Here is a 571461-nt window from a genome sequence, read left to right on the forward strand (position 1 = left end):
GGCTACAAAGAACATTCTGTCCACGTGGTGGTTATCTTTCTCTCAGCATCATTTCCTCTCTGACTGGAGCTAATTATTTACTTTAAAAACACAAAACAAAGTTTTAGGAAGCAGGAAAGATATTATACTCCTTCATCCCTTACCAGGGCAGGCATCTACTTATGGCTGCCCGCCATGTCCACCTCCCCTCAGCCAATCCCATAGAAGCTGGCAACTGTAGAGCCCATTTCTGTTTTCCCTCCAGAGACGCTAGGCTCTCATTTTTCTCATGTACAGTGGCTGCAGCTGCTGTGTTGCCATGCTGTCATCTGGTTGCTATGACTTATGAGGTTGTGGATATGCCAGAACGTGAATCTATTAATTTAACAGGAACTGGGCTCAGCACATATATTCCTTGTTAGGTCATTTGCTTTGCTACCTAAACCACATCCAGTGTGTTCGGCAATGGGAACGTTTCCTAGAGTCTGGCTTTGCAAAAATGCTAAATGCCCTGAATTTTGAGTCTGCACAGTTTTATATTATTAAATTACTATGGGGGACATAAGACATTCTAGCAGGGGTGTGCAAAGAAATTAGCTCAGGGGAAAAAATTAAGGGAAGGGAAATAGTCAAAGTCTCTGGTCTTCATTCTCTACACATTGAGGCCCTTTCTGCAGGAGGTGTCTGTCCTAACTTCTGTAGAAACCCTGTGCTGAGCCCAGGCTGCTCACTGACAAGTCTGAGCTCTGGAACACCAGAACTAGGTGATGTGTGCCACGGTAAGAGAAACCACTGTCCTCTTCTGTGGTGCATGCAAGCAGGCATTTTTCATTCAGCCCTTCAATTAACACTTACTGAATGTCTACTAGTGGGTGTGCTAGGGATGCAAAGATGAAAAGGACAAAGTCTTTCCCTAGTGGAGAGAAAGACACATAAATTACAATGCAACATGAGAAGTATTATAATCGAGTTTTGCCTCAGGCACTATGAGCTTCCAGAGAAGGAAGCAAGTAGGTCTGTCGGGAGAGGGGCGTTATGGGTCACCACCAGTGTTTTTCTTTAAAAAAAAATTAAAAATTATCAGATGCATTGCATTAAGTAATAATAAGTATTGTTTTGTGTAGCTTTTGTTTCAGTTGTGTATAATATATGTGTATATTTGTATGGGGTCATAGTGTAAAACATATTTCCTACATGCAGGCAAAGAAGTGTGAAAGTTCTGGGTTTAGAGAGTAATAACTAACTACCATACACTGACAGCCTAGGATGGGCCAGGCCTCAAGGTGTCCCACTGGAGAGTTGAAGAGACAAGCCATGACTTAAGACAGTTTCCAGATCCTTCTGAATTCTCCTTCTTTAGTAAATCAAGGCCAAGCCTAAAGGACCAGCTCCTTGAATCCTCTCTGAACAGAGCAGAGGCCTTCCACCCAGGCCAGATAGGCCAGCTTTAAGGCAGTGAAAGAGTAGCCACCCCCTTTCTGGCCTGCCGGATGGTGGGAGGGGAAAGAGGAGAGAGAAGAGGGTCAGAAATGCATCATGCTTTTTCCTCCGCTCCAGGTCTCGGATGGAAGCAGGAAAGGCGCATTACCTAATGAGTGCACTGCAAACACGAGGTGGAGGTGCAGTTCTCACCCAGTTCCCCACTGGAATTCTGGGATGAAGCTGCCTCCAAAGTGGTTTTATACCAAAAAGAGGGCAGCTGCGTCAAAGTGAACCTGGTGGTCAAGCTGGGTAGGCAGAGCGAGTCCCTGAGGCTTAGCGCTCCTGAGTCCCCATGGTTTCCACATGGCATGACTATCACATTTAGAGCCAGCAGCCTGCTGTAGCACTGCCCTGGTGGGGCAAGGTGACCCTGCAGCAAGCTCAGGGGAGTCAGGGGTCTGCACTAGTGAGAACACAGGGGGAAATGAGCACCAAGTTGCAAAGGGGAGAAGCCAGTGCTGGGAGGTAGGGGGTGGCTCTGCTGAAGAATCCACAAGTTCATGTGCCATAACTGGTACCAGCAGGGGCCTGCACAGCCAGCAGAAAACGAGAGGATGAGGCAGCTTGGTATGGTGGTTAGGAACAAGGATTCTGGGCTGCCCACACACTGCCTGGCTTCAAGTCCCATCTCTACCACATACTGCCTGTGTGACCTTGGACAAGTTACTTAGCCTTTTTTTCCCCCAGTTTCCTTGTCTGTAAAATGAGGATAATTGTATGTACTTGATAAGGTTGTTATAAGAATTAAACTAGTTTGTAAAGCTCTTATATATGTGTTCCTTAAGTGTCAGTTAAATCAGGAAATCACTCACCAACCAAAAGGATTCTATATGGATATCATACAACTCCAAGACCTCCAAATTGGACTTTTAGTAAAAATCCCCCCAACCATCAGATCATGGGGAAAGTTGGATCAGCTATAGACTGTACATTTAAGATATGGTGTAAGTTAAAATGTTTAGCTCCTCTACACAGTCCGGCTTGGAAGATAGACATTGAGCAGCTCTTTTTTTTTTTTTTTTTAATATTTATTTATTTATTGGCTGCATTAGGTCTTAGTTGCGGCATGCGGGATCTTTTGTTGTGGTGGGCTCTTCGTTGCAGTGCTCCGGCTTCTCTCTAGTTGTGGCACGCGGGCTTAGTTGCCCCCAGGCATGTAAGATCTTAGTTCCCAGACCAGGGATCGAACCAGCGTCCCCTGCATTGGAAGGTGGATTCTTAACCACTGGACCACCAGGGAAGTCCCTGAGCAGTTGGGACTATGGTTGACAGAATAACAGTCCTCCCCAAAATGTCCATGTCCAAATCCCTAGAACCTATGAATATATTAGGTTCATGACAAAGGGGAATTAAGGTTGCTAATTAGCTAATCTTAAAATAAGATTATTCTGGATTGTCAGGGTGGGCCAATGTAATCACAAGGATCCTTAAAAGTAGAAGAGGGAGGTAGAAGAGGAATCAGTCAGAGGGAGATGTGACTACGGAAGAATGATCAGAGAGATACAAGGTTGCTGGCTTTGAAGGCGGAGAAAAGGGGTCATGAGCCAAGAAATGTAGGTGGCTTCTGGAAACTGGAAAAGAGAAGGAAACGGATTCTCTCATAGAGACTCCAGAAAGGAATGCAGCCCTACTAACACCCTGATTTTAGCCCATTAGATAAAAATCTGTGTTGCTTTAAGCTACCAATTTAGTGGTAATGTGTTACAGTAGCCATAGAAAACTCATGCAGGAGCATTTTCTAAATGTAGTATTTTCTGAGAAGTGTTTGCATCATGTATTAGATACATGTGTTACCATGTGTATGAGAAGCCCCGGTTTTCAGATTACAATTTGAGCAGGAAATCTGGCTGGGTGGGCCAGGCACAATCCCAGAATGCCAACACACGGGGAGGTTTCCAGAGTAACAGGCCGCTAGAAACTCTGAGACAGTACTTTGAAAGCACAGTTGTATACAGTCCCCTGGCTTAGGGATGAACTCCAATACGCACACTGTTTCTTGGAGCTTCTTCTCAGACTTGGTAACTGTTGGTGCTAGCAGGCCAAAATGTGGAGGCCAAACGTGGAAATGCTTAACAAAAGTAAACCAGAGTCAGCTGTCAAAAGCTGCTGTGGAAATTCTCTGTGCATTTGATGACCACACTTCCCCAGCACGGTTGTATAACCACCCAGCGTTTGTAAATGAATCTTTTCACAATGAATAGAAAAACACAAACCCAAGAGTCAAGGCAATCTACACAGCATTCATGGGATCTGGGTCAGCCAGCATGCTGAGGTTTAATCACTCTGTGCAGGTTGCTTTTTCCTGTGCATAGCTCAAAGGTTAAGCTTGCTGCACATTGGGAGGAAGTCTTGTCACAATCCTCTGCCAGTAATAAATATTGGTCCTGGGACATCGGTCTTAACATTGACGTGGGAGGTGTCATTTGAGTTCTCAGGCCAAGAAGTCACTAGACATTCATGACCCAATGCAGCCAAAAAAAATAAATTAAATTAAATAAAAGATCTAGATAAAACATGGGTTACATTGTCTCAGGTTTGGGTTTCAGTGAAAACACTTCTTTCTACTAATAAAGTTATTTGCTGTTGAAAATAAGAAAGAAAGAAAGAAAGAAGCCTGAATTCCAGGCCCAGGCTGTAGCTACCCAGCTATATGACATTGGACAAGTCACTTAGCTTAGCTTGAGGAAGCAAGATGATTTTAGGTCAAGGATGTGCATGAAATCACACAGTGAAAAAGTAATTTTCTTTTCAATTCTCTTTTTTTTAATAAATTTATTTATTTATTTTTGGCTACTTTGGTTCTTTGTTGCTGTACCCGGCTTTCTCTAGTTGCGGAGAGCGGGGGCTACTCTTTGTTGCGGTACGTGGGCTTCTCATTGCAGTGGCTTCTCTTGTTGTGGAGCACGGGCTCTAGGCGCGCGGGCTCAGTAGTTGTGGCTCACGGGCTCTAGAGCACAGGCTCAGTAGTTGGGGCGCACAGGCTTAGTTGCCCTGTGGCATGTGGGATCTTCCTGGACCAGGGCTTGAACCCCTGCACTGGCAGGCGGATTCTTAACCATTGCGCCACCAGGGAAGCCCTCAATTCTCTTTTTGTTTTTCTGATTATGCCAAAGAGAGGGTCTCAGTTTACCGCTAGTGTGTCTTTAACAGCTCATTAATATGCGCTAGTCTCCCTTTTTGCAAAGAGAGAGGTCTCAAACTCAGACACTTCACAGACAGCACTTTTCCCTGACCCATGAAGTGGGAAGAGTAATATTTCCTTCGGTTTGTTAAGAAGGGGAAGTAACATAGCACCCGAAACCCTTGGCCCAGGGCCCAGCTGGTAGATGACTTCTGATAAAGGAGAAAGGTTGACAACTTGACTCAGCACCCACCCCGGTGCAGCCCTGGCCATTCACATGTTAACTCCCACATCCTCACAATAACCCTGTGCAGTAGGCGCTGTTATTCCCACTCAGTAACCCCACGATGTAGATATTGTTCTCCTCATGTTACAGATGAGTGAGCTGAGGCTCAGAGAGGTTAAGTAACTTGCCTGGAGTCTTAGAACCAGTGGCTCCAGGTGAGATTCAAACCCCAATCTCTCCGACGTCAAAGCTCTCTTTCCCCTTCACCACATCGCCCCTCCCACCAACTTTGAAGCCAGACCTGATTACATAGGAACCACCTGGCTAGAGGTGGGGAGAGGGGGACACAGAAGGAACCCTGAATCCCTGTCTTGCTGGTGAGCATCCTCGGTCTCACTGCCAGTCTGGGACAGCCTCAGGGACCCTGGTTCCTGGTCCTGTTTTCCCAGTGTCTCCCCTGTCCCCACTTGCCCAGGGGAAAATTCTCTTCTTCATTCAGGGACTGGAGCCCTTTCATTGGCCTCTTATTTCTGTTGCTGGGTCCCCACCACCTTCTGCTGGCTTTTTCTTCTACCACCCTCTTGCCTGTTTAGACTTTGGACAATTGCCTGACATTGGACTAGTGCTGACCCTTGACCCTCTGGGGCTCACCTAGGTGTCTTGGTCTCCACCAGTCTTCTGGCTCGATGGTGACTTCCCTACAACAAAGCAATTTCTCTCACACAGTTTGTCCTCTCAGCGCCTCCACTTCCCTTTGCTCTAGTTTGTCATGAGTAGGTGTGTGGGCAGCACTTAGGCTGCTTCTCTCTCGGGCCGCTGCCAATCCATGCTTCAGGCCACCATCGGCTCTTGACTGAACAACTGGAACACACTCCAGTCTTGCTTGACTCCATTCCTTCTCCAAAGTACAGTTAAAACAGAGCCTTCTGAAGTGCCACCCGATTGTGAAACTCTCCTGCTTATCCTTCGGCATTTCTCCACTGTCCTTTGGATAAAATCTTGACCCCTTAGCCTGGCTTCAAAGACCTTTGTGAACTGGTGCCTACTGAACCCTTCAGCCTATTCTCTCTGCAGTCTTCGCTCCCTATGAGCCAGTCATGTTAACACTAGTTGCAGTCTCTGAATGCTTCTGGATGTCCTTGGCACACAGTCGGTGCACCTTTACGTGTTCCAATAGTATCCTGCATCATCTACTATTGTAATGAGGCAGAACTATTCTAGTGGAGGAGCTAGGAGCATAGGCCTTGGAGTCAAGCTATCTGGATTGAAATGCTAGGTATGCCACTTACCTGAGCTGTGTGACCTTGGGCAAGTCACTCAACCTCTCTGTGTTTCCATTTCCTCATCTGTAAGATGGAGATAGTAATAGTACCTACTAGAAGGGTTCCTGTGAGGATTACATGAAACAAGGCATGGCCAATGGCTTAGTGCAGGGTCCGGCACATAGTGAACATTCAATAAATATTAGTTATTGTTATTTCAGCACACTCCCTAATCTATTGTAAAGACCAGTCCCCTGTTTTGTCTTCCTCACTCTAAGCATCTTGAGGGCAGAGAGTGTGTGAGAGTGTGTCTCATTCACCATTAAATCTTTGGGTGCCCAGCATAGAACCTGACACATATGGTACTCAGTACGTATTTACTGAACAAATGAATGAATGAATGAATGAATGAATGTCTTGCTCCCTGGTTTAGCTAAGTCAACTTTGCCTGAACCTGATGTTCTCTTTGGATTCCCAAGACCAGTTGTCCCTGCTCTGGCCTGGGCAGGCCACAGCCCGAATCTGCCTATGGCAGCTCTAAATAAGTGGTGTCAATCAAGTTAGAAATACCCCCAGGTAGGGTAGAAGGAAACTCTCTCACACTGTTTGTCCTCTCAGCACCTCCACCTCCCTTTGCTCTAGTTTGTCATGATGAGGTGTGGGCAGCACCCAAACAGAGCAGGACATGCCTTCATGCCTTCAATGAGGGTTTGCTGGGCCACGCCCTATTGGGTACTGAGGATACGGGGGGGCAGGGGGGAGGTGGTAGGGTATGAGACCTGCCTTCAGGAGCTTCCTGAGGGGTGGCCGGGTCCAGATCTGGCTGGCCAGACAAGGAGGTGGGCAGTTCTATCGCAGGGTGCACTCAGCAGACGTCAGGATCTAACCTAGCCGCATGACTGGGAGCCAGGGCGTGAATGCAAGACCGGGAAATCTGGTTCCTAGGATTTGGAGCAAGTCAAATTAGGGCAGCAGGTTAGCCACACTGAGAAGAGGCAGAGTTGAGACCAGCAAAGGTCGGAGTCCAGCAGGTGAAGCCTAGCACCAGCATGGAGGCTTTTATCTGCTTGTTCTCTATTGTTTTCTTCTTCTCTCCAGGAAGGAGGCTGAAGACAAAGAGAAAGCCACTCAAGATTTCTCACCCCAAAAGTAAGGGTGAATAAAGGAGCAGCAACAGCCACAGGCCTGTATTCAAAAGCAGCTTTGGGTCTCCTGTCAAGACGTGCCTCAGGAAGGCAGCAGCTGTGGGGTTGGATGGTCCGGCCTGCTTCTGGGCTAGCTGCTGGATGCATGGCAATGTGAGAATACTGAGGACTAGGGCATGAGGCCTGGAGCCTGCTCTAAAGCAGCTGTGTGGCCTTGCATAAGTCACTCTATCTCTTGGGCCTCCATTTCTCCACTTAGAAAAGGAAGGTTGGGACAATGTTAAGGATTTCCAACCATCATATCTAAAGACTTCTTTTTCAAAGCAAAAAATTTCAAAGACTCCACGGGATGGCAGTGATCATTTTGGTATCTGCTGATCAAAAGAAAATGCAAAATAATAAAAACAATCACTTTTATATCTTTTAAAGGAATTTGCATTTTATCAATCACAAGAGCATCTGCTGTCATTTACAAAAATTAGGGGTGCAATATCCTTAAAGGCCCAGAGTCGCATCTTTCATGAAGAGCTTCTACCCAAACCCACCAGCAGAGCTTTCATCTTCCTTAAGACTCGTAGAAGTTAGTCACCTATACCTCTGACTTGAAAAATGTGAGGGACACCACAGCACTGGGCAAGTGTTTTTCAAACTTTTACTTATTATAAAGTCCATCAATGATGCTAACATGGTGGAACAAAAATTGAAAGCAGAGGTGATGGGTGACATTTGTCACTTTTTGGCTGCCCAGCTTCAGAATCCCTCCCCAGGTGTGTAGAAGACTCCATCTTAAGTCCTAGTGGAAGTTAGAACCCACCGCTCACCTCTCACTACAGAGACTGAAAACGCCAGACACTTGCTTCCCAGCCTCTTTTATAGGCAGGACTTAGACATGTGACCTGGACTCAGCCAATCAGGTGCAGTGCCCTGGACTCTGAATAAGAGACCACAGGGCGAGCCCCTCAGATAACCTTGTTGCAGTGGGGTGGCAGCAGCTGTGGCAGCCATGTCCAGATCCCAGGGCATCAGCAGCAGCAGGGTCATCACTCAGGCTCTGACCATGGTCGTGGCACAAGCTTACCAGGGTTCTGAGGCCAGGGCAGGACTCTCTGGATAGCTTCTGTGCCACCATTTTGGCCATGCTCCTGGCTGTTTCCCAGCATCCTTGGTCTCATTCATGCCGTGAGCCTGCCTCTCTCGCCTTCCCAGATTCCGTGGGCTACTCAACATCCTTCCCATGAATTCCTCTTCTGCTTAACTCATCCAGAGTCAGTTCCTGTTGCATTTTAAAGTCACAGCCCTGGCCAATTCACAGTCATATGTCAGTCTAGGCATCCAACTTACTTTTGTATTTTGCTTCGGTCACACAGTTCTGAGAAAATTCTGATCATACAGGTGGATGATGTCTTAGTCCATTCAGGCTGCTATAACAAAATACCATAGACTGGGTGGCTTACAAACAACAGAAATTAATGTCTCTGGAGACTGGAAGTCCAAGATCGGAGTGCCAGCATGGTTGGGTGAGGACCCTCTTCTGAGCTGCAGGCTGGCAGAAGAAGCTAGTGAGATCTGTGGGGCCTCTTTTATAAGGGCACAGATCTCAATCATTAGGGCTTTAGCCTCATGACCTAATCACTCCCAAAGGCCCCATCTCCTAATACCATCACCTTGGGAATTAAGATTTCAACATATGAATTTTGTGGGCAAACAAACATTCAGACCGTAGCAGATGGTTATAAATAATAGCAATAAACACCATTACATAGCACCCACCATATGCCAGGCCCTATTCTAATCATTTTAACATATATTAACTCACTTAACAGACCTTCGAGGTGGGTCTGTTAAAATTAAATTTCCCCTTTTACAGATGAGAAACTGAGGTACCAAGGAGTGGCGTAATTGGCCCAAGGTCAAGGTTTTAAATCAAGGCAGTCCTGCACCAGGGTTTGTGCGCTTAACTCCTGCTAACGGTGTTTTTTCAGTTTGTCTTTTGAGATTAGAAAAGTCTTCAATTAAACCACTTTAGAAGCTAGGAAGAGAAGTGAAAAGTTTTGTTTCAAAGTTGAATGAGTAACTGTCAAAATATCCAACAACTGCTCTTCATCCTCATTGTAAACATAAAAGTCAGGCAATAAACAACTAAAACTTACAGCACGTACTAAACAAACAAGGCAGTTTTATCACTCTGTATTCACTGTTACAAGCCTGGTGGTTTATGGAGCCTCGTGGATCCAGTGCAGGAAGTACTCAGTTCTTCATTGCTCTGACTTTGTAAGCAGACGTGCCCAGGCTGGCGCAAGGCACACCCACTATCAGGGCCGGGCTGTGCTCAGAGACGGCAGGAGGAGCTTGTGCCAAAGTCCACACAAAACTGAGTTTACTAAAAAAATATCACATTGATGGAGGTATGTCACAGGGCACAAGAGTCAAACGAAAGAGCTCCCAATGGCCAAAGCTGGAACAATTTGAGGAACAAAATTAAGTAGCATCAAATTATAATCCAAAATATAAAATAAATATCCATGAGTCCGTATGTACATACAATTTTTTAAAAACAAAACTTTAGGGAGTTCCCTGATGGCCTAGTGGTTAGCATTCTGGGCTTTTATTGCCATGGCCTGGTTCAATCCCTGGTCAGGGAACTGAGATCCTGTAAGCTGCGTGGCACAGCCAAAGAATTAAAAGAAAAAATAAATAAAAAAACTCTACAGTGGGGAAATCTGATAAACACTACTTCAGGCAGGTGATCAAGGTCAACATCACCAGTCATAAATCATGATGATAGCTTGTACCTTTGATACGATATGATGAAAATTGTACTTTACCTCTGTGAGCATCCTCCCCAAAAACCATAACTCATGAGAAAAACATCAGACTAATCCCAATAGAGGGATTGCAAGTAGGATAAAAAACTTAACTAGTATTCACAAGGTCATGAAAAACAAGGAAAGTCTGAGGAACTGTTACAGCCAAGAGGAGCCTAAGCCATGACTCCTTAATGTAATGTGGTTTCCTAGATGGGATCCTGAAACAGAAAATGGCCATTAGGTAAAAACTAAGGAAATCTGAATCAACAATGGACTATACTTAATAACAATGTCTCAATATCAATTCATCAATTGTGACAAATATACCATACCAATGTAAAATGTTATTAACAGGGGAAAGTGAGAGCTGGGGAGGGGGAGGGTAAGATGAGAATTCTGTACTATCTGCTCAATTTCTTCGTAAATCTAAAATTTTTATTTTAAAAGTCTACTGTTTTAAAAGAATCATAAAATTGACTGCCCTCCCCTCAAAAAAGTTAGCTTACCTGATGATGCAGCTTATACAATTGAAGTCTTGGTGTGCCAAAATTGTCTATTTAATGCATTCACGTTATTATAGACTAAACACTTTATAATAGCAGTTTTTGAAATACTTCAATACTTTTAAAATGAAATTCACATCTTCACATTGCATCCCTGAATCTCCTCAGAGTAGCTGCGCACAGTTTGCTCTGAGTGAGGGGAAATCACAAGTAATGTCCTTTGTCCCTGTCTCTAAAACCCTCTGGATCTCTGAGATTGAGGGAAAACTCCATACCTCCAGGCAAAGCATTTCAAAACAACGCAGTAACTTCCCATCCCCCCAGCTCCACCCAAGACACTGTGTGAGCAACTGTTTGAAGCCAAGGCTGCAGTTGTCTTTGTCCTGAATTTGCCTGACAAGCCCAGTGCTTCTCGGCAGCGGGAAGGGCAGAAGGCTGGTATGAAGCGGGGCAACAGATGGCCGGGACATGTCCTCTTGAAGCTCAGCTGCCCTGGCCAGCCTGCCAAGCTGTGTACATTTCAAACGTTTGAGGTTCAACCAAGAGACGAGTAATGATTTTAAATCACTTGTTGAAACACATGGCTAATCCTTGGGTAGCCAGAGAAGAGCACTTTAAAAACTCCCTTAAATCCAGTGGGGGGACAAGGAAACTCTGTGTGCTTTCTTGGCTTTGAACCCAAATCAGGCCATCCTGGGGGCAGTGGGCATTTGTCCAGGATCCCAATATGCACCCTGCTTTCTCTGCTTTTGGAAAGGGTGTGATGTTTCGGTATGTGTGTTTGTTTGGGGTGATGGTGAAGAGGGCAAAGGCTGTTAGCAGGTAGGTTTGGATCCTGAGAAATTATGCACCCTGGCATTTGCCTGTGGTCTGAAATTGGGAGATCTCTAGGTTCACTTGCTTCATAAGTTCAGTCAGCTCTATTTTCCTGTCTGGGTTCAGGTCTGTCTTATTTCTTGACTGGCTTACACGAACAGTCTCCTACAGTTGCTTTGCAGTCCTGTGTCGTTAGAATCTCCTGCTACATGCGTCATCTCCACTATTATATACAGCATCTCCCATCTTGAATATATCTTTCCTTGCCTCCTCATCTCCCTCTAGCTACTGCTCCCATTTCTCCCTTTCACCACAAAGCTTCCTGAACTAGTCATCTGTTCTCCATGGTTCAAGTCTTCACTTCCTGTTCACTCACCCGCTCCTACTCTACTACTGAAACCTCTCTTGTCAAGGTCACCAGCAACTTCTATGTTGTAAAACCCAATGAGTCAAACTCTGTCCTCATCAAACTTGACCCATCAGGAGCATCTGACACAGGTGACCACTTCCTCCTCCTTGAAGCACTCTTCTTTCTTGGTTTTAATGGTGATACTCTCTCCTGGTTTTCCTTCTATTTCTTTAGCCTCCTCTTCTCAGTCTCCTTAGCAGGCTCCTCCTCCTTCTGGTTGCTCCGTGTTGGGGTATCTCAGGGATTGGTCCTAAAACAGCTTCTAGTCTCTTTCTAAAGCTCTCAAGATGATCTCATCAGGTCCCAGAGCTCTAAATACCACCCGAATACTGACGACTCCTGATCTTACACCTCCATCCTTGAGCCCAGACTCAACTGCCTGCTTTACATCTCTACCTGGCTGTCTAATAGACACCTCAAATCATATATTTCCCAGATGGAGCCCTTGATTCTCTTCAGTCTTGAACTCTCCCCCTCATCTCTCCCCTCTCACCTCTTTAGCATCTTTATCCATCCTTTTGCTCAGGCCAAGATTCTAGAAGCCACCTTTCATTCCTCCTTTTCCCTCATCCCCCACATCCAAGCCATCACTGTGTTCAGTCAGTTCTACCTCCAAGACAATATACCTAGTCTCTACTCCCCACTTTTTCTCTCCATCTCCACGGGCACCTTGCTAGTCTAAGCCGCCATCATCAATCACCTGAACAACTGAAATAGGCTCTTGCCTGACCCCTCTGCTTCACAGTGGTACCTCCCAAATTCACTCTCACATTCTCATGTGAGAATTAACATGTAATTCAGTGATATTCAGTCATTCTTTCATTCAAGAAATAGTTATTAAGTGCCTAATATGTACAGGCAGTGAACAAATAGACAAAAGTCTCTGCCCTCAAGGAGTTTACAATCTAGTGGTGAGAGGTGGGCAATAGATATGATAAAGTAAATTATGTGATATGTTAGAAGATTGATAGATGGTATGGAACAAAATAAATCAGAGTAAGGGGATCCCAGGAAGCATATGTTTTTGTTATGGGAAGTTGTTATAATTTTAAATAGGGGAGTCAGAAATATTGGATCTCTAAATATCATTTCCCACTAAAGGCGTTTCTAAGAGAAATGTCTGATTCCAAATCTGGGCTAAAAAATGTGTAAGATGAGTCTTGAACATTTTGTTACATCAGAAAGCGAAGAGGCTAACAAAGACCTCAGGGACGGCATCACAAGGACTCAGAAGTCAAGTTCAGGAGGCTCCCACTGGCCAAAGATGGGACAATTTGAGCGTCTAAAAGAATAGGGCTTCCCTGGTGGCGCAGTGGTTGGGAGTCTGCCTGCCAATGCAGGGGACACGGGTTCGAGCCCTGGTCTGGGAGGATCCCACATGCCGTGGAGCGGCTAGGCCCGTGAGCCACGGTTGCTGAGCCTGCGTGTCTGGAGCCTGTGCTCCGCAACAAGAGAGGCCGCGATAGTGAGAGGCCCGCGCACCGCGATGAAGGGTGGCCCCCGCTTGCCGCAACTGGAGAAAGCCCTCGCACAGAAATGAAGACCCAACACAGCCATAAATAAATAAATAAATAAATAAAAATTTAAAAGAATAATGATAGCAAGGGATCAAGATACATATGCGTCAAAATCTCTGAGTCCATAATGATGCTTTGAAAGGAAAGAGCACAACTCATTGGTTACCTCTGGGGGACGCTAGGGAATCAATTATTCTGAAAACTAGTAAATGAAACTGGTAAATGAAAGAACTGCCTTTCCTATATGAAAGGTAAATGACCAGGTAAATAGTTGGTTTCCTATATGACCAGGTAAATATTTGGTAAGGGAAAGTTTCTCTTTATATACATATTCCATCTAAGAAACAAAGAAAAAAAAATAGGATTAGAACATCACAATTTTACAAGCTCTAGGGAAATAATCAATCTAGGCCATGATCATCAACAGCTGCTAACGTTGCAGATACAGAGCCAGGAAGATATTACATGCCTCCTGTTAGATGGGCACACTGCCTCTTATAAAGTAGTTAGAGATGAACTTCAGATAAATAATAAATAATGTTTAGTATAAATAGGTATCAAATAATCCATGAGATATACTAAAAATTATTCATTATTTATCTGAAATTCAAATTTAACTGGGAATCCTGTATTTTTATTTGCCAAGCCTGGCAACACTAGAAGTAGTCTAGCCAAAAAAGTCTAAATCTGATTAAGTCTCAAAATCTAACTACCAGGAAACATGATGAGACAGTGAAATATGTTAAAGGACACCACCACGGCAGTGTCATCAGCAATATGCAGACTGTGAGGACAGACTGCCCAATTTTTTTCAACAAATAGGTTTTCAACAAATAGGGGAGAATGGGGGAGGAAGGAGGGAGGCAGGAGAGAAGTTTATTGGATTCTGATTCAAAAATCTAGGGTAGGTGCAGCCACTATAAAAATGATCTGGCTTATGAAGTCCACATTACTCTGACTCCCGGCTTGGTCTCTGGTCTCACGTCCCCTGCCTTACACTTTACAGTCCGGCAGCACCAGACACACTGAATCAAGGCAACAGAAGCAATCTTGAGACACTTGAGATCAAGTCTTGTTTTACTAAGCCAGGTTGCAAGAGGAAGGGTCATGTGGGGAGGAGAGAAAAAGCTAAGATCCTGCTTTGGGGGTGAGACGACATGAGAGACGGTTTGGGAAACAAGCAGAGATGCTTTAAAGAGGGGGTGATCAGGAAGTTTTATTGGTGATGAGTGGTGTATGCCCCTCCTTGGCCTGCTTGTAGAAGGCCTTTGGAGCACGGTGATTTGGATGCTGGCCTAGGTCTTCAAGGTATAGCAGGGTGGCTCGAAGTCCTGGTTACATTCAGGCTATATCGCACCAGGTTCTGTTTCTATCTCTTTCCCTACCATGAGCCCCTCAACGGTAGAGACTGTGTTTCCAGCTTTGGTTTTCCCACTGCCTGTCAAAGTGCCTGTCATTTCATACATATCTGGTGAATAAATGATTGAATGAATGATTGAATGAATGAATGAATGAATGAGTGAATCCCCCTTCACCCTTTGCAGAGATGGTTGTCTTCTTCTGATATACCAAAATGTGGTTAATAGATAAATTGCTTCATGAAACACTGAATTTAATATTTGCCATTTCTATACATCATAAAGGAATATTTTATTTTTTATAATAATATTTATTCTTTTTTAAAAATTTATTTATCTTCCTTTTTTTTGGGGGGGGGGGCTGCATCGGGTCTTAGTTGCGGCACATGGGATCTTCATTGAGGCACGCGGGATCTCTTCGTTCCAGCGCTCGGGTTTCTATCTAGTTGAAGTGTGCGGGTTTTCTCTCTCTAGTTGAGGCACGCGGGCTCTAGAGTGTGTGGGCTCTGTAGTTTGCAGCACGTGGGCTCTCTTGTTGAGGCTCACACACTCAATAGTTGTGGCACGCGGGCTTAGTTGCCCCGCGGCATGTGGGATCTTAGTTCCCAGACCAGGGATCAAACCCACGTCCCCTGCATTGGAATGTGGATTCTTTACCACTGGACCACCAGGGAAGTCCCATAAAGGAATATTTTAAACTGAGAGGTAAGGGTCAGCTCACCGAGGCAGAAGCTCAGGACATTCTCCCAGACATATTGAGATATTTTTCTCAGTGATGAAAAGCCCAGCTTGCTTCCTGTTTTCACTTGCATCTTCAACTCTGAGCGTTTGCTGTATATATGTCTTGTGACATGTTATGTCAGCTGTGATGAGGCTCACATCACAAGTAGATGACAACCTTGGAAGAAGATCCCTGGACAAGTTCTCACTCTGGGAAGTACTGGCTGTTTTGAAAGTTCTGAGCCTTGAACTAGTCACCATCTATTTACTCAAGAGTAATATCAAGAGAAAGAAAGAAGAGATAAGGAGAAAGAAGAGAGAGAAGATCCTGCTCCTTCACCTGCCCCTTTATCGAGGGCAAAGGAAAGACAAAGAAAAAAGATGAGGGCAAGGCTATTGAGTGTGGACCTTAAGCTTGAGATAAAAGGGTCTCCTTATTACGACCAGGATGTCATAAGCATTTTTAAAAATATCCAAATAACATTGTTCTTCCACATCATCACCTTCTGAGTTATGAAAATATCCCATTGGTATTGTTAGTAAAAAAATTTTTTTCTGAGGTTTTTAGGGGAAAAATAAAGACCTAGACTTTTTTTTTTTTTTTCAGTTTAATCATACACCTCATTCCCCAGACATGGCTGTGAGGACTCTGGGTTGTCCAAAAACTCATCTCTTCCTTCAAGGATAGAGGTTTGTCACCACTGAGGATATGCTATGAGTTAGGTAGGCGTGACTCAGCGAGGAAGCCTGGAAGGGTCAGCGGCAGTGGAGCCATGTGAGGCTGCCCCTGGACAAGCAAAGTCCTATCTGTCCATCAATGACATGCAGCAGGTATGCAGTAAGGGTATGATGAATGAATGAGTGACTGAGAAAGACTACCAATGCATATGGAAGTGTAAGTTGGGCAACGTGTGTGAAAAACTAGAAAAAAGAAGCCCAATTTTTTCATTCTTTTGGTCTCACGTTGAACCTGAAAATGGCATTTCCAGGTGCATCTCCAGGAAGCCATACCACGGGAGTAAGAGGATTAGAGCCAGCACCTGACTCTATCCGGACACTCCAGCACTTTCAAAAACAGCACCAGAGTCCCAGTGGATTTGAAAAAAAATTTAGGGAAAAAAAATGCCAAAATTCTGCCCTTCAAATAAAGACTACAAACTGTTTTTTGTGCACACTGATAAAACCTCAGCCTTGGGAGGTTGTATTAGTTTCCTAGGGTTGCTGTAACCAAGTACTACAAATTTGATGGCTTAAAACAAGAGAAATTTATTGTCTTACAGTTCCAGAGTCTAGAAGTCCAAAATCAAGGTCTCAGAAGAGCCACAGTCCCTCTGAAACATGCAGGAAAACCCCTCCTTGTTTCTTCCTAGCTTCTCGTGGTTTTCTGGCAATCCCTGGCACTCCTTGGCTTGCTGCTGCATCTCTCCGATCTCTGTCTTCATCTTCACATTGCCTTCTCCCAGTGTGTCTGTCTTCACATGACCATCCTCTTATAAGGACACCAGTCATATTGGATTAGGGGTCCTTCCTACTCAGCTATTACAACTTAACTAATCACATCTGCAATGACCTCTTTCTAAATAAGGTCAGATTCTGAGGTGCTGGAGTTAAGATTTCAACATATGCTTTTGTGGGGAACATAACACAATTCCTAACAGAGGCATTTTTGGAACATGGTACAAGTAAAACAGGATTCAGTGACTCAATTGACCCAGAGAACCAAATTGTTACCTGCTTGGCCACTACCTTCTGAAAGTCAATACAAATCATCAGGCTCCAGTTGATCCAATTTCCCAGTATATTAGCCAAGACTGATTGGCCAAACCTTTCTGTCCTGCTGGTTTTTAGAACTCTAACTCCAGGGTCGTGCTAACTGTGGGTCACTCATTTCCGGGAGACAATATTTCTCTGCCTTTTCTTCCTGAGCAGAAACTCTATGATCAAAGATGCATCACTAGGGCAAAAAAGTCATTTACCTGTCAATTTCTGGCCCTTTGTGGTAAGAAATAGTTTGAGTTCCAGGGTTGGCAATGCCACTGATGCTATATCAATGCTTCCCATTTTTATTTACATCATGACACACAGTAGGGGTTGGGGGGAAAGGTAGGATTTATAAAGCCTGGGGAAAGGGACAGGGCCCCTCTAGCCACCGCAGGCCCTGCCCAGCTTTCTAAAGACTAAGGAGATCACCACCTCAGGCCACCCGGCACCTAGCTACTCATGGACACTGGGAGGGAAGCCTGGGTCTAGACAATTGTACTCAGATGTCACCTTAGAGGCAGGACTCTGACTCCACCACCACCATTCCCCCCTCAGTGGATCTTCATTTGGTGTCTCTAGACTTTTTCCTCATATGCATGAACACCTGACTCAACTGAATAAAAGGAAAGAACTGACCTAAATTATATCACCTCCATGAAGAATGACCACAGTTCTAATTCCTTAGGGGAGGAAATTGTTCACAGGTAGAATAGATCTAAGGTGTCTAAGATGACAAAGCAGCCCAGTGCCTGGTCCAGGATCAGAGCTAGAACCCATGACCACAGTCTTCTTCTCCAGGTTGGAGTCCTTCCTCACAGATGATGGATGTCTCAGCACAGAAGAGATGGCTGGTTTGTGAGCATGGAATGGGCTCTTATGAAGCCTCTATCCTGGATTGTCAGCTTCCCTAGGCTGCAGTTTCCTGAAGTAGCAATATCTCCTGAAAGGCACGGATACCTCTCAAGTGCCTCCTCCCCCAGGCAGCCCTCCTTGACCATCTAGTCTGAATCTGGTGACCCTTCTCTGTACTCTGGAACTCACTTTCACCATGGCACCTATTGTGCTATAGACTGACTGTCTCTCTTCCCAGGCTGCAAGCTCCTGGCTCTTACATTCCTTTTATTGCCTACAATTAGTCCCAGGTAGGCACACAATCTTACTGAATAAAATGAGTGTCACAAATCACTTTGTGGGCAGTGGATGACTACTTCCACAAGCCAGCCTCCTTAAAAACCACACAGTTTCTGCTTGGTGCCCTTAACCTCTCCCTGTCTGCTCACACCTGGTTCCAGGCAGCTATAAAATTGGCTGTGCTCTTAAACTCAGGAAATACCCTGGCTCCTCCTCCTTCCTGCCAAGCCCTCTTGCTCAATTCAGGTTTCCTCAGTTTCCATGGGTCGCCACCTACCAGGATCTTCCCACTGAGAAGTGACTGTCTTGAAAGGCACTGGTGACACCTCTGCCCATGGGTGTCTCCTCCTGCTCGTTCCTCACTCCTCCCTTGCAGCTCGTATGTGGGCCAAGCCTGGCCACCCCACCCAGGTCAGTACCTGGGGCCTCGGGCTCCTGCTTATCAGGGAGAGGGTATCGGGCTGTCAGTGACCTCCATTCACCTATTCATTCATTTATTTATGTCTCTCCTAATTTATTTATGTATTTACTATAACAGCTTTATTGAGATATAATTCACATAACCATAAAATCCACCCCTTTAAAGTGTGCAATTCAGCAGTTTTAATATATTCACAGAATTGTGCAACTATCACCACTACCTAATTCCAGAATATTTTCATCAACCCTGAAAAGAATCCCCAAACCCATCCCCTTCCCATTCCCACCCCCCCAAGGCCTTGGCAACCACTAATCTACTTTCTATCTCTATGGATTTGCCTATTCTAGACTAGCTATGTCATATAAATGGAATCATATAATATGTGGCCTTTTATATCTGGCTTCTCTCACTAAGCATAATGTTTTCAAGGTTCATTTACCGTAATATTTATCAGTAGTTCATTCCTTTTTAGAGATGAATAATATTCCACTGTAGAGGCACAATGCATTTTTATTTATTCATTCATTAGTTGGTGGACATTTGAGTTGTTTCCACTTTTTGGCTATTTGAATAATGCTACTATGAACATTCACGTGCAAGTTTTTATGTAAACATATGTTTTCAATTCTCTTGGGTATATACCTAGGAGTGGAATTGCTGGGTCACAAAGTAACTTTTTGTTCAACTTTTTGAGGAACTGCTAGCCTGTTTTCTAAAGAGGCTGTACCATTTCACAGTCCCACTAACAATATATGAGGGTCCAGTTTCTCCATATCCTTGCCAATACTTGTGATTATCTGTATTATTTTAACCATTCTAGTGGTATGAAGTGGTATCTCATTGTGGTTTTGATTTGCATTTCCCTGATGGCTAATGATGTGGAGTATCTTTCCATGTGCTTATGGATATGTCTATTTAATTCCTTTGCCTACTTTAAAAATTGAGTTATTTGTTTTTCTATTGTTGAATTGTAAGAATTTTTAGGGACTTCCCTGGTGGTCCAGTGGCTAAGACTCCATGCTCCCAATGCAGGGGGCCCGGGTTCGATCCCTGGTCAGGGAACTAGATCCCACATGCCTCAACTAAAGATCGTGCATGCCACAATGAAGATCCCAAGATCCCGTGTGCTGCAACTAAGACCTGGCACAGCCAAATAAATAAATAAGTAAATAAATTTTTTTAAAGAGTTTTTATATATTCTGGCTACAAGTCCCTTATCAGATATATGATTTGCAAATATTTCCTTCCATTCTGTGGCTTGTCTTTTCACTTTTGTGATGTTCTTTGAAGCACAAAAGTTTTTTTGTTTTTTGGTTTTTTTTTCTGAAAACAAGTTTTATTTAAATAAGGGTTTAAATACATTACATAACATTAAAACTGAAGGGGAAAAAACCCCCCAAAAAAACCAAAAACCAGTTTCTTACTTCACATGGCATTGGGCAGCTGTTGCTAGTAAGTTGCGAGCTCTACAGCTACATGACTGATACATCAGTTTGAAATTTGTTCCCTTGTCAAAAGTTTAACTCTGTTAGAAGGTTGGCCTCACATTCTAGTTTGGACATCGATCAGCTAGGATATGTCTGGTCAAAAAGACCTTGGTGGCAAGCCAGATGTCCTCTCACCTCAATAGAATGAAGGTGGCTGCTCTAAGCTCTGCCCACCTGGTCACGTTGGAGATACCAGGGGATCTTTCCCCTGATGATCAAAGACTCCCTCTAGCAGTACAGCTGCCGTAGCTGCCTCACCCCATCCTCCACTCTCAGCTTCACTGAGGGCTGTTCAGGTGGCGACATTCTCTTAGGGCAGGGAACTCTGTAGAGGGATTGCTGAGGAGCTTCGGGCCAGACATAGCCATCTGTGATCTTGGGGCTCTGGACTTGGCTGAAACATCACTGTTATTGCTTTGTTTCAGGCTGGACACTGCCAGGTGCCTACTGCTTGACCTCTGTTTAAATGAGGGACTTCAAGACTAGACAGCATGGCTCTTTTCAGTTTATTGCATGAAGGAGTTTCACTAGTCCAAGTTAAAAGCAGACCTCAAATGGTTACATTACACAGACTGTGAGGTTTTTAAACTTGTGACAAGGGACAGAAGGAAAATTCTACTCATTGCAAGGAAATCCTCACTTAAGCTTCAGTGAGCCAGAAGCACTTAAAACCCATGAACCTTCAGCTGATCGTCTTTAGCCAGTCCAGTCTCTACGAGGAACTGGCATATGTTCTTGCGCTGGTCACCCTGTAGCTGAATTACTTCTCCATATTCTGGATGCTCAATTACAGTACCATTGCTGGCAAATTTCTTCTTAAACGCCTTCACTAGTTTCTTTTTATTGTAATCATCAGCGATCCCTTGGACAGTAGTAAGGGTCTTCCTGCCGTTCCTCTGTTGAATTCTTATATGGATATAATCCTCAGTGCCAGCAGGAAGCAGATCATCACCCTTACTTGCATCAGCAAAGGGGTCGAAAGAGTGGAGGTTCTGGATAGCGGACATACGATACGATTCCTTTTCCTCGGTGGAAACGGCCTGCGGAAGGCGGTGGCTGGAGAAGGCAGGCAGGGGGGACGGAGCGTCGGGAAGCGAGGGGGCTCAAGGGGGAGGCTGCTGAGTCCTGGGCGGCGGCTCAGTGACTGGGACCAGCACAAAAGTTTTAATTTTACTGAAATCCAATTTATTTATTTTTTTCTTTTGTCACTTGTGCTTTTGATGTGATATCTGACAAACTATTGCCTAATCCTCAGTCATGAAGATTTACTTCTGTTTTCTAGTTTTATAGTTTTTAGCTCTAACATTTAGATTCACAATCCCCTCCCTTCATTGGTTTATCATCTCCCAAAGATATGCATTTTACAGCACATTTGTTTGGTGTAATAGTCTCTGCATCATCTGTTGCCTTTATACTGTGATGAGACACTTCCTTAATAAGGTTATTCATATTTAGTTGTTCTGTGAAACTGACATTTACCTTCAACAACCTTTGGCTTCCATTATGTCAAAAACAAACACATATGTAATAAAATATGTTTTCCAGACTCCAATCAGGCTTTGCCCTGCCACAGAACAAGACTGGAGACATCCTAGACATTGAAAACTTTGGAGGTAGTTGGAAGCTTGGTAGGTTAAACCAGAACAGATAATCTCCTGTGACCTCAATCCAGAGGAAGAAGGAATATAAGTGCAGAACTCTTCAGCGGGGGGCTTGATGCTTGGCAAGCTGTTACCTCACCATGAGCCCGACCACCCAGGGCCCTTTCTGCATCTGTGGCTCATTGTTCCAGTGGTTTTGATTATTCAATTCAGCCATTATCTGAGCCATTGTCTGCCAAGATGTTTGGGTTTGGAAATCCCTCATTATGCCTCTGAGCAAATGACAGCACATTTTCTCTCAAATCTTGCATTCGTTGCTCTTTGACAGTTGGTGACAAAATTAGTCTTAGTTTCCTTGGACGTTGGTTTTGTATGGTTGTTGATCTTCTTCAAATGGTATGTTTGTTCCCCTACTTGTCAGCGAATCCTTCAACTTATTATTTATTTGAATCCCTTCTGAAACAAGAAATAAATTCATTAAAAAAAAAAATCAAACTCTACTTTTCATCTGGTTAAATTTCCTGGGATTTAGATTTAGCACAACCGGAAGAATAGTGCCAAAAAGAAAGACAGTTTAAATCCAACGTATCTTTACTTTACCCTTTTTTGAATCAAACCTCCCCCAAATAATGTAATTAGCAAGGGCTACATTTATAAATTTCTACAATGAGATAATTACCTTCCCTAGGGAGAAGCAGCTAAAATCTGGCCATCCAAAGTCTTCACTTTCTAGTAAGCCAGCCCACACAATATGCAGGCAGACAGCTTGGTCATTCTTCCAAGAGAGATTTTGAAGCTGATCTGTGATTATCTTCTGTTATCCAATAAATGGAAATAACATCCATCACCCAGGAAGCCACGTGTGGGGAAACCTACAAAAGACCACAGGACACATAAGCTCTTGGCTGTCAAAACTCCATGCCATTTCGAGGTGTGGATCCAAAGATGGGCTTGGCTTCCTCTGCTGTTGATTTGCTCCTAGAAATGCCAGGCCCTCCTGGTCAGAACAGAACCAGACCCGAATCCCAAACAATAGTATGGAATCTTGTCCCCTCTCACTCGGCATCAGGATGTTCTTTAACAGAAATAACTGGGTTAATAACATGCCTGTAAATATCATTTAATATTGAGCCCTTAAAAGATACCTATGAGATATTATTGATCTAATTAAAAGGAGCAGCTATAAAATGGTATGTATATACGATGGCCCTTTTGGTAAAGTGTTTATATATGTTTTTAAAAGTCTAGAAAAGAGATACATTAAAGTATTTTCTCCAGATAAACTACAAGTTTTCCACTTTATACTTCAAAAAAAATTGTAATGAATACATTTTACTTCCATAATAAAAAAAATAATTGGACTAAATCTATTTTTTTAAAAAAATAGGTCTTACCCTGAACTCAAATGCATGTTCAGAATTTTTGAAACATGTGGCAAAGATTACATATTCGAATCTGCTACTCTGCAGGAAAACTTAAAAATAATCAGCCTTTAATGGTGGAGAACCAAGCCAAATGTCTGCTGCTCAAGCAGGCAGGGCCCAGCCCTAAATTCCAGGTCACAGGGCAGTTTGCCAGGGCAGCTGGCTCATGGTGCTTCTGCCCCCTGCTGGATAACTTAGGAAAGGGCAGTCTCAGGTCTAGGGAGTTTCTCCAGGGCTAAGGCCATGGAGAGATGAATGTTTAAGAGCCCAGTGACACTTGGAAAAACTGGCCTCATTCCTCAAAACTATTCTGGAAGGTCTTGCCACAGGGAAACTAATCATGTAGCAACCCATTCATGCTCCCTCCCTCCTTTTTTAACACATATATTTATTTTTTAAATGTCCCAAACCTCATTCTAAGTATTTACATGTGCATAGAACTTAGATTTGTTTTTGTGCCATGCTCTATTTTATAGTATAAATTGTATTGTATTGTACTTTTATTCTTTGACTTGCTTCTTTCACCTATCAGTATATCCTGGCAGGGTCAGGACTAGGGTGAGGCAAGAGAGACCTGTATGACCCTGATAATGGCTTCCACATTTTGTGCCCTTTGCCAGTACATACAGGCCAGCTTCACTCTTTTTGACCCCTAAACAGTATTCTATGGTATGAATAGGCCATTATTAACCATTTCCCTCTTGATGAACCTTTAGGTCGTTTCCAGTTTTTAGCTATTACTGAAATACTATGTTGAAATCCTTATAGATGCCTCCTTGTGGATATAGTCAAAGTTATAATTTTTTATTTTATGGTTTGTGTATTTTATATCTTGTTTAAGAGGCCTCACCTACTTTATGGTTACATAGTGTCTTCCTATATTCCCTTTTCTTTCTTCTTTTTTTTTTTTTTTTCATTTTGGACCTCAGGTGCAGAGTTGAGTTCATCATATTCCTCACCTCTTCAATTCATACTCCACATAGTTGTCATTAGTCCATATAAGACATTTTTTTAAAATTCCCTTTTATCCCCATTTTCCACTCCCATTCCCCCTGCCCACCCTAGACAATCCTTCTGATGTGTTTAATAGTTATGATAGTGTTTGTATGTTTCCTTCTAAAATATGTAGTATATATATGGAATATTTATATAAATGATATTGTGCCATAGACCTTATTCTATTTCTTACTACTTTCCTTCAACACTGTTTTACAGGCTGTCCACATGGCTGTGGTACATGCAATTTCTTTTTTTTTTTAAATTTTATTTATTTATTTATTTATTTATTTATTTATGGCTGTGTTGGGTCTTCGTTTCTGTGCGAGGGCTTTCTCTAGTTGTGGCAAGCGGGGGCCACTCTTCATCGCGGTGCGTGGGCCTCTCACTGTCGTGGCCTCTCTTGTTGCGGAGCACAGGCTCCAGACGCGCAGGCTCAGCAATTGTGGCTCACGGGCCTAGTTGCTCCGCGGCATGTGGGATCTTCCCAGACCAGGGCTCGAACCCGTGTCCCCTGCATTGGCAGGCAGATTCTCAACCACTGTGCCACCAGGGAAGCCCCCACATGCAATTTCTTGCTCCTAATTGCTCTACTCATCCCTTCCCCCAGTAGTGAGCCCCTGGAGCCTTCAGATCCCATTAGCACAAACAACCCTGCAAGGGACAACCTCATGTATGGTTGGTCCTATGTGAGAAGTTTTCTAGGGTGTATTTCCAGATTGCTTACCTTTTCTTCTAATACGTTTTTATTTATTTTTTTCTTCTATTCACATGTTCATCCACATTTGGTTAGTCTGTCTGAGCACATTTAGCTTTTGCTATGATCTTGACTCGATTCATTCTTGAAATTTTCTTTTAGCAAAAAACATTCCTAATTTCCATTTTGATCATGTTTCTTTGACATTGTTTGAGCTAGGGTTTGGGGTGGGGACGTGTTTGTTTTGTTTGTTTGATTTGTGTTAGATGATAATAATGTGACTTGGTTTGGGTCCCTCCTAAGGCAAAAGTGAAACAAGGACTTTGGTGACAATAGTTTGTTTGGGAGGATATTCCAGGAAGACAATGAGGAAGAGGGGAGAGTGATACAAGGGAGAAGAGAAAGCCAATGAAAGATGCATTACTGAGCTGAGATGCATTCACTGTGGACAATTGGCACAATCTCCCTGGAGACCCTTTGAAGAACCATATAAAAACCACCTAGAATTGTCCCTCTGAAGAATGGGAGGTTGGGACATTTATCCATTAACCTTCATTCTCCACTGGCTGAGAGTTGCCCCTTGGGACAGACAGAGACACACACACACACGCACACACACACACACACACACACACTTTCCTGCTGTGGCCGTGCCTGCGAGTAGACTGAGCAAGCTTCCAAGCTAGGAGCAAAGCTGAGTGACTCGCTGGTGCTTGAGATAGGAGGCCATCAGCATTCACAGGAGCCTTGACTTTCGGCTGCCCTGTGGGTGTGCACGTCTTTGTCTGCCAACTGCTCTCTGACCCACTTCTTTCCCTGAACTTGCTATTCATGTATTGACTACATCTGACCTCTCTGTCCTGACCCAGCAAGACCCCCTCAAACCTCTCCCTGGGCTGGACCTATTACAGCATTCCCCCTGCCTCCCTGGCTTCAGGCCTTCTGCTCACCCCACTGTCTGGCCTTCAGCAGAACCCTCTGAAAAGTTGGCACTTTCCTCCCGCCCAGCAGATGTGCCCTTTTCATTTCTCTCTCTGGCTTCACTTTTACTCTCTTTCCCTCCTCTCTCCGCTTTTACACTGTAAGCCTGCCAGGATCCCCAGTAGCATCAGTGAACCCTACTCAGATCATTTGCTTACCTGCTCTCACAGAAAGTGCCCATGCTCAGCTTCAAATAATAAAAGTAAACAGAACAATATCTAATACTATTTGAGCACTTACTAAGTAGCAAACACTGTGTGAAATGCAATTTAGTCATTTCCTTATTTTATCTTCACAACAACAATCTCATGAAATAAGTACTATCACCATGTTAATTTCACAGACAAGGAAGCTACCTTGGAGGAGACGACTTACCTAGCTGATGGTGATGGTCTTCAAGTGTGGACATCTGGCCTTGAGGATTTCTTTTTGACCACTCCAGTTAGCTCAGCCATTAACTTCCAACTGACCCTGGGAGAAGGGACTTCACTTCCTGTGCCTGGTTTTTGACTTTTCAAATAGAACTGTCTTTATGGTTCCTTTTTTTCCCCTCACAAGATTATTGAAAGTATGAAGTGATATTTTTTTAAGTAATCAATATAACAGCTTGGCTATTTTTTCTTATTTGTTTTGTTTTGATTTTTGTTTGTTTTTTGTTTTCTTGGTTCATGGTGTTACCACTATGTGACACTTTCTTCCCAGGGCCAGCCCTAATGGATTTCTCCCCCAGCCTCCAGATACCTGAAATTCTACAATTAGAAATTTATTCATTTGATGTCAGCACACAGTTCTATGGGAGAGGATAGGGAATAATACTTCTCAGCCATTCCTACCTTAGCATGAGTGAATTTATGACCTTTTCTGAGAGCTAGTTTTGAAAGAGGAGATAGGGAAGAAACATGAATGCACTAAGCCTGGGTTAAAGGGAAGCCACACTAGGTCATCACCCTAGAAAAGCTCTTGCACCTGTGCACCAGGGTTTACATACAAGAATGTTCTTGGCAGCTTTGCTCCTAGTAGTCTCAAATTGGAAACAACCCTATCCATCAAGAATAGAATGGAGAAATGCATTGTAGTGTATTCATACGAGGGAATACAATACAGCAATGAAAATGAGTGACCTACAGCTACAAGGCCAATGACTTGTTTGAATCTCACAGACATAATGTTGAGGGAAAGAATGTTGACCCAGAAGTATGTATTCAGTAGAAATCCATACATGTAAAGCTTAAAGATAGGTGGTAAGATTATAAAGAATAAGAGGGACATTACTATCATTAATGTCAGGATAATAGTAATCAATTCTAATGGGGAGGGAGGGGGTCGTGACTACCACGTGTCAGGGGACACACAGGGGCTTCTTGGATGCTGATAGTTACTATTTCTTGAACTGACTGTTGGTTACGCAGAGAGTTGCTTTACAGTTATAGTCAGCCCTCCAGTGTCCATGGATGTGGAACCACGATCCAGAGAGCTGACTGTACTACACCATTTTATATAAGGGACTTGTGCATCCACAGATTCTGGTATCCGTGGCGAGTCGTGGAACCAATCCCCAGCAGATACCAAGGGACGACTATTAGTAAACTGTTTTATCTCCCTCTTTTGAAAAACAAAAAGAAAGGAAGGAAGGAGGGAAGGGAGGGAGGGAGGGAGGAAGTGCAGGAAAGCCAGCCCCCCAAAGCAGACCTCATTTCTTTGTATAGCTAATCCAGACAGGTTCTAGGAGACCTGGAAAAGAAGTGGTCGGGTTTGGGACAGGTGGCAGAAGGCTCTGTACTTAGCATCTGTGGATATTCAACTGCACTAGATACTGCCAAACAGTTTTCCGAAATGACTTAACCAATTTATTCTCTCACCAGCCAAGAGTTCCCATTGTTTTGCATCTTCACTATCATTTGATATTGTCGATTTTAAAATTTTTGTTTCTTTTGTAAGATGTTTATAGGTATCGCATTATTGTCTGAAGTCGCTTTATTCTAGAAATTAATGTACTTGAGCATCTTTTTGATATATTTTTTTGTCTTTTGTGAAATGCCTATTCAAGTCTTTTGCCCATTTTTTTCTATTGGGTTATTTGTCTTTTTCTTATTGATTGATTGGAATATGTACATTTTAAATATTAGGGCTTTGCTAGTTGAAAATATCTTTTCCCATTCGATGACTTGTTGCCTGTATCTTTCTAGGTGGGAGGGACAGAGGCAGCAAGTGTTTACTGCCTCTGAATTCCTTTGCCTACTGCTTGGGTGCCTCAGGGAGTTTGCTCAGCCTTCATGGGCAGTGGCTGCCATTTCTGATGCAACTTAGAGTTCCTGTTCCCAAAACCAGTGGCTCTGCTGTCCCTTCCAGAGGCAAGCTGCCCAGGAAGCAAGTGACCCCTGTGAGAATAACAATGTGAGCCCTGTTTCATGTTTTCTTTCCTCCTACTCTCTTTCCATTAGCAGAGAAAATGAAGTTTTGGCACTGTCTCCACCGCATAATCCTTTACTTCATACATCAGTGCCAAAGAGAATAAAATAGGAAAGGACTTAGAAGTCGGCCAATTTCTGAAGCCCTTTGTACTGGCCTGGATTTTACTGTCAGGACAATAGGAAATGCTACCTGAGAACAGTGAGCATGGCTGTGCCCGGGCAGATCGAGGCGCTCACACCTTGCCAGGGGGCAATGGGTCACATTACCTGCGTCAGCCTGTGAAGCTGACATAAAGAATGTTTCTAATGGGCTAGGAGGTCATTAGCAACCCTCCCTGCACGATACCTATTTGAACTTGGAACTGGCTTCCAGAGAAGTGAGAGGTACTTGAGTGGTAGATGTACTATTATTCTATGCTAATTCTCCCTGAGAGGAGGCCTGACTTTCTGGTGAGGAGTATGTGGTGGATCCTGAATTTATGGTCAATTTAAATCATTAATTTTCACACGTGACAGGGACAAAAATTTTTGAAGTGTAATTCATCAGCCCCCCACCCCTTAGTCCTCTACAACATTACCCCTTCTCTCACCCCAAACTCTTGAGGACAAGTCTTGGTTTATGTGACCTGGAAATCCAGTGCAAACTGTGGGGTGGGGGAGAGTGGAGAGAGGCCATCACAGGCTGCTGCCCTGGAGATCTACTTCGAGTCTGGAGAACTTGCTGTCTTTCAGGCCATATGGACAATGTTAGTCCTTCCTCAACTGACCTCTCTGAGGAGGTTTAGTAAAGGCTTTGCTGACCTCAGAGATATTTAATAAAGGTTTTGTTGCTTTCAAGGCTGTCGAGAGTCATCTTCTTTTTTTTTTTAAATAAGCTTCTTTTTTTTTTGGCCACACTGCACGCCATGCAGGATCTTAGTTCCCCGACCAGGGATCGAACCCGTGCCCGCTGCAGTGGAAGCACAGAGTCAACCACTGGACCCCATGGGAAGTCCCTTGGGTTTCTTTTGACCAGGATGTGGCGCTAAGGTAGGACTTAAGGAAGGAAACGGAGGCTCAAATGTATCTGGGTCGTACTCAGGTGCCTCCCTTTATCTGCACCAGCAGATCCTCTACACAAACAACATGCATTCTTCTGGTACAGCTGGACAGGATGTAAAATTCTTGGAAACTGGGGCCCATGGGGCCCCCTGGACTTCCCCACAGGCACAGCCAGAAGTCTGCTCCAGCTCTGAAACCTGCAGCTGCCCTGCTGGCACCCATGCTGCAGCAACAATTAGACCTGTGGGTCCCCCATACACATGTGAATTGTTTCTGAAACCTTAGGACAGAACTTTACATTGAGCCTTATCAGATTCAGTCCATCGTTCCATCCAATGAGGTCTGTTTTAGGTTGGTTTTTCTCAGAAGCCACCCCTGAGATGAGAATTTGAGTGCAAGTACTTTATTTAGGAAGCATCCTAGGAAGCACCAGCGGACGCTAGAGGAAGTATGGGCCCAGCTGCTGCCCCTCACCAGTGAGGTGAGCTAAGGAGGTCAGCGATGGCGGGTGTGTGCCCAGCGGCACCCAGAGCCCTAAACCGACCTCCAGAGCATCTTGGCCACTGCTTCTCTTCTGCCTTCCAAATCTCTTGTGATTTTTCTGTCATGGCTAAGCCTAACGTTTACAATACAGGGGAGGGAACTCTGGAAAATGTAGCTCCAGCTGAGCTATGTTGACAGGGTACAAAACCCTCCACAATTCTCCCAGTGACTACAAAGAAGATACGGTTCTGAGTCCACAAAGTCTGACTTGAAGAACAGCATTTTCTTTGTTTTCCATATCAGTTGAGTTTCTGCCTCTGAGCCCCATTCTGATAGACAAGCAAAATACAGTCGTCCCTCGGTATCCTCGGGGGATTGGTTCCAGCACCCCCCGCAGAACCAAAACTCTGTGGATGCTCAAGTCCCTTTTATAAAATGGCTAGTACTGTCAGCCCTCAGCATCCACAGGTTCCACATGAGGTGAAGATTCCATGATCTGTCCCAATTCCAGTCAGTGACAATTGAAGGTTAACACGTAGACAGACATTGTGCCTTTCCCAGGACCCTTCGGATCTGGTGACAGCTTTGTTCCCATGCCCCACTTGGGACATGGGACTTGTTTGCACGGCTAAGGGTCCCAGTGCCTTTCCTCTCCGGGGCTTTGCCACCTCCCTGGGGGCCCTACCAGGAAGCCAGGACTAAAGGGGATCAGTTCCCTTCAACTTTCTTATTAAAGACATTCCACTGTAAAACGAAAGACTCTGCCTTCTGCCCTTTCATACACCTTCTCTGAGGTAATAAAGCATAAAGCTCCCTGCTTGATGGGAAAGAGAATACCCAGGGAGAAAAAATTCATCTTTTAAAATGCTATCCAAGCACCTGGGGCTGCGGTGGCTCTTCTTCTGTGTCTGGACAAGGACACTTAAGTGGTAACAGCAGCTGGAGCTGGAAGCCAGTGTTCCCCTTGGCTGTCACCACCCTCTCTGCCTTGCCCCCAGCTCAGGACTATTCTCCTGGTTGTGCTGAGGCAATGGGCTGGGAAGGGAGTGGCATCAGAGTGAGGCCTGCAGTGGGTAGGCGACTCCTGGACACCCTGACCCTGAGGGACCGAGAGACACATGCTGTTGAGGAAATGATGTGTCTTGCTGCCAGCAACACTGCTCGTGGTTTCTATGGGCCTGGCAAGCCTGCCTGTTCCCGTGACCCCGCCGTGAGAACTGCTGATCACTTTGGTTTATATTCCCCCCAGCAAAGAAAATGCTGCCACTCAGTCAGCCACCATCGCAGGGCTTGAAAGAAGCAAGATCTGCTAAAGGAAACACACTTTCATATGATAACTGACAGAAGCATAGAGATTTTTAAAAATGAATTAAAGGAAAAAGCCCATCTCACTGGATCTCATAAGTGTAGCTACCTGGATGCCTGACCCACACAGGCCAAGCCCTGGGAACCATCAAAGCAACTGGATATAAGGCAGACCTGTGGGTCTCAGTTAAAACTGCAGAATTAAAGTTAGTGCAGGGAGGCCTCCAGGGGAAAAAAGCAGCAAGTTTCAAGCATTCCAATGATGCTGATATGCAGTGAGCTGGGCCTTATGCTGTTCTTTACAGTAAGAAGTGATGCATTGTATGTACATACATACATACGTGGTATATGGAGCCTGTGTGTGCACTGGGGACCTCTGTAGCATTGCATGCACCACAGAGCACAGAGAACAGAGTTGCGTGATTCCATCACCTATTGAAACATCTGTCACTAAAGAGCTACTTAATGAGAGTTTCTTCTGGCTGAGCCTTAAACTATAAAATTCTTGTTTTAATTAATTAATTAATTAATTAATTTGGCTGCACCAGGTCTTAGTTGCAGCACTCGGGATCTTCGTTGCAGCATGTGGGCTCTTAGTCGCGGCATGTGGGGTCTATTCCCTGACCAGGGATCGAACCCGGGCCCCCTGCATTGGGAGCACGGAGTCCCAATCACTGGACCACCAGGGAAGTCCCTAAAATTCTTAATAATTTACTCAGAGCAATATAACTTCCAACACACAAAAATGCTTACATCTTCATTCATATGTTCATCTATCCACTTTGACTACGTAGCTGTCATTTAGCTGTTTCTCGGGGTGACGTTCAGCAGTCTGCTGCTTAGCCATCCTTTTCCAGCTAGCTTCTGAAAATAGTTGCTTAACTGAACGTTCTCTCCGAGAGTAATTTCATACCATTGTCAAGGATTTGGCTGCACACTGTGTTTTAGACTAGTTACACTTGACACCCCTTTCAGCTTAATTCCTGATTTTCTTACACATACCTCTTCCCCCTGCCCTTCCCTAGGTGCATGCTCCACACCCCCCATGCCCCGCACATGTACTCAGTGGCGTTGTGCTGTCAGAAGATACTACTGTAATGTTGGTTTAATGATTTTGTGTTCAGGTTGATGAACTCCACTAAAGGATGTTTGTTTATAACAATGTTTTTATTAGTGATATCAGAAAACAATGGAGAACGGCTGTAGTTGTGAAGGGATAACTGATTAAAAACCTGAGTTTGCTGCTCAGGTGACACGTGTGCTATTCACGTGCACACCAGTGAGCATCTCCTGGTTCCAGTACAGCACCATTTGGAGCATAAAGACACCTAACTGGTACCGTAAATACAGTCTTTAGCTATTTGTATTCCTATATAATCTGTACATCTCTACATCTTTTATGACACTGTCTCTTGCCATGATAAACGCTGAAGCAGCTGTTGATTGCCTCACCATTGAGTCTGGTTCTGATGAGAATACATGCTGAGGTGTGGATTGGCAGCTCTTAATACACCAGCTCTTGCCCACTATTTTCCCAGCTGCAAGGAGGAGTAGCTGGGCAGTCCTCTCCAGAGTATCAGAAGGTCCATGAGAGGAGCCTCACAGGATTGGTGGAGCAGCTGGGGGAGAAACGAGAACTATTTAAAAGAAGTGTTTGACAAATGAACTTATCTATGAAACAGAAACAGATTCACAGACATAGAGAACAGACTTGTGGTTGCCAAGTTGGGGGCGGTGGGGGAGGGATGGAGTGGGAGTTTGCAATTAGCAGGTGCAAACTATTATATAGAGAATGGATTGAAAAACAAGGTCCTACTGTATGGCACAGGGGACTATATTCAATATCCTGTGATAAACTGTAATGGAAAAAAATATGAAGAAGAATGTATATGCATATGTGTGTGTGTGTGTGTGTATAACTGAATCACTTTGCTGTACAGTAGAAATTACCACAACATTGTAAATCAACTATACTTCAATAAAATAAATTAAAATAAAGAAAGAAATGTTTGAGGCTAAATCATGCTGGGCTTCCTCTTCTGGATTCTCGCATATCGAATGTGGAAAAGAAGAGGAAAAAGGAAAAAGCAAAACAACAGCATGTAAAGATGTTCCTGTGGCACATGTTTTTTTCTCTGAAGTTCTCCCCTCTAAGCAATAATTCAGCCAAACTCTTGTTTTAAGATTCTTGTGAAATGACAAGATCACAGTGAGGATGTTATTACTGCAATAATGTATGCTTCATTTTTCCGTTACTGAAGGAGAAAACTCTCTGGGGAGTGAAATTCAACACTTAATTTAACAATAGCATCTCATACTAATTCACATTGAAATGTGAAACCAATCCAGTTAAGAAAACGTACAGATAAAATGAAATGAGCCATGATAATGGTATGGTCTTTCAGTTATGGGTCTCATGTTGTGAGGATTACAAATTCTGTCCTAAATGTTAAGTAAGGTTCTCAGTATCTCTGGTGGTAAATATAAAGGCAGTCACTTCACAGATGAGAAAATTAAGACAAGGATCTCTGTGACTGGTTCAAGATGAATGAGAAGTCGCAGAAAGGATGCAGACACTGAATTCCTGGTTTCACCTCCTAGCCTCAGCTGCTTATCTAATGCTGCAAATTCTGACCACAGAGTTAGGTGATTTGACCGAGACACTGCAGGCAAACTGAATTGGGAAAAGAGCCCCTAGACTTTCTGCTAAATCATAAATATATGTCGCATTCTCACTCTTTACATATGCCAAAGATTGTGCTAGCCACTGGGCTTCTAAAAATGAATAAGATCCAATTCTTAGGTTCAAGAAACTCAAGTCTAGTAGTGGGAGAAACATGCAAATAATCGTTACTACACCCATCTGCTCACCCTACCCCCACTCCTGGCCTAACTTGGCCTAAGGTCTTTCTGATTTCAGTTGAGATAGCCCTTCCTCCAGGAGGTCTTTCTAGATCCATCCCCCCCACCCAAGTCAAGGATAGGTTGTCCTCCTATATACTCCCATAACATCCTGTACTTCCCCTATATATGTAGCCCTGACAACGCAGTACTGTATCTGCCTGATTACTTGTCCTAGTCCCTTCTAGACTAAGTTTGGTAAAGGGAAAATTTGTGCTGGTCTTTTTCACCATGTATACCACAACACCTGCATGTAATGGACAATAAAGAAGTATTTGCTCAATGAATGAATGAATGAATGAAGCATTTATCACCAATCTCACTCCTTTTGATACTTATCACATACTGCATATACTGTTACTTCCCTGTCTTCCAAACTGGATTGTAAACTTCCTGGGTCAGGAACTCTCACTTACATATGATATACCACTGAGCACCTACTCTGGTGTTAAACACACAATAGGCATCCATTCACTCGCTTTTTAATTTGACAAGTGTATATAGTGTGTTTACAATGAGGAAGATCAATGTGGAGTTTGGGAGAAGGGAGGTTGGAGAGGAGGAAGCTGGAAATGAGTCTGATTGAAACCCCCTAACTACTTAAATTTTTTGTATCATACAGTGGGTGTAGACGTGGCCTTAATCACAGAAAAAAAACCTTATATATTACCTGCTTAGTACAAGATGTTTGTTATATTTCCAGTTGCTAAGGGAGCAAAGAATCAACGTTTAAAAATAGATTTTTGAAAAGCGTCTACCATGGAGGAGCAAAAAGAAGAGAGCAGGAGAGAAATAATAGCACCAAATAATTCCAAGGGACCAGCGTCTTAGCAAGGGAGGAGCTGCCTCGTGCATTCTGTAATATGTGTTGTTTGGCAGAGATGAGATGAAAGAGTCCTCTTCCCTCCTGTTAAAGGATAATTATTTTTAAAAAGTAAAATCATGACTCATACAAATGGAAAATTAGTGTGTGTCCAAGATTTATTTAACTCATTAACTAATGAGGGTACCAGTAAGATACTACAGCTGATTCAAAAGATAATCTGGAGAGTAGACACATATATATTTCAGCAACGCTGAAATTAATTTGCTTAATAGACACAGCACTGGTTTCTTAGGTGAGTGGGAGAGAGATCAACTGTACTCCAGGAACAACTTGCATTTATATTTCTATGGACAAGGGTCATTTGCACTGCTATCAGTTTCTTTGCAACACACAGAGCTGTAAATTAGCTCAAAGACAATGAAAGGTGGAGATATTCTGCTAGACTGAGCACCTAGTAATCTTTCCCACCAAGTTCCAAGTCTTTCACAATTTTTCCCGACACTAATAAAGCCTGCAACTTGTCCTCCAACATAAGGCTTCACTGTGTGAAGGCTTAGTGTTCCTCTGAAAAGATTTCAGAAAAATAAAGGGTTTTTAAAGATTAACAATAGGAAGCTAAAATCTCTGGGCTACACGGATAAAACCATTGAGTGGAATAAAAATCTCAGTTCTATATAGATGCTTGTGTGTTCCAAAAGCCGACCTGATCTTTTTTTGGGGGAATGTAACTCTCATGTCCTCCTAAGATAATATATCTGGCATTTAACTTTTTTGTTATCATGAAATATTTTATGAATACAAAAAGTTTATAGGATACTATAAGAAACGTCCAGGGAATTCCCTGGTGGTCCAGTGGTTAAGACTCCGAGCTCTCACTGCTGAGGGCCTGGGTCTGGGAGCTAAGATCTGGCAAGCTGCGAGGGGCAGCCAAAAAGAAAAAAAAAAAAAAAAGAAACATCCAGATACCACTCAGTTTGAGAAATACAGTTGTATTTTCCCACTTCCTGGATCTTATTTCTCTCCCTCCAGAAGTAACCATTCTCAATGTGGATTGGCAGTTTATCATTCCCTTGCATGTTTTTACGCTTTTACAACAGAAGTTGTATCCATAAACAACATACAGTATTGTTTTGCATGTTTTTAAACTTTATATAAATGGAATCATACTGTTGTTTCCTTCTGTAACTTGTTTTTTCTGTTCAACATTATGTTTCTGAGATTTCAGATTTGATATTATTTTTGTTAAAAATGGTGGCTTAGAAACGAGTGCTTGGTTGGGAACAAGAATGGGAACCAGGTATAATTTTGATCCATTATTCATTATTATAAAAGTCCTGGTCATATAGGCATAGAAACAGTACATGGAAAGGACAGAGGTGATCAACTGATGGCAGTATTTTAAAGAATTTCGAAAAAATGTTCTAGGAAAGGTAACTTTATTCACTACTATTTAAACAAATGGTAGCTTAATTTACTACTATTTTAAAAACTAACCAAGTTGTTTGATCTTGGGAAAATCATATAGTTTTTCTTCTTCTGTACAATGAGGGAGCCGAGTTAGATCAGAGTTCCTCAGAAGGTTTTTTTTGGTTTTTTTTTTCCCCATGCCTCTTTTGATGCACACAAAAGTCTCAAGTCCTTCTCTAAAATTATTTGGAACTAAAAAATAAACTAAATAGACTTTCAGTAATGGCCAAGTAAGGAGACTGGCAAATCCACTCCCCCCAAAACCAAACTATAAAGAGGGACAAAATTAACATAAACAACCATTTTACACTCTGGAAATTGACCAAAGGCACATAACAACCTGAGAAGCATTTATGCTTGACATGAACTGCTGAATTTCTGGTAAGAACAAAGGGAATTTGAGATGTTTTGGCCTGGAGCTACTCCTATCCCCACCACCCCCAAGGGAGATGTGTTTTTTTGTGTTTTTTAAAAAAATTTATTTATTTTATTTATTTTTGGCTACGTTGGGTCTTCGTTGCTGTGCTCAGGCTTTCTCTAGTTGCGGCGAGCAGGGGCTACTCTTCATGGTGGTGCGCGGGCTTCTCATTGAGGTGGCTTCTCTTGCTGCGGAGCACGGGCTCTAGGCACGCGGGCTTCAGTAGTTGTGGCATGTGGGCTCAGTAGTTGTGGCTTGCGGGCGCTAGAGTGCAGGCTCAGTAGTTGTGGCACACGGGCTTAGTTGCTCCGTGGTATGTGGGATCTTCCCGAACCAGGGCTCGAACCCTTGTTCCCTACATTGGCAGGTGGATTCTTAACCACTGCGCCACCAGGGAAGCCCAGGGAGACGTTTTATCTGGAGCTTTATCTGGTCCACACTCAGAGGTACTGTCAGTGGAAGCGACATCTCCAGTGCAGGTGAGCAGGAGAAGGTCAACAGCTTGGCCCCACTAGCCTGAGGCTGCAGCTGTGGTTGGAGCAAAGCATAGTCTTAATTGAGGCTGCATACACCCAGAGTGGAGACCAAATTTAGCTCAGGCAGGAAGAAAGCCAGTGAGCAAGAAGGAAGGAAAGGAGGCAGGAAAAAAAGGAAAAACAGGAGAGAAAGAAAGAAGAAAAAGAGAAGGGACGAAACAAAGAAATAAAAACGGCAGAAACAACAGCCCCAGGGTGGAAAATTTCAGAATCCATGTTTGTTACAATATATTCTCTAACATGTCAAATTTTCAACAGAAAATTATGGGATCTGCAAAGAAACAGGAAAGTGTAACCCATACTTAAGGGAAAAAAGCAGTTAATAGAAATGGCCTCTCAGTGTTCCCAGAGGTTGAAGTTAGCAGACAAAGACTTTAAATCAGCTTTTATAAACATGTGCAAAGAACTACAGAAAACTTTATTTAAAGAGCATGACAACAATGCATCAACAAATACAGGTTCTCCAGAAGGTTACAGAAAATTCTAAAAACAGAACCAAATGAGAATTCTGAAACGGAAGAGTACAATAACTGACAAATTCACTAGAGGGGCTCAACAGCAGGTTTGAGGTGGCAGAAATGAACTGGAAGATAGATCAATAGAAATAACTCAATCTGAAAACAGAGAGAAAAAAAGACTGAAGAAAAATGAACAGAACTTCAGAGACCTGTGGGATAACATCAAGATACTAACATACATGTAACGGTGATTCCAGAAGGAGAAGGGAGAGAGAAAGGGGCAGAAAAAATTTTTGAAGAAATAATGGCTGAAAACTTCTTAAATTTGATGAATGACATTAATCCACACATCCACAAAGCTCACTAAGGGAATACTAAGATCTTTCAGATTTTTCTACTGTATAATCACTGAGGCAGGAGATAGGTGGGCCCCAATCTGAACAGCTGGTGTCTCTCCCCTGTGGACAGGTACTCAAAAATAGCAGGAGCTAGAGAGGAGCTGAGCCCGGCCCAGAAAAGAGATAAAAGACCACACATTTCTCATTCTCGGAGTCAAAGAGACCTTCCCGACTACACACACGCAGAAAGGCTCCTACTGAAGGTCAAAAAGGGAGGGGGCGCCACCGCATAGTAGGTGATGTAGAGGCCTACCCATAGGCCTCTTTACTAGAATCCATCTTGGCTAAGAGATGCACACGCACACATGGGAGGACCCTGAGATATACCAAATACGGACTCAGAATAAGATGACTGGCCAAAGGAAACCCAGAAGAAATGCCCCATAATAGTGATTCAAACGACCATGAGGGCATGACTCTCTAAGTCTGCCCATGTGTCTATCCTCACATACCCTTTTTCCTCCTAATAAATATCTTACTTGTTTCATTACTTTCCGTCTCTATGTGTAAATTCACTTCTACACAGCTGATGGGCCGGAGCCTTGTCACTGGCCACTGGTCCCTTGTGGTCTAGTGCCTGGGATTCGGCACTCTCACTGCCACGGCCCGACCTCAGTCTCTGGCTGGGAACCAAAATCCTGCTTCAAGCCACTGCAGGCTGAGGTCACCTGAGATCATTACCACTTTTTTTCCTCACTTGCACTTTATTTCAATGCAAGTATCCTGCTCCTCAACACAATATCCCTGTTATATTGTGATTTATAATAACAAATACCTATTTGGTCTTTACCCATTTCTGGCACTAAGCTCCTAAAACCCTTGGAACTTCAAAAGTGATGAGGGAATCAAGGTATCTTTTGTTATGTTCATGAGGTGACTTTTGGAAAGCTCACTGGTAACCTAAAGATGGGAGCCAGTTGCCAGGGTAATTAACCAAGTGATTAGAGGGTTGGAACTTTCAGTTTTCCTACCCTCCCATCTCCAGAGAGGGGAGAGGGGCTGGAGATTCAGTTCAGTCGCAATAGGCAATGACTCAATTGATCGTGCCTATATAATGAAGCCTCCATAAAAATCCAAAAGGACAGGGTTTGGAGAGCTTCCAGGTTAGTGAACACATGGGGAAGCAGGGAGACTGTCCAGCTTGGAGAGGGCATGGAAGCTCTGCACCCTTTCCCCATACTTGCCGTATGCATCACTCTTATCTGACTGTTCCTGAGTTATAGCCTTTTACAATAACTGGTAATCTATTAAGTAAAATGTTTCTCTGAATTCTGTGAGCTGCTCTATAAAACTGATTGAATCCAAGCAGAGGATCATTGGGACTTCCAATCTATAGCCTGTTTCTCAGAAGCACAGGTGGACTTCGATTGGCATCTGAATGTGTGTGTGTGTGTCGGGGGGGGCAATCTTATAGGACTGACCACGTAACCTGTGGGATCTGATATTATCTCCAGGTAGATAGTATCAGAATTGAGTTGAATTGTAAGTCACCCAAGCTGGTGTCAGAGCATTGCTTGGTGGTGTGTGGGAAACTCCCCTAACTGGAATTGGGTGCAGAATCCAAATTGGGTGCAGAATCTTAGTCCCCCTAGATTTAGCATCCACTGATAATTCTCGTCTGATCCAATCTTTACTATGAAAGCTGTACAATACTCTAATATTTTACATTTAGTATTTATGATACTCTAGTACTTCCTCTACATTTATCAGCTAGCTCTCAGCATCCTACTGTAAGGAAGAACACTCCATTCTCTCTGTTTGCTTATTATTGGTTTAGATTCATAAATTTCTATGCTTATGATGTTTGTAAAGCATTATTGTAATTAATTATTTTGGTGCTCAAGTTGTCCCAGATTTGGCCAACAGGATCCCCTTCAAGCTGGCTTCTGTGTCCCTGTGACATACTTCATCATTTTTGGTGGCAAAAAGATGTTCACTGGACTTCCCTCGCCATTCAGTGGTTAAGACTCTGTGCTTCCACTGCAGGGGGCGTGGGTTTGCTCCCTGGTTGGGGAACTAAGATTCCACATGCCGCGCAGTGCAGTCAAAAAAAAAGATGTTCAGGCTCATCTGGTTTGGGCTTACCCTGACCCAGCCCTGGAGTCTGCCATTTCTCTCCTTTTTTTTTTTTTTTTTTGGCCACACCATGCAGCTTGATCTCAGTTCCCCAACCAGGGATCGAACCCGGGCACAGCAGTAAAAGCCTGGAATCCCAACCAGTAGGCCACCAGGGAGTTCCCTTAGTGGACATATTAGGTTATCTACTGCTGCATAACCAAATACCCCAAAACTTAGCAGCTTAAAACAATGAACAATTATTATCTCACACAGTTTCTGAGGTTTAGGATTTGGGGAGAGGTTTAACTAGGTAGTTCTGGAAAAATTTCTCTCCTCTCATGAGGACACAATTAATACACTCATTTCTTGAATTTTTGGAAATAGGAACTCATTCTGGGGAGAAAAATCACACTTGTTACAAGGAGTTCACAGACCCTCTATCAAGAGAGTCAAAATTAATTTAATATTGCAGGGTTTCTTTTCTACTTTGAGAGAGTCTTTTAAAATCAAGTTCTAGACTATCTTTATTTTATGCTATTATTTTTAGTCTGTTATTTTCGTTTCCATTAGTTGGTTCAATTTATTACAACAAAACGTTATCGAAGGTCTACCTGTACAAGATAGATAAAAGAAGTAAGTTTCTCCTCCTGCATGAAGGAGTTTGCACAATAGTATAATCCTTCTAGTCCTTTCCTGAAGCTTTTCCGAAGAAGTAAAAATTTCAGAGGTGAAGCTACGAGGAACTCCAGGCTGTTAATGATTCTTACCCACTTGCTCACAATCCCAGTCGCCTTTCAGCTACTGAGTGCTATGATTTATGCTGAGCTATTAGCTCTGACATGAATATAATATAAATAGCAATTATTTCACCTGCCTAATTCAGAATGGTCTCCCTTAGGGTTTGAAGTCCCTGGGGAATCCCAGCTATCCTAGGAGTAAGCCTTGCTCAACCTAGTTCAACACAAAAGGAGGCAATTAACAATTAAGAAATTGAGATGCCAGGTCACACTGGGTAATCCATCTTTGAGGAAGTTGGGATTCTTTGCGAAAGAAAAGACAGCCCTGTTGTAAGGGAAGGAGTCCTGGGCCAGCAGTCTGGAGAGACTATGTAACCCCAGCACTTCCCCTAACCAGCTGAAAGGTAGATGGTCCAATCACAGCCGTTCTCCGAACCTCAGTTTCCTCGTCTATAAAACGAAGGGTAGGCTTGTCGGGCCCCTAACTAACTGTAATTTTCCAACCTGAGGCTCAGGGAGAAATCCATAAAACAAAATTCCTTCAAAGTACTGCTAGAAGTGAACTCACTGGTCAAGGTTGAACGATTTGTTCTTTGGGTCCAGGTAGTAGGGGCAGTCATAGGCCACCAATCCCGGTTAACTTATTAATACACTTTGCCCATATATGTGACTAGTCTTTAAATCTCCGCACCTTCCCAACCTTCCACGGAAACGCTGTGACGCAGGCAGGTCTGTAGCCTAAACTTCAAAAGCCCGCCCCTGGGTGGGGCGGGGGTGAGGAAACGAGGTCTAGTCGTGCGCCTGCGTACTGAGGTCGGACGGCAGAGGTCTCGCGGCGACCCCTCGCAAGCTCTGCAAACCGCGCGAGATTTCCTCCCGAGCTCCTCGGTGGTGAGTGAAACGCGGGGCTCCGCCGGCAGGACCTATTAGGGCTGGGGAGCCCGAGGCTGGGTCGGGTCCTTCAGGTGAGGGAGGATCAAGGAACCAGGGTGACCTCCCGGCTTCCTCCTGGAGCTGCTGGCGACGCTAGCATTATTGCCTACGTCACTGGGATAGGGAATGCTCGAGAAGAAGCAGAAGCAGGGCTTTTTTTTTTTTTTTTTTTTTAGAATTGGTGGTAAGCAACCTCAAGTTTGGACATAATTGTGTTTAAGGTGTCCTTGGGATGTTCATTTAACACATATTTAATGGGCACCTACCATGTGCCAGGCATAGGGGGTGAACATAAATCACTGAACTAAACAGGCACGAGTCCCTATCTTGGTGTTTACATTCTGGGAAGTCAGTCTGAAATTCTGGGTTGTAGACGCAGATTTTTAGTAATTTACGTATGAGTGGTTGGTAGTAGGAGCCATAGAAGGTGAAGCCACTGAGAAATGGAAGAGCCATGCAGGAATCCCCACATACTAGGGGAAAGGAAGGAAAAAAACAGAAGTCTCAAAGGAAAGGAGAGCGACCGTCCAGAAAAAGTGGAGGAAATCCCAGAGATTTACACGTTTTGTAATAAGGCCGTGGGCAACAGTCATTTGTGGCAGAATAATTGAGCAAGATCAGGGTAGAGAAGTTTTGTTTTGTTTTTTAAAGATGTTAGGAAGCTCACGTTATGGCAGTGGTGTGTGTTGTGTTTGCCTGTAGGGTTCTAGTGCAGTCATTTCATTACCAGTTGTGCGACCATGGGCAAGTTATTCAACCTCTCTGTGCCTCGTTTTCCTCCTCTATAAAATGGGAACAGTGACAGTACCATCCTCAGAGTGTTGTTGGGTGGAGGGGTTAAAGGAGACAATGGCTATTAAATCTTTAGCCCAGTTCCTGGCACTTAGGAATATTCAGGAAACAGGCTGAGAGAAGGAACTTTCCCAAGATCCCGCGTGATTAGAAGCAGGACATGTACTCTGCTTTTCCTAGTTGGGTGCCCTACCCCTTATATTAAGCTGCAAGGTAGACATTCAGATAACACACTCTTTTTGACTGGCACTAGAATTTTTCAGTTGATCATTGATCTGGTATTATTTTGGAATATTGCTTACCACCAATTTGGAACCTACGGGCAAATATGGTCTGCTTGATGTCAGTCAATAAGGACTCGAGTTTTTTTTTCCCTCCCATTTGGGATGAATAACACCACCACCACCACACCTCCTTTCAGATCTAGAGCTGATGTATCATATTGTATATTTTAATTTTGTGACTAAATTTCTTTATGTTTTAAATGTGTTGTTTGTTGTGCTATGGAGGGATATTGCACGATTATCCTACATTAGTTAATTGTAGTGTTTGATAGTTGAAAACTTTCTAATTTGATACAGAGGGAGAAAACTTTAATAGTGTACTTTTCATGCTGATAAGCAGTATTTGGACAAATCTACAGTGTGCATAATTTCAAGTAATAAAGCATACATTGAAAGTAATTAGGGAAAAGGGTGGCAAATATGAAACTTCATTTGGAAAGACTCCTTTGAAAATTTAGCCATCTTGGTGCTGTTAATCACCACTTAAGGTCAGTTATCTTTGGATCCAGCATCAATTTGGAAAACTTTGCCTATTAACCCTATGTAATTTACACCCATGGTGATTCAATAGGAGATTTTCTTTAAAAAAATACATTTAGCCCTACAAGACATTATGGACTTCTCGCTGTGATGAAATAGGATGCACACAGCACCACCTTTAAAGATTCTTACCTAAAAAGTCTGAACCTGCATCTAATCAAACCTCTAGATCTAACTACCTGTGAAGGATAAGAGGGGAGATAGAAGAATGAAGTAAATGACATTATGAGAAAAAACAAATAAAAATAGGGATTTCCCTGGCGGTCCAGTGGTTAAGACTCCGTGCTTCCACTGCCGGGGACATGGATTCTATCCCTGGTCAGGGAACTAAGATCCTGTATGTTGCTCAGCCAAAAAAAAAAAAAAAAAAAAAAAAAAAAGGACACTATGAGGATGCAGTCAGAGGTCATTCAACAGACAAAGGAATGAAGAAACATGTTTTTTCAACAACCAGTGACATAAAATAAAAAAGGGGAGACTCAAAAATACAGTATATGGACCTTGATTCTAACGAACCAACTGTAAAAAGACGGAATTTGAATGTGCACTAGGTATTAGATAATGTCAAGGAATTACCTGGACTATTAATTCTGTTATGTTAATGGCATAGTGTTTATGTTTAAAACAACCTGTTATTAGAGATGCATAACTGAGGGATTTTTGAATGAAATAGGATGATGTCTGGGATTTTGTTTTAATGGGAAGCTGGGGAACGCAGTCCTTAGCTGGCAACATTGTGTCCGAAAGGACAGAGTGGATATTGGGAGCAACCAGCCATTAAGGTCACAACCAGTGAGATTATAAATATATACATTATAAAAAGTAAGGAAGCAAATAGGATGAATATCCATGTTCTTCATTCTATTTTATGGAATGCCACTAACATCAGACATTTAGTTCTTAATTAGGAGCAGAATTCCTCTCCTCTAGAAAAGGGTACCTACAGAAGAGTTGAACATTATTATGTGGCTATATACGTGCAAACCATGTTTGGAGGTGATTGGGGGGCAATAGTGGAAAGAGTGAGGACAAGTGAGATCTGGGATGAGGAGATTTATGTTTCAGTCCTGACTCCTCTGCTTAACTGCTATGTGATCTTGGGTACAAACTGTACCTCAGTTTCCGTTGTAAAATAAGGATATTACCTATATACTTTGTTTTAAGAAATAAATAAATCTGTGTGAAAGTTCTCCATAAGTTATCTCCATATAAATACTATGTTAAGCAAGATTTGAAAAATACCCCATGATGATTATTTAACATTTTTCTGAGAAGTATACATAAATCTCAGGTCTATATAAGAAACTCAGGTACTATATGGGATATAGAGAAATATGAAGAAATTCAAGAGTCCTGCAAATTTAGAAACTAGATTAGGAGTAGAGTCATGGGTAAATGAAATTACCCAGTGATACAAGGCAAGCATTATTAAATATCAAATGGATCTACAGATGGTTGTCAGATGTGTAAGTGTGCTGCTGTATAAACTTAGAAATGATGCTAAGAGCTAAATATATTGCAACTGTTGATAAGCAACAAGGATATATTGTATAGCATGGGGAATTATAGCCACTATCTTGTAATAACTTTTAGTGGAGTATAAGCTGTAAAAATGTTGAATCACTATGCTCTATACCTGAAACTAATATAATAATGTAAATCAACTATAATTTAATAAAAAATATGTTGCAATTGTAAAAAAATTGTCATTGATATAATTGTTGTTCTTGGGCTTCTCAATGTTATTAGGTACTAAAGAGGATGAAATAAAATATCTAATGAGAGAAGACAACTAGTAAATAATTTTAAAAAGGATAATATTTGCTTAGTAACTTAAAAATCAAACAACTTAGACATATAGGATGGAAATTTTTATGTAGTAGTTAAGTGATTGGAATGTCAGACAGCTTGGGTTTGAATCTCAGCTCCGCCACCTTAGGAAAGTGCTTAAACCCTTTAAGGCACACTTCCTCATCTATAAATTGGGGATAATAATAAAATATTTAATAGGATTGTTAGATTAAATGAAATATATATAAAATATTGTTAAATACTAAATGAATATATATGTGCATATATATATATATGTTTCATAGCACAACAGTCCTTGGTACAGAATAACACTAACGGTCTGTTCTCATTTTTAGTGATGGATAAAGTAAGCATGCCCAAGTCAGATAGTGCTAGCACTGGAACTTCATTTTGCTTCTTTCATTAGCTCAGATTGTAAACCCACAATAAATTGATCCTTTTTTACTCACTTGGCCATTCTATATTACATAATTTCCTAGAAGGTGAGGATTTTGAAATGCTTTTGATGTATTACTTTTATAATCAGCAGAACTATTAAGAAATTTCCATTTTGATAAATAAATAAAAGAACTTTTGAAAATTTGGTTACATCTCAATTAAACGGCTAGTGTTTTATTTGCTACTAGACTAACTGGCTAACTCTGGAGGAATATATCATATTGTTTTCTTTTAATCAAGCTACAGTAGGAGCCTTAACCATGATGGCTTGAAGATGAATGTGCTTGAATTATGAGGCCAAAAACATTTTGTTCCACTCAATCTTCAGTGAATTTGTTCTTATTAGCCAAATATTCTAATTAGATTTAGTCTTTCTTCATATATTTGCTTTAGGAGGCAAACTCTAACAGGAGACTACATCTTTTTTGGATCCTAAATATGATTTTTCCTCTCCTTGTTCAGAAACACAAATGTACTTTCTTTTTTAACTTTTAAATTGTTGAATATTTCATAACTTGTGATTTAAAACTTTTCTGTTTATAGGAGTTATTTTATACAGAAGTCTTGTGAGACCACTGTGCAAACAAGGTGATGATTGTACAAAGAGTGGTATTGAATTCCCGACCTGGTATGTATTTGTCTGTGATGAATGAACAGCTGTGGTCTTTAATAATTATTAATGCAAATGGAGGAACAAAAAGTAATAATATGATGTAAATGTGGTAAATTAGGTAGGAAGATATTAATACTAGTAGAGATATTAGAAGAAACTCTTTAAACAATATAATATTCATTTTAAAATTTTATTTATTTATTCATTCATTCATTCATTCTTGGCTGCGTTGGGTCTTCGTTGCTGTGCGCAGGCTTTCTCTAGTTGAGGTGGCTACTCTTTGTTGCAGTGTGCGGGCTTCTCATTGCTGTGGCTTCTCTTGTTGCGGAGCACAGGCTCTAGGTGTGCGGGCTTCAGTAGTTGTGGTGCATGGGCTTAGTAGCTCCGTGGCATGTGGGATCTTCCCGGACCAGGGCTCTAACCTGTGTTTCCTGCATTGGCAGGCGGACTCTCGACCACTGCACCACCAGGGAAGTCCCAATATTCATTTTTTTAAATGATAACTTATCAAGGCCACTTGTTGAGGAAATAAGGTATTTTAAAATTATTATAATTTTTAGAAGGTTATATTACAAATATATGTGGCTTTTGTTTTTTCTTTATAATGTGTATTGTTGATTCTTAAGATGTGCTTTTCTGTTTTATGTGAAAAGCACTGACCTATGTCATCCTAGGTCATCTAACCTGACATCTACCCTGAATCATAGAAGCGTAGGTATGGAAGTAACCTGAGAGGTTTGGGCCCATGCTGCCTTGGTTTTGGTGCTTACCTAGCATGTGGCCTGGGAAAGACACTTACCTTTTCTCAGTTTTAGTAAAGTGAGCAATTAGATTAAAATGTCTACATTCTGTTTTCACCTTATAAATTTGATGATTCAATGAATATGAAGTTTTAATTATATTCATTTAAGTTTCTCTTTTCATCTTAAAATGAGGAAGGATAGTTTACCTGTTTACTTTGGCTAATGTGGTGTTTCTGCTACTTTGTGAATTTTAATTTTCATAGTTAAAAAAAAAAGCTGGCTGTGCTTTTTCACTTTTTGAAATCCTTCTATAATTTTATAACAGATGAGGTGATTTACCTGTAATCACCTTAAAAAAGAAATTTTTACATTGACAGCAATATGCCAAAGGAAATTCTTGGAAAAACCAAGAGCAAGTGAAACTATTTGAAGAATTTATGCTGAGTTACAGAAAAATTACAAAACAATGTGGATTTATTCATGTGTGTATTCCAGGAGTGCTCTAAATCTTAGAGTGACCTTTTAAAAATAATAAATAATTCTATGGGAAAGTGACTTTTTGATTTTATATTTTTGCCTAATATTCTAGGAAAAAATGGTAATCCAGTGGCGGAAAATTTCCGAGTAGAAGAAGTAAACTTACCAGATAATATCAATGAAGGACAAGTACAAGTCAGAACTCTTTACCTTTCTGTGGATCCTTACATGGTAAGAATCAGGATTTTGTGACTTAGTGAAAATAATTTTATTTTCATATTTTTTCATGTTGCATCTGAATTTCATTGTGCAAGCCTCATGATTAATAAATATTTGAGGGACTTCCCTGGTGGCGCAGTGGTTAAGAATTCGCCTGCCAGTGCAGGGGACATGGGTTTGAGCCCTGGTCCGGGAAGATCCCACATGCTGCGGAGCAACTAAGCCCGTGGACCACAACTACTGAGCCTGCCCTCTAGGGCCCGCGAGCCACAACTACTGAGCCCGCATGCCGCAACTACTGGAGCCTGCGCGCCTAGAGCCCATGCTCCGCAACAAGAGAAGCCACCGCAATGAGAAGCCTGTGCACCGCAACGAAGAGTAGCCCCCGCTCGCCACAACTAGAGAAAGCCCGCGTGCAGCAACGAAGACCCAACGCAGCCAAAAATACATAAATGAATAAATAAATTTATAAAAAAAAAAAACACTCTGAACCCTCAGACTAGTCCTTTCTGTTATATTTTCTCAAAACAGTACCTTGACCTTCAGCCTAAATTAATAATTATTTGTGTTGTTATTAGATATTTATTTTCCCTAATAAAAGCTTACTATGACAAAGATCTTATTTATCACTGTATCTCCAGTGACAAGCGTAAGTGCTTATTAAGTATTAAAGGAAGGAAGGAAGAAAATTACTTTGGTTGCTTTCACTTGACACTGTTCTAAAAAAAAAAAAAGGACATAAGCATCTTTAAAGGGGAAAAATGAAATCTGATGAACATTAAATTATTGAAATTTTATATCATTCCAAATTCACAAGTAATTTTAATCACTATGTATGTACTGTACTTTACATGGTTATATTTAATATGTATATACTATTTTGATTTCATATTTGTGATTTTATATTCATACCTTCATATGAAAAACTAGTCCAGATATTATTATTTTGGTGGTTGTATAACATTTTCTTGTGTTGACATCATTCGCTTACCTATGGGGAATTACTCGTTCCCACTTTTTCTATTAGCCTTAAGAATCAGGTTCTTGGTGTGGCCAGTATCCAGTGGCTGCTGCACTTGCTTTTCAAGAGTATATGGGAGGGGCACACAAGCAGAAGTGTAGTGTACTCCCATAGAAGCTTCTGCCTCAATTCCCTGTGTGGTCTTTTCCCCTGGTGAACTGAACCAGACCATGGGGGGCCCCTTGATCAAGCAGCCTTCCATCTATTCCATCTCCTGGACCACACTGTAGGCTTGTACATCTTGGCCTTCATGAGAGAGGCAAGAGTGAGCCACAGAGAGGAAGAAAGCCTAGATTACTTCCCAGAGAAATCTTTAGCCCTAGTCCTATGGAAAGGTGTGGTGCTATTGTGACATTATGTCTTTGAGGAATAAAGAACATCCAGCTGAGGTTAGGGGGAATGTTGTAGTGCTTGGTCTGAAGTTGTGATGAATAACTGTATAAAAATTGTTTCATTTTTCTTTTGGGTTATTTCCATTGAGGAAGCAGTATTGCTTGGCTGAAGAAATGAGCAGTATTATGGTCTATATGTTACTAGTTTGTTTTCTATAAAAAAATAGACAGTTTTATAATATTATCAGCAACAGTAAGTATACCTAATTTGCTACAATCCATTGAAACCATTGACACAGTATCTTGTATTATTTTTGCTAGCATAATGTATATAATATTACATAAATTTCTTAAGTAATTAAGAATTTTAACAGCTTTATTGAACTATAATCCACATATACAGTTTACACATTTAATGTGTACAATTCAGTGGTTTTTAGTCTATTCACAAAGTTGTGGAACTATCACCACAATCTAATTTTAGAACATACTTAAATTCCTTTTTAATTTCACTTCTTTACTTGTTAGAGAGGTGATACTTTTTTTTCAGGATAAAAAATAACTGAAAGGAAGAGAGAAATTAAGGTAAGTTTTGTTTGGCTAACACTGTACTTAACATTACTTATTACATACTTTCTTTTAGTCACTGGGTAAATTAGTAAACTATTTCAGTATTATCAGAGAGAATTATCCTAATCTATGTTTTCTTTTCTTAGCGTTGTAGAATGAATGAAGACACTGGCAGTGACTATATATCACCTTGGCAGCTGTCTCAGGTGGTTGATGGTGGAGGTATTGGGATTATAGAAGAAAGCAAACACACAAATTTTACTAAAGGCGATTTTGTGACTTCTTTCTATTGGCCCTGGCAAACCAAGGTTATTCTAGATGGAAATATCCTTGAAAAGGTGATGTATAATATAAAGTATCTGATTTTTTTCCCCCCTGTAATTCCTTCTTTATGCATTTGGTGCTCAGTTCTGTTTGTTATCAGGGAAAAAATAAAAGCACATGTTTTCTTTTTAGATAGCTGTCAGAATATGGAAAGCCTTTTATTCCTCTTCCACTGTTGGTTGTAACTAGGTATGACAGTTCTTAGATTGCCAATGAATGATGTTGTTTTCCATATTTAATTTCTCAAATTTTACATAAATGTTTTATACTAAGAACTAGAAGGCCCCTTATAGTTGTATGCTTTAAAGTTTCCTGAGAAATTACCACTTGACTTAAGAAATTCATTTGGTTTGTTTGAAATTCCATCTTGTGTAAGAAATCTTGAGTTCGGTTTCTACTGTTAGGCTGAACCATGTGGAATTACCAATATTTGTCTGTGTTTGTTTTTTTTTTTAAGTATTTGTTTATTTATTTATGGCTGTGTCGGGTCTTCATTTCTGTGCGAGGGCTTTCTCTAGTTGCGGCAAGCGGGGGCCACTCTTCATCGCGGTGCGCGGGCCTCTCACTATCACGGCCTCTCCTGTTGCGGAGCACAGGCTCCAGATGCGCAGGCTCAGTAATTGTGGCTCACGGGCCCAGCTGCTCCGCAGCACGTTGGATCTTCCCAGACCAGGGCTCGAACCCGTGTCCCCTGCGTTGGCAGGCAGATTCTCAACCACTGCGCCACCAGGGAAGCCCTATTTGTCTGTTTTGACCTACAAAAACTGGCAGCCTCATGTAATTCAGCCTAATATTTGTCATCAAGGAAGTTACCTTATATCTCTGAACCTCAGTTTCCTCATGTGCAAAATGAAAACAATAGCTACCTCACAAGTGAATGTGAAAATTAAATTAAATTTAGCTATGATAAATGTGATTAAGGCTTTGTAAAAAGCTTTATAAAATTTTAGTATTTTTTATGATTACAAATTCTTATAATCAGTTAAAGATGGCTGTTAAGATAAAATGAGATGCGGGAGACATTACACAATCATTTGCCAACTTAATGGTACTAGTAAAATATATTTAACTAGAAATTTCATAGCAGGAAGTGAAAGAGAAACATTCAGCACTTTCTAGTTTTCCCTGTCATTGTGCTATAGTGGGAAATTGAGCAACTGGAGAAAGCTTAAAAATGTTTGGGGAGTAGGTATTAGAAATGAGGAAGAGGAATTCAGAAGGGATAGAAAAATGATCTTTGCTAAAAGCAAACTTATCTCACAATGTTTTTATACTGGCTTTACTAATAAATGACTATTAACTATAGGATACATTTCTGTGTAGTGTACGGTAGACCTTTCTGTATATTATAGACTTTAATATCTCCATTACCTTTATTCACACACCAGACTTAACTGATAGCCATTTAAAACTGCTGATTACAAACTGCCATTTTCTTTCTTTGTGGCAGAGCAAGGTGGCGAATCTTGATTACTTTTGGTGGTTTATTGAGTTTTTACCAAAATTATTCAATTCCTTAAAAACGATTATAAAACCTTTATGGTAGGGAGTCTTTCTATATAATTTTTTTTCAATTCTCCCTAATGTTACAGATAAGAAAACAGGCACAGAAAATGTGAGAGAAGTATAATTAACTATTGATTGGGCCTGGTAAACATATAAATGTAAAATGCTAAAAAGCTGACAGAGACCTCATTTAATTCTGTAATTAAGCTAGAAGAAATTGTATCACACCTTCCTTACATTTCCATGGACCATTTTAAGCATCAGTAATGAGAACTGTTAGAGTTTGAGCTCATTTTTATATAGATAAATGTTTACTCTGGAATTGCGCAGAGATTTTTAAACCTTCCAGTTTTGCCTAGTGTTTTCCTGTTAAGTGTTTCCTCTCTTTTGAAATATTTGGGACATTGACAAGAAAGAACGTTTGGTATCTCTTATGTGGCAATTCTTTTTTAAAGGTTTTGTAGGTTTTTTTTACTATAAAGAGAAGTAATATTCTTTTTTTTTTTTACTTTGTACAAGTAAATTATAGAATTTTAACAAGACTGAAGAATGGTTTACTGTTCTTGAAACTATGTTGGGTTGTTTATTAGTCCACTTGAACTGCCATTACAAAATACCATAGACTGAAATTTATTTTCTCACAGTTCTGGAGTCTAGAAGTCTGAGGTCAAGGTGCTGGAACATTTGGTTTCCTGTGAAGCCTCTCTTCCTGGCTTAAAGATGGCTGCCTTCTCACTGTGTCCTCACACAGTATCCAGCCTTTCCTCTGTGCACCTGCATAGAAAGAGATCTCTGGTGCCTCTTCCTCTTTTAAGGACATAAGTCCTATCAGATTAGGGCCCCACCTTTATGACCTCATTTAACCTTATCTCCTTAAAGGCCCTATCTCCAAATATACTCACACTAAGAGTTAGGTCTTCAATATATGAATTTGGGGGGGACACAATACAGTACTTTACAGGTTGTCTCTACCCTGTTGACTTAAAACGGAAATTCCTAGTATTATTTTTAAAAGGTATGTATATGTTTTTTAGGTAGACCCACAGCTTGTGGATGGACACCTTTCATACTTTCTTGGAGCTATAGGGATGCCTGGTTTGACTTCCTTGATTGGGATACAGGAAAATGGTCATATAACTGCTGGATCTAATCAGACAATGGTTGTTAGTGGGGCTGCTGGTGCTTGTGGATCCTTAGCTGGGCAGGTAAACTTTTGGAGAATAATCTGATTTTCTAAAAAACTAGTCATAACAATCTCTGGATATGTGTATATAATTTAAAATATAAAATTGAACAAATTTATAATATGAGTATTTTACACATTTTTGGTAGAAATGATGTTATTGCATGCTTAGACTCTCTTCTTAACAATATGAAAAATGTTATAGATTTTTGTATTTTGTTCTCTTTTAACCAAAAATGGCATGGTAAATGCTAGAGCATTGCTCTAATCAATATGAAAAAGAAAATCACAGAGTACCTGTCTGGAATTACATGAATTAAAAAACAAATTTATATTTAAAAAAAATCATCTTCAAATAAGAAAGCACTTATTGGGTTCTAGAAGTATAGTAAATATTATGATAGAAATTTATAAAGTACATTGTTTTATGAAAGCCTTTATAGTGTGAAACCATTGAAACAAAACATTTTATCTTAATAGTGATTTTAGTTGCTCACAGGCCTGAAAAATATTGAATTGCAAGATAGAGATATTTTGAGTCTGACTATTCCTTTTATGACATCATCTTTAAATTGCGAGATTTTAACATTCAAACTAACTCTAATTTTATTCAATCTTAATTTTTTTTTTTATATATATATTTTTATAAATTTATTTATTTATTTATTTTTGGCTGCATTGGGTCTTCGTTGCTGCGCACAGGCTTTCTCTGGTTGCGGCGAGAGGGGATTACTCTTTGTTGCAGCGCGCGGGCTTCTCATTGCGGTGGCTTCTCTTGTTGCGGAGCACGGGCTCTAGGCACACGGGCTTCAGTAGTTTTGGCTCGTGGGCTCAGTAGTTGCGGCACACGGGCTCTAAAGCACAGGCTCAGTAGTTGTGGCACACGGGCTTAGTTGCTCCGTGGCATGTGGGATCTTCCCAGAGCAGGGGTCGAACCGGAGTGCCCTGCATTGGCAGGCAGATTCTCAACCACTGTGCCACCAGGGAAGCCCCTCAATCTTAATTTTTTAAAGAATGCCATTATATCTGTTCTCAGTTCTTTTGGTTTCAAATTACTTTTAGCTAAAAGCCTTATAATCAATCTAACCTCAGTTGTGATGAACACTTTCATATATGTACTTGTATTAACTTTCATACTTTCACATTCTTACATTTAAATTGTGACAGTAGAAAGTTGTTTAATTTTCAAAAATTTCCCCTCTAGATTGGCCATTTGATGGGCTGTTCCAGAGTTGTGGGAATTTGTGGAACACCTGAGAAGTGCCTCCTTTTGACCTCAGAACTGGGCTTTGATGCTGCAATTAATTATAAAGAGGGGAGTGTGGCAGAACAACTCCGTGAATTATGCCCCTCTGGAGTGGATGTTTACTTTGACAATGTTGGCGGTGACATCAGCGATACAGTGATAAGTCAGGTTGTTTTCTGATTTGTTTGTTATAAATTTGAATACTACAGTTTATTTGATGTGATATCTTTTTACCTGATACTGAGAGAGAAAAAAAAAACTTTATAAAATTGTAGGGTTTATGGTGAAAAACATGATGGTCAGTATTGTAAGTGATACAGAAGAGCTTGCTGAAGCTACTTCCATTTGTTTGTAGATTTGCACTGTGAGCATCAATTTCAGTTCTTTGCTAGCAATGTTATATTTTCACCTGTAATTTATTTTTGTGAAAAAATACTGTTGTATTATTCAAATGAAATTCTGACCTTTAACTCACTTCTAACCATCAACCAACTTACATCAACCAACTTACAGCCATGACTTTGGGTAAGGAAAGGATTTTCACAGATTGCAGGTATTTACATATTTTAATTGACAGTGTTACAATTTATCAACATTAGCTGTTAACACTGCATTGTCCTTTACTATATGTAAAATTGTTTTCAATTGAGGTTAAATTATTTAAATTCTAAGAAATACTTTACCAATAATAACAAAAGTAGCATCAATGATGACAATGAGAACTAATGCAATTCTTTTGCTGATTACCAAACTCTTATTTACCGCTGTGTTCCTTTGGAGTAGACTTATTTTCTAGCTAATTAAAGCTCTCTAATACATATAATGGGTAAGTCTTCAAAACAAAATCAATTAATTGGCATTATAATTATATAATACTAATTATATAATACTGTCATGCCAATTATAATTGGCATTATAGTATTAAATACTATAGGGAATTCCCTGGAGGTGGTCCAGTTGTTAGGACTGCGTGCTTTCACTGCCCAGGGCGCAGGTTCAATCCCTGGTCGGGGAACTAAGATACCACAAACCGAGTGGTGCGGCTATTTGAAAAAAAAAAAAAAAAAGGATTAAATATTACAGTCAAGGAGGCTTTCATTGAGGCAGCCATAAAATTAGTAAACATAGGGAAGGTGTATATCTTAGGTTATAATCATCAATTTTCTCTGAACAGATGAATCAGGACAGCCACATCATCCTATGTGGTCAAATTTCTCAGTACAACAAAGATGTGCCTTATCCTCCTCCACTACCCTCTGCTGTAGAAGCAATCCGGAAAGAAAGAAACATCACAAGGTGTGTTCTATGCTTTCCCCTTATTACCAGATTCAAGGGGTTTAAAGATCATGGATGTATACAAAATACGTTGTTCTTCATATATAATTTTTCTTATTAAATAAAACTTGAAAATGTACATTTTAAGGTGGTCATTTAGGTTTTGGTTAATTAGGTCCCTGGCAGAAAACTTTTTGAAAAATGCATCTGTTCAATCAATCTTTTGCAAATCTTTTTTGTGAGTGTTAGAAATTCAACTCATATTGGCTTAAGTGTGAAGGAAATTTATTGGCTCATGTATCTAAGAAGTTCAACATTAGTACTGGCTTAGATTTGGCTGGATAAAAGGTTTGCATAGTGGTGTCATGACTCAAGTTTTTTTTTTTTTTAATTCTTACTTTTGGCTGTTTTGGATCTTTGTTGCTGCGCGCGGGCTTTCTCTAGTTGAGGCGAGTGGGGGCTACTCTTCGTTGCGGTGCACGGGCCTCTCATTGCGGTGGCTTCTTTTGTTATGGAGCATGGGCTCTAGGCGCACAGGCTTCAGTAGTTGTGGCGCACGGGCTTAGTTGCTCCGCGGCACGTGGGATCCTCCCGGACCAGGGCTCGAACCCGTGTCCCCCGCATTGGCAGGTGGAGTCTTAACCACTGCGCCACCAGGGAGGTCCCATGACTCAGTTTTTCTTCACCCCTGGGCTGTGCTTTCTTCTGGATTGTCTTGGCTTCCTCGCAGGCTCTCCTCTTGCAGCAGCAGGAGGATGACTGTTATCTTTACTCTTACATTTTACCAGATTAGCAATCCAAGCAAAAAAGAGAACAGCTCTCTTCTTGCAGTTTTATTACATCTCCAAGCTGATACTTAATGGCTCAGACTGGCCTGGCTTTCTTTTGTCACATGAGGGTGGGGAAAGGATGTCACCCACAAAGTAAAATCACAGTGTTACTACCAAATGGGATTGTAGATGCTGGGCAGACAATACAATAGAAGTCCATTATACTTAACGCTTGTAACTACACCTAAAGCTATATCTGACCAGACTCTGTGTGATTAAGTCCTAATGTTTGAAAGATTAACAAATTTTAGAGTTCTGGAATGATTTGATTTGGGCTTTCTCACTCCCTCCCTAGTCTCTGATCATTATCCTTTTCTTCCCCACTACAGAGAAAGATTTCTGGTGTTAAATTTTAAGGACAAATTTGAGTCTGGCATTCTCCAGCTGAGTCAGTGGTTTAAAGAAGGAAAGCTAAAGGTAGAACTTGCTTCTGTTCTTTATCAGTATTATTCTTCCTGCTACTTGATATACTTTTGTATTATTTGAATTTAATATTAGTTTCATAATAAATATTTCTACAAAAGAAAAGTATACTGAACATTATAAATAAACTTTACCTCCTGAGTGAGGATAACTCTCCTGATTGAGAAACCCTCTCATTAGTCCCTTTATCTAAAATTTTATTAACGTTTACTTTTCTTAGACTATATTACAAGATCAATAGGTTTTTGTTTTTTTCCAAATTGTAATATTCATTAACAAATATTTATGGAACGCTACTATGTGTTAGAAGCTGTGCTTTCTCGAAAATCTTATAAGCACCTCCTAGTACCTCTCCACCACCATACATGTTTCCTGCCCTCCCTGGACATTCTGATAGATCTCTTGGCTATGGCTGAAAATCAGGAATTATCGATCTGGGGTCCAGAGACCCTGACCTAGGATGTTCTTGAAACGTGAAAATGATAGGCAAAGTTGTATGTGTGTGTGCTTATATACTTTGTTTTTTGAAAAGAAGGTGTATAGCATGTGATATTACAAACTGAAGATTAGACAATGGGAAAATAGGATTGTACTTAAAAAAATGAATTGATAGGAAACTTTTCTGGACTACCTACACAAAAAGAAGAATCTCTCTTTTTAGACAGAAAATGCTAAATAGTATTGCTGCCTTTTGCAAAACTGAAAACTTAAATAGAAACACTGAAGTCTAAAGAATATAAAATATACCTAATTTGATTTACAGATTAAAGAGACTATGATAAATGGATTGGAAAACATGGGAGGTAAGATGAATGTAGATTTTATTATACACATGAGTTCAGCACAAATACTCTCTTTTTTCTTTTAATTCTACTTCTTTGTTGTTTTTTTCTTTTTAAATCATTTCTTTCCTGTAAAGTCTTAATCAAACTTCATGAAGTTCAACTTAGTGGTATTTAAGAGCCATTGTTTTCTCATTTCAAATTGTAAAGTAAGTGTTTCTTTGGTTTTGTAAATAACTTATGAAAAAAAAATGTAAGAATTGTGAAAGTCATTTAGCCTCTAGGTAACTTTTTCAGATTGAATGGTTCTAAGCCATCATAAGATTACATGAAGCAAATTTTCAATATTTGGGGGTTGTTTTTTTTTACATACACAGATTTCCACACTCTCTTTTGTTTCAAATAAAGAGGATTAAACTGATAATTTTTCCTTTTTGAGAAAAAAATTTAATATATTTGGAGATGTATATTTCACTTACTTAGTAAAACTTTGACTAGATTTCTAATATTTTTAAGTTATTTAAAAATTGTTATTGCTGACATTTATCCTCATATTTATTTGCCTCTAGTCTTCAGACTCTGTAACAGTGAACATGGATGTAGACACCAATTAATAATTTCTAGTTTGGGTAAAAACACATTTTTAAGATGTTAATTGGGTTAGTTTGTCCTGTAACTTTGCCAGTGTTTTACTTGAGGTTTCTTTTCATGACAGTTTCCTTCTGTACTTAAAATCATTGAAGAAATTATTCAAATTAATTCTATGTGTCTGACCTACTGATAAACATGTACAATGGTGACATTTATGTTTTCAGATAACCTAGTTTTTTTTTTCTTTCCAGCTGCATTCCAGTCCATGATGACAGGAGGTAACATCGGAAAGCAGATAGTTTGCATTTCAGAAGAAACCTCTTTGTTATCTCTATAAACATCTTCATTATGAAATACATGGATTGCTTTCCGTTTTGCACAAAGATTTCAAGATACATTAAAAAAAACCCTTAAGAGTACAGATAGCTTTTGATTTAAATGTGATCATAGGTGATATTTTCTTAGCTGCATAATTCTTTCCTATATCTTCAATATCGTATATGTATTCTTCATCCAATATGATTATTTACAATAATAGATTGAAGTCAACATGACCTATTTTTCCTTCTTTTGCTAAAACTAATATTACATGAAATTTATATCAGATATTCTGAAACCACTGGAGATTTGATGTAACTGTTTAATCATACAAAATATTTTTTAAATTAATAACTTTTATTAACTTCATAAGTTGTATTTAAAATAGAATACTTGAGAAGGCACTTAGTAAATATTGAACTGGACATGCTTTACGTAATTCTTGAACTGAAGCTTGAAGAATAAATTGGGATGGTCTTTCCATATTATAGATGGAAGAGGGACTTAATTGCAGGGTCTGTGTGTGTGTAGGGGTTTGGGGGAATTCAGAGCTTGTGGAACAGTTTTTGGGGTAGGAGAGCAGAGGCTTTGTGTTGGGAGTAGTATGAGAAGTTAAATAACTGAGGTTGGTTAGGTTGATGGAGGGACTAGATTTACTACAGAAGACATGTGTTTTGCCAAGTAGTTCACAGTATAGCCTAAAAACTCATATATATTGATAAAAGCCTATGTTTATTTTAGGTTAGCAGGCACATACTGTCAAATAGTTACAGAGATTTCGAGGGCAAATAGATATAGACATCAATTCAAGTTTTAAGTGATGAAAAAGATTTAAACAACAAATACAGCTTCAGAAAATGACAGGACTGAGCAAAGTAACAAATGGTCATAAACATGGCTGTTCAAGACCTATTAATGTACCTCTAAATAAGAGCATTTGTTTTATTAATTGTAATCAACCCTTTAATACAGTAAAATTGAGGATATTTTCTGAGTGTTGTGCTGGCTTATGGTCAGCTGTTTACAAATTGCAATATACTTTTGTGTAGATTCGAACTGTGTTAGTAATCAGTCACTCCAGTTGACCTCAGTGGCCTTCGCTTCTTTCTTGTTTTATATACTTTTCCAGAGAGAGCTTCATCTCTTGTCTGTGTGTTGATAACTCCCAAATCTGTATCTTATTTCTGACCTCTTGAGCTAGGTAGGGACCTTTACCTCCAAGTAAATATCCCATAGGCACCTGGAATAGATAAACTTATCTTATCTAAATCCTATCCTATCTTAGCTTATCTAAAGAGGAATTATCTTTCTCTGAAACATGTTGCTTCTTTGTTTTCAAATCACCATCGTTTGTGTACTGAACTACTTCCCTGGTTTCTTCAAACTTGTCTCTGTCCTTGAAAATGCCCTTCTTAGAAAACATCTTTAGGGCTTCCCTGGTGGTGCAGTGGTTAAGGATCCGCCTGCCAATGTTGGGGACACGGGTTCGAGCCCTGGTCCAGGAAGTTCCCACATGCCGCGGAGCAACTAAGCCCGTGCGCCACAACTACTGAGCCTGCACTCTAGAGCCCTCGAGCCACAGCTACTGAGCCCACGTGCCACAACTACTGAAGCCCGCAGGCCTAGAGTCCGTGCTCTGCAACAAGAGAAGCCACCGCAATGAGAAGCCCGCGCACCGCAAGGAAGAGGAGCCCCCGCTTGCCACAACTAGAGAAAGCCCATGTGCAGCAACGAAGACCCAACGCAGCCAAAATAAATAAATAAATAAAATAAATCTATTAAAAAAACGAAACAAAACACCTTTAATTCCCACTGCCACTATCTTAGCTCAGTCCCTCCTTCATCCTTTGGCACACAGCAAGTATTAAAAAATTAGTAATTTCACAAAGTCAGTCAAACACGTAAAGCTCTAACAAGTTGCGGCATCTGGCCTGAAACTCAAGTGTTCTAGCACCGGTGTGGACATCGGAGAGCTCTTCACATTCTACTGTACTGACGGAACCCAGACTCTAGGGACTTCACCTTCCAAAAAAAAGTTCTACACCGGAGTCTCAATTCTTACCCCACCTGGTATGCAATGCAGAACTAGATTCTGCAAGTTCCCTGCTCGGGCAGTGAAGCTTCGAGGTCCTCTTCACTAAGAACTTTGATAAATGTTTAAGTAGTGATCTTTTCTTTCTCTCTTGCCTCCATTGCAACATTTACTGACCTCAGCTGACAGGAGATAACTACCCCATCCACTGCAGCAGGGAAGCAGTGACGTCACGCCTAGAATTGACTGACCCCGTTTTTGGGGCTTCGCAGACCACGGAGCTACAAAGGCCGAGAGGGAATGAGTGGGAGGCAGGAGACCGCAGTGCCTTCCCTCTCCAAGCCAAGCCTGCCTGGCCCGCGCAGGCCAGCGGCCCCCGGGCCGGAACCTCGTGCGGGACTGCAACAGCCCGGCTCGGAGGCGAGCGAGTGGGTGTGTGTGGCGGGGGGGGCGGTCAAACTTCCTGTCCCGCGCTCGAGCTGCTTCCGGCGGGAGCCGGAAGACGCTCTGTGTGGACAGAATTCGGGACCGACTGACGGACGGACGGCTGCCGGGGACGGAAAGGTGAGCTCCGGGGTGGGCCTAACCGACCCGCTCGGCTAAGTGGTCCCCGAGAGGGAGGGAGCCAGTGCTGGCTCCTCGGGGGCTCGGGCCGAGTTTGCCCCCGGAGAGGACAGGGAAACCGCCCCGGGGCACCCCACCCGGATCTGGAGCGGCAGGTCTGAAGCCCTACAGCTTCGGCTCTTCTCCTCGCGGGCTTTTGGGGCAGATGTTTCGGCTCCTTCGCTTGGTTTCGGGGCCGGGGGCATGGGGACAAGACCAACCTGGAGAAAGCTAGAGTCAGCGAGTCCCCGCGGCGGGGGCTCCCAGACTGCACCCTCCGCGAGACCTGCCTGCGGACCTTGGGGCCCTTCACTAGGCTGTTGTAATGGGGGAACGAGGATGCCAAGGCGACTCTGACCTGGACATTTCAGCCCAGATCTACCGTCTTCTTTCATACGTCCACTTACTTTCTCGGTCTAGAAGAAGGAAGGCTGCCGACTCGGAGGGTCTGGGCCACTGGTTTCTCCTTCGCGTGTCATTTCAAGGCGAGGGTGTGGGCTATGAGAGTCTACAGCCTTATGCATTTCGCAGGTTGAAGTTTCTTCAGAGAAAAGAATTCAGTTAGTTTATTAAAGTTTATCTCACTTGCTCATGAGGCTCTGAAATGCATTTAGGAACCATTTGGCAGTTAAATATTATTAACTTGGAACTTAAGAATTTGTATTTCTTCCTCACTTTGGCACAAGGACCAACGCAGCGTATTTGCAAAGAGAATAAAAGAAACATTTAAAAATAAAGCCAGGGGCATTTTGTTATTGTTAGGGAGTGAGAAATTCCACTTTGTGTTATCTTCGTGTGAGACAAGGTCAACTAAACTCGCAGTCAAAAGATTTAGGTTCTAGTTTTTTAAGTTTTACGTCTAAGTAGAGGTCTAATTTTTGGCAAGTTAATCTCTAGCTTTGGACTTTTTTTTCCCTCTGTAAATGAAGGGGGTTACCTATTCATTCAGTAAATATTTCCTGAATGCTTAGTTTGTGCAAAACATCAGTGGAGAAAGGAGAAGGATGAATAAATTCATTGAACCTTAACCAGTGAGAAAAATATGCAGGCAGACAACTAACTCCCAAGGCAAGCTGAAATAATTGCTAAAGAGAGGTTAAACTGTGCTGTGAGAACACCAAGGGAAGGACAGATTTGTTCTGACTGGAGGGAAAGGGGTCTTCATGGAGGATGGCGTATGAGTTGGATTTTAAAGACTGGAAAGGATTTCAGAAGATCACAGCTGGATTGGAGGGTTTTATTACTGGAGGGTCTTATTACTGAAGAACTATCACAAGGGAAAGGGACCTTGAGCACTAAAATAGGTTGGAGTTTTCATTTAGTAGCCAGTCCAGTGTGTACTGGAGAAAAGAGTTCATTGAGGTATATAGTGGATGCTGCAGTTGGAACAGTATTTGAGGACATATTGTTGAATATTTAAAACGCCATACATAGGGATTTGACTGTTAATTCTGAAGCACTGAACTTTGGGTATGGGAAGTGACGTAAGCATTTCTGTGTTTTGGAAAGATAGCTCGAGTGGCTGCATAAAAGATGGAATGGAAAGGGGAATTTTAAGGGCAAGGTGGCCAGTTAGAAGCCTATTTTCATGGTGTAGTTGAAAGATAATGAAAAACCTAAACAGGGCATTATGGTAGGAGTAAGTTTGGAGGAATCAGAACCACTGGGATTATTTAAATATGGAGGATGAGAGAGATTGTTCAAGACCTAGAATTTGTAGCTGAGTGGGAGAACAATTGGGCAATAACTGAAATGGATAATACAGGAAGAAGAACAGGTTTGGTGGGGAAGGTGACAGTCTGGATTTTGGACATTGTTAAAATTGAGGTAGATATCCACATGGGGATACCTAGCAAGCAGTTAGAAATGAAAGTTTGGAGTACAGAGAGAGGTCAGAAATAGAGACAAAAATTTGGGTATCATTCACGGAGTCATTCATTCGTTATACAAATATTTGTTCAGTGCCTACTAGCTGCTTACAGGAAGTTTGTATAAAAGCCCTTTAAACTCATAGTAAAGACAATCTCAGAGCTTCACAGTATCAGAAATGACTCTTGGAGACCTAAATTCCTTATGAATTACCTACAATACTTTGCCAGGCACTAGGTGATGGGTTCTGGGTTCTGGGAGTTATAGTAGTGAACAAGGCAGGCTAGTTCTTGCCCTTGTTTATGGAGCTTACAATTTAGGGGGTAGCCAGACAAAAAGTGAATACTGTATCAAAACAAAAGAATTAGAAATTGTGGTAAGTGCTGTAATGGAGACAGCAGAGATAGAAAATAAAAGTGGGGGTATGAGGAACCTTCTTTGGATAAGGTTATCAGGCAGAGCCTTTTTGCATGAGTTGATAGTTAAATAGAGCCCTGAAGAATGAAAAAGAGCTAACCAATGGAAGAGAAAGCATTCCTAAGTAGGGGAAATGATGTGTGCAAATCCCTAACATAGGAAAGAGCTTAATGTGTTCAAGGAACTAAGGGAAAGTCATCTGGCTGGAGCTTGGTGAGCAAGTAATAGAGCACAACTCTGGAATGTTTTTGGAGAGGAAGGAATGGATCACATAGGTCCTTATAGGCCAGGATAAGGAGTTTGGATTTTTACTAGATGCATTGGGAAGCCATGTGAAAAAAAATGCGAAAATTCACATTTTAAGATGGTATTAAGTGATGTGAAGAGAACAGAATGGAAGGAGGCAAAGTATAGAAGTAGGGAGACCAGTTAGGAGACAGTAACAGTACTTTAAGGCAAGGTTGATGGTGGCCTGGAGTAGAGTAGTGGCAGTAGATATAGAAGTACGTGGATTTGCGATCTCTTTTGGAGATAGAATCAGGTCCAGACTTGCAGCTGGACTGGATACTGGGAACAAAGGAAAGAAAGTAATAAAAGTGACTTCTAAATGGGGTGAATGGTGATCCTCCCTTGAGCGGAGGGTTGTGGTCAGAGGGGCTGGCAGGGGAGGATGGGAAATAGGCTTGGGAGAGAATTCATTTTGAACATGTTAAATTTGAGATATCAAAACATGAGGTAGAGATGTCAAATAAGCAATCCTGTGTACAAGTTTGCAGCTCAGAGGAGATATCTGGGCTATAGATAAAAATTTTGGAGACCGTATCATTTAAAGCCATGAGTTCACACTAGGAAGAGAGTCTAGCAAGAGAAGAGAGCCTGGCCTGCAAACTATCCTGAAGAACATTAACATTTAGAGGATGAGTGGAGGAGGAATATAGGAGTTATCGAAGGAAACTGGAGGAATGACCAATGAGGTAGGATTAAAATAAGGAAGAAGTATCTTAGAAGCAAAAGAGAGTAAGTGAAGTGTTTGAGGAAGGAGGCAGTGCTTCTAAGGGAAAATATCAGTTATGACTCTGGTTGAAAATGACCAATTTACTTGAGGAGAAGAGGAATTTATGACAAGGATGTGGGCAGCTGACAGGATCAAAGGAAATGCTGAAGGCCCTGGCTTTGAAAAGGACAGGAATCTGAGCAGCCCCAGGGGGAGGCTGCTAATTGCAGTACTGGAGTGAATGGGCTCCTATAGCAGTTTTCACCTTAGTTACTTCTTTTAGAATTCACCTTCTGAGGAAAAGTATCTGATTTGTTCATCATGGGTTGCGTGTCCAACAGTTGGTCAGGATAGAAAAGAACACCTTAATCTATAATCGCACTAAGAATATATCCAGTGGGGGAGGGATAGATCCCCAAACAAAACGTGCATCCTGTCACCCAAACGGCGGAATGAACGTGGAACAGTCAAAAATAATAGCTGTCCCTTGCAAAGGTCAAGTAAGATGAGGGCAGCAAAGTATCCATTAAATTTGGCAGCATGAAGATGCCTTAAATTTGTCTCTGAAGGATTGCAGAGAAATGGAGAGGTGACTGGAATAAAAATCAGGGCTGTAGGAATGGAGCACCCCAGAAGATCCTGGGAAGAGAAGAGGGAAGGCCCAGGATGAATGCTACAGTTTCTGAGATTCATTCTGGCTTCACAGTTCTATATTCCAAATGTCTTTTATCAGTACCCGTTACCACTTTATCATTAGAATTTAATTAACTCTCATGCTATATCATATACTAGATATGATATTAAAAAATTACTTGGTTTTTCTATTCCTTTCACTACCATTTTATGCCAGAACTTAAACTGCTCTTTTTTAATTTTAATTTTTGGTCTTTGGAATTCACTAACATTAGTAGAATTTTGTTTTCATTTTTTAAGTATTACTGAGTTTTGTTCCTGTCTGTATCTGTGGTCAGCCACAGGTAGAAGTTGGGGGAGCTGAGAAGCAGATTGGCCCATGGTAAGAGAGACTAGTCCTCTTGGTTGAAATTATGTGCTTTATTTTAACCTTTGTGAATAGTGACCAATTGGGGGAGCACAGTGTTTCTCAGTTTCTTCCCTCTTTTTTCTCAAGCCTCCCTCAGTCTTCCCCTTCTTTCCAAAACCGGGTCAAGGTCAAGGCATTTTCTACCTCCCTCAAGAGGATAAGAGCAATACTGGTATTCTGGGCTTTGTATTCTAGGGTGGAATCACATTGCTTTTTGGAGGTTGACACAATGCTCTTCTGTTTCTTTCATGATGCAGAGTATTAAAAGCCCCTGGTCATCTTTCTGTTTGGAATACACTCCCTTCTGTATGGCAGTCAGGACTAAGGCAAGAGACCTGTATCAGCTCTGTTCTCCTTTTGCTTGCTTAGTTTACTTTGGATTGGTTTTTCCCTCCCGGTATTTCTCCATGTAGCCTGCACTGGTTTTAGGCCATACCTACTCTAGGGAAATGGTGTTACCACTAATTCCTGTCTAGTATATGAGAGTTCTTCATTGGGGTGTGGGACCAAAGACTGGTTAATTAGAAAAACTACTTTGTCTTTCTTTGCCTAGTGTGTAGTATTTTCCTTTGCAGACCACAAGGAGGTTTGAGGTTTAAGTAATCTCAATTTCACCAAGACTTTTATCAATGGTAATTGCTGATTGTTTGTAATATATACTTATAGCAGATTTATATCTATGGCTTTATATATTTTAAGACTGATTCTGTGTTAAACATATGTATTTTAGACACTTGAAAATACTTATAGTGTTTTTCAATCTGTGAGACATAACCTGTTAATAGCTGTGAGAACATTTTCATGGATCTTATCATTTAAAAAAAAATTCAAAGTGCATGAAATTAGTATATGTTAGTATTTTATTGTTTTATGAAAATATGTTATTTGTGTGTATCTCTGTGTGTGTTTCATTCTCTGAGTTATGATGGAAAATGTATCTTACTGTGGGTTGCAGTCAAAAAAGTGTGAAAACCACTGCTCTATAGGAAATTTGGACTCAGTAACAAAAAGCAGATTTCTTAACCTTTTATAGTATACTAAGCGTTTGATAGATTTACTTGTTTCTTAAGCACTTATGCAGAACTTTGTTTATGAAGAATTTTGTAATTATTTCTATTGACTGATATATAAATAATCTTAGGGTAGACCTATTTCATTTCTGTATTTCAGATAAGTTTCCCAGGGCCAAGAAGATGAATAGCTTGCCCAGGTCTCAACCAACGAGTCAGAGGCAGAATTTAGATTCCTGCTTAAGAGACCTTGGTTTGTTGTTTTTTTTTTTTTTAAACATCTCAACTTCTTTATTAAACTTGTTCAGCTCCTTAGTGTTAATGCATAATTTGCTGGATGATGTTGAGTGTACTGTAGAAAAAGAATACAGTTTATCAAACTTCAGTTCCCAGGATTTATTTATGTGGCTAAAAACAGAAAGAGAGTTGTTCTCAGGATGGTCATAGAGATTGCTGTTGTCCTAAATCTACTTTGCTGTTGTTAGGCGTTCTCTCGTTACTTATTCCCAGAACTTTTCAGGGCTTCTTGTGTTCTTTGCTTTGGTTCATTGCAAAGGTTTGTATTGCCTGCATTTTTTTTAACCCTTAGGCTGACTATGAGGTAATATATTCAATAATAGCAGTGGCAGGGTCAGTGGATTTCTAAAAAATATAATATGTGTTAGACCAAGATTGTTCCTTTAAGCAGTCTAATATGCTTTTGTGGCCATAGGGAACCATGCACACAGTAAAATTTAGTTGTTATGAACTCTTCATCCGGAGCCAAGATTCCTTATTTATGATTTGTGGAAAATAGGATTTGATGTGCCTGGCCTTTGTTGCTGATAGTTAAATATCATTATCTCTTTTATTTTTTATGGAGCTAAATTAGTAATTTTTCTATTTAGAAGGAAATAAGAATACAAATTTTGTCTGTCTGGGTAAAGATACAAAATAAAAATGAGCAAATATTACTGTCCACATTAAAGGACTTTGGGTGATGTAGGCGACTGCTTGGTATTGCATCTCTAATCTCTTATCTTAATTAATGTAAGAAAGCCTGGGAAGAAATTTCCTCTGAGACCCATAATTATCTTGAAAATAGCTTCCCTTTGAGTAAAGCAGTGCCTTTCACTCTAGTGTCATGTAAATTGCATTTGAAGGAAAGACATTGCATTGGACACTCCCCCCCACCCCATACTGGTAAATTATTTTTATTATAAATACTTTAAATATACTCAAACGAAAAGCTAGGTAGTCCTTATCCCTCCTGTGTTGAACCCCTATACCTTTTAATCAACTATAAAATCAAAACAAATTTACAAATAATTTAGTACTAGCAATGGTAGGGTCAGTGGAATTTTTAAAAATATATAATATATGCTGAAGCAAGGTTGTTTTCTTAAGCAATCTAATATGTTTTGATGGCCATAGGAACCATGTATATAGTACAATTTAGGTTATCAGTGTTATGTCCGTTGTTACCATGGATTTATATCTTTATGAGTAAGTATATAGATGTAAACCATAGCAAAACCCAAGAAAATTCAAATTAACATTCATATTATGTTGTAGAGATGTCGTTTTACTGAAATGAAATAATGTTGATCTGAATAGTGGAAAGATTTAGTTTGGATTCACTAATATATATAATCCGTTTCTATATTTTAACTTTAGTAATAGCAATGTAGAGAATATCATACAAGGTACTATTTGTGATGTGAAGGCATGGTGAAGCAGTTTACGAGAATCAGATCTCATATTCAACCAAAACTGGCCAGAAGTCCTTGAATGCCAATTTCAGTGATAACTTTGTAGAGTTAGAGTTACCTTATTCAGAAGAAGATAAGATTTGTGTTGCAAATAAAAAGGTAACACAGAAAGGGAGAAAGTTTGGGCAAATCTTATATCTGGTAAGGGACTCGTATCTAGAATATATAAAGAATTCTTACAACTCAATAATAAAAAGACATCTCAATTTAAAAATGGGCCAACGATCTGAATAAGCATTTCTCCAGTAAAGATGTACAAGTGGCATATAAGCACATGAAAAGATGCTCAACATCATTAGCCATCAGGTAATGCAACTCAAAACTACAATGAGTTACCACTTCACACTCAATAGGATGGCTGTAATAAAAAAAGGTGTATTTTAAAAGGAGAGGATAGGGAGAAATTGGATCCCTCATGCACTACTGGTGAGATTGTAAAATGGTGCAGCCACTTTGGAAAATAGCCTGGTAATTCCTCAAGAGGTTAAACACAGTTACTGTATCACCTATCATTTCCACTCCTAGATGTATACCCTAAAGAGTGAAAACATATGTCCACACAAAAATTTGTACATGGGGCTTCCCTGGTGGCACAGTGGTTAAGAATCCGCCTGCCAGTGCAGGGGACATGGGTTCGAGCCCTGGTCCGGGAAGATCCCACATGCTGCGGAGCATCTAAGCCCGTGCGCCACAACTACTGAGCCTACGCTCTAGAGCCCGTGAGCCACAACTACTGAGCCTGCATGCCACAACTACTGAAACCCGCGTGCCTAGAGCCTGTGCTCCACAACAAGAGAAGCCACTGCAATGAGAAGCCTGCGCACCACAACGAAAGAGTAGCCCCCACTCGCCGCAACTAGAGAAAGCCCGCACACAGCAACGAAGACCCTACACAGCCAAAAATAAATTAATTAATTAATTAAAAAAAATTTTTACATGAATGTTATAGCAGCATTATTCATGATAGCCAAATTGTGGAAACAACCCAAATGACCGTCAACTGATAAATGGACAAATAAAATGTATATCCGTGCAATAGAATATTATTTGACAATAAAAAGAAATTAAGTACTGGTACATGCTATAACAAGCATGAACATTGGAAACAGTATGCTACGTGAAAGCAGCCAAGCACAAAAGATTACATATATAATTCCATTTATATGAAATGTCCAGAATAGGGAAATCCATAGAGACAAAAAATAGATTAGTGGTTGCCTAGGCTTGGTCAGGGGAAGGTTTGGGAGGAAATGGGGAGTGATTACTAATAGGTTTCTGTTTTGGGGTGATGAAATTGTTGTAAAATTGATTGTGGTTATGGTCGCATAACTGTGAATATACTAAAAAAATTTAGTTGTACTTTTGAAGTGAGTGAACCGTATGGTGTGTGAATTACGTCTCAGTGAAGCTGTTAATGTAAAAACATATTTGAATTGTAGTTTTTGAAGTTTGTTAAGTGGGTAACTTGAATTGGGAATAGAAATTTTTAATTGCATATTTGCCATCACACTTCCAGCTAATGTACATAGCAAGTTGCTGTGTTAAAGATGAGATCCACCCAATACACTCGATATGGTACCGAGTGCTCCAACACAGATTCTTTTGAGGTCATCCTGCCTATTCTGCTGCATCCTACTCATCTCTCTCTTGTTTATACAGCAAACATACAAACCACAAACTGGGCACCAAAATTGTGTGGTAGAACTCAGTTATAATATGGTTACTGATTTGTTCCAGAAAAATGCATGTGTTAATTTTTAAAAAATTATCATTGAAATGACTAAAATGAAACATCACATATAACCATGAGCCTGAGAAACGGTGATCTAGAGGTATCTATTAAACTGTAAGAGAGGTGGCAGCTCCCTTCTCTAAATTGTTATTACAGATTTGCAAAAATGTCTAAAATATAGTATATCTGATTTTTTCCCTTGTTTGGTACACATGTTCATATACTTAATTTTTAAAAATTTTCATTAGGTAAGGATATCAGAAATGGAGCCAGTGCCATTAGTTTCTAAGAAAACTAACAAATATAAAGGACAGTAAATAGTTGTCTAGTTTCTTAGAGATTTTACAGTCCTGGAATCTTAAAGTTGGAGGAACCCTAAGGTTAACCTAAACAAACATTTGGTAATTTCTTGGCTTCTTGAAATGAGCTGGAATTGGGGAAAAGGAATTCTTAATTCTTGAATCCTGATGATTCAAGATCAGACCTAGAGAGATGTAATTACTATTCATGCCAGCCTGCTCTGTGGGTGGGAATGCTGGCTCTGCAGCTTAATAACTTGAGCAAGTAACTGTACTAAGCCTTGGTTCCTTCCTCTCTGAAAAGAGGGATGGGTAAACTACATTGAGCAGTTATAGTGCTTGAATAAGAAAAACGTATGTGAAAGGAAAAGTCAGGTATTTATGACAGCTTTATGTGGTAAACTTAAAATGAGCCTTTTCATTTACATCTTAATACATTTTTTTTATGATGAAAGTGAGGATTTCTGGAAGCTAGCAGTGGGGAGAGGTTTAACCAACAGGAGAATAAACATTTATTCACGTACTTCTAAATGCCCTTTTTGTAGAGTAAGTCTTTCTTATTCTAACTTTCCACTCTACCTCGGTAAGTATTGAAAACTCCCATCCTGGGTATATTTTACACTGTATGCTTACTTTGTATATAATAGTGCTTCCAATTTAAGCAAAAATTGTGCGAAATAGAGTGGACTCATTTGCCAAAATCCTGAAAGAAAAATTAAACTTTAAGAAATTAAGAATTTAGAGGATGGGAGGACAAGATGGCAGAGTAGAAAGACCTTGAGCTCACCTCCTCTCATGAGCACAGCAAAATCACAGCTAACTGCTGAACAACCATCGATGAAAAAGACTGGAACCTACCAAAAAGATAATCTATATCCAAAGACATAAAGAAGAAACCACAGCGAGACGGTAGGAGGGGCACACTGGTGATATAATCAAATCCCATACTCCCCAGCTGGGTAACCCACAAACTGGAGAATAGTTATATTGCAGAAGTTCTCCCATGGGAGTGAGCGTTCTGAGCCCCATATCGGGCTCCCCAGCCTGGGGTGTCTGACATCTGGAGGAGGAGCCCTCAGAGCATTTGGCTTTGAGGCCCAGTGGGGCTTAATTACAGGAGCTCCACTCTTGGAGGGTGCATACAAGGTCTTGCACGCAATGGGACCCAGGGCAAAAGCAGTGACTTCATAGGAGCCTGGGCCAGACCTACCTGCTGGTCTTGGAGGGTCTCCTGGGGAGGACGGGGGTGGGGGTGGGGACGGCTGTGGCTCCCCTTGAGGACATTGACACTGGTGGCAGAGATATCGGGGAGTATTCATCAGTGTGAACTCTTGCTGGAGGCTGACATCTTGCTTGGGTCATTATCACCAAGACCTGGCCCCACCCAACAGCCTGTAGTGCTGGGATGCCTCAGGCCAAACAGCCAACAGGGCAAGAACACAACCCCACCCATCAGCAGACAGGCTGCCTAAAGACTTCCTGATCCCACAGCCGCCTCTAGACATGCCCCTTGACTCGGCCTTGCCCACCAGAGGGCCAATACCCAGCCTCACCCACCAGGGGGCAGACACAAGAAGCAAGAAAACTACAGTCCTGCAGCCTGTGGAACTGAGTCTGTAAACACAAGTCAGAACCTACCCTGTGACCAGATGGTCCCTGGCTCTTGGGTGATGAGAGGGGAGTATACTGCTGGGACACCTGGACATCCCCTACAGAGGGCCACTTCTCCAAGGTTGAGAAATGTAACTAACCTACCACATACATAAAAATACAAATAGAAATTTAGACAAAATGAGACGGCAGAGAAATATGTTCCAGACAAAGGAACAAGATAAAACCCCCAAACAACAACTAAGTGAAGTGGAGATAGGCAGTCCACCCAAGAAAGAGTTCAGAGTAATCATCATGAAGATGAACCAAGAACTCAGGAAAAGAATGGATGCACAGAGTGAGAAGTTACAAGAAGTTTTTAACAAAGAGTTAGAAAATATAAAGAGCGACCAAACAGAGTTGAAGAATACAATAACTAAAATGAAAAATACACTGGAAGGAATCAGGAGCAGAATAAATGAGGCAGAACAGATTGGTGAGCTGGAAGAAAGAATGGTGGAAAGCACTGCCACGGAACAGAATGAAGAAAAAAGAATGAAAAGAAAGGACAGTTTAAGAGACCTCTGGGACATCAAACACACTAACATTTGCATTATAAGGGTCCCAGAAGGAGAAGAGAGAGAGAAAGGGCCTGAGAAAATATTTGAAGAGATAATAGCTGAAAACTTCCCTAACGGGGGAAAGGAAACAGTTACCCAAGTCCAGGAAGTGCAGAGAGTCCCATACAGGATTAACCCAAGGGAAAATGTGCTGAGACACATAGTAATCAAATTGACAAAGATTAAAGATAAAGAGAAAATACTAAAAGCAACAAGGGCAAAGCAACAAATAACATACAAGGGAACTCCCATAAGGTTATCAGCTGATTTTTCAGCAGAAACTCTGCAGGCCAGAAGAGAGTGCCACAGTACATTTTAAGTGACAAAAGGGAAAAACCTACAACCAAGAATCCTCTACCCCGCAAGGCTCTCATTCAGATTTGATGGAGAAATCAAAACCTTTACAGACAAGCAAAAGCTAAAAGGATTCAGCACCACCAAACCAGCTTTACAACAAATGCTAAAGAAACTTCTCTAGGTGGAAAAGAAAAGGCCACAACTAGAAACAAGAAAATTACAAAATGGGAAAGCTCACTGGTAAAGGCAAACATACAGTCAAGGTAGGAAATCATCCACACACAAACTAGTAGGGAGGTTAAAAGGCAAAAGTTTGGAAAAAAAAAAAAAAAAGGCAAAAGTAATAAAACCATCTCTATCCACAAGAGCAGTTGAGGGATATGCAAAACAATTAGATGTAAAATATATCAAAACCAGTAATCATGAGAGGAGGAGAGTGAAAATGCAGGATATTTAAAATGCATTTGAAATTGAGATCAGCAACTTAAAACAATTGTGTATATATAGACTACTATACCAAAATTTCATGGTAACCGCAAACCAAAAATCTATAATAGATAAATACACACAAAAAAGAAAAAGGAATCCAAACACAACACTAAGGATAGTCATCAAGAAAGTAAGAATTTAAAGTAAGGGGGGGAAACAGCTTCATGAGTGTCCCGAGAATACTACTTTGGGGAAACACTGTTCAAATTTTGACTGTGTAATTACCTTTTATAAAAAATTGGGAAATTAAGAAAAGAAAAACGTCACACCAGCCTACCACCCACCCAGTACAGTGACTATCATGGCTGTGTGAATTTCCTTTTACTTTTTCCTGTGCTTATCTTAACTAGTTTTAATAACAGCAAGTGTATAATTTTGTGTTTTGTTTTTGTAATTTAATGTCATTAGCATTTTTGTTGTTGCATTGTTTTCATAACTGTATTTTTGAGTCATACAATGTCCTACTATAATCAACCATTATCTAATTGAATATATATGTATATTTATATGTTGCTTACAGTTATTTATTATCACAGATGATAAGGTGAAATTCTTTGGGCATATAGCTTTTTCCATACTTAAGACCTTTTCTTATTTTTTATTTTATTTATTTATTTTTAAATTTATTGAAGTATAGTTGATTTACAGTGTTGTGTTTCTGCTGTACAGCAAAATGATTCAGTTATATCATTACATATATATGTATGTGTATACTTTTTCATATTCTTTTCCATTGTACTTTATTACAGGATATTGAATATAGTTCCCTGTGCTATACAGTAGGACCTTGTTTATCCATTCTATATATAATAGTTTGCATCTGCTAATCCCAAACTCCCAATCCATTTCTCCCCCACCCCCTTCCCCCTTGGCAACCACAAGTCTGTTCTCTATGTTCTTAGAATAGATTGTTAGAAATTCTACATTAAAGTACATCTTTTTATGGGTTTTGATATCTGTTGGGCTTGTTCTATTTTAAAACAAGTGTTTTGGGCTGAATTCTTTATTTGCTTGCTTGTTGTGATTTTTGGATATGTAAAGAAGTGGCTTTGTTTTTTTAGCTACATTTTCCTACTGCTCTGAATTCTCTCTCTCTTTCTTTTTTCCTTTTTTAGGCTAAATTAATTACCCACCCAGCACAGCATCTTACAGGAAAAGCATAGCACTTCCTAGAGGAGTATGAGCATAACAGGAAGGTGTCATTGACTCTGAATTAAAATTTTAACCTGTCCCCTGAACAGCTACAGGATTTGGAAGCTGAATCAATGTTATCAGATGAGTTAGAATCCAAACCAGAGGTGAGCCCAGGCAACTGGTTTCCTTTTCTTTTGGTGGGCTGTATTCCAGAGTTTGTTCTTAGTTCAGGAGTCAGCAAACTTTTTCTGTAATAGTGCCAGGTAATAAATATTTTAGGTTTTGTGGGCCATATGGTTTTGGTTGTAACTACTAGTTTATTATTTTTCTGTTACTAAGTACTTTCTCAAAAATTTAAAAATTCAATTCTTACCTTTTATGACTTTTTATACTTGTTATTTAAATAAGTGTAAATTATTATCCATTTACATAATTACATAATGACAAAATTTATGTCTATGACATATATGTAATATTTACTACCACAAACGATTTTTTATTAATTTTGTGTATATCTAAAAGTGTTTTCTTTTTAAATGTGATTAGGGGATTTAAACATTTAAAATTTTTATTCATTTTTCTCATTTTAATTTTAGAACATTTGTGTTGCTTAGTGGAAAGATCACTGAATTTGGAATCATGTTACCTAAGTATGAAGACTGACATTGCTCCTAACTAGTGATGTGACCTTGGACTAGTCATTTAGTGTCTTCAACTTGATTCCTTGTCTTTAAAATACATGTTTAATCTTACTAAGTTACAGTGAGGATTAAAAGAGCCAATACACAGAAGAGTGCTTTATAAAATATAATCAGTACAATGCAGTTGAATTTGTAATAGCCACCATTTAAAAATATAATTATTTTTATCATTTCTCTGTTTTGTGGAAGGTGATAGAAGTTAATTATACGATTCAATTTTTATCTAGAACACTTGATAAAAATAATTTAAAATATTATTTTGTAGTTAATCTAGTTTTTCTATGAATAAGGTTGAGACTAGTGAGCAATCAAGACTTAATTACATCATTGCCTTTTGGTAAATTCAGAGGTTTAGATCCATTCATAATAACCTGTATTATTTGTTGTCTCCACATCCCCCCTTTCCCCTTCAGCTGCTGGTACAGTTTGTTCAGAATACGTCCATCCCACTGGGACAGGGGCTAGTAGAATCAGAAGCTAAAGACATTACTTGCTTGTCCCTCCTTCCAGTGACTGAGGCCTCAGAATGCAGTCGGCTAATGTTACCAGGTAAAAATTAAGATCACCAGAGATAAGATAAACAAGTCTTAAGAGCTTAGCCTTCTCTGTGGTACTGGTGGAATGTGATAACTGACTTTATAACTGACTGGTAGAAACTGTAAAAATTAGGACTGTGGAGAAAAAGCAACCATGGGAGTCATAGGTGCATTGTTAGTTTATTTATTTATTTAAAAAAAATTTTTTTTTGGCCATACCACGTAGTTTGTGGGATCTTACTTCCCCAACCAGGGATTGAACCCGGGCCCTTGGCAGTGAGAGTGTGGAGTCCCAACCACTGGACCGCCAGGGAATTCCCTGCATTGGTAGTTTAAGTCATAGGAATGGATATGAACACCCATAGAGTGAGAATGAGAAGAAAAGGAGGCCAAGGCAGAACTGCATGGAACTCCCTATTCAAGGTATGGGGTGAGGCAGGAGAGCCTGTGAAGGAGGGAAGAAAGAAAGGCTAGAGCAATAGGGGGAATACTGGCATAGAGTGCAGGCATGGAACCCAAGGGAATAGTCAAGTGTGACAAATGCTTCTAAGAGGCCCAGTGAGGCAGGGACTGTCCCAATGAGATAGGGTCAATGAGGTCATTGTTGACCTAGGCAGGACCTGTTCCTTGGAGAGGGAGTGGAAAGCCAGGCTGCAGTGGGTTGAGGTATCAGTGCAAGTTGAGGAAGTAACTATACTTTCTAAAGGCTGTCTTGCTATGGGAAGGAAAAAGAGAAGGACATAAAGTACATTAAAGAGTTCTTTTTTAAGATCTGAAATATTAGAGGGTGGTTTTATACTGAGAGGAAAGAGCCCATTAGAGAAGCTGCAAACACAAAGAGTAGATAATTGGTGAGGAGGCTCCAGGAGAGGTAGAAGGAAGTAGAATGCTGAGCATGGGTAGTGAGATTAGCTTTGGATGAGAAGAAGGAGATCCTATCACTTGACTATTAGGAAGGAAAACATTATTTTTGGATGCAATGGATTCTTTATTTTCTAGAAATTGAAATATTTAAAATTTGGAATATTAATGTTAAATCAGGGGATGGTCACCTGTTGGTGACAACTTATTTGTTATAAAGTCTTCTGGTTACTATCCTCTAGTGGTGTTCTTTTTTGATTTTTGAAGTGACTTAAGGGCAGATATATTCAACCAACCAGTGTTGATTTAAGGTTTCTCTATCTAGCTCCTGTCTTTCCCACATCTTCCATCTCTCAAGTCCCATTTTTCTACTGGTGTATTGGGAGTGTTTCCAAATCCATGGATTTTCAATATGTGAAAATTTCCATGTGTTAATAAAATTTGATCTTCATTAGGCTTTTTTTTCCTGAATTTTCTCCCCCAGTTTTAATTTATTGAATAAATATTTTGACAATAATAAAGGAAATGAAAACAGGAACAAAAGCATCCATCTTCTTTTCTACATTACCTTCTTTTAGTTTTAATTTTGATTTAAAATATTTTAGACAACCGGTTATAGATAATAGTAAATGAAAACCCATGTACTCACTTCCCAGCTCATGAAACGTAGTATTACAAGCACAAATGTATCTGTACATACCTCCCTAACCTCATTCCCCTTCCTCCCAAATATGTGTGAATCATTCCATGCATGACCTACATATTTTCTTTTTAGTTGGGATATGTGATAGACACAGAAAAGCACAAAACTATATGGATATACCTTTTGAAGAATTATTATAAAGGAGATAGCACCACCCAATCAAGAAGTAGAACGTTGCCAGCTTCCAGGCCCTCCATGGGTTCCTCCATGATAAAAGCAACCTCTTTTCTTCCACAGGTCACCACTGCCCTCAATTTTTTGAAAATTCGTTCTTTGTTTTCCAAGTTTAATCACCCAAGTCTAATTTTAGCTGATTTTGGACTTTAAATGAGTGGAATCATATGAGTGTATCTTGTATCTTTTATGTTTGTGAGATTCATCCTTGTGTGTAGCTCTGGTTTGTTTGGTTTCATTGCTGTATAGTATTCTGTTATATGAGTGTACCACAACTTCTTTTTCCATGCCACTGCTGATGAATATGTAGTTATTTTCCAGTGTTGTATTATGACAAACAGTGCTGCTATGAACTTTAAGAACGGTTTTTTTGTGGTAAAGTGTATATAAAATTTACCGTTTTAACCAGTTAAATTTACCATTTAACCAGTTGTGTGGCGTTAAATTCATTCACTTTGTTGTACAACTTCATTAGGCTTTGGAATGGCAGTGCTGTCCCTAGGCTTCCACTTTATAATCTTACCTGTTACCTCCTTGAAAGAAGAAAATAATGTAACCTGCCTTCTATAAAGATGAATGAAACCCCTGAAAACATCAGATGCTTTAGCACTGTAGTGCAATTCTTCATTATATTGCAACTAAAACCTTTGGAAATTCATCCCCTCCCTTAGAATAAAGTTCTAGAAGCAAGTCTTCTGAATTATTTCTTTACATCTGGTGTAAACCCAGAACCATAATGAAACACACTCATGATTCTATACAATTTCAGTTATATCCCAGGCTGTGATTTTTCCCCTAATGACTCACCAGAACTGTCACATACATGTTATAAAAATTAGAGAGAGGTATCTTTTCCCAAGAAAAATAGTTTAAAATTTAGATCCTGTTCTTGAGTTCGTATTCATTGTGTAACTGTATTTTTCAAGGGAAATATACTGATTTGGGGCCTCAAAAGGACAAAGGTCTATAATGTCCAAATGTGGATGGTTCGTTATTAGTTACCACCGACCATCAGAGGAGTCTGCCCCTCACATTTTGGTTGACACCCTTCAGCTGCCTTTCACTCTCTCTTCTTTTCTGAGGCAGATTTAGTATTTATAAAATGAAAATGCTGTCTGCTCCTGTAAGGGTGTTAGATACCACTAAGGGATGTTACAAGGGTGTTAGGTACCATATATCAAAATGGTGAACTCCTTGGTGATAGGTGCTACATAAAGCTGTGGTATTTTCCCTTTACTAGATGATACTCCAAATCATACTAACTCCTCCAAGGAGGTTCCTTCCTCGGCTGTGTTGAGAAGCCTTCAGGTGAATGTGGGTCCAGACGGAGAAGAGACGAGGGCTCAGACTGTACAGAAGTCTCCGGAGTTTTTGTCCACTCCAGAGTCTCCTAGCTTGTTGCAAGATCTACAGCCAAGTGATAGCACTTCTTTTATTCTTCTTAACCTAACAAGAGCAGGTATTCTTTACCCTTTTCTGACTTCTGCTCATGCTTAAGAAAAAAAACTGGGGAGCAGGGAATAGTTAACTTAGTCATACTTAAAGTGGAAAGAAACTATTATTTTATTATTTTGGAGAATTGGTGTCGTTTGGTGATCAATTGGATATGTAGAGGGAGAAGGCAGACTCTAAGATGACTCAAAAATTTTTTGTTTGGGAAATTTAAGTGTTGTCATTCACCAAGATAGTGCACACAGGAAGAACAGGGCTGTGGGAGAATGATTAGTTCCTGTTGATATTGAGATTTCACAGGGACATTTAGGAGGAGGTGTCCTTTAGAGAGTTAGAAACAGGAATCCAGAGTTCTAGAGAGGTCTGGTGTGAAATAAGTAGTTTTAGTGCTTATCAGCATTCAGGAAGTGTATGAAACAATGAGCATGGATTATTTGATTCAGGAGTAGTCTGGAGCATAAAGAGAAAAGAAGGCAAATCTGGGACCCTGAAAAAAAATTTTAAGAGGGTAACAGAAGAATGGGAAGCAGCTTCTAGAAAGAGGGATCTCAAGAAAACAGAATGAGAATGATGTGCGGGGAGCCAAGGAAGGAAACGTTTTAAAGAAGAAAAGGTACAGAATCATGCCAAATACCACATACTGGGCCAGTGAGATGAGGACTGGAAAGTGTATGTCCGGCAAACTTAGCAAGAGCAATTGTTATTGAGGTAGTAGAGGTGGAGCTTAGGGTTAAAGAGATAGGGAATGGACAGCAGGTGAGAAAGTAGATACACAAGTTAGAAGTTAAGAAACTTCAAGAAACATGACTTTGAAGGAACAGGTGAGAAGGTGATATTTAGAGACATACTTGGGATTTTTCTGTTCTTTAAAAAAAAAGATGGGAGAGACTTGAGCTTGGACAGATTGAAAGGCGGAAAGGGAATCTGTAAGGTGGCCACTAAGGAGGAATGGGTTGAAGTTGGGAGAGAGGAGAAAACTAAAAGATAGGATTGGGATCCTAGAGGTGAGGGTTAGCCTGGTTGCTGGGAAAGACCGTTTTGCCTCTGAAACAGGAGTAGGTAAGATAAAGAGCAGCCTGTCAGCTGGGAGTGGAAAGGTGATAACCTAATCTTGTATGAGAACACAAGCTTGAGGGGAGAGGTGAAGGTCTGGAATAGCTGATCAGGACACAGAGTTTCTGAGCCAGGGCCAATCAAAGGGTTACTTGATGGCTAACTTTCATATATCCTCTTGTTTCCTCCAGGTCTGGGCTCTTCAGCTGAACACTTAGTATTTGTACAAGATGAGGCAGAGGATTCAGGGAATGATTTCCTCTCCAGTGAGAGCACAGACAGTAGCATTCCATGGTTCCTCCGGGTTCAGGAGTTGGCCCATGACAGTTTGATTGCTGCTACTCGTGCACAACTGGCAAAGAATGCGAAAACCGGCAGCAATGGTGAGACCCCTGTGGTGTTTTCCTTTCCGGTATTCTGTGCAGAGATTTTGGTAATACAATGGCTATATTTTGAGTTGCATATAATCCAAATTACTTTATTGGTAAGAGCAGAAGGCTAGAAATGTGTAAATTGTTTTTCTTATTTTCTAAAAAATAACTCGGCCATGCCAGATTCATGTGCAGAATCAACTAAACTAGCACTCTCAATTGTCAGCTTTAAATAATACTGAACCCCTTTTAAAGGAAAAAAATTTTTTGCACATCTTGGTGTTATCTTGAATTGTTTTTATTGTGATGGTCCTTATACTTAGAGCTTTTACACCATTATGAAATTAAAACAGTTTTATCAATTAATAGAAATAAAACTACAAAACCAATAAAAATAAAATTAATTTTAAGTCAGTGTGGCAGATGATAATGTTTTGCTGAAACTAAATTGCTGCTCATGGCGATTTAGCAATTAGCAGCTACCATAGTGCTGCTTTTTTGGGGGTTGGGGGTGGGCAGGGCAGGGCAGGGAGGGTGGAACCGATTCACCAGAAGACCTAAATATCCAAATAGGGTATAGTGTGGTTTCTTTTGAGTTCAGCATGCCTGTACTATTTACTCTGTGCCACTTTTTTTCTATCCAGTAATTTTCAAAGTGTGGTCCCTGGATCATCAGCATCACCAGTAATTTAGAAATGCAAATTATCAGGTCTCATCTTACTGAATCAGAAACTTGGAAGTTTTTAGTAAGCCCTCATTGTGGTTATGATGCATGTTAAAGCTTGGGGAACATCGCTCTATTCACACCACTCCTAAACCACTGCAAAACCTTTGCTTGTGTAGCATGCCATAATATTTTTTGTTTTAGGTCTGTCTCTGTATTTTCTCATTAACCTGTGACAATTAAGGTAATACAAAAAAATTATTGAGATAAGGTACATAGTGTCATTACCACAGACATACTATCACTTCCATCTAAGTTGAAATACAGAAATATTTTAATTTTGTGTGTGATGCTGTATATCAGGAGTCAGCAAAGGACCAAATAACCACCTGTTTTGTAAATAAAGTTGTATTGGAACACAGGCATGCCCTTTAATTACTAATTGTCTATGGCTGATCCTGTGGCAAAGTTGAGTAGTTGTGACAGAGACCATATGGCCCTCAAAGCCAAAAATATCTGCTCTTTGCCCCTTTACAGGAAAAGTTTACTGACCTGCTCTATACAGTACTACTTTCACGGGAAATTATATCCCAAATGCAAAGACCTTGCCCACATAACTGTAGGATCTTTAATGTGTTTACAGTGTTATTCAACATGTACCATATAAGGTGTTGAGTTTCTTTGTCTCTCTTGCTCTCTCTTTTCTTGGGGGGTGAGGGAGGGAGAAACCATTTCATCAGATGACCTCTAAATATCCAAAACTATCATTGGCTGAGGTCATTTTAAGCTAATCTGTCTTCTGCAAACAGTGCTTTGTTTTCAAAAACGAAGTAATTTAGGGAGCACTTTGAGAAATTTTATAATGACTCAAAATACGACAGGTCACTCTTTTCTGAAGGATTTTTTCCCCCCCGTTATATGATTATATCAATGTTCTCATTGTATTGATATCTACAAAATTGAATGCATGAAGCCCCAACTGTCATCAGTTTATACTTTTTTTTTTTTTTTTAATTTCATTTATTTTTTGGCTGCATTGGGTCTTGGTTGCTGCGCGCAGGCTTTCTCTAGTTGCAGCGAGCGGGGGCTACTCTTCGTTGCAGTGCGCGGGCTTCTTATTGCGGTGGCTTCTCTTGTTGCATAGCATGGGCTCTAGGCGCACGGGCTTCAGTAGTTGCAGCACGTGGGCTCAGTAGTTGCGGCATGTGGGTCCTAGAGCGCAGGCTCAGTAGTTGTGGCACACGGGCTTAGTTGTTCTGTGGCATGTGGGATCTCCCCAGACCAGGGCTCAAACCCGTGTCCCCCACATTGGCAGGCGTATTCTTAACCACTGCGCCACCAGGGAAGTCCTGTCACTGGTTTAAATCTCTGGATTAGCATGGGTTTCTACAGACCTTTCATTAGAAATTAATTAGCTGGAGCTCTTGAGTTAGTGGGAAATTTTCCTTACAGTATATGCACTTCTGTGCTGTTTAAAATTTACCCATGTTTCAATTAAACAAACAAAAAAACTATGTGGGACAATATTTAAAAAGAACAAGTTAATTAATATTAACTAGCAAAAGGCATCTTAGGTTCCGCTCTGACCTTGGAGCAATTAGTTTTATGATTAGCGTTTGGTGAAGTACAGCAAGGAGAATGTAGGGCAGGAAGAAAGTAAGGTTAATAGATGGGACAGAAACTGCCTTTGACCAACTGTCAGGTTCCCGGGAGTGTGATAGGTATAACATATTATCCTACTCTTGGCTTTTGAGAGGGAAATTTGGAAATATGAATCTTATTCCTAAGGTATATGTAGTGGAAAGATAAACTCCATATGTTTATAACAGAATTAAGTGGTTGTGAATGTTTTTCTCTATTGATGTCCAACTATGAATTGAAGAAAATGAAAGAAAGGGTGCACCACCTGCTAATCCGGAATTTATTTAAAGATTCAGTTAACTGATTTCGTTTAAATTTAAGGAAGTCACTGCACCATATGCTCCTCTCCTCCCCTCCTTTTATTCTATTGAACAAAAAACTTGAGCAGGTATTATCTCTAACTTTTAAAAATGTGGTAAGAAATTTGAAAATGAGCTGAGTTTTTGCATTCTTAGATATTTTGTAACTAAGGAGGGGTGGTACAGGAAATTAGAAGGTGATTCTTATTCTCTAGAACGATAGAAACAGCCAAATTGACTTCAGAAGATAGAAATCTAAGAATGGCCATCTACAAAAGAAATTACTACTGTAAGTTCACAACTAAGCCAGACTGGCTGCTTCTCCTTAAAATACAAGTTTTTATTACCTAGAGCTTTAAGTCATCTTCTATTGGACCCCACTCCTGGTGTTGACATACCTGCTCCCTTACCAATCTGTAATGCAAAATAGGTTGAACTCTGCTTTTTGATATGAAACCATTTTGGATATTTCTTACATTTGCCAAAGAGGCCTAGTCTTGTGGCTTTTTGTAGTTCTGTGGATTAAGTAAGGGGATGGGGATATAGAGCCCTCTCACTTCTGTTAAATGAATGCAAAGAGAGCTGGGGAAGATGAAGATCGATATGTGATTAATGATCACTAGGAGTGGCTTTATTGTTTGAACCAAAGTATCTGAGTGGAATCCTTCCCTAGATTACAAATATGTGACTCTGTTACAGGAGAAAATGTCCACCTTGGTTCTGGTGATGGGCAACCGAAAGATTCTGGGCCCCTTCCTCAAATGGAGAAGAAGCTCAAGTGTACAGTTGAAGGCTGTGACCGGACGTTTGTGTGGCCAGCTCACTTTAAGTACCACCTCAAAACTCATCGGTGAGCAAACCTGAGATTCCATACTTGGAGCTTAAGAAAGTTGATGCTTCTGAAGGAACTTGACAGAAGTCCCCCCACTTGACAGATTAAAGGAAAGCAGGGGCTCCAGCTGACTTGTGGTTAAGATGTCTTTTGTTCTTTAATAGAAACATTTGCATTGTCTCATTTACCTTGTTCTTCACAAATATTTAATAAAACATTTGGCACCTAAATATCTTAGAGCAAGAGTTCTCAAATCTCATCATAAAACATAATGTCTTGGAGAACTCAAAAATTATACATAAGCTTAAGCCCCACTCTAAACCTGTGAAATCAGTATTTCAAGAAGTAGGGCATCTGTAGTTTTAACAAACTTCAGGTGATCCTGATACATCTAGATTTGGGATTTACTGTCTGCCTTGAGAGTCAGTAGGAGCTTTGACTTGTCCTCTCTAGCAAAGAGCATTTTCAGGCATTGTTGCGTATGTGATTTTTTTTTTTTCCCCAGAAACGACCGCTCCTTTATCTGCCCTGCAGCAGGTTGTGGGAAAAGCTTCTATGTACTGCAGAGGCTGAAGGTGCACATGAGGACCCACAATGGGGAGAAGCCCTTCATGTGCCCCGAGTCTAACTGTGGTAAGCAGTTCACTACAGCTGGAAACCTGAAGAACCACCTGCGCATCCACACAGGTGTGTGCCTCCCCAGCATTCCCGCAGGCCGTCTACTGCTTGGCTCGGGGCCTGCTGGCTGTCCTTAGGAGACGAAGGTTGGGGTTGTTGCTAGAACTCTGAGGATGAAATTTCTTTTTTTCAAATGCCTCATGGCACTTTTCAGTTCTTTCAGTAACATTTATTGTCACCTCTGTGTGAGAATGGACAGTTTGATTTCTGTCTCTGGTAGCCTTAAGTAGGAAGGGATATAAGACCATCACTGATAACGATGATATGATCATATATGGACAGAAATGAGCCTTTCCAAATATCTTCGAACTTAACACAGTTGTAGTTTTGGTCATTACCATTTATTGAGTTACACAAACCACACAGATTCTGCTCTAGGCACTAAATGGGGGGTAAGGTGAGGGGAAATACAAAAGCTAAGATTAATCCCCGACTTTGAGTTTACTTTCTTGTTAAGAGCCTCACAACCTGAGAAACAGAATGGAGAAGTGACTTGTCCTGAGTCAAACAGCATGTTAATATCAACGGAGCAAGAGAAAGATATCCTGATTTCTTAATCTAAAAGCTTAAGGGTGACTTTCCAAGCCACTTGGCCCAGCTGTGCTAAGTCTCTTGCCAGAGCTTAATCACTGAACCCAGACTACTACCGTAGGATGTGTAACTATTCTTCCCACTTTCTCTTTCTCTTCCTTGTTTATCCTTGCATTGCTAAAATGACAGCAGGTACAAATAAATGGCATTTAAAAAGTGAAACCCAAGCTGAAGCCACCTTTGTTCTACGCATGTCCCTATGATTCCCTCTAGATTGACATTACCACTGGATATATTTTAGGGCAGAATAGCTCTGTTCTCAGCTCTTTCTTTCTTTCTTTCTATTTATTTATTATTTAATTTTTGGCCGTGTTGGGTCTTTGTTGCTGCACTTGGGCTTTCTTTAGTTGTGGCGTGCGGGGGCTACTCTTAGTTGTGGTGCACGGGCTTCTCATTGCGGTGGCTTCTCTTGTTGCAGAGCATGGGCTCTAGGTGTGTGGGCTTCAGTAGTTGTGGCACGCGGGCTCAGTTGCTCCTCAGCATGTGGGATCTTCCCAGAACAGGGCTCGAACCTGTGTCCCCTGCCTTGGCAGGCGGATTCTCAACCACTGTGCCACCAGGGAAGCCCCTCAGCTCTTTCTTGAAAGAGTATTCTTGCTCCAAGAAAGCAGTTTGAATAAAAGAACAGGAAAAACATCTAGCTGAATAGTTAAGGAAAGTAGTAGAATTCACTGTGCCTTATTAAATTCAGTAACCTCTTCATCCTTGTGCCACTTGTCATCTTTGTAGCATTTGATAAAAGTGAACATATTTTAAAATGCTTTCTTTTATTCAGAGTGTGACCTGATTTTCTCTCTTCATTCTGACTCTTGCTAGCTCTGCCTTGTTAATCTAATTGTTGACCAATTTCAGAATTTTGGGTTTCTCCCATTTTACTCGATGTGCTGTCTCATTGCAGTCTCAGGCTTCAATTTAATCATTTCTTCCTGGATGTCTCACAGATCTGAATCTCAATAATTAATATAATAATAAAAGTTAGGACTTCCCTGGTGGTGCAGTGGTTGAGAATCTACCTGCCAATGTAGGGGACACGGGTTCGAGCCCTGGTCCGGGAGGATCCCACATGCCGCGGAGCAACTAAGCCCGTGCACCGCAACTACTGAGCCTTCGCTCTAGAGCCCGTGAGCCACAACTACTGAAGCCTACACGCCTAGAGCCCGTGCTCCAGAACAAGAGAAGCCACCGCAATGAGAAGCCCGCGCACCACAATGAAGAGTAGCCCCTGCTCACCGCAACTAGAGAAAGCCCACGTGCAGCAATAAAGACCCAACGCAGCCAAAAATAAATAAATTTAAAAAAATAATAATAAAAAGCATTTATTAAGGCAATTTAATATGTACCAAGCACATATACATTATCTCATTTAATCTTCAAGGTACCTTTATGCTTTAGATACTGAGTTTATTGATGGAGAAACAGAAGGTTAGAGGGTTAAGTAACTTGCCCAACATTATGCAGCTAGGAAATGGTAGAACTGGCATTTGAATTCTGATCTGACTCCAGAGCTCTTGCAAGGATTTTATTTTCAAGTGCTGACAACTCATTTTATCTCAAATGTCAAAATTGACCTCAGATCTTTATTAGTAGTAACAGTAGTAATTAAAGCTGCCAATTTTAGTGGCTTACTGTGAGGACTTACTGTGTGCCAGGCACTATGCTTAAATATATTTAACTTGTATCATTTCATCTAATCCTCAAAATAATCTTTTGAGGTTGTATTATGTTAATTTTATAGATTAAAAAACTGATTCTCATAGGTTTTAAATATCTTCCCCATACTGGTAAGTGGTAGTGCCAAGACTTGAACTCAGGGCTAACTGGCTCATGCTCAACCATTATGTAGCATTGCCTCCTGACTCCTCCTCTTCTTTATCGCAGCAAAATCACCATCCTCTCAGTTTCCAAATAGGAAGGCCATCTAACTTAAGGCAGCTTGATGAGATTCCTGCCACTAGATTCTGATGAATCTTTTTTGAAATCTTTTTCTGAGGTTCTTGAGTTCATCTTGTTAAACATTTAACCTTATTTATTAACTGCAATTTTCTGTTTTCCTGATGTTTATTCTATCATATGTATGAATATATTGTTCATTCATTTGGTGACTTTTGGAGTGCCTGGCATTCTGGGGTTAGTGTGAGTATACAGATAACGCTTTCCAAAAAGTTACAGACCACTGGAAAATCACAAACATTGAACTGTGTGGTATAGTCTGAAAGAACAGTATCATCTAGAGCTGTGCTCCTCCCTCCTTCAGGGCCCAGCTCCTGTATTGTCAGCATGCCAGCCTTACTTGCTGAGTTTCTGTTTTTCTCCTTTACTGTCTCACACTGTCACACTCATAACAGTTCTGACACCAAATGTGTTTTCCCACACCAAGCAAGTCTCTGTGACACCAGGTGGGTGTCTATAAGTTAACTGAATTCTGACACTATCTGGAAACAGCGTCAGATCCCACAGGTTAAGGGCTCAGCCCCACAAGACTGCCACCTACTTCAGATGTCTATTGCAAGTAGCAAGTCCCCAGGCTACTCACAACCTCTGACTTGGCTACCAATTGGAGTTCCCATGACCCCGCCCCAGATTCAATTATTTGCTAGAACAGCTCACAGAACTCAGGGAAACATGTTTACCAGTTTATTGTGTAATAAAGGATATGATAAAGGATACGGGTGAGCAGCCAGACACGGAGATACACAGGGCGAGGTCTGGGACGGTCCCAAGCACGGGGGCTTCTGTCCCTGTGGAGTTGGGGTGTGCCACTCTCTTGGCACATAGACATGTTCACCAGCCCAGAGGCTCTCTGAACCCTGTACTTTTGGAATTTTTATGGAGGTTTCATCACGTAGGCATGATTGATGATTAATCCATTTCCAGGCCCTCTCTCCTCTCTGGAAAATGGGGGTAGGGCTGAAAATCTCAAGCTTCTAATCATGGCTTGGTCTTTCTGGTGACTTGCCCCCATCCAGGAGCCCACCAAGAGTCACCTCATTAGAAGAGACACTGCTGTCACCCAGTAAATTCTAAGGGGTTAGGAACTCTGTGTCAGGAATCACTGTCAAAGACCAAATATTAGAACAACAGATTATCCTAGTGCTCATGTCACTTAAAAAATTACAAGGGGTTCAGGAGCTCTGCATCAGGAGCTAGGATCCAAGATTAAATGTTAGAACAAAAAATTCTCCTAGCACCCCTGTGTACAAGGGTTTTGAAGCTGTGTGTCAGGAAACTGGGGCAAAGACCAATATATATACTTATTTCACACTTGTCGTTTTCTGAACTTGCTTTGGGCGCTCTCAGTTTCAAGGCTGTGCTCATACTAGTCCTTATGCCTGAAATTTCCTTTCATCCTTGTCATCTTTAAAGAGCAGCTTAAATTCAGCTTCTTTAAAAAGAGAAGTTACCACAGTAAGAATTCCTCCCCTTTATAATTGCATATAGCACTTTTTTATACCAGAATTAAAGTCATTTATGAATACGTTTATCTCTCACTAGGTTGTGACCCTTGGGAGATATGGACTGCATCTCTGATTTTTTTCACTTTTTATTTTGAAACAATTATAGACTCATGAGAAGTCACAAAGAGTACAAAGAGTTCTGTATGTGCTTCACCCAGCTTCCACTCAGAAGTGACATCTTATGTAGCCATAGTACAATATCAAAACCAGAAAGTCAACAGTACTGTCAGTTAGTCTACAGACCTCATTCAGTTTTCACCATGCATCTTTGATTTTTAAAATAACAAAGTAATACTGTAGAAAATGAAAATTACGGAAAAGCACAAGAAGAAAATAAATCATAATACCACTATCAGGATATAACTACTGTTAACACATTGTGAGATTTTTCTGTGTACCTCTCACTAAACAGCTGTTTGCTTTTTGTTTGCTTTTATAAGATGGGATTATGTAATACCTATTTTATAACCTTTAAAAATCTGTACTCTTAAATGGATCTAGAAACTCAACCTTAAAGAGAATTGATGTAAGGTAAAAATCCTGAGAGCGTATACACTGTTTTCCTGATATCCTCAGAAGGGATGGGATCACCAAAGAAGGTAGCGCAGTGCAGCTGGGGCTCAGCCCGTGAGGAGGGAGAAGGAAGTATTATGCTCAGAGGCAGCTACTCTAAAGTAAAGGGGAGGGCTGTCTGCAGGGCTGTGTACTAGGAGATCACTGAGAGGTGACACCTGCTGGATAGTCCGGTTGAAATTATATAGCATGAATTCAGGAAATCAGAGTAAGTCGTTGGAAACAGGAAAAGATTGATGGGAAAAGAGAATAATAGTTCATCAGAAGACTGAGTCTTTATCTTATTTTCTGTCTCTAGGAGAGAAGCCTTTCCTTTGTGAAGCCCAAGGATGTGGCCGTTCCTTTGCTGAGTATTCTAGTCTTCGAAAACATTTGGTGGTTCACTCAGGTACTAGAACCTGTGCCATTCATAGATTTCAGGGAAGATGGAGAGCCAAAAGGGTAAAAGGTTAGGGTAGTGGTATAAAGAAATCTAAAGAGAAACAAACTGTTCACTGTAAAGTTTCCTCCCTATCCTGACAAAATCAGAAATCGAGGCCCTTGATGCTTGCATTCAAAGGGCCATATAATCAAGGAGAAAGTATCTAATTATTATTATTTTCAGCTGAGCCATTGAACTGCTTTCTAATTGAGACCTTTTTCTGAGGGAATCAACAAATTTATTTGGCACTACACTGGGTACTTTGTAAGTTACGTCAGATATGGTCCATGGAGTTATTCAGAGCAGAGACTTGCCAAGGCAGAAGTGAACTCAAAGTGGAGAGAGATTCTAAAATGGAATCTGGTAATTGTTCAAATGGCTAGCCATGGGAAGCAAAGGGAAGCCAGAATGGGAGGAGTGGGGAGAAGGAACTAGAAGTTATTTATCATGAAGACAGCAAAACAGTTCAGTGGGAGCAGGGGAGTTGGAGAGGTATAATCAGTCAGGGATGTGAATTTCAAAGCTGAGATCCTAGGGGTAGAGCAGTTTTTTAATATGATGACAGATTCTAAGCAGAGATAGCAAACTGATAGCCTGTGGGTTAGATGTGGACTTCCAGATGTGTTTTGCTTGGCTTGTAGAGTGTTTTCATTTTACTGTTCTTTATTTTATTATGTAAAATTTTGTCAAACATACATAAAAGTAGAGAAAAATACTTTTATACATAACAATAATGCTGTTATCATATCTATCAAACAATAACTCCTTGGTTTTATCTGAGATTCACTCCATGTTTAATTTTTTTCCAATTGTCTCAAAAATGTCTTTTAAAGTGGCTTTGTTTAAATCAGGATCCAACAAGGTCCACTCGTTGCACTTGGCTAGTAAGTCTTCTTGAATCTAGATCTATCTGTACTTTTTGTTTTTCATGCTATAGACTTATTGCACAACAGAGTCAGTTGGTCCTGTAGCTCATCCCACGTTCTGGATTTGTTGGTTTGCCTCCTTTTCTGTCATTTAACTTGTTCCCCTGTATTTCCTAAAAGCTTCAAAGGTTCAAAGATTTTGGCAAGGTTTTGTTATAGGTGGTTGTGTTTCATTTTGCATCACATCAAGAGGCATACAGAGCTTAGTTGTCAAAATTGATCAGTTGGTTCAGGTGGTAACACCCTGATCCCCACATTGTAATGTTCCCTAGCAGCCTTATGGTTTCATCTCTGAATAACGCCTGAATTCGTTATTTCAGCAGGGTTGTAAAATGTTATTTTTCTAATTCTATTATTCATTCACATTTGTTAGCCGGAATTCTTCTGTATAATGGGTCTCTATCAACTAGGGCTATTTGGTAATTTGTACACGAAAGGCAGGATAAATGTGTAATTCTTTTAACTGTGAGTTTTCAGAGTAAGAAATTGGTACTCTGGTTACTTCTAGTAGTGTCATTTTCACTGCTTTTTTCTCTCTCTCTCTCATTAGTATTATCTTGAATTCATGTGTTTCTACATATTCACTGTATTTCAATCCATTATAGTTATTTTTTAACAGCTTTTGGACCTATAATGCACATACCTTAAAGTTCACCCATTGTAAGTATACACATCAGTGATTTTTAGAAAATATATAGGATTGTACAATCACCACCACAATCCAGTTTTAGAACACTTGCATCACACCAAAAGTTCCTTTGTGCCCCTTTGCTGTTAGTTCCTGCTCCCACCCCCAGATCCAGGCAGTCAATGACCAGCTTTCTGTCTCTATATATTCTGCCTCTTCTGGAAATTTTCTGGTCATTTCACTTAGTTTTGCTATCTACTAGTCCCCTGTAGGCATAAGGGTTTTTTTTGTTTTTGTTTTTGTTCTTTGGCGTAAGATTTTGACCCCGCTCTAAGTGTGGTTGTCTGGGTAGGTGGGATAGAAGTTGAGGGTTTCAGACTTGAGGACCTAAGGGATAGTTCAGATCATTGTGTAGAAGAACCACCAGTGTGAACGTTGAAGACTGAGAGTTGTGGCAGGAAACGGGATAAAGGTATATTATGAATCCAGGGTTGGAATCCTTGAGGCTAGTGCATGTCCTTGAGGTCCATGGAAGACTGTATCTGAAAAGGGAAGTAAATATTCTGTGTGTCTACCATGATCTTATACCAGAGAAGTTGTTTTGTGGAAGCAGCAGTACAGTGGGTCTAGAGAGTACTGGAGGCTGGGAGCAGTGAGTGTGCTAAGCCCTCCTGGTGTACTTTCCAGCCTTCCCCTGTGTACTGAAGGTTGAGAGGCTGGGGGAAGGTGCGAAATGGGAGAAGGAGTAGCCTCTTTATGTTTAGTTTAACATCCTCTGGGCTTCTCCATCTAGGGCTTGAGTCCATTCTCTTGCTGTCAGAAATGTACCTGTCTTTTTGGCTCCCCTGTCTTAACCTGGTCTGTGTTTCAGGAGAGAAGCCACATCAGTGTCAAGTCTGTGGGAAGACCTTCTCTCAGAGTGGGAGCAGGAATGTGCACATGAGAAAGCATCACTTGCAGATGGGAGCAGCTGGGAGTCAAGAGCAGGAACAAACTGGTAAGGAGAAGAGGGTATAGTGGAGGGCTATATTTTGGGGGTTCCAAAAGCCAAATAACTGGCCTGTCTGATGTGGAAATTTTCTGATTCTATTTTGGGTAGAGAGATTGGTCTCATTTGATGGACTAGTGGTTTCCAAATGTAACTATACAGTAAAATCGTTTGCAAGCTTTTAAAACATATATTGTGTATTGCTTGTCCACCCCTCTCCCCCAGCAAAACAAAACAACCTGATAAATGAGATTACTTGGTAGTAAAATCCCGGAGTCTATAGTTTTGAAAGTTCCTCTAGTGAGTTTGATGGTAACTAGTGCTGATCCATGAACCATCATTTGATTGTCACTGTGATGAAGATTTCTGTATGACAAGAGTTTAAGCATTTTTTACTTATCAGTCATGACCCCCTTTTTACCCTAGCTTAAATTTGATAATACGTTTTTATTATTATTCCTTTCCATGTCTTTCATTAATCAATTATTTTATTCTAAATACTCCTTTCTAAGGATGCACCCATCCCATTTTATATGTTTGTTATCCAGATGCTGATCACAAGCAAGGGTATTTATCCATGAGGCTCAAACTCTTCCCTTCTAGGTTTATTTTTGCTTCCCAAAAGTAAGTGAAATAGAGGAGGTGGCATCCAAGATACAGGTTAACTTTTAGTTCTGAAAAAAAAAGCCAGCTTCTCGTGAAGGAAAATGGGGACCAGGCACAGCCTTGACTGCTGTATGTCTCTCACATCCTATTCTCTGTGCAGCTGAGCCACTAATGGGCAGTAGTTTGCTTGAAGAGGCTTCAGTAACCAGTAAAAACCTGGTGTCTATGAATTCTCAGCCCAGCCTTGGTGGAGAGTCCTTGAACCTACCAAATACCAATTCTATCCTAGGAGTTGATGATGGTAAGACTTTCAACTCTCCTTTATTTGGGGAAAATGGGCTGCAACTAGGGACTAAGGAATGGGGTTGTCTCCAAAATGGAGGTTTTAATTAAGTTCATTTCTTGTGAGTAGAAATGGTATGATTGAGTAGCATTTGTGTTGTCTCTGGAGTAGATAAGTGAATATTTTAAAAAGTTTTTTCATTGAAAAGATAATGTTGCAAAAGAATAAAGAGAAAAAGTTTTAAGAAGAAAATTATCCATAATCCTAGCATCCTAGCCCAACTATTTCTATCTTTCCTATTGCAGTTATGGAAGAACTTAACTTTTAAAATATTTAAACAGAACATAACCAGGTTTTACAGAGGAGAATTAAAGCAATTTCTCCATACCTTCAAAAGCCATATCTTCTGGAGAAAAGAAAGGGCTCTCTAGGAAACAGTTGCTCCTCTCTGGTATAGAAATTTCACCCAAGTTACACAGGCCAGGCCCTCTTCTCTGAAAAACTTAACAGGTGAGGTCAGCATGCATTTATTCAGTGCCTACTGTGTACCTGGCACCATGGGAAAGAAAAGTAGAAGACAGGGACCTTAAAATCTAGTTGAGAAGTCAAAACTTACATATGGGAAACAACATTGAGTGAGAAGAAGATAGTGTATAAGCAAACGTTAAGTTATGTGGTATCCTGGAAGAGCAATATAAGCTAGAAAGCCCCTAGAAGATACTCTTAATTTATTTGAGAGCTAAGTGGTTTATGTGTAAGCAATTTCCAGAAGATCTTCGTGGTGATTCTGCTGATGAACATTTAATAAGTCTGAGATCCTTTGTTTTCGTTACTCATGTGGCAGTCAGTCAGTTTTGGGTATAAAGACCATGTTTGTGTAACTTATATATGGAGCCTACAAGGCCCAGAGTGTGCTTCCACAATAAGCCTCTTCTGTTTCATAAATGATACTAAGGAGAAAAGTCTCAAGGGAGGAAGAGACAGTGAGAAGGAACTTTGGAGCCAGGTTTAAGCTCTTGACTAGCACGTATTGCACTATTTCCATCACTGGTGACTGCTTTAAGGGTTGGCTCTGGTTCCCTGATTCATAAGCAATTTTAATCCAGTTAATAGTGCTAAAGCCATATTACTCTAAATTGGCATACTGAAAAATGGTCAGCTGTTATATCAAGATTTCTTGCCTTTTCTTCCCATCCCCCTTTTGTAATACTTTCCAAATTCACTGATAGTGATTATCAGGCAGGAATTAATTTGGAAGAAACACAGGAATGTGGGATTCAGTTTTTCAGGGAACAGTTTTAAGAGTTCTTAATGAGAGATTTGATAATGAAAGTAGGTAGGTAGATCTGTGGATTCACTTTGCATTGAAACATTTTTCTGCTGTTTCAGAGGTGCTTGCTGAAGGATCCCCACGTCCTCTGTCTTCAGTGCCTGATGTGACGCATCATTTGGTGACCATGCAGTCAGGGAGGCAGTCATATGAGGTGTCTGTCTTAACTGCCGTAAATCCACAGGAGGTAAAACTATCTCTTGCCCTTACTTTGTTTCTGTGGAGATTAATGTGGAGAATGATTGGGAATCTATTTCAGAGGATCTGAAAAAATTCTCCAATTTCCCTTTCCTGGAGACTTTGATTAGAATATCTTACCTTAAGCTAAGCATGAGTCCAGGTTTGAAAGGAACCTGAGTATTAGGGTCTGCTGAATTGGGAGATTGGTCATTCACAGCTGGGACTCTGAGCTCTAGTTTCCTTGATACACATGCCCTAATTAATGAGATCGGCTCCTCCTGTTCTTGCCTCACTTGCGATGAAAATGCTGCTTTTATTTTATAAAGAAAATAACATCCTGGGACAAAGTAGTCCTTGAGCAAAAAAGATAGAGACAAAATCATTAGAAATAATTATCATTCATTTTGCTAGGGCCAGTTGTCTCAGAGATACCAGGCTGAACCAACTGGGCATATGAGAATGTGTCCACTTGCTTGTTGAGTGAGAACCATCATGTAAATCAAAGGGGCTTTTAGATTGATTCTAAGCACCCCTTACTCTGTTTTTTTGGCTCTGACCTGGAAAACAGAATGAAAACCAGTTGGGCTTCTAGAATCTTAGGATATTTTATTGGCCTTGTGTCGTGGAGGTAGATGACTTCCTCATGAGCTCGTTTCATATGCATAAGCTTTTGCCAAAGCCTGTATATTCTGGCTTTGGTGTTATAGTATCTTTCACTTTTCCTTTCATTATAGCCTGTAGACCACAGTCCGCTGTTACAGCATTCAAATGACTCTGCATCCTATATTGAATGGTCTCAACTTTTCTGTAATATTTCTGAGGATATCCAGGATCAGAAGGCTCTGGGCATGCATGTTAATGTTTCTTCCAGGACCTTTCCTTGTATTCATCGTTGCGACCCATTGTCTCAGTCTTGCTTATGTTATATTGAAAGTTTTTGCTATTTGGTATCATTGGTTCTTCCCTAAGTCACCTTCTCCTGGTAACCGCTTTGGAACATGTCTCACCTGTGGAGTCTTCCTTTATTTGTTCCCCTCTTCGTTTATCTATTTAAAATGTTTTATTATGGAAGTTTTCAAAGAGTATAAATACTGAGAACGAGAATAGTATAGTGATCCATGTACTTGTCACCCATCTTCAACAATTAACTGTCTACTGTTCTTATCACTTCCTTCCTACTGTTTGCTGTTGATGTTTTATTTGTAGTGCAGTATTTTAAATCATAGACATTTCATCTGCAAATATTTCTCTAACAGATATTTTTTCATAACTATATCTTTATCATACCCAACAAAATTAACAATAATTTATTGATATTCTCTGATTCTTAGCCTTCTAAATTTTTTCTCAGAAAGAATCTTTTTATGGTTGGTTGGTTTGAATTAGAATTCAAACAAAGCCTATACATTGCATTTGGTTAATAATTCTCTTTATCTCTAATAGTCCTCCCCCTCTTTTTTTCAGTATGGCTATCTATTTAAGGAATTGGGTTGTTTGTCTTATAGCATTTCCCACATTCTGATTTTGGTTGATTGACTCCTTTTGTTGTTTGATTTCTTTCTCTATCCACAGACTTCCTGAAAACTGGTAATTACATTTAGAGGCTTGATTAGATTACTGTTTGTTTTTCCTCTTGGCAAGAATTTTTTTTTTTTTAATATTTCTTTTTTTTTTTTTTTTTTTTAATTTATTTATTTTTGGCTGTGTTGGTTCGTTTCTGTGCGAGGGCCTTCTCCAGTTGTGGCGAGCGGGGGCCACTCTTCATCGCGGTGCGCGGGCCTCTCACTCTCACTGTCGCAGCCTCTCTTTGCGGAGCACGGCTCCGGACGCGCAGGCTCAGTAGTTGTGGCGCACGGGCTTAGTTGCTCCACGGCATGTGGGATCTTCCCGGACCAGGGCTCGAACCCATGTCCCCTGCATCGGCAGGCAGATTCTCAACCACTGCGCCACCAGGGAAGCCCGGCAAGAATATTTTATAGGTGGTACTCTTGCTTCCTACTACATCTCATCAGGAGACACATGATATTTGGTTGTTCTCCTCACTGATCTCAAGATTGACCAGTGGGTTATGTAAAAGTTTTGGCAACCATTACTGATCATGGCCTAGATCTGTTTTTCATTAGGGCTTGCAAAACAGTGATACCTTATTCTCTTTTTCCTTCTGCTTTTATTAACTGTGATTCTTCTATAAAAGAAATACTTTTATTAACTATTGGGTTGCTCTGAAATAGTTCAGGAAAGTCATCCCCTTCTTTTTGTACCTAGTACAAATTATTATCCTGATATACCAATCCACAACACTCAACGTTTTCTTTTTTTTTTTTAATTAATTAATTTATTTATTTATTTTTGGCTGTGTTGGGTCTTCATTTCTGTGCGAGGGCTTTCTCTAGTTGCGGCAAGCGGGGGCCACTCTTCATTGCGGTGCGCGGCCTCTCTTGTTGCGGAGCACGGGCTCCAGACGCACAGGCTCAGTAGTTGTGGCACACGGGCCTAGTTGCTCCGCGGCATGTGGGATCTTCCCAGACCAGGGCTCAAACCCGTGTCCCCTGCATTGGCAGGCAGATTCTCAACCACTGCGCCACCAGGGAAGCCCATTTTCTTTTTTTATATTTGAAACTTTGGAGTTTTTCTCTCCCATACTGCTAAATACCTTTTTTTAATTGAAGCACTCCAGATTACCCCAAATAAATGCCAGATGAATAAAGATAATTCATTCAACAGATATTATGTACCTGATGTGTGCAAGGCACTCTGCTGGGTACTAGTTATACAGTAGTAAACAAAATATAATCTCTGTCTCAAAGAGCTTAGAGTCAGAGTTAGGACCTCTGCCTTTTATAACTCCATAGCTATGTAAATGGTGCCCCTGGAGTTGTGCTGTACAGAGAGTTTAGAATGGGAAGGGCAACAGGTCAATGAACTGGCAATTTTTATACAGGGTAGTAGTGCTAGTCTTGGGGGAAGTCAGGATAAGTTTTAGAGTTTAAGTTGAGACCTGAGGGATGAATAGTAATCATCTTGATGGAGAAGTGGGAGGGATTGGAAGAAGTTTAACAGGCGTAAAGGTAGCAATGTGTACAAAGGAGAAGGGAGCACACCCGACTATGGAACCACAAAGGGTTGAGTGTGATGGACAAGGAATGGAGAGATTGGTGTGGGATGGAAAAATGAGAGCAGGAAAGACAAGCTGGTTCTTCTCTTTAAGGGCCTTATAGGACATGATTTTATCCTGGGGGCACTGGGGAGCCACTGCATGGTTTTAAATGGGGTATGACATGGTCAGATTTGTGTATGCAGAAAGTCCAGTAGTAGCACATTTGTTCTCTTGAACCTGTAGCTGGCTTCCGAGTGTCGTGTCCTTGTCTGGGAGATGCTCACTCACAGCCTCAGGCAGACACAATAACACAGACTACCTAAAAAAAAAAACAAAGGAAAACTTGGCCTTCACTCCAGGAGAACACAAAGGGCCTTTAAGTCCTGTGTACCCAGTTTCAGAATGGAAGCCTCAGACACTTAATAGAAAAATATTAACACCACAAGAGGAAAGTGCTGCCCTTAGATGTAGTTGAAAATCCTTCACTATCACTTTTTCCTCATGGATCCTTATGTATTTACAAATACAACTTCTGTCTGAGCCTCACTTCTTTTGTCTTTCCTTTACTATTACCATTATTACCTTCCTCCCATCAAGGCATTTTCATTGCTCATCCCCTCCTTTTCCTTCTGAAGGTGGGCTTATCACATCCTCCAATACCTTCATTTTTTTTTCAAGCTATAAGCCCCCAAAGGCTCCAGGCTTCATCCTCTTCCTCATCCGGGGTCTAGGTACTAACTGACTGTTCCTCCAGTGAGTGAGGAATATTGACTCCTTAGGGATTATTCTCAGATGCCAGAGAAGGAGAAGGCAATAGCAACCCTTAAAACAACACATGCCCATTCCAAATTGTTTTTTAAAGATCACCATGCATTGTAGATCAGACCTGTAAGAATCTGCTGATGCACTTCTAATTGGACTCCTGTAAGTATGCTCTAAAAATAAAAATAACTTACCAAGAACAAGTGTCAGAAATTATCATGGAAAATGTATGAAAAACTACAAGTTAACTCTCACTCAGATGGTTCAAATTGGACAATTCTGATTTTTCCTCAGTGTGGCCAGGTCTTCTGAGAATCAGACAGAGGACTCATTGTGCAGACCCAGCTGAGACCCCAGGGCTTTTGACCTTCTGTGGACTAAAGGTCATCCCAAATGGGGTTCCATAGCCACACTGACTTCACATTCTTGAATTCAAGAACCAGTATAAGTGATTGCCAGTTAGCTTTGACTATATCTTAGAATATTTCCCAAATAAAACAAGGAGGAAAACAGAAATTACAAATTCTTTAACATTTCTCATAAAGTGCCATTGCTAAGTTTGAGTGTAAACATCTGGATCTTGGTCTAGATTAAAAATATACCATTCCTAATCTCTACCACACAGTATCAACTGAAATCTGTGGTTTCTTTCTCTAAGTTTAAAATTTTTCTTTAAATTTCTTTAAATTCCATACCATTGAATTCTACTATGTAAATTACCTTCATCTAAATTAAGATCACCAAATAAATATATCTCCAGCTCTAGAATTTATCTGATTAGATTTTAACAAACAATGTTTATTCTGTTTTCACTGTATTATTCCCATCTCATTTTCTTTTCATAATAAAATGGAACCCAATTTCATCAATTATTATACAAAAACACCTTTCAACAGGAGCCTTGAATGTAGAGTAGAATGTCCACGGTAGCTGCCACCCTATTGGAGACTCTCAGGCTTGTCTTCCCTCATCACAGGAAAGGTATTTTAAGCCCAGGAAATCCCTGGATTTTTCATGAGTGGGTTGTAGCTCTCACGTAGAACTCCATTCCCTTTACTTCTTCTTGAGCCTTCAGCCTGTACTTCGGCTAACTGACTGATGTAAGATTTTTGGTTCCACCAGTTCTGATTTCCCTGTGGTTATAGATTCCTCCATCACTGACTAGTGAGTATGTGATTACACAAATAATAGTTTGGCTTATAGGATAATTATTATTATCAGGATATTTTACTGCTATAGTAGGAATGCCAGCATCATCAAATGGTCAAAGTGCTGTCCCAAGGCCAGTACATAAATGAGATCTATCAGTCTGTGCATGTCTTCTGATTTGGAACTAGCTGTCCCTGACTCACCCCTGCAATGCGTTCCCCACCCCCAATTGTAAACCTGTCACTTAGTATGAATTATTTTTCCTGTTATTCACTGGTAACTATTCCAGATTTGTTTTTAATCTCTTACAGTTACTAAACCAAGGAGATTTAACTGAAGGACGGACATGAGCATGGGTGCTGACTCCTGGAAGAGCAGCTCTACCTGAACCCAGAGTGCATGCAGTGGGAACAGGATGCTTATGGCTCACAGTTTGCCAGAACCAAAATGAATCTGTGAAGGACAGGACCCCACTTTTGCCTCTGTTCATCTTTCCTGGCCTAGAAGATGACTGTAGGAGAGCTTCTATTCAACTACCATCTGATTCAGACAAGGAAGAAAGCAGTGAATGTGGGCTGGGTAACTGTACCTACCTCTCTTCCCACTGCACAATTTTGGGATAGACTTCTCCCAAAAGTGAATTTGATTATTTGTTGGCTGAAGTTTCTCAGTAAGACTGTTGAGGGGAGGTTTTCCTTTGAAGAGTTTTCATCCCATACCGAGCTGTCTTTTCACATGGAACTAAATCCTGCCACCAACCATAAAACTTCACCAAGAAGTTAAGCTTTCAAGATGCCTTGTTGCTTTTGAGAAGGGAGTGGTGTCAGTTCTGTTGTGACATTCTCCCTTTAGCAACCTGAGTAAGAGACTCTCTGCCACTGGTCTTCAAAAAAATAAATTACTTGAATCCCTGCTTGGCCCAGGCTGAGGTACTATCTTGTCCTATACACCTCTACTTGGCCACTTTGCTTTCTTTGTTTATGGAACATACAGTAGCATGTTAAGAGGTTGTTTGTTTTTTGCTTTTTGTTTTTTGTTTTTTTTTTAAGTTAAAAATCACCTGATTCAGAGCTTCAATTGTTTTTCCTTTAAATAAACAAAACAGCCAGTCAGTTCTTTGGCTCCTTGTTTTAAACAAAATTTGTTTCCTTTTGAGAGGAGATTAAGAAAATAATTCAGTCTTTCCCTTTAAGATGGGGCACTGATTTACCCTCAGGAGTCCATGCAGGTAAAACTGAGCTCAGAAGTCTTGGGGAAGATGACATGAGCATCTTCATCTCCAACTAGCAAACCCACATGGTAGTTATCAGAGTATCATTCTTGTCATCACCAAAAGGACCATGTTTGAGTCTGGAAAAATGGCAATAATAACAGATATTTTTGAATATTTCCAAAAAGATACTTTAAAAAACATGAGAAAGGTTCTTCTGTCAGAGTAGGCACTCTTGCTACCATCATCCTGTCTTTAGTTACTGAGAGAGACTATTTCATTATTATTGGTGAGAAGAAAAGTATCCAGAGATCACCTACTAGAAAATCATGGCTGTCAGAAGTTTCAAATTTATTAAAATGAACCTCATGCTAACATAGTACACACATGCACAGAGTGACACATTCTAAGCAGATAACAGCAAAGAATTAACTGCTGTTTTAAATAAAGTAATTATAGTTCTTAATTTGTTAATGACATGCATAATGATCCTGTGCTAGATAGACTGAGTTCATATCAATTACTTGTATTCTTAAAATGCCAGTTTTGGCTTCCAGTAGCCTTACTTTTTTTTATACTAGAACAGCGGTTTTCAACCAAGGACATTTTGCCACCCAGGGGACTTTTCGTAATGTCTGGAGACGTTTTTGGTTGTCGTAACTGAGGAGAGGGGTACTATTGGTATCTAGTAAATAGAGGCCAGGGGTACTGCTAACCATCCTACAATGTATAGCTCCCTCACCCAACACAGACTCATCTGGCCCAAAATGTCAATAGTGCTGAGGCTGAGAAACCCCGTATTTGGGGTTGCAAACTTGTCATCCCCCATGGGCTAATCTGATATACAAACATGTTTTGTTTTTCCCACATATTATTTCCAAATAAATTTTTTTTTTTTTGGCTGGGCTGCGCAGCTTGTGGGATCTTAGTTCCCCGATCAGGGATTGAACCCCACGCCCTTGGCAGTGAAAGCATGGAGTCCTAACCACTGGACGGCCAGGGAATTTCCAGTAAGTTTTAAATTAGTTGCCGACATGCACATTTCTGGTTTCTGTTGAAAATGTGGTTGATCTGGCAATTCTGGGCCTGTATTCCATCAGGGTTGATATTCTCTAGTCTCTACTATCTCCTGCTAATCTGACAGCCAGCCCATTTGACCCATTTGTTTCCTGACTAGCCTCTGTAGGCATTTGGGCTTATGCCCTTTTTTCTGTACCTGTATGCTTAAGTGTGAGGCACAAAGCAAGAACCCTTAATTAGCTCTGATCCCTCTACCCTGAACTTCTCCACTTTGATTTACTTGGACCATTCTCTGTTATCTACTTTTCTTTCCCCCATTCTCCAAAAGTAACCATGACTCAAAACCCAAGTTTTGCCTGCCTTGACTCAACCCCAAGGTAGCTGCTTGATATTATTCGAAAGCAGTAGTTTTAAGTATACTGATTAACCAAATGATTTGAGATTATCTGGTAATTCATAAGACAGCTCCTCTAGTTCTTTCTTGGGGCTTGTAGGCTGTTCTAGAGATTCTTCTAAATCCTGCCGTGGATTCCTGATGCCGAGTTTACATAGTTTCATGAGTGCTGCAGAATAAATTAAAGAATTATAAAATTTTAAATTTTAAATCAAAGGAAGCATCGTGTAAGGCTTAAGCATGGTTTCAACATTATCATTATTTTGTATGGGGTATAAAGGCAAATTTCTAGGCGGAAAACTGAGATAGGAATTAGGGGAAGGGCTACTAGGACTTAAAACAAAATTGAGAGTAATAGAAATACTGTGCTTTTCTCCCTTTGACTTATATGATATCAATGGAGGAGGTGGTGCTAATGAGTTGCTTTTAAAAAATGCTAGATTTGGAACTTCCCTGGTGGCGCAGTGGTTAAGACTCTGCCTGCCAATGCAGGGGACACAGGTTCGAGCCCTGGTCTGGGAAGATCCCACATGCCACAGAGCAACTAAGCCTGTGCGCCACAACTACTGAGCCTGTGCTCTACAGTCCACGAGCCACAGCTACTAAAGCCCACGTGCCTAGAGCCTGTGCTCCGCAACAAGAGAAGCCACCGCAGTCAGAAGCCTGTGCACAGCAATGAAGAGCAGCCACCGCTCACCACAACTAGAGAAAGCCCGCGCACAGCAACGAAGAAGACCTGACGCGGCCATAAATAAATAAATAAATTTATTTATTTTTTTAAAAAAGCTAGATTTGAACAAGCCATGGTGACCAAGCTGAGGGGAAAAGAAAGGCTTTGATTGTACAGGATATTTACAGCTTTTATTGTGGCCCTGTAACGGTTTTTACTTTCACTTATCCAATAAGTAAGTAAACGAAGAGTGTAGTTTATCATTTTATAGGAAGTAAAAATATACATGATTTTTCTTCAGAATTGAAGTAGAAGTACTTTTGACTGATGGCATTGGACTGGGATTGGAAAAATGATCTGTTTCAAATTGAAGGAATCTAGACCTAATACACAATAGCTATATTTTATTCACAACTGCACTACTCACCAAATTTAAATGTGTTACTTGGAGATCTCTAGATTAGTATTCTATAAATACAGGATTGTGATCTCAAAATATGAGTGACTGTTCTAAAGCTTCCTCCCAGTGGCGTTACTAGGGATGCAACTTGAGAGCTGCAGGATGACAGCAGTATCTCTGATTACCTGGGACAATCACGGACTTCTGATTGCTCCTTCCATTGTAAAGCCCGGTTGCCCTGACCCTTGTTCCTCACAAAGTCTTCATCCAGCCCAGCGTGCCTCAGGGTGTCTCGATACCGTTGTTCTGCTTCCTTCCTGGCAAGGTCCTGTGGAATGGAAATTAATCTGCTGTAGCTGAATTACCAGATAATTCTAAATTGCTTGCTTAATCTGTATGCTTGTAATACTGCTTTTCCACCCCACCACCCCCCTGTAGTGCTGGACACAGATTTGTATGAAAATTACTTAGAGCCTTATTCTCAAGCTTTAAAGTACATAGGAACTACCTGAAGATCGGGTTAAAATGCAGATTCTTATTAGGTAGTTCTCAGATGGGGCCTGCAATTCTGTATTTCTAATACTCTCAGGAGATGGCAACTGTTGTTTTGGGAACCACACCTTTGTGAGGCAAGGATTTAGATTTTTGGAAGACCAAGTGAGACCCAGATGAAAAAGATGGACTAAAAACATTTTTAACATTTAAAAGCAACCAAACCATCATCAAGAATACTGAAATATAACAAATGGAAAATAAGCTGCACTTGTAACATTCTTAACAGGATGGATGGTATGCATGTAGACCAGAAAAAGGTTTTTTGTTTGTTTAAGTGTTCAAGAACAAAGTCATATAGAGTACTTTGTATTTTTCCTAGAGTGGTGAAAGATCTTTTGAGATCTGAGAATGAGCTTGCTAGGAAAAAGCTAACATGAAGAGCAAACGTCATTATGAGAAATTTTTACTTAGCAATGAAAGTTGCTAAGTAAATCCAAGACAGTCCAGTGTGTGTGTAATATGTAGGGGACTGGGGAGGACTGGACCCAGGAAATGCCTAAATAATGCACTGGCTATAAGATAATGCCCAACATTTGGAACCAGGTCACTAGGGAATGCCAACTTTTGTTTGAAACTCTGGAGAGGAGAGAGATCTACAGAGCTTGATGCAGCTCAAAGCTATCTGGGACGGTGGCCTTTCTAAGACTGTTCAAGTAGCCCCAGAGCTTCCTTAGGGAGATCTCAACTGCGTCCAACTTCCCTAGGAATCTAGAGAACATTTTAAAGTGACTCTTCCAGCCAGAAAGCCACTAAATCTGGAAGAGGCCTTGTGGAGTGCTTGTGAGCATCTCAACCTCTGAAGACCTATAAATGTGCCACAGCTGTAGAGGCTGGGGGTGCCCAGGGCACCAGCACTACAGGAGGAGAGATGACATTAGCAAGTTAAAGATACTCCAACACAGCCAAACTGTCAATTGTATGCCTGGGATCTAACCTCTACTCTGATTCAAGCTGAAGGCTAGACTATAGAGAAAACCCCAGGAAGTGAAATATCCCTTTATAGATGCCTTTGGAATCCAGTCTTGGATGAAATCAGTCCAATGTTCACCAGTGCACTACTTACTTTGGGGAAAGATGGTAGTAATAAAATGAGCCAAGCTTAGAATCTTTCTGAGCCTAAAGGAAGTGTTTACTACCCAGATATTAAGCTGTTTCATAATTTCTAAGAGCCCTTTCATCTAAGACAGAAAGAAAGTGAATGACGGTTTAGATTTACCTTGGTAACTTGTTCGAAGAGATAGGGCCTTATTTGTATTCTCTTCTTCATTTCCTCCAATTCTTTCTTATACTCTTTTGCTCTTTTACGGTCATTGTTCCTGGAATTAACAAGATTTTTAGAATGAATTCCAGGTTTTTCCAATCCGGAATACCTTTAATTTCAGTTAAGTGGAATAACTCCCACAGACATTATAAATTCCTAACTGTGCCTGGCAAAATCCTTGATTCTATGGTTATAGGAGCCTACTGTAATAACCCCAATTTGCCATTTTCAAGGCAAATGGCTCCCAAGATAGTTATCCCTTAGACACACGGAGGACACCGACCGATTCTCTTTCAGCTTTGCTTTGAACACCTCCTCCAGGCTTTTATGGGGATCCATGGCTTTCGCACGCAAGGTCACAGATTTAGATATCGCCTGACACTTCTTTTTGTGCATCTCCGACCACTGAGTACTTTGATCTGCTTTGTCCTTTTTCTCAAGTGAACGTCTAAAGGGAAGAGGCAAAAAAAGAATACAAATGACCAACCTGGGTATACTTAAAAGCAATCTTAGTAACCTCTCTGGAAAGTCAGTTGGTTTTTTCTATGAATGGGTGAGTAATTTACTACACTGGCATTTCAGAAAGAAGAAGATTCTGGATTAAATGCACTGGCAGATGAAGCCTTCCCAGCACTATGGACAGTGAGTTTCTACCCCAGGAGAAGTTCATTAATTGAACTGAAAAACATGAGTTAAAATATTCTTACACTCAGGTGTCTTGCCATCTGGAAACAAAATAATACTAATTGCTACCATTTGCTGAGCTACCTACACTGAACCATGTGCAGACAGGCACCAATAAGTGCTTTATAGCCATTAGCTTAAATTCTCATAGCTGCCCTGTGAGGTAAGGACTGTAGGTCTCCCTTTTTATAGGCAACAAGATTGAGCCTCAGGGAGGGTAAACTACTTGCTTGAAGCTACCCAGCATGCCAGTGGAAAAGCCAAGATTAGAACCAGGATGTCTGACTCCCAAGCCTCTGCCCTTGACAACTGTGCTGTAAATGGTGGGCTGGAAGGTGCCTGGGTTCATGGTCCTTTGGGAATACAAACCTGCATTTCCACAGAGAACTGGAAATGGGCCTCCTTCAATGCACAATTTGGGGTCAACCTGCAGCACTTAGTTTGTACAAGTATCATTCTACAAGGTACTATGGAGAGTTCTACCAAAAGAAAAAACAGTCAAGACTCTTGCAGTAGGGTGTTCATATTCAAATGGACTTATTAGGAAGGAGGGTATAACAGTTTAATCTGCTAATATGTCAAACTCGCTATTGCCAGAACACAGATATGGACATTCTCTGCAGGTGGGCCACCATCTGGTTCATGAGACCTATCGTAGTGGGACCTCAGGATTCTGATGCATTTAGCCTTGATTTAGTAACTGACTGTGAAATTTGAGGAAGAAGGGAGTATCCCTTGGATGCTAAATACATTTCTAAAATCCCTGTTGTGGGTCTTAAAGGGCCAAGTAGATTCCATGTACTCCTCTGTGAGCCCCACAGGAAGGCACCGAGATGCCAGTCCTCTCCCAGAGCTAAGCCACCAGTTACAGCATGACCTCTCCTGCTGACTTCAGCTCAGAGGCCTAGCGGAGGAACTCCTGCTGGGGTGCTGTCTGGATGAGACTACCAGGACAGAGGTCAGTTAAAGAGTTAAAAATAAGGAGGCTCCTGCTTCCCAACCGACTTCTAATAGTTCCCCAAGATGAATCTCAGGGAATCTCAAATCTATGCGATGGATGCCTCATCTTCTTTGTGGCAGGCTCACACACACAGGTTCAGGCTTCTCTGAATTCCTGTTCCTAATGCTTCCTTCCTCTTTCACCAGTGGGTCTTGACGCATGTTATTCTGTTTGGAAACTTGTTTCTTTCCAGCCTTTGTCTGGCTGACTTCTCATTCTTCAGGTTTCACCTTAGGCATCTATTACAGAAGACCCAGGCTGCTCAGTGCCCCTCCCACACACAGTCCCCTGCATTTCCCCATCATTGTGCTACTCACAAGATTTGATAGTTGCTTCTTTGCCTTTCTGTATTTCAGACTAGATATTAAACTATAGGTTCTATAAGGTATCTCCAGCCTTAACGCTGTGCCTGGCACAAAGTAAGTCTCCCAAGAATATTGGCTGAGTGATGGTTAAGTGTTCTCCAGCACTAAGTGTGGAGAGTCACATGAATTCCTGTCCTGATCAAGACTCCCCTTCCACCCCTTTCGGTCTCTCTGATAACAGGAGAGAAGGCCCAGCAGCGGAGTGCTTTCCAGCATTGGGGCCAAGATCTGAGCACTGTGGGTCTCATGCAGGCTGACCACTCACCTGACTGCAGATTCCCTCTTCCTGGTGGCGTCTGTGATGTGCACGGGGAGGGTGTTGGCAGAGAGGGAAGCAAGGCCACTCAGAGAACGACTCCTTGGTAGGGGTGTGCCGGGTGGCTGTGGAGATTCCTAGAAGAAATGAAGGCTAATATTGGTAGGACAGCATGTGCAATTAGTTTCTATCTTAACTAGGAATCGATTTCAGTGGAGGACTAGTCAGAATCTTCAGTTCTTTCTTGGGATTAAGGCAAGGGTAATGAGATCTTGAGTTTAGTTAAACAGGGCCAAGACTTGGATATCAATCCCAAAGTTTTTAATTAAATGAGAAGAGTTCTTTGGAATTGGTATTGGGACATGGCAATTGACCCCAACTCCCTGCCTTCCAGACTTGTTTGCACTTATTTCTGCAAAATCCCTCTACAGAGAGGGAAGGAAGGGAAGTATTCTTGTGGTCTTAAATTTTTAGGAACCGTGGATCTGCTTACAGCTGAGCCGGTGTTTTAAAAAAATTAAGATAGAAAAGTTCATGAGAAGTGCCTTCCATTGAGACCTGGCCCCTCCTGTGTTTAGGGCCTCAGCCCTGACCCTCCTGCAGTGGCCTGGGCTCTCACCCTCCTCCCTTCAGAGGCGGCAGCATCACAGGGCCGAGGAGTACGACGCAGACTGGCGGTTCTCAGCAAGAAGGGCTTGTTGCGAGTCACCTCCTGGGTGTCTCTTCTCTTGGCAGCTCTTTTCTGGAAGGCCTTGTAAAGTTCTTCATAGTCAGGGACGGCAGGATTCACCTGAGGCTGGAATCCAAAGTCAGTGTGCAGAAACCCAAGCTTCTCCTCCCGGGTCCGGGTGGCTATTCGAGGCTGTGAGTCAGCCCGGCCACTGGAGGAAGCGATGGGGGAGGAGGCCATCTGGAGCATGTCCAGGGCTCTCATCTGGATGCGAATTTTCCTCAAGAGCTCAGCTTCTGTGGAGAAGAAGTCAGGGGAGCGAGGGGTGAGAAGGGACCAAGCCTCAAACCAAAAGGTGTGGTGAGCTTTCCCTCTTAAACACTCGCAGTTAGTGTGCTGGAACTCAGCATTAACTTTTCAGGAATTTTCCGAGCTAGTTGGCATCGTGTGGAAAGCTTGAAATTGGCCAGGATAGGAGTATTTATACCATGAAAACGGCAAACACTGCAAATCAACTTCTTTTTTTTTTCCTGGAGAGTGCCTTAATGAATGCTGACTAGGACATCACTGCTGTGTGCCAATCAGGCTGCAGAAGCAGCTACCATTTACACTTACTGAGCACTTTCTACAGTTCCTTCTTCAGAGATGGAGCAGGAGGGATGGGCCAGTCACCTGCTCCTCTCCCAGGTCTCCCTTCTCAGGCAGGGGCCCCACCGTCCACCCAACTGCCCAAGCCCACTGCCCACATTGTTCTCACCTCCTCCTCGCTCATCAGTCCTGCCGCCTCCTCCTCTTTAACCTCTCTGGTCCAGCCTCTTTTCATCCTCCCTGCTACTAGTTTCATAATTTCTCAGTTGAATCACTGAAATAGGCTCCTACAGATCAACATCCCTCTGGACTTGCCCGTCCCCCTATAATTATCTCCACAGCAGAGTGAGCTTTCTGAACTTTGTATCTGATCATGAGCCACCCTACTTAAAACCCTTCAGTGGCTCCCCCTGCCCTTGGGATGAAGTCCAAACTCCCTCCCATGGCCTACAAGGCCCCAGGTCTGGCCTGTGCCTGTCTGTCCCGCCCCCCGCTCCTCTTCTGTCTCCCCTCTACCTTTCCATGCCTTGAATGTGCTCAGCTTTCTTACCTCCATGCTATTATCTTTGCCTGGTACACTCTTCTTCCCTCTTCATTGAATTCACCATGGCTCCTCCTTCAGGGTCAGCGTTCACTTTCCCTCGGGACTTTCCCTAACTGTTCCCACCGCTCACCACACTCTAAGTCAGGTCCCTCTGTTATAGGTGACATTGGACCCCTAGGCTTCCCCCTTTAACTCCTGCAAGTGACTTATCACATTTGTAATTAGCTGTCTGTCTCCCTCCCATGTCCGCAAACTCCACATCTATTTATTCACGCCTGGGACGTGGCACATGCTATGGAATGAGCGAATAAAGCCAGAGTCCTTTAACTGAGCTATGCGTCTTGAAATGAGTACCTCACAGGATGTGGGGGGCTTTCCTCGGGGCAGCTGGCTAGTGGTGGTGCTGGCCTAGGCTGGTACTCAGATGTCTCTGAGTGGTTCTCTGCTCTGGCACCCATGCTGCCACAGAGGCCTTCATATGCACTCACTGAGCCAGGTGAGGTCAACAGGATGAACCCGGGGCCTCCTACTCCTCTCCCAACTAGGCGCCCCCATTGTACGGGCAGACCCAACCCTACCCCGTGGCCTGCACTGAGCAAGGCCTCTAGCGGGTCCGCCCGAACAGCCCATCTCTGAGCCAGGGTGACCCCTGAGCCCGACTAAATCCCCACAGCACCGCTTGGTACCCCCAGGCAGGAGGCAGGCCGGAGGCAAGGATGTCTTTACCCTGGAGTTTGTCCCCGAGGGCTGGCTCCAGAATGGACTTGGGGATCCTCCTGGTGGCCTTCTGCTTGGGGACTTTGGCCTTAGCTGTGGCGACCAGGTCCCTCTGTTGAATGGCTTTCTTTCGCTGCTCGTCCTTCCCCAGGAAGCTGAAGGGCTTCAAGGAAGAGAGGAGCAGCTCCTTCCTCTTCTGGATCCCTGCCTGCCTGCGTGCCTCGTTGCGCTCCATGATCTCCTGGTAGAGGGGCAGGTAGACGTGCGCAGGCACAGGCTGTGCCCGGAACTGCCGGTGGCACTCGGCCTCCTCCTGGCCCTGCTTCTGGGCCTGCTGCCTCTCATGCTCAAAGGAGGCAGGCGAAGCCAGCCACTGGGCCTTCTTCCTGGCCTCGCGCAGCGTCATGCGGAACGGCTGAGGGACGGTGATGGATGATGCCCAGGAGCTGATGCTTCTGTGCTGGGAGAGAGGCCTGGAGCTGGAGGGTGGCTGAGGCTGAGCCTTGGGAAGATCGGAGGGCAGGTTGCTCAAGGAGCTGCAGCGCCTCATGGAGCCACACCTGCGGGGAGAGAGCAGCTCTGTGCGTGGAGCACAGGGGGGCCAGGAGGCCTGGCTCCTCCAAGATCCTCCTCCTTCCCCCTCCCTTCCGGCAGGTCACAGTTAGTTTCTCAGCCTCACATCGCAGCCCCACAGGCCTCTAGGCCTGCGCCTTTCTCAACCAGGCTTCTCTCCTTCCCACAGGCCATCCTAGCAGCCCTAGTAGAAAGTCTCTCCTTAGAATGGACCCAAGAATTGCCACTTTGCACTCTTAATATTTTCATTCGGTAGAGAGAAGAGTGCAGTGGTGCACAGGAAGCCTTTAGCGTCAGGCCCAGGTTCCAATCTTGCTTCAAACAATTACCAGCTGTGTGACCTTGAGCAAGGTTCTCTTGGAACCTCAATTTCTTCATCATTGTAGAATGGCAAAAATAGTATCTACTTACAGGGTGATTGGGAGGAGAAAGTAAATATTAAATGAGATAAAGTATATGTGCATATAGCAGGGCTTGGCCAAGGGAAATGAACCTTGTTGCCATTCTCAGGGAGGTAGTATATTTGGGAAAGGCATCTCTTTAATTGATTCCAAACCTTCAGGTGACTCAAGGTTACCCAAAGTGATTCAGGACTGCTGGGTAGGAATCAGAACACGTTTGGCTGATTCTGGGCTGAAGCCTGGGTAGGTGGCACTTACAGGAGTGGTCTTTGTTTTACTGAGGAGGAAGATGAGGCCCAGAGTCATGATGTGACTTGGGCAGAGTTGTGCAGTGAGACAGCTGTTGAACTGCACTGCCTTACCTCGGAGACGGGGGGGACTGAACCTGCAGCTTTCCCCTGCCTTTGTCTTGGAAGAAACTCTCCAGGTCCTCATCATCTTCAGAGAGGCTTTCATCACTGTCTGGGTCAGACAGATAAAGGGATTCCAACAGGCACCACCTGCCTTTCTGCCTTAGTGCCTGCAGGGTCTCGTAAAAACTCGCAGTTGAGTCAGAAGTAGCATCTGTCTCCTCCTCTGGGCTGATGAACTCACTGAGTTTGCCAGCCCTGGGCAAAACCAGCCCATCCCCACACAGCTCCTCTTCTGCCTCTGTGTCTGAGGAGGATTTGGGGGGAAATATCTGAAATGAAATAGACTGTGGGTCAAGCTGTGATTTAAAAACTTAACTACTAATTTCATTTTAAATAAGTATACATTAGGGACTGGGGCGGGGGACAAAGAAAAATGTGTTCCTTGCTTTAAAGAAATTTCACATATTGGTATATGAGGTGTGCTTGGTTGAAGGGCGGGAAAGGGAAACAGAGAGCTGAAGTTGGTTCATGCAGTCCGGTGAGCATTTATGGAGAACCTACCTTCACCATGCACCCCTGCTCTCCAGGAATCCTACCTGTAACTTTGGCCACACTCTGGGACCTGCCCTACTTGGGTTTTACCTACTTGTTGCCAATCTTCCTTTTCCTGCTTCCCTTGTCTATACCTCTGCTTTCCTCATATTCTAGCTAATTCCTACCCTGTTACTAGGAATGAGTAATTAACAGGAGACAGTGTGGTCTAGCTGAAAGAGTCCTAGAAAGTGGGAAATCCAACTGGGCTTAAATACTCCATTCATTCAGAAAACATTTATTGGGTGCCTAATGTGCATTGAGTATTAGGCTGCGAACAAGACAAACAAGGTCCCTACTCTCATGAGGCTTACATCCTAGTGAAGGGAGAAAGATAATGTAAGATGGTAATAAATTCAATAAAAGCCATGAAACTGTGAGATTACAGAGTGATGGAGTGGCTATGGGACGCTTTTCTGTTGATAAAAGCCCATCAGATAAAGACCACTAGGAATGTACCTGTAATCAGAACTAGGTTTATTAATTTGCTACAGCATACCATGGGAAAGTATAGGGAACTTGGCGCGGGGTGGGGGCTTTTTCTAGGGTTGGCTGGTCCTGAATGATTCTGAGGAGGGTTAGGGGAAGCAAGGATGGATGGATGCTGTCATAAAGAGGGCACAGTTTAGTAAGTGGGTGAATGAGCAATTTTTATTCAAAAGGTGACAAGAGCAAAGTAGGGCTGAGTAAGTAATTGATAAGTAAGCATAATCATTTAGAAGTATGGGGTATTAGTCGTTTTGCAGGTACAGTGTGGCCCTGTGAGAAATATTGATTTCTGCTGATCTTGCTGCTGGCCTCATCTGGGTCTATTACAGTCTGAGTTTTACTTTCCCAGTCCTGGATGATTTGTACTTTCTCACTGTGGAGGACTTTTAGACTGACACCTGATTGGTGAGAAAAACTTCAGCCTTGCTAAGATCTGGGGTAAGAGGGTTTGGGGCTCGAAGAAAAGCAAATACAAAGGCCTTGAGGCAGGGACAAAATTTTGGACTTTTGGAGAGGTAGAAAGAGGGCCAGTGTGCTTGGAGGATAGTAGCAAGAGATATCCTGAAAGAAGCAGGCTGGGGCCATGATGGGACCGCACAGGGTGACTGGTTGGTTGCGGCTGGAAACCAGTTGGGACGGGCCGCTGCAGGCCTCCAAGTGACACTTGGTGATGGTTGAACTGGGTCCGGCTCTAACACTGAAAAGAACACTAGATTCTGAGTCAAAGGTATGTATGTGCTCTAGCCCTCGCTCTGCTACTAAACAGCGTGTGATTTTAGGAAAATTCCTTTTTTAAAAAACGACTTTATTGATATAATTCGCACCTACTATACAATTCATACAAGTGTACAATTCATTGGGTTTCAGTATACTCAGAGTTGTGCAACCAGCACCACAATCAATTTTAATAACCCCCCAAAAGACTCCATTCCATTTAGCAGTCACTCCCTATTTTCCCTAACCCTCCTCATTCCCTAACCCCTAAGCGACCGCCAATTTACTTTGTCTCTATGAATTTGGGGGCAAATTTCTTAATCTCTCTGTGCCTCATTTTTCTCTTCTACAAAATGGAGACAACAATCGTGCTATTAGTCCTGGGGCGGTTGAGAGGATAAGCAGAAACTGGGGGCCATTTCTATGGTTCTATGAAGAGCCTGACGTAAGGGCTCAAGGGGTTCAGGTCCCGGAGATAAGAGTCCACCTCCGTAAACACTGCCCATTTTAATCCCACGCCCCTGTGACACGCCCTTGCCGTCTGTCTCCAAGGCAACTTCAAACAGTTTCCTCTCTTCGGGATTTCTTTCCGGGGCGCAGACACGATCACTCCCCTTCTTTTTCCCCGCTCACCTGACGGCTCCACTGAGCGCCGCCGGAGGCTCCTGCAGACCTGCCCACGGTCATCGTCTCAGCGGGGAAGAGGCAGAAGCGGCCGAGACAGCGGGAATGACAGCGGCCGTGGAGGTGCAAGCTAAGCGGGTCAGGTTCCGCCCCTTTCTAGCTTGGGCCTCTGATTGGCTCCCAGGCGGATACACGAACCAGTCCCCTTCCCAGGCAGCCTCTAATCTGTCCCGCCCAAGCAGGCAAAATTCGTTTTCTGATTGGCCTATTCTCTTTGCAGGTTATACTTCCGGTTTTGAGGTGGCGGCTCAAGCGGCCTGTGACTGGAGAGCTCTGCTCCGGAAGTGCTAACCCCAGGCGGGCCCAGCGGGACGCCAATTACGGTGCAGGTCAGGACCATGGCGGCCAGGCTGGCCGGGATCCGGTGGGGGACTTCCCCTGCCGCTGCCCGGAGGGTCCCGCTGGTCTCCTGCCGGAGGTGGGCCGGCGCCTCGTCAGACACCGTGTACGATGTGGTGGTGTCCGGGGGAGGCCTGGTGGGCGCCGCTATGGCTTGTGCCTTGGGTAAGCGCATCTCCAGGCCGATAGCGGCGGGGAGCGGGGCCGTAGAGAAACGATGAGGACCGTGTGAGCCCTGGCACTGTTTGCCCAAGGTCTAAGCGTTGTAGATCTTGTGGTCCATTCCCTGCCCAGAGGAACCCCAGGACCCCGGGGGCAAACGTTTGCTCCTTCAGGATTCCGAAGGGTCAAAAGTGGGAGGGACCTCTTAGGAGTCCTTCCAAAGCGTGGGGAAACAGACCCGCCCAGGGTTATTTAGTTCTGGACACAGTTGGAAGTAATCAGGCATTGCCTATTGGGCTAGGCTAGGCAGTTTTTTGTTGATGTTGTTTTTTAAACAGCTTCATTGAGCTATAATTTGCATACCATAAAGTTTACCCATTTAAAGCATAGAATTTAATGATTTTTAGTATAGTCACAGAGTTGTACAGCCATTGCCACAGTAAATTTTAGAACATTTTTATCACCCCCCAAAAGAAACCCAAACCCATTAGTAATCACTGCCCATGTTCCCCCAATCTCCTCAGCTCCTGGCAACCACTCATGTACTTTCTATCTCTATAGATTGGCTTTTTCTAGACATTTCCATAGACATGGAATCTGCTTAATGTTTTCAAAGTTCATCCAGGTTGTAGCATGTGCCAATAGTTCGTTCCTTTTTATGGCTAAGTAATATTTTGTGTGGATATAGCACATTTTGTTTATTAATTCATCAGATGATGGACATTTGAGTCGTTTTCACTTTGGGGCTATAACAAATAATGCTACTATCATTTTCTGTACAAGCTTTTGTGTAAGCATATATTTTTGGTTATCTTGGATATATTCCTAGGAGTGGACTTGCAGGGTCATACGGTAAACTCTGTGTTTAACATTTTGAAGACCTGCCAGTGTTCCAGAGTGGCTGCACTACTTTACATTCCCACCAGCAATAAATGAGGGGTCTAATTTCTTTCTTTCTTTCTTTCTTTTTTAAATTAATTAATTAATTTATTTATTTTTGGCTGCGTTGGGTCTTCGTTTCTGTGCGAGGCCTTTCTCTAGTTGCGGCGAGCGGGAGCCGTTCTTCATCGCGGCGCGCGGGCCTCTCACTGTCGCGGCCTCTCTTGTTGTGGAGCTCGGGCTCCAGACGCGCAGGCTCAGTAGGTGTGGCTCACGTGCCCAGTTGCTCCGCGGCATGTGGGATCTTCCCGGACCAGAGCTCGAAACCGTGTCCCCTGCATTGGCAGGCGGATTCTTAACCACTGCCCCACCAGGGAAGTCCCGAGGGGTCTAATTTCTCCACGTCCTGGACAGCACTGTTACTGTCTTTTTGTTACTAGTTATACTAGTGAGTGTGAGGTGATATCTCCTGGTTTTGATTTGCATTTTTCTAATGACTAATGATGTTGAATATTCTTTCATATGTTTATTGGTCATTTGTATGTCTTCTTTGGAGAAATGTCTATTCAGAACCTTTGCCCATTTTTAAACTGGGCTATTTGTCTTTATTATTGAGTTGTAAGAGTTTTTTATGTATTCTGGGTACAAGCCCCTTATCAGATAAATGATTTTCAGATATGTTCTCCCATTTTGTGGGTGGTTTTTTCACTTTCTTGATGGTGTCCTTTGAATCACAGAAGTTTTTAATTTTGATGAAGTCCAGCTTATCAATCTCTTACCACTTGTGCTATGGTGTCATATCTAAGAAATCATTATCTAACCCAAAGTCACGAAGTTTCGCTCCTGTGTTTTCTTGTAAGAGTTTTATAGTTTTAGCTCTTACATTTAAGGCTATGATCCACTTTTTTTTTTTTTTTTTTTTTGCAACCCAGTGAGATGAACAAGAATGCAAGAATTACTGCTCTTCTTTTTTTTTTTTAAAGCACTGATTTTATTTTATTTTATTTATTTATTTAAAGTATTTTTTTAAAAATTTATTTATTTATGGCTGTGTTGGGTCTTCGTTTCTGTGCGAGGGCTTTCTCTAGTTGTGGCAAGTGGGGGCCACTCTTCATCGCGGTGCGCGGGCCTGTCACTATCGCGGCCTCTCATGCTGCGGAGCACAGGCTCCAGACGCACAGGCTCAGTAATTGTGGCTCACCGGCCTAGCTGCTCCGCGGCATGTGGGATCTTCCCAGACCAGGGCTCGAACCCGTGTCCCCTACATTGGCAGGCAGATTCTCAACCACTGCGCCACCAGGGAAGCCCTATGATCCACTTTGAGTTAAACTTTGTATGCAAGTTAAGGTAAGGACTTTGCTTTTACATGTGTAGTTTAGGCTGCTCCACTACCTTGTGGGGTAGATATTTTCATCTTTTATATGAAGAAACAAGGTTAAGTAAGGACCAGAGTCTCACACCAGGCAGAGTCAGAATTTGAGCCCAGGCAACCAAATTCTTTTGCTTTTAACAACTGTACGGTGACTTTCAGAAATTGGATTTGAGTTTTCTGGCTTCACAAAGGTCACTAACAGTGAGAAAGTCTTTCCTGATTTCAGTTCTGGGGTGATAGTCACATCTTCCCTAGGAAGTTCCTCTTCTAGGAAACTGGTGGGAAGCAGTGTTTTGTATGAGCTAATGGGCTTGAGTCTCAAAGTAATTTTGTAAAACATAGTTATCAGTTATTGAGCACTTGCTATAGATAGGCATCTTTTAAAGTATTTTGCATATATATATATATACATACATATACGTATGTATATTATATACTTTTTTTTTCTGTGCCAAGTGGCTTGCAGGATCTTAGATCCCAACCAGGGATTGAACCTGGGCCCAGCAGTGAGAGTGCCGGGTCCTAACCATTGGACTGCCAGGGAATTCCCTATATTTTATTTAATTGTCATAATACTCTTGATTGTAGATTGTGCAGATAAGAAAGTTAAAGCTCAGAAAGTTTAAGTAACTTGCTCTCAAAAGTTGGTAATTAGGAAGTACAAATCCTTTTTGAGACTGACAAGACTTTCTGACATATATACCCTTGCTCCCTGACAGCCGTTTTGGTTTTACCTATCGGTAAATGGACTATAATGGTGCTTCTCAAGCTTGAGCGTGTGTAAGAATCATCTGGGTTTTTTGGTTTGGTTTTGGTTTTGGGTTTTGAATAACTAAGACAGGGACATAACACATGAGAATTTTGAAATACAAAAGGGCATAGAATATATAGTATAAAGCATGTATAGTAAGACTTCCATTTCTAATTGTTAGCCATCCAATTCTTCTCAAAGGCAATTGTTGTTACCAGTCTGTGGAGCATATTTTTAAAATGCGGATTCCAGGTTCCACTTCCAGTGACTCTGACTCAGTTTGTCCAGGTGGGGCCCAGGAACCTGTATTTTTAACGAATAATCTCCAGAGATGGATGCAGGAGATCTGAAGACCACACTTTGAGAATGAAAAACACTGGGGAGGCTTAATTGTCTTGTAGTGACTTCACCTCCTAACTTTTTATACAATTTTGTATGATATGTACCTGAAAAATTTTTTAGTTTTACTAAATTTTTGTTAATTTTGTTAAAATTTGGTGTTTTGCTATCTTCTTTCTATAACTTCTTTTCCTTCCTATATTGTTCTTTTTCTCATCCCCATTTACCCACATTTCAAGGAGGGAAAGCAGCAATTCTTTTATAAACTTAGAGAATTCTGTATTGTAATTGTTTATTTTTCTGTCTTTTCCTTAGAAGTATAAATTTTTTTTTAAATTTATTTTTGGCTGCGTTGGGTCTTCGTTGCTGTGCACGGGCTTTCTCTAGTTGTGGTGAGCGGGGGCTACTCTTCATTGTGGTGCGCGGGCTTCTCATTGCGGTGGCTTCTCTGTTGCAGAGTGCGGGCTGTAGGTGCGTGGGCTTCAGTAGTTGCAGCACGTGGGCTCAGTAGTTGTGGCGCATGGGCTTAGTTGCTCCGCAGCATGTGGGATCTTCCCGGACCAGCGATTGAACCCGTGTCCCCTGCATTGGCAGGCAGATTCTTAACCACTGCGCCACCAGGGAAGTCCCAGAAGTATAAATTCTTAAAGTCAGGGCTGACTTTAAACAGATACTGGCGATACAGAATTCTCTGTGTAAGTTTACAAAAGAAAGGTCATGGGCCGAACACACTGGGATGTAAGAATCACTGACTCTAAGTCAGTCAAACCTACCAAGCGTAGGTTTACAAAAGAAACATTCACACACCAGCTAATTTCCTATTTAAAAAGCTCAGAGAAGATACTGAATGTTAAAACATGGAAGTTGAAGCTCTCGGGGGTGGGGGGAGGTTTGGAAATCTTTCATGCAATTTATTCAGTGAGCAAGCCTCTGCTTTTTTCCTATAAAATAGACGGAGCTGAACACTGTGAGGAGACTCTCTCCTTGGGCAGGTGCCTGTGGAGTCAAGTAAACTACCTGCTTGGGATTTTGTGCATGCTACTGTCTCCCCTTGATTATCATGGCATGTATCCCAAAGAATATTCTTTGTGAATAGTTTATATGCTGATCAACCTTTATATTTCAACATCCACTTAATTTTAGACAGCTGCTTTAAAAGTGTAAAATTTCCAGCTGGCTCTTCATATTTCCGTATAGGTCAGTTTTTATGTTTTCCTTGATTCTTTTCTTCTTCAGACTCACATTAGTTCATGTTTTATGCTTGAAATACCTATATTTCCCTCTCACATTGTTATTTGTAAGTGATATTCTTTAATATTTTTTCTCCAAGCTAGTTTCCCAAAATGTTATATTATTTTTTTATAAATTTTAAAATTATTTATTTATTTATTTTTGCCTGTGTTGGGTCTTCATTGCTGTGTGCGGGCTTTCTCTAGTTGCGGCGAGCAGGGGATACTCTTCGTTGCGGTGCGCGGGCTTCTCATTGGGGTGGCTTCTCTTGTTGTGGAGCACAGGCTCTAGGTGCGGGAGCTTCAGTCGTTGTGGCTCACGGGCTCTACAGCGCAGGCTCAGTAGTTGTGGCAAATGGGCTTAGTTGCTCTGTGGCATGTGGGATCTTCCCAGACCAGGGGTTGAACCCGTGTCCCCTGCTTTGGCAGGCGGATTCTTAACCACTGTGCCACCAGGAAACCCCTAAAATATTATATTAAATAACTAAAAAATAAAATATTGAAAAATAAAATAAAATATTGAACCTGGCTATATTTTATGTGCTTGGAAATCTAATTTTTTTAAATTTATTTATTTAATTTATTTATTTTTGGCTGTGTTGGGTCTTTGTTGCTGCACGTGGGCTTTCTGTAGTTGTGGCGAGCGGGGGCTGCTCTTCTTTGAGATGCACGTACTTCTCATTGCAGTGGCTTCTCTTGTTGCGAAGCACAGGCCCTAGAGCACGTGGGCTTCAGTAGTTGTGGCTCTGTGGCATGTGGGATCTTCCTGGACCAGGGCTTGAACCTGTGTCCCCTGCATTGACAGGCGGATTATTAACCACTGCGCCACCAGGGAAGTCCCTAATTTTTTTTGACTAAAGGAAATTTATAAAATATATAATGTTATACATGCATTTGTAGGTGATGAACTGATTGTACTATGTCATAAAGCTAGAAACAGTGAGAGCTGGGATTAAAATCCAGAGTTTCTGATTTTCTTTTTTTGGTTGTGTTTTTAATCATTTTTTTAAAGCTTCGTGTTTTTTTTTTAAATTAATTAATTTATTATTTATGGCTGTGTTGGGTCTTCGTTTCTGAACGAGGGCTTTCTTTAGTTGCGGCAAGTGGGGGCCACTCTTCATCGTGGTGTGCGGGCCTCTCACTATCGCGGCCTCTCTTATTGCGGAGCACAGGCTCCAGACGCGCAGGCTCAGTAGTTGTGGCTCACGGGCCTAGTTGCTCCGCGGCATGTGGGATCCTCCCAGACCAGGGCTCGAACCCATGTCCCCTGCATTTGCAGGCAGATTCCCAACCACTGCGCCACCAGGGAAGCCCCTTCTGTGGTGTTTTGAAATAACAGCCCAGCTGGACTAGAACAGGCAGTGAGCACATCATCTCAATCTACTGAAAACCCTCCAGTGACTCCTACTGTAGTTGGGATATGGTCCAAATTTCCTGCCACTGTCTAGAAGGCACTATTTGATCTGTATATTATCTCTCTCTCCAAATTCACCTTGATCCATTCTCTTCCGTAGGCACCTTCAGAGACAGTGGTCACTCTTCAGTCTCTAGAGCTGCATTGTCCAATATGGTAGCTACCAGTCACACGTGATTACCGATCACTTAAAATATGATACCATATTTACCATATGCTAATCTAAATGCATTTGTTCTGTAAGTGTAAAATACATACCACATTTCAAAGGCAGTATAAAAATTAATGTAAAATATCTCATTAATTTTGTCATTGTTAATATTCATAATGCTATTATTTTGGATATATTAGATAAACTAAAGCAAAATTAACATGTAATTAACCACTTTTTTTACTTTTTAAATGTGGCTTCTAGAATATTTAAAATTATGTGTCACATTATTTTTATTATTTTGCATATTATATTATTTCTAGTGGACAGCATATTTCTAGAACAGACTAAACTTACTTCCATTTCAGAAACTTTTCTTTTTCTTTTTAGTTGTTGTCTCTTCTGAATATTCTCTCACCAGGTTTTCTCCTGATTGTTTTGTTTGTTTGTTTGGTTGGTTTTTTTGAATTTTTGAATTTTATTTTATTTTTTTATACAGCAGGTTCTTATTAGTCATCCATTTTATACACATCAGTGTATACATGTCAATCCCAGCCTCCCAGTTCATCACACCACCACCCCCACCCGCCGCTGCTTTTCCCCCTTGGTGTCCATACGTTTGTTCTCCACATCTATGTCTCAATTTCTGCCCTGCAAACCGGTTCATCTGTACCATTCTTCTAGGTTCCACATATATGCGTTAATATACGATATTTGTTTTTCTCTTTCTGACTTACTTCACTCTGTATGGCAGTCTCTAGATTCATCTACGTCTCTACAAATGACCCAATTTCGTTCCTTTCTATGGCTGAGTAATATTTCATTGTATATATATACCACATCTTCTTTATCCATTCGTCTGTCGATGGGCATTTAGGTTGCTTCCATGACCTGGCTATTGTAAATAGTGCTGCAATGAACATTCGGGTGCATGTGTGTTTTTGAATTATGGTTTTCTCTGGGTATATGCCCAGTAGTGGGATTGCTGGGTCATATGGTAATTCTATTTTTAGTTTTTTAAGGAACCTCCATACTGTTCTCCATAGTGGCTGTATCAATTTACATTCCCACCAACAGTGCGAGAGGGTTCCCTTTTCTCCACACCCTCTCCAGCATTTGTTGTTTGTAGATTTTCTGATGACGCCTATTCTAACTGGTGTGAGGTGATACCTCATTGTAGTTTTGATTTGCATTTCTCTAATAATTAGTGATGTTGAGCAGCTTTTCATGTGCTTCATGGCCATCTGTATGTCCTCTTTGGAGAAATATCTATTTAGGTCTTCTGCCCATTTTTGGATTGGGTTGTTTGTTTTTTTAATATTGAGCTGCATGACCTGTTTATATATTTTGGAGATTAATCCTTTGCCCATTGATTCGTTTGGAAATATTTTCTCCCATTCTGAGGGTTGTCTTTTCGTCTTGTTTGTAGTTTCTTTTGCTTTGCAAAAGCTTTTAAGTTTCATTAGGTCCCATTTGTTTATTTTTGTTTTTATTTCCATTACTCTAGGGGGTGGATCAAAGAAGATCTTGCTGTGATTTATGTCAAAGAGTGTTCTTCCTATGTTTTCCTCTAAGAGTTTTATAGTGTCCAGTCTTACATTTAGGTCTCTAATCCATTTTGAGTTTATTTTTGTGTATGGTGTTAGGGAATGTTCTAATATCATTCTTTTACATGTAGCTGTCCAGTTTTCCTAGCACCGCTTATTGAAGAGACTGTCTTTTCTCCATTGTATATCCTTGCCTCCTTTGTCATAGATTAGTTGACCAAAGGTGCGTGGGTGTATCTCTGGGCTTTCTATCTTGTTCCATTGATCTGTATTTCTGTTTTTGTGCCAGTACCATATTGTCTTGATTACTGTAGCTTTGTAGTATAGTCTGAAGTCAGGGAGTCTGATTCCTCCAGCTCCATTTTTTTCCCTCAAGACTGCTTTGGCTATTTGGGGTCTTTGTGTCGCCATACAAATTTTAAGATTTTTTGTTCTAGTTCTGTAAAAAATGCCATTGAATCTGTAGATTGCTTTGGGTAGTATAGTCATTTTCACAATATTGATTCTTCCAATCCAGGAACATGGTATATCTCTCCATCTGTTGGTATCATCTTTAATTTCTTTCAACAGTGTCTTACAGTTTTCTGCATACAGGTCTTTTGTCTCCCTAGGTAGGTATATTCCTAGGTATTTTATTCTTTTTGTTGCAGTGGTAAATGGGAGTGTTTCCTTAATTTCTCTTTCGGATTTTTCATCATTAGTGTATAGGAATGCAAGAGATTTCTGTGCATTAATTTTGTATCCTGCAACTTTACCAAATTCATTGATTAGCTCTAGTAGTTTTCTGGTGGCATCTTTAGGAGTCTCTGTGTATAGTATCATGTCATCTGCAAACAGTGACAGTTTTACTTCTTCTTTTCCAATTTGTATTCCTTTTATTTCTTTCGCTTCTCTGATTGCCGTGGCTAGGACTTCCGAACCTATGTTGAATAATAGTGGTGAGAGTGGACATCCTTGTCTTGTTCCTGATCTTAGAGGAAATGCTTTCAGTTTTTCACCATTGAGAATGATGTTTGCTGTGGGTTTGTTGTATATGGCCTTTAGTATGTTGAGGTAGGTTCCCTCTGTGCCCACTTTCTGGAGAGTTTTTATCATAAATGGGTGTTGAATTCTGTCGAAAGCTTTTTTTGCATCTATTGAGATGATCATATGGTTTTTATTCTTCAGTTTGTTAATATGGTGTATCACATTGATTGATTTGCGTATATTGAAGAATCCTTGCATCCCTGGGATAAATCCCACTTGATCATGATGTACGATCCTTTTAATGTGTTGTTGGATTCTGTTTGCTAGTATTTTGTTGAGGAGTTTTGCATCTATATTCATGAGTGATATTGGTCTGTAATTTTCTTTTTTTGTAGTATCTTTTTTTTTTTTTTTTTTTAAATAAATCCAGTTCTTTGGTTTTAATTTATTTTTTTATTTATGGCTGTGTTGGGTGGGTCTTCGTTTCTGTGCGAGGGCCCTCTCTAGTTGTGGCAAGCGGGGGCCACTCTTCATCGCGGTGCGCAGGCCTCTCACTATCGCGGCCTCTTGTTGCGGAGCACAGGCTCCAGACGCGCATGCTCAGTAGCTGTGGCTCACGGGCCCAGTTGCTCCGCGGCATGTGGGATCTTCCCAGACCAGGGCTCGAACCCGTGTCCCCTGCATTGGCAGGCAGACTCTCAACCACTGCGCCACCAGGGAAGCCCCTGTAGTATCTTTGTCTGGTTTTGGTATCAGGGTGATGGTGGCCTCATAGAATGAGATTGGGAGTGTTCCTTCCCCTGCAATTTTTTGGAAGAGTTTGAGAAGGATGGGTGTTAGCTCTTCTCTAAATGTTTGATAGAATTCACCTGTGAAACCATCTGGTCCTGGACTTTTGTTTGTTGGAAGATTTTTAATCACAGTTTCAATTTCATTACTTGTGATTGGCCTGTTCATATTTTCGATTTCTTCCTGGTTCAGTCTTGGGAGGTTATACCTTTCTAAGAATTTGTCCATTTCTTCCAGGTTGTCCATTTTATTGGATAGAGTTGTTTGTAGTAGTCTCTTAGGATGCTTTGTATTTCTGCGGTGTCCATTGTAACTTCTCCTTCTTCATTTCTAATTTTATTGATTTGAGTCCTCTCCCTCTTTTTCTTGATGAGTCTGGCTAATGGTTTATCAATTTTGTTTATCTTCTCAAAGAACCAGCTTTTAGTTTTATTGATCTTTGCTATTGTTTTCTTTGTTTCTATTTCATTTATTTCTGCTCTGATCTTTATGATTTCTTTCCTTCTGCTAACTTTGGGTTTTGTTTGTTCTTCTTTCTCTAGTTCCTTTAGGTGTAAGGTTAGATTTTTTATTTGAGATTTTTCTTGTTTCTTGAGGTAGGCCTGTATAGCTATAAACTTTCCTCTTAGAACTGCTTTTGCTGCATCCCATAGATTTTGGATCATCTTGTTTTCATTATCATTGTCTCTGGGTATTTTTTGATTTCCTCTTTGATTTCTTCGGTGGTCTCTTGGTTATTTAGTAACATATTGTTTAGCCTCCATGTGTTTGTGTTTTTTACGTTTTTTTCCCCTGTAATTGATTTCTAATCTCATAGCATTGTGGTCAGAAAAGATGCTTGATATGATTTCAGTTTTCTTAAATTTACTGAGGCTTGATTTGTGACCCAAGATGTGATCTATCCTGGAGAATGTTCCATGCACACTTAAGAAGAAAGTGTAATCTGCTGTTTTTGGATGGAATGTCATACAAATATCAATTAAATCTGTCTGGTCTATTGTGTCATTTAAAGCTTTTGTTTCCTTATTAATTCTCTGTTTGGGTGATCTGTCCATTGGTGTAAGTGAGGTGTTAAAGTCCCTCACTATTATTGTGTTACTTTCGATTTCCTCTTTTATAGCTGTTAGCAGTTGCTTTATGTATTGTGGTGCTCCTATGCTGGGTGCATATATAGTTATAATTGTTATATCTTCTTCTTCGATTGATGCCTTGATGGTTATGTAGTGTCCTTCCTTGTCTCTTGTAACATTCTTTATTTTAAAGTCTATTTTATCTGATATGAATATTGCTACTCCAGCTTTCTTTTGATTTCCATTTGCATGGAATATCTTTCTCCATCCCCTCACTTTCAGTCTGTATGTGTCCCTATGTCTGAAGTGGGTCTCTTGTAGACAGCATATATATGGGTCTTGTTTTTGTATCCATTCAGCAAGCCTGTGTCTTTTGGTTGGAGCATTTAATTCATTCACGTTTAAGGTAATTATCGATGTATAGGTTTCTATTATCATTTTCTTTATTGTTTTGGGTTTGTTTCTGTAGGTCCTTTTCTTCTCTTGTGTTTCCCACTTAGAGAAGTGCCTTTAGCATTTGTTGGTTTGGTGGTGCTGAATTCTCTTAGCTTTTACTTGTCTGTAAAGCTTTTGCTTATCTGTAAAGCTTTAGATTTCTCCATCAAATCTGAATTTGATCCTTGTGGGGTAGAATAATCTTGGTTGTAAGTTCTTCCCTTTCATCACTTTAAGTATATCATGCCACTCCCTTCTGGCTTGTAGAGTTTCTGCTGAGAAATCAGCTGTTAACCTTATGGGAGTTCCCTTGTATGTTATTTGTTGTTTTTCCATTGCTGCTTTCAATAATTTTTCTTTGTCTTTAATTTTTGTCAATTTGATTACTATGTGTCTCAGCATGTTTCTCCTTGGGTTTACCCTGTATGGGACTCCCTGCACTTCCTGGACTTGGGTGGCTATTTCCTTTCACATGTTAGGGAAGTTTTCGACTATAATCTCTTCAAATATTTTCTCAGGTCCTTTCTCTCTCTCTTCTCCTTCTGGGACCCCTATAATGTGAATGTTGCTGCATTTAATGTTGTTCCAGAGGTCTTTTAGGCTGTCTGCATTTCTTTTCATTCTTTTTTATTTATTCTGTTCCACAGCAGTGAATTCCACCATTGTGTCTTCCAGGTCACTTATCCGTTCTTCTGCCTCAGTTATTCTGCTATTGATTCCTTCTAGTGTAGTTTTCATTTCAGTTATTGTGCTGTTCATCTCTGTTTGTTTGTTCTTTGATTCTTCTAGATCTCTGTTAAACATTTCTTGCATCTTTTCGACCTTTGCCTCCATTCTTTTTCCGAGGTCCTGGATCATCTTCACTGTCATTATTCTGAATTCTTTTTCTGGAAGATTGCCTATCTCCACTTCATTTAGTTGTTTTTCTGGGGTTTTATCTTGTTCCTTCATGTGGTACATAGCCCTCTGCCTTTTCATCTTGTCTATCTTTCTGTGAATGTGGTTTTTGTTCCACAGGCTGCAGGATTATAGTTCTTCTTGCTTCTGCTGTCTGCCCTCTGGTGGATGAGGCTATCTAAGAGGCTTGTGCAAGTTTCCTGATGGGAGGGACTGGTGGTGGGTAGAGCTGGCTGTTGCTTTGGTGGGCAGAGCTCAGTAAAACTTTAATCCACTGGACTGTTGATGGGTGGGGCTGGGTTCCCTCCCTGCTGGTTGTTTGGCCTGAGGCGACCCAACAGTGGAGCCTACCCGGGCTCTTTGGTGGGGCTAATGGCAGACTCTGGGAGGAGAGTACTCACGCCAAGGAGTACTTCCCAGAACTTCTGCTGCCAGTGTCCTTGTCCTCACAGTGAGACACAGCCACCCCCCGCCTCTGCAGGAGACCTTCCAACACTAGCAGGTAGGTCTGGTTCAGTCTCCTATGGGGTCACTGCTCCTTCCCCTTGGTCCTGATGCGCACACTACTTTGTGTGTGCCCTCCAAGAGTGTAGTCTCTGTTTTCTCCAGTCCTGTTGAAGTCCTGCAATCAAATCAGGCTAGCCTTCAAAGTCTGATTCTCTAGGAATTCCTCCTCCCATTGCCGGAACCCCAGGTTGGGAAGCTTGACGTAGGGCTCAGAACCTTCACTCCGCTGGGTGGACTTCTGTGGTATAAGTGTTCTCCAGTTTGTGAGTCACCCACCCGGCAGTTATGGGATTTGATTTTATTGTGATTGCGCCCCTCCTACCATCTCATTGTGGCTTCTCCTTTGTCTTTGGATGTTGGGTATCCTTTTTGGTGAGTTCCAGTGTCTTCCTGTTGATGATTGTCCAGCAGTTAGTTGTGATTCTGGTGTTCTCACATGAGGGAGTGAGAGCACATCCTTCTACTCTGCCATCTTGAACCAATCTCCCTCCTGATTGTTTTTCTGATTTTCTTAAATAGGAAGGAACTTTCCTTTAAAGGAAGTTAAATGGTGAAGAAACAAGTGTCCATATAAGATTACATGTATTTGAATCCTTAGTCTTGTCTCCAATACGTTCTATCTGGGTGGAATTATATAAATTACTCACAATTTCTGTACATTGGTTTTTCTCATCTCTAAAATTAGAGCAAAATAGCTTTTCTTTCTTCATAAAATTGTGGTATAGATTATATCAGATGATACTACAGTAAATCATATATAATTGTACCTGGCATATAGGTGTTAATAAACATTAGCAGTGATGATGGTAATGATAATAGTGATTCTATGGAACTTTCCTTTTAGATATACAGGAAAAAAGTAAACATTATTAATATAATAATCTACTGTTATTCATGAAAGAGTGGCAGGTTATTAATTTATGACACTAGGTTGTTATTTGATAAATCAAAATTAACTTGGATTCTATATAGAGTGAAGTGATTTCAAGGTTAAAATTTAGATAGTCACCTACAATTTATAATTTCATTTAATTCAGTCAGTAGCTAAGTCATATATATGTTTGTGCCTTTAGCTGTAATGGTATTATAGCCTAAAATAGATATTTTTATAATTTTTCTATTTCTACTCACCAGGGCAAATATGGGATGGAAATCTGTTTTCCTATGTATTTCCTGGTTTCTCATTTAACAAAAATGTCTGTTAAGACATTGAGTATCTATTTTATGGATTGAGGAGATAACAGCAATTTGCTGCTGGGGACGTACAGTGATAGGAAAAGAAATGACTCCTGGCCTCCAAGGAATTTAGAATCTAGCAAAGGAGAATGATTTGTAAATAACTAACAGAAGGAAGAATGAAATGAAAGCTACCCTAGAGGAACAAGCAGCTGACCTATCCTGGGGTGGAGGTGTGCGGGTGTGGTACAAAGAACACTGCTGGGGAGGTGAGGCTTCAGGGAGTAGGATCCGTAGGGAGCAGGTGGCAGGGAACATTAGGTTGGAGTGGCTACTGTTAGATCAAAGCCTAGCGATGTGATGGACCAGAAAGTAGTCCTGTCTGTGGGGCATGGCCCCTCTCCCATCCTCCATGGCAGAACTGCTGCTCAGGTGCTGCTGCACGACAGGGAGCGCCATGCTGACCTGGTGGGTTCAGCACAATTCACTCCTTTTTGACTGGAGCCAGCCTTGATTTTCACACTTTCTTTGTTGTATGTAATAATAGTGCCTTTCTTCTCATTTAGATTCCAAAATAAAAAGAGGGGTCAAGGTCTGTGGGGTTTCTCTCAACGTTACTATGTAAGACCTGCAGTGTTTCTTCTCTGGTAAATTCCGTCACATGCAACTCACTGCTTATCTTTTACCTGTATCTTTCTCTGAGACACTGTGGAAGGACTTGTGTTTGTGCTACAGTGACCCAGTAACAGAGTCTCCAAGTCCTCTTTTTACTTCACTATACAGATGTTTTAGGACCAGATTTTTAGGCACAGTTGATGTTATTTTTTGGCCCCCTTTTCTATCACAAACTCTGTATCTTTGACTTAATCTTGAGGCCACAATGAATTTTGCTTATTAACCCCATTTTTCTATTGAACAGGATTTGTAATTTTTAGTGACTTAATACTTTGTAGATTGTAAATATCTGGTGTCTAAATACTACAGCCTTTCTTTCTTCATTTTTCCTTTCTAGGGCAGTCTATTCACTTGTTATGGGTTTTGCCATTATTTGTGTCTTTGCACACGGCAGGTGTTGGACTGTCTGGAGAGTCCTTACCACCATGGGCAGGGTGCTTTGCATGACTGAAATGGTAGTATATGTTATTGCTTAGGACGCCACATGATGTTTTCCTTTTTATGTGTGTAAGAAATTTGTATCCTGAGGGCTAAGGGATTAGTTAATATGTTGCTTCTCTTGGAAATGAGAAAGAGAATAAATTCTGATTTTTCTAAAATGATATAACATTTTGTTCTTTTTTTTTTTTTTTAGGATATGATATTCACTTTTGTGACAAGAAAATCCTGTTGCTAGAAGCAGGTCCAAAGAAAGTACTGGGGAAATTGCCAGAAACTTACAGCAACAGGGTCAGCTCCATTTCCCCTGGCTCCGCAACCCTTCTCAGTAGTGAGTAGAAGATCCTCTGTCATAGAACCAATCTCCTGTCTCTCTTGACTTCCCAGTGTGTCCCATAGGGCAGAGTCAGCAGAGCATCTGGCAAGGAGGGAGCTCACTGAGACGGGTGGGAAGAGGAGGGTGGGGTTCGTAAGTCTAGTACATAGTCGAAGATGAGGACCCCTGGAATTGTTCATGTGTCAACTCCCAGTCTGAGGAAGACATCCCTGGGACATGTGGGTCCATGTAGACATCATTTGTGATGTTGGGTCATTATGAATTGGTGGAATTGGAACTATATGAACTAATTACGATCATTCACTTCTAGTAACAGCATACTCTTCATTTCCAGAGTCAGCCCTATAGGGGGCTGGGGAGCCTGAATGCTAAGTGCTTGTAGGGTGTAGATGGATGTGTACACATGGAACCAGTTAGCAAATTGTCTTAAGGTCTTTGTCAAATGTTACTCCCTCAAGCCATCCTATCTAGAAACACCCCATCTAAAATTAAACTCTTGCATGACTCTCTAACTCCTTATACTGCTTCATTTTTCTTTATAACACTACCTGACATTTTATTATGAATTTTTTTTTAATTGTCTATCTCTCCAACTAGAATGTCAGCTGCTGAAGGGCAGAGATTTGTCTGTTTGGTTTCCCGCTTTATGCTCAGTACCTAGAAGTGTATCTGGCACATAGTAAGTGCTCAATAAATATTTCCTCAATGAATGAATCGGTTTAGTGCTCTGGAATTAAGCAAAAAATAGTCTTTATCCAGGGAGTTTGTATCCTCAATAGGATGATGAAGGAAAAGAAAATATGGATGTGGTTTATTTCCCCCACTTTATTATTTCCCCCACTTTAATGTGATTTGACCTTTGATCATGAAAGCTGGGTCTTTTTCATGCTGTATAATCTGAACTGGGGAACAGAGTAGCTTAGCTCCTAGCATCAAACAGGATAGAAGTGAAGAGTATTTCCCTATTATTGGAGAACACTGAAAACAACCTCTTACTTAACAGGAAGGAGAGAGAAAGGGGAACCCAGGAGGGATGCCGGTCCCATCAGGTTGCTCTGGTCTATATATAACTCCTTTCTTTTGTAGGTTTTGGTGCCTGGGACCACATCTGCAACATGAGATACAGAGCCTTTCGGCGAATGCAGGTGCCTCCTTTATCACCTTTGGGTTATCTTGGTCTATCTTGAGTTAAGATATTGGAGTTCACATTCTCCAGGTTTTCTGTAAATGTGGGAGGAATTCAGACGGAGTTTACACTCAGTCGAAGGAAGTAGGAGGGAAGCATTCATGAGAGAATTTTCTTCCCACCTTATACTTCCTGCCAGAGGGACTGACAAACTGTGGTTTTTCTGCTTCCGTCAATGCTCAGTTTGACTGGAGTAATATTTCCTTTTCCTTGGGTTGTAATACAAACTTTCCCTTTGTGTTTCCAGGTGTGGGATGCCTGCTCAGAGGCCCTGATAATGTTCGATAAGGATAATTTAGATGACATGGGCTTTATAGTGGAGAATGATGTCATCGTGCATGCTCTCACTAAGCAGCTGGAGGCTGTGTCAGGTGAGGTATCTATCTCTTCCATCTTCCACTCACTTTCTGGAAGATGAACTATCTTAGAGTTATTCTGGGACTTACTGGAAGGATCCCTTCTACAGATACTGATGTCCACCATAAAGAAGCCCTCTAACAGTTATCTCAGGGATGTTCTTTCTCTCTCTCGTTTTTTTAAACAGCTTTATTCAGGTATAACTTACATACCAATAATTCACTGATTTTAAGTGTACAATTCAGTGATTTTTCAATATATTTATAGAGTTGTGCCACTATCACCACAATATGATTATAGAACATTCCTGTTACTCAAAAGGAAACCTCGTGCCTGTTTACAGTCATTCCCCATTCCCACTCCTAGCCCCTGGCACCACTAATCTACTTTCTGTTTTTTGAGATTTGCCTATTCTGGACATTTCATGTAGGTAGAATCATACAATATGTATTTTTTAATGTCTGACTTCTCTCACTAAATGCATTTTTGAGATTCATTCATATTGTAGTATGTATTAGTACTCCAGTCTTTTTTACTGCCCAGTAGTATTTCGTTGTGTGGCTATATCACATTTTGTTTATCCATTCATCAGCTGATGGACATTTTGGGTTGTTTCCACTTTTTGGTGATTGTGAGTAAAGCTATGAACATTTATGGACAAGTTTTTGTGTGGACATGTTTCATTTCTTCTGGGTGGATACTTAGGAGTAGAATTGCTGGGTCATGTAATAATTCTATGTTTAACATTTTCATAAACTGCCAAACTTTAAAGAGGCTGTACCATGTCCCTTTCCCACCAACAATATATAAGGGTTCTAATTTCTCCACCAACACTTTATTCCCCTCAACCTTTTTTTTTTTCTTTTTTTAATAGCCATCCTAGTAACTGAAGTGGTATCTCATTGTAGTTTTTAAATTTATTTTGTTTGGCCACACCACACAGCATGCGGGATCTCTGTTCCCCAACCAGGGAGTGAACCTGTGCCCCCTGCATTGGGAGCACAGAATCTTAACCACTGTACTGCCAGGGAAGTCCCATCTTGTAGTTTTGATTGTATTTACCTGATGACTAATAATGTTGAGTGTCTTTTCATGTACTTGTCGGCTATTTGTATATCTTTTCTTTTTTTGGCTGTATCGGGTCTTAGTTGTGGCATGTGGGATCTTTCGTTGCAGTGCTCGGGCTTCTCTCGAGTTGTGGTGTGTGGGCTTAGTTGCCCTGCGGCATGTGGGATCTTAGTTCCCCAACCAGAGATCGAACCTGCATCCCCTGCATTGGAAGGTGGATTCTTAAACACTGGACCATGAGGGAAGTCCCAATTTGTATATCTTCCTTGGAGAAGTGTCTATTTAAAATCTTTTGCTCATTTTAAAACTAGATTGTCTTTTTTTTTTCTTTTAATTTATTTGTTTTTCAAATTTTTTTGGCTGTGTTGGGTCTTTGTTGCTGTGCACAGGCTTTCTCTGGTTGCAGCGAGTGGGAGCTACTGTTCATTGCAGTCCACGGACTTCTCATTGCGGTGGCTTCTCTTGTTGCGGAGCACGGGCTCTAGGCATGCAGGCTCAGTAGTTGTGGCTCGCAGGCTGTAGAGCACAGGCTCAGTAGTTGTGGCGCATGGACTTAGTTGCTCCGTGGCATGTGGGATCTTCCTGGTCCAGGGTTCGAACCCGGGTCCCCTGCATTGGCAAGCGGATTCTTAACCACTGTGCCACCAGGGAAGCCCTTATTTTTTAGTTATAAGGGTTCTTTATATATTCTGGGTATAAATTCCCTATATATGTGATTTGTAAATATTTCAGGGTTCTGGAGAGAGAAAAATTGGAAGCAACTTAAATGCTTTTTGATATGGGATAATAGTTCATCCCTGCAATGAACTTCTGTGTAGCTTTTAAAGATAATTTTTAAAAATGTATTTATTTATTATTTATTTATTTTTGGCTGCGTTGGGTCTTCGTTGCTGCGCACGGGCTTCCTCTAGTTGCCGCGAGCGGAGACTGCTCCTCGTTGCGGTGCGCGGGCTTCTCATTGCGGTGTCTTCTCTTGTTGTGGAGCACGGGCTCTAGGTGCGCAGGCTTCAGTAGTTGTGGCTTGCAGGCTCTAGAGCGCAGGCTCAGTAGTTGTGGTGCACGGGCTTAGTTGCTCCGTGGCATGTGGGATCTTCCCGGACCAGGGATTGAACCCGTGTCCCCTGCATTGGCAGGCGGATTCTTAACCACTGCGCCACCAGGGAGGTCCTACAGATAATTTAGATCTAATAGTCACTTAGAAACATGTCCCATAATATATAGGTGAAAAAAAGTGTGTGTCATATGATCCCACTTGTGTGTGTGAGTGTGTGTGGGGGGTGTGTGCATATACACACATAGGAAATTGTTTGGAAAGCTATACAACAAAGCTTTAACTAGCTGTCTCTGAGTGGTATGATTAAAGGTGATTTTTTCCCCTTTTTTAAACCTTTCTTTGTGGTTCAGACTTTTACACAAAGTAAAAGTAGTAAGCATGTACTTTTTATGATCAGAAAAGTAAAATGACTTCCAGTGGGAAGAAAAATCTTATGAAATCTAGAACTTGTTTGAGTCTGTGGTATGCCCCACCCTATTTGCTTTGAAAACACATGTGGGTTCATGTAGGCATAGAGTGAAACTAGAGCAGGATCATGAAGATGGGAAGAAAGAGTGCCTCATGCAGGTGACAGTTCAGTGAGAGCTTACTTGTTTTTGTCCTTGTTTTCCTCACACTGATTAATCCCTGTGGCCTCTGTCATTTATTAGCTCTTAGACCATAGCATAGATCACATGAGTTATTTTTGAGATCTTTACTTTTCTTGTTTAGGAGTAAATGATAAGATAAAGATAAGCTGTCTTGGGACTTTGCTTTAGTTTTTTCCTCAGCCTGTGGGCAAACTGTCTAATGTTTTGTTTTTTCTCTTTTGACCTCCCTAGACCGAGTGACCGTCCTCTACAAGAGCAAAGCAGTCAGCTATACCTGGCCTTACCCATTTTCCGTGGCAGGCTCCAGCCCGTGGGTTCATATTACCCTAGGTGATGGCAGCATCCTCCAGACCAAGTTGTTGGTAGTTGAAGATTTCTTATTTTGCCAGGGGTCTTGCATATCCACATCTTGTTAGATTCTAGGGTCTCTAGTTTTAGATCTAAGCTATAGTTAAAGTCAATTTTAGGCAAAGCTTTTGGTTATAAGGACCCATACCCACTCAAGCCAGCTCCAGTTAAGATGGTTCTGTTGTATATCCTGTACAGGAAGCAATCTCTTGGACCATCATAGGTCTTGAAATAAAGGATAGCTGGCCTTACAGGGACAGGAATCAGAGGGTCAGAAATTGAGGCTGTTCCTTCCCTCTCAGGAGTCCTGTAGTCGTTCATCTCCTCGCATCTCCCATTTTTTTCTCTTTCTGCTCATCAGCTTCCCCTTTTCCATGGCAGCCGTTCCCAACCTTACTTCGGGATTCTTCAGCTCCAGCGCCTGCCTTATTGCTTTCTAGTTCAAATATCAAGAGACTTTGGCTCAGTTTAACCTACGGCTGGCACCTCTTGGATCAGATGTCCAGCTTTGGTCTGTTAATTGAAGCTGGGATCGCATATATAGGGTTACCCCTCTAGGGGCTGGGAGTGAGGCAGGCATGATAAAGAGTTACCTGCCACAGATGGGCTTGCCACCAGTGGGAACTAGAGAAAACTTTTAGGAGGCAGAGACAAAGTTCTGGAACAGTTTCGTTAATTAAAAGGTTTTAAGACTCAGCAGGCTCTTGTCTCCATGCAGATTGGTGCAGATGGCCACAACTCAGGAGTACGGCAGGCCGCTGGAATCCAAAATGTTAGCTGGAACTATGACCAGTCCGCTGTTGTGGCTACTCTGCATTTATCGGAGGTAAGATCCTGAGCCCACCATCTGGGGGCCTTGCTCGGGTTTAATTGGTACTGGGAAGATATGGGGATATATGTATATCTATAGCTGAGTCACTGTGTTATAAAGCAGAAACTAACACACCATTGTAAAGCAATTATACTGCAATAAAGATGTTAAAAAAAAATAAAATACATGCAGATATCTTATGACCTAGAAAAAAAAACAATAATAACTGGTACTGGGTACTTCTCACAAGAACTCTTCTCCTCTCCGTTGTAGGCCACAGAAAACAATGTAGCTTGGCAGAGATTTCTCCCCTCCGGGCCCATTGCTCTGCTTCCGGTAAGAAGTCCTTCTGGCTAGTCTGCTTAAACATGTCAAGCCTTCCTCTTTTAGAACTTCATTTTCTCTCAGCCTTTTTCTGGTTTCAAGGGAATATGCCCAGGCTAGCTTTGTTACCCGTCTTGTCTTCCTTCGTGCTTGAGAGCTCTTAAGAACAGAAGTTTTAGCCCTTGGTATTGATGTTCTTTTGACACAGCTCTCAGACACTTTGAGTTCCTTGGTTTGGTCCACATCCCATGAACATGCAGCAGAGCTGGTCAGCATGGATGAGGAAAAGTTTGTGGATGCCGTTAACTCTGCCTTTGTGAGTATCACCAGCTGACGATATGTTGCTGGGATAGATACAGAAAGGTGGTTTTGAGTAAGAAAAGAGGAACAACCAACCAGCTGCCCCTTTAATCCTGTAACACCTGATGTGGATTACGTGGAGGAGGGGACTCAGGAAAATGTAAAACAAAGAAATTAATTTGTGTGCTCTTCTGAGGGTTGTGGGCTGCTGCTATGATGACTGAAACAGCTACCTGGGTGGTAGTTACTTGGATAAGTAACTTTTTTTGAGGCTGTAATACTTTGATAATTTTTAACAGATGCCAAGTACCTGAACCATTGAAGCCTGATTCATCAGAAGTGTTCCTGGGGAGGGGCTGAGCACATTTCCATAGTGAGCTTAAGAGTAAGCTTTGTAGAGAGATGTGGGTTCAATATTGGTTCTACCTGTTAATCTCCTGAAAAATGGAAATAGTATCACCAACCTCTTAGGGTTTAATAGTAATAAAAGTCTAAAGACTTAGAAAGAATTTATGTAAAATGCTTGGAACATACCTAGTACATTATAGGGTACTCAACAAATGGTAATTATTACTGGAGTAGACATAGCCTTTAGATAATACAGACACCAATATTTTTGGAGTTTAAATGTCACATTATCTAAATTCACTAATGATAATGATCGATAACATTTATCCAGCACTTACTATGTGCCAGGTACAGGTGAAGAGTTTTTTTAACGTGTATTTATGTATTTAATTCAGTGAACCATTGAGGTAGGTACTATTATCCTGCTCAGAGATAGGTAACTTGCCTGAGGTCATACAGCTGGCGGCAAAGCTGGGTTCTGAAATCAGGCTGGCCCTTGAGCCTATGCTTTTAACCACCAAACTCTACTGCCTCGCTAATGACTTCACACTGGTTTACAGTGAAGAACTTAAGCTCCACTGCTCTGTAGTAACAACAAGAATAAACAAAAACTGAACGCACTGAAGTGGCTTCCAAGATAAATGGTGACCCTTTATGGGTCATTTAGTATATATTCCTGGCATAGGCCTTTGCAGTACATTCATTCAGCAAGAGTTATGAGTGCTTCTATATAGAAGGCTCTGGAGTTGGACAAATGAGACATAGTCCCTCCTTTCAGGAAGCTCACAGTCAAGTGAGGGAGAAAGATATAGAAATGACAGTTTTGGTACAGTGGTAGAGGATGTATAGGATACTGTGGGAGCATGAAGGAGAAAGACACACACAGAAGAAGGTTTGGAGGGAGGTTTACAAAAAGGGGTGACAGCTTCTGCATGCTCTGAGGTGTTATCCTGGTGAACCAGAAGTGGGAGGACATTCTAAGTAGAGGGGTGTGTGGAGGCAAGAGCATGTTGTCGAGTGAGCTACTTTGTGGCTGGCATGTGCATTTTGAGGGTAGGATTAGTGAAAGGTGAAGCTCAGAGGTAGGTAGGGGCAGCTCATGAGCAGTTTGGCTTGATCCTAAAGCCTGTGGGAAGTGAGGGGAAGTTGCATTTTGCATTTGTTTGAGGGGCTTGTCACTTGTCTGAATCAGTTTAGGCGTGTTAGGTACCACTACCCTTGGCTGTGGTTATAAAATGGTTACCTTGTTGAATTTTTAATTCCCTGCTGGAGTCGCTGATGAAATTTCACTTTGTTTTGTGGCTGGTGCTACTCAGTGGAGTGACGCCAACCACACAGACTTCATCGACTCGGCTGGCTCCATGCTGCAGTATGCGGTTGCCTTTCTGAAGCCCACTAAGATCTCAGCTCGCCAGCTGCCCCCAAGTGTAGCCAGGGTGGATGCCAAAAGCCGAGTACTGTTTCCTCTTGGGTTGGGACATGCTGCTGAGTACGTCCGGCCTCGGCTGGCGCTCATTGGGTAAGATAATAACAGAGCAGGGCCACTCCTTTTCACTCTACGCTGGAGGCTACACCTGAACTCTGCTTTATTCTTAGGGATGCAGCCCACAGAGTCCATCCACTTGCAGGACAAGGTGCCAACATGGGCTTTGGGGATATCTCCAGCTTGCTCCATCACCTCAGGACTGCAGCCTTCAATGGGAAAGACTTAGGTAAGGATTCAAGTACCTTAGAGAGGTATCCCAAGGTCCTATAATACGGGAAGATCAGGAAAATGGCCCTAAGTAGCTAGATGTAGTGGACATAAATGCATCTGGTTTGCTAGGAAGGAAAAAGTTCACTACTGAATTGGGGATTTAACCTTTCCTTTTCCCTTCAGGCTCCATGAGCCACCTCACAGCTTATGAAACAGACAGACAGCGTCACAACACTGCTCTTCTGGCTGCTACTGACCTACTAAAACGGCTGTATTCTACCAGTGCCACCCCACTGGTGCTGCTCAGGACGTGGGGCTTGCAGGCTACAAATGCAGTATCTCCGCTCAAAGTAAGAGAGTTCTTCTCCCAGATCTCCAAGAGTCTTGCTCACTGAGGAATGACTTCGCCAATGACTCGGTTTCTTTGAATTAATTTTCTTGGCTGTAAAATTATCATCTTTATCTGAATACCTTCCCCAGTGGTTATGAGCAGAAATATCCCTTCCGGGGTTTTTGGTGCTAGGGCCCACATCTAAGCAGTAACTTTATATAAGGGCTTAAAATAGTGAATAAGGACTTGTAAAGATAAAGATGCTTAAACTCCTTTTGCTGCTTGGCCAGCTTCTTTCCTGAGAAACTTGCATTAAAAGACACTTTGGAAGGACTCAGGAGGAGACTCTATCTGGGACTTTTGCCAAATTTTTGCTTTAATCACTTTAGATATTTTAAAGTATTTTCACCTGCCCACATACTTTACAATGTCAGAGTATCACTCACTTTGTTTCATTTTTTCCTCCAGGAACAGATTATGGCCTTTGCAAGCAAATGAATGCTCCTCTTCTGGATCTTTTCCCAAGACCATCACGTATTTTCAAGATTTAATTTAATAAATTTACATTAGAATTCTGCAGTCTCTTTTTCTCCTCTGCTTAATGGACCTGTGGAGCTCAAATAATGAGTGATAATTTGCTGTGAGGAGGGCATATCAACCGAGCCAAGAAAAAAACTCCAAAGGAAGACTATGATTTGGTTGAAAGAACTTTTTATTACTAAAAAATTGCTAAGGTGCTGTCTCATTCATTTTCACTTGTTAGCAGTCCTTTCTAAAGAGAAGATTTATACAACTTAAAAAAAATGCTGGTTGTAAATTTATACAGTTGTTTTTTGATAAAGATAAGAATTAGAAATAGTTGATGCATTTTTGTTAGAATTGCTTTTTTAAAATTAGTAACACTAGAATGCAAAATAAATACAAATTGCTTTAACTTTTATTATAGGTATATTAGACTTTCTGAAAAGAAAACCAAATCTTAAAATGCTAGTTATTATTTCCTCATCACAGCACCATATTTCATTTATGGTTCCTCTGTGGGACACCACTGTCTATTCTGTAATAAAACAATAAATAATTTCATTGCACAGGTTTAAAGACCTCAGGAACCAGGTCAAAAGGAAAAATCTGATTAGCAGCAGAATTTGTTCATGTTTGGTTGCAGGCTGGTGCCAGCCTGGGTCGGGGTGGGTTGTTTTACTGTGCACTTTAGAAGCGGTTACCTCACAGTACCAGAGATACCTGTCGAAGAGAGTTTTGGATCCATTAGATTTGTGTACCACAAACAACATCTTGCCCAAAAGTCTGATTTGCAGATGAAAGGAGAAGATAACAGTCTGCTTTTGACCCAACCTAAGCTATTCTTGGGAAATATTTTTAGGGAATGGAAAATTTGTTATCACAGAGGAACTTTTCAGGTAAATGCGCAAAATTTATAAGATACTAAAAAAGTGTGAATGTCACAAACCTTCCTGGAATCTCAGGAAAAAATGTGCCCAGAATGAAAGATGGCAGCTACTGGAAAAAGCTGTGTGACTACTGGCAGAGTCCAGAAAGGTCACTGTAGGGAAAAAAGGTCATCTTTCATAAAAAAATGGAAAGGTAGCCCAGGTATGAAGAACATGGACTCTATAGAGGTATGCAAACAGAATCAGGCAAGACATGAAGAATTTTAAGGCACACCTTGCAAGGACCTCCATAACCCACAGTGTTTTTCATATGATGATAAACACACAAAATCCACTATGTGCCAGGCCATGTCCTAGTATTTGAAATATATAACACATTTACAGAAAGAAAACCTAACCATCAAGATTAGACCTTGTAGGACTCCTAATAAGAGGCCCAAAAGGTACACTAGGGGCAAAAAGGACATTACAAATTGTTTTTTCTAAGAAATAAAAAGTCTCATTCCAAATTGCTCCTATAATGGATAAACTGGTTAATTCTCCAGATATTCTAATCAAGATTATCAGAAAATATGTAGATACATTTCTGGAGTTATAATGCATCTACCCAAGAGTTCTGAAAGTATTTGGGATGACCGAAGGAGTCTGCTGAACAATATGTGGCCTTTATAAGAAAAGCTTCACAGACAAGCTGTGGTGATAAAGACCAGGAAATCTTTTCTCTCTGAACCCATCAAGCTGGAGGAGTCTTCAGTGAACACAGCTTCTCTCTTGGGAAAACAACTTGGTTTCTAATAGGAAATATCCTCCCCCTAATCTTGTAGAACAGCATTTCGTGTATGATGACTGGTTCTAATACCATACTCTTGACAAAGATGGGAAGGGGTCTAGAAGTCAAGTGATAATATTAAAAAGAATGTGAAGGACTTGGGAGTTTTCTTCAGAAGACCGAAAGGCTGTGGAAGGAGGGATTAGAGCAGAACTAAGACTACTGAGAAGGATTTTTTAACATCAGTGCAATCCCGAAGTGGAATGAGTTGTCTGGAAACATGCCTACACAGAAGCTGAATGACAACCAGTGAGAAGTGTTAAGGGAGTTCTGCAATGGGTAGAAGATTGGATTGATTATATCTTTGGGCTGTTTCCAACTCTAAAGATTCCATTATTTCACTCTGTATTAGCATTTTTGGAGGAAGAGACAGTAGGTATAAAGGTGACCTTAGTATAATTAAAAATCACTGTGACGGGCTTCCCTGGTGGCGCAGTGTTTAGGAGTCTGCCTGCCAATGCAGGGGACGCAGGTTCGAGCCCTGGTCCGGGAGGATCCCACATGCCCCGGAGCAACTAAGCCTGTGCGCCACAACCACTGAGCCTGCACTCTAGAGCCCACGAGCCACAACTACTGAAGCCCGCGCGCCTAGAGCCGGTGCTGCACAACAAGAGAAGCCACCGCAATGAGAAGCCCGCGCACCACAGCGAAGAGTAGCCCCTGCTCGCCACAACTAGAGGGAGCCTGCGCGCAGCAATGAAGACCCAACGCAGCCAAAAATAATAAAACTTAAAAAAAAACCAATCACTGTGAAGAAGAAAAAATTCCACATTGAATTGAAAAACTAAAATTTGGGGGGATGAGGGTATAGAAATTTGCCTAGTTATTAGCACATATCAGATGTTAAATACTTATTGACTCAGTGAATACTTTTAAAAATAAGGTTCCCCAGGGACTGGTGTGAGGGCCAGGTATATTTAACATCTTCTGTGAAAAAGCTGAAAGAGAGTCTACTGTGAAAAATACAAGTCTGGGGAGATACTCTGCTGGAAAGAAGCTGGAGGTAAAGAGCCAAGGTGTAGAAGCCAGACTACTGGAAGATCTTTTAAGTCCAAGAGCAGTCGCATGGGTAGACAAGGAAATGGTGGTCATGCGGGAAAGTACAAGATCATGAATTTTAGGGGAAATAATTCACAAAATCAAGAGCTCTGAACATTCAAACTCAAAGTGAGCATCCACTGTATGGATGTGGGCCAAAATGGCCAAGTAAATCAAATGTTAGGTATCATCAAGAAGGGTTCAGAAACCCTAGAACTAGACAAATGATGTAGAGGATGCTAGCTAAAATGATCAGGGGCCAGGGCAGAAAGAGACTGCTGCAAACAGAATAAAAGGACTGAAAGGGGCTATTACCAAAATCTAGATCCTTGAAAAGCACAGCCACAGGCCTCTCACCGCAGACCAAAAGCTAGGGTATAGATGTACTTCTTAGAAATACAAAGAAAACAAGTTTAGGATGACAAATTACTATAAACACATTAGCCTGAGAAAAGAGGTACTAGCACTGAAAACACACACACAAACACACACACACACATTCCTATAAGGTTGGATATGTTCATTACCCCAGGGTTTACTGATAAAAAGTTGATTAAAAGAAGGTAGTCTGTAGAAGGCAGCCACACCCTCCCAAAACATGTCCCTAGAAACTGGATGGCCTCCCTTCTGCCCAGTTGTGAGTTGCTCTCCATCCTTCTGAGATTTAGAATGGCTCTCAGCTGGCTGATTGGTGCTGACACAAAGCTGATCACATAACTTCAGATATGGTACCTTTTTTTTTGGCCACACCACGTGCACGGCTTCCAGGATCTTAGTTCTCCGACCAGGGATCGAACCCATGCCCTTGGCAGTGACAGCTCGTAGTCCTAACCACTGGACCTCCAGGGAATTCCCCAGATATGGCTTTTTTTTTTTTCCTCTTTGAATTACACATGGAAAGTAAAACCAGGCATTTTTTTCTTTCTTTTTTTCTAGGGTAGGTGAGTGGAGATAAAGGTAGGACAGGGCAGTGTGCAGGGAAAAGAAAATACTGGTGTTGATAGGTCATGGGATTGCAATCAGTCAACTGAGTTTAACATGTAAGAGGAAAATTAAAATGTTCAAAGGAATGAGGCACTGAAAGGGTTGAAATGAGATTCTTCTTTGGTTCCCAGGGTTCCATCCCTGGGTTCCCCAAGGTTAAATTCCAAAGCTATTCCTGTTGGCTCTCTGTGACACACAAGGAACCTCAAAGATTTAGACTCTGGTACCAGCTGTGCACGAAGAGTGGTTAGGAAATAGTTCACATTTGAGGTGTAAAATTAATTAAATCCAAATCTCTAGACTCAAGGGCAAGACCTGTCTACAAAAGCCCCTTCCTCCAGATGAAATCAGCTGCTGGGCTTCAGTCTAGGCTGTCCCCAGACTAGCTCAGAATACAACTGAGTCCTCTCCTCTCTCGTTCTCCCTTTAACAAGGTTGTTGACAAATGCAGGCCTCAGAGGAACGGCTTGGCCTCAGTGGGAGATGCCCAGAGACTGCAGCAGGTGAAAGGTGGCCCCCAAGGCCCAGCCTGTCTCTATGTTGTTCACTTTCTTTGTGAGCTGTTGGGAAGGAGAAAAAAAAGTCTTAATATTTTCATTCAATTTTCAACTCTAGCAAGCACAACAAGCAGAGAATATCTGCAAAGATCATCCACACGGCCAAACCAAGGCAGAATTGGGAGTAGCCAGTCTCTGGAGGCTTCTCTCAACCCTCTCTGTAGGTTCCCATCCTGCCATTGCCCATTGCCCCTACACCTGCCAATTTGATCCTTGAATCTTTGGGCCCAGGAAGTGGTCTCAACCCAGGACTTCTAGAGAGGAACTTTTAGACAGACAGGCTTCTGAACTCTCTCTCTAATCTTAAACTAAACATAACAGGAGTTAGCAATAGATTCAGGGGTAGGAAAGAACATACTAAGCTTCTCAATTCATACTTTGTAAGCAAGTGCATCTTCTTAAGCACTAGTTAATGACAAACCAAGGCATTTGAGGCATTCTAGGCCAGGTTGTACCTCAATTAGTTCAGTGACCTTGGGCAAAAGTTTAGACTTGATTTCATCAACAACATAACAAGTGGATTAGATTAGTCAATATATCAAATTGTTTTCTTCAGAATCCTAGGGGTTCCTTGACAGTGCTTCAAAGGAGAAAGGGAGGCAACGGTGAAGGAGTTCCAGGCCCCCGACCTCTGATTCAACCATATAGCTTCATTTTTATCAGTTTTACTGGAATTCTCCATAAGCTATTGTTGAATAAAGATGCCACCACCATACCCATACCCAGGTTTATAAATCAGCAACCTGGTTTTAGTCTTTCCTTCTAGTACTAACTTCTTATGACACAATACTTCTGTGTTAACCTGATGAAATTTAGTCTATAGTCACTGTGCCAAAAACTGAGAAGAATGGCATGTGAATCATTATCTTGAGATTTAGTCTGTGACCCCTGAGTCAAACTGGGAGTGCCCCCCACCCCCCCAAAATGTTCTTCCTCTGTCCTTAGGACCAACAGTCTAGGGATATAGATGCTAAAGTGAAGTGATCTCTGGGACAGAGGACTGTTCACCCCTGATACAAATTCTGCTGCCATTGAAATAAAGACTAAAAGGATGCAGAAATGGAAATGGCAGAAAATTGTCCTTAAATGATTTGGTTATTGTTGATGCTTAAGTAGAGGCAGCTGTTAACTTAGTATGTATTGAGGGCTCAGGATGACCTCTCTTATCCACAAATCTACCTCCAACTGGTGTGAAATACCTATACTAACAATTAGACCAATATTAATAACTTCCTATGTGCCAGGCACCGTGCTTTATCTCCACTTTTATAACAGCCCTGAGAAACAGGTACTCTAAGGATTCCTGTGTTTTGAGTGAGGAACCTAAAAGTTAGAGGGGAAGTAAATCATCTAAGGTCACAGAGCTAGTAAGCTTGCAGAATCAGAGCTTGAACCCAGATCTGATGGACAACAGAGCCCATGCTTTAAACACTACGCTATACTGACTCTACTGGCAAGTAACTCTTTAAATGCCAATATTCTCAGCAGGTACAACAACACATTAAATCTAAATACCTTTGTACAAATGAATTTATGAAATCTGTATAACACAAAAAATGGGGCAATATAAACTCATCCGGAAATGAGGAAACAGGAAGGGCAAGTGACACAAGAGAAGGAGGGAGCTTCATAAACAAAGTACAATCTCTACTTCCTTGACCCCGAAAGTTCAAAGTTGCCCTGTGCCACAGCTATATTTTTGTCACATCTCCTCTAATAGACTATGCTATTTGAGGACAAAGATTACATCTTAATCATCTTTGTAACTATAATGTGCAATTATTCAACTATGGTACGGAAGATTAAAAAATATTATATATGGGATGGATGAAACTCATAAGATGTGTTTGGAATAAATAAGTTACTACAGATAAAGTCAGGAAAACAGAGAGGGACCCAAGACTCAAGAGGCACTAAATATATGAGGCACACACAAAATACATACGACATACTACACAAGGCATTCAATACTCACGAGGTCTTAAATAAGCCACTCACTGATGATGCTCTTTGGCAGAGGTCCCTCATATTCTCTGCCAAACAGAACCATCAAACCATCTAATGGGCTAATGAGTGAACTAATGCTACTGGCCAGTGCACTTGCCTCTGTGCCCCTCCAAACAGAGCAAGTTTGTGTGATGGCCCCAGGCACCTCCTGTCCTTGTGCCCTCTTGATCAAACTTCAGCTACAGTACCTGTAACCACACTATCATCAGCAGAGAGAGGCAGGACATATGAACCCAGGATTCAGGAAGTACAGCACCTCCAACTTGTATGTACCCTATCCTGTGTGTTCACCTATCCCACTGGACCCCTTGCTTTTCACCCTGACTTTTGTGGGGTTTGTTTTTTTGTTTTTTGTTTTTGGCCACCCCACGCAGCATGCGGGATCTTAGTTCCCCGACCAGGGATCAAACCCATGCCCCCTGCAGTGGAAGTGCAGATTCTTAACCAGTGGACCGCCATGGAAGTCCCTCACCCTGACTTTTGAAGTTGATTTAATAAACCATGTAACTTGGGCATCTTAACCTGGGCTGCAAGCCTTTCGGCTCTGTGACCTCTGGGATAGCTTGCCTAGTAATATACAGTTGACCATTGAACAACATGGGGGTTATAGGTGCCGACCCCCGTGCAGTCAAAAATCCACATATAACTTTACAGCTGGCCCTCCATACCCATGGATTCAACCAAACACAGATTGTGTAGTACCGTAGTGTTTACTATCGAAAAGAATCCACGTATAAGTGGACCCAGTTCAAACCTGTTATTCAAGGGTCAACGGTACTTAGAAGCTACCATTGTATCAAGGTAATTTCCCACATCCATGGTGCCTTGCACAGTGCCTTGTCCATAGCCTGAATAAAATTACCTCAAAACTCCACCTACAGCCACTCTGATTACTAAACAAGTTTTTAAAAATATTTATTTATTTATTTGGTTGCGCCGGGTCTTAGTTGTGGCAGGCGGGCTCCTTAGTTGCAGCTCCTTAGTTGTGGCATGTGAACTCTTAGCAGGCGGGCTCCTTAGTTGCAGCTCCTTAGTTGTGGCATGTGAACTCTTAGCAGGCGGGCTCCTTAGTTGCAGCTCACGGGCTCCTTAGTTGCGGCATGCGAACTCTTAGTTGTGGCATGCATGTGGGATCTAGTTCCCTGACCAGGGATCGAACCTAGGCCCCCTGCACTGGGAACATGGAGTCTTAACCACTGCGCCACCAGCGCAGTCCCCTAAACAAGTTTTTAACTTTCTTTCTAACTCCCAAATAAGAGGACTGTTATGTGATGCCGGTGTCGTCTCTCCTACCTGTAAGACGGTACTGCCTGCAAAGCCAAAGCCTTCCTTCAACAAGGCTGTGATGTAACTGAGATCCATGCACAGGAAAGGACTGCCTGAGGTGAAGTTTTCCAGGTTATCACATACTGGAGGTGATAGAAAGAGAAAAGTGGAATTTAAGTTTGCAGCCAACTGAGAGGTGTATGATTTTCTCTAAATACAGACTGAGAATAAGCAAAGCAGAATCCTCCATTCTCCTTCTCCCAGATGCCTGGGAGTCTTGGAGGCTAGAACTGTGCACTGACAGCCTCTGTAAGACCCCAGCTCAGGAACCTGCACATTTCTGATGTGACATCTAATCTACTCAAAGGTACATGGGTCCTGGTTTATTTGCTATGACATATATTCTATGACTTATTGTTGGGGCTTAATTCAACTAAGTCCCTTATATATTAAGACAGGGAAATACCAGTTAGCCCTACTTCAGGGCCACTGGATAAGAGCAATTATTTGCTTTTTTTTTTTTTTAATTTATTTATTTTTGGCTGCGTTGGTTCTTCATTGCTGCGCACGGGCTTTTTCCATAGTTGCGGTGAGCGGGGGCTACTCTTCGTTGCAGTGCGTGGGCTTCTCATTGCGGTGGCCTCTCTTGTTGCAGAGCACGGGCTCTAGGTGCACAGGCTTCAGTAGCTGTGGCACATGGGCTCAGTAGTTGTGGCTCGCGGGCTCTAGAGCGCAGGCTCAGTAGTTGTGGCACACGGGCTTAGTTGCTCCGCGGCATGTGGGATCTTCCCAGACCAGGGCTCGAACCCGTGTCCCCTGCATTGGCAGGCAGAGTCTCAACCACTGCGCCACCAGGGAAGCCCAATTTTTTTTTTTAAAAAAGGAAGAAATAAATGTGGAAAGAAGAAAATGTTTTCACCGTTTCTCCAAAGTATCTTGTATTCTTATATTTTTCTTTGACACTTAATGCTTTTAACTCCTGGTAAAGACAGGAAACCAACCTTCTGAGAGGCTTTCTGCTGGCCGAAGCACATTAGGTCACTTTAAGGTCACTGGGGTTGGCAGGCACAGCCTCACGGGCTCACCTTCAATGGTTTCCACTGACACTTACCTTCCCTTGCTTTCCTTTCAAAATCTTCAACTTTTAAAACACCCCCTTTTTCATAATCTGAAATGAAACAGAACAGTAGTTGATGTCAAAAAGCCTTCCAGGAAACATAAGGAAATTTATCCTAGGAAATTATCCTATTTATAATAATGAAAAACTAAAAATAAAATTTCCAACATTAAAGAATGGGATAAGCAAACATGACATTTCCCTACAATATAATCTATACAGTTTATTTTATTTATTTACAATCTATTTTATGCTATGTATATTTAACTACAGCCAAAAAATAGGCCCATTGGGACTTCCCTGGTGGTGCAGTGTATAAGACTCCACACTCCCAGTGCAGGGGGCCCAGGGTTCGATCCCTGGTCAGGGAACTAGATCCCACATGCATGCTGCAACTAAGAGTTTGCATGCCACAACTAAGGAGCCTGCCTGCTGCAACTAAGACCCAGAGCAACCAAATAAATAAATAAAATATTAAAAAAAAAATAGGCCCATTAAAAAGGGGCCATTAAACAGGTCAGAAAATAAGAAATTAATTCATATCTCAGGCCATGACAGATCACATATATACATTCTCACAGCTAAACAAAATGTGTTACTATTATAAGGAAAAATGGTATAAAGGGGAAAGAGGAAACTTTTTGGGGTGAATATGTTCATTGACTTGAATCTGGTGATGGTTTCATGGGTGTATACATATGTCAAAACTTACCAAATTGTACACTTCACATATGTGCATTTTATTTTATGTCAATTATACCTCCATAAAAATACTTAAAGAAAAAAAAGACTTCATGTATATTTGTTTAGGCCATCTTCTAGCCCCAAAAGATTTGAAATCATATTCACTCTTCCACTTGGGTGACTTGGGAGAAAAGTACGGTGACCACCTCAACAAGGCATTGCAAATACTCCTTTTGTCCCTTTCCCTTCCCCACCACAGCCCTGCCCAGTTTCCCCCCTGCACTGACACCTGGAGTGAACTTACCAATCATGTCTGTGTCAACAGCTCGGTCATAATAGTAAGAGAAAGCGTAGAAGGAGCTTCTCTGGACCTCATCTGGCTGATGAAGTTTTCCTTGGACCACCCTCAGCACTTCAGCATAGCAGGGCTCAAAGCCCACCTCCCCTGATGGGGCAAACGGTGCACAGGGGCAAGGTGAGAAAGTGAGAGGCAAGCAGCTGAAGCCAGTGGAACAGCAGGATGATCAAGGCGAGCTGAGGCTCAGGACAAAGGGCTTACAGACAAAGATGAACAAACTTCTGCAGCCTCATCTCTCTGGAGAACCAGTACCTGCTTCTCCACGGCAGGACCCCTCCCTAACCTGTGTTCACCAAAAAAGCCACAGCTGACCTCGAGCTGCCCCCTAGCATTATGTTTCATGGCATTTATGAGAAGTATGCAGAGGCTCACCTGCTTCCTTCATGGGAAAAATCCAAGTTTTTTCCTCGAGTTTAAGGTCTATGCCTTTTATAATACCTAAGATCAATTATTCTTCTTATCGTCTCAATTCTATAACTGAAATAGCTAAACATTAATTGGATCTGAAACAGTTTCACCCTGCTGAGGGCAGAGACCCTCAATACATTAGACCCAGGGTAAGAAGAGGTTTCTAATGGATCCACAACACTTGGGCAGGGAAAGAGATGAACACAGAGTGACAGCTGCCTTGTTCACTGTCACTTCACACTACTCCTTGGAGGCACATCAGCATCTATTTGGAATTAGTTCCTGCAAAAGACAAGCTTCTCCTAGCTCTGGAAAAAGTTTCCCATGGGACTTTTCTAGACTTCTACTGTAAAAGTAATTTCAACCAGTGAAAAAATATCACCTGCCTTCTTGGTTGCCACCATACTGGTATTTCACACCCCCAAAGATCCACTCTGCTTCCAACCATCTTGGTAGACAGGCACTTCGGAAAGTGTGTCCATCAACTCCTGAAAGAAACCAGACCACAAAGTAAGAGGCAAGGGTGTGAGAGAGAAAGAGAGGAAGGAAAGCAAGACGTCAGTAAGGTTGAAAGGAATTATCAAGGTGGCTGGGCCTTAAAATCATATGAAATTAGTTCCACGACTGCATCCTACGATGGGAATTCTGAACTCAGGGTTCATAGATGGGCTTTGTGGTGTTGGTGAACCCCCTGAAACTACAGGCAAACTTTCATGCTTATGTCCATTTGGCAGAGGGGTTGATGGCTTTCATCACATCTCAAATCTAAAACCTAAAATGGAATAAGTTCCCTCCTTTCTAAAACAGGGAAAAAATACTGTTCTACTTTTCTCATTGATTGTTGTGAGGCTTAAATAAAATACACTTGAAAATGTAAACTCTGAAATGCTATATACTCATCACAATAATAGCTTACCGTGAACCACACACCATAAAAATTAAAATAAATGCAAAATCTCTTTTAAGGTGAGGAAACGGGCACAAAAAGTTTAGCTAACTGGCCCCAAATTACAAGACTGGGACTGACCCTAGTTCTGCCTGACCCCAAAAGCTGAGCTCTTTACCCCTCTACTGCCTATGAAGAAAGGAATGGAGTTGTTCAGTTATTCCACCTTGTAAGTGGACTGCTGCTACCTGCACCTCCCACGTAAAGCTAAGGGCTTGAGCAAGCTCCTGCCTTGAGTCTTGAATTTCTGCAGACACTTCAGCCTCCTGGCCACAGACCGTTCCCCCCTATACCAAGAGACTTCATGCCAGAAACGGCTAATAATATATACCAAAACATCTGACCTCATAAAGTAGAAAAGGAATTTGCCATTATGATGTCTATTATACAACACAGATCTCTTACTTCAGCATAACCCTTTCTGCCATAGAATCACTGCCAAGATAGGGAAAAGGCAAGCTGAGTACTGGTGTCACTCTCACCATACCCCAACCAGCACACCCAGACGAACCTTCTGTCTCCAGGGCTCCCAGAGTTGTCAGTCTTGCAGCTTTCAATCCAAATCCCAAGTAACTGTAAAATACAGGATTGACTAATTTCATGTGATCCTGAATTCTCTAGCCTAAAGCTCCCTCTTCCAAAAGTAACATGGTTTCTCTGTCTCACTCTGGAGGGAAGAAAACCTTGTTCTCTGTGCTCTATTCATCTCGTGTGGACAACCAGCAGTAATTCTTGCACAGTTCAGATCAAGGCCATGCAGTAAGAACTTCCCACAGCTACGCTTTAAAGGCCAGAGACAGTGACACTTCCTAGGGTCCCACCCTGGGAACCATCCCCAGAAGAGATCTCATTATCTTAGCTCCCAGCCCAACTGTGATCAAATTCTAGGCTGGATCTTGAACATCTGCAGGTCAGCTTAAAAGGAGCTGACACAGAGCTTTGGCTGAACCTTCTCTGAGTATCCTCTCTCTGGCGAAAACTTGACTCATATCACTTTTACTCTTATATTACTTATCTTTTATTCTTTTATATTATTTTTAAAAATCTTACATTACTTTTTACTTTATTACTATTATATGTTTTTGAGGACAAGAATGGAGAAACCTCTTGGGTCCCTTGGGCTTTGGTAAGTAGCTTAGGTTTCAGTTAACAGGTCTTCAGGGACTGGCAAAGACTTTGTAAGGCTTGTCAGATGCAATAATAGATGTGAAAATGTTTTGAAAAGTTAGGAGAATCATACAATGTGAAATATTATTATTCCTCCATGTCCCCCTCTTCACCTATGTGTATAGAGCTTATAAGTGCTGTTAAACATCTCAAAGGAAGTGAGGTAGCCTCTAGGGGTTTGTTCCAGGGTTTTCTGCAAAACAGAAAAAGCAAAAAGACTATTCAGGATCCCCAATTACCTGAAGATGTTATCACCACCATCCCTATCCCTCCCCCCAAAAAAATAAGAGATGAAGCAGAAGATTAAACAACTAATCTCACAAGGCTTGAGGAATCAAAGGACTCTGAACAGTGAGGGGAAGTTCGGTCAGTCATTAATTGACTCGACTCAGCCTGTTCGTGGTGGGGCTGCTGTCTGAAATGGGGCACCACTTTCTTAGCACCACGATATGCCTGCCAAGTGGGCTGATAACCATACCTTCATATGTATCTGACTCACCTCAAACTGCGGCAGGAACGTGATTTGGGTGGAGGCACCCCCCAGGTCCAGAGTCCCCACAGTCTCCTGGCTGTGGCCATGCAGCTGACCTGTGAATGAGAGCCAGCTCTGAACATCTTCTGTTTCCTGGACAGCCCAACACTCCTCTGTCTGCAATTTCTCTCCTGCTCTTGTCATATATTGGAGGAATTCTGTAAATATTCCACTGCTCCCCAGCCCCAAAGGCTGCCCGCAAATGCTAACCTAGAAGGACTCTTGCTGCAGCTGAGGCCTTGAAGGCAGGTAATAGACACTAACTTCCTGTCTTTCCTCCCCACCCTCCTTTTTATTAAACAAAAGAAAGAACAATACAAAGAAAAAAAAGGTATTTTTGCTCCCTGACCATGTGTGAAACCCAGTTAAGGTCTTAGATAAACTTGAGAATATATTACCTGTCAGAAAATTCACAGTAACCCAAGCTAATATGCCTAAAAAAGGAAAGACAAAGATTATATCCAGAGCATTTTTTACCCCCGTTCCCTAGCCCCATCTTTGCTCTTTTTCTCTCTAAATTTCATGTCTAAAGCATACATTTCCCTCTCCCCATCTTTCCATTTCCTGCTATCCCCTTCCTCCTTGCTTATTTGTTCTCCTTATTTATTCTCCTTACTTAGTTCCTTTTTCTTCAGCACCCCCATCCCTGTTCCCAGTTCCTTTAATCAGATCTTTTATTAACCCTGGCCCTCTTCCCCTAGAACATACATCAATACCTCTCTCACCTTCATAGGATCCATCCATGATGCTAACACTGTCATCTGGTACCAGGAAAGGTGACTTCTTGAAGATCTCTTTTACCTAGCAAAAAAAGAAAGAAGGGCTTCCCTGGTGGCGCAGTGGTTGAGAATCTGCCTGCTAATGCAGGGGACACGGGTTCGAGCCCTGGTCTGGGAAGATCCCACATGCCACGGAGCAGCTGGGCCCGTGAGCCACAACTACTGAGCCTGCGCGTCTGGAGCCTGTGCCCCGCAACGGGAGGGGCCGCGATAGTGAAAGGCCCGCGCACCGCGATGAAGAGCGGTCCCCGCACCGCGATGAAGAGCGGTCCCCGCACCGCGATGAAGAGTGGCCCCCACTTGCCGCAACTAGAGAAAGCCCTCGCACGAACCGAAGACCCAGCACAGCCATAAATAAATAAATAAATAAAAATAAAAAGTAGCTATAAAATTTAAAAAAAAAAAAAAAAAGAAAGAAATCTGGATCCCCTAAGGCAATAGAATAGATTTCCACATTTTGACTGTGTCCTATAATGCTTAGAAAACTACACTCTTCATTTTCCCTAGATAAAATTTTAGCAGAACTCACTCCTTTTCCCTAAGAAATTAGAGAAGGAACTAGGCAAGAAATTATTGGTTTCTTGTAAAAAACAAAAACTACCTCAAAGAGCAGAGCCTGGGCTTTCTTTTCTGGCAGTAAGCGCAGTCCCGCTGTTGCCCTCAGGACCACTGGCGTTCTCTTCCAGTGACTTCGAGGGATTGAGTCTTTGGCCACCTCTAAGAGTTCTTGAACAGTCTCAGCACCCTGCAAAAGAGATGATTCACGTATCCAGTGAACAGTTCATTTAGTGGAGCTTGTCTATTCCCTCAGCATGCTCTGGGAGAGTACCAGGAGTGAGGTGGCAGAGGGCTCCAACCCTTCTCTGCTCCATAGAGCAGAAACCTAGAGAAGTGGGCTTCTTTGAAGAAGGAGACGCAATTTCATTTTGATTAAGTTATAATAAAAATGATTCTTTTACAGTGTGGTCATTTTAATTGTTATTTTATCTCAAATAAAAATTAGCTTCATGGGGGAGTCCCCTGGTGGTCCAGTGGTTAGGGTTCGGTGCTCTCACTGCTGTGGCCCAGGTTCAATCCCCGGTTGGGGAACTGAGATCTCACAAGCAGCATGGCGCAGCAAAAAAAAAAAAAAAGGAAAGAAAAGAAAAATGGTATCTGATATTAAAGAATTTCATATTCATTCACTAATAACAACATATTTTTAAAAATTAGCTTCAGGCCAGAAAGTTGGTATGGTGAAGGAAACAAGGCTTGGAGTTAGAAGACTTGATCGCTAGCCCTGTGGCCTAACATAGGTCACTTGGCGCTCCTGGGGCTTGGTCTCCTCAACTGTGAGATGGAGATACCATCATACAAAACTCTTGTATGCGTTAGATGAGGCAGACTGCGTGGAGCTGCCACAAAAATGCTAGCTGCAGCTGTTATTATGCTACTCCTTTTATGACTTCTACAAGGACAGAACACATCAGGTTCCATTTTTGCATTACCAGCACCTACCTGCATGGCACACAGCAGATGTTCAAATTATGATATGTTAAAAACCATTATTTTAAAGCCATTGTTTCTCTGAGTAAACATCTGTTCTGACAACACGCTGCCTCTTAATCATTACAATTATTAGCAACCACAACACAATTTTACTCTCCAAATGTCAAATCAGTTTCTAATAATGTGGTTGCTTTCAACAGCTCCTAATTTTCTAGCACATCTGCCATTTCATAACAGCAAGCTGAGAAAATAAACATCCTCTCGGTTCTTCAAGTTCAAGCCATTTTTAACATCAGGTGTTCCTTTGGTTAATGATTACACTTGTGACACTGAACAACACCTTTATATATGCTACCAAAGTTCAACATTCTGCCTTATTCTATTTTATATCATTGTGGCCTCTGACATGGGGTGCTGTATGTTGTGAGAGCTCAAATGTGAAATACAGTTATGACAGAACTCTACATTCATCTTCTATTACTGAAAATTTTTGTTGTCGTCGGTTTTGCCCAATTTCTAGAATATAAGCATGGTTCTGTGCTGTATAAGGGCACTCTGAAATGGAGTTCACTGGATCTATATTCCCTTAATTGCCATGTGTATACCTCCTACCTTATAGAACTTCACAACTATTTTCTGCATCTACATTAATTGATGCAGTTGATGGCTTCAAATCAAAATCTTAAGCAGTAAATACAAAGAGCGCAGTTTTTCTTTTTTTTTTTTAACATCTTTATTGGAGTATAATTGCTTTACAATGGTATGTTAGTTTCTGCTTCATAACAAAGTGAATCAGCTATACATATACATATATCCCCATATCCCCTCCCTCTTGTGTCTCCCTCCCACCCTCCCTATCCCCCGCCTCTAGGTGGTCACAAAGCACTGAGCTGATCTCCCTGTGCTATGCGGCTGCTTCCCACTAGCTATCTATTTTGCATTTGGTAGTTCTTGAAAGACAGTGTTATCCCTGCATGGCCACAATCTATTTTCACACCTCCTTCTACCTAAGCCCTGGTGAGCCTGGGGTGTACAATTACTGTTATCCAGGAGATTAGCTAGGACAGAAAACTGATCTCACACATGACCTCAATATCAGTAGTGAACAGCATGAGATATTTAACAGCAGTGGTGTGGTAAAGTTATCAAGGCATTTGAGAATCGAAACATCTAATTGTAAAAAACTCACCTGCTTAGGTTGATCTACAAAAGCAGAAAGTCCTGGATTCACAGAATCAAAAATTTCCCCTTCCAGAATCGGAAGCTGTCCTATGTTGTCCATGGAGCAAAACAGAAGAGAGATGGCTGATTATCAAAAGTTAGGCTGTTTCTGGACTTGCCTGGTGGCGCAGTGGTTAAGAACCCACATGTCAATGCAGGGGACACGGATTTGAGCCCTGGTCCAGGAAGATCCCACATGCCAAGGAGCAACTACTACTGAGCCTGTGCTCTAGAGCCCGTGAGCCACAACTACTGAGCCCGTGTGCCACAACTACTGAAGCCCGCGCACCTACAGCCCGTGCCCTGCAACAAAAGAAGCCACCACAGTGAGAACCCCACGCACCGCAATGAAGAGTAGCCCCAGCTCACTGCAACTAGAGAAAGCCCGCACACAGCAACAAAGACCCAAGGCAACCAAAAATTAAAAAAAAAAAAAGTTAGGCTGTTTCTGATTCTGGGCTCTGTATCATATTAACCTGCTACTTCCCCCCCGCTATTCCAAGTCATCCCACCTGTGAGGAATGGCTTGCAGGAGTACTGGGTAGGGGGACAGAGGATGAAAAGTAATCACTGAGGGTCCTTCTGCCATTTCTCTGGTGGACACCTAGCTTCTACTCCTTTCCCTAGACTTTGTTTGTAACTTGAGGATAGAACACTGAATATTCAGAAAACGTTAATCTTCAGGGTCCCCTCATCCCCTTTTCCAAGGATGGTAGTGATCTTTCTCTCAAGACCACTCTCAATATTCTGGACCCTGGAGTAATAGTCACCTTTAGAGAAAAGGAAAGACACATTACAGCTATACTTCTTGGACACATGGGTTTCAGACTACAGTCAGTCCAGATCTCTCTTAATTTCACACTGAATTAAACCATATGTGTTCAGTTATAGTCCAAAGTGTTCTCTGAAGAAAGACATCCAGTCGCTGTAAGATTCTGTAACTGACATCACACACTCTCAGCACATTTATTTCTGGGAGGAGTTGCTAAAGTATGGATTTGTCGACTCTGGTGAGGGTACCAGTTGCACGTACCTGGTAATTTCTGCACAAAGGTGTAAACATGAATTCGAGTTCCAGTGCTCCCTGCATCAAACATAATTCCATACAAGGTGCTGGCACTGACATTGATGGGGCACATGGAAGACAGGAAGACACCCTCAAACCAAGTCTGCTGGTCTCTGTGGAAGACAGTGCTGCAAACACAGGACACTACCAGCATGAAAAAGGCTGCCCCCTGGGAAATGGCCATTCTCTTCCAAGATGTAGTGAGTCTTTTGTTACAGAAGCAGTGCTGCTAACACACCTGCAGTGGCTTATAGGACAAAGACACGCAACGTTAGACCAACTGGCCTCTTTGTTTACACTTGTAAAAGAAGAAACACCCATTACAGAAATCCCACCCCTTTCCCTAAGCTGCTCCTTCTCTATTGCTAATAACCAGCACAACAAGCTACACCAGGGTGACATAGGCTCTTAGCACCTTTTCTGAAGGGTATCTGGTTGCAAAAGGACACTGGGATTTAAAATATATTTTCCCATGCTCTGCTTTTAATTGTAGGGTGGATCTCACATACTCAAAGGCTCTCTCTGCCACCCTGCTCCTAATGTTGAATCTAATTTTTTTCTTTCCATTTTGACAATTTTGTCTTTAGATCATATACTAACACTTCCTCTCTCTTTCCCTCTCTTTCTTCTTCTTCTTCTTCTTTTTTTTTTGGCCGTACTGTGTGGCTTGCAGGATCTTAGTTCCCTGACCAGGGATCAAACTGGTGCCCCCTGCAGTGGAAGTGTGTGGAGTCCTAACCACTGGATTGCCAGGGAATTCCCTCTTTCTTCTTTTTGATTGATAAACAGAAGCTTCAATTTCTGAATTAAAGTTATAAAGTTATAAAAAAGTTACAAAGTCCCTGGTATTGGGGTGTTCACAGCCTTTAAAAATCAGGCCACCTGTGACAACAATATGGCCAGTGGCTTGCACATTCAACCACATTTTAAGGAAATAAATCAACTTAATTCAAAAACACTTAACTAGACCATTATGGTTTTTAAAACATCCTTCACAGGTTAGGCCATGTTATCTCCATAAGAACTTAGAGCAGGTGGGCAAATTAAGACAGAAAGGCTCAATGACTTGTTGAAAGTCATAAAGCAGGTCAGTGGTGAGTTATGGCAAGTTACTGCCTGTATTTCTTAACATGTCCTTAGCAAGACAAAAAACTTATAAGTGCTCAACACTGTTTGTTCTGGATTTGTATACCATGGTAGGTTGGGTACAAATGATGCAGAAAACCTAGAATGAGGTTACATGGAAAAATGTCTCCTGCATAGGCTGTATTTTCTCCTGGTATTAATGAAGAATGCCGTATCCATCCTCTAAGATTGAAGGCTTCCTTAATTGCCCTTTATGTACTTTGCTCAAAACAGTTTTGGGTCTTCTGATCCAGCTTTCACCTCTGAACTTCTTGTGTGAGTCATAGCTACTAGTTAAACAAGATCTAATTCCAAAGTCCCCATTCCCAGTCCCCAAATCTCTAACAGAATACTTGGTATATTTGGAGTACAGATTGAGGATCCTTAATCATTCTCAGGTTTGTTGATCTCCCAGGGTTCACTTTATCCAAATGCCTCCCTTCCCAGGTGACATATCATATAAAATAAAGCTAATTAAAGTTCATTGCATTTGGAATGTAAAACTATTTAAAATAACTAGAGTTGTTCTGAAGTACCTCAAAGGCAGAGTTAGAATTATCAGTTTGAGCACTCTTCAAGGCTGAACTTCTGCCGTTAAGAATGAGAGCTATTGGTTAAGGAAAGGAAAACTTAGAATCTCAAACAAAGGAAGCTCATCTCAGGAAATCAACCACTGCAACAGGGCAGCTGCCTGGCCAGATTCATACTCACATCTTAAATCACTCCCTTTGGTGGATTCTTCTTTTACAGCAACTAGGCTGGTCATGTAGATCAATCTAAAGAACTGAAAAAAACAACCTTTCAGATTCTGAGTATTAACAGATCATTGCCCTGTTCAAAGCTCAAACCATGTTCCACATTCTCAGGAAGTGTATTTAGGGGCTCTCCAGTCACCAGCCTGCTTCCATCACTATGATTGATTCCACAGCAACTTCTTCAGGGCTCACTCATATTTTCTCTATTATTGTGGTTTCTGAAAAAAAACTGCTCCAGCTTCTGTTTCCATTAAGCAAACATTTGTTTTCTTCCAAAAGAAATTTCAAGGAGAAAAAAAAATGCATAATAGGTATCTGTTTTCATGAAGTGAAAACTGCAGAGTCATACCAGGCGTTCAGTGTAAACTAAACAGTAGATTTTAGAAAAAGCAAAGGATGAACACATAAAACGCACCTTCTGCTCTCAACCCTTACCTTCTAACACCACTTCCAATCTCATTTTTCTTTAAGATTAGCTACTTTAAGGATGGTATTAGAAAGGCTTACAACTTAGAGCACATATAAAGGTGCACTATTTTACATGACACAGCCCACAAGGCTTGCTCAAATGTCCCCTTCTCAGAGAGTCCTTCCTTGTCTACTCTATTTAACATTGCAACCCACCTGGTCACATGTACGTCTTCTACCTTCCTTCCCTGTTTATTTTTCTCCACAGCATTTCTCACCTTCTAATACACTATATAATTTAATACTGGCACATAGTAGGTGTTCAATATATACCCTGAAGGGATGAACAGTGATCCAGTGACCCAGGGACTGTATCTCATCCATTTAGTAAGAATATAATAGCTGACTTCTTTCCAAAAGGAGATTAACTACCCACCCATGGGAAGATCATGATTCCAAACTTCAAAGGATGGATTGTTTCTCCCAATGTGTTAATTATATACAAAGTTTTATATGCTACGCAAAATAATGTACATAGACTGGAGAGTATATATCAGTATATTTAAATCCACTCCTTTCAGAATTGGTCTTCTCAATCTCTCTGGCTATCTCCTTATTCACCCCTAACAAAGCCCTCTCTTCAATTCTTTTGAGACTTTGGTGCCAGCTAGGGTTTGTCACTATGCCCATCTCCTTCTAAGGTCTTTTCAGTGCATCTTTGTCTCTGTAGTAAACACCAGTCCTTCCCCCTCAGCCTGCCCAGAGCATCACACTCTGGATTCCCTTCTTCCATGTCACCCAGAGCTTGAGTCCACAATCCCACAGGACGCGGGCCCCACCTGTGTGCTCACCTGCTCGTGTCTGCCCGATCTCTGTGAATCCTTGCTTTCACTGTTGGTTGCCTTTTGCTCTTTGCTCCTATTTCAGCCTTTCTGAATCAAGCTAGCTTCGTGAATCACATTCACCTTTGTGCTAGTTTGCAACTAACACATGGCATTCTGCTAACTCACTCCCTTTTGTATCCTTCATTCCTCCCTTATCCACCTTTTTTCTGAGTATACATGATTGTCTGGTTCATCTACTTTTATAATAGTTAAGTGCCAACTGGCAGAATTACTGCCTATAGGGCTGAAGTTGCTGAGGAACTGAATTCTGTGTGGTTTTTACACAGGAGATTATAATTAATGTTTTTACAACATTATTTAATAATGCTATGTTTACAATTAAAAATATGTAACCATGTAAGAATATTATTGATTCATATTTTTACAACATTAGCCCAATAGTAGAGAAGTGAACAGCACTCCTCAATAGCTTCCATCCTTGAGATGAACTTAGAAGGCTGGCATTGAATTGTCTAATTAATAAGCATCACTGAGTTTCTAATATATACCAGACACTGTGCTAGCTTCTAGATACAAAAGAGAATTCAAATATAGGCCCAGCTCTTGAGATCTCAGCTTACTAGAAGAAACAGACAAACCAACAGCTATAATGTACTGTGGCAAGTTCTCTGACAGAACTATGCACAGGGTATAACAGGAATGGACATAAGGGACAAGTAACTCATCTTAGAAGGAGAAGGATGGAGGTGGAAGGGAGTGGGAGGCTTTTTAAGGGACGAGAGGCATAACCTGAGTCCTGAATCAGAGACAGGAATTACCCTGGGGAAGTGACACAGGAGAACCTTGAGAACTTCAAATATTAAGAGTTCAGTATGGCTGGAATGTAGAGGTGTACCAGAATAAAGAGGACAGGTGTGAGAAACCATTGTTCTGGAGGCATCAAATCAGATTTCCAAATGAGTGGACTTGTTTCCCTTATACAGTTCCATGGTGACACCTGACAGTTATTTATGGCTTTCTATTCCCTCCTTAAGCAAATATCAATATTGACTGACCTGAATAAAATGACAGTATTTCCCAACAGTGTAAAATAATGGAATGAGAGAGGTGACTAGAAAGGTCTACCAAAACGTCTGAAAACACTGAAATGTAAAAGCTCCCACTGCTGGGCTTCCCTGGTGGCGCAGTGGTTGAGAATCTGCCTGCCAATGCAGGGGACACGGGTTCGAGCCCTGGTCTGGGAAGATCCCACATGCCACGGAGTGACTAGGCCCGTGAGCCACAATTGCTGAGCCTGCGCGTCTGGAGCCTGTGCTCCACAACAAGAGAGGCCTGCGCACAGCGATGAAGAGTGGCCCCCACTTGCCGCAACTGGAGAAAGCCCTCGCACAGAAACGAAGACCCAACACAGCCATAAATAAATAAATAAATAAATAAATAAATAAATAAAATAAAAAAAAAAAATCCCTAAAAGGTGTTTGTCTGAGAAAGCACTTTAAAAAAAAAAAGCTCCCACTGCCAATTCTTCTGAGTTCCACAGCATAGCTGGCTTTAACAAAGTTAAAAATTAAACATAAAGCAAGTTTAAAATGTAACTAGAATGAAATTTTTAAACAATAAGCTGAACCATGGGAATGGATTAGCCAAAACACCCAGAGCATAAGTTAGCCAAGCAAAGTAAAACCAAGGTTGGTCTAATAAGGTAAGTCTGGGACAGATTTCAGCACGGTAAGCAATGCCTCATTTGAGGATGTAACTTAGGACTTACATACCCGATACCAAGGGCCAGAGCCCCGGAACACGTTGCTATTTGAAGGGTGTATAGGTGAAGGTACATAATATCTTTTGTATTTCTAAAGCCAAGTACTGAGCCGGGAACATGTCAGACATCAGGAAATACGTCCTAAATGGACTTGGTACAATTGGGCTAACGGTATCTGCAGACAGGAGCGCTGGGGCAGGGAGCACCCTCTTTCCCAGTGTCTTACTCTGGCTATGTATCACATCCACAACTCCTATTTCCCCTCCAAAGCAGCCTATAGGAGTGCTATTCTAGGAAGTCTATTTACTCACATATTCATTCGTTCATTTAGCCATTCCAGAAATTATCAGTTGCCCAGTGCTACTTATAAGTACAGCAGGCAAAGATGAATCATCTTAGACCTGCCCTTTAAGAGACTACTGTAGGGCTTCCCTGGTGGCTCAGTGGTTAAGAATCCGCCTGCCAATGCAGAGGACCTGGGTTCGAGCCCTGGTCCGGGAAGATCCCACATGCTGCGGAGCAACTAAGCCCGTGTGCCACAACTACTGAGCCTGCGCTCTAGAGCCCATGAGCCACAACTACTGAGCCCATGTGCCACAACTACTGAGCCCATGTGCCGCAACTACTGAGCCCACGTGCCACAACTACTGAGCCCACGTGCCACAATTACTGAAGCCCACGCACCCAGAGCCCGTGCTCCTCAACAAGAGAAGCCACCGCAATGAGAAGCCTGCACACCGCAGCGAAGAGTAGCCCCCGCTCATCGCAACTAAAGAAAGCCCGTGTGCAGCAACGAAGACCCAATGCAGCCAAAAATAAATTAATTAATTTAAAAAAAAAAGAGAGACTACAGTAAACAGGAAAAAAATACATGTCCATTTAATTACCTTTGTAAAGTTAAAATGTGACAAGTACCACAGTTCCATGCTCTGAGATTTCAAAGCAGGGAGAGATTACTTCCAGCTGGGATGATCAGAGAAGGCCTTGTGAAAGCGGTGGCATTTGAGGAGGGTACTGAAGAGGGGAATTAGGGACAGGAGAGGAGCGCTTTTCAGGAAAAAGAAATAATATGAATCAAGACACGGATGTAGAAAGGGGATGGGGGGAACCCCAAGGGATAGTAAACAGAGCAGTTTGACTAATTGTAGTAGAAAATAAAATTGTAAACGCAAACTGAGGTCAGATAGTACAACACACCAAATACTCAGCTAAGGAATTTAGACTTTACTTTGCAGGCGATGGGAAGCCATTGAAAATTTTGAGCAAGGGAGTGTCACAAATATGAATCTGGCGGTTACATGCAAGAAGGATTAGGGTGGGGAGCCTTGGTAGGTTCCACTCACTTGTCTAATTCTACAAGTGTTTACTGGTGCCTACGAAGTACTAGGTGCCAGAGAATTAAAGGTGAATAAACAGACTTTTTAATTCAAGATGCTCAGTGTGGCAGAGGTGACAGATACATATACAAATAACCACATCTTTTAAAGTTAATAACAAAAATGTTGAAGGAGCCCAAAGCAAAGATGACTAACTCTACCTAGAGGATTAGGAAAGGCATTGAGATGACATTTAAACTGATTATGCAAAATGAGCAGAAGTACCTACATAAATAATAGAGACATGCGGACAAAGAGCAGAGGGACTATAAAAAGATGAAAACAGACGGCAGGGAAATTATGGATAGTCTGATTTCATTTTTAAATTTCCTCAAGAATTTTCTGTCATATGGATTTGAGAAACAAAATGAAAACAAAAAAATAGAAGATTAGAGGGGAAGAGGTATAAGAAGGTTAGCATTTAATGCAGAGGAAAGACTGAGGCCAAAGGAACACAATCTGAGGTAATAATAATAATAGCAGCTATTATTTATTGAGATCTTAATATCTGCCAAGCACTATGTGAAGTATTTTACATGGATTATCTCATTTAATCTCACAATACCACCCTGTGAGGTAGTTCTATTATTAACATCCCCATTCTAGAAATAAGAAAACTGAGGCTTAAGTAATTTAAGACCACACAGTAGATAAGTGAAAAGAGCCAGAAATCAAACCCAGATGGTCTAATTCCAGAGCCCACAGTTTTAATTCCTAGGTCACAGGAAAGGTCAGCCAGTGTGGTCCTAGGGAAAGGTAGCTATGGGGGTGGGGAAGACAGTTCAGAGCAGAGAAAAATGGTCAAAGACTGGCATCAGATGTGAAAGTCTTACAGTAGCTTGATCTCTTTCCTGTGCATGACCAAGAGCTTTTGATCTGTTTCCTGCTGGTCTACCTTTATTACATTTCCAGAATCTGATCATTTCTGACCACTTCCACCACCACTGCCTTGGCCGGAGCCGCCATCATCTGTCATGTGATTTACTCTAATATTGTCCTAATAGATCTCTCCTTTTACCCTGACTCCCCTAGAGTCTATCTTTAACAAGCAACTAAAGTCATCCTTTTAAAATATAAGTTAGAGCATGTCTCTCTTCTGCAAAGTCCAGCAATGACTTCCCATTTCCCTCAAAGTAGCAAGGTCCAAACAATAGCCTTCACGGATCCACCTGCTCTGCCTCCTACTCCATTACCTCTCTGACCTCATCTACTAACAGTTTTCACCTCACTCGCCCCACCCACACTCTGTGCTTAAACGTCACACATGCTCCTGCCTTATGGCCTTTGCTCTAGCTGTCCCCACTGTCTGGAACAATCTTTTCCCATATATCCACTTGATGAATTCCTGCAACTCCTTCATATCATTGTTCAGATGCCGCTTCCGTATAGGGGCCTATCTTTACTACTCTAACCACTCTCCCTCACTGTCCCCTACCTCCATCTGCTTTCTCAATCCCTGTTACACTGGTCTACTTTTTTTCTCCACACCACTTATCAATTCTAACATACTAGAGAGATTATTTACTATGCTTACTACCTGCGTTTCTCTGATAGAATATAAGCTCCTTGAGAGCAGAAATCTTTTTTTGTTTTGATGTAGCCCAAGCACCTAGAAGAGTGTCCATCCAGGAAGGTGCTCAACGAGAAGTGACAATAGGAATAAAGTGCAAAGTGACATAAAACGGGAGAATACTTTCATAAATAGTTAAATTTTTAAGAGAGAATATAATGATTAATGAATACCTATTCAATTTGTTTTAGGAGAAGCTATAATTTTCTTTTTCTGAATCTATTAGTTCTATAGCTAAATTCAATCTCTCTAACCAAACACATTCAACTGTTAAAACTGTGATAAATGATTTTCCAAAAAAAATCTAAAAGATAGTAAACACTGTTTACATTGTCCAAATTCTCTTCTACATATCAAACCAATAAATATTTTAGGATACTGTACCTTAGTTATCTATTGCTGTACAACAAATAACCCCCAAACTTAGTTGCTTAGAATGACAATAAATATTTATTATCTCATAGTTTCTATAGTTCAGGAATTTGGAAGAGGCTTAATTTGACAGTTCTGGCTCAGGGTCTCTCATGATACTGTAGTCAAGATGCAGGCTGGGGCTGCAGTCATCTGAAGGCTTGGATAAAGCTGAGGACCAATCTCCAAGATGGCTCACTCAATGGTTGGCAAGCTGATCTTAGCTGTTGGAAAAAAGTCTCAGTTGCTTCCCACATGGACTCTCTATAGAGCCTTAAATGTCTTCACAATGTGCTGGATGCCTTCCTCCAGAGTGGGCAATCCAAGAGAGAGCAATGCAGAAGCAGCAATGCTTTGTATGACCCTTCAAGTCATACACTATCATTTTCCCCATATTCCATTGGTCATACAGACCAATGCTGATGAAATGTGCAAGAGGACTACACAAGGGCACAAATACTAGGAGGTGAGGATCAATGGGGCCATCTTGGAGGCTGGCTACTGCCAGTTATAACCAGTTGTATAGTATTTTGTATTCAGCTTTTTCTTTCCAGTTTATTTATATTCCTATTAACACAACTTACATACTTCTTGCTTTAGAAACTATATGTTATTCCAATGATATTAACTCTTTTTTATAAATTTATTTATTTATTTATATTTTATTTTTGGCTGTGTTGAGTCTTCGTTGCTGTGTGCGGGCTTTCTCTAGTTGCAGCGAGCAGGGGCTACTCTTCGTTGTGGTGCACAGGCTTCTCATTACGGTGGCTTCTCTTTGTTGCAGAGCACAGGCTCTAGGCGTGTAGGCTTCAGTAGTTGTGGCTCGTGGGCTCTAGAGTGCAGGCTCAGTAGTTGGGGCGCATGGGGTTAGTTGGTCCACGGCATGTGGGATCTTCCTGGACCAGGGCTCGAACCCGTGTCCCCTGCATTGGCAGGAGGATTCTTAACCACTGTGCCACCAGGGAAGTCCCTCCAATGATATTAACTCTTAAAAATTAAAAATGTCATAGACTTTTAACTGCTCTGAAAATATCACATCCCACCACTTGAAGCCATTCAGTTTTTCTGTTACAGTCCCAATATTTTACTTAAGGAAAAGAATTAAAGTCAGAAAAACTACAACTCAAACAATGTCCTGCTTGTTTCTAAGAGTGAAAATGAGTTTAAATACTTCAAATAAAAGTCAGATAATTTTAGAAAAGAGTAGGAAGAAAAGAAGTGAGTCATTACAGATTACAGACATCAGTTAATAACTGAATAATAAAAATTAAATACTAAATCAAGTAAGATATAGAGTGAAAATATATTAACAGAATAGCAACTTTCTTCATGCTACATACAGAAAAAAAATTCTAATACAATGGTAGCATTAATAATTAATACTTAGGAATCTGCTTGCCAATGCAGGGGACCTGGGTTCGAGCCCTGGTCTGGGAAGATCCCACATGCCATGGAGCAACTAAGCCTGTGCGCCACAACTACTGAGCCTGCGCTCTAGAGCCTGTGCGCCACAACTACTGAGCCCACGTGCCACAACTACTGCAGCCCGCATGCCTAGAGCCTGTGCTCCACAACGAAGAGAAGCCACCACAATGAGAAGCCTGCACACCGCAACAAAGAGTAGCCCCCGCTCGCCGCAACTAGAGAAAGCCCACGCACAGCAACGAAGACCCAAAGCAGCCAATAAATAAAAAAATAAAAATAATTACTTAGGTACTGAAGAGATATTTGGTAGAAAGGGATAAGACTGACAACTGGCACAGATTTGAAAACCACTGAACAATTTTATAACAAGCATTTTTCAAATATTAACTAGATAAAAAAAGGTTTATTAAAAAAACCAACTTTTATTAGATTGTTGCCAAGGAGCTATGATAAGACCTGTGAGCATGGAAACTACAGGGGAGAGATAGAACAGGAAGAAGAATTTCCCAATAATATGAGTTGTCTCATGTTGGTGGGGAGAGGAGAATTCTTGCCCCAAGGGCTCAGCCCAAATCTGATCACATTGTTCAAGTGGATTCACAAATCAGAAGGCTGGTTGAATGAGATTTCTTTCAAGGTCCCTTCAACACTAAGATCAAATACTCTCTCAGTAAAGGAATTGGAATTGGTAGTTACCAACAAATATAAACAGATTACTTCTTTCAGTACTTTATTCCACTTTAATAAAAACATCATTAGACATTTGTCAAGAAGGCCCACTCTGTACAATGAACCATCTGAGTCTTATACTGAAATGAGGTCAGGCAGTGTATGATTTCATTGTTCATTGTTTCAGGCTTGACTTAGCTACAATAATCACCGCATAGGGAAAGCTGTTGTTACTGCTGCCTCGCTTTTCTCACAAGTCACAAGGCCTTTTCTTCCCTATTCATTAAAAGTAGAAAGTCCTTTAGGTAAGAAGATACTATTAATCAGGAGGGGATTAATATTGCCCCAATGAGCAAATATAATGAAAATCTAAGGTGATAAACTATCTCTGCCTCCAAACCCATATCCACCATGGGAGGCACTTATTTGCAGAAGAGGAATTGCAAGGATTAGTGCCATGTGTCACTGTTTATACTGGAGTTTGTGGGAAGAGAAGTGAAAACATATTTTCCCTTTCTTGTTATCAACTGAAAAACAGCTACTCCTTCAAACATGTTGAATCAGTATGAAAGACTTGAGAAAGGCAAATATTACAATGATACCTCATGTATAAAGCAAGGAATAGGGGCGCCCGTACATTTCCTCAAATGTGTCTCTTTTAAAAAACATTTATTTATTTATTTATTTTGGCTGCACCAGGTCTTAGTTGCGGCACGCAGGATCTTCATTGCTGCAGGGGGTATCTTTTAGTTGAGGCATGCAGACTCTTAGTTGCGGCGTGTATGTGGGATCTAGTTCCCCGACCAGGGATCGAACCTGGCCCCCCTGCATTGGGAGCGCCGAGTCTTACCCACTGGATCACCAGGGAAGTCCCTCAAATATGTCTTTACAATATTTCTTCTCTAAATACCATAACATTTTTATTTTAATAGTGTTTGGTAAAAATGTTTCTAAAGTGACATATTTTATTTATGGTTCAGAATTATGATTATGATCATCAGCTATATTTTTCTGTAAACTTGGGATGCCTTCAGGGACTATAGGTCTGTAGGACTGTTTGCCCTTCTGCCAACTAATAGTCGCAGATTGTTATACTTTTTGAGCTAGTTTTCCTTGACATCATACTATCTATTATCGCTGATCAGTGTTGTCATGTGCCTGACTCCTTCAATAAGCTGCCATCATCTAATTTAAAAAAATCTTTTGTGGGATATGAACCAGAGAGCCATAATCATTAGACTTTTATGTCAACTTACACAAATGAGGGCCTCTCCAACAAATAAGGGTTGTGGAATCTGTGACAGCTTTTACTGGCTCATTGACCCCTTTGCATTTACTATGAGCTCTCAGCTAGGAATAAGAAAGCATAAATCTGACCTATGGAAAAGTAGGGTATTACTTTATATAGGTTACTTACCAATATCTTCTTTTCCTTCTAGGCTTTCCGCTTTGTTTCCTTCAACTAATGTATCACTTTTTCAACCTATAGAAGATGGACATGGATACTCATAAGACCAAAGTTCTCTTTTTTTCTCTCTTGTCAGTATGCCTATTTTTGATTCAATTATCTCCTTTTGCATTTGTTTCCAATCTATTCAGGCTCTGGAAAGCAGATCACCAAGTTAATCTCCTGACTTGTAGTCTAGTACTCTTGGGCTCTTTCTCCTCTTTCACATTTTCTTTTCTTTTTTTTTTTTTTTAAATTTTATTTATTTATTTATTTATTTATTTATTTATTTTTGGCTGTGTTGGGTCTTCGTTTCTGTGCGAGGGCTTTCTCTAGTTGTGGCAAGTGGGGGCCACTCTTCATCGCGGTGCGCGGGCCTCTCACTATCGTGACCTCTCTTGTTGCGGAGCACAGGCTCCAGACGCGCAGGCTCAGTAGTTGTGGTTCACGGGCCTAGTTGCTCTGCGGCATGTGGGATCTTCCCAGACCAGGGCTCGAACCCGTGTCCCATGCATTGGCAGGCAGATTCTCAACCACTGCGCCACCAGGGAAGCCCTCACAATTTATTTTCAAACTACAACTGCAGCCATTCTTTTTTTTTTTTTTTTAATTATTTGTACTGCTTTTTTGTTTTAAATTTATTATTTATTTATTATTTATTTTTGGCTGTGTTGGGTCTTCGTTTCTGTGCGAGGGCTTTCTCTAGTTGCGGCAAGCGGGGGCCACTCTTCATCGCAGTGCGCGGGCCTCTCACTATAGCGGTCTCTCTTGTTGTGGAGCACAGGCTCCAGACGCGCAGGCTCAGTAGTTGTGACTCACGGGCCTAGCTGCTCCGCGGCATGTGGGATCTTCCCAGACCAGGGCTCGAACCCGTGTCCCCTGCATTGGCAGGCAGATTCTCAACCACTGCGCCACCAGGGAAGCCCAACTGCAGCCATTCTAATAAAATCACTTGTTTACAAAATCAGCAGTAACAAGGGGAGGCAAGGCACACTCCCTCTGAAAGCTAGAGTACATTTCTGTGTAAATGTATGTGTGCACGTGTATTAGGGGGCAGTGATTAAAGAGCTAATCCATAAACAAAGTACATAAGTTTATGCACTTTGTGAGGTCTTTTTTTGGCGTGAAGAACTCAAATACCAGTTGTGTGTTCCACAATGTGATCGAAAGTGGCACTATTACATAATGAGTATGTGGTTAAAAGGAACTAAGCCAATCCCAGTCCTAGGTACATATCCACAAGATTAAAAACAGGGATTCAAATAGATATTTCTATACCAATGTTCACTGCAGCATTATTCACAACAGTCAGAAGTGGCAAAAGCCCAAGTGTCCATCAACAGATGCATAGATAAATAATATAGTATACACAAATACAATGGAATATTATTTAGCTACAAAAAAGAAGTTCTAATACATGCTACGACATTGATGAACCTTGAAAATGTTACGCTAAGACACACACAAAAAATATGATTCCACTTACATGAAATATCTAGAATAAGCAAATTCACAGAGACAGAAAGTAGATTAGAGTTTACCAGGGGCTGGGATGAGGGGAGAATGGCAGTTATTGCTTAACAGGTCCACGGTTTTTGTTTGGGGTGATGAAAAAGTTTTGCAAATAGGTAGTAGTGACAGTTGTACAACACTGAGTATATAATTAATACCACTGAATTGTATACTTAGAATGGTTAAAATGACAATTTTTATGTTATATATATTTTACCACAGTTAAAAAAACTTTTTCTTTAAAAGCAGAGGGGGGCTTCCCTGGTGGCGCAGTGGTTGAGAATCTGCCTGCCAATGCAGGGGACACGGGTTCGAGCCCTGGTCTGGGAGGATCCCACATGCCACGGAGCAAATGGGCCCGTGAGCCACAATTACTGAGCCTGCGTGTCTGGAGCCTGTGCTCCGCAACAAGAGAGGCCGCGATAGTGAGAGGCCCGCGCACCGCGATGAAGAGTGGCCCCCGCTTGCCGCAACTAGAGAAAGTCCTCGCACAGAAACGAAGACCCAACACAGCCATAAATAAATAAATAAATAAATAAATTTAAAAAAAAAAAAGCAGAGGGAACCAAGCACTGCAAACATAAGCTCATAAGAGGAAAAACTTTGGCTACTATCTCAACAGAGCAACAGTTATGACAATGTTCATCCCTGAACTACCTCATGAGCCAATTATGACTTAAATTCTGAAGGGTGGTACTGATACTCAGAAAATGTCTTTGAGCATCTGAGTTTATATAGTATCTTCTATTCTCCCAGAAAGAGAAAGTTAAACTTACCAATGCAACATAAACCTGAAAATTATACATTTAAGAGAGGATGTGAACAATGTTATAAATTCTAACTATAGGGCCTCCAAAGCAAACATTTTCAAGAAAGGTCTTCTTACATTTTGTTTACAACTTCAATGCTTCTCCAGGTATTCCCTTGGTATCCTAGGATGGAATGAGTGGTATCTACCCCTAAGCATGCAATCTTGACAACATTTCTATTAAATTTTCCTTTTAAAAACACTCATATTGTGTATATGCTAATACACTGAACTCAAAACAAGAGACACCTAAAACTGGCATCTCCAAACATCTCCCTTCCTCCATGCCCCTGCCCCATACAGAGAGGGTTAAATGGATTCTCTAATTTCCTGTCTTTGTTAATGGCACCACAAACTTCCTAATTCACAACTCAAAATCTTCATCATCTTTGAATTCTCCTCTCTCATGCCCAATCTCTTATCAAGGATTCATGATTTTTGCTTTGCAATATCTTTCCCATCTCTTTCTTCCCCCTAGCCTCTTGCTGATATCTAAAGTCTGGCCTGTATTACTTCAGACTTGGACTGCTATAGCCTCTTAACTGGTCTTCCAGTAACCAATGTCTCTCTTCTCAAATTCATACGTTACTGTCTTCCTAAATACTACTTTCATCATTTTCTCACTAGACTGTAATCCATATCATGGCAGGGATTCATTCATCTTTGAGAACATTGCATAACCTGGCATATGCAATGGTTAGTTAATTCATCAATGTTTGTTGAATGAATTAATGAATATATAAGTCACATCACTTTCCTTCTGAAAACTTTCATCCATTTCCCACTGTCCATAACAGAAGTTACAAACTCAAATACTGAAATACCTACTGGGGCCAGGCAGAAAATGTAAGTAAGTAAAGGTGTGTGTAATCAACAGGAAGTTGTGGGGACCCTGTAAAGTGGAAAGCACATGTCCCATCCTGTCCCATCTAAAGGGTAAGTTGCTTGCTGTTCCCACAAATTGCTGCCATGATGAAATACAGGCTCAGTATTGCCAGGTCTTCTGATTTTTCAAAATAAGCTAAAAGCACAGATTTCTATGTAGAATCTGGTTTTTTAAATAGTGACAACTAATTCTATTAAAAAAACAAAAACAAAACTCAAAAAACCACCGTGCAGGCCAAACAAAACATATCTATGGGCCAAATCCAGCTCTCAAGTTTCAAGTTGGTGACTCTGCTCTGTAGGATTAAAAGACAAACTTCTTGACTAACATTCTAAGTCCTTCTAAGTCCCAGGCTACCTTAACGAAAGTTTTTTGCCCACTACTTTCATACAAGAACCCTTTGCTCTAAGCACACATCAGAGCCACCTGGAGGGCTTGTTAAAACATAGATTGCTGGGGTACTTCCCTGGTGGTCCAGTGGCTAAGACTCTGCACTCCCAATGCAGCAGGCCCAGGTTCAATCCCTGATCAGGGAACTAGATCCCACATGCCGCCAAGTAAAGATTCTGCACACTGCAACGAAGATCCTATGTGCTGCAACTAAGACCCGGCACAGCCAAATAAATAAATAAATATTTAAAAACAACAACAACAAAAAAAAAACATAGATTGCTGGGCTTCACTGTCAGCATTTCCAATTCAGTAGGTCTCAAGTTGGGACTGAGAATCTGCATTTCTAACAAGTTACCAGATGATGCTGATACTACTGGTGCGTGGACCACACTTCGGGAACCGTTGCTCTAGTTAAATTACTCCTTGTCTCAAGCACACACTGATTTTGCTCATTTGTTCTACCTTCCCAGAAAGCCTTCCCTTTTACTTTCAGCCTACCTCCTCCCGTAAACTTTCTCTCTGACAGTCTTTCATGCCTCCAAATTCCTGTAGCACTTAGGGTCCATACCATCTCCGCTTTATCCATCACTGCTTGGTGATTTTTATTGTTAACTGTTTGTGCATAGCTTCCAATGAGGAAGCTATGTGTATTGTGTATTCTCAGAGGTCAATGTCCAGGTCAGCACCTTATACACCTGACTGTAAGCCACTTGAAGGCAGGGCCCTGTCTTGTCTCCCACTGTACCCCTCAACCTATCAGAGCCTGGTATTCAGTTGGTACTGTACCTACTAAACATTTCTTAAATGAATGAACATTTGACAGATCCATGAAATGAAAAGTGCAGATAAGCAGGCTTGAAATTTGGGTATGTAACTTTTTTTTTCTCTTTAACTTATTTATTTATTATTTATTTGGCTGCGTCGGGTCTCAGTTGCGGCACGTGGGATCTTTGCTGCAGCGCAGGCTCTTCGTTGCAGCATGTGGGATTCTCTCTAGTTGCGGCACAGGGTCTCCAGAGCACGTGGGCTCAGCAGCTGTGGCGCATGGGCTTAGCTGCCTTGCGGCACGTGGGATCTTATTTCCCCGACCAGGGATCAAACCTGTGTCCCCTGCATTGGAATGCAGATTCTTAACCACTGGACCAACAGGGAAGTTCCGGTATATAACTTTTCTTAAAGAACTGACTTTAAGGGGGGAAAGCGGTTGGGGGGGTGGTGGTGGTGGCATGAATTGGGAGACTGGGATTGACGTGTATACACTGATATGTATAAAATGGATGACTAATAAGAACCTGTTGTAGAAAAAAATAAATAAAATAAAATTCAAAAAAAACCACCTGACTTTAAGTCCTGTGTAATGGTTTTGTCAGAAAGCACAACTAATAAAAATTGAATATTTTGCAAATAAATTGCCAATAGACAATAATCTGTGGTAACAGATTCTGTATATAAGTAAAACAGTGAATGTTAAACTGATTTGAAAATTTGTAAGATTAAATCCTTTATCTCCAGGATTCCTTATCCTCTGTAGGGATGTGAACTAGTCATTATATTGTTAGGGGAACCACTGACTGAAACCGCCCACCCCGGCCAGGCACCACAGTAACCATTTGCATGAGTTATCTTGCGACAGGAGGTCCTGGTAAGGAATGCAGAACTAACAAGCCACCACAAACTGGAAGAATTCGGGAAAGGTCAAAAGAAGAGAGGAGACACCAGTCCATATGTCCTACCAACCTCCCAGAATCCTCCTCACTGGAATCCATCTTGGCTGAGTGATGCATGTGCCACCAGGAAGGACGCTGAGTCAGAGTGATTGGCCAGAGACAACCCAGAAACTAACCCCATTACCATAAAACTTGAGACTGTGAGCCACGTGGCACAGCAGTTTTCCTGGGTTCCCTTACCCTCCTGCTCTCCACCCGGGTGCCCCTTCCAAATAAAGTCTCTTGCTTTGGCAGCACGTGTATCTCCTCAGACAATTCATTTCTGAGTGTTAGACAAGAGCCCACTCTCGGGGCCTGGAAGGCGTCCCCCTTCCTGCAACAATATCACAAGATGATAGCTATTTAATAGAATTCTATATTTGTACCACATGTAATGAAAAAGTAGGATGAAAGTAACTCTCCATGATATTCAGAAATATTGATCCGTCTCCTTCAGATGACAATAAATGCATCCAAGATTCTAAAGGGTGTGTGAAAACAAAACCAAAAACTGTTCACCTTGTCTCTTCTACTTATAAAACAGCACCAGCTATCAGGCAACTTCAAGGATGATTTATGAGTAGAAACTCGGTCTCCCAGCTAAACCAGAATAAAGTCAAAGATGACTTTAGAGAGTAAACCCAATTCTGGAACTACTGGAAGAAAAAATTAGAAATAATATGTATTTTGAGATATAATCCTAAGTTCTTATTTGGCTTTTTGAGCAACTCCACACTTGATGGTATTACAATCAATGGGACAAGAGAAAAGTTAACATCTTTGGCAAAGACAGAAAATCCAATTCAGGAAAACAAAACAAAACCAACCCAGGAGCAAATGAAGTACATTTACAGCTTTAGAACTACCATACGACCCAGCAATCCCACTACTGGGCATATACCCTGAGAAAACCATAATTCAAAAAGAGTCATGTACCAAAATGTTCATTACAGCTCTATTTACAATAGCCAAGACGTGGAAGCAAACTAAGTGTCCATCAACAGATGAATGGATAAAGAAGATGTGGCACATATATACAATGGAATATTACTGAGCCATAAAAAAGAAACAAAATTGAGTTATTTGTAGTGAGGTGGATGGACCTAGAGTCTGTCATACAGAGTGAAGTAAGTCAGAAAGAGAAAAACAAATACCGTATGCTAACACATATATATGGAATCTAAAAAAAAAAATAGTCTTGAAGAACCTAGTGGCAAGACGGGAATAAAGACACTGACCTACTAGAGAATGGACTTGAGGATACGGGGAGGGGGAAGGGTAAGCTGGGACAAAGTGAGAGAGTGGCATGGACATATATACACTACCAAACGTAAAATAGATAGCTAGTGGGAAGCAGCCGCATAGCACAGGGTGATCAGCTCAGTGCTTTGTGACCACCTAGAGGGGTGGGATAGGGAGGGTGGGAGGGAGGGAGACTCAAGAGGGAAGCGATATGGGGACACATGTATATGCATAACTGATTCACTTTGTTATAAAGCAGAAACTAACACACCATTGTAAAGCAATTACACTCCAATAAAGATGTTAAAAAAAAAAAAAAAAAGATAGCAGAGATGTTACCTCACATCCAGATACTTGCCCTACCTACCAGGACCATAATGATCTTGTCTCCAAGAGGATTCAGCCCAGACACTCCACATTTCTATGTTGACCAGGCACCATGCAAACTGGGCAAAAAAGAATTACAAAACCAAGTCAACAAAACACTAAGTGCTTTTCCCAAGTTTTAAAAGCATTAGCATTCTAAACAATAAAACAAAGCATGGGACTTCCCTGTGGCACAGTGGTTAAGAATCCGCCTGCCAATGCAGGGGACACGGGTTCGAGCCCTGGTCTGGGAGGATCCCACATGCTGCAGAGTAACTAAGCCCGTGCGCCACAACTACTGAGCCTGCGCTCTACAGCCCGTGCTCTGCAACGAGAAGCCACCACAGTGAGAAGCCCACGAACCACAAGGAAGAGTAGCCCCCGCTCGCCACAACTAGAGAAAGCCCGCACACAGCAACGAAGCCCTAACACAGCCAAAAATAAGTTAATTAACTAAATAAAACAAAGCAAATTTATTCAGCGAAATAAACTTCATAGTAAAACTACCTACAAGAAAGTATGAAAGGAAATGCTACCAGATGAATTGCTAAATAGCAACTTCCTACTCTACTGTCTGTACCATTGGATGTTTTTTACAAACATATGACTGAATAATAACATCCAGTTCTTTGGCAGAGAATGTGGAGGTTCAGAAGACTACAGATTCTAGAACTACATCTACTACAGTGTGAATCTGGGCATTTCTCTTAGTCGTATTCAAGTTACAACAGCTTTAACTACAAAATCAAACTTAAAGTCAATAAAAATATGCTGTATAATAAAATAACTATAATGTACATGTAAGTAAAGTATTATGCATATATATTAAGAAATAATCTTGTTACAGTCAAATTTTCATGTTTATAAATGAGTCTACAGACAACAAAAGTTTTGGACTGACTTTCATATTCACAGTAACCAATTTTTTAGAATGAATTCCAAATGTAAAGGCTCTGACAGAAGATGCCCTACCCTCTTTTTTGCAAGTTATCAATAGTGTGCATGTTCAGAACCTTAGACACATAAAATCAATAACTTTATAGCTTCTATATGAGAATAAACCCCTTCAATGTATGATAATTCCACCATGGGCTCACGGAAATGTGACATGCAAATAGAGGGGGGGAAAGCACCAGGAAGAGGGTAAGCCACCATCATGCAAGCAGATGGTATGGCTAAAAAGATTTCCAGTGCTCATTAATATTAACACCAATCAGCATGTTCCCCCTAACCACTGAATTCAGAAACAGAAACGACGTTAAGTGGAAAAAAAAAGGTGGGGGGGGGGGTTTGCATCAGAGACCTCTGGAAAGGGTGTAGGGATTAAGTTCTCCTTAGCGAAATGGAGGAAGATGTACAATGAAGTTTTTAAAGAAATTTAAAATTCAATTTGAAAGGGAGAATAACGCACAGCAGAGCTTCAATCACAAGTTTTCTAACTGTTGTCCCGGCACCTAGAATTCCCTATCTTCCTCAGTGACTCCCGGACTAACTCACTGAATGAAGGCAGAAGCACAGAGCTCCTCCCCCGAAAAAGGCGAACAGTACCTTTCAGTACTACTCCTTTTCACTGGTGTGCTGGCGGGGGGGGGGGCGGAGGGGGGCACCAAACCAAAACCAAAACGCACCAAAATGCATGAGCTTTCAACTTTACGCGACTCGCAGAAAAAAAGAGGGCTGCGAACGCAAGAGCTTATTAGCAAATGGGAATCCGGGGCTGGCCCTGGGCGGGCAGCGCCGGCCACAACAGTACAGAACGGGACCGAGGGCCTGACCCCAGCACACTCCTCTTCAAGGACTCTCCTCGAGGCCCCGGAGCCTCTCCCAACCCAGGGGGCAGCCCTTCTCTCCCCGCCAGGCTCTCCGACGCCAGCAGGCGCTGCCCGCCTCACCCCCAGCCCCCCTCAGGGGAGTCCTCAACTGCCTCACCAAAAAATGTTTGGCCTGGGAAGCCCGTTGGCTGCGCCATCCCTTACGGAATTAGCAAGAGTTAAAAGCCAGAAAAGGGAGAAGGAAACCCAAAGAGTCGGGGGCAGCTTCGGGAGAGGCGGAGCAGGGACGAGAGCGAGGCGGCCACGGCCACGGTGGCTGCAGCGCGAGGGAAGAAGAGGACGCACGGGCGAGACGCGAAACGCTGCAAACCCGGCGGGAGCGGCGCTCTGACGACCGCGGCGCGCCGGCGGGACCCGCCGCGAAGCCAAGCCTCCTTAGGGGAGAGCGCCCCCACCGTCGCGCAGCCGCCCGGGGCTGATCCGCTCCGGCCTCCCAGCCCGCCCCGCCGCCCTCCCAGCCCCGGCCCCCGGCTGGCTCTGGCACGTCCGCGCTCGCACACTCACCGCGCGCGCGCGCCTCCACGGGGCGGCCGCCCGCCACCCTCGGCGCGATCTCCGCCCCGCCCCCTGCGCCCGGCCAGTGGGCTGGGCCCCGCGGGGCGGTGTCGGGATTACGTCACGGGCGCGTGCGCTCTCTGAGCGCCGGCAGCGGCCTGCGCGTATCGTTACGGGCTCAGTGTGCCGGTTGTCCTTGGAGATGGAGCCGGCCCTGGGCGGCGCAGAGAGGCGACAACGACAGCGGGGCCCCTGGAGAAGCCAAGATGCCATCAAAGGGAAAGGACGAAAAGAAAGGGAAGGGTAAAGGTAAAGGCAAAGACAAAGGCAAAGACAAAGACAAGAAGAAGTAAGGAGAAGACACCCTGGGGTCCCTGCTCTCTGGGCCTACCCTCCCGGGATTCTCAGGGGCGGGCCAACTGGCGCCCTCCCGCCTCCCCTCCTGGACCCTCCTCTCTCCCCGCTTCTGAGAAGGACAACCCCCATTGTTCAGATATTACCAAAATGCACGCCAAACCATACTACTTCAACTAAGACAAGAGTGTGAGGCTTGGGACCCTGAAGTAACTTAGACACAGTCTCTGCCTATGGGTAATGCGCTAACGAACGAGGAGGAGGAGGCAGATAAGTTCCCAAAGAACAGAAGTAACACAGGACCGAATGAAGTTAAGTACCAGTGGAGGGAAAAAGAATTGAGAATGAGGAGGAAGGGTTAGTTCTGACCCTAGAAGTGAAGGTCAGGATAACATGTTTTAGGATATCGAAGAGCCTCTAGGCCTGTGCTGTCCAATAGGGTAGTCACCGGTCACGTGTGGCTATTAAAATTAGTTAAAATTAAATAAGATTAAAAATTCAGATCCTCATTTGTACTGGCTACATTGCATGTCCTCAGTAGGCACATGTGGTTAGTAGTGGTGACTGTATTGGGCAGCCCAGATATAGAGCATTAACACCATCACAGAAAGTTCTGTTGGACGGCACTGCTCTAGACCAGTGATTCTCAGACTGGGGTGATTTTTGGCTACCAGGGGATGTTTGTTAATATCTGGAGACATTTTTGGTTGTCACATCTGGGGACCTCTAGTGGATAAGAGACAAAGGATGCTGTTAAATATCTTACACTGCACAGGACAACCCCCAGCCCCACTCTATAAACAAAGAATCGTGTAGCTCAGAATATTCGTAGTTGGGAAGCCCTGCTCAAGGCTTTAAGCTTCTCTAGAATAGGCACTAAGCATTATTCAAGGTATCTCCAGCACCTAGAAGAGAGCCTGGATCATAGCAGATGCTTAATATTTGTTAAATAAACAAATTAAGGTGTCTGCTTTTCTATGCTTCAACTTGGATCTCCCCCCTCCCCCCCGCACAAGAACTATGCTCTAGAGCTCTGGGTTCATTATTTCTTGCCTGTAGCCTGATCGATCTCAGCTATGTGGTTGAGATGATTGTGGACATCCAAAGGATCTCTGGGTAATTGAAGTAGTTCCTTGGGCTTTTTCAAGGATTCCTTTTGGTTCAAAGGAAAACATAAAGGATTTGACCAATTCAGGTAATTATTCATGTTTCCGCAAAGTGATCAGAATTTCTGAAGTGGATAGTATTGCGCTAGCACTAAAGCTTTGCAGGCTTGGAGTTGCTGCTAGATTACTACTAAACCTATTGGATGACCCTAGTGGTTCCTAGACACATTGGAGTCATACACGTTGTCCAACAACACTATATATGGGACCACAAGGAAATCCTTGCAAAGTTTATAAAGAACTTGTTTAAGAGAGTAATGCATGCTCAATACAGAAAGTTTACGAAACATGGAAAGTCAGACAAAACAAAACCACCTGTAGTCCCATCATCCAAAGATAACCACTACTGTCATTTTGGAATATTCTTTTTCTTCTTTATAAAATGATAGCCCAATATACAAATTTATTTGTAACTTTTTTCCCCCAATGTATTATATAAGTATTCTTCTACAGTGTGATTTTTTAAAAAGTATAACTGTGTAGTTAGTCTAGCATTTTTTAGAAGTGCCAAGGGTTTATCACATTCCTGGAACTCACTAGCATATGTTTTCTGTTTTTGACCATGCATTTGCAGTGCACATATCAACAGTGAGAAACACTGAGGCTAACAGACCATATATATTTCTTCTTAACTCATTTATCCAACAGTATTTCCTCATATATGCTAGGCAAATGCCAAGCAAAACAAATAACAATAAAGAGAAAGGTGTAATACTAATGTAGTAGAGAAATAGTTATATGTTGTCAATGTCCTCTTCCTGTGCAGGAAGATGATAAAAGTTGAGGAATCTGCCATGGAGAGAGCCAAGGCCAATGCCTCCCTGTGGGAGGCCAGGCTGGAAGTCACAGAACTCTCTAGGATTGAGTATCGTGATACTTCCCAGAGACTGGCAAAATGTAATGAAGAATTAAAGAAACAGCAGTATAGAATGGAGAAAGACACAATGTCTGTATTGAACTACCTGAAGAAACAGGATCAGGAGAAAGATAATCTGGTAGGTAGGTAGAAACCCTCCTGAGCCTTAGAAACTACCTCTTTGGTTATACTGGTGTGTTATATATTTCAAGGATTTTAATTCCTTGAAATCTCATCACATAGTTAAGACACTTCAATTGACTTTATCTCTCCTTGAAGCAACATGTTATTTCAGAATGGCTTTACTGTCAGAATTGGCTCTTTCTTATTTTCAGCCTTGTCCCATGTTTTCTTGCCTGAAACAAAGATTGATGATCCTAAAGGAACATTGTTGTCAACTTTATTTTAAAAACAAGAGCATGATATATGACCTATATATATATTTTATGATACTGATAACTATCCAAATAATTAATGATCTGTAAAGCAATTCACCGATAATCCGTGATCACATGGTTATGAACCCAGCAAGCTGAAGCTCTTCTTTTTGGCCTGTTGAATCTTGAATTTATCTTACTGAACTTTGTTGAAATGTTGGGAGTAGAGCTATCATTTTAGATCTGGGAAAAAAAGGGAAGGGAACTAACATTTTGGGGCCCCTGTTTGTGCCAGGCACTATACTAAGTACTTTACCTCTGCTGTGTCATTTAATCCTTTTAATAACCCTCTGTAGCTACAAATTGTCATTCCCATTTTACAGAAAAAGAAATTGACTCTTAGGACAGATAACTTGCCTGAAGTCTCACAGCTAGTGGGTGGAACTTAGGTGTGACTTAAATTCTTCTCTTTCCCATCTGCCTCTATGAGTCCCATGGACACCCAAGGAAATTTACACCATGCTTCATTCCCATATATGTTTTTGCATTTTTACTATTTATGTATTATACATCCACAAATAATACATATTATAGTCTTGTTTTAAAATTTATGTTAGTAGTGACATATTGTACATATCTTTTGCAACTTATTTTTTTTTATAAAACATGTTTTGTGGTATATTTACAAAAATCACATGATTCAGTTCATTTTTAAGAAGTTGATAATGAGCATGCTTTATTTTTTCATTCATTATTAACTGCTTTATAATATTCCATCAAATAAATAAATAAACCAAAATTTATTTGTTCATACCACCCTATGGGTCAGTTAGACTCCATTTTTTCATTATTACAAATAGACCTTCAGTAAACATTCTTGTGTATGTCTGCTTGTGCCCATGTGTGAGAGTTTCTCTAGAGTAGACACTTAGGAGTTAAATTACTATATTATGAGGTATGCATAATTTCAACTTCACAAGGGTTTAAATTGAACTCCAAAGAGGTTATACCAATTTATACTTTCACAAGCAATGTATTAAAGTGAGTTCCCATTTATCCACATCTTTGTGAACACTTGATATTATACTTAATAATTTTTGCTCAATTTTATGTGTATAAATTGGTATGTCACTTTAATTTGTATTTTCCTGATTACTAGTCGCTTGAGCATCTTTTGTATGTTCCTTAACCCATTTTTTATTGTTTTTATGTGTTTGCTTCAGTATACATATTGGAGTGATGCAGAGCATTTCTTCTACATAAGGATGACATGCAAATTCATGAATCATTCCATAATTTTTTTCAAATGCCACATTTTCAGGGAGACGCTTGCTCACTACCCTGTTTAAAATTAAAACCATCTCCCTTATTTTATTTTCTTTGTAATATTTATTACCTTCTGTCATACTATATGCATGTTACTTATGTATTTATTTTCTCTTTTCCTAATTAGAATGAAACCTCACAGAAGTAAAGAATTGGGGGCCTTTTTAAATTGTCGTTGAGTGCTGTATCTCCAGCACCTAGTATGGGCCTGGCACATAGTAGGCACTCATTAAAATATTTTTGCATGCGTGAATGAATGGCTTGTGATTGCACTGATGCTTTGAAAAAGTTAATAGAAATCAAAACTAAGATCAAGATGATATTGGAAACATATCAGAGAAATCGGACAACTGAACGTTTGTGTGGATTTTGTGTGTTTTATTAAATAAAGTGTAATTTTTTTGTACATTACTTTTTTTTAACCCTCTTTCCTAGGCGACTTCCATTTTTAAAATTACTCTTTGAATAGTATGCATTATTAAAATTGTCTGCTATAAAGTATTATTCTAAAATAAACCTTTAGGCCAGCCATGCAAATAATTTTCAGAATTCATTATATAGAAGCTTTGTGGTCTGCATTAGCTAATTGATATTGGTCTGCATTTATCAGTATCACTGGTATTTCCTGATTTTCATCTGCCTCCATGTATCAAAGACCAGCATCTGGCTGTAGCAAATACATCATTTTCTCACAATCATAGATACCCATTAAAACCAAAGAAACTACTTTGGGAGGAAGAAGTAAAATAGATTCAATATACTCTGGTCAATTAGCTCTCTTAGAGTTTTGTTACTCATTCTACTATATCCTAGAAATGCGTTATTTGCTTAAACTTTATTTAAACTGTTTATAGTCTTACTTCATGTTAATTATAGAAATATTAGAAGTGAAGTGTGTTTTGAAAACTATTATATCTTGGAAAAAATTAGGAGATTTCACTTATGGGTTTTGGTACTTAAGGCTTTGTTCAATCAACACAAAATAAATCTAATTATATTTTACACCTGTCCTACATGACTGAGGACTGTCTCAATTTATCTTAAAACATTTTCAGGGTTTCCTTAAACTATTCTAAGATTATTTACAACAGTATTTCACTTCTGTATCTTCTGATTCTATAACCACGTCAAGGAATTTTTAGTTTAAAAAGCTACTCAGATTTCCTACTAAAACGTACCAGCATCTTTGGAGAAATGATCGATTCTAAGACTGGAGCAGGGAGAGTGAAAAATGAATTTGAACTAAAAAATGAATTTGGAATATCTTGTGACAGGAGTCAGTAAAAAAAAATTAAAGGACACGGCGGGTAGCTTGAAGGGGCTCCCATTGACCAAATCTGGGACATTCAAAATAAATAATGACAGTAATAAATTATAACTGAACAAAATGAGTCCGTGAGCGCGTACAACTAATAGATAAACGCATACATTAATAAATAAGGGAGGGCTTCCCTGGTGGTGCAGTGGTTGAGAATCCGCCTGCCAATGCAGGGGACATGGGCTCGAGCCCTGGTCTGGGAAGATCCCACATGCCGCGGAGCGGCTGGGCCCGTGAGCCACAACTACTGAGCCCGCGCATCTGGAGCCTGTGCCGCACAACAAGAGAGGCTGCGATAGTGAGAGGCCCGCGCACCGCGATGAAGAATGGCCCCCACTTGCCGCAACTAGAGAAAGCCCTCACCCAGAAGCGAAGACCCAACACAGCCATAAATAAATAAATAAATAAAATTTTATAAATAAATAAATAAATAAGGGAGAGGGACTTCCCTGGTGGCGCAGTGGTTAGGAATCTTCCTGCCAATGCCGGGGACACAGGTTCGAGCCCTGGTCTGGGAAGACCCCACATGCCATGGAGCAACTAATCCCGTGTGCCACAACTACTGAGCCTGCGCTCTAGAGCCTGTGAGTCACAACTACTGAGCCCACGTGCCACAACTACTGAAGCCCGCACACCTAGAGCCTGTGCTCTACAACAAGAGAAGCCACCGCAATGAGAAGCCTGTGCACTGCAATGAAGAGTAGCCCCTGCTCACCACAACTAGAGAAAGCCTGCTCGCAGCAACGAAGACCCAACACGGCCAAAAATAAATTTATTTAAATAAGTAAATAAGGGAGAATACAAAGTTTTTCCTTATAGTGGAATGCAGTAAATTATTAAATTTCCATGGAATGATGGAATTAGAAAAGTCACCATTTGGCTTCAGAGTAATAATTGATTCAGTCAAGAACAACAGTGGATGCTAAAACTAGTGGGTGAAATTTTGATGAGCAGAAGGATATTTGCATAGTCTCAAAATATCTTCCCCCAAAATACTTAATAATTACAAAAGGAAAAATAGTAACTTCTAAGTGGAGAAACCTGGCAGACACAATCTTAACCAGCTGATTACAGTTAACGTCAGTCACCTCATGATGTGATGCAGTGACAAGGATACATCATCACTTAGGCAGTGTATGCCTGCCAAAAAGGCATAACCTGAATCTTCTCATGAAGAAACATCAGACAACTCCAACCCTGGCCAGTATTTTTCAAAAACTTTGATATAATAAAAGACAAAGACTGAGAAACTGTCCCAGATTAAAGAGACCAGGATATATGACAACTAAGTGTAATCATAATCAGGGATTACATCCTGGACCAGGAAAAGGAAAGTTACAATAAAAGGACACCATTAGGACAATTGATGGCAAAATTTGAACATGGACTATAGATTAAGTAATAGTATTTTATCAATGTTAAATTTCCCAATTTTGATCATTGTACTGTGCTTCTAAGAGATTGTCCTTTTTCTTAGGAAATACATACTGAAATATTTCGGGGTACAGGGGTATGATGTCCTAGACTTTTTTTCACATGCTCCAGAAAAAAGTTTCAAACATCTGTATCATATATACATATATTTAGATAGACCTATCACAGAGGGAAAGCAAATGTGGCAAAATTGGGTGGAGAGTATATGAGAATTCTTTGTACTGTTCTTGAAACTTTTCTTTAAAAAATTCCTCATTTAAGAGAAGTGCAAATCAAAACTCCAAGTCATCACTTCACACCCATTAAGATGGCTACTATCAGAAAAACAAGGGACTTCCCTGGCGATCCAGTGGTTAAGACTTCACCTTCCAATGCAGGGGGTGCGGGTTCAGTCCCTCGTCGGGGAGCTAAGATCCCACGTGCCTCAGGGCCAAAAAACAAAAACCGAAAACAAAAACAGAAAATAGCAAGTGTTGCTGAGGATGTAGATAAATTGGAATCCTTGTGCACCGTTGGTGGGAGTGTGAAATGGTGTAGCCATTATGGAAAACAGTACAGAGTTTCCTCAAAAAATTAAAAATAGAATTATCATATGATCCAACAATCTCACTTTGGGGTACATTTCCAAGAGAATTTAAAGCAGGATCTTGAAGAGACAATTGCACACCCATGTTTTTGAAACATTATTCATATAAACATTATTCACATAAACATTATTCACATTCATATAGTCAAGATGTGGAAAACAACCCAAATGTCTGTTGATGGATGAGTGAATAAAGAAAATGTGGTATACACATACAATGGAATATTATGCAGCTTTAAAAAAAAAGAAGGAAATCTTGTCATATGCTACAACATAGACGAACCTCAAGGCCATTATGCTAAGTGAAATAATCCAGTTACAAAAGGACAAATACTGTATGAGTCCACTCATGTGAAGTGTATGTGGACAGGGAATGTTGCCCGACATTCCAGTAAACAATGAACGTTGCCCACTATTCCGGTTCTATAAGGATCAAGCCATCAGCCATTGCAGCCCCTACCCCTACCCACCACCTGCCTCCCCCCACGGTGTGTCCTGAGGGGAATTCAGGATGGAGAAAAACAGGAAGCCTTCTGTGCTTTGGATACTGACCCTAGATAGTTAAGATGCATATCTAAGGAATAATTACAAGCCCAGATGTTACATCTTCCCTTACATAGAAAAGCACTAAAATCATTAACTTGAAATGACCATTCCTTGTGATTAGTAGTAATCTTTTGATGTCTGACTACATGTTTTTTTCCAGCAAGAAACTCCTATATATCCTGGCTCCTCTCTTAACTCTTCTGAGCAGTTCCTCAGAGCTCTCTGAGAGGCTGTATCCCAGGCTATAGCCCTCAGTATAATCCTAGAATAAAACTTAATTCACAACTTTCAGGTTGTGTGGTTTTTCTTCAGTGGACATATCTGAAGTAGTCAAAATCATAGAAACAATGCAGAAAGGCTAGGGGGAGGGAAGAGAAGGAATTAGTGTCTCATGAACATAGAGTTTCTGTTTTGCAAGATGAAAAATTTCCAGAGATCTGCTGCACAACAATGTGAATATATACTTAAAAATGGTTAAGATGGTAAATTTAATGTTGTGTTTTTTACCACACACAAACACACACATGTTACCCAGGCAATTGTGATGATAGCCAAGTTTTGGAAGCTGCAATAGCAAGTTAACAGTGTGGATTATGTCCTCTATTCTTGTCTTCCCACCTTACTCCACGTCTCCAACCCTACTGGTTTTAATATGTGAAAACTAGGCTACTTAATTAAGTTAGGATGCAGAGTAATTTCTCTACCTTCCTCTGTATTTCCATTTTCTACAGATTGAAAAACTGAAACAGCAATTGAATGAAACTAAGGAAAAAGCCCAAGAAGAGAAGGAAAAATTGGTATGTACATTGATGGTCACTTACTGGTGGTCAGGTTTCTGGCAAGTTTAGATATTTAAGACACAAGGATAACAAGTGAGTAGATCCTCTGAGCAGCTCAGTGACCTTAAAGCCCACACACTTGATTGTACAGAAGCTCAAAAATAACATAAAATTTTGTTATTGTAGAAAACTGTCTGGTAGTAGTGGTGTTTACTGATCTTGAGCTCTAGGGCTTTTCAGTGGACAGAGCTAGGAAATATATAGTTTTTGAAGATTAAAATATATCATGAGCCCATACTAATACTTTAAATTCAGATGCAGGAGTACAGGGTTTTTACTTAACTTTATCTGTGTCTCCTTTCTTCCTCACCAAAAACCCTGGTTCTTAATGATACCAGTATAATTGTGTATTTTCTTCAAACCTTAATACATCAATAGGCACAGAATACTAATATTAATACTACTACCAACATAAATTAGTGGATACAGTTTAAGATTTGGGGGGGGGGCACTTTTCCCCTTAGGATATATACTGATAGGGATCTACAATCAAATTAACAAGGTTTAAAAATGATTTGAAATAATTCCTTCCTGTGAGGGTATGCCACCAACTCAACAACACATTTTGCTTTTAATTTTAGGAGTTGCTTTAAAAAGTTTAATTTAATGTACAATTATGTAATTATATAATTAGAATTATGTAAAATATTTATATGGTTCCAAAGTAAAATCTATCAAACATGGTATATTCTGAGAAATCTAACTTCTATCCATGTCTCCACAATATACCAGACTATATTGTCAAAATGGATTTTTGTCAACATAGTTAAGAAATGATATTTCAGTGTACTTCAATTTGCATTTCTTTTTTTTTTTTACCTTTTAGATTTTTATTAGTAGTTCTCTCTGAAGAATCAAAATAGTTAGCAAATTACTTTAGCTTCATGAAGACTGTATATCCTTTGTATTTAGATCTTTAATGATGTACAACATAATACAAAACAAACCAAAGAGACTGATTTCTATGACTAGGTGTTATTCATTGTGTCATCCTAGAGCAAGGGGCTGGAGGGAGAGGCTGTTCTCCAGGGAGAATTGAGGGGGAGTTAGTGCTGGGTGACTAAATCACAGCCTCTTTCTTCCCCACTTGATGTGCTGGGAAGGGGCCAATGATTTCTTAAACTGACAACTGTTTTCTAGAGCAGGGGGCTCTAAACTCTGGGGTAGCAGAAGACTGTGGTCCAAACCAGGCCAAAAGAAACAGTCTGGGGCAGGGAAGTATGGTAACTGCCTGGCAGAAAAGGCAAACTCAGGGCCCCAAGGGGAAAAGGGCATTCTTTGCACCTCAGAGACATTGCAGAACCAGTGTAACACTAAGTGACGTCGTTAAAAGGGGAAAAAAACAAAACCCTGGAAGAACCTTTCAATTGCACTCAACTTGGATTAGAGGTCAGTCCACCCTTGCAGAGAAGGGAAACATCTAGCCCCAAAGCGGCACTGAGTCTGGCCCTCCCGCCTCCTTCTCCCCAATTCCTTTTGGCAGCTGGGCCAGGTTTTGGCTGAGGCCATACAGACCCCAGAAAGACCAGAGAAGTCTCTCTGGATGGCCAAGGTGGGAAGGACACTTCTCAGAATACAAATACTTTTACTATGGAAGGAGCCAGGACAGTTCTGGGGGCATTTGCATGCCCAAATCTTCCCCACTTTCTCCCCAGCTCAGGACCTAGGCTCATAGAGACTTGGCAAGCACAGTCTCTACACCTGACCTTCCACCCCCAAAAGAAAATCCGGAAGTGTGCCCCTTCTTCCCCACAGGTGGTCTCCTCAGGGCCTTTGGCAGCGGGGGCTCCGTGGCAGGGCCTAGGCAGGGCCTGGTCTCAGCTGGCTCCCGCCTGAGCCATGAGGTCTTCCAAAGCAGTGTCCTGGTCACTGTTGTGTAATAGCAGAACTTCCTTAATATCTTTCAGTTCAAAGCCCATTTCCTTAAATTTGCTCATTAACTGAAGAAACTCCATCATCTTTTACTCTGAACACTGCTGCATTTCCAGAGCCTCTTCCACTAAAAGAGGGTCAAAGCCCTTCTCACAGAGCTGTCCATGTGCAAAGAGATAGTCGAGAATCTGCTCAATATTCTCTCCTTTCTTCTTCATGGCTTTCAAGACACACTCATATGAGTAGCCCATGTTGATCACCGTCTCCACACATTGCCGCTCACTGGGGGACAGCGTCTGCAGTTCAGAATAAGCCTGGGGACAGCTGGGAGTGTTGGGCACTTGTGACATTGAGGAATTAGGAGGTGTGACCTTGGGACAGGTATTTGGAGATGATGATTCTTCTGTGCACACAGACAAGACAGAGAGGGAAGGCATCTGGGAATGGGTCAGGGTTGGCACCTCTGTGCCACTGTCCAAGTTCAAAGCTGAAAACCCAAGAGTATGATGCCCATTGAGCTCACTGGCACTGCTTTGGGTGGAAGGCTTTAGGGAATTCCGGAATGTGCCACTGCAGAGGCAGAATGTGCTGTGGAAAGTGCTTGCCATCTTGGCTGTCTTCTGACTGCTGTCATCAGAGTCAAGTTTGGGGAAGGACAGGGACTTGATATTGCTTACTGCAGGGATGGGGGGGAGGGACACTTTGGAAGACAGTGACATCTTTTCACAGTTGCCCAACTGTGGTAAGGTTATAAAGCCATTGGGTTTGTTAAGAGGCTTGAAATCTAGGGTTGCCTGCTCTAGGGATGCCAGGACCTCCTCATCCTGTAACACAGACCCAGAGCCACCTCTAGGCAAGTTACTGTCCAATAACTGGGCCATAATGGGTCCACTGGTTCCTACCCGAATGTTTCTCAGCTCTTCCTTCTCATCAATAGTTTTTAACTCCAGATTATCAAACGGGTCTTCTTCACACTCAAAGTCAGCAGGATTGAAATCTGCCTTTGTGTGGGGTGGGCTGAGAACTTTCTGTCTTGTGACACTGCTGCTGACCCGAGTCAGGGTGATGTTATGCTGTAAGCTGGCAAGGATGGGGTTGATAGGAGGTGGTATAGTGGCTGTACTGTGAGTCTTGGAGAAGCTCATTTTGCTGTCACCCTCTGGGCCACTCTTAGAATTCACTTTAGTTTCTGCTTCCTCAGCCTTGAGCTCTGCTTCCCACTGGGCTTCTTGGATTTTCTTAATATCTTCAGCCCACTCAATGGTTTTCTTTTTCAAAGAGAAGCCATTCTGTACCTCTCTGACAACCCGCAAACAGTCAGGCAAGGAGAAGCCAATAGGTAGACCAACTTTAGCTGGTGTTTTGAATTTGTCTCCTATCTTAATGGGACATCATCAAGGTAACTGAAAGTCCCATGAAAATCTGCACCCAACTTCTTAGAAGCCATTTAGAACCTGAACGCTGCCGCTGCTGTTCCAGAAGCTGAAAGGTGCTGCCGCCGACTGGCCTCCCAGGCTCGGTCCCCGCTGAGCTCCTGATGGCGCCTAGGGAGAGCGAACACCACCACCTCCAACTCTGCCCTCCCCAGGCCAGGCCGTCACTGTAGCCACCGCCAGGGCCACAGCCGCCATGTTGAAGCCCCACTTCCCTCCTCCTTCCTGCATTTCTCTTATTATGAGCTAGGTTGAGCATTTTTGCATGTGGTTGAGAGTCATTTGTATTTCTTTTGATAGCCCTTGTTCATGTTTTAATTGTGTTATTGGGCCTTTTTCTCCTCTATTTCCCTCTTTTTTTTTCTCCTTACCCTCTCCTTCTCTTCCCTTTCTCCTCCTCTCTCTTTTTTTTCTCCTCCTCTGTCTCCCCCTTTCCTTCCTCCTTCTCCCACCTTCTTCCTTCTTTATTTATAAGAGATATTGGCCCTCCCTTTGTCTCTTAGCTTACTAATTTTAATTTAGGATCAGGGATGTTACTTATTTTTCTTACAGGTTAAAGATTTGTTCAGTCTTCTCATAACTCTTTTATTTTTTTTTATAAATTTATTTATTTATTTTTTATTTTTGGCTGTGTTGGATCTTTGTTGCTGCACACAGGCTTTCTCTAGTTGCGGCAAGCAGGGGCTACTCTTCATTGCAGTGCGTGGGCTTCTCATTGCGGTGGTTTCTCTTGTTGCGGAGCACGGGCTCTAGGTACATGGGCTTCAGTAGTTGTGGCACGTGGGCTCAGTAGTTGTGGCTCTCCCACGCTCTAAAGTGCAGGCTCAGTAGTTGTGGCACACGGGCTTAGTTGCTCCGCGGCATGTGGGATCTTCCCGGACCAGGGCTCGAACCTGTGTCCCCTGCACTGGCAGGCAGATTCTTAACCACTGCGCCAACAGGGAAGTCCCTCATACCTCTTTTAAATAAATATCTACATTTTCTATACAAGATCAGCTCATTTTAGAATTTTTTCCTTATTCAAGGTACTTGGTCTCTTTTAATAAAAATTAAAACTTTATGCAAAAGCAAAAATAAAAAGGGAACAATTTCTTCAAGATAGACAAATGGCTTAAGGCTTCATATGGAACAGGACTCTGTGTGACCTCTGTTCTTTTTCCTAACTCATTTACCTTTTTTTTTTGCCTACAGGAACAAAAATATACTGTACAAATAAGTGAGCTGGAGGGACAGTTCCATCAAAAAGCCAGAGAAATTGGCATGATTCAGACAGAGCTCAAAACAATAAAACAATTCCAGAAGAGAAAAATCCAAGTAGAGAAAGAATTAGATGATGTAAGTTTCTTTCTTTCTTCCTTTTTTTTTTTTAAAGGTGATTAGAATTAACTATATATGTCTGCAAAGGCCTTCATAGAAATTTACTCCTGTGAGATAGTAAAGGACTCCCTTTGACATTTTAGAGATTATTTGAGAGAAACAGGGAAGACATATCAGTGTAGGACTGGACGCAAAAAGTCTTGATGGTTAGACTTTTCTTTTTCTAAGCTTTGATTTCTTTGTGAATTCACCAGATCTTAGCCAACACACCCACTCACATTTATCAGCAGTTAAACCTTTGGAACTACAGATCCAGAAAAACATTAGGGGCAAAGTAGCAAAGTCCTAAAGGAAAATATGTTTAGACTGACAAATGATAATTTTAGAAAAATTTAAGACACTCTGTGTAGGGGTGGATGTGGTGAGGAAAACTGAGTACTTTCAGAAAGTTTCTCTGACCTTGCAGCTCTTTCCATTCCCTCAGTTCAGAATATAGTTCTATTGCATTAATGACAATGCAATAAATGGCACAGATGAGGGCTGGGCACAAGTAGCTGAAATCAGCTTTGTGGTTTTGGGCAAATTACTTACCCTCTCTATACCTAGGTTTCCTCATCTGTAAAATGGGGGTGATAAGAGTTACTGGCTTATAGGGTTGTTATAAGTCTTAAATGAGTTCATATATGTAAAGTGCTTAAAATAGTGAGAATTAACAGTGGTGTGTAGCTCTCTGCAAAAAAAGTCCTCATTTGTAGCATTTGCTGATTTCCTTGGTGTAAATACTTATGTTGTGGCCAGTTTCAAGCTACCAATGCTTTTACAATGTGCTAGCAAAATTCCTGGTATGAGCCAGCTCTAACACGCAACTGCTGCTATTATTAGTAATAGTAACAGAAGTAGTATTGACACCTAAGATAGCCATACACCATGTGGTATAGGGGCTAAAAGTTGGTGCTTTGAAGTCATACTGCTAGAGTGTAAATACTGTCTTTACTACTTGGGTATCTTGTTAAGTTTCCTCATCTGTAACATGGAGGTGAGAACAATAGTACCAATTTCAAAGGGTAATCGTGAAGACTAAATGAAATACAGGTTCCCCTCGCTATCTGAAAGTAGTTCCTATGAAACCTTTCCTAAGCTGAAGAAGCAATTACCATAGGACACACCTTGCTAACAGAAGCGCAAAATCAAGATAAAGCACAGATGCTCACAGACATAGTTCAAAGCTATGGCAGCCTGACGCTGAGTATAGTTCCCAGGGAAGGAGTTTGGCGGTGCCACTCCCCTCGTTGCTAAGGGTGCGCTTTGCCTCAGTAACACCGCTCGCTGCTGAACACTATTTTTTTGCTTTTCGCCTTTTTTTCATAAAAGTGAAAATTCTCTCTGGATTACTTTCGGTTAGCGAAAACAGGTACTAATGTAGATTTTTTGTAAAAGCAGAGTGGTGTAAAGCGAACTTTCAAAAAAGTGGGGAATACCTGTAATCTGTTTTACTGTAAATGCTTAGCACTGTATGATAAAGATTACCTGCTGTTGCTGATCCTGCTACTATTATTACTGCACATTAGACTCCTAAGAACTTGCCAGTCTTATAACCGGTAGTTTGTACCCTTTGACCAACATCTCCCCATTTCCCCCTCCCCCCAGCCCAGGTAACCACCACTCTGAGTTCAACATTTTTTTTGGCGGGTCCCTGGGGCTTGTGGGATCTTAGTTCCCCGACCAGGGTTTGAACCTGGGCCCTAGGCAATGAGACCTCTGAGTCCTAACCACTGGACCACCAGGAAATTCCAAATGTGGACGTATTTGAAATTCACTACACCACCGCAGTACAAAGTACACACTACTGCAGGAATAATCTTAAAATATCACAGTTCTGATGATGTTCTGGTCACTTCCCTCAAGAATCTTCTTTAGTAATAGACTCACAGACTTAGAGAACGAACTTATGGTTACCGGGGGGATGGGTGGGGGGAAGGGATAGTTAGGGAGTTTGGGATTGACATGTACACACTGCTAACCAACAAGGGGGGAAATCTTCTTTAGTGAAGAAGATTATAAACAATCTTCTCTATTGTAAACAGAATATTGTCCAGACACCTTAGCGTGAAAATCAAGACCCTACACCTACTTTAGAACATATTATTTCCTTTTCCTACACTTTCCCATACACACCACTTTTAATCCACCCAACCCGGATACTCCCTGAAGTCTTTTCTGCCTTTCTTTGTTTACGCTGTTTCTTCTATCTGGAATATACTCCTGATAGAGCTCTGTCCATTAAAATTTTACCTATTCTTCAGAGGCTCAGATCAAATGCGTATTCTCCATGAGGACTTCCTCAGTGTGCTGTTTAAAAGTAATAATTTTCTTCTTGCCATTTGTGACAATTTGGACAAAACTTGAGGGCGTTATGCTAAGTGAAATAAGTCAGACAGAGAAAGACAAATACTGTGCGATAAAACTTATATGTGGAATCTAAAAAAAGCTGAGGGACTTCCCTGGTGGCGCAGTGGTTAAGAATCCGCCTACCAATGCAGGGGATGCGGGTTCAAGCCCTGGTCCAGGAAGATCCCACATGCCGCGGAGCAACTAAGCCCGTGTGCCACAACTACTGAGCCTGCACTCTAGAGCCCACGAGCCACAACTGCTGAGCCCTCATGCCACAACTACTGAAGTCTGCACGCCTAGAGCCTGTGCTTTGCAACAAGAGAAGACAGCACAATGAGAAGCCTGCACACCACAACAATGAGTAGCCCCCGTTCGCCACAACTAGAGAAAGTCTGTGCACAGCAAAGCAACGAAGACCCAACACAACCAAAAATAAATAAAATAAAATAAATAAATTTATTAAAATAAATAAATAGATAAATAATTTAAAAAGCTGAACTTTGGGAATTCCCTGGTGGTCCTTGGTTAGGACTTGTTACTTTCACTGCGGTGGCGCAGCTTCAATCCCTGGTCTGTGGATCACACAAGCAGTGTGATGCGGCCAAAAAATCCCACGCTGAACTCAGAGTGGTTACCTGGGCTGGGGGGAGGAGGAATGGGGAGATGTTGGTCAAAGGGTACAAACTGCCAGTTATAACACTGACAATTTCTTAGGAATCTAATGTACAGCATGGTGATTATAACTAATAATACTGTATGACATACTTGAAAGTTGCTAAGAGAGTAGATCTTAAATGTTCTTGCTACAGAAAAAGAAATGGTAGTTTTTTGTGACATGATGGAGGTGTTAGCTAACACTATGGTAGTAATCATTTTGCAATATAGTGTATCAAATTAACACATTGTACACCTTAAATTTACACAATGTTATAGATCAATTATATTTCAATTAAGCTAGAAAAAAGAGAAAAAAATTTTAAAAGATGATTAGCAAAAAAGTAATCTTTTCGTATGTTTCCATAGCATTTTGTATTTCTTTTATACCACTTAGCCCATTCTATCTTGATATTATATTTATTATTTGTCTTATCTCCCCTGATAGATTGTAAATTTTTTGAGGCATGAACAGTACTGTGCTTTGTATTCGTTGAAGGACAAGATACACAGTAATGCTCAATAAATCTATGTTAAATGCTGAGTGGGTCTTTTATTAAAAATGTAATTGAAGGAATATCAAGTTTTCCACTAACTAAATGGGAAGAATCCTTTCACAATGTATATGTATATCAAATCATCATGATGTACACTTGAACTATCATACATTTTATTTGTCTACAATTCCTCAATAAAGCTGAAAAGTTTCTAGAAAGAATATCTAGTTTTGTTTTATATGAAAATGCTGCAGAATGAATCAAGTTAAGTTCATTAACTTTTCAGGAACTTTAAAATAGCCATCCTAGGTGTAGGTATACATTCTGAATCAAAGTGAATTAGGAACTAGTTGTTAAGGAAACACTCCCATTTACCATTGCAACAAAAATAATAAAATACCTAGGGATAAGCCTACCCAAGTAGACAAAAGACCTGTATGCAGAAAACTATAAGACACTGATGAAAGAAATTAAAGATGATACCAACAGATGGAGAGATATACCATGTTCTTGAATTAGAAGAATCAACATTGTGAAAATGACTCTACTACCCAAAGCAATCTACAGATTCAATGCAATACCTATCAAACTACCAATGGCCTTTTTCACAGAACTAGAATAAAAAATTTCACAATTTGTATGGAAACACAAAAGACCCCAAATAGCCAAAGCAATCTTGAGAAAGAAAAACGGAGCTGGAGGAATCAGGCTCCCTGACTTCAGACTATACTACAAAGCTACAGTAATCAAGACAGTATAGTACTGATACAAAAACAGAAATATATATCAATGGAACAGGGTGGAAAACCCAGAGATAACCCACACACACATGGTCACCTTATCTTTGATAAAGGAGGCAAGAATATACAATGGATAAAAGACAGCCTCTTCAATAAGTGGTGCTGAGAAAACTGGACAGCTACATGTAAAAGAATGAAATTAGAACACTTCCTAACACCATACACAAAAATAAACTCAAAATGGATTAAAGACCTAAATGTAAGGCCAGACACTATAAAACTCTTAGAGGAAAACATAGGCAGAACACTCTATGTGTTCTGCAAGCAAGATCACAGCAAGATCCTTTTTGACCCACCTCCTAGAGTAATGAAAATAAAAACAAAAATAAACAAATGGGACCTAATGAAATTTAAAAGCTTTTGCACAGCAAAGGAAACCATAAACAAGACGAAAAGACAACCCTCAGAATGGGAGAAAATATTTGCCAACGAAGCAGCTGACAAAGGATTAATCTCCAAAATATACAAGCAGCTCGTGCAGCTCAATATCAAAAAAACAAACAACCCAATCCAAAAATGGGCAGAAGACCTGAATAGACATTTCTCCAAGGAAGATATACAGATTGCCAACAAACACATGAAAGGATGCTCAACATCACTAATCATTAGAGAAATGCAAATCAAAACTACAGTGAGGGGGCTTCCCTGGTGGTGCAGTGGTTGAGAGTCTGCCTGCCATTGCGGGGGACGCGGGTTCGAGCCCTGGTCTGGGAAGATCCCACATGCCGCGGAGCAACTGGGCCCGTGAGCCACAATTACTGAGCCTGCGCATCTGGAGCCTGTGCTCCGCCGCAAGAGAGGCCGCGATAGTGAGAGGCCTGTGCACTGCAATGAAGAGTGGCTCCCGCTTGCCACAACTAGAGAAAGCCCTTGCACAGAAATGAAGACCCAACACAGCCATAAAAAAAAAAACAAAAGAACAAAACAAAACAAAAAAAACCCAGAAAAAAACCCCAAAAAAACCTACAGTGAGGTATCACCTCACACCAGTCAGAATGGCCATCATCAAAAAATCTACAAGCAATAAATGCTAGAGAGGGTGTGGAGAAAAGGGAACCCTCTTGCACTGTTGGTGGGAATGTAAATTGATACAGCCACTAGGGAGAACAGTATGGAGTTTCCTTAAAAAACTAAAAATAGACTACCATACGACCCAGCTATCCCACTACTGGGCATATACCCTGAGAAAATCATAATTCAAAAAGAGTCATGTACCACAATGTTCATTGCAGCACTATTTACAATAGCCAGGACATGGAAGCAACCTAAGTGTCCATCAACAGATGAATGGATAAAGAAGATGTGGCACATATATACAATGGAATATTACTCAGCCATAAAAAGAAACGAAATTAAGTTATTTGTAGAGAGGTGGATGGACCTAGAGTCTGTCATGCAGAGTGAAGTAAGTCAGAAAGAGAAAAGCAAATACCGTATGCTAACACATATATAAGGAATCTAAAAAAAAAAAAAAAAAAAGGTTCTGATGAACCTAGGGGCAGGACAGGGATAAAGATGCAGACACAGAGAATGGACTTGAGGACACGGGGAGGGGGAAGGGTAAGCTGGGACGAAGTGAGAGAGTAACACTGACATATATACACTACCAAATGTAAAACAGATAGCTAGTGGGAAGCAGCCACATAGCACAGGGAGATCAGCTCTGTGCTTTGTGACCACCTAGAGGGGTGGGATAGGGAGGGTGGGAGGGAGGCTCAAGAGGAAGGGGTTATGAGTATATGGGAATATATGTATACATATAGCTGATTCACTTTGTGATACAGCAGAAACTAACACAACATTGTAAAGCAATTATACTCCAATAAAGATGTTAAAAAAAAAAAAAAAAGAACTAGTTGTGCATATTCTATTGCGCCTTGGTGTGATTTTTTTTTAAAGAACAATGTTGCCACCTGGTGGAGAAATAAATTGCAGCCCTTTCAAAGAGGGGTGGTGGGCCGGGAAAACTTAAAATATAAAGGCAAAAGATACTGGCTAATGGGAAAAAATAAGATGGTTCTGTGGAATCCCAAATATGGAAGAATTAAGGCAGGTGTGGGGCCCATGAATTTTAAAAAAGGGAGGAAAATTAATTATACTGTGCCTATAGGATTCATTATACAAATTTAAAAGAGGCCAATTAAGTTTAGCTTATCAAAAGGTATTCAAAGCATAAATTTAAAGAAAAAATTATTTCCATTACGTGATTAACAAAAGGAGCATACATTGGTAGGTTGCAATTAATATTTTTAAAATAATTTTTTTTAGTCTTTCTTCTTTTGACAAAGTGATAATACCCATTTCAGCAAATTTAGCTGATAAAAGAAAATGAAAAACCCTCCCCTCACAACTACATAACTTAAAGATAACCATTGTTAATATTTTGGTATATTGTCTTTACTTTTTCCACCTCTGCTATGTATAAGTATATATATATATATATGTATATATATATATATGTATTTTTTAACAAGATCTAGTAGCAGTAGGTCTCTTTTTTTTTTTAAGTTTAATTTTTAAAATTTATTTATGGCTGTGTTGGGTCTTCGTTTCTGTGCGAGGGCTTTCTCTAGTTGCGGCAAGTGGGGGCCACTCCTCATCGCGGTGCGCGGGCCTCTCATTGTCGCGGCCTCTCTTGTTGTGGAGCACAGGCTCCAGACGCGCAGGCTCAGTAATTGTGGCTCACGGTCCTAGTTGCTCCGCGGCACGTGGGCTCCTCCCAGACCAGGACTCGAACCCATGTCCCCTGCACTGGCAGGCAGATTCTCAACCACTGCACCACCAGGGAAGCCCCTGTATAAGTATATTTTAAAGTATCTACAATATATGCTATTTTTACAAAAATGAGGTTATGATGTACAAATTGTTTGTTAACCTGATTTTTTGACTTTACATATTGTGAACATTTTTCAATGCCATTATGTATTTTTCTATAAAACCCTTTGACTAGATGCATGGAATTTCACTGGGTAGATATATCATGATTTACTAGTCGGTCCCTTGCTGTTGGACATTTGGACTTTTTTCTAATTTTTCACTATTATAAACTGAGGAACATCTAAGTAACAAAGTATTTTTCTATATTTTTAATTAGTTTTTAGGATAACTTCTTAGAAGTTATAGTGAAATTTATAGGTTAAATTAGAACGTGAACTTTTAAGGTTTTTCATATACATTGCCTAATTATCTTTCAAAAGATTTATTTATTAATTTATAGATTTTTGGGGAGCCCAATGGCAATTGAAAGGTCCACCCCCCCATCCCACTGGGATGGTAGACATTACCACAAACTTATATATTGACATTAATTTTGAAGTCTTTGACAATATGAGGCCATTTTTTAAAAATTGTGTAAAAAATACAGGAAGAGGGCTTCCCTGGTGGCGCAGTGGTTGAGAATCTGCCTGTCAATGCAGGGGACACGGGTTTGAGCCCTGGTCTGGGAAGATCCCACATGCCGCAGAGCAGCTAGGCCCGTGAGCCACAACTACTGAGCCTGCGCATCTGGAGCCTGTGCTCCGCAACAAGAGAGGCCGCGACAGTGAGAGGCCCGCGCACCGCGATGAAGAGTGGCCCCCACTTGCCACAACTAGAGAAAGCCCTCGCACAGAAACGAAGACCCAACACAGCCATAAATAAATAAATAAATAAATAAAAATTAAAAAAAAAATACAGGAAGAAAGAAGAACATCTGAAATCATATGATATGGATCAAATGGAGATTTAATGCTGTTAGGAGAGAGATCACAGTAAGGAAAATTGTGAAGTATAAGGGAGGACAATGTTAGACATAAAATAACTAACCTCTGTATTAAATGGTTACTATTCTAAATATTTTATGTGTATTATTTGTTATTTAATCTTTGTCACACCTCTCTGAGAATAGCTACTATTATTATCCTCTTTTTACCCTTAGAGAAGATGAGTGATTTGTCCAAACAGCTGGTAAGAGAGGTAACAGTTGAACTCTGGTCTGTGTGATGGAAAGATCTTCTCTACTGCCTTTTCTTGTGGCATGAATATTAGATTGAGTGTGCCGATTTCAGTCTGATTGGCTCTTGCCAGTATATATAGCCTTCAGGATCATAGCTTTAAGTTAGCTCAATTCTCTTTGCCTAGAAGAATTTTATGTCCTTTTTATTCTATGTAGTTTTAGAGGATAGAAGGATCTGTCTATGGGAATCACAGGGAGATACTTTTTAGATTGATACTAGGAAGAATTTTCTAAAAATGGGAACTCTTAAAAGGGCAGCCTAGTGAATTAATAGGATTTGATTAGTGATACTTCTGTCTCTAGATATTTTTCTCATAGAAGAGATTCCTATATTAAGTGGGAGGTTTGTATAGTCTGACTCCTAAGATTCCTGGTAATTCTAAAATATTATGATTCTGTGAGTCCACACATTTAAAATGAAGATATTTGGGGGGGGAAATGAGTATGATAATAACTTATCTGAATGTTCTGAAAACTGTTATTCATGAAAAGCTTTTTAGAAACTCAATACTGATCTAGTAAATCTATAGACGATTATTAGAAGTATGGTACTCAGAGGGAGGGCATGGAGTTTTTCTGTGTGTTCAGGATTAAGAGGTAATGTATAACAGAAAATATTTCTTGACTGTGAATTTTCTACGAATATGCCCCAATCCACCCCATTTCCTACTGACCACTCTTTTTTTTCGTTATTTTAATTTTAGCTGAAGGAGGACTTAAGGAACACAGAGCAGAAACATCAGGAGACTCTTAGGAGACTGGAAGGCAGGTTTTTGGAAGAAAAGGTACAGCATATTTGCATTAATAAATAAATATTTTGTGTACTAGAATGACGTAAGTATATTTATATGTATTCTGAGACATCAGCTTTTCATTTGGTATCTTATTAGAAGATTATCTTTTCCCCCCCTCTTAGTTAGAGATTCTTGAAATCCTCAAGAGAGATTGTCATCTGACCAAGGCTTCAGGACACATCCCCCCACCCCAGCTTGGTGTCTCCTGGTGGAACTAAAGCTCCATGTACCACTTTTTGTAGGGGAGATGGGATTAGAGAGGTTGCTCTGATACACGTGAGGGTCTTCCCTTAGTCAAGCCAACTAAGGATGTTAATAAAAGGGGCTCAGGACTTCCCTGGTGGTGCAGTGGTGTAGAATCCGCCTACCAGTGCAGGGGACACGGGTTCGAACCCTGGTCCAGGAAGATCCCACATGCCGTGGAGCAACTAAGCCCATGCACCACAACTACTGAGCCTGCGCTCTAAAGCCCGCGAGCCACAATTACTGAAGCCCGTGTGCCTTGAGCCCGTGCTCTGCAACAAGAGAAGCCACCGCAGTGAGAAGCCCGCGCACCACAACAAAGAGTGGCCCCCGTGTGCGCAGCAACGAAGACCCAAAGCAGCCATAAATAAATAAATAAATAAATAAATAAATAAATAAATAAATAAATAAATAAATAAAAAGGGGGCTCAAAAATGTTCCTTAGCACATCACAAACTTCCACATTTCTCTGTGCTTCTAAAGTTAATTCTCAGAGTCCCCCTGGTTTATCTTTAATTCTTTCAATTTTTTCTTTAAATTTTCATCCTTAGGAAAGAAATGAATAAATTTTTTCACAAATTGGTGGGAATGTAGGGAAGTGAGGGTGAGGCAAATAAGTACTCATCTCAGGTTTATATAAAAGGATTGCTTTCAAAAGTGGCTCTAGGTTTCCAGTTTGTGTATTGAATAACCTGGGAGTGGGGCAGGAGCAGTATCTAGATGCTTTCCCTCTCAGGCACTTCCTGGCACTGCTAGGAGTGGAAGTGCTCAGGAACGGGCTGCTCTCAGCTGCCTCTTTCCTCACTCCACCCTACACTGGATCTCTCTCCTACTTGGTGTAACATTCCACAAACAAATGTTAGAAGTGCTTGGTCAGTTTACAGATTACTTGAATGACAGTGCTTATATAAATAGGATTTTTATGTCTAGAAGTAGGTGGCTGCTGGCCTTTCCCTCATAATTGCAAGATGGTTAATGCAGCTCTGAGAGTCATCTCTCTTAGGGTGGGAAGAAGGGAGGCTCCATCTGTATCTGTCCCTTTTATCTGGAAACCATAAAACTTTCCTCAGAAGCTCCTAGCAGATTTCTTCTTAAATCTCTCTGATTGTCCAGAACCATGTTATAATGGACGCCAGGAAAAAAGGGTGTTTTGTTTCTCCAGCCACTGGTGGAAGCTGGGAAGGAAAAAGGAGGATGGGAATGAGTGTTGGGTTGTCCAGCCACAGCAGTGTCTGCCTTACCATGTGAGGTACAGACTTGATGGTTAGATACAAACTCCTATACTGGTTTGAGCCCCGGTGCTGCTGGTCCATGGCAATGGGCTTTCTAGTAAGCCCTGTTCATTCATCTCATACCTCAGCATGTTCCACCTGATCATATAAAGGACTTCCCTCAGGTTATTAGTATTTTGTTGTGTTTTCCCATTTAATCCTTTCTGTTCCTTGAACCACCAAACCCTTCCCCACCTGCATATTTTTGTACTTGCTATTCTCTCTTCCTGAAATGTTCTTATCGCAGTTCTGGCTTATTCTCATTCTTCAGAGCTCAAATGTCATCTCCTCAAAGAGATAATCCCTAAACCCAATCTAAAATTACCCCCCTCAGTTACTATCTGTTTCGTTACCCCATTTATTTCGTTTATAGCGTTTATCACAGTCTATTAATTCTCTTATTTGTTTACTTGCTGGGAGGCTGTAAAGCATCAAATTGCCTGCATATGAATCCCTGCTCTGCCATTTACTAGCTGTATGATTTTGGACAAGTCACTAACTTTTCTCTCAGTTTCCTCAGTCCTTGTCTTTGGGGACAATAATAGTACCTAATTCATAGGTATCTAATTACATTGTTGTGAGAAGTAAATAATACATGTGTAGAACCATGCCTGGCACATAGTAAATGCTCAATGCATTTTAATTATTATTACTGTTTGGATCTCATCCTAGAATATAAGCTCCATGAGAACAGGAACCTTATCTGTTATGTTCACCACAGCATCTCTAGTATCTTAAAAAATCTGGTACACTATTAGTACTCAATAGGAATTTGTTGAATGAATGAATAAATGATTCTCATCACATTGTATTTAACAGAAATTTCTCCCAGCTCTGCTTTCCAGGTCTGATGTGGAATTTTTTTCTATTTATATGTCATTTTGCTTTTTTAATGGTGAAATTGGGAAGTACCCTAAAGTGTCTGTGTTCACACTATCCTCTTTGCTGGCTCCTCCACTGATACTTGGAGTACTTCACGTCAGGTCATGTGGACAGGAGCATTTTATTTGACATTATAAAATAAATACTTAACTTTTTATGTGTAGAATTTGTTGTTAGAAATATAACTGTATTAAAACAGCCTATTTTCTTTTTTAGCACCGACTAGAAAAAGAGGCTGAGAAGAAGATAATAATGCTGGCAGACAGAGCCCACCATGAAGCTGTTGTGTAGGAGATCGCTGCCTCTTTTTTCTTTCTAATAGCCTCTCTTACCTCTTTGCTAGTCTTTTTGGTTCTTATCATGTTTTCTACCCCCTTCTCTCCTGGTTTGCTTTCTTCAAATTTTCTGGTTTACTTTCCTTCACTGTTTCTTTCTCTCTGTGTACCCACCCCTTTTCCATCCACCCTTTTTGTAGCAGCATAGTGTGGAGAAAAGAACCTGGGCTTTGAAGTTACACTTTGGTTCTCAACATGTATACTAACTGACTGTAAGAAGATTTCTTAACTTTTTTGAAATTAAATTTCTTCATCTAAAAATGGGGTCAATAATGGCAACTGTGCACGGTTGTCATGAGGTATATTAGTGAAAGTAACACTAAACTGCACTATGTTAATAAACTAAGTCTCAATGGTTTATTTCTAATCTAGTGTGGGTCTGACAGCTCTACTCCAGGGGTGATTCAGGAACCTGGGCTGCTTCCATCTTGTTCTTCATGTCCAGTCACATGTACAAAGAACATGGGAAACTCATACCTGCCCTTAATTGCCTTGGACTGGAAGTAACACGTCCCTTTTTACTTTCCTGTTGGTGAGAACTTAGTTCTCAAGATCCCCACCTAACTATTGAGTACCCACCATAAGGTAAATAAGTGCTGGTCATTATTATTTTTTTAAATTATTGAATATTATTATTTTTTGGTTGCCCTGTGCAGCTTGCGGGATCTTAGTTCCCTGACCAGGGATTGAACCCGGGCGGGCCACGTCAGTGAAATTGCCGAGTCCTAACCACTGGACTGCCAGGGAATTCCAGATGATCATTATTATTAATGTTAGGGGATAAAGCAGTCATTGTTCTAGTTTGGTAATATTTAAAACTTAGGTCTGTGTTTTGGGATCTTATATCTATTTTAGGCAATTGAACAATGCTGGAAGAGCTGTTTTTAAAGAGAATGTTTATCTCCAGAAAGCTCTCGCATACCACCTGAAGGAAGCTGATGCTCTACAAAAAAACTCTCAGAAGTTGCAAGAGACTCAGACTTTCCTTTTACAGCAGAAGGTTCATTTAGATTTTGTTTCCTTTTTTTGTAAAGATTGGGTTGGTGAATACTAAGAATTGAGTATAGTAGTGATACATAAGGACAACAGGACAATTTTTCTTCTGTCTGGATGGTGTGTTTTTCTTATCTGAAAAGTTAATTACTGAATGACTTATAAGAAACTTTAGACTTGGCTTTATAAAGAATACATCCGAAACATAAATATAACTCCTGTCCTCTACTACCTTAGTATTCATTTTACTTTGCTTAGAGTTGGTCCCTGAATCACTTAAGAATAAGTCCTCAGCTGTGACAACAATGGTTTCCCCATATAAGGTGTATCTCTCCCTAAAGGAAGTCTGGAGGTAAGCAATCCAGAGCTGGAATGGTAGTGCCACAAATTCGTCAGACACTCGGGCTCCTCAACTTTGTTCTGCAACATATGGCTTATCTCCTCAGAGTCACCTCATGGCCCCCAGCAGCTGCTGGAGGTCTAACAACAGGGAGGAAGAAGGACAAGAAGGAAAACAGCATGCCCCTCCCTTTAGAGCTCTTCCTGGAAGTCCTATACAAATTTCTACTCGCAGCTCTTCCATCAGAGCTTAGTCATGTGGCTTTGCTGAACACAAGGGAAACTGGGAATTTTCAGCTGGGCTTACTACCTTTCTGAATAAAATTGGGGTTTTATTATGAAGGAGGAAATGGAAAATGGACACTAGGATAGGCAACTAGCAGACTGCCACAGTTTGCAGTATATAGTTGTTAAATTACTGTTTTACTGTACAGTCTTACTGATTTTGGAAATTTTTTTGATAATATAAAATATTGAACTTTTTATAATTTTAGAGGAAGGAAAGTTTCTTAATTAGCAAAATTTGTGGCCTTCCTAAGTCCAGACAGGGACCCTTGATGTTTCTTACTCTTTATGCACAGAATACCAAAATATCACCATTGCAACCTGGCCTCAAACTCAAATCTCATGAAGTAATGGATATTAGTGAGGAACTTTTAAGTTCTAAAATTAATTTTTAAAAAAATCTCTCACCTCTCTCATCTTTCTGTTTTAGGAGATCAATGATCTGTTGGTTAAGGAAAAGATAATGCAGCTTACCCAGCAGAGATTACAAATCCAAACTCTTCAGAAGAAGGTAGTAAGCTTGGAGACTGCCCTGAGTTGTATGACCAAAGAGTTTGACACTGAAGTTTTAAAACTGCAGCAGCAGGCAATGGTAGAGAACCAAGCGGGTCAGATTGAAAATTTCAAGCTGCAGCATCTTCTTCAGATGAAAGACAAGGAAATGAATCGAGTAAAGAAGCTGGCCAAGAACATACTAGATGAAAGAACAGAAGTGGAAAGATTCTTTTTAGATGCTCTACACCAAGTAAAGCAACAGATCCTATTTAGCAGAAAGCATTATAAACAGGTAGCACAAGCTGCTTTCAATTTTAAAATGAGACAGGCATGTGCAGGAAGAACAGAATATCCCAAAATCCGAACATTTGATGGCAGAGAGCACAGCACCAATAGTGTGAATCAGGATCTTATGGAGGCCGATAAATGGTACTAATAACGCTTTAATATTTTGCCTTCGTACTGTTCTTCTTGTGCCCTTTAGAGAAATAAAAACCCTGAAAAGTTCAGTTTGGTAATATCTAAGTATTGACTAGATTACTCAGTAAGTTACTTGAGGAGAGGAACTGTCTTACTCATCTTTGTAACCCCTATGCTTAGCATACTGTGTGGGGCTTAGTAGGTATTCTTAGTAGATGTCCCCCTTTTTTGTGTGACAGAGACTTGTTAAAGGGATTATTTGTTCCATTTTGAATGTCATTGTAATATCTTTTAACATGTTCCTTTATTTTGTTTCCTATAAATTTGTTATAAAGGTTTGATTAGATTCAGGTTAAACATTTTTGATAAACATACTTTCACAAATATTTTGTAATGTTCCCTTTACTATTCTGAAATGAAATTCATAGGTAATAATATCTAATCAAACCTATAATTTAAAAAATCAATATAACAATTCTTTGCAGCAACTCTTTGTTGTACAGAACTGTCCTATGGATTGGAGGACACCCGGTAGTGCCCCCTCCATCATTGTATTAACCAAAAGTCCCCACAAGGCTTTAAAATACACTAGAGATCTACTGCCACCATGATAAAGGTGGTAGAATGATTGAGACATTTGTAGACTATATACAATGGTTGTTTCCTGTTAGCATTTTAATCTGTTTGAATACTTTTCTTCCTATAAACCATGGATTAAATTATAGTGCATTTTAAAGATTATTCTGAAAAAATTGTTTTATATCCCAACATGATTAGATTCTTCAAAGGCCTTAAGAAACTTAAAATGACTCCCTACTACTATGACTTAACATCTTATTGAGAGGGCTTCCAAATGTGTTTTCTGTTTTAAATTATTTTTTAATAGGCTAATATGTAGGTTCTTTTAAATTGTATAGCTGTTGGGAAGGTTGGACATGGCCAGTGACTCTTCTTCAAAAATGTCCAGACTATAGTTTTTTTACCTTCTTGCCATATTCAGAAGTCTGTTAATAACACTATTACTATTATTCTATTATAATAATAGTTATTATAATAACTATTACCAAGAGAGTCACTTTATTTTTTTATTTAATAAGTCAAGCAAGTTGAGTCCCCACCATACATAAGGCAGTTTCTTTTACATTTTTTAAATCTACTGTATATTAAGTGGTGTATAAGTTTTCAGAGGAAGGTGCATAAAATGATTCTTCACATTGTTGTTGCAGAAACTGGACACTTCCCTATTCTGCCTCATGAGCAACTTATCACTTTAATCCTAGTGTTCAATAGGATTTCTGCCAGGAAGGCAGAAATTGTAGTTAAAATATTACATTATCTGCTTAAGAGGCAGATTGGGGAAGGACAATTAAAGTATATGGTGATTATAAGGCAAAACCTAAACTTAAAACTAACCCAACTGACGTATATGAAAAAATATTTCTTACGTTATACGTCAATACTCTATCTACATGTCAGCCAACTTTTGTAAATAGCAAGTAGACTATGAATCCTTTGGAAAAGTTATGGTATAGATAAATACCTTCCTGGAAGGCTTAGCTGCCTCTTAAGCAGATAATGATACATACAAAGACAAAAGGTACAAGAAAAAAACAGTTGTTTGATGAAATTATTTGGAGGTAAGAAATAGACTAGATAAGTTACATGTTATTTTATATATTTACCTCTTATCACTCTATTTTCATAGCAAAATATCTAATACTAAAGACTTGCTAAAAAGGAATTATCAATAATTTCACCAAACAATTGTTTTTTTCTTGTACCTTTTGTCTTTGTGTTATCTGGATACATAATATTGCATTACAACTTTCTTTTTTGCTTATTTGCTTAATGTTTGAGCACAGATTTTTTTCATGTTGTTATAGTTTTTCTTATTTTCAGTTTAATGACTACATAACACTTCAAATTGGCTACCATGTTAATGTGCTTTTCAAATTTATGATTTTGTAATGGACATTGTTTGCTTTGTAGTCATTCCATTTGGAAACCTCATAATATTCAGTTATGATTTAGAAATTTTCTCATGTTTACATTTTTAATATTTTTTAAAAAGAAGAGATGCTTACTTTGACCATTTTTTTTCATTTTTTTCTTTGAAATTCTTTAGGACAGATATTCAAGGAAATATGGACATTGGAGATTTGACCTGGGAGCAGAAAGAGAAAGTCTTGAGGTTGCTCTTTGCAAAAATGAATGGCTTTGTTCCTAGGTAACTCCCTATTTCAGTAGTGAAATACCAATTTGCTATCAAACCTAGAGGCCATATAGGAAAAGTGAATTAGAATTAAGGGAATGGGAAAGGACCAGGAAATATCAATATAAAAGGGTCATACTGCTTAGCTACTGCAACTCCCAGAGATAAAGAATGGGAGATGTGTAAGTGAGCACAAAAATGAAAGAGGTATTAGAGTTAAAGGGGAAAGAAAATCGATTAATCGTAGGTGTTTAAGGTAATGCTTCCTGAGAATGTATAACATTGTTCAGCTGAATGAGTGGTAATGAAAGAGAAGCATAACAATTGTTAAGATTTTATTGGTCTGCAAAGATAAGTAAATTATTTTAAAGCTGATTATTAATCAAGGGGATCTCTAATACCAAGAAAAAGACCTGGAAAGGAAAACAGAAATCCACAGGTACTCCAAATAATTATTTTTAATGATTAGTTTCACTCTCTTTCTTCATTATGTTTTATCAGTGACTATAACCCTGGTTATAGTCACTTTATAGTAACTATAAAGTGGCTAAAATAAATCAACCACTTACTGATTGCTTGTTAAATGCTTGGCACCATTGTATTGTGGGGATTCAAAAGAATCAAGGGACTTGATTGCCTTTGATCTCAAAGAGCTTACAATTTGGTTGCCCAAACAAAACCAAGCATAACAAGGAAAAAAATTAGGTGGGACAATAAAGTAAAGATGGAATTCAGACAATATGTCAGTGGGCTAGAGTAGTCAGGGAAGATTGAAAGAGGGTGACTCTGTGGGGTGCCTTGTAGGATAGTGGTAGAGCAGGGAGGGCACATCAGGCAAGGGGTAGACAGCCTAAGTAAAAGCCCAGAGTTAGGAATGGGTGTAGGGTATTTAGGCAACATTGAGGAGAAACTGCCTGTCTTGAGGAAATTTGGTGATGCTAGAGAGTAATTACTAATTAGAAATAAGGTTTAACCTATAGACTGAATTATGATGAGCCTTAAAAACCATGCAGAAAATCCTGAACTTTTGTAGATTCTAGAGTAATGTAACAGTTTTCTTCTCTGCCTTGAAGGAATACAAAGAGCTAGAAGCCAGACTCATACTCTCTCACTGGAAGGGTTCACAGGTCATTGTTCTCAGAGCTGACCTTAACCTAACACAGTGACATGTATGATGGATTGGAGGACAGAAATAGAGTTGGGACCAACAGAAGCTGCTGCACTGCTCTGGGCACGCAGCGGTGAGGGGTTTAGGCAAGAGTGAGGGCAGTTGGAATAAAGGGGAGAAACTGAGAGACATTAAGGAAGGAGAAACAGGACTTGGTGATAAAGGACAAAAGGAATAAAGAAAAGATGGAGTAAATGTTTAAGATTTTTGGCTTAAGAAATGAAGGAATGGTGGTATGAAAGGCAAATGAAAAATCTGGAAAGCCAGTGTGAGGGAAATGTTTAAATTTTATTTAATCCATCCATTAATTCATTTAACATATACATATTGAGCGCCAACTATTTACTGAGGATATAGTGTTGAGCAAATAAAGACATCATGCTTGATTTCAGGGAGTTTTTGGTCTACATGGAAGAAAAACATTGTTCAAATCATCACACAAATAAAAAATACAACTATGACATAAGTTCAAAGGAGTGGTATACAGTGGTAAGAGAGCCTAGATTAGGGGAATCTGACCTAATTGAGGAGATCAGGAAAGTCTCTGAGGAAGCAGAAGCTTGAGCTGATCTCTAAAGGTAAGTAGGAACAAAAGGGGGTGGAAAAAACATTCTAGGCAGAAGAAATACAAGTAGTATTTTCAGTGCTGGAGATGTGGCAACATATTGGAGTGAAAACCACTTAAGGCATTTGCAAAGAGTGACTGGAGTACACATGAGAGTTTAGGAAGGGAGATTTGAGCATGTTTAGTGAAAATTGGTATTTGAGTTTAGGAAAGTGGATGAAGATACAGGAATAAAGGGGCTGAGACTAGAACCTTTAGGAATAACCACAATTAAAGTAAACAGGAGAATAAAAAAAGAGTACAACCAAAAGAGAAGAGTTTAAAGAATTATAGGCTGAATGGAAGATGAAGGATTTTGAAATGGCTTTTGTGTCTCTGGTAGACTTTCAAAGAGTTTAATTGAAGAGGTAGGGGTAGAATCCAGACCGTAGGCACTGAATGTCTGTCTCATTGTGAGTTGATATTTCTGTACCCCAGGAAACACAGCCAGAGTACCAGGCCTCAAGTTCCACACTGTGTTGTTTTCAACACTTGGAGAAACAAAGGAATTTGGGTGAAATCTTTCACACCAAATCAGTGAACTTGAACTGGCCACAATGGGATGATGTCTAAGCCTGTTGGATGAAAAAAAGATAAGATAGGAATAGGATGATGAAATGTTGAGATGAAATGAGAAAGCTCAAACCAGCGAGGGAGGAATTAGATGATAAAAGGTCTTCCAAGGCAAGTGGAGTAATTAGGAAGTTGGTAAGAGTTCACAGTTGGTTGTATATGATTGTGAATCCAACAGTACAATATTTTTCTTTGTGATTGAACTAACTCAAAGGAGTATAACCAATAAACTGCACTCTTTAGTGCATCAACAATCACTCTGGCTATATCTCAGGCACTAGTAGTATTTAAGGTACATTTTTTTCATGCATTATTTTTGGACTATTTAATATAGCCAGATTTTGAATGGGGTTATGCTGCTTTCATATGCACCTAATTGAGGACAAGTTTTAGGAGTAGGGTATGTCTTTATCTGCTGGCAAATCAACCTACTATACTTTTTGTAACTCTGTTAATCTCAGTTTCAAATTAGAATATTGAATGGATGATGTTGATTTCCTGGTTGTTTTTTTTTTAGATTGAAAGCAGATTTATTCAGGGTGATAAACACTCAATAGACAGAATGTCAGCCATCTTAGAGGGCAAGAGGGCCTATTTTTCTGTTCTTAAACTAGAGTTTCCAAAGTATAAGAAAAAATTTTCAAACTGGGTCTATCTAAATTGGTAACTTTCCTGTGTTTTGAGATTCTTTTTGTGGGAAGGGAATTTTTTGGCCTTGCTTTTGGTCAGTACTCTGGTTCAACCTTGCCCATCACCATTAATAGCTGTTTATTATTATTATTATTATTATTATTATTTTTTGGCTGCATTGGGTCTTCGTTGCTGTGCGTGGGCTTTCTCTAGTTGTGGCAAGCAGAGGCTACTCTTCGTTGCGGTGTGCAGGCCTCTCATTGTGGTGGCTTCTCTTGTTGTGGAGCACAGGCTCTAGGCACGTGGGCTTCAGTAGTTGTGGCACGTGGGCTTCAGTAGTTGTGGCACGTGGGCTCAGTAGCTGTGGCACACGGGCTTAGTTGCTCTGTGGCACATGGGATCTTCCTGGACCAGGGCTCGAACCCGTGTCCCCTGCATTGGCAGGCTGATTCTTAACCACTGTGCCACCAGGGAAGCCCTTAATAGCTATTTTATGAGTATCATCATGATTATATTCATAAATATTTCCATTTCTTAAGTTCAACATGTCTCAAGTTTAAGAGAATGTAAGTTTAAATTAACTTGCTTATACTGCCTCTATGTGCGTATGAAAGCTCATTTTTGAAAATAAGAAGCCCATCCAACTGAAGCATTTCCCTTTAGCAGTTTTATATTTATTTATTTTTTAATTTTTTTAATTTCTATTTACTTATTTATTTTTGGCTGTGTTGGGTCTTCGTTGCTGCGTGCTGGCTTTCTCTAGCTGTGGTGAGCGGGGGCTACTCTTCGTTGTGGTGCACAGGCTTCTCCTTGCAGTGACTTCTCTTGTTGCGGAGCACGGGCTCTAGGAGCATGGGCTTCAGTAGTTGCGACATGTGGGCTCAGTAGCTGTGGCTCGCGGGCTCTAGAGCGCAGGCTCAGTAGTTGTGGCCATGGGCTTAGTTGCTCCGCGGCATGTGGGATCTTCCCGGACCAGGGATCGAACCCGTGTCCCCTACATTGGCAGGTGGATTCTTATCCACTGCGCCCACCAGGGAAGTCCTATATTTATTTATTTCTTCTTCTTCTTATTTTTTCCTTTATCAGTTTTAAAGTGTAGTTGAAATACAGGGCATGTGGAGACACTGCCTCATTGTTAACTTATACCCACTACAGGAAATACAGCCAGAGTTCTAGACCTCCAGTTCCAGACTATATTGGTCCTGATGATGAAACAACAAAGGAGTTTGGGTAAGCTCTCTTGACAAAGCAATGAACATGAGCCTGATCACAATGGTGGTTGTGATGTCTATCTTATACATACTAGAATTGAGTGAGAATAACATAACAAGTATATTGTTCTGAACCAAGTTCCATGTGTGTGGTTGTTGACAAATCTTACTTTGTCATTATTGTAGGAATGAAAGTAAGCTTCAAGATCAAACCTTCATCACCCAGCAAGTGCCAATCTTAGACTCTACTGGTGAACTGGTGATACCCAATATTCAGAAAGGATCACAAGAGTCTGACATAGTAAGGAGTCTGTAATCTAACCAAACAATATACATAATTGTTCCCCTTCCTCATGCACCTTCTTCTAAGTCACAGTTCTTTTCTCTACTAGCCAGGAGCTCTCGGGGATCAGTGAAATGAGTAATAACATTAGTGTGAGATTGTGGACATTTTAATAAACAATATCCACACTAAGGAAGGTATATATTTAATGCAAATGCATATTTGTTTCTCTTTTAGTGTGGAAAACCTATAAATTGCCTTTTGAAATATATAGCCCAGTTAAAATATGTACTATCCTTTATGTAAGAATAAACATAGTGACCATGTAACTCTTGGCTTTGGACAGAGGTGGGAAGTCTGGGTCACTATAAGCTAGCAGACAAAGGCATTATAAGGAAGTACGGTACCAAAAAAAAAAAAAAAAAAAAGCCAGGTGTTCTTTTTAAGAGCTTTTTACTTGTAATTTGTTGTACATAATCAATTAGTACAATGTAAAATCTGAGAAATTTCCAGTGAGGCCACATCAGAGCAAAAAGAAAATACTGAATTTTTTAGCGGCTACTAGCATGAACACAACTGTACAGATTTTTTTCCATCTAAGAAATAAGTAACTCTTCTGAGTAGCAAGTACCTAGCCAAATGAGTTGATTCCAATTAGAGCAACACAATTCTGATTAGTTAGTATTTCTTAAAAAGTAATTTTCCTTAAATGTAAGGAAAACTTAGGAGTCTCTGTGATTATATTTAATTCCACTTGGAATTTAGACAGTATGACCTTTTATTCAACCCAGCCTGTAGTTGTTGGACTGGATTAAATATTACTACCAGTTGTCAGCTGTGATAAGAGATAAAACAAGAGGCATTCTATTATGATATTATAAATTTCTATTGCCTCACCTTTAGGCAGGCAAATCCAAAAAAAAAAAAAGCGCCAGGAGGGTCATAAATGTATTTTATTAAAGTTCAGTCACCTTAAGTGATTAAAGATTTTGACATTCTATCCAACACGTGGTAGTAATAAGCCTAAAATCCAGAGAGTGCACAAACATTTTCAAGGTTTTTACCATCCTTAATTTATTAGATAACACCCATGGAATAGGTTAGCATTATCTACGTAACTAATGAGGAAGCAGAAAAATAAATGACCTATGTCATCTGGCTGAGGACCAGAGACTACTCTATCAGAAATGAGAAGCCTTCTCCTAGTTCAATGGGTGAAGACCATATCAGAAAGACAGGATTCAACTGGCATGGTAGAGCAAAAGACAGAATCTATTCTGTTTAGCACATAAATGTCTGTTCTGACTTAAAGTTGAGCTATAGCAAAGAAACAAAAAGCATAAAGACACTTGAATTAATGGTAGCAGAAGAATCTGTCAAAGCATTTCTTTGACTACTTCACACATGGAAAGCTTTGAAATTTCTTAGGCCCCAGTCAGTTACTTTACATTAGGGTTCTTTCATTAAAAAGTGTCACAAATGAGAAATGCAGGCAAGAGGAAAGAACAATATAAAAAATTTGACAAGTAATAGCAGGTTAGACTTACATACTTGGAGAACACGTGAGTCTGAAGGTTTTGAGCCTCCACCCCAGAAAGTAGGAATTTGGTTTTTCCCTTCCAAACTGGAAGAACATTTTCAGGAAGAACTTTTGTCTTGGAGAATTTAACAGTGTCACCCAAGGTTGTATCTTTAAGGGTGGTTCATTTTCTCTGACCCTTTGTTACTCAAAGTAAAGTACTAGGAGTCCTAAGAAATGTTCTGTTCTTATACTTTATACTGATTAAGTTCAGCATTAATTTGATTTCAAAGCTAAGAACAGTGGTTAAAACTTGTTTACAGAAATGCATTTTGGAAGAGAAAAATATTGTAAAACATGTAGTGAATGTTTCTTCAGTTTCTTATTCAGCCAACGAGGATAGGGCATTGCCTTTCTTTTTACCATTAATCACTTCTCAACATGAGATCCTGTTAAGCATCAAAAAAAAAAAGAGTCTTGCTCACTTTCATGGTTGGAATACCCCTTGATGTCTGGGCCTGATATAACTTTTGAAATAGTTTTCTAAAAAAATCCTGTTGGCATCTGAATTAATGACTGAAGCATTCATTGATTGCTGAAGCAAACCCTGAAATTTAACGCTTGGCACACACCACAAAAAGTTGATTTATCCAATGCATACTGAGGTATCCTTGGGAAGTGGTTTTAAGAAGCAGGAACAGTGACAATGATAGAATTAGTGGTCATGAGTCACTAGGACAAAGTGGCATTCAGCAGAAAAGACAGAAGCAGTTGTCACATCTGTGGGATAAGTAGAGATGGATTATATCTTGTGTGGTGTGGGATAAATGAGAGGCTCAGCAAAGCTTCGCAGAGAGGCCTCACCCACTGGCATTTATGTGGGGCTGTGTTTGATGATCAACCAAAGGGTGAATTATTTTTGACCTATTTCCCCATGCAAGAGATCCTTTTCCTTGGAAGATCGTCTTTACACACGCTAATGTTCACTTCCTTCAAGTCATCAGAAAAGGGGAGAATTTTTAGAAATCAGGTCTAAGCTCTTATTCCAGAGAAGCATTTCACAGTTAGGACAGTGACCTCAAAAATAAAATTATGAAGAGCAAGTGAAAATCTGGTTTCAGAATTACACTAGGAGTCTCCCTATTAGCTACTTAACAGGGGATAATGGTCCTGTGAAAGATTTTAGTTACATAGTATTCCAATCCCAGGGATCTGATCTGAGCAAAGTTGGCAGTTGGAGTTGGTCAAGAATAAAGGGCAATTACTCAGGATGGACTGAGTCCAGAATAAACTCGTTTCTAACGGCCCATGGTAGGCATGACTACAGCCGGTGAGGAAAGAGAAGCATCTTCTTCTTTCCACTGTGAAGTGACAGTTTTTAGCTGAGTGTAGAACTGGATGCCCTAAAGAGAACAAAGAAAGAAAAAAAAAGAGAGAAAGAGAGAGTTATCATATATGCCCGGGGGTTTCATGATTCCTCTTTTAATCACTTTTGAAGGAGGTGCTATGAAATGCTATTCACGTTCCTACTGGAGGAATAGGTGCAACCAAAATTAAATATATTGTTCAGGAGATAATCTATGTAAAACATTTAGCATATTACCTGGCACATCTAAATGGAAAAATTGAACATGGTAAACTGTTAAACTTGTATTTATTTTATAAGACTAGGCTTGAGTAAAAGAGAATAGACTGCAGATCTAACACATAAAATTACTAGCAAGCTAGAAGGATATTGTTAGAAAAAAACACACCAGCTTGATTAAAATACTCTTCTAGAATTATTAGACAAAATCTGGGCAATGTTAACATAGTGAAAACAACTTTAGAGATTATTACATACTTTCAATATAAGATAGAACTGAAGTTTATATTTTATTATGTAAGAATGATACTTTTATGTCTTCTTTCCAGAATGCAAAATAGCAATTTAAGTACCTAAGGATTTAAGACTTCAAACTGTATATAAGGTCAGTCTTTTACTCTAAGAAGCCTCACTCACCAGAGTAACTTACAGTAATTAAACAAAGACATAGGAGGAAAAAAACTCCAAAACTGACAAACTATTTTAAGCAAGAGTTTTACTCTGCTTCCCTTGAAAGAAATTTTTAATAGTATCAAACTAGTCAATTTTACAAAAGCTGTGACTAATGCACAAACTGGATAATCCACCTCCAAACAAACAGTGTTTCTTAACCAGCTGGCTACACTGTCATAGCCTGCTGTGTAATCCCACTGTTAATTTATTATTAACCTATAAAAGGGAGACCTGTATAGAAAACAAGTAATTTTTTACTGAAGGTCCCAAAATGGCTGTATTTCTGTGGGACTACAAAGAACTTTCACTAGCCCATTTGCCCAACACATATTTGGGTACTTGCTCTGTGCCATGTTCTGCAGATAAGTAAATAATAATTACAGTGTGATGAGGGCTTCTTAACATGGCTTAAATAGTCCTACTACATGACTTGCCTCTGCCTACCTCTCTAACCTCATCTCTTACCACTATCTTCCTTATTCACTCACTGTGCTCCAGCCCATTTCTGCTGTTTGAACATGCCATGCCTGTTCTTGCTTTAGGATATATGCACCAGTTGAAGGATGTGATAATAGTGGTAATTTGGTTCCAGATCTGCTCTATTTATTTATTTTTTGTTCAGTGCTGCATTTATAGCATTTTTATTGTAGAATAGTGTTTAATATACAGAAGGTGCTCAATAAAATTTTTAGTAAATGAGTAACTATTACGGGAGCAATGTGTGCAGTGGGAGCACATGAGGACATACCCAGCCCAACACTGAAGGGGATGGTGGTGGTCAGAGGTGATTTTCTGGAGGAGTCCACACTTTAAACTGGGGGTTAACAGTCAGATGAAAAGGGGGGAGAAAGGGGGGATACAGGAAGAGAGGGTCACAGGCAGAGGAGAGGACATATACAAAGGCTTGGATTTACTCATGCTCTTTCCCAAAAACTCTGTTGCCTTGAGTTATTCAGGAATTGGCAAAATTTTGTTAACTTTTATATCTTTTCTAGGGAACCTACTGACAAGCACTGCTGAACAACATATACCCTCACAGAAGCTGCTGGCAGGCCCTTCCTTGCAGAATCCTTGTTCCTGAATATGTTCAAGAAAGTTTCTTAGAGGAAAAATATTTTTTTTAAACTTAAAGTCACCTGTTTGCCATAGAAATTGGTGTCTCCCCTGAAGGAAGCTCGAGAGCCGGTGAATGAGAACATTGGCAAAGGCACTGGAATGGGCACATTCACCCCGACCTAAAGCAGAACAAATCCATGTCAAATACTAAGAAAAACACTCGAACAAAGGAACTTTCCATTTAGAAGCCCAAATGCTTGGCATCAGAGAGACCAATTTTAACTACCCACCTTCCACCCGATCCTGCATCCCATGAGCTTTTATTCCTGAGGAAGAAATGGGGCACTGAGGGAGATCAGAGGGGCAGTGACTGATCGCTGTTTACCTTCTCCCCTTACATAGGAAACAGTAAATGGCTACAAGAATATCCTAAGAATTCTGTTCACAAACCTGTCCAACATCTACCAGGTGGGAATACTTCCGAGCAGTGGCTCCATTGGTGGTGAAGATGGCAGTTCCATTTCCATATGGGTTGTCATTTACGATCTTGATGGCTTCGTCCAAAGTGTCTGTTTCCAGAACTAAAAGAACTGGGCCAAAAATCTCCTCTTTGTAACAGATCATATTTGGCTGCCAGGAGTGATGCAGCAGAAAAGAAGTCAGTATTTTTTGCTTATTTGGTACTTTATTACCCACTTGCTTAATGAACAGCTTTTACGTTAGTAATAATCTCTTTTCATTTTAAATCACCTATAAAAAAAAGTCCTTTCTTGCTGTGTTCCATCTTCCAAGCTACCAATCATAAATAACTTGAAATTCCTATTACTATAACTATATAACTACACTCCTTTCCTTTAAGCACTGTATTTTTAGGTCTCATGACCCATCACTAGCTTCCTGTTTTATGCCTGTATTACTTGTTTATCCAATTGTTATCTTACTGAAAAGCTACTTGAAAATTCATTTTTTTAATAAAGCAAACATATATTAAAGACACCACAGGAGAATTTTTCTATTTAAAGAAATCCTGTGCTAAGTTTTCTGTAACATAAACAATCTATTCTCATTTGTTCCTTTGCCTCCCAAATGAGTCTGTACATTTTTATTTTGGTATCAGGTCACATGAAACATTCAAAACATCTTTTGCCACTGCAGCTGGTCAGCTGTGTTTGTTGCTGATAAAGTGGATTTTTCCTCAGTGACTCTGTGGCAAGAAATCTCATAATTTCTACTACACTTAGATTCAGCTCTTGACTATTCAAGATTATAATAGGATTAGTGGGGATATCTGAATTTCAAAAAAACTCCTCAATATAGTCATTGAGGAGTCATTGTCATTTTAGCTGAGCAACTTTCAGTTTTGATAAATAAAAATTGACACCAATTCTTTTTCTTTTGTCATTTTCTGGTGAAGATGTAGGTATACAATAACTATTGGGGGCTGATATATTGATGGAGACACTGCAATAGCTATAAGCTAGGCAGTAAGAAGGAGAGGGAAGAAGAAATTAACGTTAAACAAGTAAGAAGTATAACGTAAGATAGGAACTGGCAAAATAATGGCCCGTGAGCTGGAGTGGCTTACTGCCTGTTTTTGTACAGCCCACAAGCAAAGAATGGTTTCTACAATTTTTAAATGGTTGAAAAAAATCAATCATGACACTTCAAACTATATGAAATTCAAATTCCATTGTCCATAAATAAAGTTTTATTGGAATACAACCACACCATGTTAATGGCTGAGTTGAGTAGTTGTGACAGAGACTATTTATCCCTGCAAAGCCAAAAATATTTACTCTTTAGCTCTTAATGGAAAGTTTTCCAACCATTGGTATAGTGGAAAGAGGTTGGAAGTCAGGAGGGGAGACTCATTCAGACTTGAGATAAAATAACTGAGTAAGTCTGGCAAGAGATAAGGTCTCTAGTCATTAAATGTCTTCATTTATAAATTAGAGGAATGAGGTGCCTTTAGCTAATTTCGCAAAATTATATATTTGCAAAATAAATAATCCAGAGTTGTTCACCTTGACATTTGAGATGATGGTTGGCCCAACGAAGTTCCCATTTTCATAACCTTTGACTTTAATATCTCGCCCATCAAGAAGGATGGAAGCTCCTTCCTTTGTTCCACTATCAATCAGATTGCAGACTCGCTCTTTTGCGTGGGGGGTGATCAGAGGGCCAAGATCAGCTCCAGGCTGGTCTCCTGTAGAACAACACAGAAGTATTTAAGGTCTTCATTAACATAAATTATGAGTGCTAAATAAAGATGAATCCAAATGACAAGTAGTACAGTACAAAGAGAGGCAATGGTAAGAATAAACATGATTGCTCCCATTGGACAAGGCCAATGCGAAAATCAAGAGCTTAGTGCCACAGATGCAGAGTCTAAAGAAGCCAGGCAGATAACTGGTTACCTGCATTGACTCTCAGTTTTTTGGCACGCTCTACCAGCTCTGGCAGCCACTTCTTAGCTTCTCCCACAAGGATCGCTGTTGAAAGAGCCATGCAGCGCTGACCAGCGGCTCCAAATGCTGCCCCAACCAGCTGGTTCAGAGTATTTTCCTTATTGGCATCTGGCATGACTACCCCATGGTTTTTGGCTCCCTAAGGAAATACAGAAAGTACATGAATCTTCCTTGGCAAAATACAATTTGGCTAAGAAATTAAAGAACCTGAGATTTCAGATGAGAATTTAAGGAAAGGACTCGAGAATTTATCCTGTGTTGCTTTGAAAATAGATTTATTATCATTTTGATATTGCTGAAGTACTGGTAACACTGAGTAAGTCTCCAGGTTACTTTTGCTTCACTTCCTCAGCTGAAAAGCTGATAGGTGTTTATTTAGATCAAAACCATTATCAAACGTCCCCCCCCAAAAACAAAAAAACACTGCCTCAATCACGTTCGGTCAAATTGACAGGCTAAACACTGCATCCAGGAGCCAAGGAGAACTCCCTTCTCTTTCCTAAGTTAGCTAGGAAAGAATTTGTTGTTTGTCAGAGGTTCCAGTTATATGAAGAGCAATGTAAACACAGAGCTGCCAGTAGCCAGCTGAAAGGCAAAATAGGAGGTAGGCCTCCTGATACACAATTTCCGGAAAGAAATTCCAATTGGCTAGCTTCTAGATACGCAGCCTCATAAACTTCTATGTAGGACTGACATATGGTCATTTCCACATGTTTCCAGATACAGCTATAGTTGAGTACATAAATAAATACCTTGTCTGCTACTTAACTGTATCCCATTACACATAGTATAATGTTAGACACAGAATACATTCAAGAAATATGTAGTGAACTGGGAGGGGCATAAATCAAATTGGCCAAAACACATCCAGCCATGAAAAGAAATAAATGGGCATATCATGAACAGTCTCCAAGCCCGTACATAGGTGGCTACCCTTTTTGCAACATTAGTGGAAGGGTAAGAAAGTAGCAACTGGACATTATATTTAGTATCAAAGAATTGCCAAGTATTTGGCGGAGGAGCTAGTCACTAAGGAACAGCAAAACTATGCAGCCAAGTAAACCACACTCATATATCATACAGGGATATCTGGCTCTTTCCAGAGCCTTAAATAGCCTGGGCTCTTAGGGAAGATCATATCTTTGACATTAGTAGTTAGGATACGCCTTAAAGGCAGGAAGGATGGGGTCTAGCTGGAAGAATGGTATGAAGGAAGAAACAGGGCCAGAAGCAGAATTTCGCAGTTACTGCTGAAGCCCAAAGAATTTGAATATCATTCTTAAGGAGAAATGTGACTTCATCACCAAGATTACCTGGTTAAGATAAAAGGTAATTAAAGTGACAGAGAATAAAACTCATCACACTGTTCATGGTTAAAGGGAAGACAACCAGGATGAATTGTGAATAAAGAAACACTGGCATTAGAGTGGGATGAGTGGCCCCTCTGCTGAGGGGCTTTTTCTAGGTAGTTTTAATACATATAACAGAATTTGGGGGAAAAAGGAATATGAAGTTACCATATTGGCTTGAACTCTCTTGCCATGTCTTGACCCTCTCTCAAAGATGTACTCTCCTGCCTGGTTGGATCCCACAAAGCTGATTGCTTTGATATCAAGATGATCGCAAATAAAGTTTACAGCTTTAAGAAGAAAATAAATGATTACCACAAAGGAAAAAAGGGCTATGGGATTCTCAGCAAAGCAAATTTCCCCCTTTCTCACTGCTATGAATGAGAAGTTTTCATACTTTTGTTTTTCTACCCTGGATTCCCATTTTGGAGTTCTGTCCTTGTTCTCTTAAATTCTTCTTTTTTTGGGGGGGGGCACACTCCATCTCTAGTGGGATTTTAGTTCCCCGACCAGAGATCTAACCTGCGTCCCCAGCAGTGGAAGCGAGGAGTCTTAACCACTGGACCGCCAGGGAGTCCCTCTCTTAAATTCTTTGAACTACAAATCTTATTTAACCTCTTCTCTTTCATTATTTTTCCCACTTGCTAGTCCAGAATTTCTACTTTTAATCTAACTCTGAAGGCTACAACTCCTATTTTCCTCCAAAATAATAGCCTTTCAATACTCAACTCTTCCTTTTGTCCTTTACGAATGTGATACTTCCTCAACTGTCGCTTATACTGGGACTCTCAGATACTACTGTGCCCTCATGTGAGAGGCAATAGAGCATAGTATTTAAAAGTAAAAACCAGGGTCAGCCTTCTTAAGTATACACATCCCGACTTTGACAGTTTCTAGCAACATGACTTTGGGCAAATCACTTAATTTCATTATGCCTCAATTTTCTCATCTGTAAAATGGGAAAATAATAGTACCTACCTCAAAGGGTTGTTGTAAAGACTAAATGAGATAATATATAGAAGGCATTAGGAACAGTGCTTGAAACACAGAAGCACTTTTTAAGTATTCGCTATTATTATATGAATCAGAAGGACTTCAGTACCTCTGAGATCTATAAAGTCTGAGTTAAATAACCTTATAAATTCTCTCAATATTGAAATGAAAACTTCTCTTTAATCTCATCTGTATCTTGCCCTAACCATATTTCTTTGTCCTAATGCATTCTGTAGGGCAAGAAGCACTGCTACTCCCCAGTTAGTTACCTTAGCAAAGAGATGGCAAAACAATCAACAAACATTATCTTCATACATGGAGGTTACTACTAGTAAATCCCTTCATCCCTAGGTTCTTCATCCTAAAACACCCCATCACTGACTCAACACCTTGATTTTTTGGTATCCAGATTAAGTGCCATGTACAGAGGGGCAGTTACCTTCATGTTGTCCATGGATGACATTCAGTGTTCCGTCAGGGGCACCAGAGTCCTGAAGCAACTTGGCAAGAAGTATAGTTGCTCCAGGGACTCGCTCTGATGGTTTCATTAGGAAGGTATTTCCACATACCATGGCCATGGGAAACATCCAAAGGGGGATCATGGCAGGAAAATTGAATGGAGCAATGCCTGCACACACCCCCAGAGGCAGACGGTAGGAATAAAGGTCCATGTCTTTGGTGATGGATGGCATGGTCTCTCCCAGCATGAGGGATGTCACACTGCAGGCATGCTCAACCACCTCTGGAACAGAGAAGAAGCAGTCGGGCCACCAACTCTCCACACTGTGCACTACTTAGTTTTGTCATGCTCTAGTCAGCCCTGAGTGGCAAGACCAACGACAGAGGGAAGAAACACTGACTTGCCATGTGAAGGGGTTGCGTAAAGTGAGATTACCTGAATGGGAAAGAGACAGTGCAATGCATATACCATTTGGAAGATCATTTGAGTAAAATAATGAATGAAGTAAACCAATCCCACAGATACCTGAGTACTGCCGTTTTCCACAAGTATTAAAAAAGATATCATGGGATAGCAAAATCTACATAAAGGAAGAAGCAATCCCCCATCTGGGGTCTTTGCCTCTCATTTTCCTTTGCTTCTTCTCAATGTCCCTGAACTCCCCATGAGGAATCCCTGCTTACGAAGGCCTCGAAATACATCTCCTTCGGCATCTGCTAGGGTCTTCCCTTGTTCCAGCGTGATCAATCTGGCAATTTCTTTCTAGAGAGAAAACACAGAAATAGAAACCAATGCAAGGATGTGCCTCCTGTTAGTTCTCAGGCAGCCAAAAAAGAATAAAAGTCAGGGAGAAGTACTATGAGGGAGAGAGCCATGATCTATGTCTCTCTGTATTGTACAGTTAGGGAGAGCAGCTAAGAGGGCCTCTATGAGAGTGACAAGTATCCCCTAGGCAAGTTTGGAAAATTATACCATTCAGATTTCTTACCAAGTTTTCTTTAATGAGTTGCTGATAGCGGAGCAGGACCTGCTGACGGCTTAATATTGAAGTGTCTGCCCATGCGGGAAAAGCACGTTTGCAGGAAGAAACTGCTGCATCCATTTCAGCCTTGGTGGCTTGAGGGACCCGACCAATGACCTCATTGGTGGCCTGATGGAGAAAGCAGCACATCAGGGACTTCCCTGGTGTTCCAGTGGTAAAGAATCTGCCTTAGGGCTTGCCTGGTGGTGCAGTGGTTAAGAATCTGCCTGCCAATGCAGGGGGGACAGGCTCGATCCCTGGTCCGGGAAGATCCCACACGCTGCAGAGCAAAGAAACCCATGCACCACAATCACTGAGCCTGCGCTCTAGAGGCCGTGCACCACAACTACTGAGCCCACGTGCCACAACTACCGAAGCTTGCGTGCCTAGAGCCTGTGCTCCGCAACAAGAGAAACCACTGCAATGAGAAGCCCGCACACCGCAACGAAGAGTAGCCCCCGCTCGCCGCAACTAGAGAAAGCCCGCACGCAGCACCGAAGACCCAATTCAGCCAAAGCTAAATAAATAAAATAAATAAATTAAAAAAAAAAAAAAAACTGCCTTACCATGCAGGGGGCACAGGTTCAATCCCTGGTCAGGGAACTAAGATCCCACATGTGGCGGGGCAACTAGGCCCGCGCGCCACAACTACTGAGCTCGCGCCCCTCAACTAGAGAGCCTGCGTGCCACAAACTACAGAGCCCATGTGCTCTGGAACCCGCACGCCACAATTACAGAGCCCATGTGCCCTGGAGCCTGTGAGCCACAACTAAAGAGAAGCCCGCGCACTGCAACAAAGATCCCACATGCCTCAACGAAGATCCCACGTGCTGCAACTAAGACCCGATGCAGCCAAAAATAAATAAAATAAATAAACAAATAATAAATAATTTTTTTTTTTTTTTTTAAAAAGCAGCACATCATCCTTCGTTCCTGCCCCACCTTCTTCATTTTTCATATAGTCACAGGGGCAGCGCTATGTGCTTCACAATGGACACCCTGGTCCCTATTTTCCCACCATGTCCCCAGAATTCTAGGCTAGTTAAGTTTAAGTCCCAAAGCAGCTTTGCTTACGGGGTTGTGGATGTCCATCCATTTGTCACTTTTGGATTCAATAAATTTCCCATCAATGAAAAGCTTTACAGTTGGCTGGGGAAAAAAAAAAACACACAAAACTTTGTATTAGTTAGTTGCTTTACTTCTCTCTTTCACAAAGAGAAAAGGAATTGGGGTTGATAACTGAATTTTCTGCCCTCTAGAAATGTTAGCACTATGAAAGAGATATACAATATACTTGTCTATAGTGCTTATTAATATGGGGCAGAGCCTCTCAATACTGTGATCGCTCTGTAAATGGGAAATTCCCTGCTAATCACACAGTGGAACTTCACGAGTAAACATATCTCACTGAGAAGTTCATACTAAAAAAGCAGTAGACTCTGTATTAACAAAGATTAGCTATTAGGACGTCTTGGCCCAGCCGACTTTCTGTCACATTACCATGAGCATGCGTTACCTTCACGATCAAAAGATTTTAAAAGACATTCCTATCTGTGTAGTTTTTCTGAGAAGTAGTTTGTTTTCATTAAATTTTCAAAGTGGTCTGTGGGCCAAAAAGGTGAAGGATTACTATGTTACAGTATGTGCATGCTTCTATATAAACAGGATTTTGAGCACCAGTCCTTATATATCAGGTTTAGTTGTTGCAAATGGCTGATAGACAGTAGGTCTGTAAAAACAACTCTAAAAGTTGTAAAGAAGACAACCTTTCTGGCAGGGTCAAGAAAACCTCTAGAAGCCAAGAAAATGTATCTTTTGACACAGTAATCCTAATTCAGAAGGGATATAATATAAAAGAAAGAAAAAAACTACATAAATAAATGTTTGTTTTATAATACTGAAAAACAGAATAAGTCTAAATGCTATCTGGAAAAATTATTAGTTAATTCAGGCTATATCTACTTGATAGAATATTATATAGCCATTAAAAATCATAATCATAGAGACCACCTTGCAATATTGGAAATGCTTACAACATAGTAGAAATAATATGAGATAAGAAAACCAAGATAGAAAATTTCAGATAAACTCTGATCAAATTACGTAAAGAAGATAAATGGGAATACCCTCAAATTATACTGGATTCCTTCTCAGAAGTCAGCCTTTATTACCAAATAAACTCACCACTGACGATGAAGAGAAGGAGGATGCTGGGTGCCAACTGGAGTTCACCTTGGAAGAAACCTGGGAGGTAAAAGAATGGTTATTTTGATAAATGAGAGCAGAAAATTATTACAAATTTAGTGAATGGCTACTATATGCTTAACATTATACTAGTTACTGTGGGTATATGAAAAAGGACTTGGTGTTTGCTCTCAAGGGTCATACAGTCTTTAAAGACAAAAGTTGTGAGACTATGAGACACAGCAAACTATGAGAGAACAATAAACCATAATGATCATGTGCTCAATTTCCAGGACAGTCCTGGTTAAAAAAATATTTTTTTGTCATTACACTATATTTTTCTAATTTTTGGCCTGGTACATGTAGTCACCATAAATCTAAAAATAAGAAAACACTTAGGATGGTGTCTAACACAATAGGTGTTGAATATAAGATAGTATATAACCAAGTGTCAAATGTATATATAATATGCCCACACAAATACTTAAAACATGAATGTTCATAGTAAATTTATCAGTAACAGCCTAAAATTTGGGAACAATGCAAATATCCACAATTGGATGGGTGAATAGGGAAACTAGTATAGTATATCCATATGTTGGAATACTACTCAGCAATAAAAAGGAATCGACTATTGATATATGCAACATGGATAATTATAGTAATTATACTGAGTGAAATAAGTTAAGACTTAAAAAGAGTATATACGGTATGATTCCATTTATATAAAACTAGAAAATGTAAAAGGTAATGTCAGAAAGCAGATGAGTGGTTACCTAGAGATGACAGAGGAGGAAAAGAGGAGGGGGTAAGAGAGAAACATTTTGGGGCAATTAATATGTTCACTATCTTGATTGTGATGTCTTCACAGGTGTATACAAATATTAAAACATCAAATTATACACTTTAGGGCTTCCCTGATGGCACAGTGGTTAAGAATCCGCCTGCCAATGCAGAGGACACGAGTTCAATCCCTAGCCCGGGAAGATCCCACATGCTGTGGAGCAACTAAGCCCGTGCGCCACAACTACTGAGCCTGCACTCTAGAGCCCACGAGCCACAACTACTGAGCCTGAGTGCCACAACTACTGAAGCCTGCACGCCTAGAGCCCATGCTCCGCAACAAGAGAAGCCACTGCAATGAGAAGCCCACACACCGCAACGAAGAGTAGCCCCCGCTCGCTGCAACTAGAGAAAGCCCATGTGCAACAACGAAGACCCAACACAGCCAAAAGTAAAAAACAAACAAATAAAAAAAATTTATACACTTTAAAATATGCACAGTTTATTTTAGGTCAATTTTATTTCAATAAAGCTGTTTTTTAAAATGCCACATGTGGGCTTCCCTGGTGGTGCAGTGGTTAAGAATCTGCCTGCCAATGCAGGGGACATGGGTTCAAGCCCTGGTCTGGGAAGATCCCACATGCCGCGAAGCAGCTAAGCCCGTGTGCCACAACTACTGAGCCTGCGCTCTAGAGCCTGCAAGCCACAACTACTGAGCGCATGTGCCACAACTACTGAAGCCTGTGCTCCGCAACAAGAGAAGACATTGCAATGAAAAGTCCGCGCACCGCCACAAAAAGTAGCCCCCGCTTGCCACAACTAGAGAAAGCCGGCGCACAGCAACGAAGATGCAACGAAGATCCAACGCAGCCAAAAAAAAAAAAAAAAAAAGCCACATGTACCTAATAGGAAAAGAATGTGTTATACAGGTAATAGGATTTAATCAGCAAATGGCAGGGGTTGGGGGGATCAGTTAAAATAAAGCCACTCTCTAAAAAAAGATAGTTTGTATACATGCTATGCAAGTTGATTTAAGAAATACTGAAGTCTAGGAGCTTCCCTGGTGGCGCAGTGGTTAGAAATCTGCCTGCCAATGCAGGGGACACGGGTTCGTGCCCCGGTCCAGGAAGATCCCACATGCCGCGGAACGGCTAGGCCCGTGAGCCACAACTACTGAGCCTGCGCGTCTGGAGCCTGTGCTCTGCAACGGGAGAGGCTGTGACAGTGAGAGGGCCGTGCACCGCGATGAAGAGTGGCCCCCACTCGCCGCAACTGGAGAAAGCCCTCGCACAGAAACTAAGACCCAACACATCCAAAAATAAATAAATAAATAAATTTATTTAAAAAAAAAAAAGAAAGAAATACTGAAGTCTAATCAAAGTGAGCAAACTAAAATAGTCAAGACGGGGTTGTAAAAGGAAGCTGCAATCTAATAATCTGTTAACCTTGTCTGAAGAGAAATCATGTTAACCAAAGAGTTTTGGGCTGCATAAAGTACAAGAATTTGTTTGTGTGCCTGCAGCACTGCCCAGAGGAAAGGGTGCTGGTCCTTTGGGCCAGCAGACAGTCCTTCCAAATGCCTGGTCTGCTTCCTCCCCAGTCCCACAAAAGCTATTTCAAACCATCAACACTCTCCTGGAGATCACCATGTCTTTACTTATAGTCACGTTCCCAATAACAACACACTACCTGCTACACCGTAGGTGTTCAGTAAATATCTACTGAATGAAAGAAAGGCCCACTGGGCAGCTATATTGGCCTGACTGTCTCCCACCCCAGACTTGGTTAGCTGTCCTTTTTTGTACTCCATAGCAGCCAATATTTCCCCTAAGAGGTTATCTGTCTGTGTTGTAATGGCCTAGTTACTTGTTTGTTACCCCAAAGACTATGAATTCCACGAGGGCAGGCACTGAATCTTGTTTACCTACTTTACAGAGTTACTGTGATCAAGCTTGTCCAGGTATGAAAAACAGCTAGCAAGTAGTTGGTGCTCATTACATGTTGTTATTACTATAAATACTTATTTGCTCACACTCCTTGCTATTTCAAAACTTAACAATTCTCAACTCTGTTCCTTTCCTTCTCATTCTTAAGAGCTGATCTTGCAGATGTAAACTATTATATATAGGATGGATAAACAACAAGGTCCTATTGTATAGCACAGGGCACTATATTCAATATCCTGTGATAAACCATAATGGAAAAGAATATTAAAAAAAGAATGTCTATATGTGTATTACTGAGTCACTTTGCTGTACAGCGGAGATTGGTACAACATTATAAATCAACTATATTTCAATTAAAAATTTTTTTCATAAAAAAAAAGAGCTGATCTTATTTTTTTCTACTTCAGAGGAAACAGAAACCATCAGATGGGAACTTCCTCAACTTCTTACTAGTAAGCCCTACAAAACTGACCAATACCCACCATTTTTTCCTTTCTTCCTCTTATAGTGGAGAAGGTAGCTACCAAGGTCACAGGGACAGAGTGACTGGGAGACAGAGGTGCACAATCAATGTCTGTGGACTGACTGAAGAGGTGTCTGTCTTGTAATCTAAGGCTAATCTCTGCACCTGTGCTCTGAACTGTTCCTCCTGCCTCGGACACTTCCATCAATGATCCTTTCTTTCCTGTACCTTAAACCTCTCTCCATCCAATAGCCAGAGTTCTCTATACTAATTACATCCCCATCTCCCACGAACTCTTCAATCAACTCCAACCTTTATGATTGAACACCAGTGACTTCCTCCCTACCATGGACTCTTCCCAGTCCTTCTTGTACCTGACCTCTCAGCAGAGGTGAAGAGTTAGGTAATCATGCCCTATGTCTGAATCCCCTCTCCACTTGTATTCTGTGATGCCCTGGTATTTTTCTATTTCTTGGGCCACTTTTTCTCTGCCTTCTATGCTGGTTCAGTCTCCTATACCTGGCCTCTAATGCTTGAGTTTCCGAACAAGGAGTTCTTGAACTCTCCTTGGGTGATTTCATCAACTCCAGTGGCTTAATTATCTAGATCCTGGTGATGCCCAAATCTGTAATTCCTCACCAGAATCTTCCTCTTCAGGTAATACCTACATAACTGTCTTCACCACATCTCTACTTGGATGTTATTTAGGTACATGTTGAAAAAGCTGACCTCATCTTCCTTCCACCAACCGGCTCTGTTTCCTATAGCCCACCTTTCAGTAAATGGGGCTACTATCCACCTAGCTGCCCAACCAGAAACTTGAATGTCACCCTAACTCCTCCCTCTCTTTCCTCAGTGAATCAAACAAGTCCTGGCAATCTGTCCTCCCAGAAGTCTTTGAAATGCACCCCCTTCTCTCTACCCCTCCTACCCTCACCGCAGTCTATACCATCATTGTCTCCCACCTGGACTTCAACAATGGTTTCCTAACAGGTCTCCCAGCCTCCAATCTTAAACCTTCTGAATCTAGTTTCCACTCCATAGCCAGAGGGTCTTTCTAAAACACAGACCTGGTTAGATCACTCCTTTGTTTAAAACCTACCAATGGCTTTCCATTGTCCTTGGGATAAAGACTCACACTGATGTTGCTTAGAAGACTCTACATAGTAACTTTACTTCTCTAGTTTCCTAGCTTGCCGCTTTCCTCCTTGCTCTCTCTATGCTCCAGCTGTTCAGAACATGTTTTGTGCTCGCATTGCCCTTGCACATGCTGCTCCCTCTTGCCTGGAATTATTTCATCCCATTTGCTTGGCTCACATCTATTCCTTAGCTCCTTATCACTTTGGGTACAGGTACAGGTACAGGTCAGTTCTGTAGGCTTGCTAGCAGGAAGTTGAGGACGTTCTCATCTAATGGTTTTTGTTTCCTCTGAAGTAGAAAAAACAAGATTAACTCCTGTGAATGAGAGAGGCAGTAGCAGAGTTGGAAGTTTTTAAGTCTCAATCTCAGGTCTAGGCTAAGTACCTGATTATGAAGTTCATAAAACACCTGAATTCCTCTATTTCTCATATCGCAGTAGGGAATAGTAGCTTATTTAATTATTAAGTCTCTCTCCCTTAGATCACTAGATGGTTGTGTCCTAAGCCCCTAGCACCATTCCTGGACTAGAGTAAGCACTCAGTAATATTCTGCAGAATGAAAGGATGAGTACACACCAAGCAATTGTTGGATATTAATTTTGTTTCATGTAAATTCTCTTACAGGGCAGAAAATGCACGGATCAGCCAACTGGAGCATTCTAGGCCACTTAGGTTTTTTTTTGTTTTCTTTTTTAAAAAAATATTTATTTATTTATTTATTGGCTGTGTTGGGTCTTTGTTGCTGCTCGCGGGCTTTCTCTAGTTGCAGCGAGCAGGTTTACTCTTCGTTGCAGGTGCACGGGCTTCTCATTGCAGTGCCTTCACTTGTTGCGGAGCACGGGCTCTACAGCCCTGGCTCAGTAGTTGTGGCGCACCGGCTTAGTTGCTCTGTGGCATTTGGGATCTTCCCTGACCAGGGATCGAACCATGTCCCCTGCATTGGCAGGCAGATTCTTAACCCCTGCGCCAACAGGGAAGCCCTAGGCCACTTAGTTTTATTTTGTCACTGGCACACAGTCTCCCTGCTGTCAAGAGGGCATAAAAGGCACTGCGTCTGGTATAATAAAACATTATCATATAGTTTTGAAAGGTTAGATCTCCTTTCTTTTCTTCATTTTCCAAGATATACTCATTAGTACTGTTGCTGAAAAAACTATCCTATGTCCAGTCACACCAAACTCCTTGTTCTCTAGATGTTTAGTTCATGCGTGCTACTTCCTTTAGCAGGAACTCCCTTCTCCTCTAGCTAAAGGCCTCCTACTCTTGCAATACTTAAACCCAGATCAACCCCTTTTGGAAGCTTTTCTGAATTGCACAGGTTGAATTTGGGGCTCTTTCCTAGGTTCCTGCAGTACTGTGTGCACTCTTACTGTTTAGCACTTATCAATTGCATACAATAGGGGGTTTCAGTGAATATTTACTTATCTCTCCTTTCCCAAAGCTTGGGACAGTGCCTGACACAGAAAGAGATGACAAGATGAAGTCCTGAATTCTCAGCCCCATTAGTTACTAGTTGGGAGACTGGATGACCTTTAGTGTCACGTAACTTACTTCATTATATTCACTAATTCTAATCTTCACAGATATTCTTAAAACTAGGAAGTGGTGGTGCTGGGATAGAACCCAAGTATGATTGTGCAGCCTGTTCTCTTTCCACTGCATCACTGAAGAAAGTCATTGAGTCACTTCAAGACCAGTCTTCTTATCTTTAAATGGGAGTGATAATATCTTGACTGCCAGAATCTAGACTACTCTTTATCAAAGCGTCATGTTACAGTAACTCCTAGTTGACTTAGAATTACTATCTCTGTTCTTTCCAGGTCAACTCAGAAGTTTCTTAAAATGAATCAGAAAATAGTGTCTGGGGCTTCCCTGGTGGCGCAGTGGTTGAGAATCTGCTGCCAATGCAGGGGACACGGGTTCGAGCCCTGGTCTGGGAAGATCCCACATGCCGCGGAGCAACTAGGCCCGTGAGCCACAATTACTGAGCCTGAGCGTCTGGAGCCTGTGCTCCACAACAAGAGAGGCCGCGATAGTGAGAGGCCCGCGCACCGCGATGAAGAGTGGCCCCCGCTTGCCACAACTGGAGAAAGCCCTCGCACAGAAACGAAGACCCAACACAGCCATAAAGAAAGAAAGAAAGAAAGAAAGAAAGAAAGAAAGAAAGAAAGAAAGAAAGAAAGAAAGAAAGAAAATAGTGTCTATTTCCAAAATAAAGTACTTGGGAAGGGAGATTCTTTTCCTTGATGCAAAGGACAAAATAGCTTCTTAAGGCTCTCAATGACTTGTGATGGCAGAGGAGGCAAAGGAAAAAAGTCCATTTCAGTAGAAGATTTTGAGAAGTTGGTAATGGAAAGTACAGGATGGAAACTTTGTTTCCCTATTACAAAAAACAAACAAACCTAGAAAAACAGAACTAGGATCACATCAAGAAATATGAGGAAAGCCAAATCATTTGACAAACCCTTCCAACCCATTCTCCACACTGTCCCATTAAATAGCATATTTAAACAGGAATCTTTGCTGACTCTGCTAAGAATCTTAAAAATGCATGGTCTTTGCAACAGAACTCACTGAAACCTGGTAAATACTAATATTATCTAACAGCCCAGCAATATAGAGGAAGAAGTTCCCAGGCTGGATATAATGAGTAAGAAAAGCAAATTTGTTTCTTGCAGGTTCCAGAATGTTGCCTGTAGTGAATCTTGCCTCATAATCTAAGTCCTTGTAAGGCTGTGAACAACGGGGGGTTGCGGTGGGGGGGGGAAAGGCTATGAACAGAGTTGTAAATCACAGGCCTCAGGCATGCAGCTTCTGTAGCTCCTATCCTTAGGTTGGCTTCAGAGAGGACCTAATCCCCCCACCCCACCCCCAAGGGCAGAGTTGAGTCATGCTAGGAGCTGACTTGGGGGTGGGAACTTGGAACTTACACTTTTTGTCTTCCTTGGCTCTCATTTTCTATCACGTGCTTTAGAGATGTTTAGTCCTTTGCATGTGCTTGGAACAAACTGGTAGCATTAACTATGTGTCCTTATTCACGGCCAACATAAACACTGTAACTTTGCTGAGAGAAAGTTAAACTGAAAGTCTTGGCAAGCAAGGGCACAGCCCACAGCCTGTGGAAAATACAAAGAGCCATAGCTGGGGAAAATGGCTCAGCAAATGGCTGCTTTGAGGGAGAACCTAGTGTACACTTCTAGAAGGAGATTCAAAGTTCATTCACTGACCCTCGCCCCTCGTGTGCCTCCTTCCCCCGCCTTTACCTCGGACTGTAGACAGTGAAGAGAAGGGTGGGGGAAGGGACCAATCTGGACGCTCCCGGCAGGATGCTAAGAAAGGTGACCAGAAGGGGAGTTTTTGGGGCAGAGAGGTGGCTGGTGCAGAGGTGAAAGGGAAAGACGGTGGGCAGACAGATAGAGGTGAGGGCAAGAGAGAGTCGGCAGGGACGGGGCTGGGCTGGAGGAGGAGAGTGGACCAGAGCCAGAAAGAGGGAGTCTCAAGAATAAAAGGAAGAGGAGTGATAGTCCAGGGCTGGATCCAACGAAGGCAGATACTGAGTAAGGTGTGGGATAGGGCCGCACTGGTCCGATGGGCACAGGAGGGTCAGCCATGAAGGGGTTGGCTCAGAGAGCGGACGGAAAGGACCGAATTTCTAGTTTCGCGACCCCTTGGCGCCACCCTCACTCGCCTGCAGGATCCGGGCCCGCATTGCCGCCGCCGCCGCCACCGCCGCCACCGCCGCCACCGCCGCCATGGCTCTCGCTTGCCTCTTTTCAGCCCCCCGCACCTCTACAGTCTGAGTCTGTCCTCAAGCATTACTGCTGCCAGGCCTCGCCCCTCCGTCCTGCCGCACCTCCTCATTGGTGGAAAGGACAATTTCCCCTAGCCAATCACTCGCCCTAACACCTGACTCCGCCCCACAGTCCCAGACCTGGGGGTATGCGATTGGTCAGAAGTGATAGAGCTCTCGCCCTCCCACCCCCAACAAATTCTGTTGGCGGAGGTAGGGAAGACGCCCCTGACTTGGGTACTCTATATTGAGCACACGGGGAAGACGCCCCCGAACCCAGAACCGCGATTGGCCACAGACACAACCGCGGCCCCACCCACTGAAGAAAGTAAATAAGATCCTGCAAGAATTTTGCAGTAGCTCCGCCTCACCCGCTGCGCGAGGGGGTATGGCTAGCACTGGGGGCGGAGCCATGGAAACATTGCCCTATGGGGCGGGGAAACTAGACCAGGCCGTGGGTTGGGGTTAGGTTTTCCCTTTGGGGGCGTGGCTTATGGATCCTTGCTTTCCCGCCGACGGTTGGCCACGTCACGTGACATGGGTTGGAAGATGGCGTCTCCCACAGAAGGTAAGAGCCGGTTTAGGGACCCTTCGCCTGCAACCTCCTTCTGTGCTCTCTTGGGAACTTCCACTCTCCGTCTGCCCCTCGAACTTACATATCTTTCGTGCGCTCTCCTTTCCCTTCCACTTCTTTTCCATGGGAGGTGGGTGCATCTTCAGCTCGCCGGTTCTTCACAGCGGCTCTGGAGGTGCCCAGTTTCTCTGCAGTGTACCAGGCGGGTGGAGGAGGGCACCCGCTTGGGACCCTTTCTGGGCAAAAGGACGAGAGTCGCCTTGGTCCTCCGCCCTGGTCCGCTTTAGTACGCTAAAGCCCCATTTGGGTGAGGCTGAGGGCCGAGGAGGAGATACTGCTGAGGAAAGGAGGCGCCTTAGTGTACTTTTCTCCTCCGGGCGGCCCATTGAAGGGTCGATTCTCCTCTCTGAGCATCCGGAACGATTCTCTTAAATGCTTGCTAGGGTTGGTGGCTGACCTCATCCCGGGATTGAACCGCAAGAGAAACGTGATTCTCTCCTGTCTCCTTAGATTGGGACCGTTGCTCTGGCGGCTAAGGAAGAGACCCTCTCGGTCCCTCGCAATGAGAGTCCCGAGGAAAATGAGAATTGAGCTTTTTAGCATAGTCATGCACACGTCTCAACCTCTGTAGCTTCTGCTTTATGTGGTGTTTCCTAAGGCTGAGTGAATGAACGATTTCTGCTTATATGTTGTCTAAGAGGCAAGTCATCTCAGATAGTAATTGAGTGGTTTTGGTATACCCACAGGGTTTTGCGCTCCGTTCTGCTTTAGGGTTAGGATCTTGCAGTCATTTCTGAACTCACTTAATTTTTGCTTCGACCACCCCCATCCCTGCGTCCATTTCACTGATAGTTTTCTGTCAAACAAAGGCATTTTGTGTTTGGAAGGAATCTTGGAAGTTCGTTTCAGGAATGAGGAAATTGAAGCCAGGAAAGCTATACTGAGATCCTACTATATGAAAGGCGTTTTTCTAGGTGCTTTGGGAAAGGAAAAGATTAATCAAACACGTAAACACTTTTGCAGTTTCAGGTCTCATTTAAATGTCACCTCCCAGAGAGGCTTTCCTAGAACACAGTATCTGGAGTTGCCCTTCTTCACCATTATTCACTTTCTCTGTACCTTCATCGACAGAATAGTTATTATGTTAACTTTGCCCTTTTCACACCAGATTGTAAATTCCAAGTCTGTCTTGTTCATAGTTGGATCCCAGGGCTTAGCACAGTGCCTGGCAAAGAGGTAGGCCTTCAATTCACGTTTATTGAAAGACTGATTAGATATATGCATAAATAATACATAACTTAGTCTTAAGTTTTAAGTTTAACTGAGTCTTAAGTTTTTTGAGCACGGGTACATACTGTATAAGAAATTATGGGTGTTGGGAGTCAAAAGAGATTATTTTGCCTGGGTGCTCTCTTGTTAAAATGTCCTTTTTTTTTCCCTCAGGAAAAAAAAAAGAGCATTTAAAAAGTCAGCCAAGGGAATGGGGAGTTATTGTTTAATGGGTACAGACTTTCAGTTTGAGAAGGTGAAAAAGTTCTGGTGATGGATGGTGACGATGGTTGCACAACAATGTGAATGTACTTAATGCCACTGCACTGTACACTTAAAACTGATTAAAATGGTAAATTTTATATATAACTTACCACAGTTTTTAAAAAAACCAGCCAAGTGATAGAAGTAGAAGTAATTGCTATTAAAATTTTTAGCTTATTACTAAGTTGTCTTTATATTTTTAAGTTTTGTTCCTTATGTTTGATTTTCCCCTGTCTTCTCTCAATTTCTTTTCCTTTCTTGGACCAGGAAGAATACTGGAAATGTATTTTTTTCCTTTGGTCTTTTAGCCATATCCACTCTCACTCAGTGTGCACTCTAGATTTTTAAAACTTTTCATGCTCATCTTTTACAGAGCTTCACCCTCTCCCCATAATCTTTTTAATCTGACAAAATCAAGTTGAGCACTTTGAACTTAAATTTAGCTTCTAAATAAGTATTTTATCCTAAAATATTCCACTGCCTAGCTCTCTCACTTCTATTTTTAGTGTTCCACCTGTTTCTGTCTTTAAGATTTAAAATTATCGCCATTAAATTATCTCTCCATGAAAAAAAGTTTAGGTCATTTAGTGTTTCTCTTTTTAACACTAAAATTGCTGGGTCATCTTTGAAAAGGAGAAAATTGAAATCTAAGTAAAGCCATTAATTACTTAATGTATGAGAATAACACTCACAGTAGAGTCTGAATTATGCCCCAGATTGTGGTATCATAGGGTCACACTTGTTGGTTATTGGATCCTACCCTCAATAAGTTTATTTTGTTATGGTTGAACTTTCCATCAGTAACATTCCTTGGGAATTTGAAAATTGGCATTTTGTGTTTCACACAGCTTTTTTTGGTTTGTTTGTTTGGTTGCCATTTTTGGATGCTTTAGTTAAGGCAATTTATTAGAGTTGAGTTCTTTTCCAATTAGAATGCCATTGGAAATTCCCTTAGAGTAAATATATAGGTTCAGCTAACATCCATCTCATAACGATACAATAAAAAGAAAAGAAAGAAGAATAAAGGAAAAAAATTTCTTTCCTTTTGATGAAAACTCTTAGGATTTGCTCTCTTAACTTTCCTGTATATCATACAGCAGTGTTAGCTATAGTCGTCATTACACCCCTAGTACTTATTTACCTTATAACTGGAAGTTTGTACCTTTTGACCACTTTCCTCCAATTACCCCTCTTCTTACCCCCCACTTCTGGTAACCACAAGTGTGATCTCTTTTCTATGAGTTTACTTGTTTGCTTGTTTTAGATTGCACATATAAGTGAGATCATACAGTATTTTTCTGTCTCTGTTTTATTTCACTTAGCATAATGCCTTCAAGGTCCATCCAAGTTGTTGCAAATGATAGGATTTCCTCAGTTATATATGGCCGAATAATATTCCACTGTGTGTGTGTGTATTTTCACAATGTCTTCATCCATCAATGGACACTTAGGTTGTTCCCATGTCTTGGCTATTGTAAATAATCCTGCTATGAACATGGGGTCCCTTAGAGTATTTGGGAAAAAAATTTAGTTTAGAGAAAAGCACATGTTGACAAATTTTATAAATATGTATATTTTCTGGGGAGTGAGTCCATAGCTTTTTTTTTTCAGATTTTCAAAAATGTGGCTTACCCAGAAAATGTTAAGAACCACTGTTTATATCATTAAATCAACCAATTTATGCAGCTAATTAGTATACCAAGCACACAGTATGTACTCAACAAATGTTAACTGTCGTTTTGGTTTTTTTTTATTAGTTTATTTGGTTGTGCCAGGTCTTAGTTGTGGCAGGTGGGCTTCTTAATTGCGGCAGGCTGGCTCCTTAGTTGTGGCACGCGACCTCTTAGTTGTGGCATGCATGTGGGATCTAGTTCCCTGAACAGGGATTGAACCCAGGCCCTCTGCATTGGGAGCATGGAGTCTTAACCACTGTGCCACCAGGGAAGTCCCTAACTGTTGTCGTTAATATTGAGCACCTCCTGTGTGCCAGGGCAAGAATGGAGAGGAAATGGTGTTGAAGAATTAGGCAGGGGCTGGATCATGTAGGATTTTATAGGTCACAATAGATGTGCATTCATGAATTTAGCTGGGAAGAAGTCCTTTAAGCTGGAGAGTGGCGTGAACTGATTGACATTTTTAAAAAGTCTATCTGGCTACTTTGCAGAGTGTAGATTTAGGGGGAGGGAGGGGGAGGGGTAAGAATGGGAGCAGGGAGACCTATTAAGAGGCTATTGAAGTAGTCCAGGAGAGAAGCTATGGTTCCTTGGTTAATTAATGTGATTTCATGGTGTGTTTTAGAGGGATAAACTACTGGACTTACTAATGGGTTGGTTATGGAAGAGTGAAGGAAAGGGAGCCATGAAGGATGACACCTGGGTTTTTGGTTTGAGAACTGGTGTTGATGGTGGTGCTATTTATTGAGATGGAGAAGACTGGGGGATTATGGTTTTTCACACATGTTAATAGAGAGAGATGTCAAGTAGCCACTTAGATATATAACTCCAAAGTCCGGGGAAAGATTAGGGCTGGATATAGAAGTATGAAGTCATTGGCATATAAATGGTCGTAAAGGCTATGGGACTAGATGAGATTTCCTTGGGAGACTTTTGGTAGGGAGTGAAGTCAGCCTAGGGTGGGCCCTGAGTGGAAGAGGAGACTGAAGGAGTCAGTGAGGAAGGAGAAAAACCAGCATAATGGTTTTATAGAAGCTGGAAGTGGAGTGTTTGAAGGAGAGTGGTCAGTGGGTGGATGCTGCAAAGAGGTCACATAAGAGAGAACAGAGAAGTGACCACTCGATTTAGCAACGTAGGTAATAGATAATCTTGACAACAGCCGTTTCCACACATGTAGGGTCAGAAGCCTGTTTGTTGTAGGCTAAGGAGAGAATGTAAGGTGAAGAAGTGGAGACAGCAGGAGGAACAACTCAAGAACTTTTGCAGTGAAGGAGGAGTGAGGAAGTCATGGGGTCAAGGAAGAGTATCTTCAAAGCAGGTAAATTCCAGAGCAGGCTTACTTGCTGTTGAGTTTGAGCCAGTAGAGAAAGGTAGAAACTGGTTGTGCAAGAGATTATTCAAGATCATGTCTTTGACAAAGCAAGAGAAGATGGAATCCAGGGCCCTATCAGAGGAGTTTGTTTTTCTTGGGAGCAGGGACACTTCATTGATTGAGAGGAAAGTTCCAGAGTGTGAGTAAAGATGCAGGTGGGTTTGTTGACATTCATTTTTCCCAATACCCCACTAAAATATTGTTCTTGTTTTAGAGATGGGAAAAGTAAGGTTTGATGAGGGAAATGACTTATTTGTGTAACATCATGGCTCAGTAGCATCAGTAGTCATAGAACTCAAATCTCTAGACTTCCAGGTGAGTGAGTGTTCCAGTTTGTTGCGTTCTTTGAGATTGATATGCCATAAAATGTAAAATAATGTGTTTTGTATCTTCTTAGCTCATCTGAGTGTTTTGTTCTAGGGGCAGATCTGGAAGCATCTTTGCTAAGTTTTGAAAAACTTGACCGAGCTTCACCAGATCTTTGGCCAGAGCAATGTAAGTTTTTGGTTTCTTTATATCAAAATCAATGCAGGAGTGACTTCCCTGGTGGTGCAGTGGTTAAGAGTCTGCCTGCCGATGCAGGGGACACGGTTCAGTCCCTGGTCCGGGAAGATCCCACATGCCGCCGAGCAACTAAGCCCGTGAGCCACAACTGCTGAGCCCACATGCCACATACTGAAGCCCGCGCACCTAGAGCCCGTGCTCCGCAACAAGAGAAGCCACTGCAGTGAGAAGCCCGCGCACCGTGACAAAGAGTAGCCCCCGCTCGCCGCAACTAGAGAAAGCCTGTGTGCAGCAACAAAGACCCAGTGCAGCCAAAAATAAATATAAATAAATAAATTAATCTTTTTAAAGAAAGAAGAAGCTCAAAAATCAATGCAGGAAAACCAGTTCTACTTTGAGGGAGATTTTTGAAGAGTTATCATTTAGCTGTAGTGATTAAAATTTTAATTTTACTTCAAAGGAAGAGACTGAATTCTGTGATCTGGTGTTAAGAATAGCTGTTTGGTAGTTTAATTTTTTCAGAACACAGTGTCACTCAGGAAATGATAGAGAGCCTTTAAAAAATAATTATTTTTAAAAACTTCATCTGTAATGTGTCAGACAATACGAGATGCATAAAGTAATTCTTTGCTTCCTTTAAGTACTCTGATAAAGTTAACTGCTGTTATAGTTTAGTACCGATATTTTGGACCTTTTTTTTTAAATGCTTACGCAGATAGGCAAATAAATATTTTAAGTGTATAGACAGTTTTTTGTTTTGTTATGATGAAGTCATATGTACAGTGATCTACAGCTTAACATATTCTACCTAGTAACTTATTAATGGATCTTTCCATGTTGATAGGTGTAGACTTACTTCATTTTTTAAAAGTATTTCATTGTATAGATCTACTACAGCTTATGTATTCATACCCTGTATGGAAACCTAAGTTATATCCAAGTTTTGATGTTACAAACAATTTAACAATGTGTATCCTTGCACATGTATCTTTGTGCATATGGAAGAGGATGACTGTGTATGGGAGTACCCATTTCCTTACATACTAGCCAGTATTGGATGTTACTGATATTTATTATTTTTAGTTTATATTTATTAGTGAGGTTGAACCTTATTTTTAAATATCTGATTTTTATTTTTCTCTTTTTTAATATGATTCTTTCTGTGAGATATTTAAATAAACAATTGGATTGATAGAATAGCATACCTAAAAAGGAAATTTTAAATTTTTGGTAAGAGATATTAGATCTCACCACCATCTCATTCAGCTAACACCTGATCCTTTGAAGTTCAGTTGAGGCATTATTTTCTCTGAGAAACTTTTCCTGCCTCCTCAGTCTGATTTAGATTTTCATTTTTTGTCCTCCCATAGCAACTGGTATTTTTCTTGAAGCACTTAAAAAAATGTTATAGTTATTGATTTACTCTGTCTCTTCTTCCAGACTATAAACTCCTGGAAGACAAGGCTGTTTTCTCATTTGAATCCTCTATGTAAGAGACACTAAAATGTTTACTGAATGACTGATGTTGTGTTTTTTCTTTTTAGTACCAGGTGTTGCTGAATTTGCAGCTTCCTTCAAAAGTGTAAGTAATATCTTACTTACCTAATGAAGTTTTTCCAACATTTTGCTTCTGGGTAAAATCTCAACTATCTCTTATTTCTTTATTTTCAAGAATAATGTCATAGCCTTCAAAATATTTTGTAACCACAGCCCTGGAAATCTGTTTATATTATCATCATGTTAATGATGTTCATGCTCTATTTTGATATTTTGACCTTTGACTATTAGCCTCTTCTCTCAGCTTAAAAGATTTTAAGGTAAGGCAGTTGAAATATTTAATGTAATGCCAGTATTCTTTTTGCCCAAACTATGATTTTGAAGCTTTTCTCTTTTGTTTATGTGATGCATTATGACTTTAACTTATACCTCCCTAGAGGATTTTGAAATTTCTCAGTAGCTCGTCAGAAACTGAAGGAAGACATTCATTAGAGCCACAACTTTTCCGTTTCCAGGACAGCGGACATTGTGCTAGATGCTCTAAATATGTTCTCTTATATATTCCCACAACCAGGAAAATATGATGATTATAATATTAGCTAGCACGTACATGATGCATACTATATGCCAGGGACTGTTCTAAGTACTTTACGTACATTATTTAGTCTTTACAAAACCATGTTAGGGGGACTTCCCTGGCAGTCCAGTGGTTGGGACTGGGCACTTTCACTGCCAGTGGCCCCAGGTTCAATCCCTGGTTGGGGAACTAAGATCCTGCAAGCTGTGTGGTGCAGCCAAAAAAAGAAAAAGAATAAACATATGAGGTATAGGTACTATTATTATCCCTATTTTACAGACAAAGAAATAGACACAATGAGGTTAAGTAGGTTACCCAAGATCATAGGCTATAAATGGCAGAACCAGGCTTTGAACCCCTAAGTCTAATTACTAGCATCCATATTCATTATACCAGACCTAAAAGCATTTGTGCCCAAAGTTAAAAGCACTGACTGGCAGAGAAACTTGGAAGTTAAGTTACTTGCCCAAGTCCTAGCGTGTGACAGGCCGGGATTTGAGCACAGATCTGTCTGATTCCAAAGCTAATGCTCTTTCTATTAACAAATTGGGGATTTGTTATATAACTCTCTTAGTACCTTACCATATGCTTAGCATTCTCTACTCATTAATAGGGTTAAAGGTGCTGAGTTAAATATTAAGGCCCTTCTGGGCCAGTGGCTTTCAGGTCCTATGAGCATGTTTGTTCAAAGGGAGTCTGACTCTGTAGCCTCTTTCATTTTTTCAGGAGCTAGGGTTGTATGAAAGCTGGAGTGTGCTACTTTAGCATCCAGGAAGGCCTGAGCATGAGGAGTACAGGATAGCATAGGGCTTTGGAGTCAGACACACTTGGATTTGAGTCCTGAATGTGCTGCTTTACTATCTGTGACATGAGCAAGTTTCCTAACATTTTTTTTTTTTTTAATTTATTTATTTACTTATTTTTGGCTGTGTTGGGTCTTCGTTTCTGTGCGAGGGCTTTCTCTAGTTGCGGCAAGTGGGGACCACTCTTCATCGCGGTGCGCGGGCCTCTCACCATCGCGGCCTCTCTTGTTGCGGAGCACAGGCTCCAGACGCACAGGCTCAGTAGTTATGGCTCACGGGCCCAGTTGCCCCGCGGCATGTGGGATCTTCCCAGACCAGGGCTCGAACCCGTGTCCCCTGCATTGGCAAGCAGATTCTCAACCACTGCACCACCAGGGAAGCCCTCCTAACATTTTTGAGCCTTAGTTTTCTCATCTGAAGCTACCTCATAGAACTTAGTATAAAATGCCATAATGCATGTAAAACACTTTGCATAGTGCCAAGAACTAATAAACAGTACATGGTAGCTATTATTATTAGATCAGCTTTTATCTAGTAGATTGAGTAGAAAGTACCTGATTTAATTTTCTTAAATTCTCATTCATAATGAATTTTTAGTTTAGTTAATTATATTCATTACAACTAAGTACTTTAAGTTGTAAACATAAATAAGTGGTTTTTAAAAAACTTTTATTAGAGCATGGTGTTTCTTGAAAATCTGATTAAATATCTACACTTTTTCCCTAGAATTATGCACATACATATTGAGTTTTGTTTCTAGGGGTTCAGGGCCATCCCAGGGCCCTAGGTTAAGATCCCCTGGTATAGTCCGATTCCCTCCTGGGGTAGAAGTGGTGAATATGACCTAGAGCCTTCAAGGCGAGGTAGTATAGAGTAGTGGTTTTTGAACTCAGACTTCATGGGTTTTGAATCCTGGCTCCAATAGCTTTGTGACCTGAGGCAAGTGATTTATAATCTTCCTATACATCTGTTTTTTTTATTTGTAGAATGAGGAGGATAATAATACCTGTTTCATAGGGTTGATTTGGAAATTAAATGACATGATGCATATAAAGTGTTCTGCTTGTCACATAGTGCCAAATAAATGTTAATTTTTAAAAAAGGAAAAGGAATAAATAAGTCCTGGATTTGTAATGTACAGCATGGTTGCTAAATAATACTGTATTGCATATTTGAAAGTTGCTAGGAGAATAGATCTTAAAAGTTCTCATCACAAGAAAAAAATTTTTGTAGCCATGTATGGTGATAGATGTTAACTGGACTTATTGTGGCAATCATTTCACAATTTACACAAATATTGAATTATTATGCTATACACCAGAAACTAATATAATGTTATATGGCAGTTATACTTCAATTTAAAAAAAGAAAAAGAAAAGAAAAGGGACTCAAAGTTGAAGTAAAATCTCATCAGAATTGTTCATGTGCAACTGTGGAGCTTTTAAAACATACGTATGTAATGCCCTTGCTCCATTCTTTCCACGGGACCCTCTCCCAAACCCTGATATTCTAAATCACTACATCTGGGTTATGGCCTAGTCGTCTGTATTTTTTTAAAGTTACACAGATGATTCTCATGTGCAACCAGGATTGAAAACTGTTACTCCAAAGCTATTCCAAGAATGGGTTCTCTTTCATGTTTTGTAAGTTCACTTTCAGAAATGAAAAGAAACTTAAAATTCTAAAGTTTTCTGAAATGTTTACAATAAAATGAAATTTCAAGTAATGATCATTCCAGTCTTCTCTCGTTCAGATTGAAGATTTTCTCATTTTTGGTTCTTCTTTGAATCTTCTCCTCTGCCAGAGAATGTTACTTCCTGATTATTGTTTCAAACAATTCATTTGGAGGCTTTCACCAGTACTGAATTTCCAGTAATTTCTTTCACAACTATACCAGTCTTTTATGCATACAACAGTAACAGTGGTCAGACCTAATTCTTCCAAGATCATTTCTTTAAAACCAGCTTTTAAAGATGAGCAGTATTATTTTGTAAGGGTTCTATTTGTAGGCCATATCTGAACCTGGAGAAATCTAGGTCTTTGAAATTATAATTTGCCAGTATTTTCAAACAACCTGAAGGCTGTGTGAAAAACTCCTTTTCTTATAAGAAAGAAGAGTAGGGTCTCTTCATACTGTGCGTATATCTGAATGGATATATTCTTATTTTCTGACAGCCTATTACTAGCTCTCCACCCAAATGGATGGCTGAAATAGAACGTGACGATATTGACATGTTGAAAGGTAAGCAGTGCTGGTGACCTTTAACCTTTAACCTGACATTTATGCTCCTCGACAAACCACCTTTCCAATTTTTCTCTCACTATTCCCTTACAAGTATTCTTGGCTTCAAATTGCCTATTTAACCATCCTTATTCATGGTTCTTCATGTCTAAATGCCCTTCTCTACTTTTCCATGTGTAGAAATCCTGCCAATTCAAGACTCAGTAATAATGATTTCTTCTGCTGCTAAATTCCTCTAATATTAACTTTATTTTGTATGATGCTTAGAGTTAACTAAAAGCTCTCACGTAAATTTTCTTATTTAATTCTCATAAAGGTCCTGTGCGTTAGGTATGATATCTAAGTTTCAGAGGTTAACTTAACCAAGGTTTATTAGAAAGAGTTAAAATTTAAACCCTGATCTTTTTAAGACTAGTCTCTTACCACTATAACACAAGTGCTTTATTTAGGATTTACTGCCATATATTGTTGCCAGGACTATTAACTGACAGCCCCTTAGTGGGTTAAGAACTGTCTTTCAGTTCTTTCTATCTCATCAATTTCTCTCATAAAGAATACTGTAAGTAGTGAATATTGTTGTCTGATAAATGACTTGGAACTCAACCACAAAGCAGAAATTTAAATTAAAAAACATTAATTTTCCTTGATTTTGCTCTACTTTATTTAATATTTTTATTATCCTTCTGGTGATAAGATTCATGATGGTTGTGAAGTAATAAACTGAAGTTAAGGTAAAAAATCTGGGATTCTTAAGCTATTTAAGCAGCTGAACAGATCAAGAAAGTCTACTTATGCCAGATATAGATAATGAGTGTGGCATGATAAGTTGCAGAAAATAACACCTCTATTTGATTTCAGAAGTAATTCATTCTTCTGCATGAAATGCTTAAAAGCAGATCCCCTCCTCCAGCCAAGGGAAAATTAAGTCTCAAGGGCATCTCGGGTTCATTGTTCTAATGTTCCAAACAGACATTTATATAATATCCCATCAGCATGTATTTTCTAAGGAAACTTTAAAGTTTTAGTAAGGGATCAGAGCATTATGTTTCATGCAAATTGACCTATGTCTAAAACCTAAAAGGAATTGGGTGTTATTTAAATGAAAATCTCGGAAAGTAAGTTTTTATTTTAAGTATACTGTCTTCTTATCTGGAACATAAATATTTTTATAGGAATTTGATTTGAAGGTAAAGTTTGGATTAATATTTAGTCTTTGTTTTCTAAACTTAGGGAAATAGGGAGGAGTAAGTGTTTAATTGCTACTTTATTAATTGGAATAATGAAGACTTGTAAATGACTTGTAAAGGACTTGTAAATGAGACAGAGATCTGTCTGTAGGCTTTCTCAAGTCTGTGTCGGATCACAAGTTTCATCTTTTAATGGTGTATTCATTTTGTGTGATAGGCAAAATGAATGTAATAAAAGGATCCTCAGGATAAAACACATAATTTGCTATTGTGCCTATGATGACTCTCTTCTCATTAAGTGGGTAAGCTCATCTGAGGCATTTTGTAGTGGTGGAAAATTCACTGGTATGCCTGTGTGTGTGTGTGTGTGTGTGTGTGTGTGTGTGTGTGTGTAGGGGGAATGATTGGATGAGAAGAGATATGAATCCATTTTCTATTTTTCTATAGGAATCAAGCTTGAAAACTTTTATAACAAGGATTTGCCACCTGAATGAGTTGTTACTAGAAAGCAGTGGAAAGAGATGGTAATGAAATAAATAATTCTGTTTCAGAACTGGGGAGCCTCACCACAGCTAACTTGATGGAGAAGGTACGAGGCCTTCAGAACCTGGCCTATCAGTTGGGGCTGGATGAGTGTGAGTACCCAGATCACATTTATTCAGGGTTGCATGTTGTATATTTCATGATGAGTTCTGGCATAATTCAGAAAGTATCTTTATTAGGTGTTTTAAAGGTAAGAAGCCATTGTAATCTAAAGTATGCCACTTATGATAGAGTGTTCTGGAATAATTACTGAGTTTACTAGGTTACAAGTTGTTTTTCGCCGTACAGTGAAAGTATATTGGAAACTCTTAGAGCTTTAAGTGATAAAATGCCAAATCACACTAGCTTAAGCAAAAGAAGGATTTTATTCACATAAATCAAAATTCTAGGAGTAGAAATAGCTTTGAGCATCTCTAGAGCCATGACTCATTATTTATTTACTTTTTATTGAAGTATAGTTTTTTAAAAATATTATTTATTTATTTATTTATTTATTTATTTGGCTGTGCCAGGTCTTAGTTGTGGCACGTGGGTTCTTCGCTGTGGCATGCGGGATCTTTAGTTGTGGCATGCGAACTCTTAGTTGTGACATTTGGGATCTAGTTCCCTGACCAGGGATCGAACCCGGGTCCCCTGCATTGGGAGTGGGGAGTCTTAGCCACTGAACCACCAGGGAAGTCCCTGAAATATAGTTGATTTACAATGTTGTATTAATTTCTTCTGTACAGCAGAGTGACTCAGTTATACACATATATGCATTCTTTTTTATGTTCTTTTCCATTATGGTTTATCTCAGGAGATTTGATATAGCTCCCTGTGCTATACAGTAGGACCTTGTTGTTTATCCATTCTAAATGTAATAGTTTGCATCTACTAATCCCGAACTCCCAGTCCATCCCTCCCCAGATCCATGACTCTTAATGATGTCTTTGGAATGTGCTCTTGTTCTTACTTTTTGAGTTTTGCTTCTCAAAGCTCTGCTTCACTCATGCGTTATTATTCTTCTTTGATCTAGCACTGGGGAAGGTGGCCAGTAGAAACTCCAGTTCATATGTCTTTAAATCTCGTAATCCCAAAGGAAAGAACATCTTTTCTGAACATTCCAGAAGAAAGGTCCTGGGGAGGACTCTGACTGTTCCATCTTGGCTCACATATCTATCCTGGAACCAGTCCTTTGGCCAAGTAGCATAGAGCACCGAGATGGGCCAGGCCTGGGGCCTGGCTGCAGAGGCAGGTTGGAATGGTTAGTCTGACTCAAATCATGTGGACTGCAATAGGGGAGGATTGCTTCCCCAAAGGAAGGGTTATATAGCAGACCAAGAACATAATCTGCTAGCATGAGTAATGCTTTTAAAGTTCTCATCTATTCCTGTCTGCTGTCCATTCTTTTAGTTTAAAATTATTTCTTTAGAAACTGTATCTCTTTCCATACTGTATTCATTATAAAACTGGAAAAGGAATTGTAGAAAATTTTCACTTTGTAATTGAAAGAAATACTCAACATAATTAGAGTGGTTAGAACTTTGTTCTCATTGGATAGGTACCTCCAGAGACCTTCATAAATGCACAATTTTGAGAGGCTACTATAGCTTATAACTTTCTTCAAAACTGCAAGTTTTGTAATGATTAGCACAATCCCACCAGTAGTTTCACAAATTGTTTCTCTTGTTTATAGAGCACATAGTGGATTTGTCCACATCATTGATTTTACTACCAAATTTAACATTTCACTTTAAAATTTAATTTAAAACTTCTAATTTTTGACTAATAGACAACAGTTCCTTAGTCCTCTTTATGTTTTCTTTATTTCCATTACTGTCATTAGCAGTTGACATTCTTTTACCAAGAAAACATTTTTTAATCACTTCATGAATCAAGGAGCAGAGAACAAAAAACTGCTTTGAGGTATGGTTGCTAGGTGGCCTGCTAGGTTCACTCATTGTTACCTAACTCCTCTGTGTACTAGTCATTTACTTCTCGTGATTAACGTTTATGTCTTGGCAAAATTACTGATTACCATGTATGTCATGGACCTCAAGGGTTTATAATGAAAACCCTGTGATTATTAAATTCATGAATGCGAGGCTTGTACAATATAGAACTTGATTCTGTTTCTAGCTCTGGATAATACATGCTGTAATGATCACAGCGATCAATCCTTTATCTCTCTGTGTCAATTTTTCTTATGAAATAAAGTTTTATGCTCATTATATCAAGAAGATGCTATATTACCAAATGTGTTTATCAACGGTGTTGTCTCTAGTTTGTTGTAGATAAAATTACTATATTTCCTCTGATTAGTTTTTCTTTTTCTATTTTCCTACTGAGAAAGATAATGAAGTATTATTTTCCCCACTTTTTATTATGGAAAATTTTAAACATATACCAAAGGAGAGCGAGTAGAATATTGACCTCATATACTCATGACTTGGCTTCAATAGTTAGCATATGGCCAATCTGTTTCACTAATACCAACCTACATAATTACTTAAAAGCAAATCTCAGGCATCACATCATCTCACTACCAAATAACTTCATATGTGAGTCCAAAAGACAAGGACTCTCTCTTTCTCTCTCTCCTTTTTTTTTTCTTTTTAATATAACTGCAATTCCATTATTGTGCCTAAAAAATTTTAATATACTTGCTTAATATCATCAGATAGCCAATCAGGATTCAGATTTCCCTGGTTGACTCATAACTGTCTTTATATAGTTGATTGGTTTGAATCAGGATTTAAATAAGGTACTGTATTTGATATGTTTCTTAAGTCTTTTAATCTGTCAGAGTTCCACCTCCCATTTATTTTCCTTTGCCATTTATTATTATTTGTTATTCTGTAGAATTTTCCACATTCTGGATTTTTTTGCTTACATCCCTGTGGTAGTGCTTAATATGTCCATCTATCCCTTTTTATTTCCCAGTAACTAGATCTAGAAGCTCACACAGATACAGGATTGATTTTTATTTTTATCTTCAATTTGGCAAGAGTATTTCATAAATGGTGTTGTATACATCCTATAGAAGGGTACATCATGTTTGCTTGTCTCTCTTTGTGATGTTAAGATTAATTCATTGATAAAGGTATTGCTAGCCTCATCTATTATTCATTGTAAAATTCTCCATCAGCCTTACACCCAGAGTTTTAGCAGCCTTTGAAAACTGCCTAGATTCACTATTTTATTATAGGTTGCGAAATGGTAATACACTAATTCTGTCATTCCTTCTTATTAGCTAGAATTTTTCTGTAAAGAACTTTATCTTATCAACTATGTATTATTTATTACCTTGAAAGCTGTTCTTACTGGATGAATGATTCTTTCTCTTTATCAGTTTTTAGAATAATGAGTCGGTTTTCTGAGCATCAATAAATCTGTGTTAATGTCTTTCCACAGAATCAAAAACTTGGTGTGGTTTGTTTCCGTTTTTAATCCACACAGTTAAAATCATTATTATTGTTAAGTATTTATATTTCTGGAACTTAAGGCTTTGGAGGTAGGGGTTTGAAGTCACCTAGCTTAGTCACCTTAAGCATGGAACCAAAATTCTTCCATGAGCACAGCTGAGAGTTTTCAAAATTATTTTCTAGTTCAAAATTCAACCTTCTTTCAACTTCTGTAGCAGTGCTTTGCTACTGATTGTTATTTTCCCCAATCATAACAATTAGCTGACATACAGAAAATAGTTTTTAAATTTAGAATTGGAAAGAATCACATTGATACGGAGTGGACTTCTTGGATACAAAGTCTCTTTGTTTTATTGTGTATAGTGTATTTGCATAAAAACAAGATCTTTTTTTTGTCCTTACAGATTATTCATCTACTCTAGGGGTTGACATTTACTTGACACCCTAATCTGGTGTTTCGATGTCTCAATCCTCTTTCCTGCATTAATTGAGAGGATGACATGGATGAAAAATAAGCAATAGGAACTGATGAATCCCCAAGGACCAGTGATCCTGTTTTCATGCAAATATCTGCACTGATAAAGACGATGGAAAGAAAAAAATGCAAAAAATATTTGTCCTCAAAACAAGATTGTTTGTCACTTCCCTGGAGCATTGTTAAATGTTAGTATAGAGATAATGTGAACCTTCTAGGGCTGATAGTAACTAGATTGTGTCTTTTGGAAGATGAACCCTGCCCTTTGATTTGGTACATTTTTATGTCTCAGACAACTCTTTTGGTGTGCAGATTTTGGAATGCAATAATGTTTTGTATAGCTATTTATAGCTTTTCATGATTGGGGCCCTCTGACTTGATTTGGGCAGTTAATTTATGTGAAATTCCCATGAAAAATATAGAAATATAAAAAACTGCCTTATCATAAAAAGAATTCTATTTCTGTTACTTCCATCTGAGTTCAGTGTCCTTCCTGTTTACTGAAACTATTGTAGTCACCTTCTAACTGCCCTCCCTGCCTTTCAACTACCTCATATCAGTCCATCTTTTTTACCACTAACAGGTTAATTTTTCCAAAGTACCATTTGCTTCTGTTTGTCCTTTGCTCTTAAGTCATTAGTAGTACTTCATTACCCATATGATAAAATTCAGATTCCTTAGCATGGCATTCAGAATCCTCTTCACTCTGGGCGGAGCCTAATGCCTAGCCTTACTTCTCCTCTACCAAAACACTAGGCATTGTCCTCATTTGAAATATTCTTTCCGGAACACTTCCCCATCTTCTTAATTCTATTCATGCTATTCCTTTTTCTCAGAAAACCTTCCCTGACCTATTTCTAATATTAGGACTTTTATTTGTCCTTCATTATTCAGCCTACCTCTTTTATCAGCCTTTCCTTTTTATACCTGATCTGGAAAGTGAAATCGCTTTCTTGGCCTCCCAGATTGCTCAGAGAGCAGTTCGTTTGTTTCATTTTATCATTCTGGGAGATTTTTGGTACATGTCTTATCTCTTGGATTAATTGTAACTCTTTAAGGTAAGAATCATATTTTGGGGCTGTCTTTGTAGCCCACAGAGTACCTGGCATATGGTAAACGTGCAATGTGTATTTGCTGATTGAATGCATGATCAACCGCTTGATGCCTTTAGATGAAATGACAGATTTTTTAAAAATTTATTTTATTATGTATATATATTTTTATTTTTGGCTGCATTGGGTCTTCATTGCTGCACGCGGGTTTTTTCTAGTTGCTGCGAGCAGGGGCTACTCTTCGTTGCTGTGCGCGGGCTTCTCATTGAAGTGGCTTCTCTTGTTGCGGAGCACGGGCTCTAGGCGCGCGGTCTTCAGTAGCTGTGGAGCATGCGCTCAGTAGTTGTGGCTTGCGGGCTCTAGAGCGCAGGCTCAGTAGTCGTGGCACACGGGGTTAGTTGCTCCACGGCATGTGAGATCTTCCCGGACCAGGGATCAAACCTGTGTCCCCTGCATTGGCAGGCGGATTCTTAATCACTGGGCCACCAGGGAAGTCCCGAAATGACAGATTTTTAAAATGAAATCCATTGACTTAAAACTGAAAAAGTGGAAGCTTCTAGAAATTGTTCTTTTTCTGGATAGTCTGTGTTTTAGTGATGAGAAGTAACATTTGAAGTTCTCATAATATCTGGAATTTTTCTCTTACGACAGTGGATGATCAACCACCCATAGTAAAGATAGTGTGAAGCTTGTTGATAATGGTTTGGTTTTATCTTCTACCTGACCCCTACTCCATCGCTATTATGATCTGGGCATGATCCTGATTTAGTCATGTTAAGTTGCAACAGAACGTACCTTGTTCTATTCCTAAGACCCATTGAACCCAGTAAATCCTACTGAATACTGATTCTCAACAGTGTTTGTCCTTTTTTAAAAAAGGTTTCCACCGTCTTTTAAAGCTACAAACCTTTTAGTAGTTATGCAGATGACCTACTTACTGGCTATATTCAAGATATTTTTAAATAGAATGTGATGATTGGGAAAGCAGAAGACCATGCCATTTGAAACTAGGGCTAAAGCTTGGGGTTCTGATGCATTTCTTCTTTTTCCTTTGTTTTATAATAGCTTTACTGATATGTAATTCACATACCCTACAATTCATTTATTTATAGTGTGCAATTCAATGATTTTTAGTGTATTCAGAGTTGTGCAACCATCACCGCAATCAATTTTAGAACATATTCGTCACCCCTCAGAGAAACTCTGTACCCATTAGCAGTCACTCCTCATTTTCCCCCAAGCTCCATAGGCCTAGGCCACCACGGATATGCTTTCTGTCTCTATGAATTTCTAGTGTGGACATTTCATATAAATGGAATCATATAATATATGGTCTTTTGTGACTGGTTTCTTTCACTTAACATAGTGTTTTCATTGTTCATTTATGTTGTAACATGTATCAATACTTCATTTCTTTTATAGAATTGAATAATATTCTACTGTATAGATATATTTATCTACCAGTTATTCACATTATGTTTATCCACTACTTGGTGAACATTTGCATAATTTCCTCTATTCAGCTAGTGTGAATAATGGTGCTATGAACATTCATGCACAGGTATTTATGTGGACATATGTTTTCATTCTCTTTAGCTTATAACTAGGAGTGGAATTTCTGGGTCATATGGTAACTCTACATCTAACCTTTGGAGGAACTGTCAGACTATTTTCAATACTGACTCTGCACCATTTAACATTCCCACCAGCAGTGTATGAAGGTTCCAATTTCTCAACACCTTGCCAATACTTATTATTTGTTTTTGAAAAATTATTACATAATGCATCCTAGTGGATATATTATGAGAAGTGATATCTCATTGTGGTTTGGATTTGCATTTGCCTAATAACTAGTGATACTGAGCATGTTTTCATGTGCTTATTGGCTAGTTGTATATCTTTTTTAGAGAACTGTATTCAGATCGTTTGCCCATTTTAAAATTGGATTATTTGTATTTTTATTATTGAGTTGTGTGAGTTCTTTATTCTAGAAACAGGTTGCTTATTCGATATATAATTTGCAAAAGGTTTTCTTATATTCTGTGGGTTGTCTTCTTACTTTCTTGATGGTATTCTTTGGGACACAAAAGTTTAATTTTGATGAAGTCCAATTTATCAATTATTTCTTTTGTTGGTTACATTTTGATGTTGTACCTAAGATACCATTTCCTAATTTAAGGTCCTAGAGATTTATGCCTGTGCTTTCTTCTAAGAGTTTTATTCTTAGCTCTTATAGTTAGGTATTTGATCGATTTTAGGTTAAATTTTTATATATATTGTGAAGTAGGGATCCCAGTTCATTCTTCTGAGTGTGGATATCCAGTTGTTTCAGCACCATTCGTTGAAAAGACTATTCCTTTCCCATTGAATTGTCTTGGCATTTTTGTTAAAAATCAATTGACCAGGGCTTCCCTGTTGGCGCAGTGGTTGAGAATCTGCCTGCCAATGCGGGGGATACGGGTTCGAGCCCTGGTCTGGGAGGATCCCATATGCCGCGGAGCAACTGGGCCCGTGAGCCACAATTACTGAGCCTGCGCGTCTGGAGCCTGTGCTCCGCAACAAGAGAGGCCACGATAATGAGAGGCCCGCGCACCGCGATGAAGAATGGCCCCCACTTGCCGCAACTAGAGAAAGCCCTCACACAGAAACGAAGACCCAACACAGCCATAAAAATAAATAAATAAATAAACCCAAAGTTTAAAAAATTAAAAAAAAAAATAAATAAAGTATACCCATTAAAGTACTTAAAAAAAACAATTAAAAAAAAATCAATTGACCATAAACATGAGGGTTTATTTCTGGATTCTCAGTTCTATTCCATTGACCTATATTTCTGTCCTTATGCCAGTCCCTCACTGTCTTGATTACTACTGTAACTTTGTAATAAGTTTTGAAATTGGGATGTGTGAGTTTTCCAACTTTGTTCTTCTTTTTCAAGATTTGTTTTTGGCTATTCTGGGTCCCATGAATTTCCATAGGAATTTTAACTTGTCAGTTGTTTCAAAGAGGTCAGCTGGGGTTTTGGTAAGGATTGCAATGAATCTGTAGATCAGTTTGGGGAGTATTGCCATCTTAATGAAATTAAGGTGATTCATGAATGTGGTATGTCTTTCTGTTTATTCAGGTCTCCTTTAATTTCTTTGAACAATGTTTTGTAGTTTTCAAAGTGTAAGTTTTACACTTAATTTGTTAAAATTTATTCCTGAGTATTTTAATTTTTTGATGCTATTATAAATGCAATTGTTTTCTTAATTTCATTTTCAGTTTGCTCATTGCTACTGTAGAGAAATCAATTAATTTTTGTATATTGATCTTATATCCTGCAACTTTACTGAACTCATTTATTAGTTCTAATTGTGTTTTAGTAGATTACTTATACAGAATTATGTCATATGCAAATAGAGGTATTTTACTTCTTCATTTCCAATCTGGATGCCCTTCCTTCCTTCCTTCCTTCCTTTCTACCTCCCTCCCTCCCTTCTTTCTTTCCTCTTTTCCTTTTCTTTTTTTTTTTTTTTTAATTTTTGCCTAATTGCCCTGGCTAGAAATTCCAGTACAGTGTTGAATAGAAGTGGCAAGAATGGACATCCTTGTTTTCCTCCTGATCTTAGGGAGAAAGCATTAAGTCTGATATTAGGTTTTTTGTACATGCCCTTTGTCAGTTTGAGGATGTTATCCTTTTTTTTTTGGCTGCACTGCGAGGCTTGTGGGATCTGAGTTCCCTGACCAGGGACTGAACCCGTGCCATGGCAGTGAAAGCGTGGAGTCCTAACCACTGGACTGCCAAAGAATTCCCTGAGGATGTTATCTTTTATTCTTAGTTTGTTGAGTGTTTTTATCATGAAGAGGTTGAATCTGATGCATTTGTTGTTGATTACACTTCACCATATACCATATAATAAAAATCTCAATTTGATTTATACTCATTTACTTGTACTGGTTTGAAATTACCTTGTACTATAAAGAAAAGATTGGTAAAAAGTTATTAAGTAAATAAGATCACACTGAGTATATTACTGTCTTAAAAAGCTTTAAGAAATTTAGCTTATTTTGATATAAGTAGTTGCTTCTGCTAATTTATCGTTTAACCCTGTATGTTCATTTAGCTGTTTCGGTAGGACTGTTATTTGGCTAAATTTACTCACTTACCAGTTTTTAAAAAGCAACATTTTATTGTAAAAAAGGTTGAGATTTCCCCATTAAAACCTGATATGTCATCCCGGTAGTCTACACTGATGTAGTTGTCTGCACCAGAAATTATTTCGTACAACTTCCTTCCTTCTTTCCTCCCTTCCTCTTTTCTCTTCTTTTCTTTTCTTTCTTTTTTATTTACTTTTTGTCCATGTGGCGGGGCATGCAGGATCCTAGTTCCCCAACCAGGGATGGAACCCGCACTCCCTGCAGTGGAAGTTCAGAGCCCTAGGCACTGGACCACCAGGGAATTCCCTGGTACAAATTTCTTTGGTGGTGGTACCAAAGAAAAACTTCTGCTTCCAAGCTAGGCTGTGGTAAAGTAGACTTCTCCACCCTCTAGGTATGTGGTTTTTGAAAAAGTGACCATTTTTAGTAGTTAGAAATTTTTTCCCATCTAGATAAAATTCTAAAGAGCAGTTAGCTCTTTTAATTTCTTATTTTAATCTGTGAAGGAGGGCAGGGAGAGAATAACTGGGACTCTTACACCCTGGATATTCTTCTTTGTGGCCTGACATCAGACTTCTTTGACCGGCTTACTTTACAAAGCCTGTACCTCTATCTATAATAGTTAAAAGTTAAATTAACTGTACTTGATTGATTGAGAAGAATGATTTTTTCACTAGCCTTTAACCTCTAGATGGCAGTATGAGTCTTATTGTACTTCTGGCTTTTCCTCTACCCATATCTCTTGAACTGGGTTTCTGATTTAGGTACAAATTCTTATGTCTTTACTGGACTACTTGCCTAACTTTGTTGATGCCTTACTTGATTTTTAGCTTTTTATTTTTCCTTTTCATCTCTCCACATTAAAAAAAAAATTCCCTTCTTAAGCAATGTGTATTTTTGATGCTCAGTTTCCCTATTGTCAGAAATAACATTTTGCTTTTGATGAAGGAGGTGGGTAGAAAAAACCAAAAATGTGGTAGTTTAATTCAATAGCTTCCATACCTGGGTATAAGACCCTCAGAATGGGTTCAGCTCTCTCATCTCAGTTTATCTTGTTCTATCCTTTGACTCTCCTGGTTATCAAGTGGTATCAGACAATGCCTTATTAAATTAAAATAGGAATGTTAGCTAAAATTGATGAAATAAGCTTAGATTTTCAAGAAGAATTTAATTGTTTTAAAATAAAGCTTTCAGGGACTTCCCTGGTGGTGCAGTGGTTGAGAATCCGCCTGCCAATGCAGGGGACACGGGTTCGAAGCCTGGTCCGAGAAGATCCCACATGCTGCGTAGCAACTAAGCCTGTGCGCCACAACTACTGAGCCTGCGCTCTGGAGCCCGCAAGCCACAACTACTGAACCCCGCGCGCCTAGAGCCTGTGCTCCGCAACAAGAGAAGCCACCGCAATGGGAAGCCTGTGCACCGCAGCGAAGAGTAGCCTCCGCTCGCCGCAACTAGAGAAAGCCCGTGTGCAGCAATGAAGACCCAGTGCAGCCAAAAATAAATAAATAAATTTATTTAAAAAAATAAAGCTTTCAAATACTTAGCCATTTTGAGTGATGAGATAATAGCAAAAGAAAGAAGTGTTCAATTCAGCAACTGTTTGAGTGCTTACTTCCTACAAGGCTCTGTAGGGGATATGAAGATGAATAAGACATAATTACTGCCCTGTGCAGATTAAAGTCTAGTAGGAAAGGGAGATAAGACAATTAAGTAAATGATTCTTAATGGAAGGTAGAGGAGATAAGCTCCATAGAGTACTAAGAACTTTTGGGATAGGGGAGAAGAGGCAATTACATTAGATTGCTACAGGAATGGCAGATAAGTTTCATTTTGTGTGTCAACATAGATTGATTAGTAAGGATTTCCTAGGGTTGCTGAATTGAGGATTTTGAGGAATCTTGATTCGGATAAGTCAATTAGTGTTGTCTGCTGTGGACCAGGGAAAGGGGTGTGGTAGTATTTGCTATTTCTGGATCATTGAAAATAGACCTTAAACAACACAGGTTTTTGTTGGATGGAAATGGGAAGGGACCATATTCCAGGTGGAGTGAACATTTGGAGCAAGCAGAGTTTCAAAGAACAGCTACGCTCAAGGAACAATATGAGTGATTTAATCTGGTCTTTAAGGAGCCCAGTTTATATTAGGGGTCATAAGGAATAAGAGTAGGGAGATGGGGGCTGGACTGAGGAGGGCCTTGAACTCTTGGGGGTGAGGAATTAGACATAGGTAATGGGGAGCATGTGAAATATTCTTTAAAAAGTATTTTAATGACTATAACATTAACTATATTTTCATTATAGATGGTTTGTAGAGATACTTTATTTACTAAAAGACACTTTACCACAGATCTGTTTATTATAAAGATAAAGAAGAAAGTAGAAATGACCATAGCCTTACAAGTAAGAGATAACCACTGTTAACATTTGATGTGTTTCCTGGCCCTCCCTTTTCTCTTTATGTAGGGATGTGTGTGTTTACATTTTTTCTTGTTCCCATATGTATACACAGACATGCTTTTTAACATAACCGAGGCTATAGTGTATGTATATAGTTTTTGCCTATGCTTTTTTTCCCATTCATTCTATCTTAAGTATTTTTCTTTTTTTTTTTTAAAGAGCTCTAACTTGCATTTTTTTAAAAAAAATTAATTAATTAATTAATTAATTTTTGGCTGTGTTGGGTCTTCGTTTTCTGTGCGAGGGCTTTCTCTAGTTGCGGCAAGCGGGGGCCACTCTTCATCACGGTGCGCGGACCTTTCACTGTCGTGGCCTCTCTTCTTGTGGGGCACAGGCTCCAGACGCGCAGGCTCAGTAGTTGTGGCTCACGGGCCTAGTTGCTCCGTGGCATGTGGGATCTTCCCAGACCAGGGCTTGAACCCGTGTCCCCTGCATTGGCAGGCAGATTCTCAACCACTGCGCCACCAGGGAAGCCCCTTAAGTATTTTTCTGTGTCATTAAAAATTCTACCACTGAAGATTTCTGAGTAGGGAAGTCACACACCTTTAAGAGGCATCATGCATAGGACAGAATGTAATGGTAGAGACAGGAGGCTGGAAGCTAGCAAGGACTGTGAGTCCAGCAAGAAGAATTGAGGGCTTGAATGAATGGTGGCAGTGATAATGGAAAGAAGCATACCAACAGTAGATGTTTCAGGTATATCATTTTCAAGACTAGGTAGGTAAACTGTCTGGATGAATCTTAGGGGGTAAACTGTAATTAGAGTTTACCATGATGTTTTGAGCCTGCTTAATGACAGGGAAGTCAGAAAGAGGAGAGAGATTTGGTTAAACTAAAAAAATCACCTAATTCTTTTACATGTCCCTTAGTAGGCAGGCATCTGAATTGTTTTAGAAATAAGTAAAAGGCATTTGTATAGGTTGGTGTTATTAATAGGATGAAAACAATGCTTTTGTCTAGTTAAGTCACATCACCTAGGTAACGTAATGTTTTAGATATTTATTTGTTTTCTCAGGGAAATGAATGTGTGAAATAGGATATTCATAACTTCAGAAATGGATTTTTGGGGTTCCTATAAGCTTTGGCAGATCATTAAGCCTCTCAGTTGAATAAATTACGTTCGCATAGTTTTCTTCCACAGTAGTTCTTTTTCATTCAGTTAGCTACCTATAGCTATTCAGGAAATTGTTATGGCCTTTGTATATGGTAGACATCCAAATCTTTGTTAACTGGAAAAAATTTCAGTAGTTTACATTTGAATAACTGTAATTGGCCCAAAATATTTGATGTTGATGCATCTATTAATTAACAGCAACATTTGGATTATATCAGCACCAGGGTTAAGTCTTCCTATGAGTGAAGACTGAATTTTACATGTAGTTGGAGATTTGTGGGATCTCTAATTGAGAAGGAAGTATACTGCCAAATTGTCTTCCAGAAAGGCACTTCCCACCCTTACCTCCTTGCTAACACCAAGTATTATAATTTTTTAAAGTCATTGCCAACTTGATAGGCAGAATATTAATATCTTGTTTTTATGTTCAGTTCTTCACTTGTAAAAATGAACTTTTTTCATGTTTCTTGATCATCTCTGTTAACAAGGACTGGAAATTGAAGAAAATATAATTAAAATTATTTTAACCTGAAAAATAAAGCCAGCAAACTTGATTCAAAAGCACCGTATGGGCAGTGTTATAATCTGCATTTCTCAAGTACCAGTTGTTTTCTTTGTTTTATGCATTACCATACCATCTCACCATAGTCATTAGCATGGCATCCTATTTAGGTAGTAATACAGTATAAAATCTAGAAATCCCACTTTGAAGGGATTAAGGGTATTCCTTATAATTAGAAATTGTCAATGTAGTCTTAAGTATTTTGTTTTTAAAAATGTATTACGATAATGGGGAAAAAAAACATGCCATTATTTCTCATTTTTCCCTTGGTTAACAAATTAGGATACACAAAGCTTCAAATTACCTTTAAGGCTTATAAGCATTCATATCTTTTATCCATTAGTCAAGTTATTTCATAAACCCAACATTGCCTCTGAAATGGTTTTACACACAAAGAGGATTTTACCGTAAAATGCTTGGGGTGTTTTATTCTCTTCTGATTTTGGGGTGGGGAGGGGAAGGATGGAGGTAAGCAGGCAGGGCTTAAATTAATTTGTTCGGGGTTGGTTTCAAAGTAGCATTCTGCATAGTTCTACAAAATGTATAATAGGTAAGAGGATGTACATAGTGAAAGAACTTAAAGTTCAACATTGAATAACCAAGTGAATTATAGTTTATTTATACAGTAGAAGACAGTATAGCCATTAAAAATCTTGTTAAAGCAATAAAGAGCATTTAAGGACAGAAGAATGCTCATTATATGTAAGGATAATTGCAAATGAAAATGCAAGTGAAAAACTGCAGAACACAAGTCAGCAGTTTTTTTTCCTTCCTTTTCTTTTTTCTTTTTTGTTTTGTTTTGTTTTGAGAGCATGGGCGTAGACAAATGACTGGAAGGAAAAATACCAGTATGTTTTAATGGCTATCTTGAGTGATGTTTTAAAAAAAATTTTCTGAAATTTCTAAATCATCAACAATGGTTACATTCTATTCTGAATAGGGGAAAACTATCTAAAAAAATAAAGAAAAATTATGTCCCATTCTAGAAACAAAATTATACTTACTTGAAAGATCTATCTTCTAATATCCTGCACAGTTAAAATTTTAAACTCTTTTATGGACTGTTTCTAAATAAAAATGACTAGATCCATTAACAACAGTTCATCATTTTAAGCAAGTGATGAGTAGCAAAGTGAAAATTAATGATACTTCATTTCCCATCCTTAGCATGTCTTTCCAGAAGTTTGGGAACAAAAGGAATGGTAAGCTGTTAAGTCAGGGGCAAGAGATGATTTAGTTGGCGAAAGAGGCATCTTTTCATAAAGCAAACATTGGCCAAGATTTTGACCACCTTTATGTTTTCAGCCATTCTTCCCTGTAGCTGGAGAACTGAACTCTAGTATTAACTACTCAGTAGGTGCAAAGAACCACTTAGAATGTATGTTACTCTTAAATGGAATTGCAGCTGTTTGGTCAAGAAGTAAAATGGACCTAATAATTTTTTTTCCTTTTGGCTTGGAATATATAGCTTTGTTATGACGAAGAGGAGAGGAGAACGGAATAATTGCAGTAGGTATGCATACGAGTTGAGTTTCTTTCCAGGCTTTGGGTGTAAGAATGACTGTTTCTGCTCCTGGGGAAGTAAACTGACATTTTCTGATTTTTTTTGGTTTGTTTATCTATTCATTTAGTTTTTGACATCTAGAGATTTCAACAAAATGAGTGTTTTTTTGTTTTAAATGTAATATCAGTTTCTTTTCTTTTGTTTCTTAGTCCGTAACACTGTTTTGTGTCGGAAATATGATCTGGGAGGGTGGTGATATTGCATGAGAATTTATAGGTGATGACAGAGCACTTTGCTGTAGGAAATCTAGAAAAATAATGACTTTTTGTATCTAGAAGGGAAGTATCTCTAACCATTAAGTCTAAATTAAAAGCTTGGCAAAAGCTGCCAATGTTTGGTGTAACTGAAAAACAGAGTTGAGAAATATAATGTAAAAACAGAATGATATTTTTAAATATGTTTTAAATGATATGTTTATCATTTGATTGAATTGAATGATATGTTACATTTGATTGACTCTAGTATAGGAGAATACATTTAAAATTGGTTGGGTAATAGTGAAGAATCCTTTGAGAGAATAGTTGAATTTGACAGGTTGAAGTTTTAGATACAGAACACAAAGACAAAAGAACTAAAATAAGACTTCAGATTCAGGATATAAAAATATTCCACTGTTCCATCATTTTTTTGTTCTTTAATAAAGTTTTCAAAATGGAATTATAATATACATAGAGAAAAGTACACAAATTATAAGGTACAGCTCAATGAATTTTCATAAAAACACTCCCATATAACCACACCCAGAACAGATCAAGAAATAGAACCTTTCCAATATATATAATACCTCCTTCATACCCCTCTCAGTTACTACCTGCCCTTTGCCCAAAGGCAAGCACTATTGTGACTTATAATATCATAAAAGAGTTTTGCTTGATTTTGAGCTTTAAATAAATGGCATCACAAACTGTATATTCTTTTGTTTCTGGCTTTTGCTCAACATTTTGATTATGACATTCATCCATGTCATTGTCTTTAACAGTCATATGCTTATTTTCATTGCTGTGTGGTGTATCATTGTAAGAATACAATGTGATTAATTTTTTCATTCTACTAACAATGGACATTTGGACTGTTTCCAGCTTTTGCCTATTACAAGTAAATGAGCATTCTTGGTATATGTCTTTTTTTGGTACACGCATTTTTGTTGTGTATATAACTAGGAGCAGGATTGCTAGGTTGTGGATGTGTGTGTGTGTATAACTATCTAGCTTTAGTAGATAGTTCCAAACAGTTTTCCAAAGTGGTTATACCAATTTACAAGCCCACAGGCAATTTCATTTGTTCTATGTTGTAACCAACAGATACATTCTCAGTCTATTAACATCTAGCTATTAAAGTAGATAGAATGGTATCTCAGTGGTAGTTTTAATTTTCATTTCCCTAGTGACTGATGAGATTGCTTTTTCATATGTTTACTGAACATTTGGATAACCTCTTTTGTGAAGTGCTTATTGGTATCTCTTGCCCTTCTTTAAAAACTGGATTGTCAATTTAAAAATTGATTTGCAAGTGTTCTTTATATATCTCTGATATGCATCCTTTGTCAGTTACGTAAATTGCAAATATCTTACCCCGGTCTGTGGCTTACCTTTTCACTTTCTTAAGGGTGTATTTTAATGAACCAAAGATTGTTTTTTCTCTTAAATTTATGTTTTGTCAAGTTTTAAATCTCTTTAAAAAGTTTCAAGAATAGTACAATAAATACTTGTATACCCTCTACCTGTTTATCAGTTGTTAACATTTGTCATATTGGCTTTATCTATATATATTTAATTTTAAATTTTATTGTTTTATTCTTGAGCTATTTGAGAACTAGCTGCAGACACCATGACACTTCATAAATACTTTAGCATTATTTCTTAAGGACAAGGACATTCTCCTACACATCTACAAAACAGTTAACACACTGAAGAAATTTAACATAATACAATATGATTATCCGATATGCAATCCATATTCAGATTTCTCTAATTTAAACAGAAATTTTGAATTTTAGTTTGGCAGTATTTTCCTTTTTTGTTAATGCCACCCCTGTCATTTTAATTTAGGTTGTGATAATGTCAAAGCTGTAGTATTTTAGAAATAAATAGTAAATTGCTAGTGTAACTTGGGCTGGCTAGTTCTTTTCTTCTCTCACTTCTTCTCCCCCTTGGGAATATCAGAATATCATTATTGCTATTGAATGGAAAAATTCAAATAGAGAAAGTGAAGGTATGTTTTCCTCAACTCACTGGTTTCCTGATTTGATGTGTAAGTTTCCTGACAACCTTGTTGAGTGATGCATTTTTGTATGTGTTACCATTTGTCATTTGCAAATCCTTGGAAAGCCACTTTCCTTGAAAAACCAAAGCATCTTAACTGTCTTCTCTGTTGACTGACTTGGGTACTACATGAGAAAAGAACTTGCATAATGAACTAACAACACAGTTGATGCATATAATTATTTTAGCATAGGAAAAGAAAGAATGAGGAAGATTTTAGTTTCACATTAGTAATTAAAACTTGCTTCACTTGATTGTAAAAACAGAAGGCAGACCTTTTTGTATGTATTTGGAAACCATTATGACTAGTGGTATAAGAATTATAGAGTGAATTGGTAATATAAAATGGAAACAGCAGATCTAAGTAATGGAGAATTGTTAGAACAGAGAAAAGTTGTTTGGGTGGGATGGGGAAACCACAGGGAATTACACTGGAGCCATTGATTTCAGTTGGATTATTAATGACTTAGATAAATGCTGTGCTTATAGACCTAACAGTTTGACCTGGAGTGGGAAATCCACCCTGTGCAGTGGATTAATTTTAGAAACAGTTGAGCCTGCTAGATAGGTTTCTTTTGAGGAATAGTTTTAAACATTAAAAAAAAAAAAAAGGCAACAACTTCATGGGGATTGGAGATACATCTTGTGAAAATGAACCTGTGTCCAATTCCCCAGTCAACTAGAAAGAAAAGGAAAAAGAGCCTGGGGAAAAAGAGCTTGTTTGGGCATCTTTGTTGTGAAGGTTTAGGGAATCAGCTTTAGCACTGTACACAGTCTTTAGTGGCTTACTGTTCAGCATAGTTTTTCTTTTAAAGTTCATAGACCCTTTATATAAATGAGTATATTGTAACTAATGTAAAACATGTGAGCAATGACTTTAAGTCCCTATTTCATGGATCCAAAACATGCCCACTGGAAGATTAGTATAATCGTTAGACATTTTGGGAGATTGTTTTTAAGAAGAGACTCTTTTTTTTGGCTCATCGCCCAGCTTGCCAGCTTGCGGGATCTTAGTTCCCCAACCAGGGATTAAACCCAGGCCTGGGCAGTGAAAGCACTGAGTTCTAACCACTGGACCGCCAGAGAAGAGAACCTCTTAAGAGGCCAGAACCAAGGAATTATATCTTATCTATAATTGGTAGGTTGCAAAGCTTAAGTCTGTCCAGTTTAAAGAAAGGTTTGGAAGAGTGTACTATCTTATTATAGTATACTAACTTATAGGAATTGCATTTTCACACTACAGCTTAAGAAATACCTCTGTTTGAGGAAACTAAGGCTAGTGGAGAGAAGCGATGACCTGAACATAACCTAAGGGGAAGAACAATTACCTGAAGATAAGTAAGTAGGAACCAGGTGATAAATAGCTAATAGGAAAGGACAAAATAGTGATTAAGAGCTTGGATTCTGGAGTCATACAGCCTTATTATGAATCTCAATCTACCACTTAGGCAAGTAACTTAATTTTCTAAGCCCTAGTTTCTTCATTTGTGAAATGGAGATGAAAACCTTAGAACAGTAATTATCAAACTTTTTGGTGTCAGGACTTCTTTACACTGTTTTTTTTTTTTAAATTAATTAATTAATTAATTTATTTATTTTTGGCTGTGTTGGGTCTTCGTTTCCGTGCGAGGGCTTTCTGTAGTTGCGGCGAGCGAGGGCCACTCTTCATCGCAGTGCGCGGGCCTCTCACTATCGCGGCCTCTCTTGTTGCAGAGCACAGGCTCCAGACGTGCAGGCTCAGTAGTTGTGGCTCACGGGCCCAGTTGCTCCACGGCATGTGGGATCTTCCCAGACCAGGGCTCGAACCCGTGTCCCCTGCATTGACAGGCAGATTCTCAACCACTGCGCCACCAGGGAAGCCCTCTTTACACTCTTAAAAACTAATGGTCACCCCAAAGAGTTCTTGTTTATGTGGGTTATATGTATATTTACTGTTTCAGAAATTAAAACAGAAAAATTTTAAATATTTATTAATTTACTTTTTTATTTTTTATTTATTTTTGGCTGCATTGGGTCTTTATTGCTGCGTGTGGGCTTTCTGTAATTGTGGCAAGCAGGTGCTACTCGTTGTTGTGGTGTGCAGGCTTCTCATTGTGGTGGCTTCTCTTGTTGCGGAGCATGGGCTCTAGGCGTGCAGGCTTCAGTAGTTGTAGCACGTGGGCTCAGTAGTTGCAGCACGGGGGCCCTAGAGTGCATGGGCTTCAGTAGTTTTGGCGCACGTGGGCTCAGTAGTTGCAGTGTGTGGCCTCTAGGGTGTGTGAGCTTCAATAGTTGTGGCGCATGGGCATGGTAGTTGTGGCTCGTGGGCTCTAGAGTGCAGGCTCAGTAGTTGTGGCTCACGGGCCTAGTTGCTCCGCAGCATATGGGATCTTCCCAGACCAGGGATTAGCCCCATGTCCCCTGCATTGGCAGGCGGATTCTTAACCACTGCGCCACTGTGGAAGTCCCTAATTAATTTAAAAATAGTAATAAACCCATTACATGTTAGCATAAATGTTTTTATGAAGAATAACTATTTTCCAAACAAAAAATATTAAGAAGAGTGGCAGTTTTTACATTTTTCAAATGTCTGTAATGTTTGGATTGATAAGAAGTTGGATTTTCATATCTGCTGCTTCTTTCAATATGTTATGATTATCTTTTGTTAGGTAGTCTCTAGAAAACTTCACTGTTCACTTGTGAGAGAATGTGTGAAAAAGGCATCTTAGTATCATATGTATAGTTTTGAACTCAGGGACCCTCCGAAAGGGGCTTAGTGATCCCCAGGGTCCCCAGAGGTTTCCTGACCATTCACTGTGAGATCTGTTACCTTAGAGTGTTGTTTTGATGATTTAACGCAACATTATTTATAAAACCTTAGCAAAATGTTGGCACTTAATAGGTGCCTAAAAATATTAACTGCTGTTATCATTATGGGCAGCATATGAGAAGTTTTAAGCATAGTAGGCATGTAATCATATTTACTTTCTTAAAAGGCTTACTTTGCCAACATGGTAGAAGATGGATTGGTAACACAGAAAAGTGGTATCAGGGAGACAAGTTAGATTTCTTTTAACTTCCCAGTGGAAATGGAGAATGCGGATGGGTTCTAGAAGTCTGAGTGGTAGAATGGAAAGGCTTAGTGACTGATTGGATATATTGGGGTCAGGGAGTTCTGGGCAGTAAGAATGAGGAATCAAGAGTGACTCAGGTTTCTGGCTTCAGTAAATATAGGAAGAAGAGCACCTTTGAGAAGAAAGATTGGGGAATTCAGTTGTAAGTGTAAGTGTAGGCTATCTAGGTGGATATACCCAGGAGATAGTTGAATGTATGAATCTAGAGCACAGGAAGTAGAGTTTTGGACATCATCAGTTTGTAGGTTCTAGTTAAAGCCACAGGTGGGAAGGAGATCAGCCAGGGAAGATGTGTAACATTAAAACAGAACCCTGGGGGCTTCCCTGGTGGCACAGTGGTTAAGAATCCGCCTGCCAGTGCAGGGGACACGGGTTCGAGCCCTGGTCCGGGAAGATCCCACATGCCGCAGAGCAGCTAAACCCGTGCACCACAACTACTGAGCCTGCGCTCTAGAGCCCGTGAGCCACAATTACTGAGCCCACATGCCACAACTACTGAAGCCCGTGCGCCTAGAGCCCATGCTCCACAACAAGAGAAGCCACCAAAGTGAGAAGCCTGCGCACTGCAACGAAGAGTAGCCCCCGTTCGCCGTTAACTAGAGAAAGCCTGCGCACAGCAATGAAGACCCAACGCAGCCAAAAATAAATAAAAGACTTGACCTTTAAAAAAAAAAAACAGCCCTGGTGTGGTAGGCAGCCTCTATTTATGCCTTTGTGTGATCTTTTCCTCTTGAGTGTGGGCTGGATCAGTGACAGCAAAAGTAATGGAATGCTACTTCTGAGATTTAGTTACAAAAAGACCATGACTTGTGTTTTGTCCCCCATCATGCCCTTTTTGGGGAAACAAGCTGCCATGTTGTGAGTGTGCAGAGAAAAACTGACTTGGAAATTATAAGATCCTGGTCGTTGGAAACAGACCTATTCTTCTACATACTAACTTGACAAGTTACCTCTCTCTGAGCCTCATTTTCCTTGTCTGTAAAATGAAGGTAATGATAATACTGGGTTCTTGAGAGGATTAAATTGGACAATGATTATTAAATGCCTAGTATGAATCTTCATGACCTTGGATGTAGCCATGAATTCTTACATATGACACCAAAAACACAAGCAACAGAAGAAAAAATAGATAAATTGGATTTCATTAAAGTTTAAAACTTTGTTCATCAAAGAACATTATCAAGAAAGTGAAAAGACAACCATTGAATTGGAGAAAACTTTAAAAAAAATGAGATATAATTGACATATAACAGTTTCATGTTACAATATAATGATCACCACAGTAAGTCTGTCATCACACATTGTTACAAATTTTTTCTAGTGGTGAGAAGTTTAAAGGTCTGCTCTCTTAGCAACTTTCAAATATATAATACAGTATTGAAAGAATACTTTTGCAAATCATATATCTGATAAGGGTCTAGTACCTAGAATATATAAAGAACTCTTGTAACTCAAAAACAAAAAGACAGACAACCCAATTTTAAAATGGGCAAAGGACTTGAGTGGACATTTCTCCAAAGAAGAAATACAAATGGCTGATAAGCACATAAAAAGATGCTAAACATCTTTCGTTAGTCATTAGGGAAATGTAAATCAAAACCACAACGGGATACCACTTCACACCGACTAAGATGGTAATAGTAATGATAATAGTAATAATAATAATAGAAAATAACAAGTGTTTGCAAGGATATGGTGAAATTGGAACTCTCATATATAGCTGGTGGGAATGTAAAATGGTGTGGCCACTGTGAAAGTTTGGCAGTTCCTTGAAAGGTTAAACACAGAATTACCATATGACCCAGCAATTCCAATACTAGGTATATACCCAAAAGAACTGAAGACAAGTACTCAAACAGATACTTGTACACAAATGTTCATTCAGTACCATTCATGATAGCCAAAAGATGGAAACAAACTCAAATGTCTATTAACAGATGAATGGATAAACAAAATATGGTATATACATACAACAGAATATTATTTAGCCATAAAAATGTAGTACTGATACACGCTACAACGTGGGTGAATCTCAGAAACATTATACTAAATAACAGAAGCCAGACACAGAAGATCACATATTATTCCATTTGTATGAAACATCCTGGGTATGTAAATTTGTAGAGACAGAAAGCAGATTGGTGGTTGCCAGGGACAAGAGAGAGTGGGAAATGGGGAGTGACTACTTAATGGGTATAGGATTATTTTGTGGGGGTGGGGGAGTGATGAAGATGTTTTGTAACTTGATATAGGTGGTGGTTGCACAATATTGTGAATATACTAAATGCCATTGAATTGTACACTTTAAAATCACTTTTAAAAATTTGAATTCACCTCAGTAAACAAAAATGCATAGTATGGTATGTGACACCTAGTAACCTATTGATAAATTTTAGATTTTACTATTGCCTAGTGCACCTTTATCAGGAATTTAGCTGTGTGATGTTGGGCATCAGTTTCCTCAGTTGAAAAATGAAGTTGTTGGACTAAAGACCTCTCAGATCCTTACAGCATTAAAATTCTATATTTTAAGACATAGTATTTAATTCTTGTATAGGAAAGACCCCCTCTTACTCCTCCCATGTGTCTCCTTTACTCTCACATCTCTAGCACACTCACAACACGACACTGGATGTGTGGGAGTTTTTTGTTCCCCACACTAAGCAATTCTGTGACATCAGCTAGGTGTTCTACAGTTTAACTCAATTCTGACACTATCTACCTGGAGATCGTATCAGATTCCACAGATTGAGGGCTGGGTCCCTCAGGACTCCCCTCTGCCCACCCCCCCCCCCTTCAGATGCCAACTATAAGTCCAGGTTGTCGCCTGTGCTTTGGTTGTAAATCGGATGTTCCCACAATCCCCTCCTCAGGTTTAATTAATTTGCTAGAGCAGCTCCCAGAACTCAGGAAAACAGCTTACTTACTGTTTACCAGTTTATTATAAAAGGGTATGGTAAAGGATACAGATGAACATCCAGGTATATGGGGTGGGGCATGGAGCTTTCGTGCCCTCTCCAGACGTGTCACTCTCCCAGCAACTCTACATGTTCACCAACCTGGAAGCTTTCTTATGGAGGCTTCAATCATGTAGTCATGAGACATTATTAACTCCATTTCCAGTCTCTCTCCTCTCTGGAGAATGGAGGTCGGGGTTGAGAATCCCAAGCTTCTAATCATGGCTTGGTCTGTCTGCTGACCAGCCCCCATCCTGGAGTACACTAAGAGTCACCTCATTAGAACAAAAGATACTGCTGTCACCCAGGAGATTCTGAGGGGTTTAGGAACTTTGTGTCAGGAATCGAGTCAAAGACCAAATATTAAAATAAAAGATGCTTCTAGGGACTTCCCTGGTGGCACAGTGGTTAAGAATCTGCCTGCCAATGCAGGGGACACAGGTTTGAGCCCTGGTCCAGGAAGATCCCACATGCCGCGGAGCAACTAAGCCCGTGCGCCACAACTACTGAGCCTGGGCTCTAGAGTCCGCGCGCCACGACTTCTGAAGCCTGCGTGCCTAGAGCCCGTGCTCCGCAGCAAGAGAAGCCACCGCAATGAGAAGCCTGCACACCACAACAAAGAGTAGCCCCCGCTCGCCACAACTAGAGAAAGTCCGTGCGCAGCAACGAAGACCCAATGCAGCCAAAAATAAATAAATAAATAAATATTAAAAAAAAAAAAAAAAAAAAAAAAAAGATGCTTCTAACACTCTTAGGAAATTGTAAGCGTTTTAGGAGCTTTGTGCCAGGAACCAGGGGCAGAGACCAATATATATATTTTCTATTATCTGACTTTCATACAGCAAATATTTGTTGTGTATCTTCACGGTACTGTGCTAGGCACCAAGGACTTGGCAGTACATAAGACAGAGATAGTTCCTGCTGTCATAGAGCTAACATTCTAGTAGATAAGGCACTACACAAAGAATTATTTGCCACTAAGTTGTTCTAAGTACAATGTGGGGCAGGAATAGTTCTCCTGAGAAAAAAGATATTTAGGTATGAAGAATGAGTAGAAATTAACTGAGTGAAGGGAAGGGAGATGAGGTTTCCAGAGGAAGTATCAAAATCTGGTAGTGGGAAGGAGCATGGTGCCTTTGAAGAACTGAAAGAAGGCAAATGTGACTGGAACTCAGACAGTGACTGCTGAAATAGACTGCTGGATCATGTAAGACTTCTCAGTTGTGTTAAGGATGTTGGACATTGTTCTAAGAGCACTAGCAAGTCAGTTAAGGGCGTGGGCAAGAAATATTCAGGTTTTGGCCATGTAGAGAATGGTTTGGAGGGAGGCATGAGAAGAACTACAGACTAAGTAGGAGGTCATTGCAATAGCCAAGACTGTGGTGCCTAGAACTAGGGTACTGATAGTGGACAGGGAGAGAAGTCCTTGAATTTGAGAGTGATTTACGACAAAGAATAAGTCTTGATTGATTGGCTGTGGAAGATGAGAGAAGGGGGAGGGAGGTGTCAAGGATGACTCCAGGGGCTTCCCTGGTGGCACAGTGGTTAAGAATCTGCCTGCCAATGAAGGGGACATGGGTTCGATCCCTGGTCCGGGAAGATCCCACATGCCATGGAGCAACTAAGCCTGTGCACAACAACTGCTGAGCCCGCGTGCTGCAACTACTGAAGCGCGTGCACCTAGAGCCCACGCTCCACAGCAAGAGAAGCCACCACAATGGGAAGCCCGCGCACAGCAACAAAGACCCAATGCAGGCAAACAAACAAACAAAAAATATATTTTTTTTTTTTAAAAAAGGATGACTCCAAGATTTCTCCCCTGGGCATGTAAGTCAGAGGCATGCAGACAACAATGGAAGGACTTTTGCTTTTGGCTCAGATGGAATATCAGGGACTAGATTCACCTTCCCACCTGAAACAGTTGTTGTTAATTACAAAATATATGAACAGTGGTTTTTAGGACACTGGACATCAGGCAACAAAAGATAGTGATCCCTGAGAATTAGGAAGTAAATGAGATGAGCGCTGTGATTGTCTCAGCTTACTGCTTTGACAGAGTTTCCAGGCTGCAGTGCAGGGAGGGGGAACCCAGGCAGAGACCAGCAGGCTCCCTGAGTTGAAGAAACAGAGCTAGGCATCTGGAGAGACCAAGGCAGCTAGAGGTCAGGACAGAGTACCGGAGGGGAGAGGGTGCACAGAGAGAACCCTGGAGATCTGCAGAGGGTCCTCCTAAAGTAATCAGCTGAGTACTGATCGGTGCAATCTTGTGAGGAAACCACTTGAGGCTCAAGAGAGAACCATCTGAAAGGATTACAGGGAACAGTGGCTGGCACCACAGGGTTTATTCCCACCAGTCAGACTGGAAAATTCTCATGAGTCAGAAGGGTTTGCCTCAGTAGTGGTGAAAACATTTGTCAAAACTTACCAGGCTGGACACTTCAAATATGTACAGTTCATCATATATGAATTATACCTCACTAAGGATCGATCCATCAATCAATCGATTGATTGATTTAATTTTTTTCCCTCTCCCCTCAAGGATTTATTCAATTCAACAAACATTTAAATTAACTAAAATGAGCCAATCACTGTGCTAAAAGTTGAGGGATGCATTGGTAAGCAAGGCAATCACGTGGAAGACACACATCAAACAGTTACAAAAATAATCTGTAGTGAGGGTTGTGATGAGTGCTGTGAAGAAGTGTAAGATTCCGTAACAGCAGATATCTGTGAGACCTCTTCTGATCTGTAGGCGGTGACCAGAGAAGAAAGGCTTTTCTGAGAAAGAGACAAAAAGAGTCTGCAGTCTGTCGCTAAAGCTTTTTTAGAAAGAACAGTAGTGGAGGAACAGATTTGTAAGGGAAGACAAGTTTTGTTTTTTTTTTAATTGAAGTATAGTTGATTTACAATATTGTGTTAGTTTCAGGTATACAGCATAGTGATTCAGGTTTTGTTTTTTGAGTTTTTTTGCAGATTTTATTTCATTATAAGTTATTATAGGCTACTGGGTCTAATTTTGTGTGCTATACAGTACATCCTTGTTGCTTATCTATTTTATGTATAGTAGTTTCTTTTTTTTTTTTAAACATCTTTATTGAAGTATAATTGCTTTACAGTGGTGTGTTAGTTTCTGCTTTATAACAAAGTGAATCAGTTATACATAAACATATGTTCCCATATCTCTCCCTCTTGCATCTCCCTCCCTCCCACCCTCCCTATCCCACCCCTCTAGGTGGTCACAAAGCACCGAGCTGATCTCCCTGTGCTATGCGGCTGCTTCCCACTAGCTATCTATTTTACATTTGGTAGTGTATATATGTCCATGACAGTCTCTCACCCTGTCACATCTCACCCCTCCCCCTCTCCATATCCTCAAGTCCATTCTCTAGTAGGTCTGTGTCTTTATTTCCGTCTTGCCACTAGGTTCTTCATGACCTTTTTTTTTTTCCCTTAGATTCCATATATATGTGTTAGCATACTGTATTTGTTTTTCTCTTTCTGACTTACTTCGCTCTGTATGACAGACTCTAACTCCATCCACCTCATTACAGATACCTCCATTTCATTTCTTTTTATGGCTGAGTAATATTCCATTGTATATATGTGCCACATCTTCTTTATCCATTCATCCGATGATGGACACTTAGGTTGCTTCCATGTCCTGGCTATTGCAAATAGAGCTGCAATGAACATTTTGGTACATGACTCTTTTTGAACTATGGTTTTCTCAGGGTATATGCCCAGTAGTGGGATTGCTGGGTCGTATGGTAGTTCTATTTGTAGTTTCTTAAGGAACCTCCATACTGTTCTCCATAGTGGCTGTATCAATTTACATTCCCACCAACAGTGCAAGAGTGTTCCCTTTTCTCCACACCCTCTCCAGCATTTATTGTTTCTAGATTTTTTGATGATGGCCATTCTGACCGGTGTGAGATGATACCTCACTGTAGTTTTGATTTGCATTTCTCTAATGATTAGTGATGTTGAGCATTCTTTCATGTGTCTGTTGGCCATCTGTATATCTTCTTTGGAGAAATGTCTATTTAGGACTTCTGCCCATTTTTGGATTGGGTTGTTTGTTTTTTTGTTATTGAGCTGCATGAGCTGCTTGTAAATCTTGGAGATTAATCCTTTGTCAGTTGCTTCATTTGCAAATATTTTCTCCCATTCTGGGGGTTGTCTTTTGGTCTTGTTTATGGTTTCCTTTGCTGTGCAAAAGCTTTTAAGTTTCATTAGGTCCCATTTGTTTATTTGTGTTTTTATTTCCATTTCTCTAGGAGCTGGGTCAAAAAGGATCTTACTGCGATTTATGTCATAGAGTGTTCTGCCTATGTTTTCCTCTAAGAGTTTGATAGTGTCTGGCTTAACATTTAGGTCTTTAATCCATTTTGAGTTTATTTTTGTGCATGGTGTCAAGGAGTGTTCTAGTTTCATACTTTTACATGTACCTGTCCAATTTTCCCAGCACCACTTATTGAAGAGGCTGTCTTTTCTCCACTGTATATGCTTGCCTCCTTTATCAAAGATAAGGTGACCATATGTGCGTGGGTTTATCTCTGGGCTTTCTATCCTGTTCCATTGATCTATATTTCTGTTTTTGTGCCAGTACCAAACTGTCTTGATTACTGTAGCTTTGTAATATAGTCTGAAGTCAGGGAGCCTGAGTTCCCCAGCTCCATTTTTCTTTCTCAAGATTGCTTTGGCTATTCGGGGTCTTTTGTGTTTCCATACAAATTGTGAAATTTTTTGTTCTAGTTCTGTGAAAAATGCCAGTGGTAGTTTGATAGGGATTGCATTGAATCTGTAGATTGCTTTGGGTAGTAGAGTCATTTTCACAATGTTGATTCTTCCAATCCAAAAACATGGTATATCTCTCCATCTATTTGTATCATGTTTAATTTCTTTCATCAGTGTCTTATAATTTTCTGCATACAGGTCTTTTGTCTCCTTAGGTAGGTTTATTCCTAGATATTTTATTCTTTTTGTTGCAATGGTAAGCGGGAGTGTTTTCTTAATTTCACTTTCAGATTTTTCATCATTAGTATATAGGAATGCAAGAGATTTCTGTGCATTAATTTTGTATCCTGCTACTTTACCAAATTCATTGATTAGCTCTAGTAGTTTTCTGGTAGCATCTTTAGGATTCTCTATGTGTAGTATCATGTCATCTGCAAACAGTGACAGATTTACTTCTTCTTTTCTGATTTGGATTCCTTTTATTTCTTTTTCTTCTCTGATTGCTGTGGCTAACACTTCCAAAACTATGTTGAATAATAGTGGTGAGAGTGGGCAACCTTGTCTTGTTCCTGATCTTAGTGGAAATGGTTTCAGTTTTTCACCATTGAGGACAATGTTGGCTGTGGGTTTGTCATATATGGCCTTTATTATGTTGAGGAAAGTTCCCTCTATGCCTACTTTCTGCAGGGCTTTTATCATGAACGGGTGTTGAATTTTGTTGAAAGCTTTCTCTGCATCTATTGAGATGATCATATGGTTTTTCTCCTTCAGTGTGTTAATATGATGTATCACGTTGATTGATTTGCGTATATTGAAGAATCCTTGCATTCCTGGAATAAATCCCACTTGATCATGGTGTATGATCCTTTTAATGTGCTGTTGGATTCTGTTTGCTAGTATTTTGTTGAGGATTTTTGCATCTATGTTCATCAGTGATATTGGCCTGTAGTTTTCTTTCTTTGTGACATCTTTGTTTGGTTTTGGTATCAGGGTGATGGTGGCCTCATAGAATGAGTTGGGGAGTGTTCCTCCCTCTGCAATATTTTGGAAGAGTTTGAGAAGGATAGGTGTTAGCTCTTCTCTAAATGTTTGATAGAATTCGCCTGTGAAGCCATCTGGTCCTGGGCTTTTGTTTGTTGGAAGATTTTTAATCATAGTTTCAATTTCAGTGCTTGTGATTGGTCTGTTCATATTTTCTATTTCTTCCTGGTTCAGTCTCGGCAGGTTGTGCATTTCTAAGAATCTGTCCATTTCTTCCCGGTTGTCCATTTTATTGGCATAGAGTTGCTTGTAGTAATCTCTCATGATCGTTTGTATTTCTGCAGTGTCAGTGGTTACTTCTCCTTTTTCATTTCTAATTCTATTGATTTGAGTCTTCTCCCTTTTTCTCTTGATGAGTCTGGCTAGTGGTTTATCAATTTTGTTTATCTTCTCAAAGAACAAGCTTTTAGTTTCATTGATTTTTGCTATTGTTTCCTTCATTTCTTTTTCATTTATTTCTGATCTGATCTTTATGATTTCTTTCCTTCTGCTAGCTTTGGGGTTTTTTTGTTCTTCTTTCTCTAATTGCTTTAGGTGCAAGGTTAGGTTGTTTATTCGAGATGTTTCCTGTTTCTTTTTTTTTTTTTTAATTTTATTGCATTTTTATTTATTTATTTATTTATTTATTTATTTATTTATTTATTTATTTATTTTTAAATTGTTTTATATTTATTTTTGGCTGTGTTGGGTCTTCGTTTCTGTGTGAGGGCTTTCTCTAGTTGCGGCAAGTGGGGGCCACTCTTCATCGCGGTGCGCGGGCCTCTCACTGTTGCGGCCTCTCTCGTTGTGGAGCACAGGCTCCAGACGCACAGGCTCAGTACTTGTGGCGCACGGGCCTAGTTGCTCCGCGGCATGTGGGATCCTCCCAGACCAGGGCTCGAACCCGTGTCCCCTGCATTGGCAGGCAGATTCTCAACCACTGCGCCACCAGGGAAGCCCTGTTTCCTGTTTCTTGATGTAGGCTTGTATTGCTATAAACTTCCCTCTTAGAACTGCTTTTGCTGCATCCCATAGGTTTTGGGTCGTCGTGTCTCCATTGTCATTTGTTTCTAGGTATTTTTTGATTTCCCTTTTGATTTCTTCAGTGATCACTTCGTTATTAAGTAGTGTATTGTGTAGCCTCCATGTGTTTGTATTTTTTACAGATCTTTTCCTGTAATTGATATCTAGTCTCATAGCATTGTGGTCGGAAAAGATACTTGATACGATTTCAATTTTCTTAAATTTACCAAGGCTTGATTTGTGACCCAAGATATGATCTATCCTGGAGAATGTTCCATGAGCACTTGAGAAAAATGTGTATTCTGTTGTTTTTGGGTGGAATGTCCTATAAATATCAATTAAGTCCATCTTGTTTAATGTATCATTTAAAGCTTGTGTTTCCTTATTTATTTTCATTTTGGATGATCTGTCCATTGGTGAAAGTGGGGTGTTAAAAGTCCCCTACTATTATTGTGTTACTGTCGATTTCCGCTTTTATGGCTGTTAGCGTTTGCCTTATGTATTGAGGTGCTCCTGTGTTGGGTACCTAAATATTTACAATTGTTATATCTTCTTCTTGGATTGATCCCTTGATCATTGTGCAGTGTCCTTCTTGTCTCTTGTATTGTCTTGATTTTAAAGTCTATTTTGTCTGATATGAGAATTGCTACTCCAGCTTTCTTTTGATTTCCATTTGCATGGAATATCTTTTTCCATCCCCTCACTTTCAGTCTGTACGTGTCCCTAGGTCTGAAGTGGGTCTCTTGTAGACAGCATATGTACGGGTCTTGTTTTTGTATTCATTCAGCCAGTGTATGTCTTTTGGTTGGAGCATTTAATCCATTTACATTTAAGGTAATTATCGATATTTATGTTCCTATTACCATTTTCTTAGTTGTTTTGGGTTTGTTTTTGTAGGTCTTTTCCTTCTCTGTGTTTCCTGCCTAGAGAAGTTCCTTTAGCATTTGTTGTAAAGCTGGTTTGGTGGTGCTGAATTCTCTTAACTTTTGCTTATCTGTAAAGGTTTTAATTTCTCCATCAAATCTGAATGAGATCCTTGCTGGGTAGAGTAATCTTGGTTGTAGGTTTTTCCCTTTCATCACTTTCAATATGTCCTGCCACTCCCTTCTGGCTTGCAGAGTTTCTGCTGAAAAATCAGCTGTTAACCTTTCGGGGATTTCCTTGTATGTTATTTGTTGCTTTTCCCTTGCTGCTTTTAATATTTTTTCTTTGTATTTAATTTTTGATATGTTGATTAATATGTCTCTTGGCATGTTTCTCCTTGGATTTATCCTGTATGGTACTCTGTGTGCTTCCTGGACTTGATTGACTATTTCCTTTCCCATGTTAGGGAAGTTTTTGACTATAATCTCTTCAGATATTTTCTCAGACCCTTTCTTTTTCTCTTCTTCTTCTGGGACCTCTGTAATTCGAATGTTGGTGTGTTTAATGTTGTCCCAGAGGTCTCTGAGACTATCCTCAATTCTTTTCATTCTTTTTTCTTTATGCTGCTCCCTGGCAGTTATTTCCACCATTTTATCTTCCAGCTCACTTACCGGTTCTTCTGCCTCGGTTATTCTCTTATTGATTCCTTCTAGAGTGTTTTAAATTTCAGTAATTGTGTTGTTCATCACTGTTTGTTTGCTCTTTAATTCTTCTAGATCCTTGTTAAATGTTTCTTGTATTTTCTCCATTCTGTTTCCGAGATTTTGGATCATCTTTACTATCATTACTCTGAATTCTTTTTCAGGTAGGTTGCCTATTTCATCTTCATTTATTTGGTCTTGTAGGTTTTTACCTTGCTCCTTCGTCTGTAACATATTTGGTTGTCATTTCTTTTTTTTTTTGATGTGTGGTGCTGTATTCCTGTCTTACTGGTTGTTTGGCCTGAGACATCCAGCACTGGAGTTTGCAGGCAGTTGGATAGAGCTGAGTCTTGATGCAGAGATGAGGACCTCTGGGAGGCCTCACTCCGATTTATATTTCCCGGGTTCTGAGGTTCTCTGTTAGTCCAGCGGTTTGGACTTGGAGCTCCCACCACTGGAGCTCATGCCCAACCTCCGACCTGGGAACCAACATCCCGCGAGCTTCGTGGCATGGTAAAAAAAAAAAAAAAAAAGAAAGAAAGAAAGACAAAAAGGAGCAGTACAATATCAAAGAATAAAAAGCAAAGTAAAATTAGAAAGATAAAAAATATATTAGGAAAAATAAAACTATAATTGAAACAACTGCAACAAGGTAAATTAAAACCACAACAGAAAAAAGAAACAAAAAAGGGGAGGGGGGGAAACAAGCCAAAAGGAGAGATCACTAACAAAGTATAAAGAATAAAATAAAATTAGGAAAATAAAAGATTTATTAAGAAAAATAAAAAAATCAACAACAGTGAATCAACAAGATAAAACAGAACCCCAATCTAAAAGAGGAAAAAAGAAAAGAAAAAAAAAGCCTTGGCTATGGGGGTGGAGTTTAGTTGGGGGGTGGAACTTAGGCAGGGGTCGGGTTTAGGGTGGGGTGGGACCTAGGCGGGTGGGAGGGTGTGATGTTTGAGCATGGGGCAGGGCCTAGGCAGGGTGATGTTCAAGTGCGGGGCAGGGCCTCTGCTTAGGACCTGGCAGAAGGGGAGAGGCAGCATGTGGAAAGGAGGGCCTCTGGAGAGTGGAGTTCCGGAGTTTGGAGGTAGGGCCCTGAGTGAAGGTGTGTGCGTGGGGTTTAGGCCCAGCTCGTTAGAGGGGGTCTCTGAGTGTAGAGGTGGGGCCCTGGGTTGGGGTGTAGGTGTGGGGCTTGGGCTCTGCATGGCAGGAGGGAGGCTCTGAGGGCAGAGGATTAGGTCCTGGAGCCCAACAGGCTTCCCAGTGCCAAAGCAGACAAGGAAAGCACTGGCCCGGTTCCCTTCCGTTCCTTCATGCCCCTCCCCCACCATCTCTCCCAGGGTATCCCCCGTTGCTGCTGGACCCCTAACTGTGGGTGGGTCCTGCTGGGTGTAGGAACTCCTTTCCTCCCCCAGCCACCCCTCAGGGGTGCCGGTCCCAGAGGTCTGGCCTTTACTTTTGCTCTCCCTTCCCTCCCTCCCACTCCCTCAGGACCCGCGTGGCTGGAGGGGGCCTAGGTGGGCAGAGAATCAGGCCCGGGATCTCAACAGGTTTCTGGGGGTCCAAGTGGGCAGGGGAAAGCTCGCCATGCTCCCTTTTGATCCTCTGCCCTCCCAGTGGTTCCCCAGTTTCCCCCTTTGGGCCTGGGATCCCTTCCCCTCCCCCAGATGCCCCTCAGGGGCGCCAGCCCCGCCCTACCTCTACTTCTTCTCCCCCTTCACTCCTCCCACACGCCACATCATACCCGATTGCTGGGGGTTCCTCCCGTCCCCTTAGGTGTCTGTGGTCCCCCACCAGTGCCTGTAGGTGCCCTAATTGTGAGGAGACGAGAATTCCGCGTCCTCCTAGAATGCCAATTGACTCCGTCCTTCATTGTAGTTTTGATTTGCATTTGTCTATTAAGTAGCGATGTTGAGCATCTGTATGTCTTCTTTGGAAAAATGTCTATTTAGATCTGCCCGTTTTTGATTGGGTTGTTTGTTCTTGCTAATGAGTTGTATGAGCTGTTTGTATATTTTGGAAATTAAGCCCTTGTCAGTTGCATCTTTTGCAAATATTTTCTCCCCTTTCATAGGTTGTCTTTTCATTTTGTTGATAGTTTCCTTTACTGTGCAAAAGTTTTTAAGTTTGATTAGGTCCCATTTGTTTATTTTTGCTTTTATTTCTTTTGCCCTGGGAGAGTAATCTAAGAAAATATTGCTACAATTTATGTCAAAGAATGTTTCACCTATGTTCTTTTCTAAGAGTTTTATGGTGTCATGTCTTAACATTTAGGTCTTTAATGAGTTTGATTTTTGACATGGGGTTTGGCTTTGGATGTGAATTCTCCATTGTATAGACAGCTGAATGCATGGATGAGTGAGGAATGAGTGAAAGGTAGGACATGGAAATAGGAGTTTGGCTATTGAGAGGGAGAAAGGGTGATAGCGAGAGGGAGAAAGGGTGATAGCGAGAGGGAGAAGTGGAGTCGAAGTTTCTTGTTTGCTTTAGGACAGTAGACTTATGTTTGTTTAAATTCTGGCGGCAAAGATGGAAGACAGTGGTGAAAAGGGATAAAGTGTAAGTAAGGTTCCTGAGAGGGCTTGAAGGGTTAGGGTTTAGAGCACAGGTGTACTGGCCTTAGATTGAAGAGAGCTACTGGATTGTAACAAGAGGAAAGAGAGAGTAGATGAAAGTGCAGGTTTGTGAGTTGATGGGAAGGTGAGAGAGTGCCTCTATGTTGGATCACAGATTTTCCTTTTCTGTATCTCTCCACTTTAAGTTATATGAACATATGTCAGGAAATAAAGAGTAATTAAATATGCTTTTAATACTTTTTTAAAAATTAATTAATTAATTAATTTATTTTTGGTTGCGTCGGGTCCTCGTTTCTGCGCAAGGGCTTTCTCTAGTTGCGACAAGCGGGGGCCACTCTTCATCGCAGTGCGCGGGCCTCTCACTATCGCGGCCTCTCTTGTTGCGGAGCACAGGCTCCAGAAGCGCAGGCTCAGTAGTTGTGGCTCACGGGCTCAGTTGCTCTGCGGCATGTGGGATCTTCCCAGACCAGGGCTCGAACCCATGTCCCCTGCATTGGCAGGCAGATTCTCAACCACTGTGCCACCAGGGAAGCCCTAAGTATGCTTTTAATGCAGGATGGCAACCAAAAATTTTAACATGATTTAGGAGTTAAGTTTTTTATTCTTAAGTACTCTGGTTTCTTGTTTGCCTATGCAGGCCATCCTGCAACAAATAACCAGCTCAAATCTCACCCCCCATTGTCCAGTGTACTTTGTTAGATACCACAATGGTGCCTTGCCTGGGTGTCAGTAATCTTGAGTATATTCCTAGTGTCAGCTTAGGAGTGCTTCTAACTGAGATTTAAAGGATAACCAAGAAAAACACTTGTTTGTATTTACACAATGACTTTTTTTTTTTAGAAGTAAAGAGAGTTTTCTGGCCTTAAAGATCTCAGTTTGGAGTGTCTTACTCTTTTCAAAATAACATCTAGTGTGGGGAAAAACAGCTTCTAAAATGTAAAAGCTCTGTTGGGTTTTCTTTAGAATAAAAATGGTCGTATAGCATTGTAGAGAAGATTAGAAATGGTGTGAGTGAAGTGCTTAGCATAGGTCTAAGTAAAGCAGTTAGATTGTAGTGCAAATGATGTAACTATATACACGGTTTATGTCAAAGACTATAAGAACAAGAGATATTGCTTATCGAACTGAAAAGAATTGTTAAAGAGTCATAGAATCTTTTTTGTGATATGTATTTTAAAAGTTAAATATGAGCTTTATTTTTTTCCTACTATAAAACAATACATATTCATTGTAGAAAATATAAAGGAAGCAAAAATCACCCCAAATCACAGCATCCTAAAATAGGAATCACTTTTAACTTTTTGGTGAACTCTCCTCCAAATCCTCCAAACATTTCTTTCTAAGAGGTATTATACACATATACATGCACATACACATATATGCATATACATATATATATATTTTTTTTACGTACATGGCATCATGCTATTCCTTTTCTACAACCTGCATTTTTTTTTTAAAGGAATTCCTTATTTTTATTATTTATTTATTTATCCATTTATTTTTGGCTGTGTTGGGTCTTCGTTTCTGTGCGAGGGCTTTCTCTAGTTGCGGCAAGTGGGGGCCACTCTTCATCGTGGTGCGCGGGCCTCTCACTATCGCGGCCTCTCTTGTCGCGGAGCACAGGCTCCAGACGCGCAGGCTCAGTAGTTGTGGCTCACGGGCCTAGTTGCTCTGCGGCATGTGGGATCTTCCCAGACCAGGGCTCGAACCCGTGTCCCCTGCATTGGCAGGCAGATTCTCAACCACTGCGCCACCAGGGAAGCCCTACAACCTGCATTTTTGACTTAGTGCATTGTGAACATCTTTCAATACCCATGAAAACATAGCAAAATCATCAGTTTTATGACTGTGCGGAATACCATTTTATGATTATTTATAGTGTATTTCATTAATTCTCTCTTAATGGACATTTAGGTTGTTTCCAGTGTTTCACTAAAGTAAATCATGCTGCGATAAGCATTCTTTACTCTAGATCAAGGTGAATGGCACATTAAAAATTTTTACATATTGCCAAAGTGACCTCCAGAAAGACTAGTCCAAATTATATTTCTAAGGACAGTAAATGAAAGTACTTGCATTCCTACATCTTATAGCCAACTCTAGATATTGTGAAACTTTTTAGTACTTGCGCATTTTATAGATGAAAAATTACGTTTCAGTATTTTTTATATGTATTTCTTTGATTGCTAATAAAGTTATGTTTACTGGCCACTTGTTTCTCCTCCTTTTATGAATTTCCCCTTATAGTTCTTATCTACTTTTCTGTTGGTTCACCCTCCAGTATTTAAAGGTGAGGAAACTGAGGTCTAAAGAAATGAAGTGACTTAGACCTTGGTCACCCAGAAATTTAGTGGCAGAATTGGTAATCATAGCATGTTAGAGCTGGAAAGGAATCTAAGAGATCATCAAGTCCCAACGCTCTAATGTTACAGATGCAGAAACAGAGGCCTAAAGATATTAGGTGACTTACCTAAGGACAGCCACACAGCTCATTAGTGACAGAACCAGGAATCTGAATCATGTCTCATGAAGAGGGAAAGGCAAGTAACATTTTTGAGCCTGCTATGTTTCTTACATGTACTTTTTCACTTAATTCTCTCTACTGTTCTGCTGTTATTCCCATTTGAACAGATGAGGTAACTGAGGTTCAAAGAACTTCAATGATTTGCCCAGTCACACACCTAGTTATTTGCAAAATGGCCTAGAATCCAAGTCTTCTGATTGTTAATCCAAGGGTAATATTGCCTCTTAGAGTAGTAACTGTCGATAGTAGAGTTACATAGTAGATCTGTTTCTTGGCTTCATTCAGATATTCATTTGATAAAATATGATTTGCCTCTTAGGAGCTTGTAAATAAAACTCTGCCTCTGTTTAGTAGTTCTTATTTGATACTGGACACCAATCTGATCGTGAACTAAAGGAACTTATCATTGTAAGCAAAAGCTGATTAGAAGCCATGTCTAATGCTTATTGAGTGAATAGAATTGAGATCCATGAGCTAGATATGACCTAAGTTTTGTATGGTAGTGATGTCTGGGTTGAAACTCTTAGTATCATCTTATAATTATCTTCATTCCATAGAGAATAAAATCTTAATATATAAGTTGAAAATGACGTTTGGGTTCTCTGAAGTGTAAAATGGATCTCAAATCATCAAGGGGTCAAATAGGAACAAAATCGAAACCATGTCAATTGCATCCTCCATATCTCTAAAAAAGCCTGTTAACCTTCATTTCTTGACAGGGCACAGAATTTCAAAATCATATTAGAGCTAATTTGGTTAGGGCTCCGTCCTATAGAGATGTACAAAGATGACTATTGACTTGTGTATAACTTTGTTGACACTCTTGGTTTGTTCATTTATGTGGAAGTTAGTTGGTAAACTCTATGTTCTCCATTTCTGCTTTCCAGACAGATCTTGTGTTTGGGTTGATGTTTTGTTTTTTTTTGTTTTTTTTTTTTAATTTTTATTTATTTATTTATGGCTGTGTTGGGTCTTCGTTTCTGTGCGAGGGCTTTCTCTACTTGTGGCAAGTGGGGGCCGCTCTTCATCGCGGTGCGCGGGCCTCTCATTATCGCGGCCTCTCTTGTTGCGGAGCACAGGCTCCAGACGCGCAGGCTCAGTAGTTGTGGCTCACGGGCCCAGTTGCTCCGTGGCATGTGGCATCCTCCCGGACCAGGGCTCGAACCCGTGTCTCCTGCATCGGCAGGCGGATTCTCAACCACTGCGCCACCAGGGAAGCCCGGGTTGATGTTTTTAAACCTGCTAGTTTCATATAAGTAAGTTGGGGAAAGTGGAAGAGTGCAGCAAGTGATAGAATCATTTTTTCCTTCACAGAGAATTTTATAGGCTTGTTGAATAGAGGGACCAACAATTAACTCACATTATTCTAGTCTTCAGCTCAGCAGTAGGGATCTATTAAGCTTATTATTTAAGAAATAAACATTATTTCTTATGTTTGGTATTTTTCTGATTTACTTTATTGGAATAAGAGTTAAAGTTTAATTAAGACTTCTAGATTCTGGTAAAGTTTGGAGGTTTGTTTTGTTTCACACCTTTTTTTTGTGTGTTTGTTTTTGTTTTTCCCTTCCCTCTTGTAGCCTTTGTCACTAGAAGAATGTAAAAAAACAGAGTTGGGTAGTTGATGGAAGTGGTATAGCTAAAACTATACCACTTTAAGCTCATGCAAAGATGGTTACATAAAGAGAATAGAGCATTAATTCAGTCTATTAACAAACAAGTATCACCAGAAGTAACTCCTATTCTAGTATCAAACATAATAGTCCTTTAACATCTCCTTTGGAATGTTGAAAAGAGATGAAATGAAACCTTCAGAATGGTCATTTATAGGGGAAGAAGAACCTCCACTTTCATTCATCCATTGTAGCTCCACTTTCTCATTTTAATGCTCAGTCCACAGTGGCTATGGTGAAAGATGTCCTGCACCTACAGAGATGGCAGTGGAGAGGGGATATCACCTTTCTGTTTATTGCTTGTTGCAATTTGGCCTGTTTACAGACAGAATTGCTGTGTGGTTGCTTCTAGTGGAGAGCAAAGGAAATCAAGGTAGCAGCAAGAATCAGCATTTACACATGACCTGTGAATTGGCTAATTTTTAACATGCAGTTAGTTAAGAAATGATTACAGCCTGAGGAGTCATGACCTCAACTTTTCATCATCTCCATTGGATTGTGCCTCAGTTGGAAATGAAGGAGGTATACGGGCAGTTTTAATTGTACCTGTGTGATTTATCCCTAGTCAGCTCTTTAATTTCTTCTGGCTGTCTGAGGTTTCCGACATGCTGTAAATTTCCCCAACTTTTTCATTATCTGCAATTTCTTTATGACTCGTGAAATCGGAGTGGAGAGAGAGTGTGGATTTACAGCGGAGATAAACATGTCCATAAAGTCTGTATCTGTGTCAGTAATTGTACTGCTGTCAGTGACTGTCCTGTTTTACAGGCCTCTCTTGGAAAGCAACCGGCTTCACTACCAGCAGCAGCAGTGAAGTGCTTGCTTTGATTTGCATTAACTTGCTGGAGATTAGGTAGGAATGGTTGGGGTAGGAACTGATACTGGACCTTGGCCTCTCTTGTTTGTTTGTCTGTTTGTTAGTTTGTTTAAGGTCAAATGACTTCATGTTGGATAACTGTATGTTGAAAATAGAACATGGACAATGTTCATTTTCTAAGTGAAAATGCAGCTTATTTTTTAATATGGTAATATGAAAAATCCTTTCTACTTCATTTTAACACAATGCATTTAAGATGATTTTCCTTTTCTATCGCTCTTGAGATAATTAAACTTGGGTCTTTTTCCTCTTCCATTTCCTTTTCTTAGAGTTAAAACACGGGATTTCTCTTTTAGAACATTCATTCCTCTTCAAGAGTGGAGCCAGCCAGAGTCTTGATGATGACTGTGTCTGCCATGTCTTAATTCTCAACTGTTAATGGCTCTTTCCTGACGGCTTGAGGTGGTGTGCCCTCAACCATTGCCGTGAGAAAGGAAGTCTTAAAATAGAGAGAAATTCTTCATATTCCTGTCTTTAAAGACCCTTCAGGAATTCTCTGGTGTTTGCTTTTTTTATAGCAGTTGTGAAAAGAAACTGAAGTTACAAGAAGCCCTTTTAAAATAGATGGAGAAGCAAACATATACTTTTCTTTTTTACATTTGATATTTGAGCAGATCCCTCAAGAATCAAAACTGTCCTTGCATATCCTAAACTTTCTGCGAGGTAGTTTAAAAGGGTAGGATGTGGCAGTACAGTTTAACAAAGAGAGGATAAGATGCATGATAAATCTCAACCTTTAGTCAGCCCATGAGTCCAAATAATATGGAGAGTTATCTAGTTGATAACTTTTACCACCTTTTACTTCTCTTCCTTCTTCTGCTTGCATTCTTTTTGCCATCTTTCTACCAGTAGATGGGAGAGGGAAGATTAAAGGAGATGATATAACACATAATTGTTTGGCTTTTTTCCAGAAGCTGTGGTGAAAAGTATGGTTAGAGAAAACTATGGCTAAAATGAAATTTGAAATTATCTGTGGTTTTAATTCTTTATCTCGCCCATTGCCATGATAGAGTTTCTTCTTACTCACAAGGGATAAACTGCTTTCTTTGAGTGAGAGGAATAAGCTACTCACACCCTTTAGTTACTGTTAGTGAACTTGCCCTCTGTTAGAACAAGGACCCTTTCCACTCATTTTCTTCTTTCCATCATGCCAAGCAAGTGTTCTTCATGAAATCGGCTTGTGAAGTTACATTGTTACCTAATTCTAGTTTGGGAAAACATCTAGTACATGGCTTACTAGGTCCAATTTAACAAACATGCACAATAACCTAAACCAACCAACCAAAACAAAACTTCGAGTTATCCTCTTAACTTGGTGCTGTAACATCCTATTTTGTTTTATGAACTTAAAAAATTGTTTTCTTTAGTGATGCCATATTGGAAGTGCTTGACATCCATTTTGCTGTAGACTTATTTTTTCTTTGTCTTTTATCCGTTTTATACACCCAACTATAAACACATTAAGTTTGGACTAAGATAAGGAGTTTCATCTGTATGCCTGCCTGCTCAATTAGTCAAAAGAAGAATGAGATGTCCATCAGGTCTGACTATAGAAATAAGCTTTCTGATTGCTCAGGTTGAAAGGCTTGTTATTACTAAGACTTTCTCCTCCCCAAAATAGTTTTATAGGTGGGGAAAGTGTAGTATTCTAGCTTTGCAAGGGAAGCATTTTTCTCCTGGTTGAAGAGAAAGTAGTTTATGGTTGTCTCCTTCCATTTCTGCTGCCCTCAGCTGTCAAATTCAGTAAAAACAAGGGTTTAGTTAGCCAACAGTCTCACAGTGTTGGAGGATAATGACATTAACAAAGAAAAGAGCAACACAATAAAAGATTATTTGAATACTAAGTTGTATACCCGTTATTCTCTGAAATGGCTCCACAGCAGGGATTGGTAACATTGTATTAAAGATTTAATAAACATAGGCACTGGAGAGTGATTCAGTAACATGTCTCACCCTTGAGAAAGCTCAGGCAGTGTCTTCCTCCCTCTCCTTAATCAGGCTGAGAATGGAATCCAAGAGTTGCCAGGCTTGAAACTAAAGGCAGGGATGGAGTATTGATCTGTTAACTATTTGTAGAAAGGATAATTCTTGGGTGGAAATCCTCCTATGGTGGTTTACTTTTTTAAGATCCCAGACTTCCTTGGAGCTATAGGTTAAAGATAACTTGTTTCAAACTACCAAGTAAATGAGTATCAATGCCATGAGTACATCAGAAAAGAAGACCCTCTCCACTAGCTTAAGAAGAAATCCCCTTGTCTTCTTTTTCTCCACTAGTTTATTATGAAAAAATTTTAAACATCCAGTGAGTGCCCCATATTTATATATGATGGGAATATTTATTTATTTATTTATTTATTTATTCCCCCCCCTCCTTGAACTATTTTGAAGTAAGTTTCTGACATCAGGCACTTTACCCCTAAATACTTCAGGATACATCTCCTAAGAATAAGGACAGTTTCCTAAATAATAATGCTATTATTACATCCAAGAAAAATTAACAGTAATTGCAAAAATACCTAATATCCTTCCACATTGAAAATTTCTCAATTGTCCCTAAATTTTGTGTAGCTTTTCTTTTTTTTTAACCAAGATGCAGTCAAAGTTAAGGCACTGTAAATGCCAATACATTCTTGATAGGAGAACATTTAGTGCTCCTATCTAAATTCTGTACACCAGCTCTTTAATAAATATTTACTGAATTTTTCCTATGGTGAACATATATTTACTCAAATAACTATCATTTTCCTCTAGAATATTGAGTTTTCAAGTTCTCCCTTTACACCAAGCCTGCTTTAATCCAGCTTCCTTAATCTATTTCTGGTATTCTCCCCTTCTCCTAGCAGAATTAGCTGTAGAATTGATCTTTTCTCCAATAACTACTCCACTCCACAGAGTAATATTTTTGAAACACAAATTGACATGTGACCTTATTCCCTTCTTAAAACCCATCAATGGCTTCCCATTGCTCTTAGAATAAAATAAAAAACCTTTAACTTGGCCTTACAGCTCTGCATGACCTGGCCTTTGTCACACCATGTTCATCTCACACCATGCTTCCCTCTCTGAGGGAAACTCCTAAAGAGGAAAAAGTGAGGTAAGAATTCAAGGAACACTTCTTGGAAGAGATGAAACTTAAGTAGAAATGGCTACTTATTTGGCTTCCAAATATTAATGGCTAATATTTGTGTTTGGGAGGAAAGAAGACACTTCCAACTGAGAAGCAATTTGGGGGTATGAATTGGTTAGAGTACTAGAAAATGTGGTTGGAAAAGTGAGAAGGAGCTAAATTGTGGAAAGCCTGAGGAATCATTTTCAAAAGTCTGGTAGCCACCCCTAGAGAGAATTGAAGGGTGATTTGGTGATGGGTCTAAGAGACCAGCTAGGAAGCTGTTGCAGTCCAAGAATGCAGTAACTGCTTGTACTAGATAGGAGGGTATGAATGCAAAGGAAGGTTATTTGTGGGGGGAAATAGATATGAAATTGTAATAGACTGGAGAGACATGAGTCAAAATGATTTCAAGATTTTAAGCCCTTGTGACTAGGAGAATACAATTTAAGGTAGAAGTGGGTATGCATTATAAAACTTCAGTTTTTTTTGCCGAAGTGTCATTAAGGCATCATTGAAATGAATAACTTAACTATCAAGGTTATAGGGTAAAATATTGTGGCTGTCAGGTCTATTAGAATGAGGTTCAACTACATATAATAAGAAATCCAAAATAATTGTGGCTTACACAAAGTAGAAATTTCTTTTTCCCCACAAAAGGAAGGCTGGAGGTAGTTAGGTACAGACTGGAAGGGGAGCGTCTACAGTGTCATCAAGAACTGAGGCTTCTTTCTTTTCACTCCACTTTCTTGGTGCCTGGCTTCCATCCTAAAGGATACCTCCTGGTCTAAGATGACTGCTAGAGATCTTGGCATTGGGCCTGAGGTGTAGGCCAGAAGAATGTGAGAAGGGAGAAAGACAAAAAGGGGTACCATACAACTGACTCCTTTCCTTTTAAGCAGCCTTCCTGGAAATCCCACAGAGTTCAGTCATCTGGACTGACTGACCTAGCTGCAACAAATGTAATCTTTTATCCTGAGCTGTAATTTTGGCTGGGTAAGAATTGGGGGTTCTTTTAATAAGGAGGAAAGGGAGAACAGGTACTGGGATAAGCAACCACATTCTCTGCCACAGGGAACAAGAGACCTGTGCAAGAGCAATGATTGGTCAGTAGAAGTAGAAGAATGTGAGGTGATGGTTATGTTGAGAAGCTCAAATTAGTGATTTTTGTATGGATGGATGTTAATTTGGTGAATTGGACTTCATTCTTATAATTTGTTGGTTATCTTGGTGTGAATTATAAATAAAGGGTAGGGACTGTTTCTGTTTCTTTACAGTATGTTTGGTATTCCAAAAATGAGTAAATAGCTTTTAAGAGATCTTGCAGACCTTTGTCTTTGGGGGTTGGTTTCCAAGGAAGTAAATAGAAGATCTCAGCTTTTTTTTTTTTTTTAAATTTATTTATTATTTATTTATTTATTTTTGGCTGTGTTGGGTCTTCGTTCCTTGAGAGGGCTTTCTCTAGTTGCGGCGAGCTGGGGGCCCACTCTTCATCGCGGTGTGTGGGCCTCTCACTGTCACGGCCTCTCTTGTAGCAGAGCACAGGCTCCAGACGCGCAGGCTCAGTAGTTTGTGGCTCACAGGCCTAGTTGCTCCGCGGCATGTGGGATCTTCCCAGACCAGGGCTCGAACCCGTGTCCCCTGCATTGGCAGGCAGATTCTCAACCACTGCGCCACTGGGGAAGCCCCATCAGCTTTTTTTTTTTTAATCTTTAGGAGGCAAACAACTCAAGAAATGGTCATCTTTTTTTTTTTTTTTAATTTTTAAGTTTTGTTTTTTAATGCTATTCTTGTCTGCTTACATTCTTTCTATGTATGTATGTATGTATGTATGGCTGTGTTGGGTCTTCGTTTCTGTGCGAGGGCTTTCTCTAGTTGTGGCAAGCGGGGGCCACTCTTCATCGCGGTGCGGGGGCCACTCTTCATCGCGGTGCGCGGGCCTCTCACTATCGCGGCCTCTCGTTGCGAGCACAGGCTCCAGACGCGCAGGCTCAGTAGTTGTGGCTCACGGGCCGAGTTGCTCCGCGGCATGTGGGGATCTTCCCAGACCAGGGCTCGAACCCGTGTCCCCTGCATTGGCAGGCAGATTCTCAACCACTGCGCCACCAGGGAAGCCCATGGTCATCTTTTAATATTGACTGTTTTTAGTAGTCAGCTTATTAATACTTATGTCTACTCAGCAGGTTCTGAGTAGATATTTCTAGTTATGAAGAGAAACAGTTGGTTCTCTGATTTCCACATATTTATCAAGATTCTAAGATTAAAAAAAAAAAAAAGATTGTTTAAGCAAAATTTTGTTTTATGCAATTGGCCTGGACTAGGGAATCCAAAGGCTAATTTTTATCTTCACTGTGTCTCACATAGCCTTGATTATAAAAGTCTATCAATATTGTTGAATGAATGATTGAATTATTTCTAAAGCCTGATATTATGTAGGCTCTGGTGATATTACTGTTTAACATAGTAGAATTTGCTTTATAGCCAGTAAAAAAAAAACAAAACTGTAATATCCTTTATTAATATATTACATAATATAATTATTAATATAATTACATATATTATTAGTAAGCTATTTTTATAGTGACTATATTGCTAGTTTAAAAAATCCAACTCCTAAGAATACTTTTCAGCAAAATACATAAATAGATTCATTTAGAAGCACTTTTTGAAAACTTGGCCCCAAATGCCAGATAAAGCTATCAGATTTATGCTGCTTAAAATAGTGAAAATCAGTGTTTTCCTCTTCATGTTTTTTTTTTTTAATTTATTTTTATTTATTTATTTATCTATTTATTTGTCTGTGTTGGGTCTTCGTTTCTGCGCGAGGGCTTTCTCTCGTTGCGGCGAGCGGGGGCCACTCTTCATCGCGGTGCGCGGGCCTCTCACTATCGCGGCCTCTCTTGTTGCGGAGCACAGGCTTCAGACGCGCAGGCTCAGTAGTTGTGGCTCACGGGCCTAGTTGCTCCGCGGCATGTGGGATCTTCCCAGACCAGGGCTCGAACCCGTGTCCCCTGCATTGGCAGGCAGATTCTCAACCACCGCGCCACCAGGGAAGCCCCTCTCTTCATGTTTTGAGACAACTCCTTACTTTCCTTGTAGCACTTTGTCTGCTGCAGTGTGCATGATTTTGCCCTACTTCTGGTAACTGGATTCTTATCCTCTCAATAGCATCAGTATTAAGCCAGCCTTCTTTACCTCCTCCATCCATATTAAGCCTGTCTTGGAAGGAGTCTGTTTATTGGATAATAGAGCTACACTGGGGCTCTATGACAGTATCTTTTGCTGCCTCCTTAACTCTGGAGCATTAGAACAAGATAAAAATGCCCTAAAGCCTCTTATCTGATGTCTGGTGTAACCTGCTGAAAGCAGGAGTGCCATTAGTTTATGTTAGAAATCAAATGGCCCTCTCCAGTGCAGGAAGTACTGATTAAAGCTGAAGTGTCCCTGGAGGACTCTACAGCTGTCACAGGGGTGGTAGCTGCCCTCACCAAAAGGGATATCTGGGCCAGAGGTCCCAGTGGGGTGGTGCCTTAAGAACATGCACGTGGCTGCCCCAGCTGTTCTGCTTTGCCTAATGAATTGTTTTACAAGAAGAGGCTGGGTATTGTCATCACAAGCTGCCTTCCTTAGGGACTGGAGCAGGCCAAATAATAAGTAATGTTAGTGATGGTAATTGAAAAGTGATGGCTCTCCTGGGATCTTTATAGCCTGGAGCTGGTCGGCACTTGTGGATTGTCTTGTCCTACCAAGGCCCTTTTTGAAGTGTGCCTTTTTTTTTTTTCCCAATTTCATAATAATGTTGTGATTTTTTTTTTTTCCCTCCCCTTCCCACTGTAGAAGTTTATTGGCAGAGGCAGTCTTAGGAACATTATAGTGGCTTTAAGTACAAAAGGAACAGCTTTGGCTTTTTCATTAAATTATCAACACTGCAATAGTAAAAAAGGGCCACCACATCTTCTTAGTCTCTTGGGGAACCGCTGCAGAGATCTCTCCAGACTTTTTCTTTTTTATAAATTTATTTATTTATTTATTTATTTTTGGCTGTGTTGGGTCTTCGTTTCTGTGCGAGGGCTTTCTCTAAGTTGTGGCGAGCGGGGGCCACTCTTCATCGCCGTGCGCGGGCCTCTCACTATCGCGGCCTCTCTTGTTGCGGAGCACAGGCTCCAGACGCGCAGGCTCAGTAGTTGTGGCTCATGGGCCCAGTTGCTCCGCGGCATGTGGGATCTTCCCAGACCAGGGCTCGAACCCGTGTCCCCTGCATTGGCAGGCAGATTCTCAACCACTGCGCCACCAGGGAAGCCCCCTCTCTCCAGACTTTTACAAGAACATTTTAAACTTATACAGATAATTCAATCTCTTGATTTAAAAACTTTTTTTAAATAGTATGGGAGGATATAAAGTGAAAAGTAAAATCCTTACCTGCTGAACTTATCTGAGGAAACCACCAACAGTTTCTCCATGAACATTTCCAGACATTTTCTATGCATTAATGAAGTTTATATATGTTACCACACACAGATGAGGTCATAATACGTATATGTAATGTTTTGTAACTTGTTTTTTTCCTCCCCACAATATATCTTGGATATCTTTCCACAGCAGTTCAGATAGATCTACCTCTTTGTTTCTCAATTGCTGCATAGAATTTCATTGTATGGATTTACCAATGCTAGACTCTTTGTTGACAGTTTGACTTGGACCTATGGGTGAATACTTACTGTACCAACCGGTTGCAATGACTGATTTGTGTTCTATGGTTCAACCTATGATTTGTACATGAAGTGATTTCCTCTCTTCAGGAATGTTGCCTTTAGTTCCGGGACTGTTTTAAAATAGAAAATACTAGAGGCAAAACTTTTTTGGAGGGATGGTGTGAGTCTTGTCATGGATCATCAACTGGACATATGTAGTGATTTGCACCCTGCTGTGTGTTTTAAATTCTTTGCTTAGTTAAATGAGAAGTGTTCTGTCCCAGATAGGTGGGGAAAACAAATAGCCTTTAATGGATGTTGTCTAAGGCATTGACTGGAGGCTTCCTCTAAAGTTGAATGAGTGTTTTCTCCCCTAATTTTCTACTTCACAAGTTCCAAGAATCAAGTTATGAATGCATTAATGGACTTGGGTAATGATTTGTCAGCACGTGAAAATGAGGACTTAGGTTTCTTGTGTAACAGCTTGGCTAACAAAGCAAGTTTGTGCCTCATGAACTTTAGGGCCCTTGCTAAGAGTGGCAGTGTGATGAATGAAGCAAAGCAGTTTTCCAGGAGCATTTCAGGTCAGTGATGGGAGAAATCAGTAGTCTTCTCAGGCAAACAGAAACCTAATTTTAGTTGCATCTGTCTTCAGTAGAATCTATGCAAATTGAGTGGTAAAAATTTTTACTTCCATCAAAAGTAGGAACATTGTAGGTCTTTTTTAACTCAAAGCCCTTTAGACTAATTCTCTCAACACTTCAAAGTTCTGATTTGCCCAAATGTTGAAAGATGTCATTCTAATAAATTGTGAAATGCCAACCTGTTTTGTTTCAAGTTTCTTACACGTTTTCCCTCTCCTTGATGTTAGTCATTTGAATTGTTATACAATGCTTAACTTAATACTTGGAGGCTATTACTAATAACAGTTACTATTTATACCCAATTTACTTCTTGTTCAAGCCTTCAGTATTCTCGGGAAACATAGGTATACAGAGATTTTCAGGGGCTCTTGTGGGCTGTGCGATGTCCTCTAGACCTGCGCTGTCCAAAACGGTAGCCACTAGCCGTGTGTGGCTATTTGAAGTTAAATTAATTAAAGTTAAATAAAATTTAGAATGTAACTCCTCAGATGCACTCCTCAGTAAATGCTCTCGGTAGGCACACACGGCTGCTGTCTACCATTTTGGATGGCACAGACATAGAACACTTCCATCAGAGGGCACTACTCTAAACTAAAGGTTGGCTAACTATGGCTCACAGCCCATTTTTGTATTCCCTGTGAACTAAGAATGGTTTTTACATTTTTAAAGCGTTATAAAAATAAAACAAAAACTGGAAGAACATGAGACAGCGACTGATTGTGGCCCACAAAACCTAACATATTAACTGTCTGGCCCTTTACATGAAAAGTTTCCTGACACTTGGACCTATGTCCACTTCTCTTGATAACACTTCAGCTTTTCTGATCAAGTTAGGTTAGGGGTTTCCCTAAGCCATCAGAAGATTGTGAATCTATCAGGCAAATTAGGCAAATTTAGAGCAAAGTTTCTTTCTATAGACAGACTGTGGAATGAGTCCAGAGCTCACACAAATCAGTTCCCTGGAGCTAGCACAAGTGGGATGAGCTTTGAAATAGGTAAAATTCTTTGTAGTATAAATGGTCGACTTGCAACAGCTTTGTGAATAATACCTGCAGTGTAACAGAACATCATTCTGATTTTGTACACTATTTTGTGTCTTTTAAGTACTTATTCTCTCACCTTAATTCTGAAAGAAATAGAATGAATACATTTCAGCAGACGCACTTGACCTTTCAACAAAGAATTTACCATGAAGGTTTTTAACTGTTCAATTTATTTTTGACTGTCAAATTACTTCAGTCAATCTCTCCTAGGAAAAATGAAGCAAAAAGATTCTTCTGCTGATATTCTCAACATCTGAGAGAATCTTCCCTTGCCAAATGTAGCTCTAACAATTTCTCATTAAATATAAAGCTTACAAAATCTGACTATAAAATGAGCATCTGGCATTTCTGTGGTAAATTAGAGAGTCAACTTGTTGCTTTCAAGATAGAACCTTGACATTCACGAGGGTACTTTGTGAATTCCCAAGTTTGTGATAACCTATAGCGTGTCATTTTTTGCCGTAAAATGCATTAAGATGCGGTTGAAAAAAATCAGTTTACCCCTTTAGGCTTTTGATGTAAATTATTCCATAATTAGAAGTAACTAAAGTAACTCTCCCACTAAAACAAATGTTACACTACAATATATTAGTAGAAGCATTAATTTGAACTTGTCTGAATCGTCATATTCAAGGTAGTGATACCAGATAATTATGGACTGTATGGTGAGATCATGAAACGTACTGAACTACAGAAAAAGTCACATTTCAACATTAGCTTTGGAGAAAGAGGCAAATGGCAGAGGAAACAAGGAGATAATTGTGACACAGCATTCTGAGGGGGAACCTTCCTGAAGTGATAGCTTTTTTCTAAAGAACACTATGAATGGTAGCTATGTATTGCTTTTATTCCCTGGTACAGAATCAAATTTTCCCTGGTACAGTGCAGATTTTATTACTGAAAGCTCTGTTCACTGATCATAACTTGTTTTGGTGTCAATTAACAGTTTGCCATGTTAGAACTTTGACTAAATTTATGAAAACCCCCCAAATTTCTTCTAAATCTTCAGTGTCTTCCTCTTTGTCATTCTTTGCCAAATCATCTCTAAGTCTTCTCGCTCTTCTAATTCTTCCATGTCACTTTTATGTGTGCCCTCCAAACCTTCGCCACCCTCTTGTCAGTATTAATGGTATACTCTTCATTACCTGTGAAAATAATCTCCTTGAAGTCATATACTGCCTTCTTTCATAAGGCGTGCCAATAAGCATCTACCCTTTTGGATCACCCAATAATACTTGGGTGATACAATATTGGATCATCCATAATATTTCTTATATAATCAAGGATGTACCTCTTCTAAAGCTGGCAGTTACCAAATTTGAGATCTTTGTCCACAGCACTTTATGATGCCAGTGAAAGTATAGCAAAGTCATATACCTTGAGCTTCTGTTTTACACTCCACGTGGAAAGTCAGAAGCATTAAGGGGAAGGAACATCACCTTGACTTAGAGTTGTAAACTATAGTCCTTAAGGATAGCCTTGCACATTGTCCATGATGAGGAGAACTGAAATTCAAGCTTTTGAGAAATTAGATATTTCTCTATTTCTGGCATAAAGTATGTATAAAACCAGTCCAAAAAACATTGCCCTGTATCTGAGGTTTTTTATTGGCCTGTCACTATTTGGAAAGGCGTTCTTTTTATGTCCTGAGGATCTCAGATCAGTAGGACAAACATAACTTTTTCATAAAGTCTGCACAATTACTACAAAATAGATAAGTCAGTCTGATCTTAAACTCTGTAAGCTCTATAAGGATATGTGAGCATCTGGGCTTTTCACCACTCAATTCCCAACACTTATATAATTTGTACATGATAAATATCTAATTGTCTAATAGGAGCTTACCTTTCCTCTTTCATGATTTATGTTCACAAAGGCATTTTCTTTTAGCATAAGTGAGTTTTACCTATGTTAAACAATTTCTTGTTATGACTTATAATCCTTCCTTTTTATGAACCCTTTAACTTTACATTTTCTCCCAAATCACATTGTGGTCATAAGTCCCATGTTTCCTGTATCATTCTCACTGCCTTTTCAGCTTTCATTAAAGTTTCTCGCCCTCTCTTTCTCTCTGTACGATAAATGTGTTGATAAAAGCTTGTGCACTTGCTGCAACATTCCCACACACTTCTGGATATGTGATGGAACTATTCATGTCACGGATCTGAGCCAGCCCCAACAAAAGTATTCCAGCCATCCTTTATTCCAAATTTGTAGAAACTTTTAGTCCTTTCTAGTATCCATAGTGTTATTTTTACTATGTAAACGAGTACCAATAGGGAATATCAGAGTCACAGTGAGATGCAGGTGGTGAGTGGACTGCTAGGCTCACTCACTAGCTGAATGACTTGCTCCTTCAGTGTGTGTTGTTGAGATTAGTGCCTCAGCAAAATTGCAAGTAAACTCCTGTGTTATATTGACTTTCATACTTTCATGGTTGAAATATCATGGATATTAAAGACTTGAATTCAGATACTACAACTCTTACATTTATGAGTTGTTCAGAATAACTTGCTTTCCTACTTAAGTATAAAGTATAGAAAAATTCGATTCTTTGGTAATGGCATTATTTAGCATTGTATAGAATGTTGCAGTGTAATTTTTCTCTGGAATTTTTGTGACACTGTTAGAAGAAAATAAGTGGTTTTTACCACAAATGAGATCTAATAATTATTTTCTTTAAATTAAGAATTATATGGGACTTCTCTTGTGGCACAGTGGTTAAGAATCCGCCTGCCAATGCAGAGGACACGGGTTCGATCCCTGGTCTGGGAAGATCCCACATGCCGTGGGGCAACTAAGCCCGTGCGCCGCAACTACTGAGCCTGTGCTCTAGAGCCTGTGTGCCACAACTACTGAAGCCCACATGCCTAGAGCTCATGCTCTGCAGCAAGAGAAGCCACCACAATGAGAAGCACGCGCACCACAACGAAGAGGAGCCCCCACTCACCGCAACTGGAGAAAGCCCGCATGCAGCAACGAAGACCCAACGCAGCCAAAAATAAATAAATAAAATAAATAAATTTATTAAAAAAAAATAATTCTACCCTTAGAAATTACATTGGATTCTGTTTTTATTGTTCAGCACCATTGTGTGAAATGAGCATATGCCAATATGGGCTGTCCCCACCTACATTAGCTTTGGTGTTAGGTGGGTATAAGCAGTGAGATCCCAGTTTGCATGATTAACCTTGTAAGGACTATGGATCCTTCCATATATAGGAACTACCTCTATACTTTATTTAGGTCAAGAATGAAGCTGGTTTTGCAGAAATTAACAAGTAAATCCTAAAGTTCACAGGGAAATACAAGAGACCCAGAAGAGCTAAACAATCTTAAAAAAGAACAAAAGTGAAGTCTCACATTTCCCAGTCTCAACACTTAATATAAAGCTACAAGTAATCAAGATAGTGTAGTACTGGCATAAGGACAGCCATATAGATCAATGGAATAGAATTGAGAATCCAGAAATAAACCCTCACATTTATAGTCAATTAATTTTTGACAAGGGTGCCAGATCATTCAATGGGGAAAAATACATAGTCTCTTAAACAAATGGTGCTGGGAAAATGGAATATCTACATGCAAAAACTCAAAATTAAACCCCCTACCTTACACCATATACAAATATTAATTCAAAATGGATTATATGGTCCTTCCCTGGTGGTCCAGTGGTAAAGAATCTGCTTTACAATGCAGGGGACGTGGGTTCAATCCCTGGTCAGGGAACTAAGATCCCGCATGGTACGGGGCAACTAAGCCCTTGCACCACAACTACTGAGCTTCTGCACCTCAGCTAGAGCCTGGATGTCGCAAACTACAGAACCCACATGCTCTGGGGCCTGCGCACCACAACTAGAGAGAGAAAACCCGCACGCCACAACTAGAGAGAAACCCATGCACCGCAACAAAGAGCCTGCACACCGCAACGAAGATCCCGTGTGCCACGACTAAGACCCGACGCAGCCAAAAATAAATAAATAAATAATAAATCTTTTTTAAAAAATGGATTATAGACCTAAATGTAAGAGCTAAAACTATAATACTCTTAGAAGAAAACATAGGCATGAATCGTTGTGGCCTTAAATTAGGCAGTGTTTCTTAGCTATGATACCAAAGGCATAAGCAGAGAAAGGAAATAATAAATTGGGCTTCATCAAAATGTAAAACTTTTATGTTTCAAAGATACCATCAAGGGGCTTCCCTGGGGGCACAGTGGTTAAGAATCCACCTGCCAATGCAGGGGACACGGGTTTGATCCCTGGTCCAGGAAGATCCCACATGCCGCGGAGCAACTAAGCCTGTGCGCCACAACTACTGAGCCTGCGCACCACAACTACTGAAGCCCACATGCTCTGGGGCCCACGTGCCGCAACTACTGAGCCCGCGGGCTGCAGCTCCTGAAGCCCATGCGCCTAGAGCCCATGCTCTGCAACAAGAGAAGCCACCACAATGAGAAGCCCGTGCACTGCAACAAAGAGTAGTAGCCCCCACTCTCCACAACTAGAGAAAAGACCGTGCACAGCAATGAAGACCCAACAAAGCCAAAAATTAAAAAAAAAAAAGATACCATCAAGAAAGTAATAAAACAGCCCACAGAATGGGAGAAGACTTTTACAAATCATTTCTGTATTGTTTGATATCCAGAATATATAAAGAACTCTTACAACTCAACAATAAAAAGCCCCATTTTTAAAGTGGGCAAAGGATTTAAATAGACATTTCTCCAAAGAAGATATACAGATGGCCAATAAACAGATGCAGAGATGCTCAACATCATTAATCAATAGGGAAATGCAAATCAAAACCATGAGATATTACTTCACATCCACTAGGATGACTATAATAAAAAAGATGGACAGTAACAAGTGTTGACAAGGATGTGAAAAATTGGAACACTGTGCATCACTGGTGGGAATGCAAAAATGGTGCAGCCATTTTGGAAAACAGTATGGTGGTTCCTCAAAAAATTAAAAACAGAATTACTATATGATCCAGCAATTCCACTTCTGGGCATATACCCAAAAGAATTGAAAGTAGGGACTGGAAGAGTTATTTGTACACCCATGTTCACAGCAGCATTATTTGTAATTGCTAAAAGGTGGAAACAACCCAAGCATCTATTGATGGATGAATGGATAAACAAAATGTGGTGTGTTCATACAGTGGAATATTATTCAGCCTTAAAAAGGAAGGAAAATTTGACACATGCTGCAACACAGATAAGCTTGAGGATATGCTGAGATAAGTTAAGTCACAAAAAGACAAATACTGTATGATTCCACTTATATGAAGTGCCCAGAGTATCAAATTCATAGAGACAGAAAGTAGAACCATGATTGCTGGGGACTGGGGGAGGGGAGAATGGGGAGTTATTATTTAATGGGTACAGAGTTTCAGTTTTACAAGATGAAAAATGTCTGGACATCGGTTGCACAACAATATGGGTATACTTAATGCCACTGAAATGTACACTTTAAAATGTTTAGGATGGTAGAATGTATGTTATCAGTATTTTACCACAATTTAAGGAAGGGTGAGTTTTATGGTATTTGGATTATATATCAATTTTAAATTATATGAGAAAAAGAAGAAAACACAGAAATGAAACCAGTCTAGGAAGCCCAAAAGGATGTGAAGAAGTCCATTTTAGGCCTGCTCCTAACTGAAGGGTCTTTTTTTGATGTACAGTAGTTGGCCCTTGAACAACACAGGTTTGAACGGTGCAGGTCCACTTATACATGGGATGGTTTTTTTTCCCCCCAATAAATACATACTACACACAACCGATAGCTGGTTGAATGCAGATATGGAACTGGAGACACTGATGGCCAACTGTGAAGTTATACCTGGATTTTCGACTCTGCAGGGGGTCAGCGCCCCTAACCTCCATATTGTTCAAGGGTCAACTGCATCCTGATTTTGTATTCCACTTCCTTCAATTCATGAATGAGCCCCTTCTACCTCTTCTCTTCCCTTTATTCTTTCCCAAAGTAGATTTGAAATATCCTGATCATCCATGGTACTTATTTTAACATCTCACCCTACCAAGGGGTTCACATCTATTTCTTAGGATTTAGATATTATCATAATAAAAAAACTATGGCCAACTATGAAAAGGAGTGTTCTAGACCTTAGATATCAAAAACAAAAACTCCTCTCAAGGCGCTTATAATCTGATTAGGATGGCAAGGCAAATGTGTACAAGAGAGCATGACTAAGTGCCACTTGAGTACCACAGGAGTTCAGAAATGAGAGATCATAGTGGGCTGAAGGTGGCTGGGTAGAGTCTTTTTTAAAAAGTGATATTTAAACTGGAGTGAAAGAAATACTCTATATCATCATTGGCAAATTGGTTTCCTTCTCTCTGTAAGATTTCGTGTAAAATGTAGCATTCCATGAAGCAGTTACTATTTGATTAACCTGCACAGATCCTTTTTTATCATATCCATTTCCCTTGCTGGCAGTTTCCTAGTATAGTAAAAGGCATCGCTTGTTTGTCTACTTGTCCAGTAGTTAAATAGTCAGGGAGGCAGAGTAACCTTACACTGTAATTTGGTTGCGGAGCCTTGCAGCAACCTCTCTGGGCTTACCCTGTTAAGCCTGTAAGTGGCAACAAAGAGATAAGAAAGTAGCCACCATCAAGCATTTCTGGCATGAGCTGAGTTTGACCTGCACCTTGACAATGATGTTGATTATTTCTCCTTTCTATGCTGAATGGATTTACTACCCATCAGAGTCTCACAGATCCTTAATTTTTAAAAAAATATTGATTTTTTTTTTTAGTCTTCTACATGTTAAATATTAACCTCCTTATGACATGCAGCAATGATTTCTGAATTTTCATTAGGCACAACTCATTGTTGATGCACTGAAGCAGTTGGTTACTATTGCAGCTAATTCTTATTTAAATAAACAAACGAGTCCTTTAAAAAGATTAGCCGGAACAGTTTTAAGAATTCACAGCAGCACTGATGTACATCAGCTCTGGTTTGGCAGACTGTGACCCAGGGCTGTGCAGTGTTTTTTATTACCCTCAGCTACATAAGGACACATCCTTATAGCACCACTTTTGTAGCAGATATTTTTATAACTCTACAAAATGATTAGACTGACGTAGAGCAATTCTCTAAATTCATAGGTATTAAAATATTCTGGCAGCTGTCTCCTTTTTGCCTTTAAGTTGAGACATCATGATGAGATAAGACCGCACCAGGACTGATCAGTACATGAATGAAGTTAGGCATGGAATTCTCACTTTATTGACAAGAGTCTTTGTCACTATAAATAGGAGAAATCTTGGAGGAGGGATTCCCATTATAGTAACTCCAATTCAATTCCAGTAATATTGTTGGATTTTGTTTGTTTGTTTTATTTCTGAAACCTCTTTACTTCAAAATGCATTCCGTGTAATTAGATAGGAAGGAAAAATGTCTTTGAATTCTAACTAAAACAACTTAGCTTGTCCTCAAAAACATAATATCTTTATCTGGGAGTTTGAGGTATTGACTAGAGTTTAGAGAGTGTTTAGGAGAACCTGGATGGAAGAAACCGGCTGGTAAATTGGTATTGGGGTACAGTTACATGGGAGACAGCCTCTTCTGTTCTCAAAATAGGCTTCTAGGGACCCCTGAACTCTAGGTCATAGTCCTCCAGGGGAACTGAGAGTCTTGGAAGTTCTCAGACTATGATCTCAGCAACTCTGACCTCTCTTCCCGAAGAACTCCCTACCTACTTCCAGGTGTCTCAGATTCTTCTAACTGGGGGCAGTTTACGTTTGAAAGATTGGCCCTTTGCTGAGAAATTTATGAGACTTTAAATGCATGTGATTATTGGTACAACCATTTTGGAAAGCTGTTAGGCAGTATCTGCTAAGGCTGATCGGACTTATAACCTGTGACCCAAAGATTCCAGTGCTAGATATATACCCTAGAAATAGAATTGCAAACATTTGTATACCAAAAGATGCATAGAAAAAATACTCAGAATGGCACTATTTATAACAGACCCAAACTACAGCAGCCCAAAAGTTCTGTGTCGGTAGAATGAGTAAATAAATGATGTTATATTTATACAATAGAATACTGTACAGCCATGAAAATGAACAAACTGTTGTTACATGCAACAACACGAATGAATCTCAGAAATGTAACCTTGAGTAAATGAAACTAGACACAAAAGAGTACATATTATACTGTATCAGAAACAAGCAAAGCTAATCTATGGTGGTATAAATAAAAATAATGGTTACATTTGGGATATGGTGGTGGCTGCAATGGGGCATGAGGAAGGAGTTTTCTGTGGTGCTGGCAATGGTTCTCTATATAGATGTACGTGGTTGCCACACAGATGTGTTCATTTTGTGAAATTCCTCATATGTATACTTATGATTTGTTCTTTTTTCTGTGTATATGGTATACTTTACATTTTTTTAAAATTTAAAATTAGTGGCTAAGATAAAAATTGAAACTAATTCACTCTGAAGTCTTATTGCCAGTCTGTCCTTAAATTGAAATGATAGCTCTCACAGCCTTTCTCGTTTCATATGGGAAGCTCATGAAAGAAGGTTATCAAGCATTAGTAGTTTTCCAGCCAGTTAGGAAAGATGTTGAAGAGGAAGGGAACCAATCCCCCAGATTTCAAAATATCGCTTAGAGCAGGCCTTATGTATTGGGTAAGAATAATAGGAATTGTTTTCTGGGGTATTTTTGTCATGGGTAGCTGTGAATGTATACGACTTTTTGTGCCTTAAAAGTTTACTTTTAACATAAACATCATTAGTATTAAAATTTTTGTTCCCGGAGAGTCATTAAATGAGGTATCACTGTAATACAGAATAGTGATGAATGTGATTCAGTAGATGGCAGTGTTCCCTTTGAAGTTTTTAGTTAAAATGTGGGTACATGGGGGGTAATTCTTGACAACTTTTTTTTAGTAGGACTGATAAAGTGTCACATGCTGGGACAAACAGACCAGAAAGAACATTTTAATATTGTTTTTCCATTTGTTGTTTCATGTGTTACTATTTTGATTGAACCAACAAGATTTAGAGTCCACAAATCTAGAGGACATATTTTCCCACATAAAACGCTAGAATGGTAGCTTGCAAGAGGAAGTTTGTTTAACGTAGTAATGCTTTTTGTGGGTTTTAATGGATAGAATATTCAGGAAGGATTTGAGCATGTCTTTGTTCTGTCTTGTATTTGTGAATATGCATATGTCAAGAGTGAGACAGTATACTGCTTTGGACAAAGATGTCAGTGAAATTTATTGATGAGGAAATTAGGTTGTACTTGAGCATAAATTAAAAGAAAAATTGAAGTGATTGGTCTGTTTTTGTTGGTAATTTTAATACAAATAAAATGCTATTTGAATAGTCTCTTTTTTCATATTGAAATTTCCTTAAAATGGTAGTGCCTGAGGAAAGCATTGGGGTTTAAGAAATCTTGTGGCATCATAGGGGTTTTTGTTGTAAGGAATTTGATGTGGGTTACAGTAATGTGCCAGAGAAGTCAAGAGTTATCAGCCAAAGGACAAAACATGCCTGTTGTTCAGAATGGGAGACCAATGCAGTTTGAGTCAGAACTATTCAAGTCCTGACTTTGCTCATTATTAGCTGTTGACCTCTGGTGAATCACTTAACCTGCCTAATTTTTCTTTTTCTCATCTGTGTGATATAGGTAATAAATAACTGCTTTGCCTTCCATATAGATTGTTAAGTGGATCAAGTAGGAGCGTTGTCTTCAAGGGTACTGTGTTAATGTTAATGGATTCAACAGATGGGCTCTGTGTTGTTTTTATACTGTTCAATTTACTTTTTGTTTCCTCAGGTTTTCTGCCTATAGTCATCAGGTGCCTGCTGAGAAACAGTGATAAGCATAGCTTCAACAGCCATAATTATATGAATACCTACTAATAGGTACTGTGCTAAGTGCTTTAAGTGCATACTTTCCAAAGCCTCACAACTGTGCTTGAGTAACTTGGACCATTGACCTCATTTTATAGTTCACAAAGGTCTGGGCTAGCCCAAGAGCTGTGACTCAAATCGTCTGACTCCATAGCAGTTTCTTATAATCATGCCTGCCATGATGCATTTCATTTTTTACTTTTCTTCAGCTAGTAGTGTAGAAGCCAGAGCCATACATAGGATTTTTATGTATTGGACAGTTCAGATAAAGACATTGGACCTTAAAAGAAAATTTTTATTATGTTTCACTTCAGAATTATTAACAGAATCCTAATACATGCAGTTATTTATTTGAGGTGGGGAGAGTTGGTGCTCCTGACTTGACCCTGTGTTTCATCTTTAGCCAAAGCACATACAAGTTGTTTCTTGATGATTCAAACTCAAGGAGAGGAATAGTAACATTAACACAAATCTAAAGAGTATTAATATTGGTTTGAGGATATATATTGATTTTCTTTACAAATACTCCCAATTATATTTTAGTTTAATATTACAACTGGTTTACCTTTTAATTTTGTGTGTGTGTGTGTGTGTGTGTGTGTGTGTGTGTGTTTTAGGGGGTTTCCCATTTATTGTAATTATAATAATCATTAACATCTTGCATGGAGATGACATTTTCTGGAGAATACGTTTAAAACTGATAACTAAATATATACTAATAACTAAATATATTTTTGCTATTCCTATCAGGTAGAAACAAATAAATATATATGAAAATTTTCATTTATTAATGGGTTTTAATATTTCAAAAATAATGTTAATGAAACATGATTTTTCAAAACCTTGTAGATATATAAAAATTACTTACGTTTTGGCCACCTTCTAATTTAGTTTATAAATTGTCACTTTCTGTTTTTTAAATTAATTTTAAATTTTAGAACAGTTTTAGGTATGAAAATCGTGAAAGAGAGTTTCCATATACCCATACCCAGTTTGCCCTATTATTGTTACCATGGTACATTTGTTACAACTAATGAACTTTACCTTTTTTTTCCGTTTTCTCTTTTTCCCATACTTTATTCAGATTTCCCTAGTTTTCCTCTACTGTTCTTTTTCTGTGCCAGGGTCCCCTCCAGGACACCATAATTACAGTTAGTAGTCATAACTCCTCATAGGCTCCTCTTGGCTGTGACAGTTTCTCAGATTTTTTTTGTCATTGATGACCTTGACAGTTTTAAGGAGTACCGGTCAGGTACATTGTAGAATGTCTGTCAGTTGAGACTTTATGTTTTTCTCATGATTATGGTTTGCCTTTCACTTCATACAGTGGGTTATATGGGGAGGTTGCTCTTAATCATAGTGAACTATATGAGGAAGGCAGATTAGGATTTGAAAACACTGGCTGTGGATAACCCATACAAAGATAGCATTAACACCGTTGTTTGTTGGCATTGAAACACTGGCTACATTTAAAAATTTTTTTATTATTTATCATTTTTCAGAAGAAACAGCCCTAATTCTAGCTGAAAACAAGAGTCTAGGTTATATGATCTGCTCATGTCCCTTAAACAGTGTCTTTTCTAATTGCACCTGTTGGGGCAGTTAGCAGTGGCCCAATGCTACTCTTAAGAGTTTTATTTAATCTGTATTGGCTTTTTAATTAGTAATGGGCAATTTTGTGTGAATTGTTAATTGATCAGAATTGTGGAAATTACACGCAAAGCTGTTTTGTTACTGCAGCCTAGAACAGTGTAAGATTAAAACAGGGTCTGGTTTAGTTACTAATATAAAATTAATGTTCGAGAAGTATTATTTTAGTGGTTTTGGTTTGTATTCCAATCTGGTGTTGGTTTTAACTCTGCTAAGAATGATTGTCTTTTAACTCACTGAGGTCCTCAATTGTACTCCATTAAGGGCCACTTTTCTGCCAATCAAAAGCAACATCCCTGAGATTGATTTTTGTTACAGTGGATAGTAATGGCTGCCTAGTGACAACATTTCAAACTCTTTTATGTAAACAGAAAGCAATCAAATAAGTACTAATCCAAGGATTATGTGGACCCAAATCCCGTGGCCAAGAGAAGATTCCCTGCAGTGTATCTCCGTATCTCCCTTGCTCTTTGCCTTCTGGTGGCAAGCAGCCCCTCTTGTTCCTGGAAAGCTTGCTTGCTGCTTGTGCTGCCTGTTAGATTGCAGTATGCTAAGACTACAACACTCCTGCAGCTCCTGAATGGAATTCAAAAAGACACTTACATTTCCATAAATAAATTAGGAATTCAGTGGTTTCTTCGGGCTAATCAGGGCAGGCTGATAAACCTTGCTTGCTGTTTAATAAATGAATTGTGACTGATTACCTATTAATATGGACGCCTCAGGAATTCACCCAGGGAGAAGCAGAGCAGTGAAATAGAGAGGGGCATGGCCCCTTGGGAAATCAGGGCTTCATGTTTGCAGCTTAAATATCTCTGTGAAGTATCAATAAGGAGGTAATTGAATTTTGAACACAAACATGAGCGCCGGATGGATGAAAGGGGGAGGGGGATCTGATCATCTCTTTTCTGCCCCTTCATTCTCCCCTCCCCTTTTCCTTAGAGACCACTCTAGTAAAGATAGATGCTAAATCCATTAAATAAAGATTAGACTCTGTCTAGTAGAAAATGGCAGCTTAGCTAGATCCTCGGGCAAATTGGGGCCTTTTGCAATACAGAAAATTAAAATATACATTTTTAACAAGTGTGCTATCTTCCCAGCAATAATGTCAGGCTAGCTTGTGCGGCTTGCTCCTCCTTCACATTGGCTTTTGTTTGGGCAGATCACTTTCGCTTGTATTAGTGCCAATCTTTCCTGTATTCCTGGAGCAGAAGGGGCTCGGTTTATTTATTTATTTTTAAAGCTTCTGTTGAGGCCTTTCCTCTAGCATCCTGCTTGCTTGTAATCAGAGGAGTGGGAAGGAGATTAGTGTCCCATGAATTGACAGTAGATAAATGTTCCCTCCCCTTAACTAGTAGGTCCAGAAGAGCCCAATTGCTTGCATTTCAGGGATGATTGGAGACTGTACAGGCAAGCAAAAAAAAAGGGCTTACAGACCGAAATAAACATTGATGTTTTAGATGCTGTTTTACTTGGCTTTATTTCCTGTAGATAAGGTTATGGCTTTGCTTTGTCCTCCTATTTTAAGCCAGATAAAGTCATATTAATGTAGAAAAAGAATTGGCAATATTTGGTTACAGATCATAATACTTACCTCTTTTTGAGCAATAACAAAAAACAAGCAGTAAGCCTTAAATACTGCTGTTTCTTTATGTGAATACTCAGGATTGTCTTTTTGGACTAACCCTTGTTTATGTGTCAAGTCTACAGTTCTAATAGCCCTTTCCTAAGGCTTCAGTCAGTCAATCAACAAGTATTAACTGAGCATGTTAGGTGTGTGGCCTTGTTAGTTGCCATGGTCAATGGTGAAAAAGTCTATCCTCTGCTACCACAGATACTTCTTAAAAAACAAAGCTAGTGATGTCATACTCCTACTTATTAAAGTTCTTTGGCTCCTTGGGTCCTACAAGAGAAAATTCACATTCCTCAGGCCTTCACAAAAGGACTTTGCTAATATCAACCTAGCCTTTCCAGTTTTATCTGGAAAACTTCTACCATTTCAAATCCCACCCTCTCCTTGTAATGACTCCCTACTCCCTCAGGCAGAGTTCATTTTTGTTATCACTCAGTGTGAGTTCCATGACAGGATTTCCCATGGAAGAAAAAAAATGTATAACTTCTTCTTTTTTTTTTTTTTTAATTAATTTATTTTATTTTTGGCTGTCTTGGGTCTTCATTGTGGTGCATGGGCTTCTCATTGCGGTGGCTCCTCTTGTTGAGGAGCGTGGGCTTTAGGCGCACGGACTTCAGCAGTTGTGGCACTCGGGCTCAGTAGTTGTGGCTCCCGGGCTCTAGAGAGCAGGCTTAGTAGTTGTGGCACACGGGCTTAGTTGCTCCGCGGCATGTGGGATCTTCCCGGACCAGGGCTTGAACCAGTGTCCCCTGCATTGGCAGGCAGATTCTTAACCACTGCACCACCAGGGAAGTCCCGAAAAAATGTATAACTTCTTAGTCTCAGTAATTAAGGATTTTGCGTATCATTTGCCAGGTGGTTTTTGCAGACGTTCCCAATTCTTTGTTTCAACTTCAGAGGTATCTTAATATCAAATTTTCAATGATTTGTTCTTATGATACCTTGCTTTATAATTTAACTTAGTTTTGCAGGGATTTTTGATGTTAAGGAGGAAGGAAAATGTCTGTTTGCTGTTCTTATCATTACTACTAACTTATCTCTAGAGAGCAGAAATCAAATTTATTTAACCTGATTGCCACAGTTTACAAATGGCCTTTAATGATTTTGAATGCTATTCCTCAAAGCCAAATAGCACAAAGTTTCAGAATTTTCTAGTTCTTCACATGTTGGAAGTTACATTGATGTTGTACCAGATGGTTACAGTTTTCCTCTCGGTTCTCTCTCACCTTGCTTCCTGCCATTTTGCAGGGCCCCAGAGTTCCTTCCAGCCTTACTGACAACATGGGTTTGCTGGGGCTGTGGAAGTGAGCATTTAAAGGCTCTGCATTCCTGGTGGTTAGACCTTAACTATTTTAAGTTTTAAGGCTTATTTAATATTAACAGATTAATGCAAACAAAATGTGTTTTCTCTTTGTACTAATAATTTTCAGTGTAGATTATATATTTTCAATTAATTACAAGAAAGATTTAATACTAGGAATTCTGAGCTAAAACAATCTCACCCAAATCCCTAAAATTTGTAAAAAAATAAAGAATAGTATTGACTTTATCCCTTTAAGAGAAGACTCTCTTGATAACTCCCTTTTCTAAAGCTTTCTGGTGATCTTAGCATAACCTTCATTTAATAAATTATCTCTTTCCTGCTTTTGTATATATAATCAGCCCTCCATATCCATGAGTTCCATAGCTGCAGGTTCAACCAACCACAGATTTGAAAATATATTTTTTAAAATTTTTTCTAGAAAGTTCTAGAAAAGCAAAACTTGAATTTGCTGCAACTGTTTATGTAGTATTTACATTGTATTCACAACTATTTACATAGCATTTATATTGTATTAGATATTATATCTAGAGATGACTTAAAGTATACGAGAGAATGTGCATACCTTATATGCAGATACTACATTATTTTATATAAAAGATTTGAGCATCCATGGATTTTGGTGTCCTAGAACCAATTCCCCGATGACACCAGTGACAACTGTACATAACACAGTACCCTTAGAATTACCTGCAGTGTAATTTTGCTACTTAGGCAATTACTGATTTAAGCTTCTGTTTGTGTGTAATGCTCAAGTGTCTGTCTTGTTCAGGAAGATTCTATAGCTGTGGTTCTTAACCTAAGAGTCCATGAATCTCCTGAAATTATAAACAGAATTGGGTATGTGTACGTATACATGTATATTTTTCTGCAGAGAGTATCCATGGCTTTCATTAGAGTTTTTAAAAGGTCTCTGTTATGGGTTGAATTGTGTCCCCCTAAAAAAGATACATCAGAGTCCCAACCTCTAGTACCTCAGAATGTGAACTTATTTGGACATGGGATCTTTACAGAGGGAATCAAGTTAAAATGAGGTCCTTAGGGTGGGTCTTAACCCAATATGACTGGTATCCTTATTGGGTGGGGGAAATTTAAACAGAGAGAGAATACATGGAGGGAAGATGAAGTGAAGAGACACAGGGAGATGACAGCTGTCTAAAAGCTAAGGAGAAAGGCCTGGAGCAGATCCTTTCCTCACAGCCCTCAGAAGGAAGCAACCCTGCTGATGCTTTGATCTTGGACTTGTAGCCTTCAGAACTGTGCGACAGTAGTTTCTGATGTTTAAGCCACTCAGCGTGTGGTAGTTTGTTACCGCAACCCCAGCAAACCAATACACTATCAGTCAGGATGCCTTTTTCTGCAAATTACAGAAAGCCCAACTAAGATGGCTTAAAGGATGAGGGTGCTCCGTATAACAAGAAGTCCAGAGATACTTCATTTCTAGGGTTGGTTAATTCAGTGACAGCAGAGACCACTGTTAGTTCCATCTTCCTGCTGTGTCACCTTCGACGTGTTGTATTCCTTCTTAGTTTGGCTTGCATCGTATTTGATGGCTACTACAGTTTTTGACGTCATATACCAACGACAGTTTCCTAAGATAGAAAAGGAAATTGAGTCCCGCCTCCCCCAACCTTCTTATCAGTGAGAAAAACCCCAGAAGCTCTGAAGCAGATTTCCCCTCACATGCTGGCTGAACGGCGTGGGTCACATTCCTATGCCTAAACTAATCCCTGTCAAGACAAATGAGACTACCATGATTGGTTTAGGTGGACCAGTAATGGTTCACCCTCTGGGACTGGGAAGGAGCCCCGTCTCCCCTAAGCGCATGATCATCCTGTACCTGAACAAAATCAGGGTTTTATTGACAGAGATGGGGGAAAACAGGGTTATAGAGGAGAACATTCTTGGTCTTGAGATTACAGTTGTACAGATTTATTAGAGAGCACTAGGGCCGGTTATTTATCTCAGACAAGGTCAGAGAAAGTAATCCTAACTGTCTGTAAGGATGGGCAGTGAGTAGGTGGGGTGGGGTGGTAATTGCTGCACAGGGTGGGTAAGAAATAGTCTGGGCCTAAGCATACTAAGGCCTGAGGCGTGCTGTGTTTGGGGAACTGCTGAGTAAACAGGAGATGAAGATAGAAACTAAAGAGTCTGTGATTGTGCATATGAGCTAAGGTGTTGTCTGAAGGCTCTGTGTGGCCACTGAAGAGTGGTAAGCAGGGAGGTGACATCGATTGACCTCTTGGTAGGAAGAGCACTCTGACAGTTGAGGGCAGAGGCTGTTGTCTTACTCTTCACTGTAATTCTGCCTCTCTTTTTTAGTGTCTGGCACATTATAGGTGCTCATGACTGGTGGACCACTAGAGGCAGAGAGACCAGTTTTAGAAGATGCAGTGATGCAGGAGTTATGAATGACTCTCAGTTTCTAACTTGAGTAGTTTTTAATTGGTTTAATTAACCAGAATAGAGAATGTAAGGAAAACTACTGCTTGGGGCTGAGAGATATTTGTTTTCACCTTGTGTCTTGTTTGCCCGTGGGACATTCTAGGACATCATTTTAACTTAGCTAAATATGGGTTTAATAAACAATTTAGGTGCATACAAATAAACATACGTATATACTCCTTCAGCTACTTACAGATATGGTCCATCATATTCTTGTTTTTTATTACCATTCGCAGCTAACGTGTCCTGCTATATGCCTGGCCCTATGCCCAGGTCCTTATCCATATCCTGATACCACTCCTATGGGGATAGCTACTGTTATTATTCTCATTGTACAGATGGAGAAAGAGGGGATCACTTGCTCAAGGTATTGAATGACAGAGCCAGGACTAGAACTCAGGCATGTGTGATTCCAAAGCCTCTGCTCCTTAACTTCCTTGCTGAGCATGGCCGAAATCCCCTGACCATGGCAACTAGGGAAGGCTTTTGGACCTGGCCCTGGGTGCTCTCCTGAGGCCTGCTTAGCACTGTCATCAAGTAGTCACTTCTTAAGGCCAGTACTTGTCTTCCTCTTACCCAGATAACTACTAGAAAGAAACAGGAAGCACAGTATATCTGTATGGGTCTGGGTGGGGGAGGAGCTTAATCCAGCCCTTTCCTAGCTAAATTCTGACTTGCAAGCATTTTTAGAGCCCTAAATTTCTCAAGGAAAACAGACACCAGGACTCCTTTGGACTAGATGCTGGCAGTTTGAGAACAAGCCCCAGACCATCTTCTGTCCCATAGCAAGAAATTACCATTGACAACCTGTTGCCTTAAGAAGGAGCCCACATAGGGACTAGAGCAAACTCCAGGCTTAAATGTCATTTCTTTGGAATGCCATGCCTGACCCCTAGACTAGGTTATTCCTACCTTCGCTCCCATGCCCACAGTGTATGCTCTGCCAGCACCGTCTACTTCCTCCTACCCTAACTCAGCATTGCAATTACTTGTTAGAGTGTCTGCTTTGTTCTCCACTGGGTCCCCAGTGCCTGACACACACATAGGTGCTAGGAAGGTGCAGGAGAGGAGGGAACAGGCCAGACAATTTCTGGGTTTAGGCAATCTCTTTATTAAGGCATAAATGATATCTTTATAAAAAATTCAGTTTGGCTGTTGGTGTTACTGCTGCTTTTGGTTTTTCTGTTTTGTCTTTGCTTCCATGTATTTGTAAATGTACAAATCCACATGAAAAGGAAATTCTGGTATTAACTGCTGTATGATGTAGCTGTGCAAAGGATTATTTATAGATCCAAACACTCTTCTCTGTGTGAGTTTATAATCTCTGTAGACTGAAAGGAATTAGGTCCCCCAAGGTGGCTGCTGTTCTTAGTTAACCCAGATAAAAACATTTGATTTTTCCCTGACAACTTTATGTAGTCCTTATGCATATGAGGTCTTGAGATCACTAGGTGAAATTTACTTTTTATATTAATTATTCGTAGTAAGGAGAAAGAGTTTACCTTTTGTACATCTTTCTCACTTTTCTAAATCTTTTATACTTTAGACCATACTGGTTTTCACAAATCCCTTCTAGTTAATGTCTACTAAATATTAATTAACTGACTCTTTACTTTCCTAAGCACTAATGGAAATACTGGATTATAACCTATCTAATACTCTCTGGACATTCTACCAGACACTTTCCTCAATGTGATTTAAAGCAGTTTATAATCACTCCTTGTGGTCTTGAGGCCAGTTTTCAATTCATGAGACTCATATATCCTGGCTAGTTTTAATTAATTTTGCAAGGAAGATGCCAGGAGAAGCAGTATTAAATGCTTTCTTATAATCAGGTTCTTTCATCTATTGGGTTCTTGTCAGCCACTAATCTTGTAATTTTATCACAGCAAAATCCAAAAGTTTCTCTGCACTAGTTTGTTCTTTGCTCTTGCTCTTCAGTGCTCGGTACTCATGGTTTGGGTAACCTTATATTTATGGCTGTCTTATTCAGAATTGATGTTGGGGAATGTCTCTAGATTTATAACAGTAATTGCTGGAATTCATTTTTTAACATTAGGATTTGGGAATCGGCTTTACTTGGTATTGCATGCATTCTGTTTATTTGGTCTTTGGGGCTGATTGTATTAGCCAGAATCTAGTCAGGAGTAATTTGAACAGGGAAAATTTTAAATAAATAATGGTTAACTAAGTGAAAGGTGGTTAACTTATAAAGGGGTAAAAGAAGACTCTAAGGTGTATAGAGGTAGCAACTGCAGAAAGCTCCTGCCCCCTCACCCCAGGCAGAAGGAGTGAACACAGAGGAACTTAGAAACTTAGAGGAGATCTCCACAAGGCAGAGATTCAGACCTCTGAAGAGAGGACATGCTGCCCACTGCCAGAGGGTACCCTGTTGGTGAATGCAGGAGCAGCCACCCGTGAGGTGGTGAAGAATCTTAGCTTGGGGGCACTGAACTGAGGGCAGCCATTGGCAAGGTGACTATTGCTGGGACCCCCACCTGCCAACCTGCTCTTCCTGCAGAGAAAAACCACACCTTGTAAGAAGGAAGAAAAGTTCCTTCTTCCTGCTTCAGCCTTGTAGTCTCCCACCTCTCTATTGGCAAGCTTAACATCGAACCACTTGACAGGAAAAACGTAGCCTGCTGCAGGGTCCAGTGCCAGTATCACGAAGCAGATAAGGGCAGAGAAGGGGAGTTAGGAGCGGAGAGGTAATAAATGAATAACTGGCACGGGGAGTACAAGCTTTGTGGAAAGTTAACTTTTATAAAGTAAATGATTTCATTTTGTATCATGAATAGTTTTTGTTTTGTTAATAGATGTTAATTTCTCTCAAAGCAGGGTACACCTGTAACTTTCGCAGTTGGCTGGGTAGCATTCACCACCTAGACAGTGCCATCTGAGCCAATGATTGACTTAGCTATAAATGTCCCTCAAAATTCTGTTGGCTACTTTCCATGAAGGGGTTTGATAAATATTAATCAATAGGTTTTAACAAACTTTCCCCCCCAAAAAAAAGTCTGGTAATTTTTGTTTTGGAAGACAAAACAAATGTGAATGTGAATAGAGGATGGCTCTTCCAACCTTTTAACCACATTGCATTCTCCTAATTTCCTTTATGACTAATTCTCTCTTCTAACCATTTCATTTTTCTTGAAATGTTATAATTCTCTCCTGGTTGTTTTTAGCCACATTGAGCCCTCCTGTTCCTGACTTCTTTAGCATCCAATTATTATTGATGCTTGTCTTCCCAACAAAATTGTAAGACCCTTGCTGTCTGGGACCATGCTTTATGCTACCTTTGTGTATTACAAAACAGTGTTGTCCAAATTCCTGTTGAATAGATGGAATCTTATATTTACAAATGAGAAATGGAAACATAGCCTTCAAAGCAATCAGAGAACAAAAGGGTACTTACCAATTTTTTTCACTGCTACTTTTTCAGAAGCTATCCACTGTCTCTTGCTCTTTAGAAAGACCATAACTAACATTAGGAATGTAAAGACATAACCAAGGTAGGAGTGGGGAGCATGACAGAACAGTTGGAATCATGGAGGAACCTGGAAGTATGTATAGTGGAAAATAAATTTGGGAAGAGAATGCTTCCAGGGTAATGATGGTTTTAATGCACACATTTGCTTTCCTTTCCCTCCCAAACCCTACTAAAATAATTTTTAAAAAAAGTTGTGAACCCTCAAGGAGAAAAGAGAAAAGAGGTCAACAGCAGCAAAATTTTGGAAACTGGTAAGCATGTGAACTTAGGAGACCTAAGAAAAGCAGTCCTAAAGTGAGGAAAGCCAAGAACCAAGACAGCTCACACCTCACAATGCTCCAAGAGGCTAAAGATTGGTACTAGGTGGAGGGGGGAGATAGTTTAAATAAGGGGGATTAATTAAAGTCTGTTTAAGAAGGAGTCAGATGCCTAGATCACCTGCTTTATTCTGTCCCACAAAAGACTGGAGCTTTATTCTCTAGAGACAATAAAACAAAGTGGTTCCTCAACTGGAACCAACCAAGGATGGAGGTTCTACCACAAATGTAGTGAACTATGCCCACTGCATGCTGAGACCACCCCTCCCTCCACAGCCAGGCTTTCACCCTTCATTCAGAAGGTTGGAAGAGACTTCTGGGGAATCTGACCAGCCCAAGTAGAATAAAGGCACTGATATTGAAAGTTCTACAACTAAAAAGCCTGGTCACACTGCAGTGAAACTCACAGTCAACATGCCCAAGTCCTACACTCAGACTTTTCAAGCAGCTTTTTAGTCTTTTGTTCTTACATATGAAAAAACAATGAAAGATTGTCAACATTTGAGAAGAGCCCCTAACATAAAAAATAAAGACCAAAAGCAACAAATGGAAAAAATCAACTAAGAGAAAACAGACTATGCCAATCTGTCTCATTAATATCCTCAGACAGATAAGGTATTGCAAACGTAATAAGAACAGATGCTATTAAAAAGGACCATACAGAGAACGGGAAAGAGCTCATGGAAATTTAAAAATATGATAGAAATGAAAAACTCAAAAATTTTCAGAGTTGAAGTTAAGGAAGTCTTCCAAAAATAGACCAAAAGGACATGAATGAAAGAGAAAAGAGAACCAATCTATGAGAGCCAAAAATCTGAATAATAGGAATTCCAGAAAGAGAGGAAAAGGGAAACATAAAGGACATCATTAATGAAATACTTCAAAAAAACTTCCCAAACTTGAAGGACATACGTTTCCAGTCTGAAAGGTCCTGACAGTTACCACCAAAATAGATGAAAATAGACCTAATCCAAGACACATCATTTCATGATTTCAGAACTCTGAGAAAAAGAGAAGATCCTGGAAGCTTCTAGAGAAGACAAAAAGTAGGTTTCATACAAAGGATGGGAATCAGAATGTCTTCAACACTGGAGACCATCGGAACAATATCTTCAAAATTCTAAGGGAAAATTATTTTCAAGTGAAAAGATGAATAAAGACATTTTTTAGATATGGAAGATCTCAAAAAATTGACCTCTGATAAACTCTATGCACTATTGGCACATGTGCACCACCCATGGGATACAGAAAACAGGTGAGAGAGGAGGAATCCAGGGTTATTGCTGTGCACCAGGCACAGAGGACAGACCATCTGGAGACTTCTTCAGGAAGATGAAATTGATAAATTACATGATGCATCTCAGTATCTTAAGATTTCGACAACAGGCAGTGATAGAGTCTGTGGTTGAACTAGAGATAAATACACAGAAAACTAAGCAACCTAAAAAAACTCAGGGAAAACAAAAAGATATGCAAGAAAGGAAAGGTAATCATAGTTTATTACATGGGTTAGCTATAAGTAGCATTTATATAATCATAATAATGTAGAAAGTGAATATTGATCTAGGTAAAGTTACAGTATATAACTCTGAGGGACTTCCCTCGTGGCGCAGTGGTTAAGACTCCACACTCCCAGTGCAGGGGGCCTGGGTTCGATCTCTGGTCAGGGAACTAGATCCCACATGTATATCGCAACTAAGAGTTCGCATGCTGCAACTAAGAGCCCACATGCCTCAACTAAAAGATCCCGCACGTGGCAACGAAGATCCCACGTGCTGCAACTAAGACCTGGTGCAACCAAATAAATAAATAAATGTTTTAAAAACATACATATAACTGAGTAGATAGGAGGTGGGATGCTTGCATATGTATTGTGAGGAGTTAAGGTGGAAGGATGGGAAAAGGAGCTAAATCATCACTTTCTATATTGGGGGAAGTCAATAGATAATGCCTCAAATTGAAAAATCGAGAAATAGTAATACAAGCATATTATTTAGTCATTTAGAGACATAGAGGTAATAATACAATATAATCAGCTAAACAGGGTAAAAATGGGTCCCACTGAGGAGTTAAAGGTGAACTGCAGTTTTTCATAACAAACCTTATAGAATTATTTGATTTTTGAGACATGTACATGTATAACTTTAATTTTTGAAAAAACAGTTGTTAAAAATAGGTGAAATAGGTAGTAGAAAGGACAGAGACTGGATGTTGTAACATTTAGAGAGACGAAGCTAAATCATGTTTAATAGGAAAATAAATGGAAACTGAAACACGAAATGTATATGAATAGGCCAAAAATAAAAGTTGTATACTTCTCTTTGTTGATGAAAAGGAAGCTAATTACTTTGAATGAAAATGTGATTGCTTACATATTTTCAGTTTTTGTGTTGTAACATCTGCATGCTCAAACTTACTATAATCCAAAATAAGTAATTCACAGTTTTTGGGTGGGAAGCAACTGTATTTCCACCCCATGATGAGAAATAGAACCCAAAACTCAAGCCCTTAGCAATATATTGGTAACATGATTTGATTAAGGAGTTTCACTCCTTTCCATCTTATTCCCCTTGATATAAGTGGTACCTTTCTGAGTATTTAGTTGGATTACAGTCCAATTGGAAAAAAATTAAATTTTATACTAATTTCCATTATTAGGGTCTTCTAAATATTGACCTCTGGTAACTGGTAGGTTTTGGTGGATGGAATTTTATTTTTTAACATGTCATTGAACTGTACATTTAACGCTAGGTCTGGGTGATCTCTCTGGGGAGAAAGGAATTGATGGATCCTTTTTCTACCAGTCCCTCGTGACCTGTCAGGAGAGCAGGTGTTGCTGGGATGGCTCATGCATTCAGGAGTCATAGTGCAAATCTGATCAAGGCATATATTCCCAAAACCACTTAGGCTAGTGTCCCTCATGGGGAAGAAGCCAACATTAGCTTCCTATGCTTTAAAAAAAAAAAAATGAAAAAGAAAGAAAAACTAATTATCAACCTACAGCGAATGTCATTCAACTCAAATCCCTGAAGGATAAAGGCATAGGTGACAAATGTTCCTGGAGAGAGGGTTGAGCTGTCACTTGTCTTCTTAATGGATCATCCATGATTGGCTATAGAATCACATGCTATTTCTCCTTATTATGTGTTTCATCTGAAGAATTACTGAATATCTGCAAGTACAAAAGAATTGCACAATTTCTATAAACCTCTTGGGTTTGAACAGAATCCTAGTGTCAAGAAAGATAATAAGGAGTTAGTTTTATTGCTCTTAAAGTATTCAAGGAGCAGCTGTCTATTGACTTAGTTGTCCCTAATACTACACCTATTTTTCCTTACTTTTGATTAGATTCATTACATCCCATTTGCTCTGCATTAACTACACATGGGCATTTATCCATGTCCTGTTTCAGAGGACAGAGTTAGGAACAATGGGAAGAAGTTAGAAAGAGGTTTGTTTGTTTTGTTTTTGCCACAGTGTTAAGGATGTACTTTCCAAATTTCCAGAAATTAAATGGACTCTCAAAAAGTACCAAGTTTCCCATCATGGAGAACTCTCAGGCAGAGCTCTGTGACCAGCTCTGGAATGTTACCAGATACTGTTTAGGATTAACTGGGAGCTTAGGTTGGGTGATCTCTATTCTTTTCAACTATTAAGAATTAAGGATTCTATTCTTTTTGCTTTCAAAGAAGATCTACAAAATAAACAGCTAGTCTCCATGTTGCACTGCTCCAGTTTTACAATATTTCTGTTTATTCCTAATCTTATAGTCCTCCCTGTTTTAACAGTTGTTATTTATTAATAGGGGTAGCAATGCTATTGGTACTTTCCTTGAATTAGTGAATGTTCTGATAGAAAAATTAGCCAGTTTTTCAAACATCATTTAGAGAAAAAGGAAATGTATTTAATCCAAAGTCTGAATGACTTGAGTTAGGTAATAGGAAGAATTTCTGGACATACAAGGACATTAAAATTTGAACAGAAGTATGAAATTGCCTGTTTTACTGACCTTTGAAAGTAAAACAGATTTTCATATCTGGGATGTCTCATTGACTTAAGCCTTACCTCAGTGACTGATTCTAAAATATCTTCTTTTCCTACATTCTCAGAACAATTTTTTCTCTCTTTTCAAGAGAAATTCCTATTTTATTGATACTAGGAATACCTAGATTATCTTAAGTGAACCTTCTTCTCTTTCTCTTAATACCTAAGTTCTTTGTCTCTGTTTTCTCATTCTTTTTCCTAATTCCAAGAGGTGTCCTTCTTATCTGAGGATTGTCCCCTTTTTTCTGTGTATTCTATTTTCTGTTTTCTGGTTGATTTCTAAGGAACCTTCAACCTTTTCATGCTTATTTCCTCTCTCTCCAGCATCATTTGTCTCTTCCTCCTACAGCATCCAATTCAGCATGTCCAGGGGAAGGGAGCTTATTTCCATTGCTAGACAAAATTATCCCACAGAATTCTCCCCTCTTTCTGACTTCTCTTAATTTATAGCCATAGTTGTTACTTAAGATGTTAGTAGCAAGTTTTATTTATTTATTTATTTATTTATTTATTTATTTTTGGCTGTGTTGGGTCTTCGTTTCTGTGCGAGGGCTTTCTCTAGTTGCAGTGAGCAGGGGCCACTCTTCATCGCGGTGCGCGGGCCTCTAACTATCGCGGCCTCCCTTGTTGCGGAGCACACGCTCCAGACACGCAGGCTCAGTAGTTGTGGCTCACGGGCCCAGTTGCTCCGCGGCATGTGGGATCTTCCCAGACCAGGGCTCGAACCCGTGTCCCCTGTATTGGCAGGCAGATTCTCAACCACTGCGCCATCAGGGAAGCCCAGTAGCAAATTTTAAAAGAGCAAATTTCTCTCACACATAAATAGTTCAGTGTATTGAAAGAAACCTATCATAGTGCCCTTTGAATAAATTCATTCATGTAGCCAATCATGTAATTCAGTTGTTTCACAGTTATTAATTGAGCTTATCCTATGCCTTGGACACTGTTAGATTCTAGGGCCTCAAAAATAAATAAGACGTGAATAAGTCATCTCCCAGTGAAAGACATGCATGTAATTAAATAATTATAGTTCAGTGTAAAAGAAGTTTGTATGTGGTTCATGGCCGACATGAGGAAGGGAATAACCAACTTTGCCTGTGTGAGGGTTTCAGGAGAGGCTCCATAGAAGAGACACCTGAGGCTGAGTCTTGAAGAGTACATAAAAATTTGCCAGGTGGATATAAAGCAGTATAGGAATCCGGAAGAAGGGAGAATACAGAAGAAACTATGGGCCAGTCTAAGTAATTTGAATAATATACATAGGCACAGAAGTATGAATTCAGATGGTACATCTGAGGAAATGTTAGTTGTCCCTGTGTAACTAGAGTGCTGGGAGACTAGCAGGAGATGACATTGTCCATTAGTAAGCTCCATGAATGACAGTACCTTTTCTGGCTTATCCATTATTGTATCCACATTACCTAGCACATAATAGATGCTTAGTAAAAATCTGATAAACAAAGAAATAAAGAGGTAGGCAGGGGCCTTGTAGACATGAAAGGGGACTTAAAACATTATTCTGAAGATTGTTGGAAGTAATTGAAGATTTCTTTTTAAACCAGGGAATAATATGGTTAGATTTGGCTATAGGAAAGTCACTTTAGCTGTCATGTAGAGAGTGGTTTTGTAAGAGAGTAAAGTTTAGATTGGGAGGTCAGTTAGGTTATCAGTAATAGTCCAGGGATGAGATGGAGAGGACCTAAACTAAACTGGTGAGGCAGTAAATATAACTGACATGAGACATTTGGGTTAGAGACTCAATAAGATTTAGTGACAGATTGAAGATGGGAGTGAAAGAGAAGGATCCATCATGATCTTCCCTGGTTTCTAATATGGATGACTTGGTAGATTTGCTCCCACTGCCTAGAATTGGGATACAGAAGATAAAGGAGGTTTGAAGTGGAAAGATAAAAGTAAATAAAACCAGTCTTTAACTTCCTGTTGTGGCAGTTTTGAGATACTACTCTGGTTACCTTTCTTTGGATATAGCTTCTAGTTCACCAACATTTTTCTTATAAAATGACAATGAGAATTAAATACAGCACTCTAATTGTGGACTGATTCCTGAGCAATCCAATATTGTTTTCTGCGATCTGGAATCTGCATCTAATAACAGAAACTAAGATTTTTGTTTCTTTGTTAGCACTTGGATCTCCCAGAGTTAGCTCAAAAGGAACTTGAAAATCAACCAAAAACCCAAGGTTTTTCAGTTATTAAATCATGTGCCCCCTCATATCCTGCAGTTTTTCTTTTAATTAAATATCAGATTTTACATTTATCCAATAGCCTTTTCTAGCCTCATTACTCTTTGCACACTTCTGTAACTTCTGGGAACCTGTACTTCCAGGCTGTATGCTTTCCTCTGAATCTTTAGCTGTGAGTATTTCTGAAGATTGTACCTCATTTCTCTTTCCCAAAGCACCCTATGTCTTTGTCCTTTTTGTGACTGCCATCTGGAATGCCTTGGCCCCTCCTTTACATTTGTCCACATCTCATTCACACTTGAAGCCCAATTCAAGCTTAATGCTGTGAATTTTTAGTCCTTACTAGTGCTATTTCCATCTTTGGGCTCCTATAGCACTTATTCTTTACCTGTCTTATGGCCCTTGTCATATTTTGCCTTAATGGTCATTTAACTGTTTTGGTCTACTGTAAACATTCTTAGAATATCTTCTATATTATCAAGATATAGTCTTTGTAAGAGAGAATCAAGTTTTTATGTTAATAGGTTATTTGCCTTGATAACTTAATAAGTTCTTGTAAAGGTAGGTGAATGAGTTATAGAACCTCCTGAAATCTTTATCAGCTGTGTGTTCATAAGGTTTTTATAGATTGCCCCAATCTATAAAATATAATAGCTTGAAATTATATATATATATATATATATATATAAATAAAATAGCTTGAAATTCCATCATACCTTTCAAATAGGACTTTCATTACACTAGAAAGCTTCTTGCTGCCCTCTTCGGAAAAGCTAGGTAATACTGCCAATTAACAATGCTCAGAAATTTTAATTTTCATCTAACTTCTACTAAGATCAGCCTTTTTCACATTTTTAGAATTTTTATATCTTCTACAGATTCTCAAGCATAATTACTGATGAGCATTTTTTTTCTTTTTGTGTATATCCATGGTGAATATGAAGTATTAATTTATTTGATTACCTGCCAGAATTTATAGTGCTCATTTTGCTTAATTACCAACCTCAAAGCAAAAGAAAATAAAAGTAATTCTTGGTAAGATAAACTCTACAGTATCCTATTTAACATTTTAGAAGTTGCTTTGGAGTTTAAATGTTCCATTTTCTTTCTGCTTAAAAACAGAAGAGATTGAAAAGTTACAGAGCGGTGAGGTTTTTTGGGGGTTTTTTTACATAACATAAGACTTGATAATAAAAATGGAATAATTAATAGTATATACCATAAGCTCCCCTTCTCTTCCTTCCTCTCCTAAGGTTGAGTAATCTTCAGTCCTTTTCCTTTTCTGAAAACCCAGTCATCTTGCTACAAACCATAGGAAAGATAATAATCATTCTGGACTTATGCTTGTTATTAAAATCTGTATGATATACATAAAATCAGATGAATTTCACTCACTTAAAAATGAATTAGTGGAGCAATTCTGCTCAACATGAATAGCAATAGAAACTATAGAAATGGATATAAGCTACCTAAGATGAAGCACCAAGAGAAAAATATTGAAACAAAATTATATAACCTCAGTGGAACAACATCAAGCAGTCTAACATATGGGTAATTGGAGTTCCAAGAAAAGTCAGGTGGAGGCCAGAAAAAGTATTTAAGAAAATAAATGGCCAAAATTTTTCCAAATATGATACAAAGAAGGTCAGTGAAACCCAAACATGAAGAAAACTGTACCAAGACATATCATAAATTGTTGAGTGATAAAGAGTGATAAAGAGAAAACTCTTAAAAGAAGGCAGAAAAAGAAAAGACATATAAAGGAACAAAGAATGAAAGCAGACTTCTCATCAGAAAATATACAAACCAGTGATAATGGAATGAAATCTTTAAAATACTGAAAGGAAAAAAATCTGTCAACCTAGAATTCTCTGTCCTGCAAAAATATTCTTTCATAATGAAGGCAAGATAAAGACATTTTCTAGACAAACAAAAACCAAGATAATCTGTCTCCAGGAAACGTACATTACAAGAAGTGTTTAAGGACGTTCAAGGCATAGCTAATAAACCAGTAGTAGAACTATAATGGAATACTAAAAAATACTTTGTTGATCCAAAAGGAGGCTGGGAAAAAAGGAAAAAACAACATACGGGACAAATAGAATAACTGGCAAGATGATGAAATCATATCAATAATTCAATATTTATAAATGATCGAATATACTTGAAAGAGTAGATCTTAAATGTTATCACCACACACACACACACAAACACACACACAAAATCGCAATTATGTGAGGAGATAGAGGTGTTAACTAGCCTTACTGTGATAATCATTTTGCAATATATACATGTATCTAATTATCACATTGCATACCTTAAACTTACGTATATGTCAATAATATCTCAATAAAGATGGGGAAAAAATATAAATGGTCTAAACACATCAGTTAAAAGACAGGGATTATCATATTGGATAAAAAATAAGACTCTACTATGTGCTATATACAAACTTAAATATAAAGACATGGATACACTAAAAATAAAAGGATAAAAAAAGGTGTTCCATGCAAACATTAATAAAAAGTAAGCCAGAGTGACTATATCAATATCAAAGTAGAATTCAGAACTGGGAATATTACCAGGGAGAAAGAGTAGCTTTTCATAATGATAAAGGGGTCAATGCATCAAAAGATAGGAGCAGAATTAATGAATCCAAAAAACTCATTCTTTGAAAAGATAAAGTGGATAACTATCTAGATTGATCAAGTAAAAAAAGAAAGAAGGCACAAATTACCAATATCAGAAATGAAAGGAGGGGGTATCATTTTATATCCTACAGACAGTGGAAGGATAATAAGGTAACTTTATTCCAATTAATTTGATAGCTTGGATGGAATGGACAAATTCCTTGAAAGATGCAAATTTTCAAAATTGACTCAAGAAGATATGAAAAACTTGAATAGCTCTACATCTAACAAAGAAATTGCATTTGTAATTTAAAACCTTCTCACAGACAAAACTTCAGCCCAGATGGCTTCACTGATGAATTCTATTAAACATTTTTTTTCTTCCAGTTTTATTGAGATATAATTGACATACAGCACTATATAAGTTTAAGGTGTACAGCATACTGATTTGACTTACGTACATCATGAAGTGATTGAGTACAAGTTTAGTGAACATCCATCGTCTCATACAGATACAAAATTATATTAAACATTTAATGAAGAGTTAGTAGAAAATAGAGGAGGGGGAAAGCATTTCCCAGCTCATATTATGAGGCCGGCAATATCTTAACAGCAAAATCAGACAAAGATTAGAAAATCAAACTACAGATATTACCTCATGAATATAGATGCAAAAATCCTTAACAAAATATTAGCAAGTCCATTCCAGCAATATACAAAATAATAATAATACATCATGATCGAGTAGCTAGTAAAATAAGGAAAGACGAAGAAAGTAAGGCATACATATTGAAAAGGAAAAAGCAAAACTGTCTTGATTCACAGATGACATGATTGTTTACATAGAAATCTAAGAAATCTACCAAAAAGCTATTAAAACAAGTAATAAGTGAGTTAAAGCAAGATTTCCGGACACAAAGTACAAATATCAAATTTTATTTCTATATACCAGCAATGAACAATTGGTATATGAGTTTTTTAAAACAAATACAACATGAAATTCTAAGGAATAAATTTAGCCAATGTGTGTAAGACATGTATACTGAAACCTACAAAGCATTGCTGAGAGAAATTAAGGATCTAAGTAAATGGAGGTATATACCATGTTTATGGATCAGAGGCTGAATTATCATGTTAGTTCTCTCTAGATTTATCTGTGTATATTCAATGCAATTCCAATCAAAATCCTACCAGGCCTTCTTGAGAAATTGAAAGCTGAATGATTCTAAAGTTTATATGGAAATGCAAAGGACCTAATGACCAGAACAATTTTGAAAACAAAAAACAAAATGTTAGGGGCGTCCCTGGTGGTCCAGGGGTTAAGACTCCATGCTTCCAATGCATGGGGCATGGGTTCGATCCCTGGTTGGGGAACTAAGATCCCACATGCTGCACGGTGTGGCCAAAAAATTAAAAACAAAACAAAACAAAAAACCCCCACAATGTTGGAGGATTTACACAACCTGCTTTCAAGTCTTACTGTAAAACTACTGTTATCAAGATAGCTTGGCTTTGACATAAAGACAGGCATAGAGATGAATAAAACAGCATAAAGAGTCCAGAAATACACCCATATATATGTAGTCAATTGGTTTTTGATAAAAGTGCCAAAACAATACAAGGATAGTCTTTCAACAAATAGTGCTGGAACAACTGAATATCTATGTGGGAAGAAATGGACCTTGACCCTTACCTCACATCATAAAAAAAATGAACTGAAAATAGATCATGGATGTAAATGTAAAAGCTGAAACCCTAAAACTTCTAGTAGAAAACATAAGAGAAAATCTTTGCATCCTTAGGATAATCAGAGACTTCTTAGATAACACAGGGAGAATATGCCATAAAACAAAAACGTGATAAATTGTACTTTATCAAAATAGAAAACCTTTGCTCTTCAGAAGACGTTAGGAAAATGAAAACACAAATCACAGACTGTGAAAAAATGTTTGCAATATATATGCAGTTGATCCTCATTCACAGATTCTATATTTGCAGATTCACCTACTTACTAAAATTTATAACCCCCAAACCAATATTTGTAGTACTTTTATGGTCATGTGGATATGCATCAGGGTGGCAAAAATTTGAGTTGCCCAACATGTGTGTTCCCAGCTGGTGTCAAACAAAATGGTGCTGTGCCATCCTTTTCATGGCCTATTTAGTGCCAGTATTTTGCATTTTTATTATTTTTGTTGATTTTGCAACTTAGAATGGCCCTAAGCATAATGCTGAAGTACTGTCTAGTGTTCCTAAGTCCAAGAAGGCTATGATGTGCCTTACAGAGAAAATACACGTGTTAAATAAGCTTCATCCAGGCATGAGTTAGAGCACCACTGGCTGTGAGGTTTTTTTTAACATTTTGTTTTATTTTATTTATTTATTTATTTACTTAATTACTTACTTATGGCTGCATTGGGTCTTCGTTGCTGTGCGTGGGCTTTCTCTAGTTGCGGAGAGCAGAGGCTACTCTTCGTTGCGGTGTGCAAGCTTCTCATTGTGGTGACTTCTCTTTGTCACGGAGCATGGGCTCTAGGCACACGGGCTTCAGGAGTTGTGGCATGTGAGCTCAGTAGTTGTGGCTCGCAGGCTCTAGAGAGCAGGCTCAGTAGTTGTGGCACATGGGCTTAGTTGCTCCGTGGCATGTGGGATCTTCCCAGACCAGGGCTCGAACCTGTGTCCCCTGTATTGGCAGGCAGATTCTTAACCACTCCGCCACCAGGGAAGTCCTGGAATAACTAGAATTAAAGACAGACTATAGCAAGTGCTAGGGAGGGTGTGGAACAATGGGAACTTATACATTGCTGGTGGGACAGCCACTTAGGAAAAGTTTGGCAATTACAATGTTAGACATATGTTTACCATATAACCTACCAATTCCGCTCCTAATTTTTCACTCAAAATAAATAAAAACATATATCTGCACAAAGACTGTACCAAATGTTCATGACAGTTTTATTCATAACAACCATTAAGTTGGAAACATCTATCGACCAGTGAATGGATAAACAAACAATTTGTGGTATACCCATGTGATGGAATACTACTCAGTACTAAAAAGTAACAAACTACTGATACAGGTAGCAATATGGATGGGTATGAAAAATGTTATGCTAAAGAGTACCTAGTATATGATTTTATTCATATGAAATTCTAGAAAAGACAAATCCAATCTATAGTGACAAAGTAAATCAGTGGTTACCTAGGACTAAGGTGATGTTGGGGTTCATTACAGAAGGGCACAAGGAAACCATTGGCGTTGATAGAAATATTCTATATCTTGATTATGATGGCAGTTACACAATTTTAAATGTCTGTGAAAACTCATTAAACTGTGATTGAAAATAGGTACAATTTATTGTATGTAAATTATACATCAAGAAAGCTGCTTTTCAAAGAATGAATTAGTTGAGGTTTGGTTTGGATTTTAGGAGGAGGATTTTGGATTTGTGGGGGAGGCAACACATTTCCTGAAGAGACATGTTTCATAGACCCAGTACTTGAATACCCATTTCTTCTTAGCTAATGTGTTTCTGAAAAATTCTGCCATTAAATGAAAAAGATTTTTATTACTTTTAGTAGGAAAAACTATGATGCATTCCATCCCAACAGATACCCAAACAAATTTCATAGGTAGAAAAATATATCAACTGAACAGTGAAAACAAGCTTAAGTAGTAAGAATTTAGAAGTAAATAAATACAGATTGTATAACAAACATAATGTAATGAAGCTTTATTGTGTTTATCAAAGGAAGAAAAGATTTGAGTGGGTGGTAGTTGTGGAGGTGGATGTGAGAGAGTTGGTTTTTGGAAAGAGCATCTTGCTGCACTTTTTTTTTTTTCTTCACTAATTTTTCAAGCTTTAGGGGACTTAAATTATCTTGCACTCAAACTGCAGTTAAAAATAAAGTCATAGCATAAACATGAGAGCACTTTCAATCATATGGAAATTTTAAAGAATTATAGATGAAATGTTATCTCTTCATCCCTCTTGGTTGGCATACATTCACAAAGCAAATGTTTGGGGTTTGTTCAAACATGGCAGACAATACACATTTGGTCCTTGTGATGTTCTCTGGAGAATGACAGTGTTGAACAGAATGCAGCAATGTTGAAATAGCACTTTTTATAAAACCATTATATGAAAACAAAAGTCTGTTGTATTTTATACACCAGAAACAATTAGAATATAACATGTTTTTTAAAAAAAGATAACCTTCCCAATGGTACTTAAGGGTTTAATCTCTCAAAAATTTTATAAGACCTTTATGGAGAAAATTGCAAACTTTATTGACAGACATTAAAGAAAACCTAAGTAAATGTCATGAATTAGAAGGAAAACAAAAGCCATTATACTAAAGACTTTTTAAAAAAGTTTTCTAAAAAGTAATGAACAGTCATTATGTGAGTAAAGTCTGCATTGATATAGACCTGGAATTTGGAAAGTGGATTTAGACCGAGTATCTCGTGTGTCTTTCATTTTAATTCTTAAAACAAACTTAAATCACATTTCTTGGGAAGTTTATGCCTGGAATGTTTGAAATACAGATTGCTGTTTCTTCTCCCTGGAACGCTTTGTCCACTTCCTTAGCCCTTTTTCTGTGCTCCTGTTCATCCCTCTATTACAGCCAATATCAACTTATATTATTAATGATGTATATATTTCTAGTCTGTGAACTCTCTTAGGTCAGGGACCATCGGTAAATAACTGTAGCAGGCTCTGGAGTTAAGGCCACTTGGATTCTAATCCTGTCTCAACCACTTATTAGCTGTTTAAACTTGAGCAAATTATATAACCTCTCTGTGCCGCATTTGTAAAATGGGAATGATAAATGGCACCTATTTATAGGATACTGTGATGATTTTAAATAATAATGTGTTAAGTGCTTTGAATAGTACCCAACATATAATCACCATTCAGAAATGTTAGCCATTGTGGTTCTTAGCCATTCAGCAGCACAGACTCTTCCCTGGGTGAGCTCTAAATTTTGAACAATGTGTAATAAACGTGTTAACATTACAGCGATGCCAGTTAGGTGGAATTTAGGACTGAGCAGGTTTTATATAATGTGTGGAGCAGAGTACAATTTGTTTTGAGTAAGAGGTAAGAAGCGTAACGTCAAGTCAGCACCAAGGATGGCGCTAATTAGAACAAGTGAGAACTCTGCTTCACGGATATATTAAGAATGTAAGAATGTGTTCAGATCAGAAAATGATCCTACTCAAATAGCCACACAGGACTGAAGGGCAACCAAGTAACTAGTGTGACAATTTTATGGCCCCTATGAGAAATTATACTATACAAATAACTTGTGTACTGATTTTCTGAATCTTTTAATCTCTTCAAAATGTGAATACAAAAAAGTGAGCATTACTAATCCCATATGAAGTTGTGTTCAATAAGTACATATTGAATGAACCAATTAAAAAAAAATGGAACCATCTGTATTATTCTTATCTTCAGAGAACAGCACAATAATGAGCACGTGGGAAGTCTACAATTAAATGCTTTTGTGTAAATAAAATTGTCTTTATTGCTTGTGATCTGAGTTAGGATTGATAATTCAGTTATTACATTTACCCAATTATTTACATATACTGAGGATTACTTAGCTTTCATAGAAATCTTTTTTTTTTTTTTTAATTATTTATTTATTTATTTTTGGCTGTGTTAGGTCTTTGTTTCTGTGCGAGGGCTTTCTCTAGTTGCGGCAAGCGGGGGCCACTCTTCATCGCGGTGCGCGGGCCTCTCACTGTCGCGGAGCACAGGCTCCAGACGCGCAGGCTCAGTAATCGTGGCTCACGGGCCCAGTTGCTCCGCGGCATGTGGGATCTTCCCGGACCAGGGCTCGAACCCGTGTCCCCTGCATTGGCAGGCGGATTCTCAACCACTACGCCACCAGGGAAGCCCCATAGAAATCTTAATCTTTCATTTCATGGACTTTGATATGTTTAAATATATAGCTTTGTTAAATGCTTTTGCATTTAATGCATTTGCATTAATCTAGTCTACTTATATTAAATTTAATTGCATTCTGACTTCCTGGGATGAATATTTAGTCATTAAACAAAAGGAACATTTTTCAAATAATTGTTCATAGTGTCTAAGTAATCCAAGTACTATACTTATTTTAATTCAAAATATAGTATCTTTGCTTTCAAAAAGTACATAAATACAAATTCTGATATTAATCTGAATTTATTTTTTTAATTAATTTATTTTTGGCTGCGCCGGGTCTTTGTTGCTGCACGCAGCCTTTCTCTAGTTGCGGCGAGCAGGAGCTACTCTTTGTTGTGGTACGCGGGCTTCTCATTGTGGCGGCTTCTCTTTGCTGAGGAGCATGGTCTCTAGGCATGCGGGCTTCAGTAATTGTGGCACACGGGCTCAGTAGTTGTGGCTTGTGGGCTCTAGAGCGCAGGCTCAGTAGTTGTGGCGCACGGGTTTAGTTGCTCCTTGGCATGTGGGATCTTCCCGGACCAGGGCTTGAACCCGTGTCCCCTGCATTGGCAGGCAGATTCCCAACCACTGCGCCACCAGGGAATTCCTTTAACCTGAATTTAAAGAATTGAAGTTATGAAGTATATTTTCCCTTGAAGTATATTGGCAGTAATGTCCCAACACCCAGTTTTATCAAGAATGTTGATTAGTTAGACTTTCAGTTAGTTCTTTAGCAAAAACAAGTCCAGGAGGAAAGGGCTATTTTTCTTTGTGCCTCAGGGTAGAGGTAAGAACTGGATGCTTATGTCTTCAGTGGAGAAACCCAGATTCTGTTAGCTTGTATCTTCCCTGTGCGAAGCCTCTTTATCAGGGGTTTCACTTGAGTCCAAGGGACTTCTTATTCTTCTGCATTTAATTTTTGCACAGCTCTACACATCACCCATTTTTTTAAAAAGAGCATTATTGAGATATTTTACACATACTATAAAATTCATCCATTTAAAATGTACAGTGCGTTTTTAGTATATTCACGGAAGTGTGCAACCATCATGACAATCTAATTTTGGAATATTTCCATCACCCCAAAAAGAAACCCCATACCCATTAGCGGCCACTCCCATTCCCCCGACTCCACTTCCCACTCCCCAGTCAGCCCTAAGTAATCACTAACCTACTTGTTGTCTCTGGATTTCATTCCTTTTTATTGCCAAATAATATTCCATTATATGGATATACCACATTGTTCATCAGTTGATGGACATTTGGGAATTTCCACTTTTTGGCTGTTATGAAAATGCTACTATGAACATTCGTGTGCAAGTTTTTGTGTCATCATCATTTTAAACTTTCTTTTGATGTGGGGGTGTGTTTGTATATTATAAGTTTTGCATTGGAATACCCTGGATATAGTTTTAACTTAGTATAAGTACAATATATATCACCCAGTGATCTAAATACATTTTGCTAAACTTAAAGGTAACAACCATTTATTGGTCTCTCATTTGTCGTTTTGAGTCACTCAGAAACTGACTGGGTAAGCAAAAACACAAGCCTTTTTGCTTTCATCACTGTCAGTATTGGATTCCATTTCAAAGGACTCTAGAGTTTGATATTTCATATCTTGAGCTAGAATGGAGAAGAATGGCTTATTGTGAATCCAGTTACAGTTGGCTGACTGTCATGGCTAAATGACAACAATAGGTCATACCCTCTGTTTTGTTGTTATTTTTAATCTGTCATATATTCTTGTTTTGTTTTTGCATAGAGGGAAACTTTGAAAGAATAGAATGCTTCTGGCACATAGAAATTCATTTCTGTATTGACATTTAGCCTCAAAGACACATCAGTGATTATACAGATGAAGTGAATGTACCCAGTAACTCAAGCTGCACTTGGGTAATCATTAAGAAAGCAGTTCAAAGAATGTGGTTAATGGTAGGACTATTTAAGTGTTTTATTCACATTGTCTTCTGGCCTTTGACTCAACTCTGGATTTATTAGAAATAGTACCCCTAAATCAAATCAGAGCTAGAGTACCAGGGACTTAATAAATAGTCTTTAAAATAAACTTTTTAGCAAATTATGAAAACTACCCTTTATAGTCTCTCTACCTTCCAAAAAAATGAGTGTTAGGTATGTTTGGTTACAGGAATGCTAGTTTATTAGAATCAACATGAATAGAGAGGAAAAAGCTGATTTAAAATGTGGTTTTTAGGGACTTCCCTGGTGGCGCAGTGGTTAAGAATCTGCCTGCCAATGCAGGGGACACGGGTTCGAGCCCTGGTCCCACATGCCGTGGAGCAACTAAACCCTTGCGCCATAACTACTGAGCCTGCACTCTAGAGCCCAAGAGCCACAACTACTGAAGCCCGTGTGCCTAGAGCCCGTGCTCCACAACAAGAGAAGCCGCTGTAGCGAGAAGCCCGTGCACTGCAACGAAGAGTACCCACACTCGCTGCAACTAGAGAAAGCCCACATGCAGCAACGAAGACCCAATGCAGCCAAAAATAAACAAAGACCCAACGCAGCCAAAAATAAATAAATAAATAAATTTATAAACTAAAATAAAATAAAATGTGTTTTTTAGATGGAATTATTTCAGGTTGATCTTACAAGCACAGAATTTTTAACTCATTAGGATAGTATTCTCAACCCTGGACTTTATAAATTATTTCTTCTGAATAAGAATAAAAGCATTTAAATAAAGCCTTTAAAATAAAAGCATAGTAGCTGTCTCCATTTTAAAAAAAATCTTGCGAAAACGTCAATCTACAAAAAGAAACTAGACTTAGGAGCAAGTCACTTGACTTAACTGTTGTTTGGTTGTTGACTGTCACGGCTTTTTGCTTAACCAAATACGGTGAATAGTTATAATTGGTTTAGTTTCTGCCAAATTTTGGATAGATCAAATTTGTTATTTGTGATTTAATTTCTTAAAGCAGGGCCATTTCTTATACTACCTTGGTATCCACAAGAAGTCCCAAATGATGCTGGGAATTAAGAGGGTACTTAAAACTTATTTTAAGATCTATTTCATAATGTTCACTTGCATTTTACACTGGTGGCCTAGCGGAAAGCATTTAAAAAGGAGCTGTCCTTAGCTTGCAGGGGTGTTCCTAGATAGTATATTCCTAAAGGGTCAGTTCAAATATCACTTCTTTTCTAAAGCTTTTCCTGTCCATCCAACCCAAACCTTCTGCAGAATTAATTATCCCCGTGTCTGTCTTCATAATGTGTTATATACTCCTCTTATAGCTTGGATGACATTACTTGATAATTATTTATTTTCCAGTCTGTCTTCTGACAGATTCTCAAGGAAGGTTAAGAATTATATTATAACCTTAACATTAAGCATAATGCATGGCACTAGAGATAGAGCTGAAGTTTTGGTAAAAATTCTAATCCTTGGCTGAATTTTAATTTCTCCCTTTGTTGCTCATAGAGCAGATAGTCTCTCTCTTCTACTTTTAATATGATTTTTTAAATTAATTAATTAATTAATTATTTTTGGTTGCGTTGGGTCTTTGTTGCTGTGCGCAGGCTTTCTCTAGTTGCGGCGAGCGGGGGTTACTCTTCATTGCGGTGTGTGGGCTTCTCATTGCAGTGGCTTCTCTTGTTGTGGAGCATGGGCTCTAGGTGTGCAGGCTTCAGTAGTTGTGGCACACGGGCTCAGTAGTTGTGGCTTGTGGGCTCTAGAGCGCAGGCTCAGTAGTTGTGGCGCACACGCTTAGTTGCTCCACAGCATGTGGGATCTTCCCGGACCAGGGCTCAAACCCATGTCCCCTGCGTTGGCAGGCAGGTTCTTAACCACTGCGCCACCAGGGAAGCCCCTCTCTAACTTTATGGTAAGAAATATGCTTTATGATCATAATTTTAATAAAATTAAAATTTTATTAGTAATTCTTTTAGTAATGAATTAGAACTGCCTCTAGAGTTTCTGATTCAGTAGATCTGAGATGGAGACCTGACAATGTGTATGTCTAACGTGTTCCCAAAGTGACGCTAATGTGGTTGGTCTAGGGACCACACCTTGAGAACCACTGATACAGGTAATAAATGCTAACTAACCTACCTGGAAACCTCTACTATATTGAAATAGGATCTGTTCCTGATTTTCCCACCTAACTTTCTTTTTAAGGTCTTGGGGGAAAAAAGTACTCCATAATTGCAAAGCTCTCTACAAGTATCTACACAGAGCACAATTAAGCTGTTGATGAGCAAACTTTACTTAGTTTAGTGACCAGAGGAGGAGGGGAGGGTTTTTCTAAGGAAGATTGGTTGATCTCTCTTGGTGTTTCATTATCTGCAGCACAAGAGTATGTAATGGGCGAGCAGTAAGAACTTGTTGACTAGCTGATGAAACTAGTTTAGAACTCTGACCTTTGATTTTGAGGCCAGTGGTCTACCATCTATAAAATGCTTCTTTTCACTTTCACTTCTTTATTGGTTTGAATGCAAATAAAATTAATGAAAAAGATATTTTAACTTTAATTATTAAGCATTATAGTAAATGTTTATATAATATCTAACCATATTTCCCCTTCTATTATATTTTGCCATATTGATCACACATAAGTTGTTTTTAAGATCCTAAATTATGACCTGTACTATCAATGAAAGAGTGTTTTTTTCATTCAGTACATGCCTATTAGTATGTTAACTATGTATAGGTTAAACTCTGGAGTTTCAATGAAGCAGACTATTATACACAGTATAATATAATTTTCTGGCTGAGGATATTTTTGTGTTCTAATTCTTTTATGTTAATAATTCACAAATGTTGTAAATAAGATTTTTCAGAAACATCAAAACTGGATATTTTGAAAAAAAGGTTAACTAGCTGTAATTTCTACTCACAAGGAAAATAACCACTACCATATTTTTATGGACCTGGGCCCTTGGACTCTTTATTCAATAGAAATTGATAAGAGGCCAGATGAGAATTCCAGTCAAGGCTTTATTAGGGCTCGTGCTGCAGTACAAGGGAGTGAAAACAAGAGACAGGTACTCTTGCTCTCTCCCTGAGAGGAGCTGCTTGGGTCCTTAAAAGGGGTAACAACAGGAGGGGGGGGGTCCATGGGTTGGGCAGGAGGTGTAGCTTAGGTGATCTGCCCACCCCTTTAGTGGTGCCATGTACAGGGATCATGCACAGTGCCCTGCTTTTGCTCTTAGCACCTCAGAAATGGCGGTTGGTTTGTGGCCTTTTTGAATCCTGTTGATCATAATTGCCCCAACTGTGCACGTGTGCAGTTGTTTTTAGTCCCTTATAGTTTCTTTGTATTGTCACTCAAAGAGATGTTAGTCCAGGTGCAAGCACTCCGGTAGAAGGTCCCAGGTCCCAGCCTATCTCAATATGACTTCCTAAGTAGACATGTCATACGATCAAGTTCTTACCTTGATGTGATGTGGTTTTAAAAGAAATTCATAATCAAGTGAAGACAGTAATTGTTGTACATTTGTACTACTACATTATTTTAGAGGAAAAAGAGGATTTTTAAATTAAGCCTTACTGGATAAGTACTATATATTGGATATTTTTTCCAAGTCTGTTAGGGAAAATATCTTTAAAAGTCTCTACCATTGGGCTTCCCTGATGGCGCAGTGGTTGAGAATCTGCCTGCCAATGCAGGGGACACGGGTTCGAGCCCTGGTCTGGGAAGATCCCACATGCCACGGAGCAACTAGGCCCGTGAGCCACAACTACTGAGCCTGCGCGTCTGGAGCCTGTGCTCCACAAGAGAGGCCACGATAGTGAGAGGCCCGCGCACTGCGATGAAGAGTGGTCCCCGCTTGCCGCAACTGGAGAAAGCCCTCGCACAGAAACGAAGACCCAACACAGCCAAAAATAAATAAATAAATCAATAAAATTAAAAAAAAAAGTCTCTACCATTGATGAACTTATTGTCTGGTCAAGTTGAAAACATGAACCATACATATGTGAAACCACAATGCCAACAATTAAAAATCAAATTATCAGGTAGAACAAGTAATTTGTGTTAAAATTGGATAAATCGTCATCTGTGAAGTAAAAGAGTGATGAAAGTGAAGTAGGATTATTGAGGTCATTTATATTCACAGTTGTTGATAGTATGAGGAAAAACTAGCTGAAATTTAACTGGACTAGTGAATGTTTAGATTAAGCTATTCCTTTTGTAACTTTGTTTAGATTAAGCTATTCCTTTTAGCTATTGGACTGGCCTCAACCTTAAAGTTAGGCTTGCTACCAACCCTAAAGCTTTTTTTTTTTTTAATTTTATTGAAGTATAGTTGATTTACAATGTGTTAATTTCTGCTGTAGCAACCCTAAAGCTTTTTCTGAGAAGATTCAATAAATGAGTAACTTGGACTTCCCTGGTAGCACAGTGGTTAAGAATCTGCCTGCCAATGCAGGGGACATGGGTTCGAGCCCTGGTCCAGGAAGATCCCACGTGCTGCGGAGCAACTAAGCCCATGCGCCACAACTACTGAGCCTGTGCTCTAGAGCTCACGAGCCACAACTACTGAAGCCCGAGCACCTAAAGCCCGTGCTCTGCAACAAGAGAAGCCACCGCAATGAGAAGCCCATGCACCGCAACAAAGAGTAGCCCCCGCTCGCTGCAACTAGAGAAAGCCTGCGCGCAGCAACAAAGACCCAACGCAGCCAAGAATAAATACATAAATAAATAAATACATTTATATAAATAAATAAATAAATAAATAAATATAAATAAATAAATAAATGACCAAAGACTCATTCTCTCCACCTTCCAAAGAATTTTTTAGAAGCAAAATGTTGAACCAGAGAGCTTCCCTCATAGCTATTTTATGAATAAATTGAAAATTGTGCTCTTAGATTTGTCAGTATGATTTCTTAAATAAGAAAGGTTGGAAGGCAGCAGCTTATTATTATTAGGCTTAACCTGAGTTCGATTTGGTAGAGTTTAAAAAATATGTAATCTGCTTTTGATTGTTTGGTCATGTGTAATTTGTTCCTCATCCAAAGAATTTAACGATGGAAATAAACATTCATGGCATGAAAAGTCACCCCCTTTCTACAGCTTTTCCTGTCCATCCATTTCCAAGTCCTCTGCAGAATTAACTATCCCCATCTCTGTTCCCTGGCCTACTCTTCATTGTATTATGATATGTAGTGATAATGAGAAAAAGCTGTATTTCCAGAGAAGCATTTGGTGAAGTTTTCTGTTTACTATGGAGATTTTCCAAGCATATACTAACTAGAAAGAATGCTATAATGAACTCCACGTACCCATCCCCAGCTTCAATAATTGTCAACTTTCTGCCTTTCTTGTTTTATCTCTGCCCCCTTATATCACACTTTTTGTTGTGGTTGTGTTGTTGGCTGGAGTATTTTAAAGCAAATCCTAGTACCATGTCATTCATAAATAATTTAGTATGTATCTCTCACCAAGAAGGCCTTTAAAAAACACACACAATTATTACACCAAACAAAATAAAATAATAATTCCTTAGTAACGTCTTATAGTCCATGTCCAGTTTGGTTAAAAATTGTGTTTTTCACAGTTGGTTTGTATGAGTCAACATCTGGACAAGGTCTGCACATTGCATTTGATTGACATCAGTCTTCAGTCACTTAATCTTCTCTATAAGCACACTCTTCTTCTAGGTTATCCCCCCCGCCCCATGCTATTTAATTGCTGAAGAAACTGGGTTGTTTGTCCAGGAGGATCTCCCACATTTTAAATTTGGATGATTTTTATCATGGTGGTAGCATTCCACATGGTCCTCTTTTCCTCCAAATTTCCTGTAATCTAGTAGAGTTAGAGAATAAAGTGGGTTCAGAGTCAGTCTTTTTGGCAAGAATGCTTCATAAGTGTACTTGGTATTGCTGTGTATGAAACACAGGACCTTCATTTGTTCCAGTTTCAGTGAAGATCAGTGGGTTTAGGTGGTATCAGTCTCATCCTTTCCATAATAATAATAACAATGATGATTACTATTCTAATAAATCAGCAACTATTTGGTTTCCCTGAAATGTAGTCCAAAGAGGAAAGGCAGAAAAAATGCTTGATTTTTCCCCCCTTTTACTTACCAATTTTCAGAACACGAAATGAGTTGAAGTGACTGAGGGCTTTTAAGAAATATTATAGTAAAATATAATATATTAAATATTAAATATATTAAATATAATACAGTATACTAGTGTATTATAATTTAATATAATACAATATATATAATATAATGTATTATGATTTAATATAATATATTAATATAATATTAATTTGATATAATATACATTATATTAATATAATACATTATATTAATATTATATTAAATATAATACATTAAAATACTATTTAATGTATTTCTAAGTACTATAATCATTATTCTTTCTGACACTCAAAACTATCCCATCTTTAGTTAGTGGACACCCCTTTATGCTGACTTCTGTGTCATTTGACATGACCCTAGTAATCTTTGGTAACTTCTTCCTTCCTTTCAGCGTGTCAAGATATTCCTTGTTCATTTACTTCAGACTTAGAATCTCATCCATTTCTCCAAGGAACCCTGGGAGTAGAAATCTTCATTTTAGTAGAAATCTAAGTACTAAGAGTATTAATTGGTACTGGACTGTCATTGCTTCTGGGCCTTTTCCATGGACAGGGTTGGTAAATGAGTTGTTGTTGTTTTGTTTTTTAAGAGAAAAAGAAATTGTGTTCCTACCAATATGCCCAGTTCAAATTAAAGATGTTTAAGTGTTTTAATTTAATGTATTCGATTTTTTAAATTTTAATTTTATTGGAGTTTAGTTGATTTACAACGTTATGTTAGTTTCAGGACCACGGCAAAGTTATTCAGTTATACATATACATATATTCATTCTTTTTTAGATTCTTTTCTCATATACAATGTATTTGATTTTATAATAGTATGTCTTTTACTCTGGAAATCTTGATTTCTAATAACTAACATAATTATTTATGTTTTAATCCACAGTGTGAATAGCATCAAAAGAACTAACTACATATAACAACAAGACTGCTGAATGCATTTTAAGATTTCTCTGTGCCTCATTTATATCTTTAGGATATATACTTGTAGGGATATATAGTCAGAATATGTCTTTTAGAATTATTTAAACTTTTGTACTGTGTGGTTATTGCCAAATTTTAGAGATTCAAGTTATTTTCAGTTTATTTCCATTTTTAGAGATTGCCGTTTTTCTATTTAATAAATTTTTTAATGTATAAAATATTTATATGGTGTCCCAAAGTAAAATGTATAAAATAAGGTACATCCAAAGTGTCTACCTTCCACTTCTATCCTATCCCCCTCTCTTTTTCCTCTTCTAGGTAACCATCTTTATTAGTAAAAACAAATACTAAACTTTATCCTTCCATTATTTCTTTTGAAAATATAAGTAAATATACCTGTGTATTTCTCCATGTCCTGATTTTCCACATAAGGTAATATTCTATACATAGTGTTCTGCACCTTGCTTTTTTTCCGCTCAGCAGTATGTTCTGGAGATCGCTCCATAGCAATATATAGGTCTCTTCTTCATTCCTTCATACAGTTGCACAGTACTCTATAATATGGAGTCCCTTCCCTAAAAATGGACATTTAAGTTGTTTCCAATCTTCAGTTATTACAGATAGTGCTGAAATGAATAGGAATATGAATACCCTATTTAATATTTTTGCTGGTGTATCTTTGGGTAGCTACCTAGAAGTAAAATTGCTGGGTCAAAGGGTAAAAAACAGGTAATTTTACTAGGACAAAAATTTCTTATGCACAGTGTTGAATTAAGAATTGAAAAGGAAGCAATTTCCTCTTTCCTCATATATGAATAAATTATTTCAATGGATATATAGGTGACCACCTCCCATGTGCCTGGTATTGTTCTAGTTGCTGGGGATAGAGCAGGAGGCTCTGTAGAACTTCAAGGAGCAGGAAGGGAAATAAGCAAAGTTAATTTCAGGTTTTGGTAAGTGCTGTGAAGGAAGTAAATGTGTTGATATGAAAGAAAGTAACCAAGAGGACTCACTTTGGATAGGGTGGCCACAGAAGGCTTCTTTGAAAAGGTGAAGTTTGAACTGAGATTTGACAGATTAAAAAAATGATTAACACCGCCATTTATAGACTTTCCTACTATATGCCAGGCAATATAAAGGATTTTCATACCTCATTTTATCTCACAAGACTGCAAAGTCTATTTTATAATTACATTTTATGAATGAGAAAACTGATGCTCATAAAAATAATTTGCTTAAGGTCTTAAAACCTGTAAATGGGGGGTGGGGGGGCTGGGATTTGAATCAAGGCTAGACCCATCTAATTCCAAAGCCAGATAAGAGAAGTCCTTTTTACTGTATACATTGCCTCTCTTAACCAGAAAGAAAGCAGAGAATACCTAGTTAACATAGTAAATGGTTTAGACTCTTGTTTTAACCTGGCAGAAATACAGTGTTTTGTTTTTTTTCTTTTAAAGCATTGTTCACATTTACTACTGAATGATTACAAATTCAGAATACATATGCTTGTTTTCTTTGGGAGTATTTGTTATATAACAAAATAGAAAAACATGTCTTCTTGTCCAAGCTAAGTAAAACAATTTCAATATCTGTTTTTATTGTTTTCGACTTAATGATGGTTCTCTGTTTAAAATACCGTAGCAAGAACCTAGGGGCAGGACAGGAATAAAGATGCAGACCTACTAGAGAATGGACTTGAGGACACGGGTAGGGTGAAGGGTAAGCTGGGACAAAGTGAGAGAGCGGCATGGACATATATACACTACCAAATGTAAAACCGATAGCTAGTGGGAAGCAGCCGCATAGCACAGGGATCAGCTCGGTGCTTTGTGACCACCTAGAGGGGTGGGATAGGGAGGATGGGAGGGAGGGAGACGCAAGAGGGAAGAGATATGGGGATATATGTATATGTATAGCTGATTCACTTTGTTATAAAGCAGAAACTAACACACCATTGTAAAGCAATTATACTCCAATAAAGATGTTTAAAATTTTAAAAATGAAATAAAAAAAATAAAATACCGTAGCAAAAATATCCCCCAGATATTTCTAGCCTATTAAAATAATGCACCTTCTAAGTATCCTATTTATTTATTTCACAAATATTTTTAAAAATCTATATTCAATATACTTTACAGTGTCTATTTGAAATAACTTCATTAAATGAAATAACCAAAACGTTCAAGGGACTTACCTGGCGGGCCAGTGGTTAAGACGCCATGCTTCCACTGCAGGGGGTGCGGGTTAGGTCCCTTGTCAGGGAACTAAGATCCTGCATGCCTCGCAGACTGGCCAAAACAAAAACAAAAACACGTTCAAGGTTCTGTAAATAGCCATAAAATTAATCTTAGGGGGAAATTTTTTCTTGTGCCAGCACTTACTGAGCACTTAAATGTATTGTCTTAAGTCTCATACAACCCACTCAGGTAGGTACTAACCCCCATTTTACAGATGAAGGAACTGAGGCACAAAGAGGCTACATAATTTACCGGAGATCACCATCTAATAAGTGATAGATTCAGACCAAAGTTCAAATCCTATGTGATCATAGGTTTTTCTATATCATATATATTAAAAGGTCATATCAAACAACAAGAAAGTAGGGAAATATATTCTTCCTTTCTGGTGAGTTAAGTCCATACTACTGTCCGATGAACCATGCGTGAAGATTCATAGACATTTTCTTTGGTGTCTTAAACTGGAACTACCTGCAGTTAAAAGTCAGATTCTAATTTAACAAACAAGGCCACCTCTAACAAAATTACAATAAAATGATATTATTCCCTGGCTTAAAGAAAAATTCTCCAGTAACTATAGGAGTGCTTGTGGTATCAAGACAGCATCTTATATCTCCATGTAAGTCATATGCAAAGTGATATTATGGTGAAAAAATAGTGGCATGAATAATACCTGCTCATAGCCCAAGACATTTGATGTATCTTGGGCCTCAGTGTTTGTCGGATTTTGCAATTTCATGAGCAATATTTGTATTTTTTTTTAAAGTTCTGTATTTCTCTGTGTTCCACTTGATGTCAAATCTGTATTCTTAGGTCGTAGCGTTTCATTAAAAAAAATAAATAATCTCAGCCCCTCCTCCCTCTCCTCCCCCTCCCCCCCACACTCATTTCGTATAATATGGTAATGGTATCACCGTAGCTGTAATTACGGGTCATCTTCATTTCTTTCATCTCTGCCTGTTCTGATGGCTTCATTCCTTTGACGGAAAAGATTTGGCTCTGGGTGCTATGATTATTTTGTTAAGCGTTATTCGAATAGACAGGAGTGAGAGAAATTAATCAATCCAAATGCAATTAGCATCATGTTTAACCCAGTGATGGACGTCTCAAGGTGAAACAGCCAGGGGAGTTTCAGACATTATTATTCAATCCAGTGGTTCTTATCTAAATTATAATCAAGAGAGGTTTTTATTGGCTTCACAGTGTGAAGATGTAACTCTTTCCCTGCCCTGTGGGTCAAGAAGACTGGGGCCTCCATCCTCTGTAGACGTTTGCTGCTGCCAGCACCTTGAGGTGGGGGTGTTCCAAGCAGGAGGATTTTCTTAATATCCAAGTCCTTTGAAATTCATCTATACTGTGATCTTGGTCTGATTTTCCTGGGAGTGGGATATTGCCTGTGAATAAATTACTCTAACTTGAGGCAAAATATTTTGTGTCCTGATGAAGTCACTTTGACTAGTTCTTTCTTAACCTTACATGATAGATTATTATTGCTGTACTCACTTTATGAATGAGGAAATTAAGACTGTGTGAAGCTACTAGCCTTTGGTCACAATAAGTGTTTCACCACGATGTATTACTATGTAAAGGCCCTGAAGTGTGAATGTTCTGCAAAAATTTATGAGTATTTAATAAATGTTTGCCCCGAGTATATTAATCCATTGCTTTGATCTCATTGCCTTTCATTCAACTGAGTTTACCCTTGGAAGTGGAACCAAGTGAAATAGGCCTGTGAGGCCCTCTGAAGAGGAAACAAAATACAAATAAGAAGTTTTTAGGTCTCATTTCTTGAACACAGATCTTTGGGATTTGTTGTTATTGTTTTGGTTTGTTTTTTAGTAGGGAGAAGGATGATAAAAAGGATTGAATATTTGAAATCTAGTCTTGGTTTGCTCTTGAAAGAAGGCAGAGCAAGGAGAGTTGATGGAGAAACATAGGCTTTCACCTGAATACAGCATTTTTCAAATACCTGATAATTAAGATTCTTCTGCTTCTTTCAGTCTTCAGGCATCATGGATGACACTTCCCGTATTTTATGTTCCTGCTTGATGTTTTATATTCTGAGAATAAATCTGTTGGCTGGATGTTTCTGTCCTTTTTTTCCCCCTGTTGTGAAAAGCCATTAAAATTATTTTCGATATTGGAACTGTCCAAATGCATTTACCTGTACATTGAGTCCTGGCTTTTCTTTTTTATATTACTTCTTGGATAAAACATTCTCTGGAAGTGGCCCTTGCTATGAATTGAAAAAAACATGTTTGATATAAAATTATCTTTTCCTGAATTCACTGGAGAGAACACGGTCCTTAGCCACCCCACTCTTTTGGAAGAAAAAGTCATGTTAGAGAGACAAGACACTCAATAGAAAGAGAATCTGGGAAGTGTGCCCCAAAAAGGATTTTCTGAGAATTCTTAGGATGAAGATTTTCATAGTCAATGATAGTTTTGTCACGGATATAGCATCCAGACTGTTTTTTTCTTAGATATTCTTTCATTCTCAAAGAATGGGCAAAAGCCTAAGGCTGTTCTGTCTGCCTTCAAATGCTGCTTTTATATATTTTAGAGAAAAGTGAGATTTCTACCATAAAATCTTTTTTTTTAAATTTATTTATTTTAATTTATTTATTTTTGGCTGCGTTGGGTCTTCATTGCGGTGCACGGGCTCTAGGCGCTTGGGCTTCAGTAGTTGTGGCACAGGGGCTCTAGAGTGCAGGCTCAGTAGTTGTAGTGCATGGGCTTAGTTGCTCTGTGGCACGTGGGATGTTCTTGGACCAGGGCTTGAACCTGTGTCCCCTGCATTGGCAGGCGGATTCTTAACCACTGCGCCACCAGGGAAGTCCCTCTACCATAAACTCTTAACTTGAGTGGACTCTCCCACAAGAGTTGACTGAGAATGGTCAGTAGACCATATTACAATTACACCATTTTCTGAGGGCCACCAAATATTCAAATGAGGTCCCAAGAGAGTTCCTTCTCATCCAGGAACACCATGCTCAGTTCATAGCACCTTCTGCTCTTGACAGTGGCCCCAGCCACTCTCATATCAGAGGCATTATAAAGTGCTTAGTCCTTGACTTGAATTATTGATCACTTAGTGATAGGTTTTTGCGGAGGTCTGAACTGGAGCGTGGTGAAGAATCTCAGTCTGGCTGCCTGCCTGGAACTGCTCTGCTGTACGCCGGCTCTATGCCAGAGTGACAGGAAAACTTCCCCATTCCTGTGAGAGAGAAATCAGCACTGTAAATCACATTGGTTTCCTTTGTTCTCCTCTGATGTACCAAGGTACCTGTGAACAGCTAGCTAGCTCCATCTCAAAGGCCACTTCTCATTTATTTGAATTTTCCCTAATACCTAGTACATAGTAGGTAGGCCCTCTATGTGGCTGACTTAACTATTCATCCATCCCCTTCATGCTTCTCTCCTGCATAGCACACACTGATGACTAGGAGGTCCCTCAGCGGAATTAGAACGCCTTCAACTAAAAAATAATTGTTAAAGAAAAGTCGAAACTATAATCAGAACAAATGGCATCATTTCTACAAAACATCTTCTATAAATCTAGTTAAATAGATAACCTTTTAGCACATTGATTTAAACCAAACTAACTAGGGTTTTATGTGCTCCTTTTTGCTAGAAGAAGCTGCTGGTGTAGTTAAGGAAGGTCGCTGCCTCTAACTAGTACCCAGGTTTGAACCTCCAGAGTATACATGTTACACAGATGCAAGTCAGGCATGTTTCCCTTTGTTTTACATTTGAGAGCCTTTAAAAAATAAATAGTTCATCCTCTTTTTGCCACTCCTGGTGCTGCTTGTGTGCGCATTCGGTACTGACCTGGTACCTTTTCTCTTTTGTGAAACGGCAGCTGCAGAGACTCCGTTGTTTCCCATGACCGACGGAAAGCCCAAGGAAGGAGTCAAGGCTAAGAACAATGATCATATTAATTTGAAGGTGGCGGGGCAGGACAGTTCTGTGGCGCACAGATTAAGATTAAGCATACGCCACTTAGTAAACTAATGAAGGCTTACTGTGAATGACAGGGTTTGTCAATGAGGTAGGTCAGATTCCAGTTTAATGGGCAGCCAATTCATGAAACAGACACACTGTGAGAGCAAAATAACTTACTAGATTATGAAAGACAAGGGCTGAGTGAGCATGCCACTAATGGAGGAGGTGGGGGCTGTCACGGAACCAGCATTCTGCCCCAGTTGTTGTCGATCAAAACATAGCATTGGTGATTTAGCTTAAAAAAAATAAAGGGAATATGCTCGTGTACATCAACAGTTACTTTAAGTACAGTAAAGGAGTGAGGAAAGGGTACATGGAAGAACAGAGAAATCCATACTGTAGTAGCCAAGATGCCGTCAGTGTGTTCCAGCAGCAGACAGGAGGTGTCTGCTATGAAGGGAACTTGCTCTGTACTCCAGATCTCAGTTCCCACAGGCCAAGAAGACGTTCGCAGTTAGAAGACTGCAGTTTGGTTCTCCCAGATCCTGACTACTACAGTATGGATTTCTCTATTCTTTCATATACCCCTTCCTCACGTCTTTATTGTAGTTGAAGTAACTAGTGTACACAAGCATATTGGCTTTTTTTTTTTTTTAAGCTAAATGACCAGTGTTATGTTTTGCTTGACAACAACTGGGGCAGAATTCTGGTTCTGTAACAGTCCCCCCTCTCTCCATTAGTGGCGTGCTCATTCAGCCCTTGTCTTTCATATTCCAGTAAGTTATTTTGCTCTCACTGTTTAACAGAAATCAAACAAACAAAAATCCTTGCATACCTTGTTCCATTGGAGAATTTTAATGTTTTTCACTTTATCACTGTAAAACCCAGGGCAGTTTTATAACTTTTTTGTATATAGCTGTTACGTGTAAGGCAATCTGTCTTTAAGCAGGGATAAATTACTCTAAACGAAATGAATCCTAGGTAATTTTCCCATCAAGTATCTTGTTGCTTAAATAAACTTCTTGTTTGACATGAAAGAAAGAGTCATACAGTAGCTAGCATTTACAGAATGCCTGTGTGACCCTTGTATTAATCCCATCTTGAACAGATGAGGTGACTGATACACAGAGAGATGACTTGGGTGACTTGCCCACAGTGGTTCAGGCTCAGTGTAGGAGCTGGGGTTTGAATCCAAGCCTGTCCAATGCTAAAAGCCCTGCTCTTGGGAATTCCTTGGTGGTCCAGTGGTTAGGACTCCACGCTTCCATTGCTGGGGGCCCGGGTTCGATCCCTGGTCAGGGAACTAGGGTCCTGCAAGCTGCACAGTGCAGCCAAAATAAATAAATAAATAAATAAATAAAAGCCCTGCTCTTTTCACAGCGTTATGCTGTCTCCTTTGTTTCCTGGCCACTCAGAGTCTCCTAAACAGCCTGTTGTTGCTTTTCAGGATGTGAGAGAACCATCCGCCTCGCTAATGTTTTTAATTATATTGATTTAATTATATTGAGGCACAATATAAATATTTAAAGTAGTTTGCATTGGAACTGCAAACCACATGCTATGAGTTTCTTCCATTTCATTAAAAGTTACTTAATCTTTACATTGTTCTCTATATTAAAGCCAAGCAGAATTTTATCAGGCAATTGCCTCAAAGTTATAATCTAGAAAATCTTTCTGTAATGAAACCCATATGTCATGGGCGAAAGGTGCAAAGCCCTGGCCTAGAGGGCTGGTCTCGTGAGAGATTCTGCACCCAATCTCGTTAACCAGGGTGCCTCTGGTAATCCCTCATGCCCTCACCGGTGAGAAATCAGTCTGTACCACTGAATCTTTTTCAACCAGCCACCGGAAGATTTACTGCAGAGAAGGCAGTTTGGGGATAGCCATTGTGGAAAGGGAGCCAGAGGCAAGGCTAAATGTAGGATGGAGGAATTGGAGAGTCTAAAGAAGAGATTACATTAAAGCACACACCACCTTCACAGCAAGCAGGATGGAGTCCTCCCTTCAGCCCTGACCTCTCTAAAGTATACCCAGGTATTTACAGCTGCTGTGAACCTGACAGCCCTAGGTAAACTATGAAGGGGTGATAGAAACTGCATCAACCTGGAATTTGATTATAGTTTATCCATTTGCTGTCTTTAAATGTGTCCCCTGTCCCACACTCTGCAGCAGTTCACATGTTCACCCTTTGGTGACAGTATTGACTGTGGCTTTCTCAGTTTATGGTCTGTGCCCAGCATAGGAGGGCCTGTAAATCATGACTTGACGTGGAGGTCGTGCTTCTCTTCTGCAGAGCATACACTGGTGGCTGATGACCAATGGATCCCTCTTAGCATAGTGATTAGACTGTGGTAGCAGTGTTGCCTTCCCGTTGAATCTTGTAATCCTAGAGAATCAATCCAGAACCAGAAAATAGTTAAGAAATGGTGTTGACTCCAGATAAAACTTTCTCTAGCAATTTTATGGTCCCCAGGATGGTCTTCTAACACATTGTGGGAAAAGAGAACCAGGAGAGAAGGCAGGAATTGGAAGTGCCAAGCTGAAGAGTATGTAATCTTACCCTGGTCATTAGTGCAAGAATTATACCAAGTGGTAACTGTTGGGAAGAAGGGATGAAACTAGGCAGGAGGACATAGAAATACCTTACTATCCTCTGTCAGCAAGCATAGACTTCTCTAAAGGTTTTTTCCCGAAGAGATTTGAAATCGTTGGTGGGAGTTTTTTAGTAAAACACATTTACATTATAAACCCTACTGGAAGGGGTGTGTGTGTGTGTGTGTGTGTGTGTGTCTGTGTAGAAGAGGAATACAGAATAGTAGCAGAAGGCTGTCTCCCTACTCCTAATGGGATTTTGTAGCAGCATGTGCGAGTTTGTTTCAGAAGTCAAAAACGAACAGATGTTGGTATAAATTACCTCTGTGTCTGATGTCTTGCAAATTAAAAGCGCGGTTGGCATCGCTAAACAATTTCACTAGGTTTTGGGGGGGGGATGTAGTTAGCGGGTGGTGATTACTATAGCAGGTCGGTAAGAATCTTCACATTGCAGTAGAACGGGAGAGCCAAGGATAAAGAGATGAGGAATAATATAAGGGGTATATGAATTAATCAGAGATGTTAACATCTCTGATGACAAGTGAACAGGAGGGCATGTGCTCTGGAGCAGCCCCTGACCCACAGCAATTTCTCTGTGCACAAAAAGGGGTTGGTGCTTAGGATGTGATTTATAGGGCACAGCCCTCTTTTAGGGAGCAGCTAGCTATGTCACAAATTCGTATATCTCCTATATAGGACCAGCGAGTAGGAAAACTTTCTCCCCTCCCACGTAAAAGATGATGTCTTTTGTATTCCTTCTACTTTTACGGTGGTTTGCTGCAGCTCTGTGTACTTAGATTAGGTTGAAGGGGGAGGAATGACTGAGTGGAAGGGGGGTTGTTAAAAAGGATTGGTTAAATTCAAGGAGAGCTTGCCGCTGAGAGACTTTGGAATATCCATTTTTTTTCCTTTTAAATCCTTTTGATCCCTCGAATAGATTGGGTCTTGTAAAATTTTAAGTCTTAAAATATTGGTCATTCTCCCATTTGGGGAAAAAAAGAGCAAAGAATTGTGGGACATGAAGGACAGTAGGCAGAAATAATTAGTAAGATCAGTACAGTGCTCCTGGCCCAGGATTTTTGGAACAGGGCTCTGTTCTACCCAGCCGAGTATTGTATTACCCAAGTCTGATTTCCAGAGCACCTGCTTCTAGCCACTTTGCAGGATCATTTGATACTGTGTTTAAATTCATTAATAAGCACTGGAGAGTAGGCAGAAAACCTATCCAAGTAGGAATAAATGATGCGACCCACTCTGGCCAAAAGTATAAGTCAATTCCTATAGATCAGGCTGAGGGAAAAGATTCCAGGGAATGGGATTTTCGAGATTGCTAGCCTCCCTTATCACAGTTCATTCACTTATTCACTTAGGAAATACTGCATGCAAGAGAAGCAATAGACTACTTACCCTCCTCTGAAAGGCGCTGTGTTAATAATACCACTATACCAAGCATGATCATGGCTGAATACCCAAGAGGGCGGGGCAGGTGGCATTAATATGCTACTCATTTTACAGATGAAGAAACTGAGGCGCAGAGATCTTTCCCAGCTCAAGGTCTCGCCCAGCTGATAAATATTAGAGTTGGAACTTAAACTGAATTCAGATCCTGTGTTCTCTGAAAGAAATCCATGCTCCCTCCCCTGGGCAATAAAATACTTCTTTGGATTTCTTCTAGAGTAGTTAGTCCTTGTCCCTGGATCTCTCCATGAATCTGGCACTACTTCCATCAAGGGAAATGACTTTTCTTGCCAAATAAGCAAGGTAAATTTTGAAAGAATCCCACAATGTAGAGAATGGAGCAATGAGGGTCACTAACAAGTCTTATTGTTTGTCTGTGAAATGGAAGGAAACTAACTTTACTGTGTTCCTACTTGGTTCTAGTTCTTTTGTATATTATCATTCATCCAGCCAACATTTATTCAGCAGATACCGGGTCCAGCACTATGCTAGGTGCTGGTGATATAAAGAATAATAAAACACAATCTCTGCCCTCAGTTCTTCAACTTCCATGGAGGAAGACAAGTATATCAACAAGTAATTGCAAGTCTTATAGGAACTTTGTATGTATGGGATTTGGCGTAAACCCACTAAGGAAGGAATGGTCAGTTTGATTTGGGCCAGGGTACAGTTGAGGGCACATGAGACAAGCCCAACGCTGGGGCTTCCATTCCTAGTTAATGGGATTTCCTTTCCCTTTGTTGGAGCTTTGGAACTTGTGAAAGATGGGGAATGTATAGTCTGCAGTTACCAAAAGCTTTCCTGGTTACAAAGTTGGTATTGTTTTATTTCTTCCTTGTACAAATAAACCAAGAACTATTAAATGTAGATGGTGGGGTGTGGGAATGGGAGCCCATTCATCTAGCACCATCTGCTCTGCACCAGGGAAAGGAAGCAAGGAGGCTAGGGTGAAGGTCCTTCTCACCCCTGCAGGTGCCTCCCTAGCCACCTCACTCCTTTGGCCAAGATGGAGACATGTCCTTGGAAGCCACAGGGCACCATAGCCTGCTGTGTGTCCATTGCATAGTTCCAGAAGACTTCTGGCCCCGAGGCCAGCCATCGGAAACTTTCAGCATTGTTACATCCATTTAAGAGACATAAAAAGATGATCTTGTGGGGGTGAGGATGAAGGGGGTTATGCCGCGTACAATTTTTGAGGATTTGCTTGACAGAGCTAAAATGGGGGGCTTCTGGAGTGGGTCTCGTAACTGAGAAATGTTTTACTTTCATTTCAGAGCCTCATATGTAGGAAAGTAGCTGTATAAACCCTCTTGTAACTACAGCATTCAAAGATTGATGGTGCTGAAAGTGAGAGAAAGACACATAAACCTTGCCTGGCTATATTAAATATCTAAGGACTGACAATGCCAAGAGAGAGAAGACCAAAGCTCTATACACCCTACTTTATTACTCCATCCACAGATGAACTGCACTGAGGGAATATATACCCTGTTACATTACAGTATCCAGGGACTGCCACTGCTGAGAGATGGGGTAAATGATCTCTAATTTTGATTTGAGATTATAAATGTCCAGAGACCAACAATCCAGAAGAGACTCTAATCTAATCTTGGTTGGATTTTAGCCTCCAAGAGCAAACCCCCTGAGATAGTGGACATGAGTATCAGGTTACATTCTTGAGAGAGAGAGAGAGAGAGAGAGAGGTTTTGGGGGAATTCCCTGGTGATTTTTTTTAAGGGTAAATGATAAAGATTTCCCCAGTTGGCCTGTGACTTATAGTAATTACCAACTTCAGAACAGTTTAGTACAGTTTGTTGTCAATAGTGGTTTGTTTTCCTCCCATTTTGGAGGTTAGTAGAGATTGAATCTATTATGGTAGCAACTTTGTATACAATTTAAATCAATCTGCATTCTTAAATTAAGTCTTCCTGTGAAGCCTTTTTCAGATTTTAGGTCTTCATTTATCTTTCATTTGCTTTGTGATTCCAGCCAGAGAGATGACACGGGGGAAATTCCTCAACATTCTAGAGAAGCCCAAGAAGTAGCAGCTGCTTGTGGACAGGATGCCCTGGGGACTGGAACCGTGCTTCCCTCCCGGTGCAGTTCTGATGACGCGCACCTCACTGCTTCCTGACCAGAGGCCGGAGGGTGCACCTCCAGGACTGACCCTCTCCCCTGCTCCTGGCACTCTGCGCTTCTGAGGACATTCGGCGGCAAGAGAAGAATCTGCTCTACCCAAGGATCAGTGGTGCAGTTATTCATTCAGCTTCTAGACTGTGACCGTCTCAGCCTCGGATGTTGGTAACACCAGAAGGTATATCATTCTTAAAGGTCAAAGTCCTGCTTTCGTTTCCGGAAATGATTCTGGAGCTCCAGGATCTTACAGTTGATTTGATTCAGTGATAGCAAAGTCAGTTGAGACGTGTTGATGGGACGAGTTCTTTTGAATTGTACTTGATCTCTTACGAGGTGTTTATGATGCAAGGAGACCAGAGACCAATTAGATTCTGGACCAGACCATGCAGCTTGACCTGCAAGCTCACCACTGTATACTAGGTTCCAGGAATCCCCAGCTGGAGAAATGCTTTTAAAATTCTACATCTCTCAAGAGAGTCCCATCCCCCAATGCCTTCCATTCCCCACCTCCCAGCCCCCACCATCAGTCTGACTCCAGGGAAGGGGATCCTTGTGAATCAGGTCCCTCCTGAGATTAGCTTGTACGGTGAAAGGCATATGTAGGGTTGCATTGGGTTCTAGACCTCCAGACCAACTTAAAGGTGACAGAAAGGACTTTTGAGTTCTAGTTAATCTGTTACAGATTCAAGCGAGAAAGTCAGTATGGCCTGAAAGATAGGAGAAGGGGACTGCTTGCAGGAGTTCCCATTTGATTAAAAACTAGAAACTCTATTTGACCTTAAAGGAATGTGCTGTGGAATGGTGGCAATGTTTTGCCCCCCTTGTCCCACTCACAGCACAGATTAGATATTCCATCCATGTGACAGAAACACACACACACAAGAAAAAGAGAATTTCCTGACTTTACAACTCTTATGGAGCTCTTTGCCAGTTATCTGTCTCTATGTTAAAACCTGAAAATCTAGCCCGTGGGTAAAATTGATTATACATGTTCTCCTTATTTTGTCTTATAAGCCAGCCCCCGGCTTCTGTTGTTTGTAGAAGTACATGGGGTTTCCTAAACTTTATGAAAAGAACATCCATGTGGCAGTAGTGTGTTGGTGTTTGGACACAAGGAATGTTGTGGTCAAGGTTTTGATCCTGAGTGTCTGCTAGGGCACAAAACTATTCAGTTTAATAGCTGGTTCATTAACCATTTTCTGACACTTCTGCCTTGTTTCCCATGCTAGAGTTAATGTTGGATTTTTCTCTCATTTGCACCATTTGACCATCCATGCAATTTTACCTATTGATAAGTGGGGTGGAATTTAACACAAGACATACAGGAGAGTATGAGAAGGAAAACATTCTGCTTGGGTGCTATATAGAAGGTTAGGCTATAGAGGCTTTGATTTTAAGTAAAGCTTATTATTGACATTCCTTTATCTTAAATGCGGTTAAAGAGTGTGAAAGATGGGGAGAGAGAGAGAAAGGGGGGTGTGCAAAAACTAGTGCCATAATGTCAAATTCTAACTTTGCTCTGTTTTTGAGAGTTGATGACGTCAGGCACTTCTAAGTGCTTGGGGAAATTGAGAAACATATGGCGAACATTGGGATACCTCCCCCAAACCAACTCCAGTCTGTAAACTGAAGCTATGTAGTTGGTTTTTTGGTCTGCTTTGGCCTCTTCCTTTTACTGTCATCTTATTCACCAGCACTTAATGTAAGTAGATGTTTTAGAATTGTGATATTTATTGGTTTTGTATTTGCCGTCCTTAGAGATGTTAATGATGTATTTTTATATTGATAATATAAATTTATGTACAATGTGTGCATGTATGTATTTCAGGGTGTTAGAGGACTGTACTTTGTATATGGTGGTTTCTATGTCATCATAATAAATGTGTCCCTTTTATAGGAGAGTGAGTTTTTCCTCAAAAGGCCAACTTGCACATTTAAAGCATAGACCTCGTCAGAAAGCACAACTATAATGGCAGATGACCCACTATCTTCCCTTTAATATCACAGTGGGTGGTGTGGGGCTTTATGGTCATCTACTGCGTGGTCTCTAGCTGCCACTCTGTGCTGCCAGCCACCCAGCTCATTACTGCTCAACTCCCTAAACAGTGTTTAAAAATCTTTATAATACCTCGCCTCCTGTACTAATAAAGTCTAGATCCATCATCCTGGCATTTAAAACTCTCTACATCTAGTCCTAATCAACCCTCCAGTTTGGTTTCCTTTCTCTCCAGTATATGAAGTCTCTGTTCCAGTTAATCCGAACTGTTCCCAATTCCTCACTTACATGCTTTTGTTCTTGCTATTGAGTTCCTAGAAAGTCTTGCATCTTTTTCCTACACATCAACCTATCCTTCCTGTAAACCCCGCATGATCCAGCTGGACATAATCCTTCCCCCTCCATTCCTACAGCATTTATGTATACCTCCTTACGACTCTTACTACTACAATCCACCTTATATTTAAGTCATCTGAGTACATGTCTTAATTGCCCCGCTAAATTATCTGCTCTCTGAGATTGTGGCTGTCTCCCACACATCTAGTTCTTTGTCAGTGTCTTCTTTGAACTGGGGGTTCATGACCTACCTGTTTGCATGCTTCCAGTTAAACATGACAGATCAAAAACAAATATTTCTCTGCCACCTGCTAAAACCATTAGTAAGCATTTCTTTACAACTCTGTTCAGGAACTAAAGAGGAAGTGCTAATCAGTACTACTGCTGTCACCCACTGATAGTTTACCTGCTCCAGACCAGAGCATGCCCTTTTAGAGAAAACATTCCCGTTTAAGGAAAGCAAATTGCTTAGCATCATTGATTCAGCATTGTTTCCCAAGAAGACATCTGGGTGGACAGTAGATTTCTCTGATCTAGAAAAGCACGGCTGGTTGATTGACTGAAAAGGTACAGCATGACAAATATGCTGTTCTAAATCTTTAGAGATGATTTTTCTCATATATAAGTATCATTTGCCTACAGGTTTGTCTTCTCTTTTCTTTTGCTGTTCCAAATACCATCCATGCCTCACATCTGTTGCCCGTGAGCAGCACCAGTCCTGAGAAGCATAGCACTGGTGCCTGGAGGCACATTTTCAAATTCTTATTCTAAGCTGTTCTCACCAACGGTCTCATTGCTTCTTGCTCTCTTCTGTCTCTCAGGTTTTAGGCCTCAGCTGATTTGCTTGGCTTTCTTTTCATTGTTGGAGCAGTAGAAGTTCACAGGCTATCAATTGCATTGATATCAAAATGCTATCATTAATTTATCTTTTTGTTACCTACTTATTGTATTTTTTTAAATGGACAACTGCTAACTGCTCCTTGTTTTCGGTCCTCTGGCTGCAGGTTATTTTAGCTCCTCTGTCTTCTGAACTCACCCAAATCAAAGCAGTGAAAATGAAGCTGGTGAAAGTCATTCCATTGCCCCTGTGGCTTCCGAAGGGTGTTTGGACTTCCATAAGGACTTTATAATAAAGCCAAGGAATTTCATTTTCAGTGGGATGCTCTGGGCCCTTCTGTTTCCTCCAGGATTAAGGCATCACAGGAAGGTAAATGCAGAGCAGGAAGGGAGGAAATGGGCAGTGGGCCACGGTGATGGTCCCAGGGATCAGATAACAGGGTTTCATACCAGCTCTCAACTTCTGCACAAACTCCGTCTCCAAGCATTTGGTTATGTTCTGCAGTTTCTGTTTTCTTCATCCTTTGAGAACTACAGGACTACCTGCCCTTGCATGGGCTTCATTTCACCAGAGGACCTTGTACCACCCCCCAGCCCCAAAGAGTGGGCAATGAGTGGTCTCTCGCAGTGCATGAGGTTCTGACTGGCCGGTAACTGACTTTTCCTATCTATTTAGGCTCTGGGGCACTTTGGGGATGTGTCCCTGACTCTGCTTAAAGAGGCCACCGGCCTTCCCACCCTTTGCCCAACACTTTCTTCCCGAGCAGCAGTGGTTGGGGGCTTCAGGTGGCACCAGGTGCACCGTGAGGCTCCCGAATGCTGGCAGAGCCTGTTAATTAGCACATGAACACCCCAATGCTCCATTAGACGGGCGGGCATTTGGAACCTTCCCCTCCTGTGGGCCCCTTCCTCCTAATGAGAGCTGGAAGAAGGGCCCTCACAAAACATTGCCTCAGAATAATATTCCGCTTTGTCCCCACCAGTAACCAGGGCTGACAGGATCACTCTGTCCATTTCTCTTCTAATTAGCACAATTCCAGCATAGCCTGAGCCAGCAAATGGAGAAAAGCGATCAAAAGCGATCGGACAACCGTACCAAATCGCAAACACAAAGAGGGCCATTCCCTGTAATTAGGTGAGACAATTCCTCAGTCTTTTCTCGGCTGGAGTTTGCTGCTAAGACTCTTGCTGTTTGGGTCCCAGCAACACAAGTTACATGTCTCCCTGGGACACTAATAAGCCCCAAATTGTCTTCCGCTTCACACAACTCTAACCAGAAGACAGATGCGGGGGGAGGGGGCACAGTGAGGGGACAGGGTCTCTAAACAAGCAGCTGCTGCAGTCTTTCCCCAACTCCAAGAAGTAGACACTGGGGCTGAGGGCAGAGAGGGAAGAGGTAGTTGGCTTGAGAGAACTGCCCTGGGTGCTGCCTGGTCCCTGAGCTGGGGCTGAAGCACTGAGAATTCCTGACCCTCAGGGGATGCCCACTCTGCCTTGTTCATTTCCCACCTTCTGCCTTTTGTCCCCATTTGATCTCCTCATCCCGCCTCAGTGGTCCACAATGGTGGCATCACGGGCAGCTATAACTATGGCACCATCCCTGGAACTACATCGAAGCCCTATTCAACTGTAGTTATGATCTCAAGGATAGCAAACCCACAGCACGCGCGTGAATTCTGCTCTCAAAGAGCTCATGACCTGGAAGGGGCCCTTGCTTCCAGCACCCATCACCTCTTCCCCACCCCCTGCCTGCTATCCCCATTCTCTGTCCTGGAAGATTCCTTGCTTTTAAAACAGAAAAGTGGCCCATCAGCTGCCAGGGCAAGAAGCCACAACTGGCCATACTCCATGTGGCTCAGAGGTTGGCCATTTAGTAAACAGAAACAGCTCCCCCCAGGATTACAGCCCATTACAGGGATTACTGGGGGTGATACAGCCATGAACTTGGTCAGGGACAAACGAATGCAGAGGAGAGTGGCAGCTGGAATCTCAGTTAAACTCAGGCTCTGAGCTGAGTTGGACTCATACACGTTTTTATCTTTATCCTGCCCTCTGCTTTGTGTTTTGATCTGTACTTGATGCTTCTGAAAGTGACCTACAAAACCAGAAAACACTCAATTATCTAGAATCCAAGGAGCCAGAAAACCCAAGTAATCAAAGTTGCTTTGTTGTTTTTCCATCTTCTCTATCCAAGACACGGAGAGGTAATAAGATTTGACTATTTAAATAACTTTTGAGAGATGTCAAAGAATTGATCCAAATTTGTTCAGTCTCCTATAGTTTCTTTGGTTATAAACAGAACTCACAACAGTATCTGGCACATAATAGGTGCTTAATAAGGATTTGTTGAAAGAAAGGATGAACTGCCATGATACTGAGTGTTCATAGCCTTGTTGCTGGTCTAAGGTATAGTAAGAGCTTGGATTTGAGGGAGAGGAAGGATGGGCTTGTGCAAGTCACTTCTCTCTGAGCCTCAGTGTCCTCAGGACCTCTTCCGTTTTAAAGAAGCAGCTTAGCGTCATGGATAAGAGCAAGACCCTGATGTCAGGCTGCCTGGGTCCAAATCTTGTTTCTGCCATCTGCTAGCTATGTGACTTTGGATAAATTGCTTAACCTCTCTGTGCCTTAGTTTACCCATTTATGGAATGGGTCCAGTGCATCTAACTCCTACAGTTATTGTGGAGATTAAATTAGTACTTGCAAGTGTTTAGAACAGTGCATGGCATATCTTACCCATATTTAATTTTTTATTATACTCATAGTTGTTAAAAATTGATAATCCTTAAAGGGAAAATATGATAACTTTTGATTACCTTGAATAGTCAGTTAAGCCAAAAACCCATTTCTCAACTCTTCAGGAGAACTGACAGTTTACTGACTACTTCTCCTGCCCCCATCCTTCCGCCCTCTGAGGCAGTCTGTGCTGGTATGGACATGCAGCAAATACCACTGTTGACTGCACAGACAATGGCCATTGAAGACCATTTGCTGCTGATAAGCAAGGGAGGGAAAGGTATTCTTTGTGACGCTGACAGGTTTCTGAGCTGAAGTTGAGCTTGGCATAAGCCTTGAGTCATCGTGCCTCGCTAGTCTTGGTGGTCCTAATATATTCTAAGCATCCATGGTATTCTAGTCACTGCACAGGAATGCTCCTCCCTGTTTTGCTCTGTCCTTCCCACCCCTGCCCCCAACCCTCCACCCCTATTCCAGTTGCTCCCTTTCCAGGGCTGCGCGAGGTCCACTGGGGGCTGGGGTCCCCGGGCAGCCTCTTCTCAGCGTCTTCCTCTCTGGGAGTCTATGGAGAACAGCCTGGCCTTACTCCACAGCCCGAGGCCTCAGGGTCAAGCAGGGCTAAAGGTCACATCCCAGGACCTTCCCAGATGCAGCCGAGCCAGCCCAAGCCAGCGGCTCCACACAAAGGAGCAGCTGAGAAGAGTCAAGTTGGAAAAGTCAGTGACTTGAGACTGAGTGGAAATGAGAAACACTGACTGCGGCCACTGGCAAAGCCCGGGGCAGGGCCAGGAGGGTACACAAGGGTCAGAACCAGAAGTGGTCTCTGAGGAATAGGGTGGCTCGTGGGAAAGCAGGCTCCCGAGAACTTCTTCCTTGGCTCCTGATCCCTTCCATCTGTCTCTGCTGCTGCTGCCTCCATCATCTTACTGCTGTCATCAGCCCTGCTTAGCCAAACCAGCTGGCCCAAAGGTCCTTCAAACCTGTAACCATTGAGTATATGATGGTGCATTCACATAGTGAACTACTGTGCAGCCACTTAGTAGGTTTGCAGAGAGGTTACAGTATCACGGGAGAAATGATTTGTCATAAGAGTAAGTGAAAAGAGCAAGATTATAAGAATAGAAAGATTGTTAAAAATTATAAATGCAGCACGATCTCCAGTATGTGGGGAAGGAAATAGACCAAGGTGGTAAGAGTGCTTGCTGCCTGGTTGGAGGATTTTGGGTAATTTTCATTTTCCTCTACGTTTTCCAAACTCTGTACAGAAGCATGTGTTGCTTCCATAATACAGGAAGAAAAAAACCTCTGGAGCTGGGTGTATAGGTATACAAGTGTTAAAATGCCCTATCAGCCCAGCCTATCAACATGCATGTGTGCGTGCATACACACGCACACACACACACAGTTCATTTACGACATTTGTTTATTGTAATGACGTTAGATCTTGTGTTTGAAAATGTCAATCTGTAAACCTTTAAGTATTTACTGAGCACCTGAATCATCCAGCCCTGCCCTAGACTCTCTACTGCATCACATGTAATGTGGATAAAAACTACTTGTTCCCTAACCATACCCAGTCCCATGGCCCATCCCTCCTCATTACTCCATAGAGCCTTTGCTCTGGAACAGAAAAATCTTCACTCAGTAGGTGTTTGGTCAGAGTTGCAAAATAACTTTGTCCTCAGTCCATCCCTACACTGAGAAAAATATATCCACCTAATTTTGCTGTAGACTCTTTAGGCTGAATTTCCCCTAAAATTTGAATGCTGGGGCATGTAAAATACTACTTCATATATTGTGTTTGTGAGAGTTTCATTCTCTGCTTTCTTCCTGCTCACTTTCCCCTTCCCAACTGGGAGAGAAGGAAAAAAAGATGACTTAGGGGTCAGAGGAGTAGGCATGGATCAGGACAGAGCCTGGAGTGACACCCATATTTTCATCCCAGGCAGCCAGACAGAGGAACTGCACCATCGAGAACGGGAATGAAGTGTCTTTCCTGCAAGCTGGGATCTAAGGGACTCAAGAGATGTGTAGGAGGTGGTTCTCACCTTTATGGGTAGACAAGTGTCTATATAAAGTCAGTTTCTCTGCGAGATGAGATACAGAGTCATGGAACTGATAGAGAAAAGATGAAAGCATCAGGGCCAGAGGACATACAAAAATCATGGAGAAGAATGGACTTTGTCCCCGAGGAATGACTCATTCATCCCAGCCTCAGGAGGCTGGAATATACAAGCCCAGGCATCTGATTAGGCCTTGGAGGGTCCAAAGGAGTCTTGCTCCTCGTTTTCCTTCAGCAGAAATAGATGTCATGATGAGAAAGAAAAATTTTGTGCCTGCCACACCCACTCCCTTCTCCACTTCGCCAGTATGTGCACTTGTCCATCCTGTTTCCCAAAGAGGTGCTATTTTCTGTCCAGCTCAGGGTGCAAAACAAAGGGAAAGTGTCAGCCACGTGCAGCCCTGAATCCTGCCTAACCGTTCCGTTAGCTCTGGGGCTTTTAGCATGAGGAGCTGTGTCGGCCAGACCTGATCAGCCCTCTGAAGAAGAAGGGGAGAACTCCAGAACAGACAGCTGAAGCCGTTGTTACAACATGGGGATTGCAGGGCAGGCAACACTTCACAACATCACCAAAGATTGATGCAAATTGGTTTGGTTCTGACCCTGTCACACCAGGAAGGATAATGATTCTAGCAGCGCTGGGCATGGGAGGGGGCACGTGGTGGGAGCCGGGAGAATTGGTGTCTCACTTTGCATCTTCATTAATGATCTGAAAGACAGGGGTAAACAGCATGCTAATGAAACCTGCAGATGATTGGTGTTACAAACCCCAGAGAGGACAGAGAAATAGCACGCCAAGACCCAGAGAGCTTAGAAATATGGGCAGGAGATTGTCAAATGAGATTCGCCCTAGGAAAATGAAAGTCGGCATGTCAGGAAGGGATGAATGGAGGTGCCTCTGGGTGGGGGACCACAAACCTGGAAAGCAGAGATGGATGGCAGGGTCAGGCGGCTGAGTGAGGGGATAAGGTTTGGGGTGTGTTGGAGAGACAGAGGAGCTGGCCTTGAGGACCCAGGGGACAAATACCCTGGTGTGTTCCTGGCAGGACTGACCACAGCAAGAAGTCTGAGGCCAACGGTGTGTGCAACCTGGGGGCCACGCAGGTTGCTCTGGCCTGTTGACCTGTGTCAGCTCCTGGGCCTCCTGCAAGGCTGGGCTCTGACTTCACAGCCACACGCTGTGCCTATTTGCACTCGTCACTGAGGCTAAAAATGCCATTTTGACCTGAATGACTAAAATGAAACAAGCCAAAACACATTTTTAAACTTTGCTCAAAATTATTGGGAAGGGGATATTCAAAAGCAGAGGAAAGAAAATCTTCCCCCATCTTCAGTGGTTTCCCATTCAATAAACATGGCTTGGAGGTATAACTCACTTATATTAAGTGCAAAAGTCTTAAGGATACATACATACAGTTCAATGATTTTTTTCTCTTGAGCAAATCACTTAACCTCACCAAGCCTGGGTATAACTGCGGTACGTATCTCATAGCTGTATTGAGAGGATTAAATGAGATAGAATATATAAGGTAAGGCCTCTGGCACATAGTAAGTAAGCACTCAGAGGTGAGTGATTATTATTACTGTTGGTTACCCTCTAATTTTATTCATTGCGTTTTCCTCTTAACTTCCCCAAGTAAATTATAAACTTCTTGAAGTCAGGGACTGTTTTAAAATTCTTTTTCAGTGCATGGATGCTGGGAAAAAAACAAAAAAAAACAACCTTCTTTGGTGGATTGATATGCTAGAATTCTCTTTTAATATGAATAATTTTGTTTTTACCCAACCCAGATCTACTTTCAATGAAATCTTTCTTCAGAATGGAACAAAACCAAAAAAAGAAACAAAGAAAACCAGGTAAAATCCTGATATCACAGAGGTTTTTTGAGACAAACATTCCCCATGAGACTGTGCTAACAGCACAGGCACTGTCTGGTGAAATCTTAAGCCAAAGGAAGAGAGCCCAGCCTGATGGTTAAGACTCCAATCAGGTTTGAACTAGGGTGGCTAACCATCCAGGGGTTAGCCTGGGGTTTCCTGGGACAAGGGACAGTCCAGCTAATGTGATGGTTGGTCACTCTAGTTTGAATCCAGCCTCTGCTACTCGACAGCTTTGTGGCCTCGGGTAGGATTCTTAGCCTTGTTGAACTTGGTTTGTTCTCCAGTTACAGGGGGAACATATTGACTTCACCAAGTTGTTAGAAGGATCAAATGAGGTACCCTTGCTAATACTAGCAATGGTAGTATTAGCAGTGTGTTTGACACATAATAAATGCCCAGTAGATGTTGACATAAACTGTCAGAATCCATGTAAAGAAAGTTTAAAAATAGGCACAAATGAGTTTATGATGATAGAAATCAGAAGAGTGGTTACTTGTGTCAGGAGACTTGCTAGGAAGGAAGTGGAGGGAGCCTTCTGCAGGGCTAGATATGTTCTAGCGGGCAAGTACTGAGCTTTATAGCCTGTTTGAGGCAAATATGATATTTGGGTTACCAAGGAGGAAATTAAAAGAAATTTATTTTCTATGGGGTAAATTAAACAAAAATCCTCTGGGACCTTTAGTTGTTCTTGCCTCTTCCTTATACCTGCTCCACCCTACAAAACAAAGACTTCTGTTTTCCTAGGCTCACCTGTCCTCCCAGCCTCCATTCATGTAGACACACTTTTGATGTCATTGTCATATGGCCTTGATTTGAAAACCATGTTGTGGTTCTTTGCTTGGCTTTCTCCCTGCCTCCTTCTTTTCTGATATGAGCTACTCTCCCCTCCACAGCCAGTGGGGGCACATAGTTTCCCAAGAGGACTCTAAAGCTGACTCCCCACCCCTACCTCAGAGCCCCACTGCTGTGACTGTGGAGTCATCAAGTCCTTGTGACCTTCAGAAATACACAGGCTTTGTTAATTCCACTCCCAGGGATACATCCAACGGAAGTGAGTGCTGACTTCCACCAAAAGATGTGCAAGAATGTTGGCAGCGACTTTATTCATATGAGTCAAAAATTGGCAGAAATCCAAATGTCCATCAATAGGAGAATGAAGAAATAAATTGTCATATATTCCTACAATGGAATGCCATTGGCAATAAAGAACAAACTACTGTACTGCCTCAGAATAACATGGATGGATCTCGCAAACAAGAACGAGGAGCCAATTAAGGCAGGCACAGAAGTGCATACTGTATGATTCCACTTGTATGAAGTTCTAGAACAGGTAAAACTAACCTAGGGTGGGAGAGGTCAGAATAGTGGTTACCTTGGGTATTGACTGGGAAGGGGCACAAGGAGCCTTCTAGGGTGTTGGAAATATTCTCTATTTGATCTGAGTCGTGGTTACACAGGAGTAGATGTGAGTTTATGTGTGTGTGTGTGTGAACATTCATCAAGCTGTACATTTAATAGTTATGTGCTTGGGACTTCCCTGGTGGTGCAGAGGTTAAGAACCTGCCTGCCAGTTCAGAGGTCACGGGTTCGAGCCCTGGTTCAGGAAGATCCCACATGCCGCAGAGCAACTAAGCCCGTGTGCCACAACTACTGAGCCTGCTCTCTAGAGCCTGCGAGCCACAACTACTGAGCCCGCTTGCCTAGAGCCCGTGCTCCGCAACAAGAGAAGCCACCGCAATGAGAAGCCCGCGCACCACAATGAAGAGTAGCCCCCGCTCGCCACAACTAAAGAAAGCCCGCACGCAGCAACAAAGACCCAACACAGCCAAAAATAAATAATTAATTAATTAATTAATTTTAAAAGGATAGTTATGTGCTTTACTGTGTGTAAACTATGCCTGAATTTAAACAAATGAATTTAGGGTCCTCTGAGCCTCTAAAGGGAAATTGACGAAAGCTACCACAGCCCCATGGAGGTGATTTGGGGCAATAACACAGGAGAATCATCTGGCTTCCGGGCTATGGTCAGAAGGAAGGACAGAGGATGGTCAACGTGTTGCTTTGGCAGCTACCTTCCACGCTCCACCAGCAACTGAGCATAAGGGCCTAGGGGCTGTGGTCTGGGCCCTCACTCTGTGACTTTGTTGTGGGGGCGGACTGTCAGTCAAGCTCCAAGGGTCCCTGACATCTCAATGCTTGACTCTTGTGAGGGAACATCATTCTCTACACCCCGCTCTGTGAATTCAGTCCCGAGACTGTGGGCTGCTCCAGGGCCAGGAACTGGTCTGTGCTTCCCTGTTGCTCCAGAGCCTGACACGTCTTAGGCTCTCAGTGCACCACTGCCAACTGGATGCCTGAATCCATGGCCTCCTGTCACCTGCGGCATTATATAATTCTCCCCAGCTGGAACTGACCACTGAGCTCAAAGCCAAAGATGTGCTTTTTGACACATGGGTTATTCAGGTGACCTTTCCTAAAAGAAATGGCATTCCAGGTCAGCTACTGGCATCCCTGACTTGCTTCCATCCAGTGCAGTTCCAATACTGCCAGAAAAGACCTCCAGTTGTCTCTATAACCAAGTTTCCTAGCACCATCCACTCCTAGCAAAGAGGCTGTGTCTATACTGTAGGTAACTGGAATTATCAGTGCTGCTGATGGTAGTCTCTCTGGGTTTGGTAATTCCCTTAGATGGAGGCTGGGATGGCTGGGCTGTTTGGTTCCTCAAAGAGATTTCTGTGCTATCCAAATAGGTAGCCATTAGCCACATAAATTCCATTTAAATTAAAAATAAATAAAACTTAAAATTCAGTTCATTACTCTAGTCACATTTAAAGAGCTCAGTAGCCACACATGGCTACTGACTACCATATTGGGCAGTGCAGAACTACATACATTTCCATCATCATAGAAAGTTGTATTTGGCACTAGACTGATCATCTTCAAACCCTCTTGGAACCATTGCGGGAGGGAAGGAAGGAACTAAGTAGGATTGGACTCCTACCCCCAGTTCAACGAGAGTCACTCTGCCTATGAATTCAGATTTCAAGTTAGAATTCATTTGGAAAAAAAAGTTCTATTCCTTTTTAATTTTACAATGCTTTTTGGAAAGATAACAAATACAAACCATACTTAAAATAAGCACATTGTAAAAATAAATAATTTAAAAATAATTAAAATAAGCACACTGTGAAAAATAACATCATCTTCCCATCCTCTGACTCTCAGGCTACTGGTTACCAGCTTGTGGGAGCTACACCCTGTCCTACATCTTGTTTTCCCACTTAATTTTTCTTGGATCTTGTTCAAATTGGTACATACAGATTTCACAGCTACACATTATCCCACTGTATGGATGTACCGTAATTCATTTAGCCAGCGCCTATGATGGACATTTAGGTTGCTTCCAACCTTCTGCTACTACAAACTATGTTGTGATGAACAAACATCCTTGTATCTAAATCTTTGTGCGTGTACAGATATATCCTTAGAATAGATGCCTGGTGAGGGAACTGCTTGCTCAAAGGCCATGTGCATTTTTAATTCTAATATTTTATATATATATATATAATGTAATATATATTACTGAATTGCCCCCTTAAAATGGTCTTTTCCCCACCACCTCAACAGTGCTGTTACCAGGCATACAGGTCTCCTGCAGAATAACAGTGGCTTCTCTTGGGAGGGGGCTCCATTGCCTCCCCACCACCCATCCCACCCACTTACCTTTCCTTCTTGTCACTCTTCTTGCTGCCAAGAGTGGTTGACATCTGCCCGAGCATTCACCAGGCCCCCAAGTACTGGCCTAAATCCTTTAATTCAATGTCTCATGCCTCATGGACTCTTTGCAACACTCTCGTGAGGTAGCTACTTTTATTCCCATTTTACAGATGAGAAGCCTGAGACTTAGTGATTAACTAACTCATTCATGGTCACCTAGCTGGTTAGTAGCAGAGCTGGGATTTAGCCCCAGGTCTATCTCACTTCAAAGCCTGGGCTTCTTGGGGAACCAGTAGGCTTCCCCACACCCCCCTCCGTTGCCCCTCCTCCCTGCATGGACACCAGGTGCTCCCCTCTCCCTGTTAATAGCCATCCACCTCTCTTCAGTGTCTTTGCCTCTGTGAGCCCTCCACTCCTGCTCACTCCCTCCTTCCTGGGGTCAAGGCCCACACCTCTCTCTGTGACCCTCCTTCACCAGGAAACCAGTGCCTTGATTTCCTCTATTTTTGGCCTTGGGACCGCCTCACCTGACCTGCTGGGTCGGCCCATCCCGCCCCCAGGTGATCACCTTGGCCTTCAGGGCTGGGGAGGGAGAAAACAACGGCTTCCATCACCTGACCCTGCTCAGCCAATTCACGAAGACAAGATGTCAAGTTAATGAGCCTGTGGGCCTCTAATTAGCTGTCAATTACCTCAAATTAATCAACTCCTCGCCTAATTAAGCATTGTCGGCAGGTGGGCACAAAGCAGACCATTGTGTGGGAGCCCTGAGAAAAGCCGGGCTGGCAAACTTGGTTAGGATCAGTACTGTGCATCGCTCCTGTCTCCCCACCGTGCAGCACTGGGCCCCTCTGCCCACCGCTGTCCCTAGGCACCGGGACCCGGGGACCTCCTGGGCAGCGGGGTGGACGGCGCTTCGTGAAGGGAGGTGCAGAGCTTGGAGGCAGGTGGGACTTCTTCAGGGAAGTGGGGCAGTGAGAGCTGTGTGGCCGGGCAGAGGAAGGTCGTGGCGAAGGGGACGGAGGCAGGTCCAAGGGACCAGCTCCTGGCGCTCATCGGAGCCGGGGCGGGGGCTGGGCTCAGAGCTGGGCAGAGTGGAGGCTAGGTCATGGCCGAGAGTTCAGGCCTGTGCAGACGGGCAGCCTGGCTTCCAATCCTGGCCCTGCCGCTTGTGAGCTCTGTGACCCCGGAAAGTGACTTCACTTCTGTGAGCCACACTTTCCATCATTGCAAACAATGAGAATAACTTCTTAAGAGCTCTTATCAGGCCTTTGTGAGGATTAAATGAGATTGTGCCTGTGAAGCACATGCCACGCTGTCAGTGTTCGGTGGATTTAGTAGTAGTGATGGTGGAGGTGGGTGAACCGCTCAAGCTATGTACTTTGTCCCCAGATTCTGAGCCCCCAGGCTGCAGTGCATCCCTGATAAATGTGAGTGCGCTGCTGAAGACATGCTGGGTGCTGGATTCTGAGATGTCCCGGCTACAACCTCCTCTCCACCCCTTCGCATCTCCCAGCACCTTTGAGGCTGCATCCAACGAGCCCTGGGTGCCACATGGAGCTCAGATGAGGGGACCACAAGTCTCTGACTAGCGACCAGGAAGAAGAGAGCACATAAGGACCCCTCTCCCCTTGGGTCTTGGGGCTGCAGAACCTAGAGAAGAAGTTGTCTCCTGGCAGCCCCCAGGCACTGAACTCATGCCCTGGCCATGGTCCTGGAGGCTGAACTGGTACCCACTTTTCTTAGCACAGGGCAGGGTGAGGCTGGGGGCCGGCTGGGTAGATCTTTGCCCCCACTGATGGTCGAATGCCTCCACACACAGGCCTGGTCTGTCCCCTCCCCCACTCCAACCATTCCCTGTAATCAACCCACCAGATTTCTCATCTGTACCCCCCCATCTCAATCCTGGCACAGGACACCCTCTCCCTGCCTCCTGGGGCAATGGAGGTCCTCAGTCTCGCGTCTGAAAGCTTGGAAGTATCTTCCCTCTCCCTGTTTAAATCACTCAGTCATTTAGCAAACATTTATTGTGCCTACTAATTAAAGCTCGCAGTGTAAAGGGGAGATGGTTGGATAAACACAAATCATTAATGCGTGCACTAGAGATGTGAGGAACAGAAGGGGGCTAGGATTTATTATGTACCTACGGTATGCTGGCAGAAGTGGCAAAGCCGGATGTGGGTGCCTGTACCTCTGACTCCTGTCCACGAGGAGAGATCAGGTCTGTGCCCTGGGATGGAGGTGGGGATGGGAAGCGGGGGGCCAGGTGTGTGCTACCTCCATCTGGGCCTGGGCAGGTGAGGCCTCCCAGGGAAAGGGAAACTGGAGCTGAGGCTTGAAAGAAGCAATGTATTCCAGATGAAGGGAACAGCATATGTGAAGGTCCAGAGGCATGCAAAGGATATGGAGAGTTCAGCAAATAGAGATTTCCTGAGTATTCGAGACCAGCCACAGCAAATGCTCACTGCGCAGTGAGGAAGAGCAGGATCTCAGAGGGCCTTCAAATAAGGCCTTTCTAGTAGGGATTTGGGGACCCCTGGGAAGACTTACCTAAACTCTGACCCCTCCTAGGGGAACTGAATTCCACAGCCATCGAATCCATAATTTAACCAAATGAAGCGCTTGTGTGGCTCCAGAAGGAAAGGGAAGTATCGGGGGAGTGGGCCTTCCTAAAACCAGTGAAATCATACCATTCTGTGGTCTACCTTCCCGGAGAACGGCCTGCTTCTCTCCCTCTGTACCCCAGAGCACCTAGACTGGAACAAGTGCCCAGCAAAGCTTGTGAAATAGTGCAGAATGTAATTTGTTTCTCCCTACTACATACTGACGTGTACATGGATGCAGGAACTTGCTTTAAGCTCAGACATATTTATCCCACTGGAAAATTTGGATCTGAGACTAAGAGTTCCATCTGGGCTTAAGTGGAGGAGACATAAGTTTGGGAGCTGAAGGGTGGCCGTAGGACTGAGGATCATAGCCAGGCTGCAGGGAGGAGAAGGAAGCAGCAGCACTCAGGAGAAGCTGTGGTTCCCGTCTTTCTGGGGCCCGCCCTATCTCAGATCCCACAAGGCCCTCACATCCTTGTGGTCCTTTCTTACTTAAGCAAGTTCAGGTATCTGTACCTGCACCCCACCAAGAGTTCCCCACCCCAAAGCACCCTGATATATACTGGCCTGGAACAGCCAGAGGAGCCCCAGCACCCAGGTGGAAAGGCATCTTACAGACCAGCCAAGGCAGTGGTTCCAATGGAGTCACAGGAGCACCCAACTCCAGGGATATTCCCACAGAATTGGGGGCTGGTAGATGGTTTTATTACACAAACAGTGCAGAAGCCCAGTGTGTGAGAGAGACAATGAATACATTACACCTGTACGTACTGTTATGTTTAATGTTTACATTCATGTTTATCAAGCTAGATAGTACATAAACACAGTTTTAAAACCAAACAAATACAAAGGGATATAGAATAAAATGTAGGCTTCCCTCACAACCCTGTTCTCCAGCCTTCTGATTTCCTTCCCCACTATCAGCCAGCAACCAGTTTCTCAGATACCCTTCCAGAGATTAAAAAAATAGTTTTATATACATATCTTTTCTCTTTCACAAGTGGCAGTAAAATATACTGTTCTGCAGCTTCCTTTTCATACTAATATTGTCTTGGAGATTGTTCCAGCTCAAAATGTGTAATAACAGCCCCATAGTATTCCATTGCCTGAATGTGTACTTTTTTTTTTTTTTTAAGTTATGCAAAATCATCACAGCCAAAAGGAGGCTAACGAGACATGATGACTTGATGTCCCATGATCTTCTGGGACAGAAAAAAGATATAAAGTGAAAACAAAGGAAATATGAATAAAGCACAGACTTTAGCTATTAAAGTATCAATCTTGGTTCATTAACAAGTTTACCATACTAGGGAGTTCCCTGGTGGCCTAGTGGTTAGGATTCCGGGCTTTTAATGCCAGGCAGGGTTCAATCCCTAGTCGGGGAACTGAGATCCCACAAGCCGTGCAGCGCAGCAACAAAACAAAACAAAAAAGGTACACCATACTAATGTCAGATGTTGATAATGGGGGCATTTGGGTGTGGGGTTTATGAGAGCTCTGTACAATCTTCACAACTTTTCTGCACGTTTAAACCTGTTCTAAAAATGTTTATTTTAAAGTAATTTTAAAACATACAGATGTTGAGATGAACAAAGTATCACTTCATGCAAAAGCCTTACTGACTGCCTAATAGTGCTGGGTCATTATGTAGGTTCCTTAGTCAAAAGAGGGAAGTAAAAGTACTTCCCTGAGGGAATATGTGAATTGTTTTACATTTTCAAAGGGTTGTTTGAGATGAAAATGGTGGAACCACTGGCCTAGTCCCACCCTGTCAGTTTACCAGGGGGCAACAGAGGCTAGAAAAGGTATGACTCGTGTCCGGTCACAGACTATCACCTCAGGTTCTTCCAAGCCCCACGCAGGCACCGGGCTGGTTGGCACTCGCTGCCCACACTGGGCGAATACCTCCCGGGTCTGCTGGGTCAGCAGTGGGTAAGACGTCCAGCCGTGTCCTCCCTCCTGGGAGGTAATTTCATTTTAACAGGCTGACATACAAGCTGAAGGAAAGACGTTCTAACGATGGATGTCAGGCACTGGTTAGCAGGGGAAGCCTCTTAGGACCCTTGGCATCCCTCCCCTTGATGCCTCCTAGGAAGGCGGACTGGGCGCGGGCTCACAGGACCCCCGCGACCCCAGCGCTGCCTCCCGCGTCGGCGGCCTTCCCAGGGCTATCCGCGCCTTCACCACTAGAGGGAGCCGCGAGCGGCCCCCCGGCGCCCGGCCGTTACTCCCAGTCCCGGCCCTTCACCGCAGATCAGGCTTCGCCAGGCGAGGCTCCGGCAAGCCCGGGCCCCTTCCAGTCCTCAGGCCTCAAGCCCGCTGCCCTCTGCCGCCCCGACCTCGTGCAGGTGCCCAGCACCCTGAACTTCACCGAGGGGCCCATGCTCAGCCCCCCTACCCAACCTTCTGAAAACCCTCGTGTGCTTCGGCTCCCATTTTATAAATTAGGACCCAAAGAGGGTAACAGTCATGCCCAGGGTGACACAGCTAACGTTTGGCAGAACGAGATGCCCAGGGGGCCTGGTTCTGACCTCCTTGCCTCAGGGGTTCTCCCTCAAAGGGTCTCAAACCCCCTCACTGTAGCCTTCTATCCAGGTGGGAAAACCGAGGCACAGGGCAGCGCTAGGTAGGGTATATACACTGTGTGGGGGTGGCCCAGTCTGTCAAGGGTAGGCAGGAGGCTACACTGGGAGGCCAGCCCCTTGACAGACGAGCACAGCAGGAGAGCCTGGGCGGGGGGCGGAGGGTGCCAGCCTGCCCCGGGGGGGAGTGGGGGGGGCAGATGCTGGTGACTCTCTCCTGTGGATGGGTGACAGCTGCAGCCTCGGGTGGGAGGCCAGAGACCCCACACGCTAAGAACTTTCACTCACTGCCTGAGGGCTAATCCCATTACTCTCCTGGACCCTCTGGGACCACCCTCCCTAATCCCCTGCCTCCCTCTGGGAACGGTCCAAGGCCCTACCATGGGCCCCTGCCAACCTCAGTCTCCTGCAGACCTCACCCCCTCAGGCCCTATCAGCTGCCTGTGCCCACCCATGCCCGATTCCTGTGGAGGTCCGACCTCCTCCACCTGCCTCCCCTGCCAGCCTTGCCCCTGTCTGCCTGTCCCTAAGCCGCCTTCCCAAAATGGCCTCCAGCTGGGCTCCAGGTTTTGTGAGCCTCCTTTCCCTTCCTAAGCAGGCTTCTGTTTTAGTTTCTGTTGAAGGAATCATCAGGTGAGAGCTTGCGTCCACAGTGTTTTCATCTGTAAGATGGTGTTGATCTGATGATACGGTGAGATGCCATATAATAAGTGTTTAGAGCAGCACCTGGCACGAGGGAAGCCCCCAAGGTGTCAGTTGCTGATGTAATTACCAGCAGTGGGACGGATATGTCAGCTATGCAAGGGGAGTGGATGTATTCTGTTACCAGAAGGCAGCTCCATGGCCTGGGGGCAGATGTTAGAGGGAGGTAGATACGACTCAGGTACTCTGTCCTCACACTAGTGATAGGAGCCACTGTGTACACTGGGTATTGGGCTCTTCCTGTATGCTAGGTTAAGCCTCTCCATCCCCTCATGAGGTAGGTGCTATCCATACCCCCATTTTGCAGGTTGGAAACTAAAGTTAAGAGACAGCTGGGAATTCCCTGGCGGTCCAGTGGTTAGGTCTCTGAACTTTCACTGCTGAGGTAACGGGTTTGATCCCTGGTCGGAGAACTAAGATCCCATAAGCCGTGTGGGACAGCCAAAAAAACCCCCAAAAACAAAAGGCATCTATGAAGTGGTGCAGCTGGAATCAAACACAGCTCTGACTCCAGAATTCTTTGCGGTATTCTACTGCTTTTCAGGATCCACTTCAGTGAGAGATGATGTTTGAGAGCTGCCCACCCCCCAAAAGGTAATGGGCTTCCCATTTGCCAGAAGCATTCAAGGCGATGCTAAGGGACAACCAGTCAGGAACCCTGAGGTTCCATTACAGGCCCCCATCCCCCCAATGTCCCCAGCCTCCTGTTTCCAGGGCAGGCCAGGCCAGGTCACCGCCCCCTCCCCAGCCTGGGCACAGGAGGGGCCCCCTTTGGCCCTCAGCCTCCCTCTCTCCTACCTTCTGCTGCTCCTCATTTACATAAATTATCTCTCCCCAATTATCCATCCAGCTGTCCCAACTGTGATCTGTGAATGAATTAAAAACGGGATATAATTTAATAATGGCTGATTAGAAGGAGATTAGTTGTTATATAAAAAGGAAAAGCCGGGGCTTCCCTGGTGGCACAGTGGTTAAGAACCTGCCTGCCAATGCAGGTGACACGGGTTCGAGCCCTGGTCTGGGAGGATCCCACATGCTGTGGAGCAACTAGGCCCGTGAGCCACAATTACTGAGCCTGCGCGTCTGGAGCCTGTGCTCCGCAACAAGAGAGGCCACGACAGTGAGAGGCCCGCGCACCACGATGAAGAGTGGCCCCCGCTTGCCACAACTGGAGAAAGCCCTCGCACAGAAACGAAGACCCAACACAGCCAAGAATGAATAAATAAATAAATAAATAAATAATTTAAAAAAAAAAAAAAAAAAAAAAGGAAAAGCCAAGAGCCAGCTAGTTGCCCTTAATCTGAGCCAATACCATCGTTATTCAGGAAAGGCTACCCTGGCCATCATCAGGCAAGGCAGGCATGAGGATGAGGGTTAGGGGAGAGCCCAGGTGGGGCCAGACCACCCCAGAGAGATCAGGGCACTGGGAGCTGGGAATTTGAGTCCCAGGCAACTCCTGTTACTTCCCTGGGCCTTGCTCCGTCCTTCTAAGTGGGTTGGGTAGTTTCTGGGGCCCCTTCTTGCTCTAAAGTCTAGACGCCCTGAAAGCAAACCACTGGGCTTTCCCAAGGCAGCCACTGCCTCCACAATAGAGCCTGCCCAGCCCCTGCTGGTGTAGGAACTGGGGGTTCAAGAGTCTGGTGCCTCCTAGGAACACACAGCAGCTGGGGATGCAGACCTCCCCAGAAGGGGACCTGGCTGTCTGGGGTAAGTGGTAGAGAAGGGACTGGGGTTGGTTGCACCAGGAAGGCTCCATGGAGGAGAGACTGGCTGAAACAAAGAGTGTGTGAGTGCCCAGCAGGATCTCTGGGCCCCCTTGCCCTCAGGTGAATGACTGGATGTAGTGGCAAGGACATGTCTCCGAGATTCACAGTCATCCGTTCAGCCTCAGCTCATGTGCACCTCCTCCAGGAAGCCTGCCCTGATCTCCCCAGCTTTGGGGTCTCCCGAGTGCTCCCATATTTGTCCACCTGCTTATGGTGTCCATCTGCTTATGGGGCATTTGTGTTCCTGTTTGTGAGTTCCTCAAGGGCATGGACCAGCTTTTTATCTTTATGCCACCAGTGCCAGGTACACAATTTTTGCTCAACAACATCATTGAATAAATAAAGATACCTCCTCCAGAAAGCCGTCTGTGATTGCCCTAGTGTGGGTTCTGTGCTCCCAAGGTACACTGTGATTATGCCTTTAAAAATAAGGTAAGTTGGGCTCAGGACAGACAGAAGCTCCGGGAGGAGGGTGGGTCTGGCCTGGGGGGCGGGTGGGGGGGGGGACTAGAAACTTGGGGGAGGAGCTTGAGCGCCAGCCGCTGTCCCAGTTCTGCCAGCAATCGAGTGTAAGTGTCTGGTTATTACCCTACCGCAATACGAGCGTGGGCCGCGGTACTGGAGAGGCCAGTGGCTCGCTTGCCCGGCAGGAGTACTTGCGCGCGCTATCGGCAGCAGGGAATGGAAGCGGAGGACGCAGGCAGCTATTCCCTCCAGCAAGTGCAAGCTTTTTATACGTTTCCATTCCAACAAAAGATGACTGAAGTTCCTAATATGGCAGTTATGAATGAACAAGAAATGCCAGCAGAAGTTCCATCCCCAGCTCCTGCTCAGGAACCCACACAAGAGACTCCAAAAGGAAGGAAAGGGAAACCCAGAACAACAGAACCAAAAACACCAGTGGAACCCAAAAAACCTGCTGAGGCCAAAAAATCTGGCAAGTCCACAAAATCAAAAGAAAAGCAAGAAAAAATTACAGACATGTTTAAAGTGAAAAGTAGACCGGTTCAATAGTGTTTCAGAAGCTGAACTTTTGACCAAGACTCTACCGGACATTTTGACCTTCAATCTGGACATTGTGATTATTGGCATAAACCCAGGACTAATGGCTGCTTACAAAGGGCATCATTACCCTGGACCTGGAAACCATTTTTGGAAGTGTCTGTTTATATCAGGGCTGAGTGAGGTCCAACTGAATCACATGGATGATCATACTTCACCAGGGAAATAGGGTATTGGATTTACCAATATGGTGGAAAGGATAACACCAGGCAGCAAGGATCTTTCCGGTAAAGAATTTTGTGAAGGAGGACGTATTCTAGTGCAAAAATTACAGAAATATCAGCCACGAATAACAGTGTTTAATGGAAACTGTATTTATGAAATTTTTAGTAAGGAAGTTTTTGGAGTAAAAGTTAAGAACTTAGAATTTGGACTTCAACTGCATAAGATCCCAGACACAGAAACTCTCTGCTATGTTATGCCAACATCCAGTGCAGGATGTGCTCAGTTTCCTCGAGCCCAGGACAAAGTTCATTACTACATTAAGCTGAAGGACTTAAGAGATCAGTTGAAAGGCACTGAACGAAACACAGACATTCAAGAGGTGCAAGATACATTTGACCTGCGGCTAGCCCAAGAGGGTGCAAAGAAGATGGCTGTGAAGGAAGAAAAATATGATCTGGGTTATGAAGCAGCGTGCGGTGGTGCTTATAGTGAAAATCCGTGCAGTAGTGAACCTTGCAGCTTCTCTTCAAATGGGCTGACAGCTGACAGTGGAGAGTCAACTTTCAGTGACATTCCAAATGGGCAGTGGATGACCCAGTCATTTACAGACCAGATTCCTTCCTTTAATAATCACTGTGCGATGCAAGAATAGGAAGAAGGAAACCATGCTTAAGAATGGTGTTCCTCAGCCCTGCTTAAATGCTGCAGTTTTAATGCAGTTGTCAAGAACTGGCCCTCGGTTTCTTAACTGAAGTATTTTATACATATTTTACTCTGGTGATGTAATCATGGTACAGTAGAATCAACTGTACAGACCTAAGTAGTTTGGAAGGAGAAAGTAGAGTTTTTTGTGTATGAGTTTTTGTATTGGAATTAATCATCATTCCAGCTTTTTATAAACTATCTTTCATTTATGAAGAAATTGATTTTCTTTTGGGAGTCACTTTTAACCTGTAATTTAAAAATGCAAGAGTCTGCATATTTACACTTGATTATTAACTGCATAAACTTAGATGCACCGTTATCCCTTTCATACGTTAAGAAGGGCATGCTAATGATAAGATTCCCATTGGTAAAGTGGCAAATGTGCTGATTTTCATCTGTGAGGTTAACCCTCAGTGGAGTCTCATTTGGTAGTTTTTAGTGGTGTTTGATGGGCTTCCTGAGTTGTATTCACACTCAGACCTCCTTGCTTTACCAGTGGTGAGCGTCTGTGAGAGTTGCTTGGTAGTAGAATTGGAGAGTATGGCCTTGCAGCAGCAAGGCTAACCCGGCCTTACCTTTCAGGGCCATGAGCCCTGGCTTTGGCCCTCTCACTCCCACGTGCTGGTCCTCTAGTAGGCAGAAACTATTCTGCTGGGATGGTAAGTTCCAGAGAGTGCAGAAGACCTTTCAAATTTTGCTACTTCATCTGTGTTTTACTTGAGAGACATACATTTGATAGGGAAGGAACTGAATTTCTCTCTCAGTATCTATCACCATTCAAATTTTATCCTCCTTGGCTTTAAGCATGTAACATGGAAATGATGAGAAATGAACTTTCAGGTTGAGTAACAAGATGCTGGAGGTGTTTGATAATCTTATTTAAACTGGTGCTTTATATACATGAGATGTACTAAAATAAATAATACAGGATTTTTCTTGCTAGGTAAATCGAATAAGCCAGTAATTTAAAAAAATTCTTTCTCTTCATCATTGCTATTTGTTACTGTGAACCTTGTGGCCAGGTTACTTTGAAGTAATGTATCTTTGTGATTTTCTAATGCATTTTCCATGGTGCTACAAATAGTCCAGACTACCAGGCCTGGTGGATATCAAAGCTGGGTATTTAGAAATGCCAGTTGTATTTACTTCTTTTTTTTTTTAATTTTTTTTTTTTTAATTGACAAATGTCCAGGACCTTTAATTTTTTCATGAAGTATGTATTATAGTTGTTACCAAATTACAAGGGTTTTGTGTCTAAATAAAAGCATCAATTTTGGAACAGTTTTGCCTCAATCATTATACATGAATCCAAGTATGTTCTATACAACTTGAAAAGTAAACAATTACTAAAACATATTGATAACATTTAATCACCACATAATTAATCAGACTTCTCTTGCATTTACTTCTGATCACCTCTGAATATTCTGATTTTATACCTACCTAGGGAGCATGCTGTTTCTTGATATGAAAATATTTATGAGGTTTTGTTTTTTTTCTAAAAGGTCATATAGCCTGTTGTTTTTGTAATAAGAGATACAAATTATTGTTGTGAATCTTAACATGCTTTTTTAGCTGTAGCTATGATGGATTTTATTTTTCCTTTAGTCTAGGTAAAGCTGTGCAAAAGTCATTCATGTTATTTAAATCACATTCTGTACTGCTGTTTACATGGATGTTTTGTGCAGGTGCTTTGAAGTGCCTTGCATCAGGGATTAGGAACAATTTAATTATTTTTTCATAGGACTGTGTAAAGCATGTAACTAGGTATTGCTTTGGTTCTTAACGATTATAGCCTTACATAGATTTTTTTTTTTGAGTGGAGAAAATACCCTTTAAATTATGATGGACACTCACTAGAGAATGGGTTTGAAGATTTTTTTCAAGCATACAATAATGGTGTTTTTCATTAAATATGACAGATGAATAGTAAATGTTGATATACCCTATACACAACAATATGAGACATTTTCATTAAATAATATTTTGAAAGTTTTTAAATTCATTTGAAACTCTGATGGTTTTTACAATAAAAAATATTGAAGATGAAAAAAAAAATAAGGTAAGTCACAGGATTTCCCTAGTGGCCTAGCGGTTAGGATTCTGGGCTTTCACTACCGTGGCCCGGGTTCAATCCCTGGTCAGGGAACTGAGATCCCGCAAGCAACACATAAATAAATAGATAGATAGATAAATAAATAAATAAATAAGGCAAGCCACTTATGGAGAAGTAATATACATAGACAAATAGTTATAGATTAAAATGGATGGATAGACAGAGAGCTCGGAGTCAGACTGCCTGTATATGAACCCCAGGTCCACTACTTCTGACCGCATGACCTTGGGTTCTCCCCAAGGTCTCTTGTACTGTGCCTCAGTTTCCTCGTCTACACAATGGATGTATTTAATTTTTCCTACCTCAAAGGGTTTTTTGTTTTTTTTTAAATTGGTCACGCCATGAGGCATGTGAGATCTTAGTTTCCCGACCAGAGATTGAACCCGCGCCCCCTGCATTGGAAGCACGGAGTCTTAACCACTGGACTGCCAGGGAAGTCCCCCTCATAGGGTTTTTATGAGGATGACATGGGTGAATAGAGAAAAGCACTTACAACTGTGCAGGGTACATAGTGAGCAATTAGTAAGCACTTGTGGGTGTTGCAGTGCATGTCACACTGTTTGGTTTTCTTGCCACTGGTGGGGTCTCTGAAAACAGGACTGGACTTCTCGTCTCTGTTGATGGGGTTGGATGGACAGACGGGCCTGCACGGGGCTATCTCAGCAGTCCTGGCTGTTGCTTTCACACTGAAAGTTCCAAGGGGGCACACGTTGGGCAGGACCAGCACATTTCTCCCACCATGGATGGAGGATCTGCTCAGTGTCAGACCCAGAGTCCCAGCCCTTCCCAAAGAGGCTCACAGCTTTGCGGGGAGCAACACACCCATGAAAGGGGTCTGACCTCATGGTTCAGGTCTGGGCCATGCATGTGTCCCACGTGGTCAACTTCAGAGGATGTCTGCCAGGCCTGAGCTTGCATGAAGGGGCCAAGCCCCTGGAGGAAACAGGCATGCTGACCAGGGAGGGAAAGCTGAAGAGTCCTCTGCAGCAGCTGACTTATGGCCATCAAGGAGCAGACGACAAAGGGAGCACGGTCTGCAGTGCCAGAGGCTGGGAACGGATGGGGTAGATGCCAGAAAAGGTTGATTTCCTCAGAACATAAGGAGGCGTAAGGTGTATGCACAGTAAGTGTTTGCTGACTGGCTAACTGAGCTGCTCCAGAAATTTTCAAACATTCCCAGTTATGAACGTCTTGATTCCTTATGTGTGGGGAGGGGCCTGGGAATCTGTATATTTGACAAGACCTTAGGTAAGTCTCATGAACAGGTGGTTTCCACCGCCATTCCATCCTCCAGGCCTGGGAGCTGCAGTGCCCTCTGAGAACAGGGCTGACTGTGACCTCACCTTGCCCAGCACCCTCTGACATCCCATCGAGCCCCTACTCCACGCATCCCCAGCCCAGGACAACCTCCCTGGTGGAGCCCAGAGCATATCCGTCCATACTGCAGCAGGAGGCCTCCCAGGCCAGCCTGGGCTGTGGGATAATTTGATATTCAAATCCTGGCAAAGACCTGCTTCAAATTGCTGCAAATTAAGCTGATTTTGTCCCTCCGAATGAGGGATTTGCTCCTGTGGATCAACCCTTCCGAGGACTTGATGAGGTCAGGATTAGAGCCGGAGGGCCGGAGAGAAAAGCCTGAGGTGGGAGGCTGGAGGGCTGGTTGTTGGTGGGAGGGTGAGCCCGGCCTCTGTGTGTCTCTCCCCAGCCCCGGAGTTTAGGGAAGTTTCCCAGAGTCTCAAAACTCAGCTCTTCACAGTGATGCGGGGCCGCTGGGCCCCTGAGGGGCCAGCCTTGCCGCCCCTGGCCCCATCCTCAGGAGAGCCCAGCCCTGTAAAATTCCACATCAAATGAGATGTGGACCACATCTCATCTTTCCAAGCATCTGAGAGCCAGGGCCCAACTGATCGTCCCCATTTCACTGATGAGGAAACGGAGGCTCCAAGAGGCGAGATGAGGCTCTGCTGGCCAAAGGCAACCTGGACTCAACCTCTGCCACCAACTTGCTGTGTGACCTTGAGCAAAGGGCCTCCGTGAGCCTCCTCTTAAGGATTACTGACAATGCATGCACAGCGCCAGACACATGGCAAGCACGCCATTAAGCATCGGCCAAGGTTACTGCCCACACAGCAAGCACCGGCCAAGGCCCTGAAGCTAGGAAGCGGCAGAACAGGGATTAGGACCCGGGCCTCTCCGGCCTGACTCAGAATCATCCCCTGCCTTCTCCTGGAGGCCTGTGCCTGCTCCTGACGCTACCCCTCCTGACGGCGCCCCTCCCTGGCAGAACCTCATTTCCATCTGTTTTATCAAGGCCTGTACTGTATATTGCAGCCATTTCGAATTGCACCATTAAAGATTTTTTGCTGGAGACGTTAAAATTAAAAAGATCTATGTGCAAAGAGTCACAACGAATTTAATCAACTTGATTTAATAGAAAACAGCAAATGGAATTTATGGTGCTCCAAAAGACAAGGGAATTTTTTTTTCAACAAAAAATAATAAAAAGCACTTTCTGGAAAACAGAAAGTGGAGTGGGACGGGGGTGGCTCCCCATCTGAGAGTTTATCAGAACCTAATCCGTGGCCAACAACCCCGGTCGGGGCGGTTTGCCCGCTAATCCCAGCTGCCATTAAAATATTAAAGATAAATCTAATCGTCTCTTTATCCAAAATAAGCGACTTTTGTGGGGGAGAAAACATATAACCCTTTGGGAGGAGAATTAGTCCTAATGCATCAAATGGAATTCGGTCCAGGCTGGGGCGAAATAGGGTTTAGAGTCAAATGAGATGGTAATAGAAATAAAACCCAGAATAACAAATTAAAAACCCTCATTTACACGAATTAAAAGGGCGCACAAAAGGGCTGGAAGCCCAGGCCTACACTCCTCATCCCCAGGCCCACTCCCCCCTCCCCTGGTCCCGCCTGCCCAGCTCTTCACCCACTCACCAGCCCCCAGGAGAGGAGCCACTGCCTGACCTCATCCTCTCAACTTGTGCCCCGCAGCTTCCTGCGGACTCCCCAGCTTCCCGCTCCGAGCCCAAGTCCAGGCTGGGTTCCTGAAGGCTGACTGAGCCTTTAGGCATCTTTCCACATCCCTGGGGTGGGCTCTGGGGTCAGACAGAACTGGGCTCCTGTCCCAGGACCGCCCCTCACTATGTGAGGTCTTGGTTTAATTTCTTAAACTCCCCAGGCCCCTGCTAAATTCACGGGAAAATGCGGATAATACTGGTCTCCACCCTTATGCAGCCTCTCTCCACGGCCTTGACCTCATTGCTGCCTGCTGCCCTAGCTCCCCTGGATTCAACAAGATGACATCAGGACAGACCCAGGCAGCTTGGCCACTAAGGGACCCTGGGGAGGTCAGACCTGTGCCCCTGGAAGGCAGGAGAGCTCAGCAATGGGACAGCCTGGAAGGCAGGGGGGCGGCCAGCAGCCATTTTAAGGAACTAGGTTGGGTCACCCCGAAGTTGTCACTCGAGAGGCCTGAGGCCACTCCAGATCTTCAGGCTTCTCACTAAGCAGCCCTGTGTCCCCTGAGGTTGCCTCAGGGCTGATCTGTGGCTCCTCCTTCATGTGGGATTTCGGAGGCTCTGACACATACCTCCCCCAACCCGGGAAACCCTCACCTTCGGGTCCAGGTCTGAATTCCCCACATTAAAATCACACTCTCTGCCTTAATAGCAGGATGCTTAGCAAAGGAGACACACTCAAATAACAAAAAAAGAAAACAGAAAAAAAGAAAAAAAAAAAGGAGACACACTCCCCTCCAGAGGATTCAAGGGCCCCTCCCTGAGCCATCACAAAGTTGACGGGTACAGACCAGTATGACAAACCCGCTCCTGTCTGGACGGCAGGCAGGAGAGGGTGAGGAGGGGCTCTCATGCCTGAGGCACCCCTACACACACACATAGGAGGGCAGGAATACACCTCTGACCTCCCCCAGCCTTCTTAACAAATCCACTTGAACGGGAAATTCATGCTGACAGCATTTTATTATGGGATATTAAGTGGAATTGGATTGCGGGGCTAAAGCTTTCCCTGGCTGACTTTCTGTGTTCGGTTGGCCTCCTCCCCTCTGCACCCACCAGAGTCCCTCCTCCCTCTAGGGAGTGCTGGGAGGGGGTCTCTCCTCTTACCTTCTTCAACACCTACCTGACCCCCACCTTTGGACTATGCCAAGTGGTAATTCTGGGAAATTGGGCTGGGCTGGAAGACATCCCTGGCCACGTGGGAGTGGGTGACCTTCCCCCCAGGATGACTGACCGGAAACATGAGGAGATGCTGGGTGGGATAGGGTTTTCCCAGAGAGGCGTCCTAAGCCTGAGGTTTGATGGGCAAGTGTTGAGGGAAGGTGGTCACAGGTAAAGGAGCTGGGGCGGCCTGTTGCTGCAAGCTACCTTAGCACGTGGGGAAGGGGCTGGATTCCCAGAATAACACACAGTTCTGGGTTAGCAAATAGTTAGCACCATTATACAAGGTTGTTGTAAGGATTAAAAGGAAATATAACATTTGTGAGTGCCTACCATTTACCAGGCACCGTGGCAAGGGTTTTACATACATTCTCTTACTTAATCCTCACACCCCCATAATGTGGATTCTTTAATTATCCCCATTTTACAAAGGAGGAAACTGAGGCTCCCAGAGGTCAAGTAAATGCCAGGGTCTGATCCCAGTCATCTGACTCCAGAACTGTGCTCTTAGCCACTGCACCATAATAGCTCATATCAGGTGCTATACTAGCCACTTATGATAAAATGGTCAAGGTGTGAGCTTTGGTGCCAGATGGCTGGCCAGGTAGTACATGGGTTTGTCCACAATTCTCCCCTCCCTCTCTACCCTTGTTGTGCCTTCCCCGGTGGGGGAAGTTTATTGCCCCACTTCATTGCCTTTGGTCTTTTCTATGTGACCAGCTTCAGCTGATGGGATATGAGCAGGTATGACCCAAGCAGAGGCTTTAAATGGGTTTGTGTGGTTTGGCTGCCTCTGCTAGAAGAGCATGCCTTTGGTAGCCAGTCCCAGAATGAGAGGTATGAGGCAGACCCAGAAGCAACCCACAGGTCACAACCAAGCCTAGCTGTGCCTGGACCCTGGGACCCAGAGCGAGAGATAAACTGCCTGAGATGTGGACATTGTTGTTACACCTTATTTGTAGAAGCCGTGGAGTTGCCCTGCTCAAGACACCCCTTCAGGAGAGAACTAGCTGTTCAGGTGCAAGAGTGCAGTTAGCAGACAGCCTCCAGCTGCAGCCTCTTCCAGATCCACTGCAGTGCTGTTTGATTTTTTCCCCAGCTTTACTGAGATATAATTGACAGATAACATTGTGTAAGTTTAAGGTGTATAGCATGTTGATTTGATACATTTATAATCTGCAAAATGATTACCACCATAGTATTAGTTATCACCTCCATCCCATCACATAGTTATCATTTCTTTTTTGTGATGAGAATATTTGAGATCTACTCTCTTAGTAACATTCAAGTATATGATCCAGAATTACTAGTTATAATCACTCACCCCAGTGTTTGAGTGACTGGGCATGGTGAGGGTCCTAGGGCCTGGCCATTTCTGCCCAACTCAAGGCTTCTTTAGTGGGCAGCCTTTGCTCCGGAGCTCCCCATTAGACTGGCTGAGACTTTGTCAGAGCTGCATTGTGGTTTGAGGCTCTCCCTGTCCCATCCTGCTCCCCCTCCCCTTTACCTTTCACAGGGTTACCCCCACTCCCCCCCCCCAATAAACCACTTGTATTCCTAACCCTGTCTCATCATCTGCTTTCTTGAGTACTTGAACTGACACAGCCTTATTGCCACAAAACCTGCCTATGCAATTCACTAGCTGCCTGACTGTAACCATACAATGACTCAGTTTCCTCATCTGTAGAGAGAAGATAACAGAAACACCCATCTCATAGGTTTTTTGTTAGTATTGAGTAAGATAATCCAGGTACAGTGCTGAGCACTCGATAAATGTTAACTGAGATTGCCAGAGGTAGTTGTAAATCTCAATAAATAAATGCTAGCTATATATGAATGATATATGATAAAATATCAAGTCAACAGATATAAATCTAGGGCGGATCTTAAAAGACTGAAGTGTGAGACGGGTGGGCAGATGAGCTGCAATTGTGGACAAGTATAAAGCAGAAAAAAATAACGAAAGCTTGCAAATGAGATGGTCGATATATTCTGAGCCATCATTTGTAACCAGAAAAAAGATTTCCAGACTTCTATATGATCTTTCACCTTCTAAATACTTTCATGCATATTTTCCTCCAAGAGGTCTCCAAGAAAGCCAGGAATGGCATCACCATCTCCGTTTTACAGGTAAAGGGACTGAGGCACAGAGATGCTAAAAGACTCACCCCACAGCACACAAGTAAGTATTGGAGGCAGAAGCAAAACCATGTTTGTAGCTCTCCGTGCGCAGAGAATACCGGGCATCATGGAAGAGCACCAAAACAAAAAACTAAGGGGCTTCCCTGCAGCAAAGTCAAGTTGGTGCTACCTAGACCACTACAAAAGCTATTCTAGGGGACACTGGAGAAGTTCTCTAGATAGCACAGAAAAGAAGAGAATCAAGTGAGCATCAAAGTCTATGAGGTTGGAGAGGAGAGACAGATCCAAGAGAGATTTCTAGCTGTCAGGACTTGGGGATAAGCCAGATCTCTGCTGTGATGGCAAGCCCTTCAATTTTTTTTTTTTTTAAATTATTTATTTATTTATGGCTGTGTTGGGTCTTCGTTTCCGTGCGAGGGCTTTCTCTAGTTGCGGCAAGCGGGGGCCACTCTTCATCGCGGTGCGCGGGCCTCTCACCATCGCGGCCTCTCTTGTTGCGGAGCACAGGCTCCAGACGCGCAGGCTCAGTAGTTGTGGCTCACGGGCCCAGCTGCTCCGCGGCATGTGGGATCTTCCCGGACCAGGGCTCGAACCCGCGTCCCCTGCATTGGCAGGCGGATTCTCAACCACTGCACCACCAGGGAAGCCCCAAGCCCTTCAATTTTCTCCCAGGTCAAAACATTTGATTTCAAATCCTTCTCCAAGGTATCAGTGAAGTGTCACTTATGGCCTCTAGTAACAGAGACTGGACACCAGTGGTTTAGACACTGGTGGGGGGAAAAAAATGGAAATTTCTTTCTCTCTGCATAAAAAAAGCACTTTGGGGCAGTCCAGGGCTGATATGGTGGTTCCTGGGTCTTCAGGCACCCAGACTCCTAATCTTCACTCCACTTTCCTAATGTTGGCTTCCATCCTCAAGGTCACCTCATAGCCCAAAACAACTGCTGAAGCACTAGCCATCATGTCTGTGTTCCAGACAGGAAGCTGGAAGAAAGGCAGAAAGAGAAAAAAGGGTGTGTGCTAAATGTCTTAAGATTTCTGCTCATATTTCATTGGTTACAACTTTATCAAATTGACACTTTTAGCTGAAAAAGAGGTTGGGAAATGTAATCTTTTATCTATGGACATCACCACTCTGAATAAAATTAGAGTTCTGATACTAAGGCAGAGGAGAGAATAGAAATTGAGTAGGCAACCATCAGTCTCAGCTATGCCCATAAACATAGATTTTACTAAGACATCTCTCTCCAAAACCCTTCTCTTTATTACCCCATATTATTCATAGCTCAATGGCCCAAATTAGATTATTAAGGGAAATTAAGGTTCCCAGGTTAAATTGTGTTGGGGAGTAGAGTTAGGTACTATACCCACAACTATAAAAATTTGGTTTCAGGGTTATAAACAACTCTGTCTGATTTGACCCAAAAAGGAATTTACTAGAACGATACTGAGTAACTCAAAGATTCTCCAGTCTCCAGAAGGTTGGGAAACTAGAATCAAGGCCCAAAAGCTTGTCACAGTACCGGTCTGGTGAAGAAGCCACTGCAGTTACTGTCCCCTATGCTGGATCCTAAGTGCTGGATCTCCCACTGCTGCCACCAATAACCCTGAGCAAGGAATTCTGCTGCTAATCTGTCACTCTGCAAGTTGGGCTTTGCTGCAACCACACAGCTACCAGAGGAGGTTCTCCCAACAATTTCTGCTTCTTTGTGTCCTTGACTCCCCATTCAAAGTCCAGGGTGGTTGCTTCTCATTGGTGGAGCCCAGGTCACATGCCATGTTCTAGCTGCAAGGGAAGCTGGGAAAGCAAGTGTCTGGCATTTCCAGTTTTGTTGCAGCATTGGGGCTCGGTCTTCCAAAGAGTCTTGGGACTCATAAGTTGGGAAATTCTCAACCTGATTCTCAAATAGGAATCAGGTTCAGATGATGGACAGCCCACAGAATAATAAATGACTATCATAGGACTTTGTAGATGTTCTTTCATGTAAACCGCACAACAACTCATTTTACGCATGATAAAGCTGAAGCTCAGAGAAGTGAAGTAACTTGCCTAAGGTCATGCAACTAGTAAGGACAAAGCTGCCCACCCCAGAGGGCCAATAAGTAAGGAATCAGGAAATTTGTGGGATCAGACCCTGGTGGTGCCTCTTTCCTTCCCTGACTGGATGCAGCATTGCCATGGTTCCCTTGCTCCCACCTGCCTCCTGGGTCTCTGGTAAAGCCACTCTCTAGGACGTAGGCCCATTGCCTCCCTTCTGTGATCCTCCTCCAGGCCCCCCAACTTTCTTCCCATTTACAGTAGCTTAAGATTAATGGCTTCTGTAGGCAACTCTACTGACCACCGGGACTGCCTGGATCTGAGCCTCCCTCCCGATTCTGATAAATAGATGGAGGCCAAACTTCTGAGCACAGGGAGATACCCTTGAGCCAGATCAGGATCCCATGGGAAAAGCTCTGGGCCTGATGAGAGGGCTGCTGGGACTCTAAGGATAACACAGAAGCAGCCATCAGAGAGACTTCTGGGCTCCAAGATCTCTGAGCTTTAAAAATTGCACTCTGAAAAAAAAAAAAAAAAAAAAAAAAAAAAAAAAATTGCACTCTGCCTTAGGGATAGCGCTAGCTGCTTTCAATTTTTTTTTTTTTTTTGTAGTAATCCCCAGTCCATCCTCTTCTCTCCCTCTCCACTGCCACCTTCAACTCCTAAATCGACCAATGCTGTCTCTGGCCTGGATCACATAGTCCACCTCCCGACTGGCCTCTTTGTTTCACAACTGCCGGCAGCTTCTCTTCACCCTGGGGATAACATCCAGTGTCCCACGAGGCCCTGCAGGCCCGGAGCCCTGACGACTGGGTTCCCCTTAAAGGTTCGCCTGACTGTCAGCTCTCCCCTCTAGCCTCCCTTAACTCCTCGCTGTTCCTCAGAAATGTCTAGCTGGTTCTTCTCCAGAACATGGACACCTGCTGTCTCCCCAACCCTGCCAACTGCTCCAGCCCCCCACATGTCTGTCCTCTCACCACTCAGGTCTCTGCCCAAATGTTGACTCCCCAGAAACCCCTTCCTGTCCTGCATCAAAAAGAGGCCCCTCGGGCTTCCCCAGTGGCGCAGTGGTTGAGAATCTGCCTGCCAATGCAGGGGACACGGGTTCGAGCCCTGGTCTGGGAAGATCCCACATGCCGCGGAGCAACTAGGCCCGTGAGCCACAACTACTGAGCCTGCGCGTCTGGAGCCTGTGCTCCGCAACAAGAGAGGCCGCGATGGTGAGAGGCCCGCGCACCGCGATGAAGAGTGGCCCCCACTTGCTGCAACTAGAGAAAGCCCTCGCACAGAAACGAAGACCCAACACAGCCAAAAATAAATAAATAAAAATAAATTAAAAAAAAAAAAAAACCTTGGCTAGTTTAACAAACCACAGTACCAATTAAAAAAAGAAAAAAGAAAAAAAGAGGCCCCTCCTGCTGTCAGTCTAAAACCCCTCACCCTGCTGTGTTTTTCCTTAGCACTTTGGATTCTTAAATTATCCTGTTTGTTTACTTACTTTGTTAACTGTCTCTCAAACTAGCATCTAAATTCCATGAAAGCAGGAGGCTTTGCTTTCTTTTACCCCACATTATTCCCATTAAGAGTATCTGGCATACAGTGGGTGCTCAGTAAATACTTGTTGAAGGTTCTTGACTAAATTATCTTGCAACATTCCTGTGGGACAAAACAAAACAAACATCCTCTAAGGGCATCAGGGATGTGGTCACTGTGTCACTGGCTCTGGATTCAAAGTCCAGGGTGGCTGCTTCTGATTGGTGGAGCCCAGGTCACATGACCATGTTCTAGCTGCAAGGGAGGCTGGGAAAGCACGTGTCTGGCCTCTCCAGTTTCATTGCAGAATTGGGGCTCTGAGACCCATCACTTGAGACTGCAGGGAGACTGGACACAGCCCAGAGGCATGCAGCAAGCTGGTAGTGGAGCAAGTCCTCTAAGCCTTGCTATTCTCCATTGTTCCACACTGCCCATAGGTGAACACTGGGGAAGAGACAAGGGCGATACATGTGGGATGTTTTTCTTTCCCCTTGAGTGGCTAAGGAATGGTTACTGCTGAGGGAGGGAGGGGACAGGGAGTTGTGGGCACCTGAAACCTGGTGGGTGGTGTTCTGCTGGGATAAGATTCTGAGCTGCAGATGGCACCTGGAACACCTACCTGGTGACAAGGTTTACAAGACTGGCTTGAAGGCAGTGCCAAGAGTCTATTCCTTCCTTCCCACTCCCTGGGGCCCTCCAAGAAAAGTCCAAAGGGTATAGATTATTCCTTGGAGAACTAGGAGAAGGAAACCAGCCCAGATGTTTGAGGTAAGGTGCTCTTAGTAGACTGAGGTTCTGGGGGTTCACCAGCCTTGACCTCAGTAGCCCTTCTCAATCCCTTCTGGTGTCCCTTCCTTTTCTCTCTGCTATTCTCGGCAGGGCAGGATGGTAGCTCAAGCATTGCTGGGGCATCAGTTGCCTCCCTATACCCAAGGTCCCTTCCTCTGTTTGAGGCTCTGGTTCCATCTTCAAGAAAACAAGAATGCAGTGGATTTGGACTCTGGTTGGCTCTTGGCAGCTGCATGTTCCTGGGGAGGTCACCTAGCCTCTCTGAGGTTGCTTCTTCATTTGAAAAATGATATACATCTTTCAGGTTAGTTGGGAGGATTTGTTGAGACAGTGTGAAAAATCCAGAACTTAATAAATGTTCATTGTGTATAACTTAAATGTGAATCAAAATCACTCCTGTTTTTCTCCTAGCATCAGCTACTTACTGAACAGAGGAGATGGGCTATCTGTTCCAATGTCTGATGAGAGGAGGATGAGAGAGCTGGAGCTCAGGGACTCTGCCAGGACACTCTCTCAGGACAACTGTCCAGCACAACAAAAGGGAAGGTTTACTCTCAAGGGATAAGCCCAAAATACACAAGAGCATTAAAAAAAAGTGAAACACATTCGTGGGTGACAGATTCATAATGGGATTATTGATTCAAACACAGATCCTTTCTCTTCCTTGCATTTTCCACCCTCCTCCCTCTAAAAATTGTTGCTGGCGGCTGGGAGGCGACTCAGGGAAGGAGCTAGCAAGAGACAATGACTTGGCTGCAGCCGGTGCTAAAAATGACCAGCATCACAGCAAAAGAAGGAGATGGCATCATCCCTCATCCCTAATCTCCCTCCCTGAGCCTTAGTATCTTATTTGTAACAAGGGGGAAAGAACTTGGGAAGCTGAGTGGATTAAATGCCATAAGGGGTCTGACACCCATTAATAATAGTAGTAAGAATCGTGATGTCTGGAGTCCCCAGGGCCAGACACCATGTTAAATGCTTTAAAAATAGCAGCTCCTTCAATCGCTGGCCCAAACTCCATGAAGGCCGTGACTAGGTCTGTCTTGCTCCCTGCCATATTGTCAGTCCCAAGTATAGTATCCTCCTGCATAATGATAATAATAACCAACACTCCCAGGAACCTTATTTTGTAGTCTTATTTTGTATACTCACAGTATAGCCTTATTCACCATTTTCAGCACTGCACATTTCTAATCTTCATGACAGTTCTAAGGGGTAGGTACTATCATTATCCTCATTTTATGGATGAGGAAACTGAGGCACAGAAGGAAAAGAGAAGCTGGGTAACTTTCCCAAGGTCACCAAGCAAGTGATAGAGCTGGAGTCTGAACCTAGAAAATCTGTCTCTAGAGCCCATGCCCTTGCCCCCTATGCTAACTCAGAGGGTCAGGGAATGCTCATAAGTCCAGTGTCAGGCTGTTTTATAGATAAAGCAATAGAGGCTAAGAGAAGTTAAATGATTGGCTCTAAGCCACAGAGCGATTAGGCGACAGACCCAGGATGTGGGTCCAAGGTGACCAAGCTAAATGCCTCTGAAAGGGTACAATTTACTCCCCCAGGCCAAGCCCTGGGGGCCAGCCTTTCCCTGTAGCCCCAGCCCTGCCCCCTGTGACCCCAAGTCCACAAATGTCCTCAGTTTTGGTCTGACCTCAGCTAGGCAGCTCAGAGACAGCCCTCCAACCAGGAGTCCTTCAGGAGTCCAGTTCCAAGGGTGGGACTGGCTGCAGGCTGACGCTGGGCCCTCCCTTCATCTGTAGCCTCTGGCAAGTGTGCCTCTCAGAGGGCCTGGGGTTGTCCCCATTCCCAACCTCCTAGGGCGGGGTGGAGACTCTCTCGCTGGGAGTGGGAACTGGCAGCTTCACATACAGTGTTTGGTCAAGAGATTTTTCAGCCTCCTCTCCTGGCAAGAGCTGGGTTTCCATCACTCACATGCTTGCCTTCCATCACTCACTTCCTTGCCCATAGGCTGACATCTGGCTCATGGTGGATGTCCCGTGATAAGTCAGGGATATGACAGCTGCCATTAACAAAACTTCCCCATTCAACTTCCCAGGGTAGGCTGGCATGGAGAGGAGCCCGAGATGGAAGGGATGGAATCAAAAGAAAACAGCTTTTGACACCAGACTCATTTGAGGTTGAGTCTGGCCTCTGCTGCTTACAAGCTAGGTAGCTTGGGACAAGTCACCGAACCTCCCTAGGAACTTAAGTTTCCATATTCATAAAATGGTGATAGAAATTCTTACCTGGAAAGCAAAGCCACTGCTTTGCACAACTCTAGGGGGCATCATTGACATGGTTGTCTGTGTGAGTGGTGCCACATGGAACCCAACTCCATAGAATAAAGGTGAAAGATGCCCCGAGATTGCATATCCCTGAGTCTGTACCTTGCAAGTAAGAATAGGTATGTGAACTTTTGAATGTGGAACCAAGATACTAACAGGGTCCTTGTGAAGACCTGATATTATGCTATGAAAAGGGGCTGGGGAGCGTGGGTGCACAGTAGGCATGGCACTATTGTGGGATAAGGAGGCGGCCCTTGGAGTGAACAGTGCCCCTCTCCCAGACACCTGCTGCACTGAGGGATGTCCCTGCCTAGTTCTGGATCTTGTGTGGACCAGCCCAGAGCAGATGAAGACCCGCCTCACAACAGCCCTTTAGGCAAGGCCTCAGCTTCCACGTCCTATAGGGTCTCTTCTTACTTCTCAGTTTGGCCTCACGGCAACCACAGAGGGCACTAGATACCCTGGCAGTGAGCTGGGAGAGTTAGGGGGTTTCAATCTATTTGGGGATTTGCAGTTGACTGGCCCAGAAATTCTGAATGGAATTTCTCCCCAGCCTTGCTTTCCAGTCTCTGCCTAAAACAACTCACCGTCTTTATTTCCCCTCAGAGGGTGCCTTCAAGTCAAGACAGCTTTATTAAAAACCTACCACTGTATGCTATGCTAGGCACAGTGGAGAGGAAGGTGCCAAGGTAGATAGACAATCCTTAGCCCCACAAAGCTCACAGAAGAATCAGCTGAGGAGGTGGAGTGCAGGGACTCCGGGGTCCATGGTGCACGTACGTGTGTGTGTGTGTGTGTGTGTGTGTGTGTGTTTATGTCTAGAATCACCTTCACTTAACACTTGGACCCAAGGGAGCCATCCTCCCTGAAAGCAAGGAACCAGTAGCTCCACTGCCCACCTTTGGAATTCAGGCTTTTCTTGTTTCTCCAGGTGAGGGTTCTGCCTGCCTAGAGCAGTTCCCTATAGCCTCTCACCACTTTTCAACTGGCCCAGCTGGCTGCACTTCTGCAGCTTCCAACACAGGAGTTAGTCAAGGGATCCCCATCGAATGGGCACAGAAGCTCACCTTTTAATTGCCTCTCACACTCTCTCTCCTCCCTCCTCCTTCCCTCCACTTCAACAATGCCATCCTCTTCATTTGTCTGCTCAGTGAACTCTGAGGTATAGCAGACCCCCTGACTTGTCTATCTGATTTACTGGGAACCCCTAGCTCCTTGCTCAGAGCTAGTAAGGGCTCAATACATATTAGTTGAGTGAATGGTTAGAAGAGTAATGAAATCTTTCCATGGAAGTTGGCGACCCTTCATGCTTATTCTAGGAAGATGTTCAGATGTCCACCGTGTTCTCCAAAAGAAGTCGCCACCACTCTTCTTTCCCTCCAGGAAACCCTACTCCTGACCCCTTTATTCATTCATTCATTCATTCATTCATTCATTTGGCGATATTTACTGAGTAGCTCTTCCGAACTAGGCATTGTATCCTGTGCTGGGGAAACAAGCTTTGAGCTCTCCCACCCCATCTCCCTCTTCAAACCCCCTTCTTTCTCCCCGTTGCCACCACACACCCTGCCCAGGACACTTGCCCCTTCCTCGTTCTGCCTTTTATGGAGTGGTCCCATATTTGGGCTTCTTTGACCCTGCCAAACCTGTATAGGATTGAGGGATTGAGGGAGGGAGGGAGGGAGGCAGCAGGACTCCCAGTCTCTAGCACCTGCCCTCAGCCCATCCTTCCACCCCACCCCAGGGACTGTCCAAGCCGGCTCTGCCCAGAATCCCTAGCCACCCAGCCTCCTGGAATGGCCCTGAACCTTGTTGTCTCATCTCAGCCTCTGGGGGCCCTGCCCATGGGTGTCCTGCAGAGCCCACCCGGTGCCTGGCCCCCAGCGCCCTGGCCCCTCAGTGCTGCCTGCGGCGGGAGCTGCCAGCTTTTTGGAATTCCTAATCGCTCCTGGCCCCGGTGATTGGCTGCTCAGCTCTGACCCCACTTGGGCTGCCGCCTGGTTGGATAAAAGGGGAATCTCCTTGGGGCTCCAGAGCATTAGACATCGGAGGGGGCACCTGGGACCAACTTCGTGAAGCGGGGAGCCCGGCGGGGGGGTGGGGGGAGCAAAAGACCTGCGGCCTCAGCCCCTTTCAAAGAGCCGAGAGATGACGGGGAAAGCCGGGGAAGCGCTGAGCAAGCCCAAAGCCGAGACAGTGGCCAAGAGTACCTCGGGGGGCGCCCCGGGCAGGTGCACTGGGTTTGGCATCCAGGAGATCCTGGGCTTGAACAAGGAGCCCCCCAGCTCCCACCCGCGGGCTGCCCTCGACGGTCTGGCCCCCGGGCACTTGCTGGCTGCGCGCTCCGTGCTCAGTCCCGCAGGAGTGGGTGGCATGGGGCTACTGGGGCCCGGGGGGCTCCCCGGTTTCTATGCGCAGCCCACCTTCCTGGAAGTGCTGTCCGACCCGCAGAGCGTCCACTTGCAGCCGCTGGGCAGAGCGTCGGGGCCGCTGGACACCAGCCAGACGGCCAGCTCGGGTAGGTGAGGGCGAGGCTGTGTGGCTGCCTGAGTGGGGTGAGAGCCGGGAACCCCACGCCGTCGACTCTCGCTTGTACCGCAAGGCCTCCTCCGGGCGCAAAAGTTCGTGCCAGGCCGAGAGGTCGCAGCGCGGGCCTGGAGCCGGCGCGCCCGGGGCGGGGGCTCGGAGGATGCTCCCGGCTGCGGCCGTGTTTTGGCCTCCGTGTTTCCGGCGGCCGAGCTGTGCTCCGGTCCCCGCGTCGGGCCCGGCTCTGCTGCGGCGCCTGATTGGGGCCCCACTGAAAAGAAGGCTTAGGGTGTCGGAGCGCGTGGGGTAGTCGGGGGTCCCCTTTCATTGCTCCACTTCGGCCCCGGCCTCTCGGAGGACCCGCGCTCCTAGAGCCCGATTCCGTTCCGGGCGTTGGCGGCCCGGGAAGCGGGTGCCAGCTTCGGGCCCCGGCCCTGGTGTCCAAAGTTGTCTTTTCATTCCTCCTTTCCTCCGTTCCAAGCCTCCCGCATTGGTCAGATGGGTTTTAATGTTCTCCTCACGAGCTTAGACAACCCGGCCACCGCGGCGGCCCAAGGGGTCGCAATCCGAGATGCCACCTAAGCGGCACAATATCTCGGATCCCGGCGCCTCGCGGGCTCGGGACCCCTGGACGACCCTGCCGTGCCCTCGGCGGGCAGTTTTCCCGGCCGCACGTCTCCGCCAGCTCGGCCCTCCGGCTCTGGTTCGCGCTCTGCGATTTCCCCGATTTTTCGCTCTCGTTTAATTAATTTATTTTCATTTGGAGGGGCAACGAAAAGTGGTGCGTCGCAGTCTCTCCAGTCCTGAGGGGGGGCGCATGGTGCGGGCACTGGAAAGGGGGTTGTGCCCGGGAGCCCCCAGCCCTTCCCGGAGTCCAGCTCTCCGCGCCCAGGCTCCGCTCCTGGGGGCCCCCTTCTGAACCCCGGCGCCACGGCTGCTAGCGCAGGGCAGGGCGCCGAGCCCGGGGCACCGCCGGGGGGCCCTGCAACCCGCGGAGGCTGTCGCGCTCCCCTGCTGTCCCTGCCCAGGCGTGTCTGGGCCTTTGCTTCTCAGAACGAAACAGAACGGAATGTGTTCAGGACCTCCGGATTGCGGCGCCGGCGTGGGTAGAAACAGCCGCGGCTTAGGGATGGGGTCGACCTCGCGGAGGGCTCTCCGGGGAGACGGAGCAGGCCCGGCTGCTCCCGGAGGCCGCCGGGGGTGGGGCCCCCGCGGGTTTCGGGAGCCTGACGCGCCCGGGTGCTGCGGAGCGCGTCCCCCATTCTGCCGCACGTGCCTCCGCCCGCTTTTCAGATTCTGAAGATGTTTCCTCCAGCGACCGAAAAATGTCCAAATCGGCTTTAAACCAGACCAAGAAACGGAAGAAGCGGCGACACAGGTAAGGCCCCTGCAGCGTTTTCTGTCACTTTCCTGCTCACCCATCCCCTGCCGTCGTCCCCTGTTCGGGGGTAGGGTCGCTCGGACCCTAATTTCGCCGGCTCTAGATCTGAGGTCCGCTGCTGTGCCAGGACGGGGAGACCGGACGTTGTTTGGGGACATCCGTTCGGGGCCCTGCCGTCCGGCCGTGCCGGGTGAGGATCTTGATCGGCCGCCGGGGAAGCGGCGCCGTTTCAGGCTTTCTCCTGCTTCTCTGGGAGAAAGGAAAGCCCCCAACTAGGGCTAAACCCGAGCCAGAGAGGAGCTGACGGCCCCCAGGTGCCAGCCCTGCATCGGCACATTCGGAGAGCCACGCACACCTCCGGGCGGGCAGATAGGCTCTCCCCTCCCGCCGGAGCCGGTTCCTCTGCCCTCTGCCCCGGCCCCTATTCCTCTCCCGCCGTCCCTGTCAGCGCCGCCAACCCCCTATCTTTCTGCGCCCACCGTTCGCAAAATCTCGAGCGTGACATCCGCATGGATGGCAAATTTTCCTTTGGCTTCTGCTCCTCTGTGATCCGTAAGCCTCAGTTTCCTTGTCTGTAAAATGCGGAGGGAGGAGTGCGTGCCCTGAAGGACCCCGCAAGCCCTCGCTGGAGTGGAGTGGGCTGCCTTGGAGGATACAGACTAAAGAGTGAGGGGTTTTTTTGTTTTTGTTTTTCTTTATGTATTTTAAAAATAGACATTACTTGCACAAAGTTAAAATACAGTAGGTGCCGAAAGGTATATCCTGAAAAGTAATTCCCCACCCCAGACCCGCATTCCCTTCCGCAGTTGCACCACCGCTACCAATTCCTTGTGCAAATGTATGAGGAGGTTTTCAACAAATAAAGGAGTGAGAACCAAAAATCGACCTGACTTCCTGCGGGTGCTGCTTGCCCCTGCGCTTACCCCGGCTCTGTTTTCCCAGATCTCTCTCCGCCCCAGTGCGGATGGAGCGCCCGCAGGGTTCCCGATCGCTGGGTGGACGTTTCCCCCTGCGGTGCTCTCCACCCCATCCTCTTCTCCCCAATCTGTTCTCAGCCTCTTTGCACCCTTTCTCTGGGTGCTTTTCTGCGTTCCTCTCTTCCTTCACCCCCGGAAATGACCCCCACGTTTTAAAAAGGCTCTTCCTCACCTCTCAGGCCCCAACAGGTTCTGGCTTGAATGGGGGTGAACTTTGACTTGGTTTCTTGGTGACCTCGGTTTGTTCCCTTCAGGCGGCTGCTTGTTTTTGTTTTGTTTGTTTTGTTTAATTGTAAACGGAAACGTTGTTTTTAGTCCTGATCCTGGGTCACTTTTTACATTCATCCGTCCAGCAAATATTCATTAAAACACCTCCGATGCATCCATATCATGCTGGTGGCAGGGTGGGGGTAATCCTGTCAGCCTCTGGAGCCTGGACAGGGACCTCCAGCAGGGACAGGGACCCGGAGGGCAGGTTGGAGTCCGGCTGACCGGCTTCTGTGCTGCTGGCCGAATAGGGGTGGGGGAGGGATTCCCACAGCCAGGAGAGCCCCGGACAAAGCACCCCCAGGAGCAGTGTTTCTGCATGGGGACATCTCCTTGTGCGGCGCTTGGAGCTGACTGACCCACGGCCGAAAGTCCATGCTTAAGTTTTCTAACCCTCTATCCTCACCTGATACCGTCTCCACCAGGGAAAATTTGGGTGCTTTGGAGGGTTCCCAGGGAGACAGGACAACAGCCCTAGGTTTCGGGCTATTTCTGGTACACGAAGGGAACAGATTATTGGAGAGAGGAGAATGGCTGGTGCAATTTTTAATTAGTAAAAAATGTGTTTTACTGAGTGTCTCTCATTTGGGGAGTTCAGGTAAGAGACCCTGGAATATGGTGATGAGAGGCGAGCATCTCTTGATCACCCAGAAACACAAGGGGCTTAGCAGGGGTTAGAGAGGGGAGTGGGGATGAAGCAGCAGCCTTGGGAGTCTCTCAGATTTTGCTCTTCCCTTTTCCTGCAAGGCTCAGCTCTGGTAGACTGATTACAATGGGAAACTGAAGGGTCTGGGGTTCTGTGTAAAGCCAGGAGCAGGGGTTGGGTCACGTTGTACGGGGCGCAGGGAGACTCCCTGGAGGGCACATCAGCATAAACTCGTGGATTAGCTCTGAGGCAGGAATGAGGGGAAGTTTGGGGGATTTGAGGCATTGTTTCATTTTGTTGCTTTCTTAATTCCTTTCTTTTTTGTTTTGTTTTTTTTTTTGTCTGTTTTTTTGTTTTGGGTTTTTTTTTTTGTTTTTCTTTTTTTGTTTGTTTGTTTGTTTTTTATGAGAGCTCTCCCAAGCAGAGGCTGGCACTTGAATGGTTCTGAATGACCTGCCATCACCTTTCCTCTTTGGCTTTGGCCACGCCCCAATAGCTGTGTGCCTCAGTTTTCCTAGTTTTGAAAAAGACTTGCATGTTTTGATTGTTTATTTTGACTGTCTGTTCAGGGACCCTTCAGTAAGTGGCAGGAGAGGAATAGAAAGCAGCAGATCTTCAAAATTCTGAAGAATTAACTTTCTGTATACATAAGCATTCTGTTCCCCCCAAGAGGATAGGAGAAACAGTTTAGAATCAAACCAGTCATTTTCTATAAAGAGCAGAATGTTTCTTTCTCACACATCCCCCGCATCATCCTCCAAGACGTTAAAGCCAACACCAGCACGAGGAGGATACGGGGCTGATATTTGTACTTTTTCCTTGTGTTGGGTGAGGCAAGGGCAGCAGCGAGGGATTTTAAACCACACACACCCCCATGCTGGTTCCAGGGTCCAAATCCCAGAGGCTCAAGCAGGGAATGTACCATTGTACAAGTGGAGTCTGTGAAAAAATCTGGACTATATTGCTCCCCAGCTTGTTGATGAGGGTGCAGGATAAAGGTCACCTAGAACCTGGTGAAATTCAGGTCTGAAAAAAGAATTTGTGTCTGTAAGTGGGTGTGTAGTGTATTTATTCAAGAAAGGGGGATATGAACCCCTTGGAGGTATAAAACTGTATGTACTGGAGCATATCCATTTGCTAGGGTGAGAGGATGTGGCTTTTACTGGATTCTTAAAGCAGTTTATGACTCAAAATAGGTCAATGTGAACCGCTCTGTGGGCGCTGGGGGAGTGTGTGGGAAGGCACTCTCGGGATGACCTGAATGAAACTCCCTTGAATGGGGCTCCCGCTGGGTGAGGGGCTGAGCCTGTGTGTGGGATGGCGGGGAGGTGGCCCTTGCCTTCTGAGCCCAGAAAGGGACAGAGCACCCCCTTTCCCATCTCCCTGCCCCCAAGACTCCGCGGGTGGCTCCTTAGAGCCTTTAGGTCTGGGCAGGTGAGGAGGGCGGGCGTGCTGAGGTAGGGTGAGGGGCTGGTAGAATCAGTTAGTTCTCTGCTGTACAGACGCTGGGGCTGGGGCGGCTGCTGCATTTGACCTTCTGGTGAATCTTTGAACTCTGAGTACAATTTAAAAGATCAGCTCTCCTGTCTGTGAGAGGAGCCCAGGAAGCTGGTCCCAAAGAGGCTGAGGCACTTAATTACCTGGTGAGCCCTCCACGCTGTGCCTGGAAGAAGAGGGGCGTTCTGCAGTTTTCTAAAATTTGTGTCTTAACACCCTTTCCCCCCAAGCACTTCCAGGAAGATTCCCAGTATAAAATGTCACTGAGGGCTGAAATAATACTCCTCACCACCAGAAGGGTCGTGTGGGCCCTCAGACTTGAATGAAGAAGAGTTCAGAGGATGGGGGTGGGGGGGCGGGCGGGGAGCGAGGTTGCATCCGATTGTGCTGGCCAAGCCTGGGTTTGGGGTCTGTCCAGGAGCCATGGGGGAGGGCCATTCTGTCCACTCTGGGACAGCTTTTTCCATTTTGGGGGTCCTGACTGACTTTTTTTGCTCCCCTCAGGACAATCTTTACCTCCTACCAGCTAGAGGAGCTGGAGAAGGCATTCAATGAGGCCCACTACCCAGACGTCTATGCCCGGGAGATGTTGGCCATGAAAACGGAGCTCCCCGAAGACAGGATACAGGTAACAGCTCTGAGACCCTCTCTCACACTTTCCTTACCCTCAGGGACATTGACTGCCCCAGGCTCCCAGACACCCATGTCCCAACCCGCAGCAGAGTGTGTGCTTGCCTGTAATCATGTCCTCATGCACAACAGTTCATTTAAGCAAGCAGGTGTTTGCTGAATGCCTACCATGTGAGATGGGCACTGCTGGGGGAACAAGAGACTTAGCAGAGGAGGCGAGGCCTGCTGCTGCACTGTGGGCTTCCTGAGGAGTATGTGAGACAAACCATGCGCCTGGAGGTGGCCCCAGGCCTCTCTGGGTGCCTGGGGCTGGGGGAGCATCTGTCTCCCTTCCTTCCACTGCTTCCCCATGAAGAAGAGGTTGCCCCCTCCCTTCCTATCTACTCCCCACCACCTCCATCTACCTGAGCCTCCTTCCTTCTCACAACCCAACAGCTGGCCTTGCCCAGGGCTCCGGCTCCTTGACTTCTCCCAGATCTGGCCCACAATGTGCTCATTAAGCCCCTCCCCCTCGCTGGAGAGTTTTGTGGTGGAACCAGCCCTGACCTGGACTGGGCTGTCCTCAGCTCTGCTGGGCGCCCAGCCTCCTTTCATCAGTGGCAGGATCCTCCCAAGTCCAGGACGCCCCTAGCTGGGCAGGAGTGGGCTGCTTAATCATTTCTTCGGGAGGAGATGAAGTCTGATGATTCTCCAGACAGGGCCTCCAAGAGCAGGAAGAAGTGATGCGGTGGAGGAACACTTCCAGAAGCTTTGGGGTTGCCTTAGTTGGATCAAGACCTTTAATCAAAGCTGCTCCTATCGGGACACCTGAGTGGCCCGGAGTAGTTGACTGCCCAGGCTGGAAAAGGGCGGAGAGGGTCCCGACTTCCTGAAACCCCTTCTGCTCCGAATCTCCTCCTCCTTTGTGTCTCCACGTGTGATGTGAGTTGGTGGGGGGGGGTAGGGGACAAGTCCAGAGGAACCAAGTAAGGTGTGTAGGTTCCTTGCGCTCCCTCACTGGAGAACCAGAGAATGGGAAACGAGGCTTGAGCTGCTTTTCCAGAAGAGCCTGCCTCTCCGCTGGAAGTCTATGGGGAATTTCAGCCAATGGCTTTAGACAGTGACACTAACAATAAGCTCAATTATTCATAAGCAGATTATCTGTTTGGCGCATTATCCGTGGTGGCCTGGATCCATCATCCCCCCGCCCCCCTCAACTGAGTTCCAGTGGGAAAAGGCTGGGTGTTGCTTCTGGATCTTGTGTGTGTGTGTTCGTGTGTGTGTGTGTGTGTGTGTGTGTGGTCATGACGAGCAGCGGGGGTGGGGTGAGGCTGCCTGATCTCCCCGCTGGTTGGTCCCACATTTGCGCTACTGACCAGCAGGAAAGAACAGCTTGTCTCTTGCGGTGGCTTGTCCTGAAATCCCTTTGGCTGTGGTGGTGGTGGTGGGTGGGAGTGTCTGAAAGATCTGGGGAAGCTCGCCCTCGGCTGTCACTGCATTGCTGTAAATGCCCAGCCGTCAGACTGTAGGCTTTTTAAAATTGCCGGGGGCATTGTCTACAGGGTGGTATCTGAAGCCACCAGAACCAGCATGGAGGAGCCAAGAGTGTGGAGTACATTGATTCCCTGGATTGTGAGGACTGGCTGTGGAATTTGTGGTCATGGGAGAACCAAGGCAAGGATCTCTCCAACTCCTCCAGCACCGCCTGGTTCTTTGGCTAAATGATGCCCCCAGAAGGTGTTTGTGAGTTGTCAAATAGCCGTGCCCCCAACTGTTTTACCAAGTGGCCTGGGAAAGGTCTTAACATCTATCGGTGGCAGTCACAGCTCTATCCCACAGAGCAGTTCCCATGTGCCCAGTGTTCTAACCATGGGACATGCACAGGAGAGGCAGGGTGGTGCAGTGGTTAGGGACACCAACTCCGGAGCCAGACTGTCCTGGCCTCACCAGTTACCAGCTGAGTGACTGTGGACAAGTTACTTCACCAGCCCGAGCTTCCCATTGCTCATCTGTAAAATGGGGATGACAGTGGCAGCTGCAGGTGTGATGAGCCATGTGTGTGGTGTGTTCCAGTGGGTCCGGCATGGGCCCAGCTCACTTGGTTTGAGCTCTGATCTCATTAAATCCTGGCGACAGCCTGTGGGGGAGAGAACATTAGCCTCCTTTTATAACTGAGGAAAGTGAGGCCCAGCAACTGCCCAAGGCCAAGCAACTAGTAAGTGGGGGGACACAGGGACCCACCTAAGGTCCCTTTAGGCTGCACCTAAAGCCCACTCATTCACCACCTGCCTCTTGGGTTTGAAGCCTTTGCTTTGACTTGAAGCTGGAGGAACAGAGATGATTTGATGTCAGGTGGGAGGCCTGTATCAAATCTTCTTTTTTAAAAAAAACCCCGATATTTATTGAGTACCAGGTACTGTTCTAAAAACCCCCAAAACTCACTCATAAAAAAATTATTTTTTGAATGGGCAAATTCAGGTACATGGGTTCAAAAGGGTGAAACATGAGTCACCCTTGCCACTGTCCACCAGCAGTCCCTCCAGGGGCTACCAGTTTCCTTTGGTTCCTTCCAGAGATAGTTTATGTATATTCTTTTTTTTAAAAAAATTTTTTTACTGGAGTATAATTGCTTTACAATGTTGTGTTAGTTTCTGTATTCTATTCCCAAAGAATCCTCAGAATGCCCGATGAACTAGGTACTATTACTATTCCCACTTTACAGGTGGGGAACCTGAGGCCCAGAGTTCAGACCCGAGTCCCTTTAGACTCTAGAACACTTACTTCACTACACTGCCACCCTTCCTCCTCATTTCCTCTCAGCATGTTGGTTCAGTGGAACCCGTGCATCTAAGGATGGACCCTACCACTCAGAGCCAGTCCCCTCCCCTCCCCCAGCTTTCAGGCCTCTGTCTATGTGTTGAGGCTTAAGGGGAAGGGCAGTCATTAGAGGCTCCAAGTCTGAAGTTAGACATTCTCAGGTGGAATGGAAAGGTTATTGGACTGGATATCCAGTCAGGGACCCAGATCTTAGTTCTGGCTCTGACACCCACCAGGCATGGCAGAGGCCAAGCCATCTGTAAAGGGAAGAGGAGGCATCCCTCCCAGAGAGCAGCCTCCTCAGAATCACCTCTCTCACTGGGCCCCTGGGCTGCCATTGGACACACACTTTTGCTGGGTCAACCCAAGTAAGCCCCTGGATGTGTCTGAGACCTACTGTCCAATGTCTAATGAGAACACAGTGTAGATGTGAAAAGTCAGACACACCTACTTCTAATCTTTGTTTCACGGCCAGCAAATCAAACTCTGAGCCTCAGATTACTCATTTGTGAACTAATAATAACAAAAATTATCTAAAATAATTTAACAAAAGTATTGTTATTGGCATTATTAGTACATAGCATTGTCCCAGATAGTAAGTGCTTTCCATGCCCTTTTTCATTACATACTCACAAAAGCTAGATGAGTTAGATGCTATTCTTATCCCCATTTTCTGGATGAGGAAACTGAAGGGCTGAGAGGTGAAGTAAGTGGTGGACTGGGATTCAAACCCGGTACTCAAGTACTATCTCGGGAGAGCAAATGAGGGAAACGGGAGCACCCATCTACAGAAACTGGAATAATTAATGCAAATTGCAGTGATGAGGGACCAGCCCCCTCAGTAGTGGCGATTCCCTCTGCCTTTGTGCTTTGAGGGCAAGCACTTCCTCCCTCTACATCTCTCTGGGTTGGAGTGTGAAGGGATAAGGTGCATTGCTGGGGGAAGAAGGGATTTCTAGTTTTCATACCAGACTCAGACACAAAGTCCTTTTTGTGTCTCTGAGAAATGCTAGGATATGGCATTCTGGAAGCCCCTGCCGGATGTCAGCCCTGGGGAAGAGGAAATGGATTTCCAGATTGACTTTATTTCCTCTGTGTGGTCACTCATTCTCAGAGTTGTAAGATAGGAGAATATTAAGATATTGACTTATGTGTTTACTGTATTTTTTTCTGACAAGAGTTGTATTTATTTAAAATGCCTCCATTGCAGAGATATGGATGCGCAAAGTGAACAGAGACATGTCATCTCCACTCTTAGCAGCCTGGTGTGTTTGGAAGGATGAGATTTGGACTCTCTGACTAGCACTGTTCCATTCTGCCTCTTTTAAAGTGGTCCCCTCCCAAGGGTAGGGAACAAAGTTTTAGGGGATTATATTCCAGAAGTTAGAAGATAGCTGCCTGGATGGGAAAGGGTTTCCGTGTGTCTCAGCCCGGGATGTTTATTAGATCACAGGGCAGCTTTTTAAAATTACCCGTGCCAGCCCCCAACACCTAACAATGCTAGGTTTGGTTTGATGTGGAGCCTGGATGTTTTTAAAGCTCTCCAGGTGATTGTGTGTAGCCAGTGTAAAAATGCTGGGTCAGAGGCTCAGGAAAAGAGTTTCTGTGTTTTCAGTGGGTTAATATGAGTGGAAGAAAGTGGAGTATTGGGTAACCTGGTGGGATGACCTGTGCAGAGGTTCAGGGAAGGATGCTGCATGGGGCTGCCAGGAAACATGGGCAGAGCTGCCCCCTAGTGGACATCAGAGGCTACAGCAAGGCCAGGCTTCTCTGGGCCTGAAGCTGGGACTGGAAAGGGTGTGCTGAAATATGCTGTCAGAAGTGCTGAGTGGATGTGGAGTGTGAGGTCGTTAAATCACGCCAGCAATGAGCCCAGATTAATCAGCTTCCAGTCAGAGGAGAGGAGAGAAGCTAAGTGAATATGATGGAAAGTGCCACATGGCAAAAAAAGCCGGGCCCAATGGCCTGGGGCAAGATTGGAGGGCAGGGCCTGGGGTAGCCAAGGGGCCAGAAGGTGCAGAGCATCTACCATGCAAGATGTCTCCTTTAGTGGGGCGATCCTGGAGGGACTGCAGAGGGAAGGAGGCCTGGGCACATAGTCCTGTGGGGATACAAGGCTGGGAACTTGTGAATACAAGAGAAGCCCTGGTTACCCACAAAGGGAGAGAGACAGCTGACAATGTTGCCTGCCGGCTCGATGGGTGCCCTGCGGCAGAAGAGCATCCATTTGGCAAGAAGCCCTTTCCTGGGTCCAGTCCATCCTTGGAGGCACGAGCTCTTGGGACCCTCTCTGCCAGGTGTGGAGGCACCTGTCAGACCAGCTGTCAACAGCCAGAGGCCTCCTATCTGGGCTCTCTGAGTGCTGCTGGGCACCACCTGTGAAGGGAAGTGTACCAGGAAACCCAGGCTCTTTCCTGAGCTAGAAGATCTTCCCCCTCTCCTTTCCCTGGGACTACCAAGTTGGTAACCCTTGATGTCCCTTGTAGGCCGCTTCTCAGGCACTTGGAGGCCCTGAAGTGGAAGGCAGGGCTCTGGTCCTTGCTAGGGCCTGCACGCAGGCTCTCCTGAAGAGTTCCAGACCCGACTTCCTTGAGAGTGGAGCAGTGTCTTCCAGAAAGTGCGCAGTCAGGAAAGTGAGAGAGAGATTGAAGGCATATTGTGGACTTGCCAGAACCAAGAGACCAAGCAGGAAAGGGGGTCTAAATGCTGAAAAAACATGTCAAAGGTGGGAGATGGGAGGACCCAGCTTTACGGGGAAAGTGTCACCGAGCATTTGCTTGAAAGCAAATCCTCATCTTGTAGCACATTTGTCCCCAGAATTCGCCCAGCATCAGGCCAACGTTTTTCAGTTCTTACAACATGCCAGGCATTTCCCATGCACTATTCTGTTGAATTTTTACAACAAACCTGCAAGGAAGTGGTATCATAGGGCAGATGAAGAACCGGAAGCTCAGAAAGGTTAAGAAATGCATCCAAAGTCACAAAGGCAGTTGGAGATAGAGCAGGGATCTCCAACCTAAGTCTTCTAGCTCCTGATCATAGCCAACTGCATGGATGGTCTCTTGCATTTGAGCCTCAAGGGTCTGGGAAACATTAGAAATGCGGGAGAGTTGCAGGGGCATCTGTTTGGCCCCTAGAGGGGAAACTCGAGGCTATCTGTATTAAAATCTTACAGCCTGAAGGTTAGCTCTGTCCCCCCATCACACCTCCTGGAGTTACTGTTGTTATTGTTATTATTTGTCAGTCCAGCCTTGCTGCAGAGCACGTGGAGGGGGCCAGAAGGGCAGGTAATGTCATTGATTAACCTGACCCCTGCATGCCTCCCACTGACTTTCTGTGCCTCCACTGAAATAATAATAAGTAGTTTTTACTGAGCACCTTCTGTGTGACAAACACTGATTTTAGGCACTTTCACTTATTTCATTAATTCCTGAAACAACCCAGAAAAGTAGGTATTCTTTTTTTTTTTTTTGGTATTCTTTTTTTTTTTTTTTTGCGTCCCTCCCTGCCTCCTCCCCTGGTATTCTTATTTTATGCTTGAAGGGACTGAGACTGAGAGAGAGCAAGTAACTTGCCCAGGATCACACAGCAATTTTTGTCACAGCTGGGAATTCCAGTTCAGGACTGGTTGCTTTCAGTGCTTCTTGCAAATGTTTAAGTTCTGCACACATGCTGGTTGCTTCCAGGAAGGGAAGAGAAAGGCAAATATGAAGAGTGGTTAGGGTTAATTCTAATTCCTTGTCCTCTTCCCTCCAAGGCACCAATGCCACAGCTTCCCTGCCAGCTGTCCTACAAAGAAATTGTTTTGGCTGTCCAGGTTTCCTCCATAAACTGGAGCAGCATCTGGTCTTCAAAGAGCCAGGCATTCCAGGAGCCCATAACCAAGGGTCTGGATGACTCCTGGTTTGAGCGACCAGCTGGCACCAACTCCCCTTGGAGCATCTGTGGGCAAAGTCTGATCTGCAGACCAGTTATTCATTTGTCCAAATTAGGAGACTGAGGAAAACGGTTCTGTTTACAGGCCCCAGAGATGATCTGAATCCCAAGTCTGCACCCCCTTCTTCAGTGTTCCAAGAAAGATGCTGTTTCCATCTGAGAGCCCTGCCCCCCTCTCAAGCTCATGGAATCCTGGGGAAGCCAGGGCAATGCACCTTTCCAGGCATCCACACTTGGGGGGGTAGGGGGAGTGGGAGTGGGTAGTGAGCATCTCTGCTTTTGTTTACTCCACAGTCCCTTCTCCAGAATACCTGATTCTATTTATTTTTATTTATTTATTATTTTGCTGTGCCATGCGGTATGTGGGATCTTAGTTCCCCGATCAGGGCTCGAACCCTCGCCCCCTGCATTGGGAGCTCGGAGTCTTAACCACTGGACCGCCAGGGAAGTCCCCAGAATACCTGACTCTAAACCGTACTGAAAACAGACACTTCTTTCATCAGTTTGTCAACAGAACTCATTCTTGGCAAAAACCAGATCTGACCTCATGCTGTTTATTTGTCCCTTATGAATATGTGTATGTTTTGCTGCAGAAATCAAAGCTGGTTTGACTATGGGGTACTGCTGCTGCTGCAGGATGTTACATAACATGTAGTATATGCATCACATATTTTTTCTAAAATCCAAAACATTCTGGAGTCTGGTCCCAATGGGTTCCAGTTAAGGGCTTGTGGCCTTGTTGTTTTGTAATGCACCATATTCAAGCAGGAAGGTCATCTGCCCAGGAGGTAGATGGCTTACTTAGATTCATAAAGATAACCTTCCCAACCCTCTGTGGTCAGACTTGGAATTCCACCTTGGAATTCCATCGCCAAGGGGTTCATTCTTTGCTGTCTTCTCTGTGAGGTGGATGAAACCAGAAGTCACTTACACCTTTCTGTGGCTTAGTCCTTTTAGATTTTTCCTCTGTGCAAAAAAGCTTGAGACGAGTACTTGTAGAGGACGACTAAGTGCTAATGGGAAGGAAGATAGAACAGGACAGAGGTCTCAGACAAACTTCAGGCTTTGGGTAGGTCAGAGGGCCTGCGGGACAGGCAGGGCCGCAGGGGAGAGATCTAAACACATCGCAGAGCCAGGCTAGGCCGATGGCCGAGTTAGCCCGAACTCGCATGGCGCACCGCTTTCCGCTCTTCAGTGCACGGAGCGCAGCCATCTAGTAGCCTTCAAATTACATAAACCCGTTCCTTGGCCCAGGTTCACTGAGTGCGGTCTGGGTCCAGACCAGAGGGAGGGCTTGCATTAGCTCTGCAGCTCTCCAGCAGGGACGGCAGGTGCCAAACCCGGTGGTGGCAATGGTGCGGCTCACCGGAGGCGGCGCCGCCCAGGGAGGGACGAGCAATCATTTTCTAACAGCGCGGGCGCGGGTCAGTGTGAGGATGGAGAGGCCCGGGGTGTCTGAGGCCGCATCTCTCCTATTTTTAGAGGTCCCCAGTTATTTACAAATGAAGAAATGCCAAAACAGGTTACACACATTTGGGTCAACTTAAAGATGTGCGAGGACCGTGCGGTCTGGAAGCAGCCCCACAGAACGTCTGTGACCGCGGGGCTCTGGGAGCCTTGGGGGTGCGGCCGGGGCGCCCCCTGCTGGATGTGGCCGGCCGCGCTCCACCGCAGACTCCGGGCTGTCGGGAGCTGCCAGGGAGCTCACTCCGCCACCTGGCGGCGGCGGCGGGAACCGCAGGGGCGCGCGGACTCCGAGCCCCCGCCGAGGCCTCCCCGAGCGAGACCGAGGCAGCAAAGGGTTAAGCTGTCAGCGGCGCGATGTTAAACAGGTGTCAAAGGCTCCCCATATATCTGCAGATTGAAATCAAATTCTTTGCCGTATAAAAAGATAAATTACCCAGGCGCTGCCGCGCGTCCCACTCATCACGCCAGCGCCAGACGGCAAGCAATTTTTTTTTTTTTTTAATGTGCTAACGACCTAATCAAGCAATCAAGTCGGAGAAGATTGCAGAGTGACCGGGGCAGCCATCTGCCGGCGAGCCCCGCATTCATTTCCCGCGCCCCCGCGTGGGGAGGGGGCCGGGGAGGGAGCTGCCGTGGGGGAAGAGGGGAAAAAATCCTAAACAAATTAACACCCAATTTTCCCCGTCTAATTAGTTAAATGAGAAGTGTTTGGGGTCCCCCGGGGAGGGGGAGCGGCTCGCGGCGCGGCTCGCTCTGCCTCCCCAGCATTAATTAGTGCAGGTCAATGCTGCGGCTCCCAAGAGAGCAGCCGCTTTAATTTCCCGTGATATTTCAGTGCTTGAGGCCCATCGATTCAAACAGAAATTAACTTATTTTTCAATCAGCCCAGGGCTGCCCCTGGGGGTGACTCTTCTTTTGCCGCCTCCTGAATAGAGCTGGAGCAATTTTTCATCAAAAGCTGAAACCTCCGCCGCCGGGGGCGGGGGAGGGGGCCCGGAGGGAAGGGCGGGGACCTGGCCGAGGTGAGGGAATGGAAATCACCCAGGAAACTAATAGATTTTCCCCGAACCCGCCTCTGCCCTCCCCCCATCCCCCCACTTCCCGGGGCGCTTGGATGGCTCGCCGCCCCCGGGGTCAGGGCCTGGAGGGGCTGTGAGGGGACCAGAGGGGGCTGGCGGGCCTGAGGTCCTTCCAGAGACCCCCGGTCTGCCGCGGGCCTCTCACCTGCTTCAGGGACAGTGCAGCTGTCCCTGGCTCTGGCTCCTGTCATCTGGCGGAAGCCTCAGGAAAAATGCTTGGGGGGGACCAAGAAATTCCCCCTTCCTCCATGCATGAAAGGGACCCTGGGATCTTCTCCAAACACCAGGCTGGAGTGTTGCTGATACCCCCAGCCCACCCCATGCTCTTTCAGACCCCGCACCAGTCAGCTTTGGGACCACAGAAGCATCCCCTAGAGTGTCTCCCACCGCACTCTCCTAGGTCCCTACCTTCACGTGCTCCTCACACCAGAAGAATTTTGTCTTCCTTCCCTGACTGAAGGATGGCTGCCCAGCTCCCCCAAATGTCATTCAGAGTTAGGTCCAAAATTGTGCACAGTGGGTGAATGGAGGACACCATGGCGGGGCAGGACTTGGCCAGGACAGGGCAGAGAAGGGAGGCTAACTCAGGCCTCTTGGGAGTGTCCCCTGCCGTGCTTTGCAGCCGTTCCCAGGCTTCCTGACACCTGGATGAAAAGCCCTGTGCTGCCTGAGTCCACACTGACTTCGCCTGCCGGGGCTGCTCTGGCCTCTGCCCTTCTGGTGGAGAAAGAGCCCTGAACCAAAGGCACTGGAAAGGACTTTGTCCTCTGCGAGTCAGAAAAGGGATTCTGTTTGTATGCTGGAGGTGTGAACACTTGCAAGAGAGCTATGAGGGTCGGGCTTCTCGGCTGCAAACTGAGGACCACATGGGGAACTGCCCATCTGCTAGACCCTGTCCAGGAGGTGTCCTTACTCCATCACCTTAAACTGCTTTGATTTAAAAAAAAAAAAAAAATTTTGCCCATCATATTCTCACAGGACTTGTATCTCATTCTGGACACCCTGAGCCTGGAGGAACCCCAGGGGTACTTCGGGGTAGGTGAGCTTAAATAAGGATGCCCTGCTGGAGAAAGCGAAGTCACAGGGGAATGGGGCCGTTGGCAGTCAAAGAGGCGGGTCCGTTAACTCCAAGCAGACACAGCGGGGTAGTGGCCTGGCCTCTGCCTGGTGGAGGACGCCCCTGACCTGTTCGTCTGCACTTACAGGTCTGGTTCCAGAACCGAAGAGCCAAGTGGAGGAAGCGGGAGAAGTGCTGGGGCCGGAGCAGCGTCATGGCGGAGTACGGGCTCTACGGGGCCATGGTGCGCCACTCCATCCCCCTGCCGGAGTCCATCCTCAAGTCCGCCAAAGATGGCATCATGGACTCCTGCGCCCCGTGGCTGCTGGGTAAGAGCCTGCACTCTCCCTGGGGCCCTGCCCCCGTGGTGAGGGGAGCGGGCTCCCTGAAGGAGGGGACAGAGCCCTGGAGCAGGGACGCCTGGCCACAACAGCCTGGCAGGAGAGAGGCCCTCCAAAGCCGGTCTCTCGGGCTCCCTTGGGGGGCTCAGAGGGCAGGCTGCACCCAGGGCTTGGTGTCTGTCCCTCGCACCCACCTACTGGGTGCCTAGGACTCTCATCCTGGACGGATCCCCCTGTGGGTTCTTTTGTCCTGTGAGCAGGGGGTGGCTATTGCCCCAGGGTTGTATCCTCCTCTTCCCTTGGCTGGAGCTGGGGTTGTGGTGAATGAAACAGCCCCTCTTGGGGGTTGAGGGGACCTCTAGTCCCTTTGGCCACCATTCTGGCTTTGCCCAAAGGACTTCTTCCCCCTAAGTCTCTCCACCTGCCATCCTCCCCCATCTGCCATCTGGACCTGTGTTTGACAGCAGCGCCAGCTTATCTTGGAGTTCTGAGATCTGGAATCCCAAAAGGGAGGGCTCGGGGAGCAAGTGCTGTGCTCGGGAAGGGACAGACCGGACTCCCGGGGGCCAGGTGCCCAGGGACTTGGCTGGGAGAAGCCCTCTGCAGGCCTGGTGCCCCGCTGCTGGTCCGCAGCCCCATCCCCAGCCCCCCTCCCGCTGCCCCGGCCCCGACCCCTGGGACTCGCGTGACTGCGGTGTATGAAAGTAAGGCTTTCTGCTCGTCCTTAATTCTGGCCTCTCTCTATCTTTGCCGTTTTCAGTTCAAGATGGCTTTCCCAGGCGCTTTTCTAAACCCGAATACCAACAATTCTTTTTAGGGATGCACAAAAAGTCGCTGGAGGCGGCAGCCGAGTCGGGGAGGAAGCCCGAGGCAGAGCGTCAGGCCCTGCCCAAGCTCGACAAGACGGAGCCGGAGGAGCGGGGTCCCGACCCCCCGGCCGCCATGTCCCAGGAGGAACTGAGGGAGAACAGCATCGCCGCGCTCCGAGCCAGAGCGCAGGAGCACAGCACCAAAGTGCTGCGGACTGTGTCCGGGCCCGACAGCCTGGCCCGGAACGGCGAGGAGCCGGCGCGGGAGGAGGCCACGGACGAAGACAGGCCAGCGGAGAAGCTGAGTCCGCCGCAGCTCGAGGACATGGCTTAGGTCAAGGGCGCGCAGACCCCGGAGCCCCAGGACTCTGCTCTGCTCGGGGCCTGTGGTGCTGGGAGGTGTTCTCAGAGGCGGGGCCCAGGCCTGGTTTCTGCCGCCCTCCCCCACACCACAGGCCCTCTGTGACCCCCAGGGGACTTCAGGCACAACTCAGTCCTGGCTGAGGCTTTGGGCCACGCTGAGACATCCCTACTTAGTCCTGACCTGTCCAGCACCCTCCTCCTCCTCCTAACAGACCTGCCTCAGAAGCCTTCTTGCCGCCCCAGACCACCCCCTCAAGCTGCTTTCAACTCAGTCCTTTGGCGGCTCTCCGTGTCCGAATCCACCCCTTACTCTCTGTTCTCTTGCTCAAAAGCGCCCTCCTTCGCAGCGCCGCACCCCCTGTGGATTGTGCTCTGCCCAGACCCAAAGACCGCTGCTGCAAACACACTGCCCGCCACAGCGGCAACAGGGGTGGAGGACCTGCACTCCAGTGCCGGCGTCCTGAGCGCCCCAGCCCCCAGCTCCCAGCGAAACTCTGCTCCCCTGCCTGCTCCTTCCTCAGTGTGGATGACGTACTGTCCTGAAGGCCCAGGCACAACCCCTGCCGGCCCCCGGCTCTGGGGCTCAGATTCCAGATTCAACTTGGAAAGTCTCAGCCTGGGCCCCTCGGCCAGCCTCCAAGTCCTGACCTCCACAGTCAGCCTCAGGAACCCACCCTCCACACCCAGCCGGTCCCACCGTTCCTCCCCACACAGGTGCCAGCGCCGCAGGGGGCAGTGTACTGTACCTGCAGTGAGGCCAGGGTCTGCCCTGCAGCCAGGGGCACCTCTCACAGCTGCTGTGACTCACTGCACCTTTGGGAAGCCAAATCCTCCACCCAGGGCCCTTGGATGTGTGTTCTGGAGCATCCTGACCGCACCCCCCCACACACACACAATATGCTGCCTGTGACCCTGACTTGCTGTGCAAGGTATCCTTCCCCTAGAGATTCTTGCAAATTACTGGTTCGCATGTGCCCTGCCTTGGAGCAACCCAATCCAGCTGTAAAATGAACACATAGGAAACCACAGATCTTGACTCAACTTGATCCAGGCCATTCGTGGAGTGGGCCTGGGGCTATAAATAGCCATCACAGTTGATCACAAGAAGAGTATGAAAAAAGGCTAGAAGGAGAGCAAGGGAGGAGCCAGTGTTAGACCCAAACTAAGCTACAGGCACACATACCTTCCCGCTGGGTGTGAGCCATAGTGCATGTTCTCTAGAGTCAGACAGTGATGGGGTAGGAATAGGGGACGAGGCTTCTTCCTGTCAGCTGTTGGGAGGACCTGTCCATACTGATGGCCTCTCTGCAGCTGCCCCTTCCACCCCCAGGCCAGGCACATGTCCCCCTCACCCCCATAGCATTTTCCTCTACTGTCCCACCCACCCTTGCAGGGGATCCCTTGCAAGAGAAAGGCCTGAGACAGTGAGTTGGGATTTTAATTCCATATCAAAAGTTGATTTCTTCTTCATTCTGTTCATGGACCTTCCCCCCAGGTCTTCCTGTCTTTGTCTCCCGTTGGTTTGAAGTGTTAGACTGTAGCCCCTGGTGTGTAAATAATGTACATAGAATCAGAAGAAAGAAACTTGATATTGAAGTGTTTGAAATATGGAACTGTAATAACTTCTAGGTATTTGAAACCCGTGATTTCTGTGCCATTTTCTGTAAAGATACAAGTAAGAATAAAATTGATGTAAAAACGGCAGAGGAGGGATCCAGGAGTCCTCTGTGGTGAGCATAGCGTGTGTTTGTGTGTATGGGTAGCATAAAAAGTAAATCCATGAAGTCATGTTTAGGTCAAAATTACTAGATTCCTATTTTAAAATTATTCCAACTGTAGAGGCACAGTGGTCTGCCTTTCTCCACTAAGCTGATGTCACTATTTGTCACTGCAATATGGGACCCTCTTCCATTGCAGGCATAACTGAAATATCCCAGCCAGTGAGCCCCTAAGTTATTACCTGTGACTCCTTCCTGCTCCCCACACAACAAATTACATTGACCTTTCCCTCTGGTCCTTACTTATAAACAACCCTAGTTCCTTCGCATCTCAGGTGAAGCCCACAGCCCACCTTGGCCCCCGAGAGTACTGACGCCCTGCCTTTTGTGTACACATGTGCACTCGAATATCTCACCTACAACTCAAACACAGCAACAAATGGAAAAGGCAAAGTCATCTGGAACTGAAAGTCAGATAAACCTATGCTAAATCCCTGGGAAAGAGGAGAATAAACAAGAGAAACAGCGTAAGGGAGACCCCCTGAGATCACTTGGGGACAGCTGCGCCCCGCTGACTTGATGATGTGTTGGGTGGAATTACAAGATGACAAAGCAGACAGAATGGACTTAGATAGCTTACAGTTGAGCTTTTGGCTCAAGAAATCTCATAAGATTGTTTCAAATTGGCTCAGATATGGAACTCGTTGTCAGAGAGGTTTTTCTGGCAGCCGGTCATGAAACAATAATGACAGGGGGTCAGTGGTCCCTGTACCCCAGACTGGGCCCAGGTACAACCCTCCTGGACCCAGAGCCTGGGGGATACATGTGGGAGATCTCTGACTTCTATGTGCCGAAAGGAAAGGCCCAAGAGCCTGCCTTCAAGTTCTGCCCACACAGGGCTCCCCCAGGCCACCCCTGAGCATGTCGGGTCCCTGCAGGACTCACTGTCACCCCCGGCTCTAGGAATGCCTTGCCCTCACACTGCTCACCCCTGACACTCCAGCAAATGCACAGCCTCTCATCCTTCATGTCCCTTCCTACCTGGAGCCTTCCCGACCCTCCAGGCAGAGTCTACAACCTCTGTTCTCTCATATAGCACATGAGACATTCCTCCATTTCTGCACTCTATGCATTGTGTTGTAACTTTTTATTTACAAGTTTATCTTCCCCACAAGACTGATTTCTTCAAGGGTGGCGATGGTATCTTATTCATCTTTTATCCCCAGGACCCATCAAAGGGTCACTCAAGCCACTGTTGAATGAATGAATGAATGAATGAATGAATGTTCTTTCTCTAACTCATCCATTTATTTAACAATTTCAAACATTTATTGAGCATCTACTGTGTACCAGGTAGTGGGGCAAGGCACTGGGGATAGAGTGGTGGGCACAGCAGTCCTATTTGGAGGGAAGTAAGATACAAAATTGGAAGTGTCCTAGGGCCTCAGAGGCTCTAGATGAGGGACCATGAAAGCATATCCATGGGACTTGGGTCAAGGTGTTTAACCTCTGAACCTCTCCTGCGTTCTAAATCGAAATAATAACCCTGGGTCCTTCAGTCTCGTACTGTTGAGAGGAAGAAGCGAGGACAATGGCAAAGGTATCACATGAGCAGGAGAGAAAGGTGGCCACACCATGCAGCCTCCTCAAGTTGGGGGGGCGGGGTGGGGGGAGAGGGGCTGGCAGCTGCCCCACCCTCAGTTAGATCTTGGGGACAAGTGGGACACTCAGAGGCTTGGGAGCTGCCAGAAATCCTTCTGGACGATCAACCCAGGGGATTTACCCTGGGAAGAGGCATGCAGCTCTCTGCAAAGGGACATACACATAGGCCTCTGGGCAATCAACGAGGGGAGAGGCTGTGATGCCACAAGGGAAAAACAGGACAGGAAAGGAAGGGCCTGAACAGCCGGGGCCCTAGGGTGCAGAACTAAGAGAAACCCTGCTAGGTGCTGACTGCACCCCAGGGGGGCCTTCTGCCAGAGGATCCTGGGGAGCATGAAAGGGAGATTTTATTCCAGGCTCCGCAGGCCCAACGGGCTGCCGATAGATGGCTGCGTGCACCAAGAATAGGCAGAGAGTGATAAAAGGACATGAGGAACTGATTTTTTAAACCAATTAATTAATTAATTGATTGATTTTTGGCTGCGTTGGGCTTCGTTGCTGCTCGTGGGCTTTCTCTAGTTGCAGCAAGTGGGGGCTACTCTTCGCTGCGGTGCACAGGCTTCTCATTGCGGTGGCTTCTCTTGTTGCAGAGCACAGGCTCTAGGAACGTGGGCTTCAGTAGTTGTGGCACTCGGGCTCAGCAGCTGTGGCTCGCAGGCTCTAGAGCGCAGGCTCAGTAGTTGTGGCGCACGGGCTTAGTTGCTCCGCGGCATGTTGGATCTTCCCGGACCAGGGCTCAAACCCATGTCCCTTGCATTGGCAGGCGGATTCTTAACCACTGCGCCACCAGGGAAGTCCATCCAGGGCAGTTTTTACCTTCCCAGAAGTAGAAACAAATGATGAAAAGCCAATTCTGGGCTCAGCCAACAAAGCTTTGCAGTTGAGATGATGACACAAGAACTAAATAGATGGATATATTTATGAACAGGAGAATATTAAGTGCTGAGCTGAATGGCAATAGATACAGGAGAGTGTTTGGAGGACAAGAGCGTCCTCTAACAAGGATGCCTCTTTCTCCTCCTTCATATGTTTGTCTTCCGCAGTGTCTTCTGTTCAGGAGTCAGCCCACCTGTGGTTTCCATGCAGGAGGAGCAAGAGCCCAGGAAGTGGGGGCAGACAGCGCAAAAGGTGGGAACAGACTCGGGAGCCAGGCACATGGCCCTCCTTCATCTGGGGACTTAAGATGGCATGGTTACAAAGCAATTGACAAGAAACTTGGATATTTCTGTGACATACAACATTTTTACGTAATAACTAGAATTATGACTGATAACATTATACCAGGACAGATTAGATTTTTAGGAATTCCAAATAAATTTTGGAATATCTGTATTAATGACATTTACTCATACAATATAACCTAAAAAGGTTAGGGCCACGTATTGGACAATGTTTCCCATGTAATTTAACTTACCAAATAAACCTAATTAGTTTAATATCTCTCTTCAGGATGTTTTGAAGGTCTTTTGAAGCATCCCAAAGGTGGCTAGAGAGCAAAAGAACTTTATTTAGAATTTGACTTGGGGAAGTTTGTCAAAGATATCAAAAGTTTTAATTAATTAATTTATTTGGCCACACCACACGGCAGGCGGGAGCTTAGTTCCCCGACCAGGGATCGAACCCATGCCCCCTGCAGTGGAAGTGCGTTCAGAGTCTTAAACACTGGACCACCAGGGAAGTCCCTCAAAGGTTTTAAAACATAGTCAAATAGGATCCTTGGTCACTGTGAAACAATACTTGTTCATTCAACCAAAGTGACAATAAAAGATTTTTAAGGAAAATACAGATCATTTAGAAGGCAAAGAAACTCACAATCTATTATCAAAATTAGCTCAACATTTCAAGAAAACTTTGTTCTTTTTTTTTTAAACATTTTGTTAGTCTTTTTTTTTTTTTTTAGATTTATTTTATTTATTTATTTTTTATTTTTGCCTGCGTTGGGTCTTCGTTGCCGCGTGCAGGCTTTCTCTAGTTGCAGTGAGCGGGGGCTACTCTTCATTGCAGTGCACGGGCTTCTCATTGCAGTGGCTTCTCTTGTTGTGGAGCACAGGCTCTGGGCGCACGGGCTCCAGTAGTTGTGGCACATGGGCTCAGTGGTTGTGGCTCATGGGCTCTAGAGCGCAGGCTCAGTAGTTGTGGTGCACGGGCTTAGTTGCTCTGCAGCATGTGGGATCTTCCCGGACCGGGCTCGAACCCGTGTCCCCTGCACTGGCAGGCGGATTCTTAACCACTGCGCCACCAGGGAAGCCCAAAACTTTGTTCTCTTAACACAGAGAGAAAACCAAACTCTAGTCCTGCACCAGCCCACCCTCAATAACGAAATTCATTTACCTAACTCAATTCAATTCCAATCCCAGCCTGACCATGCACAAAATTATTTCCTCAGGGTTCCCCATTCTACAAATCTTCTACAACTTTCTGTATCTATATTAGTTTAGCCCTTATTTTTCTTTCCCGTTTAAAAATAACCAGCTTTGGGACAAAATCACTTTCTTTCCCCTTAACAAAATGCATTTCCATTCCTCATAACCTTCTTTTGCCAAAAACACACATCCTACTTTCCTTTCATACTAAAATGTTTCCGTTATTATCCCAGTAGCTTTAGTTATATATATTACAATTTTAACCCTTAAAAACCTTAATCTCGGGCTTCCCTGGTGGTGCAGTGGTTAAGAATCTGCCTGCCAATGCAGGGGACACGGGTTCGAGCCCTGGTCCGGGAAGATCCCACATGCCGTGGTGCGTGCAGAAACGAAGACCCAACGCAGCCAAAAATAAACAAATTAAAAACAAAAAACAAAAAAACCTTAATCTCTAGGGAAAACTGAGAAGCAAGTAATTGTGACCTGTTTGTCATACCAGCATTTCCTGATAGGCAAACTTAGGAACATTCCATAACCTCTAGAAACATACATCTTTTCATAGCATAATTTCTTTCCTCATGTGGTAGGTACATGTGTCTAATAAACCCAAACATCTTTAGCTTCCTTCTTGTAAGAAGACAAAGTAGGCGAACTGAGACCTGTTTAGCAGTCAATACTCCAGTATTTTATTTTATTTTGAAATGACCTGAATATTCAATGAATTCCATAATTTAACTTAACTTAGAAAAACTCTAAAGTTTCAAGTTACCAAAACTTTGAAGAAACTTTTTTTTTTTTTTGGCTGTGCCATGCGGCCTGCGGGATCTTAGTTCCCTGACCAGGGATTGAACCCCCTGCCCCCTGAGTTGGAAGCTGCAGAGTCTTAAATACTCTACCACCAGGGAAGTCCCTGAAGAAACTATTTTTGATAGACATACCCAAAACATAATTATTCCTAAATAAACTCATCTCACTTACCTTTATTTTATAACTTATGAAAAAGTCATAAGGTTAATTTTTCTTGCTAACTCTGCAACAGAAATAACATGAATTTATTGACCTTCAATAAACGTAGGTACAATAAATGTACCATGCTCAATGTTGATGTCTCCAAAGACAATTAAAACAAATCTAGGGGTTTCCCTGGTGGCACAGTGGTTAAGAATCCGCCTGCCAATGCAGAGGACATAGGTTCGAGCCCTGGTCTGGGAAGATCCCCCATGCCAAGGAGCAACTAAGCCCGTGCGCCACAACTACTGAGCCCACGTGCCACAATTACTGGAGCCCGTGCACCTAGAGCCTGTGCTCCGCAACAAGAGAAGCCACTGCAATGAGAAGCCCGCGCACCACAACAAAGAGTAGCCCCCCCACCCCGCTTGCCTCAACTAGACAAAGCCCGCGCGCAGCAACGAAGACCCAATGCAGCCAAAAATAAATAAAATACATTTATATTAAAAAAAAGTCTAAACTAACTTTAATACCGGATATTGATTTAATACTTCATATTTCCCAGATCATGTGAACCTGAAATTCATTTTGGTCAGTTTCGTTTATATTTAGAAATATTTAATTTGTAAGCACTTACTTGTAAGTCAAATAGGGCTCTTTTATAATTTAATTTTCATAATACTATCTGGAGGTAGAGACATATCATACGTATAATGCACACACAGATATATAAACAGAAATAACTAGAGATTTCATAGCTTCACTTTAAAACTTAGTTATGAATCAGGTATTACAATATAAACTTACTAGTTTATAAATAACAGTTGGAATACATTAAATTTATTTGCTCAGATGACTAAGGCTCTACTATTTGTGGAAAAGACTTTTAAGTTTTGTATTTGTCCTTGATGAATCCTCAAGGAGGCTATGAGGAGCTGTTACAGGGGTTTGAGCTTAAAAAGTCCTTTTTCCGTCCTTTTTTCCCCCTTTGGTTTTGGGTTCTACCTGGTAGAGCCAATTAGGCTCAGTCATTGTGGGCTGTATTTACATTTCTGATTTGTAGAGATTTGCAAGACAAAAACAGTTGCTCTTAATTCCCCAAAGAACTGGTCTGCCACCTAAAAGATATTAAAAGATTGATTTGCCCAACTACATTTTCTTTAATTTGTTTTTTTTATATCAGTGAGAAGATTCCCAACTAAACTGAAAATCAAGAGATCTATGGTCTAGAACTTTAGGATTAAACTTATCATGTCTTCAAATGTTTGCACAAAGCATTCAATAAAGGCCCTCTTTCTGAGGGTACAAGTTAAACTCAGAGCAAATAAATCTCTATTATTGTTTTTATTAGTCCCTGAATATTAGCTCCCAGTTTTTATTTCACATTGTGTGGGCTCAAGTAACCCTATTGGTTTCCTTTAGCATGCTTAATATTGCCTGAGGTGCAGATTTATTATATGCCCTGTCTTATAATATCAGGCAGGGGAAGCATTCCCCACAGAGACATAATTAGGCAAAAGAGATGTAACCATATTATTGTGTAAAGCCCACTTAAGGGCTTACCTGGTGGCGCAGTGGTTGAGAGTCTGCCTGCCAATGCAGGGGACACGAGTTCGAGCCCTGGTCTGGGAAGATCCCACATGCCGCGGAGCAACTGGGCTCGTGAGCCATAATTACTGAGCCTGCGCGCCTGGAGCCTGTGCTCCGCAACAAGAGAGGCCGCGATAGTAAGAAGGCCCGCGCACCGCGATGAAGAGTGGCCCCGCTTGCTGCAACTAGAGAAAGCCCTCGCACAGAAACGAAGACCCAACACAGACATAAATAATTAAAAAAAAAAAGCCCACTTAAATACACCAATTTTTAGAAACTTTCATCTCAACTCTATCATCTTTAATACCTTTAACTTTAGTTTACATCAGGACCCCATCAACCTGTCTTGGTTTTACAAGGAGTCCAGAAAACTTTCCTTTTTATCCTCCAGCCATTTTATCTATTTTTGTATAATGGCTTTGGGGTCCCCAGGGAGGGGTTGAGCCAAGGGACTCAGGCATTTTTGTCAATCTTTTTATTTATTTATTTAAGTTATTCATTTTTGGCTGCGTTGGGTCTTCGTTGCGGTGTGTGGGCTTCTCATTACGGTGACCTCTTGTTGCAGAGCACGGGCTCTAGGCGCCCGGGCTTCAGGAGTTGTGGCTCGCGGGCTCTGGCGCGCAGGCAGTAGTCGAGGTGCACGGGCTTAGTTGCTCTGCGGCATGTGGGATCTTCCCGGACAGGGCTCGAACCCGTGTCCCCTGCACTGGCAGGAGGATTCTTAACCACTGCGCCACCAGGGAAGCCCTTGTCAATCTTTTAACTTGATTAATTGGCCTAACTGTTGTCCCAAGCAATTGCTGGTCAAGTATCTCAGTGTAATTTTCTTCCAGCTTTATATATATGAGATATATATATATATATATAGTGTTGTATCAAACCTTTGTTTTAATCCTATTAACATCTGTTTTATTTATCCCATTTCCTTTTTTTTTTTTTTTTTGGCCACGCTGAGAGGCATGTGGGATCTTAGTTCCCCAACCAGGGATCAAACCCGCACCCCCTGCAGTGGAAGTGTGGAGTCTTAACCATTGGACCACCAGGCAAGTCCCCTATTTATCTCATTTTTTAAAAAAATATTTATTTATTTTTATTTATTTATTTTCTTGGCTGCATCAGGTCTGAATTGTGGCACGTGGGATCTTTGTTGTGGTGCTCGGGTTTCTCTCTAGTTGTGGCCCACAAACTCAGTAGTTGTGGCGCGAGGGCTTAGGTGCCCTGCAGCATGTGGGATCTTAGTTCCCTGACCAGGGATTGAACGTGCGTCCCCTGCATTGGAAGGCGGATTCTTTACCACTGGACCACCAGGGAAGTCCCTCTCATTTTTTAATAACCATCTAAAGATTTCTGTCCTGTCAGGATGAGTCCTTTTAAAATTTCCATCCTGTTGGGACTTCCCTGGTGGCACAGTGGTTAAGAATCCGCCTGCCAATGCAGGGCACACAGGTTCGGTCCCTGGTCTAGGAAGATCCCACATGCCATGGAGCAACTAAGTCCGTGTGCCACTACTACTGAAGCCCACGCAGCTAGAGCCCGTGCTCCACAACAAGAGAAGCCACCGCAATGAGAAGCCCGTGCACCACAATGAAGAGTAGCCCTCGCTTGACGCAACTAGAGAAAGCCCATGTGCAGCAACGAAGACCCAATGCAGCCAAAAATAAATAAATAAAAATAAAATAAAATTTCCATCCTGTTGGGAAAAAGTCTCTTGACTTTCCCCTCAGCTTTTCTTTTTTTTTCCTGTTAATCAACCTAATTAACATTAATTAACCTAATATTTTTATTAGCTTCTGTAAGACCCACTGAGGGGATGCTAAGACACAAATAAGGTTTCCCAAACTGGTTTTTGTTTGTTTGTTTGTTTGTTTTAAACTAAGAGAGTTTTTAGGTTAGCTGTTTTATATATATATATATATATTTTTTTTTAATCCATCTTCTAATTTGTTTTTTCATAGGTACCAATAAAACAGCTGTTTATAATGAGTACTCTAAAAATTTACCAGTTTAGAAGTTTTTCCAGTTTAAAGGATCCATTGTCTGCCCGTTGACGAGTAGTATCTTAGTAGGTACTCAAATCAATAAGATGCAAGAGGTGTCCCCAGAAGAGAGTGCAAAGGATGCAGCCTTCGCAAGATCTAGGAAGTTTACTCCCCAAAATAGTCTAAGAAAGTAAAGGCCTTTTGTACAGGACACAATGAAGGTTAAGATGACAACAGCCCCTGAGAGTTGGTACAGTCAGACAAAAGACTGCTCAAAATCCCAGTCTATTTGACTGGCTGCCAAGTGTACACCTTATGTGTACCTTCCACATGGGAGAGACAAAGCTCTCAAAATACAGGGGGGAAAAATGCCTAAGAAGATCAGGTAGAATACTTACATCTCAGAAGCACAGGGAGAGACATGCAAGTTTCCCTTAGAAGGGCTTTTGTTCCTTTAAGGTCAGAGTTCTGAAAAGATGTTTTATCAAGCCTTTTCTAGCTGTGCACACAAACAAAAAAGAAAGGTCAAAAGAACCCCAGTTTGGCCATTTTTAAGGTGAAAATTCCTTTAATTCCAATTAATAGGCAAGAAATTTATTCTGTGCGTACATAATAAAGTCTTCCCAGTGTCTTTCAACTGAGGATAACCAGGTACCTTTTCTTTTAAAAAAAAAATTTATTTATTTATTTATGGCTGTGTTGGGTCTTCGTTTCTGTGCGACGGCTTTCTCTAGTTGCGGCAAGTGGGGGCCACTCTTCATCGCGGTGCGCGGGCCTCTCACTATCGCGGCCTCTCTTGTTGCGGAGCACAGGCTCCAGACGCGCAGGCTCAGTAGTTGTGGCTCACGGGCCTAGTTGCTCCGCGGCATGTGGGATCTTCCCAGACCAGGGCTTGAACCCGTGTCCACTGCATTGGCAGGCAGATTCTCAACCACTGCGCCACCAGGGAAGCCCCAGGTACCTTTTCTTGAAATTAAGTTTCAAGGAAAACCTACTTCCCCAGTGAGGAGTTTAACACCACTAAATAAAACTTAGGATCATCAGTCAATAATGGGAGATCCAAGACCCAGGAGAGACTCACCCAAATTTGTCTGGACTCTCTGAGGAGGCAGACTGGCTCAAGAGGTCTCTGCTGGTGCTAAAGCTCTGGTTTGTCGTAGAGTTCAGGCAAAGAACAGAAGTTGAAACCAAGCAGGAACCTGTGGGGTCCTCCTGGGTACAAAAGCCTATCTGTGTCCCCTGTTTCTTGTTTTTAGGAAAAAAGGCTTCAGCCTCCTAGACCTTCGCTGAGTACAAAAGGCAGATTCAAACAGTTTCTAATTAGGGAAGTAAGGGAATGTAGAAACAGAGGAGGAGCAATCAAGAAACAATAGTGCAGAGAACTTCCCTTTGGTCCAATGGCTAAGACTCCATGCTCCCAATGCAGTGGGCCTGGGTTCAATCCCTGGTCAGGGAACTGGATCCCACATGCTGCAACTAAGATCCCGCATACCACAACTAAAAAAAAAAACCCCACATGCCACAAGGAAGATCCCGCATGCTGCAACTAATGTCCAGTGCAGCTAAATAAATAAATATTAAAAATAAATTAATTAATTAAAAAAAAAGAAACAATAGTGTAGCAATTAAAGCAGGATCCTGGGTCCTCCTCAAGGGATACATATAACAATATCTTTGAGTTCTTCTACAGGAACTAAGGCCTCCACCCAGGTGGAGGATGGTAACTTCAGGCTGAGCACAAGATTCCTGGAACATTGCCCTGTTACCTCATCACAAACCAATCAGAAGAAAGTCACACACACCCTGCAGCACTCACCCCAAATTTTGCCTATAAAAACTTTTCCCTGATAATTCTAGTTATTACTTTAAAATGTATATCTCAGAAATAACTAAATTTCAAAAAAAAAGAAAAAAAAAGAAAAACTTTTCCCTGAAAGCCATCAAGTAGTTTGGGGTTTTGAGCACGAGCTACCTGTTCTCCTTGCTTGACCCTGCAATAAACCTTTCTCTGCTCCAAACTCCGTGATGTTTTCATGTGTTTGGCCTCATTGTGTGTTGGACATGTTAACTTGGATTTGGCAACAAAGTCTGCTCTGGATCCCTTTGCTGGTCGCCCAAACTGGCAACTGAAAAGAAAAAGCACAACTTAATAGTTGAGAGAAATGTTTTATTCGGGAACTTTACTGAGGACTATAGACCAGGAGACAGCCTCTCAGATAGCTGTGGAACTCTTCAAAAGAAGTAAGGGAAGAGCCAGGATATAAAGGTGTTTTGCTTAAAAGAAAAAAGAAAAACAAATGTAGTCAAACGTCAAGATTACTTCTAATCACAAAAAACAGACATCTCAGGTTAATGATTTTAGTGACTTTCTATGTATGGGAAGATGCAAGAGCCTGGGCTCATTGAAATTATTCCTTTGATATGCATCTTAACTATCGAAGGCCAGTATCTTGTTTTGCTCCATCCTGAATTTCTCTCAGGGTGCACGGTCGGGGGCAGCTGCAGTGGTGAATAGCTTGATGGCAAGTAATATTTGTTGTTTACTGAAATGGCAGACACCATTCTTTGTCCACGTGATCATTCCAATAATGTCCTTTATAAGTGGTGGATCCAATCCAGAACCACACATTTATTTTTTTTATTTGGCTGCATTGGGTCTTAGTTGCGGCACGTGGGACCTTTTCATTGCAGTGTGTGGGCTCCAGAGCACGCGGGCTCAGTAGTTGTGGCACGAGGGCTTAGTTGCCCTGTGGCATGTGGGATCTTAGTTCCCCAACCAGGAATCAAACTGTCCCTTGCATTGGAAGGCAGATTCTTAACGACTGGACCACCAGGGAAGTCCCCAGAACCACACATTGGATTTAGTTGCTAAATCTCTGTAGTGTCTTCAATTGGGAAAAGCCCTCAGTCTTTCCTGGCCTTCCTTGACCTTGATATTTTTGAAGATTTCAGGATAGTTTCTTTATAGAATGTCCTTAATTTGAGTTTCTCTGGTATTTCCTCATGATTAGGTTGTATAACCTGAATCTAATCATAAGGAAATATCAGACATAGACTCACCACAGCCCCATCCCAGCTCTGCTTGTACCCCTGCCCCCTTCACCTGCGAGGATGGGGTGGGGGTCCCAGAACAGGAGGTGTGGTGGGCAACCTGCTTATGAGTCTGCCTTGAACCTTAGTTGTGCGTGCTCAGCGGCACATGGGACTAGGGCAGGCTGCTCCCCTGCCCTTCAGGTACCCAGTGTCATTGGGAAGATGTGACCACGTGCGGTGTACAGAGAGTAAGGCAGCACCTCAGCACACAAGCTACAGGTTGAGGTGCCATGAGTGCCCTGGGAGTGTTACCCGAAAACTGGGTTCGCCTCTCGGTAGGTGTCGGATCAAAACACACAACCAAGCCAAAGCACAGGAGAAGGAAGGGTTTATTACTTGCAGCAAGTAAGAACACCAGGGAATCTTTCCCAAAGCAGTGTCTCCTAAAACAGCAAAATTGGGGAAATTTCAAGCTAAGGGTACATGCATATTCATGAAAAGGCTTGGGTGGTCGACAGAGTCCGAGCTTTAGTTGAAGTCAGGAGGGTCAGAAAAGGTCAACATCATTCCTTAGGTTCCAGTTGATCTGGTGGTTGAGCACTTCAGGCTAATCTTTACTACTGAAACAGCACTGGGAGTCTTTACAACTGATATGTTATCTTTGCTATTGTTACTTTTCTTGCCTGATAACAGTCATTTGTTTCTGCATTAAAAAAAATTTTTTTTAATTGAAGTATACTTGATTTACAATGTTGTTAGTTTCAGGTGTACAGCAAAGTGATTCAGTTTCATATCTATCCATCTCTATCTCTATCTATCATCTATCTATCTAACATCTATCTATCTATCTATCTCTTCCTTTTCAGATGCTTTTCCATTGTAGGTTATTAAATGTTTCTGCATTCTTTTGTTTCCTTAAGATTATTAATTACTGAGACCTGCTCAAGGGCAGGCATAGTGGTCAGGCTTAGATCACAACATGGCTTAGGCCAAAAATGGCTTCTCTTATGTCAAAAAAGCCATGCCTGGTTCTTTCTCCAGGGACCCCCTACCCTATCTGGTTACAGGAAGACAGGGGCAAGAGGACAGACTCCACGTGTTTTCTCACCCATTAGATATCTATGGAGCCCCTACTATGTGCCAGCTCTGTGTAATGAACAGAGCAGACACAACCCCTCCCTGCCCTCATGGAGTTAAAATTCCAGTGGGCGGGGGCCAGGGAAGACAGACAGAGAAGTATGTCAGGCTTTCCTGAAGAAGGGGAGAGTTGGTCAATCATTTATTGAGAGCACCCTATGACCGAGGCTCTTTGCTAGCTCACTGCTTGGTGACAAGGCCTGCTATTGCCAGGATGGCCAGAGCGGGGCTGGGGATGGGATGGGGCAGGTCTTTGGAAGGGCAGGGCCAGGTGTAGGAACCTAGCTCCCTGAAAAGGTGCCGTAGTAGGCAGTGTGGAAGGAAAGGCCAGGGCTCTGACTCTGCTACCTGCCCTCCTACCTGAGTGCCATCCCCTCCATCTTAGGCACCTGGCTGGACAGTACTCAGAGGATTCCTGTCAGCCTCCAGACTTGCCCTGCATGAAGCAGCTTGTGGCCTTTGTGTATCATCTCAACTCGGCCAACTCGGACCTGGAGTGCTGTGCCCAACTTGTCCAGAGCCAGCTCCAGTGCCAGCTGTAACACCAGATCCACAGCTAGAGATGGCTCTGGCACCAGATCCAGCTGTAGACATATAGCCAGAGCCAACTCTAGAGCTAGAACAAGCTCCAGTACCAGCTCTAGAGCTAGAGTCAGCTCCAATGTCAGCTCCAAAGCTAGAGTCTGCACCAGCTCCAGGACAAGCATCGGCCCTAGCACCAGTCCTAGTTCTAGCTCCAGAGCTAAAAACAGCTGTGGCACCTACTCCAACACCAGCTCTAGAGCTAGAGCCAGTGCCAGCTCCAGAGCAAGAGCTAGATGCGTTATCAGCTCTAGCACCTGCCGCCAACTGAGAGCCATATTGAGTGTCAGCTCCAGAGCTAGAGCATCTCCTGCATCAGAGCCAGAGCCAGAACCAGCTCTAGGACTAGAGCCAGATCCAGAGCTAGAGCCAGTACCAGCACTAGCTCTAGCACAAGGTCCAGACACAGAGCCAGTGATAGAGCCATTGGCATGTCCAGAGCCAGTGCCAGCTCCAGCCCCAGCTCTAATAACAAAGCCAGAGCTAGGGCCAGCTATAGGGCCAGAGCTAGTTCAGAGGTACAGCCAATTCCTGGACCAGCTCTCACACCAGTTGCAGGGCCACATCCAGCTGTAGCTCCAGCTCCAGCACCAGTGCCAATTACAGATGTAGAGCCAGTGCTAGCTGCCAGCTCTAACACCAGAGCCAAAGCTAGAACCAGCTCTAAGGTTTCCATTAGCTAGTTGAGGATATTTAAGACAGTTGATTTAAAGCCTTTGTTTAGAAAGTCCAACGTTTGAGCATCCTCAGGGATGGTTTCTGTCCATTTTTTCCCCTTTGAATGGACCATAGTACTGTTTCTTTGTATGATTTTTTTGTTGTTGTTGAAAACTGAACATTTGAATATTATAATATGGTAACTCTGGAAATCAGTTTCTCTCCCTTTTCCAGAGTTTACTGTTTTTGATTATTGAAAACTGCAGTCATCTGTTCGTTTGATAACTTTCCCAAACTATTTTTGTAAAGACTGTCATCCTTGTCATGTGTGTTCATTTGAAGTCTCTGTTCAACTAGTATTTTCACAGAGATTTCCTTGAATACCAGGAGCTAAAAACAAACAAACACCCCATCTCTTCCAGTCTTTACAGACTGGCTCTTTTCCGGCCACTCCCTTAGCACTTAGCCAGTCAGTTTAAAACTCTGCCTTAGCCTTATTTCCTGCTTGAACCAAGCCCAGTGACCTGCCAGAGGTGAAAGCTTAGGGTCCTCTCAGGTCTTTTCCAAACATGCATACTGTCCTAGCCATGCATGTGGCTTTCTAAATTCCATAGTACACAGGGTCACTTTAGAATACCCCAATTTCCCAAAGAGACTCCCCAGTATTTTGGACTTTAATGTAGGGCACAGCTAATTTGCATTTTTAAGGTCCCTCAGGCTGCTTTGTGGAGGATGTGGGGTGTTGGGAGAAGCAGCAGGGAGACCAGGGACGAGGCTGCCACAGTTGTCCGGGTGGACTTGGTGGTGGCCTCGGGGGAGGGCAGAGGTGGACTTCAGATATATTTTGGAAGCAGAACCCATGGGATGTAGTGATGGATTGGATATGGGGAAGGAGGTCTGGAGGGTCTCAGGTCTCTAGCCTGAGCTCAGGGTGGACAGTGGAAGTGTCATTCCCTGAGATGGGCAAGATCAATGCAGCAGGTGGGGGCAGGTCAGAGGCTGAGGAATTCTGTTTTGAACTTGAGATTCCTAAGCAAGTCATTTCAGGTCCTGGAGCTCAGACTCTTCAACTGGGGTAAAAAGGAAAGAAAAGGAAGCATCTTCCTCGCAGGGTTCTTAAGAGAATGTGGCAGGAGCTGGGCTTCCCTTAAGCATGCAAGCTCTGCCCAAATCTCTCCGCCAGTTCAAGACTGAGACTTGCCTTTGTTTCCCCCTTCACCCCCTTGTGTGGGCTGGCAGTTCTGGGCCTGGGGTCAGGGTCTGATAGCATGTTAGGTAAAAGTCTCTGCCCTGTCTTTGGACTTTCCCAGGGAAACCTTCCCCAGAGGCATCTGACCCTCAGAACCCTTAACTACTTACAGATGGGCAAATCCACTGGCCAGTTGTCCAGCCTCACCCTGCCAGAGGCTTGAGGACAGTGTTCCCCAGCACATGTCCCCTGCCTGATGCCTGTCCACACTTTACCCTACTTCCTGGGAGGACAGTCTCCGCAGATCCCCAGTCCAGGCCTCCCTTTCAGCTGGCTTGTTCTCCAGGTACCAGTTCTCCTGACAACTCCGTGTCTCCAGGGGTTCCTTCCTGGCCCAGGGTTTAGCCCAGGGCCACCCAACATTCTGACATCTAGATAGGATGTCAGAAGGAAATAGCACTGACAAGACAATGTTTCTGGAAAGGCAGTCTTTACAGAGGGCAGCTGGCATTGCTCTTCTCTGGCTTCCTGGGAGACTGTCCTGGATGCAGAACACAGAGCACAGCTCCCTGTGGGCTGTGGCAGAACAGAGACTAGTTTGTTATGCTCCACCCCAAAATGACTGGGGTGGTACACAAGTTGATACAGTAGGTAAGCGGACACTTGGAGATAACAAAAGGTTGTTTTTCTGCCCTGCCCCATGGCTCCAGGACTCCTCAGAAGAGTGATGAGAGGGATATAAGGATAACATTTCTATGTATCATCCACGTGGGTCTGTGTAGATTCCTGGGCGGCATTTGCCTGGCTTATTTTAAAACACTTAAAATAAACATTTTGGTCCTTGTCATACACTGAGGACACATAACCTGACTTCTCCTCATGCAGGTTTGTATCGATTCATCTAAAACTCTCAAGTAGCCACCATCTCTGCGATGAATGATGGATAAGGGTACAGTCTGCCTCTAAGAACGGCTTTCTCTTGGCAGAGTTTCTGCAAGGGAGGACGCTGAGTATTTAAGTATTAAGAACAGAAACAGCACTGGGAACATGTTTGAGGCAGAGGAAATAGCAAGTGCAAAGACTCTGAGTCAGGAACAAACTCGGTCTCTATAATAATCTGCTAGCAGCAGCACTTGTGAAAAAGGCTTAGGAGTTGAAGGAGCTTGTGAGGATGAAGCAAGTCAGTGAGGCAATGCTATCACCAAAAAGGCTGAGGGGAGCTTCAGCTATATTGATGAAAGTACAGAAATTAAACCAGAGAGGGAGTCTTTCCACACCCGAACCCCACAATTTAAAACATGCCCAAGGGATGGGAGTCAGGGGGATCCTGAGGGAGATACGTTTCCCCTTGGCCTAAGGAAGAGCTTTCCTCAGAGGGGTCTGAGGATGGATGGCCCCCAATGCTAGAGGTGTCTGAACAGAGGCCAGAAGAGCACTTGGCAGGATATGGTTGGGAGATTCAAGTATGGGAAGGCTCCTGAAGCAGATGCCGACCTTGACGGTCCCTTTCAGCCACATGAGAAGGGCTGCCAAGGGCCTTCCCGATGCTGACATCCTGTAGGTCCCTAAGGAGGCTTCACCGGAGACTGGACACACCATCAGACCTGGTCAGGTGCCCACCCCAGAGTTCTCTCAGCTCAGCACCTGGATGCACTGCTTTAGCACCTGTATGGGGCAGAGCTGAGAATAGGCTTGAGGCCTCCATGCCAGCCATGCCATGGAGGGAGGGGGTTAGACATGTTACCCAGGGCAACATCTCCCCAAGTCTGGAGCTCCACCCCGCATCTGGGATCATTTTCAGTGGTATCAACAGGCATTAAATAACCAGGTCTTACAGAGAGAGAAAAGCACTTCCTTTGCGGTTCCCATTCCATTTCCCCAAATCTATTAAGAAGATTATCAGTTGGGTGTTAGTATGTCTAACTCCTCTGTAACATCCCTAACCTCCTTTTGTACAGAGAGCAAGCCTCAGGTGTAGTCTTTGCAGGTGCAGTACAGAGCTGCCATTTCATAACACTATTTGTATTAATTTTTACAGTTACTTTCTATTTATATCAAGTGTAAACTTTCCTTTAAAAATGCATTTAGGGGGCTTCTCTGGTGGCGCAGTGGTTAAGAATCTGCCTGCCAATGCAGGGGACATGGGCTCGAGCCCTGGTCTGGGAAGATCCCACATGCGACAGAGCAACTAAGCCCGTGAGCCACAACTACTGAAGCCCGCGTACCTAGAGCCTGTGCTCCACAACAAGAGAAGCCACCGCAATGAGAAGTCCGCGCACCGCAACGAAGAGCAGCCCCCGCTCACCACAACTAGAGAAAGCCCGCGCACAGCAACGAAGACCCAACGCAGCCAAAAATAAATAAATAAATAAATAAATTTATATTAAAAAAATTCATTTAAGAAATGAATTAACTTAAAAATATTACGGGATTTATTTTCATCTGGGTTAAGAAAAGCAGAAGGGCCCTCGAGGTTAGTGGCTGAGGGACAACTGGCCATGGGGAAGTGGGAGATGCCAGTGAAGTGAAGAACCAACGGGCAGAAGGTTCCAGCACAGTCGAGAGTGCTGCTCTCACCCCCCAGGCTTTCAAAGACAAGCCTAGAGAGTCAATTAAAAAGATTATCTTAGGGACTTCCTTGGCAGTCCAGTGGTTAAGACTCCATGCTTTCACTGCAGGGGGCACAGGTTTGATCCCTGGTTGGGGAACTAAGATCCCACATCCTGCACGGATCCTGGATCCTGCATCCCGCATGGCACGGCCAAAAAAAAAAAAAAAAGATGGGCTTCCCTGGTGGCGCAGTGGTTGAGAATCTGCCTGCCAATGCAGGGGACACGGGTTCGCGCCCTGGTCTGGGAAGATCCCACATGCCGCAGAGCAACTAGGTCCGTGAGCCACAACTACTGAGCCTGCGCATCTGGAGCCTGTGCTCCGCAACAAGAGAGGCCGCGATAGTGAGAGGCCCGCGCACCGCGATGAAGAGTGGCCCCCGCTTGCCGCAACTAGAGAAAGCCCTAGCACAGAAACGAAGACCCAACATAGCAATCAATCAATCAATCAATAAAAAAAAAAAAAAAAAGATCATCTTATGGTGAAGAAGAAAGAAAAAAGGGGAAAGCTGCAAGTTTAAAAACATGTTTATCTTTTAAAAAAAGTTATAAAATTTAAATAGTTGATTAAAGTTAAAAATCTACAGTTGCAAAACTGATATATTCTAAAAGATTTCTGGATCTCTTGACTCCAAGTCCAATACACTCTCCATTTTGACCCTTCATTTCTTATAGATCCCACACTGTCAGGTTTTCTTTAGAAAACACGATCCGAGGTTACACGTCAGTAATCAGCACTTCAGGCGCACGAAGCTCTGGCTGCGGCAGCAGGAGGCACCCTGGCAGGGTGGGCGTCCTGTGCGGGGCCACACGCGGGCCGAGCCCACTGCTGCTGGTGTTCCCCACACCGGACCTGTGAGGCAAGCCTGGAGCTCCTTCCCTGCCCCATCAGCCCTCCTGGTCTCTCCTGGGGACTCGACCTCCTGGGCTCGGCTCTCCTGCCGGTGGTCAGCCTTGGCTTCATTCCACTTTGATTCTGGTCAGCTCCCACCTTCCTTCTCCACAGAGTTTCAGAACCAAGGAGTGAAACTACAAGAGACCACCACCACGTGGAGATCAGGCTGCCCTGGCTGTGATAGATCCCCTGCCCTCCCTGCCATCCCCACTCTCCATTTTGAGGGGCCTCTGGCCCCGGCTGGGCCCAGCCTTGGCATTCTTTCCCCTCCTCAGGCCATCCTGCGGGCGCAGGTACCTTCTCAAGGCTGCGCCGATGGCCCACGCTGATGAACGTCATGCCCAGCTGCTGGCCGATGCGGCAGAGCTCGCTCTCCACCTCCTCGGTCAGGGCACTGGTGGCTTCATCGAGCACTGAGGACGGAACCCAGGGGGAAGAGATGGAGTCCTGCCCCACACCCACCTCTGCTGCTCCTCCAACCCACACCCACCTTCGCTGGGACCTGGTGGGAGGCTGAAAGCTGTTCTGGCTTACAGGGGCCCTGCCTTAGGGAGAGCAGGGGCCAGAGGAGCGGAGGGCTAGGCGCCATCCGGGAAGCCTTCTGCCAGCTGCAGGACAAAACCCCTCAGCTTCCTATCCTATCCCTAATCCACCAGCCACTGCCTAGGACCACTCAATCCAGGGAATCCTAGTCCCCCCAAGGATGTCAGTCCTTAGAAAAGTTCACACCTCCGCCAGGCACAGCAGAGGGATGCCCATTCACTGATGGCAGAGCCTGACGACCATAACATCAGAAGCCCTCTCAAGGCTGGTTCCAGCTGCTGCACTGGCACAAAGGTTAAGAACTGGCAGTTTAACATATACCTGAGGATGCCAAGCACTGCTGCCTCATGGGCAGAGCCCTGCCATCCTCCTCTGCAGGGACAGAGATGCCTGGCCAGGCACAGGTGTGCTCTCCTACCCATACCAATGCCTCTCCAGGTGCACACGAACACACGCTGCTATACCTGTGAGCGCACACGTTACCTGGCTAGCATGTGTACCTACAGGGTGAACCTCACCTGCGTACTTCGGCTGCAGGTAGAAGAGCCGGGCAAAGGAGAGCCTCTGCATCTCTCCTGGGGACAGAACATCATACCTGAGAAAGGGGAACGAGAGAGGCCCACTGGAGGAAGGAGGTTATAGCTTGGCTTTTGCACAGAATGGTCTGGGCAGGAAGAGTCTCTCACCGCAGACAGGCTGCCCCAGGACGGACGGACGTCACCCCCCTTTCCACCACAGCCCCGCTGCCCACACAAGGCGAGGCCAAAATTCTGCACCACGGACATGAACCAGGTCCCCAGCAGCCCAGCAAACTCCTAGAATTTGGGGTCAGAAGTCACTTCATCCCTTGCCCAGGCCTCTGGGACCCACTGTCTTTGGGGGAGCTGGCTCTGGAGCACCCCAACCTCCTTCTTACCAGTTCCAATCGACCTGCTGGTCCAGACCCTCTGTCCTTGCCACCAAGCTGGACTGTAACACACCCAGAGGGAACGATGTCCATGAAAGGGCCCATCCCTGCTTCCTGCCATCCTGAGGACCTCCTCAGTCCCACCGCACACACCCGAGACAGAGCGACCCCTGGTCGCGTACCACGGTGGGGCTGGGGGAGCAGTCTGCCCCAGGCAGAGAGGAGCAGTCCGTCAGCCACACTGTTTAGACCTGCTGGAACGTGGTGACCAGAAAAAGCAGGCTGATGTAGTCTTATTATTGTTTTAAAATTTGCTAGAGAGTGGACGCTGCCTGTTGCCACTACCTGGCCAACAGCTCCCACTGCCGATTTATACGCCCATCGCCCTGCCCCAGGCTCAGACTTCCAGTCCTGGGACAGGGACGGTAGGGCCAGCTCCGCTGGGCCAGCACCTGCGGTCAGTGCCACCGGGTGGGCTTGGACCTCAGGGTCCCTGCCCTCACTCACCAGGCCTGCCAACTCCAGGAACCTCATGATCCTCTCATCATCAGCAGCACCTGCAAAACACAGACGCCTTCTTCAAGAAGTCAGCTCCTCTGGGTAGCCAGAGTAGATGGGGCACATCATGGCCGGGGGCCCCAGAATGTGGGCCAAGGCTCTGAAGCGACAGGTTACAGCACCTAATAAACAAGGGAAGGACCCAGTGAAGGAAGTAATCCTTTTCTTTCCTCCAGTGGTGTCTCTCCTCCGGAGGGGGAGACGGAACGAGATGAGGTCAGGGTACAGACCCCAGAATAGTAAACAGTCAAAGGAGGAGGTGGAGGGGACCCCACCTGAAACCAGCAGCCTGGCTGGGGCCTCCCCCAAAAGGTACAGGTGAGGCCACAGTCAGGCAGAGAAGAGACGGTGGGATGGGAGGATGTGTCCTGAAGAGGCTCAGCTCACCTGAGTCCGGGTAGATCTCCTTCAAGGGATATATCACCTGATAAAAGAAAAACCACATGGGCCTAGGGCAAGGGCCCAGGAGAGGTGGGGCTGCACACAGCTACTCTCCCTCAGAAACAGCCCCAGGAACTGCCAGAGGCCAGGCTCCTCTCCACCCGAGGAGAGCAAGGAGCGTCCTGGCTGAGGGTCCGGTGGAAGAGGCGGGGCTGGCAGACAGCAGGGCAGGGCCCCCAGAATCCAAGCCGGTGTTCAACAAACACATGTGATATTTGGCTTATGGCCTCCACAGGTTAACCTGCCCCCAGAAGTTGCTCTGAGTACATGGTCTAATCCATAGAAGTGAATAAAAAGTCCTTAGAGCCAGGGAGTTCCTGGGCATGGTTCATTTTAGACCCAACCTGCTGTCCCATAGCTCTCCAGGGCTGAGACCTGTCACACCACCAGGGTCCAGGTTGGGGGGAAGGGGTGGGAAGAGTGGGCCCCGGCTAACCTGCTCCCGAAGGGTCCCATCAGTGAAGAATGGCTTTTGTGGCAGGAAGAGCACCCCGTGGGGTCCAAAGTCTGTCAGCATCTGCACTGAGCCTACAGAAAACACCATTTTAAGATCTCCCAGAAAGGTAATTGCCCCTCACTCGACTTTCCCAACAAGAGGCTTGATTCTTACACACATACCCCCCACAGGCCAAGGCTGGCTCAGAGCAGGGAAGGCTGGTTCTCACCCCATGTGCTTGCCCAGAGGCCACCCAGAACCCGGAGCAAGGAGGTCTTGCCGGTGCCCGTGTTGCCTGTGATAAGCAAGCTCTGTCCCTCAGAGATCTTCAGGCTCAGATCTTTGATTAAGGGTTTGTTAGAGGAGGGGGCGGAGATGCAGACCCGCTCAAGGAGAAAAGCTGTATCTGTTCGCTCTGTTGCTGGCCATCCCGGGGCCCTAGGGTGCAAGAAGGGAAGAGATGTTGGGAAGATAAGCGGTGTCAGTATTGCTGGGGGCAGGGGGGTAGTTCTTTCTCCTTGGGGGCATCACCTCTGGACTGGAGGGTTGCCATGGGCTGAACTGTGGCCTCAAAAATCATATGCTGAAGTCCCAACGCCTAGTACCTCAGAAGGTAACTGCATTTGGAGACAGGGTCTTTAAAGAGGTGATTACCTTAAAATGAGGCCTTTAGGGTAGGGCCCCAATCCAGTATGACTGGTGTCCTTTTAAGAAGAGGGAGAGACACCAGGGGTGCACAAGCATAGAGAAAAGGCCATGTAAGGACACTGAGAAAGTGGCCATCTGCAAGCCAAGGAGCAAGGCCTCAGGAGAAATCAACCCTGCTGACACCTTGATCTTGGACTTCTAACCTGTAGAACTATGAGAAAATAAACTTTGTTCTTTAAGCTACCCAGTTTATGGTACTCTGTCACGGCAGCCCTAGCAAACTGATAAGAGATGGATTGGGTACCTGCTCTGGGGCAGGCTGAGCAAAGTCCTGCCCATGACTGATCTTAATCAGTCTTATCAGCCATGAACCACAGCTATTATCTCCATTGGGCAGATGAGGAAGCTGAGTCAGGTGGCTGAGTAACCTGCTCAGGGGCACAGAGCTGCATCTGTCCAATTCTAATGTTGGTGGCATTACATGCATTTTCATGGCATCACCGTGTGACTGATGGTAAGAATGGGAGCGGAAATACTAACACAGTTTTGGAGTTTCTGGCTCTCCACGGATGCCCATCTCCCCCACAGAAGAGCATCTCCAGTTCCCTACAGTCCCTGCACCACCAGCCCCGCCCCACATCTGGGCTCAGAGCTGCATGAAGCTTTAATTCTGAACAGAGGCAACAGTTAAGGCATTAGCTCCTAAGAAGACAGTTGAGTGTAGACCCTGAAATTCAGCCTGTTTCCATTTTTGAAAGCTTACTCTGTGGCCTCTGTCCAAGCACTTTCTATGAACTATGATATCTAATCCCCACAACAACCCTAAGACGAAGGTTCCAGTAACGTCTTCTTTATAGAGACGAAGAAACTGAGACACAAAACAGTTAAGTAGTTTGCTCAAGAAAAGTGAGGACATGAACAAATCCTTGATGCACAGAAAGGTCAGAAACATCACGGAGCCTGCAAAGATACCGGAACAAAGACACCTCTGGGCCTGAGTGGGGACAAAGAATAGACCTGCCCCAAGGAAGGGGACTCGCGGCAGGGCTCAGCGAGAGGAGGAGGGAATAAAGGAAGAGGAGGGATACAATCCAGATTTTTGTTGTGTTAACTCAGGCCCAGGCAGATTGTACTTTGTTTCCATCAGCTGGGGGATGGTGTAAATAAACACAGATGCCAGAACAGCAACATTGACGGTGAACATTTACAACGTGCCTGGCATAAGACAGAGCTTTCCTCATTTGCTCTGCCTAACTCTGCTGCCCGGCTGGGAATGGGCTGGGCCCCAGGGCGGTTCCAGTGCCTGCATTCTCCACCACCGAGCTGCACCGCCAGCCCAGCGCTCACCTGGCCAAGTCCCACTCACTCTCGTCCAGGATCTCCCCATCCTGCGACTTCAGGGTCATGTCCAGCAGGGTCTCCTGAAGCTCCCCGATCCTGGGCGAGAAGTGAAAACCTGAGGAGGGTCTGGGCGCCCCGGTGAAGGCGTTACTCCTTTTTCTCTCTCATGCCCACTAGTATATGGTGAGCTTTTCTGCTCCTTTTTTCACTCTCCTACTTCTCCCTGAGGTACACGCTTTGCTCAGGACCCAGAGGGGCCAGACGCAGCCTCACCTGTGGGCGTGCCTAGAGGGGCCGGACGCAGCCTCACCTGTGTGTGTAGCCTGCCACATCGGAGAGCGTGGTGGAGAGATCGATGAGCCGGGTGAAGCAGCTGATGAGGTACATGCACACAAAGGCGTTCTGGACAGGACAGAGGGCAGTGAGCGCGGGCCTTGACTCCAAGGCCCTGGGTGCTGGGCCAAAGGGCAGGGGGGATGGCATGAGGGGGTCCCCAGAAGGGATTCTCACCTTGCTGACCAGGGTGCTGAGCTCTGTGGGGCTCAGGTCTCCGTAGACGCCGCTGAAAATGGGGATTGAGATCACGACGTAACTCAGGATGCTGCCCAGATAGTCAAACATGTTGACGCCAACTGCGGAAGACAGAAAGACCTAGGGTGAGAGACCTGGGAAGCAATCCTGCGCTCCAAGGGGAACGGGAAGCCAAGCAGGGTCAAGCTATTCCGGGGATCCTCACTCTCCTGAGGTCACTCATGGCAAAGGCAAGCTGATCAGCGCAGAGAGGGAGGAGGGAGTTGTGGGGAGGGAAGGAGACTACCCCCCCGCCATGCTTCCTGCCTCCCGGGGCTCCCTGCACCTACTGTACAGCCAGAGCTCCTTGGACATCAGCTCCCTCTGGGTCTGAAGGAGTCTCTGCAGCCTGCGGTCTGTCCTCATGTGCTCCACATGCCCAGCTCTGATGAGAAAGGCCGGGATGTCCACGGCGCCTGGAGAGCCTGAGCCCGCCTCCTCACACTCCCCTTTAGGGACCAAGCCCACCCAAGTGATCTTCCCCTCAGACCCTTTCGGCCACTAGCAGCCAGCCATTGCTTCATTCATTCAACATGGTATTGTCTGCGGAAAGACCATGAACTCTAGACTGGGCAGACCGGATTCAAATCCTGGCTCTGGCCAGTTACTAGCTGGGTAACACTGACAGGTTATTAAGCCTCTGAGTCTCAGTTTGCTCATCTATAAAATAGAGCTTATAATACCTACGTAATAGGCTAGAGTGAGAATTTCTGAATTTAAAGCGCCAAGCACATGAGGGGCTCCCAATAAAAAAGAGCTGCTATTATTAAACAAATATACACGCAGCAGTCACTAGGCGGCAGGCTTGGTGTTAGTTAGCCAGCGAAACAGTTTTGGACAAAAGAGCCCCCGTCCTCGAGGAGCTCCCAGTTCAGGGGGGCAGGCAGACGCGCTGCATTCTTCACCTGGAACATGGAAAGTGTTACGTAAGCCGTGTGTCTTCAGGGCTATGGAAGCAAATAGGCGTGACCCCTAAGGGAGTCTGGAAAAGCGCCCAGGAGGAGGTGACTTGGAGCTTCAAGGATGGGCAGAAATTCTCCAGGCAGAAAGGTGGGGGAAGGACAGAAGAAACGTTTCAGACTTTGCATGAAGAAGGACAGAGAGGCTGCAGGAAAACACATTCGGAGCTCCAAGAATCAACCTGCTTTTCCCAGGGCCCAAAACTTCATGAGCAGTGACTGCAGAATCCAAAAAAAACCTAGCGCAGGCCCAGCCCTACCTGGCCCCCACGACCAGCCCCACTCATAGATCCCTGGTACCCTTGGTGCCCCCAAGTGGTGGCAGCTACAAACTACAGCAGAGACGGACAGAAGAGCAAAGTCCCAGGGCTATTAGATCCAGGTGATCCAAGGAGTAACTTCTACTCCTTAAACACAAACCTCTGGGCCCTTACTGTCAATCCAAATACTGAATCCAGAGTCCTCATAGGAGGCAGAGTGCAGGGACCTACCCTGGCCCCGGGGGAAGGAACGGGATTTCACAATGCTGCTGTCAGGAGACCACTTTGCTCCACTAGGACAGTGTCTGTGGGGAGCAGGTCTTCTGACCTGAGAGGCTCCATTCCCTCCCATGCTACAGAGACAAAGGATCAGCCTTGGACGTCAGGCACTGGCAGAAAGCCATTTTACAGACAGAAAAGCAGAGGCAGAGGCAATGCCTTACAGTCATCAGTAAGATGATGAAGCATTCACTCATTTCATTCTTAGAACAAATTTAGGCCCCACGCTAGGTCACGAAAAGGAAGAACCAGTTTCAGAAGCAAATCCATGGACCTAAGGATGAGGCAGACGAGGACGGTGAGAGATAAGGGGAGAGGGTCACAGCCAAGTGTGAGGACGCCTGGCCCCTGGCCTTGGTGATGGTGGGAGGGTTGTTTCCTTCTCCACCATCTCCACTATCAGCTCTGACAAGGCAGAAGGGGAACTATCCCCACTAGACTCACCTGAAAAAAGCAGCAGCCTCAGCATTCACCCGGATCTGCATGTGCTTGAACCTGGGAAGACCAAAGGCAAATGTGTGCTGACAGTGGGCAGGACTGGCCCGTCTCCTTTCAGAGTCCTGGATCAAGAAGACCTCCAGGCAAAGAGGAGCCTGGCTCCGCTCCAAGACTGTGGCTGCCTCAGCCCAACCTCTCCCTGGACTGTCACAGGGTGGGAAATTCCAGGCCTGGGAGGGATGGCAGGAGACCTGCAGACAGGGCAGCCACTTGCCTCTCTCCAAAGAGGACAGGTGCATGCCGCCACAGCTCCTCTTCTCCCCAGGGCCGGGTCTGAAGGAGGAGGCCAAGAAGCACAGAGTAGGGGCTGGACCCATCGGCTGACCAGAATAAGGGAGGTTGGAACAGAAGCATGTGAGGAGGCCAAGGGATGATGATGATGATGATGATGATGGCCAACCAGTCACCGTTCTCAGTGCTTCTCATGTATGATCTCATTAATCCTCCTTACAATTCTGTCAGTACCATCCCCATTGTAGAGATGGGAAAACTGAAGTTTAGAGAGGTTCAAGACCCCGCCCGAGACCATATGGCTAGCGGCTGGCCTAACTGGGATTTAAACTTAGGCAGCCTTTCTCCAGATACCATTCCTTAACCACTATGCCTGGCCCAGAAACCTCAAGCAAGGGAGACACACCTGAAATCCCCCTCCAGCTTCTCCTGCTGCACCAGCTTTGCCACAATGGGACCCATCAACATTTTGTTCACCACGGTTCCCAGAATGAAATACCCAAAGATGCTCACAGGCCCGAGCCAGCCGGTGCTGAAAGGCAGAGAGAGGGAGGGTGTGGGGAGCGACATATCCCCACAGGCCTCTGCTCTGACTCCTGCCGCCTTTTGGGCAGCCCGTCCCATCTCAGAGCCCTGTGCGGCTTCTGCTCCTGTGCGGGGGCATCTGGTGCCTTGACACTGACACACCACAGGGCCACAGGGAGGGCAGGGGCCCAAGCATGCAAGACAGGAAGACTTCCTGGGGTGCGGGTGGGAGGGAGGGAAGACCAGCCTCTCGTGGACGCTGACCAGGGAGAGCTGACTCCCGCCCAATGTGTGAGTGAGGGACTCTGGGGAATCACCAGGCAGGGGAGGAGGAAGGGTGCTGGCAGGAAGAGAGCCTTCACCTCTGGAAGCACTGATAGGTGTAGTAGACGAGGGTGAAGGGGGAGATGATCAGCTTGCTGGCCATGCTGCTGAGCTGCCGGCAGAACCGCTCCACGTCCTGGCTGATGCGCTGGTCCCTGGAGCCAATGACACGAAGTGACTAGGCCCGGGGAGCTGGGCTGGAGGGTTGAGAGAGCTAAGACAGTTCCAGGTTACCTCTTATTCTGACCTTGCCTTTCAGTGCTGTCAGCAATGACCCCGTGGGAAGATGGACCCAGACAAGGGCTGGTTTCCTAGAGGCAACGAGACCCTAAGGACTTTCGAACAGGGTTCTGAAGAGTTGCTTCCTATGGTACCTCAGTCTACCCCTCAGAAAAAATGGCAACTGAAAGGTCCAGCACACAAGGGTCCTGAGCCAGCTCTGAGCAGAGCCAAAGAAAAACCCGAGGGTAGAGGATCCGAGTTACCGGATGATCAGGAAAGCTACCTCATTTACCTCACTCCTCCCGACCTGTCTCTCACGAGCCTGAGCCTGCCCCCATGTGAGCTGTGTGGCTGTGGAAGTGCTGTATAGGTTGAGTCACAGAGAAGAGGCCTAGAAGAGAAGCTTAAGAAGCAGCAGCAGCCTCCCAAGAGTCTTTGCTGCAAAGCTCCGCTTGAGCTGAGGAGAGGTTACCTCAGGCAACAAAGTGCTTGGGACGGTGCGGAGCGGGGAGGGAATGAGGGTGAAGAGAGACCCCATATGTCCCATCCCACCACCAAGGCCACAACGACTCCTACTCCCAGTGAGACGTGAGCTTTGGCAAGTCACTTGCATTCTCTGGGCTTCAGTTTCCTCACCTGTAAGGGAACCTGGGGCTTAGTGAACCTAAGAGAGGTGATAGAATGGTGACTGGAATCCCAGACTGAGTCCTAGACAGCAGTAGTTTTTTACTGCTGAAAACTGGAGCGCTGCTTTTCTAGCTATTTCTAGCAAGGACAGTGTCTTCAGAGGGTGCCTTATTTGGAAGCCCAGGATATGAAGTGGACAAAAGGCAGCTGCTCTTGGCCTCTTCCTTTTAGCTCCCTGTCCTCAGCCCTGCAGCCTCTCCGGGGTCCTCTGCAGGGCACCCTTCCCCCTCGGCTCTGGGCAGCAACATTTGCAGATAACTGTGGATGACCTCACGGGGTCTGCCGCTGGGGCTCTCCAGGGCTGTGTCAGCCCAGGTGGACAAACCACGCAGAGGGTGGCAAGGACTGAGAGGGGGCGCCTACGGGTTATCGATGTCATCCCGCAGCACGTTGAGGGTGTAGTACACGCGGCCCCGGAAGTAGAGGCGGTGGAGGTGCTCGGTGAGGTCCTTCCTCCAGCTCACATACAGCAGGTTGCAGGTGAACTGGTCAAAGCTCTTCAGCTGTGCAGCGGGGGAGACAAGGGGAAGGGAGAGATGCAAGTCTCTTTCTAACAAGTCTCAGCTCCAAGCTCAGGCTGGCGGAAAGCCTCTGCTGACCAGTCCCAGCCCATTCGGCTGTCCACTCAGCACTTGAGCCTATTAGAGCGTCAAGTCATGGGATTCATCCCTTCCTCATTCACTCATGTGTTTATTGACTGCACCAAATATTGAAGGGCTTACCAAAGGCAAGGCCCTCTAGCCTCCTCTACAGTGTACTGTCTTACATCTCCAGAGCACATGAGCTTCTGGAGATTGGGAACAATATCTTCTATTCCACTTATGTCTTACTTTTCTGTCCCCCAAAACTTGGAACAGGGTCTGAATACATAGGTGCTTACTGACCGAAGACCCATCAAAAGTGCCAAAGTGTGATGAGAAGTGGCTTCCCCAACAAAACAGGTAGTGCAGCCTGACAGAGAGCATTAGGCTGGAGTCCAAAAGGAGCCCTGACTCTCATCATTCCGTCTATGGAGCCCCTGTATGCTAAGCACGAGGGAAGTAGCAATGAGCTCACAGGCTAGTGAGGACACAGACAATCACAAGGGTGTAAGAGTTGTTAGAGCAGAGCTGAACTCAAAGGATCAGTAGTCGAAGGGGCAGAGTTTGGTGGAGGAAACATGAAGGAAAAGTTGAGGAGGACTTGAAGGAGGTGACAGCGGAGGAATCGTGAAAAGTGAGCAGGTGTTAAGCAAGTGAACAAGGGGTGGGGGAAGGAGGCCATTTTGCAAGAAAGCAGCAGGTGCAAAGGCTGGGAGATGTGACAAGTGCCAGGCTCAGGCACAGCCTCAGCCCCGCCAGAGGACAGCAGTAGCTCTGGCTGCTGAGCCCAGTTTTCAAGTGCGCTGAGCTCCCTGAAGCAAGAGTTCTGGGAATGGAAGGGACAAGGATCATTTCCACCAAATGCTAGATTAAACCAGAATCCTGTGGCCAAGCCCTAGGAGCTTGAAACACTCTGGGAATTGGTCCCATGTGGGCCAACAGCAAGATCAATGCCCTGCCTAGAGTTTTGACCCCAGGTTCCCAGAAGAGGGAGGGAACACACACCCACAGCTTGGTTCCTGCTTCCTGGTGGCTAAGTCCCACTGGGCACTGGAGAGGCATCACACTAGGCTGGCGAGGAAGAGAGACACAGGGAGAAGACCTTACCATGGAGTTGAGGACGATGAGCACAACAGCCAGGAACGTCAGGGTCTTAAATCCATTTAAATCTTTGTTTCCTAGGACCCCAAAGTACTGACTGGGAATCAAGCCAACCCGGTAGATCACCAGTTGTTCTGAGGGGAAGGAGAGGAGTCAGGAATCAGTGATGAGGGGTGAGAAAAGACAGAGGGAGGCTTCCTCTTGAGTCCTTGCCTCATCAACACCCCACGGAAGGAAAAGGGCCTCAAACCAGGGCTGCCCTCCCCCCACTGGCCTGGGCTCATTCACTCACCCAGTAGGGCCACACACAAAAGGGTCAGGAACATCAAGGCATTCTGTGATGACCAAGAGGGAAACAAAACCTTCTGTATCTGCAGGAACCGCTGGAAAAATTGCAGATCTAACCTGGGCCTGAAGAAGAGAAGCAGGAGAAGCAGAGAGAGTCCTAAAAGGACAACAGAGCCTTAGAGAGCAGTTACCAAGCTTATCTACAGCTGTTGGTGGGCAGGGCGCAGGCCATGCAGAAAGAACAGTTTACAAATGCTGAAGATGGTAGGGGGGAAACAGACCAGGGGATAAAAAGGAATTTAAGTTGATAAATGCTATGAAAGGTTATTTACCAAAAACCTATAGCTAAATTAATAAAGAAACTTTAGCCACATCCTCTTTTTTGGTCACAAACAAGACAAGGAAACCCACTACATCAAGGATTTTAAGATCCTGGCTAAAGCAATAAAGAAAAAAAAGAAATGAGGTAAAAGGAATGAAAGAAGAGATTAAATTGTCATTATTTTCAGATGATGTGATCATTTACATAGGAAACACAGCAAAGCAATAGACAAAATGTTAGCGGGACTTCCCTGGTGGTCCAGTGGCTAAGACTCCATGCTCCCAATGCTGGGGGCCTTGGTTCGATCCCTGGTCGGGGAACTAGATCCCACAGGCATGCTGCAACTAAAGATCCCGCACACCGCAACTAAAGGTCCCGCACGCCGCAATAAAGATCCCGCACGCAGCAATGAAGAGCCTGCATGCCGCAACTAAGACCCAGCACACCAAAATAAATATTTTTTAAAAAATAGACAAAATGTGAGAAATAAAAGGAGTACAGCAATGTTGCTAGATACAGGGTTAACACACGAGTATCAATAACCAACAATAACCAACTAGCAAATACAAAGAAAATAAGATGTCATTTACAGAAGTAAGAAAAGTACAGAAAAACCATAAAATATCCAGGAATTAACTTTAAAAAAGAATGTATAAGACATTTTGGAGGAAAAACCGAAAGCTCTATTATAGGATGTGAAAGAAGACTTAAATAGAAAGACTTCATTTCTAATAGAAGTCTGTAACTGCAATGCAATACCAGTCAAAACCAGGAGTTCTTTAAGGAACTGTATATGGAAATATAAAGGTCCATGAATAGGTTAGGAAAACTGTGAGGAACAGGAAAGGAGGAGGAAGAAACCCACCTAAACCATCAGGTTATTAAGACATATCATATTACAGGGTTGGAGTAATAACAAAGTGTGGTATGAATACAGGAACAAAAAGACCATGGAACAGAAAGACCAAAAAGAAAAAATTCACCTATGTTTACGTGGGCACGTAATAGAGATTATATCACAAGAAAGGGCATATTAAACACACATTATATGCCAAACCCATACTACGTGCCCAGTACTGTTCTACACATTTTATGTGTATTAATTCATTTAATAATCACAACCATAAAGATGAGGAACTGAGGGTAAAAAGGTTAAGTAAGTTGCCTTGTCACCCACCTGATAATTGGCAGCCTTAGGGTTTGAACACAGGCAGCCTGGCTCTGTGCTCTTAACTATGCTATACAGTTTCTCTAATTTTTTTTTAAAAATTTATTTATTTACTTATTTTTGGCTGTGTTGGGTCTTCGTTTCTGTGCGAGGGCTTTCTCTAGTTGTGGCAAGCGGGGGCTACTCTTCATCGCGGTGCGCGGGCCTCTCACTATCGCGGCCTCTCTTGTTGCGGAGCACAGGCTCCAGACGCGCAGGCTCAGTAGTTGTGGCTCACGGGCCCAGTTGCTCCGTGGCATGTGGGATCTTCCCAGACCAGGACTCGAACCCGTGTCCCCTGCATTGGCAGGCAGACTCTCAACCACTGCGCCACCAGGGAAGCCCTCTAATTTTTAATTATTAATTAATTTGTCATTAATTGAAGAAGGTAGAGGAAAATTTAGGTCATTACCTCAAACCATGTATAAAAATAAACTTTAAAAACTCCAAATGGATTAAAAATCTAAATGTGAAAAGTAACATTACTTAGTTAATAGAATGTAGAAATATCTTAATGAAAATATAATGGAAGGTATTTCTCAAATAAGACCCCCAAACCACAAACTATAAAGCAGAAAAACTAACAGATTTAACTTAGAATTAAGTATTTTTGTTCAACATAGTGCCACAGATTAAAAGACTTGGAGAAGTTACTTGCAGAGTGGAAAATAACCAAGGTAATAAAATCTAGTCCATAGAAGGAATGACTGCATCAGGAAGACAGCAAATTCATAGAAAGTGGGAAAAGGATATAAATAAGGGGAAACCCAAATGCTTCATAGAAGAAAATTAACACAATGGGACACCACCTTACACTAATCAGGTCGATAAACATTAGAAAACCAAACAATACCAAACAATACCAAACATTGGGCGGGGGGATGGGGCGTCGGTGGTTAAGGAGAAACAGGAACCTTTAGGCAATGCTGTCGAGAAGTTGGGTTTGACCATTCCAGAGAACAAATTTAGCAGAATTAAGTGACCTAGCATCCTACCCTGGGATGGATACTCCAAAGAAGATCACCCATATCCACAAAGGAGGCAAGTGGTGCTTAAAAACTGGAAGCAATCTAAGTGTCCGTCACTAGGGTAATGTATAAGTAAACTGGGGTCTAATGCACTTAGGTAGCACCATGCAGCACTCAGAAGTGAAAACTAGATTATTATAGAATGGATGATCTCAAAAACACCACGTTGAGTAAAAAGTTAAAAAAAAAAAAAATCACAGTATGTTATGAGGGCGGAAGGTGCTCCTTCCCCACACAGCCCCGAGTAGGACGCCCCGAGGCCCGGTCCTCCTCCCCAGCCGCCGTACTCACCGGGCGCCAGCCCGGGGCGCGGGCCCCCGGACCGCCATGACCCGGGATCCGACCGACGCGAGAGCCCGGTAGCCCCCGGGTCCGCTCAGGGTAGAGTCCGAAGAACTCGCGGCCGCCGAAGAGGGGCGGGGGGCGGGGGGCGGGGCCCCGGCACCCGGCTACCACAGAGATGGGCGGATAGAGAGGAAGGCGCAGGGAGACGCAGCCGCTCCCGGAAGCGACCGACTTCTCGAAAAGAACCACAGTGCTGAGTCTGTTGACCCGGCGCCTAGAGCGCCCCCTCCTGGATATGGGAAGTTTCCCCTTTGGCAAGAAGTAGCCGAGAATGTGACTGAAGTATTTTAAACTCTGAATATAGATGTTTCATACATTCTCCCAAAGAAGCCAGAGTGATCTTTTAACAACATGTCAGGCTTCCAATTTCAGTTAGAATAAAATTCAAACGTTTCCATGGCGCAAGTGATCCGGCCCTCTCCCCTTGGTCTTCATTGAACAGGCCACTCTATTTTGGCCTCACGGTCTTTGCCTGGATCAGTCTTCTCCCTAGCCTAGAGCTTTCAGTGGCTGGCTCATTCTCATCATTAGTTCAAATGTCAGCTGCTCACCCTACCTAGGCTATGCTGTCCTTGCCCCATCATTCACTGTTGCATTATACTTTTATTTTCTTCATAATATTTATCACTGTCTGAAATCATCTTGTTTCCTTGCTTATTGTTTGTCTTCCTTTATAAGAATAAATTTCATTGAGCAGGGACTCTGTCTTGCTCATTGTTGTATTCCCAGCATCAAATGCTGCTAGTACATAGTAAGTGCTTAATAAATATGTTAAATGTTGAATGAATGAAATGCTTATCAAGTGGCTGATCACAAGCAGCATGATCTCACAGGGCCCTAAATTTGAACCTGGATGTACCTTCCCACCTTCTTTCAATCCTTATTAAGTGTCAGCTATATTCCAAACACTCAACAAGATACATGTATCACCTGTCTTCTTGGAGTTGACAGTCTAGCTGGGAAGGCCAACCAGTTGACAGTTTTGGTTGTCTTTATGAAGTGCTATGACAAAGTGCTATACAGCAGGGTTTCTCAACCTTGGCACTATTGACTTTTTGGGCCTGATAATTCTTTCTTTGGCAAGTTGAGAGACTGTCCTGTGTATGGTAGGATGTTGAGCCGTATCCCTGGCATCTACCCACTAGATTCCAGCAGCACTACCCCAGATCCAGTTGTGCCAAACAAAAATGTCTCCAGACATTGCCAAATGTCCCTTGGTGGGTGGGGGTGGGGAGGAGCAAAATCCTAGCCTTGTTCCACCCCCCAGCACTGAAAACCACTGTCGCAGAGCCGTAGAGAGGGCCATCCAACTCAGGATGGGGAAAAGGAGAGAGAAGATAACTGAGTGATTCCCCGACATGGCAAGAGCTTAACTATTCCCAAGTGTGATTTCCTAAGTATGTCTTTGTTACTTTGAAAATCAAACAAATAAACACATCAGGATACAATTTCCGAAAAATTAAATAAGGCAACAAAAGTATCAAAGTGAACAACCTCACCTTGGTAGGGAAATCCAGGTTTGTAGCTCTTGTTGACTTTCACTCTCAATAGTGTTCTGCTTTGGGGTTTGTCCCAGGGCTCTTAATGCTGTATATTACTTTAAACTTTACAAAATGCTATATATATCATATTGTTCATTAATATTTCAGTTTATATTTCTAAATAATTTCCAACACTTTAATCCTGAAGCGGAGTAGTGGGAAACCTAATGAAACACCTAAAAAAAAAAAAAAAAAAAAAAAAAAATTCTTGGGACTTCCCTGGCGGTCCAATGGTTAAGAGTTTGCCTTCCAGTGCAGGGGGTGCGGGTTTGATCCCTGGTTGGGGAGCTAAGATTCCCCATGTCTCACGGCCAAAAAACGAAAACATAAAACAGAAGCAATATTGTAACAAATTCAATAAAGACTTTAAAAATGGTCCACATCAAAACAATCTTTAAAAAAATTTCTTAATATCAAATATTCTGTTAAAATTTCCAATTGTAACTCTGATATTTTCCTTTTTTTTTTTTTTTTTTTTTACTTTTTTTAAAAAAAAATCAGGATCTAAATAAGGTCCACCCATTGCAGTCAATCAATATGTCTTTTGAGACCCTTTTAATCTATAGGTTCCTCCCCCATCACCTTAGATTAACCACTGTCACCGCTCTCCTGTCTTGCAAAAACCTCCTAATTGGTTTCCCCACTTGAATTCTTGCTACTGTTCTAATGCAGTTCCTACACAACAGCCAGGGAGACTGCAAAAATCAGATCAACACCTCGCTTAAAACCCTTCAGTGGTACCAAAGGCTCTAGTGCCCTCACTCCACCAACCACAACTTTTTAGGTGCCGGGAAACAACCTTGTGCCCTCCACTCTTCTGTTCATTTCTACTCTTCTTTCATCTCCAGTGTAATGTCCCTTCCCCAGAAAGCCCTCTCCTGACCACTTTCTCTAAAGAAGGACACTATTATTCCTTCCCATAGCACCCCATTTTTTCTCTTCATGGCACTTATCAAAGCTTGTTATTATATTTTCATTTTGTGTGCTTACTTTATTAATGCCTCTCTCTCCACAGACTATCAGCTGCATGAGGGCAGGGACCATGTCCATTATATTCATCATTGTCCAGAAGCACTTAGTAAGGGCACAATAAATATTTGTTGAACAAAGATGAGCAAGACAATCCCTAACCTCACAAACACACAGGCCATTGTCTCTGCTCATACTGTTTAATACTAGGACTGAAATTCCCCTTTTCCAGCTGCCAGACTTGGGGCTACTTCCTCTCTCATACAAAGACAAAGGGTTTTTTTTTCGGTTAAAGAAAAAAAAAAGGAAAGTAATTTGATAATAACTATCAAGCTTTAGATGATGCCATAGTTTCACTTCCAGGTCTTCTCTTATAAATATATTTACACAAGAGCACAAAGGTTAATCACGAGGGTGTTTCTGCAGTGTGGTAGGTAGGTAATAGCAAAACCCTAGAAACAACCAGAATTTCTATCAAAGGAGGAAAGGGTAAAAAAATATGACACAATCACTTTATGGAATACACTTTGCATCCCTTAACAAGAATGAGAGAGGCTGCATGGCCATAGTGGTTCAGAGTATGGGCTTCAGAGCCAGATTGCACGGGTTCAAATCCCTGCTCTACCGCTTAATATCTGTGTGACCTTGGGCAAGTTGCCTCAGGTTCCTTATCAAGGAGCTGTGGGAAGTATCTAAACAGCACCTGGCAATGATCAGGGCGAAATGGTGTACTATATAGTAGCATGGGAGAAATGCCTATGTTGTATTGTCTCATTCATTTTTAATTAACTAGTTTAATGGAAACATTTAAAAACACATGATAAAAAAATTCACATAGGATCATTAGGCATATAGTGAAAAATAAGTGTGTCTCCTGCTCCAGAGACAACTACTGTTCACAGTTTCTTAGGAATCTTTACAAAAATGTTTCATGTAAATGCAAACTTATATGTGTGATTATTTTTCACATACACACACACACACAAACACACAGCCCTACCTATTCCTTTTAAACACTCTGCCTTGAAGCTTGCTTTTTAGATTTTATAGTATATCTTGGAGATACTTCCATATCACACAGACCCACCTCATTTTTCCCCACTGCATAGTACTCCACTGTATAGAGAAACTTTTTTTTTTTTTTTTTTTTTAATTTCTTGGCTGCATGGCATGAGGGATCTTAGCTCCCCAGCCAGGGACCAAACCAGTGCCCCCTGCAGTGGAAGTGAAGAGTCTTAACCACTGGACTACCAAGGAAGTCCCTAGAGAAACTATCCAGTTCCCTATTGCTGGACATTTTAGTGGTTTATAGTCGCTTGCTATTACATAGAATGTTGAAATGAATATCCTTGGATATAGCCAAAATATGATGAATTTTAAAAGATGGCATACTCCATATTTTATTTGAAAAAAAGCATATTTATGTGTGCATGAGCATATACCTATTTAAAATGATTGGAATCTGTAGGAATTAGGAATGCAAGGAATGGAGAGAGCAAAACACAGTTTGAACGAAAGAGCCTGTGTGTTTAGATTTTTTTTTTTTTTTTTTTTAAACGTGACCTGCACAGTAAAATCTTCCCAGAGGTTGTCTCTTAATAAGAAAAAATTACTCCGTCTTCTGACCCTCCCAGCTCCTGGTTCACGCCTCAGTAATAGACAGAGTTCTTCCTTCTCATCTCTCCTGCTAGCCTGCCTGTCATCCTCATGTCCTGTAATACTCAGCCCAGTGCCTGGCACGTAGGTGTTCACTAAACAGTTCTGGAATGAATGAAGCTACTCCTCTGACCCCAGTTTGCCTGCATATAAAATTAGGATGGTAAAGTAGACCCACAACTCATGGCCGTCATGGGAAATTACTGAGCAACGTGAATGCTCTTGAAAAAGATGAAACAGTGTGTAAAAATATCCAAGAATAGCCACTGAATCTGAAACTTATCCTGTGGGCTGACCAGGTCAAAACACCTGTAGTGTAGCTGGTTCAAAGGCTCATGGCAGCTTCCTCACAAGACCAGCCTGTTAAGTTTATTTTCAGACGAAAGGAGGACAGAGCAGGAGGGATCAAGTTGTTAGCCAAGCAGAGCCCTGCTGTCAGGTCTTTTAGATCTGAAATCATCTGGGCCTGTTCCACTCCAGAAGTAAATCATTTTGGAAAGATTTGCCCCCTGAGCTGTACGTCTGTTAAAAAGTTGAAGCTTTCATATTAGAAATCACCCAAGGGCTGATTTGATTTCACCCAAGGACAACTCCTTGATTGTAGAGTAATCTTAGAGGAGTGAGGAGCTGAGGCTGACGAAAATAATTCATTCAACTTTCAATAAATGTTTACTGAGCACCTACTCTCTATGTGCCTGGCATTGTTCTAGGTGCTAGTGATACAGCAGTTTCAAAACAAAGTCCCTGCCTTCAAGACCTTAAGCAGATACAGGGACTTCCCTGGTGGTCCAGTGGTTAAGACTTCGCCTTCCAATGCAGGGGGTACGGGTTCCATCCCTGGTCGGGGAGCTCAGATCCCACATGCCTCACAGCCAAAAAACCAAAACATAAAAAAACCCAGAAGCAATATTGTAACAAATTCAATAAAGACTTTAAAAATGGTCCACATCAAAAAATCTTTAAAAACAAAAGAAGACCTTAAGAAGATACATATAATAAACCAAAAAAATGATATGAAATGTTAAGTCATAATGTTAAGAAAACTATAACGGGTGTCCCAGGTTAAATCCTTTGGGATGCACACCCTGAGATGTTTAGCACCTCAGTGTCGAGAGAGAACGTTCTAGGATCACATGTGTGGAAGGGTGGGGAAGGAAGCAGGATTGGGCACAGGGAGAAATCAAGCTGAGAGCTGGCTCGGATGACAGCCTCAGCAGAGTCCGTGGGGAGCTCCAGAGCTAAAATGGCCCATCTGAGTTACCTCCTTTCTGCTGAGCCCCACTCAGTTCTTGGATGCGGGCTGCCTAGGGAAGGTCATGACCTTGGGCAAGTCTGCTCTGTGGCTGAGGCAATCCCTGAAGGGGCTGACAGCTGAAGGCTGTCTGCTTACTACACTCCGAGCAGCTGGGGTGACAATCTTTCATCAAGGAAGGAACTCTGGGCTGCACATCTCTGTGTGTGTCACACAGGCTGTGGGGAGAGAGAGGGATTGGGGTGGCAGTGCTTCTCGGGAGAGAGTGATCAAGGAAGGTCTCTCTGGTTGGGTTTAAACAGCAACCCTGAGTGAAATGAGGGAAGGAGCCATGCAGATTCTGAGGGAGCTGGAATGCAAGTAGGGAAACCAGTTAGGAGGCAATTCTGGTATTTCAGGTAAGAGATAGTAATTGTTGAGATTACAGAGCAGAAGCTGTAGAGAAGTGTTTCCCAACCAGGGTGATTTTGTCCCACCCTCTCCACCCCACACTACCCAGGCCAGGAACTTTTGGCAATATCTGGAGATATTTTTGTTTGTCACCACCAGGGATATGCTCCTGGCATCTACTGGGTAAGGCTAGGGATGTTGGTAAGCATCCTACAATAATGCACAGGACAGCTCCCCAGAGCAAAGAATTACCTGTTCCAAAAATGTCCAAAGTGCAGAAGCTGAGGAATCTTGCTTTAGGGAAAGTGACAAGTGTTGAATTAGGGATGTACTTTGAAAGCAGAGCCAACAGGATTTGCGTTTGGATGTGGGGAATGAGAGAAAGAGGAGTTGAGGGATTCCAAGGTTTTTGGTCTGAGCAATGGAGTGAATGATGGTAGCATTTACTGAGATGGGGAGCTCTGGGGGAAGAACAGATTCTGGGTGGGGAGCAGGTGGTAAATCAAGTGTGTGTTTATCAACAGGTTAAATTTGAGATGCCTATTTGTGATGTTACTTAGGCAATCGGCTGTTTGAGTCTGGAGCTCAGGAAAGATGTCTGAGCGGGAGCTGTAGATGTGGGGTCATCAGAAGAAAGGTGGGATTTTAAATCAGTAGCTCGCAAGAGATCACCTAAGTAGTAAAGGCAGGTAGAGAGGCAAAGAGGTCAGAGGACTGAGCCCTTTGAGAATCCAACATCTAGTTGGAGAGGAGGAGGGAGAGCCAGCAAAGGAGGTGGAGAAGGAGCAGCAAGGAGGTAGGAGGAGAACCACATGAGTGTGGTGTCCTGGAAGCCAAGGAAAGCAAGCACTTCAAGAAGCATGGCTGGATCAGCTATGTTGAATACTGCCGAGGGGATGCAGGTGAGACAAGAATTGCCCACTGGGATTGCATTGTGGAGATTGTCAGTGACCTTCACAAGACCAGGCTCCATGGAGTGGGTTTGGGAGAGAGAAAGAGGTGATAAAATGGAAGTAGGGACTATAGGCAATTCTTTCAAAGAGTTATGCCATAAGAGGGGAACAGATAATATGCCAGTAGTTAGAGGAAGATATGGGGTCAAAGAAAGATATTACAACACATTTGTAGGCTGAAGGGAAGATCTAGTGGAGAGGGGAAAATCGTTGATGTTAATCCCTGTTGCATACTTACTACATCTCAGGAGCTGCATTAGACATTTCATATGGAATTTTTTTTTTGTTTTGGCTGCGCCGGGTGGCTTACGGGATCTTAGTTCCCACACCAGGGATTAGGCCTGGCCCTCGGCAGTGAAAGCGCAGAGTCCTAACCACTAGACCACCAGGGAATTCCCTATATGTATTATTTAATTTAACCTGTACATCAAACCAATGAGGTAGACTATAGTGTTTTCCCCATTTCACAGAAGTTAAAACTGAGGCATGGAGAGGATCGGTTGGTTACATGGCCACGGTCACATGGCTAGTAAGTGGGGGAAGTTGGATGTAACCAGGATGTCTGGCTCTGGAGCCCAAGTTCTCACTTTCTTCTTCATCTGAATTCATTTCTTATTGCAGATTGTACCCACCGGCTAAAGTTTATTATCATTTGTTTCCCCCTTCAGAGGAAAACAAAACTATTGACCCTTCAATACTCAGCTGAAGCTGATCTCCTGGGTTTTGTGTCTGACTGCTCCCACCGTGAGCCCCTCTGCTTCTGGAGCAAACCTCGATCTATCATAGTCTCTAACAGCCCACCCAAACCATCACCCACCTAATTGTGTCTGTTTACTCGTCAGTCTCCTGCAGTGGAGCAGGAGCTCCTCAAGGACAGGGGCTGTGTCTAATTTGTCTAATTCATCTTTCTATTCTTAGTTGGCAGGACAAGCCCTCAAACAGTAAGTATTTGTCAAGGAGTTGAATGGATGGATGATCGAACGAATGCAAAAGCTTATTAAGAATATTGGAAGCCATAAGACAGCTGAGTATGGGCATCTAAATGTACAAGCTGGATACATACAAAAGTGCTCTCAGTTCAGAGGAGTGGGGGCTTAAGGGTGAAGATGCTTGTTAAGAAGTCCTCACGTCCATACTAGTCAGTATGTCGAGATGGAGTCCAGGAGTTAGCACAGGAGGTTTCTTCCCTTTTCAAAGAATTCCGTGATCTTACCACTGGAAGCCCAGAGAATCAGGAAACTTGGATTCCAGTCCACAGTCACCCCTTACCATCTGGATGGGATTGCCAGATAAAATATTGCATGAAATATTTAATATTTGTGATACTAAAAACATATTCATTATTTATATGAAATTTAAATTTAACTGGGCTCCTATATGTATATTTGCTCAGTCTGGCAAACTTCCAGCTGGTAACCTTGGCCAAGCTGCATAAAACCCCCTTAAGCTTCAGTCTCTGTATCTATAAAATGGAGAAATTTGAGCTTTCCTTACTGGCATGAGAATTAAATAAGGTCTTCAAGTAGAGTACTTAACACAGCAAATGGCACATGGTAAGTGCCCAATAAATGAGATAGTCGGCTTCATAACATTTATTTTAATTTCCTTCTCTTCTAGAGCATTAACGTATAATCCATCAAATTAGACTTACGCAGAGCTTCTCAGAAATGCATCAGCTAAGTGGTCAGTTAATGTGAGTTTGGGCAGCTAGGATGGTGAAGTATAGAGAGTTTGAGACTCAGTCCTGGGCCCCAAAGAGGGTTAATGGAGGATCCGAATTCTCATTGAGCCACTAATTTCTCAGTCAGATCTTGGAGTTTCCCCACATCAGCACACCAGTAAAAGAAAGATGTGATCCTTCCAGAAACCAGTAGAGGGGGGAGTGTGTGCATTTTGGGATAAAACTGGGATACAGCAGGACCAGTCAAGCAGCACCAGCAGCAGGTTTTCACGTTCCTTTAGAGAACAGTGGAGGGCCCGAGAAAGCCCTGAGGAGGATACTGGCCAAAGGCAGTCAGTGAGACCCCCCAACCGCCAAGTAAATCAGCCTATAGAGGACCAGCCCCTAAGGGCGGTTTTGGGCATACACTGTGTAGAAAGAAAAAGAGACTCTGTATGTTGAAAGATACCAAAAAGCCAAAAGCAGGTGACAGCCAAGAGAAAAAATTGCAAATTGTGTAACAAAGATTTCCAGAATGCGTAAAGGTGTCCCATCAATCGTTAAACCAAAGACAAAACCAAAACCAAACAAACAAAAAAACACACCAAAAAAAGATTAACCTCTCTAGCAACAGGGAAATAAAAATTGAAACAACATTGCAGGGAGTTTCTGCCTTATTTTCCTATGGTTATTAAAGGAAATAACCTAATATTCATTGAATACCTATTCTGTGCCAGGCATTGTGCTAAGAATTTCCTAAACATTAACTCAGCACTTAATTTGTCAAAAACCTTTAGAAGCAGAAACACAGTATTCCCATTTTACCTATAGAAAACTGCTGCTCAGAAAGGTTAGTAACTTGCCTGGAATTCACTCAGCTGGGAAGGGCAGAGCAGGGTTCGGACCCAGGTTTGCATGATTCCAAGTCCTTCCACTCCTCACACTGTTTTTTTTAGGACTTCGGTTCAAGCACTATCTAATGCTTGAATATGGTGCTTTGGAGAAGGCCCTGGAAGTTGTGAACCCCAAGCAGCCAAATAGGAATGGAAAAGTAAAAACAAACAGAAACCTCAGAAAATCCAACAGCCTTACGAGCAGGCCTGGGGAAACAGATTGGAAAGTGGGGATTTGGGGAATGGACGAGATGGGAGTTCGGAAGCCCAGTTGGGGGGGTAGGGAACCAGTTGATGGCCTCAATTTTAAGCGAGATGGAGTCTGGCTGGCCTGAAGGTTCACAGCCTTAGAGGCTGGAACCCAAGGAATCTGTTTGTCGTCCACTGCATGCTGAGTTGTAAATTCTCATTTCTAAACCTTCCAGGCCGGAGTCTGCAGCTCCCTCCCCCATCTCGCACCTGCGGGCAGCGGGGGCTCCAATGAATGGACAAGTTCCACGAATTCTTGCCCCTTCCCCCACCTTTTACATAGCCAAGCCCTGGGACAAAAGGCGCCCGGGGCCTGGGGCTCCTTCCCCGGGCTCCTGCCAGCTCCGGGGAGTGTCAGACGGCTGGAGCCGCTCCACACCGCACCATTTACATTTTTTACAGCCTCCCTCCCACCCCCCACTCCCCTTTCCCTTAGGGCCATGGCCAGGGCCACAGGTCCTCTAGGGTCCGGGACTCTCCTTATAGTTCCCTGGAGGTTGAGGGCAGTTGCCTGTGAAGCAGAGAGCCAGGGCAGCAGGAATACAGATGGGGCTCCATGCTGGGTCCACATCCTAGAATCTAGGGCTGAAGGTGCAGACCCTTTGTTCGGGACAATTTATTCCACCCGCCCAGCAGCAGCAGCCAGAATTTGCTTCCCTGTTCCTTGTAAGCCTGATTCCAGGCCCCACGGAGTGACTTCCCCGTAGGATATGGGTCCCTATCTTTCTTGCATAGCTCCCTAATCCACTGATAAATGCAGCTACTATTTATTGAGCACCTACTGCGTGCCAGGGACAGTGCGAAATGCCTGTGCCTCTGTTCCTTCATTTAATTCTCACAACAACCCCAGGTGAAATAAGTGTGGACCCTATTTTCCAGATGAGGAAAGAGGTTCAGACAGGAGAGGTGTGTCCCCCCGGGGCCTCCACGCAGTCAGCGGCCTATCAGTTGTCAGCAGTAGTGCCAGGATATGAACCCAGGTCTCCTCATACCCCCCCCCCCACCTTGACTGTGAGTCTGAGGACCAACTGGGCAACTCCTAACTCAAACTCTCTTGCACAATCCCTCAGTCCCTGCTGTTTACCTGTTTACCAGCTGGCTCTAAAATCAGACAGCCCATCATCCTGATCTTTCCTGATCCTTAGGGCTGGCCCCACCTGGGCTCCCCTTGCCCTCCTAGGTAGCCTCCTACAGAAGCCCACATTTTGTTTCAAATAGTAGTTCAGTAGGACAGGCCAGGAAAAGGGACAGTTATTCCTCACTTCTGTGAAAAGCCCTGTGGAGATTCAGGCCTGGCTCAGATTTGCTGCTCCCTGACCCTCCTCCATCTCTTGCAGGCCCTGCCCTTGCAGACTGAGGCCAAGCTTCAGACAAAATGAGGGCTGGTTGATTCTAACTGGCATGTTCCACATCTTCTGATAGCCCCCCAAAGCGCCTGCAACTTCCTAGGATATGGGCCAACACATCAAAAGGCACCCTGCAGGGAGAGGAATGAAAACTCTGGAACCTGGCCACATCCTGCCTTAGAGAGAAAAGCTGAAATACAGCCACGGAGGTGATCATGGTTTCAGTCAGCCCAGCCAGCCCTTGGTGTCCTCAAAGGGCCCAGCAGTCCCATCCCTTAAAGGGCTCAGAAGCCACTTTAGCCACAATAATTCTATGCACTGCACGTACCCAGCAAATGACAACACAAAGTGCTTCCTTCATTCATTTACCAAAACACAGAAATAAATATGTAAGTGCCTAAATACTTCTCTGCATATTACCTTCTTTGACTAAGCATTTCCACTTTGTGAATCTTACAGAAATGTTTGTACAATGTATGCAAATACGTCTTTTCACATTGTTTGTAACAGGGAAAAAGTGGAAACAACCTAAATGTCCAACTGCAAAGAGTTGATTAAATACATTATTGTGCATCCCTACAATAAAATATTCTGCAGCTGCTAAAAGGTGTGAGCTAATTTTATATGTACTAACAAGGAACGTAATCCATGACGTACTGTTGGGTGAAAAGAAGCAAGTAGCAGAACAATATATAAATGTCATTCCTTTTTGTTAAAAAAAATGTATTTATTAAGGTAGAAGGTAGATAGATAATTTTTTTAACCTGAGGATTTAGGACAGCGGTTGTTACCTTAACTGCACATTGGAGTACCCAGGAATTAAAAAGATCCAGAGGCCCAGGCCCACTCCAGACCATGTATCAATATATCACAATTTCTTGGGGTGGGAGGGAGGGAGTTTTTTAACTTCCCCAGGTGATCCCAATGAGCAGCCAACTTGGGAAACACTACCTTAAAGAAACAGAGGGAAGGAAAGGTTGACTCAGAAAGGAAAATCAAGCTGTAACCTCTTTACATGAAATCTAAACAGATATTACCTACTCTGCTCTTTCTGGGAAAAGAAAGGGGCTGGATCGCCTTGAATTATCACTAGACTTCTGTAAGCACTGAGTTAGTTGAGTTTAGCTCTGAGCAATGCCAAACTTTTTGATGACACCTGAGGGGTTCTAGAAGTTGACCACTTGACTTCAGGAGATGAAGTCTCCAAGGGCAGCAGGAAGGTTAAGAGCCCGCATTGCTGCGCCTTCTGAAGGACAGGACGTGGGCCACCACCTTATTAGTAAATGGGAACACAAATGAAGCACTTTGCACAGCGCCTGACACAGTGGCGGTGCTTAACATGTGGTAACTTATTTATTTTCAGGAATGGAAAGAGCTCAGAGATAATCTTAGTGCCTGCTGAGTTCCAGGCACATATATATCGTGTCCTGTAATCCAAACAAGCCTGAGGCCAACATTCATATGCCCATTTTACAGATGAGGATCCTGGGGCGTACCGGGGATGGCATCTTGTCAGAAACCAGAATTAAAAGCCGGTTCTGTCCAACTCTATATTTTGTACTTTGCTTACCACACTCTGTCCCTTCTTAGGGACCTTTTGGGCAGGGATTTAACTCTGATTAGGGCTCTCATTATTTTAGATTCACTCTTCATTTGCCTTCAGAGGAAGGGAATGTGTGGCTGAAGTTACCTGGGATCACTCTGCTTAGAGATGATAGGACACCTTAAAAGACTGTGCCCAAAAGTGGTCTGGAAGGCCTGAAGTTGAAGCCACACCATGAAAGGAAAGGAAAGTTCTATCTCTGAGCCCAAAAGGAAACGTTATGGGCTTTGGGCATTTGTTCTGCACTGCAGATGGATGCAGGCAGAAGACCCCTCCAATCTCCCACCCCAAATTTTCCATTCCCTCCTCCCTCAAAGCAGCTGCTTGAGCCTGGTTTTCACATCTGTGTTTCCTGGCCTGGCTGGCAAGTTTATCTTCCCACCTCAGAGGATTTGGTTCTGCTCCCGTTCTTTTTCACTTCCCTTGAAAAAGGGAGGTGCTCTTGGGCTTTGTCCTGTTGTCTCGTCCTCCTCTTTTTCACACCACTTGAATCAAGTACAGCAGTCAAAAACAGGGACTTATTGAGTATCCACCTTAACCAGCACTGTGGGTAGCACAGCGGTCCTGGAGAGTCTGCCTTAGATCACCAGGACTCCCTCCACCTGGGATCTCTGCTCTATCATCTCTGTTTCCTGGGCAGTGCAACCCCCATGCCACCTCCTCTAGGAAGCTTTCACGGATCTCATCTACTCCGTGTCCTTACGGCACTTGCACACCTCTCCTGCATGGCTTTCCATATCCTGTACTTGGTTTATGGCTATTTGTATGTATGTCTTCCCCACTAGACTGAACATTTCCTTGAAGGCAGAAACAATCTTTTCTTTTTTTCTTTTTGGCCGAGCTGCGCAGTTTTTGCGATTTTAGTTCCCCGACTAGGGACTGAACCCGGGCCCTCGGCAGGGTGCGGAGTCCTAACCACTGGACCGCCAGGGAATTTCCACAATCTTTTCTTTATCTTTGTATTCTTCAAGAACCTAACTCAGTGCCTGGCATATTAAGAAAAAAAAAAAAATCATACGGTTGTTTGCTTAAACTCTTTCCAAAAAAGGATTTTAAGTGCCTTACTGAAATACATAAAGAGTAGCAGAAATGGGACTGAAGAAAAGCAAGGGTAAAGAAATCATGGAATGAGAGTGCTCACTTCGGCAGCACATATACTAAAATTGGAATGATACAGAGAAGATTAGCATGGCCCCTGCGCAAGGATGACATGCAAATTTGTGAGTGTTCCATATTTTAAAGCAACTATACGCCAATAAAAATTTTTTTTTTTTTTTTTTTTTTTTTTTTTAAATTATTTATTTATTTATTTATTTACTTTTGGCCGTGTTGGGTCTTCGTTTCTGTGCGAGGGCTTTCTCTAGTTGTGGCAAGCGGGGGCCACTCTTCATCGCGGTGCGCGGGCCTCTCACCATCGCGGCCTCTCTTGTTGTGGAGCACAGGCTCCAGACGCACAGGCTCAGTAGTTGTGGCTCACGGGCCTAGTTGCTCCGCGGCATGTGGGATCTTCCCAGACCAGGGCTCGAACCCGTGTCCCCTGCATTAGCAGGCAGATTCTCAACCACTGCGCCACCAGGGAAGCCCAAAAATTTTTTAAAAAAAGAAAGAAATCATGGAATGAGAGCCCATAATAACAACAAAAATAATATTTGAGTTCTTACTAATGCTGAGCACTGTTCTAATTGATTTACATGCATCACCTCATTTAATCTTTATAATAATCCTGGGAGGTGATTATTGTTATAATTATTTTACATTTGAGGAAACGGAGGCACAGAGAGGTTAAGTCACTTGCCCAAGTTCACACAGTGGGATGTGAACACAGGCAATGTGGTTTCAGAAGCTGTGCTCATAACCACAGCCCTCAGGATACCAGCCATAGACATTCTGTGTGTAGAGCTGGGTTATGAATCTGGTCTGAGGTTTCTAGCAGTCAAAGCCAAGAAGAAAAGGCATTTAATGACAGGAGTGATTGTATTTATTAGAAACGATAAACCAAATCCTTGGGAGAAATGCAGCTTTTTGTAACCTTGAGTCTGAGAGAACTCATCAAGAAGACACTGCTTTTCAAACTTTATAAGTTAATCTTCCATGGGTAAAAATTGTTAAACTCCCCAATACAGGTATATTTGTTTATATTTATACATATGCACTGATGAACTAATATATTATGTGCATTGTAAAACACAAAAATAGAAATTGAAAAGAATGAGAGAAACTATAAAAACACATGGAAATTCTGCTGAGGACCATCTTGTATGCTCCCTGGGTAGACACAGGCCCCTCCTGAGTTCCCTGGTACTATGGGATGGATCCTGGCAATAGATAACAGTGGTTGACTTCACATCACCATTTATTTATTTATTTATTTATTTATTAAAATACCTTTATTTATTTATTTATTTATTTTTGGCTGTGTTGGGTCTTAGTTTCTGTGCAAGGGCTTTCTCTAGTTGCGGCGAGCAGGGGCCACTCTTCATCGCAGTGCACGGGCCTCTCACTGTCGTGGCCTCTCCTGTTGCGGAGCACAGGCTCCAGACGCACAGGCTCAGTAGTTGTGGCTCACAGGCTTAGTTGCTCCGCGGCATGTGGGATCTTCCCAGACCAGGGCTCGAACCCGTGTCCCCTGCTTTGGCAGGCAGATTCTTAACCACTGCGCCACCAGGGAAGCCCATCACCATTTCTTATAACAACCAAAGCATGACACAGAAAATGCATTTCAGTGACAGCAGTTCTAGAGGGACCAAAATAATGTTGTCCAAATGAGTACATTTCTGATTGGCTGGTTTGATCTAGTAATAGCTATTTTATTTACTACATATATAAAACTAACATTATAATATATAACTTAATTATATATATATTATATATGTATAACTAATATCAATTGAGCCTTTTCTGTATGACAGTCATTGTACTAGATGCTTTACTCATGCTCCCCATTTAATCCTTATTGCAATCCTTTGAAGTAATTATCAGTATAATCACCATTTTACAGATGAGGAAACTGAGGCTCAGAGAGATTAATTGGTTCATGGAGTTGAGCTGGGGTTTAGACTCATGTTTATTAGATTCTGAAGCCAACGTTCTTAATCACCTTCTCTACTCCACAGAAAATTTGAATATAGATGGTTTTAAACAGTAGTTTCCCCCTTTTACAAATCTTTTTTATTTACCAAAAGAATGCATTCTTGTGGTAAAAAATGCAAACAAAACTGAAGTGTGCAAAGTAAAAAGGCCACCTTTTCCCACAAACAAGCTCACCAGGGTTTCCCCTGTTAGTCTGCTCTTTCTAAAGTCTTCTAGACTTCTTTCTACTCACTGAACATGTGTATATACATATCAATTTTGCAAAAGTAGGATCATAACATATATTTAACTTTGAACTCCCTCTTTAACGTGGCTATCTTTCCAGGGTGGTTCATGCAGATCTATTCACATATTAGGAGCAGATAACACAATTGACTACTTATCCCCCTCTTCTTAAGATATTCTCTCTGGGTTTTTCTTTCTGCCTTTTTTTTTTTGGAACTTTGCAAATACTGTTTACTTCACTAAAACCTGGAGATGGGGAAAAGGTATGTGAAAGTCTGGGACACCAAGCCTAGGAGTGCATATTGACAAGGGCGACATACAGGGCCAGGGTGCTGAGGGCCAGCAGTGCCGTCCAGCTGCCCGGGGAACAGAGGTGGACGAACATCTCCATGACAAAGGCCTTGTAGACACTAAGGAACATCAGTAGGAGGACTGCTGGCTGGAAAGTGTGGTACAGGTCATAGCATGTGATCATCCACACCTGGGCAGATGTGATGACGTAATGGACCAGACAGATGTTGGAGTCAATGCTCATCTGGATGTATTTCCAGTCAAACTCAGTGCCCGAGCTCCAACCCAGAGGGGGATGTAGCAGGACATAATGAACTTGGTGGTGGCCCAGCCCAGGGTAGCAACCATGATTTTGTATTCCCCCTTGCCAGCATTCTGGGACATGACAAGGTTTAGGCCTATCAGGTCTGCCACAACCACGCTGGCCTTCGTGAACTCCCCAATGAAGTCATAGATGCCGCCTTCCCAGCTGGGAAAGAAAGTGGCCAGGAACAGCATCTTGCACAGCTGCACGAACAAGTAGGTGACCCCGGCCTGGACGCACTTCCAGAAGGCGCTGTACTCAGACAGCCTGCTGCACTTGTAGGTGATGACGTAGGGGGGAAGTAGGCCAGGGCGAAGCAGTTCCCAAAGTGGAATAGTGTCATGGCGCCGGCTGCCCAGCCCATCGGAGCACGCCTCTCTGCCTCGGAGGCCTGGCGCCTGAGCCTGGGCCTGGCACCTACCTTCCTTCTGCCTCTTTTTGCTTTTCCTCTGGGTGACTCTAAAGTTTAGTCCCTTTTCTTTCTCCCTTCTTTTCCTTCTTCTATTCCCTTGCCTCTAGAGCTTATCCATCTATATGCTAACAACTTCCAGACTTACTTCACTCTTTACCTGGAACACCGCAATTTTCTCTATTTTCAATTTGCTTTGTTGTTAGTTTTAAGCCTATTGGAGGATGTATATTTGCATTTTGCTTATACTTACAAAAAGAAAGTCTGGAAGGAAACTAATGAAAGGGGTTACCTGTGTGTGGTGGTGGGGAGTGGAGGGAATTGGGAATAAGCTAACCAAGATCAAAGGCACCAGGCTTGAGATAACGAACAGAGTAATTGGGAGAACTTGGGTTTGGCCTGTGGTCTTGTCTCTCCTTTACGGATGAAATAGAGGTGACAGAAGAAATGTAATGAACTTGGGGGGGAGGACCACAAGGCCTTAAAACCTGGTCTGAGGCCTAGCTGTTCCAGTGGGGTACCTGTGCCTGTTTCCTTGGGGCAGCGGAGGGGTAAGTTACCCACAAGCCTTCTTCCCTGTCCAGGTGAATTCCCCAAGGGCACCTGCAAAGGCCCTGTAAATAAAGCAGGTGTCAATCTAATGACGTAGCCCACCCTCTGCAAGCTCTCCTCCTGGCTAAGGATAGGGCTGCCTGGCCTCCGCCTAAATGGGAATGCTGCACGCGGGTAAGTTTCCTTCCCCTTCGCTTCCATAAAGTGATCCTCCCATTCATCAAAAATAGATATTCAACCTTCCTATTATAAAACTTATCAAACACATCAGAACTGAGAGAATGGCATAATGAACCACCTTGAATGAATGGTAAAATGAACCCGATTCAATAATTATTGACATTGTGCCATATATGCTTTACTCTTTCTTTCTTCCTCCCTCCCTTCCTTTCTTTCTTCCTTCCTTCCTTTCTTTCTTCCTTTCTTTCTCTTCCTTTTTTTAAAAATCAGGTAACAAAAGATCAGTGTTTAATGGCAAACAGTCGGGGGGGGGGCACTTTTTCTTCTTCTTTTCCTCTGATTTTTAAAGAGCAAATACCTAAAGTCCTACCATTTCAACCCTAAATTCTTACAAACATATCTGAAAATTTAGGACCTTTTCTTACTGTTATCACCTCTAACAAATTTAACATTAATTCCTTAGAATATTATTAATTCCTTAGAATACGCTAATACTCAGTCTATATTCAAATTTACCACAAAATTAAATGACTTTAAAGCCATAAAGAATGCCAGATTGGAGTTGAAAATGAAACCAGAGAAGCTAGCATCAGCCCAGCAGCCCTCTCAGCACAGGTCTCTGAGAAATGCCAGTATCCAGGAGTGAGGGGCGTTCCTTGGGAAAAGCAAGTAATAGTAGCTCTTATTGAGCACTTACTGTGGACCCCCCTGGGCTATGGCTTCTGACTGGAAGAGATGACATTAGCTCTTTTTTTTTTTTTTTTAATTTATTTATTTTATTTATTTATTTTTGGCTGCGTTGGGTCTTCGTTGCTGTGAGCCGGCTTTCTCTAGTTGCGGCGAGCGAGGGCTACTCTTTGTTGTTTCGGTGGCTTCTCTTGTTGTGGAGCACGGGCACTAGGCGTGCGGGATCCAGTAGTTGTGGCATATGGGCTCAGTAGTTATGGCTCGTGGGCTCTAGAGCACAGGCTCAGTAGTTGTGGCTCACGGGCCTAGTTGCTCCGCGGCATGTGGGATCTTCCCGGGCCAGGGCTCGAACCCGTGTCCCCTGCATTGGCAGGCGGATTCTTAACCACTGCGCCACCAGGGAAGCCCGACATTAGCTCATTGTGTGTCTTCATAGTACTGAACATAATGCCTACATAGAGTAGACACTCAACTAATTGAGATGTGAATTGATCAGCATACCTCCCTGGTGTTAAGTGTTTCTTTGCAGTGAAGGAGCGACTTCACTGTTTAATTCAATCATTCGAATAAAGTGGATATTATTATCCCTATTTTACAGAGGAGGAAACTGAGGGTCAGACTTGTCTAAGTTCCCTAAACTAGGAAGTAGAGGAGCTGAACTTCAACTCAGGTTAGTCTGACTCAGGGTCTGAGTGGTCATCTGTCTTGGTAATCGCCAAGGGACTCTGATAGGGGTAGTAAAGGCCTGAGTCCGGGGTAGAGTCCTGGGCAAAGAGAGGGTAAAAGGGCGGGGTGGGGGGGGGGAAGAAGAGAAAGGGACAAAGGAAGGAAGCCAGGAGATTATGATGTCATGGAATTAAAACTAGCAGCCATTGGATAAAGAGCCATGGCATACAGTGAACACAGGTATTTGTTCTGCTGTGGAGTGAATGAGAAGCTTTTGAACCTCAACCCTCAAACTCTTGAGTCAGGTCCATGGACATCACTATGTACTCAGAGCTAGCCCAGGATCTGGCCCATACTAGGAGCTCAAATATCTGTTGAATGAATGACAGTGCACGAGTGAATGTGTGAGTAAATGAATAACTGAATAAATGATGGACTAATAAGTAAATTATTTAATAAGGCATTGAGTGGCTGCATTAATTGAATGACAAATGGATGAATTCTTTAAATATCTATAGAAGAAGAATGAGGTGGGAAGACAGCTAAATCTAACAGCAGCAACATGTCCAGAGCATTTTATCATGAGACCTGTGCTAAGAACTTCATAAGCAGTTTTTCACTTAATTCTCAGAGCAAACTCTCCGGTACTATTATCATTCTTTAAGTGAGGAATTAGGTCTGGAGATGTGAGAAAACTTGTTCAAGGGCACATAGGCACAGAGCTGGAATTTTAACCCTGCCATTATGCTCCAAAGCTCAGGCTTTTCACTATACAGTCAGTGTTCAATCAATATTACTTCACTCAATACCGGACTTGTTTTTTGTAGCTGATCCAAATACAGGTGAACCACCACTTATACAACCCCTGGAAAGCTGTAAATTTAAACACAGTTAATTACTTATCTCAGCTCATTATGTAAAGGAAGCTGTCCTATTGTATGCCCCTTTATAAGTGAAGGATTACCCTGAACTCAACTGCTTCCTAAATCTGAATTTTGTTCAAAGCAAGGTATATATTAACTAAAGATATCTACTTGTAGGAGTTCGTTTAATTATTGCTGGGAATCTGGGATTTTTGGTGTTTGGACAGCTTATGACGAGGCCCTTAATTTTGTGACACCTCATCTTAATGGTTTAAATAAAGGTAGATTAAAATGTACCAAATCCAGAATCCATTAAAGACAAGATATGTTCAATATATGTAAAAATAAGCAGATTTCTTCATGATAAAAAAACCACTGTGAGCCAAGTCCAATTATAAACCACAAACTCAGAAAAAAATATTTCTAGTTCCTGTCGTAGACCAAGGGCTGGCTGTCTTTATATAAACCTCTCTTTAATCAATAAGAAAAGGTCTATAACCAAATAGCAAAATGGGGCAAAGGATATTCACAGGAAAGGAAATATAAATGGCTCTTAAATGGATGAAAAATGCTCTCCTTTACTCGTAATGAAAATTGTAAATTAAAACCACACTGAGAGACTAAGTTTTCACCTATTAGATTGTCAAAGATAAAAAAAAATGTGATGACACACTATGCTGGCTTAGGGGTAGGAAGACTACACTCATACTTTGTTTTGGGGGGAATAAACTGGTACAACTTCTACGAAGAGAAACTTGGCAAAATCTATCTAAATTACTATACGCATACACTTTGAAGGTATAGTTACACCTACACACGTGCAAAATTATGTGTGTGCAAGGTTACCAATTGTAGCATTGTTTAAGAGCAAAAGAAGGAAATGACCTTAAGGTTCATCAATAGAGGACTGGATAGGGACTTCCCTGGTGGTGCAGTGGTTAGGAGTCTGCCTGCCAATGCAGGGGACGTGGGTTCGATCTCTGGTCCGGGAAGATCCCACATGCCGCAGAGCAACTAAGCCCTTGCGCCACAACTACTGAGCCTGTGCTCTAGAGCCTGCGAGCCACAACTACTGAAGCCTGTGTGCCTAGAGCCCATGCTCCACAAGAGAAGACACCGCAATGAGAAGCCCACCCACGCCCTGCTACGAAGAATAGCCCCTGCTCGCCACAACTAGAGAAAGCCCACGTGCAGCAACGAAGACCCAACACAGCCAAATAAATAAATAAATAAATAACTTAAAAAAATAGAGGACTGGATAGTACATTATGTTGATTTATAAAATGGAGTTCATGCTACATCTAGACATGTGCTAATATATTTGCCACCATCCACATGAGTCTATAGAACATATGAAATGTGTCTAGTTCTGAGATATGCTTTAAATGGAAAAAATGCACACTGGATTTTGAAGACTTGGTACAAAAAAAAATGAATGAGCTATCTCATTAATAATTTTTTACATTGATTTCCTGTCAAAATGATAATATTTCAGATATATTGGTTTAAATAAAATCTATTGTTAAAATTAATTTCACCTGTTCCTTTTAATGTTTCGAATGTGGCTACTAGAAAGTGTAAAAGTAATGTGTGCCTGTCATTATTTTATTGAACAGTGGTGGCTCTGGGTAAAAAATTAAAGTATAAAAAGCAAGGTGGGGAGAATTCCCTGGTGGCGCAGTCGTTTAGAATCCACCTGCCAATGCAGGGGACACGGGTTCGAGCCCTGGTCCAGGAAGATCCCACGTGCCGTGGAGCAACTAAGCCCGTGTGCCACAACTACTGAGCCCGCGTGCCGCAACTACTGAGCCCTGCACCACAACTACTGAGCCCGCGTGCCACAACTACTGAGCCTGTGTGCCACAACTACTGAGTCCACGTGCCACAACTACTGAGCCCGCATGCCACAACTACTGAAGCCCGCGCACCTAGAGCCCATGCTCCGCAACAAAAGAAGCCACTGCAATGAGAAGCCTGTGCACCGCAATGAAGAGTAGCCCCCACTTGCCACAACTAGAGAAAGCCCACGCACAGCAACGAAGACCCAACGCAACCAAAAATAAATAAATAAATAAATAAATTTATTTTAAAAAGCAAGGTACATAAGAGTAGTATATTACATTTATGCTTTAAAGAAAGGACAAAAGTGCTCTCTGAGAGATTTGCTTCTTTATACATAACAGATCTCTGGCATGATACCTTAGAAACGATGTTGGCTGCTTTTTTTTTCCTTAATACATCTTTATTGGAGTATAATTGCTTCACAATACTGTGTTAGTTTCTGTTGCACAACATAGCGAATCAGCCATATGCATACACATGTCCCCATGTCCCTTCCCTCTTTTTAAAATTTATTTATTTAATTTATTTAATTTTGGCTGCATTGGGTCTTCATTGCTGTGCGCAGGCTTTCTCTAATCGCTGAGCGGAGGCTACTCTTGTTGCAGTGCGCGGGCTTCTCATTGCGGTGGCTTCTCTTGTTGTGGAGCATGGGCTCTAGAGTGCAGGCTCAGTAGTTGTAGCACATGGGCTCAGTAGTTGTGGCGCATGGGCTTAGTTGCTCTGCAGCATGTGGGCTCTTCCCGGACGAGGGCTCGAACCCGTGTCCCCTGCATTGGCAGGAGGATTCTTAACCACTGTGCCACCAGGGAAGCCCTCCCCTCCCTCTTGAGCCTCCCTCCCTTCCTCCCTATCCCACCCCTCTAGGTCATCGCAAAGCACGGAGCTGATCTCCCTGTGCTATGCTTCTGCTTCCCACCAGCCAACTATTTTACATTCAGTAGTGTATATACATCGATGCTACTCTCACTTTGCCCCAGCTTCGCCCTCCCACCCCATGTCATCAAGTCCATTCTCTATGTCTACCTCTTTATTCCTGCCCTGCAACTAGGTTCATCAGTACCTTCTTCTTCTTTTTTTTTTTTTAAGATTCCATATATACGCGTTAGCATATGGTATTTGTTTTTCTCTTTCTGACTTACTTCACTCTGTATGACAGACTCTAGGTCCACCCACCTCACTACAAATAATAACTCAATTTCGTTTCTTTTTATGGCTGAGTAATATTGCATTGTATATATGTGCCACATCTTCTTTATCCATTCATCTGTTGATGGACATTTAGGTTGGTTCCATGTCCTGGCTATTGTAAATAGTGCTGCAATGAACATTGTGGTGCATGTCTCTTTTTGAATTATGATATTGGTTGCTTCTGAAAAGAGAAACTGTAGAAAGGGAACAGGGCTGAAATTTGAATCTTGAACACTTTAGTAAATTCCTGAACCAATATTTACAAGCATTTTGAATAATATACAGTGGTACTGTGGTCCCTCCCTACTTCAGCACCCCCAACCCCATCCTAAGAACCCCAGTGGATGCCTGAAACCGCGGAGAGTACCGAACCCTATATATACTATGTTTTCCCCTATACTAACTAGTTGGGTAGTGTCTACAGCGTGGATAGGCTGATGGGAGGGATGATTCACTCACTTCCCAGGTGGGACAGAGCCGGGGGATGAGAGATTTCATCACGCTACTCAGAACAGCGAGCAATTTAAAACTCATGAATATTTGCTTCTGGAATTTTTCATTTAATATTTTTCCACTGCAGTTGACCGCAGGTTAACTGAAACCAAGGAAAGCAAAACTGCAGATAAGGAAGGACTACTGTATTATTATTTAGATATCATTTATGTATATAATACATATGCACATATATAATATATATTAGTCAAAAGTAAAGTATTTAACACAGAATAAAAATATGCACAGAGAGATTAGAAAAATATACATGTGTATATGCACAGAAAAAGCTGAAAATATACAGAAAAAGAACTGGGCAGTTGTTTTAGTTCTCATAATGAGGAGAATGGGTTTGGGACTAAAAGGGAGGACTGGCTCAATTTACTCTATTTTTTACTCTGTACCATTTGGGTCTTTTGTAAAGACAAAGTTTAATTTGTGTAGTCTAAGAAAAGAAACTAGATGAGAAAGAAATGTACCAAGATGTTCACGATAGCTGTCTTTAGATAATGAGATTATAGGTGATTTTTCCTTCTTACTACTTTACTTTTAAAATTCTCCCAATTATTCATTTTCCCAATTAGTCTATAAATAAGATTCTTACTTTGGTAATGGGAGCGCCAACAAACCTTTTTATCACTAGGGTTTCTTTTTAAAAAATACTTTAAAAGATTCTACTAGCCTTTTAAAGAATTTTAAATTATCTTCATTGCCTTTTTTAAATGATAGCAAGTAATGTGGACTCCTTATAAAATGTCAAAAGACACAGAAAGCTATGTGGAAAGGAAAAGTATCTCGTAATTCCATCTCCTTCTACAAAATCACCACTATTGTCTGAAACTTTTAAAATATTGCATTTATATTAAGAACTTAAAAATAATTTCAGATTCACTGGAGAGCCTGAGAACTGGAATATACTTGCTTTGTGCCAAGCACAGTCCTAAAGGCTTACGTTTATCTTATTGAATCCACCCAACAACTCTGGGGGTAAACGAACTCTCTGGCGTAAATGTTAGGCCCCAGTAACCAATAAATCAGGGCTCTGAGGTTTAAACAATTTGCCTAAAGCCATACTCTAGTATGGGGCAGGGTTGGCATTCAAATCCAAGTCCAGGAGGCGTCTAAACCACTGCCTCAGGCGACTGCCATCATGGTGGGTGGGGCTGGTGTGCTTAAGATGCAGGGACTGGACTTGAGTTCACTTCTGGTGGCCCCCTCATCCAGCTTTCCTGAGGATGGATGTTTGATAAAGGAGTTTTGACTTAGGTGATAAGTGTAGGGTTCATGATCGGCAGAGGAGTAGATGATTAGTGGAACTGGGGCATAACCGACACTGGGGGGCATTTTACAGTGGTAGCGAGGGGTAAGGCGATAAAGAGGAGAGGTGGGTGGAACTGAAGCCCGGGAGAAGCTGTTAGCCCCAGCACTCCAAAGGGTTAAGGCTGGGCAGGAAAGCCCCTGGGGGGAGCTACCACCAAAGGCTGCAATCTGCCAGCCCTCACCTCCCCCACCAGCGGGGAACTGGACGGGCGGATAGGACTAGTTCCTCCGGGATTATCTGAGGCCTCTGGGCTGAGGTGAGCTGCGGGGAGGGACGGAAGCCCCAGGTACCACATGTCCTTACCTTTCTGCTGGGCTCAGAAAACCAGGTGTCCTGGGATAGGTGCCCTGGCCCCAGACAGAAGCATCTTTGGCCCAGGCACACTTTGGGAGTGAGAGGTGTTGCGTCTCAAGCCTGGGGGATGCTCAGGGAAAGGTGGGGATGGAGGCCTTTCTGGAAGGGAAGGGGGCCTGCACCAAGGTGGGGGCAGTGAGTGCTCCAGCCTCCCTGTCTCTTGGGAGCCAGGGATGGGGGAGCTGCCTCAGGAAGAGATGCACCTTGGGGGTTCAGAGAGCCCCAAGTCCTCTAACCAATCACCCAAGGCTAGTTTCCCGGCTCCAGCTTCGCTCTCGCCCCCCCCCCTCCCCCTCTTAGCCTGGCCACAGACTTTCCTTAGGTCTTTCTATCTAAACCTCCTCCCCTCCCTTTCCCCTCCCCCCAAATTCTTCGGAAATCTTTCGACTTTCTTTCAAGTTTTCCCTGGGCAGTTTGGGGTCCGTTTCAGAGCTAGGTCAGGGCGCTTTAACACCCCCAGCTGGGTAGAGTGGACGAGACAATAGCTGCTATCACTTTACCATTGGAAGTGACCCCCGAATTTGCACTTCTTTCATCTTGGGACCAGAGCACTTGAGGGTGGGCGATTTCCTGGGGGGAGTGGCTTAAGCCGCTTCTCCACCGGCCAGTTGGCTGTAGACGGTCCATGCTCAATGGTCCACCACAGATATGAAACCAGTTCTGGAGTGAGAGTGGCGCTCAGCTGGGGACACTGCCCACAGGGTGACTTAAATGTCCCAAGCTGGAAGGTGGAGAGAGAAGCGGACGCCCCCTGGGCTCTGGGCCACCCTCGAGGTCAGTAAACTAGGAAGTTTCCTCAAAATTAGGAAGGGTGGGTGCCTCGAGCAGTTTGGAGACCCCAGGGGAACGAGGGGGTGGCCTTGGGACACTAAAGGGCTCAAGGGTCATAGAGTGACTCTGAAGATGCCGCGCGCGCGTGTGTGTGTGTGTGTGTGTGTGTGTGTGGAGAGGGGACGCATTGTTTCAAGTTCTCCTTCTCCCCACCCCCACCCCCAGCCCCTTCCCCATCCCCACCCCCCGCTCGCCTGCCTATCTCCCCTCCCCACCCTACACAATGGTCTGGCCTTAGCCCCTCCCCAGACTCCCGGTGTTTCCCCAGTTGGGTCCCTTGTCTCAGATACCCCCAGCCAGCCAGCTCTCTCCCCAGCTATCCAGGGCCTCCTGGCGGCTCGCTCCGCTTCCCCTCGTGGGCCTCGCTGCCCATTCTCCTTCCCTTCCAGGCGCGTGGTCCCCTAGAGCTACTCAGCTTGGGAACTACCGAGGCATGATTGACTGGGTGGCCTCAGGTCCACCCTGGTGCCCCCAGGCCCTCCTGCTGCCCTTGGTTGGTGGGAGGTTCCTTGGGAAGTCACAGCCAAGGGACTTGCCTGCCACCAGCCAGGACCTGTGGCCGCCCATGCCCCGCGAGGCCTCCTGGCCACCGGGGAAGAAGCCAAGATGGCTGGCGCTCCCTCGAGCCAGAGGCGCAGCCTCGGCAGCTGGGCCGGCGTGACTGGGGGACTGGAGGGCAGGCCAGAGAGGTGTGGAGCCAGGCCGGGTGAGATGCCAGCCATGCCTCCACGGTCTTAGCCAGTCTTACTGAGGGCTGAGGCCAGTGTGGCCCTCCCTCATGCTTTTAGGGCCTGGCTGGCTACTGAGACTGCAGGACCTGCTTTATGAGGGATGGGGAGAACACGGGGTCCTTGGTGAGCGAATGCGGAGCCCAGGATGAGCCTGGCAGGGAGGGTGTTTGTTCTAGAGGCCAGAGACTTACCAACACTGTCAGCAGATCCTTTGGCCCTTTCTTCCCTTGCCCTGCCCAGAGCGCTTGGCTCACCCCTTTTAAAATGCAAGGGACAGAGGCCAGACCTGGGCTCCGAGACCCCATCTGCTTGAAATAAGGAGACTGGGGGAGGAGGAAAGTGGGCCTTGGTGAAGGTGAGGCTTTGAATTGCCTGCAGAGTTGCCCGTGTCCATTCATTCATTCCTGGGCTCCAGAGCCCTTCTTAGGTGCCAAGATGCTGGCTGGATGCTTTCTGGATGTCCTATTTCCTCCCTTCCAACCTCAAGCCGGGGAGCCTGTGTCGCCTTGAGGGGCCCTGCCTCCTCGGTTTCATGTTTTTTCAGGTCCCTTCTAAGAGTGGTGGGGCCAGGGGAGGCCAGCTGGGCAAGACCCCTAGATTAGCTCTCACTTTCTGCACCTTATTCCACGAATGCACCTGGTAATTGTCAGATCTGCTTTGCTTTGCGTTTCCAGGGAGCCATCACCAAAAAGACTGTTGCACCTGAACCCCATCAACCAATTGTCTACTTAAGTATGATTAGCTTCCCCGTACAGCCTCTGGCTTTTCCCCGCTGCCCCATTCTCTCCTGGTCCAGACCCACCTGAGTTGACGCGAGGTGCAGAGCCTCTCCAGGGAGCTACTTTTTCTCAGCAAGCTTTTGAGGAAAAAAGAAGTAGGGTATTACCTACTCACACCTCCTCTTACCTCTTTGGGGAAGAGGAAGGAATGAGTTAGGGTGGGGTGGGGTGGGACTGGGATGGGAAGAGTAGGTAGGGTGGGACAGGGAAGGGGAGGGAGGAGGGTGGGGTTTGCGCAGGAAGACGTGTGGTCTATCTGGACGTGTTGGCAGGTATCTGGATACTACAGCGGGAATTCAGGCAAGTCAACTTTACCTTTCTGGACCTCAATTTCCTAATCTGTAAAATGGCCAGCTTTGTCTCAAAACCCCAAGAATCCATGTGTTTCTGCATCCTTTGGATAATGAGCATTTTGGGCCCTGTATTTCCCTGTATGGTGGAATTACAGGGGTTAGGAGGGGAGCTCTGGAGTCAGATTGCTTAGGTTTTGTAGTTTTAATAGCTTGTGGTCTTGGGAATGTTATTTAACCCCCAAGCCTCCATTTCTCTAGGTGTGAACTAGAAGTAGCTATCCTAGTGAAGGTGCAGGTGTGATGGAGTTGTAATTCATGTAGAAGGAAAGTGAGAACCACATATAAATATTACCTCTGAAAAGCCTGAAGTCCAAACGCTCACCCAATGCAAAGCCCACAGAAACTTGTAATCGTTTAAGGGAACATTGTGCCCTGCTCCTGGTGTGGAAGGGCAGGAAGAATCACCCACACAATTTAATTATCCTTTCTTATTTTTTGAGATTTTGGTTGAATTACCTAAATGCACATAGTAAGCAGTAGGTGAATGGTGGTTATTTTCATAATTTTGTTTGCGAAGTATCTAGCAGAGCAGAGCTCTCATTTATATGCATCTGTATAGCAGCGTTTACAGGTGACATGCAAGAAAAACAAAACCCCCGGCATCTTTGTTGTCTGCCAGAATGAAAAAGCTCTTCTGTGTATACAGTTTGTTCCTCAGGGCTCAATTTTTTATCGCATATGGAAGTGCTCTCGGTGAAGTTTATCTCCTGAGTCCAAAAAACTAAGTTTTTAAAAAAGTAAATATGAAGTATATAAAAGATGAACAGATTAAAAGCCCAATTCCAGGGTCAGATAATGTGGGACAAATAGAAATCTGGTGAGAGGTTAGACCAGGTTTGTCACAGTAAACATATTTAAAAAAAAATCTACAAGCAAGAAAGTTTTATCCAAAGGTGATTCTGATTACCAGTTTTTAAAAAGCTTTCTTTTTTATGGTTACCAAGTAAAATTCTGGTGGTAAGCCTTTGGTTCTTTAAAAACTTGTTTTCAACTTTACTGAACCATAATTTACACCCAAATGCATCCCTTGTAAGTGCGCAAAACCCTTTCCTTTTAGGTGTGCAGTTTGATGAGTTGACAAATGTATACACCCAAACACAATTTTTAAACCTAAGGCTAATCTAAAGGAATTTATTAAAATCAAAGATCTGAGAAAGGATAATGGTCTTCTTTTTAATTTAAAAACAATGTCCACAAAGGAATATTACTCTGCTTTGCAACACAACACAGAAAACCTACCAGTAATTAGGGTGATTAGTTTGAATTGAAAGGTGGCTGGCATTTTAAACAGGAGTAGATGAATCACAGGCCCTAAAGAGCATCTGGTTTCAACTACTGGCTGCACCACTTATGTGGCCTGGGGCAAATTGGGCAAATGAGCCTAAATTTGATTGTCTCAGTTTTTTCACCTGTAAATTGGGGATAATGGTAGTACCCACCTTAAAGTTCCGCTGCCAGGATTGGGAAGGTGCATGGCAAATAGTAAACCTTAGTTATTAGATCTATGTCAGCACAGTGGCTAGGCTGCTGCTACCTCTTTGAAAAGACTAACTTTATCCCAGGGCAGCAGTTCTCAAACGTTTCGGTCTCAGGACACCTGTATGCTCTTAAAAATTGAAGACCCTGAAGAGCTTTTGTTTATATAGGTTACATCTGTCAACATGTTACATTCAAAATTCAAATTTAGACATTTAGAAAAGATTTCTTTATTAAAAAAGAACAAACCTGTTACATAGTAAGAAATAATAGTTTTTGTGAAAAATAACTTTTCCAGGACAAAAAAAGTTTAGTGAGAACAGTGCATCTTTAAAAATTTTCAAATCTCTGTAATATCTGGTTATCAGAAGATAAGTAGATTCTTATCTGCCTCTGTGTTCAATCTGTTGTGATACATTATTTTGGTAGAAGTACATGAAGAAAATCCAACTTCATCCAGACACATAGATGGACAGAGGAAGAATATTTTTATTTTTTTTTTCCTTTGGCTTTGCCACCACGGGGCTTGCGGGATCTTAGTTCCCCAACCAGGGATCGATCCTGGGCCACGGCAGTGAAAGTGTGAAGTCCTAACCACTGGACTGCCAGAGAGTTCCCAGAGGAAGTGTATTTTGGTAGCATTTTCAGTGGATATTCTTTGACAACTACACTGAAACTCGACAGGTGGTAGTTCCTCAAAGCTTAGTTATAATGCAGAATCTGAAATAATATCCAGGAACTTCTGTACCCTATTATATTAAAAATCCGTTGCTTTCTTTTATACTTTGAATGGATCTTTTACCCGTGCCATCCCATTGGTTATTTGGGAAATACAGTTCATTGAGTGATGCAAATCTTCAAATGTTGAACATTCCATTATATAGTATAAAAAGTTACATGTGTTAGTGTCACCACTGGTCCCATCAGAAAAATCTTTAAGTATTGGGAAGCTGTCAAGCTCACTGTAGTGGATACAAGTTTTCCAAAATTCTAATTTTCAAATGAAAGCACAAAAATTTTCACTGGCCATAAATAGTAGTAGTTTTCCTTGAAGTGACAGCCTCACCTTATTCATTTTTGAGAAAATGTCTGTCAAATATATCCAAGTCTAAATGACTAATGCCACTCAATTTTTCTTTCAAGTAAAAATGGTATTCCATGAAAAAGTGGCTAGTTCATCATGCAACCCAAACAATTGTCACTCATTCATTATGCACCAGTGTGCGGCAGAAATCCTCTATGAGTACTCCCCGTTTTGTCACTCCCAACGTTGAAGTCATGTATTTAAGGGTTATGATTTAAAAAAATAATGATCTTTGTTGCTGCATCAAGGACATTTTGGAGTGATACTAGCTTTCTTTTTCCCAACTGTGGCTACATGATGGGGTAGAACACAGTGATTTCTAGTTTAATTCATGCTGAGGTACTAGCTGTACTCCAATGTTAACACAATGAAAAAGGCAAATCATACCTTAGTGTTGTTATCTTAGTATTATTATGAAAACAGTTTAACTTGCAGCCCCTCAGAAAACCCCAAGGGTCTATGGACCATACTTTTTTTTTTTTTTGACTGCACTGGGTCTTCGTTGCTGCACGCGGGCTTTCTCTTGTGGTAAGCGGGGCTACTCTTCGTTGCGGTGCCGGCTTCTCATTGCGGTGGCTTCTCTTGTTGCGGAGCATGGGCTCTAGGCACACAGGCTCAGTAGTTGTGGCTCGCGGGCTCTAGAGCGCAGGCTCAGTAGTTGTGGCGCACGGGCTTAGTTGCTCTGCGGCATGTGAAATCTTCCAGGACCAGGGCTCGAACCCGTGTCCCCTGCATTGGCAGGCGGATTCTCAACCACTGCACCACCAGGGAAGTCCTCATGGACCATACTTTGAGAATCACTGTTTTAGGAAAAAGGAGACCAATTTAGGCTATGTGTGATTGTCTGTCTGTCTTTAACAGGTGTAGAGGTACAGCTTTTATACCTGCACTATATAATATGTATAGTACTAGATAATACTCTAATATATAATAGCTAATGCTTCTTCAGTACTTTACTATGTGCCAGGCACTTTTCTAAGGATGAATATATATATATATATATATGTGTGTGTACACTTATAAATATACACTTACATATCTCCGTCCTTTACTTTCATTGTCTCATTTATATCCACAACAGTCCTATAAGGTAGATACTTTTATGATGTCCCCATTTTAACAGAAAAGGAACCAGAAACACAGAGAGGTTGAGTGACTTGCTCAAGCTAATATCAGAACCAGGATTCAAAGCCATTCTCCAAGGCCAAGCTCTTCCTTTGTACCACTGAGTAATTAAACAAACCCCAGGAGGCACGTAGCCATTACCTGCTATGGGACGATGGGAATAGTTAGGCGTCATCTTGAGGGAGAAGGCAGAGGCGTGGAGAAGGCGCCATTGCTGGGTATCATCTGGGTGCCTTGGCTGACCTCTGCCCTCTGTCCTTTGCCCTGGTAGGATGACATCCCGGGAGCAGCTGGTGCAGCAGGTGCTGCAGGAGCTGCAGGAGGCGGTGGAGTCCGAGGGCCTGGAGGGTCTCGTTGGTGCTGCTCTGGAGGCCAAGCAGGTCCTGTCTTCCTTCGGTCTCCCCACCGGCCGGGAGGGAGGCCCCGGCCCCCAGGTGCTGGAGGTGGACTCGGTGGCCCTGAGCCTGTACCCAGAGGACGCTCCCCGGAACATGTTGCCGCTGGTGTGCAAGGGCGAGGGCAGCCTGCTGTTCGAGGCGGCCAGCATGCTGCTGTGGGGCGACGCGGGCCTCAGCCTGGAGCTGCGGGCCCGCACGGTGGTAGAGATGCTGCTGCACCGGCACTACTACCTCCAGGGAATGATTGACTCCAAAGTGATGCTGCAGGCCGTGCGCTACTCCCTGTGCTCTGAGGAGTCCCCGGAGATGACCAGCCTGCCGTCCGCCACGCTAGAGGCCATCTTTGATGCGGACGTCAAGGCCACCTGCTTTCCTAGCAGCTTCTCCAACGTGTGGCACTTGTACGCCCTCGCCTCCGTCCTTCAGCGCAACATCTACTCCATCTACCCCTTGCGCAACCTCAAGATCCGGCCATACTTCAACCGCGTCATCCGGCCCCGCCGCTGCGACCACATGCCCGCCACGCTGCACATCATGTGGGCCGGCCAGCCCCTCACCAGCCAGCTCTTCCGCCACCAGTACTTTGCCCCTGTGGTGGGGCTGGAGGAGGTGGAGGCTGAAAGTGCCAGCCCCGGCCTGGCCCCGACTCCCACTGCCCTGGCCCCGCTGCCGCCGCCCGCCAAGACCCTGGAGCTGCTCAACCGGGAACCTGGCCTCAGCTACTCCCACCTCGGTGAGCGCTACAGCGTCACCAAGAGCACCTTCTACCGCTGGCGGCGGCAGTCCCAGGAGCACCGGCAGAGGGTGGCCACCCGCTTCTCGGCCAAGCACTTCCTGCAGGACAGCTTCCACCGCGGGGGTGTCGTGCCGCTGCAGCAGTTCCTCCAGAGGTTCCCCGAGATCTCCCGCTCCACCTATTACGCCTGGAAGCACGAGCTCCTGGGCTCTGGCGCCTGCCGAGCCCTGGCCCCCAAGGAGGAGCTGGCCATGGAGGAGCTGGAGAAGCTGCCGGCGGAGCAGGCTGCCAAGGGGCTGGGGTGCTCCTCGTCGGCCATGTCAAGCCCTGGAATGGTCTTAATGCAGCGGGCCAAGTTGTACCTGGAGCACTGCATCTCCCTGAATACGCTGGTACCCTATCGCTGCTTCAAACGCAGGTTCCCTGGCATCTCCCGGTCCACCTACTACAATTGGCGCCGAAAGGCTCTCCGAAGGAACCCCAGCTTCAAGCCTGCGCCAGCCCTCTCGGTAGCCGGGGCTTCCCAGCCAGCATCTGCTGGGGAAAAGGCCTTGCTCCCTTGGAAGGGTGAGGCAGGAGAAGGGGCAGGGAAAGCAACGGGTGGGGGGTCACCTGCCCCCCGGGAGTTCCTACCCCTGAGGATGCCCCTGTCCCGTTGGCAGAGGCGCCTGCGCAGGGCAGCCCGCAAGCAGGTGCTCAGTGGGCACCTCCCCTTCTGTCGCTTCCGCCTCCGCTACCCGAGCCTGTCTCCCTCCACCTTTTGGGTCTGGAAGAGTCTTGCCCGGGGCTGGCCCAGAAGTCTGTCCAAGCTCCAGATACAGGCCCCCAGCTTGGGCAAAGGGGGCATGAAGGAGGCGGAGGAGAAACGGGAGAAAGAAGCTGGCAGGAATGTGACAGCTGCCATGGTCCCACCTGCAGGGACCCTGCAGATGGCGGCTTCTCCAGGAGAGGATCCAGGGAAGGCCCAGGGAGGGCCTTCCAGAGAGGGGGCCCTGCAAGAGGGGTCCACGGCCCAGGGCCGGCCCCCCAGTGGGTCCCTGTCCAGCCACCCTGTGGTGACAGCAGCGGCGGGTGGCAGGGACGGCCAGGTGCTGGTGATGGACATGCTCGCCACCACGAAGTTCAAGGCCCAGGCCAAGCTGTTCCTGCAGAAGCGCTTCCAGTCCAAGAGCTTCCCCTCCTACAAGGAGTTCAGTGCCCTCTTCCCCCTCACCGCCCGCTCTACCTACTACATGTGGAAGCGTGCCCTCTACGATGGCCTCACCCTGGTGGATGGCTGACGGGGAGGTATGAAAGGGGCTGGGAGGAAGGAGGACCACTTTGGAGAAGGTTAGAGACCTGAGTTGCCCCCCCTGGCTTGGCCAGGATCCCTTTTGCTCTCACAGCATCAACCCTGAATCCAAGGGCAGCTTCATGTTGTTTCCCAGCTCCAGGGCAGAGAGAGCCAGAGGTCAGCCATCTGGCCCCCTGCAGAGAGCTACAGGACCGGAGATATTCTCTTCAGTTGTTTACCATTCTTATTTTTATTATTGTGTCTTGGTTTTAGTCTTTTGATTTAAGTGCGTTGGCTGGGCCCCCTTGCTGGTATTGGAAGCTGTATGTATGTGGGGACCCGAAGCGGGGTTGGTTAGCTAAAGCTGCTTTCAGCTTTTCCCAGGGACAAAAGGAGTATTGTAGCATGGCCGTCTGTCCCACTGGGAAGAATATATGTCTTCAGTTCCTTTTGGGGGTTGGCACGCCCCTTACTCAAATGTGTTTCCCAGAGGAACATTAAGAGATCAGATGTGGAGCAGGTCATGGCTTCTGCCTGGTGCCCCTAAGGGAGAGGGTGCCAGGCTCAGTGTGAGCAGAAGCAGGGATGTAGAGAAAGAATCAAAGTTGGCCTCTAGGGGACCACTGAAGGCTGGCCTGTCCATTGTGAAGAGTGTGGTAAAGGACTCAGGGAGAGGGCCTTGGGTCTCTACTTGCTGCTGCTTGGTGCATCTCCTGTGGACCCCGCAGTCCTCTGCCAGCCCGGCTGGCTCTTGGGGACCCCAGTTTTTCTGTTGAGCTCCTCCTCAGAGCCTGTGCCCCATCTCCAGTGAGAGACCACACAGTGGCCAGGCAGGCAAGAGACTGAATTTTCATTGTCCAAGAGTGAAGTTGGAAAACCAAAGAAATAAAGTGATGTGGTGATCACAGCCCTTGGTCTCTGGTATTTGTTTTGTCCTATGTGACTGCCTGTTCCCACGTTCCCTTTTGGTTTAAGGAGCTGAGAATGACCATTTCTCTCCCTTGATGTTCCCAGGTCCAGGACTTGGAGGATGGAGGGGATTACTCTGGGGTTTCTGCTTAGAACTGGTTATTGACCTTGGGTGTTCTTCCCGCTGGGGGCAGGGCTATGGCTGCCTGGAAAGATACTTCCCAACAATGGGAGAAAACTGGCCAACTCAGTGTGCTCAGAGGCCAGGCCAGCATGAGGGTCAAGTCTGTGTCAGGCTTCTATTTAGTCCTTGCGATGTACCCCAGAAGGCTAAGCCCGGCCACAGGTAAGGAAACTGAGCTTCAGTGTGGTTCACTCACATGCCCCCTCCAGCAGGGCTGAGTATTAAGGCCAGGCCTTTGCTTGTTGGGATGCCACATCCTTGGGGAAGACGTTCCCTTAGGCCCTTTCTCCCTGTGTCTAGGTATTCTGCAGTAGCTGTCATCCTCATGGTCTTGGGGAGTCATTCTTGGTTCTGCTATTTTTTCACCCCACATCCAATCCATCAGGGAGTCCTGTTGACTCTGACTTTAAAGTATGCCCAGAATCCTCCCCTTCACGCTGCTGCCACCACCATCTCTCCTGGCCCACATCTCAGGTTCTACCTGCCTCCTCCTTCCACTCTTGTCCCACACAATCCATTCTCCAAGGGCAGCCAGAGAGATCTTTAAGCGAAATCTGATTCTGTCACTTCCCTGTCTGAAAGGTGTCAGTGACTTCCCTTCACTCTTAGAATTCCTTGCACTACCTTACAAAGTCCTTCATAAACTGGCCCCTGACTATCTTTCCTGCCTCTGGTCCCTCTGTTGCCTTTACCCACCACATCCAGCCACATTGGCTGCCTCTGATCTTGAATGTGCTATGCTTACTTTGGCCTAGAGTGCTTTTCCCTGTTATCTTTACAGGGCAGGCTCCTTAACATTCAGATATGAGTCACTGCCGCATATCCCTTCTACATTCTCTACATGGTGCCTATTCCCATCTGTTTTTGTTGTTTATTTGCTTATTTGATTATGTCACACACACACCCCCCACCTCCTTAGGGCATAAACTCCATGAAAAGCAGGGCTCTTCCCTGACTGGCTTACAACACTGTATTCCCAGCAGGTAGATTAGTTTCTGACACACAGTTGGTGCTACAATTTGTTGAAAGAAGGAATGAATGAAATGGGACCACTGTGATGTCCTGCTGTTATTCTTTGACATTTGTTTTTTTTAAAAAATCAAACCTAATCCTAACTATTTCTCATTGTCCGTATTTCTCCATCCCTGCAGCTACCACCTCATCTAGGCCAGCAGCTGCTCTCATCTCTGATACTTGAATGGTTTCCAAATTGACTCTGCCTCCACTCAAACTATTCCAGCCCCCCCGACAAAGTCCAGAATGATCTCACTGAAACCTAAATCTGACTTGTTACTGGATTTCCCATTACCCTTAGCACAAAATCCAAACGCTAATGAGGCTCCCCAGCTTGATCCCGATCAACCTCTAGGCTTATTTTTCCCCACTGACCCCTCATGCCGTAGCCCTCATCCAGACTGACCTTGCCTCCTACCTGCTTTTCCAGGAATCATGCAGCATTGTTATGGCATTGTCTCTGCCTGCCTTTCTCTGTGGGGCCTCCACTGAACCCCCAGCGCCGATGTAGTCGCTTGGTAGTCCCTTAACGTTTAGTGAAGAGATTGGACAAATGATGTTCCTGCCTGGCCTGCGATGGCTACCTACAGCCAGCAGGTGGCACTGTGGTGCAGCAGGAGACAAAGTCTCTGGGTTCCCAGTAGGAAAGAGTATCATGCTGTTTCCAGCCACAGCCTACCACCCTTACTGCCTTAGCTGTCAGAGGGTGGCAGCATCTTCCGTCCTGTGAAATGCCCTGGTTGGAGCTCAGATTCTCCTGTTTGCTCCCTTCCTGCACCCTCAGAACCAGAGCAGATCTGATGCCTGGAGCAGTGTCTCACAATAGGGTCTAAAAACCACCTGGATCTCAGTCCCTGGGGGAGCTTGTTAGGCGTGTGGATTCCAGGGCTCCACCTGGACCTACTGATTTAGACATTGGAGAAGCAGTATATGCACAGGAGTGAGCTAGTCAACCTTGCTGTGCCTCACTTTCTCCATCTATAAATGGGATTATGGTAACGCCTATAGTATAGTATGTTGCACGTAGTAATGCTCGGTGAGGATTTACTGTTGGTAACAATGATGTCCAGTCTGAGAACCCCTGGGAATCTAATTCCTGTTTTCTAGGAGGAAGCTAATGCCTAAGGAGATTCTTGCTCAAGGTTACTCTCTAGATTAAAAACACTCCTGTCCCAAGATGTAAAATTCCTTTTGTCAGAGGCCAGCACTGAGCCCAAATCCACAGGGAGATACTTTAGCTTCTGTTGGAAAAGAATTAAGAAAAATGATAGGTCAATGTTTATTGATTTGGAAAATGTTTTATAAGTATGGTTATATTATTCTTCTGTAGAAAGCTGTTTCCTTTATAACCTGCTTAGAAAGACAGAAATACCTAAGCAGTGACCATATTTGCTAAGAATACTTCATGCTGATTTTGAAGTTGACATTTGTTGAAATTATTTGTAATTTTTTGTGCCACTTCTATCTCAGATGCAAATGTGGAAAGAAATTCCAGTGAAGTGAACAATGTTTGAATAAAGGGAGAAGACAGAATATGTGAGGTTAGCTTTTCACATTTGGTACTGTTGTAAGGTAAAAACGAGTTCTAAAATTTTGAATATAAAAGCTTCACTCTAAAAAAACAATCAGGTGAAACATGAATAATTAAAAAAATTTCAGTATCCATATATTTATTGCCTGGGGCAGGGATCCTCTATTTTGGTGGAGATCATCTTGTCTACCTTGATGCATGGGTTTTCTCCGCAAATATTTCTGAAGTCCAGCACTCAGACCCTTGGGTGACTCTTGGGCCCTGAGCATCACCTCATATCTCACCTGCCTCTCCTGGCTGTTCCACCCTTACCTCAGTCTCACTAACCACCAATCTGGGCTCACCCCCCAACACCCACCAATCTGCTCTTCTCTCAGTGTTTTTTTTTTTTTTTTTTTTTTTACCATGGTTGCTGCCAGAGTCAGCGTATCAGATGAACTGGCCAGAAAGCTGGGTGTCATCCTAGTATTTTCTCTCCTCCACATCTCCATCACAGCAGGACCATAGGAACACTGCAGGCTTCCAGTGTTTCCACATTGCTGGATTATCACAAGGAAGAGAATTTGATTGGTCCAGGCCATTCTCATCCTTTCATCTGAGCACAGCTCTCATGCCAGGTCGCATCTCAAGTCTGGTCCAATTGTCTGTGGCTGAGGTGTTGGATCAGCCTTGCTCACCAAAGGGGTCTGGCAGATGTAATAGGCTCCTATCCAGCAACCCATGATAGGCTGAGCCCTGTGCTGTAAGGTGAGGATACAGAACCATCTGACCTCAACCCTTGTCCTCGTAAAGGCCTCGGTTTACTGGCACCTGAGATCTGATTCAATACGACAGAGGCGTTCATACAGAATGCACAAAAAGTGCAGTGGGGTCACAAGGAAGCATATGCTGGCTTTGGCATCTCATAGCTCATCCTGACCCCCTCCCAACTTGTAGCTTCCTAGGGCCACCTGTTCTCTGAGAAATGTAGGCTGCCTGGGGGTCTCGGAAATGCCTCAGTTGCTACTCAAATGACTCTGGATGCTGGTTGTAAAAACTCACCCCAGTTTGGTGGCTGTCATGGGAGGATGGGAAGCTGAGGGACAGGCGCCCTGACACAAGGCAGTTGTTAAGGTGGGGCTGGAAGGCCCAGGGGGTGTGGGCGAGGGGAACCTGCTCTGGCCCTGGGTGCTGTCTGCTCATCTCACTGGTCTGACTTCCAGCAGGAAGGTTCTAGTATGATTTCCCCTCCCCAACCGAGGATGCCAGTAGGTTGTCACTAGCAGGTTCCTAAATATTGCCATGGTTTATCTCATGGAAGGGGAGGAGGAAGCTTTCAGGGAGATGAGAAGCAGCAGAAAGTAGGTTTAACGGTATAAAAAAAATTTCCATGGGAAATGACTTTGAAAATAGCATGAAATCCGCTTAACTCTAGCGGCTCTGCCAGGCAGAGAGCTGGAGGGGGACCTAGATCGGAGGGCAGCAGGAAGAGATGGGGCAGACAGCTGCTCACGGATGGCCCTCCACCTGAGGAAACCGCAGGGATGGCAGAGGGCGGAAGGCTGCAGGTGATCCTCCCCATGCCTCACCTGGGCTAGATCGCAGCTCCCAGCATGCCGCCTGGTGGGAGGCCAGCATCAGGGAGGAGGGAAAGCACAGGCTGTGGGGAGTCAGGGAGGTATTTGGGGAGCACCTGAGTGCCTTTGCGTTCTGCCTGTCCCCAGCCGAGTCCGGCTCAGAAGGGTCAATGCCGTTTTATGGCTCGTCCGTGTTGACAGTCAGCCAAGCTCAGTTTCTAGACCCCTTGACTTTGGGCAGAGTTATCTGTTGTCATTTAAGACAGAATTAGGGGACAGCGAGGGGGTATAGCTAGGCTGCATTGCAGTACCCAGGACAGGGGCTGGTGGCTGTGGAGTCCTTCGCTCCTCAGACGTCACCTTCGTGGGGACAGGAGGGAGGCTGGTATCTTTGGGATATTCAGTACTTAAAAAAAAAAAAAATTAATTTATTTATTTTTGGCTGCGTTGGGTCCTTGCTGCTGTGTGCAGGCTTTCTCTAGTTACGGCAAACAGGGGCTACTCTTCGTTGCGGTGTGCGGGCTTCTCATTTTGGTGGCTTCTCTTGTCGCGGAGCACGGGCTCTAGGCACACGGGCTTCAGTAGTTGTGGCTCGTGGCCTCTAGAGTGCAGGCTCAGTAGTTGTGGCGCATGGGCTTAAGTTGCTCCGCGGCATGTGGGATCTTCCCAGACCAGGGCTTGAACCGTGTCCCCTGCATTGGCAGGCAGGTTCTTAACCACTGTGCCACCAGGGAAGTCCAAGGGATATTCAGTACTTCATTCATTCATTCATTCATTCAGTCCACATTGGTTGAGGCCTAGAGGTGAGGGAGAGGAAGTATACAAAGCTTGATAAGACCTAGCGCCCCTTGGAGTGGTTTAGAAACATTGACTATATAACCGGTTCTCAATCCTAAATCCAGAGGTTCTCAGGGGTCCAGTAAGCATAGTTCGTAATTTTATGTCTTTGTTCAGGATCTTAGATGATAATCTGAAATCATGTTATTAGAGAGATAAAGACAGAGGCCTTTTACAATGATAACTTGCCATTGAATGACATCTCAATGCAATAAGGCTTTGGTTTTTAAAGTCAGTCTCTTGAACCAGGGACTTGTTTTATGTTATGAGCTGTAACAGAGGGAGACAATGATGCTATGGGGTACAAGGGAGCAAACCTGCCTCTGCTTGAGGATTGGGGAAAGATTTCTGGAAAAGCGTCTTAAAAGGCTCATAGGATCACCCTGTGGGGGTGAGTGGGGAAGGAAGGAACTGAGGAGAATGAAAGGCCTGGAGCTGGAAAAACCCCCAAGAGAGCAGGATTTTGCTACAACCATTTGGCCCCGGCACCTTGATGAGGCCCCAAATCATCTAAAATATCAGCTTCTTAAAAATTACCAGGTCATGTTGGTAGCTTGAAAATGGCCACGATGGAGTATTTCCACTACAGAACTGGCAAATCCTACAAATCAGCCAGATGTGCTGGAGCGCCCTCAGATGTCCTGTGACATCCCTTGTGGTCTTTCCTCTCCCTGGAACACTCTTCCCTAGATCTTTACAAAACTGGCTCTTGTCAGTCCCTTAAGCCAAAGTCATGTCACCTGTTCAGAGAGGCCCTCCCTGAGCCCTCCACCTCACCTGGGCCCTGGTCACTATTACCACATCCTTTCATGGCCGTCATCACCATCTGAAACAGTTGTTTTCTGCGTCACTGTCCATCTCCCCCACTGGAATGCAAGCCCCCAGAGAGCGGGAACTCATCTGACGTGTTCATTGCTTTATGCCTCTGACCAGAACAGGGCCTGGCCCATGGTAGGTGTGCAAAAATATTTATTGAACTGCAAAAAGAGCGGGTTTGGAGTGGGAGGCTGTTTCCTCCTGGGCCCTGTGCCAGGGACCCCCTGTGGCTTGCAGTGGAAAGGCTGATGCCAGGTACTGGCCTGCTCTTGGCCAGGCCACACTGGGGATGATAGAGGAGAGGGAGGGGGCAGGAGAGGGGGAGGAGGAGGAAAGTCTTTATTGCTTTAGAAGCTCCTGCACTAGATGGGAATGGGCAAACCCATCAGATCCTTGCCTTGGGAATAGTGTTGCCAGATTCAGCAAATAGAAATAGGAGATGCTCAATTAAATGTTAATTTCAGGTAAACAAATAATGCTTTAGTATAAGTATGTTCTGTGCGATATTTGAGACATACACTAAAAAATTATTCATTGTTTATCTGAAATTAAGATTGAACTGGGTGTCCTATATTTTATCTGGCAGCCCTACTCAGAGAGTCAGCAGTGATGTGCTGGCAGGCGCTCCTTGAGCCCTCTGGGCTTAGTAACATCCTCTCCCCTCCCAGCCAAGAGCTGTTGCCAGCTCTCTCTGGGCTGTGGGAGGATGGCAGGGGCCCCCCACCTCCATCTTTCTCCCCATGTATCCAGAGAGATACTGAGCAGCTTGACTTTGACCACTCTGAGTGGCTTTCACCTGAAGCCCATCTGGAGCAAGCCGTGGGCTGGCCGTGGACCTCAATGTGGTTAAACATTACAATCACCTGGGTGCTTTTATTTTTTATTTTTATTTTTGGCCACGTTGTGCAGCTTGTGGGATCTTAATTCCCCGACCAGGGATTGAACTCGTGCCCCCTGCAGTGGAAGCGTGGAGTCCTAACCACTGGACCGCCTGGGAATTCCCACCTGAGTGTTTTTAAACTGGCTTTGCCCAAGCTCAAGTGCAGGCCAATTCTATCAGAACCTCTGCATGATCTCATTAACCTGCCTTATGATTTTACCTTCTGAATATCTCTAAAATCTGCCCACTTCTCCCCACTTCCGTCATCATATATTGGACTGTATTATACCCCGAACCAACCTTCCCCAGGTACATTCTAGCCCCTTCTAGTCTGTTCTTCATGCTGTCACAAAGAGGGCTTTTTTGAAACACACGTCACTGAACACGTCATGTCCCTTGCTTAAAATCCTTCAATGCCATCCCTTTTTTCTTAGGAAAAAGATCAAAGCAATAAATTTACAGTGGAGAAACGTGACAGACACCAATGAAATCAAGTGATTGAGGTTAGCAATACCAGTAATAAGACATACAACGTCTATGCAATTCTTGCCAGAAATTCATAACCTTGATCTAACCCTGAGAAAACATCAGACAAACTGAAATTGAGAGACATTGTACATAATAAATGATGAGTACTCTTCAAAGGTCTGAAGCTTATAAAGAATAAAACTGGAACTGTTACAGATTGGAGGAGACTAAGGAGACACAAACAAATGTAATGTGGACTCTGGATTGGATCCTGGAACAGAAAAATGAGATTAGGGGAAAACTGGGTGAAATTTGAATAAGTGCTGTAGTTTAGTTAGTAGTATCGTACCAATGTTATTTTCCTGGTTATGATAACTGTACATACCCATGCAAGCTGTTCATCTAAGGGGGAATTAGGTGAAGGGTAGATGGGAATTCTCTGTACTATTTTTGCAACTTTTCTATAGGTTTAAAATGATTTCAAAATAAAAAGTTAAAAAGAAAATCCTTTAAGTCTTGTTAAGGTATAAGACTGCTAGAAAATGGATTTGGGGCTTCTGGAAGACCAAGAAAGAGGGAGGTTTGGGGACAGGCCAGTCATGTGGTACCTCTCAATGATACCAGGTAGATGGTCCCTGCTCTCCTTCCTGGTCTATTCTTCAGCAAAATTTTATATAGGAGCTATTCTCTCTAAAGTATTGGACTGGGGAATATATGGTGTCAAGCCTACTGGGGGTCTGACTGTGGTCAGCATTTTCAAATTCCAAGAATTTGATTTTACAAAGTTAGATAGTAAATTCTTGGTAGTCAGGATTGAAACTTAGAACCCCTGGCCTTGTGTCCTGTGGGAATAAACATATCTTTGCAGCCAACAAATGAGGATTCAACAAACTTACTGAGTAACTGCTGTGTGTAAGGTTCTATACTAGGCATCAGATTTGCAAAGATGCATACATGTTCTTACAGCTGATAAGAAAATGTGCTAAAGACATGAACTAGAAATTCACAAAAGAAAATTTCAAATGGTCAATAAACATTTAAATGTGTGGGGGAAAAAAAAGTATTAGCAGCCTGGAGTATCTTTCATTATGTGAAAATTTCAAGCTCATCTCACTTCACTAGATTTCTTTTCATAGATATTGTTATCTAGATGTAAATACCTGTATGCAGGGGCAAGATGGCGGAAGAGTAAGACGCGGAGATCACCTTCCTTCCCACAGATACAGTAGAAACACAACTACACGTGGAACTGCTCCTACAGAACACCTACTGAACGCTGGCAGAAGACGTCAGACCTCCCAAAAGATGAAAGGCTCTTGGTGCTCCAGCCAGGCATCAGGGCTGTGCCTCTGAGGTGGGAGAGCCAACTTCAGGACACTGGTCCACAAGAGACCTCCCAGCTCCACGTAATACCAAACGGTGAAAATCTCTCAGAGATCTCCATCTCAGCATCAAGACCCAGCTTCACTCAACGACCAGCAAGCTACAGTGCTGGACACCCTATGCCAAACAACTAGCAAGACAGGAACATAGCCCCATCCATTAGCAGAGAGGCTGCCTAAAATCATAATAAGGCCACAGACACCCCAAAACACACCACCAGACGTGGACGTGCCCACCAGAAAGACAAGATCCAACCTCATCCACCAGAACACAGGCACTAGTCCCCTCCACCAGGAAGCCTACACAACCCACTGAACCAACCTTAGCCACTGGGGACAGATACCAAAAACAACGGGAACTACGAACCTGCAGCCTGTGAAAGGAGACCCCAAACACAGTAAGATAAGCAAAATGAGAAGACAAAAAAACACACAGCAGGTGAAGGAGCAGGGTCAAAACACACCAGACCTAACAAATGAAGAGGAAATAGGCAATCTACCTGAAAAAGAATTCAGAATAATGATAGTAAAGATGATCCAAAATCTTGGAAATAGAATAGACAAAATGCAAGAAACATTTAACAAGGATGTAGAAGAACTAAAGAGGAACCAAGCAACGATGAAAAACACAATAAATGAAATTAAAAATACTCTAGACGGGATCAATAGCAGAATAACTGAGGCAGAAGAATGGATAAGTGACCTGGAAGATAAAATAGTGGAAATAACTACTGCAGAGCAGAATAAAGAAAAAAGAATGAAAAGAACTGAGGACAGTCTCAGAGACCTCTGGGACAACATTAAACGCGCCAACATTCGAATTATAGGGGTCCCAGAAGAAGAAGAGAAAAAGAAAGGGACTGAGAAAATATTTGAAGAGATTATAGTTGAAAACTTCCCTAATATGGGAAAGGAAATAGTTAATCAAGTCCTGGAAGCACAGAGAGTCCCATACAGGATAAATCCAAGGAGAAACACGCCAAGACACATATTAATCAAACTATCAAAAATTAAATATAAAGAAAACATATTAAAAGCAGCAAGGGAAAAACAACAAATAACACACAAGGGAATCCCCATAAGGTTAACAGCTGACCTTTCAGCAGAAACTCTGCAAGCCAGAAGGGAGTGGCAGGATATACTTAAAGTGATGAAGGAGAAAAACCTACAACCAAGGTTACTCTACCCAGCAAGGATCTCATTCAGATTTGATGGAGAAATTAAAACCTTTACAGACAAACAAAAGCTGAGAGAGTTCAGTACCACCAAACCAGCTTTACAACAAATGCTAAAGGAACGTCTCTAGGCAAGAAACACAAGAGAAGGAAAACACTTACAACAACAAACCCAAAACATTTAAGAAAATGGGAATAGGAACATACATATCAATAATTACCTTAAATGTAAATGGATTAAATGCTCCCACCAAAAGACACAGACTGGCTGAATGGATACAAAAACAAGACCCATATATATGCTGTCTACAAGAGACCCACTTCAGACCTAGAGACACATACAGACTGAAAGTGAGGGGATGGAAAAAGATATTCCATGCAAATGGAAATCAAAAGAAAGCTGGAGTAGCAATTCTCATATCAGACAAAATAGACTTTAAAATAAAGACTATTACAAGAGACAAAGAAGGACACTATATAATGATCAAGGGATCGATCCAAGAGGAAGATATAACAATTGTAAATATTTATGCACCCAACATAGGAGCACCTCAATACATAAGGCAAATACTAACAGCCATAAAAGGGGAAATCGACAGTAACACAATCATAGTAGGGGACTTTAACACCCCACTTTCACCAATGGACAGATCATCCAAAATGAAAATAAATAAGGAAACACAAGCTTTAAATGATACATTAAACAAGATGGACTTAATTGATATTTATAGGACATTCCACCCCAAAACAACAGAATACACATTTTTCTCAAGTGCTCATGGAACATTCTCCAGGATAGATCATATCTTGGGTCACAAATCAAGCCTTGGTAAATTTAAGAAAATTGAAATCGTATCAAGTATCTTTTCCGACCACAACGCTATGAGACTAGATATCAATTACAGGAAAAGATCCATAAAAAATACAAACACATGGAGGCTACACAATACACTACTTAATAACGAAGTGATCATTGAAGAAATCAAAGGGGAAATCAAAAAATACCTAGAAACAAATGACAATGGAGACACGACGACCCAAAACCTATGGGATGCAGCAAAAGCAGTTCTAAGAGGGAAGTTTATAGCAATACAAGCCTACCTCAAGAAACAGGAAACATCTCAAATAAACAACCTAACCTTGCACCTAAAGCAATTAGAGAAAGAAGAACAAAAAAACCCCAAAGCTAGCAGAAGGAAAGAAATCATAAAGATCAGATCAGAAATAAATGAAAAAGAAATGAAGGAAACAATAGCAAAAATCAATGAAACTAAAAGCTGGTTCTTCGAGAAGATAAACAAAATTGACAAACCATTAACCAGACTCATCAAGAGAAAAAGGGAGAAGACTCAAATCAATAGAATTAGAAATGAAAAAGGAGAAGTAACCACTGACACTGCAGAAATACAAACGATCATGAGAGATTACTACAAGCAACTCTATGCCAATAAAATGGACAACTTGGAAGAAATGGACAGATTCTTAGAAATGCACAACCTACCAAGACTGAACCAGGAAGCAATAGAAAATATGAACAGACCAATCACAAGCACTGAAATTGAAACTGTGATTAAAAATCTTCCAACAGACAAAAGCCCAGGACCAGATGGCTTCACTGGCGAATTCTATCAAACATTTAGAGAAGAGCTAACACCTATCCTTCTCAAACTCTTCCAAAATATTGCAGAGGGAGGAACACTCCCAAACTCATTCTACGAGGCCACCATCACCCTGATACCAAAACCAGACAAAGATGTCACAAAGAAAGAAAACTACAGGCCAATATCACTGATGAACATAGATGCAAAAATCCTCAACAAAATACTAGCAAACAGAATCCAACAGCACATTAAAAGGATTATACACCATGATCAAGTGGGGATCAGACCTCCCAAAATTCCAGGAATGCAAGGATTCTTCAATATATGCAAATCAATCAACGTGATACATCATATTAACAAACTGAAGGAGAAAAACCATATGATCATCTCAATAGATGCAGAGAAAGCTTTCGACAAAATTCAACACCCATTTATGATAAAAGCCCTGCAGAAAGTAGGCATAGAGGGAACTTTCCTCAACATAATAAAGGCCATATATGACAAACCCACAGCCAACATTGTCCTCAATGGTGAAAAACTGAAACCATTTCCACTAAGATCAGGAACAAGACAAGGTTGCCCACTCTCACCACTATTATTCAACATAGTTTTGGAAGTGTTAGCCACAACAATCAGAGAAGAAAAAGAAATAAAAGGAATCCAAATCGGAAAAGAAGAAATAAAGCTGTCACTGTTTGCAGATGACATGATACTATACATAGAGAATTCTAAAACTGCCACTAGAAAACTACTAGAGCTAATCAATGAATTTGGTAAAGTAGCAGGATACAAAATTAATGCACAGAAATCGCTTGCATTCCTATATACTAATGATGAAAAATCTGAAAGTGAAATTAAGAAAACACTCCCATTTACCATTGCAACAAAAAGAATAAAATATCTAGGAATAAACCTACCTAAGGAGACAAAAGACCTGTATGCAGAAAATTATAAGACCCTGATGAAAGAAATTAAAGATGATACAAATAGATGGAGAGATATACCATGTTCTTGGATTGGAAGAATCAACATTGTGAAAATGACTCTACTACCCAAAGCAATCTACAGATTCAATGCAATCCCTATCAAACTACCACTGGCATTTTTCACAGAACTAGAACAAAAAATTTCACAATTTGTATGGAGACACAAAAGACCCCGAATAGCCAAAGCAATCTTGAGAACGAAAAATGGAGCTGGAGGAATCAGGCTCCCTGACTTCAGACTATATTACAAAGCTACAGTAATCAAGACAGTTTGGTACTGGCACAAAAACAGAAATATAGATCAATGGAACAGGATAGAAAGCCCAGAGATAAACCCACGCACATATGGTCACCTTATCTTTGATAAAGGAGGCAAGCATATACAGTGGAGAAAAGACAGCCTCTTCAATAAGTGGTGCTGGGAAAATTGGACAGGTACATGTAAAAGTATGAAACTAGAACACTCCTTGACACCATACACAAAAATAAACTCAAAATGGATTAAAGACCTAAATGTTAAGCCAGACACTATCAAACTCTTAGAGGAAAACACAGGCAGAACACTCTATGACATAAATCGCAGTAAGATCCTTTCTGACCCAGCTCCTAGAGAAATGGAAATAAAAACACAAATAAACAAATGGGACCTAATGAAACTTAAAAGCTTTTGCACAGCAAAGGAAACCATAAACAAGACCAAAAGACAACCCTCAGAATGGGAGAAAATATTTGCAAATGAAGCAACTGACAAAGGATTAATCTCCAAGATTTACAAGCAGCTCATGCAGCTCAATAACAAAAAAACAAACAACCCAATCCAAAAATGGGCAGAAGACCTAAATAGACATTTCTCCAAAGAAGATATACAGATGGCCAACAGACACATGAAAGAATGTTCAACATCACTAATCATTAGAGAAATGCAAATCAAAACTACAATGAGGTATCATCTCACACCGGTCAGAATGGCCATCATCAAAAAATCTAGAAACAATAAATGCTGGAGAGGGTGTGGAGAAAAGGGAACCCTCTTGCACTGTTGGTGGGAATGTAAATTGATACAGCCACTATGGAGAACAGTATGGAGGTTCCTTAAGAAACTACAAATAGAACTACCATACGACCCAGCAATCCCACTACTGGGCATATACCCTGAGAAAACCATAGTTCAAAAAGAGTCATGTACCAAAATGTTCATTGCAGCTCTATTTGCAATAGCCAGGACATGGAAGCAACCTAAGTGTCCATCATCGGATGAATGGATAAAGAAGATGTGGCACATATATACAATGGAATATTACTCAGCCATAAAAAGAAATGAAATGGAGGTATTTGTAATGAGGTGGATGGAGTTAGAGTCTGTCATACAGAGTGAAGTAAGTCAGAAAGAGAAAAACAAATACAGTATGCTAACACATATATATGGAATCTAAGGAAAAAAAAAAAAAGTCATGAAGAACCTAGTGGCAAGATGGGAATAAAGACACAGACCTACTAAAGAATGGACTTGAGGATATGGGGAGGGGGAGGGGTGAGATGTGACAGGGTGAGAGAGTGTCATGGACATATATACACTACCAAATGTAAAATAGATAGCTAGTGGGAAGCAGCCGCATAGCACAGGGAGATCAGCTTGGTGCTTTGTGACCACCTAGAGGTGTGGGATAGGGAGGGTGGGAGGGAAGGAGATGCAAGAGGGAAGAGACATGGGAACATATGTATATGTATAACTGATTCACTTTGTTTTAAAGCAGAAACTAACACACCATTGTAAAGCAATTATACTTCAATAAAGATGTTTAAAAAAAAATAAAATAAAAATAAAATAAAATAGAAAAAAATTAAAAAAAGAGAAAAAAATAAAAATAAAAAAATAAAAAAGAAAATGGATAAATAAACTCTTGTTTATACAAAGGACACTATTCAACAATAAAAAGGAACAGACTACTGACACACACGACATGGATAAATATCAAAAACACTATGCTGAGTGAAAGAAGCCTAACATAAACAAGTTTATGCTGTATGATTCCATTTCTGTGAAGTTCTAGAACAGGCAAATCCAATCTATTTTAGGGGGAAAAAAAACCCCAGCAAAGAGATTGCCTCTGCAGGGGGTGGGGATGGGATAGGGTGAGGATTAGCAGGGAAGGAGAATAAGGGAACTTTCTGGAGTGACTGTAATGTTCTATATCTTGATAGGGGTTTGGATTACACAGGTATATGCCATTGTCAAAATTTGACAAATGTACACTTGAAATTTTTGCAGTTCATTGTAATATAAATTTTATGTAGAAAGTAAAAAATAATACTGTAACCAAATATTGAACTCTAGTTGATAATATACATGTTGAAGTATTTAGGGAGAAGTGGATAGATGTCTATGATATATTTTGAAATACATTTAAAAAATTAGAAGGGATTGATAGAAGGATAGAGTAATAATGGGAGATTCTAGGTGGGCGTTTACTGTAAAATTCTTCCAGTTTTTCTGTATGTTTGAAAATTTTGTTATAATAAAATTTTGGGAGATATCAAATGTCCTGATGAAGTCTCTTCCAAGAAGTACTGGGTCTTGCTTAAAATATACCACTTTTAAACATTTAATATCAAAGATGGTGTTTAAATGTTAAAGAGGAAGATGACTGGTCTGTCCTCTTTAACCCAGCTAGCTATGGCATTGTCTATGTTGGATACATAGGAAATAAGTGGCAAATGAAACAACAAATCAATCTAGCAACAGAAAATACATTGATGTGTTGGTCCTACGCCTGCCCCCGCCCAATTCTAATCATTCATCTGGGGCATGGCTGGGAATCAGGATTTTAAAAACTTCTCTATGTGGTCATAATGTATAGTCAGGGTTAAGAACCACTGCTGGAAGGCCAGTGTTTTGGCTTAGTCACAGGGCCCAACGTAGTCCCTGGCACATAGTAGGTGCCCAAGAAATACAACAAATATTAGTTGAATGAATGGTTGAATGATTCAATGAGAGAATGAATGTAAATGTGCTACAAGCAATGTGTGGATCTTCCACCATCAATAATAATGATGCTACGATATAAAAAATAAAAACAATAAAACAGGCATCACTGGTGTTAAGTTTGGGGATGGGGAGGGAGGCAAAAAGAGGGGCCCTGGGGGTGAAGGGTAGGTAAACTGGATTACTGGTGAGGCACAAGTAATGAGGCTCATTTTCCAGTTAGATGCACATGGACTTTGCTCTGCCTCCCCAGTCACCCTGGAATTTGGGGTGAAGAGATGGGTGGGGTGCCTTGGGGAGGGAAGGGGTTTGATATGGTCCAGATCAAGTTGAGGGCTGGTCTTCCTGCAGCTCTGTGGTTATCAGGCTTGGGGGTCAAAGTCCCACTCTGTTCCATCCTGGAGAGCGCTGAGCTTGGTGGGGCTCAGAGGCCTGGCACAGGCCCTGCTCCTTAGAGGGTTGGTCAGCTGTGTGGCTTTGGGCAGTCATTTCAGCTCTCGGTACGCAATCTCCCTAGTCGTGAACTGAGGGCAATAGTAGCGGCCCTGCTTTCCTCAGGGAATGTTGGGAAGATCAATCAGAAAAACATGTGGGAATAATCTTTCAGGAGTTAGAAAGCCCTAGGCATTCACTCTGTCCTCAGGATTCTTCCATCCTAACCCAAACCTCTGGACTAAGCTTAAACACCTTTCTCCTCAGGGTCCCAGCATCTGGCCATATTGTAATAGTGGCTTAGGCTTTGTCTTCCTAGCTTCTCCCGAATCTGACCCACATCTCTGCTGGTTGAGAGCAGGAGTGAAAAGAAAGCAGTTATTTTGATCCACCTTCTTAGTGCCCAGCACACTGGGGATCAGAGTTGGGGTTTAGACAAAGCTGTTCCTGGCATCCAGGCTTCCTAAAGGGCAGGGCAAGTGTGTCAAGAGCCTTGGAGGTCATGGGAAGGGTGAAGGATTGGCAGGCAGTGCAGGCAATTATGGGACCATTCCCTGGACTCTCCCAGATAAAATTCAGGACATCCAGTTAAATTTAAATTTCAGATAGACAGTGAATAATTGTTTAGTATAAATATGTCCCAAATATTGTATGGAGTCCTGTATTTTTATTTGCTAAATCTGGCAGCACCAATGCTGCTATTCAACAATGTATTGGAAGTCCCAGCCAAAGAAATTAGGCAAGAATAAAAAAGGCATCCTAACTGGAAAGGAAGGAATTCCCTGGTGGTCCAGTGGTTAGGACTCCACAGGGGGCATAGGTTTGATCCCTGGTCAGGGAACAAAAATTCTGCAAGCCGCATAGTACAGCTGGGGGAAAAAAAAAAAAAAGCAAGTTGGAAAGGAAGGAGTAGTTTATTTACTTATTTGCAGATGACATGATTTTGTATGTAGAAAATGCCAAAGAATCCACAAAAAAACTATTAGCCCTAATAAAAAAATTTAGCAAAGTTTCAGGGTATAATATCAATCACAAAACAAGTTTTGTTTCTATATACCAACAATGAAATTAAGATTTCAGATTCAGCAACCTGAAAAGGAAATTAAGAAAACAATTCCATTTACAATAACATCCAAAAGAATAAAATACTGTGGAGTAAATTCAACCAGGGAGTGAAAGACTTGCACACTGGAAGCTATAAAACATTGCTGAAAGAAATTAAAGAAGACCTAAATAAATAGAAAGATATCCCATATTCATGGATTAGAAAACTTAATATTAAGAATAACAATACTCCCAAAGTGATCTACGGATTCAGTGCAATCCCTATCAAAATTCCAATGGACTTTTTTTCTTTTCAGAGGTGGAGAAGCTGATTCTCACATTTATACGTAATTTCAAGGAAACCTGAATAGCCAAAACAACACTGAAAAGGAAAAACAAGGAAAAACAAAGTTGGATGACTCACATTTCCAAATTTCAAGCCTATTACACAGTTACCGTAATTATAACAGCGTGGTACTGGGATAAGGATAGACAGACCAATAGAACAGAACTGAGATTCCAGAAATAAACTCCAAATATCTATGGCCAGTTGACTTTCAACAAAGGCGCCAAGAACATTTAATGGGGAAAGAATTCTCTCTTCAAGAAATAGTGCCTCACTCTATACACAAAAATTAACTCAAAATGGATCAACAATTTAAGTATATGGGCTAAAACTATAAAACTACTGGAAGAAAACATATGGGTAAATCTTTATGACCTCAAATTTGGCAATGGCTTCTTAAAGTTGACATCAAAACATGAGCAACAAAAGAAAAAATAGATGCATTGTTCTTCATAAAAATCAAAAACTTGTGCATCAAAGGCCATTATCAAGAAAGTGAAAAGACAAACAGAATGGGGGAAATATTTTAAAATCATATATCTAAAAACATTCAGTATCCGGAATACATAAAGAACTCTTACAACTCAACAGCAAAGAGACAAACAACTGAGTTTTAGAAAGGGGCATTTGAATAGACATCTTCCCAAAGAAGAAATACAAACAGCCAATAAGCACATGAAAACATGTTCAACATCATTGGTCATTAAGGAAGTGCAAATAAAAGACCACGACGAGGTATCACTTCCCAGCCACTAGGATGGCTATAAATAACAAAAAGAAAACAAACAGAAAATAACGTGTTGTTTGGGATGTGAAGAAACCAGAACCCTTGTACATTGCTGGTGGGAATATACAATGGTGTAACCACTATGGAAAAGTTTGGTGGTTCTTCGAAAAGTTAACAAAGAACTACCATATGTCTTAGTCAGTTTGGACTGCTATAACAAATAGCCATGTTCTGAGTGGCTTAAACAACAGACATTTATTTCTCCCAGTTCTGGAGGCTGAGAAGTCTGAGATCAGGGTGTCAGAATGGCCAAATTCTGGCGAGAAGCCGCCTTCTGGCTTGCCTCCTTGCTGTATCCTCACTTAGCAGAGAGAGGAGAGAGAGCTCTCCCATGTGTCTTCTTATAGGGGCACTAATCCCATCACGAGACTCCATTCTCTCTCATGACCTAATTACTTCCCAAAGGCCCCAACTTTACATACCATCACAGTGGGGGCTAGGGCTTCAGCATATGAATTTGGGGGGACACAATTCAGTCCATAGTACCATATGACCCAGAAAATCCACTTCTAGATATAATCTCCCCAAATTGAAAATATACTTAAACAGATACTTGCGTGTGAATGTTCATAGCAATATTATTCACAATAGCTGAAAGGTGGAAGCAATCCAAATATCTATCAACAAATGACTGGATAAACAAGATGTGGTATATCCCTACAATATTCATCAGTAAAAAGGAATGAAGTTCTGACACATGCAACAACACGGTTGAACCTTGAAAATATGCTAAGTGAAATAAGCCAGTCACAAAAAGGACAAATATTGTATGACTCCACTTCTATGAGGTACCTAGAACAGGCAAATTCATAGAGACAGCAAGTAGATTCGAAGTTATCAGGGGGCTGGGTAGGTGGGGATAATGGGCAGTTATTGCTTAATGGTTACAGAGTTTCTGTTTGGGGTGATGAAGAAATTTTGGAAACAGCGGTGATGGTGGCACAACATTGTGAGTGTAATTAATGCCATTGAATTGTACACTTAAAAATGGTTAAAGTGGCAAATATTGCATTATATACATTTTACCAGTAATAAACAAATAATCTTTGTAAAAAAGAAATTAAATACTGATACATGCTACAACTTGGATGTGCCCCAAAAACATTATGCTAAGTGACAGAAGCCATACACAAAAGTTTATATATTGTGTGATTCCTTTTATATAAAATATCCAGAATAGGTAAATCCATAGAGACAGAAAGCAGGTGGATGGTTGCCAGGGGAGAGGAGGAGGGGGAAACAGGGAGTGATTGCTTAGTGGGTACTGGGTGTTCTAGAGGGATGAAAAACTTTTGCACCTAGAAAGAGATGGTAGTTGCACAACATTGTTGAATATACTACATGCCACTGGATTGGACACTTTAAAATGGTCAGTTGTATGTTGTGTGAATTTCACCTCAATTAAAGAAGATATCTGGGGCTTCCCTGGTGGTGCAGTGGTTAAGAATCCGCCTGCCAATGCACGGGACACGGGTTCAAGCCCTGGTTCAGGAAGATCCCACATGCCGCGGAGCAACTAAGCCCAAGCGCCACAACTACTGAGCCTGCGCTCTAGAGTCCGCGAGCCACAACTACTGAGCCCACGTGCCACAACTACTGAAGCCCGCGCACCTAGAGCCCGTGCTTCACAACAAGAGAAGCCAAGACAATGAGAAGCCCATGCACCGCAACGAAGAGTAGCTCCCACTCGCTGCAACTAGAGAAAAAGCCCGTGTGCAGCAACGAAGACCCAACGCAGCCTAATTAATTAATTAATTAATTAATTAATTAATTTAAAAAAGATACCTGGCAACCCTACATGTGGCCCCTCCCCAACCCTGTGCCTTGTCCTCCCCCGGTTCCACGGACTTCTATGCATGAACTACAGAATCAGATTCAATTCTTATTCCTAAGAACATGGCACATCACCAACCACAGCCCTTAAAAACCCTTCTCTGGGCCCTCAGGGGCTGCTGGGAAACAGGACCTCCTGGCGGCTCTGCCCCAGTTCAGTGATATTTGGGTTCATTCATTTAGTACATACCTGCTATGGATCAGATTAAGTCCTGGCCCTCTGGTTGCACAAAACCTGCGTGGGTGAGGGGATGGGAACAGATCAGATATGCAAACAGACAATAAAGATATGCAACATTGACCCTGGAAGACCGTGCTAAGTAGGAGATGCGATTAAACATGCCTGGAGGAGAGAGGCAGCTTCTGAATGGTGAGGAGGAGGAGGAGGAGGAGGAGAAGTTCCTGAGGGGAAAGTGTACCCTAGGATCAAAAACGCCTGGAACAAAGAGCCGTTGCACAGGGCTCTTGAAAATGGGGGTGTCGTGGGCAGAGGATAAGGCCACAGTAGGCGTGGGGCCAGACTGCGAGGGGCGGTGAGGGGTTTGGGCACATCTTGGGGGCCACAGTGAACAGTTTCAGCAGGTTTTGTGCTCTGGGGTGGCCGTAGGGGCTCTGGGTGTGCCTGAGGCTGTGTATAAAATTGCGCGTGCAGGTGTGCATCTTTCTGGGGCAAGTCTTCAGCTGCCAGTGCATCCTCAAAGGGGTCTGTGTCTCCAAGGAGGTTAAGAGGTTAACTGTTAGCCAAGCTGATTATTGTTGCTCTCCTCCGGCCCCCTGCGTTCCAGCCGGGCCTGATTCCTCTCCACTCCCCAGCACGGTGCTGGTTCCAGGCTGTGTTTACTGCCTGAACCTGCTCTCCACCTGCCTCCTGTCACACCCTCTCCCCTCGAGGTTTCCAGGAGCCGTCCGCAGCAGCCTTTACTGCCTGGGCCACCTCTGAGTTAGTCACCGTTGTTTGGCTCCCATGTTGGAGTCTGTGGGTCTCTCTCCATAGAGGGCCTCACTTATTGCCTCCCCTCCTAACAACCTGCTTCGGGCCTGTTCCACCCCTTCCCTCTCCTGACACAGCTCTCAAATGTCACCAGTGAGTGACGAGCGATGTCCCAGGTGCCAAATCTGAAGTCACCTCAGGGTACTGCTTTTTCTTCCACCCCCTCCTCCTCCTCATCTTCTGAAAAGCTCTCCTCTCTTGACCTCCCTGACGTTGCACCTGCCTGTCTGGAATCACCTCCTACTTCTAAGATCACTGCTTTTCTGTGTCTCTTTCTGGATTTTCTGTTTTTCCTTACCTTTAAAACTGTGAGTTAAAAAATAGAGCTAATTCACACACTTGGGGGAAAAAGTCAAAACAGAACAAAAGAACATATAGTGAAAGTAACTTCTTCCTACCGTGATTTTCAATTCTCCAAAATCTCTCTCCGGGGCAAATGTGAAGTCCTTCCAGAGCTGTGCCGTCCCATACAATAGCCACTAGCTATACATAACTGTTGAGCACTTAAAACGTGGCTAATTTGAATTGAGATATTTTGTAAGTATAAGATACATGCCATATTTCAACGACTTAGTACAAAGAAAAATACAAAATATCTCATCAATAATTTAAAAACATAATTATAATTCAATAAAGCTGGAAAAATAACTAAAATATTGATTAAATGTTAAAATGATACAATTTGGGATATATGAGGTGAAAAATATATTAAAATTAATTTTACCTGTTTCTTTTTTAATCTTCTAATGGGGATACTGGAAAAATGTAAATATCATATATGGCTTGCACTTGTAGCTAACATTATAATTTACTGGACAGCACTGTTCTAGAGCTAGACTCTGCATTTATAAGTATACATGTACATATGTATTCCTTTAAAAACACAATATGTACACAAATAGCAGACTTCTGTAAATTTCTTTTTGCCCTCAACCATCTTTCTCAGAGATTACGACCTATTAGTTGAACTAGGCCTTACAAAGTCATTCTTTGTAATGTCTGCAGAGCATCCATGAGATGACTGCACCAGCATTTAAGTAGCCAGCCCTCTACTGATGGGGGTTTAGGCTGTTTGTAATCTTTTAATGCTATCGTAACACAATGAGTCAGTGACTATCCTTGAACCTACACCTTTGGGCATATGCGCAAGGATATCTGTAGCCTGAATTCCTAAGAGTGGATTCACTAAAAGTGAATGTTCTTGGAGTACTGTTGTTGGCTTACCTCTGTGTGTCCTGCAGCGTGTACTGAGTGTACTGTGCTCAGGCCAGTACATGGTAGATTATTAGTTGAACAGAAAGCTCAAATGTGGAGAAGTTCTGAGTGGGAAAGGGCTCCGGAGTTCACTATTTATTATTTCACAAATGTCTATGGTGGGTTACCAGATGAGCAGATGGGGTCTCTACCCTTGAGGAGCTCACAGAAGAATAAGGAGACATGTGTGCAAACAAATGATTCAAGCCAGTCAGGTGATTTAATGAGGGTACGTGTGAAACGCAGTAGGAGCGTTTTATAGATGATGAAACTGAAGCTCACAAGCCCAAGTGACTGTACGGTGGGCACTGGTGTGGATCTCTTTTCCCCTTTAGAGCACACACTTCTGAGAGTCAGGATCCATCACAACTGTTTTACATCTGTTGTGAGATTGAGCTCCCCTCCCTCTGCAGTCAATATATATTAGTCATTATGACATAACAGCCTTGAGATTTGTATTTTCATACTTGATCTCATTTAAATATCTCAACAGCCCTTAAGTTAGGTTACTGCCACTTGATGTCAGCGCTCTGCCTGACCTACTGCCTCTGCCGGAGCCCACGCCTGCTCCACTCTGGCCCTTAGCTGGCAGTACTGCTCGGTGAGGTGTGACCTGGAAGGCTGCCTGAGTGTCCCAGGCAGACAGTGTACCAAGTGGTTAAGGGTTCATCCTCTGGATCCAGGATCAGGGCTCGGATGCCAACTCCATCACTCTTACCTGTGTGACCCTCAGCAGTGGATTTTGCCTCATCTGCATGAGTCATCATGACAGTCCCTACCACAGACAGCTTGAGGGTGAGGGTGAAAGAAAGCCATCAATGCTTAGACTGGTCCAGAGATGGAGGCTGTGTTCGTGGGCCCAGCTACATTATTTTATGTAGAGTTGTGGAATGAGGGCCTGGAACCTGCAAGCACCTCTTTTATTGTACTGTCCATACTTTATAAACTTTTGTCTACTAAACATACTTTAGTCAGATGGTATGGTCTTATCACAGATTTGGAAAAGCTTTTAAACATAGCTCATGTTATCAATGGATAAACGGATAAACAAATTGTATATCCACACAATGGAGTATTATTCAGCCATAAAAAGAAATAAGCACTGAAAAGTGCTACAATGTGGATGTACCTCAAAAACATTATGCTAAGCGAAAGAAGCCAGACACAAAAGGTCACGTATTGTAGGATTCCATTTATATGAAATATTCTTCATAGGTAAATCCATAGAGACAGAACTCAGATTGGTGGTTGCCAGGGGCTGGGGGGAGGGGGAACGGAGAGCAGCTACTTAATGGATATAAGGGTATGAGGTTCTGGGAAAACATTTTTCACAGGGAAGTCCTTCTATGGCTCGGAGCATGTAGGAGAAGAGTGAGGAAGGAATCCGAGGGCCAGCAGGACTTTGCCCAGGACTGGTGCAAAGTCTTATTTCAATCCACCAAATGATAATGAGGCAGGAGATAGATGGGCCCCAGGCTGAGCAGCTGGAGTTTGTCCCCCCCTGTGGACAGATAGTCCAGGATGAAGACAATAGCAGGAGGATAATAGGAGAGGCTGGACCCTGCCCAGATAAAAGAGACCACGTATTCCTCATTGTCGAAGTCAAGGAGACCTTCCTGACTGTACATGTACAGAAATGCTCCTTGGAGGTCAAAAAGGGAGTGACGTCAACCTACCCATAGGCCTCTTTGCTAGAATCCATCTTGGCTAAGAGATATGCACACACACAAGGGAGGACCCTGAGATAAACCAAATACAGACTCAGAGCCAGGCAAACAAGATGACTGGCCAAAGGAAACCCAGAAGAAATGCCCCATGTAAGTGATTAAAACTACCATGAGGGTGTGACTTTTTCTCTGAGCCGGCCTGTGTGTGCCTGTTCACATGTACTCTTTTTCCTCCTAATAAACATTTGTTTCACTGAAAAAAAAAAAAAAAAAAGGGTATGAGGTTCATTTTGGGGGAGATGACAATGTTTGAAACTAGATATAGGTGGTGGTTGCACAACATTATAAATGTGCTAATTGCCACTGAATTATTCACTTAAAATGGTTAATTTTATAACAAATGCTAGAGAGGTTGTGGAGAAAACAGAACCCTCCTACACTGTTGGTGGGAATGTAAGTTGGTGCAGCCACTGTGGAAAACAGTATGGAGGTTCCTCAGAAAACTAAAAATAATCCCACTCCTGTGCATATATTCAGACAAAACTATAATTCAAAAAGATACAGGCACCCCTATGTTCATAGCAGTACTATTCACAATAGCCAAGACATGGAAACAACCTAAATGTCCATGGACAGATGAATGGATAAAGAAGATGTGGTACATATATACAATGGAATAGTACTCAGCCATAAAAAAGAACAAAATAATGCCATTTGTAGCAACATGGATGTAACTAGAGATTATCATACTAAGTGAAATAAGCCAGAAAGAAAAAGACAAATGCCATATGATATCACTTATATGTAGAATCTCAACTATGACACAAATGAACCTATCTATGAAACAGAAACAGAATCAGGGACATAGAGAACAGACTTGTGGTTGCCAAGGGGGAAGGGGTTGGGGGAGGGATGGAGTGGGAGGTTGGGGTCAGCAGACGTAAGCTTTTATATATAGGGTGGATAAACAGCAAGGTCCTACTCTAGCACGGAGAACTATATTCAGTATCCTATGATAAACCATAATGGAAAAGAATATTAAAAATAGAATGTGTATATATGTATAACTGAATCTCTTTGATGTACAGTAGTAACTAACTCAACATTGTAAATCAACTATACTTCAATAAAAAGTAAAAATAAATGGTTAATTTTATGTTATGAGAATTTCACCTCAATAAAAAAGTAGCCCACCTCCATCCTCCCTTTGATGCCATTAGGGACTCCAATTAAGACCCCAGTTAGAAACCACAAATCCTTTCACATTATAAAGGAGAAGCCTTGGGAGGTGGGATGGGGAGCAGCTCACCAGGGGTCACAGAGCTGGTCCCAGCTGGAATAGAGCCAGAACTCAGGTCCCATTCGCAGAACAGATCTTTATTGAGAACCAGTCCCTGTTCTAAGCACCGAGGATTCAGCCAGCCATGAATGAGACCCAGGAGTCCCTTTTCATGGAGTTTGCATTCTGATGGGGGAAGGCTGACAAACACACAGGTAGTAAAATATCAAGCAGGGAGAGAGCTATGAAGGAAAACAAAGCAGGTAAATGGTATGTGGGAGGCAGCTAGGGAGGGCCTGTAAGATGAGGTGACATTTGAGCAAGCAATGCAGAGCAGATATCTGGAGAAAGGTGTTTCTAGCGGAAGGACCAGGACCAGCAGGTACAAAGGCAGAAGCGGGGCAAGATCATGCTTGGTGTTTTCAAGGACCAGCAAGGAGGCTGTCTCTATTTGCCTCACTTCTGAGAAAGAGAGACTCATTTTGCCCTGGAGAGCATGGTAGACCATTCCTGCTTAATAGCTACTTAGTCAATATTTAATTGATGCTCAAGGACGGAGGAAGTTGAGAGTTTGAGCAGAGTCTGGGGTGGGTGTTGAAGCTACACAGGTTTTTGCCTGGCGGAGAGGTCAGGGCAGCTGCCATCTACCCAGCCTGGCCCCTGTGAGGGGAGCTCCCTGAGGCTTCCTGGGTGGACTCCTGGGGGGTGGGGCGGAGGGGTTCAAGCAGCTCTGAGTCAGGCAGCTCCGCCAGGATGACGGTCCTTAATTGGCTGCTCTGAGTGTGGAATCCTCTATGCACCACCCCAGGGAGACCGTGCAGCTGGAGAGAGCCGCTCATCACCTCTCCACCTGCAGACTTTGGGGGGGGCATGGAAAGAGGGGGACTGGAGCTGGTGTGGGTGCTGGCAGGGGCTCTGAGTTAAGGTCGGGTATCCGTGCTGGGCAAAGAGCTGGTGAGTTCTGAGATGTTTTCTTGCTTGAATAACCAGACACAGCTGCTGCCCAAATTGGGGTAAAGAAGAAAACAAGAGTTGTTTCAGGCAAGAGTGGAACCTGACCCCTGCTCGCTCATTTTTATTTTACCTTCTGACTCACCTTGCTGGATCAATGGGGTTTGAGGTACAGACATTTAATTTAAAGACTGAACACTTGGCAATTAATTTTAAGGCTCCCCAACTTCCCAGCTAGTTGGGCAATTTAACTTATCTCTCTGAGCCTCAGTTTTCCTGTCTATAAAATATGGGTTGATATAAAAAGGAAGGAGCCCAGTAGCCAGCATACGGTGGCATTCGACAATCCAAGCCTAAAACCCTGAAGTTGCCTTTCATTTTCTGTCTGAGGTTGAGAAGATCCCTGCTTCATCTCACTTGAGCAGCAGCTCTCCATGGGGACTTATGACTCTAGCGCCATCCATCCCAGCTCCCCTTGGCAACATATAGGTCGCCTGCATGGGCAGGGTGACAGCTGACCTGTTCCCTGGGCACTGGGTCAGCATTTGGGGGAAGGATATGGAAGCAAGGACCTGCCTTCCTATCAAAGAGTCATGCTTCCTGTGTCTCTGGCTGGATACCAGCCACCACACCCACCTTTGCACGACCCCCCTCCCCAGGTCCTGGTGGTCTTGTTTCCCAAGATTCCTGCTCCTCCTCTAGGGATCCGTTCTGGATCACAGCTAGATGGGCTGTGGATGCCTATGACTCTGTCCTTGCTTCTCATTGGCCTCTCAGAAGAGACCTAGAGGCTGTTCTTGGTCTTCACCATCCACCAGGTGGCTTGACAGGTGCTGGGCAGGTTTGCTGGGCTTCTTGGGTTACAGCGAACAAATATTCCTTAAAATACGTTGGGGGTAAAACATGTGGTCCTCTCTCCATGACCCTAACCCCTGCTCAGTATCATTTAGGGAAGGGAAGAGGAAAGAATCAATGGGAGAAGTTAGGGGGGTGCAGATATATATATATCTGTGATTCTGGTGGCATCAGACTTGGGCAAGATGGGGTAATGGCCCTGGCATGTGGACAGTGGAGCCAGATGGCCTGGGTTCAAATTCCAGCTACTATCCTACTAGCTGTGTGACCAAGGGCAGGTTATTTTACCTCTCTGGACCTCAGTTTCTTTATCCCTAAAATAGGGATAAAATACTAATAGAATCAGCCTTCTAGGGATGTTGCAAGGTTTCACTGATTAATATTTGTAAAGTGCTTAGTATAGGCTTGGCGCAGAGTAAGTACTCAATATCTTCTTATTTTGTTTCAGCTTATGTAATTGATTTTACGTATTTGACAGTGAATTTTTTAAATTGAAGTATAGTTGGTTTACAATATTATATTAGTTTCAGGTGTACAACACAGTGATCCAATATTTTAATAGATTATGCTTCATTTAAAGTTATTATACAATATTGGCTATATTCCCTGTGCTGTACAATATATCCTTGTAGCTTATTTATTTTATACATAGTAGTTTGTAACTCTTAATCCCCTACCCTATCCCCCTTACCTCTCCCCACTGGTAACCACTAGTTTGTTTTTTATATCTGTAAGTCTGTTTCTGTTTTGTTATATTCATTCATTTGTTTTATTATATTCATTTGTTTTATTTTTTAGATTCTACATATAAGTGATAACATACAGTGTTTGTCTTTCTCTGTCTGACTTATTTCACTAAACATAATACCCTCCAGTCCATCGATGTTGTTGCAAATGGCAAAATTTCATTCTTTTTTATGTCTGAGTAATATTCCATTGCATATATGTACCACATCTTCTTTATTCATTCATCTGTTGATAGACACATAGGTTATTTCCACATCTTGGCTATTGTAAATAATGCTGCTATGAACATTGGGGTGCATGTATCTTTTGCAATTAGTGTTTTCATTTTCTTCGGATAAATACCCAGGAGTAGAATTGCTGGATCATATAGTATTTCTATTTTTAGATTTTTAAGGAACCTCCATACTGTTTTCCATAGTGGCTGCACCAATTTATATTCCCACCAACTGTGTACTAGGGTTCCCTTTTCTCCACATCCTTGCCAATATTTGTTATTTGTGGCCTTTTGATGATAGCCATTCTGACAGGTGTGAGGTGATATTTCATTGTGGTTTTGACTTGCGTGACAGTGAATTTGTTTTTGTTTGCTTAAGTTGTCATCTATCTGGGCATTGGGGTTACAATGGAGGGAGACAGACATTAATCCAATATTCAGAAATAAACGTACAGTTGCAATGGGGATCTGGGCTTTGAAAACGGGAACATGGGGCTCAGAGAATGCACAATGATGGGAATAGATCCAGCCAGGCAGGTGAGGGAGGGTTTCCTGGAGGAAGTGACTTTAGAACCAAGATTTGAAGGGTGAATAGGAGTTAATTAGTCCAAGAAGGGAAGGAAAAATATTTCAGTCAGAGGAAATAGCAAAGACCCTGCAAGTATGAAGGGCTGACTCGACCAGATTTGCCTTTAGAAAAGTGCACTTCAGCAAAGGGGAGGCCATTTAGGAGGGTTTTATGTTTTCATTAAAATCATCTTTGAAAAGAGACTGAACAGATTTATAATAGTATTAGAATATTTCTTTATAATAATAATTATTACTTTCCCCCAGTCTTTTAAAAAATTATGGTAAAAAACAATATAAAATTTACCATTTTATCTATTTTTAAGTGTACAGTTCAGTAGCATTAAGTATATTCACAACATAGTGCAACTGATCTCCAGAACATTTTCATCTTACAAAACTGAAACTCTGTCCCATTAAATAACTCCCCATTTCCCCTTCCCCACAGCCCCTGGGAACCACCACTCTACTTTCTGTTTCTGTGAATTTGACTCTTCTACATACCTCACAGAAGTGGAATCATGCAGTACTTGTCTTTTTGTGACTGGCTTATTTCACTTAGCATAATGTCCTCAAGGCTCATCCATGTTGTAGCCAGTGACAGGTCATCTCGGAGGCTTTTGCAGGAGCCCGAGTGCGAGCTGATGGGGGCTGGCACTAGGACTTGGCAACAGAGGAGGGAGAAGGAGATGGGATCAGGGAGATTGGGGGCAGGCGGAGTCACAGGATTTGGTGAAGCGTGGGAAGGTGATGAAGTCGGGTGAGGCAGGGCTCCCGCTTCTGGCCTTGGCCTTCAGAGGAGGCTGTGGACAGGCCAGTGTCACTCAGACTTGTGGGCTCCTATGGAGGATGTGGGTGACCAAGGGGCTGAGTTGCGAGTAGAGGAAACTGAGAAAGAACCTCTTCTCTGTCTTCAGCCCAGAGTCTTGCAGAGATCAGAGAGGACAAGGAGAGAGCAGCTGCTCTGGCTTCTTTGCCCCCTTGTTTGTATCCTCCTACAGAGCACAGACCTTGCTGCACGGGCAAGGTGGGTCTTTATGGCAACCCAGATGAAAAGTAGGAGGAGGCACCTAAGAGTTCTGTGCTCTGCCCCTTCCTATTCAGATACTACCAGGCTGGGCACCGCAAGGGTCCACCCTGCTGTCCCTGGTCTGTTTTGTTCTCCTTGGAATTGTAAAGCCCCTTTCGCCTAGAGACTCTCCTCCCATCTCTCATCTCCCCGAAGAAGTGGGTGATTCTCCCCTCTAAGAGAGAAATCACAGACGAAAGAATCCTAACCCCGACCTTCTCCAGCTGTGTGGCAAGTCACTTCTTTCCCAGCGATGTGCCCAGAGAGCCCGTGTTGAACGTCCACAGAAAGCAGGCCCCACACCAGACCTAGCGAGGCCGAGACAGACACGGGTCCCACCCTCGGAGGAGCAAAGGGCTGTAGATGTGGCAGAGATATCAGTGTGAACAGGTGTGGCGATGGCTCGTGAAGGAAGGTGGTTTGTTCCACTTGGTTTTGGGTGGGGCAGTGGGGAAGAGTTGTCAGAAAGTGCTAGAGATGGGATTTTCTAGAACTATGTCTTGGAAGATTTCTATCGGCTTGGAGGGAAAAGTCAGGCAGTAGGGCAGACAAGGGAATTCTTGGCAGGGGGACACGAGAAACAGGCTCGTGCCTTCAGCTTGTTATCAGCAGACGTCTGCCTGGAGAAGTCAGCAGGGTCTCCGTACACCAGGATCTGGCTTTAGTCTCTCTGGCGGTGGGAGGTGTCGGGGTGGAGGAAGGTGAGGAGCTTCTGGCAGGGAAGCCATTTAGGGTGGTGGTCCCTTGGAGATAGTTAAAAACATTCTCCAGGGAATTCCCTGGCAGTCCAGCAGTTAAGACTCTGCACTTTCACTGCTGAGGGCCCCGGTTCAATCCCTGGTCAGGGAACTCAGATCCCACAAGTGGTGCGGTGCGGCAAAAAAAAAAAAAAAAATTCCACATAGCACTTACTAGACACCTAATGCTGTTGTAGAAGCCATACAAGTGTTGATGTATGTAATAGTCGCACCAACCCTTTGCAGTAGTCACCATCATGGTGCCCCTTTTCCACACAGGAAAACACCCAAGGTTGCACAGAGCAGGGCAGCCTGGTTCCAGACTCTGTGCTTTCAGCCACTGTGTTAGGCTGCGTCTCTCAGCCAGCTCTGAGCAGAAGTGTTAGGACAGGGCTGGAGGGGATGAAGGAGGGAAAAATGACCAGGAGCTGGGCTCAGATGGGATGAGGGTGGGGGGTGAGGGTGGAGCCATGTCAGCTGCTCAGACACCACGATGGTACCATTCACTGAGCTGTGGCACCAGGAGGAAAGAGAGCCTTGCTGGCCTCGTTCTCCCAGTCTGTAAAATGGGGACAGGAACACTTGCCTCAGTGCAGAGGGAGCCCAAGTGGAGGTCTTTTGTGCACCAGAGGTGCTCTGTCAGCGCGGCCTGCCCCTGCCGCCTCACAGCTAGCCCTGCCCTCTGCTGCCAACATGCCTGCTGTCCCCTCTGTCCCCCTCCTGGCCGCCTCTGGGGGCACCCTGCCCTCTGGGAATTCCTTTCTCTGTCATTTCCTCGTGGAGCTACAAGTGGCTTTGAAGTCTGCCCGGCACTTTAGAGGGAGGGAGGTGAGAGCAGTTCAAGGGATGTAGGTGGGAAGTATTTGGAAATGCAGATGGGCTACACGAGCACCTTTTATTTTCGTTCAGAACATCTGAGTGTCTCTGTGGGTCCCCCACATTCCAGAGCAGTGCCTCCCGCCCCCATTGCCGAGAGGATGTGAGAGCGCCCATGGTGGTGGCGGGGACTGCTGTGAGCTTGGAGCAGCTAGGCTAAGCAAAGCTCTCAACTTCCCGCCCCACCCTGCCACACCACCAAAACAGAAGGGCCGAGGTACCAGCCCCAGGGAGGGGCTGCCTGGGACAGCCTTCGAAGCAGGAAACAGCCCAGGAGGAAGGCTCAGGGAAGTAGTTTGTTAATATTCACAGCAGAGGCAACAGTCTTCCCTGGGTTTTCAGCGTTTCCACAGCAGGCAGCGATATCACCAGCCTAGCTCAGCAACTCCAGGGCCTGGGAGGCGAGGCCTGGGTTTGGCTCATAAATCGCTGTGTGACATTGGGCAACTCACTTCCCTCTCTGGGCCTTGGTTGTCTCTTCTGTAGCATCAGGCACTGTGATTAGGTCACCTCCAGGTTTCCTTCCCGCTGCAGCATTCAGGATTCATATCCTTGACAACTTGGCCACGGGCCCCTGCCTCAGCACACCCGCTTCCTGTCCTCCGGGTGGGGTTCAGGCCTGGCTAGAACCAGGAAATGTGCTGGGACTGTCTCTTGGAAGAAGCAGGGATGCAAGGGCAGACTGAGGAGTGGTGGGTTTGCCTAGAGCCCACTCCCCGGCAACATCCTTAGGGGAGGAGAGAGGCCGTGGGCACACAGATGATGTCTTTGAGGGAGGGCAGGGGTGACATCTGAGATATTTAACAGTCAGGGCAGCTCAGGCTGCCTGAGCACCTGGGGGAGGGGGGCTGCTGTGCCCACCGTTACCCCTTTAGTTCCTGGGGGGCGTCTGGGGGTCCTGGGGGAGGGACCAGGAAGGCCAGAAAGGGAAATATTTGGGGGGTTTGGGACAGGGCCTGTTTATCAACTGGTGAGGAAATATTTCAGCATTTTGACAACCCGTGTGACTGTGTCAGCGACCTGCTGTCTATCAACCCTGTTTGTGGGGAGGGAGGGAGGGAAAGGGAAGGTTGCTGGGCCCCTCGGGGAGCTGGTTTCTAGCCATTTCCACTATCAAAAAAATTCCTTTCATTCAGAGTGGGTGTCAGGTCACTGTTCTCACTTGGCCCAGAGTCCCAAGGCCCCTGGCCTGACACCTGAGGGTCCCCCTCCTTCCCCTGCCCTTGGGTACAGTGAAGGGAGGCTTCCTCCCCCCAGCTCCTTTCCACACAGCATTTTAGCCCAGTTGCCCTGAACCACTGGCTCCTTTTTCCTTTGTGTCTGCCCCTCTCAGCCATCCTCCCTCCCCTGCACAGGGCCCATTGGGCCCCCATCCTCCTATCCCCCATCCCCCAGGTGATGACCTTTCCAATCTCATTCTGCCTGGCCTTTGGAGGAGAAAGTTGAGGTGGGGTTGCAGGGTTGGGGTAGGGGGAGCAGGTGCACTTTAAGGGCAGTTGGTGGGGGAGACCCCGGATTCCTGGTACACGGCCCCTTCTCTGCCTGCTGCCCTGACTTCCCTGGGCAGCAATTTCGGTTTCTATTTTAAACAATTTGAGTTGTTTGCTTCCCTGCCTTCCTGCTGGGTGTTTATAGTGAGGAAAATAATTGATAATATTTGCACAGATGTGCTGGCACTGCAGCTCGTCATGGGCACCTATACCCAGGGGACCCTCCCCGCCCCCAGCTTCTCTGCCAGCCTGAGGAACCAGCCGGAAGTGGGGTAACTGCAAGCCCCCTGCTTCCCAGGAGCCTCAGGCTGTGAGACACAGGCAGAGCTGGGAAGCAGGAGGCCTAAAGTGCCCCAGGCATGCCCAGAGGCTCGGCGTGACAGGGGAGGGGGCCCTGCCAGCGTAGCAGGGGCTGATCAGGATGAGCCCAGGCTCCACAGAATGGGCCCTTCCAAGGGGGCTGGGAGCGAAGTCCCTAGGGGCTACGTTTCTGATTCCATTTTCTTTTGCAGAGCCTGAATTTGCAGCTGAGGGAAGGGGATGGGGTGAGGACGGTGGGGAGCAGGACCAGGGCTGAACATAGGAAATCATTTGGCGGCTTCTCCTTTGTCTCCAGGCCTGGAGCAGTGTTCTGCAGGGCTGGGAAGGAGGTGGGAGCTGTCAGGGCTGTGAGGCAGGCTGCCCAGCCCGAGCACGGCCTGGACTGGAGTCCGTGCTGCCTGCTGCCCAGGCCGGGGCCCAGCGGGACCGGGGACAGGGACACTGCGGACCAGACGGGGCCGGGAGGGGCTCCTCAGCCACCGCGTCTCCTGCTTCACCCCTGGCATGTGCGCGTGCTGTATGTGTGGGCACACGTGAGCGTGGGCACGAAGCATTTGTGCCTGTGTGGGCTGTGCCCGTGTGCGCGCGTGCACGAAGGGGTGCGTGGCTGCATGCCCGCGCCTGTGTGTGTGAGCACGCACACGCCGTGTGTATATGTGCGTGTGTGCGTGCGTGTCTGTGTTTTGGTTTGGGTTCCCCTGGGGCCCTCTGAGACAAGGGTTCGATCGTAGGTAGTTTATTGGGAGCTGATCCCAGGAAGCGCGGCAGGGGAGTGAGGAAGAAGATGGGGGCAGGAAGGCAGCCAGTGAGGGACATGCTTTCAAGCAAATTGCCGCCGCCGGCAACTGAAGCTCAGTCCTGCTGGGGAACCCTGAGAGCGTGTAGAATATGACTAGTGTCCTCCCTTCCAGATGCCGGGAAATCTGGGGTTATTGGTCCACCGGCTTCCATCCGTCAGTGGTTGAAGTCACTTTCGGCTTATCCTGCCTGTGGGCCCAGGATCACAGAGTTCCCAGGAAGCAGACTTCGCTGTGGGGAGGTAAATGCCGAGGGGGTCTCGGTGGCAGCACCGGGTCTGCTGCTGCTTGGTGGGCGCGGTGGGTGCGGTGATGTGCTGCTCGGGGCCCCGCAGGAGTGATGGGCTTAGACCTCCAGCTGCTGCAGGTGCTGTCAGCAATCAGCCTTCAGGGCAAACCCCGCTTCCGGAGCAGCTCCAGCTGAAGGGATCCGCCTCACCTGAGAGTCACAGCCCTTTTCTGGGTGGCCCACATCCGATGACTGATTGATAAGCAGATATAAAGGCCTGGCCCTTCGTCCTACCTTGGGTCAACTCTGAAGGGCATCCTGGATCCAGACCCCACCTTGGGTTGGCCCAGACAGTCATTTGGGCCAGCATCGCAGCCTGGCCTCCCCGTCGTTCAGATCGGCCTCTGCTCCCTTCCTCAAATGTTATCCCAAGAGCGTCTCCTAATGTACATCGTGCGCTAATCTCTGTCTCAGGGGTACCCAGCCTGTGCAACATGTGTGTGTGTGTCCATAGCTGTGTCTTGCAAGTAGGCGCATGTGGGTGCAAGTGTGCCAGCACCCTCCATGCAGTGACCTAGAGGACAGGCTGGTCTCTCTGCCAGTGCAGGCAGGTTCCTGGGGGCCTGGGACCGAGAGCATTTGGTGCTGAGGCTGTGGTCTGAGGCAGACAGAGATGGTTTCCTCCCCATACCACCCGTGAGCAGCCCCCATTAGGGAGGTATGAGGGACTCTAGAGAGGGCATCGGGGGAATGAGGCTCCTTGGTGACCCCGTACCTTGTGTCCACCCTTGATAGCTCCAGGCAGCTCAGTGGAGCCTCAGTCACCCAGGCTCGCATCCCTTCCGCCTGATCTCCAAGGCCTTCGAGTCTAGAAGGGATTTTTCTTCAGCATGGACCTTGCCTTATCTTGCAGAGTCAAATGCACGCCATCACCCTGCATCCAGGCTACCCTGAGCAGAGAATTCCTCCAAGCCAGAGTGCCTCCCCCTTCTCCTAAGGCCTGGGTGTGGGCATGTCCTCTCAAGAACATGCTGCTAGGGGCCAGGAGCAGTAGACTTGGGGATGGAGGTCAGTCTTGGGGAAGAAATGGACGCAGGCAAAGGTGGAGGCAGGTGAGGACAGTAAGAGGCCCAGAGGGCACCAGGTGTTACAGAAATGTTTATTACAAGGATAATTATATACAATAATGGGACATTAAAACTGCTGATCCTGGGCCTGTGAGACTTCAGGGGATGCAGGGAATGGAGGGCTGCCTAACGCCTGGGATTAGGGAGGATGGTGGGACAAGTTGGTGGATTCATAGCCCCGAGCTCTGGGTGGGGGACGGGAATGACCAGGTCCGCAGATTGTGCACAGTGAGGTCCATAGATTGAACTCTGAAAGGCCTGCCCTCACAATGTGCTCCTCCTGCCTGTCTGGATGTCTCTAGAATTCTGGAGGATTCCTAGAGGTTGAGGGTGTTAAGAGCAGCTCTGAGCCGGGGTGCCAGTGAAGAAGCTCCAAGGCTGACCAGGGGTCCAGCATTCAGAGGTGGGAAAACATTACTGGCCTTTGAGACACAGGCCTGACCTTCCTCTTCCTTGAGTTGGTGGAGCCCGCAGTTTGGCTCCAGCCTGGATGTTCTAGGCATAATCCAAACAGCTTTGAACCCTCCTTGGGAGGCTCCTGCCACATCCCTGCCCATGAATACTAAGGGTCATCCCTTAGTACCCCTTAGATACATTCTCCTCATCCATCTAGACCTTGCTCACCTCCTCTAGGAAGCCTTCCTGGGCTGCTCAGCTGCCATGCCAGGCCTGTGTCCCTCCCCTCATCTCACTCACTACTCAGGGTCTCCTCGCTATGTTCCCACAGGGCTGGATCTAGGGTCCTGCGCTCAGTGGCTGCTGGGCTGATGGCACTCTCTCTCTGTCTACTTGGGATGGTGCCAGCTCAGAGCCCCCCGGGAGGAGCCTAGAAAAGGATGTTGGGGGAACAGGGGCAACACTATTCCAGGGCCCTCCAGGCTTTGTGTCATCTCATCTGCCTTTCGTTCCTGCACAGAGACGCTCCAAGAACCTGCCCTAAGTACTGAGTTTATACACCCGAGATGTCCCTTCTCTACCTAGAATCTACACTGTCTTACAAGCCCACGGGAGAGGTAAGCACCCTCCAGAACCAGAAAGACCAAGGGGTCCCTATGTCTCTATGTATTTCCCTCTTGGCTGGCTTAGGTCTGGGCATCATGAGCCAGAGAGTGGAGTTGGGGAAGGTCAGGGTGTCCCAGGTGGAGATTCCTGTGGGCTGCAAGGACTGGCTCAGCTCCTCTTCTCCCCAGGCATTCCTTTCCCTCCCTGTAATCTGTTCTTTCTCTGTGGAGAGGTTAACAGAGTCGGGTAGTGGGGTGCTTGCAGGGCAGGAGACCCTTTAGGAAATAAGCAGAATGGGGAGAGCTCCCAGCTAGAGGGAGGCCCTGCCTGGATGGCCAGGTGGGCAGCCCTACCCTCTCCTGCTTCCCAACATAGCCTGGGCTGGAGAGTGATGCTTCCAGCCCTGCTTTAGGCTGGTTGCAACAGGCAGGAAGAAGTGAAGGTTGCACCCCTCAGGCTGCAGCCTGGGAGGCCTCCTCCCGATAAGCCACCCTCATGAGTTGTCTTCAGGGGCCAGGACTCCCCAGAGAGTCTGCTACCCCAAGCCCCCCTGCCTCCTCAGGCGGAGCAGGGGAGTCGGGACGCCAGGACTTCTTGGCCACTAGCTGTGGCCATTCTGGGACATGTAAGCTGCCAGGGCTACCACCACGGCCACATAGAGACCAGCCCCGATGGCGATGGAGAGTGTGGCCAGGAATAGGGCCCGGCGGGAGGTGGTGCTGGCCAGGCGGAAGTCCCCCTTGGAGATGGCCTTGCTGGTCTAGGGAGAGAGAGGCGCTGATGAAAGGGAGCATCCCCACGCCCAGCAAAACAGCCCCAGCCCGCCAGGCCCTGACCCCAGGCCCCCCAGAGGAGCGGGGTGGCCAGAACAGAAGCCCTGGGCCCCACGGGCTCTTACCCCCTGGGAGAAGTAGAAGGCAGCTATGCCCAGTGGCCAGAAGCAGCAGAGCATGGAGAAGATAGTGAGACCCAGGTGGTCCCTGGGAGGCAGCGTAAGGAAGTTGTCTTCACTTTCACTCTCTGTTGAGGTTGCATCACTCTGCAAAACATAGTGGGCTCTTGTGACCTGGCCTAGGATCACCCATTGGCAGTGATGTGGGGCAACGGGCAGACCATCTGTTGTTAGTGGGAGTGTGGGTTGGGCTCGGTACTCTCTACCAAAAGCTTTGACAGTGAATGGCCCAGTGATTCCGCCCTTAGGAATTTATCACTAGGAAAGAATACAAATATACACGTACCGGAATGTTCATCATAGGATAGTAATTGTGAAAGATTAGAAACAATCTCAACACCCAATGACCAGGAAATTGGTTTAATAAGTGATGGAAGAACCTACAATGGGATACCATGTAACCCTTAAAAATCACCTTGTAGAAAATATTAGATTATGTGGAGCAAAACTGAAATATGTTCCTTAGAGAGGAAAGTTTCTGTTATAGAACTGTGTATATAGCAAGATCTCTTTTGGGGAGCAGGGTAGGAAAAAAACACATAAGTAAAAAAGACTGGAAGATCATCCACTAAAATAATAGTTATCTTTGAATGGTTTTCTATATTGACTTTAAATTACTTATATAATTAAGAAAACAAGAACAAGGTGAACTTTCCTCAAAGTCTAAAAATCCATAGATGGATGGATGAATGGATAAAGACAATGTTATCTATTTATCTATCTATCTATCTATCTATCTATCTATCTATCATCTATCTATCTATATCTATATGTACAATGGAATATTATTCAGCCATAAAAAGAAGGAAATCCTGCCATTTGGGACAACATGAATCTTGATGCATTATGCTAAGTGAAATAAGTCAGATAAAGAAAGACATATACCATATGATCTCACTTATATGTAAGATCTAAAAAAGCTGAACTCATAGAAACAGTGAGTAGATTGGTGGTTGCCAGGGGCTGGGGAGTGGGGGAAATGAGGAGATGTTGGTTAAAGAGTACAAACTTCCAGTTATAAGGGGAATAAGTTCTGGGGATCTAATACAGCGTGGTGACTGTAGTTAACAATAACGTATCATACAATTGAAAGTTCTAAGAAGGTAGATCTTAAATGTTCTCACTATAACAACAACAGCAAAACGGTAATTATGTGAGGTTAAGGATGTGTTAACTAACCTTATTGTGGTAAACATTTTGCAATACGTACATGAATCAAATCATGGCATTATACACCTTAAACTTAAACAATGTTATATACCAATTATCTCTCGATTGAGCTAGAAAAAAACAAGAACAAAAAATGCTATTAAAAAATTAAATATTCATAACTCTTAAAAATTGTGAATTGCTATGTTGTACACCTACTTACGTAATATTGTAAATCAACTATACTTCAATAAAAAAGATACCCTAATGCAGTTAATCTTAAAAAATAGCCCAAGCTAGTGTTTCTCAAAGTGTAGATAGCACCTGTGTCAGAAGCGCCTTTTCTTTGGTAACATACAGATTCCTGGACCCCAAGCCAGGCCTACAGAATCTCAACACCTGGAGGTGAACCCAAGAATCTGCATTTTGAACACACATACTCACCTCCTCCTCCTCCTCCTCCTGGTCGTCCTCTTGGCCTTGGAGCTCCTCTTGAACCCCGTAGGACACAGTCTGGATGGTGACATCCTCTTCCGCTTGGCCAGGTTCTGTGGACCGCTCCGTAGGCCCAGCGGGGGGCTCCCTGCTCTCTGTGAAGCTGGTTTCGCAGCTGCCTGCCCTGGGCTCCTTGACCTTGTCCCTCCCCAGGAGGCAGTTGGGCCTGTACCAGGCCTCCACGGCCAGCTGCAGGGATCCTGGGTCCAGGAGCTGGTGGGCGTGAGCAGGGCCAGCACCACCCAGGAGGTAGGAGTAGATCTTCTCCCGGCACGGCCAGGCGGGAGAAGCCTCGGGGTAGGGATAGGAGCCATGGAGGTGTGCGGGGTTCCGAGGCAGCAGTGGGTTCTGTAGCTCACTCAGACTCTCCATGGTTCTGGGGGCAGCTCTGGGGAGGAGAGTCCCAGAGCCCCAGGACTTGGTGGCCAGCTGAGCAGTCCTCAGAGAGCCTGCTGGGAGAGCAAGACAGACACTGAGGCCGGCATTCTGGATGCAGGACCGGAAGTGGTGAAGAGCACAGACTCTGCAGTCTGACTTGCTCTAGACCCTTCCTGTACCACCGGCCAGCCGCGGGACCTTGAGTTGGCCACTCAACTCCTCAGAATCTCTGTTTCTTTGTCTGCAGATTGGGGATAGCAGCAGTACTTACCTCATAGAGTTGGTTCATTCATTTATCCATTCAACACATAGTTATTGAGCATCAATGATGGCCGGGCACTGGACAGATGCTGGGGATGCGATGGTGAGAAGGGCAGGAAGCGGGGAGAGGAAGAAAGATGCACACTTTGTCTTCCAGAGCTTACAACTGGTGGAGAAAACGCCTGCCCTGAAGGAGAAGTACAGCAGAGGGTGTGAGAATGTACGATGGATAGAACTGACACAGAGGCGCAGGGGAGGCTTTTGAACTGAGATCTGAAGGAAGAAGATGAGCTGACAAGGTGAGGGGAGGGGGGACATGTTTCACGCAGAGGCCAAATAAAGGATGGTAGGCAAGGGAGCTGAGAGAAGGCTGGTGTGGCTCAGGGTACAGAGAAAGGTGTGAGATGGAGTGCAGACCCAGACCGTGCAACCCCGTTTAGGTCTAAGGGGCCTTCAGGGGTCTTGGCAGGGGTGATAGGATGAGATTTGGGTCCTGAAGCCTTCCTTGGGGCTGTGTGTGGGGGGTGGCTTGGACTGACTGTGACACCAATAGGAGGCTTTGCCATGGCTTCAGGTAAGTTGAGGACAACTGGGACTCAACGGTGAGGAGATGGAGAAAAGGGGGCCGGCCTTGGGAGATACTGACAGGACTTGGTGGCAGGTGGGATGTTGGGTTGACAGAGGATTTGTTCTAGGGTTGGGTGGGGCCACCGTTAGCTCAGAGCTCGCTACATGCCATGTGCTCACAGAGGTCAGTTCTTCCTGAGGAAGGATGCTTCTCCCCAGGTATGGTCTTAGGGGGATGCACCTTAGGCTAACCTCCCTTATAAGGCAAATTGTGGGATCTGGGGCAGGGCTTCCTGGGCGCTAAGGTCTGGACTTGCACATCCCAGCTGGAAATGTAGACACCCTCAGGGGCTGCCTCTTCCTCTTTCAGCCAGCCCTGAGCACCTACTGTGCATTTGGGAAGGCGCATCGTGGGTGCTCAGGACTGGCTGAAGGAGAAAAAGGCAACTTTTGAGTGTGTCTACAGCAAATCCATACACACTCTGGGGTGTGGCAGGTAGAAGTGGGGTCTGGAGAGAGAGGAGGGGCACGCCAGGTGGCCTCAGGAGGCTTGCTGTCTCCCTCCCAGGCACATCATGAAGCTGGTGGGGGCCAGGGTCATGTCTTGCCCTGGATTTATAACCTGGAGGTTGGAGACTCAGTCCTGGCCCTGACACTTTGGGCAAACTTTCATGCCCTTCTGGTTTCCTCACCTGTACAGTGCAGATGATAATCCCTGCCCACCACACGAGGTTGTTTTGAGGATCCAGAGCTGGCTGAGATGCAAGTATGTTGTAGATTATAAGTGGGAGGGGCTGCTATGCTTATTTCTGGGCTTTAGAACTTGTCTTCACCCCTGTCCCTGGCCAGGGCCTTTTTTGGCCTTCTAGCTGGTGCTCTGCTAATGGTAAAGGGTGAGATATTTTTGCCCTCCGGGCTGAGTTTATCTTCCCCACTCCTATTCCCCACCAAGAATTCACAGCCAAAGCCTTGCAAAGGACATTTCTTCTGCCCCAAGAGAAGTGGCTGGATTCTAGAGAACTGGTTCTTGGGGAACCCTAAAGACAGAGCACGGCCCCAGAAATAATGCCCAGGGAATGGGACAGAGTGAGGGGAGGAAGAGGGCCAGGCAAGATTGGGGGATGGCAGTGAGGGAGTGTCCGTGGGGGGCCAGGCTCTCCTGGCTGGGTTGCTATGAGGGCAGAGGGTGGGCTGTTGCCTGCCTCGGGGCAAAGGATCAAGGAGAGACTGCCCCTGGCTCAGAGGCTCTGAGCCCCCGAGAGGTGTGGCCTTGGAGCTGGGGTTCCAAGAATGTCTAACAAAGAATCCTGGAGGGGCGCGAAGAGCATGTTGTCCAGGTGTCCAGCTCTTCACCCAGGGAGGGCACAAATGGTGCTGGAGACACTGGACTGCTATGCGCCTGGAGGCCCTGTGGGTGCGTTAACCAGCTGTGGCAGAAGTTTCTCCACATACAGAGACTGGAGAAGGGGGGGAGCTTAGGTCACTGCTTTCGGGGCTGCTCACAAATGCCGGGGCCTCACTACTTCTCTCTCCTTCCTCTCCAGGGGGCAAACATGCAGGGAGAGAGCCCTTGGACTGTAGTGACATGGAAGGGCTCCTTCCTGCTGGTGGGGAGCTGGGCACCCAAGGCAGAGGCCTCACAGGGCCATGCTCACGCCTGGGCTCCTTGGGGCAGATTCCCAGCAGGGCTAATCTCTCTAACCCCCAAGGGCAGCTTCGGAGCCCCTGTCACAGCCTCCCCCCACCAGGAGATGTGACCCACAGATGTGGAGCCAAAGGACATGTGACCATAGGCACATGTACTCAGTTAGGTATGCTGAGTTTCCATTCCTGCTCCACCCCCATTAGCTTTTTGACCTGGCACAGTTACAGTCAGTTTCTCCATCTGTAACAAGAGGGGTTGGATTAAACAGCCATTGATGTGATGGTGGCACTAATACACCGTGATCCCATAGCTTCAAGGAGCCCCTCAGAAGTGAAATCCCCCCACTCCCTACCTTCTTCAATAGTCAGGAAGAGATGAGCACATTCAGCCCCCAGTGAGTGCAGTTGTCACCTTCCCCACTACGGCCCCTCCAGCAGGTTGAGGGAGGCAAAGGAAAGGCAACACGTCTATTTGCCAAATGGGCCGTGGAGCCAAGGAGTTATTGCCCAGCTTCCCGCTCCCCCTGGGCTGCCCCTGTCCCGGCCCTGCCCCTCCACCTGGCCCCTGCCCCTGCTCACCTTGCCCACCCTCTGCGCTTCCATCCAGGTGGGCAGAGGTATGCAGGGGCCTTTCTGAGGGAGTAGGGTTGGGGAGACCAGCCCTAGGGCCCTCGGAACAGATTAATGCACCAAATTCACCCCTGCCCTGTGCTCTGCCTCACCAAGAGGCCAAGCTCTAATCCCCCAGAAGCAAAGGAGGGATACTTGTGTCCAGGAATCAGGCCCTGGAGCTCTGAAGACCATAGGGGCGTTTGCAGGGCGCTTGTCCAGGGCCGGCAGGAGTGGCTGTGTCCCAGCTCACCCCCCTGCTCCCACCAGCCACCCTCTCTTGGTCAAAGTACACCCAGCTGAGCCTCGGAAACCCAAGCCACACAGCCTCGCCTGGATCACTGCTCTCCAACCCCCCAACACACACATACCCTGATGGCACCTTTAGCAGAACTTCTCAGCACTTCATGCACAAACATGAAGTGTGCATTCACCCCGGGTTTTCCACAGTAGGGACAAACTGGAAGCCACCTGAACGTCCAACATTTGGGGACAAGTTAAGTAAATTATGGTGCAACAACACAACGGTACAAGGCCTTCAAACAGGTTTGCAAAGAGGAATAACATGAGAAAATGCTCTCTGCAGATTCAGCAAGAAGGGAGCAAAGAATACCGTATGTGCACGTAATCTCAACTCTGCCAAAATGTCAACAGTGATTATCTCCAGGGGTGGGAGCACAGGTGCTTTTCATATTTTTTTTTTGACACCATGTTTTTTCTGTTTTCCACATTCACTTTTTTACGATGAGCATGCACTACTTTTAAACCAGGCAAAAATTAATGGATTTCTTCTGAGCCAAATTATCTAAAATCAGTTTAAAACCTCCCCAGGGGGCTTCCCTGGTGGCGCAGTGGTTGGGAGTCTCCCTGCTGATGCAGGGGACACGGGTTCGAGCCCTGGTCTGGGAGGATCCCACATGCCGCGGAGCAACTGGGTCCGTGAACCACAACTGCTGAGCCTGCGCGTCTGGAGCCTGTGCTCTGCAACAAGAGAGGCCGCGATGGTGAGAGGCCCGCGCACCGCGGTGAGGAGTGGCCCCTGCTCGCCACAACTAGAGAAGGCCCTCGCACAGAAATGAAGACCCAACACAGCCAAAAATAAAAAAAAAAAAAAAAAAAAAAAAAACAACCCTCCCCAGGCTGGGGCATTCCTTCTGAGTTTGGAGGCTGAGCACAGCATCAAAACCTGCCCCCCGCTCCCCCCAATATGCACAGAGAGGCACGTCACACACACATGCACATACATGCACTCACGCAAGTGCATACTCACACCCACACCTCCAACCAAGTCAGGGGCTGCAGTACCTGCTCACAGTCAAGGCAAGGGTCACGGTTCTCTAACAGGTCATGTTCTTTCCATAACCTGCTAGGGCCACACAGGAGTTCACTGAGCTGACCCTGGGGACCCAGCACCGAGTCCTGGCCAGCAGGAGGTGGTGGCTGGGCTCCAGGTCCAGCCTTCTCTGCCCTTGGCCTGGCCTGACCTTTGGCCTGTTGCTTAGGGCTGCCTCTCTCTCTCTGTTCCCTGGAATAAGGGACCAGCATTCAATGCAGAGCAATTTTCATCTCCACCTCTGCTGCCTGGTCTCACCTGGACTGCGTGTCCTTCCAAACTGTGTATGGTACTGGGTACATGCACACTTGCTGGTGAACATGTTCCTGTGTGTGTGTGTGTGTGTGTGTGTTTGTGTGTGTGTGTGCACATGCGCACGTGCACGTGTGCACTTAGCTCCAGAGGAAAACATGAGATGTCTGGGATTCTGAATGTAAGAAGAGTGCTCCAAACATGTGGTCATGGCTGGAGGTCTGGGCCCCGCAAGAGGAGAGGGAGAGAGGTGCGTCTGTGAAGCCACAGTCCCTGGCTTGTTTCCTTTTGAGCTGAGAAGTGAACTGGGCCCTAAGGTTTTCCATGCCCTGATTTGGGAAAGGAGAGCACAATGACACCTCCCAGACTAGGGACAGGAAACCATCCAGGAATCCACCGGAGTCCAAATACAGCCTCCCACGGGAGTCTGATTGCACTGGAGTCCAGTGTGACATTAGTTTGTTTATCTATAAAATGTATGGAAAGGGTAGAAGGAGTGGAAGGGGTTGATTTTTAACAGCTCAGCTCAACATGACCCTGGGATTCTACTGGGAGAAGAAGAAGAAGAACTTACTTATTGAGCTTTTTGCAATGTGCCAGGAACTGAACTGTTCTAAACACTCATTTTGACACTATAATTCTAGTGGGAGAATAACAATAGGACAGAGGGCTTCCTTTCCAGCAGTTGCAGACTAACTTGTGTTACACCGAACTAGCCAATGATAGCTAGAAAAGCTAGGGGAAAATATGAAGGCATTGAAGAATCACCAAGGGAGCAAGAACTTGAGGGGTCAAGGTGCCAAGATTCCACAGAAGAGAGAAACATGGTAGTGGTTACATGACTGCAGGTATTTCACAAAACTCACTGAATTGTACACCTGAAATTATTGACTATTATTGTATGTATATTATACCTCAAAGCTGATTTTTTTAAAAATACAAAGACTAAATTTTTAAAACAACACAATCCAACTACATGCTACTAATAATCAATGTACCCTAAATATAGAAATACAAAAAAATTCAGATTTAAAGGATGAAATAATAACACCTCAACACTTACTAAATTCTTACTGTGTTCCAGGCACTGTTCCAAATTTGATGTATTATCTCATTTAATCCTTACAGTAACTCTATGAATCATTATCTCCATTTTACAGATAAAGACATTGAGGCATAAGAAAGTTATAAGTGCCCACAGGCACACAGCTGGTGAGTAGTAAGTTGGGCATGGACCCTGGAAGTCTGACTCAAGAGCGACTGTGCTCTGGTGTCCTTACATGTCAGCTGCCATCTATTGAGTGCTTGCTTTGTTTGAACACCATGCCAAGTGCTTCAAATGCAGTTATCTCATTGAATCCATCCTCTTTCACATGGGTGGGGAGGATGCAACTCAGAGAGGTTAAATAGGTTTTCTGAGAACACACAGCTGGAGAGTGACAGAGCCCCATTTGACCCAGGTCTGTCTGATCAGAGCTCATGCTGGCCTGAACAGCATCAAGTTCAGGATTAGCTGTGGGCATCGGGCTTAGAGGAAGTTTTTTGCATGCACTGCCTGGTGGGCTCTGAAATGTCTGGGAAGAGGCACCATGAATACTGTCAAAAAGAGACCACAGGAGCAGTGGTTAAGAATCCGCCTGCCAGTGCAGGGGACACGGGTTCGAGCCCTGGTCCGGGAAGATCCCACATGCTGCGGAGCAACTAAGCCAGTGCGCCACAACTACTGAGCCTGTGCTCTAGAGCCCGCGAGCCACAATTACTGAAGCCCGCGCGCCTAGAGCCCGTGCTCTGCAACAAGAGAAGCCACCTCAATGAGAAGCCAGTGCACTACAACGAAGAGTAGCCCCCACTCACCACAACTAGAGAAAGCCTGCGTGCAGCAACAAAGAACCAACACAACCATAAATAAATAAATAAATAAATAAATAAAAGAGACCACAGGGACAGTGTGATGTGGGACCAGGAAGATGGGGTCAGTCCTCATCAGAAGCCTGTAAAATTAAAACAGCTACTATTTACTGCATCCTCACACGAGCCCCGTGTTTCACACACTTTATCTCAAAACTGTACAACAATTCATGAAATTGGCTATTATTATTTCTCATTTTTCAGATGAGGAAATTGAGGCTCAGAAAAGTTAAGTAACTTGCCCAAGATTAAACAGTGACAGACCCTGGATTTGAACCTAGGTTTAACTGACTCCAAATCCTGGCCTTTCATTTACTACACCTTTCAGAGCCTACCCATGTGTAGAGGGTTGTGATAAATGGTGTGGGTGTGAGCATGGTGAAGATTTGGTCTTGAATGGGTTAAAACCAGGGCCTTAGTGAAGGGAATGGGAAATGGGAGCTTTAAGAAAAGATTAAGAGATTTTCGGTGATTTAGCAGCCCAGAGATGGCTGCCTAGATAACCTTAAGGTCCGGATTCAAATAAATACAGAGCTATTGTGAGGGAGCTCAACCTCTGACCACTATCTCTCAGTGCAACAAGAGAGATTGCTTCTAAGCTGTAAGATAAAAGCCAGAACTTCCTAGCAGGGCAGAAGATTAAATAGAAATGATTACAATCCAGGGAAGAGGTGCTGTCTTTAAGAATAGGTGCTAGACCATCTTCCAGGCAGATAATATGTAAACTGTTCTGTAAACTGTGAAGTGCTGTGAATTTGGTGGCTGTTTGTAGATGGCTTAGGGCTGGATTTGATGATTTCTGGCCTGTAAGCAAGAGAGCCCCCAAGCCAGCTTTGGAGTCATGGTTGCAGCTTGTTGCATCTCACAGTAAAGAGAGCAAGAGTCAGGGGTTGGGGTTAGGTTGGAAGGCAGCAGAGTTGAGGGAAAATGGGGAATTCAGCTTTCTTTGCTTCAGCTGCCTGCTCAGGAAGCTAACGCAATGGATTATCCTTTCTCTCTCCTCTGTCTTCAAAGGCTCCAAACTCCTGATCCTTCCTAATGGCACTTAAACATATTGTTGTTCCCCTGGCTTAAAAAAGTGATAACTGTAAAACTCAACTGCCAATCCTTTCCTCCCATCGAGAGGCAGGGGTCTATGTCCCTCCTGTCTAATCTGAGTGGGCTTGTGACTGCTTCCACCACAGAGCACAGCAAAAGTGACGCTATGAGACTTCAGAGGCCAGGTTATAAAAGGCCATGAAGCCTTCACCTTGTTTGCTAGACTACTCACTCTTGGGACCCTGAGTTGCTGTGGATTACTCTGAGGCCGTCATGCTGGAGGGGCTGTGTGTGTAATGCTCTGGTCGGTGGAGCCTGCTGAGCCCAGCCTTCTGGTCATCCCCAAGATGCCAGACATGAGTGAAGCCATCTTGGACTTTTCAAACCAGCCCATCTGTCCTCTGACTACCACAGGGTGACCTCTGTCCATGCCACATGGAGTGGAATAATCACATAGCTCAAACCTGCATGAATTTCTGACCCTAAACATTGTGAGATATAATAAAATGTCCATTGTTTTAGCCACTAAATTTTGGGGTAGTTAGGCAGGAACAGATAACTGGAACATCTGTCCTCAGTGCCACTTCCCCGCTTCAGCTCCTGTCCTCTCCCTCTCCTTTACCTCACAGCTGCACTGCTCAGAAGCATTGTCTCCATGCACATCAGAATACTTCAGCTCTCAGCTCAAAAGTCACCTCCTTAGGGAGGTCACCCGTCCATCCTCAGCCTGGATTTAGGCTGCCTGGTTATCTGCTCTCCAGGCTCCAGCTCTTCCTCTCCAAGAGCTCATCACGGTCTCTATATACGTGTGATTCCTTGATTAGTGTCTTTCTCCCTCACCAGAGCTCGTGAGCTTCGAGAGGGTGGGGACTGTGTCTGCTCCCTCATACTTGCAGCCCCTTGCCTGGCACATAGTAGGCATTCCATAAACAGTTGATTTCATGAATGAGTGAATGAATTAGTGAATGAGTGAGCTAGGTGTGCTGAATCTCCTCCTTAAGAAAGTACTTTCCAGGACTGGGATGGGTGGAGCACATCTGGCTGGGGCACATTTAGTTCTGCACAACAAACATTTCTTAAGCAATTCAGACCAGTTCTTGGAATGCAAAAACAAACCAGAAGTGGTACCTGTTTTGAGGAGGAGTGGAGAATACAGACTAGCAAATACAAAGTTTCAATGCCATGGAGTAAGTTGTGCTAGCCGTCCATGGAGTGTTATGTGTGCCCTGATGTGGGACTCCTGTCCTGAGATGGAAGTGGAGGTGATGGTGGGAACTAGGAAAAGGCTTTCACAGCAGGTGACATGTGAACTGAGTCTTGAAGAAAAAAATGAGTCATTAGGTAAGACAATGAGAGAAGAGCATTTCCTGCAGAGGAAACAGCACAGAGGCATGGGGTGGTGTTATAGAGGGGAAACCAGGTGGCTTGGTATTGATGGAATCAAGCAAGAGAGGTGGGAAGGCTTCCTATTCCTTGCAGAGAAGCTTTTTTCTTTGGGCAGTGGGGAGCCAATGATGGTTGTAGCAAGGAAGTGATATGGTCATACCCATGTTTTAGGCAGAGCACTCTGGGTGGCAGCAGAAAGGATTTGAAGAGTGTGAAAATAGAAGTTCTGTTAAGAGAATATTGTAAAAATGCGGGCAGGAGAGGATGAGGATCTGAACCTGATCTATAGCAAAATGGATGGAGATGAAGAGTCATACCTGAGGAGTAGTTAGGAGGCTAAATGAATAGGACTTTGAGACTAACTATAAGTGAGGGAGAGGTAGGAGCAAGAATGACTTCCAGGTTCTGGGTTTTTTTTTTGACTAAGTAGAAGGTGATGCCACCAACTTAGGCAAAAAATCTAGGGGGAAGCTGTTGGTTCAAGAAGGCAGCCTGAGCACAAATGACCACCTCTTCTCCCTCTTAAGTTTCCATTAAAATGACAGGACATATATTTTCAAAAGAATAAAACCACAACAAAACTGGAAAACAGAAAAGAATGATATCAGTGGATCAGAAACACAGAGGAATTTCTAGGAGATAAAGAACAGATAAGATTCCCTGGTGAAGAAATCAGTACAGAGACACTCACAGTCCCAAACACCAGAAGTAAGAACAATTCCTGTTCAAAGGAGAGGCCTGTTAGGGAAACAAACTTACCCAACTTCAGAGGATTATGAAAAACAGCTACATGAAAATAAAAGAGAAAGATTAAATAAACAAATAGAAAATTGACCCAATAAGATTCCCAAATCATTCAAGTTATAGAAAAGATATTAAAAATTTTTTTCAATTCATGTCCTTAGGGAGATGTAAGAGGACGTTGTATCCATAAGAGAAGAACAGGCTGCTATGAAAAAGGAGCAGTCAAAGAACAAAAGAGTATTTTTGAAATAGAAAATAATTGTCTAAATTTTCAAAAATTCAATGGAGAAGCTGGATAATAAAATGGTCACAGTTAAAGACTAACTTTTTCATGTAAAAGAAAAAGTTAATGAAATTTCCCAAGACATAGAGCAAAAAGACAAAAAGATGGAAGATATGCAAGTTAAGAGACATGGAGGAGAGTCCCAGGAGATCGAACATCCATCTAACAGGATTGTCAGAAAGACAGAACAGAGACACTGGAGGAGAAAAATAGTAAATAAAGAAGTAAAAGCAGAACGTGTTTCCTGAGCTGAAAAAAAAAAAAAAAGAATATTTAGATTGAAACGGGTCATCAAGTACCAAGCTGGAAAAATGAAACACACACACACACACACACACACACACACACACACACACACACACAGATGCAAACGAAAGAGCAGAATGAGAATATGTGTTTGAGTTTGGTTTTAAAGTGCCTTTGTGATATAAGAGTAGAAACTCCACCTGGCAATTGATGTATAGCGTTGAAGCCCTGGGTGCTGGTCAGGGCTGGAGAGAGATTTGAGAATGATTGAAGGACCTATGGAGAGTGAGGAGAAGAGGGCTGAGGGGGAAACCCAGGAAAGAGAGAGAAACAGCTGGAACACTTCTCAGCTCCAATGGGAAGCTTCTCAGTTGCTCTTTTCCCGGGAACATCAGTCCACCCTCTTTTTTATCCACTGCCACCCTGGGCTCCTATAGGCTGGACTGGCTTCTCCTTCAGAGCAAAATCCGCTTGCCTGTGGGGTGGGTTTGTGGCTGACAGAGGTGAAAATTGCTGGGAGAATTGGGATGGTGACAGCACTACTCAAATTAGTCCATTTTCAGGTGGAAATCAAATCTTTATTCTTGCTGAAACAACCTGTCTCCCCACTGAAGCAGCTCATTCTCAACCACTTAGAATCAAATAGTGCATCTAATGGTGGAAGATAACACATCTAGCATCGGGCCCTCACTCCCTGCTTGGTTTGCTTGGGGCAGGGGGGTGAGGTTGGGAGGGGGCAGGGTGGTAGAGGAGCTGCAGGGAGGAGGGAGAGAGAATAAAGGAGGAGGCAAGAGAAGAGAGGACCTGGATACAAGGAGCAGGAATGAGATCAGTCCTTAGTGTCCCCTGGCTTGTAGCAGAGGGGGCCTTGCTCCAGGCAGGCTGTCCACCGAGCTCCTAAGAAGGGAAGGAGGTTGTAAAGTGCCAAAGGTTTAGAGATCTGGGATGTTTCTTCTTCCCAAATTGAAGCCTGTTCCTTCTGCTTTTTTCTCCCTGGAATGGTGTACTTTAGGGCTGGAAGTCCCTTGAGGATGCACAGATGAATTGGCCTTTTGAACCTGCAGGTAATTAATAATGTACAGATTTCTCCAGATATTCTCTGCCTCTGTCACTTTGTATGTGCTACCAGGGAAAGGGGCCTGCATGTGAGTATTTCAGTTTCAGTCTCTTTCTTCACACACACATACACACACACACACCATTTCTGAATGACCATGTCACACTGATTTCTTCCTCTTCCTCAGATCTCCCTGCCACCCATCCCCCCCCTCCACCCCCAGCTCCAGATAACTGAGATCAACCAGTCACGTGCCAGGGGTGACTCTCTTCTTCCCTTTGAGGCCTTGTGAAGAGGGTCAGAATGGGAGCCTCAGTAGGGAGGGGGCTGGAGGGGAAGATAAGAAGTAGCCAGTGGGTAGTTTTCCCTGGCTGGGAGAGGAGCCAGATGTGTCTGCCTGGGTGACCAGAGGTGCCCTGCACCCTGACAGCTCTGGGGGTGGGAAGTCTATCCAGACAGCTGCAGAAGGAGGGGTGCTGCACTGTTCTAGTCCCCGCAGCAGGCCAGCACCCCGACAGACCAGTCTCGCAGAAAATAAAGCCCCTTTCTATGCCTTCTGCTGCCACCGTTGCCGTCACTTTGTTAGGAGGGTTAGTGACTGTCCATTAACTCCGGAGAGCTGAGAGCTGATTCTCGCCAGCGCTGCACCAACAGCTGGGAGCCAGAAAGTGCTGACATGGGGGAGGGGCTGGTTCCCCCACCCTGGCTGGGCGTTTGCAGGGTAAGTCGGGGAGGTCACTGGCATGGCTTGCTCAGCTCTACCCAAGTGCCAATTAGCTAAGGTTTTTCTGAGCATCACTGGGCCTGCCGCAGTTGAGGAAAATTATTGTCAGAGAAGATCATTTTGTTTTTAAATTTAAAAACTCTCCCCAGGGATGGATCTTTCCTGACTGTGCCCTTCTCTAGTCTTCTTAGGAGGGGGATCCCTACCAGGAAGCATCCCTGGGAGGAAATGGCCTAGGACTGGGTCCCTGGCCCTTGGCTTCTCACAGTGATGTTCTGGGGGGAGTGCTTTCCTGGCCTCTTGGCTTGGAGGCAGGGACCCTCCCAGCTCAGCAACTCTGTACACCCTCATGACTTTCTCAGGGAAATAAGGAAGAGAGGGAAATCTGAAGAAAACACCAAAACCATACATGGCCTTTTCTGGTTCCTTTGTTCCCTTCTACTCCATTAATAAAATCTAATTCTTTACTGAGCGGACATAACTTACTCCCCAAACCAGGTTAATAAAGCTGGTATTCTGTGTTCAAGGAGAACTGAGGGATCTGTGGGCTTGGCCCTCAGAGAGCCCCACAGAACATCAAGGCTTAGAATCTTAAAATTCATCTAGCTCAACCCTCTTCTTTTACAGATGAGAAAACTGAAGCCCACAGAGGGGAAGGGAGCTGCCTGAGACAGTCAGTGGCAGATCTGGGACCAGAACACAGGGCTGTTGACTTCTAGTCAAATGCTTTTATTCTGAGATATTTTAAAACTTCATTCTCTTATTTTACACCCAATTACTGAGTCCTTACTATCTTCCAGGTGCTATGGGGGAGGGGAGGTGTGGAGGAAAGCAAAGAGATGAAAACAACACAATCCTTGCCTTCAAGGAGCTGTTTCACTAGATCTGTGATTCTTGGGAAAAAACAAAACAAAACAAAACAAAACTGTGAGTCAGACTCTCACCCTATATTGTCTTCTATAGGTGATGATGGAAGAGGAGAAGGGGAGGGAACCCTTTGGGCTCCTCAAGATTTATAAGTTGAGCTTCACTTACTCTGGTGCCCCAGGAAGGCCAAGGACAAAGAAAGCCATGGCCGGGCTGGGAGAAAATGGGGTAAGGGTGGCAATGATCAGGTCTCCGCCAGCAGGCCTGACTGGTGGATGGGGACAGTGACAGCAGCTCACACTTGTATGGTGGCACACAGCTGACAAGCCTTCAATCATGGGCATTGTTTCATTGACTCCTAAGGCAGTTCCCTGAGGTGAACAGAGCAGCTACCTTATCGCCACTTAGGTATGAGGAAACTTGAGGTTCAGAGAGCTCAGGTAACTGGCCTAAAGCCAGTAAATGCCAGCGCCCAGCTAGGAACTCCTCGTTTAGTGCTCTTTCTACGACTGACAGTGGAGAAGTTGTGCTGGGTCGAGAGGATGGGGATAAAGCAGTGGTCAGCCACAGCGATAGGCCAGACTTCCTCTACGCAGTTTTATCTTGATCACTACATTCTGCCACTCAGAGAACTCTGTCCTGAAGAACTGGAAGCACTTTGCAGGCCTGAAGGAGCTCATTCAGCATGCTTTTGCCAGACAGAGGGAGGACTCCAAACGGAGGCTCTGTCGAGGGTCACCAGTATTCAGTCACATAATAGAAAATGGAACTCAGGTTCCCCAGCTGCCCTCATGCACCAAGCAGCGTGTTGCAAAACCAGCCTCCTTCCATGAGAGTCCAGAGGGCCCCAGGAAAAAAACTGAGGTATCTTCTGGTACCTCCCTCCTTCTCTGGAGAAATGGGCCTGGCCCATCCCTTGGCCCAAGGGCCATTTGAGGGCAAAGAAATGTTGAGGCAGGAGGGACCAGAGCCACCCCAGTCACCCTTATGAACAGGCTTGGAGGAGGAGAGGGGAGCTTAGTGAAGCTGGCTCAGATTTCCCTAGTGTCGCAGAGCCCTGGTGGACGCTGGGGTACCAGGAGTCCAAGAGACTCTCATCAGTTCCTTGTGAGCAGGGTGTCTCAGAGCTGCCCGAGGTCGGGGTCAAGGCCTGGTGGTGTAGGGTCAGGGTACCCAGGTGCCTGGCTGGGCCCCAGTCCCTCAGGACCCTCCCAGCTTCTCCAGCCTGTAGGGGGAAGGGTAAGGATGGACTTGGCGCTATCTCGGGCCGCCAGCAGGAAGTCAGAGCCCCCATCGCTGAGAGGGGTCCCACTGCCCTCCCCAGCTCAATATCCCCTAGGCGCCTAGCTGTGCGCTCCCGCTGCGCCCCCAGACGGCTCCTTACCTGTCCCGCAGAGGGCAGTCCCACCTCCTCCGCGGGGCTTGGGGGGCCCGGCATAAGCCGGTGAGCGACGGCGCCCCCGCCTCGCGGCTTCGGTGAAGCTCCCAGAAGGGCGCCTCTGCTCCCGGCCCCGGGTCCCTGCCGCCTCCGCCGCCGCCGCCGCCGCCTCTTCAGCACCGCGGACAGCTTCCTCCCGCCACCCGCCGCCGCCGCCGCCGCAGCCCGCCCAGCCCGGCGTGGTCCCGGGAGCCCCGCATCCTGACTCGGCCCCGCCGCCGCCGCGCAGCCCTCAGCCCGGCCCGAGGCGGCTCCGCGCCGACTAGGGAGAGCAGCGAGCAGGGTCCCCCGCCTCCCCGCCTCCCTCCGCCGCTGCCGCCTCTCTCTCGCCTCCGTGCTCCGTGCTCCCTTCTACGCTCCGGAATCAGCCCACCAGGCACTCCGGACCCGCTCTGGGGCGGGGCGGGGAGGGGCGGGGCGGGGCGGGAAGTCGGGGGAGCCCAGAGGAGGCAGCGGAGCGATGGGCGCGCAGCTGGAACTGGCGTCTCTGGTTCCTGGAGCCGAGCCCCCTTTCCCGGCCCTTTTCCTCACCCTACTCCCGCATTCCCCCAGAAGCGATGGGCGGTACTCCCATTTTGGAGCCCCTAGGCACCCAAGCCCGGAGTTTTAACATTGATCTGCCCTAAAAAGAAAAACAAGCAAACAAAAACCACTTATTGAGCACCTACTATGTACCAGACACTACGCCAGGTTTTAATGTTTTTAACCAATATTATCTTACATTTAATTTTCTTAACAACTCTATGAGGCTATATATATATATATATATTTTTTTCTTTTTCTATTTTACACATGAAGACGCCAGGCTCATAGAGATTAAATCTCTCGATTTAGAGATAACAGTGCTGTGCTGGGAAGTGCACAGGCTTTAAAGACTGGGGGCCTAAGATTTGGTCCTAGTGTCTCTCTTATTAACTATATAACTTTGAATAAGTTACTTAACTTCTCAAGGCCTTGAGTTTCTCCTTAGCAAAATGGGGGAGCTGAATCACCTCATAGGGGTCATATGAGGACAAAGTGAGATGGCATGTGTGACACATTGGCCCCAAATAGGCCCTCAGTGGGTGAGTGTTCCCCTCAGTTCTCCCAGAGTGGTACCTGATACCCTCAGATATCAGCCAGAGTTTCCGGCTGCTTTGTCTCTCTAACTGTGTTGCTCTTTATCACCGCCCCCCACTCCCCCACCATCAGTTTCCATTTTTTAAGTACGGAGGTGTCCTCATCTTGAGTGTTAGGAGTGGATGAGGCTATTTTTTTTACAAGGTTGAGTCTCACCATAGTACCAGGAGGTTGGGAAAGGAGAGGAGTCTCATTTTCTGAAGGTAAATATGGGCCTGCAAAGTAAACCCCAGAGCAAGCTGAAGCTGGGACTGGGGATGGAAGGAGACCCTGAGAACCAGGCTCTGGCAGTGGGAGTCCTCCCTCCCCCATCCAAAGATATCATAGCACACTGAATGGTGGTCTTTGGGACACCCTCACTCCCACATGACACGGAGTATCTGGACCAGTTCCATTTAGCTCCTAGCATGCACTATAAGAGCCAAGAGCCCCCATCATGGAGCTTGGGTCTCCTTCTCTTCAGGGCTGGGCAGAGAACTCCCTAAGCCTTGTGGTCTGTCTCAGAGTTGATATTGGTGTTTAACCTGCTGGGTGTTGAATATATTCTTGCTTTTCTTGCCCCTGCCCCATCAGAGTGGAAGCCCCAAGACAGGCTTTTGGACCACTCAACCTGAGGCCCATATAGCATCTGTACAGACATCCCCCACCCCCGCACAAGACACTGTCCCTTGAGTCTATGTGCCCTCTTGCACCTTTACTCCCCTCTGTCTTCCCTTTTACAGGGGATCATGGTCCCCTACTTGGCCTTAGCCTCCCTCTGCTTTTCCCCTCCCTACCCTGGCTTTGCTCCACATCTGGGCTGCATACCGAATTACTAATCAAAAGGATAATAAAAAAGCCAGTGAAGCAAAAGCTGCATATAAATTCTAAATACTAATGTTGATAATTATATGCTGTCGCCTGGAGGGAAAACTGAAGTGAGGCCATTGGTGTTGTGTCAAAGGCCCTGGTCTCTAGCCCACCAAGAGCCCTGCGTTCTAGTCTGCTCTTTGTCACAAATTGGCTGTGAGAACTTTGTCAGTTGTCTAATCTCCCTGGGCCATTTCTTCTTTAGGACTATAAGCCTCTTCAGCCGCTTTGAAGCAAGTGTAAGGGCCATCAGCACCATGTGAAACTTGTGACAGAGAATGGTGGGCCAATGCACCAGTATGAGTTTGTTTTAAGGAAATTACCTTTTATCCTTCACAAGATATAGGAGGCAGCTCAGGAACTGAAGCATCTACAGCTGTGCAAGGTTTCCATTCCATTCACCATTCCCTTCCTTTCTTTCTCCCTTCCTTTCTCCATTGAGCATTTTCTGCTATGTAATGAAAGTCAGCTCCCCTGCTAGACTCTGAAAATACAAAGTAAAAGCCAAAGTCTGTGTCCTTGGAGGAGCTGCCATGAAGGGTGGTGGGGTAGCTAGACATGTTAACCAGCAATTCCAACACATCAAGATAAATACTATCATAAGGTAAGTGAAAAGTACACAGAGAAGGAAATGATTAGCTCTATCTGGGGAAGTCCCAGGAGGCTTCCTGGAGGAGGTGACATTTGAGCTGAGTTTTATTAAAGCATGAGACATTCCTCAGGCAGGCCAGGAGAGGAGGAAGTTCGGTGTAGAAAGGCTGGAGTGAAGAGATGAGGCTGGAGGACTGATGAGGAATCTATAGCAGAGTCCAGGAAAGAAATGGTGAGAACATGAATAAGGCAGAGTCAGCAGGATGGGGAGCAGGGGATGGGTTTGAGACACTTCTGGGGGAGAATACAGTGGAGAGATTGGTTGTGGGGAAGGGAGTAGGGCATCAAGGATAATGCTGAGGCCTCCTGCTTCTGGGAAACTGATGCTACCTACAAGAGGGCCCTGGGAGGGAAGCAAGCAAACTCTGTTTACCCTGGGTAATGCTACTGAGTGCCATAAATCCCTCAGTTTCTAGGCTTTTATACTGCCTGTTTCAATTTTATTCTTTTTTTAGTTCCTAGGAAATTTTCTTAACCCCTGCCCCCCAAATCCCATCTTATCTTGATTGTCCTAGTGGAAAAGGGAAAGGTTCAGGCTTGGAACAGGAGAGGTCAGTGGGGCAGAGCAGCCCTGGAAGCCTTCCTGGAGGAAGCAGCAGGTAACTTAGCTGGGACCAGAGCAAGATCCACAGATAAGGGGTATAGTAGGCACTGGGTGAAAACCTTGGAAGAGATGCCTTCATGTCCTGTTCACCTCTCTGACATTCCCCAAACAGAAAAGCATGATGGGCTCCATTTCTGTTGGAATTAGCTCTGGTTGCTAATCTCTTTCCACCTGGGGACTTTTCCTTCATAAGCTCTGTCACGCACAAACTCTTAGCTCTTTCTACAAGGGGTTGATTTGCTCACAGCGTTCCCTAAGGAATGTAAATCACCACTAAGTGTGGGGAGATCTGCTTTGTTCGCTACACCAATAGGCTGCATATTGGAAGAGATGCTCCCCATAAGGAAGAAGGCAAACCCCACCCCCATCCCAGTGAGCTCAGTCCAAGTCAAGCTCACGTTCAAGGCTACATGGCTGAGACCCACAAACCCTGGGTTGGGGTGGGGTGGTGATAGGGAGTCAAGCTGGCAGAGTGCAGGGACAAGTAGGCCTTTGGGCTGCTCATCAGCCAAATCCTGTTCCCATGGACATGGCTCCAAGGATGGGTTCATTTCTGGGTATAAGCATAACTCTGAACTCAAGAGAGAACACTGGAGATCTTCACTGCTTCTGAGTCAGACCCTTTGTTAGAGGCAGACCTTCCTCCCCCTCCCTCACCACCAACAGGGTCTGTAGTCTGTTCCTTAAACTTCTTTGGGGGCTCTGGATTTCATTACCACAGCTGCCCACTTCTCTCCATAGGAGACTGCAAAACTGAATTGCAAAGCCAATTTTTTTTTTTTTTTTTTTTTTTTAGCAACACACCCATTCATGCCAGAGAAATAAGATGAGGAGAGTTCTCAGCGCCACTCCTGTGGAACTCCCTGCTCTCCCGCCAGGCACAGGCTCACTCAAGTCTGGGAAGGAGAATGGGTGAGTTACTGCAACTTTGAGAGGCAGAACCAGAGCGTAAGGTGGAGGAACACAGCAACTGCGGACTGCACAGCTCAGAACTCCATCAACATCAAGTCTGCCATCTGCAGGCTGCCTTGGGGGCATGTGAGCATTGGCTTATTGGCAGAGGAACCTGCAGTGTTGACACTTCCACACTTTTCCGGAGCAGGGATGTGTGAGCGTATATGTGTGAGGGTCTGGGGGGGGGGGTGGGTGTGGGAATTAGCAGCAGCAGCAAGCAGGCTGACTGGGTTTTTCACCTGATGCAATAATGAAAATGAAAATGAGTGGAAGAATAAGAATGCTTGATATTTGCCTTGCACGCTACAGTCTCTGAAGCTCAGAAATCTGCTCCGCCGTTATCTCATATGTTCCTCATAAATGTGTATCATTCCCAGGTTACAGTTGGGAAAAATGAGTCCCAGAGAAGTTAAGCAACTTCCAACTTGGAGAAAGATGTCAGAGTTCAATAGTAGGCCAAAGGAAAGTTGCATTGTCACTGCTCCTTCCCCCTACGTTCCCTCTTGGGTCCCCTTAGCCCAGCTGAGTTAAGCAGGGATCTTCAAAAGGAACATCAGAAAAATTAAGGAAAAACAAAAGGGAAATAAACCCCTGAAAAGCACATGAAAATCCTTAGCCTTTGAGTTTGGCAAACACAGGTTCCTGACCCAGCAGAGAACGTGGGGCCTTGTGCCATTCTAATTCCACCGAGAGGGAACTTTTTTTCTTTCTGAGGAGATAAACCAATTTTATGGTCTATCATTATGTTATACAAAAGATCTAGAAATAACAGGTTTGTAGAGAAGAAATAAATGAATGGTAAATATGAGGCAACAGAAATAAGTTAAAATTGAATTATTTTCCATGATATTGGGATGAAAAGCATTTCAAAGCATGTAGGTGTGGCTTTAGAGTAGGTTTTGTCCACAGGCCAAAGCCTGTCATAAAATTAAGGTGTTCAGCACCTTGTCTGCTCTACTGGCTTTTGATAAAACTGATGCATTATCCTGCCTTTCCCCTGCTCTGGAAGCTATAGTCAGCCAGGTGGGGTCTCCAGGAGGAGGACTTTTATGCCTTCACCCTGAACTGAGACAGTGTAGAGTGGGCCCCGAACTCTTGCCAGGTCCTGCCCTCAAGGAATCTTCTGAAGAGCTACATCCAGGACCTGGTACTACTCCCATCTGTGTGTGTGTGTGTGTGTGTGTTACTGTGTGCCTGCCCCAGGGGTGAATTTCTAAGCTGGGAAAGGAAAGACTTTTCTTCCTCTGTGTGTAGGAAGACACTTTCTTATGCCTCCCTGCTGCATGTGTCTGTGTATCTAATGTGCTGATGAGAGAAATGACCTTTCACTCCTCGCCAGATCAGGGTCTGGGGAGGCAGGGAGCTGAATGGTGAAAGAGCTACTGATGCTAAGAAAATGTTCTTAGAGAAGCTGAGTACTTGTTACATCCTTCAGCTCAGGGTGAGCAAGAGAGATCCATTCTGGGTCCCTACTCTGTGTTAAATGCTTTTATCTTTTAATCCTCAGAATAATTTAAATCAAGGCTCATGGAGGTTAAGTTAATGTGCCAGATTCATACATTCAGCAAACAACAGGCAAGGTTTGAAGCCAAGTCTCTCTGATGCCAAAGCTGAGTCGTTTCCACTCTCTTCCCCAGCAACCCTATTCATCTCCATCATGGTCCGAGGGATTGGGACATTTAATGAGGGAGCAGGAAAAAAAACAAGTGGAAACAACCTCAAAATGTAAGAAGAGCCTCTCTGGATGTACATTCTCTCTCAGGTGGAATTGGGATGCCACAAGTCCCCACGTTCTCTGCTGGGTCAGGAACCTGTACTTGCCAAACTCAAAGGCTAAGGATTTTCATGTGCTTTTCAGGGGTTTATTTCCCTTTTGTTATTCTTTGATTTTTCTGACGTTCTTTTTGAAGATCCTGGCCTGACTCAGCTGGGCTAAGGGGACCCAAGAGGGAATGGGGGCGGAGGAGGAGGGAGCAGTGGCAACGCAACCCTGGGGGCGAGCAGGGTGTGCCAGCTGAGAGGAAAGTGACAAATTCCAGAATGAAACACTCAGGCTGCTGTTTCCCTCTTCCAGAACACCCACTCCCAAGAGCTCTTCTCTTCGCTTGTCTTGGAAGAGATGTGTGTGTGTGTGTGTGTGTGTGTGTGTGTGTGTGAGAAAGGGACAGGGATTAAGTCCTCAGAGACCAAGCTACTTGCTGTTGTCAGTGTCTTGATTCCTGGTCCCCCGTGGTCCCAGCAGCATTCGGGGCACCCACATAAGCCCTGCCTCTTAGTGAGCACATATTTGGTTCCACTGCAGCCTATGTCCCATCTCTCATCTAATCCTGGTATTCAATCCTTTCCCTCTGGCTCCCAAACCTATTATTCCAGTACAAACTTTGGACCCTGACTACACTACAACAACAGGGTTCTGCTGTGTCAATGAGAATGTTTAACAACGAGGGTAGTGAAGGCACACCTTGCCTGGTTGGGCACTGGAGAACTAAGGAGAGAGAAGTACAATAGACAACAGAGAGATGGACTGATGGATGGATGGATAGATAGATGACTGACTTTTTTGAGTGTCTGCCTTTGTGCCAGGAACTGGGCTAAGAGCCTATTATCTTAATGAATCATCTTTTAAATCTATGAAGTAAGAATACACTATACAATATAAGTTGTATTCATTCTCAAATAATTTAATAGGTGCCAGGCATTGTGCTGAATGTTTCACTTAGTCTTAACAGTAATCCATTTCCTTTGCATTAAGAGAATAATTAATACAGGGATTCCTAGCCCTTCCCTGAGGAGATACTGGAGGGGCGTGGCAAGTAGAAAGAACAGGAGCCTTGGCATCAGGCAGGCCTGAGTTCAAATCATGATAGGTTTGTCAATATGGGTGTGTTCTTTTTTGGAAAGCAATTAGGCGCTATGTATCAAGGACCAAATTAAATCCACTACTGGGAATCTACCATAAGGCAACACTAATAGGTAACATTTATAACTACGCATGCCAGGCACTGTTCTAACTGCTTTAGATGAGTCATCTTATTTATTTATTTTTTATTTATTTAGTTTTTTGGCTGCGTTGGGTCTTTGTTGCTGCACATGGGCTTTCCCTAGTTGCAGAGAACAGGGGATACTCTTCGTTGTGGTGTGTGGGCTTCTCATTGCGGTGGCTTCTCTTGTTGCGGAGCACGGGCTCTAGGGGCGCGGGCTTCAGTAGTTGTAGCTCACGGGCTCTAGAGCGCAGGCTCAGTAGTTGTGGCCCATGGGCTTAGTTGCTCCCCGGCATGTATCTTCCCAGACCAGGGATTGAACCCGTGTCCCCTGCGTTGGCAGGTGGATTCTTAACCACTGCGCCACCAGGGAAGTCCTGAGTCATCTTATTTAACTCTAACAACAACCCCATGAAAAAGTTACTTTTATCATCCCTCTTATACAGAAGTGAAAACTGAGACCCATAATTTACCCAAGGTTATATGACTTGTAAGGGTGGAGCCCAGATTCCAAGCTTGGCAGCCAGGCTCCAAGGCCTCACTCTTCAACTCTACACCACACTGACTGTATGAACTTTGCACATAAAACTGGCTAAACTGATAGCTAAAACTGGCTATCACAAAAAAAAAAAAAAAAAAAGGGACTTCTCTGGCGGTCCAGTGGTTAAGACTCTGCGCTTCCAATGCAGGGGGCACGGGTTTAAGCCCTTGTCCGGGAACTAAGATCCCACATGCTGTGCAGTGTGGTCAAAAAACCAAAACCAAAAACAAACAAACAAACCAAAAACAAAATTAAAAAATGGCTATCACAGTATCGATTATTGTTATAGAAAATTTGGAACACATATAAATGTCCCAAAAACAGGGCACAGGGTAAGCAAATTTAAATAATGTTTTTAAAGAGTTTACAATACCAATAGGGAAATGCTTATGTTATAATATGAAGTGGAAAAAAGTAGGTTACAAAATTGTACATACAGTATAACCACAAGTATGCAAAAAAGACTAGAAAAACATCCTAGGAGGAATTAAAGCAAAGTGCTATTAAGGGTTGTCTCTGGATGGAGGCAACCATGGTTCATTTAAATGTTCCTCTTTTTTCTTTTCTGTATTTTCTAAATTCTCTGTAATGTACATGCTTTACCTTAAAATTATTTTAAAACTTAAATAAAAACAGGTATTTACTGTATTGTATGTTGGGTGCCCTTTGAAGACTCATCTCCTCTCTCAATTTCATCACTTCCAGCAGGGATAATGGAGGGGCTGGAGGGGGGGGGTGACCTCTCCCCCTGGCCTGTGCGGTGGGAGAATTATAGTAAATGAGGTCACCTTTCTAAAGGGTTATGTTCTCCTTACAGCTGGGTGGACTGAAGCCCTAGTGATTCTCACAGAAAAAAGGAAGGCAAAGAAGAAAGCAGCAGGGAGGATGCAGAGGTTGGGAAACATAAGGTTAGGAGAGAAGGAGGGGGCAGAGGAGACATCTTGGGGAGGAAGGGGGAAATGAGGAAGGAGAGCTGGAACCCCAAGATGGGTCAGGGAGCTGCGATGGAAGAAAGTGAATCAGTGATGAGACAAGATAGAGAGTGGGCAGAAAAGAGGACGACAGAGATTGAGAGAGAGAGAGAACGCAGCAACCTGTAAGAGGTTTAATTCTTTTCAATGCCAAGGTTCCTGTTAAGCTGCAGTGGATTGCCCCAATGTTACAGAAACCATTTTCTGCAGTTACATGATGCTTACATCTAGGGGAAGCCTTTCCTTGGGCTTGCAACTTGAATCTCTCTCCCAGCTGCCTGGCCACTCCCCAGTCCTCGAGTCTCCAGCAAAAAAGGACCTTTCTGGACTGTAGCCACTGCAGTTTGCCAGGGACAACTAGACTTATGCCTGCTGCCAATTCATCCAGCCAATGCTGGGAACTTTGGTACCAACGGACAGGAGTTATGACATGAACACAGGATTAACACCCAGCTGTCCCAGAACAGAGTTTGCAAAGGCTGCCTAAGGCTTTTAGTTTATAGGCACTAAAAAAAAAAAAAAATCATGGAACAATGTGAGATCTGCAAGGGTCATCTGTAGAATCTACCACAGGGAAGGAAATGAGGTCCAGAGAGAGAAAAAGAATTAGCTAAGACCAACAGCTGGTTGGCAGCAGGGGAGTTTGGGCTTTCTGATTTCTTATGGGTAGAACATCGTTTATAACCTGAGTGAGTGATGTTTTATGTTTTCAAAGGGCTCGCTGTGAATCTAACTACCCTTCTTTTTCCCTCAAATATGCCCCTGAGACAGGTAACCCAGGAACAAGCTTGATATTTGTGGGTAGAAAAGCAGCAGCTCAGGGAGGCCATGGAATTCTCTCAGTGTTAATGGGCTGATTAATAAGGTGCTGGGGCTCAAAATGAAATCTTCTTGAGAATGAGAGTATGGGGTCACACACTTTCCTGAGGAACTTTCAGCCACGGGAAGTCGGGAGCAATTTCAATTTCTGCAGTTTGCTGGAGACTTCAGGTCAAAGTTCCTGCTTGGGGCAGCTTATCAAGGGTTAGAGGCAGAGAGTGAGCATGTCCAAATTTCTACTGTCACATTCTGATTTCTACTGTGACATCATCTGCCTGGCACAGTTCTGATGTGTGTGGCCTTAAAGCCATTATCACTGATAACCACTGATGGAGCACTTATTGTATATAGGGAATGGAACAGGTTCTGGGGATACATGGAGATACAAGACATGGCTTCGGTCATCAGAGACAAGATGATTTTAGCTGTGGAATAAGGTCAAATACATACAAATACAAAGAGGGGACAAGTCTGAGTTCTTGAACAGTGCCCCTCCCTTGCTTGTGCTATTCTATTTTCTTGAAATCCTCTGCTGCACCCACCTGCACATCCCTAAAATCTCAGCTCAGGTGTTTCCTTCTCAGGCATCTTTTCCCAGACTCCTCAGCCTGGGTTGGATTCCCTTCCACTGGCTTCCTGTAAGTCCCTCCATGTTCCCTACTATAGCACTCAGCACTCTGTACTTCTAAATATTACTTGTCTCTCTCTCCCACCTGACTCTGATTTCAGGGAGAAAGATGGGGCTGTATTTTTCATCCCTGGTAACTAGGCTGTGCCTGACATATCTAGACAATTAATAGATATTTGTTGACTAGACAAAAGCAACCATTCTGCTTCTACCGCCTCCAGCATAGACTCTCTAAGGACCCTTGCAGCTCTAACTTACTGTCACTTTATACTTGCCAGTTGAGGCATTGTTTCCTTTGAGGCTGGATGTGACTGCACTTAGTAGTGATGGAAACCACCTCACTGTTGCCCCTCTTTTCCTCCTCAGGGACCTAATGATAATCTGAGCATGGACAACATTGGGAACCTGTGGCTTACTTCACCTCCCTTTTATTAGAGTGGCCAGGGCTGGCAGGAGTCCACTAGGAACTTCCTTTCCATGTCTAACAAGGTCTCCACCTAGTTACCTGGTTGCTGGGTAGATGAGGCTGGGAAAATCCAGTGGCTAAGCAACACAGAACACTCAGGAAAGAAAACCAGCCAGAATTATTTGTAGATTAGAAAAGCAAGGAAACTTGATGGAAACAAACATTCAGAGTACCTGCCAGGCTGTTAATAATGTCAGAGGAGAAGAGCCTGGAACCAGCTGGAGGAAAAAGATAAGAAACACATTTATTTCCTCTGCCCAGACCACATCAGCTGTCCCCCACCCCCATCCCTATACCTTGTGTTTTACTGTTAGAAAACAATGGTTGCATTTCTCTGGCATGCTGCACTGCGTCACTCTCTTTCTACATGTAGGAAAACCAAGTCCAAGATGTTAGCAAATTTGTTTGGCAGCAACAATGGGGTGTGTTACTGTCCATGGTGCTGAGTTCCCAGTGGGGCCTTGAGGCCTCTGAGTCTTAGCCAGGTTTGTCTGCCCTCACAGATGACCCAGCTGATGAATGATAGGAATCAGTTGGGCTGTGGACAAGGAAGACTTGAGAGCCTGTCTGGAAAGACAGGCCTACAATAAATTATCTGAAACCCTTGGAGCCAGATGTTTTTCAGAATTTAGAATTTTTCAGGTTTTAACAAGGTAATACGGTACATCTACTGCCTATTATGTAAAATCCCTAGTGAGGCCCAGGGCAGCACCACTTAATCAAGCACATCCATATTTCCTCAGAAAAACATATGACTACTCATCCCAAGTGTGATCAGTAAAGATGTTAAATAGCCTCATGGCAGTTCAGGGTCTTCCTGCAAATGAGTTTGTTTGCCTTAGACTTATGAAAAAGCCTTTGATCTTAGAGTGTTTTGAATTTCAGAATTTTGGTTAAGGGATGTGGTCCCATCCTTGGATTCCACCTTGGGTCAAACTGACCTGCAAAAATTCCTGTGGTTGATCAAATTTCTTCAGCTTGTAAATGTCCTGATTGGGGGTTGGAGGCAGGGGATGGATGAGGAATGAAACTAAACCAAAGAATAGTAGCTTAAAGTATAGTCCTCAAACCTCCCCACCCACAAAGATTCACAAGCATAATTTTCTCCTGAGGACAAATAGTTAATAATTCTTAAAGTATAGCTGGAGATCCTGGAAGCACACAGATTGAAAAATAGAAGCCCAGTAGTCCGTTTTTCTACACGCAAGCCTGACTGCCCCTGGACTCTGGGCAACCTCTCATCTCCTATCACACAAGCATGAGCATAGCTGGAATTCCTTTGATGGGGGAAGAATGCTTTGTCATCAATGCATAACAATGGCTACCAGTCCTATTGACTGCTGACTACCTGTCAAGCTCTGTACTAAGTGTTTAACATTCATTATCTCTCTTATCCTTATCACTATCCCGTGAGGCAGGATTGTGCCCATTTCACAGATGAGGAAACTGAGGTTCATAGAGGTTAGATAACCTATCTGAAACCATAAGCAAGTAAATGGTGGAATCAGGGATTTGAACTCTGATCAGATTCCAGTGCTTGCATTGCTTTACCGCTCTTTGCCTTCATTGTCATGGGTGTTGGTTTGAATGTGAAAAGGGGGATTACATTACTGCTAGTTTTGAATCAGTTTAGTTTCTGGTGGCTTTTTAGTTAAATATACTGTGAAAAGATGTTTATTTACATTTACAGTACATGTTTCAAGTTTAAAAATTATACAAATAATAATTGCTCATAAAGTAAATAGTAAAAGGTTGCTTCCTTATGGCCTCCCCAGGCCCACTCCTAATAGATTAATAGTTTACTGTGTATCCTTCCAGAAGTATATATATACTTTTTAGTGCATATAGGAGATCAGACATAGTCTACCATGGCTGGGTGTTTTTTTTTTTGCCTTTAATATATCTTTCCATATCTGAACATATTTGCATTTAATATATCTTTCCATATCTGGACACCTCATGTTTGTTTATATTAAACTAGTTTTTAGAATGAAATGATACTAGGCAAACAGTAGTGAAAGAAATGAAGTTCCAATTACTAGACTTTAAGACATATACGCATGGCTGTTTGTTTTTTTTTTTTCAATATTTATTTATTTGGCTGCGCCAGGTCTTGCAGCACATGGGATCTTTGTTGCCACGTGCAAGATCCTCCTTGTGGCATGCAGGATCTTTTTAGTTGTGGCACGTGGGATCTTTTAGGTTGTGGCATGCGGGATCTAGTTCCTTGACCAGAGATGGAACCCAGGCCCCCCCGCATTGGGAGTGTGGAGTCTTAATCACTGGACCACCAGGGAAGTCCCCATGGCTGTTTGTTTTTGAAGGAGCTTAGTATGGTGGTTAAGAGCCTAGACCTAGAACATTTGGATTTAAGTTCCCACTCTGTCCCTCAAAATCTTTGTAATTTTGGATAAATTACTCAATCTCTCTAAACTTCAGTTTCTTTATCTTTAAAGTAGGCTTAATCATGGTACCTCCCTCACGGAGTTGTATACACTAGAACAGATAATGCCATTAATGGGTTTAGCAGTTTAGTACAGTTGTCTGGGGCAGACCAAGTAATGTAGTTCAAATCTGAAACAGCCACACTCCTACTGCTACAGCAGATGTATAAGGATCTCCCTAAATTTGCTTGTAGGATAGCCCCTAATTGATAGCACTGAGTTCTTTTATCTTGGAAAGTGAGAATAAGTGGATCCAGGGATCTGTTGCCTTTTGCTCCCCCTCCCCCATCACAAATTGACTACAGTCAAAAAAGTTGGGAGGCCATTGCTCTTGGCAGATTGAACTTTGGACCTTGGACACTAAGCTCCTGCCCTGGAAAAGGAGACAGGGTGGATATATAGAATTCAGGGTATAGAGCACCGAGTTTGGAGTTAGAAGTTCTAACCCTAAATCTGCCACCACTTTGCTGTGTGGCTTTCTACAGATTGTGTCTTCTCAACAGAGGATTTCTAAATCCCATCCAACTCCGGGATTCTAGGATTCTGTTCTGATTTGCAGGATTCTGCTTTTGATGTCCAGGACTATGCAGATGTGGCTATAGAGAACTGGTGTCCTTAAAAAGCTGCTGGTTAGTCCGTTTTGTCCAGACTGGTGTTCTGTTAGTCTGGTGTTTGGTCCACTTGGGAAAGCAGAGCGCTGCTTAAGCATTGCAGGCTCTGGAATCAGAAAGACAGGCTCAAATTTTGCCTCAGCTACTTCTTAGCTTAGTAATGTACTTAACCTGTCTGAGCCTCAATTTCTTCATTATGTAACACGGGGTTAATAATAGCACCTATCTTAAATATATTACCTATCTTTTTGATCTTTCATCCTACAAATATTTGTTGCGCTCTCACTGTGAGCCAGGCACTGTGTTAGGCACTGGGATATAATTATGAGAAATACCAGATGGAACACAGACAATGACTAGGTAATCATACTAACGAATATAAAATTGTAACTGTGAAAAGTGCAGCTAAGAATAGCAGCAGTTATAAGAACCTATAAAAGGGGGATCTGATGTGATAAGAAATTTTCAGTAAGGTTTTCCTGGGAAGGTTATACTTGCATTGAGCACTTAAGAATGAGGATAGCTAACTGGATAAGAAGGGAAACAGGATGTGCAAAAGTCCTGTGGTGGCAGATAAGGAAGAAGACCAGTGAGGCTGGAGGGAAGAGAATAAAAGGGAACCAGGTGAGGGTGAAGAGATAAGAAGGGTTTCACAATGTTTTGTTTTTATCTTAAAATCAGTGGGAGGCCATTGAGGGTTTAATCAGGGAGCTGCTATTATCAGATTTTCCTTTAGAAGAGATCTCTTAATAAGAATAGGTTTGGAGGAAGGTGGTAAAATTAGTTTAGGCACACCAGCTAGGAGGCCGCTACTGTAGTCCAGATGAAATAAGATGGTAGCTTACAAAGGGGTGGGAATAAAGGGAGTTAGAGCGAAGTAAACAGATCAGACAACTATTTAGGAAATAAAATAAACAGGACTTGGTAATAGATTAGGTGGGATGGAGTAGGAGGGGAGTAGCGAGGGAGAGGAATTTGTCACGGATGATGCTCAGGTTTCTGGTTTGGATGGCTAATGCTGCCAGTCTGTAGGAGAGGTACTCCCAGGGGAGTAGCAGGTGTTGGGGAAGGAGCCTGAGTGATTTTGGACCTGTTGGCTTGTGGTGCCCTTGAGACATTCAAGTTTAGTTGTCCAGCAGGCAGCTCGATCTGAACTGGAAATACAATTTGGTGAATATTAGCAGAGACCAGAGACATTGAAACTGTGCATGTGAATGAGATGCCCCAGGAATCAAGTATAATGTAAAGAGAGGAGAGGGCCTGGGTCTCAACCTCAAGGAAACCCAACATTTATTTTTGGGTAAGAAGAATGAGCCTGAAAAGGTGACAAGGGTGTAGGGGAGGTGAAACCAAGCTTAAAAATCATGGGTCACAGAAGTGAAGGCAAGACTGATTCATGAAAGCAGTGCTCAGCCATGTGGAAAGATGATGAAAGGTCAAGTAAAATAGGACTGAAGGATGCTCATTGCATTTAACAGCACAGAAATCATTGGTGACCTTAGCCAGAGTGGTAGATATGGAGTGACGGAGTGGATGCCAGGGTTGAGGAGAGAGTGGGAAGTGAGGAAATGATCACAGTGAGTATAGAAGAGTGTTTTACAACTGTGAAGGGGAGGAGAGAAATTGGACCGTAGCCTGAGATTCTTGGAAGGTGTAAATTATATGATGGGTATAAAATACTTATGACAGTGCTTCACCCAGAGTAAACTGGGGACTGAGGGTGTTTGTCTTAGAGAAAAAGATATGAGTTGTTTGAAAGACCCAAGGACCCTGACTTTAGTGCTTCCACGTGTCATTAGTAAAACTTATATTCTAGAACTACAAAGTGGACTCAGCTCTCTTGAAAGGGAACCTGGAGGACAGCTGGGATAGGAAGAGATTAAAGCTGCTTTCTTCAGGAATCACATGGTCCCAGGGTCAGGGAGGGCAAGCAGAATCAACAACTGTGGTTAAGGGTGAGGCATGGGGAGAGATGATTTCCCTCTGGACATCCAAACCTCCAGAGCATCTCTCCTTCAGTGTAATTCAGTCAAAATCCATGAAACTTTGATCAGCTACTTCAACTCACTGGTATCAACTCCTGTAGCACTGAGGACCCTATATAATTTATCAGTTGTTTATATGAGACTCTAATAAATCAAACAGATAAAATGATATTTATTAGAAGGAACTTATTTTATAAGTTCAATATTTATTTATTATAAGATCAATAAATGAGAAAAATGAGGCTGTTCTGATGATGTTAAAAAAAAAAAAAAGAAAGAAAATTAGGAGTTCTATTGGCTTCAGAAACCAATTTGTTCCTTTATTTTGTTTCAACTATAAAAGAACCTTCAAATTCTGATTCATTCAGATTAGTAGTTGCAAATAATAACAATTTTACCTAACACTGTCAGGATATTCTCTAATTAATCAAAGATGGCAGAAGGATATTTATTCTAAGGTTTGCACAAAAATGAGCTAGTCCAGAGAACAAGAGGCTTCCAATGTTTAAAAAAAAAAAAAAAAATATATATATATACATATATACACACACATATATGTTATATACATATAAATTTGACAAACTATTTTTTGAATACTGTATTAACTGCTTTAGTATATTTTAATTTATTCCTCAAAACAACCCTATAAGGTAATTATTATTATTATCCCCATTTAATGTAAGGCTCAGAGAGATTAAGCAGACTTCTATTTCTGGAAGCGTGAAAGTCTAGATACATTAAACAACCCTTCCACTAAAAACAACTAAATTATCTGGATAAAATATTTTTAATGCATCAATGATTGGCATTAAGAAAGGAAGCAAGAATCTCAGAATGAAAAAAGGAATCCCTGAGGATGTCTTCTCAACCTTAGTAAACTTAGGCTTGAGATTTTATAGACTCCCAGTGCTCAAAAGACAGAGCCTAGGTGTTCCAAGATTCTTGTAATGTTTGAGAAGAGGGTAAAAATACTAATTTACTTTAGATTTCAATAATTTAAGCATGTAGACTTTTTCTAAGATAATCTCCAAAAGAATAATATCTTCTAAACTAGTATCAGACGCAAATAGAGTGAAAAAAATTCAATTAATGTGAAAAAAAATCAAGAAGGGGTACAGGGAGAACTATGAAGGGATAAAACAAATGAAATGTACAAAATACAATGTAGGAAGAAATATAAATATTGTTTATTGTAATTAAAATAAATATACATGGGTTAAATTCTACTGTAAAAGATTCATACTAGATTAAAAAACAAAATCCAGCTATACGCTATTTAAAAGAGACACATCCAAAACACAATACAAAAACAAATGGAAAATTATATACTAGGAAAACACTCACTTAAAAAACTCTGCTGTAGCTATATTAATAACAGTCAAAATGAAATTTAAGGCAAAAAGGAAAAAGTATAATCATAGAGGGTTAATCATAATAATTAAAAGTTTACCAGTCAAACAACAGCAAAAATTCCAAACTTATATGTTCTTAATAACATATCCTCAAAAAAAGAAAAGAGTTGCAAAATTGCAAGGAAAAACTAGACAAATCCACTATCATAGTGGGAGATTTTAACACTTCTTTCAACAATTATTTAATAAATTAAGCAGACAAAAAGGTCAGGAGAATATAGGAAATTTGAGAAACACAAATAACCAGCTTGGTCTAATGGTAAAATATAGAAGATTTCATCCAAAAGTGGAGAATGAAACCATAATAAAAATATATTGTGTTGGGGCTTCCCTGGTGGCGCAGTGATTGAGAATCTGCCTGCCAATGCAGGGGACACGGGTTTGAGCCCTGGTCTGGGAAGATCCCACATGCCGTGGAGCAGCTGGGCCCATGAGCCACAATTACTGAGCCTGTGCATCTGGAGCCTGTGCTCTGCAACAAGAGAGGCCGTGATAGTGAGAGGCCCGTGCACTGCGATGAAGAGTGGCCCCCGCTTGCCACAACTAGAGAAAGCCCTCGCACAGAAACGAAGACCCAACACAGCCATAAATAAATAAATAAAAATTAAAAAAAAAGAAAAATATATATATTGTGTGATTTATAACATATGTATAAGTAAAATACATGACAATAATAGTATAAAGGCCAGGAGTTGGAAAATACAAGTATACTTATATATACTATATATCGTAAGGTTCTTATACTCTATGTGAAGTGGTACAATATCACTTGGAGATAGACTATGATAAGTTTAAAATGTAAAGTATAAATCCTAGAGCAAGCACTAAAGTAACAAAACAAATACTTATAGCTAACAAAGAGACAAAATAGAATCATAAAAATAATCAATTAATCCATAAAAAGACAGAAAAGAGTTTCTGGAGATCTTCTGGAAACATAGAAGAGATGGGACAAATAGAAAATAAATACTAAGATAATAGGTCAAACCTAATCATATCAATAATCATATTAAATGTAAATGATCTAAACACTCCAATTAAAAGTCAGAGATTGTCAGATTAGACAAAAAAACCCAAAACAAACAAACAAACAAAAACCCCAAGGGCTTCCCTGGTGGTGCAGTGGTTAAGAATCTGCCTGCCAACGCAGGGGACACGGGTTCAAGCCCTGGTCTGGGAAGGTCCCACAGGCCGCGGAGCAACTAAGCCTGTGAGCCACAACTACTGAGCCCATGAGCTGCAACTACTGAAGCCTGCACACCTAGAGCTGGTGCTCTGCAACAAGAGAAGCCACCGCAATGAGGAGCCCGTGCACCACAACGAAGAGTAGCTCTCGCTCACCACAACTAGAGAAAGCCCATGGGCAGCAATGAAGACCCAAGGCAGACAAAAATAAATAAATAAATAAATTAAATAAATTAAAAAAAAAAAAAGAAAAGGCCAATAACATACCAAAAAATTCTAAATAAAGTTTTAGCAAATCAAATCCAACAATATATAAACAGGATAATACATCATGGACCAAGTAGAGTTTATCCAGGAATACAAAATTGGTTTAACTTTCAAAAATCAACCAATGCAATCCATCATATTAATAATCTAAAAAAGAAAAACCATAAGATGTTCTTAATAGATGCAGAAAAAATATTTAACAAAAACACCCATTTCTGATAAAAACTCTCAGCAAATTACATAGGAATAGAGGGGAACTCCCTCAACTAGGAAAAAAAAAAAAAAAGCATCCATGGAAAATCTACAGCAACATCACTCTTAATCAAAGACTGAACATTTTCCCCCAAAGATCAGGGTAAGAGGAAAATGTCTGCTCTCACCACTTCTATTCAACATTGTATAAGCTTCTAACCAGTGAAATATAGCAAGAAAAAAGATATAAGAGACATTTATTTATATTGGAAAACAAGAAGTAAAACTATCTTTATTTACCGAGAAGATGACTGGTAAAAAATCTGATGGAATCTACAAAAATGTACATTCATGTGGTCTTAGCAAGATTATAAGATAGAAGATACAAAAAGCAATAGTATTTTTATTACCATCAATGAAAATTAGAAACCAAAATTTAAAAAACCTTTACCAATTATAATAGCACCAAAAAAATGAAGTTCTTAAGGGTAAATCTGACTAAAAGTGTGCAAGACCTGTACACTGGAAACTACAAAATGTTACTTAGGGAAATTAAAGAGGACATAAAAAAACCGAAAGTTATTCCTAGTTCATGGATCAGAAGACTGTTTAGATGCCAACTGTCTGCAAATCTATCTGTAGATTCATTGGCTTTCCAATGAAAATCCCTGCCCTTTTTTTTTTTTTTTTTTTTTGTAGAAATCACTAGCCAATTTACCCATGAGAAAAAAAAAAGCATAAGCCCACACAAAGACTTGTACATTAATGTTCAAAGCAACTTTATTTGTAATAGCCCCAAACCAGAAACGACCTAAAATCTATCAGCTAATGAATGGATGAGTGAAATGTGATATATCCATGCAATGGAGAACTACCCAGCAATAAGATGGAATTAAGCATAGATACACATGGATGAATTTCAAAATAATTACGCTGAGTGAAAGAACCAGATGAAAAAAGACTATACACTGTATTACTCCATTTATGTAAAACTCTAGATAACGAAAACTGTAGTGACAGGAAGCAGATCAGTTGTTGCCTGGGTGGAGAGGGAAGGGTGGGGAAAAACAGAAAGAAATGTTTACAAAGGAATAGGAGGAGACTTTTAGTAGTGATGGGTATGTTCGCTATTTTGCATATGGTGATTGTTTCATGGATATATATATCAAAAAATATCACATGGTACACTTTAAATATATGCATTTTATTGTATGTCAGTTATATCTCAATAAAACTCATTTAAAAAGAAGTTAGAAAGAGAACTGAATAAAAAACACAAAGAAGGAAATGACAAATAAGTTAATAAAATAAAATAAGTAACTTATCCAAGTTCACACAGTTAGAGAATGGCAGAATTGGTCCAAATTCAGATTTGTCTGACTCCAAAACCTGTTTTCTTAACATAATTAAAACATCATCATTGTTTTCCCAATTTTGGTCATGCGGTATCACTGTCAAGATTTTTGTCAAGTACCACCTACTATTGTTAACTTAATATTTTTCTTTAAATTGACTCACTTTTTAAACTTAGCCTTGTTCTAGGCAATAATAGCTGTGAATAGGTTTTCATAAGCAGTTGGAATTTTCCTGATACACATGACAATAAATACATATCAATTCAAAGGAAAAAAATTTACCCATTGTGATGGTTGGTTTTATGTGTCAACATGTCTAGGCTATAGTATCTAGTTACTCAATCAAACACTACTAACCTGTTTCTGTGAAGGTATTTTGTATTTGTGATCAACATCTACAACCAGCTGACTTTAAGAAGATTATCTTTGATAATGTGGGTAAGACTCATCTAATCAGTAGGAAGGCCTTAAAAGCAAAACTGAGGTTTCCCTGAGGAGGAAGAAATTCTGTCTCAAGACTGCAGCATCACCTCCTGCCTGAGATTTTCCAGACTGTGGACCTTCCCTACAGATTTCAGACTTGTCAGTTTCCACCACCGCATAAGCCGATTCCTTGAAATAAATCTCTTAACATATATGTATCCTCCTGTTCTGTTTCTCTGGAGGACCCTGACGGATACACCCACGTATCACTCATTTCTTCCACTCTTCTTCTTAAAGCAAGGTGAGAAGGAAATAAGTGGGTGGGGAGGAGGGGAGTGAGAGGTGGTGGGCCAAGTGGGGCCAGACGAAGAACCCTCCCTTTGTGACGTGGGGAATGGAAATGCAGGAAGCAGCATGGGCAAGCCTCCCCACCTCTCTGGGACTCACCTATCACCTTGGAGGGGTGGGGACAAGAAAGGAAAGGAATGCAGTCCCCACAAGGTAGGTCGTTCTTAGCATCATAGCCCAAGACTTGTCCAAGGCCATTGGGAATCACTCCCCCCCACACCGGTCCACCCTCTTTTTAAGTAGATGAATCCTGAGCAACAAAGTCTCTTGCCTAACGACACAGCAGGTGAGGGGCAGAGCCACTGGATTCCCAGTTTAGCTGTGAATCTCCTCTGCGCGCCAATCAGGGATCCTGGAGCTGTCCATGGTGACACTCCACCCACTCTTGTGGTCTCTGTGGAAGGCCACACCAGGGACCGAGAGACACAAAGGACCCATCTGTCCCCCACATCCTCTCTCGACTCTGGCTGCACATTAGAATCCTCTGGGGAGTTTTTTAGAAGTTCCAGTATCTGAGGTCTACCCCAAACCACTGGGGGGGAAGAGCTTGAGCATCAATACTTTTTGAAAGTGCTTCCAGGTGGTTCTAATGTGCAGCTGGGCTGAGAGCGGCTGGTCTCGACAGCACAGGGATCACTCAACTGCTGCATTTCACTTCCCATTTTTCACCTCACATTTTACTCCCCTCCGTCCCTACTGGGGGGCTGTCCATTCTTATTATTTTTTGTGATCTGCTTAGAAGGGGAGAACCAGGGAGGAGGCTGGCCTGGCCGGGAACACTTTCTCTGTCCCTGTGCTGCCCTGGAGTCTGGCACACCTGACCCCGCTCAATGCCATCCCATCCAGAGCTGCTGCCCCGCCGAAGCAGAAAATGCTAGTATCCCTCTCCCTTCCCCAATCTGACATGACCTCTGAGACTTCCTGTTCTCTCTTCAGCCTCTCCTCCCCTCAGACTTCCAACCCCCTTTCCTTTTTCAGTTCTTCTTTACCAGAAGTTCTGAGCCCCCTTCTTGGCTACCTCCCTCCCCACCCCTGCTGTTCTCTCTCCTGCATCCGTGGCTGATTTGAATCCCTCTGTGGTGCCTTTCTCCAGGAGAGGGGTGCGCCTCCCTTCAGCAGATGCCCTGGCTGCCCTAAACCCCACGTCTGCAGGGAATGCCTCCCAGATGTCCATTGCGGCCGTGTCGTTGACTTCAGGGTGCAAGCAGGGAGTGTGTCTGCCTCATACCCTTTTCTCTTCCCTCTCTGTGCTGCCTGAGAAAATTCCTGCTGAGAAAACTGCAGCAAGAGCTGCCGAGACAGACAAAGGACTGCTTTGTGGTGTTTTCCCAGTATTGCAGAATCTTCTCTTGAGGCCCTACTATGTGCCAGGTGCCAGGATTACAAAAGAAGAATAAAGCAGTCCTTTCCCTCAAGGAATTTATAATTAAATAAAAGGTAGAATTTCTTATGGAACAGGGGAGAAAGGAGGGCAGGAGAGGGGTGTGGGGAAAAATGATTAGTACCTGTTATGTGCCGGGCAAATGCCTTCTTCTCCATTTTATATGGAGTTTTATGGGCAAACTCCAAATAAAAGGTACTGTTTTCCCCATTATATAGATGAGGATACTGAGGCAAACAAGGTTAAATAACTTGCCAAAGGTTATATAGCTCTTAAGGGACAAGGTCAGGGTTTGGACCCAGGTCTTTGGACTCTAGTTCCAGCACTTTCTAGGAGTCTGATGGTTATTCCATATCCGACCCAGTGCTCTTCACCAGACTGAGCCATGGGGAGAGCAGAAACCCTGGAGCTGGGGGTTTGGCTTCCTGCCCTGGCTTTACGGCTAACGAGCTGTGTGACACTGGGCAGTCACATTCCCTCTCTGGGCCTTGGTTTTTTCTTCTTTTACATATAAAGTGAGGGAGATAAGAGTAGGTAATTTTAAAGATCTTTTTCAACTCTATGATTTTCTTGATTGCATTTCCTTTTCCCAGTCAGTTATATATTTATTTTGTTTCCATCTTAAAAGAAGGGCCACTGGAGCTTGGGGGAGGGTCACACAGTCAATCCTGCAAAGTCGGAGCTGGCACCCACAGTCCAGCAGCCTGGCACACTGCAGTGGCCATCAGTCGGGGCTGGATGCATGCAATTACACTTCCCAGGGAGGCACTGAGAGTGCCTGTGAGGATTCCAGCAGCTGGGGCAGCGCCCCTGCAAAAGCCACCAAGAGAGATCACTCAGTTCATGGAATCAGGCCGAGGGGGAGAAGAGGACAGCCCAGAACCAGTCATTGTGAAGCCTCCCCAGGCATTTCATGCTTTTGAAAATGGCCCTGAGAGAGATGCTATCAGGAGGCATATTTAATAGGTTTGGGAAATTGGCTAATTTTGTCGTAATCATCTGCATGTTGTCCGATGCATGCTAAGCATCTAGGACCAGCGTGGGCGTGTGGGTGGGGCCAGGGTGTCCAAGGGAGAGATGTGGCATGGGGAGGGCAGGGCAGAGTTGCTGGTGATTTCTAGTTGCCCGAAAACCCCCCGCTGACTTCAGGCCACCAAGCTGGGTGTTGGGTCAATGCCCTCTGTTGCTCCGCAAGGAAGGAGTCATCCCCACCCACCTTCTCCACCCCTCCCTCTTTCACATCGGTCCTCCCTCTCCTCTCTCCTGGGGCCTCCCTTCCCACCCTTGCCCATGGCCCCGTTTCCCTACTCCCCCCAGTCAGCCCTGAGCAGAGTTCTTCCTGCAGCCACACTTCTCCCATGCTCCGGGTCAAAAGCCATCAATAGCCCATGCTGAGAAGGAACACACAGCCCCTTGCACGCCTGATTCACCAAGAGCTGCTCTCCCAGCCCCTCCCTGAGCCTCTGGCACGCTCCCTCCATCCTCTGGGCCCTGCTTCTCCTCCTCCAGAGACACTGCTATCCATCAGCCATCTGCCTCGCTGGTCACAGTTACTTTCGCTGGCTGTCTTCAGCTTGGTTGTTTATTTTCTCTCTCTCCCCTCCTCCTACTCCTTTTTCCTCCACTTGTTCCTGGATTTGGGTTTGCTATGGGTTGCTTTTCAGGGCTGTCCTGCAGAGGGGGGCAGAAAAGATGCCCAAAGCAGTGCACTCATGTCCCCTTCCAGGTGACTCTCTCTCCTCTCCAAAGTTTAGGATCTTCGAGGAAAGAAGGCTACCGTCTCCCACAGAGGCACACGATGCCATTTAAAGGGCCCAAGATTTGGAATCAGGGGACTCTAGTTTGGGAACTAATTCTGAGAGAACTTTGGGTAGGTTCCTTAACCTCTCTAAGCCTCAGTTCTCTCATTTATAAAACGGAGCCGTGATGACTGAGTGAGAAAATCACAGCTATCATTTATTGAGTAAATTCTCTATGTCAGGCTCCATGCTAGGTACTTTCGAATAGGATTGCATTTAAGCATGTTTGTGAAAGTGCTTTGTAAATTAGAAAGTGCTGTGCAAATGCCTGTTATTATAGAAAAGCAGAAAGCCACTATTGGCATCTACATGGCTCTCCTTTGTACCCAGAAAATAATTCAATGGGTACTTTTGACCAGTTCGGTTACAAAATTTCATACATACATCATCTCATTGAGCTTCACGTGGCTGCTCTGTAGTAAGTAAGCAAATATGATCGGCCCCACCCCATAGATAAGGAGGCCAAGACCCAGAAAACGGAGTCTGGGGAATTCTGCCTGTTTTCTCCACTTCCCCCAGCGCCCTCCTGTCCTCCCTGCCCTCCATCCCCCTGCAGTGGGCTGGGAAGTATACCTGTTCCATCTCATCTGATGGAAGGTGGGGGGCAATGTGTGAGTGTGCCTGGGCATGGGCAGCATCTACAAAGATGCAGTGACGTGCCAGGCAGAGGAGCTATTTGGAACAGGCAGGGTGGAGCTCTGAGAGTGGCAGAGTGCCCAGGTGGCTGAGGTGGCACAAGCGGTGCTGTCTCCAGAGCGAAAGGGCATGGTGGGACTAGAAACCAGCAGGAAATGGGGCTGCCTAAGAGAAGGCATGGTGTGTCACGTGACTAAGATTCTGAACATGGGGCTCCGAGCCCAAGAGTCTAGCAAGGACTTGTTCTTATTCTCTGCTAACCTTGGGCCAATCAGATCACCACCCACATATACCTGGTACCCCACATCCTCAGGCCATGGGACCAGACTCTGGTCCAGGATCTTGTGTCTGAAACTGCAGTCCCTTCCAGGCAGCCAGTGTAATTATCCAGGCCTTGGCTACCTCTTTACCCCCAGCCACCAAAGGCCACAGCTCATTCCCACACAGGCTGAGTCATGGCGCCAGCCGGCACACGCAGACCAGGGCTCCCTCAGAACCATGAAGAGTAATCAGGGCTGCTGCTGACCCCTTCAGAGAGGCTCCAGTTCTCCCAACCCCAATAACTCACTGCCTGGGCAGATTCCTTTAAAAACTGCAGCCAGTTAAAGCCGCCGAGCCCAAGGATGCAGCCCCTTCTGCCAGCCAGGCTCTTCCTTACACTCACCCCCGAGTCCTTCTGAGCTTCCCTTTTTCACCTTCCAAGGCCCTCTCTCCTCCAAAATTTTCTGTGGGCTTCTGGGTTCTCCCTTTCCTGCCCCGCCATGGACTGGTGCGCTGTGGCTCTCCCCTCAGAGCGCGGTTTCCCTTTGGGCCGTCTCAGGTGGAAGTTGCCCTTCTCTCTCAGCCCCTGGGCTCAGGAGGTGGGATGGTGACTCTAGCTCAACAAACCATTAAACCCAGCCCTCTGCGGTGAAAACCATCCCCAGTGGGTTCCCGCCGCCTGCTTTGCACTCCACTCTTCCTTGGTGCTGTCCTGAGGCCACCTCATTCAAGGAAGACATCGCTCTTCCTCTTCTGGGGACAACTTTGGTTTTCCGTGCACTACTCCCATCTTGTGTTTCTTCCTCTCTACCGGCTTCTTCTCATTAGCATTTAAACATGTTTGAGATTCACTGTTTAAAAACAAAACAAAACAAAACAAAACGATCCTCTCCCTTAAACCCACCTTCTTTTTTTTTTTTTTAACATCTTTATTGAAGTATAATTGCTTTACAACGGTGTGTTAGTTTCTGCTTTATAACAAAGTGAATCAGTTATACATATACATATGTTCCCATATCTCTTCCCTCTTGCATCTCCCTCCCTCCCACCCTCCCCATCCCAGCCCTCTAGGTTAAACCCACCTTCTTATCTCAATACCCCTGTGTTCAGTATTGCTCGTGTAACAGTTTCACCCCAATATTTCGAAGCTTAAAACAACCAACACAAAACAATAAACATTACCTCATTCAGTTTCTGAGGGTCCAGAACCTCGATTCAGCTAAGCAAGATGGCTTGCGTGTCTCCTGAGGCTACAGTCAAGATGGGACAGCAATTATGTGAAGGTTAGACCAAGGCTGGAGGACCTGCTCCCAGTATGGCTCACATACGGCTGTTGGCCAGTGGCCTCTGTTTCTCATCACGTTGGCCTCATGACGTGGCAGCCGTCTTCCCCTAGACTGAGTGATCCGAGAGAAAGTGGCTAAAATGGAAGCTGTAATATCTTTTGTAAAAGGAAAATCAAAATGGAGTTGGTATTGCTCACAGAGCTCTCTAAAATGGAGCCGGGAGGCCAGTGAGGAAGTGTGACTCATACACATCTCAGCTTGGAAGGAATCTGAGCTTTTGACCACTTATTGTCTTAACAAAGACATCCAGGACATCTGCCAGAAACTCAAGATACTTATCGGACTCTTACCTTAAAATAACTCGTGACAATCTGTCTACTTATCGGACCCTTACCGTAAAACCACTCTTGAGAGCCTATTCCTTAAGGACAAATAATTCTTTTCTTGTATCAGAGTACAGCCTCATGGCTTTTGCCTTTCTATGAGCCTCTGACTCTTTCTCTTCCCTGGAACACGCTTCTGGTTTTACCTGAATCGGTTATCTCCTGAATTGCAATTCTTAAGACCCCAAATAAAGCTCTTTGTTCTTTGCAGCCTTGATACTGATTATTGTTTGACCCTTTTGAAATGTCCTCACTTCGTTATATTTCTTTGGTCACACAGAAGAACCCTGATATGATGTGGGAGGTGAGAACCCCAGGAGGTGGGGATCATCAGGGGCCATCTCAGAGGCTGGTTACCACACCCCACTTTGTAGCCAGACCTGTTCAAAGAGGTGTTCACCTCGGGTGTCTCCAGATTTTGCTCTTCACTCAGACTGCTCTCACTGAGTCCCCAGTGACTTCCTTATTTTGAAATCCAAATGCTACTTCTCAGTCCTTATCTCAGGTGGCCTCTCCGCAGCATTCCATCATGTTGAGTCCCTCCTTCACAAACACTTCCTTCCTTGGTTCCTGTGATATCACAGGCTCCTGGATTTCCTTCACCTTTCGGCCCCTCCTTGGTTTCGGTCACAAGCTTCTTTCCTCCCATCTCTCTATCTCTTAGGGTTGCTGCACCTCAGGGTTCTGACCTCAGGGTTCCCTTCTGTGAACATCATCTGGCCTCTGCTAACCTGATCTCCTGGCGCTCCCTGCACCCCTGCAGAATGTCTCCTGGCTCCGGCCCTCCTCCCATTGTCATCAGTTCAGATCAGCACCTCGGGGCTACTCTTTGTCCAGTCCTGAATTCCTCAACTAAAGGAGGAGGGAAGAGGCCTGAAGGAAGTAAGGATAATGGCACAAATTAATGCAGGGAGTAACCGAAATTCATCAACCTCAGATGGAGAAGCCTGCGGGGTGGTTTGATTATTGTTTTCAAGTCTACAGAGTCCCCTTGCTTTGAGAAATATGACCAATTGCCCTGTCTCTTCCAAAAACCAAATAGGGAAAGGTAAAGTTTTAGTAATGACAGATCCAGGTTAAAATAGAGAAGCGTTAAATGCCAGGAATTAGCTAGAGCAAAGTGGAGTCTGATCAGCAAATTTTTAAAAGTAGGTTAGGTTTTTGCACATTTGAGATGATTCCTGGGTAGACTGAGTTAAGGGTGGGCAGGTGGATTAGGTAACTCACCACATCTTCCATGGCCGCATGAGGGGAAGTCCAGGGTGGCACTGAACTCAGAACACAATCTCTTGTCCATTTCCAGCAGTGGAGTGTGAGAAAGCCCGTGCTCAGCAACGAAGACCCAACGCAGCCAAAAATAAATAAATTAAATAATTAAAAAAAAAAAAAAGGGACTTCCCTGGTGAAGCAGTGGTTGAGAATCCGCCTGCCAATGCAGGGGACACGAGTTCGAGCCCTGGTCTGGGAGGATCCCACATGCCGCGGAGCAACTAGGCCCGTGAGCCACAACTGCTGAGCCTGTGCTGTACAGCCCACGAGCCACAACTATGGAGCCCGCGCACCTAGAGCCTGTGCTCCGCAACGGGAGAAGCCACTGGGCTGCAAAATGGGTTCATTCTGGTCTGCAGGGTCAGGGCAGTCTAACCGCTGCTGCTTGGCTGCATCAGTCCTGAAACTGGCCAGAGCCTGGGGTTATAGGTAGGGAGGAGTGGTGTGAAGACAAGCATGAATTGGTATTGAGACGAGGAGCACAACCAGAGAGAATAACCTTGGCTAAGGAGCTGGTTGGTGTATCACCTCCTCCAGGAAGCCCCCTCTGATACCACCAGACTGGCTTCACCTCTGTGCTCTCACAATGCCCTGTGCTCCCTTGGCCCTCAAATGGACACTGTGGCACTGAGATGGTCTAAGGGTTTGTCTCTATACTCATCAAGCCGTGAGCTCCTTGATGGCAAGAAACATGTGTTGTTGACGGCTGTCTCTGGGATCTGGCACAGCATGTGGACCATGCAAAGTGCTGAGTACATCAGTCTTAACTAATTGACCTAGGGAACAAAGGCCTTGGAGGACTTTGTATCACATCATCCCCAGAGGTAACTTCAGTACGGCCTAGCAGAAAGCCCTGGCTTTTCAGAAGCCCATTCCAATGGGACAGCTGAAGAAATGACCCAAGAAAATCTGGGTGCTGGTACCTGCTCAGCCACTTATTAGCAGAATGACCTGGTTAGCACATGACGATCCCTTCCCCATGCCTCAGTTTCCTCATCTATGAAATGGAGGGTGATGACCCCACAGATTCACAGAGTTGCCTTGCAAATCAAATGAGATAATGGGTGTGGAGGTGGTGAAAACATCTAGAGAAAGGTCTTTAAGACTTATACAGAGGTAAGAAGTTATTAATAGCCTCATTAATATTCTTACCCAGAATGCCCATGGAGAAGCAGTCTGTGGCAGCTCCAGCCCCCGCACCCCACCCTTCCATACTATTTCTGTCCCTGGAAAGCAGGTTCTTGGAATGGGAGTCCCCATTCTGCCACTGTGCGGGAAGGGGGTGAATGTCGGACGGAGACGCCCGCCCCCACAGCTCTCCAGCCTGCTCCTCCTTGGGGGTTCTCACCAAACCCTTTGATTTAGAAAGAATGGCCGACACCAGCACACCAGCCATCTGGAGGATGGCAGGCGGCATCTTGTCTCTGTCACTTCATTTGATGCTGAGGTGCTGAGGTGACCCCCCCAGTCAGGCCCAGGTACAAGGGGAAGCAGCTTCCACTTGTCTCCTGCATTTCTGGGGAGGCGTGAGCTGCTCCAGGTGGCTGGTCCTTTCTCTCTTCCTGCTCTTCTTCCCAGGACTGTTCAGCTGCCTGCAGCCCACCTTGCCTGCAGAGTGGAGAGCTGTGGCCTGGAGTGGGAACAAACCCAGGGTTTTCTCCTCCCCCACATTATTCACTTTCCTGCTTGCCAGCATCAGCTGGCCCATTACTAGGGAGCAGCAAAGAGAAGTAGGTGGCCCCAAGGTGGGGAGAGGAAATCCAGATGGGTGGGGTCTGATGGTGACCTCATCCTCCAGAGAGTTCTGGAGATGACATCCAGGTCCTGCCAGCCGGCAGAATCCCCCAGGAGGTAAGCCCTGAGGGCTCCAGGCAGAACTCCTGACCTCCCCAGCCCTGGGCCTCACCTCCCAGTTTCCCCTGGCCATACCATAACCTGCGAACATCAGCATGAGGGCAGAGCAGATCTGTAGAAGTGGGGTCTTCACTGGCTTTGCGAATAATCAAAGCCCAGGGTCAGGAAAACAGTGGATACGAAAGAAAGAAAGCCAGGAGAATATATCTGAGGTCCAGCGAAGGCTGGCATCTGGAGTGAGGTGTCAGACGGAGGCTCTGTCAGCCCCGCCCAGGGCTGTGTCCACAGGGGGAGGAAGACCAGCAGTGGTTGTTACCAGTCTCGTGGGAATGGGCCACTATCAGAAATGCAGCCGCCTGCTCAGAGGAGGTCTCCTAGCTCAGCCTAGCTCCCCTTCCCCACCGGGCCAGCCAGGTCTGCCGCTGCTGACTTAAAATGCTGCCCTCAATTTTATTTTTAGCTCTGGCTGCTGGGAGCCTGAGTGACAGGCAGGCTGGGGGCTTGTGCCGGGGTGGGAAAAATTTGCAGCTACCTGGTTTGCTGAGGTGGCACGATTGCAAGGAGCAGGGCCTGTGTGGTGTTCATTGCTGCATCTGTGGCTGGCGCGGTGGTAGGCACGGAGCTCCCCTAATACTGGTTGAATGGATGGGTGGATGCAGCCAAGCACGGATGGAGCAGAGGGCCCCAGAGGAGAGGATGAGAGCAGGGCCAACTGGTCCACAGACCAAGTCACGGACCCGGAAGGAACTCCGTGTGGTCTTGGGCGAGTGACTTCCCCTCCTGGCCTCAGTTTCTTCATTTGTAAAAGGGGACTAGATAAGCAGTTTTCAGACCACCTCCGTGGACCACTGCCACTACATCCACCTCCGCCTCTAATCCCCCACCCCACCTCCATAAACAAGGTGCTGCTGCTGGGCGCTTGAGTTGGAAGGAAGGGAAATGATGGACTACAACGCTCTCCTACCTCTTCCATCGGGATTGAGTCACTTTTATCAATTCTGAATATTGAGCTTCCTGGAAAGAATTCTTTTATTTTTATTTATTTATTTTTTAAATAATTACTTAAACTACCCACAATAGTGGATGTTTTGGTTTGGGAAGCAGAGACTGGTATTTTTTTTTTTTTAACATAAATTTATTTATTTTTGGCTGCGTTGGGTCTTCGTTGCTGTGCGCGGGCTTTCTCTAGTTGCGGCGAGCGGGGGCTACTCCTGGTTGCAGTGCACAGGCTTCCCATTGCAGTGGCTTCTCTTGTTGCGGAGCACGGGCTCTAGGCACACGGGCTTCAGTAGTTGTGGCTCGCGGGCTCTAGAGTGCAGGCTCAGTCGTTGTGGCACACAGGCTTAGCTGCTCCGCAGCATGTGGGATCTTCCCGGTCCAGGGCTCAAACCTGTGTCCCCTGCACTGGCAGGCGGATTCTTAACCACTGCACCACCAGGGAAGTCCAAGAATTCTTTTAGACAAAGGGCAGCTCAGTTCCCCAAACACATGCAGACTTGAGGAGCCAGAATGAAATTGCCTCTTGGAGCAGGTGGCAAGAATAGCCCCTCCACTGTTTCTCTTCAGGACTGATATGAAAACCCCTTATCTGAGCAGTAAAAAAAGTGAAGTGCCCAAGGAAGGATGAGGAAGGGCCAAGGAGAGACCCTTGCAGGGCAGTAGGAGGGTGGATTGGAAGGGGCTGACCAGGGGTTGATCCAAACCCACAGCTAGACCTCGAGGAGAAGCAAGGAGACTTGAGGCAGCAAGAGTTCCGAGGAGAGAGCCAGAAGAGGGACTTGAAGCCAGGATCCAGCCACCCCCGACTGTCCTGAGGTGGGAAGGCTCAACAGACCCTTGAGGTCCCAAGAGGGGGATCCAGCAGCCTGGTGTGCTGGGACCAGGATGCCAGCTTGGGTGCTGACCCCGTGGAGCCCAGGGAACAAGGTTACCGGCAAGGCAGGAGGGCCTGAGGGGAAAGGGAAGCCTGGCCCAGGGAACTCCTCGCCCTTCCTCTTGGTCTGCCTTGCGAAAGGAATGAGGTGTGACCGGGACCTCGGGCAAGTTATTTTAATCATATGTGCCTCCATTTCTTCCCTTGTTATAGGGAGATGACCTCTGACCCTGCCTATATCACAGAGGTATTCTGATCAAAACAGATTATAGATGTGAAAGTCTTTCTTACTACATATTGAAACTGCTTTACAGGTATTACTCAATGGCCAGAGGGCTGGGGTCTAGCTGGCAGGACTCTGTTTCTTCCAGGCTCTTCTTCCTCCTGCTCTTATAAACTTGCTCCAGTGAAGCCCAGGGCCTACTTCTCTTTCTCCTTTGAACTTCCTTCCGCCTTCCTCCTCAAAGGCATTCTCCTGCCATCCCCTTTCTTTCTCCAGCCCTTACCCTGGTCCAGCCTCTGATGCTGAGCTCCCAATAAGGCAAAGTTCCTGTTTGGACCCCTTGCTCCAACCTCCCAATTCCAGTTCATCCCACACACTCGGCTGGCCTCATTATCCCCTCCCCCTGCTTGGAAACCTGCTGTGTGTTCAGTGTGCAACCCACACTGAGCCCGAGTTACTCATCAAGCGAGTCACCTGGGCCACTCACTTCTTACTGACCCAACCCCACCCTGCCAAACACCACCTGACATGGCCCCCTGCAGACACTCAGCTTCCTACTTCCTCCTGCCTCCAAGCCATCTCCTCAACCACCATCTGAAAGGCCCTCCCCTTTCTTTCTGCTAAATCAAGAAGAAAATACCCCTTGAATAAGTGGTCAAACATCTCCTCCCGTCCAGGAAAACTTTCCCAAATAATCTCACTGAAATCTTGCCTTTCCGTCACTTGAATACTGTCTAGAATAGAACAGGATTGGCATCTCTGTAGTGTGTGTACCTGTGAGGTATGTGTCTGTGGGTTCTGGTAAGTCCTGTGGCAGTCATCTTTCCCAAAGTCACCACACCCGCTTGTTCCCCATGGTGGGATTGGTACAGACGGCTGACCAACTGGTAAGACTCATTATGTAGGAAGATGACCAGGCCAGGTCTGATGTTGGGGAAGATGGCAGGATAGCATCGCGTGCAGAGGCCACAGTGACCTTTATGACAATGAGACTTCCAGAGCCTTTTCCTTTTTTTTTTTAAGATTTTTGTTGTTGTTGTTGATGTGGACCATTTTTAAAGTCTTTATTGGGACTTCCCTGGTGGTGCAGTGGTTAAGAATCTGCCTGCCAATGCAGGGGACACGGGTTCGATCGCTGGTCTGGGAAGATCCCACATGTCACGGAGCAACTAAGCCCGTGCACCACAGCTACTGAGCTTGTGCTCTAGAGCCCGTGAGCCACAACTACTGAGCCTGCGTGCCACAACTACTGAAGCCTGCGCACCTAGAGCCCGGCTCCGCAACGAGAAGCTACTGCAATGAGAAGCCCTCGCGCCACATCGAAGAGTAGTCCCAGCTCGCCGCAACTAGAGAAAGCCCGCGCACAGCAATGAAGACCCAACACAGCCAAAAATAAATAAATTTTAATAAATAAATAAATAAAGTCTTTATTGAATTTGTTACAATATTACTTCTGTTTTATGTTTTGGTTTTTTGGCCTTGAGGCATGTGGGATCTTAGCTCCCTGACCAGGGATCGAATCTGCACTCCCTGCGTTGGAAGGCGAAGTCTTAACCACTGGACCACCAGGGAAGTCCCAGCCCTTTTCCCTAAGACATGGCCACAGGCTGTCCTCCTCTAATGCCACCTGAAGCACTCATCACCTGTGGCAGGAATTGTAGATGAGGCACAGACATTGTCACCCATCCCCAGGATGGCAGGCTGGTTTGTTTTGGTTGCCTGCACATTGCTAAAGGGTAAAGGCTCAGGGGCTGCTTATGTGCACACGTCGGGCTCAGCACACAGTCCTGGCCTATTTTGTGGTTTTATATCCAGAGATGCCAAGGACAGTCTGTGTTTGCTGCTCAGGCTGGCGATTTAACCCAGAATACCCTTTAGGTGCTTTCCAACCCTGCAGTCTTCTTTTGTATCGTTTGGGTTGGAAAATGAAAAGCTCTCTCTGCCAGCAATTAATTTACCAAAATAAACAAAAATTCTGCTTTTCGTGACAAAGACAGTCCCTGAATGCCAATCTTCGGGCTGCCAGATTGCAATTTCAAGTGGGTGCAGCTTGCGCGGTTACAATTTACAGGTGATTTATAGGGGAGGTTATGCGAAAAGGAGAAAATGCAGTCAGGAAGGAGAGGAGAAAAGTGTCGCGCATCTCTTGCCCTCATCCCCGACTTCTCTGGCAACAAGTCTCGTGTCCTTGACTCTAGCTTCCCATTTTTATTTTTATTTTTTTTAAGAACTGCAGATGATTCTTGTTTTTCCATTCTGTTCTGTTTGGCTTATTTCCAACCCTCTCCTGGCAAGGGTGCAGCCTGGCGCCCTGCTTTCAAACCACATCACTGGCTGCGGGCACCTCCCGTGCATTCACCATCCAAGACCTTCAGCTTGCTACATTTTACGGGAGGGTCTGGTCCCTTCATCAGAGAGCTGCTTCTGGGGGTAGTTGATTTGATACACTCTGGAAACAGTATCCAGACTGCGAGCTGCAAACTCCCTCCCCTTCCCTAAACGCTGAATGAATAGGGACAGGGATGCGTTGAATTGGAAAGGGAGGTGGCAACCGTGGATTTGAGATACAGAGTTGCTGAGAAGCTGGGAAGAATTTGCTCAGGTAGGCAGAGTGGGGTGTCTGGGGGTGGATGCTCTGAGTGGCACCAGCCAGGGACCATTAGAGATTACGCTGGGGGAGTTAAAAGCAATGATTTAAGTCTGAGAACATTGTCTCCTTCATCTCAGCGCCTGCTGAGAATCAATCCCAGTAATCACCACTCGCATCCCCACTGCTGCTCGCCAAGGCTCAGCTCACTCGTAAGGACCCACCAGCCTTCCTCACACACCTACTCTACCAACTTCCTGCTTCCTACCACCTACCTCTGAGAACTCTGCTCTTCGTGGCTTTGCAATCTGGATGGTTATCTTTGCCAAGATTCTATCGACTCTGATCCTGGGGATTCCCTGGGCCAGACTGTGGACAAGTATTTATTGTGCATGGTTTTCAGGTGCTTTGTGTGAAAAACAGACACAGCCCTGACTTCAAAAAGCTCACAGTTCCTCCTGGAGTCAAGGTAAACACAGAAAACCAAGGAAACATGCAGAGAAACTAGAGAATAATTTCCTTATAGGCAATGGCAGGAAGTTGAATCCTCTTCAAACTTTTCTGCTTGCATCTCACTCTTGCTTCCTCTCCATTGTCTCCCGCACAATTCCGTCCTGGAATAGTTTGGACACAACACCCCATGGAGCCTCTTTATTTAGCTCCTGTCCAGAGAGACACAGAAGTGACCCCAACTCTCTCTGGAGGAGTGGGTAGGCAGAGCAACCTTGATAATAAAATCCAGTGAACAATTTACTGACCAGACTAACAGTGAGTGGTTTGCTGTGGATTCCATTCAACACTTCATGCACAACTACTGTTGTGTTAGGTCTTCGAGGGAGGGGTGAGCGCTACAAAAATGAACAAGAAAAATCTTGCCTCGAAAGAGCATATTCTTCATGTATATCTAATATTTGCTTTATAAAACTTCAATCATACGGAATCCTTTGGAATATAGTACTTTGAGGTATTAATGCTTTTCAGACTCTTTCACTGATCTACCACTGAAGTCATAGCATCAATGTCTTTGAAATCTTGTGTTTTTATCATCATATGAAATTTATACTCCACTTTATATCAGTACTGGTTTTAATATAAAATGATCTTCCTCCCCCTCAATCCCACACTCCTCAAAGTCTAGTTATAACTGAAGCAGTGGGAGAATGGGACACTTATCCTGTTTTTTGTACCCCAGCACATTATCTTACACCCAAGGAACACCAGTACCCTGTGAGAAAATCAGGGTAATAGCTCAATACCTACCTATTGATTCTCCCTCCTTCCCAACCCACCTCCTAGGTCTGACCTTGCCAGGGGGCTCCAGACTTTCCATTTTTCCTACCTTGGCCCTCCACTCCTACAAGCCAGGAGCCCCCTAGTTCTGGGACATCTCGCCCCTGGTTTACCTTCTTTTTGTGCCTCTCTTAGAGGAGGTTCCCTGTTCAGTTCTGGTCCTTGATTTTATGTTTGGGATTGTTTTTGGTTTTGGACACACAGCCATTTAGGCCCAAGGCAAATAGTGGCAAAAAAGTCATTAATCATTCCATTAATTAATTCTTTCAAAAAATATTTATTGGCCACCTGCTCCTCAGACTGAGCTGTGCTAGACACTGTACATATAGTGATGAGCAAAATAGAAATGTTTTCTCTCCTGATGATGGTTAAAAGTTATTGAGAGAAATGACATTAATCAAATAATCCTACCAGCATGTAACTTTGAACAGTGCCTGGAAGGGAGGAACTAGGGTGCTATGAGAATGTAGAGCAAAGTACGGACTTGCTCTGATCTGGGGGAGGTGGCCAGGGCAGGCTTCCAGGAGGAAGAGGTATTTCAGCAGAAATGTGGAGGATGACTAAGAGTTAACTAAATGAATGTTAACTAAGTGAGGGGGAACATTCCAGGCAGAGGGAACAGCATGTGTAAGTGTCCCGTGGCTGGGGGAGGGGAGCAGAGCCAACTTGAGGAACTGAAAGGAGACCAGTGTGGCTGGAGCATAGACAGAGAAAGGAGAAGTGGGTCAGATGGGGGCCAGAAGTCTAAAATCCAAATTGATAACTTTAGCTGGAGATACACATATGTGTACTAGGTACATAGGACATAACCAAGTATGCTTACTTAGTTCCAGAGTAAACAGAGGAGGAGGAACTTTAAGTGAAAACAAATTAACCAAGACGAGAAGTTCAGGAGAAGGTAAATTCACTACAATAAATATTCCAAAAAACCTCAGAAGACAAAGAGCAGGGACATGTTTGTTGAATGACGGAAGGAAGGATAAATGATGGACGAATAAAGATCTAGTACCATATTAGACATCTCCATTTGCAGCCATGCTCCCAGCAGAAGACTGACCTGGTTCTGCCTCTTCCAGGCCAAGTCGCCCTCAGTGCTCTTCCCTCTGGATGCCATGGCCTTCTGTACATGTGACTGTCACAGCATTGTCCGATTGTATCACCGTGATGGGTTGCCACTTGCCTCTACCACTAGACTCTGAGCTCCTTGAAGGCAGGGACCTTGCCCTACTCATTTTTTTTCATCCCTAGGGCCCAGCAGAGTGTCTGGCACACAGTAGGTGCTCAGTAAGCGTTGGTGGAAGTAATGCACAGAGTCCTGCCCACATAAATTCTGCAAGGGAATGAGGATGACGGAAATGAGCAGTTGCCTTAGCTGCATACACCCTTAGGACTAACAGCAAACATTTCAGAAGAGTCAGCTGCCTTAGACATCCGTTTTGTGGGGAAATCTTAAACTTGCTCTTACAGTGATCAAATCCAGGACCTTGTTTTTCTTGTGGGTTTTTCTGTGGGTATGTCCAGCTCATCAAGTCATCAGTAACTAAGCAGGAAAATCTACAGGATGAATTGCCAGTCCTCTCCACTAGCCTATGATATCAATATTCTGAGTATGAGTAGCCTTTGTATTTCCAAGCTATGTGTGCACATCCACCGTTTCCTTTTGTCCACACAACACCTCTGTGACGTATTTAACTAAAAGAGGTTAAATGATTCGTCCAAAGATCCTACGGCAAATCGGTCCAGCCTAGAGTCTTTTCTCTTACATCCATTCCGCTGCCTTACTCCCTACCCCAGCCTTTCCTTTACCCGCCTTGAAAGGAGATGGTTCTCAGCAGCCACACTCTTGGAGATGCTCTGGATAGCTCTATGGGCCTTGTTCCTGCTGAGCCGAGCACCGGCAAGCTCTGCAGGGAAGCCGAAAGGCTGTAGAGATTCAGCGTACCAGAGAGGGGATAGAGTTGGATAAGCCAGATCCACTTTCTCTCGAACTCTCAGAGGCAACCTGATACAACATGCAGCTACAGAGCTGGCATTGTGACCCAGACAGGAGCAGCCAAGAGCAGCCGGGAGGCTGGGAGAACAGAACTGAAGACAGACAGCTGCCAGGAAGGGAGGGGGAGACATTTCCTCCTGAGCCCAAGGCCAGGGAACCTGCAGGCTGGAGACAAGCTAGTGTTGTCAATGAGCCCCGGACACAGATGACAACTGACTTCTACAAGATGGGAGCCTGAGTCCTGCTCTAGAGCTACCCACCCAGGATAGGGCGCTACCATGCCCTTCTTTCTGAGAATGAAACCAAATCCACTGTTACTCTTCCCAGCCCTTTGGAGACCAAGGCTACTGTAGGGTTAAATGGTCAGATTCAAAACTTAAAGAATCATGACATTTTTTTCCACATTAAAAAAATTTGCTAAATGGGAATTCCCTGGTGGTCCAGTGGTTAGGACTTGGCGCTTTCACAGCACTGATCTGGGTTCAACCCCAGATCGGGGCACTAAGATCCCGAAAGACCTGTGGAGTGGCAAAAAAAAAACAAAAGAAAAAACAAAAGAAAAAAAATTGCTAAATAATTGCTGAGTGCTGAGTTTTAGGCATTTACTTAGAGAGGAAAGGGCAGTCTCTATTCTCAAGATGTTTACAGTCTAGTAGGAAGGTAAGCTGACACAATAATTACAAATTACACATGAAAAAGAATGTGGTTAAGTGTCATAAAGAGAGGATTAGAATCTGCCTTAATGAAGGCAAACCACAGGGAGGCCATCAGGCGGCCACTGGTCTTGAATGGCACCTGAAATGAAGTCTAGAAGACAAATTCATGGCAAATGCCTGCGATTCTAGGCCACTGAGCAGTTTCCATGGATGCAAGCTTCTTTTCTTATCTAGAAGGATAATAAAAATCAGGTACTTATTAGAGTCAGGCATTGAGCTGAATGCTTTGCATACACCACCTCGGTCATCATTAGAACCACCCCCAGGTGGACCCTCTTATCCTCCTGTTTTACAGCTGAGGAAATTGAAGCCTTAAGGGTAAGTTAAATAACTCATCCAAAGTCAATCAGCTGGGGAAAGAGTTGGAGCTGGGATAGAAACCCAGTATGTATTTAAACATTTAAACAGTATAGAAATCTAAACAACTATTGTGTTCCAAAAGTGAAAACCTCCCCTATGAGCCTGGGGAAATGCTCAATGGTCCTGTGGAGTGGTTCAGATTGCAGTTGGCATCTCTCTCTGGTGCCCGGCTCCTAGACTCTAAAGCTCCCCAGGAGGGGCCAAGACCAGCACCTGCAGGCAGGAGAAGGCGAGATGAGGAGAGAAGATCAAGACCACCCATCTCAGAATTCTGGAGAATCGGGTGAAAGTCCCCAGGGACAAACCTATCTGAGATGGCCTCTAAATCAAATATCTTGCCCTTAGTCTCTGTCCTAAGCCCCTCTGGACTCCGGGAATTGTCCTTGTTCTCACAGGTGTGACTAGTCTGCATCCGCTTGCCCGTGGTGCTTGAGCTTCCCTTCAGTGTCTTGATGAATCATAAGCTGTTAGTTCTGACAGAGACATTAGAGATTATCTAGCCCAATTCCTTCCATTTTTATATGACACATTGACAGTAATTCATGGCAGAACCACTAGGATGTTTTGTCTTTGTTTCAGTAAAAGGTCAGCTTACCACTAAACACTGATGTAAGCTATTTCCCTTGATTGCAAAACCCAGAAAAGAATCTCATAACTGTTGTGCACATCCATTGAGAACCTCTGCAAAACCCCATCTTTAATATTTTGCTCCACCTGCAGTACCCCTTTTTTTGTGGTAGAGGCCTGTGGGTGGGTAGGGGAGAGCAGAGTAATGCATTTCTCTAACGCTGAGAACAGAAGCCCTTCTGCTTCCTCACGTGGAACCCCCAGCATCTCTGCCATGTTCAAGGCCAGCAGTCATCCATTTTGTCTGCCAGGCTCCTTATCGGCTTAACTCACCGACAGGCAGAGCTAAGCTCATCCTTTCTCTGCTGGCTGCTTATCTGGGACACACGACGTGTGGAGAACAGCCTGCCAGGCAGAGAGGAGCCAAGACTTTTCCTCTCAGAGCCCCAGCAGATGAGGGGAGCAGCGCTGATGGGCTAGGTCTGCCCCAGGGTCTCATGCCTTTCCCCTATTTGGGACAGCAAACATCTGCACTCTCTGGCGTCATGGGGCAAGGAGCTGAGAACAGGCAGGGAATGCCTGCAGCAAGTGGGAGACGCCACTGCTCCTCCTCCACCCCAGTCACTAAGGAGCTAGCCATGTGCGCTCACCACTTTGCCACCTTCTCCAAGGACCCTCAAGCCACCTCTGCAGCCCATCTCCTGGGCCCCATCCACCACCCTCCCCTCCACTCCTTTTTAGAAACCAAATCCCTGGTTTGGAGAGCATGGTAGGTTCCCATAGCGATGGGCCTTTTAGCTGTTTCCATGGCAACCAACACCCAGACCATTTAGTTGCTAGTCAACTGACAGCTGTAACTGAATAGGATTCAGTTTAGAATCTGAGGGATAGGCCAGGGGATTCTCTTCATAGAAGAAAACACAACAACCCAAAATGACTCAACTCTTCTAAAGACTTTTTTAGGCAACATCTGTGGAGATCCTGTGCCACTTTCTACCGCAGGTCACACAAGACTGCCTCTCCCATTCCCAACACACACACACACACCCTCACCCTCCTCAACTGAGTATCTCAGGCCTTTAAATCCCCCAAGTTCTATTTCCTGATCAGTCTCTTTCCCAAGGGCCCCTGGGAAAAAACTTGTTCAAGGTAACTATCACCTTGGCGACATTTTCCACACATAACCCTTTCCTCTGTGTCAGTGCTCTTCCTATGCACCATGACCCTGTCCTCACACCAACCCAGTCATTTAAGCAATATTTGCTTTTTGGATTGTCTGATGTAAATGGCTAATCCCAGATCACCTTCCCTTAGCCTGGACCCCACCTATGTCAAGCCACTTTCCTACGTCCGTGGGTGTTCTTAGAGAACAGACTGTTTTATCAACCTTCGCAAAGCATAATTAAGATCAATCTGTTGCTTTTAAAAAGTCAACTAAAATTTCAAACCAAACATAGGGGATTAGAAATTACTCCATGCTCATTGCTTTTCATTAGCCTAAAGATTTGACTAAATGCCAGACCTCCCATCTAACACTCCCAAACTGGGGATACTGGGTATTGGATTCCCTTTATTCTGTAAACAGGGGTCTGCATCATGTTTTTTTAACCACTGGAGTCTGGGGTTTCTCTACTCTGGAACTCACGCAAGAGAGAAGCTGTCTAAGCCTCCATGGCTTGCTCAGCGGACTAGAAAAGCGTGAGAGCGTCACAGGAAAGAGCATGACCTTTTTGAGGGGGCTGCCCGCAAACCCTCTGTACAGAAGACGACCTTTCAAACTAATCCCCCCATGGGAGCCCTACCCAGCTCACTGCTGCAGGCTCCACGGAGCCTCACAATGGCTGGTAAACAGTTCTA

At 43.0% G+C, this 571461-nt stretch overlaps 14 protein-coding genes, 1 non-coding gene and 3 pseudogenes across 44 annotated transcripts; 10 read left to right on the top strand and 8 right to left on the bottom strand.

Annotated features, from left to right (window-relative positions):
* Nucleotides 1-19956: 19956 nt before the first annotated feature.
* Nucleotides 19957-21291, bottom strand: LOC118891096 (eukaryotic translation initiation factor 1-like). The gene has a single exon (XM_036844735.1). It carries the CDS (start codon nucleotides 21150-21152, stop codon nucleotides 20811-20813), a length of 342 nt encoding a protein of 113 aa, XP_036700630.1. The 5' UTR covers nucleotides 21153-21291; the 3' UTR covers nucleotides 19957-20810.
* Nucleotides 21292-41612: 20321 nt separating this feature from the next.
* On the top strand, nucleotides 41613-59188 carry PTGR2 (prostaglandin reductase 2). 4 transcript variants are annotated; one of them, XM_036842971.1, is made up of 11 exons: nucleotides 41613-41848; nucleotides 46226-46310; nucleotides 46739-46828; nucleotides 47628-47746; nucleotides 49804-49995; nucleotides 52522-52692; nucleotides 53875-54084; nucleotides 55091-55212; nucleotides 56351-56438; nucleotides 57208-57247; nucleotides 58069-59188. In XM_036842971.1, exons 4-11 carry the CDS (start codon nucleotides 47744-47746, stop codon nucleotides 58152-58154), a joined length of 912 nt encoding a protein of 303 aa, XP_036698866.1. In that variant the 5' UTR covers nucleotides 41613-41848; nucleotides 46226-46310; nucleotides 46739-46828; nucleotides 47628-47743; the 3' UTR covers nucleotides 58155-59188. The 4 variants fall into 4 exon arrangements, with proteins under 4 accessions (XP_036698866.1, XP_036698865.1, XP_036698864.1 ...); XM_036842970.1 differs by having other exon boundaries at nucleotides 41613-41774; XM_036842969.1 differs by lacking the exon at nucleotides 46739-46828.
* A 1286-nt stretch (nucleotides 59189-60474) lies between these two features.
* ZNF410 (zinc finger protein 410) lies at nucleotides 60475-100083 on the top strand. 5 transcript variants are annotated; one of them, XM_036842957.1, is made up of 13 exons: nucleotides 60477-60731; nucleotides 66263-66355; nucleotides 73996-74178; nucleotides 75129-75264; nucleotides 78230-78448; nucleotides 79686-79877; nucleotides 83169-83319; nucleotides 83807-83988; nucleotides 88897-88986; nucleotides 91445-91570; nucleotides 92328-92468; nucleotides 93840-93967; nucleotides 99280-99880. In XM_036842957.1, exons 3-13 carry the CDS (start codon nucleotides 74146-74148, stop codon nucleotides 99316-99318), a joined length of 1437 nt encoding a protein of 478 aa, XP_036698852.1. In that variant the 5' UTR covers nucleotides 60477-60731; nucleotides 66263-66355; nucleotides 73996-74145; the 3' UTR covers nucleotides 99319-99880. The 5 variants fall into 5 exon arrangements, with proteins under 5 accessions (XP_036698854.1, XP_036698853.1, XP_036698855.1 ...); XM_036842958.1 differs by lacking the exon at nucleotides 66263-66355 and having other exon boundaries at nucleotides 60476-60731; nucleotides 83807-83934; XM_036842956.1 differs by lacking the exon at nucleotides 66263-66355 and having other exon boundaries at nucleotides 60478-60731; nucleotides 99280-100083.
* Nucleotides 100084-101142: 1059 nt separating this feature from the next.
* On the bottom strand, nucleotides 101143-113184 carry FAM161B (FAM161 centrosomal protein B). Its single transcript, XM_036842955.1, is given in 10 exon segments — nucleotides 101143-101747; nucleotides 101749-101761; nucleotides 102848-102990; nucleotides 104434-104533; nucleotides 104762-104926; nucleotides 106793-106920; nucleotides 107403-107749; nucleotides 109312-109862; nucleotides 110639-110958; nucleotides 113057-113184. Coding segments are annotated over 10 exon segments (1947 nt in total). The 5' UTR covers nucleotides 113111-113184; the 3' UTR covers nucleotides 101143-101621.
* A 215-nt stretch (nucleotides 113185-113399) lies between these two features.
* On the top strand, nucleotides 113400-137568 carry COQ6 (coenzyme Q6, monooxygenase). The gene is made up of 12 exons (XM_036842961.1): nucleotides 113400-113611; nucleotides 128440-128574; nucleotides 129667-129725; nucleotides 130014-130137; nucleotides 133067-133197; nucleotides 133902-134009; nucleotides 134268-134330; nucleotides 134527-134634; nucleotides 136283-136485; nucleotides 136563-136678; nucleotides 136846-137012; nucleotides 137462-137568. The coding sequence occupies exons 1-12, from the start codon at nucleotides 113446-113448 to the stop codon at nucleotides 137489-137491; spliced, it is 1410 nt and encodes a 469-aa protein (XP_036698856.1). The 5' UTR covers nucleotides 113400-113445; the 3' UTR covers nucleotides 137492-137568.
* Nucleotides 137569-140061: 2493 nt separating this feature from the next.
* On the bottom strand, nucleotides 140062-173635 carry ENTPD5 (ectonucleoside triphosphate diphosphohydrolase 5 (inactive)). Of its 5 annotated transcripts, XM_036842967.1 has the most exons (16): nucleotides 157989-158138; nucleotides 156686-156758; nucleotides 156511-156581; nucleotides 154817-155096; nucleotides 153752-153831; nucleotides 151676-151819; nucleotides 151021-151096; nucleotides 150694-150729; nucleotides 150263-150351; nucleotides 149877-149956; nucleotides 149108-149169; nucleotides 148037-148138; nucleotides 147189-147329; nucleotides 146195-146251; nucleotides 145111-145226; nucleotides 140062-141813 (listed from the first exon to the last, which is right to left on the bottom strand). In XM_036842967.1, exons 4-16 carry the CDS (start codon nucleotides 155031-155033, stop codon nucleotides 141727-141729), a joined length of 1287 nt encoding a protein of 428 aa, XP_036698862.1. In that variant the 5' UTR covers nucleotides 155034-155096; nucleotides 156511-156581; nucleotides 156686-156758; nucleotides 157989-158138; the 3' UTR covers nucleotides 140062-141726. The 5 variants fall into 5 exon arrangements, with proteins under 5 accessions (XP_036698862.1, XP_036698858.1, XP_036698861.1 ...); XM_036842963.1 differs by lacking the exons at nucleotides 156511-156581; nucleotides 157989-158138 and adding an exon at nucleotides 173557-173635; XM_036842966.1 differs by lacking the exons at nucleotides 156511-156581; nucleotides 157989-158138 and adding an exon at nucleotides 173529-173549.
* A 2388-nt stretch (nucleotides 173636-176023) lies between these two features.
* Nucleotides 176024-215067, top strand: BBOF1 (basal body orientation factor 1). 3 transcript variants are annotated; one of them, XM_036842371.1, is made up of 13 exons: nucleotides 176024-176231; nucleotides 178169-178397; nucleotides 184577-184642; nucleotides 189181-189324; nucleotides 198347-198427; nucleotides 201049-201119; nucleotides 202023-202167; nucleotides 203215-203708; nucleotides 205825-205926; nucleotides 210042-210116; nucleotides 210284-210398; nucleotides 213814-213869; nucleotides 214933-215067. In XM_036842371.1, exons 1-12 carry the CDS (start codon nucleotides 176149-176151, stop codon nucleotides 213823-213825), a joined length of 1617 nt encoding a protein of 538 aa, XP_036698266.1. In that variant the 5' UTR covers nucleotides 176024-176148; the 3' UTR covers nucleotides 213826-213869; nucleotides 214933-215067. The 3 variants fall into 3 exon arrangements, with proteins under 3 accessions (XP_036698266.1, XP_036698267.1, XP_036698268.1); XM_036842373.1 differs by lacking the exon at nucleotides 176024-176231 and adding an exon at nucleotides 176242-177431; XM_036842372.1 differs by lacking the exon at nucleotides 213814-213869.
* On the bottom strand, nucleotides 185578-188003 carry LOC118890076 (ubiquitin-associated protein 1-like). The gene is given in 2 exon segments (XM_036842374.1): nucleotides 185578-187940; nucleotides 187943-188003. Coding segments are annotated over 2 exon segments (1500 nt in total). The 3' UTR covers nucleotides 185578-186501.
* On the bottom strand, nucleotides 210817-231609 carry ALDH6A1 (aldehyde dehydrogenase 6 family member A1). Its single transcript, XM_036842370.1, has 12 exons — nucleotides 231488-231609; nucleotides 223469-223528; nucleotides 222359-222433; nucleotides 221252-221413; nucleotides 220947-221025; nucleotides 220243-220545; nucleotides 218979-219100; nucleotides 217411-217600; nucleotides 217018-217199; nucleotides 215444-215623; nucleotides 215074-215172; nucleotides 210817-213302 (listed from the first exon to the last, which is right to left on the bottom strand). Exons 1-12 carry the CDS (start codon nucleotides 231551-231553, stop codon nucleotides 213198-213200), a joined length of 1623 nt encoding a protein of 540 aa, XP_036698265.1. The 5' UTR covers nucleotides 231554-231609; the 3' UTR covers nucleotides 210817-213197.
* A 487-nt stretch (nucleotides 231610-232096) lies between these two features.
* Nucleotides 232097-351514, top strand: LIN52 (lin-52 DREAM MuvB core complex component). Of its 5 annotated transcripts, XR_005018875.1 has the most exons (7): nucleotides 232097-232157; nucleotides 237162-237236; nucleotides 238790-238827; nucleotides 242298-242364; nucleotides 244103-244186; nucleotides 348758-349016; nucleotides 349473-351491. XR_005018875.1 is itself a non-coding variant. In XM_036844516.1 (6 exons), the coding sequence occupies exons 1-6, from the start codon at nucleotides 232127-232129 to the stop codon at nucleotides 349526-349528; spliced, it is 351 nt and encodes a 116-aa protein (XP_036700411.1). In that variant the 5' UTR covers nucleotides 232097-232126; the 3' UTR covers nucleotides 349529-351514. The 5 variants fall into 5 exon arrangements, 4 of the variants coding, with proteins under 4 accessions (XP_036700411.1, XP_036700415.1, XP_036700414.1 ...); XM_036844516.1 differs by lacking the exon at nucleotides 348758-349016 and having other exon boundaries at nucleotides 349473-351514; XM_036844520.1 differs by lacking the exons at nucleotides 348758-349016; nucleotides 349473-351491 and adding an exon at nucleotides 337214-337311.
* On the top strand, nucleotides 343374-344887 carry LOC118891162 (annotated as a pseudogene).
* Nucleotides 351515-371518: 20004 nt separating the features above from the next.
* On the top strand, nucleotides 371519-372737 carry LOC118890802 (annotated as a pseudogene). The gene has a single exon (XR_005018831.1). The product of XR_005018831.1 is annotated as a G/T mismatch-specific thymine DNA glycosylase-like (transcript).
* A 17267-nt stretch (nucleotides 372738-390004) lies between these two features.
* VSX2 (visual system homeobox 2) lies at nucleotides 390005-407599 on the top strand. The gene is made up of 5 exons (XM_036844672.1): nucleotides 390005-390374; nucleotides 391676-391760; nucleotides 395655-395778; nucleotides 406264-406444; nucleotides 407274-407599. Exons 1-5 carry the CDS (start codon nucleotides 390005-390007, stop codon nucleotides 407597-407599), a joined length of 1086 nt encoding a protein of 361 aa, XP_036700567.1.
* Nucleotides 407600-419975: 12376 nt separating this feature from the next.
* On the bottom strand, nucleotides 419976-442372 carry ABCD4 (ATP binding cassette subfamily D member 4). Of its 10 annotated transcripts, none has more exons than XM_036843836.1 (19): nucleotides 442238-442372; nucleotides 439394-439512; nucleotides 439108-439235; nucleotides 437783-437922; nucleotides 436549-436665; nucleotides 436068-436193; nucleotides 435377-435427; nucleotides 433725-433819; nucleotides 433375-433496; nucleotides 433175-433266; nucleotides 432871-432960; nucleotides 431105-431313; nucleotides 430876-430967; nucleotides 430386-430422; nucleotides 429948-429997; nucleotides 429450-429502; nucleotides 429052-429128; nucleotides 428288-428403; nucleotides 419976-420162 (listed from the first exon to the last, which is right to left on the bottom strand). In XM_036843836.1, exons 1-19 carry the CDS (start codon nucleotides 442273-442275, stop codon nucleotides 420121-420123), a joined length of 1794 nt encoding a protein of 597 aa, XP_036699731.1. In that variant the 5' UTR covers nucleotides 442276-442372; the 3' UTR covers nucleotides 419976-420120. The 10 variants fall into 10 exon arrangements, with proteins under 10 accessions (XP_036699731.1, XP_036699730.1, XP_036699733.1 ...); XM_036843835.1 differs by lacking the exon at nucleotides 419976-420162 and adding an exon at nucleotides 427640-428124; XM_036843838.1 differs by lacking the exon at nucleotides 419976-420162 and adding an exon at nucleotides 427641-428124 and having other exon boundaries at nucleotides 439394-439825; nucleotides 442238-442361.
* Nucleotides 442373-455936: 13564 nt separating this feature from the next.
* LOC118891366 lies at nucleotides 455937-456042 on the top strand. Its single transcript, XR_005018950.1, has one exon. It is a non-coding gene; the product is annotated as a U6 spliceosomal RNA (small nuclear RNA).
* Nucleotides 456043-458407: 2365 nt separating this feature from the next.
* On the bottom strand, nucleotides 458408-459056 carry LOC118890826 (annotated as a pseudogene).
* A 14862-nt stretch (nucleotides 459057-473918) lies between these two features.
* VRTN (vertebrae development associated) lies at nucleotides 473919-476060 on the top strand. Its single transcript, XM_036844599.1, has one exon. It carries the CDS (start codon nucleotides 473919-473921, stop codon nucleotides 476058-476060), a length of 2142 nt encoding a protein of 713 aa, XP_036700494.1.
* A 35964-nt stretch (nucleotides 476061-512024) lies between these two features.
* SYNDIG1L (synapse differentiation inducing 1 like) lies at nucleotides 512025-530454 on the bottom strand. Of its 3 annotated transcripts, none has more exons than XM_036841397.1 (5): nucleotides 530268-530454; nucleotides 516236-516412; nucleotides 515536-516035; nucleotides 513889-514029; nucleotides 512025-513750 (listed from the first exon to the last, which is right to left on the bottom strand). In XM_036841397.1, exons 3-5 carry the CDS (start codon nucleotides 515956-515958, stop codon nucleotides 513592-513594), a joined length of 723 nt encoding a protein of 240 aa, XP_036697292.1. In that variant the 5' UTR covers nucleotides 515959-516035; nucleotides 516236-516412; nucleotides 530268-530454; the 3' UTR covers nucleotides 512025-513591. The 3 variants fall into 3 exon arrangements, with proteins under 3 accessions (XP_036697292.1, XP_036697290.1, XP_036697291.1); XM_036841395.1 differs by having other exon boundaries at nucleotides 515536-516038; XM_036841396.1 differs by lacking the exon at nucleotides 530268-530454 and adding an exon at nucleotides 517485-517517 and having other exon boundaries at nucleotides 515536-516038.
* Between the last annotated feature and the right edge of the window lie 41007 nt (nucleotides 530455-571461).

This window comes from Balaenoptera musculus, chromosome 2 (assembly GCF_009873245.2).
Source record: "Balaenoptera musculus isolate JJ_BM4_2016_0621 chromosome 2, mBalMus1.pri.v3, whole genome shotgun sequence".
In the NCBI taxonomy this organism is placed as follows: Eukaryota; Metazoa; Chordata; class Mammalia; order Artiodactyla; family Balaenopteridae; genus Balaenoptera; species Balaenoptera musculus.

What these genes read in the sequence shown, in the direction of transcription:
- COQ6 (XM_036842961.1), top strand. Translation starts at nt 113,446, where the DNA reads ATGGCGGCCAGGCTGGCCGGGATCCGGTGGGGGACTTCCCCTGCCGCT. An exon ending in CTCCGCAACCCTTCTCAGTA is followed by an intron (nt 128,575 to 129,666) that starts GTGAGTAGAAGA and finishes TTTCTTTTGTAG; the next exon opens with GTTTTGGTGCCTGGGACCAC. An exon ending in ATGCAGTATCTCCGCTCAAA is followed by an intron (nt 137,013 to 137,461) that starts GTAAGAGAGTTC and finishes TTTTTCCTCCAG; the next exon opens with GAACAGATTATGGCCTTTGC.
- BBOF1 (XM_036842371.1), top strand. Translation starts at nt 176,149, where the DNA reads ATGCCATCAAAGGGAAAGGACGAAAAGAAAGGGAAGGGTAAAGGTAAA. An exon ending in ATCAGGAGAAAGATAATCTG is followed by an intron (nt 178,398 to 184,576) that starts GTAGGTAGGTAG and finishes CATTTTCTACAG; the next exon opens with ATTGAAAAACTGAAACAGCA. An exon ending in GCAGGTTTTTGGAAGAAAAG is followed by an intron (nt 198,428 to 201,048) that starts GTACAGCATATT and finishes TTTCTTTTTTAG; the next exon opens with CACCGACTAGAAAAAGAGGC.
- LOC118891096 (XM_036844735.1), bottom strand. Translation starts at nt 21,152, where the DNA reads ATGTCCGCTATCCAGAACCTCCACTCTTTCGACCCCTTTGCTGATGCA.
- ENTPD5 (XM_036842963.1), bottom strand. Translation starts at nt 155,033, where the DNA reads ATGGCCATTTCCCAGGGGGCAGCCTTTTTCATGCTGGTAGTGTCCTGT. An exon ending in CTTTGTGCAGAAATTACCAG is followed by an intron (nt 153,832 to 154,816) that starts GTACGTGCAACT and finishes TGGACAACATAG; the next exon opens with GACAGCTTCCGATTCTGGAA. An exon ending in TGAAAGGAAAGCAAGGGAAG is followed by an intron (nt 145,227 to 146,194) that starts GTAAGTGTCAGT and finishes TATCACCTCCAG; the next exon opens with TATGTGATAACCTGGAAAAC.
- PTGR2 (XM_036842969.1), top strand. Translation starts at nt 46,274, where the DNA reads ATGATTGTACAAAGAGTGGTATTGAATTCCCGACCTG. An exon ending in GTGGATCCTTAGCTGGGCAG is followed by an intron (nt 52,693 to 53,874) that starts GTAAACTTTTGG and finishes TTTCCCCTCTAG; the next exon opens with ATTGGCCATTTGATGGGCTG. An exon ending in AAAGAAAGAAACATCACAAG is followed by an intron (nt 55,213 to 56,350) that starts GTGTGTTCTATG and finishes TCCCCACTACAG; the next exon opens with AGAAAGATTTCTGGTGTTAA.
- SYNDIG1L (XM_036841397.1), bottom strand. Translation starts at nt 515,958, where the DNA reads ATGGAGAGTCTGAGTGAGCTACAGAACCCACTGCTGCCTCGGAACCCC. An exon ending in AGGAGGAGGAGGAGGAGGAG is followed by an intron (nt 514,030 to 515,535) that starts GTGAGTATGTGT and finishes TATGTTTTGCAG; the next exon opens with AGTGATGCAACCTCAACAGA. An exon ending in CCTTCTACTTCTCCCAGGGG is followed by an intron (nt 513,751 to 513,888) that starts GTAAGAGCCCGT and finishes CTCTCTCCCTAG; the next exon opens with ACCAGCAAGGCCATCTCCAA.
- ALDH6A1 (XM_036842370.1), bottom strand. Translation starts at nt 231,553, where the DNA reads ATGGCGGCGGTGGCGGCGGTGGCGGCGGTGGCGGCGGCGGCGGCAATG. An exon ending in CATCCATGGACAACATGAAG is followed by an intron (nt 219,101 to 220,242) that starts GTAACTGCCCCT and finishes TTCTTCTTAAAG; the next exon opens with CTGTAAACTTTATTTGCGAT. An exon ending in AAAACTGAGAGTCAATGCAG is followed by an intron (nt 217,200 to 217,410) that starts GTAACCAGTTAT and finishes GTTGTTCTACAG; the next exon opens with GAGACCAGCCTGGAGCTGAT.
- VRTN (XM_036844599.1), top strand. Translation starts at nt 473,919, where the DNA reads ATGACATCCCGGGAGCAGCTGGTGCAGCAGGTGCTGCAGGAGCTGCAG.
- ABCD4 (XM_036843835.1), bottom strand. Translation starts at nt 442,275, where the DNA reads ATGGCGGTCCGGGGGCCCGCGCCCCGGGCTGGCGCCCG. An exon ending in CCTGCAGCCGAAGTACGCAG is followed by an intron (nt 428,404 to 429,051) that starts GTGAGGTTCACC and finishes TTCCGTCCTCAG; the next exon opens with TGCTCGATGAAGCCACCAGT. An exon ending in ATCGGCGCAGCCTTGAGAAG is followed by an intron (nt 428,125 to 428,287) that starts GTACCTGCGCCC and finishes GGTCTCTTGTAG; the next exon opens with TTTCACTCCTTGGTTCTGAA.
- LIN52 (XM_036844516.1), top strand. Translation starts at nt 232,127, where the DNA reads ATGGGTTGGAAGATGGCGTCTCCCACAGAAG. An exon ending in TTGCAGCTTCCTTCAAAAGT is followed by an intron (nt 238,828 to 242,297) that starts GTAAGTAATATC and finishes ATTTTCTGACAG; the next exon opens with CCTATTACTAGCTCTCCACC. An exon ending in CGATATTGACATGTTGAAAG is followed by an intron (nt 242,365 to 244,102) that starts GTAAGCAGTGCT and finishes ATTCTGTTTCAG; the next exon opens with AACTGGGGAGCCTCACCACA.
- VSX2 (XM_036844672.1), top strand. Translation starts at nt 390,005, where the DNA reads ATGACGGGGAAAGCCGGGGAAGCGCTGAGCAAGCCCAAAGCCGAGACA. An exon ending in TCCCCGAAGACAGGATACAG is followed by an intron (nt 395,779 to 406,263) that starts GTAACAGCTCTG and finishes CTGCACTTACAG; the next exon opens with GTCTGGTTCCAGAACCGAAG. An exon ending in CTGCGCCCCGTGGCTGCTGG is followed by an intron (nt 406,445 to 407,273) that starts GTAAGAGCCTGC and finishes AATTCTTTTTAG; the next exon opens with GGATGCACAAAAAGTCGCTG.
- ZNF410 (XM_036842957.1), top strand. Translation starts at nt 74,146, where the DNA reads ATGTTATCAGATGAGTTAGAATCCAAACCAGAG. An exon ending in TACCACCTCAAAACTCATCG is followed by an intron (nt 83,320 to 83,806) that starts GTGAGCAAACCT and finishes TTTTTTCCCCAG; the next exon opens with AAACGACCGCTCCTTTATCT. An exon ending in ACATTTGGTGGTTCACTCAG is followed by an intron (nt 88,987 to 91,444) that starts GTACTAGAACCT and finishes TCTGTGTTTCAG; the next exon opens with GAGAGAAGCCACATCAGTGT.